Here is a 576716-nt window from a genome sequence, read left to right on the forward strand (position 1 = left end):
CATTTTATCCAATTCATTTAACTGAATTCGTTATTTTTGTACTCTGACAATGAATATCGTGTCGTTTGAATAAACTTTTGCCTATTCATGGAAAGAGTAAGTAAAATTAATAATTTCCATATCATTTCTACTGTTTCTCTTATAAACATTCTTAATTAATATATTAATTACATTAGAACTTCCACTTTTGTTTGCAACCTCTATTTGAGTAATTTATGGATACCAAGTTGGCGGAAAAAAAGTAAACATTTTGTCAGTACAAACAAATGAATCTTTGTAATTGGGAAGAAGAAGAAACTACATGTACAATTTTCCCCCTCAGATACTTAAATACATCTATTATGGAATGACGAAACTATTAATAATAACAGGCGGTATTTGAATGACCCAGTTATAAAACCTGTTAACTGTATTGTTTTTGAGAATCGAAGGTATTGCTACTACTTGACTAAATGAGAAAACATTCATTCGCTTTGTACAAAATTCTCTAAAATACGAAAATAAGTTAATTTCACGGTAGTTATGGAAGCATAACTTCCTAACTACATAATAGTGGAATGTGTATTAGCGTAACCTCAATATATCAAGTTTATTGCTTTACTTTGACAGCATTGGAGAGATTAACAGTGGTTTATTCATTTTCGTATTAACATTTACAATGTAGACGATTTTTTAAAATGTCTCCATTTGAATTGAGTTAAGACTTCTCTACATTAAGGAACCAGTGTACCCTTATTGAGGTTACTGAGCTTATATTAAGAGACAACCTTTCCTGTTAGATTTATAAGGTCTTCTTTCCGAGTCAACTGTTCAATAAAATTTGTAGAAAAAATTAAGGGAAACTACTCCTAGCTTTTAGTTTTTCTTTAATCTTTAATTTATGTAAAACTGTTTGAACTACATAAATACTACACGATAAGAATACTTAATTGAAACCTTTCTTTAGAAAGCTTCAACACTGACGAAGTAATAAGGTTAAGACACTGAAATAAATTCCGATAGCGACCCACACAAACAGAGAACTTTTAGAATCCGCATCGTGGTAATTTAAAACATGTCAAAAAGACCATTGTGCTGTTGAAGAATCTGCCAAGTGCAATTTTATGCTAATATACCTAATAAAGTTTAAATCAGATTTTACAGCTTTAAACAGAAAAGAAAATTTATAACTTTCTTACGAAATCGAAGAAAACATATATTTACTTTTAGCGTGATACATGAAGTAATATATTCTTATTTTTTAGTTGAGTATCAATACAGCAAACATATTTTGCAACTGGATTACTCCTTTAAATGCCTTAAGTACTAACAAATGCATTCTTAGTGAATTACATGTTTACTTACGTATATACGTATTACATTGAACACTTAAAGAGAGAAGTTCATATGTTAATTGAGGCACAAACCAATTAATGTTTGCATTAATTTTTTGCATTCAATTTATGTATCTTATTTTCTGTCCTTCGATACCTTTAAGATTCTGTTTTTGCTTTCTCACTTTTGATTTGCATTCATTTTTATATTTTATTCAGTAAAAAATTGTCATTGTATGTTTGTAATTTTTCTTTATTGTCTGCTAATACACACATAAATGGAACCTACTTCGATTAATATAGGCGATTATTGTCTAACGTTCCTTTCTCATATCTTCTCGTTGTTTACCTTTTAAAAGTGCAATATGTGCGATACGTTTTGTATTGATAATAAAATATTAAGTCAATGGTAAGTAAGTGAGTACTATAAAAGGCAAATTCTGACAAAGCATAAATTACCAAATAAATAATAGCGTTACAGTTTTGGCAAAATATCTTTGCCTTCATCGGAGGTAAAAATAGTCAAAGTTGTAACGCTATTATTTATGATATAATATATTTAGTCAGAAATTGTCTTTTATTGCATACAAGAAGGTTCCAAAGCTAGAATGAGTGATATTCAAATGAGTACTGTATTGTGTAAATCATCTTGACATATATATATATCACCATTAATTATGTGTAATATCGTAGTTCCTGTGTCAAACCAAAGTTACTGTATCACCATGGAGTATAAAACAAACAAATATAAGTGAAGTGAAATGCCTCGTTTAGGAGATACATGTATGAAAAATCTTGTGTTTTCGTTAAAATTATTAAACTCTATTTAAGTGAATACTTTTAGTAAATAGGCAAATTCAAAATTTAGCAGTAATTTACGAAACAAAAAATGTGAACACTTCTTGAAATCACTTGTAGCCCATTTTCAAATTTGAGAGGAAGTGAATTCTTTGTATATACTTTTCTTTACTGTTTAACGCTCTATGTTAACAATGTCACTTTTATCAAGTTTCCGTCTTAAGCGTTATCTTTACTGATGTACATTTATTACTGACTATTCCTGATAGAGACCTACACGGGACGAATTTTTTTATCCCGAGCCCAATCCAGCCCAAGTCCGGCCCGGGGCCGATAAATTTGAAAAGTTTTTGCCCCGACCCAGGCCCGATAAATTAAAAAAAATAGCTCGAGCCCCAATCTTTCTCAAAATTTAGTATTGAACTTGACCTAACCCTCAGAAACATTTTTTAAACTCTGGTTCACAACGTGACGCTTGCCTCCCGAATGGTACAATTGCCTCCTAGAACTCTGCCTGTCATCGAGAGAACAGAAACTCCATTTCCTGTAACAAAAATCTAACTTAATTGATTTTTAGCATAAAGTGAAGATGGCAATATAGTTTTGCGATAGGCAAAACTTTCCCACCCCTTCTTGTCATATTTTGGGTTCAGTGAAGGTCAAGGTCAGAGCTCAATTTACCGCGCAATGCCTGTAGTAAAAGTGGAGCCGCTAAGCAACACACACTGTAAATAGCTATTGCATTCTTTGTAACATTTTTCACGGACACACTTCTTCAACGTTTGGCTTTATTCCAATTATCGTTTAATGAAAGTCAATAATTATTAAAGAATTGCAATTAATCGCTGTTAGTAAAAAGAGAAATCAGTTTCGGCCGGCCCAAACCCGGCCTGGCCCAAAGAAATAACAGAGTCGGCCCACCCAAGCCCGGCCCGTGCAGGTCTCTAATTCCTGATACTTGAAATAAAAAAGTATTGAAGTTTAAATTAGAAATTTTGATATTAATTCGATGTTTTCTTTCTTATCTTATACTGAGGTATACCAGTTTCCTGGAATAGATACCCTAAGTAAACTATTTAACATAAATTATAACTGCAAATATAGCCAAAATATATGTAGTAAACCTATTCAAAATCCGTTGTTGTATTATTTAATATGCTTGAAATTTATCCATAACGTTATGAACACATTAATTTTTATGAATATATGTCAGTCTAGCCCTCGTTTTAGTACTTAGTCTACTTATGATCTGCGGTTCTCATATGAAATTTACTATTTACAGAACAAGAAACAATGTTAGTAATTAGTATTAAGATGTAGATTTATTAGTTATATTTATATATATTCTCTCTATATATAATATACATATACAAACCATACATATATTTTGTATATGTATGAGCATAAGCTATTAGATCAGTTAATGAATAAATTAGACAAATTGCATACTTTTGTCGTAACTGACAAGTTTCAATTACATATTTTTCGTTATTGCTAAAAATTTTGTAATTTTAGATAAATATAGTCGTAGTATGAAGTTACTGTGTGATTTACTGTGCTACCGTAGAATGACAGAACCTAACTTATCGTACTATAACTACGACTGATCTATTATTAGAAAACATTTCCATTTAGGTTGTGGATTAACATTCTCGATAAAGGTTTGATTATTTCAACTCTACAAACTATACTGAGTTAAAAATTATATTGTCAAATGTATAATTTGATTTTTAGATACTCATTTGTTTTGTCTTTTTCAAGAAAATATTTAGGATAACTTGATTGTCATATATCTACATTACAATGGTGTTTAAATATCCCTGGTTATGCTTTAGTATTAATAACACTATCATTCTTGTTAGCTTTTGATATCGTTGCTACGTATATTACATTTTTAAACCATAAAATAAAATAGGAAAATGATGTTGAGAAATGGAACATTTTGACAATGACCGCCAAGTAAGTAAAATTTCAATTATTATTCTTATTCTTATTGATGATAATAATGATTGATATAAGATAAAAGTCACCAGCAATTGTCTTGCTTTTTCTGGTTTGACTGTGTAATAAGTATTATGTATATAGATTTATATAATGACAGTAGGCCTTCTGGAAACACGCGGCCTTAATGGCTCTATATTCTATATACGGACATTTTTTAAACAATCACACGTATCCCCTATTAATACGTTTAGTATATTGACAAATTTATATTTTCTCACACACATTCAAACGCAAATAATGAAACACACTGTTTTTATACATCTTTGGTTTCTTACACGCGTAAATATATTGTTGTATTATACACAGCCACATGTAACAGCAAACGAAGAACAAATTCTTTTACAACTTTTTTCATTTTTTGTTTTATCAAAGACAAAAAGGAAGTTAACATAGATAGGACAGCAAAGAAGCATTTTTGAAGCCATTTTCAAACGTACTAAAAAGCAAAAAGTCATTAATTTTCCTTTCATTTTTTTATTAAATTGAGTATGTTATTAAGTTGTGTTGTAAATACTTAGACTACTGTATATCATTATTGCATTTATATTCAGCATTACTTTGTTTTTGGATATTATACATATGCATAGAATTGGCTAATTATAGAGTATATATTGATACATAGTTAGTTGTATAGTTACAAGAGCAAGATTATGTTTATAAGCACATATGAACATGTGAGCACTTCCTTCAATGCAAAATTTATTGTTGTTATGAAGAGAAAACAATCATTGCTTGAAGGCAAAATGTCAGTATTTTGTTACGTTTCAGTATTATTTTTGCAATTTCTGATATTTTTATAATTATAATTGTACATCTTGTATCGAGTTAAACAACACTTTTAATTCATGTTTTGCTTAGTGTTAATAAAAGTATGTATCATTCAGACACAAAAGCTTTTTCGTGCACATGAAAGAAATACTTTTCATCTCCCAACCTCGCTACATTAATATAAATATTCTAAAAGTTATTTGCAACGTTGAAAACGTACAATGTTTAAAATGCTTTTCACTTATTAAACACAATATTCATTTCAAATTTTAATTTCATTTTTATACTATTACTGCTTGTAATGGAAATAAAGAATTTATTATCCACAGAAAATCGCCGAGTATTAATAAGGATATTATCAGTATTAACATATCTAAAGTTTTTTTAAAGGTAATTTGAATTTTTATTTACAAAAGAAATCGTTATGATAAATACTTTACTGATTTGTTAATACAAAAATAATGCCAAAGTTCACGTCAAAAATATTATATATTTCTTAGCTACTAGAACTTCGGTATTTGATTTTTAAAATATTGCATCTCTTTCATATTGCAAATGAAAATATCTTCAAAATTTATTTGAAAATATTTAAGTCTGTCTTGAATTACGATTCATAACATACCATAGCAGTACAATTTGTTACATACCATAATATAAATATTGTGATTATATTTTCCTGACTGATTTTAATCGTCATTCACTTTTTATCTATTACTATCCATAATAATGAACAATTGACATAAAAGTAACTTAATATAAAGTGATTGATTATATTACTTTATAGTCTTTTCTACTTTTATTTATGTATATATATAATATTGACATGATCTTTTATTGAGCATATTAAATAGTATTATATATATATATATATATATATATATATATATATATATATATATATACATATATAGATATAGATATTGCTCTGAAAGCTTTCTTCAGTTTCTTGACTGTTTAAGGAGTCAAAATTAGAGACGATGGAATAAGTTATCTAAACGTTTTATCTGCTTGTAGTTATACCAAGAGTAACTCGTAATAACAGAAAATAATTTCTGTAATTGGGGTCCGAAGCAGGCAGAAAATATGTTTTTTAAAGAAATTACTATATATATGGCATTATCAATTACCATCAGATACACCAACTTTTGTACTTACGATGAAAATCTGGCAGAATAGAAAGTATGTTAGAAATACTTCCGGTCTTATAATAAATGTTCTATATGTACTCAATAGTTCGTTGCTTGAACATTCATGGTAACCGCTGTTTCACTGTAGTTCATTTTAGAAAATTATTTGTTCATATACGTAACCATGTTGAATTTGATAATTAATATTAAATTTTAAAAGTAGTTTTGTTTGATATATCACAAACGGTACAATGTAATTTACTATTTACTTTTTCTAAAATATTCAGAAGGTAGAGATAGAAAACTGCAAATCAGAATGATTAGTTTTTGTGTAGAGAAGGTACCCTGTGTCCCTGTGGCTTTTAAAGTAACATTTTTGTTATCAACTTGATTATAGCTTGGGATGTGTCTACTAGATTGAAGGATGTATATGGGAAATAGTTCGTATTTCATTGTTTCACAGTAAAATTGCCATGATTGTTTCTAAAATAGCTAATGTTTATCTAATCTGGAGTTACATACCCAGATGTTATTTAGATAATATTCAGAATAAATGTCAATTTCTGGAGACTTCCTTTCATCTATCGATTGTCCTCGACACCTTTCCATTGCCGCCAGAATTTCGAATCATTGTCACAGAATTACACTATTAAAATTATCAACTAGAGGAGTGTTCATTTCAAACTAAAAAGACTCGTAAGTACCCTGTTTCTATTATATTATTACATAGTTAATATCTATATTTTTAGAAAACAGAGTAAGTTGTAAAAATGTACTATTGTTAAAAATAAAGTTTTCTAGAAGCGTTTCTAGAAAGCCATATTAATAATCTATTGTTTGAGGCACACTTTTACTTTTTCTCTTAAAACTGACATACTGGGAATATATTTATATATCACAAGTTTGAGCTACAAATATAATTTTTCTAAGGCAACATCGAACTTCCTTCTGCTTCACTTAAAAACTCTTACATAGGAATATGCAATATACTATCAAAATTGGAATTATTTGTAAACATGTGTAGAATACCATTGGATGATTTAAAATTTGTGAAGAAATGTAGCTTTCTCTAAATCTTATGTTATTTTTGTTAATTAATAGTAATTTCGGAAGTAGAAATAATACAACTGACTGGATAACTGGAAAGTATTTTTTTAGTTATTAAGTGTTAACTTGTGAATTACTTCTGAAGCGACTAGGCAATAACCTAAACAACTTGGTTTTTCCCCTGATGAACACTGCATCATTGTTTGCATCACTTTATCATCATTCACATTATTACATAATAATTGAGAAGAGGCTTAGATATGATATAATTGCAATCACTGTTCCTGTCTAGTAGATAAACTAGTGACCGAAATTACCAGACAATAAGTCAAGTGTAGAATTCAAACACTCTTACTGAACTATATGAAACAAATTTATTTTTGAAGAGAATTAATATTATTAATAACAAAAAATGTTAAATGAAACTGAATATAATTTTAATGAAATAATGGGATAGATAATAATTACTATGAAGAAAATATTTGAATTGAGTTATCTTGATTCGAATATGCTACTATTTCTAGTTACTACTGTAGCATTCTGCAAAAAATATTTCTTTTAACCTATTTTAGATATTATATTAACCTGCAGCAGTGTAGTACCCAGAAATTATGTGTATTGTAAGCAAAAAGGAACAGAAATTATAAAATTATATTTTATTGCATCCAAATTTAAGAGATAAGTTGTTCTGGATTAAAATTTGAACGAGTACAGAAATTAATCTTAAACATATTGCTAGGTTATAGGAATCAACTGAAAGTTTTGGCAACGTATTGGCTGAAATTTGGATATGAGTAATATAAATCTTTTACTTCTTATGTAAATCAGAGAGTTTAAATAATGCCTTGCACGGGAAACCATAGTTACTAGTAACTTTTGGGCATTCACGTTATTTATAACGAAGATATGTCTTTGTTTTATGATAGTGACATATCACACCATTATGCTGACATTCCTGACTTAAGGTATACATTTTAAATAGGTAAATGAAAGTTCATGATTATTTCATTTCACTGTGCTGTTTTATAAAATATTTTCAAGAATTTGATTTCGAGTGCTTGAAACTGAAAGAAGTTCCTCTTGCTCCTACGATTTTGTAAGTAACCAGGGTAATTAAATAAATTATTAATTAATAAATTAGATACAAAATAAAATATTGGATATTGGAAATAATTACAGAACGTACTTAGCTTTAAATTTTTTGCAGATCCTTACTTGTATTTATTTGCAACAACCTGATTTTTTGTTATGATTTTAATCTTTATGTAGGATTCAACCGATACTAAATAGGTCTTAGTAATAACGGAAACTGGTATCGAATAGAAAATTATGGGCGCTAGCCATTTAACCATTAGAGAGTGTTTTCCTCATAATACACGCTTTGAGATATTGATGAGTAAGCACATATAGTGGTTCGTACTTTTTAGGATTACCTTTAAACTAATATGATGTTTATCAGTTTGAATGGTTGGTCTTAGAAATTCTATCCAGACTTGCTTCATCAATGATGTAGTTTAGTAAGTGTAAAACATAGTTTTTAAAAGTGTTTCTGATTCGTATGGCAAATATACTAAACTTACATTATTTTCAATTGTATTTTTGCTCTTACTTTTAGCAGAATGAAGTTTAACGTATATTTTGAATACTTTAAACGAATGAATATTTAGTAGTTCTCACAAATTTAATGATATAATACACCTTTTAAATAATACCAAAAACAGCTGAACATGATATTTTAGAATAGCCAGAGTATCGTTTAGAAAGTAATTTGTTAGACCATTTTGCTGTTAACTTCGAGATAAAACTTATATATATGATTTACCAATCTTTATATCAATTTACCAATCTTTATATCTTACAAACGAAAAAAACATATTTGTAACTTTACACATGTATGCCTTAAAGATAAATTAATGATCAACATTTTAACACCCTGCTTATGTGTTGGAATGTGAAAGTATTTCTGCTTAAATTGTAATGTAAATTTCATCTTTTATTGCACAATAGTATAATGCAGGCAAAGATTGTGAGAAAATCTGCATCATATTGTCTGTATCTTGAAACGATTGTGAAGTAAATTGACAGTTTTCTTTAAGATTCGAAATAGGTCAGATATATTTCAGATTCGACAACTTTTTAGACATAGTGTATACAAACAAATCAGTAGCTATTAAACTGAGCAATTTTCTAGAAAAACGTATCTGTCTTTAGTACTTTTATATTTTGATATGTTAAAATTTTATTAAATGCATTGTAATACAAATTATACGTTGAAATTTAATTACAAGACGCAATGTTCATGCTTTAAATTTATTTGATACTAGAATGGAATTCGAATGCTGAATTTATGTCGTTGTTTTGTATTTATTGGATTTCTTCATAATAGTCTTTTGATATTTGTGATTGATTGATAAAAGAGACCAAATTCATATTTGATAATTATTTTAGAAGTTAGAGTAATTTCAAAGGACAGTTTTCAGTTTTGAATGTGCAAATCTGTGGTGAGAATAATAAACATTATCTGTTATAACGTGATAAAATGGTTATCACATTTTAGTCTGAAATGCGTATTAGCACACGGAGTATGTTGACTAATAGATAACACAAAAATATTTATTCGAAACGTAGTAATTTCTATAAAAGCAATCTTTAAAACTTTCAGAAATAGATGGAACTAATATATCACTGTTAAAGTTTTAGAATTTACTGAAACTTCATAGTTAATCCTAGATTAATTTTCAGTATAGTAACTTTTTCTGGGTTAAAAAGTAGTAAATTGTTTTATGATTTTTCAATATCGAATGCTACAAATGGATATTGGAATAAGTTAAGATTATTTTATAACTTTTTGAAAACTCTTTTCAGTCTATTCAGCAATTTAATAAATTTTTTTATAAAATATATGTTACGATAGTAATATCATTAATTGCATACTAATAATATTTATTATTATATATTTCTTTGGAAACAAAAATGAATCCGTGAGAGAGCAATATTTCCAAAACACAAGACAGTAAAATACGTAATTAATATTATTCGTTTGTCCACGTTCTTTACACAACACATTTTGAGTGATTTCTTAAAGAAATAGTAAGACAATATAAGATAAAAGTCAAAACGTACCACAGTTAACACATACTTTTTAAACTGTATAACTATATAGTAACATTCATGAAGAAATTGAACATTTTATACAAATATATACTTATTTCGTTTATTTTCAAAGTACACAGAACACGGAAGACCATCTCCATACACATTTTTTTATCGAAACATTGTCTTCTTTATAAAAGTATTCCACTGAAGTTATTTCCCACAAAAGCAAAATCAAACAAGCATGACAAGAAATATACAGTACATTTTGACATACACAGTCGTTGCTTTAGTGTTTTTACTCAATTCAAAAAATATTGACACGTATATGTCTTAAAATATTTTTCTATATTATATCCATGGAAAAACCATACATTCTTACACCTTTACCGTTCATTAAAGCTCTCGCCGAAGTTATAATAATTATTCGTATGTGTAAACATCTATGTATTTATAGATAGATATTTGTATTTTCTCAAATAATGTATTTTATAGTGTTTTCGTTTATTTTTGCACATGCTATACATAAATAATTTTTAAGCATATAGATATATCTAAAGATACATTGTACATTCATGTGTTCATAATATTCATTCATATTGTGTGATTTTTGTATGTGTATTTGTGAGTATTTCTATACTTTTTGCCGATATAAGTGAAAAAATTGTGTTATATTTTCACAAATAGCTATTTAGAATTTTCGATTAGCTGCTTTAGATTTGAATTATTTAATTTGCTTGAAATTACTGGTACCCTAACAAGTTCGATTTTTGTATATGTGAAGTAAGATTTCTTAATCTTCATTTAAAAAGTAATTGTTAAATTATCTATCTTTTAACTTTTACAACATAACAAGCTTTTACAACATAAACTTTTACAACATCAAAAATATCAAGGGTCAGAAAAAACGGTGGTTATAGTTTTTTAAAATCAAATTTGATTGCAGAAGTTTATAACTATTGATTTTAAACTAAAGAATGGGATTGTCTTATTAATTTACATTTTTGATATCCTGAAATTTTTGAGAAATTAGACTGAAAGTAGCGACAATTAGTAGTTATAAGAACTAAAAGTACTAGTCATAAAATCTAATACAAAATATTCCAGACTTCCATACAAAGTTTACAGTATATATGATCATCATTATATATATATATATATATATATATATATATATATATATATATATATATATATATATATATATATATATATATTAACTGCTTGCTCCTGAGAGTGTGTGGTAAAGCTACTTTTCTCTGCGCATCCCTAAAATCCAAGCATAAAATTTCTGATAAGTGTTGCAATGGTTACGCTAGTGAGGTATCAAGTTTGATTGTTGATCAACACTTGAAGTTCATTAATACGAAATCTATGGTTTTCTTAATTGTAATCTGTGATAAAACTAATCGACCATATAAGCTTATGTTCCTTATTCCGAATCATTGTGTATGTAGTCTATAATAGCGATTGATTCATAAACAACACTAATAATCTATGAATTCTAATAATTATTTTCATCTTCAACTTTAAGGTCTTTACATATGACCTTAGTTGTACTTAGCATTTTAGTTTGTTTTTCGTACATAATATATATAAGTAAAGTTATCAACAGCAATTTTTGTATACCGGATTGTATTAATAAGTATTCAAACGATATTGCAAGCAGTTTACTATGACTTACTCACTGTGGTCATCAGATAAGACTTACATTTAAATAGCATTTCTCATCAACCTTTTCATTTGATTTTGGTACATTTTATTAAACTTTTATAACAAAAATTCATTAAAATCCTACTTTAAGATATTTTCTTTATAGAATAATGCTTTGTGCGATTCCAAATCGACATTTCGATAGGAGATATGTGAAAACAATATAAATATGTCCTGCAAGTGTAAAGTAAAAGTTACATTTCAATGTTGTTGAAAATATATTTAGAGCATAAGGAACATATGCTTACAAAACTCGTCTCACGTGTATGTTATTGTTAAGTAGCTTTCCCCCAGATAGTTTTATATAAAGACTATCTGTTACTGTGCTTCGGAGAAAAAAAGTACCAATTCAAATACTAATTCTTTAAGTACAATAAATTCTAAATATTCTGTTATAGTATATGTCTATTGTTAACATGAATAGTAGATTTATAAAGAAAAATGTTTGTTGCTAATTTCTGACAAGGAAAGGGTTTAATGACATCTTCTTGCTAAAATCTGTAGATATTGGAGATAAGTGTATAGTTTTGGACATGAGCCATACAAAATATAATCTATTTAAAAGACGTATTTTATTCAAGTGACTTCTAATAGTTTAATGAAATATGTTATTCGAAGCAATGATAAGATGATTCAAGCAGGATTGATTCCAAAGGTTATTTTCATATGGGTTTCCTTAGAATACAGACACTTCACAAATTATTTAGCTATCACTCACTTGCGTAAACTAATTTCTTCATTATTTCACAGGAATTAAGTTAAATTATCGTTACAACTTATTTCTTTTAGCAAGAAAGGAATGAACATAGCTAGTACGTTTTACAACACTAACTGTAGTATTTGTCATTGTACAAGCTGTGCTTTTAACAGACTTAAATCTGACTTAAACTATTCGCTGAGCAAAACAATACGTTAATATTGTAAAAAAAATATTAGTAACGTGTAACAGTTTCGCCAGCTATCCAATTTGGCTTCATTAGACACTATGTTCTGTCTGATAGTGTCAGATGAAGCCAAAGTAGATAGTTGGTGAAATAATTACACGTTAATATTTTTTACAATTAAACACATTGTTTTGCTCAGCGAATAGTTTAAGTCAGATTTACGAACTGTAACATTTGTTTTATACATTTTGCTTAAACACTACTATTGATTTTACTATCAAAGATTGTTTCTTAAAGAATATATAGCTTTAATGTTAAAGTAAGTCACTCTAAGTGTTCTAGAAAAAACTTTCAAAAATTAATCTTTCACAGCCACTTTTGATGTTTCGTAACTAAGAATGTCACGAATATTAAGTTTCAAACGTAAAATTTTGCAAATTCTTGAGGTCTTCCCTGCATGACTTGGTTTTATCTTTATGTCCGTGTTCCTTTTATCCATTATTTGGTTTCTACGAACTATTTTTTTTTTAAAATCTCATAGATTTAACAGATTTAAACAAGACTCGCTTTTATATTTAGAAAATATTATATTTTAGAGAATTCATCTGAAATCCCGTGTACGAAAATCTACCTTTCATAGTGATTTACATGTACAGGAATCAGCCAATGGGAAGACATAAAAAAAAGAACGGATTTTAAATCTTAAAGCAGGTCTGATAATTTCACAATAGAGTAACTCTGAAAAACATACTGATGGACAAGCGGAAAATCAAAGAAAGTTTATGATAATAAACTTTCATAAGTTACCACTAAGTATAATGTTAATGAGAATCTAATTAATGAGAAATAACAAAACATTAGAATGTAGCTTTCGAAACCACAATGCGAATATTTGTTTCTTTGACCATTAACTGTTGTCTTTTTCAAATGCAAATAGTTATTTTCTGTTCTAGAAATCTTTCAGTTGAACGCCCCACGCTTATGCCCTTTAGGCTAAGGGTGACGGATGATAAACATAAGTGTATGATGATGGCAGAGCTGGTGCAGTGAGATTGTGGAAGGAAACAGGAGTACACCGAGAAATCCCACGGATTCAATATTGTCCACTATCACAAAGTTACTTGGTTTTCTGTTGTAGAAATTTATTATGATGCGCTATTGAAATGTATTATGATGCGCGACGACATTTATCATTATGTGAATGTAGCTCGCATTGCCATTGATAAGCTAGTACATATAATTTTCATGTTGAAGTTTTGATGTCAAATTTACAAAATGCTATAATTAGAATCGAATATGATTAAAGAAAAGAGAATGAATAAAAGAAGAATTAAATATATATATTTTTAAGTATATGATGTCCTGTTTCTAATTGTAAGACCAATGTACATGGCATAAAGTGCTAGACACTTAAATTCTTTTTTATTCACCTCTTTAATTTAAATTTAATGTTAATTTAAATTGAGCTTTAAAGGATTGTTCAACTAGTAAAAGATGATACGAGGTTCCTTCTTTATGTGAACCTGGTAATATACTTATTATAGAAAACATTTGTCTATATTCTAAATCAGGACATACTATCGAACTTTTAGTAATTAAGAAAATTGGTCTTACTTTTATATTTCAGTCCACCATATATTTATGCATAATAGTTCTTCAATCTTGGTAATTATAGAAAGTTTAAAATGATACAGATATATTCACGTAACCACATAAAATTAATTAAAATGAATATAAAATTACGTAAATGAACACCAGTCGTATTTTAATCTGTAAGAATTTGACTTGAATTGTTTTATTACCATTTTTGTTATTTCTTTCAGTTTTTAATTAGTTTTCACTGAGTACTTATTATTGAATATACTTGGAACTTAATTAAACTTACGATGTCATTGCATCTATTTATTTTTTTCAAGGAAATTGATACTGAAAACAAGCTTGTTATTTAATGATTATCGACGAATTTCGAAAGTTTTATATATGTTGTGAAAGTACATGTATGTTCAATCTTTCTATTAATATAAGACTTAACTCATTGTTTGATAATATAATATCAACAGGATAATATTGATATCTCTGACGTCATTTTGAGTTTAGCCATCCAACAGATGTATAAATCAGACAGATAAAGTGGGTACCAGTAAATTCATTGCTTACTTAATCAATCGTGAGAAATACTTATTGTTTCCATATGTTAACAACAATAACCAAAGTATATTGTTTTATAATTGTCTTCGGCCAACATATCAGACATCAGTCCTCTTCCATCAGGTCGCCTTGTCGTAGTTTGTATCGACAACATAAGGACATGCAAAATATCCGCAGTCCAAAACGGAAGTGGGGACTCATGGATATGTAGATTAGAGATTTCCAGAAGGAGTTTAGAATTCCCAGCCAAAAGATACTGAAGTGAAGAAAGGGAAATTGGAATCTGGAGCCGGTGAAATATTCGTAGAGGCGAATACCTATGTAAGGAGTCCACGATAACCAAAAGGCCATAACAAGGACGAAGGACATTACGTGACTAGGGTTCGACAAGTTCTCAGCGAGTGCTGTGGCATACTCCTTGTCATGAATTGGAACACCAAGTCTTATTTTTCTCATCACAGAGAATATATAGAAATAAGTGTACACTATAGTGATTAGCGAAGGACCTAGGACCAGTATAGACAATGTTACAGAGTATGCCATCATGTTACCCCAGTCTAACATACAGATGTACGCCTCTCGGTCAAACTGTGGTTTGTTGAAGCCTAGAAGAGGCGGGCAACAGAGCATCACGGCTGAGATCCACGTGAACACCATCCAACACTGGCAACGAGTCTTGGTCTGTAAGGTTTCATATCTAAGAGGTTTCCTGATTGCCAAATATCGGTCCACACTGATCCACATGAAAGTGTACACACTAACACTCCATAGGGTGACTTCCATGTAGCCTGCCAGACGACACACTATCTCACCGTACACCCACTTTTGCACAATGGCCGGGTACACCGACAGAGGCACCACAAATATTCCGCAGAGTAAGTCTGCAACTGCTAGCGACATCAGGTAGTAGTTTATCACCTCTTTGGGACCTGAAAATCAGAACAAAAGAAATGTTAGAAATAAATTTAAAATTTTATAAATTCACTTGTTACAAACATGGATAAAATAATGTAATATTTAATCATTCTGGTAATATAAATTGTTTCAATAAGAATACATATATCATCAATATCTATATGATTCAAAGTGAAACTTGTACAGTGGGTCATCAAACAAATATACAATTATAAAGTAATAAGTTCTATGTTTATGAAAGGACTTTTTGTATTTTCTAGTGTCATAAACAATGCAGATGCTTCGAAGAAAACAAGTTTGTTTCTAGAGACTCCTGCCTGGGAACAAAATAATAAAACAAATTCAATCTCCTATGATATATCTCAAATTAAAACACATGTGCTTCTAACTCTATGACAAAATAAACATATTTAAAAAAACGTAAATGAAATATTATTCTTTATAGCAGCCACTTTCAATTGGACGCTTTGTGACATCACAGCAAAGCTGGCGTTTATAGAAACCAGTGTGATAGGCAAACACGGCGTAGTCGATGGTTTTACATATGTACTACCCCTGGATTCAGTAATTAATCGAACACTACTAACATTGGATTTATTGCGTTCCATTTACCTCATTGCCTCCCCTTTTTGCTCAACCTGTCCTTTTTCTTGTAGGTCTGAATATAAAAGCCCGCTTCTAAGTCGTACGTTGGAGAGTTGAAAATTACTACCTTACAGCAAAATTATTTGTATATAAAATAGTCTGTCTGACATACATTTCACTAATTTCCAGAGACGGCGCGTGAGGAAAGCCATAATGAAAAAAAGTATGAGTTTTATTGCTTCCAACTAAAGGAATAAATATTACCTAATGTATTAATTGTTGTATGGAATAATATTTTACATTAAGAAAGTTTTCTTCTTTTAGTTTCAAGAGCAAAAAACTAATTTTATCGGCTTCACTTACGTTTACAAGCCTCTGCCAGTTTCTCACAATACAGTACAAATGTGTTTGATAAACTTCAATTCTTCATACCTTCTGATGACGTACTCTCCGAAGTTGCCTTTTAATTTAAATCCACACATTTTCTACGACTTTAAGGTCTGGAGATTGGGGCGATGTTTCAAATATTTTAGAACAATTAAAGAGTAATAAACAACAAATTTTATAAGCCTTGTGTTCTACCGGGTGATTACTCTGTTAAAATTTAAATGTGTAACCAACTCAAAATTTTTCTACGCTCGACTACACATTATTTTGGAATATGTTTAGATACGCTTTAGTTCCACAATTGACTACTTAGTACGAGTAGATTGTCTTGTGTGTCTGTTTGTGTGTGTGTGTGTTTTTTTGAGAAAATCGAACCAAAAATAACTTTTGTGACAAGAAAAATCATGTTTGTTACTAGTAACAAAAGATAATTCTGCATAAGGCCCTATGTGATTAACTTTCAAAGTGTCTTAAATTCCTCCACTAAATTTTTTTAAAAAGTGAGACAAACGAAGTAAAAAAATCCTTAACATGTTTTAAACGGAATGTTCTAACTGATTTATAATACTTAAATGTACGTTTACATACATGACACGAAATGACGACGTAAAATCTATTAGTTACTGAGTTCAATTGGCTGATAAACTTAACTTTGAAGATAGATAAAATTGCTGTCATAACGAAGGCAAATAAGGGTAACTAATTAATGTAAATAGAAAAAGAAAAGGGGGGAAAATCTCGTTACACTGTCGGCAAACTGTGCTTCTCAAAGTGCAGAATAATACTTTTTTTTTATTATTTAAAGGAAGCATTCTCGCTTGCTTTCTTTGTCTGTGGAACTGGATCGACTATTCAACCATAAGAATAATTATTCATGCCCCGCCTCATCGTATCCGCCTTGGAATCCCAAAATTTAATCTCATCTTCTCCTTCTCCAAATCCAATTTCTAATTTCGTTTAATCTCCTTTACTTTTCTTCCCTTTAATGAAGGCGAAAACCAAAACTCCATATTTCAGAGAAGATTAAATTTCAATTAAGTATCTCCCTCCTTATTTGGATGCTATATAACACTTTCCAAATAGACAAAAGAACAACGTAATTGTGCATTTTCCTTTGTTTCTTTCTTTGGAACGACGTTGGTGTTAATTTTTAACGTCTTGCTTCTCAGAAATATTTTCAATTCTCCGTATTAGAAAGAGATATCGTACACTTCTACTGTTTTTCTTCTGTTTATTTTTCTTTAATATTGCGCCATTCCATGGACTGCCTGTTGATTGCTTTATATAAAGAAAATCATTTCGACATATAATTTCTTCATTAAACCAACCCTTTTATACCTTCTAAGATATGACATTAAATTCGAATCATTTTTTTTTTATTTCGTTACACACTAATTTCTGTCCACTAAGACCATTTAATAATGTTTAATAGTTTATATATATATATATATATATATATATATATATATATATATATATATATATAGCGTAACAGCTAACGCTCTCGCCTTTGGTGCAAGCAGTACCGGGTTCAATTCCCGGTGTGAACACTCGGTCGAGAGATTATAAAAGGCTTTTCAGTCCAGTCATCCTGAGTGAGATTTTCCTGGGTTTTTCTTATTCACACACCAGGCAAATGCCCGGATGGTATTTAGAATAATCTTCCTTACCCTATTCCCCGGATAGTGTGATCCCCGAGGACGTCATCCCTCATACATAACAGGATAATATAATCATAGATGGCGAAAGATCAGTTCCTAATCCTAATGATTACACCAATTAATACAATCCACTATCAAGAAACCTATGAATTCCTAGAGAAAAATCCAATTGCAGCCTTCGAGTCCGGTACTGTATATGAAATGGAGAGTAGAGAACAGAATGGAAGAGAAAATGGTTAGAGATGTGGCAACAACGGAGAACTTGCTGAGTCACCTTGATTGATTCTCAGAGAGGAATTACGCCTTGGAAAGCTGAGGCGATGAAAGAGCTATTTTTCAAAGGGGGTTGCAAGGGGCAGAGAGGGAAGAAATAGGCGCAGAGCTTTAGACTACTTGCTCGTTTGTGAACGACGAACAAGAACGCGCACAAAATAGATACAAACGGGATAATGCCTATTGAATATGATTTCAGTTCTCGTTTTTTTTTAAAATCATTTCTTTTAAATTTTTTATATCTTCAGTATTCCACTTTATGGAAAAGTAGTGAGAGAAAATGTAAGAAGGATCTACAGAGTATGAATGTCTACAAACGGCAATATTTGGGAGACAATTTTTCATTAAAAATGGTACAAACGAACTCGAGAATAGTAAATTTGGAGGAGAAAGAGTGGTAACTTAAGGGAAAAAATGGTAAATTTGGGAGGGTGCACCCAACCCCTTGGGGGATATGATAACTCCGACTAAAGGAAAGCAGAAAATAAACTAGAGAGGATACCCTAGCTGCACATTTGATAGGTTCTACGTAGGTAGTTCGCCGAAACGGGGGCCGCGGTGGCTCAGTGGTAGAGCGTTCACCTCTGGTGCTTGGGGTACCGGGTTCGATCCCAGCCCCCGCCAAGTGAACTTTGTGGTGGACAAACACCGTGTGCGTGGGTTTTCTCGGGGTTCTCCCGTTTCCTCCCACTTTCTTCATTCCACCATTTCATTCATTACTCATCATCACCGTCTCCTTTAGCCTAACCGGCATAACCGTGGGACGTAAGACTAACAGTATAAGTTGTCTAGCCTACCTTCCACCAATGTTGGGAGTCCTGTCTCTGTCGCTATAGTATTTCCCTGTGAATATATATGTGTGCTTTATAGTATATGATATAGTTTTTTTTTTAAATACACTATTTATTTTGTTTATATTCTGAACTAACAAATTTAACGAGCTTGTAGCCTTGAACCATTCAATAATTTTCCATATCGTTATTATTTTAATAAGTTATTAGTGTTTTTGTGCGATCAAATGGTAGAAAGCGTGGTTGTTTCTATTCCCGTTTGGAGTATTAAACTTCAAAGGCCATATGCAGATCGTTTTGACGTGTGATTAACGTCATACTAAAGGCTTGACTACTGCAGGAAACATATGTTAGTCGAATTCTTTAGTATAACACTAATCACGCGTCAGAACGACTCTGCATAAGGCCCCAAATGTTTATACAGTGTGGTGAAGCAACTAGGCCGCCACCTGGATTAAAGGGTAGCGAATTCCAGACTAGAAATACAAAACTAATGAAGGTTAAGTTCTGGCCACACATTTCCGATACACAACTAAAGGTCATCTGTCTGGTTATAACTTTTATGTGGGTTAAACACCAGGAATTCATTATCACATTATAAGGTCGATGCATAAGTTCGTGCGGTTTTCTTTTGGGTTGGCAACAATGCGGCGTGAAGCGATTGTTTATCGTTATTCCGTTGTTTTACCATAGTTTGGAGTTTGTGTGTTGTGAAACACAGGTTTTCTTGATTGTGAACGTATTATTATTGTATATATTTCAGACAAACTAATATGGAATGTCAAGTTGAGAAAAGTGACCATTTCTGTCACATTTTACTCTTCGAGTTTAACTGAGGATCCAATGCAGCAGAAGCTGCGAGAACAATTTGTGAAATGTACGGGAATGAAGCAATTTTGCTGCAAGAACAGAACAGGAAAGCTTCTCTTCACCAATGGCTAACAGATTTCTTCCAGTCCAAACCAAAACAGTTCTACAAGCGAGGCATTGGACTGCTACCTGAACGTTGGCAGGAGCCCATAGACCAGCGTTTCCCAACCGGTGTGCCGCGGCACACTGGTGTGCCGTGAATGGGCCGCTGGTGTGCCGCGAGGAATCGAAACAAAATTATCAATTTTATAGCAATCAAATTGCAAAACGTAGGGAAAAATGCATATTTGTATTTCACATTACTATGAACCTCCACTATGAATCTACAATTTTAAGTTTGATACCAGGTTACTGTTCTGTACATTTCTAATGTTGACAAAAGTATTTGTTATAATTGTTATGACCATTATTGCTTCTTTTTTGTTGCAGACTATTTCGTAACTTGAAAATTTGAAATATCATTCAATCCTTTCGACAGATTACCTACATTTGTGTTTTAAAAGTAGAAGAGATTTGTTTGTTCGTTCGTTATTCAGTTATGTTCCTTCTTAGTAAAAGGTTGAATACTGTTTTTAAAAAGAAAGCGTATTTTAAAAAACCCGAGTCCAATTTCATTGCAATTGTTTTCTATTTCTAATTTGAATAAAAAATAAGCATAATGATTTACCAAGGGAGAAATACAGTGAAAGAGCTTTCTTCTCTGTGAGGAGATCAATAATCACAGAAAAAAATACCACTGTTTTTTATATTTACAAATAATAACGCCTATAAGTGTGCCGCGAGAATCCAAGTAACATCCGTAGTGTGCCGCAAGTTGAAAAAGGTTGGGAAACGCTGCCATAGACAGTGGAGGTGAGGGATTGTGAGTTAATGTGAGTGACAGTAAAATGGAATGTATTTTTACACTAGTAGAATACGTTAATGTTATGTCTATGTTGTATTTGTATTTTATTTATTTATTTACTTATTTAACCATCACCAGATACCAAGCCCGTATTTATATATTGTGCGCCCCTGTGCTCTAAATAATTTCCCGCCCCCCGCACAACCTTATGTCTCAAACAAGGAAACAAGCCGTGACTTTGCAAACATACTGGGCCTTATGCAGAGTCGTTTTGACGTCTGATTAACGCCATACTACGGGTTTGAGTAACAGATGGTTATCAAAATTGTATTCAGGGTCTCTGATTAGGAAGTAGTATTTGACGAAGTTAATCACATGTGACTAACTAATCTAGAGCAGAGGCTAATCTTTTACCCACGGTTTAGCGTGCGGCACAACATTTCGTAATTCATGTATTTTCATTTTTACAGTCTACGCATGCGCTCATGTACTTTTCCGTAGTTGCCACATTTATTTTACTCACCGATGCATTGGGGTTCTAAAAGTTAATCATACCGAAATCATCATTTTAGTTGTACTAAAAGTAGACTCTGAATACCAAAAAGTGCACCTTCCTTAGTAAAGAGTTAGTATGCTTACTAACTAGTCTGTGACTAACCTTTGATTAACGAATTCTCTCTGAATACCGCCCACTAGCTCTTGTTGAGTACAAGTTACAAAGTTACAACGTTATTTTAAATGACCCAATTCTTTCAATGATGATTATAATGTAGTGTTCTGCCCGAAAGTAACATTGGTGGACGTCACTGTGAAACACCAATAATTATTGATGATAACTGACAAGAAAAAGAATAGTTTCCATTATTCACTATCAATACTATTTAATAGTATCTATATTACTAATACAATAAGCTGTCTGTCTGTAGCGCTTTTCAACTCGAGAACCACAATAGATAGAAATATGAAATTCTAATATTTAAACCTCACAGAGAAATGATTCAAATGACCTGTTCCAGGTCCCTAGTATCACACCCAAGCTCAGGTATGGGGAAATGAAATCTTTAAGTTTTACGTCCCACGATTATGCCGGTTAGGCTAAAGGAGACGGTGATGATGAGAGATGAGTGAAATGGTGGAATGAAGAAAGTGGGAGGAAACGGGAGAACCCCGAGAAAACCCACGAGCACGGTGTTTGTCCACCACAAAGTCCACACGGCGCGAGTTGGGATCGAACCAGGGACCCCAAGCACCGGAAGTGAACGCTCTACCACTGAGCCACCGCGCCCCCCTCTCAGGTATGGGGGTGCAAAGTTTCCATAAGAATAACATGGGGGCATTATAAAAAATACTCGAAAACGATCAATATTAGAGATGAATTCACAGGTTTTGGGGTCGCTGAGATGAATACTGATAGTTTTAATCCAATTGAACTTCAAGGTCATACTCCACACCCCATGGAGGAAGCGAGAGTTTAAAAGTAATCGAAAACTACAGATATTAGTGTTGAATTTATAGTTTTCGAGATCTCTGAGTTTAACGGTATCAGTTTCCATGATGTTCAAGTTTATCCTCACCCCTTGGAGTGAGGGTGGGAGAGGGAGAGGATGACTTTTTAAAAATAATCAGATGAGCTAGCTGATTAATAACTAATGTAATTAGAGCGAATTAAACACATTCATATATTTTCTCGCGCTTGCGCGGGAATCTGCGAGTTGCTAGTTTTAAATATTACTTTATTATGTATCTTTAAAAAAATCCAAAATTGCCTCCCCCTAAATTCTGCCGCTCCGTGCTCGAGTACAGAATAACACTTACCTAAATACGGGCCTGCCAGATACAGCTCAGAGGCCATTTTATACTGGATATTTAACAACAATTTGAATTAACAGAACCGCAGAATAAAAGTAAAATATAAATACCGCACTAACTTATGCATCGACTCAATATTATCAGTTATTATTATTATTATTATTATTATTATTATTATTATTATTATTATTATTATTATTATTATTATTATTATTATTATTATTATTATTATTCGGTTTAGAAATAAAGAAATAACTCGTTAGGCGTTATACAACACGCCGTCCATTTTAAAGTATGCAGTTTAATCGGCCATAATCAGTGGCGTATTTACGATTTTGTTTCGGGAAGGGCTTTGCTAACTTTCGGGGGGGGGCTTTGCCTGGAAATGTGAAAATTCTGCAAGATATTTCATTTACTTTACTATACTAGGTAAGATTTCGTGGGGGGCTTAAGCCCGGAAGCCACCCCCCTAAATACGCCACTGGCCATAATATTTATAGGTATTTGTTCCTGATATTATTATTATATTTAATAGATGTTTGTGACATATTTCTTTCTTTCAGAATTTACACATGCTTGTGAAACGGTTACTTACATACACGGATGACAAAATTTTATTAGGAGACGAAATAGGGTAAGTGAAAAATGCATTGGCGTCTCTGGCATGTAAAATTTGGGGTGGACATCAAAGAAAGTGATTTAAATGGTACAACCTAGCCTAAGTTGTTTCTTATCTTCCATTACATTTACCTTTCTGCTTACCTTAACCCTCTCCCCACCTAAGGTATATCAAGGTATATAACGCACCCCCTAAGGTATATCAAGAACTCGGTTATAATCGTTTCACAGCCTGAATAGTATATTTCAAATAAATATAAGTATTGTTATTTATATGTTATTCTGTCCTTAGTATATCAATTAAATTAGAATAAAATATTGAATATTTTGTATTTCAAAATATTGAGGGGGCGCATCTCTCCGCCAGAGACGCCCTCGTATTCACGAAAACCTTCATTATGAATAACTACTTTCTATCGAATCGGCCGAGCACCGGTTGTCACCGTGAATTACTCATGGAGTCACGTAGTTCTTACCTCGCTGCAAGGGCGTCACAAGTGATAGCACACTCCTGCCTTCTATATACCTATATACTAACTACTAGCGAAACATCAGAATCATACACACGCAGTAAAAAGTTGTTGAGAGACTACCCGCTCGGGAGAGTAATACTCCCAGAAGTATGTCTTTTTCGCGCGCTACTCTAGCCAGCTGTTTTACGCGCTATTGTAGCTAGCTGTTTTAAGTTAATCACAAAATTTATATCATGGGGGTCAAGGTGGAACAAAACGAGCCCTGCGGGGCTTCTAACCCGTTCCTACTACTACTACTTATCAACACAAAAGTAAGAAAATAACTTTTTTGAGTATTATTTTCATCTTATTTTTATCAAAAAAGTGATATGAAAATTAAAAAAAAAACTTTTCTCGGACCGGGTTTGAACCCATGCCAAAAGCTATTTCCTTTACTAGCACGTAGCGCTGGCACGCTTTTTCTAAAAAATAAACTGACCCACGAACGTGTCTCAGTAACTTACTTGAACTACTTACTAATTTTACTTGCTTTACTCGGTTAACTGGCTTTTCCAATCTCCTAGAACGACAAGGACACGAACACAGAAACATCGAGGACAGTGAAAATTACAAAGGCGTTTCGACCGGGAATCGAACCCGAGACCCCGTACACCAAAGGGGCACGTGCTAGCCACTAGACCAGCGGGGAGAGCACGCTCTGCCACGAGGACCGACAGCAGCACGCGTTTGATTTCTGTTATATGAATGCTACGTGGCAAGAAACGGACAACACCAACCAACCAACCAAAACCGTGTATTTCTTTCCTACTTCCGAGAGCATTATTGCCCCGAGCTAGTCCTGTTGAGAGTACCACATCGTATCAATGTTCACAGAAGCGAAATGTTTGTAATAACATGCACAAAGTCGTAAGCGGCAGCGATACATGGTGAAAAGAAAAGTAATAATATCCCGTTCACGCCACGAGAAGGAGTTTGATTTCTATAGCGCGATACTTTCTCAGTTACTATTGAAACTGGAAGGAGTTCTAGATTTCTACCAATTCTGGTTTTAGTAGAGAGATTAGAGTGGAGGTGCAATAAATATGTTATCGGGATGTGTAATTGATTAGAGAAGCCCGATTCTCGCTATATCTTTCCTTTCCTTTCTATGACGATTAACGTTAAAACTAGAAGTGGTTGATATCTGTCATTTTCCACAAAAACTTACTTTTCGCTATCTTTTATCGTTCTTGCTCTATGTATATCATTACTGAAACCGGAAGTTGTAGTGGATTTCTATCACTTCCGGTTTTAGTAAAGACTTAAGGTTGGACATGAAACGTATTCTTGGAACGCTTAATCGATTCTACGAAAACGCTTCTTGCGATTTGTTACCATGTTTACGCTGCAGTAATCAACGTGAAACTGGAAATTGTTGCAATTCTACCACTTGCTGTAGTTTTATCACCTCCATCAATGAACTTCATAACGAGGAACTACATAATTTATACGGTTTACCAAACATTGTTAGGATCATCAAGTCTGGGAGGCTTAGCTGGGCAGGCCATGTAGCTAGGATGGAAGAAAGTAGAAATTCTTTCAAAGTCTTGACTGGAAGACCAATCGGAAAACGACCATTAGGAAGACCTAGGCGCAGATGAAAGGACAATATTGGGATGGATCTCGCAGAAATAGGAATACAAAATAGAAACTGGATCCAGTTGGCTAAGGATAGAAGTCAGTGGAGAGCTTTTGTGAACGCGGCATTCAACCTCCGGGTTCCACAATAGGGTGGAGCGTTTTGCACTTTTGTTGGAAATTCGATAACGGCTAGTGCGGAAAAGGTGCCATTAGTTGCACCGACCTTATTGATTTTTAATTTTTTTTTTTGGACAATCCCTTACCTTGCCCCAACGGACTTAAAATTTTTAAGTGTTTGGTTAGGCAACACGCTCAACACCATTGACAGAAAAGCTACTTATGGTCGTTTTTAGAGTTACCTGATGGCTATAATACAATTATTTTATTAAAAGAAACTTGTAGCAATGCCAGTAAATAATTTTAAAATGTTTATGAGTCAAAGTACAGTCATATTAGCTCAGTTGTTGGAATTAATGTCCAGATTTTGTTTGGAATGCCACGTTAACAATGATTATAGGCATAGCCCTTGATATAACACGATTTGTTTTTTAGCAACTCTTCGCTTGTTTTGTACACCGACAGCAAACGCCATCTAGCGGCAGGCTACACAACTTCGTAGTTGCTTACTTTGGCCACGCTCTTCGAGCGTCATCGCAACGTCCGTCTCCGTTCAGAAGTTTCGCGCACCTCCCGCTCGCCTTCTTGGCTCTAGAACCTATGCTGACGTTTCTAGAATATTCTCGCTCGAAGTTCGGCGGTGGTATAAATATTGCGTACTTCGGCCAACCAATCCAACAGGCCAGTTTATTGCAGCTTAAGCTTTAACGGTTTTAGTTCGCTACTATTTCTGTTAAGACAGAGAGTTTGTGCATTGTACCTAAAGTTACAGTGTTCTTAGTGCGATACGATTCAGAGACATTTTTTATACTTTGGTTTCCAAGTTCGGAAGCAATGGAAAGCAAGATGAAGAAAAAGCCTCATAGCAGACCAACGCGGGAAATTGTGAAACGAAGCTTATTAGGCACTGCAAGTGAAATGAGTAAAGTGCAGTTATCTACGTACGCTGACGTTATACGACATTATGATTGGTTTCGAAGTGGTTTAAGTGGTGACGAAAGTGTAACTAAATTACCAGTGACTGACATTTATAAGCTGGTTGGACAAAGAGTTGTACATATTTGTGTAAAGCAAGCATTCCTGTGATTTCTGAAAAGAGAGTTTTTGACATGCTGAAAACATTTTATAAGTTTCGCAAAAAGGAAAAACATTTCAGTCGACAAGGACAAGAAGCAACACTTCGTGCAGGTTTTGTTGCACACGCGGAAAAGTCTCTTTTTGATATTGCGTCTTGCAAATGTAAAACCACCGAAGATTGCAACTGTGAGAGGACATGCAAGATTCCAAAAAGAGAATTCAAGTTTCTTTTGAACCAGAGAACATCACGGAAAATGAGCATTGGTAACATTGACGTCCGAACAAACAAATCTCTGTCAAACATGTTTTCCCGTAAAGTGAGCTGATTTAAATTTCAGATAACCAAGAAAGACGCTGGAAGTGTTGAAGTAAGTCCATCAACTAGTGGGATTACGCATAGGCATAGGTCAAAGATACTGGCGTCGTCAGGGGAATCCAGCGAAGCTGTTGAATCGGGAAGCACGTCGGGATCTGATTTTGAGGCGCGACCAAGAAGGAAACATAGCCTAAAGCAAATCTGTCTTCAAAATACAGCGGAGGCAGCGTTTAGAGCTGGTGCTTCAGACAGACAGGTTGCTTTGATCGCTTCTGCCGTATTTCAGGACGCGAGACTCATAACGCCAGATAACAAAAATCTTGTTGTTGACAGATCTAAGGTACGAAGAGGAAAAGATAAACTGGGTGAGAAGATCCAGAAAGAAAAGGCTCACCTAGGTCGGGCGATAACAAGTATCTACTTCGACGGAAAAAATGATACAACTTTTGTGCAAGAAAAAATCAACGGCAAACTACGAAGACGAGAGGTTACAGAAAAGCATATCATACTTCTACCGGAGTCCGGTTCAGAATACTTGGGTCATGCCAACCTAAGTCAAGCACTGGCAAGGATATTGCCTACTCTATATTGGAGCTTTTAGAGAACCAGTACGACGTGTCAAGTCTTGAGGCAGTCGACAGCGATGGTGAAGCCACGAACACAGCATAGGATAACGGCGTGATAAGTCAGATACAAAGATCCCTAGGAAATGAACTGCAGCATCTCATTTGCCTTCTTCAAACCAACGAGTTGCCATTTCGACACCTGGTTACCGAATAGGATGGTGGGACGACCGGACCCAATGCTTTTTCCGACCCCATCGGAAAGAAATTAAAGGATTGTGAACGTTCACTGATCGTCTCCTTTACACCCATTCCCGTTGAATGGGTGTCTGAAATAAAAAAAAAAAAAAAAAAAAAAAAAACAGATGGTTTAGGCAGTGACCAGAATTATCTCTTTGAAATTTGTAAGGATGTTGCTACAGGAATGTGTACTATCGATCTAGAAAACAGAAAACCAGGACCATTATCACATTCACGATGGCTTACATTGGCCTGTAAGATGCTGCGCCACTACATCAGTACTGATAAACGTAGTTCAAGTTTGTGTCCACTTTGCCAGTACATTGTTAAAGTATACGCTCCCGTCTGGTTTTCAATACGGCGAAATCCTTCGTGTGAAATGGGCACCATGCATCTGTTTAGCATAGTTAAGCTATCACGTTTTCTGCCAGAAAATCTACAACACATAGTTCATTCTGTTCTACAAACAAACAGATACTACGCTCATCATGAAAACCTGCTGACAGCGATGACAGCAGATGAAAATCCGCATATTCGAACGTTAGGCTGGTGAAGGATAAAAAAGTGCCGCAGCCAGAAGACTCCGAGATCAAGCCAACCACGTGACTTCATTGTTCCGAAATTAAACTTTACAGCTGAAAATTACTACAACATGATTAATTGGCCTAAATGTCTAACAGCCGCCAATCACACGAAACATAACTGATCAGCAGCTTGAAGAAAACATCTGAATTTCAGCTACTCTAATAACATTCCCTTTCCATAGTCAAGCTGTGGAACGCACAGTGAAGGTGGTGTCCGAGGCAGTGTCGAAAAAGTGCGGCCAGAATGTAAAACATATCTATATTAGAGCCAAACTGAAGTCTAGAACAAGAATGCCCCGCTTCGAGACCAAGAAGAACTACGTGACCTAAGGTCAAATGTCAACGTATGTCTACTGGGTGGGTGCGTGGGCGGAACTCGACGTGCAACCATCTCCGCGTGGTGAGTTCTGGGTTATTTTGCGTACAGAGCAAAATAAGCGAATAGTTGCACAAAGAAAATCGTGTTATATTAAGGACTATGCCTATAATCATCGTTATCGTGGTATTCCAAACAAAATCTGAACATTAATTCCAACAATTGAGCTAATATGGCTGTACTTTGACTCATAAACATTTTAAAATTATTTACTGGCATTGCCACAAGTTTCTTTTAATAAAATAATTGTATTATAGCCATCAGGTAACTCTAAAAACGACCACAAGTAGCTTTTCTGTCATTGGTGTTGAGTGTGTTGCCTAACCAAACACTTAAAAACTTTAAGTCCGTTGGGGTAGGGTAAGGGGTTGTCCAAAGAAATAAAAAAAAATCAATAAGGTCGGTGCCACTAATGGCACCTTTTCCGCACTAGCCGTCATCGAATTTCCAAGAAAAGTGCAGAACGCTCCACCCTATTCCACAAACCATAGAGTTAGTTAGTTACTGCAGTGCGTAAGTAAGCGTTTTGATATATACAATCCATATGGGCTTTTGCTCCCCATTGCGGATGGCAATGATTGAGTTAATATTTGAACTGTGGGATTTCTAATTTTTCATTCATTGACGGATTGTATTCTTTATAGCAGCCAAGGCTAATTTATGAGCCAGGACAAAAAAGTGCCATACCCAACGGGCAGATAAATTAAAAAAAAATAAGATAGACATGGAAATTTAAGAACATACTATATTCATAGATAGGAATGGCAAAAGAAGTTTTTAGGAGGAAGAAAATACTATTTTGTGGAACCTTATATAAAGAGTTGAGAAAAAGACTTCGTGTGGAGTATTGTACTGTATTGGTGAGAAACATGGGCATTACGGAAAAATGGTGAAAAACGACTGGAAGCTTTCGAAATGTAGGTATGAAGAAGAGTGGAGAGAATTAGTTGTGCCGAGCGGAAAGAGAACGAGAGGATGTTAAAATTGGTTGGGGAGGAAAGAACAATTTTACATATTAAGAAGAAGAGGAAGAGAAGAAGCTGATTGGAACATTGGCTAAGAAAGACCTATATCATGTGAAGGGTGCTAGAGGGTATGGTAGCAAGAAAGAGAGGGAGGAGATGAAGGAGGCTACAATTGATGAACGACATCAAAACAGAAAAATCGTATGTAAAGACAAAGAGGTTAATGGAAGATTGTGGAGACTCAGTTGTAGTGAGAGACCTGCCAATAATGTCAGAATATCTATGTTGATGAGATTAATATTGTATTCTGTAAATCTTTGTTCTAATTAACATATCCTGAGTCTAGTGTCATGTGTCTAGGGCGAGTAAAGCCTGTGATAAGCACATTTGCAGTAACTCTATGAAATCTGCGTTTCTTTTAAAAAAATCGGCCCGATATTCGCGAGCAGGGTGAAACATATTCGCGAGTTCCTATTTGGCCATCGTTGGTTTAGAGAATCCGAAGCTACGGATGCGAGCTACCGAAGGCGGTGGAAACCAGGGGTGGATACAGGGGGCGATTGGGGCGTTCTCCCCACCCCAGAAGAGGAAACTTTCTTATTTTATATATAAATAAAACCCATCCCAGACTTTGAAACTCTAAGTAGCATATTACAACCCACTGCCCCCCCAGAAGTTCGTCCTGGATCCGCCCCTGGTGGTAAGTACGGAATTGGATGCCGTAAGGCACTGGAGGACTTCCCCTGGTTACTAAAAGAGATTAGTATATTTAAATTCTTAAAGGCAATGGTAACAAATATGAAAAAAAAAAAAAAAAACTAAACAAGGAAATAAATATATTGCGGGAAATGTTTTGAGTGATCGATTAAGTAGAGTGTTAACTCTTTAATTGCAATTGCAAGCATTGAAAAATTCTCGTAAAGCTGTTTTGGTTTGTTTTTATTGTCGGAACATATCTTCTTGACATGATTTCGTAATTTTTAAAAGTATTTTTGCATGTTAGATACAAAATACAGGATGTTTATTTCCAAGCAACATTGCCTTAAAATACCTAATCATGTGTTGCTAATGAGCAACCTTTCCGTAATATGGTCGATTATAATTAGGAATATTGGTATTTCTTAGAAGGAGTAATTAGTAGAAGTAGCAGCACTTGAAATATATTCCTACATACAAGATACAGACAAACAAATAAACAAACAAAAAACCTTTTTGGAACTCGAGAAATAAAACTTGTGTAGTACTGAATCTGTCTCCTGCCGAAAACTCGAAATGCCAGGCTATGGAATGGGTTAAACGAGAATAAGTATGTGTTTCCTCAGAATATACAGTACTGTACTTGTATGTATTTGGTTGCTTGAGAATACAATAGAGAATAAACTACCCAATTATCCTTAAACAAAGGAAAGGTAGTATTTTATGAAGGTCTTTACTATACATGAAAATAAACATTAATGAATACACTGTACAGTAATTCACGTGAAAAGACAGACCTCAGAGAAATACTTTATGAAGGTATAAAGCTGTCTATAATGAAAATTAACTAGCCGACTTTACAAAAATATGTTTTTTTTTTTTTTTTTTGTTTTTTTTTTTCGCCCTGCCAGGGTTGGCCTAGATATCCGGACTACCTGGTGATCGAGTGCCGAGTTTTAGGGACTTTACTGAATCTAAACAAGTGATCCACAAATCGAGTAAATTACATGAATATTGTATGAAAGCAATAGTGTCAATTAAATGGTAGCTGACGTTATTATTAAATTTTTAGTACATTTTACGCAATAGAAAGCGATGTTGTTTGTAAAGGAACATCGTCAAATAAAGAGTTAATTAAACTTACAAATAAAGAAACTTTGTCCTACATTTCAAAAGAAAAATTGACTTATCGCTACACAGAATAAAGATGAAGCCCCCTCCCCAACCTCTAAAGCAGGGGTTCTCAACCTGGGGGGTCGCGAAGATAAGCGGAAGAGATAAATATAATTAGAATCTAATAACGGAAAATATATTAAAATATGATTTTGAATTTTGTTCTGACAGGTATATTTTTTATTTTTATACACACTATTAAGAACAACAACAAAAAAATAGGTTTACTAAACATTTTCAACAGGCGCAGAGTTGTTTAAAAATTAATTTAAACGAAATCTCTAAGTTTTACGTCCCACGATTATGCCGGTGCGGCTAAAGGAGACGCTAATGATGAGAGATGAGTGGAATGAAGAAAGTGGGAGGAAACGGGAGAACCCCGAGAAAACCCACGATCACGGTGTTTGTCCACCACAAAGTCCACACGGCGTGAGCTGGGATCGAACCAGGGACTCCAAGCACCGGAGGTGAACGCTCTACCACTGAGCCAACGTGCCCCGTTCAAATGAAAGACGTACGATATGAAACTAATCAAAACAGCATATTGAAATACCAGAAAAATATAAATGCAACAAAACCTGCATATTGAAATACAATTAAAATCAAAAGCTAATGAGATACCTGAGCATGGTGTGATTTCACTAGTGCAGCAATGTCCGGTTCAATCTTCGTGACGCACATTAGCAAGTCATTTAAAATACTCAACAACTTTTTAAGCAACTGTCCAAGTTTTTTTTAAAAATCAAAATTAGAAATCATTTAATTTTTTTTATCATATGATCCAAAACTGAGGGAGTTATGGAGTTTTAAAATTTTCAAACGGCCCCCATTTTGAACAGTATGACGGATCGGATTCGATATTTGTAATATGAATGAACTGACCAAATTTAGTTTCAATCCATTTGCTTTTAGGGAAGTTATGTATTCACTATATACAAGAAATGGATTCCACTATTATAGAAATAGATGGATATCGTGAGATTTCCGCAACAGGTGTACTAAAAATCCCACACAAGGTTATTACAAACCAGAAATTATAAGGGGGTCGCTGGCAAGAGGATGGCCTAAAATGGAGGTCGTGATAGTGTAATCGTGTTTTTTTGCCGTTGTTAAAATTCTTTAAATCTAAGCATTTATTTGCATTTATTTCAGCTTTACTACGGCAAATCACAATTACATTTGCACTTATATTTTATCGAAAAAACCGAAGCTGGGCACATACGGTTGATAAAACATAAGTACCGTAAAATAGAAATATGTGTACATGATTACTTTTAGCACAAATATTAACGAAAAAAAAAAAGAAATCACCCTACGATACAAATTAAGAAAACCTAATTAAACTATAATGTTGCTGAATATGAATTATACAAATTAAAAGAACATAAAAAGATTACTAGCGGTCAAGTAACTTTGTTTGATATTCTTTGATTGTTTTAACCTTTTATTTCATTTTTATTTGCTTTTTTTAAAAATAAAAAAGTGAATAGGTGGCTCGAATAATTAATGTTTTATTTACTCACGATAAATTTTCGACCGGTCAGCTGATACCACTTGGGCCCTGGCATTGAATTTACTGGACAACAGATTTACAAAAGGTTTTTGTGCTGGAGTTGGAATAAGCTTGGGGGTGCGTTAATTAAGCCCAAAAGGTCCGCTTTATTTTTTTTTTTTTGGTGGTGCTTAATAATTATTTACATTGGCGTAATTTTTTTAAAAATGATTTTGACGATTTGGTACCCATTTGTTTAACAAAACTAAGAATTTCATTTTATTAGTAATAAGATATTTTACTATAGCTTGCCTTTATTTAGTTATGAAATTATTTTTTACACTTAACCCAAAAGGAGTGAGGGGAGCCGACTTTTGGTAATGTAAGCGCGCAACTTAAATAGCACACCCAGTTTTGTTTTTAAGGGTGGCAAGCTTAAGAGTCTTCATCCCGGCGAAATTAAAATACCGCTAATTTTACAGTAATTATGTGATATCTTCAAATAGCTAAAAGATAATCGAAACGTGAAACAAGAGCGCCCTAGACAATATTATTATACATGATAAACCGTTATCACTACTCACTTATCTGCTTTCGATATCGAGCCATTTTGAAAATCGGCATTTATTTTCGCGTTTCTAAACAGCTGAAAACGGAAAGCCACTAGGTGACTTGTGATAACGGTACCTCACGCAAAATAATATTGTCTATAGGGCGCTCTTGTTCCATATTTCAATTATCTTTTATCTATTTGAAGATATCACATAATTACTGTAAAATTAGCGGTATTTTAATTTCGCCAGGATGAAGACTCTTAAGAGGTTGTACGTTTTACTTGACGCTGGCACGACTGGAGTTTCCCTTGCCGAAACATGGTTTACATGTTGTTAGCTTTTTTTTAAGGAGCAGTGTCATTGACTAATTAGCGCTTATTTGTTACGGTGCGTAGGTGGTAATGTAAATGTCTTGAAAGTTAGGGAGCTAAAAAAGTTTTTAAGCATGTTATGATTATGTGAACAAAAGTTTTGCTTTTTGACCATATATGGCTATAAAAATTGAAGTGAAGCCTACCAACATAAATGCATGAAATACTAAATTGATGAAGGAAGCTTTGAGATTGTTTTTTTATATATATACACGAGGATTGGTTAATAAAGTTTGAAATTAAATTTGTTTTTTTTTTAAATATTTTTTTTTAAATTAAAAAAAATGAGCTTTGGGTCGGTGATAATAGGAATGAGGTTGAGAACCACTGCTCTAAAGAATCGAGTGGTTCGACTGATACAACGTTCCAAATTGTTTCTCCGTCTCCCGCCGTTTAGTATCATTCTAGCTGGCATTTTCTTGGTGTCAAACGGAGACGTTAAATTGCAGATAAACAAACCACTATGCACCGAAGCTACTGCGTAAATCGTGTTAAAAATCGACTGTAATTTCAACAGTATGTATCAATATGACTCTCGGGTGCAGAAATTATCATCCCAACAGTTTTCTTTTTATTAGCGAATATTAATACTGATACCGGTCCAGGAATTCATATTATTAAACCATTCAGACAGCAACAAGTATTGAAATAAAAATGCTTTTGCTTGTGAATCGCAAGCGAATGAAAAACCACATTCTACCATCTGAATGCAGTTATTTGAGTCTATTCGTTCACAGAACACGGAAATCAATGACCGATTCACAAAAAGAGAGCAAATTAAATTAAAGGTGAAAATCGGCTTTCACGTAGCTTCCCGTTCTTCTTATTTCACTGTCTTGGTCTGTTAGCGTAGGTATATTACGTTCATGGTTTCTGCTTTGAATGCCTAGTATTAGTAGACGACGATGAGTATACTTCTAAAGAGGGAAATATTTGCTAAAAGAAATTTCTCTTTGGTTTCTACTTTCTATCATATCAAAATGCTAGTGCTGCCACCTACGGGCTTGAGTGCTGTTATAAACACACTCAAATGATTGATAGGATTACATTTCTTTCAAGACACAAGAACACACACACACAAAAAATGATTCCCAATTTTTAATTTTTAAGGTTTCAAATTTCCTCCTTTTTCCACGTTTCGCATTTTTGATAAGGATATATAGTGTTTTCCCCGGACATGAGAAATTTCTCGTCTCATTTTGACTTTTCGGCACGAAGACAAAACTAAAAATAAATTTTCAAATTCGAGACGAGACAAGACAAGAACACACTCGACACGAGAATGACAAATAGACGAGAAATTTCTCGTCCCACTTTGAGTTTTCGTGTCATTTTGATTTTGATTGAGACAAGAAGTACATTTTGAAGCTCGAGACAAGTCGAAGCCAGAAACACTGCAAATTTCGATGCGAGAATCAAGGCGAGATGAGAAATTTGTTGTCCCATTTTAATTTTGATTGAGACGAGAAGTAAAGCTATTAATTCGAGACAAGTCAAGATAAAAAAGACACTACGTTTTTCGATACGAGAATCAAGACGAGACGATAAATTTTCATCTTACTTTGATTTTTCGTTTCATTTTGATTTTGATTGAGACAAGAAGTAAATTTTGAAACTTCAAAGGAGTCGAGAAAGGAAACACTACGAATTTCGATACGAGAATCAAGACGAAGTTAGAAATTTGTCGTCTAATTTTGATTTGTCATCTCATTTTAATTTTGATTGAGACGAGAAGAAAATTGTCAAATTGGAAACGAGTCAAGATAAGAAACACTACTATTTTCGATAAGAGAATCAAGACAAGATGTGAAATTTCTCATCTTACTTTGATTTCTGGTTTCATTTTGATTTTGATTGAGACCAGAAGTAAATATTGAAACTTGAAAGGAGTAGAGAAAGGAAACACTACGAGTTTCGATACGAGAATCAAGACAAAATGAGAAAATTTTCGTCTCACTTTGATTTTTCGCCTCATTTTGATTTTGATTGAGACAAGAAGTAAACTTTGAAACTTGAGAGGGGTCGAGACAGGAAACACTACGAATTTCGATACGAGAATCAAGACGAAATTAGAAATTTGTCGTCTAATTTTGATTTGTCATCTCATTTTAATTTTGATTGAGACGAGAAGAAAATTGTCAAATTGGAAACAAGTCAAGATAAGAAACACTACTATTTTCGATAAGAAAATCAAGACGAGATGAGAAATTTCTCATCTTACTTTGATTTCTCGTTTCATTTTGATTTTGATTGAGACCAGAAGTAAATATTGAAACTTGAAAGGAGTAGGGGAAGGAAACACTACGAGTTTCGATACGAGAATCAAGACAAAATGAGAAATTTTTCGTCTCATTTTGATTTTGATGGAGACAAGAAGTAAACTTTGAAACTTGAGAGGGGTCGAGACAGGAAACTACGAATTTCGATACGAGAATCAAGACGAAATTAGAAATTTGTCGTCTAATTTTGATTTTTCATTTCATTTTAATTTTGATTGAGACGAGAAGTAAATTCTCAAATTGGAAACGAGTCAAGATAAGTAACACTACTATTATCGATAAGACAATCAAGATGAGATGAGAAATTTCTCATCTTATTTTGATTTCTCGTCCCATTTTGATTTTGATTGAGACAAGAAGTTAATTTTGAAACTTGAGAGGGGTCCAGACAAGAAACACTACGAGTTTCGATACGAGAATCAATACGAGAGGAGAAATTGATAATCTCAATTTGATTTTTCGTCTCATTTTGATTTTGATTGAGACGAGAAGTAAATTTACAAACTTAAGACGAGACGAGACAAGAAACTACAATTTTCGATGCGGGATTCAAGACGAGGTGAGATATTTCTCGAATCTCATGTTGATCACTAGTTTACTCAAGTGTTCGATCTTTGTTATTTTAGTGTTACATATATCATAGTGCACAAAATACAAATTGATAAAATTATTATACGAACTTAATGAAGAGCATGTATCAACATTTCAAGATACTACAAGTCACTACAGAATATACCCCAAAAATAAACATGGTTTCAATTTGTTATATTACATCAATCTATTGACGCAGAAGGATTTTGCTGAGTTCTAGATGAAAATTAAAAAAAAAAAAATGGCGTAAATTTTGTGCTCAAATTTACAAAATGAGATCAGACGAGCAAACCTATCTGAGAATCGAGACGAGATCAGGAATAACTCTTCGAAAATAAAGACCAGACGAGACGAGTATAATTTATTTTTAATCTCGTCTTGTAGGCAACATTAGATTTATTAAATATATTGATTACAGTAATAATTTTGGTTAATAGATACTGTATCTAACATCCCTGATCGGATTCGTACCCCTATTTGGATTTGCATCCTGTGCTAAGTAGCATCACCGGAATTTGAACTCGGATTTTGAACCTAGAAACCACACGCTTTAGTCTCTTAGTGGCAAAGAAACATATTTATCTGTCCCCAACAGAGATTTCCATCTCCAACTACAGGAGTCTATACATGAACATACAGGGTGTTTCAAAACAACACCGACAACGTTTGTGAGGTGATTCCTGACACCAAGACAAGACAAAACGTATAGACCAACCTAGCTGCACAAATCCTTCCATTCGGAGTTATAGACTGCCGAAAGCATGAAAAAAATGAACTTTCAAGGTCCATAGCTCCAAGTATATCGGACCTACCGTAGTCGGGTCAAGACTTCATTTAGGAACTAATATGTGCCGTATCCAAATATTCGTGTTTCAGAATCCTGCAGTACTTCCGCAACAGTTTTTATAGGGGTAGTTGGTGAGTACTTAAAATTATATGCCCATAGTCAAACTCTCTCTATAAAAATTGTTGGGTGAGTACCTTAGGATTCTGAAACATGATTTTTGGATAGTTCACGTCTTAGTTCCTAAGTGAAGTCTTGACCCGACTACGGTAGTTCTCATAGTTCGGCAGCCAGGGACATTCTTTCATGCTTTTGGCAGCCTATAATTCCGAAGGGAAGCATTTGTGTACCCAGGTTGGTCTATACTTTTTTGTCTTATCTTGGTGTCAGGAATCACCTCCCAAACGTTGTCGGTGTTGTTTTGAAATACTTTGTATATGATTAATCATATTTTTTACTGGAGCAAAAGATACCGGTACTCGTAATGCAGGAATTTTCATAATGCAGGTTACTGTAATGCAGGAATTTTCACACCTTTAATACGCGTACGAGGAAACTCACAGCAATTTCGTCGTATTTTTCTTTAGATTGTACGCACTTCCTTCTTCCCAGACATGTTTATGAGATTATACTGATGTGGTAATGCGATGAGAGCTTGGTCCAATTGTTTTTCTTCTATTGAAGAAGAACGTGGACATTCAGTTGGCTTTGTGCAGCAATGGAGGAACAGGAGACAATGACCCGATTTTTCTGGCCTGAAGGTGTGTTAGAGACTGAAATTCGCTGGAGAGATTCACCGCAATACGGAGACAGTGATCTGCCCCGTAGAAGTGTGTACGAGTGGATAGAGAAGTTACAAAGTAGCCGAACAATCGCGAGATAAGAAGAAGAAGAAGAACGTATATCAACCTCCACCACTTACTTAACTGCTACAGCAATAGCCACAGAAGAAAAAAAAACATAGGTCTCTCATTATGGGCCAGAATCCAGAAAGTGTGGAGTGGACATACCGAGAATCACTAATGAAAAGTAAAATTCAAGAATCAAACTTCCGGGGGAAAAGTGATGCTAAACATGTTTTGGGACTGAAAAGGGAGTACGCTGGAGGACTATCTGGAAAAAGGGCACAGAGTTAATAGGGCAAGATAAAGTTATTTGCTTCCCAACAACCTTAAGCCAGCATATTTTATAGTATGATAACCCCCTCTATTCTGATGCATACTGCCAACAGAAAGGCGATGTTCTATGTGCAATAGACGAAGGAAAAATGGACCAATTTAGATCAAAATTTTATATATATAAGAGTGAAAGAAAAACTCATAGCACAGAAAAAAATCTACTTTGGACTCACCTTAAAATCCGTGCATATCTGTGAATTACATTGAGAACATATTTGGGAATTATACCCTGTAAGGAATTCTTTTACACTTCAATTGTCCATTGGATGAATCATTTGTGGATTGCTTATGCATGATTTCATTTATGCCGATATGGAACGCAGCTCCACGTTTTCAAGAATTCGAAATAGTGCGTTTTGAAATGTAGCTTTTCTACAATTTTGAACAGCCCTAGCTCTGAAACTATGAACTTTTTCTCCGGGTCCATATGAACTTTTTGTCTTATTTTGGTGTGAGAAATTATTTCTTACAGTTTGTCGGTATAGTTCTTTAACACCATGTATATACTACATGTGAATTGGTAGTTTGTATGGTACCTTTAAGGAAATGGTAACACTGTTAGCTGCAATGCAAGAGGTATTTACAATATCTGAATATGAAACTTTTAAACTCTGAAATCAACGTCAGATATAGATCATGAAGATGAAATATGTCTAAAATGACCAAAAATGGACCAAAATGACCAATGAATTCACCATGTCTTTGTTCGTCAGTAATATCTAATTTAAATGTGGTTTTCTGTACATGTTGTCTGGAAAATTAATATTCCTTACGTTAAAGTAAACTGAATTAAACTTGCTTAACTCGATCTGAAGTTATCCGCAAGAGAACATATAAAAAATGTGTACCTATCTTTGCAGATGATCGTGCAACTTTCAAGGAACGGAACGGAGCGTAAAAGGTAAAAATTTAGAAAAGGCTTCATAATTTCTTAATTCAACTACCCTTGCCGCTATGTTGTATGAGAAAAAGAACATGCAGCATTATGTTCGTTTTCTTGTGTTTCTTTCTTTTCTTTGTGTACTAGTTTTAGAATCAGCTTGCAGAAACTAACTCGTTCCTCAACGTTCAGAGGAGGCTACGTGTGGGTTCTGCAGAATGGATCTAAAAGCTGCATCGATCAGGGAGAGCACAAATGCATATGACAAGCTGGAAGATGCATATCGGAAAAAAGAATATAAGAAAGAAAAAGAGGTGGAGTAAGAATACAGAGTAAACATACAAACACACAAAGAGAAAACAGAATGAAAGAAGAGCAACTGTTGAACCTTGTGTCAGAAACAAGACTAAAACAATCTACGACATGAATAAATTGTGTCAACAACTATTACCGTGATTGATTCACAACAAAGATATTTATTTTTACTACTCCGTTTCTATCCTTACCATTTATTCGCTATATTGATCAAATACATACTCAGTAATTAGACTCAGTTTATGACTTGAGTTGCTAATGAACTTATATTCTTATATTGTAGCACGTACATGAGTCAGCAAGAACTACTGTAGATTATATTAAAGAACGTTCAAGAAAAAGGGGGTTCTCAATTCAACCCGTTTATATACTGCGGGTATATTCACGCTTAACTTCAATATAGCTCTAACGATTTTGATGATTCTTTTTTGTTTAAAAAAGTATACCATCTTCGAGGCCCCATATAAATCTATTTAAAATCTGCTGGTAATCTTACGGGCTAGCCAATGAAACACCTCCGTGAATACGGTACTGAATTAATTATGAGCAACTAACATGATTATAGGCAACCAAACGTTCTTTAGTGTGATTGCGGTTGCATAACAGTACAGGGGTTGTACTGCAAAGTGTTGGAACACTTTCATAGTGCGTTATCCTGTCTCTGTTGTTTGTAACATTTTAAATAAGTGGGTTACCTATGTGACAACGATTAATATTTTTCGGAAAAGAAAGATGTATGCAATTATTTAATATTTTATATTGAAAATGTGAGATGCGAACGGGTAACGTTCCCGCACAGCAATCGGAGACGTATATCGATTTCTCTTAGTTCCATAATACATATTCTGAGTTATACCCTTGATATATATAGGTCCTAGCCAACATTTTTTTCTAAATTCCATCCGATCAATCATTGTTACATATCTCCAGAGTGAAGCCAGGACCAATGGCCTACTTCTGTATTCCAGCTCTTGGTGATTAGGCAATGTGATACGGAACAACCTACAGTCCTATGACGGACGATATTTTATCATGATCTGTTTACATCAGATTCAAGGCCCGGCCGTTAACCGGAGCCCATGTTAATAGAAGTGACGCATAAGGAGGTATAACACAAAAGTCCAGTATAAGTTTTCACAGCTATGTCTGGTATTCTGGTAATAAATAAAAGAATAAAATTAGACTCACATTTATAACAAGACTATATTATCTGTTAGCACACCGAATGACAAACCTTTTCTCTAAGTAAGAATCCTAAATTTGCAGAAAAAAAACCTTCTGATAGTCGTTTAACACAGAACTAAATTGAATTCGGTTTTGGAACAAGACGAGTGAAATAGTAGTTTCCATGAATCATAGACGTCTCTTATGTAGTTTGTAAATGGCTTGTCATGAAAGATGTTACGTCATTGGATAAAACGAAAAGGAGGGGACAAACGATATTGTCTGCCTCTTTTAACAATACGACATTCATTTCTTCCTCCCATAATTTAGGATTTCTACTTAATACCAAAAAGCAGTCTTCTTGTTCCTTTTACAAGAAAGAAAAGGACTCAATTTCTTTTCATCTCCTGTCCTCTTATAGTTACTCAACACCCCTTCTACTAAAATAGGTTTTTTGTCGTTTCCTTTTTATAGTCCTTTCCCAATTCCATAGCAGTGTTGCCAATCGGTGAGTTTTCTTATCTGAAGGGAAAAAGTTTTACTAGAAACTTTTGTGACAAGTTTTACGTATTAGGGATATAAATTGGTACACACACAACCGTTACGACATCTAGAACTTGTATAATAGGGGAATATTGTATACGGTATGTGATACCACCATATAACACGTTGAGCTATCTTATTGGGATTTGACTTCTGGCAACCAAGTAGGTGAGAGTGGGGCAAGATTATATATATATATATATATATATATATATATATATATATATATATATTGCAAACTAATTACGAACCTTTGACTATCAGTTTTCTTAGTACATAATCAGAAAAGTTAAAAAATTCTCGAAAAAGTAATTTCTTTCCAGCTTATCATTTAGAAGAGCAAGATGGTGTTTGGAATAACAATAACAAACTATCAGGTGGTCATGGAAGTATTCAGCCTTTAGAGATCAAAGGGAGAATACATTCATTCTGATTTGAAAATAATATTTTCAAACCACATATGCAGCATTTCGTTCGATGACTTGTAATTTTTTTCCGACAACGTCGTAATTCGGAGGCAATGGAACTTTTGTGGTATCTGGTCAAAAAAAAAAAAAAAAAAAAAAAAAAGTGACACGTTGTTTTCACAGACTCCTTTTAAAAATAATATCATTTAGGGAGTTCTGCAGACACAGATACAAATTTTACTCTGACGGAACCAAGTCTATACTAAACGGTGGATACATTACAACCTCCCAGCCAAGTTCTCTTAATTTCTGACGGGTCATTAAAGACGTATGAGATCTGGCTTGTGAACGTGGTATACAACACCCTTTCTGTTGACTAGTTCCGGCCGTTCCTTTTGATCTGCTAAGTACATTCGCACTAAATGTTGACAGTACAGGTTCAAGTCTATCGTTCTGCCCGGCGGCAGCAGTTTGTGATGCACCATGCCCTTCCAGTTTCACCAAAAACACGGTATAACCTTCCTGGGCGTCAGTGTGGGCTTTGGAGCTTCTTCTTGCTTCGACAAAATTATATTTTGTGCAATTGGTGTCGTGGGTTATTCATTTTTCATCACTCATGATCAACAGCTTTAGAAATAGCTCGAGTTCACTACGTTTCAGTAGAGATTTGCAGATAGAAATTCAATCGAATAATACTTTTGAGTCAGTTTAGCACCCAAACGTCGACGTTTTGTTTTGCAATCAAATTTCTCGAAATAGTTTAATGCTGTTTTTGGTTATGCATGTTTAGACCATTGGCGATGACATGATGGCTTACATGCTGGTCATGCTTTACTTTTGCCAGAATTTCATCCACTTTTTCTATGATTAGTCGTCCTGGACCTTGGACATCAACATTTAGAGAACGAAAGTGACTGAATCATGTTTCGGCTGTGGCTTTTGATAAAGTATCTTGCCATTTCTTCATAGGTCTGGCAAGATTTGTGCGCCTTATCGAACTAAACTTGTAAAATGTAGGGCAGTATTGCGGAAAGTTCACTTATTTCACAGCACAATACGTTTGATTCTAAGAATTGCAATATTGTTTTGCGCATTTACTAGCCTTAACTAACAGGTGTCAAATGACATTAACTTTGATCCGCTGCGACTCATATACCATGAGATTTGAGACACTTACTACAATTCCTGCGCAAAAGTCTCAAAATTTTCTTGACTATCTGGTATGACTTAAAGGTAATAAAATTGTCACATATTTCATGAAAGCTGTAAAATTTGTCTCACGCATTCAGCAAATACAGAAAAATTGTAAAAAAACACAAAAATGTTAAAAGCTATTATTATTGCAAAATCAGGAAATACGTGAGAAATTAGTTGGAGAAATTGGCGTTGAGCACAGTTTCCACATCTTATGCAATTTATTAATCTCTCTGTAGGTTTAAATTTGAATAAGTATGTAATTAATTAATTATAAGTAATATAAATCAACCCATATTATCCCTTTATAGGTTACTCCATAATTCTTGTTCGGGTGGCCACGCATAGAAATTCAAATCCCCTCGAAAAAAGTTGTTAACAAATAATAAATATTAATTCTTACATTAAAATACAATCAATTCTGCTTTCTAAATATGACTTCATGTCACATTAATAGCTCAATTTATCCATTTATTAATACAAAGCAAAAATAATGTCGAAACAAACAAACAAACAAATAAACAAACAAAAAATGCGCTTTTGCGTGCTCATCCAGAATTGCGACCGTCTACTTTGACGTCATTCGTAGGTTGAAAGGCGCGGGGTTTCGCTAGTAATACAAACGTTGTGGATAGAGTGACATTTTGTTTTAGAAAGTAGAAAAGAGTAACCCGTCTTGCCCCTAATATTTGAAGTTAATAGAATGGAAAGGAGGAAATTCGTTATTATTCAGTCCAAACTCTTCTGACGTTGACAACTCTATCGAAGAATTTGAAGCTTAAAATACGTATATAAAACGATATGTATACCTGTTGCACAGTATGATTGCGAAACATGGTTACTTACTTTGAGAAAAAAAAAAAAAAAAACGCAGAGCGAAAGTATCTCATAATAAAATCCTGAAGCGACTACTCGGTCCTAAGAGGGACGGGAATGAGGAATACAAACTTCATAACGTAAAACTGACTAATTTTTACCCTTTACCACTGGCTCAAATCCTGGGAGGGATGAGGGGGACATGTTCCCTTCAATCTTGCAACTGGGGGACTGTGCCCCCAATAATCAGATTTGAGGGGGAGAAACGTGATGATTTGTGTAAGACTGCCACTTCATCTATATCGCCTGATATACCTAGGTATAATATACAAGTTTACCTCAGAAATCAGATTCATCTACCGTAGCACGAGTTTCATCTCCCCCCTCCTAGAATAAGCCCCAAATCTGCCCACCTCCCAGTGTTGAATACAACTCTTCTCCCCTGATCCTCCACAACATTGTTTTTCAACTTCTTAAATATTTTGAACATCGCTAAAAAAAAAAAAAAAAGGTATTACCCGTTCCCCCAATGTTGAAGACAGATTTGCGCCCCTGCTCTTTACGTAACATTCTCATCAAATCTAGGAGGCTCAGATGGGCAGGTCATGCGGCCAGAATGGAAGAAATTAGGAGTAGCCATTATCCATACAATGCACTGTCATAATAAAGAGCTAGATAACAATATGCTTCAATATCAGTTTCAAAATAGACGAGTGGCATGATTTTCTTTTAGCATGAATTTTTTTAGATTTACAAACAAATTCGTTTTTCTCGACTCTCTCTCTCTCTCTCAAAAAAGTCTACGAATAATCTTTTACATTCACTAGTACCATTTTGTTCAGGTTAATGAGAATTATCGATTGGTATAATAATATTAAAAATTGAACTTGTCGTTGAACGTTAATAATATTTTTAAGAAAATATCAAATTTGTGCCTTTTATTTTCACGTTGCTTAGGACGTACTTTGGAAAAATGACACGTGTTTCTGTAATCAACAGGTCAAGACAATTATGACACTATATTTCACTGCAAACACAATAATTTCGATATTTCGTCACCTTAGTTTCATATTCAGGTGATGATGTCGAGGCAAATGGGACGAAATTCTAGCAATAAATTTATTGCCACATAGCAATGACGGCCAATTTCTATTCCTCTATGACAGTGATGAGCAATTTCTATTTCTCTATGATAGTGATGGCCAATTTCTATTTCTCTATAACAGTGATGGTCAACTTCTATTCCTCTATGACAGTGATGGTCAACTTCTATTCCTCTGTGACAGTGATGGCCTGTTTATAATACAACACAGGCCAAGGGGCCTCTAATGCGGGGCCTCTAAGGGTAGCCCGCGGATCAAATGTAGCCCACGAATAAAAATGAATAATGTATGATTTGTTCCCTTTTTTTAAGGTTACGCGTAAGAGGAAGCATGTAGCTAGTCATAATAATACACTTGAATCAGTTGTTGTTTTTAATTGTGAATTTTTTTTTAAACTTTTGGTTACCAAGCCTATTTTGCAAGATTAAACCACTGATACCGGGTTAATTTTGAGAAAAATAATAAATTTCATATGGTTTCTTGCAAATGTTCACACCTTAGGCTGTAATTTGCTTAAACACGTGAGAAGCAAAAGACAGGATAGAGAGAATATAAGAAAAAATTAGAAAATATATAACTTAACGCATACTCAGCAAACCCTGGATTGAGTTGGGGCAATGAGGAAGAGCGGAAAATGAAAAATGGCCCCCAAGTTTGATTCTTATTTTGTTCTAGCCTATGGTGCAATAGAAATTTACCATCACTGTCATATAGGAATAGAAATTGACCCCCATTGCTATAGAGGGAAAGAAATTAACCATCACTGTCATAGAGAAATAGAAATTGGCCATCACTGTTATAAAGGAAGAGAAATTGACCATCACTGTCATAGAGAAATAGAAATTGACCATCACTGTTATAAAGGAAGAGAAATTGACCATCACTGTCATAGAGAAATAGAAATTGACCACCATTGCCACAGAGGGAAATTAATTGACCATCACTGTCACAGAGATATAGAAATTGACCATCACTGTTATAAAGGAAGAGAAATTGACCATCACTGTTATAAAGGAAGAGAAATTGACCATCGCTGTCATAGAGAAATAGAAATTGACCACCATTGCCACAGAGGGAAATTAATTGACCATCACTGTCACAGAGAAATAGAAATTGACCATCACTGTTATAAAGGAAGAGAAATTGACCATCACTGTCATAGAGAAATAGAAACTGACCACCATTGCCATAGAGGGAAATAAATTGACCATCACTGTCACAGAGAAATAGAAATTGGTCATCACTGTTATAGAGAAATAGAAATCGGTCATCATAGAGAAAAGGAAATTCGCCATCACTCTCATAAAGAAAAAATCACTACCACTGTCATAGAGGAATAGAAATTGATTAGCACTACCATAGAGAGTACAAATTGGCTATCACTGGCATATAGAAATACAAATTCACTATCACTGTCATAGAGAAATAGAAATTGAACACACTGGCATAGAGGAATATAAATTCACCATGTCATAGAGAAATAGAAAGTAGCCATCACTGCCATAGAAGAATAGAAGTTTCCATCACTGACATAGAGGAATACAAATTGGCCGTCGCTGTCAGAGGAATAGAAATTGACCATCACTATCATAGAGGTATAGAAATTGGCAATCACTGTCATAGAGGGATAGAAATTGGCAATCACTGTCATAGAGGGATAGAAATTGGCAATCACTGTCATAGAGGGATAGAAATTGGCAATCACTATCATAGAGGGATAGAAATAAGTTGAACCGCATGATGCCGTCTCTGTCGACAATAAAGTCAAATTGCCCAGATTTACAGATCCCGATCTATTTCATCATGGATTCTATTTAAATATACAGTACATCTTCATGAAAGCAGTTATTCTGTACTCAAGCCGTTTAAAGATGTTGCGTTGTGCATCAAGATCCGGGAAATGAGTGATACAAAAAAAAAAAAAAAAAAAAAAGATGAAATGATAAACATTAAAGGCATTATTATTGATTTTCGCTTCACATTATATCAAACATTGAATGCTTTTATATATGAAATTTTAAACATAATCGAGGTGAAAATACTTGTAAGAGGCCTTTAATATTCCTATTTTTTTTATTAGAATATTTTTATACAGTCTTTTAAAACTTTTCTTTATAGTTTAACGACCCACGTTTATGCACTGAGGCTACGCCAGACGATGATGATGAGCTGAAAGTAGGAGGAAACGAGAAAATCTCGAGAAAACCCACGCACAAGTTGTTTGTTCGTTGTAGAAAGTTCATTTGGCGTAGGTTGACTAAGCCACCGCAGCCCACTTTTATCCAGTCGTGTTCTGCTATTCTATTAATAGATTCTCCGGAAAATAGAGGGGGGTAAATATGAAATATTAGAATTTCTAGATTTACTTTTCCATAATGAAAACGTGCTATATACATATATACAGGGTGATTACTAGGGCAACCCAAAAGCATAAAAAGCATAACAGCACTTTACACATGTGGTTTGTACCTTGAATATGGTTGTGGTTGTCTAAGGGTCCAGAAGAAACTAATTTTAAAAGCATAATAAAGCATACTTTTAGAAAATAAAGCATAATTTAAAATATATAGCACAATTCTTGGAAAATTCTATTAGAACAATTCTTGGAAAATTCTGTTTAACTGCAAGTTTAACATACTGTATTTAATATTTTTCAAAACCAATATTTACAATGCAAAATCATTGAGAACATTTGCAACAATGAAAAGCTTATTTTTATTTCTGTAAACTTTTCGGTTTTGGTGTGGAGAAAAGAAAGAAAAAAAAAAGGAAAAGAAGAAAACTTTCCGCCAACAATAAATAGTACTCAAGAACTCCACACTATATTGTTATGTGTACCTTTTGAGATTGAGCACTTTCTGTATTTTTGGTGGCATCTTTTACTTTCCCTCTCTAAGGCGCACTCAAGTGATAGAAAAAAACTGACTCGAGTGAAGCATATCTCTTTAAGTGCATTAAGTAGAAAATTCGTTAAATATGAGAGAAAGTAGTTGCATAAAATATTAATAAATAGATCAAGATATTTAGAATATTTAGTGTGTAGTAAATACTCGTATTATACATTATACACGATTAATGTAAAACAATGATTGAGATTAACAATAAAGCATAATTTGGAAAAAATAAAGCATAATTAAACAAAAAATAAAGCATAATGTTAGTTGCTCTAGTGATTACAAAGTCCTGTTACTCCATATCGCGTGTCCACATATTCGTAGATGGTTGCATTGTATTAATGTGCGATCACGGCAGAGGACAACTTTGAAATACTGTGACTATTCTGTACTATTTATTGCAGAGTGTCTGTGTGTACAGTATCGTTTTCATAACAGAGTATGATTCTCCTCCATGAACGATAATAAAATTCTCGTCAAAATTGCTTCCTGGCGTGATGGCAGTAAATGCACGTCGAACAGCACCCTTAAGTTCGTTTTTTTTTTTTTTTTCATGTTACTATCACTTAATTCGTTTACAAACGAAGGTTTAAATGCCTTTAAGTACATATCTTTCTTCATATGTTTTTTTAATGTCGAGTATGCAACACCCAATTCCTATGACCGCTTACGATTGGACTTTTTTTAAGGGGGGGGGGGACGAACGTTCGACAGGTGCTGCAGCCTCCACACACGTGTTCAGTCGTGTTGGTGGTCGTCCGGAGCGGAGTTTATCTTTTATGTAACCAGTTACAAAGAGCTTTTTCTCCCACCGTAAAATTGTTGGTTTTGGAGGGGAAGGTTTCTGAAACCTTACGGTGAAATCATGCTCAGGGGCGTCATTTCAGACTTCGCTTGGGGGGGGGGGGGCAAGAGCACCATCGACATAAAACTTTCACATTTTTACTAATATGTTAGTAGACAATCGATTAAAGTATATGCATTCCTGAAACTCTTGGGGGGGGGCAATTGCCCCTCCTGCCCTCCCTAAATGACGCCCCTGATCATGCTGAATGTCTTTCATTGCTTTTCCTGTATGGGATCGTTCGTGAGCCAATGTGCTCATTACGATCCGTTCCTCCTTGGTGTAAATTAACTCATCATCAATGATTTAGATGTATATCAGCAACTTCAACAATAAGAAACAACAATTCATTAATACCTGTGTAATACATAGGAGATATCAGGACTTCAAGAAGAGATTTTTTTTACTCCTTCTGTAGAAAAGAGAATTTTTAAAAAGTTTTCGTGCAGGAATATTTCACTTCCACGTGTTGGCAACATTGACCTATGCTCTTGAAGAAAACTGAAGTGAATAGACGAGTGATTTTAATGCCTTGCTTCTTGAAATGGAGATGCATTGAATGTCGCTAATTTTCACACAGCTCTTAAGACAAATTCTCTCTCTTTTCATTTCTCTCTCTCTTTTTTTTTTTAAAGTCTTCGATCCGCCTCCACGCCTCTTTATTTTCTTTCTCCTCTCCTCTCACTCTCCAGCTCCCGCGTTTACGTGTGGTTTATAGCCCTTTGTCTTTCGACTACTAATCAGTATCCCTAATGAAAGAGCTTCGTTGTTTGTGAAATACGGGCTACGGAATCAGATGAGGTGGTTTCTACTATTACAGGGATTTGGTTTGTTAAAAGCTTTCTAACGAACGAGGAATTAAAAATCGGGACAGACTGGGAATAAGTTGGCTATTATTATTATTATTATTATTATTATTATTATTATTATTATTATTATTATTATTATTATTATTATTATTATTATTATTATTATTATTATTATTATTATATTCTTAATTAATCATTGTTTCGTTTAGACGAACGGAACAGTGTACTTGAAAAAAAATCTTCAGAGACCCCATCACAGCGAAATTAAAACATCGCTAATTTTACAGTAATTATGTAATATCTTCAAATAGTTAAATGTAATCGAAAAATGGAACAAGAGCTCAATAGACAATATTATTTTACATGAGATACTGTTATCACGACTCACTTATCTGCTTTCGATTTCCAGCCATTCAGAAAATCGGCATTTATTTTCGCGTTTATAAATGGCTGCAAACGGAAAACTACTAGGTGACTCGTAATAATGGTACCTCATGCAAAGTAATATTTTTTAGAGGTGCTCTTGTTCCACATTTCGATTATCTTTTATCTATTTGAAGATATCACATAATTACTATAAAATTAGTGTTATCTTAATTTCGCAGTGATTAGGCCTTTTAATATTACAAGCAGTATGTGTGTAAAGAAGTATTTGTTTCACCGATAGGAAAAGACAAAAAAAAACACAGTGGATACCATCTGCTGGTTAACAATGAATTTTAGTGCATATACAGCGTGTCCAGAAAGTCCCTCCTACACTCAATATTAAATTATATCATCAAATTGTATAAAGGTTACCGAATAGCTACTGTTTATTTTAAACTGGCAGTCATACTTCGCTTTGCTTCTCTTCATAATACGATTCGCACTAGCCCCATTGTTGTTCCCGGGTGGCAGAAGAAACGCGCGAACAGTGGAGCCCAGTTCAGTCAGTCCTAATGGTGATACAACCCACATAGCACACTACGTCCCTGGGATGTCCCATTTTGATCCCAATCATCCCACTCGGTTCCCGGGATTATCGGGGCAATGAGAAGACATCCCATGGACGTCCTGAAGGATTCCCATGTAGGATGTCCACGGGACGTCCCAGATGGGACAGGAGGTCCGAGGGAAAACCAATAGACATCCCTTGTGGTCCGGTTGAATATCCCGTATCCCGCGATATTAGCGGACATCTGGATCTCCCGCGGAAGTCCTGTGGATGTCCCGGGAGCACATTCGGGTAATCCCGGGATGTCCCGTCGTCCGTTGCGGGCTCAGTCTCGGACATTCCATGGACGTACTTGTGCTATGTGGGAAGCATTTTCACTTACGCTTAACAATCTTTGGTCCATCGCCAAATGCCTGAACAAAATTTTCTCCAAATCATTAAATCTGAACGGATTCCGGTTTCATTACCGTGGCTACCAGTTATGATTACACCTGACAATGCACTCATAGAGTATTATGAACGAGAGCGTTCGGCAAACCCCATACACCGATAACGAGCAACTAAAAGACAAAATTTGTGCTGCATTTCAGAATCACCCATGATATGCTAGCACTCATGAACAATTGGATATGTAGGCAGATAAGAATACGCTACGAACATGAAGGAACTCACAGGCATGTTTTATTCCATAAGAAGTAAGTAGTACAGTCACAGAGTGAGAATAAAAATACTTCCTGGTCACACTGTACAGTGAATATAAATAGATAATTATTTTTTCAGCAAAAAAAGAAGAAAAAAAGAAAAGAAAAAGAAAACTGTCAACTATAATTGGCAATGAACCAACATAAAGTTTAGCGTCACAAAAATTCGTTTTTTCTATTTTCTCGAGGACTACATATGAGAACTAACGCTAAAGCAACTTATTTTGTTGAGCGTTCGTAAATTTGGACAATGTAGCTAAACAGCAGTGGCGGATCTAGCTCGGGGTCAGGGGGGTCTAGGCCCCTAGTTTTCTGAGTGATAAAAATAATTTAAGCTATTATTTATATATTTTTGAAAGTTTATAGTAAACATGATATACCTATCATACTCTGGGTTCTGACTGTCCCCCCAGTTTTTACCTTCTAGGTCCGCCTCTGCTAAACAGCAGTTGAAACTTATGAGTTAGTGATAATTTTAGGCTGTAACTTATTGACATACCGTGTATTGTTAACTGCTAGTGTCATAGAAAAAAGCTTAATGATGTATACTACAATTTCAATTTCATATCAATAATTGGTACGCTATTCGTACAGCATCAATTTCTAGGTTTACTAAGAAATTAGTTTCCTTTTTTTAATGTTCTCGAAAATTATTCACAATTTGATATGATTTGATTTTGAGTCTAGCACCTCTTTCAGCAGCGACTCTATATGAGACGTGGATCTATAGGTTAACGCAGAATACGAACCACTTGAACTTAAGCCGGGAATTGAAGCGGGGTCTCCCACGCCAATTTGCGCGTACGCTAACTACTTAGCCACAAGGGTGCTCAAATTTACTCATAAGAATTTACACCTGCCCATATAATTTTGTTCAGCTGAATTAAATTTACGATTAGTATATGTCTCATTTTGGGATATTTTTCCCAGCGTAAAACGCGAATACAGTAATATTGTGCGGTAGGATTTTGGCAACATTACTGAATGTTCATAGCCCACGTTCTTCGCAAATACTAATATGCGATGCACTGCACTGTAGCTAAAGGCTCATTCGTACATAGAATGTCATGTCCAGGCGATTCCCCTGACATGCTCCGTCTATGCCACGGCTGAGACCATTCACACATATCCTGTTAAGCCGTGCCGTATCGCTGCTGCTTTCTACACTATTTCCCAAGATGGATTGCAAGGAGAAAGACATTCTTCGTGTGCTTCGTGTGTTCCGAAAAAAAGCCGAAGGATCGCTGCCGACGAGCCACGACCAGGCTAGTATCTCTTTAAGGAGTCCTGTCGGGACACGGCACGTCATAATATGAATTAAAATAAGGCAACCGAATTAATTTTTAATGTGGACTTCGTCGACCACAGCATGGGAGCGGCACACTGTGTGTGAATTAGCCTTAAGGATTTAATTTTTAAGTTAAGGGGAAAAAGTTCTTCTCCTTATCTTTGACCCATTTTGACTGCCAGTAATAGTGATAATTCTTAATCTATGAAAGCAGGAACGTCCGCAGAATAAAGAAAACGCAGGAAGAAAAGACAGACATAAGAGCATTTGCAAGTATGCACACACACTAATGCACAAAATACTTCAAGTAAAATATGCATTTACGCACATCGCATAACTTTATAAACTACAGTAAATATGCTATTCTTGGCTGCTATAGTACTTAATATAAATACTATAGTTTGTAGGTAAGCAAAAGTAATGGACCGCATTCAGAGTCGTTCTTAAGTGTGATTATTGTCATACTAAAGGCTCGACTAACGCATAAATGATACGCATAACTTAAGTGTCAGTCAAACCCTTAGTATTACACCAAAGGTAAGGACAATTCTGAATATGGCCCAATATGTTTTGGCATGTATTTCAAAGAACTATTCGTAAAACATCTTCAAAAGTCCAGAGGTGAATCACTGCCTTCTCTGACCCTTCCTGTGGAGGGCCATTTTAGGTGTCAAGAACTAATAGAAGTGGTATTCTTTAAACATCGTACGAATTATATTACCTTATGTTTCGGAGAAAAATCGAAACGTTTGTAGTTTTGAACACTTTTTTTTTTAGTATACAGGTTACGTATATTCGGGACTACCCTGGATAAACCGGGACGTCTAAGAGCCCTTGCCACATATGAAAACCATTTTTAAAAATCCGGTACGTACAAATAAAAAATACTTTATTGTTTTGTATATGTGGGACCTTGAAGGAAGAGTTGAGAAAAAGACTCGTAAAATGCTTCGTGTGGAGTGTTGTACTGTATGGGGCGGAAACGTGGACATTACGTAAAGGTGATGAAAATAGACTGGAAGCCTTTGAAATGTGGGTGTGGAGAAGAATGGAAAGAATTAGTTGGGTCGAGCGCAAAACGAATGAGAGACTGTTAGAAATGGTGGGTGAGAAAAGAACACTTTTAGATATTATTAGGAAGAGGAAGAGAAACTGGTTGGGACATAGCCTAAGAAGAGATTGTATCATGAGGGACGTCCTAGACGGTATGGTGTCGGGAAAGAGAGGGAGGGGGCGAAGGAGACTACAATTAATGGATTATATAAAAACAGAAAGATCATACGCGAAGACGAAGAAGTTAGCGGAGGACCGTGGAGCATGGAAGCTTCTCAGCTGCGGCAAGTGACCTGGCAATAAAGGCAGAATACCTATGATGATGATGTTTTGTATATGCATTTTAACATATAAACTTCGATATAGAAATTGTAGAATACATAAATAAATAGATAAGTGAAATGAAATCTTTGGTTTTACGTTTTAGGCTAAGGGAGACGATGATTAAGGCAAGTGAATGAAGATGGAAGAATTGGTGGAATGAGAAAGTGGGAGGAGACGGGAGTGCCCCGTGAAAACCCACTGACACGGCGTAGCCTGCCACAAATTTACTTAGCCTAGGATTGAACCAGGAACCCGACCCATCGAAGGTAAGCACTCTACCACTGAACCGCTGTGTCTTCCTAGATAGATGAGTATAATACGGAATTCATATAAACTAAGTATAACTTAAACTAATATATATATATTAGAAAACAATCATTTTACACACGTGGAAACATATATGGGGTATGAAAATGAAGAATACATTGCATGTAATCCTGCCGGAAGAGTAATACTGACCCAGAATCGACCTCAGTACAGTAACTTAGAAAGAAAAAAAGAAGGAATGTAAGAGACAGAAAGAGTGGAAGAGAGAGAGAGAGGAAAAACAGAGAGGGGGAATCAGAGAGGGGAAGGTAAAAAAAAATCGAACTGAATCATGCACGTAAAACGGAACTAGTTCATAAACTTCGCCAACTACTTGACAGTGATCACCATAAGAGAAGAAAAAAATGGAAAGGGATGAGAAGGGAAAATAGGAAAAAAGACAAAAAATAACAAGATGAGGAAAAACACAGAAGAAAAAGAAAGTCCGTGAACTTTTGGAAAAGTCACGCAGTACTATGTTGTGCCAGTTTGCTATTAAGCTGGCACTCTTCCATTTTACAAATCGCTGCTCTATTTCACATCTCCCTCTGTTCTCGGCCTGATACCAAGGACGCGCGATTGTTCTCCAGCGACCCATCTCTCTTCCCCACAATCTCTTGTCTAAATTTGTCCTCAATCAAGAAAATCAAAGAAAAGAAACGATAATAAAAGGACACAAATTACTCTGAAGATCAAATTTGTTAATAAAGGAAAGAAAAAAAATTACTTAAAGAACATTCTAATCGCGTAACATGAATGATATTGGTTCACGGCATGGGCGTCTGCGAAATCTTTTTTTTGATTCTTCTTTTCAGGGGCTGCTAAATTAACACAAAAATCTTAATATTAAACGTTTATCTTTTATTTTTCACTTAGCGTGTAATTATGCAGTACATTGATTGGCTATAGTACTCGCGCCGAGTCGTGAAGCTTGGACTCTAAACTAATCATAGAAATATTTTGCTTGAGCTCTGATGCATCGGAAAACTTCGGTGCAATTCGTGGAGCCGCTTCCCGAGCGCACACTTGGGGAAAGTCAAACAGCTGAAATTCACCAACAATGTTGCCAAACTTTGAAGACATAGTAAATGAATATTTAAAAAAGCATTTAAATATTACTAATAATAACACCCCAGAACACTAACCAATGTAACAATTGTTCTAAAATTGTAACAATAACATGAATAGTAACAACAAAAATGCAACGCAACAAAGAAGAATTAACAAAACGGAACTTGACGCCAATCCGACAACACTGTAGTCTCGGGAGATGTTTTCCGTGTAACGCGAGAGACGACACTGACAAAATGTGATGGGTGGGGTTGACGACCGGAACACACCCTCGCGTTCTATTGGGTGGTGAAATCGGTAGATCTAGGTCAAGCATCACGACTCGGCGCGAGTACTATAGTATGAATTTACTAAGTGGGTATGTCACATCGTTCACTTCATCGCATCTTACGTGATGATCTCAAATTTCACCCGTACAAAACACTGATTGTCCAGCAGCTGAGTGAAACGGATTTTGTGCAGCACAGAGAATTTTGCGACATAATGGACGCTGTTCTTACAGTAGTTGTAGATGTCCCAAGTATACATGAGTGATGAAACCTATTTTCATCTGGATGGTTATGTTAATGTACAGAACTGCTCTAAGCTCCAACGTTCCATAGCGACTGAAACTGCATTGTCTAAGTTGTCTGCCAACAGTTGCTCCAAATCAATACTCCTACTCGTCGCCGAATACTAGCGGTTAAAAAAAACAAACATGCATTTCCTTTGCTTACCCTGTATATATATATATATATATATATATATATATATATATATATATATATATATATATATATATATATATATATAGGTAGATAGATAGATATACGTGATACAGTAATCATATTGTAGAATTACCTTGTTTTCTATTTGCTACAAAGTTTAAAGTTAAACGTAATGTACGTGAATAAATATCATTAGAAAGACGTATCAACATGAGAACTAGTTCACGTTAATTGCGAACACTTCACAAAATTAAAGCATCTCTGTTGAAATCTTTACCTTTGATTACAATGCTATTTGAGATGGAACTTTGTTCAGTACCCAATTATATATATATATATATATATATATATATATATATATATATATATATATATATATATATATTGTATATATAGCTGAACTAAGGCAAATCATATTAGGCTATATCCTCTGTTTACAGCAAAAGGAAGGATGTTCCCGTAATATTGTTCTCGTGTGTTGTGTGTGTTGATATTAAACGTTTAGGCCCTTGAGAGGGATGATTAGATTAAGGAACAGTGAGATCATATAATGTAATTTTGCCTTTAAGCATTTTCTGTTTGCGTGATTAATGAAACTAATTGCAAGGTTTCCTTTGAACGACAAACACACACACACACGTTTCACTTTGTGCTTTGTGTACCTAGAAAAGATGAGGGGGTTGAGGGATTCTGCTGCTAATTGTTCAGACGTCAACAGAGTAATGTTGCTCACAGTGGTATATATGTATACCTTTATTGGTAGGCTATGACAGGTCAGTTGGTAGTAAACATCTTTTGTGTGATTGGCTGATCTCATCACGGCGAGTGACGTTTAAGTAAACACAGAGAGGAGGAACTGGGGCTGAATATTTTACAGCTATTTTTCCTTAACGATTTTTTTTTTTTTTTTTTTTTTTTTTTTGCCAACGGTACCGTAATTGGTTTTCATTGCAGATCATCTATTCCTGACAAATCAATTTTTAATATTATCTACATACAATGCTTTTTCTTTGCCGTACTCAACAGGAATATTTATTTATTCATTTGTTGTCATTTAACAGAGAATAGAATCTCCAATTACAGAAAGTACATAATATAGATAGTTTATATATTATAATATTTATATCATTATACATGATAGTGAATATAAACATAATAACAATGACTATTGTAAAAGTAAGCACCCCGGACAAAATATTACGAAGTAGGCTATGGGCATTTTTGGAGCCTTGCCGAAAGTGGCTTAGAATAGCAATATGCTTGTAGGCACCGCGAATGTGAGTTATATGTGTTATTTATGACAATTTACGGCTAGTAAGACGTGTGTACTGATGAGGTATCATTTCATTAAATGTTGAACCATTGGCCTAAGAAAGGACATGATCGAGTGGCAGAAAGGAGCCATTGATCTCGGGCGTCAATATGGGTATATCCTTCGGGAGGTAGAGCAGTTCGCTGGCGTGTCCGAATCCATGGACAGTACTATCTATGGAAAATGGAGGGCGTCTGGCACAAACCAAACCTCTCAGCCATTGAGATAATATAGTCTAGAGGTGCCCTTCCCTGTGTCGTGGTATTGGTTCGAGCGTGGTCTTGATTGTAGCGTTGGATTCGAGATACCCCCTCACAAGATGGCGTATTCCGCAAGTTTCAGTCAGGTGATATATGTAAACAAACAAAACGCACATCTCAGAACTCCATTTGTATACAAAGTACAACCATCAGGTAACGTTTAGAAAAAGATGGTTACTCAAAATGGTGTTACTGTATCCAATTTGATTATCACATGTAGCTTCACTGTGCGTGCGTGAATGGATACAAAATTAGAATAAAAATAAACTATGTTTGTTATAAAATATGGAGATTCACTTTATCAGACGGTTCTACCAAATTTTGACACTTTTTAAAAACATTTTCAGGGTAGGTTAGAGCTTCATATTACTTTTAACAGAGCATGCATTAAACGAGGAGCTCCATTACTACTTGCAGATTGATTTCAAGAGGGCTCTGTTTAAATATAATGTGGACATATGGCGTAAAACTACAGTGCATAAAACTCGAATCAACTTGTGCTAGGTGGCCACTAAAAAGCACGAATGCTATGCAACTGAGTCAGGGACGGAGCGCAGCAGGAGAGCCTGAGCGGTAGGGAGGAGGTGCGTCAGTAGGTATCAGGCGCGACAGCGACGGAGGGTATATGCATACACGAGAATAGTGGAAGAGCACACTTATAACAATACTTTCACTATCACTTAAAATTCACTTCAATATGCTGTGCACTGACAGTAAATACTTCCATTCACTCTTCTATTCCCCCGCGAGAAAAATCCACATCGTATTTTACCTATAAATTTTCATGGTACACATACACCTCTGCCACATATTGTATTACTTGTCATGTTTTTCAGCGTTCTGCTCTTGTGGTATTCAACTAAGCTTAATTCCTCCAATGGTGCAGATGTAAGCGAAGTGGAAGTTAAGAAAATCTGTGGAAGGCAAACTTGGAACAAGTGATTAAAGTTACCGTAGATTTTGAACAATACCAAATGCTACAACCCTTTACGTTATCCGTTCTACACTTTACGATACTAAATTGGAATATTAAAGATAAATCATAGCGCCTTTAATTTTTAATTTAAAAATTTCACCAAAACAAAAATAATTATATATTATATACGGAACATAAAGAGTTCATTCAAGTAGACGGTTCTACCAAATAGAAAATTTATAGGTAAAATGCGAGGTGAAATATTTTTCGCGAAGGAATGAAAGTGTGAATATAAGTAATTACTGTCAGTGCACAGCGTATTGAAATTATTTTGAGTGGTAGTGTAAGTATTGCATGTGTAAGTGTGCTCTTCCGCTGCCCTCATTTATGCGTGTACCGTCCGTTGCTGACGCACCTGCTCATTACGGATGCACCCCTTATTTGACTGGGGAATCGAACCAGGGACCCAATACACCAGAGATGAGCGTTCTACAGCTGAGCCACCGTGCCCCCTTCAAATAATTTAATTGAAACAATACAGTTCAAGATGCAATTAAACAGTCAAAATATATTACTGTAGAAATACTCAAATGTACTAAATGTGGTTACCATTTTTCTATTTTGAAATAATAAAATTGAAGCAATTCAGCTTTTAAGTTACATTTAAATCCTCACAATAGTGTTTTTTAAAGCTGCTTGTTTCCCGTACTCTAGCTACATCTATTGGCGTCAGGTTGCCAGCGCAGCTAGTGACAACTATTAGAGTGACTCTTAACTAATAAAAACTACCATGCTGAGTTAATTTGTGCCTCTTGTCTTTCTACAACCAGCAATACAAATCTCTTAACTCTTTGGGGCATAGTGATGCATTTTTTGCATCACCGATTTATTAAACGATGTTGCATAGTGATGCACTTCTTGCATCACTTTAGTGAACGCTCAGCTGATACTTGCACAGTGGTGCAGATTTTGAATCACTTATTCGATGTAGTTACGATGTTTGTTACTAGGTTATTTGGAGTCAATTGTCATATTCTCGCGTTTTGTGGTTCTGTTATGGTCCTGTTTCCACGCAGTGAATGCGGTGATAATTAAATTGGTAATGTCATTGGTAATCATGCTAATTTATGTATTTCGTCTATGAGTTCTTGTATTTTAGATTCTTGAGATGTAAAGCGTTTTTCATAGTCCTTTGCACCTTTCAAAAACAAACCGCATAAATTGATGTTGTATCACTGCGCGCACGACTATTTGCTGATTGGTGAAGAGGAAATTGTTTCGTCTGTTTCCCGCAATATTTCTGCTGCAGCACGTGCATGAATTTCTGCTACTGCGGTGTGCATTACTCGTCTCACTCTAACACCATTGCCGTGATATAAAGCAAAATACCCAATACTATACAGTATAATCCCCATCCTTTAAGAACAACTGAACATTGTTATTTTCCTTCAAACTGTAATTATAGATGAAATTACAATGAGTTATGTCAAATTATCAACTGAACGATAAAGAGATGGTGCTGGTATGTTACAGCAAGCATATTTATTATTATGGGAGATTATTTCTTTTTCATCTATTACCTAAATCGTTACCCATATCCATCAAAAACAGATGGTACTTTTCCCCCTTAAGTTCAATTTATTGATGTGCTTTCTTAGCATGCGAATGTACAAATACTAACTTCAGTACTACAAAGTAAATAAATAAATATTCTATGAGAACATGAAAATTAACTATTATAAGTCTTAATTTTCTTCAAGTGAATTGAACAACGTTGATATCGTTTGGTAAAGTATTTGCTTTTCTTCTGCACTTATTGGTTTGTCTTGTTTATGTTTAATAGAATAACTCGGAGGCAGCATGTAACCTGCTGGCTTTCTTGGGCGACATCTTTTAATTGTGGCGCGCACTTCGTGTGTTTTGTCATTTGTTGTAACAGTTTTCCCTTACAAATTCGATTTTGGTTCAAGATTTCGATCCCATATAGATACATACTTTGAGTCGGATCCTAAATGTTCTTACTGTGCCTTAACAATACATTAATTACCATAATACATTGCATTTGTTGTGTACTATTTGCTCATGGAAGAATAAACTGTTATTAGTCTCATTTTCAATGTTGCTAACTCATAGTTATTTTTCAGTTTTTCGCAAAGAATGGTTGTCAAACAGTTTTGTCATTTCATGAAAATGGGCTAAGAAAATGAAAAAGAGAAATCAAGTGAACTTGCTGTTCTTATTGAAGATAATAAGTTCCTTATAGTATTTCAGATCTTTGTTTGACCTTTCATTAGAGATGAGGAAATAGTGAATTAAAAAAAAAAAGAAAGAAAGAGAGTAAGGGGTATAGAGAGAAATTAAAGAGGATAAAACCTGTTTTAGTGATTCATTACGAAGTAATATGAGGCTAATTTTTCAGTTATAACTTGTATATCGCTTTTTTTAAAATGCGATCAGAATAAATGACCATTTAAAAGATGCAAAAACCGAATATTCGGTGCCAGAAATGAAATAATGTACAAAGGAATCTTCAACATTTAAGAATTTTTATAATATTAGATAGGAATATTCATAACTTTTGAGTCTTATTTTTTTCTGGCTGCAGTGAAAGTAAGAGGAGGTACTATGTGCATGTTAAATAATATGTCTTTATTCCTATGTAGAAACTAAAAAGTTTCTTGGATGTCGATAGAGTCTTCATACTCTCATGACTGATATTAATTTATGGCGTAACTTTTCTGTTAGATATCAAATGAAAGGATAAGTCACGAGGATTCAAAATATATTTTATAGGTATTTTATTGCATATAACAAAGGAAATAAAATAATAAATTCTCTATTCAATAAATAAGTAAACTCAGTAGTTTTCAAGTTCTTGCAGAATGAACAATTGCTTGTTCCAAACACTCGCTCGCCTGTAATGGAAACGTACAAGGAGCTCAATTTTGAAATGAAATTAAAATCTTTTGAGTTTTACGTCCCACGATTATACAGGCTAGGCTAAAGAAGACTGTGATGATGAAAACATGAATGAAGTGGTAGAATGAAGAAAGTGGGAAAAAACTGAAGGACATAGAGGAAACCCACGCACACGGTGTTTGTCCACCACACGGTTCACTTGGCGAGAGTTGGGATCGAACCAGGAACCCATGTGCCAGAGGTGAACGCTCTACCACTGAGCCACCGCGGCCCCCCAAGACCTCAATTTTGAATAGAAGTCGTGAGAACAACTGCACATGTTTCTAAATCTGATAATTAACTCCTGTTGCTATATGATCCGCGTACTCGTCGTCGGGCGGGAGACCCGCGTTCGATTTCCGGAGGAAATTCATGTAGTTCGAATCACTCGTTTGGCTGTAGGTCCAAATCTCATAGAACCTTATTGTTGAAGGGGACGATAAACTTTAATCCATCCATCCAATCATAGGTCTGCTAGTAGGAACACTAAGTCATCATGTAATAGTGGCTCTGAATTCTAACATTTTAGGCAGATTCTCAGCTAGAGGAAATGTTAGGAGTGGGGATAGTAAGTTTTAGTTGTAATTTACACTGGTAGAGGAAATTCAGTGTTCTGCCCTTCTTCCTCGTGGTACGTATATGCGTTTACATAGTAGTTCAAAGATTCAGGAGAGCAGGGCATACGCCACTGCAAACAAGAGAAAATGGTTCCTGATTCTCCTATCACAAGCCCATGCCATTTTGTTTTTAATCTCATTGTTTTCCCCCTTCAGTTTGTTTAATCATTTCTTAGCACAAAATTGCATATAACATTTTTTGTTTAATTAGTTGGCAACATTTGTGCACTGCAGTCTGCATTGTTTACAAGGGGTGCAAAGCTTCGTGAAAATCAGATTAGTGCAGGTGATGTAGAGGTCACCCGAGTTAAATTCGTGATTTTTTAATGTTATTTGTTGTGATGCAAAAGTTGCATCACTGTGCAACAAGCCGATAAAAACGATATTAGTTATTTGAACGTGTGTTTCTCATACGTCGCAAGTTACGTGTAATATATTCATTGATGGTATTAAGAAAATGATAGAATACAATAACACCAATGATGTAATCCTGAGGGAGCTCCGAGGGTGCAGCCCTATCTCAGAAAATTTCGTTTCTAACAAAAGTCTTAAGTTTTCAGAGAAAGTATTTTTACATGTATTTCATACATAGATACAGCGGTAAAATGAGGCATGAGAGGGATGAGATAATAATTATAAACTACGATAAAATATATTATCGCTGTAATTTATAGGGTCTAATATGTTCAAAAATACATGTGGTTTATATTTACTAAAGAATTATTTTTCGCGTGCAACATGGGGGTGTCAAGAAAATATTTCTCCGTGCCGCAAAGGGTTAAGCAAGGTTATATGACATTCAAAGATAGCGTGACGTACACACTGACATGTTTCCCTTTTATAATTAGAATGTGCATTTCCACATGAATAGTATCATGCCATATGCCATATGAGACGTGGACCTACTGATTAACGTGGAATCCGAACCACATGAGCTCCCGCCGGGAATCGAACCCGGGTCTTCCACGCCGTGAATAGTATCATTTTTTAAAGAATATCAATTTAGATCTGCAACATTCTCTCCTTTAAGCGTATCAGATGAAAATTTTAGGGTCTCTTTTTTTAAACTTGATGCATACTTATAGTTTCCGAAAGTGGTCTATGGTTATGAGATGGATAAATAGACAAGAGTGATTTATTTCTCGTTAACTTAGTAACCTGAAAAGTTGTAAAGTAACTAAATGAGACTACTGGTATTAAAGTGACATAAAAATGGCAATAAACACAACTTTTACACCATTAGAAAATAATCCAAAATGTTATAACTACGTAAAATTGAAGAAATAATTAATCTTTAATCCATTGGAGAAGTTTGTTTATTTCAAAATCCAAAAGTCTTTCAATATTTATACTTGGAACACAAAATTTATAAGCTTCTACAATGGATTATTTTAGTATTTTACACGGGAAATTCCACATGAGAAAATCTATGTAGTATTTGCTTTGCGAACTTAACATAAAAATCATTATAAATACAAAACACAACCAACCTATCAAGTGGGCGTAAGTTAGGGTTCGCGTTCTAGTCTATCTCGCAATCGGTTCGAATCCAGGTTCCATCCACTTTGACTGAGAATTTTCAGTTTCTTTTCCTTGGTTCTACCAGTCAAATTCCAGGATGGTACCTTTAAATATAAACCCCGACCAACTTACTTCCATATCCTTTCACATTGTCAATATCAATGATTCTATTGCAAATAAACCGGGTTGTATCTGAAAAATTCAGTTTAATGTCCCACAATTATGCCCAATAGGCTAAGGGACACGATGATTAACGCAAGTGAATGATGATGGAAGAATTGGTGGAATGGTAAAGTGGGAGGGAACAGGAGTGCCCCGAGAACCCCCACGGACACGATGGTGTTCACTACAAACGTATTTGGCGGGGGACCGAACCAGGGACCACACGCACCAGGGGTTAGCGCTCTACCACTGAGCCACCATGCCGCCTCGAGTTGTATCTGGAATTTCGCTATGGTTTCTACATTAGGACTAAATGATAGACTGCCCGTCTCTGGTGCGAGTGTCCTTGGTTCGATCTCAGTATCTGGGAGTTTGTGTTGAAAATCGAATCTATCGATATTCTTGGAGTTCTCGAGCTCCCTCGTGGCTAAGCGGTTAGCGTACGCGCCCGGGTTCGAATCCCGGCGGGAGCTCATGTGGTTCGGATTCCACGTTAATCAGTAGGTTCACGTCTCATATAGCCTCGCTGCTGAAAGGGACGCTAAACTAAAATCAACTCAACTCTTGGAGTTCTCCACTTTCTCCCATATACTCATTCTACATATTAGAAAAAATACATTGGGGCTGCCCACCTCTGGCGGGAGGTGTCCTTGGTTCGATCTCAGAATCTGGGAGTTTTTGTTGAACGTTGAATCTATCGATATTCTTGTAGTTCTCCACTTCCTCCCACATACTCATTCTACTTATTATTTCCAATACTTTAATTAGTCATACGTCTCCTTTGGCCTACTGGCAAAAATGTGGAATGCTAAACTTTTTTACTACCTACTTTCCTACTAGCTATATTTATTCCCTTACCACAATAGTACCTTTGCCACTGGTTTATATATGTGAAAGCAATGAAAATATTTTGATCACAAATCTACAGAACTCGAAAACAGAATGCTCAAACACTAGAATAATTGAATTGGCATATTGTGCACAAAGAGGTGGCCAAGCAGTTATTCAAACATGGATGCGCTACAAACAATGTTGTTACAGCTTTAAGAAGAGACACACAAACAGCTCATCTTAATGCAAAGTGTAAACTAAACAGTATTCATCGTACGAAAATATAATGAACCGACTGGGTTTAATTCAACTAAAAGACAAGTGTTGGAGTGTGCATTCAGACGAGAATGGTTCCATTTTAGTTCACTGAACAAATATAATACGCTCGTTCACAAGTTCCAATTTTTGTTTTTGTAAAAGCATGAAGTGAAGAGCATTTCGTTTGTCGCCTCATTCGGTCACAGTTAATGAATACATGTTCCAACGTGTCTATTCATAACCTACTCTCCTCCTCCCCAACAAACAAAATCCTATTAGCATTTGCTTTTGTTGAAAGACTGTTATTCGAGTTTTTTTTTTTTTTTTTTTTTTTTTGTGAATAAAAGTACATTCACTAAACTTCTGGGATTCACTGAGAAAGACATCTAAAGGAAATGCATCGTTCATTGTAGATAAAAATAGAAATACTTTGATTTCAATAGATATTCAGAAGAATTTCAATTGTTACTAATTCAATATCTTCGTAACTCAGTATCTTAATGAATTTTGTAAACAACCCAATGTCATAGTTCCGCTGCTTCTGGTATAATTTGCAGTTATTATTATTAACTACAATTAATTTATTTTGAATGATAGTGGAGGAAGACAATTCAATTTATAAGGTTTAAAAGTTCTAGGAACTTACGAGAGATGATCGAAAAAATATTCCAAAAGCTATTATGGCTTATGTGTAGGGCAACCGAAAAGCATAAAAAGCATAAAGAGCATAACAACAATTTACACATATGGTTGGTACCTTGAACATGGTTGTGGTTATCTAAGAGTCCGGAAGAAACTAATTTTAAAGCATAATAAAGCATAATTTTGGAAAATAAAGCATAATTTAAAATATATGGCACAATTTGTGGAAAATCCTATTATTCACACGAGTACGAATATTGGTTAACTTTTTGGGGACTACAATCTCGATCAGAAAGAAGGAAATTTATTGATAACTACTTTATTTAAATGGCATTGGATAATTAATATAGTAGCGATTACTGCTCGGAAAATATAGTAATAAGAGTGCCGAATTATAGTGTAAGAAGTCAATCAACATTGGTAGCACTAAATTCAAAACGCAAAAAAAACGCGAAATATTGACAAGAGAGGCAATGTGTTATAACAGTTTGAAATGACCATATGTTGGGAGAAATAACGGACCAATTCTTACAAAAATTAAACTTTTTTTTTTCAACTTTATGACAAGCGATCCAACTGCCAATCTTGATTTTATGGTTATTATGTACAAGTATCTTCAGAATATCTTTAGTTATAATCTTTTATTCAAAGAACTAATCTTATGTTGAAATGTATGACAATAAGTGACCTGCATCTTCTGCATTCCAGATGTGCAATTTAAAACAAAGTTGATTCATTCTTTTAAGTGATAGTTAAATGAAGCTTTAATTTGCGTAGTTCTTTAAATGGTATTTTATGCCGTTGACTGTTTTTATTTAAATCTTGTTTTATAAACCAGTTTGAACCTTGTAATTTGAATATATTAACATTTTGACAATGGTCTTAACCAAGGGCGCCGATTTCTCTGTAAATTTGGAGGGGCCCATTCAGATACAGAAGGTATATATATATATATATATATATATATATATATATATATATATATATATATATATATATATATATATATATATATATATATATATATATATATATATATATATATATATATGATTTTAAGACAAATTGCATTCAAATTATGCCAAATATTGTATATTCATAAATACAATAGCGGGGCCAGGGGCCCGGCCCCGGCCTCCCAGGATCGGCGCCCTTGGTCTTAACCTACCGTAATATTCATTCTATTCTACAAATTTTCTGGTCTTTTAAAATGATTATATAATGGTTTCAATGTAGTGTTGTATTTTTGCCTATGAGATGTTCACAGCACTGAAAATAAAGTTATTATTATTTATCTAAGTACATAGTGTGGTGAGTCATCATTCATATAATTCCAAATATCTAAACTTGATGATTATCGTTATTTTTCTTTAAAAAAATACATGATGAATTATAATAATTATTTCTGCAAGCACATAATCAGGAAGATATTTATTATAAAATTCCCATGTAAATGATCTGGTGATTCATTATTACTATTTTTCTAAACACATACAGTATCTGGAGAATTACTATTTATTATATCTCCAAATACATCTGTATATTAAAATGTTACGTTTATATGTATGTCCCCAATCCTTTCGACAATGGGATCTCGAAAACCACAAGTGCTACAAATGTGCCGTTTTCGCTGTCGATTCCAAATTATGTGTAGCTTGTCCAGTTCTAATTGAATATTTAAAAAACGTGACTGTTATTTCTTCATTACATTTTTAGAGGTACACTGGAAATGTTGAAAAGTAAACCATCATAATCTACGAGTTATCTATTTCAACACAACATTATTGTATAAAGGGGTTGTATATCTCTCGGGCGTTTGCTTCATGACCAAATTATAAAATAAAATTAAAAAAAAAAAAAAAAAAATAAGGGTTACCATTTCTCCAGTCTAAGATTAATCTTCATTGTTTGGAGTGTTTTGCCCAATAAGTAGCACATATCACTGACATTATAATTATTTGTGTATGTAATGTATTTGATTATTACATTTTATTTTATTCATTTTTATTTTAGTTCAAGCACAACACAACAGGCTCTAGGCCCAATTATTGTGTTGCCTTTGACAACGAAATACATATTAATACAAAACAATTAGATATACAAATAATTAAAAGAAATACACATTACAAAATAGACAATTAAAAAAAACACACACATTCATATTGTCTTTAGCATATGAGTTCCTTATATGCCGTTTTCAAAACATGCCTGTCTAATTGTTCTTTTGTACACACTTTCCGACATGCTAAATATATAAATATTGAAGTCTTTTTCGACTTCATTGTGGAGAGTGCTTATTCTCCATATAGGAGATTTCCGAAGGATATTTGTTCTTGCCTTTCTTTGATAAAACGTAGATGTGTTTCCTATCCTCGTTCTGGTTGATGGGACTTGAAAACAAAGCAACGAACGCAGCTCAATAGAGTCAATCTTATCATGTATTAATTTATATAAAAATATTAGATCATTATATCTTCTTCTTTCGTATAAAGTGGGTAGTTGATAATTTTCCAGTAACTCTCTGTAAGATTCATATTTCGGGTAAAGCCCAGTTTTCCTGTACGTTAGAAGTCTTAGGAATTTTTTCTGTATTCCCTCAATCATATCACAGTAGTTTTGCATATTTGGTGTCCACACAACAGTAGCATATTCTAACTTTGACCGAACGTAAGTGAAGTACAATTTCATTAAAGTTAAATCATTACGAAACTCTTTACCTAGCCTCATGATAAAACCAAGGTTTCTATAAGCCTTGCTCGTTACTGTTTCCATATGATGCTTAAAGCTTAAATTTTGATCAAAGAAAATCCCAAGATCTTTTTCCACATACTACATGCAAGAAGAAAGAAAACATTGATCATACATGAATTAGAAACCCCAACCGGAAGTAGGCTCAAATCTTGCAAACAGTGCGAGATATTGAAAAAATAATCTAAAAACATCTCCCATTTATGATACCCCTTGCCGATTTTTATCAAGACGTCTTTCACTTGTGTCTCATACACATTTGTTGTGAGGAATGACAAGGAGATAGTGAATCTTTTGTATTATCTCTTTATGTACACAATGTATCATTATTATTACTTGCTCAAGCACGTAATCTGATAAATCATTACTACTTCTTCTACAAGCTCATGGTACAAAGAATAACTCATGTCATACGAGACTGTCGTATCCATAGAAACAGAAGAAAGAAAAAGAAAAGAAATGTAGAAATAATGTTGGCAACACTGTCACACTGGAAGAAAGTAGGACGGAGATGAATCTGACACTGATTGTCATTTGATCCTATCGATTTTTCCAAATCTCTTTTAGGCTGCCAATGTAATTTTTCTTGGGTCGGCGATTTATCAGCGGAAAAATAACTCTTGTGTGCTCCAGAAAACATACAGCAGGGTGTCAGTTTGGTTTTAAGGATAGTTTCACTCTTTCCTGGTTGTAGCTGGAACAACGATCTACAAATTTGTTCTATACAGAATTTGTACTCAATATAAGCAAACATATTAGAAATAATTGTATTTTTCTTCTCCTAATCTCAATTAAAAATGTTAATAAGGAAAAACAAAGTCTACAATGTTATTATTTATTGATTGATGAAAGTGACACCACAGCCAAAATCTTGATTTGGTTACATAATGAAAAATATACATAAATAAACCATTCCTGAAAAATATATTACACAAAATTTAGAAACGTGCAAGATGCAACTTCAAGTATTAATTTATAAAACACAAAACCTACATAAATTTTAACAATACAATATACTGTGCTTGCATAGGATTGTCCATAAAGAATGAAGGAAAGAATATAATAGCACAAAATATCACACAAGGTGCTTTTAGTACAGCTTCCGAGAACGAACTGGACAAGAAAGCCTATAAGTGGCCCCGAGCTCGGGCGAAATATACGCATAAACTTTCAGGGACATAGCACAGAGAGAGATCAGATTTCAAATCAATGTTTGTACACCGGGGACGAACTTTGCTTAGATTTTTTGTTTGGATTTCAAGCACTATCACCCATGAGAGGGGAAACAATCTTGTCGTCTCGTCCCTCCAGGTCACAAGAGACTCACGAAGAATATTATATAATGGCATTTACACGATATTTATTATTGAAATAGATTGTGTTATGACTCGTGTATCTTTAAGCGTTGATAAATGTTCTTCATTACGTTCGTAAATTACTTCATCAGCGTGTAATTGTTATACTATGAATCATTTAACATTAAAAGAGTGTTTGAGAACTATAAGGCTTGAGAAATAGTGTTGTCCAGGAAACTCGTAAAATTTATCGTGTTGTCTCGAATTTGAAAATTTAATTCTCGTCTTGAAAATAAGACGAGACGAGACATTTCTCTTCTTGTGAGCAACATTCGGTAGAAGACCTGTTGAAATGTTCAAAGGACGTCGGGTAGACAGCTTGAACGCAAAATAAAGTGAAAGTTTAAGTTTAACGTCCTACACTTACGCCCGTTAGGCTTAAAAATGAAATGAAATAAAATGAAATCTTTGAGTTTTACGTCCCACGGTTATGCCGGTTAGGCTAAAGGAGACGGTGCTGATGAGTAGTGAATAAAATGGTGGAATGAAGAAAGTGGGAGGAAACGAGAGAACCCCGAGAAAACCCACGCACACGGTGTTTGTCCACCACAAAGTTCACATGGCAGGGGCTGGGATCGAACCCGGGACCCCAAGCACCAATGGTGAACGCTCTACCACTGAGCCACCGCGGCCCCTAGGCTTAAAAAAGTACGAATGAAAGTGAATGATTCTGTAATTAAATTTTTAGTGCTCTTCCATTGGGAATTGAGTCCGGAACCATGTGCATTAAGAATGAGGAAGTATTTTGATATTAAGGTACACTTAGTATAGCCTATATATTAACGTAAGAGCTAGCCTATATATTAACAATTATCAGAAGCATTACTAAGTTTGTTATAAAATTTTCTTAAGTCCCCTAGAGTGACAAACGATTATGAATATCATTATCCGTATGACGCATGTTGAACTGAATGAGCCATCCATGCTGCTTTATTGACTAGCGCATGTACACTCATGTACAAAATATTTTTTCTCATATCTATAACTGTCTTCTTGTAAGAATATAATTTGATAATGATTTTGCAGGGCACTTTTAATACTGATACTATGTGTATAATCGGGAAATGTATATTTGTGGTAAATTTCATAGAAAAAGAATTATAAATACGAAAATTAGAATGAGTAAAACAAAATGTTGCTAAATGGACAAGAAAGTTTTATTTTCGTTTTATTGTTCTTATTAACTGCTCTGCCATATACATGTCTTTGCCGATTATACACATACTAACATTATAAGGAATACCGAGCGAATTCTTTATCAAGTTATATTCCTACAACATATTTATAGATATGCGACAATAATTTTGGACATGAGTGTACATACAGAGGCCTGTTTACCTTTGTTAGGAGTTGTTGTAGGAGTTACGTTGTAGGAATATAACTTGATAAAGAATTCGCTCGGTATTCCTTGTAATGTTAGTATGTGATAATCGGCAAAGACATGTATATGGCAGAGCAGTTAATAAGAACAATAAAACGAAAATAAAACTTTCTTGTCCATTTAGCAACATTTTGTTTTACTCATTCTAATTTTCGTATTTATAATTCTTTTTCTATGAAATTTACCACAAATATACATTTCCCGATTATACACATAGTATCAGTATTAAAAGTGCCCTGCAAAATCATTATCAAATTATATTCTTACAAGAAGACAGTTATAGATATGAGAAAAAATATTTTGTACATGAGTGTACATGCGCTAGTCAATAAAGCAGCATGGATGGCTCATTCAGTTCAACATGCGTCATACGGATAATGATATTCATAATCGTTTGTCACTCTAGGGGACTTAAGAAAATTTTATGACAGACTTAGCAATGCTTCTGATAATTGTTAATATATAGGTCAGCTCTTACGTTAATATGTAGGCTAATCTAAGTGTAGCTTAATATCAAAATACTTCCTCATTCTTAATCTATTTATATTGGGTTGGCCCATAAGTCCTTGTGCTTTTTTAACTGAAAATTTTGCAACAAATAAAATGTTTTGCAGTGCGTTTTATGTTATTCGGTACAGAATTATTTTGTTCTACAAAATAGTGTGTTTAGTTTTTTTATGCTGATATACGTTTTGTTCTTTTTAGGTCATTAAAATGGAGAGTCAAGCCGATAAAAATACAAGATTTTCAACATTTTATGCTTTTTGCGTTTAATGAGATGCCAAAGCCACAGAAGCTGGTCGAAAGATTTGTGAAGTGTATGGCGAAGAACCGATGCCTCTTAGGACGGCTCAAAATTGGCTCAAGCGATTCAGACACCATTTTTGCCCTCAAAGACTTGGATTGCACCGAACGCTCCGTTCAGTTCGATGAGGAACGACTGAATCAGCTCATTTACGACAATCAACGTCAAACGCAAAAAGGAATTGACAGAGGTAATGGAATGCTCCCATAATAACACAGAGCGTCACCTTCACTCGATGGGAAAGTTGAAAAGTTAAACAAACAAACAAACAAACAGAACTTATGGGTCAACCCAATACATTGCTTTTCCCATCCAACCATATATATATAACCTAAGCTTCTTCATTGTTCTCAATATTGAAATTTTGAAATCTTCTAGGTTTTCCTTCTTCCAAATAAAATTAATTCGTAAGTATTATTTCTAACTGTAGTCATATCTATAAAAGAAATGCAATCATCAAAAACTACGAAAAAGTAATGTCACATTGTTTTTACCCTTAGCCAAAGAGAAAAGAATGCAAGTATTTCTACCAATCCTATTTGCAATGCAAAAAAAAAAAAAAAAAAAAAGCCAGTCTGTGAGTGAGGTTAATATGCAAATCTTAAAACATTTAAGAGTTTCGGGTTGCATAAACATTCAAGACATTTTAAGGTATTTTTAATCCTTTTTATAAACACATGACGTTTCAGTCAGTCACACATGCTTTAGTGTTGCCTCGAGATGAGATGAGAAATAAGGTTTACCGTTTCGTCTCGATTCGAGAAGAATTCTTTCTTCTATTAATTCTCAAAATGTATTTCTCATGTCATCTTGAAAATTTTCTCTTGTCGTTTAGTAAATTTATGTTCAAAATTTGTGACCAGTTTCCTTCTGCGTCACGAGAGGATCGCAAAGGTTGGTATAGCAATATTTAAACCATATTCTGTAATGATTTTACGTATCTTTGAACTTTGATAATAGGCCTTCATTGTGTTCGTACGATCACTTTACTAATTTATAGTTTTTACATATGAACCATACTACACTAAAACAATGTTTGAGATCTAAAGACTTGGGTGAACTAATATTGCTAACGAAACTAGTGAAATGTTTCGTGTCATATCGATTCTCGTCTTAAAAACGAGGCGAGAATTGCAATGTCCTTCGTCTCGACTCGAAGTAAAACAAGAAATTTCCCGTCTCCCCTTGTAGTAGTCGGTTTCAATGTTGATTCCTATACAGCAAACACTGTAAAGAGATAGCGAGAAACAGTTTTTGATATGGATTCAGCATCACGAGAATAGGCACTATCTTGTACCTTACCCCTTTCTTGCAGACAGAAGGAAGTCATAGGTTTAATACTTTCAGTTTCTATGTTGATTCCTATACAGCAAACATTGTAAAGAAACAGCGAGAAACAGTTTTCTGATATGGATAGAGTGTCACGAGATCAGGCGCTTTCTCAGACCTCACCCCTCTATTGCAAACGGGAGCCCTAGATCTAATATTTCCGGTTTCAATGTCGATTCATATACAGCAAACACTGTGAAGAGATAGCGAGAAACTGTATTTGATATGGATTCAGCGTCATGAGAATAGGCGCTATCTCAGATCTTACCCTTCTATTACAAATGGGAGTCATAGGTTTCAATGTTGATTCCTATACAACAACAACTGTAAAGAGATAGTGAGAAACTATTTATGATATGGGTTCAGTGTCACGAGAACATATGTTGTCTCAGATCTTAACCCTCTATTGCAAATGGGAGCCATAGGTCTAATACTTCCAATTTCAATGCTGATTTCTATACAGCAAGCGCTGTAAAGAGATAGCGAGAAACTGTTTGTAATATGGATTCAGCGTCATAAGGAACAGACGTTATCTCAGACCTTACCGCTCTATTACAAAGGGGAGCCATAAATCTAATACTTCCACTTTCAATGTTGTTTCCTACACAGCTAAAACCGTAAAGAGATAGCGATAAACTATTTTTGATATGGATTTAGCGTCATAAGAATAGGCGCTATCTCGGACCTTACTTCTCTATTGCAAATGGAGCCATAGGTCTAATTCTTCCGTATTCAATATTGAATTCCCATAACTCAGTTTCGTAATCTGAAACAATAGGCGTATTGACTTGTTTTCTTTGAACTTCGATACAAGAAAAAAAAAGGTCATTAGCTGAAATATGAAGAAATTATTAAATGAGAATTTTGTGCAGTGTTTTGAATTGCGAGATATATTAAGAAAGAACTCTGTTACAACCTGATTGAAAATGACCATATATATTCAGAGACTGAATACAACCAGAACACGACGCAAACTGTGCGCAAAGCAAAATGGCAGGAGCTATTATCTCAAATTGCACGTTTCAGTATGGAATAGTTTCACCATGCATGTGTTCTACGGGGAAGATTGATTATGTATAATGGAAGGTGTGCTATTTATATATACGTAGATAGACGAGCATACATAGAAGGATCTTCAATCATAGTTGACAAGCGAGAATTGCACATGTTAATCTTTTCAACGAGTCATTTGCAGCAATTCATTTCAACTCGTATATCAGGGCCTGACACTGACATAATGCATAGATATATGTATTGCTATATATGCTGTATTACTGGACTATTTATTTCTTTTCTAGATTCTCTGCTACCTACACCGGCAATGGACTTGCAAATTCTGTTTTGAAATAAATGTTTGCATAGAAGTAAACGAAGTTAAAATAAGATAACACAAAGAAACAGAAGAATTATTTGAAATTACGAGAACTAAATATTCAGCCGGATCGTTTTAAAACTATTTTTTTTTTTTTTACTTTCATTTTTCCGAATAGGCCAAAACGTCTCACGTCGGGTCTCATATGAAGAGAAGTGGGTATGATCAACATTTTACAGTTATTTCAGTTTCCTAGATAAGAACATCGAATCTTGCTAATTCAGATGGTGTCCGTACAGTATGACATAGTTAATCCGAACGTCAAAAATCCGAACGCGGTTCTTAGTTTTTTAAACATTTTGTCTTTGCGCTAGCGATAAACAAACAATAGGATTGTCCGTCGGCGTTGTGTAAAGTCAGGTTTTTTTTTTTTTTTTTTTTTTTTTTAAACAAAAACTCATTCATATGTAATTGTTTGTCTCACAATCACATTTTTATTTTTATTTTTCCTTAGGTCTATATAGGTTAAGTTTTAAGTGTGTTACAAGAACAGTGTGATTTAGTGTACGAGCATGTTCTTCAGAAACATTAATGAGTTAAGTTGATATTGAGTTTAACGTCTCAGCGGCGTTCAGCAGCTCGGCTATATGAGACGTGGACCTACTGATTAACGTGGAATCCGAACCACATGAGCTCCCTCCGGGAATCGAAGCCGGGTTTCCCACGCCAAAGGCGCGTACGCTAACCGCTTAGCCACGAAGGAGCTCTCAGAAACATTAAATGTAAGCAGCCTTACGTACGGTATTGTAATTACTGTATGTACTGTATTACCATTGTATCAATAACAGAGCATACCGTACAGTATATTTAAGCCTAAATGACATTTTTTGGGACATTTTCGAAAATCTGAACAATTTGAAAATCCGAACTACCTGTGCCAATTGGTTCAGATTTTCGACTTCCTATTGTACTTCGATTTCAGAAATGAAATTAAATGAAATCTTTGAGTTTAACGTCCCACGATTATGCCCTTTTAGGCTAAGGGAGATGATGATTAAAATAAGTAAATGATGATGGGAGAATTTGGTGGAATGAGGAAGGAGGAGGAAATGGGAGTATCCCGAGAAAACTCACGATTACAATGTTGTCCATCACAAACTTACCTGGTCGGTGATCGAACCAGGTATTCCACGTAAAGAAGTAAGCGCTCTGCTACTGAGACACCGTATCCTCCAAGTTCAATTTCAGTTCATGTGAGTTTCTGTGGTGGACAACATCTTGTTGGTGTCTTTTCTCGAAGTTCTCCTCTCATTCCACCGAAATTCTTTTAGAATCTTTCATTTTCATTGGTCATCCATCTCTTTTAGCTTGCAGGTCATGACCACGGAACGTAGAACTGAAAAGTTTAATTTTTCCTTGATTAAAATAGGTCGTAAGTTTAAAAAAAGTTTGTGGAAAGCTTTGTATTACGCGGGTTATGGAAGATGTGATCTACTATTAATGTAGGATCCCGACCAAGAACGAGCATTGAATCCGACGTAGTTGACAGTAATCATACCATCATGTAAGATCAATTGGTGTTTGTAGGTTTCCTTAAGAAAATTTCCCTCAACTGATATAAAACTTTCCCTTTTTTTTATGAAATCTTCCCTAGTTTGTTGAGTGTCCAATTCGTATAACAGAAGTTATGTGATTAGTTTAATGTTGCTATATTAAAGGGTGTGCCAACCATATTTGTTTTCTTCGTTTGCCTTTTGTTTCCATTTTTTGCTTTTTCTGTCACTTTTTTTAAACAAAAAGATACAAAGGCATCCAGCTAACAAAGGGTGCAAATTAAGCTACTTTGAACACATACACAAACTATTGCTATTGTATTAATTTATTTCTGAAGAACAAAGAAAAATGTAAGCGCGACCATAGTCAGCGCGAGAATTTCTCTGGATTTTCATCTATAAAAAAATCCCTTTTACCTTTTTTTGCTAAATTTACCTATGAAATTTCCCTAGATTAGGGAAATTTACCTCTACAAACACTGACTAGGGATGTACTTGAACCTGAATTCACAAAGTGCCGGTGATGTATATATTTCCTAAAAGATTGGATCAAGGTAAGATCAAAACCAGTTACCAAAATTGAGGTGGTTTCGTGCATTCCGCTTGGGGGCAGCACTTTACTCATTGTTATTAAAATCTTTAAGCGCGTCCATAAAGTCCATTGCAACCCAGAAAAATCGGAAACGGTGAGACAGATATGAGAACAGAAAAGCATTCTTTCATCATTTCAAAAGTACAATGTATCAAAGTAAAACAAATTGTTCCAGAGTCCCCCGCAGGGACCCAGACGGGGTCCAAGGTCAACTTGGACATCGTATGAAAGTTGGTGTTAAATGAAAGAAGATAAATCAAGTCTTGATACTCTATGGTAAACCTGTGCAAAATAGTGGTGGGTCAAAATATCAACACAATCATCATTTCAAAGTCTAGGCCACTCCTATTAATTTGAAACTGTGAGACAGGTGTAAAAAAAAGCAACTAGAATACATCAAAGTAAAAAAGAATTGTCCCAGGGTCACCCACAGTATCACAGACGGGATCCAACTCAAAAGTTTCAAATGCCAAAGGGGCAAATAAGCACACCATGTGAAAGCTCAACTTGAACATTTTTCCCATTTCAACATTTTGAGTTGGACTCCGTCTGGAACAATGCGAGGGACCCTGAAATATTTTTTACTTTGAATCATTATACTTTTGAAATAATGACACACCCATACTTTTGTTTTTATACCTATCCCACCGTTTCAGATTCATACGAGTGGCCAAAGACTTTGTAATGAAGATTGTGTTGATATTTTGACCCACCACCATTTTGCACACGCTTATCGTAGAGTCGAGACTTGATTTTTTTTTTTTCATTTAACACCAACTTTCATACGATATGCAAGTTGACCTCCCCTTTTCATTTAAAAATTTTGAGTTGGACCCCGTCTGGAACCCTGCGAGGGACACTGGAACAATTTATTTGACTTTGATACGTTGTACTTTTGAAATGATGAAAGGCATGTTTTCCTGTTCTCATATCTGTCTCACCGTTTCAGATTTTTCGGGGTTGCAACGGACTTTTTGACACGCTTAAGGATTTTAATAACAATGAGTAAAGTGTTGCCCCCAAGCGGAGTGCATGAGACCTCCTCAATTTTGGTAACCAGTTTTGATATTACCTTGACCAAAGCTTTCAGGAAAAATATACATCACCGGCACTTTGAGGGTTCAGGTTCAAGTACCTCCCTAGTCAGTGTTTGTAGAGGTAAATTTCACTAATCTAGGGAAATTTCATAGGTAAATTTCCCTAATCTAGGGAATTTAGGCTATTCTTCATCACACTATTTAGCTTCCAAGAAAACTAGATTACCCTCCGGTCCGAGCTAACGCCCGAGCTGCCTGACAAACGTCAATCAATGATGGAAACATCGGGAATCAAACCACAGGGTTCTGGTGTCTACCATACGAGAACATTTTCAGCTAACAATGTTTACTTTAAAAAAAATCTAATTAATAGATTTTCGACGTTTCATAATTTCAAAATAAAGAAATATCGTAGCTAGTTGTGCTGTTCATATGTCTTTACAGTAAATGCAACATGTAGCTTGTAAACCGTCATTTCAGGAGTAAATTGAAATAATATTTTCGCATAAAAGATGTAGACGGTAAACAGCTAGAACATAGAGCAGCCTAAGTGATTGAATTTGTTATTCTTGTTTCTTGATTGGTGGATATGGTCGCTATAAGTTGAACTAATAGAAAGTCCATAAGGTATAAAATTTGGGAGTGTTGGTTATTTACACAGAGTGCCAGTCTACATAGAATAAGCTAAAGCAATGTTCAACGATGTAGTACGTCGGTTATGTGATGTAATAAAAAGTTAACTTAAAGATAGCAACCGAGACCTAGAGCAGAATGGCACTCACCAGGTTCTGGTTTATGCTGATGTCAATTTGATAGGGTATGATAGGAGGGCAATAGGCAGAAATGCAGAGGTTTTATTAAACGCCTGCAGGGACACGAGGTTTAGAAGTGAATGGAGAGAAAACTAAATTCATGGAACTTCACCGTGAGCGTGATACTGCAAAGTATGGACAGGTTAAAATATCAAGTAATACTTTAAAAATCTACGATCAACATATTCACGAAGAAATTAAATGTCAACTAAAAGCAGAATTCCATGTTATTGTTTGGTCTAAGTCCTTTTATCTTCGCGAATTTTGTCCAAGGGTTTTTGAAGTTTAAAATATATAAACACACAGCTTTCAAACCAATTGTACTGTACCGTTGCGAAACGTGGTCGCTTACTTTAAGGGAAGAACGCAGGCCAAAAATATTTTTTTAAAATAAAAATATAAGGCAATATTTGGACGGAAATGGGAAATGGCAGAAATGTCATAAGGAGAGGGTCATAATTTACAGAATCCACCAATTCAAACATGTGTTACAAACCTTCAAGTAAGCAAAAGTTAATATTATATGTTCAAAATGTTGGCGGCCAAACACCTAACAGAATGACAAGCGGTCGCTGCAGTTACAGCGGTCAATGTATGCATGGAGACTGATGCAGATGCACATGCTTCTGTAATCGTTCCATGCGCCACCAAACTTGTCAACGATGCTTTGATCGTTAGGCGGGTCGGTGGTTCAGTACCAAAATCCCCTTTCCACTCACGCTGCTCTTTGGTGGCATTCCCAAACCTGACAAAATACTTCAAAACGTACTCACGCTCGATCGTCAAGCGTGCTCCTGCCCTTTTCTTATTTCGCTAACCGCGCTGACAGTACCGACATCTGTTGAGCAGAAAACCGTACTACAACGTAATTTTAACTGAAAACAATTGGCAATGCCGACATCTGTTAGACGAAAATCCATACTACAACATACTTAAATTTCAGAATAATTGTCAATGCCAGTATCCTGATACAAGATGACAAAGAGTGTATATATTTTTTCTGGCGGACTCTGTATATATCCTTCACCTAATTGTTAGAGTCATAAAGTATAGGTGACTCAGAAGGGTACGTGAGGCAGCCACAATAGAAAAAAAGTAGCATTTTTTTCAGAATTTTAACTGGAAATAAAGTCGGAAAAAGACCATTAGGAATAACAAGGCCCAGACTGGAGCGCAATATTATTCTATTATACATCTCCCAGAAGTATAATATAAAATAGAAATTGGATCCAGTTGGCTAAGGACAGAATTCAACGAAAAACTTGTGAATACGGCATTGAACCTCCGGGTTCCATAGGTCTGTGTGAATTAGTTATTGTTTCTTATGAAGACTAGCGATCAGGAAGTATTTTTGTTACTTGATGTTAACCTAAGAATCTTAAAATGTGTCGCTTACATTGATAACTAATGTTGGAATTGCTTTGAAGACGACCGTACTAAAATTTAGGAAGCCAGATATTACTTAAAATACCTAAACAGCGTGACAAACATCTTGGCATTTGAAGGCGGAGCTCCAAATTCCTTTTAAATGGTGCTAGCAAATGAGAGGCCAGCGGTATTGCCACGTTTATTTTGTACACATCCACGTGTATCCTCTAAATTCCTTTTAAATGCTGCTAGCAAATGAGAGGCCAGCGGTATTGCCACGTTTATTTTGTACACATCCACGTGTATCCACTGTCATCTGATCGCGCTGTAGTTTGTCTGCTTAGTCATAGCCACAACGCTTTACCACTTGGCAACGTCGCGCCAGAGCTTGCGTTTTATTCGTTTAGCTGAAATGTCAAGATGTTTGTCGCAGGCTTTAGTAATCAACGAAACTTAAATGAAAGCTAATACTGTCAAACCAATAAGAATTAAATTTCGAATTTAGAGTTATTAAAAATTTCTCACAAATGTGCTATATCCTATATTCTTCATCTGTCCTCCCTAATGTCAGGAGTCGTATATTTGTTTTCTCAAACCTAATTTAAACCTGGTTAACAATTCTGGTTGTACTAAAGAGAACAATGACTGTAATATATTTATTAATCATTTCAGAACATTCCAAACAAGGGTGATTCACTCCTGGAGACAAGTTCTATTCACAATGCGATTTTAAATGATTTTATCGTCCATGCTGGTCCAGCACCCAACACAAGCGTCCCTTTTTCACGTGATTCTGGGTTCAATCAATTCCCAGTGGGATAGCATTTAACACATTATATTACATTACATTACTGGGACTTGAATTCGATCTCAAACGGTAGGTGTACTCGTCTTACATAACTTCAGAGCCAAAAAGGAAATGAATTCTTTCAATTTTACGTCCCACGATTATGCTGTGTAAGCTAAATTAGACGGTAATGATGAGACATGAATAAAATGGTGGAATGAAGGAAGTGAGAGGAACGGGAGAACCCCGAGAAAACCCAAACACATAGTATTTGTCCAACACAAAGTCCACTGAGCGTGAGCCGGGATCGAACTAGGGACCCCATGCACCAGAGGTGAACGCTCTACCACCGCGGCTCCTGGAGCTGAAAAGGGACTCCAAATTTTCAACAAATGAAGGAATTTGGTATCATTATTTTTAAGTTACAAAGAATTATTATTATTATAATTCTTACACAGATTTTAAATTCCAATCCTAGGGGGAAAAAAATAAGATATTCATTTAAAAATTTAAGGGAAATAGGACATCTAAATGTTATTTACCTTCAGTTGTTCGACTTACTGACCCTAACCGGGCTGATCTCCCGGCCAACTGCCAATACCATGCCCTGATGTTTATTTTGCGCCGCGGTTTCAGCAACAAAGTTAAAAAAAAAAAAAAAAAAATATTCTCTGCAGCCATAACAGAGGGGAAGACACTAAAGAAGTTTTACAGTAAGAAAGAAAAATAAGATAGAAAAGAAGTAGATAAAAATAGTCTACCATATATGCCTCAGACTACGTAGTGCTATCTGAAGCAAGCAGTTTGTGAAGAAGACATATTTCGTCAGTTATTGCAAAAATTGTTGATCCGGAATGGTCTCTTTTGGGAGAAGTTTTCTTCGGGGAGAAGGTAGGGAAACTATTATATATATATATATATATATATATATATATATATATGTGTGTGTGTGTGTGTGTGTGTGTAACATGAGAAAGTTTTATCGAACCAAAGAAGAGTAAGTGGAAGAGAGAAGAAAAGGGAGAAGAAGAAGAAGAAGATAGTATGAGAATATTACTACATTCTGTGACACAAAAAGACAAGTTGGAGAAGAGAGAACATCACTGGGGGAAATTTTCATCTAGAAAGTTGTAATAGAAATTCTTTCGGCGCAGCTTCTCGAGGGAAGAGTTTAACTAAAAATCACGGAGTCACAGAGCTGAAAGTGGGCCATTAAAAGAACCCCCCCCCAAAAAAAAAACTTTTGTTCCCTTTCCATTTTACCTTTCTAGATATGTAATATGCAAACAAAACTGAGAAAACTTAACTTTTTTTTTAAAAAAAGTTATTTTTTTAAAAATATTTTTATGATCTTTCTTTTCAACTGTTTTCTTCCTGAACATTACTTTCGAAATCAACATTCACACTCTCTTGACCTTTTTTTAAGGTTTCCTTTTCCTCTTTTTTATTCTTCCTTTCTCTTTAACTTCATTTTCTTTATCTTTAGACTTTAAATTTCTTTTAATTCTGTTTTTTTACTAATGTTGCTATTTTTTTAAAAGAAACTTGTATTCCTTTCGGACCTTATTTTTCTCTGCTTTCCTTCTTCGCTTATTCTGTCTTGGTTTTCTTCTTATTTTCTTTCCATGTCTTACTTTTAGTTCTTTATGTTTTCCGCTTCCTACATTTATTTTCTTTTTACGTTTGTTTGTTGTATATTTCTTTCTTTTTCTGATTTTTAATATATCTCTTACGAGTGGTAAGTTGATAACTGTTAGTAAGATGTGTATCATAGCTAGACCAAGATAGAATCTGAAAGATAACAGCGTTTTTTTTTTTTTTTTTTTTTTTGCATATACAGTACTAGAAGAACACTCGTTCTTCGTATGAGGAAAATACGTTTCATTTTGGACATAAAGGGATTAATTTGGATTTAAATGGCGTCGGAAATGTTACTGTTTATCTCAGAAAACCCGAAAATTGTGGATTCGACACTAATATAAGTCATTTTTCATCATCATATATATATATATATATATATATATATATATATATATATATATATATATATATATATATATATACTCCTCCCCCTCCCCTACGTTCTACCCTCAAAGTGGAATGATGGAAACCATCCCAGGCCCGAACCCCATCTCTGTTGAAAATTTGATCTAGATCTGTCGGGAGGTTCAAGCGGTGCGAAGTCACAAACATAGTGACTTTCATTTATATAAATATGTAAGATATTAATATATGAACAATTTGTTCCGATAAACTGTAAATTATTTTTTGGCAACAAAATATATGATTTTAGCGCCATAAAAGTTCGTTTTTGTTGATTTTCTTCAAAAACTAAGCATCAGAATTTATCCATAATCCTGTAATTTTATTTCACTTGGTGTGATCCATAAACTGATATAATGACCTGTTTGAACAAATTTTATAATTAAACAAAAGAATAAAATTAAAGAAATAATTACAATGTTGGGCTATATGCATAGGGTAGACCATTGGAAATATCTGGAAACCGGTTGAACATAAATGACCCAAACAAATACTAAAATAAAAAAATAACAAACATGGAGGAAATCGAATGATGTTATCACGGTGCACCCCAGGGCCGCCCTTCACGGGAGACCAGGACCCAACTATAAAATTTTAAATGGAAACAGGGGACGAGTGATACCTCGTTCGATAGATCTTTAAGAACTAAAGAACGCTGCGGCAAAACATTGTTCATGAGGCTCACGGTTTTCAAATGACCACTAAGACATGGTGCCTGTATTAGATACAATGTGAAGTGCCCATAGAATGAAAACGGTTAAAGATAAATGAACAGAACAAAAATTCAAATATGAAATCACAGAGGGTATTTATCATTCCACGGCTCGAGGATGTTGCCACAGAGAAAAAACATGATTATAGTGAAAGTGCCATAATGCAAAGGAGGATATCTAATTTCTAGAAAATTATAGCTCCAACCTTCCTCTGTAAGTGGGCGAAGCGGGAAGGACATAGCAAATGACCTTAGTTTTTTGCAAATGGAATCTACGCAACAAAATTATCTGAAATGCATTTTTATAAGAGATATATGTAATGGCAACAGGTAGGTAAATTTTATTTTGATTGCAGGCAATGACTTGATGCAAAAATGAATCAACTGAAATGCAAAATAAAATTGTCGAATAATGCTATTTTAAAACTGCAATGCAATTTTAAAACTATGTGTATAAGCCTGCCATACGTTCCGTAATATACGGGACAGTCCAGATTTTGTGCCTGAGTGTCCTGCGTTCCCGTAAATTTAGTCGGGACAGGCAAATGTCTCGTATATTAATCCCGTCCCATTTCTGCTATCAATATCGGCTTATTCGAAAGTGAAAAATAAAAAAATTCTGATCTGGCTGGGAATCCTGTAATTAGTGAATGAACAATGAAGAAGCTGTAACATGAAGCAGCTTCGAGCAAGTTATCATAGGGACATCTCCAATTTGATAGCGAACAAGCCAATAGCAGCGTAGAGTTGTATTTATCGTTAGCAGTCAAGGGGACCTGCAATCTTTGATAAAGTGCACGAGCTAAGCTGTCATTGATAATAAAATGGTCGAACAATGCAATTTTAAAACTATGTGTACAAAACTGTGTGTTTCTTTAGTTCAACAGTCGTCTCCACGATATTAGTTTGATTCTATTCCTTTTGTGTCCTCTTGTTTGTGATAGAATGTAATCTTCACTGAAATGTTGTCCACAGTTACATTCCGAATTAACTTTCAGCGGTAATCTCAGTTGTGATCCTCAGTAACGAAACGGTACATACTGATGCAGATGCCTCCCAAACAACTTGCACGCATTGTGTTAAATTATAAGAGGCATTCAAAATGTTTGCAAATTCCAAAAATGTATTATAAAAACCTTTGCTTTGCATTTCAGTTGCTTGTTTCTGTCCATCCAAACACACTTTGCAATACAAATGGGTGTTAAACTTGAAAGGGAATTTCACCTTATTTTTATTCATTACAGTAGCAGTCACTTGTACGCATAAATGTTTTAGACAAACTATACCTATTGCAAGTAAAGGTGGGATTCTCATTTGAGATTTTACCATTCATTCACTTACGGAGGGAGATCGGAAATATAATTTTTTTAAGAATTAGATTTCCTTTTATTGCATTATGTCACATTTTAAGCATCTTTTTCTCTGTTACAACCTTCACGAGCCGTGAAATGATAAATACCCTCTGTGCTTTCATATTGGAATTTTTGATCTGTTCATTTATCTTTAACCATTTTCATTTCATGGGCACTTCACGTTTTATCTGATACAGGTATCATGTCCTGGTGGTCATTTGAAAACGGTGATCCATATGAACAATCTTTTGCCACAGTGCTCTTTAGGTTTCAAAGATATATCAAACGAGGTATCACTCGTCCCATGTTTCCATTTAAAATTATGAATTTGGGCCCTATACCCCGACAAAGGGTGGCGCAGGGGGGGGGGGCTATAAGACAATACCATTCAATGCTCACCACATCAATACTCATTTTCTATTTGAGTTTTTTTTTTGTTCGTTTTCGAATATATATATATATATATATATATATATATATATATATATATATATACAGGGTTCATTATGAAAGTAATGAGCATTGCTTTAGAAAAACTGTTTTATTGTTCCGAATGTTACAAATCTTTAAAATTCCTCAAAATACGCTCCTTCTGCATAGATACACTTCTGGAGACGTGTTTTCCACATCTTTAAAGTCCTCGGGTGGAATGGCTTTTAAAAACCTTGTAACATGGGCTTGAATGTTCTGCACAGAGTCCCAATGTTTTCCTTTGAGGTGTATCTTCAAACGGGGAAACAAAAAAGTCACTAGGAGCCAGGTCAGGACTATAGGGGGTTGGGGGACCACTGGGGTTCTGCTCCGGACCAGGAAGTCGACGACGGTGAAGGCGGTGTGACTTGGTGCATTGTCGTGGTGAAGTTTCATTGAGTCATTGATGTCACTTCGAACGTGGGCGACCCTGCGTTTCAGTCTCTTGAGCACTTCTAGATAAAATCCTGCCTTGACAGGTTGTCCTGGTGGCACAAACTCGAAATGGATGATTCCTCGAACGTCGAAGAAGACAATGAGCATGGTTTTGATTCGGGATTTGCTCATGCGCGCCTTTTTGGGGCAGGGGGAGAATGAGGTGTGCCACTCCGCACTCTGCCTTTTGGATTCTGGATCGTATTCGAACATCCAGGATTCGTCTCCAGTTACGACCGAGTCTAAAAAGTCGGTTATTTCTAACAGTTAACAAGGAAAAATGTCTTAAGAAATCGTGGCAAAAAATTTTGCTTTGACTCCATGTTGATGGTAAATATTTAAGTTGTCAGTGAATGATGCTTTTTTGTTGTTCAGTGTTTTTAAGGGAAGGGGAATGCTGAAAAAATTAAAAATAATTGTACTAGTGAAAGTTAAACAATCGTTTGTCTGTTATTTGGAAGTCTTTCTAAAACAGTGATAACAGGGGTGGTTAGAGGTGGGTTTGTATCCGGAGCCACGAAATTCTCCCTGAGACTATTATGTCCTATTGTACTCAATGTAAATTCCCAGTATTTTCGTATGAATGTGAATTAAAAAGCAAGAATAGGAATAGCGAAAGAAGGCTTTAAGAGGAAGAAAATACTATTTTGTGGGACCTTGAATAAAGAGTTCAGCAAAAGACTCATAAAATGCTTCGAGTGGAATATTGTACTATATGGGTCAGAAACATTTCGCACAAATGATGAAAAGCGACTAGAAGGTTTCGAAATGAGAGAATTAGCTGGACCGAGCGAAAAATGAATGAGAAAGTGTTAGAAAAGATGAGGAGAAAATAACAGTTTTAGTTATTGTTATTAAGAAGAAGAGAAACTGGTTGGAATTTTGGCTAAGAAGAAACTGTATCATAAGGGACGTTTTAGAGAATATGGTAGCAGAAAAGAGAAGAAGGGGACGAAGGAGACTACAATTAATGGACGATATCAAAACAGAGAAATCGTACGTGAAGACGAAGAGGTTAGTGGAAAACCGTGGAGCATGGAAGCTTCTCAGTTGCGGCAAGTGTCCTGTCAATAATGGCAGAATACCTATGATGATGATGATGATGATTTTTTATCACCAGCGTATTTAAATCCACCCCTCCCCCGGAGAAAATCTGAAATCATCAGTGTTCTGTTATACTTCGCAGTGATGTGTAGGCACAGCAGTGTTATTTAATATTGAAATGTAAAGCTATGCTTGCATTGTGCAGTTGTGTGATTCAGTGGTGTGTATTCTTAGTGTAGTGAACTATAAGAAGAAGGAGCAGAGAGTTGGATAATGTTCTATTATTCTATAGTTGATGCGGTTAGACTTAATGTAATAGGCTATTCTACTTCAATTGGATTGTAAGGTCACATAACCAATTAAAAGATATTTGTGGTTCCAATAATTACTAAGTTTTAGGTTAGAAGAATACCAATTTATTACAGCATCTCCTAGGCTAGAACACAAATGAAAGAAGAACCATTAACTATAAACGTTTCATACAAAATTTGAAATGAAATGAAATGAAATATTTAAGTTTTACGTCGCATGCTGGCTAAGCTAAACTTAGACGGTGATGATGAGAAATGAATGAAATGGCGGAATGAGGAAAGTGGGACGAAACGGGAAACTTCGAGAAAACCCACGCACACGGTGTTTGTCCACCACAAAGCTCACTTGGCGTGAGCTGGAATCGAGCCTAGGACCCCGCGAACGCTCAACCACTGAACCATCGCGGCCACTACAAAATTTGAGTTTCTACATCGTTTAAATCGGAATTTTGTCGCCCCCCCCTAAGATGATGCATTTTGTATGATGACCCCCGCGTCCTGCTAGTCAAACATGTTCCCTCCACTACTCACAAAATTCATAACACTATCTGTGTTGCTGATTGCAATGGGTATTGCTCAAAGTAAATTATCGTGTAGATGCATTTAGTATTTCAACCTGTTCTAAGCCTGAGAAAGTTGCATACAAAATAAGGCAAAAATAAATGTACGTATACAATCATGATGAATTTCATTGCAACTCACCTTTTTCTCCTCTAAATACTAAAATTCGATATAAGTGCTCTGAACAAATAAGCCAAGGAAAGTAATATATATTTCCCCCTTTATCTACGCTACTGGAATACAGCACAAGATGGCTTTACAAGTAAGAAAAATCCATATTAATTTTCTTTTCTTTATTTTTTCCATTATTAAATGTGAAGCATGTTTCTCTAAACCTCCAGGCGAACTTAAAAAAAAAAAAACTTTTGCGGCTTAAGAAAACCGACCTCGTGCTCTGTCTGTCTAAGTTTATTTAATTCCTTCACACAACTCAACTCAACCTCTCGGATTAGCTTACGTCAGAGCTCGTCATCTTTTCCTCTTGCCTCTTTGAAGAATTTCCGCTCTTGACATCCTGGAAACCTTTATTTTTTTGTTGAAAAGTAGTTTCACAAATTCTCGCAGACTGCTTTGCTTAATGTTGCTTAAGCACGGATGCTAAGAGCAAGTTTCTGGAAGAATTTTCAGTTCATGTAAGTGGAGAAAGTAGTTTTTTTTTTTTTTTACCACTGACGTTGTAACTATTCGTTTTTTCCCTCGTAATAAATATAATGATAATAACAATAAGTGGCGTATTTACGATTTTGTTTCGGGGGAGGGGGGCTTTGCTAACTTTAATCCTGGAAATACGAAAATTCTACAAGATATTTCATTTACTTTAATATAGTAAATGTAATTTAGGGGGCTTAAGCCCAGAAGCCCCTTAAATACACCACTCGAATAATAATAATAATAATAATAATAATAATAATAATAATAATAATAATAATAATAATAATAAATTAAAAAGCGCTAAGAACAGCGTTTGCCAAGTATAGTACTGTACAAGGTAATTGATTATTTTGTGCATAATACAATTACAGGCTTAGGTATTCAATGTTAGTACCATTTAAGAGTACAGTTATAATATTTAATTGCTTAAAGATGAGCTATATAAAGTAAAATATAACAAGGTAAATCATTAAGATAGCCACAATCTTAATGATTAGATTGTCTAATAATAAAATATAACTATTTATAAAATAGAGAGTTACAATAAAGGGAGTTACAAACCTCCGGCTCTCGAAAATCGTAACAATCAGTCGGCTTGGGACGAGCCCATCGTTAATTGCCAGGCAGCTTCTTTATTGCAGACTACAAATAACATCGAAGATAAAGCCAGACTTTTAGCGGTAATGTCCCCAGAAAACGGAGCATGGCTTCAAGCTCTACCATCACCATCTCTGGGCCTACACCTATCCAATGAGAGCTTCCGAGTATCAGTTGCAGTACGGTTGGGAGCAGATATATGTGAACCACACCACTGCCCCATTTGTAACACCTTTGTAGATAAAAAAAGGATTACACGGTTTTTCGTGCAAAAGCAGCGCAGGCAGACACCCACGTCATTCAAGTGTAAATGATATAATATTAAGAGCATTAATATCAGCAGGGGTCCCAGCAATGAGGGAACCGATTGGATGCAGCCAATCTGACGGAAAAACACCCGATGGTATGACATTAGTACCTTGGAAGAAAGGAAAGGCATTGATTTGGGACTTTACATGTTCAGACACCCATGCCCCCTCCAACCTACAATATGCCTCAGTACAAGCTGGACTCGTAGCTGCTCGAAGAGCGAAAGAAAAAAGGAATAAATATAGCAATCTACTCGATAACTATTGCTTTGTCGCAATAGCAATTGAGTCTAGCGGTTCTTGGGAAGAAGGAGGCCTCAAATTTATAAAATAAATCAGCCACCGTCTATCAATTAAATCAGAAGATAATCGAGCAAAAAGTTTCCTGATTCAACGCATAAGCATAGCCATTCAACGTGGGAACGTGTCGGCTATAAAGGGAACGTTACCCACTAGTAAAGAGCTAGAAGTCTTTCTTCTGTAATTGCGGAGAAGGGAGGTTAGGAGTAAAAACAGATATCATTGGTGCATCAATTTATGTAGCAACCGAGCAAGGAGTGTGAAGAGACAGCTCACAGTTCATAAGTTTATATGAAAAATTACGGCATGAATGCTGTACCGTACGTCAAGACAGTGACATAACATGACAGATTGGAGCCTTTGAAAGCAGAAGATTTAGTACTACCTGCCGAACATTATGGGAACAAAGTACCGAAGAATAGATATTTACTGTTTCATTTTAAATTTAAAGAATGTATACAATTGGAAATTAGAAAATAGAACAAGACCTGGCAAACATTATTGGGATATTATGAATATAAATAAAACTATTTATAAAAGAAATCATGTATGAATTGTTGCTATAACAAAATAAAACATTATAAAAGTACTAAAAACCCAACAGAACCCTAATTTCTGAGTATGGTCTTCTGCTATTAAACATAGTAAGTAAGGTACTTAATACAGAGTTCTTTGTACCGTTCTTACACAATAAATTTGTTTTCCTTACTTTGTGATTTGGACTCTGTATGATAAATTATTTACAAGGTACTGACTGTATAATTTATTCTGTAGAATGGACTCTAAAAATCTTAAAGCTTGTTGTTCTCTTCTTTGTGATAAAAGGTGTAGATTAAAAACCTCAAATAAATCTCTCAGAGTTACAATAGTATTGGTACAAATGTAAATGGAAATATACATCTTATATATAAAAGAGAACGCACAAATCCTTTGTTCCCTCATCACGCTAATACGGCTGAACCAATTTCTTTCATTTTTGGGGGGTTATTAGGATTTGGACCCTAGATGGTTTTTATCATATCACTTTAATTTTCAATTACCAGTGTCTTGAGATAATTGACCATTCAAGTGTCCATAACGTACAAATCCTTTGTTAGTTCATCATAGGTAAAAATAAACGTATTTATATGCAACCCGCATGACCGTGTCACTCGACGGGTTAACATAAATGACAGGCGATATAATGTTAACATTTACTGCAATCTACTATGGTTTTTATCATATCACTTGAAAGCGAAAAAGTAAAAATTATCTAAGTAACAAAGTTTATTGCGTTCCGGGGTGACCCCAGCGAAGCGGGGTGAACGCTGCTAGTATTTTATAAACCTTTATTGTAACTCTCTATTTTATCATTATTTGTTCTGCTAATGTTTGACCAAATCGCACTTGCGAGTTCAAGTTTAGGTCTGATAAGAGTTTTATATGGTCTTATATACGTGGGGTGGTTCTTGAAATTCGACCAGTTTCTGTGAAATTTACCTGTTGCGATGTTTCCAAGTTTGACAACGTCATTCATATAGAGGTTGCATGTAAATTGACAATCAAAAATTACTCCAAGGCCCCTGTCAAATTCTACCTTTTTTAAATTTTACTATTTAGCCCTATACTATATTTTGTTACCTAGTACTGAATTTTCTTTGTGTACGTTACATGTTAGCATTTACTGCTATTTATGCCCATAACGTTATCACACGCCCATTTATAAATGCTATCTAATGCCTTTTGAATAATAATAATAATAATAATAATAATAATAATAATAATAATAATAATAATAATAATAATAATAATAATAATAATATAATAATAATAATAATAATAATAATAATAATAATAATAATAATAATAATAAAGATAAGGTTACGATAAAATCTTGTAAAATCAATCATCTGCTACACATGGATGACCTAAAGCTCTACATCAACTCTTCAAACCAACAAACAACACAGACTACTAGAAATAGTAACATCTTTTAGCTCTGACATCTTCATGAATTTAGGAATTAACATATGTATATCTCACTACAACTGCAAAAAGGGAAAATAACAAACACCGAAGGATTCTCAATTGATGAACATCACAAAATTGAAGAATTAAAAGAAGGTAAATCCTAAAAATATCTAGGAATAATGCAGCTTCGGGGCATCGAACACAACACAATGAAACACATATTACAGTAAGATTTCTAGTCAAGAATTAAGGCGATAGGCTACTCACAAGTAAGGGACCATATGGTTGTCGCGCAAATCAGATGCAGACATACGCCATCTGATTGAGCATGAAAAGATATGGAGAACACAGAAATTTAAGGTGCTAAGGGCCATAGGGAGCGGAGCGAGGAAAGACGAAACATTGAATGTCGGCAAAATTGAAGAAAGTCAGGAATGACGGGAAAAGTTAATTTCTTGCAAACAGGGAAAGAAAGTCAGCTAAAAGAAAGAAATTAAAAATAACAAGGGCATCAAGGACGAAGAAAGATCATAATCAGGATTGCCATCCGGACCACAGTGTTGCCAGCGCTGCATAACATTGATATGGAAGGTATAGCACAGTATAGCAATTCATGCACAAGGAAAAATATTAGTAACACATAAGACAATTGAAAAGACTCTCTACACGTGCGTAAGAAGGTTTAACGATAGTCGTGAGTGAATAATGTACATGAGGGAGGACAAATATAGACATGAAAGTGAAGGGGGTACACATGATAACACAGAAACGAAAGTGTTTGGGAGCATCGTTCCATGAATTCCTCAATGGGAAAGCATATGCAAGCAGATCAGCGAATATGACCAAACGGGATTTCCAAATCTTCTTGGAAGAAGGTTTGTGGCCCGATCTTCAGGGTAAGTATCGTGTTTTGCTTTTGGTTCACTCCCGGACACTCTTTACAACATGACTGTACTTGACGGTGTTCAGTTCTACAAAAAGCTGATTCCTCCGAAATGTACAGGCCTTATACAACCTGCTGATGTGTTCTTCTTTCGTCCATTCAAAAACATGGTGAAGTTTATCACAGATATGTTAGTGTTCTCCAGTATTAATGTGTGGCAACGTAAGAACTTTATCCGCCTTCAGCCATTTGTTCATTACCAGTTTTCCTCTACGCGATTCCAAAAGATGATACGCTTTGCGTTTTTCAAATGTGGATACTCCGATGAACATCCTGGGCGGTTTGAAACACTTTCCGCATATTGCTTTGAAAAAGGACTCACAGAGGAATGCTGCAGAGACGCGTGTGACCAGCTTGCCTTTATCCGCTGTGCTCACTGCGAGAAATGTTTGTGTGTTGACAACGCATTCATTCGTGATCTTCACGTCAACTGCAATTAAACTACAAATGGTGCGTACTGTTCTATATTTTCCTCCATTTGTATTCACGAGGGCGTAATATTCACTCACGACTACGTTAAACCTTTTTACACACGTGTACAGAGTCTTTTCAATTGTCTTTTGTGTTATTAATATTTTTCCTTGTGCATGAATTGCTATACTGTGCTATATCTTACATAGCAATGTTACGCAGCGCTGGCAACTCTGCGGTCCGGATGGCAACCCTGATTATGATCTTTCTTCGTTCTTGATGCCCTTGTTATGTTTAGTTTCTTTCTTTTGGCTGACTTTCTTTCCCTGTTTGCACGAAATTAACTTTTCCCATCATTCCTAACTTTCTCCAATTTGCCGACATTCAATGTTTCGTCTTTCCTCGCTCCGCTCCCTATGGCCCTTAGCACCTTAAATTTCTGTGTTCTCCATATCTTTTCATGCTCAATCAGATGGCGTATGTCTGCATCTGATTTGCGCGACAACCATATGGTCCCTTACTTGTCAGAACTCAGCCTACTAATGGTAACAAAATTAAAGCCATCAACACTTCGCAGTACCCCTTATGAGAGATTCACTTGGGTAATCAAGTGGACTGGGACTGATTTAGTTGATTTAACACCAATGATTCGTCCTCTAATGACAGAATTCAGAACGAAACACCCAAAAGCTCCAATTAAACGAGTGATACTTTCCCACAGAAGAAGGTGGCATTGGCATCGCAGATATATCAAAACTCACGAAGAACAAGACTGAAGACCTTCGCCAGTATTTCAACAGCAAAGAAACCAATCATCTTTCTCATGTACGTAATATACGATGCAGATACAAAAGTCACACCACTCCATCTAGTCATGACAGAGTTCACAACAAACTATGAATCAGATTAACAAAAGCATAGCAAATAGAAATCAAAAGAACTCCACGGAACCTTTAAGAATCATTTAGAGGAGAGTAACACAGAATAACGACAATCAAGAAAACCGTACTCTTTTCTGAAACAGTAGGATTTATAATGGCCATACAGGACAGAATGATACCAACCCGAAACTACTGTAAATACATACTGAAGCAAGAAATATCGGATGAAAAATGCAAAAAATGCTTAGACACATCAAAAACAATTGAAAACATCACAGGCTCATGCCGTATAATGGCTCCCATAGACTATCTAAAAAGATACAACAATGTTGCAAAAAGCATTCGCCAGTTTTCGACACATAGCATGAAACTCATCACCGTTGCTAAGCCATAATACAAATAGGCTACCAGCCAAGTTCTTCAGCCAGCTTCATGCTTACAGCGCGACTCAATGGACCCTGGATTTGAAATTTTGAGTGATGATGAAATTACTTAATAACGTACCATTCGAATCTCAACAGATAAGTGAAGAAGGTAAGCCCGTGGCTTTAATTGAACTCGAGAAGGGGCCTACTGACTGCGAATTGAGACATTCGTTTATTTTAGTCGTATAGCTTGAATGCGATCACGTCAAGCGAGCGTCCGCTTCTTTCCGTCCAGCATTTGCAAGAGTTGTAGCACACAAACAAATGACTACAGCAAAACAATTTAACTTTGTTGTAAATATTCTACTAACACCTGTAAAGGTATAGAAGTACGTATTACTGTATGGTATACTTTCGAATTGTTTGTAGTAAAAGTGCCCTTACTTTCAATACATGTTAGATCTAACTTCCTACTTATTTATACACCACAGAATTTATGATAAATCGTAAGGAAAGTTTGAGTTAAGACATTGAAACTAAAGGTACTTATAGACGAGGAAAGTAGTGGTACCCAGAACTGGCGGCAAGTACTGGCTACTCCCTCACTTTCCCGCAAGTATGCCTATATATTGGGTAAGTACTTGCCGCAGCGGCCAGCTAGTGTATCTTATAGGTTTAAGTTTTGATCGCAAGAAATTAATATCAGTTACCGCAACATTGTGTTGTAAAAGGTTTTTTCGTAACTTTTTCAGCGCATTTTCACGTTTGAACTTGTCAGTGTACTCCTCATGTCGCACGTTCCGTAACAGTTCGTAGTTTTGAAATATGGAAAAAAGATAATAATGTCATCAGCACTGCCCCATTTGATACTTTCTTCTTCTCAGGAACATCAACAGACATGTTTAATTACAAGATTTCGCTACAAATAATCAATTTTAACTAGACAACCGTCTACTGCTCGCAAGTGCAATGTTTTGACAAGATAGTTCTGGCCGCCAGTAGTTGCGAGACCGATCACGTGACACGCTACTTGCCGATCGCGCGCCAGTAAAATCAAACATGTTCGAGTTTTCTGTACGCCAGTACCTACTTGCCGGTCCAGTAAAAAGTACCTCTATAGACGAAGAAAATAGGTGGTAAGTTGTTGACAGCCAGTAACTTGTCGCTAGTTCTAGTATTCTACTTGCCCCGTCTACAAGCACCTTAATAATAATAATAATAATAATAATTCATTTTAAAGTTAAAAGTCCTACGATTAGGTTTCGAGGCAAGGGAGACGGTCTTGGTGATAATGAATGAAATGGTGAAATAAGGAAAGTAGGAGAAAACCCCTAGAACCCCTAGAAAGATATGCACACTATGTTTGTTTATCACAAAGCCCACTTGGCGCGACCTGAGATCGAACCAGAGACCACAGGCACCAGAGATAAGAGAACCACCGCGGACCTTTCAAAGTAGTTACAGAGAAGTTTATTATTTTGTATATATATATATATATATATATATATATATATATATATATATATATATATATAAGCTCCCCGGACAAAAAAATAGTCACCCCCCTTGGTACTTACATTAATACAGTGTAGCGCTGCCCCTGGCCTGGATAACCGCCTGGATGCGGTCAGGAAGGGAGTCCACAAGGGTCTGCAAGGCCGATACATCCAATTGAACCCACTCACGGACGATAAGATCACGCAATTCCACCAAACGTTGGGGATGCTGATTTCGACTGGTCCCACAGATTCTCAATTGGGTTGAGGTCCAGCGATTTTGCCATTTGAGGTGTGGTAGGGTACCTGAGTTTTCCTCAAACCAGTCACATATGGTTCCAGCTCTGTGAACCCTGTTGTCGTCTTGAAAAATGGGGGTGTCTGTAGCAAAGTCATCGCGAAGAAAGTGACTGAAGGGCACCTGCTCGTACAGGATGTTCAAATAAACGTGCTGGTTTATGTTCGTGGACACCGCGATGAGTGGGCCCACCCCATAGTACGAAAAACACCCCCAGAATATGACAGACCCACCCCCGGCCTGCACGTGACCTTCCACACACTGCGAGTGAAATGCTTCATGTGGCCGTCGGTGGATACGACGCCGGGCGTCATTCAAATGCAGGCAAAATCGTGATTCGTCAGACCACATGACACGGCGCCAGTCTGGTACTGTCCATGTTTGATGATTATTGGTCCACTGCAGACGAGCAACTTTATGTGCATGTGTGAGCAGTAGCCTTTTGCGAGGTACCCGACTCCATATGTTCATTGCATGCAGTTCCCGTTGCAATGTTCTCCCGCTGATAGGTTGGACTGGACCTGCATTCACGGACTGCTGTAATTCCTGGCGGGTTTGGAAGCGATTTCGATTCACAAGCCTGGAAAGCCGTCTTCGGGCCCGATCTGTGAGGATCTTTTCCCGACCACAGTTCTAGCGTCGTGTTTCATGGCCACGTGTGTTACACCACTGCTTGTAAACACGTTGAACAGTCCGCCGCGAAACACCAACAAATCCGGCAACTTCTATGACTACAGTGTGGTCATGGGCACGGCCAAACACAATTGCCACTTTTTGCCACTCCGTCAAGTCCGCTCTCTTCCCCATCTTGCCGCACACACAGACCGCTTCGAACGGTTCTGTGTCACTACACGGTAATGCTCTCGAGGCAGTGTATGCACGTTTGGCCAGGTGATTCGACCAATACGCCATCTGTACCTGTTTACCGAAGCATCCTTGCTCTCGAGCGTGGGTGACTAATTTTTTGTCCGGGGTGCTTATATATATATATATATATATATATATATATATATATATATATATATATATATATATATATATATATATATATATATATATATATATATAAAGATAACCAAGAAAGTTCTGTCGCTTTTTGTGGAGGTCTGTGTTCAATTGGTCCACACACCGTAAGTTGAATGCAAATGGAGATAAGGCGAAGGTCAAGTGTTGGTGTGGTTATATCCAACATACCACTTGGTTGTGGCAGTTCAGTTAAACGTTAACTTGCGTAAGGACAGAGTGAACATGGGACCTTCACACAACCTCATAAGGGCGCGTATGCTGTACAACTTCAAACTGGGGTCAAACGCCGCTCCAGCGCGGTGGAAGGTATGCCAGGCCTTTGGCGAGGATGACGTGACTACGAGGACAGTACAGTGGTGGTTTAACAAGTTCAAGGACCGTGACGAAACACTCGAAGACGCACCACGTGCCGCAAGACCAACACATGTACGAAATGAAGATCTTCAGGCAGCGACTGAGGCGAAGAGTGGCCAGATATGTGAGGAACTGGGACTATGATTGAAAAGTGAGTAGATAAACCATTCGGCAGTATCTCCTTCAAATTGGGAAACATTACAAGTTGGGTCAATGGGTTCCACGTGATTTGACCCCGGGCCAGAATAAAACGCGAGCAGACACCTGTGTTTCCTTGCTGTCTCGTCTGAGAAAGGAGCCATTTCTGGACAGAGTGTTGACATGGGTTAAGAAGTGGGTCCTGTACGAAAGTCCACGGTTTTCATGGGATTCTAACTTGGCATTAGGTATTTTTATAGATGTGCCATGAGACGTTAAACTACACATTAGTAGTCAATTTAAAAATAGTTGATAAACTCTGCACTAAAGTTAAAGAATAATAAAAAAAAGCTAAGTCATAAACAAATTATGATGGTTTGTGATTCACAACTACAGATTGGCATTCAAAAATCCTGCCAACAGTAATCCAATTCCTTCAGATTTCATACTTGGAGTTCGGACCGTATTTTAAATTTACCACATTGGCAGGACATTGTTTCCTGGAGACGCCGTTTATCTTTTGATGGTGCTGTAGTTGCAGTTCTTGGAACTCGCTTGTATCTACTATTAACATGCATATCTGCGCATTGCTTCTTATTTTGTCATTTATTTACTGAATTTTCTTTCATTTAAAAGATTGTATTAGGTTGCCATTTTCTTTTAAACATATGTATGGCTCGGGGAAATATTATGGTTAAGTTTTACTCCAGGTGAAATTGCGGTATTGGGTGAAATGGATTATGATCGAACTACATAACAGTATGTAGGTAGTGTAATTTCGGAAATGTACCTGCAGATAATAGGATGAGCTTGTTTGGTGTGCGCCATTACTTTGAATTGTATGGAATGTTAAACCTTGTTTCCCAGTTTATTGAAAATTAGAGAAAAGCCACGGTGATTCGAACGAAACGGTCGGTGTCAAATATAGAAGTACGAGAGGAGAAAATAAAACAGGTAACTAGTTTTCGATACCTGGGTAGTGTTATTAGTGATGATATGAAATGCGAACGTAAAATAAATGTAAGGATAGGAATGGCTGAAGAAATCTTTAGGTGGAAGAAAAATATGTTTTGTGGGACCTTGAATAAACAATTGGGAAAAAGACTCATAAAATGCTTCGCTTGGAATATTGTATTGTATGGGACAGAAACTTTGACATTATTTAAAATTAGTAAAATCGACTGGAAGCTTTCGAAATGTGTATGTAGAGAAGAACGGAGATAATTAGTTGGATCGAGCAGAAAACTAATGATAGGGTGTTGGAAATGATGGGAGGAGAAAGTTTCAGACATTATTAAGAAGAGAAAGAGTAACTGGTTGGGACTTTGATTAAGTAGGAACTGTATTATGGGAGACGTGCAAGAGAGTATGGTGGCAGGAAAAAGAAGGAGAGGGCGAAGGAGGCTACAATTGATGAAGGATATCAAAACAGAAAATTCGTAAGTGAAGACGAAGAGATGCACAGTGAAACATGAAAGCCTCTCAGTTACGGCAAGTGGCCTGCCAATAATGGCAGAATTCCTATGATAATGATGATTAATTTCTTTGTTGGCAACCAAGTTTTCATTGTATGGGTATAGGCAGGGGTGAAAGTGGATCTGAAAAGTTAGAGGGACGCGTGACGTCACTCTGTACTCCATGCCTATCTTTGCCCGTTGTAATTTTTAGGAAGTGGAGGACACCATAGATATTTTTGGAAGTGGGATAACGGCATCCACTCACGTTCCCCCTCACTTTTACTTCTGCTTATAGGGATGTTTTTGTTTTAGTAATGTAATGATTGAGTCAGGTTTCTAAAGCTTTTACAGGCTTGTTTTATTAACGCAACACAGTTTTCGCCTCTGATTTGTGTTGAATTGCAAATTAAGGAACGTCTTCCAGAAAAAAAAAGAAAGTATATTTCTATTTACATATGACTGAAACATGTGTCTATTGGATAGTTTAAAAATCCTATTGAGTCGTTTTTAACAATACAAACAAAAAAAAATATCTGGAATATTTCAGACTGTTATGTAAAATAATCAGATATTTAGATTATTTACTATTATATTTTTAAATAATAAATATGCACTGAACTTTGACACAAACATAACGCTGTCCTTCTTTAACTTAAAATGTAGATTTTCCCTTGTAAGGTCCATCTTCTGAATAATTTTACATCAATAAAAAAATAAATTTTACAAGATAGATGAATATTTCTGAGCCTGCATGTGCTATTTTAAGCCTTACACTTCTAGTATATAATTAATCACGCTATTCTGATATTCTTTTTATTCAGAAAGGAATATAAAATATAACTATGTCAAAAAATAGTAGTTCATTTGTTTGTTTTTTCTTTTCTTTTTTTAGTTTCCTTTTTTGCATTGAAAAACGAATGGTTGGTGGTAACGTAACAATTATCAATCAATGCCACGGGCCGCTGCACTTACAACGTATGTGTGTGGCGCAGACTGTTTCCTAGCCTGGATCAACTAATAAGATTGATGTTTCAAAAAGTTTCCCCAATTTCTCCCATCAATCATGGAATGCACCGTTTCGCTATCCGACAACAAACTGGCGATTTTTTTTGGGGGGGGGATAGAGTAGCAGCAGAGTGCCGCGCGTCCTGGCTCGTTCCAGCACACCTGCTCTGAGAGAAAAAAATCCTTTAAATTAATGTTTGTAGAAAGATTAAGACAGACGTTTGGCTGGCTAGATGTAGTAGCGGTGTGCTCAGAAATAGAATGGTTCTCAATCTTTTCTTGTCTGGTATCCTTCTTTGTAGCCTCTTTAAATTTCACATCTTGACATATATTTTTGTGTCAAGAGATGTTTAAACTCTCAAGCTCTTGCTTTCGGGCTTAAACTGCCTCAAACTCAATAACTGAATGCGAGCCAGTTTCAGCATAAGCCTTTATGAGTGAATACTGAAGCAGAACCCGAGTCCAAGCAGACGTAACTCCCATTGAGGTTAATAAGCACAACCATGAGCTAGCGCGAGTCTCACTGAGATTAGCGAGCGCGAGTCTCAATGAAATTAGTGAGCGTGAGCGTCATTGAGATTAGTAAGCGTGAGCCTCATTGAAATTAGTGAGAGTGATCCTTATTGAGATTAATGAGCGTGAGCCTCATTGACATTAGCGTGCGCGAGTTTCATTAGGTTTAGTGAGCGTGAGTCCTTATTAAGATTAATGTGCGTAAGCCTCGTTGAGATGACCGAGCGCGAGTTTCACTGAGATCAGCGAGCGTGAGTCTCATTGAGATTAGCGAGTGCGACTCTCATTGAGTTTAGTGAGCGTGAGAATCATTAAGATTAGTGAGCGTGAGCTTCATTGAGATTAGGAGCAAGAGCCTCATTGAGATTAGTGAGCGTGACCCTCATTGACATTAGTGAGCGTGAGCCCTTATTGAGATTAATGTGCGTGACCCTCATTGACATTAGTGAGCGTGAGCCCTTATTGAGATTAATGAGTGTGAGCCTCATTGACATTAGCGTGCGCGAGTTTCATTGAGTTTAGTGAGCGTGAGTCCTTATTGAGATTAATGTGCGTAAGCCTCATTGAGATGACCGAGCGCGAGTTTCACTGAGATCAGCGAGCGTGAGCCTTATTGTGGTTAGTGAGCGTGAGCTTAATTGAGACTAGTGAGCGTGAGCTTAATTGAGATTAATGAGCTTGAGCCTCATTGAGATAAGTGAACGTGAGCGTCATTGGGCTTAGTGAACGTGAGCCACACTGAGATTAGCCCTCTTTTGATGAAGTGAGGTGCAAATACCCCAGAGCAATTCATTTCGTTGTTACTTTATTAAAACTGCTTATTCAAGTGTGACACTGACTGACATTTATTGTCTATTTGTATTTAGCATGTTAACAAGGAAAGAAACTTAACTCAATAATATTTCTTGCAGTGATTTAAAGTTAATTACACACCACTCGGTAAATAACGTTACTCTAAAATTATTTCTCCACAATCCGCAGAGATGGAGATAATATTAAATTTTGAATTTTACCGTAGTGGAATTTCTTTTATCTACGGTTCAGATCTATACAGTGTGTCATACATCCAAATTCTACATATAATTCTTTACTATTTTCTTTTTCCTGTTTTCCATTTAGGAAGCATATTTTGTCTTACGTGTTATACAAACATTATCTCTTCAAATTATTTTGTTGCAATTCTTTATTATTAACTGTGTCTTCCATCTAACTTCTATTACCATAAAGAACTGCGAAAACTGTTAAGTAAGAATTCGTTTATTTTACTGAAATAGATATGTTGATTATCTAGAGACAATATAAAGTGTATGTTATCTGGAGAATTTGAAGTTGATACTGAGAGTGATTCAGAGTTCGTGTTGGGGTTTATGTAAATTTTTAGTAACATTTTGTTTAAGTTCGTTATATTAGAACATCATATCTGGTAACACTGAAAAGAAAGAAGAAGGGTAGAAGTTTCGATGGCGGGTGCAAGGCCATGGTTGCGGACTTGTGCTGGCACTGAAATGATTTTATGTATATTCGAAGCAATAGTGTAACATTATTTTTAATAATTACAGTCCTCATTTTATTTAATGACTTGTGTCATTTACAACCTAAAACCAAACCGAAACAGTTTAAGGATAATGTCGGAGATATTTCTGAGGAAGTCCTGTCGTTTCTGTATAGGACAAGGAGCTTGCAATATTTCGAAAATATATCAACAATAGTGCCACATCTGCTAGATGGTTCCAGCACATCTGCTCTGAGAAAAAGAAAAGAATCCTTTAAAATGTATTTGCCAAAATCAAAGGTTCTAGTAGCCCAACTTGTTTTGTTCTGATGGTATTACTAGTTTACAGCTCCCATAAGAAAAGTCAGCCATTGCTTTAAGAATAGACACAGAGGAGAGAAGGTCTCGCAGAATCAACCGGAGAACTATAATTAATCCAAGGAGCTTATTATTATGACTTCTGGCAAGATCAAGTTTAAAATGTTGCATCTTCCAAATAAATCACTGACCGGAGTCCCTCACAAACACTCTGCATCGGACTCCACTTGCTGATTGGTGGTTAAGCAAACACCCTCCACGACGGAGATCAACTTACTGATTGGAAGGCCCCACAAATATTCTTCTGCACCAGTGCCAACTCAGTGATTGTGAAGTCCCGTAAATATCCATTTGAACTAGGATAACTCACTGATTGTGGACTATGCAAATACCCTCCTGCCCCATGCCAAGTCACTGATAGGAGCTAAGCACATACCCTCCTGCTCCCGGCCAGTTCACTGATAGGAGCTTAGTACATACCCTCTTGCATCGGGGACCACAAGACAAATGTTACTGGACTGTTTATCGCGTATGACATATACTGTCATTATGACTGATTTTTCGAAAGAAGAAAGATTTGAAGGACGTGAAAGAAAACTTCTTGTCCGTTGCCATAGAAACCGTCGTTTCTAGGGCAACAGATCCTGTCACGGTTAGCCAAAATTGAAAGAATACGTTAAAAAAAATAACGAAGATAAAAGAGCTAATGTAGAGTTGGAGAGGAGTCGCTAAAATTAATTTTCTTTAACGAGGACGATTACGAAAGATCACTTACTGATTGAAATCCAGATTATTTTCCAATAGAGTAACTTCCAATAAACCTTTTGTTATTGTTAATTATTCCATATCGGACTCCCGAAGAAAACTTATCGAAACAACTTATTGACCGTGCCAATAGCGACTACTCTCAATCATGACTCCGTTTTCTTTCATTTAGAAATAGGAAAAAAAGAGAAGAAAGTAGAAGGGTAAAAGAAGGAGGTAGGTAAAGAAGAAAGAAAAGAAATAGGGTATTTTAGTGAGAAACAGATTACTGGATAATTCCGGAAATATAGTAAAAGGTCGGGAAAGTCGTTGAAAGATGAATCATTCTAAATGTTATTAACAACTAATCAATTTTGGAATGCTTCGGAATAGACACATGTTCCCTCATACCACCCAGACCTAGCTCCAGGCACCACGATCATGGGGTTGCCCAGACCTAGACCTGGAAATGAGAAAAGTGAAATTTAATTCTTTGTAAAGTTATTCCGACCGGTGACTGATAACTATCCAGCATCTGAACTCTGTCCTCTAGGATCGACCACACATATGAATTAGCCGAGGGAAAAAAAAAATCACACTTATCAACTCAATATAAATTTATGTATCGCATCAATAAAAGTCTCAACTTCCTGGAAGAAAGATGTCGTATTTAGGCTTATCCTGCTATTTTTGCTTCACTCCTCGAGCCGATTTAAACCATTAGTGACGGTCCTTCATGACCTAGGTTATTTACCTTAACACATATATTAAAACATGACACATATATTACAGATGTTAATATGACAAACGATATCACTAAAATTACTTATATTAAATCTATCATGCATTCACACGCTCACTCACTCAGGACAGTGTATATATGTTTAAAGGAAACCAACTAACTACAAAGGTATAAATAGTTTATTACATTCATAGTGAAAAAAAAGGACAAAACAAATAATTATGAAGAAAATATTAAAAGCACAAGTTCTTGGTTATATATTAATAGAGTACATAGTGTTATATTTTAGTAATTTTTTATATATTCAATCATATTGACAAACGAAAAAGAAAGGAAAACAAAAAGAAAATAATTACACGTATCATATCTTAGGCATGCTAAAGCAAAATGATGATTTGCGACATACGCAAATACGACACTTATTTCACTTAAAAAAAAAAAATTGGACAAAGAGGAAAGAAAAAAAAAACTTTTTGGTGTATTAGAACTTATATGAGTCTCTACCTCACGTCGAGATATTAAAATATTAATAATTTCGAGCGTCCAAATCACAACTCACGCACTAGTCGTAGTGTCCAAAACGTTTCGCTCCATTTAACTTAGTTTGTGGTCATTTATATATATCTCTATATGTATATATATATATCTATTGGTTTACAAAACCATTCGTCGTCTATATTTGGTTTGTAACTGGTAACAGTTTATATCTGCAATCGCACACTGCTACTTCTATACCCATCTAGGGATTTCGAGAAAATAACTTTCACTAGAGGAAGTTTCTCCTCTTAGACGGTCTATTTCCAAATTTATTAATCGAATAATTTCAAGTTATTTATCCAACACTGGGACACTTCACGAGACCTTTCATTAGGATCACTTTCGTATATGTTTATACATGGTTCGGATTAAAAAAAAATGATCTTCCACAGGTGTACGGAGTATGATGGTTCAAATTGAGGATAAAAAAAAACTGGTCAAGTCATAGGATACACATGTAGGTGAGAAGGATTCAAGGTGCACTTTCCACAATGGTTTTAGGTTAATTGTTCAGGGATAATATTTGTTATGATGTGGGTTACGTTTAGACCTGCCGATATTTTTTCAATGCATGCCATTATATAATTACAGAGGTTATCACTTACATTGATTCAGAAGAAAAGGAAAATTACTTAAGTGCACGGCGGTATTCTTAACAAAATCTACATTCTTAAATTCGTCGGAAAACTTCTGGTAAACTATAGCAACCAATACACGTCTAGGGGGACAGACACGAGCGCTCTTACATATATTCATAATACATTTAATATCATACTTTTACTTTAACATCATATTCACATACTAATTACACATATATTTCGAAGTATTTATTTCTCTCTCTATATATATATATTTATAATAAATGCGCACACATTTAAATTAATCATCCCCAACAATAAAATTTTACAAGGTTGCAACATTGTCCAAGAAAACAAATGACTTCCAACATTACATTTGGAAACAAATTAAATTTTATCTGATACCGCGCGTCTATAAATTTTTAACTTTTATATAATCAATTCGTGTTTAAATCATGTAGGAAAAAAAAAAACTTTGTGAGGCAGGCACGTAACAGAGCATTTCTAGATATAACTAGGTAAATCAAAATACAATTTCTGGGCCCAGGTTAACTACAAAGTAATCGAAAACCAAAACAGAAAGGAAAGTGACCAACGGATTACAAAAAAAAAACTTTTGAGGAACGACGGTGAAAGAACGTAATCGAAGTATCGTCAAATACTAAGTCTTTGTTCATTTCAGCGATAGGTCAAAATGTGATGGAGGACCCAATCATTATCTACTCCATTCATGAATCGTGTCTTGCAACGTCTCAGCTGGTAATTTCAGATCAGAGTTGTACGTTAAATAAATCGTAAGTAACAAGTTCAAAATCTTGGGGGGGGGGAAGGTTGAAAAAATTAAAAAAACTTGAAGAAATGAAGACAGAGAGAGAGATAGAGAAGAAGGAAGACGAAGAATAGGGGCGCCAAAGACTTAAGTGAGAAATAACTAACGCTACAAAGTTAGAAGTCGAATTTCGCTCTCAACAAAATCCATAGCCAAAATATTCTTAATATGCCAAAAAGGGTGGTCTACTCAAATACGTAGACTCAAGGGGCGCCCTGCTGCCAAGGATGCAAGTTCTGTGTCCATCAGATCCCAATCCCACAAGAGTTGGCTTGTAAGATTGAAATCCGATCCCCGTATCCGGCCCAGACCAGCAGGAAAAAAGGAGGGGGGGAAAGGGACCAGGTAACTGCGTCCCCAATTTTGAAATCTCTAAGTAAAAAAAAATATTCGACCCCTTAGAAAAACTAAGAAGGTTCGAGGACAGTAATGAAACTAGAATAGAAGTATTATCTAAGATATCCCTAACTAATGATTTGCCGAAAAAAAAAAGTTAAATAAACTGAATTTTGGATCGGTGATTTCAATAACCCAAACATCACCGATAGCTACCCTGCGCAGACACGCCACAGTCTGGGATGTCGTTAATTTCCCTCGTCTAATTAAACTAAGAAAAGAAATGAAAATACTTAAAGGGACTAGGGGTCGACATCCGGGTACGCGAATCGACTATATTTGGTTCTGTACCCTATCAGAGCTGTCGCCTCCATGAACATTGTAAGCTAGCCTGAGTAGGTAACGTGAAGAAAAAAAAAATCTCACGGAGTGGTACATTCTATTTTTAAAACCGACCAGAAGATATGATTCACTACAGCCCTGTTGTCTAACTACTATTGTCTTTTCATAATTTATTATTCAATATGTCTAGTCAGCGATTATATGATGCTACCCATTCTATCAGATGGTATTACTATGGTTGATTACTATTATGACACATAAACTACAAAGTATTACCGTAGTCCGACTATATATCGCCCTCCGGTCCGCGTGATATTATGGTGCAGGGGTCAGAACCTGAGATGTTTGTAGTTACACGTATCTATTCAATATCTATATATCAACACGCGGCGAAGTATTCACTGGGCTACTATATATTTAACTATATGGGTGTCCTATATTCTATATTCATTTACTACAATATTCATATACTTATTAATATTCATATTCACATTAATATTCATTTGCCACGACGCTATATTCTACAAACACCCTGTTTCCTCTATCTACGCCCAGCCTATTTACACATTTCATCATAATACTTTAAAATCTATAATCACTACAAACATTTTCCCATTCCGCTCACCGCACGACAACCTCACTCGAACCCAAGACTCTTTTACCACACACACAATACTATGTAATACTTGGTAGCTTTATTAAGAACGAAAGAAAAAAAAATCCTATGTATGTTCACTGAAAATAGAATTATCTGCGATAATGTCTAATGTTTATAAAATTCTGCATCAACAATGAAATTCTACAGCCACGAAGAAAAATGGACATTTAATATATTTTCAAAGCGAAGAACTAGCATCATATCGCCCGACTTCTGTTAAAAATTTACGTATTGTTTATTTATTTAAATATTTAGATTTCTAGACTATGCAGAATGTTGAAACTTTCAGAATATATTAATTTTAGGTCACTTGACCTAACTGTACATTCATATGGGCTGTGAATTATACCTTCTAGGTTTTATTTCGGAAAGAAAGGTCAATTTCATGAAAACTAAATCACTAAGCACCTCGACGGAAGAATGGCGGTTAGTACTGACTTCTGACACTAGGGCTAGCGACGATATAATGAACCCTTGAACAACTGAATGTGACCTTGTACACGGAATTATTATACTATATTACGTTCACTTAATGACGGAGTAATAAAAATTTATCGCATAGTAAATACTACACTGTCCAACACACTCTTTCATCACTTAATTATCACTATCACTGATACTACATTACAAATATACACATACTACTCGAACTACAAGACACATCATGCCACATTCATACTACACACTACATTAATACATGTTATACTAATAAATATACACAGAAATCATTCGGATTTTACCATGTTAAATCGGCTCTATGAAAGGTAACGAAAGGAAAGAAATGAACAGGGCCAACTGGCCCTTATATTTACTAAATCATATTCTTTACTCGACCTATTTAATCGATGCCCTGAGGGGACATATCGGAGTATTAGCTAGCAATAGGACCCCTGCCCTGAAGGGGCAGGAACCCGGAACAAACTGAATGTTCAACTCATCCCGCTGGAAGCCGTACTCCCAATTTGGGAGTCAGATAGGAGCCCTTACTGAAATTTACACGTGCATTGTGATTACTGGACTGACTACCACAAAATTAAATACCGCCATGTTACTAATAAATAAATACAAAAAGAAATCACATCCACTACATACACGAACACAAACGGTAGTGAGGCAGGCCTTACGTAACTAGAAAAGGAATAATTTTAAGGATAAGAATATTTTAAGGGAGAAAACACCACTCCTCCGAAACTGTTTATAGATTCCTAAGAAAACTCGCAAACTGATGCACTTTACAAAGCCTGTCCATAACTAACAATATCTGCACAACATGGCGTCATCTATTTTTTATTTCTTCAGTCCGGTTTTTACTAGGAAAAACTAACAAATTATGGCTCCGTAGCTTCCTGCTTGGTAGTTATTCGACTATTATATTAGTTTTACCTTTTACTGCAGTTTTTCTCACTCCGTTGCGACCTTTTAAGCTCGACGATCGAAATCTGGCTGTTGTCAGCAAGATTTTCCGGCTTGGAATGGAATAATTGCGCCCTAATATCATAGCGTGGGTTTATCAGCCAATCAAAACTAAGCATTTTGGCGGTGGGGCTTTGAAACGAATAAAATTTGGTAAAATCTGGATTAAACTAGTTTTTTAGAAGGACCTAGGTATCTAAAAGAGAGGTGAAGGGTGGTCCTGAAAATTCTGTCGAATTTTAGATTGGTTATTTGATCTGGAAAGTTTCGTCCAATAGTGGATCTATATTTTCGGATAGCACTGACACCGTAAGAATTGTAATAATCCATTTACATATACATATGCAAGACTTATAACTAATTTAAAATATAAATAAAGATATTGATTCCCAAAACTATCATTCCCAATGAATTTTTTACAGTTTTTCCATGTTAATTTGAAATAGAATAACAAATAAAATTACGAATTATATGAACAGCCAGAAATTTTTTTGTTAAACATCAAGTACAGTCGGTGCAAAAAATTTCGGGCACCCTCCTATTAAAAACATAATTTCATTAGACTGTAATGGCACATTACAGTTCCCCGGCGTCGTTAAAAAAAAATTTTGTTTGAATAACAAAATTTTGTTGAATAGAATTAACATGTATTAATACTAATAAACTAACTACTCACTCATACACTCATACACTCATACACTCAAATGAGACAGTGTAACATTCACTTTGGGTATTGAGATAGAAGTTCACGTTTTTTGTCCTCGGTACAGTTGAAAAGCTTAAGATTCTGGAAATTGTGAGTTCACCTTTTAGGTAGCAGGAAAACACGAGGTAACCAGTTCGCAATGTTCCCATCGAAAGTGGGAAAATGTTCAATATCCCGGAGGGACACTTTAGAGCTCACGCTAACATGAGTAGGGGAATAGTTACTGGGAATTAACATATTATCCTGCACAATCGGAGTCGTCACCGGATTTACCACCGACGACGTAGTAGCGGTGTTATAACTACCCATGTAAGGGAAAGGGATTTTGTTGGTCGTATTGAACATGTTGGGCTCCATCACCGGACCAATCGCACCCAGAACAACGACTCAGAATGGCACCCATCTCCTTTTCCCGGCAACACGCTATGTGATTGTATACCTCCATGTAAGGAGGGAGCACTCACGCTAGTGACCGTAGTCGTCACAACACTCGACTGATTCGGCACACTATTAGAATTGAACCACGACTTTGGTTCTGACCGATACATGGGGTAGTGAGTCGCAATATCCCGTGCATCAACTGACGTTAAATTTTCTTTTCCTGCGCTACATGTAGTTGTTATCGCAGGTAATATTTCTGAGAAATCGCTACCGGGGAAAGTATAGGTTACTTCTGATTTTTCACGACTAGATTTTGTCATTTCTTTTCGAATATTTACTATGTCGTTTTGAATTTTCAAAACTTTCTGGTCAGTTACTTCCAGTTCGGTTTTCAATGATAAGTCTGACAAGGTTGACTTTGAACTATCAATTTCGGCCTGCTGTGTTTCCAGTTTATTGTCGATTTTATGTAATTTTGTATCCATTTCTTCAATTTCAGAATTTACATGATCTAATTTACTTTCAGTCTCCTGCTGAAGTTGCTTTATGGACTGTTGAGCCTCGCATCTGACCAAATCGATGTCAGTAGACGTTTGCTCTCTCAATTTGTTTATTGAGGAAGCAAAGTCCAAACATATGTTGTCTATTTTGTGAGTTAATACTTCGAATCGAGATTCGGTTTCTCGGTTCGAGGCATCTATTTTTTCATTCATTTCCCGGCTATTCTTATTCATTTCGCGTCTCATCTCTCGGCTATTCTCATTCATTTCGCGTCTCATTTCCTGTAGCATTTGTTGCAATGAAAGGAGGAGAGCGTCATTATTAGATGACCCAGTCTTCCTTTGCTTTTCTTTGGGTTTATCACCAATTGGATCCCCATCTCTTTCATCATCATCGAGGTCAGATATCTCCACTGGAGATATTTGGCCTCGGTTTTTCGGAGTACTATACCCTCGCTCACCGTCTGAATCGGGATGTTCCTTTTCTCTCTCAGAGGATAAACTCATGGGTTCACGCGACTGGTGGAGCTTCCCCTCACATTCTTTGCAGTATTTAACTATCTCACCAGCCCGGACCTTTTCTGCATTTTCAGCAGTATCCTCTAAATTAATACAACTGAAATGAATCCATTTCAGCCCACATTCGTGACACCTCACTAGCCTACGAGAGACGCGAGCTCTTTTCTCACTACTTTCTAATGTACATTGTGTACATGAGACTTCCGCGTTCTCGTGTGATACGACTTCTCTATTGGTTGCCATAGCTTACACCCAAAAAGACACAATATAAACACATGCAATTATATACTTATCAACTAACAAGACTTATTAATCAGGTACTATTCATAAATTAAGGGACTCCTATCTAATTCCCTCCTTGGGTCAACTTCCAGCATTTTCAATTTTTAGAATTTACTTTGACAAATTCCTTCATTTCCCCCTTTCTACAGAGAGAGACAAAGATAGCAGAACAGCCATTGACTATAATTATTTAATCCCACTGTAACTTTTTAATTATGCACTTTTTGTGGCCAAGTCAATATGTGCTCGATCCTAAACAGTGTTTAATAAATAATTTCAGATCCGTTACCAGGGAAAACAATTGTTTCCATGGTAACTGTCCGATGTCAACGGTCGCCAATATTGAAAGAAAACTTCTTGTCCGTTGCCATAGAAACCGTCGTTTCTAGGGCAACAGATCCTGTCACGGTTAGCCAAAATTGAAAGAATACGTAAAAAAAAAATAACGAAGATAAAAGAGCTAATGTAGAGTTGGAGAGGAGTCGCTAAAATTAATTTTCTTTAACGAGGACGATTACGAAAGATCACTTACTGATTGAAATCCAGATTATTTTCCAATAGAGTAACTTCCAATAAACCTTTTGTTATTGTTAATTATTCCATATCGGACTCCCGAAGAAAACTTATCGAAACAACTTATTGACCGTGCCAATAGCGACTACTCTCAATCATGACTCCGTTTTCTTTCATTTAGAAATAGGAAAAAAAGAGAAGAAAGTAGAAGGGTAAAAGAAGGAGGTAGGTAAAGAAGAAAGAAAAGAAATAGGGTATTTTAGTGAGAAACAGATTACTGGATAATTCCGGAAATATAGTAAAAGGTCGGGAAAGTCGTTGAAAGATGAATCATTCTAAATGTTATTAACAACTAATCAATTTTGGAATGCTTCGGAATAGACACATGTTCCCTCATACCACCCAGACCTAGCTCCAGGCACCACGATCATGGGGTTGCCCAGACCTAGACCTGGAAATGAGAAAAGTGAAATTTAATTCTTTGTAAAGTTATTCCGACCGGTGACTGATAACTATCCAGCATCTGAACTCTGTCCTCTAGGATCGACCACACATATGAATTAGCCGAGGGAAAAAAAAAATCACACTTATCAACTCAATATAAATTTATGTATCGCATCAATAAAAGTCTCAACTTCCTGGAAGAAAGATGTCGTATTTAGGCTTATCCTGCTATTTTTGCTTCACTCCTCGAGCCGATTTAAACCATTAGTGACGGTCCTTCATGACCTAGGTTATTTACCTTAACACATATATTAAAACATGACACATATATTACAGATGTTAATATGACAAACGATATCACTAAAATTACTTATATTAAATCTATCATGCATTCACACGCTCACTCACTCAGGACAGTGTATATATGTTTAAAGGAAACCAACTAACTACAAAGGTATAAATAGTTTATTACATTCATAGTGAAAAAAAAGGACAAAACAAATAATTATGAAGAAAATATTAAAAGCACAAGTTCTTGGTTATATATTAATAGAGTACATAGTGTTATATTTTAGTAATTTTTTATATATTCAATCATATTGACAAACGAAAAAGAAAGGAAAACAAAAAGAAAATAATTACACGTATCATATCTTAGGCATGCTAAAGCCAAATGATGATTTGCGACATACGCAAATACGACACTTATTTCACTTTAAAAAAAAAATTGGACAAAGAGGAAAGAAAAAAAAACTTTTTGGTGTATTAGAACTTATATGAGTCTCTACCTCACGTCGAGATATTAAAATATTAATAATTTCGAGCGTCCAAATCACAACTCACGCACTAGTCGTAGTGTCCAAAACGTTTCGCTCCATTTAACTTAGTTTGTGGTCATTTATATATATCTCTATATGTATATATATATATCTATTGGTTTACAAAACCATTCGTCGTCTATATTTGGTTTGTAACTGGTAACAGTTTATATCTGCAATCGCACACTGCTACTTCTATACCCATCTAGGGATTTCGAGAAAATAACTTTCACTAGAGGAAGTTTCTCCTCTTAGACGGTCTATTTCCAAATTTATTAATCGAATAATTTCAAGTTATTTATCCAACACTGGGACACTTCACGAGACCTTTCATTAGGATCACTTTCGTATATGTTTATACATGGTTCGGATTAAAAAAAAAATGATCTTCCACAGGTGTACGGAGTATGATGGTTCAAATTGAGGATAAAAAAAAAACTGGTCAAGTCATAGGATACACATGTAGGTGAGAAGGATTCAAGGTGCACTTTCCACAATGGTTTTAGGTTAATTGTTCAGGGATAATATTTGTTATGATGTGGGTTACGTTTAGACCTGCCGATATTTTTTCAATGCATGCCATTATATAATTACAGAGGTTATCACTTACATTGATTCAGAAGAAAAGGAAAATTACTTAAGTGCACGGCGGTATTCTTAACAAAATCTACATTCTTAAATTCGTCGGAAAACTTCTGGTAAACTATAGCAACCAATACACGTCTAGGGGGACAGACACGAGCGCTCTTACATATATTCATAATACATTTAATATCATACTTTTACTTTAACATCATATTCACATACTAATTACACATATATTTCGAAGTATTTATTTCTCTCTCTATATATATATATTTATAATAAATGCGCACACATTTAAATTAATCATCCCCAACAATAAAATTTTACAAGGTTGCAACATTGTCCAAGAAAACAAATGACTTCCAACATTACATTTGGAAACAAATTAAATTTTATCTGATACCGCGCGTCTATAAATTTTTAACTTTTATATAATCAATTCGTGTTTAAATCATGAAGGAAAAAAAAAAACTTTGTGAGGCAGGCACGTAACACAGAGCATTTCTAGATATAACTAGGTAAATCAAAATACAATTTCTGGGCCCAGGTTAACTACAAAGTAATCGAAAACCAAAACAGAAAGGAAAGTGACCAACGGATTACAAAAAAAAAAAAACTTTTGAGGAACGACGGTGAAAGAACGTAATCGAAGTATCGTCAAATACTAAGTCTTTGTTCATTTCAGCGATAGGTCAAAATGTGATGGAGGACCCAATCATTATCTACTCCATTCATGAATCGTGTCTTGCAACGTCTCAGCTGGTAATTTCAGATCAGAGTTGTACGTTAAATAAATCGTAAGTAACAAGTTCAAAATCTTGGGGGGGGGGGAAGGTTGAAAAAATTAAAAAAACTTGAAGAAATGAAGACAGAGAGAGAGATAGAGAAGAAGGAAGACGAAGAATAGGGGCGCCAAAGACTTAAGTGAGAAATAACTAACGCTACAAAGTTAGAAGTCGAATTTCGCTCTCAACAAAATCCATAGCCAAAATATTCTTAATATGCCAAAAAGGGTGGTCTACTCAAATACGTAGACTCAAGGGGCGCCCTGCTGCCAAGGATGCAAGTTCTGTGTCCATCAGATCCCAATCCCACAAGAGTTGGCTTGTAAGATTGAAATCCGATCCCCGTATCCGGTCCAGACCAGCAGGAAAAAAGGAGGGGGGGAAAGGGACCAGGTAACTGCGTCCCCAATTTTGAAATCTCTAAGTAAAAAAAAATATTCGACCCCTTAGAAAAACTAAGAAGGTTCGAGGACAGTAATGAAACTAGAATAGAAGTATTATCTAAGATATCCCTAACTAATGATTTGCCGAAAAAAAAAAAGTTAAATAAACTGAATTTTGGATCGGTGATTTCAATAACCCAAACATCACCGATAGCTACCCTGCGCAGACACGCCACAGTCTGGGATGTCGTTAATTTCCCTCGTCTAATTAAACTAAGAAAAGAAATGAAAATACTTAAAGGGACTAGGGGTCGACATCCGGGTACGCGAATCGACTATATTTGGTTCTGTACCCTATCAGAGCTGTCGCCTCCATGAACATTGTAAGCTAGCCTGAGTAGGTAACGTGAAGAAGAAAAAAATCTCACGGAGTGGTACATTCTATTTTTAAAACCGACCAGAAGATATGATTCACTACAGCCCTGTTGTCTAACTACTATTGTCTTTTCATAATTTATTATTCAATATGTCTAGTCAGCGATTATATGATGCTACCCATTCTATCAGATGGTATTACTATGGTTGATTACTATTATGACACATAAACTACAAAGTATTACCGTAGTCCGACTATATATCGCCCTCCGGTCCGCGTGATATTATGGTGCAGGGGTCAGAACCTGAGATGTTTGTAGTTACACGTATCTATTCAATATCTATATATCAACACGCGGCGAAGTATTCACTGGGCTACTATATATTTAACTATATGGGTGTCCTATATTCTATATTCATTTACTACAATATTCATATACTTATTAATATTCATATTCACATTAATATTCATTTGCCACGACGCTATATTCTACAAACACCCTGTTTCCTCTATCTACGCCCAGCCTATTTACACATTTCATCATAATACTTTAAAATCTATAATCACTACAAACATTTTCCCATTCCGCTCACCGCACGACAACCTCACTCGAACCCAAGACTCTTTTACCACACACACAATACTATGTAATACTTGGTAGCTTTATTAAGAACGAAAGAAAAAAAAATCCTATGTATGTTCACTGAAAATAGAATTATCTGCGATAATGTCTAATGTTTATAAAATTCTGCATCAACAATGAAATTCTACAGCCACGAAGAAAAATGGACATTTAATATATTTTCAAAGCGAAGAACTAGCATCATATCGCCCGACTTCTGTTAAAAATTTACGTATTGTTTATTTATTTAAATATTTAGATTTCTAGACTATGCAGAATGTTGAAACTTTCAGAATATATTAATTTTAGGTCACTTGACCTAACTGTACATTCATATGGGCTGTGAATTATACCTTCTAGGTTTTATTTCGGAAAGAAAGGTCAATTTCATGAAAACTAAATCACTAAGCACCTCGACGGAAGAATGGCGGTTAGTACTGACTTCTGACACTAGGGCTAGCGACGATATAATGAACCCTTGAACAACTGAATGTGACCTTGTACACGGAATTATTATACTATATTACGTTCACTTAATGACGGAGTAATAAAAATTTATCGCATAGTAAATACTACACTGTCCAACACACTCTTTCATCACTTAATTATCACTATCACTGATACTACATTACAAATATACACATACTACTCGAACTACAAGACACATCATGCCACATTCATACTACACACTACATTAATACATGTTATACTAATAAATATACACAGAAATCATTCGGATTTTACCATGTTAAATCGGCTCTATGAAAGGTAACGAAAGGAAAGAAATGAACAGGGCCAACTGGCCCTTATATTTACTAAATCATATTCTTTACTCGACCTATTTAATCGATGCCCTGAGGGGACATATCGGAGTATTAGCTAGCAATAGGACCCCTGCCCTGAAGGGGCAGGAACCCGGAACAAACTGAATGTTCAACTCATCCCGCTGGAAGCCGTACTCCCAATTTGGGAGTCAGATAGGAGCCCTTACTGAAATTTACACGTGCATTGTGATTACTGGACTGACTACCACAAAATTAAATACCGCCATGTTACTAATAAATAAATACAAAAAGAAATCACATCCACTACATACACGAACACAAACGGTAGTGAGGCAGGCCTTACGTAACTAGAAAAGGAATAATTTTAAGGATAAGAATATTTTAAGGGAGAAAACACCACTCCTCCGAAACTGTTTATAGATTCCTAAGAAAACTCGCAAACTGATGCACTTTACAAAGCCTGTCCATAACTAACAATATCTGCACAACATGGCGTCATCTATTTTTTATTTCTTCAGTCCGGTTTTTACTAGGAAAAACTAACAAATTATGGCTCCGTAGCTTCCTGCTTGGTAGTTATTCGACTATTATATTAGTTTTACCTTTTACTGCAGTTTTTCTCACTCCGTTGCGACCTTTTAAGCTCGACGATCGAAATCTGGCTGTTGTCAGCAAGATTTTCCGGCTTGGAATGGAATAATTGCGCCCTAATATCATAGCGTGGGTTTATCAGCCAATCAAAACTAAGCATTTTGGCGGTGGGGCTTTGAAACGAATAAAATTTGGTAAAATCTGGATTAAACTAGTTTTTTAGAAGGACCTAGGTATCTAAAAGAGAGGTGAAGGGTGGTCCTGAAAATTCTGTCGAATTTTAGATTGGTTATTTGATCTGGAAAGTTTCGTCCAATAGTGGATCTATATTTTCGGATAGCACTGACACCGTAAGAATTGTAATAATCCATTTACATATACATATGCAAGACTTATAACTAATTTAAAATATAAATAAAGATATTGATTCCCAAAGCTATCATTCCCAATGAATTTTTTACAGTTTTTCCATGTTAATTTGAAATAGAATAACAAATAAAATTACGAATTATATGAACAGCCAGAAATTTTTTTGTTAAACATCAAGTACAGTCGGTGCAAAAAATTTCGGGCACCCTCCTATTAAAAACATAATTTCATTAGACTGTAATGGCACATTACAGACGAAAGCGATGAAGATGACCAGCACCTTTAGCAAACTGGTCTGTGTATGATAAACTACGAAACACACACACACATACAAAGAAAAACACACAATAGATTCTAACGGTACTTCAACAAGTAATGAAGTTCCAGTTTTGATGAGCACTGGAAGGTACTCGGATACTGTCACTGTAAGAAATTTTCTCGTTAGAATAAGGAAAAAGAGAAACCGAAAGAGAAAGAGAGAGAGAGACGAGAGAGAGAGAGGAACGGAATGTTGATGATGAAGAAGAAGAGGATCGTTCCTAGGCATCACGGTTCAGAAGAATTACGAGTACTTTCCATCGCTTGGAGCCTCTCAAGGATTTAACAATCGAGGGATCTTTTTAGACGTCGCAATAAATCTGCTTCTTCCGTACCAGTAGTTTCTACGCTGTACCTCCTCTTCCTCATCTCTCTCTCTCTATCACTCACATACACACACACAGATATATACTTTAGGTCTCCAAAAGCCATGATCTGACCTCTTTTTTTTTTTTCGCCAGAGGTACCCGTTCCTTGGATGCTGTCAGCAACCACCACACTCAAGCGCAAACACAAACAAATGCGTCAAACATTAAAGACAGAGACATTGAGAGAGAGGGAGAGAGAGAGAGAGAGAAAGAGAAAGGGGGAAAGCAATGAAAGTAGGGTACTTGACTAACCAAACTTTATGTTGGACTTACTCTTTGCTTTTTGTGTGTGTTCACCCATTAAAGACACACAATACCTCTAGTATGCGGGCTTCTTTCATATGACATACTTTTTCTCCCTTTCTTGCTTGGACCATACTAGAATCAAAGTACTTATAATGCCACGTATTCAACAAAAGTCTTATATTTTATAATATGGACAAAGTTTTGTCTCTAATGGTCGATATGGATTAGCGCAAGGGCATTTACGTCACATTTCAGATCGCGTTGTAATGTAAAGTATTATACAGCCATACAAAAAAAAAAAAAAAAAAAAAAAAAAATAATTTTAAAAATTCTGTCCAGCGGACCCCAGGCTATGAATTCGATGTATTTTATTACCCAGAATCAAAATTTCGAAAACCCCAGGACAATTGACTATCATTTTTTTATCGGCGAAAAACTTGAACGATTTTGGATAGGGAGGACACAAGTAACACAACCATACAAAGAAACAAAAGTTCTGTGGAACAGTCCCCAGAGTATGGATTCGATGTACTTTTTAACTCCGAATCCAAGTTTCGAAACCCCAGAACGATTGACCGTATCAATTTTTTTTAAATGGATGAAACAAATGTGTATCCTCCCTATCCAAAATCGCTTGTTTATTACCCATAAAAATGACACGGTCATTCATCCTGGGGTTTCGAAATTTGGATTCTGTGTAACAAAATACATCGAATTCATACTCTGGGGTCTGCTGCACCGAACTTTTTGTTTGTTTGTATAACTGTGTAACGTGTATTCTCCCTACTCAAAATCGCTCAAGATTTTCGCCCATAAAAATGACACGGTGAATCATCCTGGGGTTTCGAAATTTGGATTCTGTGTAACAAAATACATCGAATCCATACCCTGGGGTCTGCTGCACCGAACTTTCTTTTTGTATAGCTGTGTAACGTGTATCCTCCCTACTCAAAATCGCTCAAGATTTTCGCCCATAAAAATGACACGGTCAATCATCCTGGGGTTTTCGGAATTTGGATTCTGTGTAACAAAATACATCGAATCCATACCCTGGGGTCTGTTGCACCGAACTTTCTTTTTGTATAGCTGTGTAACGTGTATCCTCCCTACTCAAAATCGCTCAAGATTTTCGCTCATAAAAATGACACGGTCAATCATCCTGGGGTTTTCGGAATTTGGATTCTGTGTAACAAAATACATCGAATCCATATCCCTAGGATCCGCTGCACAGAACTTTCTAATTTTTTTATGTGGCTCTGATTGCTTTTGAACGGCAAAAGAAAAATTCCCATAGGTTAGACCAGGCCCGTATCCAGGGGGCGAATGCAGCGGCCCCGTAAAATTTTCACGGCAGGCTTGCAAATGAACTTTAATATGGCGATGAACTAGAATATGGTTTGGTCGGGACCCCCGTACTTCAGCCGCTCCGCCGCTACATTTTTGGGCTTTCTACCGCCCTGAGTTAGACAAATACCAATTGATATATCTCATCGATATGAACAAAAGGATACTGGTGAGTCTAAATTCTCATGCGTAATTTTCGAGAAAATACAGATTTTTTAAAAATTAATGGCGTACTCAGTGGCGTATTTACGATTTTGTTTCGGGAGGGGCTTTGCTAACTTTCGGGGGGGGCTTTGCCTGGAAATGTGAAAATTCTGCAAGATATTTCATTTACTTTACTATACTAAGTAAGATTTCGTGGGGGGCTTAAGCCCGAAAGCCACCCCCCTAAATACGCCACTGGGCGTACTATAACTACGCCATCTATTAAGGCAAAACTAATACTGAAGTATACTATAATGTATGGTAGACATGGAATGCTAGTTGTTTCTTTTCTCTTACCTTTCATTATCAAACGTTCTTTGTACACTGTGCCATAGGTGCCAACTTTGTGGGGCAGGACATTTTTGACCCCCCAATATTTAAAGGTGGGGTCCTCGCCCCCCCAATATAATCCAGTCGAGGAAGAATTAACAAAGAGGAGCAATAATTTCTGTAGTAAACTTCGTCGTGCCTTCATTTCAATATTAGGAACAGCCTTCTTATTCGATAAAAAAATGCCGTTTTCAAAATGGTGTTTTTAATAGAGCACTGAAGCTTCTACTAACACTCTGGCAGCACTGATATGAAAAGTAAAGATCAATGTGGTGCGCAAAGTTGCAATGAAGTTCCCAAATTTTGAACTTTAATTTGTTTTAATGCCTTTAAGCGAATTTGACTTAGGTCGTGAATTTTGCAGCGGAGCGGATGCAATGGAGCAGTGGACCGAGATATGAGGGTGGGAAGGGGGCTAGCATCAAGCAGTTGATAGAAAACAGCTGAATATGATGATATATTTATTCATTGTTTGCCCCCCCCCAATATTTTCTTCAAGTCGGCGCTTATGCACTGTGCTACAGATAAGTAGGTACTTCTAAATAATAGCTCTTTTCTCTATGATTTGGGACCTCATGCGCGTAGCAGGGCGGAAGTCTTCAAGGCTTCTATTCAAACCGGAAGTGACAGAAATCAACCACTTTTGGTTTTAACGTTGATCGTTATAGAGTAAAAAACGGTAATAGATAACGAGAAGCGAACATTATATTCCATCTCTTCCTTTAATCTCTCTACTAAAGGCCGGAAGTGGTAGAAATCTACTACCACTTCCGGTTTCAATATTAATTGAGGAAATATCAATACATACAAACCAAACTCTTTCACGTGATGTATATGTGACACTGTTTCTTGTTAATATTTGTATCTGGAACCTAATATATATAAAATTTCATTTGTGTATAACAAAACTTCATTTTCATAGATAAAGAGAGATTAAAAATGAAATGAAATATTTAGATTTACGTCCCACGGTTATGCCGGTTAGGCTAAAGGACACGGTGATGATGAGAAAATGAATGAAATGGTGGAATGAAGAAAGTGGGAGGAAACGGGAGAACTCCGAGAAACCCCACGAGCACGGTGTTTGTCCACCACAAAGTCCATACGGGATCGAACCAAGGACCCCAAGCACCGTAGGTGAACGCTCTAACACTGAGCACCCGCGCCCCCGAAGGGACATTTAAGTACAGCTGAAGAGGAAAAAGTAAATTTACTATATTAACATCATACTTAATTTGAAAGAAAAGAGAAAAATATTTCTCCGTATAAATTAATGAATTGTTGAAAAAAGATGGCGAAGGTACTTTATACACTCTTAAGGTAAAAGCAAATCAGCCTATTTGTGACAAATAACTTACATTGCCACGCATTAATTTTGTATCATAATGGGTCATAATGAGTGGTACTTTGGTAAATGATTGTTTTCCCAGTGGAACGGACTAGGATCATTATCATGATCCCTGACAATGGAACAGTGTAGATCGATCCAACAAGATATATGTGTGTACATTGTACAGGGTTAGCATAAATGATTAATTTGTTCTGAAAAGGCCATATTTTCAAAAGTATTACACATACACACATGAAATATATATGAAAAGAACCATAAATTCGCCAAGTTTGTACTATGTGGTAGAGTGGCAGTATGAGGTTAGTACCTGTCGGAAATGGACGTAAAGCAAGAAAAAAAAGTTTTCGTGAGCTTGAATATGCCTGATGTTTGTCTGTTATAGCTGTACAACGCGCTTTCAAAAGAGAGTATGGAAAAGAATTGCCATTAAAAAGAAAAGTATTTTGCAGTGGTATCGGCAATTCAAGGACGTTGCTTGCTTGTGTTAAGTTAAAAGCATCTGGCCTCCCAGATCTCCTGATTTAACGCCCTGCAACTTCTTCCTGTGGGGGTACATTAAGGATCTTGTTTACGTACTTTAACCACCGCAATCCTTGTCGAGCTCAAAGAACGCATCAGTACTTCAGTGCAGACAATTGACAGGACTATTCTACCAACTGTACGGAACGAGCTTGTGTATCGTCTGGACGTGTGTCGTGTCACCAAAGGGGGCATATATTGAACATTTGTAGAGGATGGATAAACTTAGTGAGTTTGTGGTTCCTTTCATATATCTTTTATCTGTGTATGTGTTATACTTCTGAAAATATAGCCTTTCTAAAATAAATGAATCATTTACGCTAGCCCTGTACAATAAATGCCTATATTGAGAAATTGTTCGACCCAACATGAAAATTTCCTGTAGGTCAGAGACAAGTCGTATGTAATCTCTTTGCAAGGACTAACGACAAAGCAGTTGTTTCATGGTCCAACGAATGTCATTTAATGGTAATTTACTCCGTTGGGTAAAACCAACATGTGACGACGGAATTTGTTAACACTATCTGGCCATTTTCACTGCTGAGAGAAAATAGTTCAAATTAACTTAATTCTATTAAGAAAAAAAAAAGAGAATTGTCCAATGGCCTACTTACCATGAGTAGTGAGAAAGGTAGCAATGATGAGAACATTGGAAACGATGATGGCTACCCCGATGATGAGAATAATTCCAGCTTGAGTTAAGGTCTCCAGTGTGAAGGATGATGTACCGTAGTAGACACTGTAATCCCCGTATCCAGGGTACATTCTCGCCCGAGCGAGCAACAGCTAATGGAGAAACAGATGAAAGGACGAAAAAAATAGTAGCTTTGAAAACAAAAATGGAGAGAGACAGACAGAGAGAGAGAAAACAACGAAGAATCACTAAGCGAGCGTCGGTCGCTACACCGGGCGTACAACAGTCACAGTTCTGTCACTTGCGTTCACTTTGGGCTTCCACACGACGATGTACGGCAGCACAGCAAGGCTCAGGCACAGAATGTTACTCACTAGTGTATTAATAAGAAAGTTATCTATACACGCCCGCTGGTAGAAGTCTTGATGGTAAGGTTCTTCGGTTGGCAACCGCAACGTCGTGTTAGGCGTCGTCTTAGATTCGTCCTTCCTATTGACTCTAGTGTTAGTATTATTATTGTTATTATTGGTTATTATAGTAGCAGTAGTAATAAGAGTATTAATAGTAACAGTAATAGTAGTATTGTTCTCGATTGTCGAAGTAATCCCTGCGGTCGAAAAAGCTTCGGCCAGGGTCTTAATTATGACTAAAGGGGGTCCGGAGTTAGGGGGGTCTGCCCTTGGGGCGGGGGTTGGTGTGGGAACAGGGCAATCCCCCCAAGGCCCCACCATTGTTTGTCAAGTCCACTATCACCTGCACTTCCTGCTCTCTTTCCTCATCTACCTGAAAAGAGAAAGAGTGAAAAAATCATTAATACACATGTTTAAGAAAAGAACAAAGATATTTGGAAAGTACAAATATAGTTCTAAATATATTTTAGAATTCACGTCTCTAAATCATCTTTCGTAGCATTTATCTTTCCTCTACCCTATCTTAACCTTTCATGTTCTTGTTACTTTCTACTATTTACACAGTTGTGAATTATTTTGCATGCTTAAATAGGGGCTGTGGTGGCTCAGTGGTAGAGCCTTAACCTCTGTGGCGTGGGGTCTCTGGTTGGATTTAAGCTGGGACCAACTTGGCTTTGTGGCAGACAAGCACTATGTATGTGAATTTTCTTCGGGTTTCTCCCGTTTCTTCCCTCTTTCTTCATTCTTATCATCACCGTGTTTTTTAGTCTATCTGGCATCCGCGGGACGTAAAACTGAAAGAGTGCATGCTTTAATGGTGCATGCAAGGTTCGTACTACTAATAAAATTGTGCTATTTTACATTACAAGCTGTTAGGGTAATATACATTCAGTTTATTACATTCAAGACGGGCTATACAGGGTCCCTGGTTACAAAAAATAACACGAACGAAAAAAGACACACTTCTGTAGTGTTTTAGTGCTAAACTTACTTATGCATTAAGGGCCTTATACAGAGTCCACTGTAACCAATAACCGTGAAAATAAGTGCCTCCTACCATGAAAAATATACGGTTTACCGTTTTTCTAAAATAATGGTAGGAGACCGTTTTCCTTTCAGATACTTGTGTCGGGCATGCGCATTGGAAAGAAAAAGCACATGTTCGAAGTGAGAATTGATGGCGCGTAGGTTCGGATGTGTTGTGCTTTGTTTTGTTTTGTTTCTTTCTTTTGTTTGTTTGTTTGTGTGTTTAGTGTGTGATTTTTTGGTGTGATATATACAGTAGGCCTACTACTGTTGAAGGTATCATGGAAATTCAACATTAAGCAAGGTAATGTATGGGAAAGCACCATGTTAATATTTGAACTTTGATCGGTGATAAACAAAACTTGAGTTGGCTATCGTGGCAAGCAGATCGCTCCAAAGTGCAACGATTAGAAACCAAGAAGCTGCTGGATGTATAAAGTCTTATGATAATGCAGCCAACTACGAGTGGTGGTGAAGCTAGAATTAGAATCACAATGTTGAAATACTTAAAAAAAAAAAAAAGAAAAAAAGAAACTTTTAGGAAAAGTGCTGCGTAGTTTACCGTACTTAGTACAGCATTACATAAATTGTGTTGCATCAACTGGAATTTTTTGTTACAGAAATAAAAGTATACTGTCACTCATGTGTGTCCGAAGGAGGGACAAGGGGTCGCTCCCTAGCTAATGAAAACGTATTGAATTTCTTAATACGAATAAAAAATATCAAATGTAATAGGGTATATAGTAACCAGGGAGTTGAGTCCCCTAGAAAATTTTCATCGGCGCTCATGCTGTCATTATTTTTTCTGGATAGATGAATTGTTAGATTTGAAAAATATTTCTGTAAATGTTTTTATCTTTAATTTTGTTCTGAGTACCTATAATCTGTTCGGGTGTCTTGTTAATACATTTGAGCGTTTAATAAATATGCAAAAGTTCGATACTCTGGAAGTTTGGTGACTTTTTTTCTTTTAAGCATTGATGCCACTGTTACACAATTATGCAAACACGTATTTATTAATTTGGGATAGCGGATCCTGGATACTATAGACAGTGTTGTGAGAAGTCATATGGTTTTACACTTGTTTAGTCGTACTTCTGTTCATTCTAAGCTATGTTGTCGGGTGCCTGCTTGGTTATCTGAAATCGTAATAATGCGACTAATCGAATGAATCGCTGATTAGAGTATTTGAGGTCTATTAGTCTACTGGTACTCATAGCGAACATACATGCAATAAAGCTAGTCTTAACACTGCAACAGAATATCGATTTATGAATATCTTAAAAGGACATGGATGTTTGCTCCAACTAGATCTTCAAAGCGTGCGAAAACTCAGCTATAAAATTCAAGAAGTAGTTTTTTTTGTATGTAAAATCGAATCCTCTTCTGGTGTTTTGTTCAATACATGAGAAAATTGGTAATTTTGAAAAGAAAAAGCAATGTATGTTCAAGATGATATCAGAACAAGGGTTCGGTATTACAAACTAAGAATTAATTTCAACTTTTATTCTTATGGATATTATGCACGTCGTAGGTGCAATGCTTGTTTCGTTCCGTTTTGTGTTTTCGTGGACCAGTGTGCACTCTAGTTGCATCCATCCAGGAAAAATTATTGCTAGCCAGTGTGTGTACTGATACAGTTTCCAGCAATTCGATGAAAATTGGGTCAATATATATTGCCCAGCAAGAATTATTACTGGATCTAACAAGAGGGCATGCTGGACCGGCAAGGACCTCTAGATAGGGAATGGGTGTGATAATTACCGTAAATCTTGTACGGTAATAACACACCTGTGCTTTTTTCTTAAAAAAAAAAAAAAAAAAAAAAACGACCCCTAAATATTACGGTAAATTACCGTAAAATATACGGTACCAAATTTGTTCCTTAACACGGTCAATATTATTTTGCTTCTAAATATACGGTGTGCCGTTTTTATATTTAAAAAAAAAAAAAAAAAACGGTGGTCCGTAAAATTTAGGGTAATCGGATGGCAGCGAGAGTTGACGGTAATCGGTCAGTAAATTTAAGGCGAAATTTTTTAGTGTCGTTCTGACACATGATTAGTGCCATAGTAAAGAGTTCGACTAACATATGTTTCCTGCAGTAGTCAGACCTTTAGTATGACGCTAATCATACGTCAAAACGACTCTGTATAAGGTGGTAAATATTTTAATTCATATTAGACTTTACTACATATCACAACAAAGCACAATAAAAGTATCCTGTACTATACGACCAGACATATCACAACGCTGAGCGGTTGCTTGAGCGAACTCGGTCAATGCATTCGCCTGGATTAATAAGCATAAGAGTAAGTACTATGGGTGTTATGTAGAGTCGTTTTGACGCGTGATTAGTGCCATACTAAAGGGTTCGACTACCATATGTTTCCTGCCGTAGTCAGGTTTTTAGTATGACGCTAATGATACTTCAAAACGACTCTGCATACGGCGGTATGCGTCTTAAGTGTGTCACAAACGGCTATGTTAATTGTGTCAAGCAGGTAGGAAATTGTTTTGAACTCACTGCGCCCCTGACGTTGAACTTCAGTGACGTTTTTCAACTTGAAATGCCAATTTTGAAATGAACCTCGTTCCTCATATATGAAAAAGTGTACCGGCCATTTTATTTCACTATCATACGTCATATGTTACACTCATGAGAGTACTGACATCTGTTGAGGAAACATCATATTACATGCTGTAATGATAGTTTAATTAAACTTCGGAGACAACACGCAGATGCCATCTTTAAAATAGTATACCCTATATACGCTTTTGTGGACTCTGTTTAATAAATAAAAGTTTACAACGAAAATATTGTGTCGTTTATATCAGTCATGAAATATACCTTAAGAGGCCTCATCCCGGCGAAATTAAAATACCGCTAATTTTACAGTAATTAGGTGATATCTTCAAATAGATAAAAGATAATCGAAATGCGGAACAAGAGCGCCCTAGACAATATAATTTTACATGAGAAACCGTTATCATGACTCACTTATCTGCTTTCGATTTCGAGCCATTTTGAAAATCGGCATTTATTTTCGCGTTTCTGAACACTTGAAAACGGAAAGTCACTAGGTGACTTTTGAAAACGGTACCTCACGCAAAATAATATTGTCTAGAGCGCTCTTGTTCCACATTTCAATTATATTTTATCTATTTGAAGATATCACATAATTACTGCAAATTAGCGGTATTTTAATTTCGCCGGGATGAGGCCTCTTAACCAAGGTAATTTGGCAATAAGCACTTTATAGTTTTTACAGTGAACACAGAAAAATGTGATTTTTAAAATAGGACTAAATAATTTCATTATTTCTTACTAGCAGCGTTCACCCCGCTTCGCTGCGGTCACCCCGGAACGCAATAAACGTTGTTACTTAGATAATTTTTACTTTTTCGCTTTCAAGTGATATGATAAAAACCATAGAAGATTGCATTAAATGTTAACATTATATCGCCTGTCATTTATGTTAACCCGCCCCGCTTCGCTGCGGTCACCCCGGAACGCAATAAACTTTGTTACTTAGATAATTTTTACTTTTTCGCTTTCAAGTGATTGCAGTAAATGTTAACATTATAGCGCCTGTCATTTATGTTAACCCGCCGAGTGACACGGTCATGCGGGTTGCATATAAATACGTTTATTTTTACCTATGATGATCTAACAAAGGATTTGTACGTTATGGACACTTGAATGGTCAATTATCTCAAGACACTGGTAATTAAAAATTAAAGTGATATGATAAAAACCATCTAGGGTCCAAATCCTAATAACCCCCCAAAAATAAAAGAAATTGGTTCAGCCGTATTAGCGTGATGAGGGAACAAAGGATTTGTACGTTCTCTTTTATATATATAGATTATTCTTCCGGAAGTTATCCATAGGTAATTGATGGCGTGACAGTTTGGATATGTAAATATTTTGTTGCTTAAACTAGTTAGGTTTATTTAGACATTAAATATCTAGGTTAGAATTGGATTGGTAATGGCAACACTGTGGGTGTACGAGTATGACTAACATTCCGACTCGATGTTTGCAGTGAGTGAAGCAAGCAAAGAAAAGACAAAGGGAAAAATATTGTGATAATTACTTTAACCCACAAATTTTAAGTAACATATAGGAATGGAGATTGCATTGTGGTTACTGTATTTATACAGTATTTTTATTGCCTGTACGATGCACGGTCAAAACAAAGCTACCGTACAGAAAAATGGGTGAGTTTGAAGTTGTAAATTTGAAACAAAAAAAAAAAAAAAATTATTAAATCTAGTGAAAAATTAAGATGAATTGTCATTAGACAGTTTTCTCTATCTTCAAAATTTTTGAAATTTGAGTTTTTTTGAACTTCTACGACTCCATGGCATCGTCAAAAATAACTTAACCCTCTATAGCCTGCGTAATCAATTGTAACATCAAGACACGCCCGCGTAGTCTCACTCCGCAATATTTATTTATCTTATTTTAATGTGTATTTTGTTTTGAAACGATATTAAATTGCTTAATATTTTCTTTGCAATGTTTCTGATAATTCACCACGTATATTTTACAGCACAAACTCCTTTAACAGTTCTAAGAAAACTGAAATTTCTCTATCCGCGGAGTCTTACTCCGCGGGGCGTGCTACGGCGTCTTTTAAATAATAATAATAATAATAAAACAAGTCTTCGGTTCCAATTCCTCTCCTTTGGTGAAGTAGATCACTATTATACTCACGTTCACAATGGAAGCTATTAATGTTTAACTGCTACTTTTATTCGCTTGGTTGTCTCAGTTTGACTTTAATACAAAAAAAAAAAAAAAAAAATCATAGGATAGAAGTTTGGAATTATTTGACGTTGCGGGACCATTGCGGAAAACCAGTTGAATACCGCGAAGAAATTTAAGTGTTTTCAACTGGACTTATGTGAGTGCAGAGAAACGTTGCATAAATGGATGATGGATATCCGACGTGAATTATCTGCGTTTGAACGCAGGACGATAGTTGATGCTAGACGAATGGGACATTCGATTACAGAGATGGTTCGGACATTGAACTTTTCTCGCTCCTGGATTGTGAATACCTCACTAGAAGCATTGCCACGCATTAGTAAAAACGCAGTGGTCGTCCATGTGTGCTGAATGACTGTGACCGCTGGACAGATTTGCCCGGGCAAACAGACAAGCACCAATGGGTGAACTGACAGTACGAATCAATGTGGAACGTTCCAAGAACGTGTCTCCGAGGTCAGTAGAGCGTAATTTAGTCTCCATACCGTATCGCAGACTCAAAAACAATACCAGTGCCGCTACTAACCTCTGACCACTTACGAGGGCTCGGGAACATGTGGGTTGGGCCTTAGCTAACTGGCAACGTGTTGCGTGGTAAGATGAGTTGCGCTGAAGTTAGTACGCGGGGATGGTAGGGTTCAGGTGTGGCATATAGCCCCTGAGGCCATGGTTCCAAGTTCTCAACCAAGATGATGATGGTCCCGTAATGATTTAAAGTGTGTTTACATGGCATGGTTTGTGTTCTCTGTTTCGCTTGAACCAGACATTGGCCGGTAATGGTTATATTCAGCTGTTTGGTAACTATCTTTAGCTATTTATCGACTTCATGTATCCTGCCAATAATACAACTTTCAATGATGATTATGTGCCATGTATCGGGCTGCAGAGGTGCGCGACTGATTTAAGGGACATTCTTGGTACTTTCAGCGCATGATTTGGGCTCTAAAATTTCCGCACATGAACCCTATCGAGCACATGTGAGATATCATCGAACGGATCATCTGTACCCAGGATACTTCACCTGGAACAACCACCGAGTGTTGCAAGTCAATTGAGGATTGCAAGACTGCATAGCTCTCCAGGAACTACCAGCAATATGTCACGTCTCTGCCACGTCAAGTTCCTGCACTTCGCTATGTTCGAAGGATTTCCGTACATAGGTATTCCATGATTTAGACACTGAAGTGTATTTATAATATATTTTCAATGTATTGCACATTGTAATGCAATGCTACATTTATTATTATTATTATTATTATTATTATTATTATTAATAATACTTAATACTACTACTACTACTACTACTACTACTACTACTACTACTACTACTACTACTACTACTACTACTACTACTACTACTACTACTACTAATAATAATAATAATAATAATAATAATAATAATAATATGCAGTGTACGGTAACAGTACAATCTCCAGTACAATTTTTGCTATGTTAAAAATTTCCAGTCGTTGTAATAGTTTAATATGCTCCATACACTAAGTAGCCTTGGTTGTCACTTGACAAGTAACAGTCATTTGATCGTACTACTAATGACGTACCGCAAGAAACGTGAACAGAAACACGTAGTTGTTTTGATTCGCCTATATTGCAGTAGCAACCCGCTAACTTAAGAGTTTAAAAATAATATTACTTAATATTTCCATAATTTTAAGTTGATATTAATAGAAAAATACATAGTTTTTTTAAAAGTAATGAAGAATATTTTATTAAAAGAAATACATTCATATAAGCTATTAGAATTCATGTATATAATCTTTACTTTGTTAAATTGTACAGGGTGGCGCCGAGTTGACTGACACATTTCAAACTTGAATATTGCGCAGGCGTAATAACTTATATTGGTTGGCGTGGTGGGAACCGAAAGAGTAAAGAGCGCCACGTTATATGATCAGTCGCAATGGAGTATTGGAACACAGAACTTAGCGTTATGTTACCTCAGTTCGTAGTTATTACGAAACTAAGTCTGTGCCAGAAGTGCGAAATTTTAATGTTGGTCGATATGGTAAAGTTCCGTTTCGTACCATATTGATTTGGATGAAGAAGTTTGAAAAGACTGGTAGTGTGTTAGATGTGAAACATGAAGCTCCTGAGAACTTGCAGAAACCAACATTAAACTTTCGTCTTAAAATAAAAAAATAAAAAAAAAGACTTTGCACTTCTAACACAGCCTTAGTTTCATAATAACTACGAACTGAGGAAAAACGATGTTCTGAGTTCCAATGATCCAGTGCGACAGACCATATAACGTGGCGACCTTTACCCTTTCGATTCCCACCCCACCAACCAAAATAAGTTATTACTCCTGCGCGATATTCAAGTTTTAAATGTGTCAGTCGGCTCGGCACCACCCTGTATAATCAATGATTTATGTAATCAATAACTCTACGACATTCTTAATTATAGTGTGTGATACTCAATTTAGTTTAATTTGGCTCCATTTCCTTCTTTTCTTGGAACAATATTCAATCTAACAGGACTCAAGGGCTCGATAACCACTTGAGAAACGCTGGTATAGGCTATAACGGAAAAAGATCTACATAAATGATACAAATGAAGTATTCGTGTTCAGCATAATGATATTAGCAGATGATGCTATAATTAAGTCGTCATATTGACATTATATTGGGAAGAAAACTAACATTTACATTCATATGGTGGGAGATAATTGATTGCAAAGTAGAACGGCTTCAATATTATAGATTTTAAACTCTGTGGCTGCTAAGGAAAATAATTACAGTTGTGATTGTTTTATTAGCTAGTAACATAGCATTAATGAATTCATGAATATCAAATTTGGAGAATACGTCAAAGAGGGTTTCGTGTCATTATATTGTGCTTATGATTTTAGAATGTCAAGAGAATCTTGTTCGGTCGGGAAACGAAAAGTAGCATGAATGAACTTGTTTAAATTTAAGTCTAATGCTCGTAGATTAGATTAGTAGTCTATGGGTCTCTGGATTAATTTGGAACTTAAGCAAACATAAGTATCTGATATTGTAACATTTACCTTTTACAAAAGATCTTTGAATGTTCCTGCATATTGCTTTCTTCACATTTTGAAAGTGTGGTTGTTCAAATGTAATAAGACTTTACTCAAAATATTTAGTTTAAATTTTTGCAGAGTTTCCGTACGTATTTGAAAAAAAAAATCATTAAATTTCCATAAGAATTTACTAAAATGTTTCAATTAAGTTTCCACTACAATGTACTGGAAATATTCGGTTAAATTCCAACAAGAATGTATCAATAGTCTCAATAAATTTCCATAAGAATTTACTAAAACATTTTGTTTAACTTTTATAAGAATTTACTAAAAATTTCGTTTAAAATTCCATAGCAACTTACCAAAAATATTTTGCCAAATTTCCACGAATTCACTAAAACGTTTTAATAAACTTCCTGAAGAATTCACCGAAATATCGTTTTAAATTTTTATGAGAATTTTCTTAAAACATTTTATTAAATTTCCATAAGAATTTTCTAAAATAATCGTTTAAATTTTCAAAAAATTACTGAAAATATTTCGTTAAATTTTTATAAGAGTTTGCTAAAAGAAACTTAAGTCTCCATAAGAGTTTACTAAAAATATATATATGTTTTTTATTTGTTAAATAATTTACTAAAATATTCCGGTTCCATGTGAATACTCGTTGATAACATCGAATACTAAATCATCGACAGAACGTTTCATCAACTGTACATTTAATCGACAGTACATAAAATCAACGGTGCATTTCATTTACGGTTCATAACATCGACACCCAAATCCAATCGGATAACCAATTCCTCTACAACCAATTCATTGAGTTTTCGAAGCTTGAAGTTGAACCAGTTGTGACAGACAGGGTAATTTATAAAGGAGTTTTCGAAGCTTGAAGTTGAACCAGTTGTGATAGACAGGGTAAATTTATAAAGGAGTTTTCGAAGCTTGAAGTTGAAACAGTTGTGACAGACAGGGTAAATTTATAATTTATAAAAGAGTTTTCGAAGCTTAAAGTTGAACCAGTTGTGATAGACAGGGTAATTTATAAAGGAGTTTTCGAAGCTTGAAGTTGAAACAGTTGTGACAGACAGGGTAAATTTATAAAGGAGTTTTCGAAGCTTGAAGTTGAACCAGTTGTGACAGACAAGGTAAATTTGTAAAGGAGTTTTCGAAGCTTGAAGTTGAACCAGTTGTGACAGACAGGGAAAATTTATAAAGGAGTTTTCGAAGCTTGAAGTTGAACCAGTTGTGACAGACAAGGTAAATTTATAAAGGAGTTTCCGAAGCTTGAAGTTGAACCAGTTGTGACAGACAGGGTAAATTTATAAAGGAGTTTTCGAAGCTTGAAGTTGAACCAGTTGTGACAGACAGGGTAAATTTATAAAGGAGTTTTCGAAGCTTGAAGTTGAACCAGTTGTGACAGACAGGGTAAATTTATAAAGGAGTTTTCGAAGCTTGAAGTTGAACTAGTTGTGACAGACAGGGTAAATTTATAAAGGAGTTTTCGAAGCTTGAAGTTGAACTAGTTGTGACAGACAGGGTAAATTTATAAAGGAGTTTTCGAAGCTTGAAGTTGAACCAGTTGTGACAGACAGGGTAAATTTATAAAGGAGTTTTCGAAGCTTGAAGTTGAACCAGTTGTGACAGACAGGGTAAATTTATAAAGGAGTTTTCGAAGCTTGAAGTTGAACCAGATGTGACAGACAGGGTAAATTTATAAAGGAGTTTTCGAAGCTTGAAGTTGAAACAATTGTATGTATCTCCCAAATAAAATGTCATTTTCACAATTTCCTAGAAAACCGTCCGGTTCATTTTAGGGCCCGAAAAAGCGGGATATGTCCAGGTAAACTAGGTAAATCTCAGGCAATCCTATCCAAATCAGTAAACCTTTTTGTTCTATAAATATCTACAGAAAGCCGAAATATACAAATATAAGACTTCATTTCCTTATATGATTGTTTGAAAGTCTAAAAATCGACAGGAAGTTGAAGTTATTACAAAAATATCTTTTCACAAAGCTGAAATTTAAGAAAAAAATCTTTTAACAATGTGTAAGATTAGATACAAAAATTGACACTTCGTTACAAAAAAAAAATCCGTTAATACTATCTCTTTGAAACTATTCGAGTATATTCTATAATATTCTCTCTATGGTTTCATAACAACGCTGATATAGACTGAGTTTTCACTTGTTGCTAGAGAGGCCTCTGGCGTTGCTATGGCAACAAGAGGTTAGCTCATCTTGTCTAGTATTGAACGCCTTGCAACATGACCAGTGGTTTATATCATGTGCGAGGTATCATTTTAGTTCATCTTCTGATAATTTATTTTATTAAAGGGATTAAAAAAAAGAGAGAGAGAGATTAAAAATCATTTCTCAATTTTGAAGCTACTAACACTGGAGATCATATATATAAGGTCTTTCCAATGCAATGTAGGTTTAATAGGTAAGAAAAAAGCCTCACTGATAAGTAAGAAAGATACGTACAGTATGTGGGTACAGTACATGTGTACATAATTTGCATTTTTCAGAAGCAATTGGCCTATTTAAGTACAATTTTCTATAACAAAGAGAAGGTCATGTCCTCTTTAACTTAGTGGGATTCTACAGTATTATAAAATATTCAAAGATGAGACAGATATCAACAGACAGACCTCATTAAGCAGAACATAAGGAATATGGATAATTATAAATCATCATATGTAGTTTTTGAGTAAATCTTATAAAAAAACTAGTTTTTTTTGTAAACCTAAAAATTGAAGCTCTTTGATAACCATGGAAGCTATAAAGATGAAACGTTTGGTAAAGTACATCCAGGGCAACGTTTGGGAAACACATATTTTTAATAATTTTTATGGTAATTAATGTAATCATGCCTGTTGTTCTGTATAGTTGCGAAACATGGCTGCTTATTCTGAGGGGGAAAAACTAGACTAAACGCATAAGAGAACAAGATCCTGAGACGAATATTCGGATCCAGGAATCACGAAAATAAGAAATGGCAGAAACTTCATAATGAAAAACTGCATAATTTAAAGCGTTTACCAAATATTGTTAGGATCATCAAATCTAGAACGCTGAGATGGGCAGGTCATGGAAGCAGAATGGGAAAAAAGTAGGAACGCTTTCAAAGTTTTAACTGGAAGTTCAGTCGGAAAACGACCAGTAGGAAGACCTAGACGCAGATGGGAGGACAATATTAAGATGTATTTCGTAGAAATAGGAATACAAAGTAGAAACTGGATTCAGTTGGCTAAGGATAGAAGTCAGTGGAGAGCTTTTGTGAACGCAATATTGAATCCCCGATCTCCATAAGCCATAGAGTTAGTTATTTAGGTGTTACGGGGTAAAAGTGAATGTATTACTTTAAGATAATCTGGAATAATTGTGAAAAACGAATGAGGGTAAAGATAATGTTTAAAATGATTAATGTAAGTAGTAATTGTATTGTGTGAATAAATACTAGTTTTAATGCAAAATCATGTTTAATCATCTTTAAGTGTTTAAGTTAAACTTTTGTATTATTTTCTCCACTAATCAATATGGAGTCACACAAATATTAATGCTGAAATCGTAATGTGATTACAGCCTTTGTGATAATAATAAACACGGAAACATATTCATGTTCAGTATCATCATTTTGAAATACAGAAGACTCCCGTTTAATCGAGTTTAATGGGGTCGATGGTGCTTCGGTTAAATGAAAATTCAGTTAAACCCAGAGTTGCCAACTTAAGAGAACAAAATTATCGATTTTCGTCTTTAAAATTATCGTATATTAGAAAAAATATCATATATTCGTTATGCGCGTGATAATTGTAGAAACACCTAATACTACTAGTACTAATAGCCACAATATACAATGAACTTATCTAGTGACGTTCAGTTTTGAACTTCAAATCGGCGTCACTCTCCTCACCATTTCTTTTCATCCTTATTAACAATACTGTGAACAACAACATTTTCACCCCTATCGTAAACGTAATTGAATTTAAAGAATCCATGCACGGTTCCCATTCACCATTTTTCAAAACGTTATTCATTTATTTTTAGCGGAAATGACTGTTAAAAACCTCAGTGTGTGTGTGTGTGTTTTTAATATACTTATTTAATGCATCTAGAATATATAGGCCAGTGAATAAAGGATGATTAAGGGATGAATAAGGAAAAAATAGTGGAAAGCGGGAACAAATTATTTTCTTTATATAAGTGTCCGTAACAACATACTAATTTTGCACCACTCTACCAGCCCGGATTTGGCCGACATCTTGAAAAAATGGCGCCAAAAATTAGTTTTTCGTAAATATCTTGCATAGAAACATTTTAGAGCAAAATATGTTATTACAAAAATAATAATAATAATAATCTACATTAAATTCTCTACAAGAAATGTTCTCTTCATTTTCTCTCTAGGATGCACCATATAGATGTTATAGGCATGGAAAATTACGCATTTTTCTTTCAGCATCGCTTTGTATTTCATCAAATATTACAAAGTATTTCATCACCTACGCCGATAACCCTTAGGTCAGAAGTACTAAGATTTAATTTTCAAAAAGCCTGCCTGTTTTGTAGACAAAGTACATCAGATGAATTTTTAAAGAGACAGAGTAAAAAACTTGTGAGTGACCGTGAGAGTGTACAGCCAGCGACAGTAGAAAATGGAGGTTGGATACATAAGAAATGATAGCTTTTTCCAGTATCAGAATAGTTTCACTCGATGTCTGATAGTTGGACAACCAACATGACAACAAATACGTGCCCGAAAACATAACATGCCAGGATATTCCTCCACTCGGAGGAAAAAGTATTACTATCTGAGAGCATGATTTAGAGAAACAACCACGAGATAAATCTGCAGAAATTCCATTCACATTAAGTTCAAAGAGATAGGAATTAATGCAAAGAAAACGAAAAGAATAATACGCTTCATGCAGAAACCGAAAAAGTACGGATAGCTAAACAAAATGAGAAAAGAAGGAAAGAGCAAAAGATATGGGAATAAATTAAATTTTAACACTTAAGGATAAACAGTTTCCGTCTTTCCCGCTGCCCCCATCTTGGGTTTTCTTCTTTCATAGGATAAATCTCTTTCAGTATCAAACGCGAACATCATTTAGTGTTGAATTCCTTGAAAAAAAAAATTAACTCAGTTTAGGCCGAGACTCGAACCCCAGACCCTTAGAATGACAGTCTCACGCGGCACCCATTTACCTACACAGGCTCTATTTACTACGTTTATAAATCTGCTATTACCCGCGCTGTTATCAAACGTGTTAAATGAGCTATTGTCGGTGAGCCACCCAAGTTCCATTTGAAGTTTAAATTTTATTTACCTCACTTAGCCATCTATGTGTAGCAGTCCCCTTGCTTTCATAAAAAGTATTTGTTCTGTAGATTAAAATCAAGAATGAATTAATCTGTACTCTTGTGAGCTTACTGGTGCACCAACATATCTATCTATCTATCTATCTATCTATATATATATACATACATACATACATACATACATATATATATATATATATATATATATATATATATATATATATATATATATATATATATATATATATATATATATATATATATACAGGGTGGGCCATTTTAATCAATCCACGGAAATATCTGAAAAATGATAAAACATAGAAGAAATGTTTGAAGTACAGGTTATATATTGCTAAGGGGGAAAACCAATTCCGTCAAAAGTACCCCTCTCCGCCGCCCGTAAATGGGGGTAACGGAGGGTAACTCTGAAATGTCAAATGGGAACATGAGTCGAGTAATACCTCGTTCGAAAGGTCTTGGAAAACTAAGTAACGCTGTACTAAAAGATGTTTCATATGGAGCACCAGTTTCAAAATGGCCGCCATGATATAGTTCGGAAACTCCAGTGCCCGCAGGATGAAAACCATGGAAGGTAAATGAAAAATTGAAATGAAATCTTTGAGTTTTACGTCCCACGGTTATGCCGGTTAGGCTAAAGGAGACGGTGATTATGAGAAATGAATGAAATGGTGGAATGAAGAAAGTGGGAGGAAACGGGAGAACCCCGAGAAAATCCACGCACACGGTGTTTGTCCACCACTAAGTTCACTTCACACTAAGCTGAGATCGAACTAAGGACGCCATGCATTAGAGGTGAACGCTCTACCACTGAGCCACCGCGGCCCGACCAAGGATAGATGCAGTTACGAAGAAGAGACCTTATCAAATTATAAAACAGCTTTCCCAGGGGAGAGAAAAGTTTTAAAATTTCCTTCTTGCGCTTCAACCTATGATTGAAGTAAGGAAGATTATTATTATTATTATTATTATTATTATTATTATTATTATTATTATTATTATTATTATTATTATTATTATTATTTTATCGAGAATGTACTTCTGGGTTTCCTCCTAAAAAAATACACACACTATTTCCAACTATAGTTATCCTACTTTTTACAAATTTGTCTAATTCAATATTGGTTTAAATAGTAGTTTTCAAGCTACATATATGAGTTCTTTGACTAACTGAATAGTGCACGCCCCTTCTGGCTCACTCGCCACTATTTAACATTAAATTTCAGATGCCTCGATATATTTGCGTAAGTTTATTATTTTCAAAATAAACATTATGTAAAAGGTCTATTCAAATTGATATCAAGTTTTTCTGACATTTGTATATTACGCATACCTTTCTTCATTTGCATTACTCACATTACCCCAGAGAACGAACAAAGTTTAGAGTTCTCGTTTGCACTTCTCTTACAATAATAAGCAAATATACGAGGAACAAATTTACCATTATTGACGATGCGGAGGGGAGGAGATTTTCTGGACTAGGAAGGAATGTGTGCGGGTACAGAGCAGAGATCTGCACGGGTCGGAATTTTCAGCCTGGGCCCGGCCCGTGAATTTACAATGTGAGGCCCGACCCGAGTCCGAAATATGTCTTAGCATTTAGGCCCAAGCCCGGACTGAGCTCCGTGATAATCAAATGAGCCCGAAATAAGCCCGAATCACAGAAACTTAATTATTAATGCAAGATTGTATTTTTATTTACAGCAATTCGAGGTTTGATTTTGCAGTTGTGTTTTAAAAGTCCTTCAGAAAGAACGGTGCAATTTGTGTTTTACACTATATTTACAAAGTTAGGCCCGAAAAAGTCCAAGAAATATGGTTGTATATTTAAAAATTCACAGCCCGAACCCAGGGGCGTCATTTAGGGGGGCAGGGAGGGGCATTTTTCCCCCTGAGTTTGAGATTTATATAGATTTTATCAATAGAATAGTAGTAAGTCAGTGAAAAACGCGAAATTTTACATATATCAAGGGGTCTTGCTCCCCAAGCCAAATCTGAAATGACGCTACTGCCCGAACCCCTCCCGGGCCCGAAGTGATACATGCTTTGTAGGCCCGAGCACGTGCAGTCCTCTAGTGCAGAGGCATTTCAAGTGGTGGGCGACTGCCCAAGGCCTTGCATCTTTAGGGACCTCGCAAAGACCAACGAGCCTAAATCGATTTTTCTCTCACTTTTGTCGATGCAACAATAGAAACAAGTATGAATTCGGACTTACTTACAGAAAAACAATACATAAGGCTTCAAACTAACTTTTCATCTATTCGTATATATTAGATCGCTAGCATACGCGACAGGCGGCGAGTTTATTTTAAGATTGCAATAATGAATGTGTATAAGTCTTTATCGTTGGGATAAATTGTTTTCGATAAATTTTATTATAATTAGCAATTTTTAAAAAAGGGGCAGAAAAAGGGGGCAGGAAGGACTCGTAAACCTTACTCGCCTTGCTGTGCAGATGGTATGGTCAAAATCAATACTGGATAATGAAAGTGTAAGTGTAAAGGCTAATATGGAACAGAGGAACAAAAAAGAACTTCTTCAGAAGGGAATTGGGAGGGGAGGGGAGGAGAGTACAATGCTGTGACACTTGAAATGCGTCTTGATCTGTATACTTCAAGAAACTTTTCTTATTAGATTACGCAATTTCTAGTTTCTTACTCCGATTACTCAAAGTATTCAAATGTTCTCGGAGGGAGTGACCGCCCCTCCCTTTAATCCGTCCGTGGTGTCATTCAGTTTTGCCTTTTGCTACTAATTCAAAATGCTTTCCGAAACAAGTTGTCTTCTTGTGACTGCAGGGGGTGGAAGAAACAAACAAACCGTGAAAGGAAGAAAGAAGTGGTTTTGGGCTCTTCCAGTCCAGACCATTCTAACCACTGAGAAGTGAGAATCACATTAAAAGCAGCTAGAACAGATGGTCAGCCCTCTCCCCTCTGCAGCATACTTTTTATTCTCTGTTGCCAAACTTACTGAAGAATATATTGCAATTAATCTAACGCATGTAACGTAAATTGGAAACCGTGGTTGGATTTATATGGGTCTAGTGTATTTGTATTAAAAATTTCAAGTCATTACCTGCAATACTTTGTTAGAAATTACCATATTAAAATTTACATGTTTTCAAATGGGAAGTTAGAAACATAAGCGAAGAGGTAGAAGATCCCCTTAATAGGTGAATAGAAGGGACCCGAATCCATGACGTCAAGACCCCATTCCTTGAGCTTCGTGGCCTGGGCCAGACTTTTGACATTACTACTGCACTCAGGGGCATTGGTTAGGGATGGGCACGAGCGAGTTCGAGCGAGTTTTTTTTTGAAACTTGATTCGACTCGAAACAGACATCTTTTAGCTCGACTCGAGAACTCGACTCGACTCAGGGGACCCGGACCTTTCCAACGCTACCACTCGCGTCCAGCAACTCCATGTCTAACATGGTCGTCCTGACGTAGGAGAATCGACTCCATGCTTTTTTCATAATTATTCTCCAAATAGATTTGTATACAAGGTAGTTTGGCAAGTTTAGCAGCAGGTCTAAAATAAGCCTCTTGAGAGTGACTCTTATTTGTTAAAGAATACATAACGATCGCTTTTGGCTGTCTAAGCGGCTTGGTAAAAAAAAAAAAAAAATAGCGTAGCATAACAACAAAAAGGTGTTTCTCTTATATGTTAAAAATAAAAGCACATAAAGTAAAGTCAAATCTTGGTAAGGTGAGTGTCGGGGGACGCCGAATTCTACTTTGCCCCGGGCAACGAAATTTCTAGCTACGGCTCTGACCTCCAACACATCGGCCTTTCAGAGTCTCATCCCTTACCTACAACAACGTAGTTTGATTAACCTGTTATACAAAACGTTTGGAAAGAACCTGTGAGTCTGACTTATTGATAGCTATGCAATATATTGACAGAGTGCTAGTCTTCAGTTTAGCGACGAAGTTGCCCTTAGGCGAATATCATGTTGCTCTCTACTTTTGTCTGTGCCTTGTAAATCGTAACATTGTGTTTAAAGGCAAACAGAAACAATTTCAGCTGTTTAGTTGTTTGTAGAACAACTTGATAAGGCGTTTGTGTCTTTTACACAAATACTTTTTGCCATATTGCTGTTTAAAGCCTTTTTGCATTATACACTATAAAACAACATATCCAGATTCAGAGAAATACACAGAAAGTTTAAAGAAGGGTGAAAAATATCTTTATTATTCAGATGCTTTATTATTATTATTATTATTATTATCATTATTATTATTATTATTATTATTATTATTATTATTATTATTATTATTATTATTATTATTTTCTTGAGTACAGAGATACAAAGAACAAGAGCTCCGTCACCAATAACATGGAAGCGAAAATGACTTCGAATTGGATAGAATAGATCATTGTATTTAATTTCGGGGAGAGGCTATAGGGCAGACACGGATCCAGGGAGCGATCGGGGCAATCGCCCCCCTCCCACGGAAGAGGAAGCTTTCTTATTTTATATGTAAATAAAACCCATCCCAAAATTTGGAGCTCTTAAAACTAGCTAAGTAGTAGTATTACAATCCACCCCCACCCCCAGAAGTCCGTTCTGGATCCGCCCCTGCTACAGGGGTACTTTAGGGTTCACTGCTTTTCCTTGCAATCCACGCTCATTGCTGGATAAGTATTATATTTTATTATATTATTTGTCAAATTGAGCGAAATAGTTTTACCACAGCGGCAAATTCAACAATTAGGTTTAGGAAAAACAACTCATTGGTTCAAACACACACAGAAAGACAGAGTCCATTTGTTCGGGATGTTTTTTGAGGTTCGCGGCGTCTCCCAAGAAGAAATCTTGCTAAAACATATGTTGTTTTTAACAAGGAACGTAAATGGGTATCAGGTATATCAGTACTTCAAATGAAAAGCAAAAAGAAAAGAGAGACAAAGATGAGTGTAATTTCCTATACTGTCTTTTTGGCATTGAAGAATACCGTTACTGTTTTACTGATCTACTGTACGCACTTCTGCGTTTTACTAACCAAGCCACAATCATGCTATATATACCATATATCGGCTAGGTCCAATCTGATGCCAATGCGCCTTTTCTTCAAGGAACATTTTTTTTATTATTATTATTACACGCTCAGAAACAAGGATAATCACCCAAAACCTGAGAAGATCTGAAGAATGACCCAGTAACAATAAACTGACAAAGAGAAGGAAAGACAAAAGTGGAAAACTATTGTAATCCAAAGTCGAGGCATTTTTTCTTGCAATAACCGACCCTTCAAGTCGGGGGAAGTTTCTTGAAATAATAGTAATATATTTTTAACTTGCTCCTTATTTTAGCTTACGTAGTAATTTAAGACACAAAGATGTATCGCAATTTGCAATACATTTTTCAATTTGCAGTGCAAACATGTAAATGCAATGTTGCATTTCCATGTTTGCACTGCATTGCTTTCCCATTTGCACTGCAAACTGCGATGCGATACTCCATTTAAAAAATGCAAGGAGATTCCTGACCAGTTGTTCTTTCAGAAAAAAATGTTCAGGGTGGGGGAAGGGGCACTACTGGTACTATTCTATTTATTATTGTATTATAGACGTAATATTTTGGTCTCCTCCGGGGGGCACTCTCAGACCTCCGGGAGGGGGGCAGTGACCCAAAAACATATCTGGAAGAAATACTGTTCCTGACACCAAGATAAGACAAAAGGTAATAACAAACCTGGGCGCACAAATGCTTAATTTCGGAGTTATAGGCTGCCAAAAATATGAAGAAATGAACTTTAAAGGTCCATAGCTCCAAAACTAGGCGACCTACCGTAGTAGGGTCAAGACCTTATTTAGGAACTAGTACGTGAGCTATCCAAATATCCATGTTTCAGAATTCTGCCATACTTCTGCAACAATTTTTATACAGGTATTTGCTGAGTACTTCAAATTATATGCACATAGCCAAAGTTCCTCTCTAAAAATTGTCACATGTGTACTTTAGATTCTGAAACATTGTATATTTGGATAGCGCACATATTAGTTTCTAAGTGAAGTCTTAACCCGACTACGATAGGTAGGGATGCGCACGAGAGAAGATTTGAGGCTTTCTCGTCTCGAAAATGTGCTGTCTCGACTCGAAAAATGTATTCTTTTTTATTGCAAGAGCTGTGTCTCGACTCGAAATTTGTCAGGAAAATTCTGTCTCGACTCGTCTCGTGCGCATCCCTAACGATAGATCCCATAGTTTTACAGCTATGAACCCTTAAAGCCCCGGATCTAGGATATGATCAAGGGAGCGACTAAATCACAGTTTGCCGCTTTATTCAGTGCAAAGCAGGATTGAAGCTTATTTTATCCAGTGTATACCTGAGTGTCAAGAGGGCTGTAGCTCCCCTTGGATCCGCACCTGTATAATAATAATAATAATAATAATAATATATATATATATATATATATATATATATATATATATATATATATATATATATATATATAACTGTTTCTGAGTAATTAGTTTCTTCAAAACTATTTTTAAAAATATGTGAAGAGTTTTGAGACATTCGAGTCGAATCAAGATTTTAACGAGCAGTCTCGATTCGACTCGAATTTTACAAATTGTGTCTCGACTCGTGGGCATCCCTACTTCTCGGTTCGGTTCGATATTGAATAAGCTGTGAGCCAAGCCGCACAAGTCGTTGACAACCGTAGACCCAGGCCTGAACAGTTTTAAACATATTTGCCTGGCACGCTATAACTTTTAACAAATTTTGGCCCAAGCACGAACACTTGCTCCTCTGGAACTCAAACCCAGAACCTCGTGAACGATGTTCTTGTTTCCTAGATTTCACGACTACCGAAATCGGCAGTCAACTAGTTTTTAGTATTCAGACGCAAACCGCCTATCTTTCAAGCTTAATTACAGAATTTAATAATAATAATAATAATAATAATAATAATAATAATAATAATAATAATAATAATAATAATAATAATAATAATAATAATAATAATAATAATAATAATAAGTTGTAGTGGAAGTAGCAACATTGATAATAATTATCTTGTTTATGCAGAATAAGTGAAAAACGAACTTGAAACTACACACAAGATTTGGCTCGACTTGGCTCAACTCGACTCGAAACTCGATCCAAATTCGAGTCGAGTTGGAAGAAATTTTTCGAGTCGAGCTAAAAGATGTCTGTTTCGAGTCGAATCAAGTTTCAAAAAAAACTCTCTCGAACTCGCTCGTGCCCATCCCTAACCAAGTGTGATTATAAACCAGCCGTTACCCGCGCTATCAAACGTCTTAAATCAGCCATTGTCGGGAGTTACCCCACTTACACTTGAAGTTTGAATTTTATTTACGGCCTTTAGCTATCTACGGCAACAGGCCCCATGTTTTCATTAAAACCATTTGTTCTGTAGATTAAAATCAAGAATAACTTAATCTATACTCTTACTTACTGTTGTCAATATATATATATATATATATATATATATATATATATATATATATATATATATATATATATATATATATATATATATATACAGAGAGAGAGAGAGAGAGAGAGAGAATTGTAGGTATATAAAAATCGGATTAATGGGGGTTAAAAGAGTGATTTCGTAACTGCGAAATGGGTGATCGCATCACTACTGACATCTGGTAGCGGTGTTACGTAATACACCCATTAGAAATAACGCTTCGAAACGACAAATTGCATGTTGCGCCGTGGATAAGTCGGTAACGGGTCTGCTTATTGAGTAGGCAACTCGAGTTCGAGTCTTGAGTATACCAATATTTTTTCCTTCAAAATACATTTCTATATTTTTATATATGTTATTAATAATTGCTTTCCTGCATTTTTTGTAAATTATCTTAAATTAGTGAAGGTTCAGTAAAATCAAGAAGGTTAAAATACATATATATGATTGTTTTATCCGTATGTACAGTCCAGAGATGGAGCGGGTCGGGGGGCCGCGGGTCAACAGAACGTGACCCACTGCAACCCCCCACTCTGACTTAACAATGTATTACGACCCACAGACTCATTCTGCTCAGTGCATTGTAGACAGCTTCTGAACACTGGTGAATTTGTCTTCTTTCAAGGCATTCTTTTTCTTTTCATTTGTTTCTATTGACAAAAGAACTTCAGGCAATTTTAGATATTGATATTTGCAACTGTAATAATAGCAATAGGACTTATTTGAGACGCAGCCTGTGATTTCTTAGAGGAGCTAACTACTGGGAAAAATGTTTCAATCATGTGTAATATATGAATTATTATATAAAAAATTGAATGTAACTATGTGTGCATGATCATCATATCCAAATTGCAAAGTCAAATGAAATGATTTTTGGTATATACTTAGGCCTCAATCTCAACTAGGAAGTTACCATAAATTCGGTATCGATTTCATTATATTACATATTCTAAGAGGGTCCGAATTTTTGCGAAAAATTTAGTATCTCACAAGCCGTTCAAGTTAGAGAGCTGATATTCAGTATATTAATTCTTTATCTAATATAAATAAAATAAAGAGTTTGTTTGTGTGTTTGTCTGTCTGTCTGTCCGTGTGCGGCCTGGGAACCAGACGAGTGGACCGAGAGTTACCAAATTTTGGTCAGGGGTACCTAGCCCAGGCCCCAGATCAAGACGAAGTGGTTTTTTTAAATTTCGAACCAGGGGGTCTCAGGGGGCTTTTATCGGGACTGGTGTCTGATGATTCACGTGTAGAGAATTCATTTATGTCTTTTAATACTAATTTAGATAAACTAAGTGTAGACATTGCTTCAGGCAGCTTTAGTAATTTATATAAACAAATCCCTATTTGTGATGGACAAGATGATTATGTATTATTTCAATTTCTATTGTCAGTTTATAAAATAGTTAGTTTAAAAACCTTCCCTGAAGAAAGCATTCTCACGGCACCTATAGGAAAAGTCATAGCCCATTCAGCCCTGACCCACACAATTGTGCACGTAGAATGAATGACCAATCTTTCCATCTTTCGTAATTATTAAAATAAAACAATACTGTTTTTGTGGAAAACTGAATTTGTGATTTGTAACGTAGCCTGAGTGGAAGATAAAATATTTCCACAAAAACTAACGCTATGGGACAAGTACTGGTAAAGTACATAAACAATTGGTTTTAAATAACTAAAGAAATATATATATATATATATATATATATATATATATATATATATATATATATATGTGTGTGTGTGTGTGTGTGTGTGTGTGTAATAAACAAGCTGAAACAGAAGCATTAATACTATCAACTGAGTAAATCGCTCAATAGGCTATTTGAATTATGCAATGAAATAATACATAAAGTTCGTCGGATATAATATGTAAATTTCATTAAGGAAACAGGACATAAAATTTGACTTAAATAATTTTATAAACAATTTGATCACTCCAAAATAGATCCTACAACAAATATAAAAAATTAATAATTGTGTATTCATTGATTATCAGCACAAATATATTCAATATTCTATTAAAGTTATTTTATTTGATAAACTTCAATAATCTTCAATCAACTTAATAGGATAACTTTGAGATAAAAGAGTATTCAATTAGGAAAGTTAACATTTACCAATATTTTTCGCATATCAATACAACATCTTTCATAGCGAATATTACACTTTATACAATAAATATATGGTTTTGTTCCAAAACAAGCTAATAAGGAACCTTCGAAACAACTTTAAACACAATTCATTTATACTCAATACTCACAAGAATTTGACTAATACATATACTATAGCCGTATTCACAAAATTCATGAAAAGCAGAATAGCATTTGCCACTAATAAACTTCAACATATTTTTGGATCAATCACAGAATATAGAATAAATCTTGAGATATTGGAAGAAATTGCTATATAACTCTACTATCCATATGGCAATAACTTGAGCGTTGTTATCACAAAATTTCATAAAAAACTTAACTTCCCGTAATAACATACAGATTCTTGCCTTTCACGTTTCTCTTCCAGTTTCGGAATGAAATTGTTACAGAAAACATTTCGTCGATATTTGATAAATAATACTCATGAATTTGTATACATTTCCATGTTTTCACTTCTGACTATGTATAACTTGTAGAAAACTAAAATGAAGACCCAGGGTCAGATACTGAACCTTGAGAATTTGACTGTCCACTTCTCTATCGTAGTCGTAATTATGAACATACGGACGGCTACGGACAAATCACAGCCTAGCGCACGAGTTCCAATTCTATCCACTATCACATGAGTAGTGCTATTTATACTTTAAATTGACTGCCGATTTCCTCACCTTTTTAACTTCAATGAAATCGTTACACACATCCAGCAGTATATTTACAAACAAATGCAACGTATATTTTTTCCTAATTATGAATGTAAAACTACAATAGTCATCTGTCAAAACAAAAATTAATAATTTAATTATCTATACCCAAGTAATAATAATATTCTAACTACAAAATAAAAATCCCCAAAACTAAAAATTCCCAAAATAAACTACCTAAATACAAACAAGAAGTCCCAAGTCTAAACGTCAAAACGTAATCTATAGTCTTAAAAGTCCAAGTACTAAATGCATTCATAAACAAACATATAAATAACTAGAATCCTGAAATAACTATAGAAATCAAATTTTCCATAGATGTGTATAAATAAATGTACAAAAATTCACAAAAGTAAATCCCCACGTTAAGCGGGTTTTCATATCCAGGCTCCTAACTATGAAAACATTTACGATCACTCCGACCCCAATCATTTCACAGATTCAACCTGTTGTATATAAGTTATTAGGACGTAAAATTGAATGTAGTTTATACGAAAAAGATTTTTATGCATTGCAACACCTGTAACGCCCAAATATTCACCACAAACTTATAGTCGTATCGAAATAAAAAAAAATGTGGAGCAGGAAACTACTTTACATAAAAGTCTAAAGAAGCTCAGTGAAAACGTACGAACTGGTGGAGCGGTTTGGGTGAATAGTCTATCAATCATAAGTGTATGTGTTCAAACCCTGTAGGTATTATTCAATTTGTTTTTTTTTCTTAAAAGTGTGTTCATATTTTCATCAGAGGACTGAGAACATTTCTTTGAATAAATCTTTGGCAACAAATTCGATTAGAAAGGAACATTATATGAATTGCAGATCTAAAATCCAAAGCTGCAAACAAAATATTAAGTATGTTCAATATTTCATTATTATCCTTTGATTTGTAATAAAAATCTAATTATAAGCATTGATAATTTCAGAAGATTCTCCCCGGGTAATGGTCAAGATATGAATGAGAGAAAACTGATAAAACATTATTAGTCCACTTTGAGCATGATCGAAAATATAGCCACGAAGGGGGAAATTTATGTCGACAAGGTCTCAAATTCTCGAACAGGTAATGCCCTGAAATCATCACTGTTTGAAAGGTTTCCTTAACAAATACCTAGGTAGAATCAGGGGCGGATCCAGGAGGGATCGGGGCGTTCGCCTCCCCCAGAAGAGGAAACTTTATATATAAGGTTTCTATTTATATATAAGGTTATATATAAAGGATAACTTTATAACTTTATATAAATACACAGGAAGCTACATAACTTTATAGTTACTTCTTGTTAGTTAGTACGAATAATTACGACTACGATTTTGTTAACATAGTCTGAGTGGGGGGAATAAAATATTCCAACAAAAACTAACGCTATGGGACATGTACTGGCAAAGTACATACATAATTGGTATTAAAGAACTAAAGAAGTATATATATATATACCAGCTGAATATACCCGTTCTTCGCATGAGGCCAGTACTTGGAAGTCAACGCTTGTGGAAGTATTACTATTCATTTCGGCGACCGCGAAAACTTTGGATGTGACACTAATATCGATCATTTTGGATTACTTTAAAATGTCTCGGTATCCCCCCTCCCCGCTGACTCCCGGCCGCATACAATTGTAGCTGAATTTGCAAGTCATCGCTAATGAAAGTCTCACCATTGATCTCACCGACTGCGAAAATTATGAAATTGACGCTAATATCGGTCATTCTGGATTATTTTTACATGCCTGAGTATTCCCCCTCTGACTTCCGGCCCGCATACATATATAGCTGAATTTGCAAATCATCGCTAATGGAAGTGTCACCATTGATCTCAGCGGCCGCGAAAACTATGGATTTGACTCTAATATCGGTCATTTTAGATTATTTTTACATGTCTCGGCATTTCGTGTCCCCTCCCTCCCTGCTGACTCCCGGCCCGCATACAATGGTAGTTGAATTTGCAAATCATCGCTAATGAAAGTGTCAGCATTGATCTCACCGACTGCGAAAATTATGAACCTGACGCTAAAATCGGTCATTTTGGATTATTTTTACATTTCTCAGTATTCCCCGCTGACTCCCGGCTTGCATACAATTGTAGCTGAATTTGCAAATCTTCACTAATGGAAGTGTCACCATTGATCTCAATGACCGCGAAAACTATGGATAGGACACTAATATCGGTCATTTTAGATTACTTTTAAATTTTTCGGTATCCCCCCCACCCCGCTGACTCCCGGCTCGAATAAGGTGAATTTGGAAGTTAATGTGATCAGAGTTTCACCATTGATTTCAGCGACCGCGAGAACTATTAATTCGACACTAATATCGGAAATTTTCTACTACTTTTACATGTCCCGATAAACGCCCCCCTGGTTCGAATTTTGAGAAAAACGTTTAACTCTGATCTGGAGCGTGAACCAAGGTATTTGTGACTAAAATTTGGTAACTCTCGGTCTATTTGTCTGGTTCCCAAGCCGGTTCCGGTAAAAGCCCCCTGAGACCCCCTGGTTCGAAATTTAAAAAAACCACTTCGTCTTGATCTGGGGCCTGGGCTAGGTACCCCTGACCAAATTTTGGTAACTCTCGGTCCACTCGTCTGGTTCCCAGGCCGCACACGGACAGACAGACAGACAAACACACAAACAAACTCTTTATTTTATTTATATTAGATAAAGAATTAATATACTGAATATCAGCTCTCCAACTTGAACGGCTTGTGAGATACTAAATTTTTCGCAAAAATTCGGACCCTCTTAGAATATGTAATATAATGAAATCGATACCGAATTTATGGTAACTTCCTAGTTGAGATTGAGGCCTAAGTATATACCAAAAATCATTTCATTTGACTTTGCAATTTGGATATGATGATCATGCACACATAGTTACATTCAATTTTTTATATAATAATTCATATATTACACATGATTGAAACATTTTTCTCAGTAGTTAGCTCCTCTAAGAAATCACAGGCTGCGTCTCAAATAAGTCCTATTGCTATTATTACAGTTGCAAATATCAATATCTAAAATTGCCTGAAGTTCTTTTGTCAATAGAAACAAATGAAAAAAAATAATGCCTTGAAAGAAGACAAATTCACCAGTGTTCAGAAGCTGTCTACAATGCACTGAGCAGAATGAGTCTGTGGGTCGTAATACATTGTTAAGTCAGAGTGGGGGGTTGCAGTGGGTCACGTTCTGTTGACCCGCGGCCCCCCGACCCGCTCCATCTCTGGACTGTACATACGGATAAAACAATCATATATATGTATTTTAACCTTCTTGATTTTACTGAACCTTCACTAATTTAAGATAATTTACAAAAAATGCAGGAAAGTAATTATTAATAACATATATTAAAAATATAGAAATGTATTTTGAAGGAAAAAATATTGGTGTACTCAAGACTCGAACTCGAGTTGCCTACTCAATAAGCAGACCCCTTACCGACTTATCCACGGCAAACATGTAATTTGTCGTTTCGAAGCGTTATTTCTAATGGGTGTATTACGTAACACCGCTACCAGATGTCAGTAGTGATGCGATCACCCATTTCGCAGTTACGAAATCACTCTTTTAACCCCCATTAATCCGATTTTTATATACCTACAATTCTCTCTCTCTCTCTGTATATATATATATATATATATATATATATATATATATATATATATATATATATATATATATTGACAACAGTAAGTAAGAGTATAGATTAAGTTATTCTTGATTTTAATCTACAGAACAAATGGTTTTAATGAAAACATGGGGCCTGTTGCCGTAGATAGCTAAAGGCCGTAAATAAAATTCAAACTTCAAGTGTAAGTGGGGTAACTCCCGACAATGGCTGGTTTAAGACGTTTGATAGCGCTGGTAATGGCTGGTTTATAAACACATTTGCTATAGCGTGTGTAGGTAAGTGGTTAAAGCATCTGTCTGTTATGCTGAGGGTCCGGGGTTCGAGTCTCGGCCTGGGTGGAGTTACTTTTTTTCAAAGATTTAAACACTATAAATGATGTTCGCAATTGATGCTGAATGAGATTTATCCTATGAAGGGAGAAAAACCAGGACGGATACAGGGGGCAGGAGGAAAGACGGACACTGTTTATCCTTAAATGTTAAAATTTAATTTAGTCCCATGTCTTTTGCTCTTTCCTTTCCCTCTTTCCTTCTTTTCTCATTTTGTTTAGCTTTCCATACTTTTTCGGTCTCTGCATGATGCATATTATTCTTTTCGTTTCCTTTGCATTAATTCCTATCTCTTTGATCTTAAAGTGAATGGATTTTCTGCAGATTTATCTCGTGGTTGTTTCTCTAAGTGATGCTCTCAGATAGTAATACTTTTTCCTCCAAATGGGGGAATATCCTGGCATGTTATGTTTTCGGGTACGTGTTTACTGTCATGTTGGTTGTCCAACTATCAGACATCGAGTGAAACTATTCTGCTACTGGAAAGAGCTATCATTTCTTATGTATCCAACCTCCAGTTTCTACTGTCGCTGACTGTACATCGCATCGAAACTATTCAATTTAAAGACTCTTTTATGGAAGTTAATAAGGAAGAGTGCCAATCTTCATTCAGTGAAATTTTTCAAGATTATAATGATGCACTGACAACTGAAAGAAAACAATAAGAACTAAACTGAAAGAAAATTACTCAGAAGACATTATTATACCAACAAAAACATAAAGTCCATAGTTCGCTTCCGTGATACAGGGCATAAAATTCTCACGGATGCATGGTATGATCGTCAAAAGCGTATAAATATATGGACAAAGAGAAGTTGAGAATCATAACGACAGTCGGGCAAATAATTACTGAAGATAGCAGATCTTAGGTTTACGAAAGTGATGAACAGTCATCAGAAGATAATCTTTGAATGACGTTAAATCATTCATTCCTGGGACCTTAAAATGCCTTCTCGATATTACTATCTTGAAAAGCAAAACAGGGAATAGCACAAAATGGAGAAGAAAAAGTATAATAGTTTCTCACGTCATAATTGCAGCAGCTACACCAAAATATCTTTTATCCTCATCGCAAGTAGGACTTGCGGTGCATCTTAATCAACAGTATGGTAGTAAGCATCTTCTTAATGTCCTCTCTTTGTTAGGACTGTGTGCACCATATACTGAGGCAGCTTTCTTTCAAGTTTAGGTTCTTCTGCATCCTGCATTCTTTGTTTGTTTATATACATATCGTAATATCTTCTGAGTAATTTTCTTTCAGTTTAGTTCTTATTGCTTTTTCAAGTTGGCCGTGCTTCATTATAATGTTGGAAAATATCACTGAGTGAAAATTGGCACTCTTCCTTGTTAGCTTCAAGGTAGTTGAATGCATAAGCCATGGCATCTGAAACAACATTATTTTTCGGACGACAACGTTTCCTTCCAGAAGAAATCTTGCAGAACTTTTTCATGCATGAGGAATGGTATCAGCTTCAGCAGCAACTAAATCATGAACATTGTCAAATCCTGATACTAACTTCTTTGCCTCAGTCGTCATTTCTTCTGTCGGCTGCTTCCAAAATAGAATCTTTAACTTGAATCGACGCGGTGTACACTCTCACGATTACACATAAATTTTTTACTCCGTCTCTTTAAAAATTCATCTGATGTACATCGTCTACAAAACAAGCAGGCTTCTTGAAAATTAAATCTTAGTACTTCTGACCTAAGGGTTATCGACGTAGGTGATGAAGTATTTTGTGATAGCAACGCTTTACTACATTTTGTTTTTGTGAAAACTTTTCTACTCTTTTCATGAAGTGTAACACTTCTCAGTCCTCTAAGTTGACATTCGTTTCCATCTTTCACTTTAATAATGCAGTCTACTAAGATTTTCAATCCTTTTTCTTTTACTATACATGTAACACCATCACCGAGAAGTTTCTCACAGATAAAACATTTTTCAGCTGACATCTTGAACATAGATGATCTAATAGATTTGATTACTTATCCTTAGTTACATCTGAAATGAATGGAAAATATATTAATTTATATTTTATATAAGAAAAATCATTAAAACAAAATAGTATCAGAAAATATTCTTTAAGGTTCTGCTATAAAGCGATGCTGAAAGAAAAATGCGTAATTTTCCACGCCTACAACATCTAAACGATGCATCCTAGAGAAAAAATGAAGAGAATGTTTCTTGTAGAGAATTTAATGTAAATTATTTTTTGTAATAACATGTTTTGCTCTAAAATGCTTTTCATGCAAGATATTTACAAAAACCTCATTTTTAGCGCCATTTTTTCAAGATGGCGGCCAAATCCGGGATGGTAGAATGGTGCAAAATTAGTATGTTGTTACGGACACTTTGAAAATTTGTTCCAGCTTTCCACCATTTTTTCCTTATTCGACCCTTCATTGACTGGTCTATTACACATTCAAAAACTTCAAAAAACGTGTGCGTTCTAAAATTATCGTATATCCATCTATTATAGCAAGGGCATTATCGTATATAGCATTATGGCTTAAATTATGGTATATCACGATAAATTATCGTATAGTTAGCTAACCTGGTTAAACCAGAATAAAGTTTTTTTGATATACGGTATTGTATATTTTATTTATGTTCAACCTTGAAAAGTCGGTGTTGTCAACGTATGATACCTTACAAAACTGAACATTAGAGCTGAGCATAGCTAGACTAAAGCCGTATAATTAAAACAATGAAGTTTACTTCGGCAAGCAAAAAAAAAAAAAAAAAAAAAAAAAAAAAAATATATATATATATATATATATATATATATATATATATATATATATATATATTGTCTTTTGGCATTTCTTTGGCAAAGGCTCCTTTTTGTGTGTATTTTGGTTACCCAGTACATAATCTCGTTGGTGAGGACAAACATAACTATAAATGAATCAACTGCTGCTGTTCTGTAAAAGAAAATCGTGTTTAAGAAAGCTTAAGAAAGTGCTATAAATTAAATAAAAATGTTTGAAATACAAAGACAAATACGTTCCTGATTCTACGAAACTCAGAGTCTTGCACAACTTGTTGAAAGAAAATGGGTCTTCATTTTTTATTTTCTGAAACACGTATAGCTGGCTTCCTTAAAAAAAAAAAAAGAATAATAAGAAAACGTAGCCCCTTCTCATTCCGAAAGTAATGCATGGACTATATTACATTTCACTAGATACGGACGAACGAAAAAGACAGAGAAGAGAAATTGAAAAAAAAAAAAAATGAGATTATATTTTATAGGAAACGCGAAACAAATACGGAAAATGAAGCCCCTATGTGAATGAAGTTCCTATATTGAGTTTTCCCTTTTATCGAGTTTTCTTTCGTACTCCATTCAGTCTTTATAACAAGGTAACGCCTGATCTATAGACAACACAATTTAGGGCTCAGTTACACAGGATAGTATAATCAACAGACTGAATGGCTTTTCTATAGAAATAAAAATACATGTATGAAATGAAGTTGTTGTATTTCTTTATCCTCTCTCTCTCTCCCCTTTTAATGCTACAATAGTAAAATATTTTGTTGCTGTATTAATATTCTTTAGTTTGGTTCAAGAAAGTGTATTTATTCTAAGCAAAAGTTCTGAAGATACGATGTACAGAGTGTTTCAAAACAACACCGACAACGTTTGGGGGGTGGTTCCTGACATCAAGGTAAGACAAGAAAGTGTAGACCAACTTGGGTGCACAAACGCTTCCTTTCGAAGTTACAGGCTGCCGAAAACATGAAAAAATGAACTTTAAAGGTACATAGCTCCAAAACTATGGAACCTACCGTAGTCGGTTCAAGACTAGTATGTGCCCTATCCGAATATAAATGTTTAAAAATCCTGCGGTACTTCCACTACAATTTTTATAGAGGTAGTTGATGAGTACTTCAAATTATACGCCCGTAGAAAAAACTCCCTCTATAATAATTGTTGTGTTAGTACCTTAGGATTCTGAAACATGAATTTTTGGATAGGGCACATGTTAGTTCCTAAGTGAAGTCTTGACCCGATTACGGTTGGTCTCATAGTTTTTGAGCTATGGACCTTTGAAATTCATTTTTTTGGCAGCCTGTAACTCCGAAAGGAAGCATTTGTGCACCCGTTTTGGTTTATACTCTTTGTCTTATCTTGGTGTCAGGAATCACTTCCCAAACGTTGTCAGTGTTGTTTGAAACATCCTGTATATTCTTGACTGATGTTAAAAATTTAATAACGATACACTAATAATGCATGCGGGTTGAAAATACAGTTTCTCTTTAGATACGTCACCATACTTTCACATTTTTAAAAAGTTTCTAATTAACGGCTGATGCTTCCTGCTAGCCAGAAAAAAATCCCCGTACGAGTAGTCTAGGGTTTCTGAACCTGGGTCGTGAAGGTAAGCGGAAGAAATAGATTTAATTAGAATCTAATACTGGAAGATGTTTCTATGTGTTATTTTGAATTTTATTCTGATAGGCATATATTTTTATTTTTATACATACTGTTAAAAACAACAAAAATTAGGTCTACTAAACGTTTCAACACTTTTTTAATCATATGACCCAGAATTAAGGGAGTTACGAAGTTTTAAAATTTTCAAACGGCCTCCATTTTGAAACAGTATGACGGATCGCATTCGATATTTGTAATATGAATGAACTGACCAAATTTGGTTTTAATCCATTCACTTTTAGGGAAGTTACTGTATCCACTATATATACACAAGAAATTGATTCTACTATTATAGAAACAGATGGATATCATGAGATCTCCGCAATAAGTATATTAAAAATCCCACACAAGCTTATTACAAACCAGAAATGGAAGCGCTTAGAGGATAATGGTGTTATGTAACATTTTTTGAACCGTTGCATTCTGGCAGTTCAGGCAAGTATTATATGTTAATCACGCTACGTAACACTCTATTTAGTGAGTGCTCGTCTGAATGCGGATATTTAGAAACTATGAAGGCGGCATGTTAACGGACAAAGTTGTGAAAGTCCATTTTCCCGTCATATTCAATTTGTTACATAACACCTTTATCTTCTAAGCGCTTCAATTATAAGGGGTCGCTGGCAAGAAGAGTGATAAAATGGTGGGCCGTGATAGGAATTAGTTTGAGTACCACTGCCATAGCCTACAGTCTCTTGAAGTTAACCCAGAGAACGCTGTACTTATAGCCATAATGATTATGTCCTGAAGTAAACCTGCACCGAGAAACGCTACATCGTTATAAAAGTCAATTTTTGAGACACTAACATAGGAGATTTTACCGAAAACGAAGGATTATGTAACAATTTTGAATTGATACACCTATTCTAAGTCTGCACTAAATATCTGGTATTCATGGAAGTGATAAATATAAATAAAATTCCGTCTGGACCTTTCAAGCATATATATAAAAGGGAAAAGTACGTAACTCTACTAGAAATTATTTTTTTACAAAGAAAATTTGAACTCAATGTACGCGTATTTTACTTCAAGGAAACAAGTAATATACAGGGTAGGTGAAAATAGCGAGATATTAAAAAAATGTTATAAATTTTGTAATATTGATTCGTACTTATTAGGTAAAACATGTACACTAGGGTGGAGTGAAATAATGGTCAAAAAAATTTTTTTTTGGAATTAATTTTTCTAATAGGGCGGAAAAGTTGCCTTACCATTAGAGTACTGTATCACAAAAATATTAGTCTCGTTAATTGATTCCTTTGGGTGCCACACGGGACTTGAAATTTGGCTGAAATCCAATATTTTTATCCGTATTGGTAAAATTGACAAAAATATTTTTTTCTGTATTATTTTTTCTAATAGAGAAGAAAAAAATTCCTAACCATTAGAGTACTGTGCCACAGAAATATTACTCTCCTGAGTCATTTCCTTTGGGTGCTATACGGACTTGAAATTTGGCTGAAATATGTATTTTTAACAGTATTGTGAAATGAGGCAATTTTTTTTCTCTTCGGAAAAGTTGTTATATAACAATATTGTATCACAGAAACCTCACTCCTCTTGAATCAGTTCCTTTTAGTGTTATAGATATAGAGGGCTCGAAAAATTAGTTGTAAAGTACTTACATTTTTTACATTATACTTGAATGGAAAAATGGAACTAAGTGTCTTACATATATGGTATATTCGAATACAACATCTTTATAATTATTACGAATATTACACAAGTTTCATAACATCAACTTTTTTGTTTCTTATCTTAGTTTGAAAATCAGTTGGAAAATCTTTATAAACATATGTGAACAAACATAAAAAAGAACACTACCTTGTATGTAAAATTGGACTAGATTTATGTGTAGTCTGTATTACCCTACGTATATACTCGACTACAGGCATCATTGATAAATAATGTATATTAATAATATTAGAGAAGTTGTGAGCCGATTTTTCATTCTTGTCTGTTTGAATATAAGCTAAAAAAGCTTTATAATATGATATGTGAAAAAAAGATGACAAAAATATACCACTCAGTACAAACATAAGATTTAGGTTTTTGTGGGTAGTGTATGTTACAATAGACATCTTCACATAAATTTTAGATTAATTGCAATTACAAGAAAAGTCATGTAATGACATGAACATTTCTGATCTCAGTTTGAAAATAACCTAGGAAATCTTAATATACAAATAATATGTGAAAACATGACAAAATACATTACTTTCTATTGTTGAAAATGAGCTAGGAAAACTTCATATCAAAATAATATGTGGAGATACATGTCAACATACATTACAGTGTAGAAAACTCTGACTTTGTGTTGAAGGCAGGCGTACGTCTTCCGGACTCGAGTCTTGCCCTTATGTATCCATCTCGTTCACTTACACTACAAACACAAGACGATGCTTCTGTCATCAATTTCACACATCGTTCTACAGCTTGGCTAAGGCATGGAATATTCGGAATTTCAATATTTGTGGTATCACCTTGAATGACTCTATGAATATTCGCAGCAGTGAGATCCATAATAAGTGTGTGTGTAGGGGGGGGGGGGCAAGTTATAGCCAAATCTGTCCAATTTATGAGTTCTGTGTAGTCTTCAGCTTCAAAATTGAGTAATGGAATGTCGTAATTTCTGATTCCAGGCATTTGCAAGGTTTGGCCTTAAGGACTCGTCGAAACCCCAGTTCTCTGATATGTTTCTTGTCATCTGTCACCATAGAGAGGATAATGTTTTCAGGATGTGCAAAGTATCCATTTCTTTGAAGTACAGGATCAATGACAGCCTTGTACTTTTCAGGAAGGAAGCGCGATAACTGAATTATTTTGAAGAAATGTCTTAATCCATCTGTGCCAAAAAGTTTATGTTTTATGCTGAACCAAACTGGCGCATACACTTTTACAATATACTGAGAAAGCACTTTTAATTCTTCTGAAGGGTTTGGTGTAGCTACATACAATAGAATAATTCTGTTTGCTGTAGGAACCCACCTGACGTGCGAAATGTTTCCTGGATAGCTTTTTGCCAAAGAATCAGGAAAATGTCCATTTGAAACAGCCCTGCAAATCTCATACAAATATTTCTGATAAACACTGAGATCATTATAATTCTCGAAAGCTGAAAGATGGCTCTCAATTGCATCTTATTCCACAACTGGTTGGTTTTCACAATTTAATAATGATCTTCCAATCTGTCCAGAAAATACATGAGGACCTGTTGTTTTACCATCAATTGATTCTAGCAAATGTCTTAAAGTGAGCTCATTTACGTGCAGCAGACAAACCAACCATTGCAAAAGTCTCTGAACAGACTCTTCTAAACGTCGTATTATTCCACCCGTTCTGCCAGTATTTGCAGCAGTCCTTGTATTTGTAGCACGAAAATTTGAAATGTTTTCACTCTACGTATTGTAAAATGCTTTGGCAGAATGAAAACATATACTCTCCATTTCAATTGTTTTTAGTTCAAGTTTCTAAGACAATTATTTGGCAGGATATCAACCATTCCTCTAGTCTCCTTGCTCGTCAACCTAAAAGTTGGAAAATTTTTCGGAAGGAAAGGGTTAACCATGCTGGTGGCACCCAAAGATAATAGATTTCAACGGAAATAAATATTGATTTTTAAAATACTTAGTAGGGAGCAATAATCCCGCACTATTAGAATACCGATGTGCAAACTTCAATTTTTCACTCCACCCTAATGTACACGTCTTTCGTTACATAAGAAAACAAAAGAATATGTTAAATGTCAACCAGTGACGACGCCAGCTTTAATTTCTTGGGAGGGATTAGCGGAGGGGCGGAGACATTTTTGAGAACACGTTTTATATATATATATATATATATATATATATATATATATATATATATATAACGAAAATATTAACCTACATTACAAAACAACATGTTTGGGCCAGACTTGTAGGTACGAGGAAGCACACGGAGGTCGGACCTTCTCACGAGCTCCGCAAGTGAAAAAGCAACACATATTGCTTGATACATTTTACGTCAGATTTATTAGTTTAGAAATATGGTTCATCGATCGGTCATAGTTTTTGCCATTTCGAGGTTCAAATAGGGCAAAGATTGATGTGATGGGGGAGTGGGGGCCACCTTTGGTGGACTAAAACCTAAATAAGGACTTTTAATCTAATCTCAACCAGAGTTTCTTTCAGGCATGTTTTTGAGGGACAGTGCCCCCCAGCTCTGAGAATGCCCCCCGGAGGAGATAAAGTTAATATATGATAGAATAGTACCAGTAGTGGGAGATAAATAGTTTTAGAATACAAACAAATAATTAAGAATTTTAATATTGCTACTTTGCAAGTACTCTAAACCCGGTGCTGAATCTATTGATTTTATATTTCATATTTAGAGATTAGATGGTACCTTGTGTCTGGAACTGCCAACTTGTACAGATAAGTGACCATTAAACGTCTTGTTCCGCTAGGACAAGTAACTGTATGCTTTGTTAATACGTAGTTTTAGAGTGCCCCTCCTCACCGTCACATGCTTTGTAAAAGAAACATTGATCTCAACATTATTCACTAATATTTACACCAAGCGTGGCTTGACTGACAGAACTTTTTAAAATAAATTCTATGATGTATTTCATCAGGACAGTATAAATTCTGAATTAAATTATTGTACGTTTTGTTCAACTGTCCTCTCAAATCTCACTAGGTTACACTCAACATGTAAAACATATTGTTGGTGAAAGTGATCATACTAATAAACAAAATACGACGTTTTCACAACCACTCTTATCTTTTTTTAATATACTTGGATTCATACTTAGATTAGTATCAATTTTTTATTTGATTTATAAATCAAAAAGAACGAAATGAAGAATATCTACTTTTATGGCTTCAAAAAGCTTGTCCTTCGATGCTAGTGTGATTTAGTTGATATTTTCTATCTGCTGTAACAGATTCTTTTCTTTTTTAAAAATATTTATTTATTTATTTTATATGCAAAGTGTTCACTGTTAAGTAGTAGATTGTGTGTATTATTGTTGTTGTTCAGTTTCTTCTAATGTGACACACATGCTCTTAGAAGTGATGTACATAACCCTAGCAGGACACATGTGATCCTATCAGTGATCCACGTAACTCATACTGTGGCAAACATGCTCCTAACAGTCACGCATATAACCATAACAGTGATTCACATTCTCCTAACAGTGATACACATAACCGTAAGTGGCAAACATGCTCATAACAGTGATGCACATAAACCTAACAGTGATATACATGCTCCTAACATTGAAGCACACAACCCTACCATCGACACATACGCTCCTAACAGTGATCCACATAACACAAACAGTGATAAACATGCTCCTAACAATGATGTTCATAACCCCAACAGTGACAAACATGCTCCTAGCAATGATGCACATGACCCTACAAGTGATACATATGCTCCTAACAGTGATAAAAATAATCATAACAGTGACACATGCTCCTAACAGTGATGCACATAACCCTAGCAGTGACACAATGCTTTTAACAGTAATTCACATAACCCTAACAGTGAGACATATGCTCTAACCGTGATGCACATGGCACTAACAGTGAAACACATGTTCCTAACAGTGATGCATATTACACAAATAGTGGCACACATGCTCATAACAGTGATACACATAGCCCTAACAGTGACACACATGCTGCTAGCAGTGATGCATGTAATCTTGACAGTGAAACACATGCTCTAACAATGATGCATAACACCAACATCAAACACATGTTTCTAAGAATGATGCACATAACCCTACCAGTGATACACATATTCTTAACAGTAATACACATAAACGTAATAGTCAAACTCGTGCTTCTAACAGTGATGCACATAACCCTAACAGTGACATACACGCTCCTAATAGTGATGCACGAAACACTAACCGTGACACACATACTCCTAACATTGATACATATAACACTAAGAATGATACCGATACTACCCCTAATCATTACTTTAATTTTCAAATACATTAATTCATCGTTTATGATATTTGCCAATGTACTTCTCTGTCCTAGAATCTAGAGAATGTGATGAGAGCGAGACTATAACCATCCTGAGAGTTTCCAACGAAAACATTTGGCAAAGAGTTAATTCCTTCAATCCTATTTTCGAAGTAAACCCATTCTCCGATTAATTTATTTTCGAAAGTAAAGATCTCATTATATAAATTGAATCTTCTTTGGCGTAAAACCGTTTTTTCTTCTCCGCATGTACAAAGTATGTATATACACAGCACATAGTGTGTTCCCCCTCACCTCTCCTTATTACACGTCACTCACATAAACAAACAAACAAACAAACAAACACAGCAACCTGGGAGAGTAATTAGCAGATTAATCACGGGATGAGAATTGGAACCAAGGTGCTTCAACAACTGCTGGAGAATTCAAGCATTCCAACATCATTAGATCTAATTGTTTTAAGTAGACTGGAATAAAGCTTGTAATGGAGAGAACGTAGGCTAGATGAGCTACTGAAATAACAGTTTGTTCATTACAAAAGATAAATATACAATACTATACATTCTATACTATAAATTATTATAATTATTTGCTAATATTACTATAAATTATTAGCGTATAACGACAATGAAAGGTAGCGGGCTACCACACTAAACTTTCTCGCTCCAATTAGGATTTCTGGACTTCCGGCATCTAAGGCCATTTAGCCCGTCACGTATGAGGGATGACGTCCCTTGGCGATCACACAATCCGGGGAAAGAAAAGGAAGAAAGGATTGGGGGAAGGAAGGAAGCGGCCTGGGACCTATACGTTAGGTACAACCCGGTATTTGCCTGGTAGGAATGAGGAAAACCCAGGAAAACCTTATTCAGGCTTTTTCAACCCAGTGGCCCCACCGGAAAGCGAACCCGGGTCTTCCAGTGGGAGCGGTGGCTCAGTGATAGAGGGTTGACCTTCGGTGCTTGAGGTTCCTGGTTCGATCCCAGCTCGCGCTGTGTGGACTTTGTGGTGGACAAACATCGTGCTCGTGGTTTTCCCGGGGTTCTCTCGTATCCTCCCACTTTCTTCATTCCACCATTTTACTCATCTCTCATCATCACCATCTCCTTTAGCTTAACCGCATAATCGTGGGACGTAAAACTTAAAGATTTCATTTCATTTCATTTCCATGGCCTTCCAGAACGTTTGCAGAAGGTCGCCGATGCTGGCGGGGACCGTTTTTGATCTTCCATGTACGTGTTAAGTGACATAGTGATGTTCTGTAATAATGGATGAAAAGCAACAGAACTTTCTTGGTTACCTTTATAGTAGATACCTAAGGATAGAGATAAAATATGTTCTTTAAACGCTAAATCGATTACAGGAAATCGCTTCTCTCTATCTTCTATGGTTTTTACTTTAGAGTGGTGAACGCTAAAACTGTAAATGGTTTATTTCTACTTCTCTTGGTTTGAATATCACTTTAACCAAGAACTTGATTTCCTAATTATTAAGCCTCTACAACTACATCCTGGTTAAAGTTGCTGGTGATCCATCAAACGGTTCATAAGAAATGTTGTCTCCCGACACCGACAGGCCGAACGGACGGACAGAGAGAGTTCTAAAAAAATAAATTACGTCACTCCTTTAAATGCATTAAATTTTAATAACTTGTAATATCCTTAAGGTAATGTTTTTAAGGGAGTTGAGAGTATCAATTTTCATATATATTTTTTTTGTCAATTCCTTTATATGCGAAAGTATTCTTTTCGTTCTTTTGAAATGAATAAGAATTTTAATTTTTTGATTTCACTGAATCCTTCTCCAAATTTATTTAAATGTCTCTTATAGTTTCTGAGAATATAAATTTTAGAAAACTTTTCTTTCTCCTTTTGCAGCGGAAGGAAATTTTGAACCATATAACTATGTATGTGCGGAATCTTATCAGTATATCTGAAAAAGTTTGATTATAACTAGAAATTTCCCGTTTAGCGAAACTTTTTTGGGGGGATGGATTCAGTGTACATTTTAATCTTTCTATTGAAACTGGAATTTGTAAATTTAGTAACTGGAGATATCAGTATCGATCGTTACATAACGAAACCAGTAACATATTGTGTAATTAAAAAAAATGTTCCTATGAATTCATCATTCTGAGATTTCATGATTCCACGTCATCTATTACACGAACATGGAACGGACTTCATGCCAATCCTAATATATCTATATTGAATCCGGAAGTGGTACCGATTTAACGTTTCCGGATTCATTATTGTATCCACTCATAGAACAGAAACGGGCAAGAGATAACGAGAAATGTCATTTTTAATTGATTCAAAGTTTCAAAAATAGATACCATCTCTGAAACTGAAACAGTAGATTTATTTTATCCATTTCCAATTTCAGTACTTTATTCTTGTAAGGTAAAAACGTAAGAAGTAAGGAGAAACAGCTATTTTGACATTAATTCAACATCTCCAAGAGAGCTTATATCTGTGCCAGTATTCGTTAACTGAAACTAGGCGTGATAGATCTTTCACATCCGCTTTCAATATTAAATATCTATGGTTTGAAAGTCAATAGTAATTTGACAATATAAGAAAACACTTACTTGTTTATTTTGAGTAAATGATAGAATTTGCCTTGACAAATTATATCATTTTCTTTATTTCGGGGCATTAATAACGTAATAGTTTTTTCAGAAACAAGAGACAAAGTAAATTTCATATGTAATGATGCAATTCATTACTAAGAAGAAATAATAAAAAATAAAAACCAACAAGATGGAACTTCAGAAGAGAGAGAATATTATTTTAAAATGGATGGAGAGAGAGAGAAAAGAAAGCAAACACTACGTTGCTTCCAATTTCTGTTTCCCAAGTTGTTTCAGCCAGTCCTTCTGGAAGCTGGAAGCATTTTGATGTATGAACAAACTTTATTACTATTGACAAGACTGAACAATGCTTCTCATTTATCAGAATGACGTCACTCCTTTGTACAAGGAAACTTATTAGATAGCGGAAGAGGCAGAAAATTTTCTTTCGTCTTGTCTGCTGTTTTTTCTTCATAGGATTCCTTCAGTTGGCGCTTGTTCTACGGAGAATAATAATTTATTCTTGGCTTAAGGGCAAGACGGGTTTCTTTCCTTTGTTTTCTTTCCTATCTTTTTTTTTAAAGATAAACACTCCTAGCAGAAAAATTACTTTTGTAATAATCATAATGGGAACAAAACTCTGAAACTACGATTTCCAACTTTTTTTTGGATCGTTATTATTTTAAATAAAAAGAACAGAAGAAAAGCAGGAAATTTATTGATCATTTTACACTGCATATTTATATCTTATTCATTAAATTCTACCTTGATACTTATCTATAACCACATTTTTCTTTTAAAAATCTTAATCGATTTTAAACATGTAATCCAGTTTTTTTTTGTTTAGTGTTACAGTGTTCAGAAACTTTGCAGCACAACCCCTATACCGTTATGCAACCACAATTACGCTAAAGAATGTATGGTTGCCTATACGTATGTTAGTGTGCGTAATCAACCTAGCATCCGCTGAGGTATTTTATAGTCTAGATTACCAACCAATCCTAAAGACATTTATGTGAGGCCACCAAAATAGTGTACTCTCTTAAACGCAGAAAAATCATCAAAATTGGTGCAGCTCTGTCGGATTTTTGTGTAAACATACTACAAAAACATGCATCGTATCTTTCTCTAAGCCTCTCCTTACTGAGCGGCGTAGACAGTTTCTTCTGAACCGACATATGATGTACAAACATGGGGGGTTCGTTTTAAGCGTACGAGTAACAGACCGAAATTCAATCGCAAATTTCGACTACTTAGAATCAACGCATTAGCGAAAGGAAATGTTTTCCGTAATCAGCTCGCTCTGAAGTGTTTTATAGCACAATAAAGCAAATAAATGGAACTGCTCAATACACTGTAATGCTCTGTATCAGTATTGCAAGTCTTAGGGCTCATCCTTGTAGTACAGTATTGTGCACACGAAACATTATTTGAGTCTTATTCTAAACCATTCCCTATCAGGAAGTCGCGGTCGGAAAGAGAGATTGCCGCCGTCGACAGTGGTGGGCTGCCGGGGACAGCCGACACCCGTCCGCTGCGGCACGACGATCTACTTGTTCAAAGTTGCCGACCTTTTGCCGAGGCGGCAAGCGGTCAAAAATCGTAAATGAAATGCCCTTTGCCCATTCTTTGCCGACTGTTCCGACCGTCAGAGTCGGCAATACAGTCGGAAATGCCTCTTTCCGACCCCCTGCCGACCCCTTATGCCGGCCTCTTTTCGACGGCGCATTTAATGCTCATTTCCGGCTGTTTGCTGACTGCTCGGCAAGACAACTATTCGTCGCGGTCGAAAATCGCGCGGAAAGACGCCAGTGTCCGGCGCCGGCAATCCCACCGCGGCATCTGGTCGGCATGGACAAATTGTCTGACTGTAGGCGGCAGGATCCTGATGGGATTTATTCGAGAATCCACAAAATATATCTTTCTTCCTCGTAAATACTTCTTTCGCCATTTCTATCCTTGTTTGTTGCACAGATTTCTAAATATTAATAATTTTAAGGGATAGAGAGAAAGTGTTTCTGATATGGATTAAGCTTCCGAAGAACAGGTGTCCCTCTATTGGAACCTTTAGTTATAGATCTACTAGAACCAGCTTTAGTATGGAATTCGCGTTGTTTGGAAATCTATTGTGGTTTCACAAATGTGAATCGAAATTTACTTCTTCATACTACAAAATCTTTATCCTTACAAATAATAAAATAATGATTGTGTCTGCCCGTCTATCATCAACTTTTCGCATAGAAAAATTTGCTTAGGGCCACCAAACTCAGTAGTCCGCGTCACTCGAATTGGCGTATGGCGTCAACCAAAAGCTTGCATTTCGCTGTTGCCAAACCTTCAGTGAGGTATCTAATCATTCGTAAATGACCATAAACATGAACAAAATCAATATCGAAAGATTATATTCCTCACTGAAGGTTTGGAATCAGCTCTCTGCAAGCATATTGGCTGACACCATACGCCAATTCAGGTGACGCGGACTATAGATCTACCTGCCTACGAAGCACTTTTTTTTTTTTAGAATTTCGGAACGGGGTGAAATTGTGGGGATCAAAAAATGTATGCATAAAGAAAGACACCCGGAACGCCGATATTTCTGTCAAATTCATAGTTTTTCAAGTATGAATAGCAACACTTCCGACCCCGTTCAAGTCTAACGTTTACTCCCATTGTCCTATGGAATTGGAGGGACGTGAAAGATGAGGTAACGTCCAAAATGACCGATATTAGTATCCCAATTCATAATTTTTGAGATCACTTAGATGAATAGTAACACATCCGAAGCACTTCAAATCCAACTTTAGTTCCCATCATCATGTAGGAGGTTGGGATGAGTGAGTGACAACTAACGTGTCGAAAAATGACCGATATTAGTGTCGAATCCATAGTTCCCGGGATCACTAAGATGAACAGAAACATCCGTCACGCCATTCAACTCCAACTTTGGCCCTCATCGTCATAGAGATTGGGGGAGCGTGAAAAATAACATGTCCCAAAAATAACAAATATTAGTGTCGAATTCATAGTTTACAAGATCGCTAAGCTGATTGGTAACGATTCCGATTATATTTTAGCCAAAAAGAAGGAACATGGCACCCAGCATAAATGAAAGATTGAATATCGTATTACTAAAACGCGTGATGCATCAGAGAGGTAGATTTTTTTTTAATGTAACTACTGTCATATAATACTCGGCACCTGGAAATGCATAAGGTTTTTTTTTTTAAATTGGAATTATATTTTAGTGTACAATTTCGTACACAGTAATTAGAAAGTGACAACATGGTCAAGGTTGTGTGAATAGGGAAACAAACTTTCTCATCGAAGACAACAACAGCCAGGTGACCTTTACATAAGCTTCTCGGCCCGTTGCTTTTTCCAAAACAAACACCTCGTGACGTGATGGACTTTCCTAGAGTAAAATAAGAACAAAAATACTTACTGAAAACAATTTTTGGATTTTTCACCATCATACGTCACAAGATTCAATAATATAAAAAGCACGGGCAAGAGGCAGAAGGGAAGAAAATTGATCCATCCTTCGTTCCGTACAGTTTGGGTCAGAGCTTCAAGAAGCAGCCATGGAGTTTGGGATTTGTGCCTTGTAAGTATCCTTTCTTTACTACAATATTCCTTTCCACTTTGGAGAGGAGATTCAGCAAAAACTCTGCCATCTGGCATGTAACGAGTCATTTATCATTGTGGGTGTAAGTCTCCTGAGTGGCACGCAACCCACTATGCTATACTTGTAAATTTAAAGATTTTGTTTTTTTCTATACATGCAATTCAAAGATTTTATTCTGTACAAATCAGTAATAATAAATTGTATTTTTAAATGGGGCCACTCAATTTTATTTTAAAGCCCTGATATAGCTTGCTTTAGAATTTTTTTAATATTTTATGGCTCCCCGGCGGGGAATCGAACCCCGAGAGGAGATTCAGCAAAAACTCTGCCATCTGGCATGTAACGAGTCATTTATCATTGTGGGTGTAAGTCTCCTGAGTGGCACGCAACCCACTATGCTATACTTGTAAATTTAAAGATTTTGTTTTTTTCTATACATGCAATTCAAAGATTTTATTCTGTACAAATCAGTAATAATAAATTGTATTTTTAAATGGGGCCACTCAATCTTATTTTAAAGCCCTGATATAGCTTGCTTTAGAATTTTTTTAATATTTTATGGCTCCCCGGCGGGGAATCGAACCCCGAGAGGAGATTCAGCAAAAACTCTGCCATCTGGCATGTAACGAGTCATTTATCATTGTGGGTGTAAGTCTCCTGAGTGGCACGCAACCCACTATGCTATACTTGTAAATTTAAAGATTTTGTTTTTTTCTATACATGCAATTCAAAGATTTTATTCTGTACAAATCAGTAATAATAAATTGTATTTTTAAATGGGGCCACTCAATTTTATTTTAAAGCCCTGATATAGCTTGCTTTAGCATTTTTTTAATATTTTATGGCTCCCCGGCGGGGAATCGAACCCCGAGAGGAGATTCAGCAAAAACTCTGCCATCTGGCATGTAACGAGTCATATATCATTGTGGGTGTAAGTCTCCTGAGTGGCACGCAACCCACTATGCTATACTTGTAAATTTAAAGATTTTGTTTTTTTCTATACATGCAATTCAAAGATTTTATTCTGTACAAATCAGTAATAATAAATTGTATTTTTAAATGGGGCCACTCAATTTTATTTTAAAGCCCTGATATAGCTTGCTTTAGCATTTTTTTTAAATATTTTACTACTGGAAAGGAAAACAGCAATTTCAGCATAGAGTCAATAGCACTTAATTACACAGGGCAACTTTGGTCGTACACAGTAACGAAGCAAAGGGTATGCAAATGAGAAAACAAGAAAGAAAATTAAATCAGAGCTGGAGAGAATGGAAAGCAAACATGGAAGCACAAAAGAGTTCAGAATGACGAAGCCATCTGGTGACCATACACAGGAGCTCTGTGTACAGAAGAAAGTGCTATCTATGTAATTCTTCGGTGATTTTCTTGTTTTCAGCTGTCTCTCTGCAAATAATAATGAATACTAGTCAAAAAGAGCTTCATTATTTAACTTTCTAAGCTGTACTTAACACATAAGTAGTGTAAGTTCTGTGTAACTTTGTTACTTCTGTGTAAACAATGTTTCAGAGACAAGCGGAGCACTCAATTTTGAATATGGAACGGTGTCATTGGATTCCCAAACTGTAATATGAATAAGTATAGGAAGTCTTATAAGAACGGTTATGTCCGTCAGAGTAAATACGGTAAAAATATATTGAAAAGCGTTTTTCTTGGAATTGATTCAGCGTGCAAATAAAAAAAAATTCAATCTTTTAATCCTCTACTCAAAGCGGAAGTGGTAGAAATTAACAACTTCCGGTTTCTTTCGTCACGCGGAACAATTCTAATAACTTCTAGGTGAAATTAAGAAAAAAATGAGGCATTAATTTTTACATAAATTTACGAAATGAGCCGAAAAAGATTTTCTCAAGAACAAAGACGAGACGAAATGAGACTTCTCCAAAATTTACGAGAGAAAGCGAGAAAACCTTATTTCTCATCTCGTCTCGTCTCTTGGGTTTACACTATTGCTACCATGTAAAGCTTTAACCACATGTGGCATGATATTTACGTAGTTAGTCATATGGGTGACATCTTGTGGCAGATGGACCTTTCGTTACAGAATGCTTCAAGTAAGTGATGTTTCCTTACAGCAAGCGCGAACCCAGAAATTTTTGTTCGGAGGGTTCCAAGCTTGGAAGTGAGTGTCCAGTACTACAAGCCATTACGTCTATGTAGTATTGAGCGGGTATTATTATTCTTCAGTTGAATATACGATACGTAATTGTAAAATACTTCCAACTATATTTTCAGAAAAAAATATAGAGCTAAAGATATACCACATTGACTTGATCCCTAGTCTTCCGTTGCAAGCGCTGCTATCGGCTGAAGGAATTCCACTCCCTTTCTCTCGCTTAGCAACAGCTGAACCCTTATTGGCTCAACGCGTGGGTGTGTGAGGGTGTGGGCTTTAGTTCGTATTTTTGCCACGGCTCAAGACATTTTGGCAGCACAATAGATTGATTTTATAAGACAAAGAATACAGATGAAGTGTAAGATCAAATTTTCATGGTACATCAATCATTTCTCTATTAAACGAGTATTGGGAAAGTGTACTAATGTATGTTAAGTTAAGAAGTATACAAGGGGGATATCCGGACCCGATGGACCCCCATTTGTGCACCACTGGCTTGCAGTTTTATGTTGCCGTTTGTGCAACTTTTAGTTAGTGCAGTAGGATATATAACTTAAGCATTTTTTTGAAAAGAGATTACCTTGCTCACGGCATTTTGACAAGAAAGGGAAATTTAAGGGTGTTCACAGACTAAGAAACAAAGATAAGACAGATACCCTTCACTGTTAACAAGAACTGAAGAGAACATGAGTAAAACCAGACTATTAAATTCAGGCTTATTTCAAAGCAATAACAAAACAAGTAGCAGAGTCATATGTACAGCACGTGAAGGAGTTTGGTTTGTATGGCACTATATTTTCTCAGTTAATATTGAAACCGGAAGTGATAGTAGAATTCCACCAATCTTGGCTTTAGTAGGGAGATTAGAGTGAAGATAGAATATATTCTTGGGTCCCTTAATTGATTGGAGAAAACCGCTTCTAGCTATTTGCTTCCGTTTGTTACTCTATACAGATCAACGTTAAAATCGGAAGTAGTTCGCTTGTACCACTTCCGGTTTGAATAGAAGGTGGTAAGTATTCTTAGGACGGTGAATTCATTCTATAAAACTGCTTCTCGCTATGTCTTATCTATTTGTTCCACATATATCAATATTGAAACCGGAAGCTGTTGTGGATTTCTCTCATTTCTGGTTTAAGTAGAGAGTTAAGGATGGAGATAAAATGCATTCTTAGGATGCTTAATCGATTGCAGAAAACTGCTTATCGTTATCTATTAGAAGTTTTTCTCTATAATCATCAATAATAGAACCGGAAATGGTTGATTCCTACCACTTCTGGTAGATGGTTCACTCTAATAACGAACTCGGTTTCTAACACTTGATCTTTATAGCTTGTCTAAATTTGATTGTGATCCATCAAGTTGTTTTTGAGATATTGGATCTCCTGAATGGACACACGGACAGACATACCAAATATATAAACCAAACTCCGTAAAAGTATAGTTTTCATACAAATGAACGGGTTAAAAAAATATGCCGCAGGTATTCAGCATTCTTAAAGTTGGTGATATTTTTACGAGTAAGGCGTGTAAATATTATTTTTTCTCTCGCTTTTGTGTCCCACAACATTGCTAATGTCAAATTCTCAAGCTTTTCTTGACGCATGTACAAAGTCTGTTCGGAAAGTAATGTCATACATTATATTGCAAAGCGCCGGGATCGGTGATAGTTTAAGTCAACTACCGCGGTGAATGCAAGGATGTTATAAATAGAGGATCTGCCAATATGTATCTTCATCCTATTAAATCGGTGAAGCCAAAAAGCAACCGAGCATCGGCCCCCGTCTGATTGGCTACTCTCGTTTCGACCATCGTCTGATTGGCTACTTTCGTTTCAGCCACGATTGTTGGCTCAAAACGTTGCGATCCTATTGGGCGGAGTGGGCAGAGTAGAGGTGGCGAAACTGTGACGTATGGCTTCAACATTTTGTTGTAAGGGCACATCCTCTATTTTATAAGATCCTTGGGTGAATGCTTGCCCAGATGTCTCCGAGTCCGAGCTGTCCGAGGTGAAGGACGAGCTATTTCGTAAACTTCTGTTTCGTCTCTAGTACAACTTGCGATGCACCATTCACTGAACCAAAGATACATCATCAAAGTTTGTGTGAAACTCGGTAACTTTGCCACGGAAGCTTTTGCTATGGTTCAACAAACCTTCGGAGATGAGTATTTCACACAAAGTCAAGTCTACAGATGGCAAAAGGCGTTTTTGGAAGGCCGTAAAAAGGTCGACAACGAAGCCCGCACTGGACATTCTTCAACCTCCTCATACGACGAAAACGTGAGACGTGTGAAAGAACTTTTGCAAATAGACCGTTGAATGAATGTTTGTTTAATGGTCGACATGTTAAATACTCCAAAAGGTACCGCCCATTATTGTGACCAAGGATTTACACATGAGAAAAGTATGCGCGAAGCTTGTTCCAAGAATTTTGACCAGTGACCTACAGTCTCCCTAGTGAAAATTTGTCAAAACGTTTTGCAAATGTGTGAAAATGATCCTTATCTCTTTTTGGATAAGGTTATCACGGGTGATGAAACGTGGATATTCCACTATGACCCAGAAACGAAGAGGCAAAGTGCCAAGTGGCACGCCTCGGTGTTCCCTGGACCCAAGAAGGCTCGAATAAGCAAATCAAACATCAATACCATATTCATTGGGTTTTCTAACATCATGGGAATTATCCAACGTGATTTTGTACCTTTTGGGACAACTCTTTAACTCTAAATTTTACGTATAAGTTCTCAAGGGACTGAGAGCAAGGATCCGGCGCGTCAGCGATGTTTGGAAACTTCATCAGGACAATTCGTCAGCCCACACTGTCTTCGTCGTGAAAAGTAACCTGGAAAATCTACCGTGGTTACGCTACCCGAGCCACTCTACAATCCCGACTTGGCTCCCGCAGACTTTTATTTGTTTTCCCGTTGGAAATCCTTCTGAAAGAACATCGTTACAAAACAAGTGAAAACAGCTTGTGAAATTGCTTTAAACACAGGTACAAGCCTTCCAAGATGCCTTCGAAGATGGGAAAAACTGCTGGTAAAGATATATCAATGTAGAAGGGCAATATTTGGAAGAATTTTAACGTACTGGTAAATAAATGTTTTTGTTTTCATACTTGTAGACTTGGTGTCATTGCTTTCCGGACAGACTTTGTATGTTATGTTAGTTTCTTTTTTCTTTCTTTCTATTTTTTTAATGAGTGCTAATAGAAGCAAATCAGAGCCGAATCTCTTTTTTTTTTTCTTGTTCTCGCAAGCACCACGAATGATGATGATGTTATTTCCTCTGCAATCAAATTGACTGCAATCGCTAGGAATAGCTAGGAGTCACGAGAGCTTGTTTCAAAGTAATTACGTTAAATTTAAACTTTCATTTCCTGTTCCAACTTCCATGCTTCTTTGCTGGTTACTGACTAACGCGAAAATGTTGCAAAATCTATTTTTAAGATCCAATTAAGATTTATATTCTTCACTGCCTCTTCTCCCTTTTAAAATAACATTTTTTTCTTTTTTTCTTCTGTTAATAGTATATGATGTATGTATATTACAGTCTAATAAGTATCAATGTTAACAAAATTGTAATATGTTTCTATACGACTTGGTTTAGTATCAAGGCTGCTAACACTTTTCGTTCATTGCTTGGATTGAAGTTTATTGTCTTTTTCACTACGAGGCTATATGAGACGTGAGTCTACAATTTAAAGCAGAATTCGAGCCACATGAGCTCTCACCGGGAATTGAACCAAGGTCTACCGCTTCCATGGTGTATACGCTAATTATATATCGTTCAGTTAGCTGATACAAACTGAGATTTGTATGGAGTTAGTTGTTAAGTAAGTTATGTAAAGCTATTTTTTGTGCTATTTCGTACATACACTTGCATGTACACAGCACTGAACTCGGAACAATAGACATTTTTTCATTATTTTGTTCGAAATTGGTGAAATTGTTTGTCAATATACTCAGAAAATTCCGTTATCCGGGCAGCGGTATATTGTACAGCGGTGGACACTTCTAAATGGTACACCTTAGCCGTAAATCTCCATATGGCTGTACCATTTAGAAGTGTCCACCGCTGTACAAATATACGGAACGGTTATGTTTAATACGGAAATGTGTACGAAGATTACGCTATCCATATATTATATACGTAGTGCCCTTTTCCCTCTTAGATGACGTTGCACAATGTCTGACATCTAAAAGTCTTCCGTATATTACATACGTCAGCTGTATGTTATATACGCCCATCTGTATGTGAGATCCTTACCGCTTATATACAGTTTTATCGATCGTACGGAAAGTACGTTTATTCGGAACACTTATACGGAAGGTACGTATTAAACATACGTTTTCAGTTATACGTTCGCAGTAGTCTGTTACATAAGGTTGTACGTTAAGTACAAAAACTACAGGATTTACGCATGTAACCTACTTTTTTACGTATGCCGCATAATTTTTCTTAATGTATTATGCGGAACGTCTGTATTTAGTGCTGCAAACATACTAGCGACGAACTATGAAAAAATGTTGATCAATAGCTACATGTCTGCGTATTCCAGTACATAAAATAGGTTAATAATAATAATAATAATAATAATAATAATAATAATAATAATAATAATAATAATAATAATAATAATAATAATAATAATAATAATAATAAATATTTAGGGAATTCCTTCTCATTTCTTAGCTATCACCGTCTTATAGTAGATAACCAAACAGAAAGAAACAAAAGTTATGTATATATGCATCTTAGTACGAGGGTGTTTCCAAAAGTTTCTGTGCTAAAACTGAAATATCACATCACTGATAATAAGTCGTTCGTGACATATAGTGCCATCTATGGTAGAAATAACGTATCAATTTCGAACTGTCTAGCTGTGTCAGCTCGTTGGAGGCAATCATTTGAATCAATCGCTGCGCGTTGAGCTCGCATATTGGATAGCAATCTTCTAGTTCACATAGCTGCTGTTGCCATGACTGCAGTGCCAAATGTGAACTGTAGGGTGGGTACTGTATCGCAGTCACAGTCTTTCCTTGTAGCCTTGGGAACGACAGTCGTGTGGAGTGGAGCATTATCGTGCAGTATGTGAGCTCAACGCGCAACAAATGGTTCAAACGAATGCCTCCGACGAACTTAAGCATCTAGACAGTTGAAACTAGTACATTATTTCTTCCATAGATGGCACTAAATGTCACGAACAGTTTATTACCTTCAATGTTAAATCGGAAACTTTTGGAAACGCCCTCGTATCGCATTTCATCGACGTTATGCAAGTATGAACAGCCAAAGAAGTTCTTGTAGCCTCTTGATGTTCGAGTAGCTAACACACCTTCATTTTCCAAGCACAGTTCCGGTCAAAATTCTCGGTGGGAGGTACGTACCGACAATATAAATCCCGGGGACGGGGTAACTCAGTGGTAGAGTGCTCACTTCTGTTGTGTGGGGTCCTTGGTTCGATCCAAGCTCGCGCCAAGTGAACATTGTGGTGGACAAACACCCGTATGCGTGAGTTTTCTCGGGATACTCCAATTTCGTCCCCACTTTCTGTTTCCAGCAATTCTTCCATCATCACTCACTTACCTTAATCATCCGTCTCCCTTACAAGTTTGTCTAAAGGGTATAATCGTGGGACGTTCAACTGAACGATGATGATGATGATGATGAATAAATGTCTGATAATCCAAGCAATCATAATGGAAATAATAATATAAAAAACTGTAACAAAAATGAAGTAATTACGTAATGTTACTATATTTTATACTGTAAGCACCGTGGATTAAGTAGTTTGGGAAAATTTGTTGCAATGCTACGATTAAGAACTTACGCTATTTGTATTAAACTATTCAAATTAGACTGATGTAAACGACCGAAACACAAACAAAATCGCGAATATATTCAATTTCATGCACATATTACTCCATGTAAAAGAAGACGGATTTACGCATATTTCATAACCTTATTAACTGCAGTAAATATATTAAATACTGTAGTGTGTGTGAGTAAGCAAATCTAATATGCGTTTTGACATGTATTTGGAATAATCGAACCCTTTCAGAACTTACGAGGTTGGGGAGGGGAAGCCTACTTGTTTCACTGCAGGTGACCTTATTCTCATCTGTACATTTTTTGAATTGTAAGTGTATTTAAAAAATCAGCTGAAATGTTTTTATTTCAATGAATTGAATGAAGAATTATAGGTAAGAAAATTTTAGAATGCAGTACAATTCAAGAGAAGGAAAAGAAAAAAACTATTTTATTAGCGTATGCACATACGCACACTCCGTAGCTACCCTATACTAGGCTGTCTCTTGGGCCAGCTGTCTATAATGAGATTAATGCTAACTTGGACTTCTCCAGGGTGTTTAACCCGGGGAGCCTTGTTTGCGTATTTAAATATCCAACAAGGAGGCCAACTCTCTACATTTTTTTTTGAAGGAGTTTGGTTTACCATAACTCCTTTATGTATTCATATTTCCCTTGTCTGTTTGTGTGTCCGTCCGTTCGTCTGGGAGACAAAGAAATCTCAAGAACAACTTGGTGTCAATCACCATTAATTTTTATCAGGATGTAATACCATGTTCACTAAACTTACGAAGCTTCTAAGCTACCGTTTTTAAATCCTACTGTGAGCTACCAACCAAAAGAACTAGCAACGTTTTTTTTTCAAAAAAATCTTACGTTTATTTATTGAGTATAAACTTACATTTCTGGTAAATATGAAATCAGTTTAATTAAACTGTATATAACAAAAATAAACTGAAATTAAAAGATAATAATATATAACAAGTATTATTTTTTGTCACTATTCTGGAAGTCAAATCACCTAGATTTCAATAACTTTAACCCCAAATTGGCAACACTGATCAAAGTTAGCCCCAACCGGAGCGTTAACGCGATCTACCGAAAATGTCCCCGCGAGCTACTAGTAGCTCGCGATCGACGGTTTGGTGATCAGCGATGTAGAAGATCAAATTAAGTTCGTTAGTGGATACGGTATTCAAACTGGAAGTTGTATAAATCAGTCAATATTGATTTTTATGGGTAGTCCCAGAAATACTTGACCTGACGTATACAAGGTGGATGTTGTTAGTAAAACATTACTATAAAACATTATTATGGTCGAAACTACCAAACTTATGAAGCCTAAGCTTGAAGTTTGAAGACACTAAATTGTTTAGTATTTGTTTGGCAGCCATCAATAATGAACACACTGAGTGAATTTGCAAATGAGGCCCCTAGTATGAAAAGCCGCCAAATCCACTTTTTTTTTTTTTTTTTTTTTTTTTTTACCGGAATTGCAGATATATATCGCTTATTTTATGTTTGATCTAAAGGAATTTCATGGAAACAAAATTTTGTTTAAAAGCTTAATATTTAATACTAAAAAAAACTAGTTCAAATATGGGACTTTGTGCGCGAGTATATGGAGCTTCACCGCACGTTTTGCGAGATTACTCCAAGCTAAGCGATTTTGATACTAGGCGCCGCCTCAAATATGGAAAAAAAATCGGTCATCGTTATGTGACAAAATACACTTTCATTTGAAAGGTCTCAGTCCAACTAACATCAAAGCTGAGCTAAATTCTACTCTGGCGGAGTCTGATCCTTTGTTTACGCCAGTAAAGTATTCGATGGCAGATCTTAAACGAGGCAGAACGATCTGTAAAGACGAACATCACAGTGGTTGACCAAATGAGGAGACATCCACCAAATACGGTGAAGAAAATTCACAAAATGGTATTGGTTGATCGTCGACTGAATGTGCACGAGCTAGCAGACATAATAAGCAATTCAAATCGCATATTGACTGAAAATTTGGACATGAGAAAGCTGTGAGCGATATGGATGTCGCGTTTGCTCACAATTGAATAATAATAGCGTTTGCGTGCGGATGTTTCAATCGAGTGTTTGGCGACATTTCGCAGCAATAAAGTCGAGTTTTTGCGTCGATTCATAACCATGGATGAAGCATGGCTCTAATCACTTCACACCTGAGGCGAAGGAAGTCGAAACAATGCACGGAAAGGGGAAAATCGCTTCTAAAGAAGGCGAAAACAGTTTCATATGTTGGCAGTCATGGCATCAGTTTTTTTTTCTGGAGGGGGATACACGAGGGTTAAATTTTTGTTTATTATCTTCAAAAACTAATAATAATAATAATAATAATAATAATAAAAATAAATAAACGGCGAGTTATGGGAACTTACAGTAGCGTTTGAGCGATGAAATCGAGAGAAAATGGGCGCATTTGGCGAAAAACGCTCGCGAGAATAGATCGCGAGAAATGGTGTTGTGCAATCAATTAAGCGCCTCAAGAATGTATTCCATATACACTCCAATCTCTTTACTAAGACCGGAAGTTGTAGGAATCTAGTATTACTTCCGATTTCAATAAGAATCGAAAAAATATGACGTCATACAAATCAAACATCTTCACGTGTTAAACACATAACACTGCTATCTCTTTACTAAGACCGGAAGCGGTAGAAATCTAGTATTAATTCCGATTTCAATAAGAATCGAGAAAATATGACATCATATAAACCAAACATCTTCACGTGTTAAACACATAACACTGCTATTTAATTGAATTATTAATAAATAAATACATTAAATATTTTATGTAATATATAAGTGAAAGAAAAACAGATATGAATGGTCCTAGAAACCAGCTAAACGGACATTATCTCTTTCCAGATTTTCCTCTCCTGAAATAACGATGTCTGGGTTCTAAGTTAAGAAACAAAGTCTTCTTCACGCAATATTCCCATTAATTTCGTGGCTGCACTCTGCTGCTTCTTGATTATCTGTAGTTAATTTTCTCCAAATCCCTTTCTCCTTATCTCCAAGGAAACCGGACCTAATCTCATCTCCAGCTCCTTTAGTGATACACATCTTCCAAAAGCCCTCGTCGACCCTTCCAGCAAACGCTGTCTCTGATAAATGATGTTTGCTTCCATTCCATCAACTTTTAAGCCTCGCTTTCTTAAATAGTCCTTCTTTTTCTCCCTCTCACTGTTTTCCCCCCTTTCTTTTTTTTCCAAATTCTGTTTCGAACTCAAAGTTGATGCACTTTCCAGGATTAACTCTTTTTTAGATTCTTTGGCACAAACGCTGTGCCTCACACACATATTATCATCATTTCCTGGAACACATAGACTATGCTTGCTTCAAAATGCTAGAGAGTATAGTGTTATAATAAAATGTATTTTCCTCTCTTTGCGTTCGAGAGTGATGACGTCATTTCAAGTATCTCCTTGAAACGAAGACATAGCAACATTTCCATTTGTTACATTATATGGTGTAACGATATGAATGCAGATATAAGTACAAGCAGCCTGTATTAAAAATTTTAATTGTATCAAATTGTTAAAAAAAATTAGTAGTTACAGCACATACTTAACTGAAATGGTATGGACGTTGGCCCGAGGTTACCTATTATCAAGTGATATGTTCAAATACGTAAATTGCCTGTTATCAAGTGATATGTTTAAATACTTAACTTGCTTGTTATCAAGTGATGTTTAAATACTTGAATTGCCTGTTATCAAATGATATGCTTAAATACTTAAATTGCCTGTTATCAAGAGATATGTTTAAATATTTAGATTGCCTGTTATCAAGTGATATGTTTAATACTTAACTTGCCTGTTATCAAGTGATATGTTTAAATATTTAAATTGCCTGTTATCAAGTGATATGTTGAATACTTAACTTGCTTGTTATCAAGTGATATGTTTCAATATTTAAATTGCCTGTTATCAAGTGATATGTTTCAATGTTTAAATTGCCTGTTATCAAGTGATATGTTAAAATATTTAAATTGCCTGTTATCAAGTGATAAATTTAAATACTTAACATGACTGTTTCATGTGATATGTTTCAATATTTAAGCTGCCTGTTATCAAGTGATATGTTTAAATACTTAAATTACCTCTTATCAAATGATATGTTTAAATACTTAAATTCTTATACGGTAAGAACGTCCTGGTATTGGCGTTTGTTATATTTTACTTAAACTACACGTTATAAAAATTCAAAACAAAACATATAGGACCTTATTCAGAGTTGTTATTACGTGTGATTAGCGTCATACTAACAGCTTAACAAACCATTCAATCAGGAGGTAGTTAAACCGCTAGTATAACGCTAATCACAAGTAAGAATAACTCTGATTAACGCAATTAAATCTAAAGTAAATTTATTTAAAAGTGTCATATATATTAAATGTGAATTTTTAAAACTCTGCTACTTATCTGTCAGCCAGTTTACCAATATTTTGCTAGCAATATTTTGGAGTAACGTAGCAATATTTCTGTCTTTGCCTTGCAATAATCGAAGGAAAAGATAAACTTATCATACTGTTTATTTCACGTACCAGGCCTGCCAAACATACGATAATTTATCGTGATACACGATAATGTAAGCCTCAATGCTATATACGATAATGTCCTTGCAATAATATGTGGATATACGATAATTTTAGAACGCACACTTTTTTTTTGCTGCTTTTGAAGCTGGAAATAAATTGTAGAGGTGCATAAATAATTATAAAACACACACTGTGGTTTTTAACAGTCATTTCCGTTAAAACAAATAATTACAATTTGATAGTTCGCAAATGGCAACCCTGCATAGATTCTTTAAATTCAATTATTAGGGGATGGAAATATTGTTGTTGTTTAAAGTAGTGTTGACAAGGATTTTTAAAAAATGGGAAGGACAGTGACACCGATTTGGACTTCTAAACTGAAGATTACTAAATAAGTTTATTATAGATATTTTTGATATTCCTAGTAGTATTATACTTGTTTCTACAATGATCACGTACATAACATATATATAATTTTTCTTGTAATATACGATAATTTTAAAGACGAAAAGCGATACCGTAATTTAGTTCTGTGAGGTAGAAACTCTGTCACGTTCCTTAGTTCATGCTTCACTGTTCAACATTTTTTCACTTTTTATTATTATTATTATTATTATTATTATTATTATTATTATTATTATTATTATTATTATTATTATTATTATTATTATTATTATTTATTTATTTATTTATTTATTTATTTTTACAAAAACGAAAGTAGCCGTTCTTTATTATTGATTTTTGGCCACAGAACGCGAAAATCGCAATTCAAATTCTCTCCTGGCTCAGGTTTCTGAGTAATTTAGTGTTGTATATTTTGCATATAACGCTATGGGACATTATAAGTACATGATTTGAAATTATTGTTTTACACGGTACAAAGTGTCGTTCTTTACAAGTATTTGCTGCATATTCGACTTGGCAACGTTGTACGTTATCAACAGCTAGTGCGAACGTCTCATGAGTCACGTGAGGCAATGATTGCAAGTTGCAACTAGCACCAGTTAACGTCTCTAATCGTATTCGTGGCGTGCTTCAAGCAGTAGTTTGACAGACTGTTTGTGTTACTGGTGAACCAGCAGTTTGAAAGTAGTGAGTGAGGACATTATCGCTGTTGTATGTATTGTTTTCATTGCCAAGTGTCAGTGATCAAGGAAAGTGCAGCAATGCCTCCCGTTTGTAAAAATTCGGTGGACAGTATGTGCTATATATGTGCGGACGTGATTTGTGGTTCCAGGAAGCGGCCATTGTCTGCTGTAGTGCGAAGAGCATATCTACTATACTTTGGGTGTCGTGTTGGAGACCAGGATAAATTATGGGTTCCCCACGTTTGTTGTACGAGTTGTTCATCTACTCTCAATGCCTGGATGCGTGGGAAGAACGTTTCCATGCGGAGCTCATCCGCGGCTAAGCGGTTAGCATATGCGCCTTTGGCGTGGGAGACCCGAGTTTGATTCCCGGCGGGAGCTCGTGTGGATCGGATTCCACTTTAATCAATAGGTCCACATCTCATATAGCCAACTGTCTTCAACTAAACTCAACGTTTCCATGCGCTTTGCTGTGCCCGCCATTTAGCGTGAACCAACAAACCATAGTACAGACTGCTACTTTTGCATGCTACCCTGCTTGAAAAAAGGTATAAATACAAAGAAGAAGAGGAAGATCGAATACCCAGTGATACCATCTGTCATTCGTCCAGTGACCCATGGAGAAGGGTTGCCTGTTCCTGAGCCCCAGGCTACCATTCAGACGGAAAGTGATACAGAGAATGAAAGTGAAGGTAAACCTGCTCCTCGTAGCAATGACACTGATCCCCATTTGAGCCGAAAACCATCTATCCTGAACCACACTGACTCACACAAGCGGAGCTTCATCATCTGATTGAAGATTTGGAACTGCCAAAGAATAAAGCTGCTCACTAGGTTACAGAAGTGGAACCTTCTGGAGGATACAGTTAGGCTATCAACTATAGGCCTACACGATCGTCAAAAAAGATCTTGTAAAATAGTTCTGCTATACCGATGAGTTAGTATTTTGCAATGATGTTCCAGGTTTAATGCAGAAACTGAAGATTCCGTACAAAATAGAAGATTGGAGACTGTTTATAAACGCCTCCAAAGCAAGCCTTAAGGTTGTGCTCCTGTACAACAGTAAGGAGAAATCAGCATCAATCACTGTTGCTTATGCACCCATAGGTAAAGAAAGTTATCCCATGTTGGAACGTGTTCTGGATCTTATAAAATATCGTGAACACAAGCGGTTAGTTTGTGGTGATTTTAAGGTGATCGCAATTTGCTTGGTCTAGAGGGTGGCTATACAAAGTACAGTTGTTACATATGCGAGTGGAATATTGTGCTAAAAAATGTATATTACACTCAAAAGGAATGGCAGCGACGAACAGTTTTGTTGCCAGGCGAGAAAAACATTTCAAATGTACCTCTCGTGAACCCACAACGCGTTGTGCTACCACCATTGCACATCAAACTTGGACTCATGAAGGCATTTGTGAAGGCCATGAACAGGAATTAACGTGCATTGGTATACTTGTGCCAAAAGTTTCCGCGTCTAAGTACAGAAAAGATTAAGCAGGGAGTCTTTATTGGTCCGCAAATACGCAAGCTATTGCAAGACGAGGTGTTTGAATCTATTGTCAATGCTGATGAGCTCCATGCGTGGCATTGTTTCCGCAATGTTTGTACCAGATTCTTAAGCAACCACCGAGCCGAAAATTACAAAGAATTAGTAAAAGAATTGCTATCTGTCTACGAGAAACTTGGTTTGCAATATGTCACTCAAAATGCACTTCGTTCATTCCCACCTTGATGTCTTTCCAGTGAATTGTGGATCTTTCAGTGACGAGCAAGGAGAGCGATTGCACCAGGATATTTCTGCGATGGAACAATATTACAAAGGAAAGTGGTCTGATTCAATACTAGCGAATTTCTGCTGAATGTTTCCAAGAGATGCTCCAGAGTTTCCTCACAAGAAACAAGCAAAGAGACGACGTGTTTAAAACAGATACTTTAGATAACTTTTACCAATGCAGGTGTTGTCCTGTAGCGCTATATGCAAAATGTTAAGAGTGCTATTACACCGATAGTGTGCTAGGAGGACGTTATATTTTTGATATTCATATTCAGTGTCCAAACATTTATAAGAGACAGCTATTTTTATTTCCGTAATTATCTTAAATGTTAGTAGCTTTTACCTTTACAGTTTCATTATCAGAGCGTTATATGAAAAATGTAAATTGTGTAATTAGTACTAAATCTGAATTCGGAACACGTATTTATTGTGTTTTTCGTGCTCAGGGCCCAAAAAAATTATAAGGAACGGATATTTCTATTTACGTAATCATTTCAAAATTTGGTGACTTTTACCTTTACAATTTCATTATAATAGCGTTATATGCAAAAGGTAAATTATGCAATTACCACTAAATCTGAGCTAGGAACATATTATCATTGTTATTTTATTGTTCAGCGTCCAAGAAACTATAATGAATAGCTATTTTTATTTCGGTAATCATTTTAATGTTTTGTGACTTTTACCTTTACAATTTCATTATTATAGCATTATATCTAACATGTAAATTGTGTAATTACAAGTAAATCTTGGCCAGGAGCACATTTTTATTCTCAGTTTCGTGTTCAGCGCCGAAAAATCAATAAAGGATGACCATTTATATTTCTGTACAAAATAAATAAATAAATAAATAAATAAATAAATAAAATAAAAAAAATAAAATAAAAAAATAAAAAGATTCACTTTTGCACAATGGAGAAACGAACCATATAAAGAGTCTTCACACTTTCCATCACTTATAGTCAAAATTTTATTTCCGCGCTTCTTGAGGAAATAATGAGGGAGTTTTTAGGTGCTGTGTCGCAGTTTGTGGTACTGTCATTAACAATCGGCAATTGATTGGAGTAATTTAAGGGTATTGAGTGGCAGAAACGTCATTTCAGGTTTTGTCAGGGGAGGGCAAGATAGTCCACTGACGCAAAAGTTTCACGTTTTTAGTAGTAGGGGGCTCAGTGGTAGAGCTTCCTACTCTATAATACACAAAGCTCTATAGAGCATATGGTTAGAGAGCTTTACTGTATATAGTATGAATCCAAAGAATACAACTGTACGTCATCTTCTATATGCATTATGGTTAGCGTTTTTATGACTTTCTGTAAGATTTACAAATAAGTGTTGTTTAGATTGGGACTTGGGTTAGAAGAGTGGCTTAGATCGTTTCTCCACTATCGTCAGCAAGAAATCGTCTTACGCCACAGTCACGTGTGACTGCACCATGTGGCTACGTTATCGCTACGTGCATGAAAAGACATTTTCCCACTCCACTTTGCTCTTTCACTACGTTTTACTTCACACATGTGTGTATCAAATAATATTAATATAAATCGGGACTTTTAACTTTTATTTGCTCAATGTAGTTCATCGGAAATGAATTCTGGACTGCTTGTTTTGACTACTGCCCCCTTAATAATGGCAAATGTTATTACCCCCCGGATTTACATTCAAACGCCACCACTGTATGTGTCTACTGCTTTCTCCTTTTTTTTAAATCTTCGAATCTCCTGCTTTTCCAACTGACTCGTCTGGCAACACTGATTCTACGTAGTCATTGAGAATTATGTTATTTGTGCAACAAACAGGATACCAACGAACATCCAGGCAAACGCATGAGATTAGAAAAGTTTTATTTATTACAGTTCATAAAATAATAGCTGACACTTATCAATTTATAAAATTACCAATCAGCACTTGTAACCGGATGTAATATCGATATGTGAATGACAAGTGTATATACTGTTTTAAATAAATGCGATTTTTGTTAAGAAAATCAAGAAGTTATAGACCTAGAAACATGACTACTGCTAAGATAAGCACTCATGTGTGAGTTTGTCTTAGTTCTAATGCCGTGTGTGTGTTTTTATAAGTGGCGATGCTAATGTTGAAGTATGTATGTTGCATGTCACATGTAGTTGATATTTTCCCCGCATTTTCTTCTCTTCTAAGGCAAATATCATAAAACGGCGAAACACATGTGCACTTACTTTAAATGAGAAATCCATATACCGAATTTCATATCTCCAATCTTCAGATATTTCGAGATATGGACATTTTTAAGATAATAGTACAAATTACCACTTCTCTCTTTCCCTTATCCAGCGATACTCCAGAAATTCGTCCTTTGTCATATATCTTGTTTGATTTATCTGTGCGTGCGGCAAAGTTGCGAACTAATTCCCTTCTTTACAAGTGATGTCAGCTGCGCGGCAAGGTTGCTATAGGTGCTGGTTTTACTTGAGATTCCTTTCATATGGAGCTTTTCAAGAAAACCAAAGAATATCCTGGACCAAGTTCAATTTAATGGAAACAGACGTGTACATAATTTAAATCGGTGTGTGCAAGAATACGTGAAACTCTTTACAATTTATAAAACACTAAAGAATGTTAATGTCTTGCAAATTTAAATGTCCCATAAGAAAATAGAACATCCAAGAATATCACAAATTTTAATTTAATATGTCTATAGCAGTGGCGGAACTAGAAAAACATCGTGAAGCTAATAAACGTCTATGTCAAAGAAGGGCAGATAAACAATACCCTACAAACCAGAGGCGCTACAATCCCAGTCCTACGTATCTAGTTTATGTCTGAAGTACCACGTACACTACCAAACCCAATGGGTTGTGCAGACCACCAATCAGAAAATGAAACAAATATCCAATGGGCGTTCCATCTATATCGTGAGACTGAACCTTATTGGACGTCCGAGAGATGCCTATCTTTTATTTGAAACATTGTAACGATGCTTCTTTTTGCTGACTCTATGCGCCTTTGCCAATCTTAATCTCAACTATAGAAGTGATAATCTAGAATAAAATAGTAAATGTTCTTGGAAACGTACTTATCTTGATTAAATAACAGCTAATGCAAACTCAGGTATAGCAATTACTTAATTTTAAAGAAGAAGGATTTAAAAAAAAGAAGATACAAAAAACATGTTTATATAGCTTCTCTATCTTCTTCCTTCCTACACAACTGATTTCGTGCTTTATCAGGATAAAGATAGCAACGAAAACGAACAAATTTGCATTTTTCTTTAAATTCTTTTTTTTATTATACATGCATAGTTTAAAAAAAAAGAAGAACTTCCAGGACTTTTTAGGGAAGAATTTCTTTTAGTTCTGAATCCTTAAATACAGACAAATACGTAGCTCACTGTTTGAAAGAGATGGCCAACTGAGATAAAAGTCGGAAAATAAATTAAGGGAAAAGATGTCTGCCTGTCTGAAAGTTAATATCTATGGAAATTAGTTTCCTTCAAAAATAAAAAAGAAAAGAAATATTAAAAAAAAGAAAATGTATAATTATGATCTAGAAAAAGAAATAGTCTCGATATTAAAGATTTTTGCTACATTCTTCGTTTTCTTCACTATTCTCTTAATTTTTGCTTGTAAGCAACTATACTAGCCTCACCCAAAACGTTTGCCCTTTTATTTGAAAATAATTCGCCATTCATTGTATAGTAGCTTTGCTCAAGGTCCCGGGTTCGATTCCCGGTGGCGGTACTCGGTCAAAAAAGTGTTTTAAAAAATCTTTTTCAGGCCAGCCGTCCTGAATGAGAGTTCTCCTAATTTACACCAGGCAAATGCCAAGGTGGTACCTTACTTATAGGACCCAAGCCGCTTTCTTCCTCCCCTTCTCCCGAATAGTGCGCTCGTCGAGGGACGTCATCCTTCATACGTGACGGGCTTTAGATGCCGAAATCCCAGAAATCTAAATCCTAAACCCTAGCTTCGCCCTAAACCCTACATTTTGCACTATCGTTCAAAGAAATGCCATCCTTGATTGTATAGTAGCTTCGCTAAAAACGTTTCCATTTTCTTTGAAAAGGATACAGCTCTTGATTATCTATTAGCCTTGCACAAAATATTTCCACTTTCAATTAAGGCAATTCCTCCTTTGATTTTATAGTTGACCTGTTTGAAATGTTTACACTTTCTTTCAAGGTAGTGCTACCCTTCGCATACATGCTGTCTCGAAACATTTCCACTTTCTTTCGAAGCAAATCTGCAGTTGATTGTTTAATAGCTTCGCTGGATACATTTATAGTTTCTTTCAAGGTAATGGAGCCTTACGTTTTACTATAGCCTCGCCCTTACACGTTTCCAATTACTTTCAAAGGAATGACACCCTTGATTGTAAAGTAGCATCGCACGAAACGTTTCCACTTTCTTTCAAAGTAATATTGTCCTTGATTGTATACATACTTTCTCGAAAAAAAATAATCATTTTCTTTCAAAGTAATTAGGCTTCTTTTGTAATGTTATCCCCAAGTTAGTGAATCATTTAAAAAAATAATAATACAAAAGAATTCTAATAAAAAGTTCAGATGATTACGCGAAACTAAAGGCTAACGAATTTATCGCGGCAAGAAAATCCTTATTCTTTTCATATAGGCAACCAACAATACTTTGCTACTGTTCAGGTTGCATGGGAACTAGGGAATGTCATGGATCTTAACCCTTTAATTGGCAACATTGATAGCATTACAATTAAAATATTTAGTTTGTTTTTATGGTTGAACCATGTCTTCCTGATCATAATTTCGCAATTTTGTACTTTGGTTACGAAATACAGGATGTTCATTTCAAAGCAACATTGCCATAAAATAGGTCTTATGTGTTGCTACTGAGAAGCATTGCCTTTTATGGTCAAATATCATAGCAGCAGTATCGTTGCAATATTTTCCTACAGAGCAAGAAACCATAAATAAAAGTACTTTTACGGAACGTAGAAGATAAAGCTTAATACTAAGTTTGACTGCTCCCTGTTGACGAAGATTAGAAGTATCTAAAGAAGCGACCCGCAAATCACGTATGTAAATATTGTATGGAAGCTATAATGCCAATTAAATGATCCTTGAAGTTATAATTCATGCGGATAACGCAATAGAATGCGATGGTGCTTGTAAGTAACACTGCCAAATAAAGGATTAAACGATACAGTACGTTAAAAGTCATTATTACCCGTGTAGATGTTGACGGATTGGCTTCACTAATGAACTCAACTGAGAAAATCACTCTAACTATTTATTTTTAAAAATCGCTGCCATTCAACAATTATCATGTGGGGTAACGGACGAGCGCACTAACACTAGTTCCGCTGCATGATCCTAACAAACTACAAACAACATCATTGTTACAAATTTTGGACAAAATTCGCTAAATCTAAGGGATTGGAGTTGCAAAATAACGTTAAAAACATTTTTCCTCCTTGTTTTTTCTTTTCCTTTCCTTTTCTTTTCTTTTTTGAGATATTTAAATGAAGATTTCGCAACTAACTCACATGTCTAGAGGTTTCTGTGCTGCGGACAACTTGCCCCGTTTTGTAATGAAGCACTTTTTGTTCGTGGTATCTTAATGTATGTTTTATATAAGTTTTTTTGCTTGTTTTAAGCAAGCAAGCGAAGATCAGGTAGATAAGTATACAGCTTTAGCACTCCTCTACCATCCCTCTACGTTTCCTGTAACTCTTTAATAGAGAACAATTCCAACCTTTAACCTCCTTCAGTTTGTGGGGCGCCTGTTAAGAGTGAAAAATACAGCGTTATCAATACTAATCCAATTAGCTGTAGAAGAGTGAGTTAAAATGAAGTAGGTGTTGGATTTTTCATTTGGGGATTTCGATTTTTATGCGTTTTAAAAAAATAATTTAGTGTTGATTGCGTTGTAAGTATTGTTACTCCAATTTTTTGTAACGACTTTTCACTCAAAATTGAAGTATCTTCACCTCTGGTTTAGCATATTGCCGTGTCAGCGTTTTGGCAACACTAGGGAAGATGGTAATTGTTATTCCAAGAGAGTTACTGTGATTTGGTGCTAGGAGGTAGCAGTAGGAAACATGGCATTCAGTAGATGTGAGCAGTTATTTCTTGTGTTTTTGTAGTACACAAGAATATTATCCATAAAATTCAAAATAACACCTGGGAAACAGCAAATTCTGATGAAGTCGCAGAGCATGTAAGAGAGTTACCTAAAGTAAACACTTATTGGGTAATTTCGAATCAGATGGTTTGTTTGACAAGCGTGCTTTGTCTTTATCCTTTGTGCAGGGTCGAATTTACCACAGCTTCCAAGGCCCGGACCTAGAGGGTGCATATTGACCGAAAACTTAAGAAGATGAAAAATTCAAAAGTTGAATAGTAATAATAATAAACATGATTAACGTCAGAGTAAACGCCGTTCAATTAATAATTTCTTTAACGATTCTGTTGGCTTCAATTCCTGATGGTTGAAGTTGAGTGAAATGTTAACATTGTACTTGCAGTAAACAGTTGGTTACAGGCGGGCGCGAACGCTGTTGTGCTACTGTATAAATTCACAAAAAAACTATACCAAAATGTTGAAACAAAGATATACATAAAATAGATTTAAATTTTATTCTCTATTTTGTTAAAAGTTTGTACGAAGTAACAAGAGGTTTTGGGGCTTTCTGCCTTAGATCGAAGTACAGTTAACATCATGAAAGCAAGAGAGAGATTTGTTAGTCGTCTTTCGAGAAATTTCCATAATAAATTATGCTTTAACTGTGTGTCTACTGGCGGTAAACCTGGTAACATATAGAAATCGACACTCATTTCTGTGTCACCTCTGAAAAGAAGTACACTATTGGAAATAAATTATACTTTTTTGAACTTTGAAAATCACTTAACATTCATGAGTCGTAAACGAGACATATTGTTATTTATTTCTCTTAAAGTTATTTTCTTAAAATTTTATCTAACTTCAAACTCCAGTTAATTTTAGATTTATTGGACAGAATTTTCAATTCACCAGGTCATATAGTCACTGTGATTGTCAAGAAAAGCATATCGCTTGTTTATTTCAAGAATGGTATAACTCAAAATTCCTAACTATTCAGGAGAAGCGTTTCAGGTGGATCACCACCCGGAAGTCAGTGCATATTTTTAGCTCATTCCCTTAACCACTGCGCAATGAAACGTTATATATAATCTAAATATTGTACTATAAGATAGAGTTATGTTTCAGCTACAACACAAGACGCTGATTCATTTGGTTGTGTCTTCTGATATCGAAAAAGATAACAAATAAAAGAAAATATTTGATTCGTTTTACGATGAACACACAAGATGTCACTTGCTGTTAGATCTTACTAGAAATGCTCAGTTTTATGAAATGTTTATTTGAATTTGTAAAGTACTTTAAAGTAACGACCTGATTACAAAATAGTTATATTGTTTGACCGTTTTTCGTGTTAGGTTTCACATTTTATTTAAACATTAATTTACATTTAAGGAAATAGATTTTGAGAAGAAACTTGCGCAGAACGCCATAATGCGTTGTTGCCAAATTTGTACGTTTAATTCCTGGATTTTAGCGTTGCAGTTCGAGAAGCGGAACTTAGCTGTGAATTCCGGTAAGGATCGAAAATTAATTTCTCCAGTAAGTATCCAAACAGAATTCTATGATTACTTCCTTTATTATCTGGCACCAGTAAACACTCGACACTACCTGGCAACGCCGCACTATTCAAGCAGTGTTTAGTATAGCACCGAGAACACTTAGTGATCCACCGTAAAGTTAAGAAATGCAATGGGAACAAATGGGCGCAAGAACGACTCAAAAGTGCTCTCTAGCGCCCAGTTTTGGAAGCACATCTGTGAAATTTTTACCAGAGATAGACGTCAAGATTAGTTTTCATTTTCTGCCCGTAAGTCAATAAGGACGATTTTTGAGTTACGCCGTTCTTGAAGTAAACAGGCAAATATGTTGCAAAGTATTCTTGTGTGTATTTGAGAATCGGGAGTATAGAGTAGTCAACTTTTGAAAATGGAAATACCAGACACCCTGCCGGAATATGTATACTTTTAAGATTGTGATATCATCGCTAGTCAAAAATGTGAACAACTTGAAAGTGGTTACTTCACATAAAATTGAGTGATTCGGAGTCCGAATTTAACAAATTTAGTTACTTTTGAAGCATTTATGGAACTTACTTATTTTAGTTTTGGTTGAGTCGATAAATGTAATTTTTGTAGTCTACCATCAATAGTACATAGTATTTAAAACAAGAAAGCAAATAAAATTGACAATATGATTATGACATGTATAAAATATCCTGCAAAATAAATAGGACGAGTAAGACGAAAAATTACCTGACATTTAACGTCCAGTTTTAAGGCCGTACTAGACACCGGACAAGGAGGTCAAAAACCGGACGGTTGGCAACCCTACAAGTGTAGATTACACTGTAGCACGGATCCCCTTTAGCTGCGGAGCCCGATTTCAAGCAATTGTTCCAATTGGCTAAAATCCAACTTTATCTACTCCTATTAAAAGATAAGCCGAAATTTTGAAGATTAAATCGGTATTTCGAATCCTACATATGTATTTTTACGGTTATTCATTTCTGAAATTGGGGGCGCGATGGCTCAGTGGAAGAGCGTTCATCTCCGGTGCTTGGGGTCCCTGGTTCGATCCCAGCTCGCGCCGTGTGGACTTTGTGGTGGACAAACACCGTGCTCGTGGGTTTTCTCGGAGTTCTCCTGTTTCCTCCCACTTTCTTCACTCCACCATTTCACTCATCTCTCATCATCACCGTCTCCTTTAGCCTAACCGGCAAAACCGTGGGACGTGAAGATTTCATTTCATTTCTAAAATTAATGTGGTCCATCTTTAATGTGGTAGTGTGAGAATTTAAAATTATTATTATTATTTTAATTATAAACTAAAAAGTAACACGAAAATCATAGTTTTACGATTTATTCTAGTAATTTCTTTCATGGCAAAAAACCATTAGAAACCTCAACTACAGTAGGCTATGTTACTAATATGATTCGTACATCAAATATTAGCCCAGAACTCGGAAGTTGGGAATCGTACGCCACAGAATGGAGGAGGGGTGACAGATCCTAGCATATATATATAATGTTCGTTTCGCATATATTTTTTGTTATAATTATTTCACTGACTTATTAATTATCCGGCAAATATCGAAATATTGATGCTGAGACAAAGTCACGTGCTGTGATGGGTACTGAAGCTAAAGAGAGAGAAAGAGAGAGAGAGAGAGAGAGAGAGAGAGAAATGCCAATATCACGTGAAAAGGATATGAAACCAAATTAGAACAGCTATAAAATATTATATGTGACCTTTATTATGAATAACGTTTGGTTCGTTCGTTCATTCAAATCATTGAATAACGGAACTCGCCTGCTTTCTTTAATTTCACTTTTAGATTTGAACATATACAGGGTGATTCGAGAAGGACTATACAACTTTGAAAGCATATAGAAATTTATTGAGATTATTTACAGGAACGAAAGAGGTATCGATTTGTAGCAATAATGTTCTCACTTTTGTTCCAAGTCACTGACGTTCGTTAAGCGGCAAACTTTCCAAAGGAACTCAATTTCTTAGCACACTCGTTCCAGCTAATTGGCGTAACTTCTTCAGCGGCAGCGTAGATGCGAATTCTCAGGTTTCTAATATTGTCTAGTAGTGGTGGAACGCTCGATTTTTAACAAAACTTCACAAGAAGAAATCCACAGGTGGCGAGTTTGGGGAGAGAGGTGGCTATTCAATATGGAGCTGCACGGCGAATCCACCGATGTGGGAAACGAATATCAAGGAAATCTCGAATTTCCTTGAGGAAATGAGGCAGTGCGCCGTCTTGCTGGTAGTAATAGGTTACAACTTGTTGTTGTTCGTCTTCATCTATCTGAGAAATTCAAAAGTTTTACAGTTTATCAAGACACACGATATCAGTGATAGTGTTCTCCTTGAAGAAAAATTTGCTAAGGGCACAAGACACATTTACCGTTGAACTATTATTTACCGTTGACGTATTCAATTGTATGACGTAGGTTTTCGCTGCCTCAGAGTCTACAGTGTTCATTATGTCACTTATATGAAATGTACACTCATTGCTGAAGATAATTTGTTGTACCATTGCAAATCTTTATGGTTTCAAGTAACGTTTACGTAGCGTTCGCCAAACTTTCGTTTGTGGAATGTCTGTCTCACGAGACGCACTCCGCGTTGACTTTTTGGGACTACGGGCAAAGATTTTCCTAACCTGTTCGACAACAGCAGTAGCAACGAGCGGGCGACCTGGTGATTTCACATGAGGAACAGAACAACCAGTTCCAACAAAGTTCTTGTGCCAACTGTAAATTGTAGGCCTGCTTCAAGGTTCCTTACCTTGTTCGGTACGAAATCTACGTAGAACAGCTGTTGCAGAGTTCGTTTCATGAAATAACAACACACACCGAGCATGCTCCGCACCAGTGAAAGTGGCCATTTTAAAAATAAACTACGATTGCGCTCACTGTGACGGAATGTGCTACCACGGCACTAGGCGAATCAAACTTGAAGTGTTTAGCTACAAATGACACATATATGAATTCTGCATGTTATTTGAGTGCATTTTATATGTTTTCAAAGTTGTTAAGTCCTTTTTAACTCATCCTGTATTTTTCAATATTATCAGTGTTTAACGGAAAATTTATTCAAAGATGAAATGTACACCAATCAATACCGTACATCTTATTGAGCTGAATATAATGATACGAAGTAGGGTGAATCTTCATGTGCAGTTTTCCAGAAAATCGAAGAAGGACGATTGTTTCGTGCAAATAAAAATTGTTAATGTTCTATAACCATAGAACCTACAAGATGAAACAGATACTGAAGTATACCGTCTTTATAGTATTCATTTAGACTTGCCATGTGCAACAGCTGGCCCCTGAGTCGGTCTCGGTCCACTGAACCTTTTCATCCTGTCCGCCCGTCCCGTTATTGAAAAATGTATTTCTTACGTAATATCTTAAACCAAGGTTCTCAACGTTTTCCGCAGGCGTATCACCAAACCATATTAATTATTGATACCACCATAAGTCGTATGTAACACCAAAAGCGGCTCGTGTACCACAGGTTGAGAAATCTTGTCTTAAACTGATTTGAATTTTTTCTCTAGATAACTGATGTCCATCTTGAAAATATCCTCCGTTTGGATCATCCAGCGCAGTGGCGTATTTAGGATTTTGTTTCCGGTGGGCTATTCAGAAGTGAATAAGGACTTAACATTTTTTCCTTTTGGGTACCGACAAATTTTAATGACATTAAGCAAATACGAAATTTATTTCCGGGGGGGGGGGGGTTGATCCCGATAGCCACTCCCCCTAAATACGCCATTGATCCAGCGTATCACGGAACATTGAGAGATTAGTTCAAGATTTCCACTAAAATGGTAAATAAATAGATATTTTTCCTTCTTTTCATTAGTAAGTAAATATTTTCGTTACCGTTATAACAGTTTTTGTGTTTTTGTGATGTTAATGTGTTATGAACGATTTCTCCGTTGAATACGGGTATTCAATTCTTGTGAAAATGTTACATATTGGCTCATACGGCCCTCGATGCTAGGAAGTTTTCTGTCATTGGCTCACCCCTTGTTCCAACTTGCACATGTCTGATTTAGGTATTAGTCAGATGAGAGTGCATAGATTGGTGAATGAAATATAGCCTAATAGTATAATTAGCAACTACAATTAAACTTTAATTGGTGTTCAGTTACAATTTTGTCCACATATAGGATGTATAATAATAGATAAATAAATAACATCGAACTAATCACAGTCAAATGATGGAGAATAAACTCTTATAGTCTTTTTCGAGGAAATCAAGAAAAGCTGAATTCTATTCCGCTAGAGCAAGGGTTCTCAAAGTGGGGTATGCGGACCCCTGGGGGTCCGCGACGCCTAACAATTGAAATGTATAATAATAAAACGGAACTCAGTATTTTTTCAGTTACTAAAACGAAAGCAATTAGAAATTATACTTACGTTTCTAAATTTAAATGTTTACTAAATTTCTGACCTGTGAGTGTGAAGAGTTGTCTAAAAAGGCATTGCAACATTTGATGCCTTTCCTTACCACTTACTTATGTGAACAGTCCTTTTCTGCTTTTTGCAGTATTAAAACCTGAATGCGAAATCGTCTTAATGTGGAATCGGACTTAAGATTAATGGCGACAAAACTTATTCCGAATTTCAGTGCAATTATCGAAAAACAGAAAGAATTTCATTCCCCATATTAGGACCTCACATTTGAGAACATTGTTTATCAAGTGAATTTCCTTTAAAAAAAAGTACATTGATTTTCAGTATATTTCATTCACAAGAAAACACTCACGTATCTTTAGAATAAATTACTTATTGTAATATTTTTCTTGCTCTGTTTCTTGTCAGAGGTAATTCTAATCAGTATAGTTTTTAATACCATGTGAAATTTCAGACAGTTTTGCAAAGGAGTCCGCGGATCACTTTCCGAATGCACAGGGGGTCCACGTTATCGAAAAGTTTGAGAACCACTGCGCTAGAGAATATACCGTTTGTTCAATAATAATAATTGATCATTTCAATTTTGTTGAAAAATATTGTTTGTTCATTTACGCATTATATGTAAGAAAAAAAATACACTGTTAAGTAATATATTATGTCTATTGTTGTGTCTTCTACGGATGAGACAATACATTTAACCATGACACATTTACCTAAAACAGACCAGCATGCATTTCTAATAGTAACATTGTACAAGGTCCAGCTAATCAGAAAAGTTGAATAAAATATACAAACCTTTGATAATGTTTGTGTGTTTTTTTTGTTACTTTTTGGTGATGTCCTACAACTACTATCAGATGGGTTTGACACTCGTACCTCGCGAACGGGATGCTAGGAATCAGTGGAAAAAGATGGCGGCACCTTTGCAGATTTGCACCAACGCAAGGTGGAGCAACGGATTGCCATTAGATTTCTATTAGATGAAGGGTTGAAACAAATCGAAATTCACCGTCGGATAGCAGTGCAATAAGGTGAAAGTTGTTTGAGTCGAAAACAAGAGTAATACGCCTGTTTTCTCGTATCAACTCATCAACTCTCGTAATGTTGTTCTCTGTGACTACACAGACAGAACGTCCTGCGCGTGACGAATCTTCAACACTTGTTACACACCGTTTGAACTTATCTGTCCACTCGTATATTTGTGTTCGACTCAAACAACTTTCACCATATTCCACTGCCATCCGACAGTGAATTTCGATTGCTTTCAACCTTTCAGCTAACAAAAATCTAACAACACTCCGCTGCTCTACGTTGGTGCAAACCTGTAAGAGTGCCGCCATCTTGATTCACTAATTCCCAGCATTCCGTTCGCGAGACAAGCGTGCCAGGCCCATCTGATAATAATAGTTCTAGAACACCACCAAAATAAGTAACAAAGTAACACAAACTTTGTCGAAGTTTTGTATTTTTTATACAACCTTTCCGGTTATTTATTAAATGGACCTTGTACTACTTGTAATAATGATCTTTTTTGTGAGAGGACGAATTATTAATCTCCCGGAAAAGGTTTCGTTCTTCATTACTTGAATTTCTCTGCTATAAATCATCCTATCATTCCTACTGCATCTACTACTACTTACCTAGCATTACTGGCAGAGAAAGAGAGAGAGAGAGAGAGAGAGAGAGAGAGAGGGAGACGCATCTTGTTAAGTGTTTGTGTTTGTGTGTGTGTGTCACTATAAAAGTAAAATAATAGATGTTCGGGGCTTGAATAAGACAGAGTACCACCTCCGTTTTACTGCGGATATGGAATTCTTGGAGACGAAGTCTTGAATGAAGGAAAATAGTTGGTTCCTAATTAAATGTTTTTCCCAGAGTCGCAAAAGGGTTTTCGGGAGAGGGGAGTTGAAGGAAAGGAGGGGGTTAGAAACTTGAAGAATGTTCTAAAGGTGACGTATAGAGCAAGAACGGAGGACAATATACATTAAGAACAAAAGGAAAGAAAAAGAAGAAAGGGAAGAGAGATAGAAACGATCTTTCTAAAACGACAGGAGTTGATGGATTAAAACTGGAAGAGAGAAAGAGGGAAAAGAAGAAGAAGAAGAGGAGAAGAACGAGAGTGAAAAAATGAAAGAAAAGAGAGAAGATATAATGAGAAAAGAGGTATAGGTGAGATTGAGCGAAAAAGAAAAAGAGAGACATTATTAAATGTTTCAAACTACAATCCCATCACCATGACTCTGCATCTGCACATCTCTACAAATTGTTTTAGATATACCATCCCGCTCTACACAAAAATCTTTCTAACGGCTGTATTGCATTGTATCTATGTAAGCTTGTCAAAATTGCTATTTGTAGGAGTGTCATACAATGTAGTTGAATTACAAGTAACACATTTGGCACTGTTAGAAACATATGAGAGACTGTCAGGAATGTGTGAGTATTCAATTGAAAATAATTGGCTTTTATTTAATTGAATTACCATTCAAATATCTACAATAGTACTGGATTTACCTATAAGCTGAACAAGCTATACCGTAGAGCTCGACTTTCTTGAGGGCATCCAGAAATTTAAAGAGAAAACTGGATGAACATTTCGAAATTACGAGGGAGATTTAGAAAGTAATGCCACCAAGCCTAGTACTTGGTCAGTATTACTGCAAACATTATGGACTGTTTAACATTAATCCACTGATGTTTAATCTATAGAATGTCACTTGTTTCACCTTCCTATCTCTTCTCCTTCCAGAGTAATGGAACAATCCATGACATCCAGTAGTGACGTCCGGTTGAAACAGTGGGTTCTCAATGAATTTCTTACTGCGGAAGGATGTGTGCCCAGGAACATTCATCGCCTGCGACGAGTCATGGATACACCATTACGACCTGGAAACGAAGCATCAGTCGATGGAGTATCTCCACACGTCCTCTTTTCCGCCGAAAAATTCAAAGTTGTTCCATCCGCTGTCAAAATGTTGTTGGTATTCTGACTCATCCTGCCTATAGTCCGGATCTTGCTCCCTGGAACTTTTGGATCTTCCCCAAACTTAAGTACCTTAAGGACCAACACTACAGTTGTGATGCGGATGTGGAAACAGCAGTTCAGCAATGGTGTCGCCAGCAGCCACCGCAATTCTTCAACGACAACATGAAAAACCTTGTTTCGCATTGGCGCAAGTGAGTTGCCCGTAATGGGGACTATGTTGAGAAAAATTATGCCATTATTTGTAGCTTACATTGCAAGTTTTCCACTAATACCTGTATCGGTGCTATCTGTCAAACACAAATAAAGGTATCACCTTGGAGGCATTACTTTCCGAATCACCCTCGTATGATAAAAACAAAATAAAGCCTGCATACAACTACAATGTTTTGCATTGTGTAGGCTCCTATAGTTAAGTAATGCCCCATTTTCCTGCTAGCCTTCTCCTTAAAATCAGGGGTAAAAGTGAGGGGGGAAGCGGGAGGACGTCGTCACCTCACTTCGAATAAATATATATGGCGTTCCCCCACTTCCTAAAACTTACAATGGGCAAAGGCAGGCATGGGGGACGGGGTGACGTCATGTCCCGCTACTTATTCAGATCCACTTTTATTCGTGCTTAAAATATCACTATTTTGCTCATTTCTGTATATAAGGTGTATACGTTTTGCATGGCCACGTTCCATGACAACACATAGCATATATTTAACACAGAAAACAATGACAATTATTTGCCATTGAAAAGGGATATTTGCACACATAAAAGAGTCCATTACCTTCAATAGTTTAGGTCCTTATCAAATCTACATCCGACTCGGACCATCCAATCTTCTAGACTAATTTCCTGACCAATTATAGTTGAGTGTTATTTGTTGTCCTCCTGCATCTATGATACTGTAATACTAGAATATGGAAAGTGTTGCTGGGATTCATGATTCTAATATTGGAAAAATATAACAGGTGAAAAATTTACCAATTTCACACCAGTATAATTTTTCGAGATTTTATTGGGAAAGGAGCTGATACGGAACGTGTAAGTCAGTGATCGCCAAACCGTCGCTCGCGAGCTACTAGTAGCTCGCGGGGACATTTTCGGTAGATCGCGTTAACGGTCCGGTTGGTTAACCTTGATTCCTCCAATGAGCTGATGCTAATGACAGGGGGCGCTGGGAGTGTTTCTCCCGCGCCATTGCCATTGTCCGACTCATCTCACAGTTGATTGTACACGCGTAGCATTGTGCACGTTATGTTTTTCTTGTGTATATTAGACATTTGCTGAACGTTATGTTTTTCGTGTGTATATTAGTCATTTGCTGAACGTTATGTTTTTCGTGTGTATATTAGTCATTTGGTAAACGTTATGTTTTTCGTGTGTATATTAGACATTTGCTAAACGTTATGTTTTTCGTGTGTATATTAGACATTTGTTAAACGTTATGTTTTTCATGTGTATATTAGATATTTGCTAAACGTTATATTTTTCGTGTGTATATTAGACATTTGCTAAACGTTATGTTTTTCGTGTGTATATTAGACATTTGCTAAACGTTGTTTTTCGTGTATATATTAGACATTTGCTAAACGTTATGTTTTTCGTGTGTATATTAGACATTTGCTAACTTGACTAGTTTGATTTCATATTTACTAGAAATTTAAGTTTATAGGCAATAAACAAGTGCAAGATTTCTTTTTTTAAAAAGAAAGTTGGTAGTTCTTTTTGGCTGGTAATTCACACTAGGATTTGAAAACGGTACGGTAACTCAGAATCTTCATAAGTTTGGCGACCACTGGTGTAAGTATTGGCTTACCTCTTAAATTTATCGAATTTTGAATACCACCACTTGAGTATTTAATAACAGATGGCAGATGTAACCTTAAAGTCTGTTAAGTTTCAGAATTAAGGCTCCTCAAGTGTGTGCCTTAAATGAACCGCGTTTTTTTTTTTTTTTTTTTTTTTTTTTTGAGTCTTGTGTCTCAGGTTTAGGAATATTCACACTTCAAGTCTCGAATACGACAAACACACGCAGTAGCATAAATAGTTATACCAGAAAATAAACATTGATCTGAAAAATATAAATTTAAGTTATCAATATTATTTATATAAATGTTGGAAATCATTCAAAGATCTATAAGACATTATATAGGTTTAGCAACAAAATCTCAGTTGTTAAGAGGCCCCATCACGGCGAAATTAAAATACCGCTTATTTTACAGTAATTATATGATATCTTCAAATAGATAAAAGATAAAAGAAAAGTGGAACAAGAGCTCGCTAGACAATATTATTTTATATGTGATAGAGTTATCACGATTCACTTATCTGCTTTCGATTTCCAGCCATTTAGAAAGATCGGCATTTATTTTCGCGTTTCTAAATGGCTGCAAACGGAAAGCTACTAGGTGACTCATGATAACGGTACCTCATACAAAATAATACTGTTTAGCGCGCTCTTGTTCCACATTTCGATTATCTTTTATCTATTTGAAGATATCGCATAATTACTGTAAAATTAGCGGTATTTTAATTTCGCAGTACAAGATAGAAATCTTATTAAAAAATAAACCCTTTGTTTCCCACGTGTTTTGTTCCTGCTTCGCGTCTTCGTTTTTGATACAGCCATGTCTTTTCATTCACTTCCATAAAAGTGAACTGTTTATGGAAGAAAATAGTTGTTGGTCATGTTTAATATTTAAAAAAAATTCTTTTAACACTGTTAACAAAGCATGATTACTGGTAAATGGTTTTACGAGGAGAGGTCAAAAAGCAAAGGGACTTGGGAGAAGGCACACTTTTTCTAATGATAGGAAACTGAAACATACATTATTTTTCTACATAATCACCCTGCACTTTTCCCAACGTCTCACAAGTTCTTTGATTCCGTCGGAAACAAAGTTTTTCGGTTGCATTGTAACCAATTTTGCACCGCATCAATGACTAGCTGATGGTTAACGCGTACATTTCTTAATTCTGGTGATGATGGGTGTTTCCAAACCATGCTCGCAGCCTTACTTTTCATTCGTGATGATGTAATCAAATTTCATATACAGTAACATTTTGTTGTAAAAATTCATCCCCCTCGCGACAATAACGGGTCAAATGTTTACTAGAGATGTCCAACATTTGTGAATTATGCTTCGCGATAAACAGCTGTCACCATACTGTGCTTGCATTCGACGAACCATTTCACAGGTTTAACACCTTTCCGCAAACAAAAGGCGAATCACTGTCCTCATTTCTTCCTTGGTGCAGATTGACAATACAGCTGCCATGTTTAACGGTTTGCTTCACTCGAACGTCTAACGCCAGTGTTGCCACAGTCCTAGCTTTGGAGTGGGCTGAAAAATAGTACCAAATTGAAACAAAAAGGGCTGAATTCATTTTTGTCAAAAAGTAAAATATTTTTGCCCACGTATGATCATTCCTGATCTAACTTTAGGCCTATATATAAAGTTTGTTACAACGCGTCGATATAGATCTCTAAAACGCAAAAATGTTCGGGTATTTTTATATTCGTCAATATGGCGTCACTAGTAAACAACTTAGCCCGGTATGCCGGCAACTATGTCAATGTATTTTTTCGTGCTATACCATGCCGTTGGGGGGGGGGGACGGTGCTATACCATGACGTTGGGGGCGATGTAGAATCTTTTCAACGACACATAAATTATAGACTTACTTCAGCACCTACTGATCTTCTTCACAATATGCAACACTTAATTCAACGTGTGTGTACTTAAAAAAAAAAAAAAAAAAATCAAGCTAAAATTTACACCACACTGCTTCTTTCTCGTCTCCTTCCTGCGCGGCACGGATGCACCCATATAGCGTCATTTGTTTCCCTGTATAGTTCGAATTACAAATTTTACACACGAAGTTTGTACCGCTATGCGGTGCAATGTCCCAGAATGAATGTTCACCACATTTCTTAAGAGTCCAATACAATGTGAATAACGTGAACTTTTGAAAATGTGACAATATTTGTTAAATGGTGCTGAATTGGATATAATTGTACCAACTTTTTCACAAAAGGGGCTGAAAATGCCAGCGTGGTACCAACGGGCCGGTGAATGATAAGAAGGGCTGAATCTGGTACAATTGTACCAAGTGTGGCAACACTGTCTAACGCGAGAACTGGCACATTGTATAGAAGTATTGCAGACGACACTAATTCAGCGCTGGATACTAGCAGTGTTACCAAAGCCTAGTACGAGAAATTGCAGATTCCTTTACTTGTCGACTTCTCGTATTTAAAATCATAAAATAAGTGAAAACTGGCGATTTAAACTGAATTACAACGTTCGGAGCATAATTCCAGAGAAATTTTATTAAAATTATACCTAAAGTAAGCAGTATATGTGCGAGATTTGAATGCAGCCAAAAACGTTTCCTTTTTAACTTTTAATGCATGGTTCAGATTTGTTTGTGTTAATGAGTGAACTCAGCACTACGAATCTTTGAAGATAGTTCTCCTCCTCTTTTCTGAACTTTAACCAACATATGTAAAATTAAATACATTACAAGTCTAGGATTAAATATTACATATCTTGTCAAAATTAATGCATGCTGCCAATGGGCGTAGTATATGGCATCAAGCTCATATGTTGCTTGTAGCTATTTACTATCTACGGCTTTAGTGTTATTAGTAAATTTGCATGATACGGTTTTACAATTAATTAAGTTAATGTACACGCTACTGCACTGAAGTTTGAAATAATCTTTGCTGACGATGTTCCTGAAAATGTGTCAAGTATATGTAACACATATTCTGGATGAAGTAATAGTAAAAGAATTAAGCTAAAAAGAATCATTTAGTATTTAACGTACTGGCTTACTATTGTTGAAAGTAAACGAGTAGAAAGAATTGTTAAAAAATTATAATACTTTCACTAATCTCCTTCTTATTTTCTCCTAAAAGGTTTCATATAAACATGAAAATATCTCATTTGGCATAGATAAAATTCAAGGGAGGGGGCTACCAGAAGTATTTGTTGAAAATCTACCATTCTTTTATGATTTGCGTATAAATACGGCGTCCGGATGTGTGGCACAAAATCTACATTGCAAAAAACACAAACCAACCAACGTTAGGTGGTCACTAAAAATCACGAATGCTATCTAACCGAGTGAGGGCAGGGTGAAGCTGGTAGGCCCCTCACGAAATTGCGTCCGAACGGAGAAGGCGCGTCAGCGAAGCTGGGTACGCGCGTGAGAGTAGCGGAAAAATTGAGTGTTGCAATCATACACAGAGAAAAATCCGTTCTCCGGACAGCGGTATATTGTACAAATATACGGTATCCTCTTGCTCACTATAGAAATAAGTACGGAGCATAAGTTATCCGTATGCTACATAGGCACTGCCCTTAGATGTTACATCATGCCATTGCAGGATGTCTGACATCTAACAGTTTTCCGTATATCACATGCATATACTTATGTTTCCTTCGTCAGCTATATGTTATATACGTCCACTTGTATGTGAGATCCTGACCGCCTATATTGTTTCATACGGAAAGTACGTATAGATGGAACACTTATACAGAAAGTATTATAAAACATGCGTTTTCAGTTATACGTCTAGTGTACGTTAAGTCCAAAAACTACAGGAATTACGCATGTAACCTATCTTTTTAAGTATGCCACATACATTTTTTTTTCTCAGTGTACTAGTTTTAATAGCACTTATCATGGTTTCATACTAGTTACTCTCCTCTTGTAAATATAAAGTACAAGTTCTGTACCTATGCAGAAATGGCGTCTAATAGAGTCATCTTCCATATACATTCACTAAATTTATCCATCGTAAAGCACTTGTAATGATTTTACACTAGTAACTCTACACCTGTAAACTTAAAATACAGATGTATTACTTTGTATTTTATTCTGTTGGCTGCAGAAAGTTGTTTCTTATAAATATGTATTTTCATGCAAAGTATTGAATTTACCTGTAAATCTTCCAAAATGTGATTGGTCAAAACTACACCAGCACTTTTAACAATTTACCAGGAAAATGAATTTTATTATTTTATAAGTGTATTTTCAACGAACTTACTGAAGTTCATTACTGAATTTTCTATGTCTCTTTCTCTCTGTCTCTCTCTCTCTCTTTCTCTCTGTGTGTGTGTGTGTGTCTATCAGTTATCTGTTTTGTCTATCTGTTATTTGCGAGTTTTTCAATCTTGAGCCCTTCATTCTACAGAGCATCAAAAATTATCTGAGAAAGTGATAGTATTTTTCGCGTCACTCTTACTGTTCCTGAGATATTGGCCAAAATTGGCCGATTTCCGGAGATTTAAGTTGCCATATTCTAGAACCATAAGTCATAGAGAGATGATATTGGGTTTGATTATACCTAAAAGGATGGTGAAAAGGATGGTACCAAATAGTAACCGGTGGCCAATGGTTTGGCCATTGGCCAGTTGGCCAGTGGCTGCCATACCAAAATGTTTACCATCCTCTTCGATATTGACCAACACCAACATCATATCTTTATGACTTATCGTTCCCAACATATTGGCCAAAAAATAGTACCGATTTCGGGAGATTTAAGGAGCCAAGTCTCGGGGACCATGTAAGGAGCCATATAAAGTCATAGAGAGATGATATTTTGCGAGAAACAGACGAAGGTACGAATAAGAAGATTTGGTTTTACATGTAGGAACAATCATAGTTTTCCTTCCATCTCCAGCTCTCTTTTCTTTTTAAGTTTGTTATGGTAATGCTCTTGGAGAATTCTCAGCTGGTTATGTATGTATAATACGATAACTTGAAAATATGAGTATTTATGTGGACTTTAACGTTGGGTGCCATCAATGTCAGCTTCATGTCTTGAAAAGGAAGATAAGTCCTTTGTTGCTAATTACATAAATGGAACATAATCAGTCAGCAAAGCTTAAACATAGTAACGTTAAAATGCTTTAATCCAATGGCCAATAAACAACCCACAAATAATTATATAACAAGACCTATTATAATAGGTCTATGCAAATGTAACTCAAGCAAACAATGCACAAGAAAATCAAAGTTACGCGCACTATATACGGCCGGAATCTAATGTGGATTGAATTTAATCTTGATCTTGATGTTGGGTTTAATCTTGATTTAAATGTTAATTGTATCATGCAAACTACCTGATTTCATCAACAAGAAGAGTTAAATGAAATTTGGCATCATGGTTTTCAGTCGACAAGAATCAACTTAACCCTTTCACTGTGGAAGGCGACGGAAAAAAAATTCCCTAACCTGCGAATGTCGATTATAGTCGACGTGTTAAAATTTGTCTGTATCTTGGTTTAGTCGATTGTAGTCGCCAAAGGTTTTCTGTGTGATTTCTATTGTTTATCGAAAACAATAGAACACAAACAAAAATGAACGGTACAACTTTGGCGACTACTCTCGACAAAGCCAAGATACGGACAAACAAAGTTTAACACGTCGACTATAGTCGACATTCGCATGTTAAAGAAATTTGGTTCTGTCGACAAAAGTCGACTTCCTCTGTGAAAGGGTTAATATTGTATTACCTTATATATATTTCAATATAAATTGTTCGTATTTTCTTTGTTGTCCGACAAGTTGAACGTTTCTGGATAAACTGTTACAATGAACTATTTAATTACGTTTAAGAAGTAACTGTTTATGTTGTTACTTTTGTATTTTGCATATTTAAGTTCACAATACAATTTTCGGCATAACACCATGAGTAAAATGTCATTTCTGGATAAATTTACTTATATTAATTTTAATCAATAGTACAAAGTTCTAATACAAACGACCGTTTAATTGTTACGTTCTGGATCTTTTCCTGTTATTTACTAGACGTTGTGATTGTCGGTCCCATATACGCATGTTTCATAACGCGTATCTCTTTTTTTTTTTCCTCTTACCTTTAGGGGGAAAACATTGACGACTTCGTGGCTGGGCCAAAAGCACAGGTCTTCGCGTGCCGAAACAAACGTTTAGGATTTCTCTCGACAAGAATTCTGCGCCTACACCTTTCTACCTTCACTAATTAGTGCGTGAATTTATTCGACATCTGATGTATGTATGTATTCTTGTGATGACAAGAGAATCCTGAAGTCCACGTATGGTGTAATGCATGTCATATCTAATGTAATCCAATCTAGTGTTGTAGTGGTTAATTCGATCGGCTCAGCTGCAGGGCAGTAGGCACTGTAACAGTTAAAATGGACAATTTGGAGCAATGCCGCCAACAGTGAAATGTCTGAACAATTGCTACACTTTAATAATTTATTTCTTTTCGTGATAAGTAGGGACACAGAAAACACGATGTTTAATGCTTGAACTTTTATGATGTTCTCATAAAACGTTATTTTATCCTCCTCCAACCTTTCAGCCGCATTCTACTTCAAGGTATCGCACCTATGCTATATTAAACCTTCAATTATTTCAGTTGGCTTCGCATCAATTCCGTATTTCAAAGCGTATCATCCAGAAAGTCACGAGGAAAATGAATTCAAAGCTTGAGTATAAATACATATAATAAATATCCTAACTTCGAGGTATTTTTTCGTAACCTCGCATTGAATTCAGCATTCTCAAATCAGTATAGGAAGCGTAATTATGTAAAAAAAAATCCAAAAGTGATCACTTTTTACTAGTGGCATGAGCGTTAGTTCTTTGATAACATTTGGATTCATCTGAAGACTAACTTACAAGTAACTGATATGATATCTGAAGAAGTCGTTTCCTCATTGATTTTATAGATTGTGAAGATATGACATGAATGTTTGACTACTTGATCGGCACAAGTCAGCCTGAATTCATATTAAATGCTACGCTTTGTAGGCTAAATTCACTACATGGTAATATCGACTGGAATCATACCAAAGACTTCTTACTCCAGAGGAGATACTGCTTTGTAATTAGGAAGGGCTCTTTATCGTAAATGGAAGTGACTCATCTGCCATTTCAGGTTTTACTATTGAATTTCATAGTTTGCAAATCTACCGAAGTTTCACACTTTGAAACTCAACTCACTCGTTTTTTCTAGACTTCCAAACTATGCTCTGCATAAATGTCGGAAGTCTTACACAACTTCCATGATCATCCATTCGCCTGTCGACAGGTGTCAGAGAAAAAAAAAACATAAGAGATATCGATAAGCAGTTTTTTTGCAATCGATTCAGTGTTCTAAAAATTAGTTCCATATCCTCCGTTAACCACCTATTAGAACCAGAAGTGATTTAAAATATCCACTTGTAATTTCAATGTTTATCGCCAAAGGGCAAAAAACGTAATAGGTATCGACTAGCGGTTTTCTGCAATCGAATCAGCACTGCAAGAAAATATATCGTCACAAGCTGACAGACTCAGATCCTCGAAATTTAAAGCGGTTGAACTTTATTAGTTCTTCCGGTTTCAATACTGATTTCCATAGGGCAAAAGTAGTAAGAAATATCGATAATTTTTTGTAATCGATTTACCACCGTCTCAGGAATATATTTCATCTTCTCCGTTAACCTTTTACTAAAATTGGAAGTGGTAGAAATCAACCGTTTCCAGTTTCAACCTTGATCGACATAGAACAAAAATGGTAGTAGATAGCGACAAACAGTTTTTTAGCAATTGATTCAACCTCAATAGAACATATCATCATCACTCGGTACACTCTACCGAACTGGAACTGGTTGAAATTTACCAGTACTCCAGGTTTCAATACTTATTTACATAGAGCTAAAATGGTAAGATATATCGAGAAGCGTTTTTTTTGGGACACATATTTAATATCGTATGAATGAGTTTTGTTTCTACTCTTATGTATCTGTTCAAAGTGGAAGTGGTGAACAACTACAATTTCTCGGTTAAAACACTGATCGGGAAATAGATAAAACGGAAATAGATAGCGATACTCAGTTTTCAACGAACGTTAAAAAAATCATTACTGAACTCTCTCTCTCTCTCTTTCTCTCTCTCTCTTTCTCTCTCTCTCTTTCTCTCTCTCTCTCTCTCTCTCTCTCTCTGTGTGTGTGTGTGTGTGTGTGTCCGTCTGTTATTTGCGATTTTTTCAATTTTGAGCCCTCCATTCGATATAGCATCAAAAACTATCTCAAAAGGTGATGGAACTTTTCGTGTCACTCTTACCGTTCGCGAGATATTTGCCAAAAAATGACCGCTTTCCGGAGATTTAAGGAGCCATATCTCGGGAACCATAAATTATAGAGAGATGATATTGATATTGATCAATACCTAAGAAGACAGTTAACATTTTGGTTCCAAATAGTAACCAATGCCAACTGGCCACTGTTCCTCAGATATTGGCCAAAAAATTCGAATTTCGGGAGATTTAAGAAGCCATATCCCGGGAACTGTAAGTCATAGAGAAATGATATTTGGCGAATTTTTGCGAGAAACAGAAGAAGGTGCGGATAAAAAGATTTATTTTTACATGTAGGAAAAATCATAGTTATCCTTCCCGCCTCATCTCTTCATTCTTTTTCAGTTCGTTCTGGTAATGCTCTTGGAGCATTCTTAACTGGTTTTAAATATGAATTTAATCCACAAGAATATATTTCACCTGTAATCTCATTTCTCTATTGAAAAAAAAAACTTCTCCAGTTATACCACTTGAAATTTGAGTATGTAATTCGCATAGTTTGGAAATGTTTCGTGGTTTTACACTGTGAAACAAAACTCACTTATTTTACTTTTTGAATAAGATTCGACCAAATAAGTTCGAATAAATTTTTAAATACATTAACTAACTGGATCACACTAGCTTTGCTCTCTTAAATAATTTAAACAAGAAATACAAATTACTGAACAAAGCTACATTGATTCAAAAATAATAAATTTATAACAGTTTCGCCAACTAACTGAACATATTGACCTGCATCAGACACAGAGGTTACAGTGTCTGATGAAATCAATATGTTCATTTGGTTGGCGAAACTGTTACACATTTATTATTTTATAAATAAACGTTGCTTTGTTCAGTGAGTGTCTGATGAAGCCAATATGTTCAGTTAGTTGGCGAAACTGTTACACATTTATTATTTTATAAATAAACGTTGCTTTGTTCAGTGAGTGTCTGATGAAGCCAATATGTTCAGTTAGTTGGCGAAACTGTTACACATTTATTATTTTATAAATAAACGTTGCTTTGTTCAGTGAGTGTCTGATGAAGCCAATATGTTCAGTTAGTTGGCGAAACTGTTACACATTTATTATTTTATAAATAAACGTTGCTTTGTTCAGTGAGTGTCTGATGAAGCCAATATGTTCAGTTAGTTGGCGAAACTGTTACACATTTATTATTTTATAAATAAACGTTGCTTTGTTCAGTGAGTGTCTGATGAAGCCAATATGTTCAGTTAGTTGGCGAAACTGTTACACATTTATTATTTTATAAATAAACGTAGATTTGTTCAGTGAGTGTCTGATGAAGCCAATATGTTCAGTTAGTTGGCGAAACTGTTACACATTTATTATTTTATAAATAAACGTTGCTTTGTTCAGTGAGTGTCTGATGAAGCCAATATGTTCAGTTAGTTGGCGAAACTGTTACACATTTATTATTTTATAAATAAACGTTGCTTTGTTCAGTGAGTGTCTGATGAAGCCAATATGTTCAGTTAGTTGGCGAAACTGTTACACATTTATTATTTTATAAATAAACGTTGCTTTGTTCAGTGAGTGTCTGATGAAGCCAATATGTTCAGTTAGTTGGCGAAACTGTTACACATTTATTATTTTATTAATAAACGTAGCTTTGTTCAGTGAGTGTCTGATGAAGCCAATATGTTCAGTTAGTTGGCGAAACTGTTACACATTTATTATTTTATAAATAAACGTTGCTTTGTTCAGTGAGTGTCTGATGAAGCCAATATGTTCAGTTAGTTGGCGAAACTGTTACACATTTATTATTTTATAAATAAACGTAGATTTGTTCAGTGAGTGTCTGATGAAGCCAATATGTTCAGTTAGTTGGCGAAACTGTTACACATTTATTATTTTATTAATAAACGTAGCTTTGTTCAGTGAGTGTCTGATGAAGCCAATATGTTCAGTTAGTTGGCGAAACTGTTACACATTTATTATTTTATAAATAAACGTTGCTTTGTTCAGTGAGTGTCTGATGAAGCCAATATGTTCAGTTAGTTGGCGAAACTGTTACACATTTATTATTTTATAAATAAACGTTGCTTTGTTCAGTGAGTGTCTGATGAAGCCAATATGTTCAGTTAGTTGGCGAAACTGTTACACATTTATTATTTTATAAATAAACGTTGCTTTGTTCAGTGAGTGTCTGATGAAGCCAATATGTTCAGTTAGTTGGCGAAACTGTTACACATTTATTACTTTTAAATAAACGTTACTTTGGTCAGCGACTTGTATTTCTAGTTTAAGCTAAATACTCTGTATATAATTTGTTCTTGAAAGTCGTGGATATACATATTCATAAAATATTTTTTTTTGAAAAGAAACAAGTGACAGTATTGTAAATATTATGATTATATTCGTTGTTGCTATAAAGTATAACGCCACATTTATTTTAACATGTACTTTTTTTTCTGGTGTCAGTTAATTCCAAAAATATAGTGACACAAATGCACCCACTGTTACACATTCTTTGTGTTTATTATGTTTGTTTTTGTGAATTTATAATACTTTTTGTTGTTATATACATATAACATGTAGTATATTGTTCCAAACTCGTATATTGTAACAAAAGAATATGCCCGCATGTGCAAGTGATGAGTGGGTGTTGGTGTGGCGGACACATTACATTTGTGTGTATAAAATTTAGTTATCTATGTTGTTGAATAGTTCCCTCTACTACAGACACCATTGTAAAAATGCAACAAACTTTCCTGTTCAAAATCATTTTACAAGTATACAAGATTGGTACTAGTGCTCTATTTAGTCCGAGGATGAAATAGGGAGGGGGTGACCTTTTCGTCCCACCCTATTCTCTTTATGAATGTTGGTGTGTGTGTGTGTGTGTGTGTAAACCTGAACGAGAATTCAGAACTTAAAACAAAAGCGAATACAAGAGAAAAAAAGAATATAGCAAGAAAATATGTTTCTGTGCTTTATATAACTTATTATACTCCAGGGAAGGACTGTTTATGTTATCATTTCAAATGTTTATTTTCTCTCTTTTTTGCCCCCGCCCCCCACGTCTCTTTCCAGTACCTGTTTTAGAAGAGAAATTCTCTTCTTCACCCCCCTTATTTATCCCCCTCCATATATTTATATTCTTCCCCTCCTGTGCCAAAGCTGCGTCATCAGAACATCCTTGGGTTGCTATGACAACGAGTTTTCCCGCGGTCGTCGATCCCACTTGATTTTTTCTCTCCGCACATCCCCTCCTCCTTTTTCCCCTACACTTACTTTACTTAAGCTATGGAAGCACCTGGCCACTTGCTGAAGCAGCGAGGGGTAAAAGAACTTCCTGGACAACTTAGAGACGAAATGTGCATTACAAAATACACGCGCGCTTTCTAACGTTCCGAATTCAAGTGGCTATAAAAGTTCAATGTAATTATAGTATTTAATCAATAAATGGCAATTCAGACACGGAGATTTTTTTTAAAAAAAGCCTTAGTAATGTTCGATGCAAACAATCTGTGCTAGACTCACTCGATACTGGATGGTGACTTTTGATATTTGGACAATGGTTTCAATTCTGGAGGCTGGCGAAACGCATTGTAAACCGATATTTGTAAACCTATTTAAATTTCTCGCACACCAGGGTCGCCTCTACCATATTTGCAACACGTGCATTTGCAGGCGAAGGCAGGTTTCGAGGGGCGTCAAAATCTGTCATAACTATATTACTTAAAGTAAAATATTTCTTGTTCGAAACAAACTTCATAATGATGGTAGATAAATTTACTAAGCTGCCTTCTATACAGCTATAATGATGCAAGATCTAGCATAATTTGCATGACTTTAGCATTTAGCATCTTGCTTTTACCATCCCGCTCAAATCTAGCATAATTTCAGCAAGTTTATCAAAAAGCCGCAAAACCTAGAGATCAGAAAGAAGTTGGTCGTGGGAACAAAAAGAATGGCAGAAATGTATCCTTTCCCATTGATTCATATAGTCGGTAAACCATACAGGCAGTCTTATTGTTCGAAGCAAGTTTGAAACGGCAGGGGGTCATCCCTTTACCGATACCTTTAGAGAAGGGGCGTGGGAGTAAAAACAATTTAGTATTTCTGAAAATGAGTTAGGAAACGAGCTTTATTTGAGACGGTAGCTTCTTGACGTTAAGATGAAACATATAACACACAAATGCAGGTGACTCAAAGGCCTTTCGCCACATTTTAATCCAGTCCACTCCAGAAATGAAGTTTTGCTTTTTTAGATCTACCCTGGGTTTTCTAATTCTTTGACTGCGAGGTCACTTTCTTTCAAAATATGTAATCAAACACTTTGAATTCATTTATACGACATATTTCTTTATTCTTCTTAGTAGCCCAGCTTTTCCTGCTCTTAAAATGAAATATTATTCACAATAATTCCAAATTTGGGGCTGGCAACAACTGCACTAGTTTAGTTGAGTTAAAGATTTGGTGCGTGAAATATTGAGTTCTATCCTCGCATTCTTGAGTTCTGCGTATTTTAAGTTACGTTATCGTATCTCAACTTTGCTTTTCTTCTTTAAAAACTCCTGAATTAGTAATTATGAGGATCTAGGATAATTTGACCGAATTTAGCATAATTTCGATCAGGTTTTAGAATAATTCCGAGCTGTGAGTTTGGCAACGCTGCTTCTAAATGAATACTACATTCATAAATAATATTTAGGTCGCATTAATTTAAAGTCACATGAACAATGCTGAAGCAAATGGTCAAGCAAATCCCAGCATGAATTGCTTGATTATTGTCAAATACGAGAACTCAATTCTCGAACAGTAACAAACACCTGTTCCATTTAGAGAGTTATCACAGTTTTGATATGAAAATTAGTCTTGTCTTTGTAGTAAACAAGTTTTTTATCATTGAAGGTGGAAACAATTATTTGTTTTAAATTTTTAAACAGACGCAGAGGAAAAATCAAGAAATGAAGATAAAAGAAAAAATCAAATTGCACTTGCATGTGATATACGGAAAACTGTTAGATGTCAGACATCCTGCAAGCATGCTGTAACACTTAAGAGCAGTGCGTATGTAGCATATGGATAACGTATGCTCCATACTGGTTTCTGTAGTAAGCAAGAGTATTCCGTATATTTGTACAATATAACTGTTCGGAGGACGGATTTTTCTCAGTGAACTTTGGAACAAACAGAATATCAAAATCGTAGGCATACATATATAATTAACTACATGCCGTTGTTTTCTGACCACTTAAATTAGTTATCTGAAATGTTTTCTTTACCTTTCCCCCTCCAAGATCACAAGGAAAGAAGACGAAGAAAAGTAGGACATAAAATGGCTTTACATTGTCATTTACCTTTAAATTCACTTAAATATGGATGTAAAAACTCATTTCAAATAAGTTAGGAAATCTCTCAAAGAAAGAATAGCTAATATTTCTCTTTTTCTCGGAGGTTAGCACGCAACCCATTATTTTAAAAGCAGATTTCGTGTATAGTGCAACTAGCTATTTCCTGTTCTCTTTATAGTACTATAAATATGTTTCATGTGAGTTTGAATATTTCCTGATAATTTTACTACCTTCCCGAATAGATAAAACTCTTTCCGACTCCAATGCAGAACTATTTTTTTTTTATGTGAGTTACAGTTTTCCAAGTTGGTATAGTCTATTTTGCTAATCTTGAATAATCACTAGTGCCATCTAGTAATGGAATGTGCAACTACTGAATTGTTGTAAAGAATAACCTTATGGGTTGACGCCATTTTGATTTTCTTCCATTGGTTTTCATGGGAAAGAATATCTGCTTTTATGGTAAGATAATGATTCTACCTATTTTTTTCTTAATGGTAACTATTAGAGCCCGTGGTGTTAATTCAGACCCTGCAGATAGAGGCGGGAAGAGCAATAGATAATGAGGGATTCAAATAGAGAAATCTGGATCAAGTGGGGAAGTCGGGACTTGTGTAATCACTCTGAAAGTCCTTTGGGGTACTTATGGTACAATTTGTACCATACGGGTGTTTCATGGTACATTGCGTTATAACTCTCCTATTTGAGCTTTTTCGTCCGTTTTTTTTTTCAAGTCCAGAGGCATTGTAGAAGACCTTACGTATGGTTTCACACCTTCCTGTGTCGAGACATAGGAGGTGATGACGTCATAATTTTTAAATATATATTTTCTTTTATATGTTTACTTTTTCGCTTATGTTCATTATCTTTTGGCGGGCTTATTTTTGCACGTAGAAGATTGAAATTTTGCACAAACATTCAGTCCACCAAGTAGTATTTAACAGATTTTTTCATATTTCTGTGTTAAAACAGGGGGGTACAGAGGGGCTAAAAGTTGAAAAAAGGGATATTTTTACCAAAAAACCCTTTCATGGGATTTTCTCGCCTTAGATAGATGATGGAGACATGTCAATGGTAACGCCTGAAAGGCAGTTCTATTCTGAACAGGATGATGTGCAAACCATGACCCTAGGGTAATTAGGGATGTCTCAGGGAATGTTTACAAAATATCCCTCTGTATACGGGAATTTGGGACATTGTCGGTATATATTTTTTTTGGCGGGCTTACTTTTGCACCTGGAAAATTGGAATTGTGCATAAACATTCAGCCCACCTAGTAGTATTTATCAGATTTTTTCAGATCTCTACGTTAAAACAGGGGGGTCCAGGGGGGCTAAAAGTTGAAAAAAGGGATATTTAGACCCAAAAATCCCTTTCACGGGATTTTCCCGCCTTAGATAGATGATGGAGACATGTCAATGGTACCACCTGAAAGGCAGTTCTATTCTGAAGAGAATGATTGGCGGATGATAGTCCTAGGGTAAATAGAGATGCCTCAGGAAATTTTTTACCTGAGATCATGGTGTTTTGTGGTAATTTGGGGCATTGTGGGGATTCTTGATAAAATTTCTCCCGCCCTTAGTATTCAAGATAGAAACTTGAAATTTGGCACACACATTCAGTATACCAAGTACTATTTATCATATTTTTCTGAGATCTCTACATTTACATAGGGCCGTTCCAGAGGGGCCCAAAGTGTGAAAAAAATTCCCTCTGAAGTTTCCCTTTGACATCACTTTTCCCTTTCCTGGTACATGGTATGAGCATGCAAGAGGTACCATTTGAAAGCCAGCTCCATTCTGAAGAGAATGAGGTATGAACCATGATCCTAGGATAAATAGTGACGATGCAGTAGCTGCTTGACTGAAAGTCTAAAAAATACCCAAAAAACCCCGGATCCCGAAAGGGTTAGGGCATAGTCGTGTATCTCTCATCGTAGAATTAAACAATACGTTACTTTTTAATTGAATTGGCTTATCAATAAGATATTTTAATTAGGAAGTTTGCCCATGTCTCGTTACGACTCTTCAGGTGTCAAATCGGTAAAAATTTAATTTTTCTCCACAAGCTAAGGAAATAACCTGTACCTAATATACCTATTTTGCTATTCTTATGACGGTACTACTATATTAATATAGTAATTCATATATACAAATTCCTGATGCTTTCTCCCTTTACCTAGTAGCTATATTTATTATGACTATGGACTTACATAGGACTTCTACCCATTGAGGCGCCTATGACCCTGCAAAGAATATTGGGAATAATCTTATAAACTTCCACCTTATGAAGGTTACCCTGAAAAGATTTACCGTTTAAGTCATTTTAAGTCTTTCGAATATACTGTATGTTATTCTTTCTTTCTTAATTTTTTCTTTAACTCCGAATCAAATCTTGATGCGGCATTTAAAATATTATTTATAGTTCTTTAAAAATATTTTATAAAGTAACAATTATTAAGAAAAATCATAAGCCCTAAAGAATAACAGAAATGGGAATGCTACAGTGTGTTTTTCTAAAAATACTTTAGTATCGAAGAACTGTCACACATACTCCTAACAGTGACAAGCATAGTCCTAAAAGTGAGACACACAAACTCCTAACAGTGACAAGCATAGTCCTAAAAGTGAGACACACAAACTCCTAACAGTGACAAGCATAGTCCTAAAAGTGAGACACACAAACTCCTAACAGTGACATGCATATCGCTAACAGTGGCACATACATTCCTAATAGTGACAAGCATAGTCCAAATTGTAACACAGAAACTCCTAACAGTGACAAGCATAGTCCTAAAAGTGAGACACACAAACTCCTAATAGTGACATGCATATCCCTAACAGTGGCACATACATTCCTAATAGTGACAAGCATAGTCCAAATAGTAACACACAAACTCCTAACAGTGACAAGCATAGTCCTAAAAGTGAGACACACAAACTTCTAACAGTGACATGCATATCCCTAACAGTGGCACATACATTCCTAATGGTGACAAGCATAGTCCAAATAGTAACACACAAACTCCTAACAGTGACAGGCATAACCCTAAAAGTGACACACACAAACTCCTAAAATGACAGGCATATTCCTAAAAGTGAGATACACAAACCTCTAACAGTGACAGGCATAATCGTAAAAGTAATACACTCAAACCGCTAACAGTGACAGGCATAGTCCTAAAAGTGATACACAAACTTATAACAGAGACAGACATGCTACTAAAAGTGACGCACATTCTTCTAACAGTGATGCACGTATTACTTTTAATTCATGCAGTTATAAATTTGCTCTTTATAAAACTAGGAAACAAAGAATTTAGAGAAACATTAGACATTTTAAACGCTCATATTGTTGTCTCACTTAACTCTATATACTTACTGGCAAATCGGTTTTCTTCTGGAAGAAAGAAAAAAAAACTTGGTTGCCACTTTTGACTATGAGAGTTTTACTTTTTTTAAAAAAATCTTTTCTTACACAATATTTCCCATGGGAAAGTTTTTGGAAACATTTTCGAGAAAATGTGTTCTTATCTCCAGCTGCAAATGGTTGGTTTCTCAAGATATCACTTAGGAACATCCATAGGTCTTCCCTACTCAAAAACTCGCATACATGTACTTTATATAAATGGACTGAGCGAATATAGATGATAGAAAGAAAAGGAAGGAGGAAAATGTCGGAAAGAAGGGAAAGGACATTCAATTTGACCTTTAGTGCAAAAAAGTAAATAGTCTTGCACACGGGCATCGAACTTCCGACCCTCGCTTGCAGCAGAGAGATAAGCTTTGCACGCTGAAAAGATATTCTTTAATGGAGAGAACTTTTAAAGAGATGTTGCCCGTAGTATTTTCTCTATGGAAAATGAATGCATGTGGGTTGAGGCGGTATACTCTTTCTTTTTGAGAAGTTATAAAGAAATAATATGATTTGAAAGATTTTTTTTTTTTGAAGCAACACAAATTAGAAATTAATAAGTTTTTGACGGAACAACGTAGGCAGTTAGTACTTTAATGGTTATCATATTCTGCTTGTTCAGAATCGATCATGAAAAGCATGTTGGTATTATTTAATGATAAAATAAATGCATTATTATCTGTAAATGTCGTTCAGTGCTGTTTTAATACAAAATGATAGTCCTCATCCATACGGATTACGGATACACATTCTTCTCTATTACAGTTCTTCTATTACAGTTAAGTTTACGAGAAATTTTAAATTTACACGAAATACAATTTCTACTTTGCTTACCAAGTGATTGCATACAGTGATAAGTACTTGTAGATTTACCACGAGCTCCGATTATAACAGCAACTATGTAAGGTAAGTTTTGTGTAAGCTGGCAAATTAGTACATATTCCACAATGAGTTAATTTTTTTTTTATTTTCGATTAGTTCGATTCTCGTTTTTGTACTGAAAAATCGATACGTTTTGACCCTTTTTGCGTAAATGTGCAAGACAAATACTAGAAACAGTGAGAACAAGAGAAAGAGTAAGATAGATAGAAGATAGAAGGCAATGAAGAGAGAGAAAGAGAGAAGAGAGAAGAGAAAAAAGAGAAGAGAAAAAAGAAGTGAGAAGATGTAAAACAGATAGAAGAAAGAAAAGAGAAAGAACAGATAAAATATACAAGAGAGAAAACAGAGAGAAGATAGGAGATAGGGAGAAGAGATCAGATAGAGAGAAGAGAGAAAATAAAGAAAAAAGGGAACAGAGGGAATATTGGAGATAAGGGAAAGAGATAAGATAGAGAGAAGATGAATAATAAAGAAAAGAAAGAAAACAAAGAGAGAATATTGGAGATAGGGAAAAGAGATAAGATAGAGAGAAGAGGGAAAATAAAGACAAGAAAGAAAACAGAGAGAGAAGATAGGAGATGGGAAGAAGAGATAAGATAGAGGGAAGAGAGAAAATAAATAAAAGAAAGAGACCAAAGAGAAGATAGGAGATAGCCAGAAGAGATAAGAGAGAGAAACGAGAGAAAATTAAGATAAGAGAAAAACAGAGAGAAGATAGGAGATAGGGAGAAGATATGAAAGAAAAATAAAGAAGAGAGAGAAAACAGAGACAAGATAGGAGATAAGGAGAATAGGTACGATAGAGAGAAGAGAGAAAATAAAGAAAAGAGAGAAAACAGAGAGAAGATAGGAGATCAGGAGAAGAGATAAAATAAAGAGAAGAGAATATAAAGAAAAGAGAGAGAACAGGAATTGATACTTGAAAGCAGTCTTTAGACAACTCAGTACGAATCAACATCGTAATGCAGAGAATGTGGCTCGCATCGCTTTCAGTAAAGCACTTGTATTGTCATAATACTTCTCTGCCTCTCCCTTTCTCTTTCAGAGAAGATGTATAGAATGTCTCAATTCTTGGAAACACAAGTTAGAAACGTTCGTTTCCCGCAAATCGTATTAAGCCCTGATTCAGGAAAGCTTTCCTCTATTGTATACATCAATTGTCGTGCTGGTCGTCTCCAGTTACTTAATACATTCACTTGATTTCTTTTTACCATGAAACGTATAGTACATTCAACGATCTAAGCCTTTCTGTTCTCATACAAGCCCTCAATCTCGCCTCTTTAGATATTGGAGTACAAGGAACAATTCGCCAGTTTCATAACTAAAATCGTTGAATTATATATATCCATAGAAGCGACCACAAGGAAATTATGGTATGACACGTAAAGCATACGTTTATAAATATCAAATTTGCTTTATCGTTCTCAGCATTGTCTTATTTTTAGATGGTTGACAAAAATGTTCCTATAGGATTACGGATCACCGGTAAAGCGTTCTCCTTTGGTGCATGGGGCCCTTGTTCGATCCGAGCTCGCGCCAAGTAGACTTTGTGGTGGAGAAACACCGTGTGCGTGGGTTTCCTCGGGGTTCTATCGTTTTCTCTCACTTTATTCATTCCACCATTGCATTCATTTCTCATCATCAGCGTGTCCTTTAGCCTAACTGGCATAATCGTGGGACGCAAAACTGAGAGATTTACAGGATTACAGATAGGGATTTATAAATACAATATACGTATGCAACATATATTATTTTGATCTATATTTCAACGGAAAATATTTTTCCCTGGTTCGATAGGCACGTAAGTATAGTGTTGACCAAAAGTGAGACAAATGTGGCGTTCAGAGTACAAAAGAATCTAATCCAATTGCCAAAGTTGTGCAAATTAGAGACATACATTTTGTACAGTGCACTTAAGCAGTTTACATGGAAAAGTTAACACTGCTTTTTACATTACTATAGGTCTACGAGTTATTTACAACACCTTGACATGAATCTTTTAAACTCTAAAGGGAGCTTCAAATAGAGATCTTAAAAAAGATTAAATATGTCCAAAATGACCCAAAAGTAGACCTGATTCCCTTGTGCATAAATACAGGGTGGGCCGAAAGTCACAAAAGGGTTATAACTGTGAATATTTTTTTTAAATTTATCATTAGCTTCCATTGATATTTCGCAGACTTAAAGATCAAGTATGGGAGATTGTTTACATTTGTGTGGAATATATTCTTAAGTGGATGTCAGCCATTATGGGCCTCACAGGTACGGGCCCTGTATAGCACATGAATCATGAAAGTGAAAACCCACATGCCATGCATGAGGGTGAACTGTATCTTGTGAAGTGCACTGTATGGTGTGGCATGATGCCAGAAACGATCATTGGGCCATACTTCTCTGAAGATGATGAAACCGATGCAGTAACGGAGACTGATAATCGATATCGAAACATGATTGAGACTTTTGTGCGTCCTGCAGTGGAGAACATGTCTATGATGTGGTTCCAACAAGATGGAGCCACAATGGTTACTTCTGAGAACCATTTTTGTCCTTCGCATCATCTTGAGATACACTGACATAATCTGGCCTTCCCATTCAACTGATCTCACTCCGCTTAATTATTTTCTTTCAGGCTATCTGAAGAATAGAGTATATGTGAACCCAAACCACAAACAGTACAGTGGCTTAAGGAGAATATTCATGCAGAAATACGGACATTCGGACCAGAATGCTGATCCCTGTCATAAATCATGTGCTACACAGGGTCTGTATCTGTGAGGATCATAATAGAGGATATCTGCCTAAGATTATGTTCAGCACAAGATTATGTACACAATTTCCCCTCGCTTGTCTTTAAGTCTGTGAAATATCAATGGAAACTTATGAAAAATTTAAAAAACGAAACGTTCCTCACAGTTATAACCCTTTCGTGACTTTTGGCCCATCCTGTATATCAACCAATAGATTATATCCAGCTAAACAAAATGGCATACTTGAGTGCAAATTCTCATGCGAAAATTGAGATAAAACGAACGTTTATGGCTGTAAAAAGTTTAAAATACTTTGCGAATCGAATTTCTTTTAACAGCGGCATACATAGTCCTAACAGTGGTATATACAGTCCTAACAATTACGAACATACTGGTTGTAAAATATTATAATTAGATTGGTTTCCATGATTGAGAGAATTTGACCCAATTATACGTTTGTTTTAACGTACCATATCGTGTTAAACCCTAAAAATGAAAAAGAAAGAAAGAAAGAACTGTAGGAGAATTACGAAAGAACGTAGTCAGAAACGTAGTCTGAGAAAAAAAATAAAGAAACGAACTTCCAGATTCTCCTGAAGAGAGAAGATGGCATGATGAGAGAGAAAAGATGGAGAGAGCGTGAAGTGAACTGGAGATGGGCGTGGTATAATGTGACGGCGTTTCAGGTGACTTAGCAGTAGATCGATACCCAGTCTGAATGTCAGGTGTTCTCCCAGGAAAACTGGGAAACGAGAATCACATGTGAAAGATCATATATTAGATATACGTACATGTTTGCTTACTTGGTGCGGCAGTGGCGGGTATCTAATAACAAACGACGGAATATGTCAGTCTGGTTTTCAATCAAACCCGAGAGCAATATCTTTAGAGGTTCTTTTCCACGTTTTTATAACCGACAAGGTAATAACGGTGTGGATATAAATCTAGTTATACCTAGCTAAATACAATGTGCGACCTTAAAGTCTTGAGACAACTGAATAAAATACAGATAAATTCAGATATTAACATAATTTATTTTTGTTCTTCAAAATACATTCCTTCTTGATTAGTGTGCACGTTTTCACGTTTTTCCAGTTTCTTCATGGCCAGTAGAAAATTAGTTTTTAGGATGACGCGAAGCTTCTTTATCATGGAGCTCTGAATTTCTTCTACTAATTCAAAATGGGTTCTTTTAAGGCAAATTTTAATTTCGGACACAGAAAGTAGTCAGCAGGAGCACAATCCTGTGAGTAGAGTGGGTATGGAGAATAGACACGTCCTTCTTCGCTAGAAACCTCTTTACGAGAGCAGCGTCATGAGATGGCGCGTTATCGTGAAGGAGGAATCACTCATTCGCTTCAAACTTGGCCGTTCTCAATCGTCTAATTGTCTTAAGTAGGTCGATCCAGAACACTCAAATAGAAATCGCCCATTCATTGTCTTACTCATCCATGACCGTGATGACAAGGCGCAAAAAAACTTCACTTGCAACCCACATGTGTGTTTAGAGGCTAATGAACGAAAACAATTGAAACCTAGTCACGTGTTACACGAAGTTTTGAACTATGTAGTTCCAATGCCAATCGCTAGATGGCATGCATAGTAACTTTTAAAACAAGACGTATTAATAGGCCTACTTTTGGGTCGCGGTGACAAAGAAGCTTCGCAACATCATAAAAAGTGCTTTCCTATGAGTCATGAAGAATTGGAGAAACGTGCAAACAAGTGCGTTGATAAAGAAGGAATGTATTTTGAAGAATAAAAATAAATTATGCCCACATCAGAATTTATCTGTGTTTTATTACAGTTATTTCAGGACTTTCGAGTCGCGTCTTGTAGGTTGAACATTTGCCTTCTAGTCCCCGTAATACAATGTTTTTGACTCAAAGGACGTATGCTTAAAATCTTGCATCGTTTGACGCAAACCTCGATTCGCCTAACCAATTATCAGGAAAGTTATGACAGATGAATCATAGCATTTTCGTCTACCGTTTTAGTCGAAATAAGAATCTTTGCTTTGTCTAATTCTGATTTCGCCTAAAATCACAGAAAACACAGTAGGGAGAAATTACAATATTAAAACATAGTATTTTGTTCTGTTACTTGTGCTAGTAATTAACAGATAATATTATTATTACGAGAAAAGCTGTTATGGGAAATAAAAGCAGATTTCATATTAAAAAAAAAAAAAAAAAAAAAAAGAGCAAACCAAATTTGATAGATTTTCATTTTCGTTTAGTTTACATAAAGAAAAGGTTAAACTTTCCACAAAATCAAAAATATTTTATCGGAAAAAATACAAAAGGAAAAATCAATGATATACGCTAATTTCAATTTCTCAATTCTGCATATTGTAATTTCCCTCCACGTTTATTTCCGAATTTATTTTTTTTTAATTGTTCGTCATTTCAGAGTAACGAGGATTAAGCAAAACAAGGATCTTTATTTTGTCTAAAATAACGGACACAAATCTTATCATGTATCCAGGGCCGGATCCAGGATTCTCTGACGGGGGTGCACCAATACCAACTACTAGTTCATTGGAATTAAATTTGAGTTTTTAAAAAGCATTTAGGCATCTGAGATGTGAATGAGGAATCCCTTTATAAATGTTAAATGTCTGCTCTCGATGAATTCTTTTCCTTCAATCTTCAGAAAATTGACTTAAACTATTGATTTTTCAAAACTCACTGCTAGCTTCTCACTTTAGGTAGTGTATATTTACAACGAAGGGGGTGGGGTGCACGTGCACCTTTGCACCCCTTCTAAATCCGGCCCTGCATGTATCTATTATAATTATATGAGGAAATTGGTTAGGCGAATCGACGATTGGGCGAAATGACACGACACACATGGATAGCCGTGACACTTATAATTTTGGAACAAACTTTTAGTGAAAGTTATGGTGGAAGCTCAATGATATTTAGTATTGAATTCCCATAGTTTGAAAGTCTTCCGTGCCTCCGCAATATGAAACGAAACTCATATGTCTAGTGGTGGTTTTGTTTCCAGCTAATATATCTGTGTTGAGCTCAAAACCGAATGAAGGATTCACACAAATAATCTCAATACAGTTCAACGTTACTAAAGCTTTTGTAGCGTGGATTTAAGCGGTTGCAATCCCTCTGCAATTCTATCTCTTCCTCTTACACACGCATATATAGAAACTATAATCCTATCGGACTGTTAACCACAAACACATATACTCACTCACTCTCTCTCTCTCCAAACTGGCAGGACAGAGAGAGAGATAGAGAGAGAGGGGAGAGAGAGAGAGATAGGGAAAGAGAGAGGGAGAGAGAGAGAAATAGAGAGGGGGGAACCATTCCAACTGCGTTAGCATCTCACTACTACAACCATAAACTTTTCCTTTTGCTGAACATGGTGGCCATTCTCGTACCATTATGTGACATTTCGGCCTTACTGTACCAAACCACCCAAGCTACGTGGACGACTGCCCTCAAGATATATATATATATATATATATATATATATATATATATATATATATATATATATATATATATATATATATATATATATATATATCGGAACAAGACCAGATGTTGCACTGTGACTAGTTACAGTACTTAGGTAAATGTGTTCAATGTATCCACCTAATGAGATTTCTTTTTTCTTTCGAATCTTGTGATTAAATGTGAGATTAAATAGTACGGTAGTAATTTTATATAGCAATTTAAAATCCCCTGGTGTCATAGTTTGGAAGAGACTACAGGTGGCACTTTTTTTTTTAGTTCGTTGGTATGGAGATGCAAGGGTGCCGATCCTGGGGAGCCGGGGGGCCGCCCCCCCCAAAGCTCATGTGGGCTCCCATGTATTTTTATTAATATGTCTTTTTATATGTGTTTTTATTGTTACATGTATTGTTGTACGTATTTTTTTTAATGAATGCTCCCCCCCCCCAATTTACAGAGAAATCGGCGCCGTTGAATGCCTAAATTGGGGGGGGGGAGCCTATTCCATTAAACTAAAATACGCTGAAAACCAATACATGTAACAATGAAAACACAATAGTAAAAAGTCACAACAATGCACAAAATACATGGAACCTATTCGTAGGACTCTTAAATTTATATACGAGGGTGGATCAGAAACTAAGATTACAAGACCGATATTTCTAGAGTTTCGTCTGCTATAAAGGAATGAGAAGTGTGGAGTAATTTTAATACATGAAGTTGGCAACTCTGCAAAGTTTCAGCCACCCGCTACCTACGGCGCTCGTTGTATGTACACTAATGTCCAAAATTATTGTCGCATGTCTATAAACATGTTGTTGTAGAAATATAATTTGATAACGAATTCTCCCGGTATTTCTTTTAATGTTAGTATGTGTATAACAGGCAAAGACATGTATGTAGCAAATTTCATGTCAAAAGAGCAGCAAATAAGAACAACAAAACGAAAATAAAACTTTTTTTTGTCTATTTAGCAACATTTTGTTTTACTCATTCTAATTTTCGTATTTATAAATCTTTTCCTATGAAATTTACCACAAATATACATTTCCCGATCATACACATAGTAACAGTATTAAAAGTACCCTGCAAAATCATTATCAAATTATAGTCTTACAAAAAGATATTTATAGATATACGACAATCATTTTGGACATGAGTGTACCGACAAATGCTAACTCTTTTGGAAAACCGGACTCGCGAAGAAGTTCGCTCAGTTATACGATTTCTGTGGGCGAAACATGTAACCGCGGCTGAATAGCAAGTGAATGAAAAAGGCACAAAACCTAAACGGCGCAAGTCCTAAACGCCAGAAATCCTAAAAATCATATCGTGGCACAAGTCCTAAACGGCACAAGTCCTAAATGACAGAAGTCCTAAACTGGAGAAGTCCTAAACTGGAGAAGTCCTAAAATTTAGGGCTAGTGCCTATATTTTTAGGACTTCTGCCGTTTAGGACTTCTGGATGTCATCCCACGGTGAGACTGTAATGTTTCGTCAGCATGTCGCAGAATGGTGTCGAGAGTTTGCAGCTGATAGGGCAAAACGTCACCGTCGAGGAGTGCAGTGGCTGACCCAGCCTGGCATTAATAGATTTGAACACAGCTCTCGTAGAGGAACTGGTTCAGGACAACAGGAGGCAGCGTTGCCAACCTCGAAGAACAAAATTATCGATTTTCGTCCTTAAAATTATCGTATATTACAAAAAATTATCGTATATTCATTATAGGCGTGATAATTGTATAAACAAGTATATCACTACTAATAATAGCAATAATAAATAATAAACTTATATAGTAATCTTCAGTTTCGAACTCCACATCGGTGTCACTATACGTATCATACTTAATTACGCAAAGTAATTACGCGATACGTAATTTCACTTGCCACAGAACGATTCTAACTTCTTTGTTTTTCACATCCAAAGAAAGGCACTAACATTCACGTGAGCGAATAATAGAACCATCTATCATGAACAAACAATATTGCCACCTCCATTGGCGTCTCTGGCATGTAAAATTTGGGGGGACATCAAAGGAAATGATCTAACTGCTAGTATCTCAGCGGAATTTTAGATTATGTCACTTCAAAATATTGGGGGGACGCGTCCCCCCGTCCCCCCCGCTAGAGACGCCCATGGCCACCTCCACGTAAATGTGATAGATGCAGGAATGCAGGGTTACCAATTCTCAAATCGTTATTGATTTATTTTGGCGAGAATGACTGTTAAAATGTGTATTTTATAATTCTTTAATGCACACCTACAATTTATTTGCACATTCAAAAACTGCTAAAAAGTTTACGTTCTAAAATTATCGTATATTCACCTATTATCGCAAGGGCATTATCGTATATCGTACTAAGGCTTAAATTATCGTATATCACGATAAATTATCGTATGGTTGGCAACCCTGACAGGAGGACAATAGACTTTAACCTGTTCCCTCACTCGTAAGAGCACCTAAGAGGCTGTCGCTTCGCTTCACACGAGGAAGTGAAACACTTCGTGACAACATGTCTGAACACGCAAGAACAGGATTTTTACCAGGAGGGAATCTTCAAACTCTTCCCACGATGAGATATGTGCACTGACAAAAAAATGTATGTGGCGTACGTAAAATCATGTGTTACATTTGTAAATCCTGTAGTTTTTGGACTTAACGTACAGCAAACGTATGACTGAAAACGCATATTTTATAATACTTTCTGTAAAAGTGTTCCATCTGTACGTACTTTCCGTATGAAACACTATATGCGGACGAAGGTAACCTACATATATGTATGTAATAGACTATAAGGAAGACTGTTAGATATCAGACATCCTGCAATGGCATGATGTAACATCTAAGGACAGTGCCTATGTAGCATACGTATAACGTATGCTTCGTACTGATTTCTGTAGTAAGCAAGAGGATTCCGTATATTTGTACAATATACCGTTGTCCGGGGAACAGATTTTTCTCAGTGTGCCTTACCCGATATGGATAGGTATATCGTTCCATATTCGTTGAAGTATATTCAGAGAAATAATTTATATAATTTATTTATTCTTTATAACGAACATATTTAATAATAACATTACATAAATAGAAATATATTACTATTTATTTTGTAATGTGGCAGGGAGATTTTCGTGTAAAGAACCAATGTTTATACATTTTATGTGATATTTGAAATGTGGAGCGGAGGTGTGTGTAAATGAAAACAGATGAAATGATAGGTTTATATTTTTATACACAAGAACACGAGTCTAAACAAACGAACGCTAAACAAAATTGCTCACCCCTGGAGATATGTTAAATAAAATGATTACAAAAAAGTGATATATAGAAAACTTGAAAGAAAAAACACATGTAGTTTTATACAAAATAAATCACATATGCACATACTTCTCTGTCAGTCGAAATATGAAAAACGATTAACATGCATTATATATCAGGATTAGTGAGTTAAATAGGACATACAAGAATGCTTAGGTCCCTTCCAGATTATACGGCGTTTGCCGCATGCCGCAACCGGCACGGCGCCGTGATTATTTGATTACCATTAGTATACATGAGGCTTTCCAGATTATTTGGAAACGGCATTTCGCATTAAGCATCACTGCGCCGCAACGTATACGGCGTGTTGGTTACCATTGTCGCTTATGTTTCTCTGCAGACTAGACGGCGTGCATCTGACAAAATTCTATAGTTTAATCTTGTATTATTAATACTTTGGAGAATGCGATTTAGATCCTGTTTTTAAAAGTTAAATTTGATATTGTTTGTATTACTTGGGATATATTTTTTGAAAACCAATTTACAATTGGATACAAATTTGGAAACATGAACATTAAACATTTTCGAAAGGTAGAATTTCCAGCTATACCTCAGAGTTACGGCAAATCTTTCAGTCGGTGAAATGGCATATCTTAAGTGCCCAATTTGCCTAAAAATTTGTTCTTTTATTTTGTCTAACAACTCATCAAAAGTTGCTATCGACATCCGAAAATAATTTTTAAAAAATTGTTTCATCACTTCTTAAGTCATTAAATAATAGCACAAATGCATCAGCTACAGGTCTTCGAATATTCAAGAAATGAACCCATTTTCTTCCTCTGTGCCTTCGTCTTTTCGACTTTAAGTAGAACCAGTACAAATATAATAGCCTGTTTCTATCGTAAAAACTAAAAATCAGTTTACCCGGCAAAAAAACTGTTGTGATGTTCACGACAAAGGCCGTATGTTTTACGATAAGACTTTTGTACACATGGAGCGGCGCCATTCACGGCACAGCGTGTTGTGTGAAAGGGGCCTAATAGTCACCAAATCTATTTAATTAACCAGTCAAATATTTGTAAAGTTCCTGTAAAGTAAAAGTAATAATTTTAAATTACTGTATCGGAAATATGATTTTAAATTAAACAATGAATAATCTCTGCTAAATACAGTAACGATAGGTCTCGAAGTTTCGATTTCGTCCGGTAGATGTCAACCGCTCCAGAATGTTTGGTGTCATCTAGGGGCGTGATGTGTGTAACTTCTAGCATTCTACATTCACGTACCTTTGTCTCCATAGTACCAAATAGGATATACGGTAGATAGTCACCGTTACTCCATGAAGATGTTCACCAATTGACTCTATTAACAAATTCAGGAAAACAATAGATCTAGTTATTGCAAAAACCGGAATCCAAAAATTTGCTTTCGTTCAAGTTATTGTGTGGAAAAAATAAAACGAAATATTTTAGTTTAACCAGTGGCGGGTCTAGCCCGGGGCCGAAAAGTATAAGCCTCCAATTTTTTGAGTGACAGGAAATTAAACTATTATTTATATATTTTGGGAAGTTTATAGTAAACTCATGATATACCTATCATTGTCTCGGTTCTGGCTGTTCGACCCTAATTTTTACTTTCTAGATTCGCCATTGAGTTTAACCACCCACAAATATGCCCTTTACGCTAAGGGAGACGATGATTAAGGCAAGTGAATGATAAGGGAAGAATTGGCGGATTGAGAATGTGGGAGGACACGGAAGTATCCTGAGAAAATCCATGAACATGGTGTCAACGACGACCTAGGTCTTCCTAATGGTCGTTTTCCAATTGGTCTTCCAGTCAAGCCTTTAAAAGCATTTCTACTTTCTTCCATTCTAGCTACATGACCCGCCCACCTAAGCCTCCTAGACTTGACGACCCTAACAATGTTGAGTAAACCGTATAAATTACGTAGTTCCTCGTTATGAAGTTTCCGCCATTCCCCATTTCCGTTCGTCTTCGGTCCGAATATTCATCTCAGAATATTGTTCTCAAATACTTTCCGTCTATGTTCTTCCCTCAGAGTAGGGGCCGCGGTGGCTCAGTGGTAGAGCGTTCACCTCTGGTGCTTGGGGTCCCGGGTTCGATCCCAGCCCCCGCCAAGTGAACTTTGTGGTGGACAAACACCGTGTGCGTGGGTTTCCTCGGGGTTCTCCCGTTTCCTCCCACTTTCTTCATTCCACCATTTTCATTCATTACTCATTATCACCGTCTCCTTTAGCCTAACCGGCATAACCGTGGGACGTAAAACTCAAAGATTTCATTTCATTTTTTCCCTCAGAGTAAGCGACCACTTTTCGCAACCATACAGAACAACATGCATGATTATCGTTTTATATATTTTAAGCTTCAAATTCCATGACAGAATTCGCGACGACAAGAGATTTTGAACCGAATAATAACACAAATTCCCTGCTTTTAGTCGACATTTAATTTCTTCGTGAATATGAATTTCGTCTGTTAATATTGATCCTAAATATTTGAAGGTATCCACTTTATCAAAAGTATTATTTAATATTTTAACGCATCCATAATTTGCTGTATTACGGTCCCGACTCATTTCCATGTATTTAGTTTTTTTCTGCATTTACTTCTAAACCCATGTCCTTGCAAGCGTTTAATAATGCAAATAATCCCTGCATTAATCTCTGCATTTCTTTCTATTGTTCTCCTATCATCCCCTGTTAATTTTACATCAGCATATGCCATAACCTGGTGAATACCGTTCAACTTTAGGCCCTGCTTCTAGAAAAATATAGTTCTAAATTCTTCCAACATTAAAGAACCACGTGAAAAGGATCTTTAAAAAAAATGCCGAATTTTATGGAGTAGAAGTAAAGAAAATATGATTATCCGTGATGGCAGGGACACAACGTTGTAAATGTTGTTATTAGTGTGATATAAATGTCTAAAGTAGAATATGTGTGTTCTTTCTTTTTTTCACACTTTCAAGTACATTTTTTAGAGCACTTTAAAACTTATTTTAGGGCATGTTTTAAAGATTGTCCACAAATGCATTCTAATTCCGCATTATCTCCAAATTTATAATGCAATAAAATTTTCCCTAGTTATTATTAACTTTCGTTACATTAATATCAATTATTGTTATCGTTTTATCATGTCGTTTTGTAGAGACAGTATTATGTACATCTAATCAGTCACGTTAACGTACATTCACATTTCTTCTGACTATAATGCAGAAAACTAGGGTTTTATTGAATATTTTTAGGGGCTATGATGATTCAGTCCTAAAGCATTCCCCTTTGTGTCAATATTTCCTAGTTCAATCTCAGGCGATATCAGTTTTTGGTAGGCAACATCTTATCAATGGCGTTTCCTCAAGTTCTTGTTTTATACTCTCTTTTCATTTCACTAATTCTGCGTTTACCATTCACTTATTGTAGGCCCGTTCGAGGTCCGGTAGTTGCTTGGCATCCCTGTACAGCTCCAAGGTTATGAGACATGGATCCAGAGATGCCGATTTCCTTCAAAAGTTTGGGCGCAATTCCTCAATATTATCATTCTTCCTCCCGAAAATTTATAATTCTGCACTATAATCTACAATTCTCTCTCGTCAATTTACTATTATTTCCCTAAATTTACCATTCTCCCTTGTAAAGTTTTATTCTTGCCCAAGTTTACCATTCTACCTCCTAAATTTACGTTTTTGCCCAAACTTTACCTTTCTGCTCTCAAACTTACAATTCTCCCTTGTAAATTTCCTTTTCTTTCCCAAAATGTATTATTCTTCGCCCAAATTTACCATTCTTCCTAGTAAATTTACTATTCTTCTCCCAAAATTTACCATTATCCCCCCAAATTTACTATTTTCCTCGTAAATTTACTATTCTTCTCTCAAAATTTACCATTCTCCCTATTAAATTGACTATTCTTCTCCCAAAATTTACCATTCTCCCTATTAAACTGACTATTCTTCTCCCAAAATTTACCATTCTCCCTATTAAATTGACTATTCTTCTCCCAAAATTTTCCATTCTCCCAATTAAATTGACTATTCTTCTCCCAAAATTTATCAATCTTCCCCAAAATTTACCGTTCTCCCTCATAAATTTACTATTCTGCCTCCAAAATTTACCATTCTTTATGAAAATTTACCACTCTCCCTCTTAAACTTAGTATTCTTTTCCCAAAATGTACCATTCTCCCTATTAAATTTACTATCCTTGAACCAAATTTACCATTCTCCCTTGTAAAACTACAATTCTTCCCTAAAATTAATATTCTCACCAAAATTTGCCCTTCTCCCCTCAAATTTATCGTTTTACCTCCAAAATTAACATTTTGCCTCCCCCCAATCTTACAATTCTTGTTCCCAGAGATTTACAATTCAGCCACCCCAAATTAACCAACCTTGACTTTGTAATTTACAATGAAAACTTATCTTCCCCAAATAATCTCATGGCCATAATCTACAATCTAAATTCAGCCTATAGACACTCCTGCTTGGATTTAGAATTTAAAGTAGTATCCGAAGCATCGCAATGAATTCAAATTTGTTTTCAGCACATGTGGTCTATTATTATAAAATACTAGCTGATATGTCCATTCTTCGCAAATCCTCCCTCTGTCCCCACCGAATCGAGAATCAAATAAATAATCAGCTTTGTATGTAATTACATCTGCAGCAAATACATCTGTGTTCAAGATTTGGAGACTGTACGTGACCTCTTTCCTTGAGAAAAGCTGATGACACTCACACACTATTCTATTATTATAAAATACTAGCTGATATGTCCATTCTTCGCAAATCCTCCCTCTGTCCCCACCGAGTCGAGAATCAAATAAATAATCAGCTTTGTATGTAATTAGATCTGCAGCAAATACATCTGTGTTCAAGATTTGGAGACTGTACGTGACCTCTTTCCTTGAGAAAAGCTGATGACACTCACACACTATTCTATTATTATAAAATACTAGCTGATATGTCCATTCTTCGCAAATCCTCCCTCTGTCCCCACCGAGTCGAGAATCAAATAAATAATCAGCTTTGTATGTAATTAGATCTGCAGCAAATACATCTGTAATCAAGATTTGGAGACTGTACGTGACCTCTTTCCTTGAGAAAAGCTGATGACACTCACACACTATTCTATTATTATAAAATACTAGCTGATATGTCCATTCTTCGCAAATCCTCCCTCTGTCCCCACCGAGTCGAGAATCAAATAAATAATCAGCTTTGTATGTAATTAGATCTGCAGCAAATACATCTTTGTTCAAGATTTGGAGACTGTACGTGACCTCTTTCCTTGAGAAAAGCTGATGACACTCACACACTATTCTATTATTATAAAATACTAGCTGATATGTCCATTCTTTGCAAATCCTCCCTCTGTGCCCACCGAGTCGAGAATCAAATAAGTAATCAGCTTTGTATGTAATTACATCTGCAGCAAATACATCTGTGTTCAAGATTTGGAGACTGTACGTGACCTCTTTCCTTGAGAAAAGCTGATGACACTCACACACTATTCTATTATTATAAAATACTAGCTGATATGTCCGTTCTTCGCACGGAGAGAATAAGGTTTATGCAAAAATTTCAAAGTAAAGAAGTGAATTAAATAAATATCGAAGAGCAACACCTTTATCCTCTTCTGCTATGTAACCCCTCATAGCAAATGTGTATTGGTGGTTGCCTATATATATATATGCGTTCTTATAAACTACTGCTAATGCCACTCGAACCAAAAATTTAAAAAGAAAAGGCTTTGTATTCGATTAGACCGTGAAGACCTACACTGAGAAAAATCCTTTCTCCGGACAGCGGCATATTGTACAAATATACGGTATCCCCTTGCTTACTACAGAAATCAGCATGGAGCATACGTTATCCATATGCTACATACGTATTGCCTTTAGATCAGCGTTTCCCAACCGGCGTGCCGCGGCACCCGCTAGTGTGCCGCGAGGAAATCGAAACAAAATTATTAATTCTATAGCAATCAAATTGCCAGAGATAGGGAAAAATGTATATTTGTATTCAACATTAACATGAACCTCTACTATGAATCTACAATTTTGAGTTTCACATTTGTTACTTTTCCGTACATTAGTGTTGAAAATAGTATTTATCATTGTTATGACCATTATTGCTTCTTTATTGTTGCAGACTATTTCGTAACTTGAAATTTTAAAATACATTTAGTCCTTTCGACAAAGCAAACATGCATACAAATTACCTTCATTTGTGTTTTAAAAGTAAAATAGATTTGTTTGTTCGTTCGTTATTTAGTGATCTTCCTTCTTAGTGAAAGGTTGGGTACAGTTTTCACGGAAATGTATTTTTAAAAGCGTTGGTCTCATATCTCATTGCAATTGCTTTCTATTTTTAAATTAGAATGGAAAAAATAAGCATAATGATTTTCCACGGAGGGAAATCAGTGATCGAGCTTTCTTCTCTGTGAGGAGATCAGTAATCAAAGAAAAAAATTACCACGATATTTTATATTTATCAATAATAATAATAATAATATCTATATGAGTGTGCCGCGAGAATTCAAATTACACCTGTAGTGTGCCGCAAGTTGAAAAAGGTTGGGAAACGCTGCTTTAGATGTTACATCATGCCGTTGCAGGATGTCTGACATCTAACAGTTTTCCGTATATCACATGCATATACTTGTGTTACATTCCTCAGCTACCGTATATGTTATATGCGTCCATTTGTATGTGAGATCTTGACCGCCTATATTGATTCATACGGAAAGTACGTATAGATGGAACACTTATACGGAAAGTATTATAAAAACATGCGTTTTCAGTTATACGTACGCTGTACGTTAAGTCCAAAAACTACAGGAATTTCGTACGTAACCTACCTTTTTAGATACGCCACCTATAATTCTTTTGGTTTGTTTTTACGAACAAAATTTGGTGGTTTCAAATGACTCCCGTCTAAGGGAAAAAAGATAATGAAAAACACACATTATTTTTATCGTCATATTATTTGTTAGCATAGATTAATCAAAAAATTCTGTTGTGCTTATTATCTATCGCAAGGAATAGTTAAACTGAATACTAACTAGTTGTCAACAAAGTTACCCATCCAATAGTGAAAACTGCTCAATATTCGAATTCTTTAATCAGTCTGTTGATTTTTAAAAAGCTACTGAAAACACTGTCTTACATTAAAGGCTAGTGATACACAACATTAATAATTATGAGTTTTAATAGAGGTACATTATTATAAATGTTGGCCACATACTACTTGGTATATGCTGCATAATATAGTGTATACAGGGTGTTTGAAAACAACACCGACAACGTTTGGTGGGCGAATCCTAATACCAAAATAAGACAAAAATATAGACCAATTAGAATGCACAAATCCATTATTTCGGAGTTATAGACTCCCGAAAACATGAGAAATTGAAATTTAAAGGTCCATAGCTCCAATACTATAGGACCTACCATAGTCGGATGAAAGATTTCACTTAGGAACTAGTTTATGCCCTATCTAAATATCCATGTTTAAGAATCCTGCGGTACCTCCGCAACAATTTTTATAGATATACGGTGTATTTGGTGAGTACTTCACTTATATGCCAGTAGCCAAACTTTCTCTATAAAAATTGTTGTGTGAGTACGGCAGGATTCTGAAACACGCATTTTTGGATAGCGCACATATCAGTTTCTAAGTGAAGTCTTGACCCGACTACGGTAGGTCCCGTAGTATTGGAGCTATGGACCTTAAAATTCATTTTTTCATGTTTTCAGCAGTCTATAACTCCAAAGTGACGGATTTCTGTACCCAGATTGGTATATACCTTTTGTTTTATCTTGATGTGAGGAATAGCCTCCGAAACGTTGCCGGTGTTGTTCTGAAACACCCTATATACACATTTGTACTGGTGCCTGTGTGTGCTTCTCAGTACCCACCTCATGTCGTTTTCCTAGGTACAGCACTGGTGTCAAGTATGCATGTGGCTGTGTCTGTGTTTGTGTTTAAATGTTATCACTCACACCAAACATGTTCTCAACTACATTTTTAATGTGCACTACTGTTCCTGAAAGGCAGGAAACTATGCGATAAGTGATAAAAAAAGAAGTGCATCCAACGACTTGACTTGTCAAAGGGCTATTTTGTCTCACGACGACGTCTTATCAGCTTCCAGTGGAGTCACAGCCTTCAAAATGGCTTCCTCTCTAACATATATAGCGTTAATGATAAAAAGAGATAGTATCAAAAGTTTTAACAAAAAGAAAAAGAAAATTGCGAGTGAAAAACAAAGCGTTATACTACTGCACTTTGCACAGGATTTTCCGCTTGTGTTTAACGGCCTTACTCAGCAATTACATTTTTGCTAGGTGGAATAAGGTTTCTCAAAGAGCATAGAATATTCATTTAAAAAGATCAAAAAAGAGGAGATAATGCACAATTACTCTGTTTTTCTAAACTTTCTTTGTTTATTTTAATACATTTGCTTACACCATATAGAGTGCTCCCAGCCGTCTCATTATATTAAGTGCCTTAATGACGAAAATGCAAGAGAACAAATAAACCTGTTCACAGCTTATATCTTTTCCAGCAATCAGTGAAGACGGTTAAATGTAGCAAATGCAAAACTGCTCAGGAGAGACTTTTCTGAAAACTGTAACGAGCTCACAGGCAAAACTGAGTTTAGAGAATCTCTAACGCAGCAATCGCTCTCAGTATCCCACTCTCTAAAACAATACAACATTTGATAATGATTGGATTGTACCGTAAAAATTTTCGTTTGTACCGTTATCAAATTCAAGAAAATTGAAAAATAAAGTGGTCCTGCTAACGAGGGAAGGGTGTGATGTCACTCAGAGATAATTGCACCAAATTTGGTTTAGGAGTAGGTAATGGGAATAGAAAAGAACGTGTGCAAGTATTCGTTTCGCAGGCGTTCGGAGTCAGAAATAAGGAGCCTTACAGTTCTGAAAAAGTATGGCCTGTCAATCAGATATTGATGGAACGGAGACTTTCCTCACTGTTGCGGCCAATGGAGAAGAAGTTAAATAAAGTAGAATGAAAATATAAAAGATGAGCTGAACAGAAAATGCGCCAATCTTCGCCCTCAGTCCCACCAGGAGAATGCTGGGATACTAAATGTATCAACTGCTCTGTCCTTGCCGTTACCAATTGGGAGTGCATCACTAGTTAGCTTAATGAAATTATATTTAAAAATATAGAAAATATATACAGAAATTAATCATGGGCGTCAGCAGAAGTTTTCCAGCGAAGAGGTCGAAATGAACTTGCTGTATTTCTTCACACTATTAGATGCTGTCATCACGTAAGTATAAAGTGTTTGAACCAACTAATATTAACTGATTTCATTTGTACGGGTGTTTGATATCTACGACATGGTGCGCACCGAAATTAAAGTATTGTGTGCTTGTGAGAGGAATTTAAATATATATTTCAGGATTAGCAATGTTTAAAATGGTAATGACAGTGGACGGTCATAGCAAAAATAACCCTCTGAACACATACAAGATTGTCCATTAACACGAGTATGTTAAAACGCAAAAGATAATGGAAATATTTTTTTTTCTACTCACAACTAAAGAGCAGCAAAATATATTGGACAGAAACAACCTCGTAACAACTGCGTTCAAGACTCCAAATATAACTCACGCATGATTCACAAATACTGTATTTTAATAGTGTGAACACAAAATGAACATGAGCGTTTCACTTCTCTTGCCTAGCACCAAGCCCGTATCCAGGAGGTCTAGGGGGGCTGGGCCCCCCTAAATTTTCGCCGGCCCCCCTAAAATTTTCACGGTAGGCTTGCAAATGAACTATAATATGGTGATGAACTATAATATGGTTGGATCGGCCCCCCCCTAACTTCGGCCGGCTCCCCCCTACATTTTTGGGCTGGCTACCGGCCTGCCCAGCACACATGAGACAGAACGTCTTCACTGTCTACACACATGCCATGTTCGTAAAGTCAGCTTGCAAATTGGTCTCAACAAGATTAGAAAATACCGTAGTTAATCTTAATATACTGTGCAGTGAGTTATATACGGTTTTTTAGACATAATGAAACAATTGTTAACAGAAGCATTAAAAAACATAACAGGCACAAATAGCATTAGACATTGTATTCAAAAAATAATTATGCTAAAAAAATCAACAACTCACGCTCAATTTAAAACAGATGAGACTGCTTTTTTTTTTTTTTTTTTTAATATTTCAATTTCTCTTTATAGAGATAAGCTGGGTAATGGCAAGAATAATTGATGATTTAGTAGTTTGTATTGTGGTCCTGTCATGATCACGTGAACTTAGCAGAACCACTTTATTTTTCGAATTTGAGACCGGTACAAACGAAAATTTTTACGGTACAAACCGGTACAAACATGTAGGATGCAAATACAGTAGAGCGTCGATTATCCGAAGTAATTGGGGGACATGGGTGTTCAGAAAACTGGTTTGTTCGGATAATCGAACTATACTGTACTGTACTGTACTGTACTTCTACAGCCAGTGCCAAACCGACAGAAGTGTGCTGATTGTTGAAACACAGCGATTGGCGGCTTGGCCGGTCAGCAGCGCCTTATGAAGGCCCCATTAGAAGTAATGTTCCGCCAGCGGTGGCTCAGTGCGGCAACTACTGTGGGAAACTTGGTTTGGGAGTGAGGGGGATGATGGACGGTAGGGTGGGAGAGTAACAGGTGCGAGCGAGTACACAGTTCGGTTAAGCGGTCGTTCGGTTGACCGACGTTCGGATAATCGACGCTCTACTGTATTTATAATTTTCAAAAGTGGTCATGCTAAGTTCACACTCGTACAGAATTCTGCTTCTGTAGTGGAAGTGCACTTGATGTTGAAAAATAAATTTGTGTTGTTTGAAATTAGGAAATAAAAGAATAAATGGCTCCATTAAGTAACGGTTTTCATCAACGCAACTCAGATTTAGCGTTTTGATTTGCGATACACGGCATAACATTTTTAATTATTAATGCATCTTTAGCGTTACTTGGCGATTGCGAAGAAGTTGAAATAAGTTCTAATCGCTGGTTTAAAGTATCTGGAAAGAAACGAAAGTTACACGCCAGTTTCTATCAAAATGTTAATTAATTTGTCAACTCCTGAACCCGGTTGGACAGGTAGGAAAAAAGGAGAGACCACCATCTCCCTAAATCAATCAAAACAATTACGTACCCATTTAACAATAAACGGATCTTCAGAAGAAGGTTTTCAAACCTTCATTTGCGTCAGATGTCTCATTTGCCGAAAAAAAAACATTTTTCGGACATTCCAAGATATTGAAGGATTTAGAATTTAGATTTCTGGGCTTTCGGCATCTAAACCCTTCACGATTTGAGGGATGAAGTCCCTCGGCGAGCACACTATAAGGGGAAGGGGAAGGAAGGAAGCAGCCTGGGACCTATAAGTTAGGTACCACCCCGGCGTTTGCCTGGTGTGAATGAGGAAAACCTCATTCAGGGTGGCTGGCCTGAAAAAGCGTGTTACACTTTGCCGACCGAGTAACCCCACCGAGAATCGAATTCGGAACCGCTTGCACCGAAGGCGAGAGCGTTAGCGATTTCGCTACACGGGGCCACCCCAGGATGTCAAAGTTTCTCATTTCAGGAAAAGAAGGATTGTGATAAAGTCGTTGACATTTTATTGCATACACATGAAAATGCAATAATAAAATATTGAGCTGTTGGCAGCTCCGTTGTTTTTTTTTTTAATTATAATCTGTGCCTTAAGCCTTCAAGATAACATGGGAAAAATCTCGTCCAACTTGGGGTTGGCTCAGTGTACCTAAGCAACATCTTTACTTTTATTTTCTTTTTCTTACAGAGTGTTCCCAGCCATCTCATTATTATAAGAATCTTCATGACGAAAGCAGCAGTAAAAGGGAAAGAAAATAAATAAACCTGTTTACAACGCATATATTTAAAACACGCTTGACTCTAGCCATAGGAAATAAGTACACGGTTCTGATTGGTGGGAGTTATATGTTTCCCGCTACATAACATACATATAGCACAAAGCAAACACGACATGCTGCGGTCCTTATAGCCGTGCGTGCTACCTAGCGGATAAATAGTAAAAATCGCTTTTGGCGTGGGTTCAAACCCGACCCAAGAAAGTTTTTTTTTTTAAATTTCAGATAACTTTTTATTAAAATAAGATGAAAGTAATGCTCATTTTTCCTTGTACGTAATATATAATGGCCAAATTATGCTTTGTACATCATCTACCTAGAGATTTCTGATAGCTCTTATAAACAATCACGTTATAAACCAACAGGAGAGGAAGAAGTGGGGCCCTCGCGAAGTGAAGGGTTGTAGAGGTAGTTGGAAGATACAGAGAGGGAAGTGCCGGAAGCATCAGGGGGAGGAAAGACTTTGCACACACAACTTTATTGATGAAAAAAGTGATTTACTTACTTTATGAAACATAGTTGAGCAAAGAGGGTTAGAAATCCTGCAGGGTTCGTTTTGTTCCATCTTGACCCCCATGATAATACGTCATACTCGCATGGTAGAACTTCGATGCAAGTCTAATCTCATGTGCTTTCTTGTGACCAACCTTAAACAGTTAGCTAGGGTAGCGCATGAAAAAAATATGCGTTTGCACCAGGGGTGGACTGGCTATGTAAAAAGAGCGCGGTCACATACTCTGGGAGGGCGCCGTCCATCCGAGGCTTTCGCTTGTGTGGAATACCCCCTCCTAATAAAAGAAAGAGCTGGGGTATTCCCCTGGTAGTACACAAAAAACAATAAAAGATTAAGTAGCTATTGCAGTTAATCACGATAGAATTATACAAATTCAATATTTCCATAAACAAAGAGACTTGAGTACTAAATATATTAGGCCTATATAAATATGCACACTTTAACTGAGACTACAAAAATCACACCAGTTGTTTAAATTCTTCGGCTACATTTGTTAACAACCTAATTATAACTGAAGATTTGAGTTACGTTTGGGGCTTATGCTATTTTTTTTTATACTTTTGTCCTTTTAAAGCTATGTTCATCATAACATTAACTTATTTTTCATCTATTTTTAAAATCGTTGATAAAAAGTATACATGAAACATTTACTATAAATTAACAAAAGTAAATTTAGAATTATATACCTACCTAGCAAAAAAAGAAATTCAAAAACAAAACTGGAAAATGAAAGTAAAGTCACTGCTTTATGCTTGAAGGAGCTTTATCTAATTCGCACACTAACAATGATTCCAGATGTTCATCTGTAAAGTCTTGAACGGAGTCTTGTTTTTATGTATCTGAGCTTTGAAAATGCTCGCTCACAGGACACTTGTGTTGCCGGCAGGGGCGGATCCAGCGGGGTGCGATCGAGGCGATCGCCCCCCCCCAGAAGAGGAAACTTTCTTATTTTATATATATATATATATATAAATAAAACCCATCCCAAATTTGGAGCCCTTAAAAGTAGAAGTATGACAACCCACCGTCCCCCCCCCAGAAGTCGGTCCTGGATCCGCCCCTGGTTGCCGGTAATGTAAGGAGATACTTATAAACTTTGAATAATTCTGTGTAGAGTCTTGAGTACATATTGTACTGCAGAATCACATCGAAGACGCACTTAAAGCAAGAATTGCACTTCACTCCATCACATTTTATAGACCTTAAATCCACAATATCGTCAGTCGGCCCCAAATATTCCTCCTCATCCTCCATGAAATCTTCAGAAAACTAGTCCTCTTCAATCAAATCTTCAATCGTACGAACCTCAACAGCTTCTTGATTCTTTTCTTGGTTCTCATAAGGGGATTTTGAAAACTCTTCCCACATTGATGAAAACGAAAGAAGCTCATCTTTAAGTTTTCCCTCTTCACAATCAGGAATTAATTCAGTGATTCTTTTCAGTGACAACGAAGCCAGACTTAAACTCTTGAACTTCTTAGGATCAAAACACTCTTAATCTAAGTATAAGCTTTGATTTTCAGCAAATCGTTCCTGCATGCTGTTAGAAATTTGTTCTAGAACACAGTTGAAAACGGTTACTTATATAAAATCAAAGCTTATACTTAGATTTAGAGTGTTGTCTGTATTTACTGTCTTCAATTACTTCATCAGAAGCTGATTCCCCTGCCATTTTCTTTCTTTTTTTACGTCTTACCTCAGGCAATTCTGTTTCTATAGTAACTTGTTCTAGACTAGGAACATCTGTAATGAATCCTTCAATACTATTGATATTTCTGTTGCAAAGTTTTCTGCTGCTTTGTAGACTTTGCCAAACTGGTCCCTAGCTTCTTTCAACTTATTTTGAGTTGAGGATATCATATTTGGACATAGTCTAAGTTTTTTTGTTTGCAAGTAGTCTGATAAAATGTGGTATGCTGAAAAATCAATAAAAACATCATAGCCACAATGATAGTCTCAAAGGAGCACAACTTTTGAATGAGAGACATTGCATCATGTCTTACTTTGGAATTGAATTCTTGCGAGTTGCCAATCACACTTAAAGCTGCTACGAGTTCCACATATACTGGTTTTGATTTTCTTGGTCTGACATCCTTTGAGTCGGGTGCCCAGTAATGAAAGTGTCGAAATATTTTTACAGCAGCGTTGCTTTTACTTCTCCATCGAGTTATCCCAATAGCCTCAAGACGGACGCTTGGGTTTTGTTCCAAGTACACCTCAAGTCTTTTCTGAGATTCTTTAAAAATATCTGAATTTCCTGGAGAAGCCCAAAGAAAGATATGCAAACACACAAACTCTGAACGATGTCAGTTATCACCAAGTTCAACACATGTGAATGGCGCCATATGTCAATGTGTTTCGGATTGATCTCTTTCAGCTTTGCTGTCACACCTTTATATAGTCCGCTTATATTTGACGCTCCATCAAAAGCGTCTGCCACACATTTTTCGATAGGTATTTTTACTTCAGCCAAAGACTGTTCGAGGGTTTGAAAGAGGTTCTCTCCTGTTGTTGAAATCACATGTTTGAGGGCAATAACTCTTTCCTGAACAAATCCATTGTACACATACCGAAGCACTATGGAGCACTGGTCATATGTGGAGACATCTAGGGTCGTGTCCATCATGACAGAAAAAAACTCCAACTTCTTTGGCAATTGCTGTTTTGATTGCAAGTGTATATTCTATATACACTATGTATTTGGGCATCATATAATTTTGTATATGTATACTTTTTCAATGTGCATACATACGTAAAATAATACTGTATATCTACTATATTATAAATGCCATTGTATGTTTGTATGTTCCACATCTCCTCCTAGACGGTTCAACCGATTTTGAGCAAACTTGGCATAAATATTCTTTGGTACCAAGTAATTAACACTGTCTGGGTTAGCAACCCGCAACTCTTCTCCTTGCAGAGGGGGAGGGGGTGAAACTTGAACCTAATGCTACTTAAATGGGGGTTATAACAGTAGGAATGGTATAACGTAAGAACGAGAAAAATAATTTTAACGAAATTTTGGAAACATATAGCTTATAGTGTGACATAAAACAGCCTTGGTATATAACGCCACTAGCGCCCCTAACGGCAGGAGTGGAAGGAAGAGACATGTAAAAATGATCCAAAATGACCGAGATTAGAGTCAAATGTCAAATCAATATATTTCGAAGTCGCTGAGATCATTAATGGTACCACCAAAGCCTAAAACAGAAGGGGTATGGCCATAGGCCGAGTAAAGGCGGGATCTGGGGGCGGAGCAGTGGGGGTGGGAGGGTTGATATATAAAAATCATCCAAAATGACCGATATTAGAGTCAAATCTATAAATTTCAGGGTCCCTAAGATCATTATAATGACATTCCCAAGGCCAAAGACAGAAAGAGCGAGGCCGCAGGCCGAGCAAATACTAGGATTTGGGGCGGAGCGTGGGGTTGGTAAGGGTGATATGTAAAAATCGTCCAAAATGATCGATATTAGAGTCAAATCTATATATTTAGGGGTAAATCTAATATCATTAATAGCATTCCCACGCCGAAAACAGAAAGAGTGAGGCCGCAAGCCGAGCAAATACCAGGGTCTGGGGTGGGGCCCTAACTGGCCAAAGGCTAGCGAATTTTTAAAATAATTATGTAGCTTTGTTTTTTCTTTTTTTAAATGTGTTCAGAGAGGAAATTGTGCGCCTTCCCGAGGCTAAGACGGGTCTTAGTCCCTCCCGAGGAAGGCGCAAAAGCACTGATGTGAGGAGGGCGTAGCGGCCATCGGGCCGGTACTTGATTATGGCCAGTCCACCCTTGGTTTGCACATGGTCGGCTTTAGGTTTGCACTTATCTTTCCCAGCAAATGAAAACAGTTAAACGGAAATGCAGAATTTCTCGACAGAGACTCCTCTGAACAAGCTTAAGGTAAAACAGAATTATTAGCAACAGGAGTGGGTACAGCTGCTATAGGTTAAGGTCGCGATTTAACTTAGACATAAACACTTTTCATTATACTAGTATATCTTGGGTCTATGTTTTTAAATACAATAGTTCAATGTGAATAAGAAATACATAAATACATCTCTACTGTGGAAGTTTCACGGGATGTATTAATAATCAAAAACTCCTTGTTCACTGTATTATACGCTATCTATAGACTCATATACTTGTGATAACTCCAATCGCAATCGACTGCAGTGCAGTCACGTACTTGTGAGAACTGCTATAGCAGTCGACAGGAATGCAGTCATGTACTTGTTATAACAGTCGACACCAGTGTAATCACATACACTGAGAAAAATCCGTTTTCTCCGAACAGCAGCATATTGTACAAATATAGGGAATCCTCTTGCTTACAGCATAAATCAGTACAGAGCATACGTTATTCATATGCTACATATTCACTGCCTTAGATGTTACACCATGCCATTGCAGGATGTCTGATGTCTAACAGTCTTCCGTATACTATGTACATATACGTATGTTGCATTTGTCAGCTAGATGTATGTTACATATGTTCATTTATATGTGAGATCCTGATCGCCTATATCGTTTCATACAGAAAGTACGTATAGATGAAACACTGAAAGTATTATAAAACACGTGTTTTCAGTTATACGTTTGCTGTACGTTAAGTCTAAAATCTGCACGATTTACTAATGTAACATACCTTTATACGCACGCCACATACGATTTTTTTCTCAGTGTACGTGTGAGAACTGCTATAACAGTCGACAGCAATGCAGTCAAAGTTGCGACAACTAGTACCTATATAGCAGTCGATAGCAGTGAGTCACGTACTTGGCACATCATTATATTATAAAGGTAACCAAGAAAGTTCTGTCGCTTTTTCACCTACTCCTTCGAACATCGATATGCCATCTAAGACGTACTTGGAAGATCAAAAACAGTCCCCATCAACATCGATGACCTGCCAATGTTCTGGAATGGTATGGATTCCATTACGGTAGAACTTGGTGGACCACGAAGCGAAGAAGGTATCAAGAGCATTTTGCCCCTCTATTAGGGATTTGAAATGGCATCCTTTAAGGTGATTGTCCAAGGAATGGAACAGGTGATAATCGGACGGTGCAATGTCCGGAAAGTATGGCGGATGCAATGGTGTTTCTCATCCAAGGCGTAGAATGGTGTTCCGAGTCATCCTGGCCACGTGGGGCTTACGTTAGAGTTGTCCTATAACAGGACTTCTTAGAGATTCACAAGTGCTGACTCCAGAGTTTTGAGTTTTTCTTGAATACGGCTAAACTGCTGACAGTATACAGTTACATTGATGATCTGACCAGCTGGTAGCAGTTCCCGATGCACAGTGCCGCGATCAGTCCACCAAACAGATGAGGTCTTTCTTCTGGTGCAGTGCTGGTTTTGGAACCGGTTCATGGGATGCTAACCAATGATGACGGCTCCGTGGAACTTCGTACAGGGCCCACTTCTCATCACATGTCAACACTCTATCCAAAATGGCTGCTTCCTCAGACAAGACAGCAATGAAACACAGGTATCTGCTTGCTTTGCCTTTTACCCCGGAGCCAAATCATGTGGAACCCATCGACCCAACTTGTAGTGCTTCCCAAGTTGATGGAGGTGTTGCCGAATGGTTTCTCCATTCATACTGAATTGTAGTACCACTTCCTCACATGTCTGGCCACTGTTCACCTCAATTGCTGCCTGAAGATCTTCATTTTGTACGTGTTGGTCTTCCGGTACGTAGTGCGTCTTCGAGTGTTTCGTCACCGTCCTTAAACTTGGTAAAAAGTTGCTGCACTGTCCGCGTAGTCATGACACCATCAACATAGGCCTGCCACAACTTCCGCCTCACTGCAGTGGCGTTTGACTCCAATTTGAGCTCGTACAGTATACACTCCTTTATGACGTTCTGTGAAGGTCTCATGTTCAATTTGTCCTTACGCAAGTTTACGGCGTAACTGAATTGCCACAACCAGATAGTATGTTGGATATACCCATACTCACAACTGACCTTCACATTATCTCCATTCGCATTCAACTCAGGGTGTGAGGGCCAATGGAACACATACTTCCACAAAAACCAACAGAAGTTTCTTGGTTGCCTTTATATATGCTATCTATGGACTCATATACTGATAATTCTTATCACAGTCGACAGTAATGCCATCACGTACTTGTGAGAACTGCTATAGCAGTCGACAGGAATGCAGTCAAAGTTGCAAGAACTACTACAGCAGTGGATAGCAGTAAGTCATGTACTTGGCACATCAGTACACAAGGGAATCAAGTCCATTTTTTTGGGGTCATTTCGGACATATTTCTTCTTTAAGGTCTTTCTCTGAAGTTTTTTTCATAGTTTGAAAGAGTCACGTTCATATATTGTAAATAACTCTTAGAATGTAAAACATGTTAACTTTCCCATGTATTTAAGTTTATTGTACAAATTTTATGTCTCTTTTTCTCATAACTTTGGCAATTAGATATGACTTCCTTGTAGTCTGAATGTCTCACTTGCGAGAACTGCTATAATGGTCAACAGCAGTAGAGTCACGTACCTATGAGAGCTGCTATAGCAATTAGAAGTAATGAAAGAAATTAAATAATAGTCAAGGAAGTATTTACCATAAATTGTGTGCCCATATTTTTCGCTTAGAGTTAAGTTTTCAGTAATCTTAGTACTTACTGCACTTTTTGGTGCTCAAAATTATCTTTCTGCAAAACCCTTGGAAGAGGCATACCTGGAAGAAGGAGATAATATGTAAATAAATAATTATAATAAGTATATGATTACTCAGATGGTAAAAACAAATGGAAAACTATATAACTTTCTTTTGATATGTTCCCATTAATTTGCCTTTATATCTACATTTCATTAAGGAGGGAAAAGATGTATAAACTTATGATCTGTTCACACACACATGTACACATACATACACATACTGTATACATAAGAATTGACAAATCTTATTACATAACGAAACACCTTATTGAATTTACTTAAGAGCAGAACAATATTTTCCTAATAATCTGTGTAAAAATAACTGTTTACAATTATCTAACTGTTTTCCATTCTAAAGAAATAAACTAATAAATAGAAAAGACCTGTGATCTTATGGTGAACACTCCCGAAAAGGAAGAACCTATTTTCATTTGTCGATATTAAAATATAAGAATTTGTCTAACTAGAAATGTAAAACACCATATATAGGTTATTAGAATCAATTACTCGCTGCGCTGGGTTAAATTAAGAAAAAAATTGTAGTATGTTCCGTTAATCAGCTACTTTTCACTATTACTAAAGCGCTCTTCGATATCGGTCATTTTCGATGATTTTTGCATATCCCCCCCTCCCCTCCCTATGTTGCAGGGCATGACATCGGAAGTGTCATTCTTCATCTGAGCGACCCCGAAAACTATGAATTCGCCACTGATATTGGTCATTTCAATTATTTTTATATACCTCTCCCTTCCTTAAGTTGTGGGGCTGAATTTGAATTTAAGTGGCATTAGAAGTGTCATCTCTTCCCTCCCCCACTTTTACGTTACATCGTCAAAGTGATATGACAAAAACCATCTCAGGTTTAAATGTCATCTAGGTTGTAAATTTAATAGAGATCGGTCCGGTGGTTCAAGAGTTATTAAGTTTTATATATATATATATATATATATATATATATATATATATATATATATATATATATATATATATATATATATATCCCACTTCTATCCTCCTTCCCTAAGTTTTACCGTCAAAGTGAAATGATAAAAAACATCTCAGGCCCTAACCTTGCCAAACGGATACTCTTTCTTTAAAGCATTCTCCTTAGTTGAGCAGAAGTTACAGTTTAGAAAGATTGTTATATTAAACAATTGTGCAAACACTTAACTATACCGTAACCATCTCGCCTAAGCATTTGCACATCTGTTACTTGAGTTAAGGGCTTTGTCAACATTTCAAAGTGCAGAAAATAACACAGTACTGTGTGCGAAACATCCTTCAATCAGGATTGCTCGGCGTTGTTGTTTAGTGCAGCGAAGTTGAAGATATCCAATGAAAAAAATGTTAGTAAAAGACACATTTGAAGGAGTTAAAAATGTATTGGAGAAACATCAGATGATTTCCAAAGCAGCACAATAAATAAAGGTAAGTAATACATGTACAGGATATACTGTACGCAGTAAATGAAGTGCGTAATTTCAGCTAATAGGTTATATTTTTACTCTATGACGTTAGATTAGATTATGTAATATCTTGTATTTGTTCATTTGACAACAAACAAGTGTTACTTTCACACAGAATGCTTAACACTTTATACCTTGTGCTATTTTCCCAGTGTTTCTTCAACACCATTTAACTCAGAACTGTTTTATTTAACCGCAGCTCATTTGCTCGTTTGCCAATTAGCTTGTATTGAATGAACACAAGAAACATTAACACAGTGTATATTTTAACACCGCCCAACACCAGCTCTCTGTTAAACCAATAATATAACCCCGGTGTTAATCTGTAACACCGGACCACCTAAGTTGAAATGACACACACGTGTGTTAGTCATTATAGGACCAGTGCCCTGTGTTAAAATTGAGTTGAATAAACACAGGCATTTTGTACACTACTAATGAACTAACTAACAAACTATATGACCTATGGAACCCGGAGGTTCAATGCCGCGTTCACAAAAGCTCTCCACTGACTTCTATCCTTAGCCAACTGGATCCAGTTTCTACTTTGCATTCCTATCTCTGCGAGATCAATCTTAATATTGTTCTCCCATCTGCGCCTAGGTCTTCCTAATGGTTGTTTTCCGATTGGTCTTCCAGTCAGCGTTTTTACTTTCTTCCATCCTAGCTACATGACCTGCCCACCTAAGCCTCCTAGACTTGATGATCCTAACAATGTTTCGTTAATCGTATAAATTATGTAGTTCCTCGTAATGAAGTTTCCACCATTCCCCATTCCCGTTCCTCTTGGGTCTGAATATTCGTCTCAGGATATTGTTCTCAAATACTTTCATTCTATCTTCTTCTTTCAGAGTAAGCGACCATGTTTCGCAACCATATAGAACAACAGGCATGATTATCGTTTTATATATTTTAAGCTTCAGGCTCCTCGACAGAATTCGCGTTGACAAGAGGTTTTGAACTCAATAATAACAAAAATTCCCTGCTTTTAGTCGACATTTAATTTCTTCGTGAATATGATTTTCGTCTGTTAATATTGAACCTAGATATTTGAATCTATCCACTTTATCAAAAGCATTACTTAATATTTTAATGCATCCATAATTTGCTGTATTCCGATCCCGACGCACTTCCATGTATTTAGTTTTCTCTACATTTACTTCTAAACCCATGTCCCTGCAAGCGTTTAATAAGATCTCTGCATTTCTTTCTATTGTTCACCTATCATCCCCTATTAAATTTACATAATCAGTATATGCCATAACCTGGTGAATACCATTCAACTCTAGGCCCTGGTTACTATCTTTGATTTTCCTTATAGCGTATTCCAGGACAAAGTTGAATAATAATGGCGACAACGCATCTCCTTGTTTCAGGCCATTTACACTACTAATGAGCGATATTATTACTATAATAATTATATTTATTGTATTAGCGATTGAATGATAAATAAATAAATAAAAGTTAATTTGGGGAATACATGAGACATTTAAGGTGGCCAATGCACCCCCGGGCTCCCCTAACGACATCACTGCCAGGACATATATATTTTCTCCATTGTCAGGAAAAAAGGGTCTGGATCTTATACGTTTGCAGATGCACACCATTATTAGATTTTTCTTCTTAAAATAGGATCCCCAACCCGCACTGCTACTACAACTCCTTCTGTTGATTTAAATTCTTCTGAAGCTTCCTCCTCGGAGAAGTTAAAGTTGAACTTGTGCAAAGAAAGGGAAGAAAGAAAGAAAGAAAGAAATCGTGTCTAAGGTTTTGAGTTCAATTGGTGTCCCCACTCCTTACAAACCTGTTGCCCCGACTACACCCCCCACCCGTAGTCTATTGTTGACTTATTTGTGTGAGGTACTTTCCAAAATAAGTTTTTTTTCTTTCTTTTTCTTGTTCGTTGTTCGTTCCAACCTTTTCGGGATTTTGGTTTATGAGAAGAAATCAAATTTTCCCGAGCTGACATATTCATTCTGGGTCAATGGAAAGAAAGAAAAAAAAAACATAAGGATGAGTGAATAGTTCATCTCACGATTCAATAAGAGAATTCACAAATTCCTTCCTTAATCTCTCCTCCAGTTTTCAACATGATTTCCATCCTTTGCAAATATATTAGTAATTCAAAGTGAATTACGGAACCTTATGGTAAGACGTAATGCAGAAATGATTAGGCCTAGCGAAATAATAAAATTACGCGACAAAAGACTTTATTTTCTTCCTTTGTCCCTACTACAGGTGCACCAGTTTTATTAGTTATGGGATAGCCAGCTGTGCAAGCTTCCATGTCCCTGCAATCTCCTACAGCTACCTGAAAATTTCAGCTCTTTCTTTTAGATAAATACAAGGTTTGGCAATAAAATTCAAGGTTTGATGTAAATGTTAATAACACTGTAATTGTTAATAACAGAAAATTGTTTAGTAACTAACATTAATGCTAACTATGATAGTTTTCGTATGCAGAACATATGAATATTTGGTAAAGAGGGCATCTGTGTTCTTCTAAACTCAGTCATCGAGGACACCCTGATTCTGATTACCATCTTATGCCTACATGGAACAAAGAGCAACCATTGGGTTTAACTGTAATCAAAGAAATCAGAACAGTTTACCGAGAAAGTATTCTATCTCGTGATCACGTGTTTGAATGAAGCTCCCGATTTCATGGTGAACGTAAAGATGTTTCTGATGACACAAAAATTGGATATCCGCCAAACCAATAGTTTAGAAGATGATGTGGAGGTGTTGGTGATCTGCTACAATCAGACTATCGCATGACCGAGCATCTGATGAAAGATGCACTGCACATCAATGGCGAAACGATCTAGTAAATCCCGAAAGAAGATCTGGGGGAAAAGAAAGATTTCTGCAAAAGCGAAGGACTAATATTACAATCTTAATAAAAGAAAGAAGAAAATAGGATGTCAATAATTGACGAGTTTTACATTCCCATGATTGTGTCTTTTAGGCTAAGGAAGACAGATGACTAAAGAAAGTGAACTATCATAAATTACTGGTGGAATGAGAATGTGGGAAGAAAACGAGAGCATCCCTACAGAACTCAACGATACAATGTTATCAACCACAAACTTGGGTGGCAGGGGATCGAAACAGGGACATTTGGGATCAGAGGTTGGCGCTCTACTACTTAAAAAAAAAAAAAAGACAATTGCTCAACGTTAAATTTCTCTCAATGGTTTTTGAATTAATCTTATTCAGTACTCTACTTAATCCAACATGAAACGGACACGAACACAACGACATATAGGACAGATGACAATTCCTATGTTCTTCAGTGGTATTCAAACCCAGGATGGATTGTGTCTAGCGAATCGAAGCCTAACCTTAAAGGACACTTAATTATTACCACCGGGTGAGTCGCTGTGCTCATCAGAAAAATAAGAAATTCAATATTATTCGTAAATATTAAGTTAAATAATTATTTTAAGTTGAAAACTGTCAATACTCTGAACGTTCACAGAGTTTCTCCAACAATAAACTCCCAGGATTTTACTTATCGTCAGGCCAGTGCCAAGAAATTTTTGTTGGGATGGGTTCAATACGACTACTACTGGCAGGTGCGGATCTAGAGGGGCGATCGCCCGATCGCCCCCCCAGAAGACGAAATTTTCTTATTTTATATACAGAGTTTTCATAAAGTCTGGACGGAATTAATTTGCTTATAATTTTCATAAAAATGCTCATAATGAAATCAAATAAAGTGCAAACGGTAGCGGAAGGATTAAATTTTTAGTTGGCAACACTGTTAGATAAGCGGCAACTCTGAACACGTTGAGAGAGGGAGAGGGAGGGCAAGGGTCAGTTTCTTACCAAATTCCATCCATTGTTGTTTTCATTGTTGTTTCAATGTTGACTGTTAAAAGTAAGTTGTAAGCTGTATTGGTGTGTGTGTCTTTTAAAGAAATAAATAAATGAAAAACTCCTCTGAGAAGACTATTTTTTTTACCGTATCAAAGATGGCGTCGGTGAAAGAGAAAGCGCAATGTGTTCTGTGGTACGCAGAGCTAAAATCACCTATTCTGGTGTGTCGAAAGTTCACCAAAGAGTTCAAAAAGCCGGCACCGACTGAGAGTGCAATCCGAAAGTGGCATGCTAAGTTCTTGGAGACAGGAAGCGTTTTGCACCGTCCTCGAAGAGGGAGGCCACCAACACGGCGGTACGCTGTGAGTGGATTCCAGCGCCGCCTACGCGAATGTGTGGACGTAAATGGCGCCCAGTTGGAGGTGTGGCGGTGAATGAACTGAGCTGGTGCAGATTACAGGTAAAAAGTTAATCCTTCCGCTACCGTTTGCACTTTATTTGATTTCAATATGAGCATTTTTATGTAAATTATAAGCGAATTAAATCCGTCCATACTTTATGAAAACGCTGTATATAAATAAAACCCATCCCAAAGTTTGGAGCCCTTAAAAGTAGCAGTATGACAACCCACCGCTCCCCCAGAAGTCGGTCTTGGATCCGCCCCTGATTACTGGGATATGCCACCACGTCTATAGCCTATGGTATTGAACGAGTATTATTCTGCACCCGAAGGGACTATAAGTAATTATAAAATACTTCCATCTATATTTTCAAAAAAAAAAAAAAAGTAACGGATCTAGATTATTTTTATAAGAGAAAGAGTACAGAGAAAGTGTAGGATCAAATTTTCATGCTACATTAATTGTTTCCCTGTGAAACCTGTGTAGTTGTGTTGAGAAAGTGTACGAATGTATGCTGAGTTATGAAGTTCTTGGGGGGGGGGGGTACGAATGCGAACCCGGTGGATCCCCGTGTGGGTGGGCGCCCCTGCTCATCGTAACTTTTAGCAAAATAACATAAAGCTATGGAATAGCAAAACAAAATATAGGAGTTGGCTACGCTGATTTATTGCTGAAAAGAGTCTCTATGCAGGAATTTTCGTTCCAACACGTACAGCCAGGTGAAAATTGTCGAATAAGTATATTCGTTTGTGTGTGTGTGTGTGTGTGTGTTTTTGTGTGTGTGCATGTATGAGAAGAATTGTGGAAAGGGTATAAGGGATGTGAAGGGGCAGACACACATGACCCTATCACCCTTTCGAGTTCAGTCTCTCAGCGTGAAAAGCGCCTGGAACGCATTCAAATCTTGTGGAGCACCTATCACATTTGACCTTGATCCATATATAATATTTTTACCTCCAGGAAAAAAAAAACTGAATACCTATCACTGCGTGATGGGGGCGGAGCATGTGATCACAATAGAAAAGGAATGCTATTTCATTCTGCATTGAGCTATTTTTGAAGCAAAAGAATGGATTTTTTTTTTGGCGTGAGAAATTCAACAAATGAAGTCTTTATATAGGCCTAGCGGTTGGTGCAATGAATGTCCTAAAGATATAAATAACATTGTCAGAAATCTATAGGGAAACTACGGTCTCGATGGATATTATTCATATCCACAAGTATTCAACTTGAAAAACGCATATGATTTAAGACACAATTTTTAAATGATATTATGGAAGCTATTTTGTAGAGCGTGATTGATTTTACTGCGGACATTTTGCTGTCATCATGAAGCTTGGTATAAAAGTATTGATTAATTGTGGATTTAAACAAGTAGCAGTGTTAATGTACACTACATCAAGGAATTTGGTTTACCACAGAGCAATCAACATGCAAATTGATTTCTTTTTGTGTGTTTCTCCTCACTCTCCAACTCCCCACTCCAAAACTTACGTAAACCTTTTCTTCAGTTTAACGTCCCACGATTATGCCTGTTAGGTTAAGGGAGACGGATGACTTAGGCAAGTGAATGGTAATGGAGGAATGGGAATGTGCGAAGAAACGGGATTATTCCGAGAAAAATCACGTAAACGATGTTACCCATCACAAAGTACTTATCCGAAGATCAAACTAGAGACCCGACACACCAAAGGTAAGAGCTCTGTCACTGAGCCCCCGTGTTCCCTTCAAAATCTTCAGTAATAAGGTGAATGAATATTTGAAAATAGAAAATATTTTGTCTCTAGATTTGTTGAATAGAAAATCATTTATCACATTTATTTTAGCGTTGTGTGTTCTATGGACACCAACATAGTATGTTGAACCCTTAAGATTATACTAACCTGCTAATCACAACAGTACTGCGGGGTAGTCTACTAAGCAAGGATAATATTCAGATAATTATTCCCATACGAATATATGGAGAACCGATTTTTGATTGTTTATATCTTACAATCAACTAGATAGGCAAATATATTATGTCCATAAACGAAATCGATTCCTAAGTTTCTGATCTTTTACGTTCTGTACTAATTTAGTGGTTATATATCAAGTAATTCTTTAATAACTGTCCTTTAGACAGACAGTGAAAATATATAAAGGAGTTTGTGTTAAACCAAAGTGCTCCTTGAAGCAAAATCAAAATCATTCACTCACTCAAAGAGAAGTTAAAATATCAATTTGGTGAAGATAGCTAAACTTACCAACAAACATTAGCTATTTTTTAATGTCTTATTTTTTTATTTATAGAAATATCGCTAATAACAAAAGAATATTTGAAACGTACTAATGTTTTTTTTCTTGACCAAAAACAATACATATACAGTGTTTAAAAAATATACACTTTCCTTTAAGTACGTTTCCAATATCTCGGAATTTAGTGCTACTTGAACAATAATATACATATAGGGTTAGTACTCTAAAAGTAGTATTCGGTTTAACAAAGTTGTCAGATTCTACTATAAAATTATAACGAATGTAATGTTGCCAACAGATGCCTTCAGAAAATAGATAAATACCTCTCAAGATCTGGCAGAAAATGGATTAACTCTTCTAAAACTATACTTAACAGAGTTTAACAATTAAAAAAAATACAAAATATTATAAGTTTTACTGTGTACCTAAAAGCATACTATAGTATTCTTTCTGGTATGCTCAACTAAAATACTTCTATTGCTTTATTTATATTTACAGTATATTTTGCGGGGCATGGTAGATAGAGCGCTTATTTCTGGCTTGATCCCCGATCAAGTAAATTCGTGGCGGACAACATCGTGCTCGTGGGTTTTCTCGGGGTACTCCCGTTTCCTCCCACTTTCTAATTCCACCAATTCTTCAACCATCATTCACTTGCCTTAATCATTGTCTCCTTTAGCCTAACAGGCACAATCGTTGGACATTAACTCAAGATTTCATTTTTTTGGCTTGCATCATTAAGGAGTTCTCACACATCCCTTGAATTTCTTCTTCAATCCCGATTTCTGCTATTATATTCGTTCCATTAGGTGGCACTGATCATTTACAATAACATTAAAATTACACCGTCCACGCTGAACATACATTCAAAATTCTCGATCGTTAATTAATTAAATATTTAATTAGCACACTACTGATGTTTCACATTTTCCAAATTAAAGACATTCCGCCTTATGCAGAGTCGTTTTCACGTTAGATTAGAGTCATACTAAAAGTCTGACTACTGCAGGAAACATATGTTAGTCGAACTATTTAGTATGGCACTAATCACGCGTCAGAACGACTCTGCATAAGGCAAATTGTGTCTAAACAAAACCAAGTGTATTGATCTTGTTTTGTAAAACTAACAATGTTGTTCATATAAGGATACAAGTGTGCATGATCCTGCTTAAATTGGGTCGCATTCAGCGAGGAAAACTGCTTTGCAGTATACATAAAAATAACGAATACACAACTAATTCACACATTGTCTGCTGATGCATCGTTTCAACAACATCTAGTGGTGTTTGTACGAACTCTTATCACTAGCTGTCTGTCTATTACCAGGAACAGTTGTGTGTGTGCTATTCAATTGTGTTGTAGGGGCCGCGGTGGCTCAGTGGTAGAGCGTTCACCTCTAGTGCTTGGAGTCCCGGGTTCGATCCCAGCCCCCGCCAAGTGAACTTTGTGGTGGACAAACACCGTGTGCGTGGGTTTCCTCGGGGTTCTCCCGTTTCCTCCCACTTTCTTCATTCTACCATTTCATTCATTACTCATCATCACCGTCTCGTTTAGCCTAACCGGCATAACGTGGGACGTAAAACTCAAAGATTTCATTTAATTTTCATTTCAATTGTATTGTATATAGGCAAAGTTGGGTGCGAAGGTGTGCCATGCAATCGTCTGAAGAACTTTGGAAGTATTACAAAATTCGGAAGGAAAACTGTGATCCAAAATTAAGTGCCAAATGACACGCTCAAGTGGTTATTTTGAGAGAAGAGACCTAATCTATGCGAAAAATCGTTCAATGACTGCAGATATAAGTCAGGGCAATGCGTCACATTCTTAAACGACAACCACAAACTGGTGTAAATATTGTAGGGCAACAAACTGATCGTCCAGAAATAATAACTTCTCGTAAGGTAACGTTCATTAGAACTAGAGGCAAATGAAAAAAGACGTTCAACCGCTCGGGAAGTAGCAACAGAACTACGGAAGAGCCATTTCCAATCAATATCAGATGAGATGGTGGTCCGAAATTTGCAGATCTATGGTTTTGGGAGTGCGATTGCAGCGAAAAGAAACCACTCCTTCGAGAAGGAAATATTGTAAAAAAAAAGGTACTTTTGGGCAAAAACATCAAAGATTGGACCGACGAATAATAGAAGACTGTAATCTAAATTTCACGAATCTAAATGTCAATTTTGCGGTTCCCAATGCAAGATGTTTGAGCATTGTCCTCTCAAAAAGCGCTTTCATCTGAATATGTAGTACCTATAGTAAAACACGGAAAAGATAGATTCACTGTGTTTTACAGACAATCAAATTTGGTGATTTAGTTCAAATCAACAGAACAATTGATAAAACCGTGTATCACAACATTTAAGTGAGGCACACAATTACATTAGGAGCTCGGATTTTGAGCCATAACTTTGTACTACAACAGGATACCAGTCCCAAACATTTTCATAAGTTATGCAATAATTATTAGTGGTGGGCACAAAAACCGGTTTTTGAAAATTTTCGAAAATTTTCCCGGTGAAAACCGAACCGGTTTTGGAGAAAACCGAAACCAGTTTCGGTGAAAAACCGAACCGGTTTTGGAAAAAACCCTAAACCGGTTTCGTTGAAAAACCGAACCGGTTTTGGAGAAAACAGAATGTCGGTTTTTCGGGTTTCGATTTTTATAGAAACCGGTTTTCGGTTTTTATAAAATCCGGTTTTGCCCATCCCTGCAAAACAAAGTAGAGGATCACATTATCACAAAAATGGAATACCCGCCATAGTCTCAGGATTTGTCATCCATCAAACTCTTGTGGGGTGAACTTCACATGTCGGTCGGTGAACAGTGTTCACTGAACACATACCAACAAATACTGAAGATAAATGAAAGGCTCTTCGAAACTGTTGGGAGCCGCAAAAGTGTATCAAACAAATACTTGAGATTTGTAAAGCTCGTATCAAGGCTAAGCAAACTTGCCCCTCTGATGAACGCAAACTTTCTTAATAAATTTGTCCCAATGGGAATAGGACAGTGTGTTTTCGTTTTATTGTGTGTGAACAATGATCTTTATTTTGCAAAACAGGTCCAACAAACAGGGGTTTGTAGGAATACAGTGTATTTTGTTTGGAAAATTCTGAAAAATCAGTATTATGCAAAGAATTTGGACAGTGACTATATATTTACTTGAATTGAGTTTAGTGTTTTTTTTCAGCAGCTTAACCATATGAGATATGAATCTACAATTTAATGAGTCACCACATGAGCTCCCGTCTAGCTTCGAACCCGGGTCTCCACGCCAAAGGCACCTATGCTAACCATATAGCCACAAAGATGCTCTAGCCAAGGATATTCAAATGCTAGTAGTTTGTAGTAATTTTCAATTAAAAAAATGTTATGCAATTCTAAATGTGAAAATAACGTAGGTAAGAATGTGCTAAATGTTCCCTCGTTGAAAGAAATTGAAGGGAATTTTAATACTTCTTGAATTCTTGTCTGGTGGAAAATTCCATGTAGTCGTTGGCAATCTTGGTACAACATACTGAAGTGATTACTACATTCAAAATCCACGTATGAGTTTTTGCCCTACACTTAACTTCTTGCTTACTTGCTGCTTGCATAACGAGGTGATTTTGGGCAAAGATCAAAGAGGACTGCGTCCCAAAGACAAAAATTATGTTGAGAAAACAGCTTTACACACGCTTAAACTCGTACTCCTATGTGTTTTTAACTTAAGATTTTTTAAAAATCTTCCGAGTTATCGTAGAATCTCAACATATTTTACTGGCACGAAGAAAGACAGACACTATGCGGTAAAAACTGGAACTTGGACAAGAAAACTGCTGTGAATTTCTTAATTTAAACAGTCGATAGAAAACAGACAACTGTTGTTTTTAACCTTTCGTCGCTTCTAGTTCGTTGTATGCCTTCATTCCTACTTTTTATTCTCTTCTTTCTTTAGCTTGGTGTTTTCTTACCTGATGCAACACAGGGGGGAAAAAGCGTAAAACGAAATTGTTATAAAGAAGGCGATCGTCGATCAATTTCTTTATATGTAAGTGTGTAGGATGCTCTTGTAGTAAGAAACCAACCAACTGCTAAAGCTACAATGAGAAAGAATGTATAATATAAAAATGAAACATATCAATCTCATTGCGCTGATGTGCAGTGGCGGGTCTAGCCCGAGGCTAGAGGACCTACTCCCTCCCCAGGATTTTGAGTGACAAAAATAATTTAATCTATTATATACGTATATTAGCTATTATAAAATAGCTAAATTAGATCAAATTATACATATTTAAGCTATTACATACATACATACATATATATATATATATATATATATATATATATATATATATATATATATATATATATATATATATATATATTTAAAGTTCATGATATACCTATCATAGGTGGGTGCTAGCTGTCCCCCAGTTTTTAGCTTCTAGATCTGCCATTGATAATATGGATGAATGTAAATCAATGCGAAGTTTTTGAGAAATTTGAGAAAAACTGATTTTTTCTTGTACATCCCCCCAAAAATTGCTGTACAACAACCAAGCCACCTTGTAAGATGAAACTGACACTAAAATATACTCTCATCAAACTTTTTAATACCACAACCAGTGGCGTATTTACGATTTTGTTTCGGGAGGGGCTTTGAAAACTTTCCGGGGGAAGCTTTGCGTGAAAATTCTGTAAGATATTCCATATACTTTACTATAGTAAGTAAGATTTTGGGGAAGGCTTAAGCTCGGAAGCCTCCCCCCCTAAATACGCCACTGACTACAACAGTAGCAATATGCCAGTGCACCAGGGGCGCACATACGCAAGGGGCCTACCAGGTCTGAATCCCCTCAAAATTTTGTAACGTGATATATATATTTGTACAGCTTCTTTGTAAAACTGCTTGTTTAATAGAGAAATAATTGATGCAGCATAAAGATTTGATTTTACATTTCATCTGTACTCTTTGTTTTCTTAACAGGTTCGATTCCCGGCGAGAACACTCGGTCGAAAATGTGTAAAAGCTTTTCCCAAGCCAGCCATCCTGAGTGAGGTTTTTTTTCTGGTTTTTCCTCATTCATCCAGGTAAATGCCAAAATGGTACCTATCATGCAGGTCCTAGACCGCTTCCTTCCTTCTTCAATGCTTTCTTCCTTAACTTTCCTCAAATAGTGTGATCGTCGAGGGACGTCACTCCTCATACCTAACGGGTTAACATGGCCAGAGACAAGGGCGACGATCCTGGGGGAAAGAGGGGGCCCAGGCCCTCCCAAAGCTCATATGAGCCCCCTATTGTATTTGTGAATATACAATATTTGGCATAATTTGAGTGCAATTTGTCTTAAAATCTTTATATATATATATATATATATATATATATATATATATATATATATACCTTCTGCATCTGAATGATCCCCCAAATTTACAGAGAAATCGGCGCCCTTGGCCAGAGATGTCGAAAACCAAGAAGTCTAAATTCTAATCCTAATCCCAAACTTTGTTTTCTTAAAATACAATCTAATTCTATACTTTTTCTGTACGTATAGGTAGCAGTACTTTACAATTACATATTGTCTTCTTGGATGCAAAATAACACCAGTTCAACACTATATAGACATAGTTTCTTGCAGTATTCGACTCCCCGAAAATTTTGCCCCCCCCAATGTAAATTTATCGGTGTATGCCTGAAGTGCACAGCAGGGCCGTGCCGTGGGGTGGGGGGCAAGCGGGACGACGGCCCCGGGCGCCGAAGTAAGCGGGCGAAAAATTCGGGAGAAAAACGGAAAAAAAGATAGGAAAAATTGCTTGAAATATATGTATGGGGGCGCCGTCGTTTACTCCCGCCCCGGGCGCTGATTTCCCACGGCACGGCCCTGGTACATAGTATGGTTAATGAGATATAGCCTAAAATTATCCCAAGCTTTTAAACTGTATTATTGTGCAAAGCGCACCCAGAAATTTTTGTTGGGGGCGTCCTATACTATAAGCCACCACGTCTTTGTAGTATTGAAGGGTATTATTCTGTATCCGATAAGTAATTGTAAAATACTTGGACCTGTATTTAAAAAAAAAGATAGAACTAGATTGTTCTTTTTAAGAGAAAAGTACAGATGAAGTGTAAAATCAAATGCTCATGCTACATCAATAATTTCCGTGTTAAACAAGTATAGTTTTTATTAAGAAAGTGTACAATTGTATGTTGAGTTACGAAATTTCTTTAGGGGGGTTCGGACCCGGTGAACCCCCTAGTGGGTACGCCCTTGTGCAAAGATGATATCGAATTATACAAAATGACATTTTTGAGAGTAAATTCTTATGCACTCTTTTCCAAAACAAAGAAACAACGATTTTTGTGGCGCTAAAAGATATGGCGTTCTTTGTAAAAACAACTGACTATTTATTTATGCAATATATATATATATATATATATATATATATATATATATATATATATATATATATATATATATATATATATATATATATATATATATATATATATATATACAGGGTGTTTCAAAACAACACATTGACAACGTTTCGGAGGTGATTTCTGACACCGAGATAAGACGAAAAGTATAGACCAACTTGGGTGCAGAAATGCTTCCTTTAGGAGTTATAGGTAGCCAAAAACATGAAAAAATGAACTTTAAAGATCCATAGCTCCAAAACTATTGGACCTACCGTAGTCGTTTCAAGACTTCACTTAGGAATTAATAAGTCCTCTATCCAAAAATACTTATTTCAGAATTCTAAGGTACTCACACAACAATTTTTAAAGAGGCAGTTTGACTACGGGCGTATAATTTGAAGTAGTCACAACTACTTCTATAATAATGATTGCGAAAGTGTGTGTACGTACCTAAAAAGCCATTATTAACCAACAAATTGTAAGTATTGTTTGTTTTTCATAATGGTTATACACCTGCTCCTAACGATGACACACATACTTCTAACGGTGACATAGATACTCGCAACGGTGATACACATATTCCTAACAGTGACTCAAATATTCCTGACGTTGACTCAAATATTCATAACGTTGACATACACAAACTACGGTGACACATATATTCTTAACGGTGACACATGCTACTTGTAAACATTAGTGAAAGAGAGTTTTTCCAAGGTCAATAAATCTGTGTCTTTTAAGGATGCAGTAATACTAAGCACGGCTAGAAAAATTTTCTGCTAATTTAGGCGCCACAACAATACACATCAAATTTAATACATAGAGCTTAAATCGTTTTGCCTGGCCTTAAATCAGGCGTGCACGCGTAAGTATTTAATATCATGCCGAAGGTAAGTAAATGATTTCTATTGTGGAGTGTGGGCTAGTAGCTTCTTTTCTTGGGCTAGTAAAATTTTGTTGTTTATTTGCATCCCTGCCTTAAATTATAGTCACTGGTATAAAAAATAAAAGCTTACCTTAGTTTACCTACAAATCTTTCAAAGATAAAAGCAGTTGAAGGTTAATATAAGCGGGGTTTAGAAACCAGCAGTACACGTTTTATTTCCATATACTATATATGTCTTGTAGATTAAGCATTGAAAAAAATACTAAAGCCGGAAATGATGCAAATTTACTACTACTTCCTGTTTCAACATTAAATTTGTATAATTTGAAAGCCTATCGTAGTCTCACAAATGACTAGTGCAATCGAAACTCATTAGTACAATCGAAATTATCTTTTTCAGCACTTTGCACACATTAAGCTAACCGTTTCGAAATTTTCAATGTATGGAGTAAAAGTGCGCGTGTCGAAAATTACAGGTTGAACAAATGAGAGGTAAGGACGTAGTTGGGAAAATTAAGAAACCAAGTTTTGCAGGGTACGAATCGTCACAGAACCAAGAATTATCATATCTACAAAATCATCGGTTTCATCTTGTTTGTCAGTCACTATTGAATATGTTGCCAATTAACTTTAGATGATTAATTAACTATCATATAATTAACTATCAATTGTGTTGAAAAATCTTTTGATTGTCGATAATGAACTGACGGTAATGACGGAGGTGCCTTATTGAGGAGATAAGGAACAGACAAGAATAATAGTAATAACGGCTTTAATAAGGGAGTTATTGACAGACGGTAATGGCAGAGAATAATATACTATTGTAATGACACAAGAGATTTAGTAACGGTATAAGAAACAAATAAAGATGTCAGAAAAGAGAACTTTAGTGAATATATAAGGAACTGACAGTAATGACAGATAGCATCTATTAGGAGATAAGGAACTGACAGTAATGACAGATAACTTCTATTAGGAGATAAGAAACTGACAGTAGTGACAGATAACTGCAATTAGGAGATGAAGAACTGACAGTAACGACAGATAACTGCAATTAGTTGACAAGGAACTGACAGAAATGGAAGTAAAAATTTAATTAAGGATTAATGAACTAACAATAATGTCAAAAGGGCTTTAATTAGGGAATAAGGAACTGACAGTAGAGACAGAAAAGCTTTAATGTGGGGATAAGGAACTAACAGTAATGACAGAAAAGTTTTAATTGCTGCATAAGAATATGACAGTAATGGTATAAAAGCTTCTATTAGGGGGTAAGGAACTGACAGTGGTGGCATAAAAGCCTTAATGAGGAATAATTAACTGACAGTAATACCAGGATAGCTTCAATTAGAGGATAAAAATGACAGAAAAGCTTTAGTAAGAGGAACAGGAACTGACGGCAATGGTGAACTGACAGTATTGTGAACTGACAGTAATAACAGAAAAGCTTTAATTCGGGAATAAGAATCTGACAATGATGACAAAAAAGGTTTAATAACTGGATACGAAACTGAGAGTAATGGCAGAGAAGCTCTAATTAGGAGATAATGAACTGACAGTAAATTTACCGTTTACTCTTTGTTCTCTCTTGTTTGTTCTACTGAGAATGAGATCAGCATCGAACTGTGACATTACAAAGCATCCAGTTGAAAGTGAGTCCATTAGGGTATATATGTAGGCTATGGTTTATTGAATCCAAACCTTATGTTTATGAAACATTCATATTCATAGCATTCAAAATAAAAGGAAAATATTATCATGAACTGCAAGAAATTGTTCTAGGAAATGTATTCATTTTTGTGTGTCAAGTTCGATTAAAATCTAATCACATTGCAATCTACGTACCAAACATCGCCTTGAAAGTATATTTTTAGCACTGCGGAACTGCACGGCGTGTTGCCTGCCATCCAGGGGTTTGCAAAAAAATAATCGCTTTCTACTCCTGCCTGTAAGCGAATTGTATATAAACTTAATGTAAAGCTCTCGAGATGTCACGAACGGAAATTGCATTTCTTTCTTGAGTAAGTTGGGCGGAGATGATTTTTTGCAATATTTTTTTACAACCAGAAAATAACTCTCCTGTTTGCAAAATATTATCAAATTTTACAACTTCCTTATCTTAAATCGAAGATAGACCAGCTTAGAACAGCAGACAAACAGAAAAAAATATAATTTTCTTATTTGGTTTTTCTCTATTTTGTAGTACATAAAGCACCACCAATCCGAACGGATTACACAATTACTTTTCCATGAAGGAGGGACAGTGCAATTGAATGGAATAGTTATTCAACGAAGTGTGACGATTATATCCAAACAATTTGATTGATTTAGTTTCAAATCAAACGCCCATGTTGATCGTGGTATTTCATAGTTTTCAAATGAAATGCAATCTTTAAGTTTTACATCCCACGGTTATGTCGGCTAGGCTAAAGGAAACGGTGATGATGAGAAACGAATGAAAAATGGTGGAATGAAGAAAGTGGGAGGAAACGGGAGAACCCAGATAAAATCCACGCACACGGTGTTTGTCCACCACAAAGCTCACTTGACGCGAGTTGGGATCAACCAACGATACATGCACCAGAAATGAACGCTCTGTCACTGAGCCACCGCGGCCGAAATAGTTTATAGAAGTTTGACAATATTCTAACCGTATAACGGATTGTCCATACATGACATACTTACCAATCTATAGATCTCATAAGGCTGAAAAAATCTTATGGGGAAGCATAAATTTTCATGCGTAGTTTTCGAAGAAGTCCATAAAAGACTAATTTTTTGTTAACTTAAAAATTGGTGTAGTACGATAGGTGCTTTTATCCATGATTTCATTACGACAGTACCAAAGCAAAATTGTGTTGTATCGAGAATGAGATAGCTCAGATATATATATATATATATATATATATATATATATATATATATATATATATATATATATATATATATATATATATATATATATATATATATATATATATATGAGAGTTATAATTGACTCTTGATGATTAATTAACTAACGTATTATTAACTTTTTAGTTTTTGGTTTAATGAACTGACAGTAATAACGGGAAAGTTTTTGTTAGGAAATAAAGATATAAGGAAAGTTCTTTAGTGAGAAAGATGTTGACAGACAATATTATATCAATGAAGTTTTAGATCAGCGTTTCCTAACCTTTCTCAACTTGCGGCACACTACGGGTGTAACTTGAATTCTCGCGGCACACTCATAGATATTATTATTATTATTATTATTATTATTATTATTATTATTATTATTATTATTATTATTATTATTATTATTATTATTATTATTATTATTTGCAAATATAAAATACCATGGTATTCTTTTTGTGTGATTACTGATCATCTTCTCACAGAGATGAAAGCTAGATCACTGGTTTTCCCCTATGCTAATTCATTATGCTTATTTTTTATTCTAATTTTAAAATAGAAAACAATTGCAATGAAATATAGGACTCAAGAATTTTAAAAATACGCTTCCTTTTTCGGAAACTATCCAACTTTTCATTAAGAACGAAAGTCACTAAATAACGAACGAACAAACAAATGTCTTATACTTTTAACTTTGCTGTTTTAACCAAAACCGGTGCATATTATTGCAATCACACAGCTCGCGATGCGTCGAAATCAAAACACAGCTGTTGAGCAAAGTGTTGTTCTGTCATTCACGTGGGAATGAGTGTTCTACGAACGTTCACTTGTCGTATACCGTACAAGTGCTTCCATTTGTCGGTGCTAGTATGACTCTCAATTGAAACGTAACATAGCAGCTAACCGTGAAAATGTGTACTAGCCGAAATACTGTCTGCTACACAGTAATAGATGTAGAATAATATATTACAATTACAGTAATTTTTTCCATGGTAGAAATTCATAGTAATGTGAAATATAAAAATATACATGTTTTTCCTGTCTTGCAATTGGGTTGCTATAGAATTAATAATTTTGTTTCGATTTCCTCGCGGCACACCAGCGGTCCATTCGCGGCACACCAGTGTGCCGCGGCACACCGGTTGGGAAACGCTGTTTTAGATGATAATGAACTTGGTTATGATGACAGAAGAACTTTAACAAGCGCATAATGAAGAGACAGAGATGATATAAGAAATTTAGTAAGAAAATAATGAACTGAAATAAAGACAGAAAAGTTTCAGTGAGCAGGTAATGGGTAGACAATAATAAGATTAGAGCTCTAGTGAGATAAAAGTTATTGACATTAATGATAGAAAAGCTTTAGTTTGAAGTATAATATTACTAACAGTAATGACGGAAAATCTTTAGTATAGAGATCAGGGAAAGATAAGAGTGAGTTAAAAGCTTTATTGGTGAAGTAATGAACAAACAGTAATGACAAAAAAGCTTTAGAGGATTGCGTACTGGCTGTAGTAACCAGGACCGTGCCGGAGGGGGGGGGAAGGAGAAAAATTCGGGAAAAAAAGGAAAAACTATAGGAAAAATTGCTTGGAATATATGTATGGGGGCGCTGTCGTATACTCTCGCCCCGGGCGCTGATTTTCCACTGCATGGCCCTGGTAGTAACAAAACTTTATAGTCCGGGAGCAAGTGGTATAAAATCGCACATCCGTGCGATTTTCATGGTACAATTGTGAGACATATTTTTTTCTATTTTGTTATACATTAGCTATGAGAAATTTAGATGTTGCCAAGTGAAAAATTTCCACAGGCCAATATGGCGTCCATTTAAAAATGGCGGCTGAGCTATACATAAAAGAACTTTAGAATGGATCTGACAATAATAACCGAAAGCTTTAATGAGGAGATAACTTTAACTAAATGAAGGTTTAGTTTGTGACAGTAATGACAGAAGAGTTTTAGTGAGGAGATCAAGAATGACAGGTTTTTAGTCAGGGAGCAGTTGGCTGGTTCCAGTGAATAACCGGCTAAGTCGACTTTTTTCTTTTGAAAATTGAGATTTTACATGTATAAGCCTTTTTTGGTGACTTCTACATTGTGTAGAAGCGGCTAAGACGAATTCATAAAATTGAGGAAGTTACAGCATTTGGTTATGTCAAAATTAGCCAGGTAACTATTGTAAAATTTATCTTTAAAATGGTCTCCTGTAAAATTTATTTTTCTCGACTTAGCCGTTTATTCACTGGAACCAGCCAATTGGCGAACAGGTAATGACAGAAAGGCTTTAGAAGATAATGCACTGGAAGTAATAACACAAGAATGCTTGTAAAGGTATAATGAACGATCAGAAAAGACAGAAAAGAAATTCACAATAGGAATAAAGAACAGAGTAATAACCGAAAAGCTTTAATGAGGAGATAACATTAATTAAATGATCGTTTAGTTTGGGACAGTAATGATGCAAACGCTTTAGTGAGGAGATAAGGAACAGTCAAGAATGAGAGGTGATTTAATCAGGGATTAAATTGACAGACAGGTAATGACAGAAAAGCTTAAGAGGATAATGTACTGGCAGTAATAACATAAGAACGCTAGTAAGGATATAATGAACAAACTGAAATGATAGAAAAACTTTAGTAAAGTGATAAGTAACTGAAGTAATGATAAATAACTTTAATGGAGAGATAATGAATAAACAATAGTAAGAGAAGAGTTACAACGAAGAAATAATGACAAACACTAATCAAATAAAGGTTTGGTTTGGGGATAATGATGTGACAGTAATAATGGAAAAATTCTAATGAAAAGATAAGGGATGGACAAGAATGGTAGGTATTTCAATCAGTAGGTATTGACAGAGATAATGGCATAAAAGCTTTAAATTATAATGTACCGGCAGAAACGACAGAGAAGCTTTAGTAAGGGGATAATGAACAGTACTAACCGAACAGATGAGATGAACATATAATAGAACTAAAAGTACATTAATTGTACAAATTTGTGTGTAATGGACTTGCACAAGAGCTTCGTTAAAAAATAGTGAATATAGAAAGAGTTGTATTATAATGCCATATAAAGCTTCTAAATTTTTAAACACTAACGTTCATCTGTTTATATTCCAAATATGGTGAATGTGGTAACCAGGGTTTGAAGGGTTTGCTGCGAAAAGGTGGTAGCTCCACTTTCATGAATTTTCGAGAAACTAGACAAAACGTTCTTAAAATTTGAAATTTTGAGATACTTAAAAAACGCTTAGAACACAGCAACTAACCCATGGAGCTACATCTCTTTGGGACCAAACGAAAGCTATTTTTTTTAAAAACAAGATCGCACTTACAACTTAGAAGTACCCCCATGATGGAGGTACCTCCTTTTTGCAGCAAACCCTTCGTATTCAAACTTTATTACAGCCTTGTCTGCTGCAAGAAATAAATAAATAAATAAAAAGTCAGAAACTATATACAAAGTACGCGTTTTCATGTTATATTAGTTTGGAAAAAGATTTGTGACTCTGATTAACACATGTCGCCATTTATATCAGATAATCGGAGCCTTTCTGTCGAACGTATCAAGGCGTTAAGCCGTCTTCGTGTTCCATGAGACATAGCGTGTTAAGATGCAATCTCTGAAGAAATAATACAAACATTGGTTGTTACTGCATATTCCAACAAGTTACGAAATCTTACTTGCAGTTATTTTCGATGTTTTTTCTTTCACGTAGAGAACTTGTTATAAATTCTTTACTGAATATAACTGTTATCAAAGTGCAATTTTGGTGCAAGGTGTTCATCATTTGGTGCAGATAATGAACAGGAAGCTCGAGGACCGTGTGTGGAAGGAAGACCCTACACTTTTAGACTAGAAGTGATGTAATTATTGGCACGCAAAGGCTTCTATCCCCTCCAGTATTTTATAGATATTAATTTTGTAGAGACTGGGTAAACCGGATCTCAACAAAGGTAGAACGAGAAAAATGTTCGGCCCCCACCGGGAATCGATACTGGGTCGCAAAGCTGGTCCTGTAGATATTTTACCAACTACGGTAAGGCACCTCTTTTTCTCTTTCTGTCTTTCTCAAGAAAATTAACTTGAAGGATACACGGTGGCTCAGTGGTAGAGCGCTCACCTTTGATGTGTGGGGTCCGTGGTCAGATCTCAGCCCGGGCCAAATGAACTTTGAGGTAGACAAACACCGCGTTCGTAGGTTTTCTCCGGGTTCTCCGAGAATAAAACTGTAGGTAGGAGTTACACTTAGTGGAACAAAATTGGAGGAGGAGGAGGGTATAGTAAAACTTCCGTTAATAATGCTTCTGGAAGTAAATATATTTTTTGCGTAGGAGGTTACGCGGAACAAGTTTATCCATCTATCCAAGAGAGGACTTACGGGTCCAAAACCCTCCCAAAACACTTCCTAACTCAACATACATTTGTACATTTTTAAAAAATAAAACTATACTAGTTTAACAGAGAAATGATTGATGTAGCATGAAAATTTGATCTTACACTTCACCTGTACTCTTTCACATATAAAACAACCTAGTTCTATCATTTTCTCCCTGAAAATATAGTTGGAAGTATTTCTCAATTATTTATTGTCTTTTAGGGTACAGAATAATACCCGTTTAGTACTACATAGACGTGTAGTGTTGGACTCTTCTTAACAAAATATTTCTATGTGCGCACCTGTATCTATAACTATACATATAGCATTTATTGAGCCCTTAAAATTCGAGCGAGGAAAGGTTAAATGAAAAAAAAAAAAGAAATGAAATCTTTGAGTTTTAAGTCCCACGATTATGCCGGCTAGGCGAAAGGAGACGACGATGATGAGAAATGAATGAAATGCTGGAATGAAGAAAGTGGGAGGAAACGGGAGAACCCCGAGGAAACCCACGCACACGGTGTTTGTCCACCACAAAGTTCACTTGTCGCGAGCTGAGATCGAACCAGAAACCCCATGCGCCAGAGGTGAATGCTCTTTGACTGAGCTACCTTCCGAGAAAAGGTTAAGATGCTACCCAACTATCCTATTTAAAATACGTGTATATTGACACGATCTAACACTAAAAAAGTAACAAATTTTGTAAATAATGTATTTTTATTTTTGTAAAACTAACATTATACCTAAAGTGATCGTTCATGGCTTTAATTTTGTAAATAAATCTTATATTGGGTTTTAATACAATATCTGAAGCTCACAATAAAATACAGCGTGAGCACAGAAACAGCACCTGATTTTAAGGTGCCATATAATTAACATTTAATTGAATATTTACATGAAATTTTGTACAGAGCTCAGTAAACTCAAATTATTTTCCCATCTATCTTTTCAGAATTCTAGTTCTGACTAGGGCAGCTAGAGGGCAGTAACATCGAAAATGGCGTTCACCCCACAGCAACGAAGCTGGTGCGTTTTACAATTTGCAAAAACAAGCAGTTTTGTGAGAGTGCAGCGTGATTTCAAACGACAATTTAATTCTGATCCACCCACACACAAATCCATTGTGAAGTGACATAGAACGTTTATTGAGACGGGGTGCATTTGTGATCAAAGAAAAGGACATTCAGGGCGACGTCTAGTCTCCGAGGAAACTGTGGAGCGCGTAAGAGAAGCCTCCGTACACAGTCCACAGAAGTGTACACGTAAAGCTAGCAGAGAGTTGCAAATGAAACAAACAACAGTAAGCAAGATCTTACTCAAGAGTTTGCGGTGTTACCCGTACCGACTGCAATTGGTTCAGAAGTTATACCCACAAGACAAGGTAAAGCGTCGTGAGTTCTGTGAGACTATGCAAAATTTCATGGAGGACGACGAAAACTTTCTGACGAAGATCATTTTCAGCGATGAGGCGACATTTCACTTAAGTGGAACGGTGAATAGGCACAATGTAAGGATATGGGGAACCCAGAATCAGCATCAGTGATGCTGTCAACTCCATCACACCGGATATGCTTCACAACGTGTGGTTGGAGCTAGATTACCGCCTCGATATTTCCCGCGTTACAGGTGACGTGCACATCGAGTGTTTGTGATTTCAATTATTGCTACAAAAACTTTTTGAGTGTATGTATCACTGTTCAAAATTTCAGCAAAATATTCCTTCGCATATTAAATTTACACTAATTTGAACCCTGGGAGTGTTTCTGTGCTCACCCTGTATTTTAATACAATATCTGAGGCTCACAGTAAAGCAGATGTAAGCAAAATTCTAGATAAAAAACCAAAATGAGGTTGTATCTGTTACTTTGTTTATGACTTTTTTTTTCTCTGTCAATCTGAGTTTAGGTAACCAGTAAGACACCACATACCATATACTAAGATGTATAACTTTCAGGCACCTTTTACGTTGTACTATGTTGGCTTGCATAACTTACTATTGTTTAACTTCAATTCAATACCAGTTCGAAAACCAATAAAGATAACCAGACCCGGACTGAACATATTATGTTGTAAAGGCACTTTTTTAAAGTATACAATGAAGCAAAGGAAAACAAAAGATACTTGAAAAAATTAAAAATTTCCATTTTCCTCCAAGAAAGCCAGCCTTTCATAAAAAAAGTACGAAGCGAATTAGTTCAAGTGGTATATCTTTGGCTTCGCACTCGGGAGGTTGTGGGTTCGATTCCCGCTGCCGACCATCCTGTCTGAAGTTTTCCAGGGTTTTCCTCAGTCCTACCAGGCAAATGCCGGGATAGATATCTACTAAACATGTCGTGGCCGATTCGTTCCCAAATCCTTTCCATTCTTTTTGTTCTTATTACTGTAGATATTCAGTATAAAATGGCCACTGAATTTTATCAGGCGATTGCTAAATAAATAAATAAAATTGCCCCAAAAAGCTTCCGGCTTTTCATAATTTCTACTTATCTGAAATATTATACCCGACAGAGAAGGAGGCACAAATTGTAAAACAATTGGTACCGGTACCGTTTGTTTCACTGATCTGTCACTGTTTTTTTTTCGTTATTTTACATTCTTTTTTATATTATATTTTTTAAAAAAAGTATTTATATGTATATTTGTTTGTATCTACAAAGCCCTGTAGGCAGTACAGAAAACAGGGAGAACCAAAAAGCGGGTACATTGTAGTAATATCAAACGAGGTGACAGCAACTTGGGTGACATGGAAAGGGGTGAGAAGCTTCTGACAAAAGTCTGTCCTAAATATCACATCGTGCCGGCTGAGCATGAGAGATAATTCTCACTCTGCTTTTTGCTGTCAACAAGGGAAGCGGACAGTGATTCAAATTGCGTTACATAAAAGCTTACAAAGCAACGCAGAGATAGAAAATTATTTTATAAAGGACACCAGATTCACATATAGAATTATATACACACAAGTGTGTGTGTATATGTGTCATAAATAATACCAAAAAGTTTTATATTCTTGGTTTTTTATTGTATCTTAACTCTAAGCGTATAACGAAAAGAAAAGGGTTATAAAATGACCCATAGATAAGATATGGGTATCATAGTCCTGGTCAAAATAATATGGTGAATTCAAATCCCTCTGAGTAGTTGCGAGAAAATTGGATATTATTATTTTATTTCATAAACCTCAAAATTAACGCTATACGACAGCTATAACTTATTAATAATTAGGAGGTAAGAGTAACATATAAACACACAACTGGTCCTTCCGCCGAGGTCGGATGTGGTATATAAACAAAATCTTTTGACAGATGTAGTATATAAACACAAACTTTGGATGGAAAGGACGAATGTAGTATATAAACACAAACTTTGGACAGAGAACGGATGCGATATATAAATACAAACTTTGGACGGAGAGGACGGATGTGGTATATAAACACAAACTTTGGAACAAGGGGGCTATGGTATGTAAACACAAACTTTGAACGAAGGTAATGGATATAGTATTTAAATACGAACTTTGAACAGAGGATAGATGTGTATATAAACACAACCTTTGGATGGGAAGACGAGTGTGGTATATAAACACAAACTTTGGACGGAGAGAATAGATGTGTGTTTATAAACACAACCTTTGGACGGGGAGGGCGGTTGTGGTTTATAAACACAAACTTTGAACGGAGACAAAGGATGTGGTATATAAATACAAACTTTGGACGGAGAGAACGGATATGATCTATGAGCGCATCATTTGTTTCATTTGCATAAAATTTCAATATTAAAAATAATCAGTTTAAATACTTTTCTTTGATTTTCGTGCATCTCTGAAGGAAAGCTGATTTAAAATAGCCAGGTGGAACGTATTACAACGAAACTAAAGCTAAAGAATATGCTAATCAAACATATTATGAAACTTTCAAGATTACACCACATAATACACCCGGTGAGGACAGTTGGTCGAAAAAGTGTAAAAGCTTTTTTCAGGCCATGCGGTTTTCCTCATTCACACCCGGCAAATGCCAGGATGGTACTAACATATAAGTCTCAGGCCGTTTCTTTCCTTTCTCAATGCTTTCTCTTTTCCATTTCTTTGGATAGTGATGGCAAAGGGAGTCATCCCCTATACGTGACGAGCTAACAAGGCCATAGATGCCGAAAACTCAAAAATCTAATTCCTAGTTCCAATAATATATAGCAAAAAGTTATGATTAGATCTTAAACTACAATATGTCTTTATCTATAATGGTGTGGAAAGATTAAACACATTTATCAATCGAAAGATGGCATTGCACTCAACAAAACGACTGTGCTATGATTACGCAAGTACGCTAAGGCAGACGTCGGTGATGGTGGTAATGAATGAAAAATTGTGGAGTGAAATAAGTGAGGGAGAAATCGGAGAACCCCGTGTAAAATCCACTCACACCGTATTTGTTATGCAGCCACAAAGATCGTGCAAGGCAGCGAATAACTAGGATATGTAAACAGTATTTGTACAAAATCTACAAAGGAACAGATCGTATATTCTTAGATCAGGAGAACGGAATGACCATAGAGATTTTGACATTCAACAAGATGGATATCCTCCTCATTATTGAAGAGCACTCCATGAGTATATCGATAAAACATTTCCTGAGAAATGGATTGTTCGAAGAGGACTAATTGATTGGCCAGCACATTCACCTGATTTTACTCCAATGGATTCTTTTTTTTTCTTTTGGGAAGTACCAGAGACAAAATTTATATTCGAAAACCACGAAATGTTGGCAAATCAAAAACGTACATCAGAGCTTCATTTCAAGATATAAATACACAAAGAAACTTATGCAAAAATCTTCGTCGAAGCGTGAACGGTAGACTCCAAAGCGATGCAAATTGTCATGGACAGTAGTTTGAACACATGTGTTGATAAAAACTTCAGTGCTTTTGTATTGTATTATTGTAAATGTAATAATTGTTTATCAAAATTAAATTGTATTAGTAAAAGTAAATGTAAGTACGTAATTAAGTAATCTAAGATCTTACCATTTACTGTCCACGTACTTTTGGTTCACCCTGTACATTACACACACTTATTATTATTTTACAACGTTCGACAGACTAGTATGGCAAATATTTCAATTTGATTTTGGTCACGGAACAATATTTATGTTTTGTAGTAAGTTCTCCGGAACATAGTAACATTGCAAATTAAAATTGAATAAGAGTTATTGTAATTATTTTAACAGCAATATCACGACGCATCTAGCAAATCTCGTGGAACATCAGTAGAGAACTATTGAATTAGTATCTCAGATTTTCAGACAGAAAAGAGAGAGAGAGAGAGAGAGAGAGAGAGGGAGGGAGAGAGAGAGAGAGAGAGAGAGAGAGAGAGAAAGGAAAGGGAAGCAGCGAGGGGACACGAAACCCGGAGAAAGTTATTGGGAATTCTTTTATGGCTTCTGTTCCTGGAACCAAACAAGCAAGCAAGGGAGGTAGGGAGAGAGAGCGAGAAAACAGAAAGAGTAGGGGAAGCAAAGTAATAATTTCGTTTATTCCTGTTTTCTGGGTCGATTTCTTCATCTGCTTCTCTCTTTGCCCACTCATTCTTATCAATCCCACTTACGGCAAACAAAGGAAAGAAAGATAAAAAAAAGACAAACTGATGTGTCTTCCGAAGTTGGTAGCGCGAAATACTTCGTGGGCGAGAATCAAACCTATTTATTTCGAAGAAAATGAAGAAAAAAGATTAATTCCAAGAGTATGTCGGTTCATAGATACTACGAGTAATAATAATACGATATTAGTTGTTGGTTTCCTTTGTCCCTTAAGGGAAAAATATAAACAACGAAATGAAATGAATTCTCATCGGTAGAATTAATCAAAAACTAATGAAAAAATAAAAATAGCTTTCGGTTTTGATTTAATAGGCAGTGAGTGAAACATCAAAGGACGTTTTATAAGATTCGCCTATCGAAACAGTACAAGTAGTGTGGGCGTTACTGTGTCACTGTAGTGTGCCAATGCTAGATAATGTGTGTCATTGTTAAGAGTATATGAATCATTGTATGAAGTATATGTGTCACTGTCAGGAATATATTGTATTTTGTTATTAATACAAAAACCTAATAAGAATTTTGTTATTAACCCTTCAACTGACACTGTTTTCTGGAAATGTGTACTCTCAGGTGGCAAACGTAGTGCTACGTCGTAGTCACAAGAACCGTAGAACTATGAAAGAATGGTGTACGTTTCACACAAACAACAATAAACAAAAGAACGTTACAAAGACATCTTCGCCTCACCAAGACGTTTACTACTGGTTTCAAATGCAGTTTCTGTTTCTTTCATTACAGCAGCAGCAATACTCTTCTTACAAGTAACAATATGTCATCTGATATTCTAACATCCAATGTCGTTTGCACATTATGAGCATTCAGAGCCATCTATTGATTTGATTTGTTTCCGATTTTAATGTAAGAAGGGAAGTTTTCAGGAGAGAACTTCGTCATTGCCACTGAACATTAGTGACTTTCTAGTCAAGACGTAGCGATTGGTAGTTCGAAATTAATACCTCCTATTTTTTTTTTTTTTTTTTTTTTTGGCGTTGACTTTGTATGTTCATGTCAGAGTCGTTGATGTACAGCTAATGCTTGAACCTTCCTCTTCTATTTTCAGCTAGTCCCGTTGTTCTTGAGTACTTGGCGCCAGCATAGAAGTGTTCCAAAATGGAGCCTGATATGGACATACGTATAAAACAACGATGTGTGATTGAATTCCTCACTGCTGAGGGAATTGCGCCAATTGAAATCCATCGATGCCTAGTAAAGGTTTATGGAGACGATACAATAGACGTGAGCAATGTGAGGCGATGGGTACGGCATTTTCAAGGTGGTGAAACGGGTGTTCATGTCAAGCCACGGCTCGGTCGAACCTGCACAGCTGTCATCCCTCGCAATGAAGAGCGTCTTGATCAACTCATCCGTTCTGATCGCCGGATAACGACCAACAAAGCTGAATGTGGCGAACATTTTCAAGACTCGGAAGCTGTTGTCAAAGTTGTAAGGAAGCGGTTAGCCTCAGCTGTTCCGATTTTTACAAGCGCGGCGTGCAGGCTCTGATTCATCGTTGGCAAAAATGCATAACGAATGGTGGAAACTATGTGGAAAAATGACAGTCTGTAGCTGAAATATTGCTCTGTTTAGCTGTGCTGTTTTATTTATGTATCTCCATTAGTTTCCATGAAAAAATAGCAGGCATTACCTGCGGAACGACCCTCGTAGTACTACGTCATAGCCGTTCCCACTGCACATATGCCATGACGTAGTACTACATCATAACCAGTTAAAGGGTTAATATGAAAATTTGTATTTTTACATACAGAGATATGGTTTTTAAAACTGTACAAGTTCATAATTATTTCTTCACTCCTTGTGGGTGGGACTACGAATTTTTCGGTAGCCTCTCGTAAATTATGTTTTCATATATGAACTATCGGAAGCCAAAGCGAACTCTTTATATATATATATATATATATATATATATATATATATATATATATATATATATATATATATATATATATATATATAAACTGCTGTCAGTGAAGTTGTGGCATAAGGTTCGGTGCGAAACATGTGAAACGCAACTGATTTCATGCTTAAAATGTACTTAGTAAACTCTGGACTTAGATAATTCAAACAATAATATCATCATTGAGTGTAATTATTATTATTTGTTTTTCTGTTGTATATGATAAGAAATAACAAAAGCAAACTCTTTGTATATAGTCTAACATCATATTTTTTTTGGCAGCAGCAGTTCGTGTTAATTGAGTTGAGTTGATTTTGAGTTCAAGGTCCCTTTCAGCAAAGAGGTTATATGAGATTAGACCTATTGATTAACGTTGAATCCGAACCACATGAGCTCCTGTCGGGAATCTAATCTGGGTCTCCCACGCCAAAAGTGCGTAGTTCGTGTTAAGTTGCCACTGTTTCCATAAGGGCGAATTTCCCTCAGCAACATAATATAGTTAGTTTGGTCTTTCTTCATACAGCTCATATAAGCCTACAATTTATGAATGATGTCTTGAAATGACATGCACAAAGATGCCAGTATTTTTTTTTTCAAGGGGGCGAAAGATCGATACCAAGAGAAGTAAAAGACCCATTTGAAGGAGTGTAAAGGACCGATACACAAGCACAGTCGCGAATACATACCCACTTTTAAGCATGATCGCTCATAATACACCATTTAAACAACAATTATTTACGCAGTATTCTTATTACTTACAATAAATAAACTACATTATTATATACTACAAATTAATATGTTTTAACATGTATTTCTAGGAACTGAACAGCCTTTTCGAAAATTCAAGAAAAGGGCAACTTCTCCTGCTTGCCCTCCGCTGAAGACGGCCATTGTCATATATGTAATCCTTTGCGATTAATGAAAAGAAGAACTACTTCAAATGTTTCTGTTATAAGTTTATTTTAAACTATTAACTTGGATTCAATAAATATAGTGTAATAATTACTTGAAAACAGCGCAGAAAATTTCAGACCATCCTTTTTGATAATAGCCGTAGCAGATTAGGGTTTGGTAATTCTGGGTAATAGTCCATTTACGAGAATCATTCAATAAGTAAAGAGACAAAGTCTATATTTTTAACACTAATCAATTTTTTTTTGTTTCAAGGGTGTTAGCTGGCAACCTTGGGATATGCTCTGATCTGCTGTTTCGTAATTTTATGTCAACATAACTTCAAAAATATCAATCATCATGGCAAGTCCTCTAGAAGATTGCACCTTAGAAGAACAGCGCTCAGTCATTAGGTTTCTGGTCGCAGAAGGTGTAAAACGAAGTGAATTTTTTTTTCGATGTTGAGACAATACGGTAACAGTTGTATGAACCGTGCGAATGTGTACAAGTGGGTTGATCGGTTTAAAAGTGGCCGAACAAGTGTAGGTGATGAACCCCGATGTGGACGTCCAGTGGAAGTTTCTGGTTCTTCGTTGGAATCGAGGATTGACGGACTTATTCGTGATAACAGAAGAATTACTGTTGAAATTATAGTTAAGGAAGTTCAAGTAAGTGTTGGAACTGTTCACAATGTCATTAGGAACATTTTAAAGTACAGAAAAACGTGTGCCAGATGGGTTCCCAGACAGCTTACTGACGCTCATAAAGAATCAAGGCTTTCCATTTGTCAAGCCTTAACGCAACGAAATTTGATTGAAGGAGAAGTTTTTTTTGAAAGAATAGTGACTTGCGACGAGGCCTGGATCCATCACTACGACCCCGAGACCAAAAGGCAGAGTATGGAGTGGAAACACACTAGCTCTCCAGTTCGCAAAAAATTCAAGGTTCAACCTTCCGCTGGTAAAGTGTTGCTGACCATCTTTTGGGACTCACAGGGTCCAATCTATTGCGATTTTCTTGAAGATCAGCGAACTATCAATAGCCTATACTATTCTGAGATGCTAGAACACAAAATTAAACCAGCTATCAGGAGCAAACGCCGTGGACTATTGTCAAAAGGAATCATTCTTCAGCACGATAACGCCCGCCCTCATACAGCCCAGCTGACCCGAGATAAGCTTCAAGAATTGGGTTGGGAGGTCTTACCTCGTCCTGCCTACAGCCCAGACCTCGCCCCATCTGATTTTTACCTGTTTGGACCAGTCAAAGACGCCCTACGTGCAAAAAGATTTGTTAACAATGAGGAAGTTAAGGCAGCGGTGCAAAGGTGGCTTCGGGGTAAATCGAAAGATTTCTTCGCCAAGGGAATTAGGAAGCTGTAAGAAAGATGGGCCAAATGCATAACTGTAAAGGGTGATTATATTGAAAAATAGCCTTAGTTTTGAAAGATTGAAATAAATATTTATTGAGCTATAGCAATTTGTCTCTTTACTTGTTGAATGCCCCTCGTAAATTTGTCCTTGTAACATTCAATGGCATTCCTTGATAATTCTAGGGTAATATTCCTCTATGATCTACGGAACCCGGAGGTTCAATGCCTCGTTCACAAAAGCTCTCCACTGACTTCTATCCTTAGCCAACTGGATCCAGTTTCTACTTTGTATTCCTATTTCTGCGAGATTCATCTTAATATTGTCCTCCCATCTGCGCCTAGGTCTTCCGAATGGTCGTTTTCTGATTGGTCTACCACTTAAAACTTTGAAAGCGCTTCCATGTTTTCTTATATTCTGGTTACATGGCCTGTCCACCGCTCTTTTATAAATATACTTTGATAATTCAGTTTTTGTGGCCTTCAAAAATTTAATAATACATCTTTTGTGTATTTTGTACATTGGTGTTGATGAGAGAGTGGTTGCATAGAACAACAACAACAACAACAACAAAATATAATTGTAAAACAATGGCAGTAATCAAATCCAATAACTTGGAGATCGATATCCTTCGATGCAGACCGCATACATCATCACCGTCCATATGGAGATCGTTTGCGCACACAATGATTCTTTCATTCTCTCTCTCCCCTACTGTTGTCGTGTAAATTCTCATTTATGTTTTCCAGTAGTTGCAACTGAAAATTGGAAAAATAAAACTATGTTTTTTTTTTCTATTCTGCATTAACTGATTTGATTATCTTCCTATTTATATAAACAAGTTTTCCAAGAGCAATCTGCCTTACTGAACCGTTTACAAGAGAGAAGAGAAACTGGATTCAGCCTCACATCTTCACTTGGTAAACAAGATGTAACTTGAAGTGCTAGCGCACGATGATTCTGTGGTAGGGCGCTTACCTCTCGTGCGTGGGGTCCCTGGTTCGATTACCGCGAAGGAAGTTTATGGTGGACAACATCATATCTGATTTTTCTCGGGGTAGTCTGTTTCCTCCAACTTTCTCATTCCACAATTTCTTTCGTCATCATTCACTTGCTTTAATCATCGTCTCTCTTAGCGCATAAGCGCATATGCGTAAGACGTTAAACCGAAAGATTTTAATTTTTTGAAGCACTAACGGCGCAGTTTAATTTAGAATCTGGAAATACTTAGATGTAGTGTTCTTAAAAGTTGGAGATTTTTAATATTGTACCATTTTGACCAATTTCAATTTTAACTAAATAATGTAAGGCTTAAGACTCAATAAAAAAATAAACAAAAATCTATCAGAATATTTTTTAAATGAAAATTACTCTGAGAGATGTTCTTATGTTGAAGTGGATTCGTCTTTCTTCTCCATTCTAGTCGAAGAACTACAAATAAATTCTTGATCACCTACAGCTAGATAGATTATGATAATATTCAAAATGGTCCGGTAAACAGTAAATGCTAATTTTGAAACTCAAGCCGATTTCTCTCTCTCTCTCTCTCTCTCTATATATATATATATATATATATATATATATATATATATATATATATATAGATATATATATATATATATAGGGTTATTTAGGGAGATCTCGATACTTTTTAAGGTCTAGCAAAGCGAGTGATCATACACGCACACAAGAAGAAACATTCAATTCGTGGAAGGTTAGTGTTCTCAGTGACAAGTTGCATATGCATAGAAGTTAATTTTGTCTGTTGCAACGGAAGCAGAAGTCTTTAAACTAGGTACACTCATGTCCAAAATGATTGTCGCATATCTATAACTGTCTTCTTGTAAGAATATAATTTGATAAGGATTTTGCAGGGTACTTTGAATACCGATGCTAAGTGTATAATCGGGAAATGTATATTTATGGTAAATTTCATAGGAAAAGAATTATAAATACGAAAATTAGAATGGGTAAAACAAAATATTGCTAAATTGATAAGAAAGTTTTATTTTTGTTTTATTGTTCTTATTTACTGCTCTTTTGACATGAAATTTACCACATACACGTCGTTGCAGATTATACACATACTAACGTTATAAGAAATACCGGGCGAAATCGTTGTCAAATTATATTCCTACAACAACATATTTATAGACATGCGACAATAATTTTGGACATGAGTGTACATAGAGCTATATGTAAGAAAAAATAACCATGTTATAAGTTTCAGTAAGCCAAAAATAAGGTACAACGGTAATATATGTTGAGGAAAGGAGGCAAAGCGTTGGTATTATGATAGAGTATACTGTCTGTATGTATGTGTGTCAGGATGACACACATTGCTTGTTCCAGTGACAACTCGTGCCATGTTTCTGTTGATCAATGCTTTTAGGGAATAAATCAACAGTGATTGTAGTTAGATTTTGACATGCAGTTCCTTTGTTAGAAGGAAAGTCATCAGACAAACAGACTACCGTCTGGTTCATCTTAGTGTATACATCATAGGTTTAGGTTGCATAACAAACACGCTTTCTCAGCTTCTGGGTCACTTAGTCCGGTATAAGCCTAATGGTAAAGTACGTTTTGTTTTAGATTATACGTGTCAAAGATCCTGATGTATTAAAGAAAACCTCTAATGCTGGCATAGAAATATTGTCCCCCACTACACAGTACTTAAAATTGTCAATTCTTAATATATGTTTCTTCCGCAGTTTGAAAAACAATTTCAACTTATCTTATGGGAACTTCGTTCGTAGGAACCTTGGCAAAATATTGTGAAAGAAGGCTATGAGAAAGTTAGTTTGAATTGGAAGAAATCAGCCTCTGTTGAATTCTTCGCATATGGATTTCGAAAATGATTGTGTTAAGTTATAATTTTCGATTATTGATTACTATATGTACCAAATATTGAAATCAATATGTTGGAAAACAGATGTAAAACAAAGTTCGTTTTAACGAGCTTACATTTTTTCAGTGTTCCTCTTGAATGTCAACCTACATTGTAATGAAACGCAGCAAAAGTTTGCAAATAAGCCATACGTAGATAGTAGCAACCTTAGATCTAGTATTTCATTGCGTTTTGTTTCTCGTACTTCAAAGACGTAAAGGATTTGATTGTTTATATGGTGTGGACATCTCCCATAGCAAGTGTCGATTTCTCCCGCAAGATTTCTTAGCTAGGGCTAGATTCTCAGGCATTATCACTTTTGCATAATAAAATTACCATAACGTTCAGAGTAGTATCGACTTGTTTCTTAACGTGTCGAAATGTCCCTAAATGACCCTATATATTTTTTATACGTCCAAATAGCCTCTAGTTAATATGTAGCCGAACTTACTCAATAGGATTGCAACATTGAAAACGGAAGTGGCAGTTTTCTTATTTCCGGCTTTGATACAAATATAAGTGCCGAAATCAAAACTATTTTTGTAACACTGAGCTCAAATTTAAAGAAAGAAAAAAACTCACTATGTTCTCTTGTTGATAGACGAACGGACATACCTAGGATTAGGAGATGTCATCTTTTAACCGGACATGTCCTCTCTTACGGGTTCTATAAACGGTCCGTGTAGTGTATTAAGAAAATGTCCAAATGTCCTGCTTTTTGAGTATAGACAACTGCATCAACTTCAAGATTCGTGATATACATAGAAATTTGTAAATAATCGTTAATATTAATACTGTTATAATGTTCAATTTCCAGGGGGAATACAGCATATCTAGCCATAAGCGTCTGTAGGACTTTTTGGAAGAGACAAAGAATGTGTAGTTCTTTTTTTTTCTTCTTTTGTGACCCCGCGTAGCATAGTCGCTAACACTCTCGTCTTTGGTACAAGTATTCCCCGGTTCGATTTCCGGTTGAAGTCACTCGATCGAAAAAAAATGTAACAGCTTTTTTTAGGCCAGCCACTCTGCGTGAGGTTTCTTCCTGGGTTTTCCTTATTCACACCAGGCAAATGCCGGGATGGTACCTAACATACAAGTCCCAGGCAGGACTCCTTCCTTTCTCCTTCCTTTCTTCCTTCCCTTCCTCGGATAGTGGGATCGCCGAGGACGTCATTCCTCAAAACGTGACGGGCTAACATGGCCTTAGATGCCGAAAGCCCTGAAATCTAATTCCTTAATCCTAATCTATTTTATTTTATAATAATAATTTATGGTCTTTTGACATGGATAAGAGAAGTAAAAGAATGTAAAAAAGAAGTCGCTCAAAGGTTTATTTTGTATTATACTATCCCGGTATTCATGACAGTTTTCCGTAAAAATACTTACTAAATATTTTTTTGTATTTTTCTGACTAACCCGTATATTTATATAACAGAGATATTTTTACAACATAAGTTGGACCTGCAAAAAAAAAAAAAAAAAAAAAAAAAAAAAAAAAAGACGAAAGTATTGGAGAATTAAATTTAGAAAATATTCCCTGATTTCAAACTATTGATTCACTTGAGAATCAGGAAGGACCATGTCTCCCCTTGCGGAAATTCATGTATCCAGCTGTAGAGCGGAAGGAAATATTTCCTAAATTTCGGTATTGTAAAAATTTAGCTGCATAAATTATGTTGTTCAGCTACACCATCAAAAAATTTGTGGAGGAATATAACAATTTTTAAAGTGAAATCTCTCCTCATTCTAAGAGTGAAATCTAAAAATGTCCACTTTTTCAGAATTTGTCATATAGTAATCCTGGACATACTGTAGGCTCCGTATAACATTTTCTAATACTTATGCATACCATCATTGTGAAATCTATACAACATGTCAAATGTCGTGAATTTACTGTATTTTGAAGAAGTTAGAACATTATTGCAATAAAAATTCCTGGAAATAACTGAAGCGAACAAAAGAGCAAAAAAGAAAAGAAAAGAAAAAAGAAAAAAAAAATCAATGAAATGGTTGGAATGAAAACTTAATGGAAACCTGCTAAGAACGCTGAGTACATTTTAAAAAGTTAATGCTGAAACGAAGATCGCGAGACACAAACGGTTGCCTTCTTTTTTTCGGCTTTTTCCTTTGTTTAAATAGTCTCTGCGTACATTTGTCGTATCTGAATTTAGGAGCCCTCTAATTGAGAGTTTGCTACTAATTCTCGTGTCAGCCATTTGCAAAACGAAATAATTTTACTTTTTCATTTAAAACTTGTCGCGTTGACAGAAATTGAACATATGATCCCTTTAATAAAGAAACTTAATTCTACATATCATCATTGAAGATCAATTATTTATTTGCTTAAAAAAGAAATGTGTTCTTCTTGAACCGCCCCCCCCCACACACATACACTTGAAAGTTTTAACGATTTCCCCCTGTAAAGAAACGAAACTTCATTAATTATGGAGTCTTCCATTTGTATCAAACAGAGACTAACCTTGAAACAACTTTTTAAAGTGCTATGCTTCATCAGTATTGAATACCAACAGTATTTTTTTTTTTTTTGGTCGTGTATTGATTTACATGAGGAATATTTTTCTGTTGTCTTTGTAATACTCTGGAATTTTAAAGACCTTGATTTTACTGATTTGTTCTTCAAATCTATTTAACCATTCTATTTCCGGAGGAATTTGAACGAACTTGTAGACTCTCACGTTGGGGTGTATTGGTGACTCTCTAATTATCACAGAGTCAAGACTAATACATTGTTGGAAAGCTTATGGGACACAGATTCTAGCGGAGTACTATTTGTGAAATTCGCACTCTATTCGTAGTAGCAGAAGAAGAAGAAACAAAAAGTTCTTAAAACATGAAAAAATAGAATTTGGGAGTCTCCTGACAACCCTTGCAGTCACCCTACGCTGACAAAATGATACTTATGTGTAGGCAACACACTTGTGACAATAACATAAAACTGGTAGAGATTGCTGCAGCACAAAGCGAGGTAAAAATTCAGGACGAAATACCTATAAAAAAAATAGGAATGGCCACAAAGTTCCGGTTCCGGTGGAACCAGTTCCGCGAGAAACCGGTTCTTGGAGATCCGGTTTTCAGAAGCGATTCCAGACCTGGATCCGAAAAACCTGGCTCCGGAACTGGATCTTAGGAACCGGTTCCAGGCCTGGATTCGAAATCCCCCCCTCCCAAAGAATCGTAAAGGTGGCATAAGTTGACCTTCAAAACACTGCAAAGAGAACCTCACACTTATGCCCTTCCCGCCCAGACCCGCTTGTGCTCCTCAGAAAAAAAATTTTTGGTCTCCCAGTGGGTGTTTAACCAAATTAGTTTGCCAGTTTGCCTGTTTAGCCAATGAGTTTGTCAGTTACCCAGTTTGTTTAGCCAAATGAGATAAGCGGCCACCGCCTGCCTGTCGCTTCCACCACTTCATTTAGCACACTGTTCATTGTTGCCAGCAGCTCGGGTTTAGCGGTTGCACCTTGAGAAGGTGAGGTATTTGTTGGATGCACAAATACTAAAGTTTAGTGCAGTGCGAAAACAAAAAATGGTTAGTTTTTTTCTGTAGCTGTAATTTTGCCTTGCATTGCAATGTATTTAAAATTTGTAGGAAATTGATATTGTCCGTAGATACATTATTGTGATAATTTTTCATCGGAAATACTTAAATACACACAAGAAAAGTAAAAGTTACTTGAGTAGTGAAAGCTGGAATGAGTCCGAGCTATTTGTGTTCAGTAGTTATTTTGTAATAGACCATTTGTTTCAGAACTCGTTTACGAAATATAAAATCAGTTTTAGCTTACACACAAAAAATTCCTGTTCGATTACGAGAAAACTCGGTTTCGGAACCGGATTTTAGGAACTGGTTCCAGACCTGGATCCGAAAACCCCCTTCTGGAACCGGATCTTGGGAACTGCTTCCAGACCCGGATCCGAAAACCCGGTTCCGGAACCGGATCCGTTCAGAGCCGAAAACCGGTTCCACCACGAACCGGTTCTGGCCATCCCTAATAAAAACGTCCTGTGTATCATTTTCGAAATGCTGTTGCAGACCTTCTCGTTGGCGGCCCGTGAACCCATTATCACAGAGTCATGATTGATACAATGTTGGAAAGCTTGTGGAACACAGATTCCAATGAGATAATATTTGTGGAACTCCCGCCCCATTTGTAGAAGAAAAAGAAGCCCGAAAAATATATGAAAACGTAAAAAAAAAAAGAAAAACTGAGACTCAGAAAATTGGCCAACTTTGCCCCGTCTTCTCCCTTCATATAAGCAACAAGTACACATGCAGAGTATTACCATATGTTGTAGACTACTTCACTGCTGTACATACCAATTTTTAGGAGCGCATCTCCAAGGAGGGGAATAGCCCCTCAAAAAAACCTGATGCAAAAAATCTTTACCCTCCCCTTTCGCCGTGGTAGCTCCAAATACATAAAATGCATATCAGCGGAAAGATTCATCATCCAGGAACACACCGATGCCAAAATTGTCTTCTTAGCTTAATTAGAAGCTGAGCTATTGATGTTTAAAGCCTCGACGCAGCAGTTGCGTCAATAGGCGTTTAATGGTTAAATGTACCCCTACCGAATTCGTCTAAATAGAGTAGCGATGACAAGGAAGCAATTTTTCCAGTACCTAAATTAGCGGAAATGGTAGTGATTGGTACGGCAACTAGGACATCATTTCCAAGCGTAGTCAGAGTGATTTTTTAACGGATGGGAGAGTGAAACTCATCTCCCACACAGAGAAAAATCCGTTCTCCGGACAGCGGTATATTGTACAAATATACGGTATCCTCTTGCTTACTGTAGAAATCAGTACGGAGTATACGTTATCCGTATGCTACATATGCATTGCCTTTAGATGTTACATCATGCCGTTGTAGGATGTCTGACATCTAACAGTTTTCCGTATATCACATGCATATACGGTGTACTTATGTTACATTCCTCAGCTATATGCTATATACGTCCATTTGTATGTGAGATCATGACCACCTACATTGTTTCATACAGAAAGTACGTATAGATGGAACAGTTATACAGAAAGTATTATAAAACATGCGTTTTCAGTTATACGTACGTTAAGTCCAAAAACTACAGGAATTACGCATGTAACCTATCTTTTTAAGTACGCCACCTACAATTTTTTTCTCAGTGCATATACAGAAATGCCAGCAGGATTTTTTCTGTGGAGAGGGGGGGGGAGTAGGCCGCAAAAGGCCATCACACGAGCGAAGTCGAGAATACATGCATCTTGAGGGACATAATAACTTATGTTAATAACAATTATTATTGACGCATGTTGAATAACTTTATTAACAACAGTAAATATAATAAATATTGTAGTGTGTGAGTAAGCAAATCTAACATGTTTCGCCATGTATTCTCAAGAACTAAAACTCTTTCGAAATTAAAGAGGAAGCAATTGCCCAGTCTTTCATCCCGTTGGTAGCGCTCATATCCATATAAATCGATGGGTTAAAAATAAAGTTGTCTCAAACCATTTATGGCAGAAGCTGAACACCAGATCAGGCACGTAGCCAGGATTTCGTGAAGGGGGGGGGGTCCGTGACATGAAATATTGTGGTCATTATACCTGGAACTCGATAATTCTAAACTATTTTACTAGAACATATATTGGTTCGTTTAGCCAGGATTTCGGGGGGGGGGGGTTACATGAAATTCTGAAGGCCCAGGAGCTCTATCAATCTAAACTACTTTACTATCAACATATATTGGTTTGTTAGGACAATAAAATGATGATATGTTGGTAAGTATTTTAATAACAAACTATGAAGAAATCTCGAGTAATAAAAGAATAAAAAAAAGTATTGAAAAAGATTTTACAATATTTACGTTCCTTTCTTTGTTCATTCAAATATAACAATTTTCCTTTCATTATGACCTCAACTATTATAAAAAATACATATTCACTATTATGAAAAGTACATACTCAGTAATGTCTTGTAAAATATTTTACAATATATGCGTTCCTTTCTCTGTTGAATCAAATGTTAACAGAACTTTCTTTCCAAATAAATGTTTGTTTTTATTATTCCGTCAACTACTGTCTGTTCCAAATGCAGTTAAAGGAGCAGCAGAAGTTGTTTCTGAAATAACATGTTTGATACTGCAAGGATGCGATGACGAAAAATTATGATAAAAATGTCCACGCTGTTAGACATCAGCACTATGTTTTCGGAAGCTTGAAATCTCCCTGACTAGTAGCAGAAATTCTGAGAATTCCGTAACTTTTCTAGAAATGTCAAATTCCAAGACTTTTCCACGATATCTCGCTCACCTCGCCACCATGTATTGCAAGTAATTTCTGGTCTCTAAGGGGGGGGGTCCGGAACCCTCCCTTGGCTATCTGCCTGCATCAAATGGTTAAAACATAAAACAAATACTTCTTCGATACAGCTACAGTAGGTCTGATTGAAGCTCCGGTTCTGCCAATTATTTAGTGTATTTAGTTGAAGAAAGCATTATGCAGAACTTTGAGAAGATGGAAAGGATTTAGTTAAAACTAGTGAGCACTACATATAGATCTTTGACAAGGGGGGAAATATTTAGTTAAAACTAATAAGCAAAACTATATACATACTTTCTATAAGGTGGAAAAGTTTTACTTAAAACTAGTACGAGGCATTAAGCAAGCCTTCGACAAGCCAGAAAATGATTGCAGATCTTAGAGAAGGTGAAAAGTGTTTAGTTACAATAAGCACTAAATAGGGCCTTTATCAGAGATAGCTGAACAATTTCTCTGTCCAGATACTCACTGGTGTGTCGTAGGGTGGTTGTGTGATCATGTCTGCTGTCAGAACCCTGTTCCTGAGATTGTACACAGCACAGATAGATCATTGATATCTACTTTACAACTCAGGCAAAAGACAATTTTGCAGGATGTTTCCTTCCAACTCTCGCAGCTTCATTCTACGGTCATACTCCAAGTCATAAAATTCACCATTAAGTATTTTCTGGCATTGCAGATGGAAAAATGTTATCCGCAAAGGATTTCACACATTTAACTACACACGTTAAAGTGATCCGAAAATCTTCAAACCACTAGCTACATTCCTTTTACTGACACTATGCTCCAGTGATGCCAATTTAGCCTATTTTTGGCTAAATCTAGCCTGTTTAAAGAAGCATTTAGCCATACAAATGTACGAAATGCTAATAGCCTTAAATATAGCTTATTTTATGAAACTCTTTTGCCATTTTCGCTCTTTAATTAGTCATTAAATTAATTCTAAAAATACTTTTTTCTTTGAAAATAAAGTGTAATTTTTTTTTTAAATTGCCTTTTGTCATCATATATTATCTATCGTATTAATTGATTTCGCTAGACAGACGTGTTTTATTACGCAACAAACACTTGTTTTTCATTCTTCTTCTCTCTCTCCACCCACAGATTTAAAACTACTTAACAATACTTATCAACTCAGAAAGCATTTTAATGTCGCTTCTGTAACGGCCCCGTTTGCTACTTTTTAATTATTTTAATTTTCGCATTTTATTGCAAGAACGAAAAGTTTTCTAATACAAATTTAGATAAGCTGTTCGGTTCTTCAAGGCACAGAGATAGTTTTTGTTTATTAAAGGAAAAAAATAGGATATCTGATTAATTTGAAAGCTCTCGATGCAATCATGATGATTCGTGTGCGTATACGGAGAAATAAGAAATGTTTGTAAAGACTATGACTTGCCGAAAGAAGCACTACTGCAAATTGGGACAATTTGGATTGGTCTACACAAATACAACCAATCCACAATCCAACGATGGTGCATTCAGTTCCAGAGCCTCGGCTAGCTACGACGTCATCGATAATGACTTATTTCAATGCAACTGATAATATGGCTGTTGACTTTCACAAATCAGATGAGTTGTTGATGGATTTTTATTGTAATTTAAAGTGATGTATGTTGCTTTTTAGTCTTCAGCGAATAAAATTCAACATTTCAAATTTTATTATAACTTACTTATAATCCTACACAAAAAATGAGTTTAAAATCTACAATGTGGGTTATAGGTTATGAGTTCAAAATCTAGCCATTTTTTTTTTTTTTTTGCGTAAAAATGCTCATTTCTGAAGGCCGTCTAGCCTACTTTCTTTAGAGGTTGTTGGCAACACTACTATGCTCAGTCTGCTACCTACTCTGGATAGTGTGCTGGAATCTTTAAAATAAGACTAGTGTGTTCTCCAGAGACGAAGTGTACGATGTATTCAGAGTATTTCATATTCTTGTTCACCAGTGTTTATTTACTTTTCTAGTTACACTAACCTTAAGTTCCGTCCACAATTGAACTTGTTTCATTAATTCAATAATTTAAGTTTCCTCTCGATAGCTTTTTTTTTTTTTTTTTTTTTTTTTTTTGTCTATTTGACTTCAGCTATCTTCAATGTACGTATATCAATTCTTGTGACTTTTCACAAAAAAAAAGAAAGATATTCATAGTTGGCCACTCTAAACACATAACTAGAACCATGAGGAAGAAATATATGAGAAAGAAAAAAAAGGAAAAGAAGAAAGAAATGAAAAAAAGGAATGTAAAAAAATAAAAATGCTGACGACTTTCTCTCCAGTATTTATTTCTCGTCGACTGATACATTAAATCTCTCCTGTAATGAAACAGTTTTTTTTTTAAATTTTTTTTTTAAATTTCAGGCCTGTTGCTGGGTAAAAATAGAATTAAAACCGATTTCTATTCATAAAGCGCTGTCTTCAATTAAAAACTCTTTCTTTTATTTCTCGTGGTTAAAAAGGGAGGTAATAGAGAGAGAAAGAGAAAAAAAAATCATTAATAAAGAGACCGATCTTAAAATAAAATGTTGGAAACATCTCAAGAAAAGCAGCCAATGAGTGGTTATAGACTGTAAATTTATAAGATAGAAACTTGAGAGAAATGCTTGTTATAATACAAATGATAAGCTTTCTATCTTTGTCAAAGATCTGCATAATGCTTTCTTTAACTAAATACTTTTTATCTTGTCAAAGGTCTACATAATGCTCATTAGTTTTAACTAAGTACTTTTCATCTTGGGAAAAGTCTGTATAATGGTTACCAGTTTTATTTAAATACTTTCCAGTTGATCGAGGATTCGTACAAGGTCTACTATGTAGTTTTAACTGAATACCGTCTATGTTGTCAAAGGTCTACATAATGCTTTCTTTAACAAAATAGTTTTTATGTTGTTAAAGGTGTGGACAATGCTTTTTTAAGTTGAAAAGATTTTGAATTTAACGTCCTTTTCAGCAGCCCGGCTATATGAGAACAGTTCTACTGTTTAACGGGGAATCTGAACCACATGAATTCCCGCCGGGAATCGAACCCGGGTCTCCTACGCCAAAGGCGCGTATGCTAACCGCTTAGCCACGAAGGAGCTCAGTGCGCAATGCTTATTAATTAACCTTCGGATACCCAAAGGGGTACAAATGTACCCTCTGCAAATATTTTACTGTATATTTTATTTCATAAACACCCGAGAGTGACTAGCGTCCTTTATATTGTGGACCGGACTCTAAGGAAACTTATTTCCTCAACAACAATTATATTGTAGGGTGATCTGCTTACGTAGGTGGCTTAAACTACACTGGGGTACATTTGTGTCTCCCTTAGTTAGCTATCGTTGTTTCAAGTATTTTCTTGTTTGATTTTTGTTCAACGAAATATAGAAAAAAGAACAGGTAATAGTAATAGTGCAATATATCGTTGCAATATTGCATTCATATTCGAATATTGCAACTTTTCCTGCCACAAGATTATTACGAAATTAATATACTTCTATAGCGTATAAACAAATGTTTCGTTAACCTAACCAACACAAACTTAGCCTACACTAACAAAACCAACATAACCTAACAAAGCACAACCCAGCATAAAATAATATATCAATATTATCGATGTCACAAAAATAAATGTTTCTAATTGCAAAAATTTGTGTTGGGGTACACTTGTACCCTTGTTGGGAATCCGGAGTTAAAAAATATCATTGTATCCGAGGGTTAAACTAAATACTATACTTTCCATTATGTCAAAGGTCTATAATGCTAACTAGTTATAACTAAACATTTTCATCTTGTCAAAGATGTGAATAATGCTTATGGAAATGATCTCTGTTATATTATACTTAATATTGTCTTGGTACTTGCCAATTCTAAGTATGTTGGATCCGAGCTGTTTCAATTCTTTATATGGAGTGTAGCTGATGCAATGTTGCAGGCTACCCTTTTGGATCAAGGGTCAAGAATTTTAAATGAAAGCCCTGACATGTTACGGAAGCATTATAATTAAAAATTTGGGTCCTAAAAGTGGAAGGATGGAAATAATTGTGAAATATGGAACCCACAATATATATGCGTAATAGGATGTTGGATCGTTACGGCAAAAATAGACAGTATGCGCCCGTCGTATAAGACATCTACATGGAACGGATGGATAACTCTTTCCGGAAAACTTTCCTAGAAGAGAGGACCACTAATTCTAACCGAATTGCGCTGTCATAATGGCTTTTTTGTTTCTGTGGCAATGGATCCACAGCTTTCGTAAGTTATAGAGATAGTATTCATGTGATATACTAAGTATTTCTTGAATTTGATAAGATATATAGTGATTAAGTTTTAATAGTTTGTTTTATTTCTTAAGCATCAACTAAGATAGGAACAACATGTTACGTTCTCATTTCAGGCAATTCAGAATAATTCTCTTGGCAATTCGGATAGTATAATACAAATCAGCAATGGAGATAATGTTAAACCTTGGGAAACTCTAAAATTGCAAAACGGTAAATGATGTGATTAAGACAACGAAATTAATGAAGATATAGTATATTATGGCTTGAAGTAATTAATGTATAAGACTAATATAGGCTGCTAATAGGAAAACAATGTATATTAATTTATTACGCCATACACTAACGAATGCTTTCTCCGGGTCAAACAGTTTGGATGGGAGTTCATTAGCGATTTGGGTACTTAAGACTAGTAAATTATCCAAGATGCTATGTCTTTTATGAAATGATAAGGAATCTTAATTATTGAGGTCAATATACCGATGAGAAGTATAATTCTTTCGAAAATTTTCCCCAGTGTGTATATATTAGGTCAATAATGTGGTAGGACTATGGTTATATTTTGTCCTTTTTTAGTTTCTGAAATATGTGAACTTATATAACTTTCCCATCTATAGGATATTATGAAGTTCGAAGGACGAAATTATAGATATCAGTTAGGGTTTGCAGCAGGAGGAAAGGAGTTTCCTTTATGTATCGATATGTTATGCTATCAAACACTCGTGAAGTATGTATTGTATATTTCACTTGACTGCAATCGAATGTGTTAAAGGGTTGTCACGAGTCAAGAGCATTGCAATCAATTGTTTGTAAGTACCTGTTATGGAGATCACTGTACTTAAAGATTCATCGCTATAGTTTAGTCCCTTCCGAATAATTTGGCTCTGTAGAGCATATCTATATTAAAACATTGGTAACAAAAATAGTTTCTTTTGCAATCAAAGATTTTCATAGACATTTTTCGTTCCTCTTGTTTAACAGAATGTGTTACAGCTACCAATACTAGAGTTCGGTCTTTCATTTAGGTATGGTTTTGTCTTGATATTCGTTTATAGTGATGTAGGTTTTTATACACATGGTCGTTTTTGGGATATTCCTAAGGAAAACAATTTATGAAGACGTTAAAAGTAGAAAATGTCTGAGAGGAGAATATACCCTCACGAGTATACCCAGTGCGGCAATTATGAAACAAGACTAATTTTGTTTTGCCGCAAAGTTAGCTTTGACAAGTAAGTTCTTCATAGTGATGAATCTTACGTGTTACCTTGGGAACACGTGCAGACATTTTCAGCTCGGCCTTTACCAATGTGGCGTTTGACATTACTAAGTAGAGGCTCATGTTATGACACCTCGTCACCATTTCAACATGAGCATAAAGTTTTGTGTGCGCTTGTGGAAAACTACAACGGTAACATTTGAGATGGTGGGACAAAGTATATGGAGAAATTGTCTTTCTTGTTGCACTGTTTTCATATGGAATAAGAAGCTCTGCTAGTACAAAATGTATGGAAGATGAGCCCCTAGTTTCAAGCAGGTCTATCAGAAAAGAAAACTGACATTATGCCTCAAACACACAATGTCATAATTGTGGGTTTTTGGTTCCAAAAAGAGTGTTCTCCGTTACCATCGACACACTCATCCCTTTCTTGTGATTACTTTCCTTTCCCCAAATTTAAACTATTGTGAATGGGTTTCTACTTTGACAATGTTTCCATTATCCAGAACGCAGTGATGGGAATCTTGAACAGTATTACATCCCAGGACTTCGAGAAGTCATCCCACGACTTACTGAATACTGCCAATCTGTTCGTTGATGAAGGAGATTTCTACTCTGAATACGTACCGAGTATAATAAGTTAATCCCACGTATTAGTAAAACCTTTAACAATCCTAGGAGGAGGCGAGGGTATGACATATAAAAATGATCGAAAACAACCGATATTAGTATTGAATCGATAGTTGTTTGGGGGTCACTTAGATAAATAGCGACAGTCCTGATGCCATTTAGATTCAAATTCAGCCCCCATTAACACACGAGGGATGGGAGGTGAAATAATGACCTGTAAAAATATCGAAAATTACCGATATTAATGTCAAATTCATTAGCTTTCAGCGTCGCTAAATTAATTGGTGGCAGTTCTGATACCACTTAAGTCCAAGTTCAGTGCCAGTGGAGGGAAGATCCCCTTAGTATCTAGGGGAGTAATGGGATTGGCAGACATAAAAATGATAAAAAGAACGACCGATATTACCACGAGGGTATATTTAAAGGTGGAGAAACGCCTACGTTACACTACAGTGAGTCTATATTCAAAACTCAAGAAATTATGCTCGTGTATAATCATTCTTCCATAGGTACGCACACTTGTGACAATCGCCTAGAAGCAATTATTATTACATATGTAAATTATGTACAATCAACTCGATATTAAAATTTGAGTTAGCCAGAACACCATTTCTTTTTTTTTTCCTAAATGAACATCTTTACTTCGCGATTCAACCAGCTTCGATCGCAGGTAACGGAAGGCCAACTTTTCTGGACAATAGATCCCGTTTCTTTCTGTCCTCGTGGCCCACACACAGGCTGAGCAATTAACAGGAATTCTCCGAGAAACTGCTAAAACATCCTTTTTACATTGGAATCATTCAGGAACCCTTTAGCTTTGTAAGCATATCATAAACTCAACCTGAAACGTTACAACGAACTTTTTTTTTAAAGAGAACAACGAAAACCGCCAAAACAACAAACCAAGTTGCTAATTTTAATTTTTTTTTTTGAAAGAAAAGAAAGATCTTTTTGTTTATAGATAGGTACGCGCCCTAACACCGAAAGAAGCTACGGCAGTTGCAATACATTCGTCGAACATTACACACGGCCGCTCTACACACACACACACTCTAACAAATATCGACGAACTTTTTTTTTTTTTTCCAAGTGATTCTTAATTAATAACTATGTGCTAGTGCATCGCCGTCGTGGTGTTTTGTGAGGAGCGGACCAGTTAACATTTCCTATTGATTAATATCGTTCAAACACTGTAGACTACATTGATACATATTATTCGAATTATTTTACTTTAAGAAAAAGGTGTTATCAAAAGCAGAAGTGGTTTGTTGATAGTGGCGGTGATCAAACTTATTGATAGTGGCGGTGATCGAACTTGTTGATAGTGGCGGTGATCGAACTTATTGATAGTGGCGGTGATCGAACTTGTTGATAGTGGCGGTGATCAAACTTGTTTATAGTGGCAGTGATCGAACTAGTTGATAGTGTCAGCCAACTCCATAGTAGAACAGAATCAAACATTTACATCCCATGGAAGCCCCAGCATATGCTCTGTGAAGAGGCAAATGAGCGACCAGCCGAGTATCCAGTCCAGGAGATGCACACGTCGGGATCCAAAGTAAGGACTTCAACCATAGAACTGTGACGGAAGCATGGCCCACATGGAAAGGAGCAGGAGAAGCTAAGTGCAAGCGAACATTTTAACAAGTTTAACGCAAAGAAGAAAGTACGTGCCTGGTAAGAAGCACTCATAAAAAGAAATGGCGATCAATTGCAGTGAGAAGGTAGGAAATATAGTTATTTTATTTCTTCCCCATTATGACTCAAGGCCGGACTATTTTGGCAGATGTCATCCGTCGATTTCTTTACTTCGTTCCCCAATCGGGTCGAGACTGTTGGTGTTGTTTGATTCTCCGTTCCCATACGGAATGAACAATTAACGTGCCTTAATTTTCATCCAATAACCACAAATCCAGTTGCATGTCAGTGATCCATTTTATTTTATCGATTTATTTTATTTTATTGAAGAAATATTACATCTTATTGCATAACCTTTTGAGTTCTTAACTCCTCATCATAAACTAAGACTTTCTGTTACATAATTAATGAAGAAAAGGTCAGAATAAGAAGCATATTTGTAGCCTATCGAGTGCTAATATTTAGAATAATATTCATGTCTGTGGAAATGCAAATTTGAGAGTTGCACTTTGAATAAAACATAAATTCAATGTTATTAGTTATTTGATGATACGCACTTTGTTAACGGAAACGAATTGTAGTTGCACATCTATAAAGGTTTTTGTAAAAACAAGAGTTTCGGCCTGTCGGTAGATTAAATAATATACACAAAAGTTAGGATAATTCCTCGATTAAGTATCTAATTAAGCGACACGTTACGCAGACGGACTCTGATTACTGAAGACAGAAAGTCAACTGATTCAAAGTAATGTCCAATTGATATCCCAAGTAATTTGTATCAATATTATATGTGTATTTTATGGCTTGTTTATATAGTAATTAACATTGATTTTTCTTTGGTAATTTGTTTAGATAAGAATGAATAATGATTTGAATGTTTATATGTATGAATATTTAGCTATATGATATATGTATATATACGAATATTAAGATCCACAAGTGCACTTCTATCCTATTGTATCTTTTCTATAATTTCACGTTTCCATTCCCATTCGCTAGCAAGTCATGACTTAAAGTAAATCAAAATTATCCAATCATAACTTCTCCACAGTCCTTTCATTTTTTTTATTCTATTTTTTTCTTAATTCTTCTTTAATAATAATATCTGGAGGTGATAAATAAACTTGAATTCAAGCAATAACAATCTGTTTGCCACTGTTTAATTATAAGCAGAGAAATTAAAAATCTCATCTACTGTTAGAAATTATTCAAAAACATATATGATAGCAATTCAGATTAATTGTATTTTTTTGAGCCTTAATTGGAAATTAATAAAAAAGGAACTGTTAATCAGAAGTATGAAATGATTCAGGAAATCATATAATTGTATGCTGAGATAAGAAACTAAATTCTCTATTTAACGTTCTCAGGTAGAATCCTTCTGATTCCATAAAAATAATTCAGGTATTGTCATTAACATTTTCAAAAATCAAGCAATGGTATTGATTCCTGTTGAAAAGATTTTTCTTCTGTTATTTAACTTTTTTTTTTATTGTTGACTATCTATATTGTTATTCCATTCACTAGAAACTACCTTTATTTTTAATTAATTAAAATTTTATTGCTGTTACCAAATTTCTGTGTAACTTTTGTTATTTAAGCAGATTTAAATTCCTCATCCTTGGTAGACATGGTAAAAAAAAAAAAAAGTATTTTATTTTTTGCCTTGACATTACCAGTAATTTGGGAGATGCCTGAACTGACCACCACAGTCATAATTAAATTGAGTTATTTTGAATTATTTCGATTTGATTTATTTCCATTATATCTTTTATTTCAATAAATCTAAAATTTATTGCAGCATTCAGCAATTGAATTTTTATTCAAAAATTCACTTGCTTCTCCAAGTGGTAGTCAGTACAGTCTGTCCCATAAAAACTGCATTAGCGAGAACATTTTCTTTCAGCTTTGCAGCGTGTGACCGTTCTGTGGAGGTTGCGTAAAACAGATGTTTATTTTGTTTTATTTAAATTCTAATTAGCTGCGCAACTACTTTTTCCTAGCGCCCTGGTAATACCGTTTTGGGGGAAAAGTAGGACTTCGAGTTCTGTATATCATTAGAAGTATGACCTTTAAATTTCTCTACGTTTTGTTAATCGCTAATTGAACATTAGACTTGGAGACCTGAGGTTCAAGCCCCGCGGCGTTAACTTCAGCTTTCCATGATTTAGTTTACTATCGCACCGGTGCACTTTTCGGAAGCAAACCATCAAGAGCCCAGCCTTGGTAGGCAGATATAAATTTACATATTAATTTATTCAGATCTGGCGAACCCGAGCATAATGCATGTCATTATGATAATTATCACATGTTCATATTCAGGAATCGAGGTCAAATTTACATATCTAATAAATTTGACCAAAACCAGCCTTTACAAAACTTGGCGCAACCGGACTTGGACCAAAGTACCCGTTACACACTACCTGTCAGCTTGCTCTCATATATTCCTCCAGTTACTTCCAACTTGAAGTAGATGACCAACTTAAAAATACAGTATTTTGAGGGACTGTTAGGCTGGTTAGTATTAAGGAGTGGCAGGCGCGCACCCAGAATTTTTTGTTGGGAAGGGTCCATTTTTTTGGGGGGGTCCAATGCTACAAACCACTTAGTCTATATAGTATTGAACGGGTAGGTGATACTTCTGTACTCGAAAAGGTGATAAATAATTGTAAAATACTTCTACCTATAGTTGGAGAAAAAAATGATAAAACTAGATTGTTTTTATAAGAGTACAGATGAAGTGTAAGATCAAATTTTCATGCTACAGTAATCATTTCCCTGTTAAGCACACAGAGAAAAATCCGTTCTCCGGACAGCGGTATATTGTACAAATATACAGTATCCTCTTGCTTACTATAGAAATCAGTACGGACCATACGTTATCCGTATGCTACATAGGCACTGCCCTTAGATGTTACATCATGCCGTTGCAGGATGTCTGATATCTAACAGTTTTCCGTGTATCACATGCATATACTTATGTTACCTTCGTCAGCTATATGTTATATACGTCCATTTGTATGTGAGATTCTGACCGCCTACATTGTTTCATACGGAAAGTACGTATAGATGGAACACTTATACAGAAAGTATTATAAAACATGTGTTTTCAGTTATACGTCTGCTGTACTTTAAGTCCAAAAAACTACAGGAATTACGCATGTAACCTCTCTTTTTAAGTACGCCACCTACATTTTTTCTCAGTGCAAGTATAGTTTTATTGAGACAGTGTACAAATATATGTTGTGCTAGGAAGTTTTGAGGGGTGGGTCCGGACCTGGTGCATGCCCCTGAGAAGTTAACCTACGGTTTAAGGTGGTGTCTAAACCACTGAAATGGATTTAATTTCAAGGCATTCCGAAAGGAAATCGAACACAAGATCTCGAGTATCAAAAATCAATGTTTAGTGTACATGTTGAGATCTCTTCTTTTAAACTGTATACATAAATAATTCACTTTACCTAACCTAAATCGGAGTCTATTTCATCTTGTGGTTCCGGAAGAAAAGTCTCTCATTTCAAAAGCCTTTTTTTCCTTTAATACAATAAGATATTCTTTAAGCTTACCACGAAAACATTACTTTATTACTGTAATAAGTTTTGGTGGAATATGGAAAACCCCAAAAATTTAAGGAAACAAATTCACTGAAGAAACAAATAAATTATTACATGGTTTATATTATAATTTCCAAATAAGATGTGTTTAAATTGATTGTCATCTATAGGCCAGAAAATTTATTTAATTAAATTAATTTTATAATTTTTGATTTTTTTCAAAATGCCCCTTACCGGCATAATATCGTCATGAATCTATAAGTTGATCTACATGAAAGTATCGTAGCGTAATAATACCATATATCAACAGGGATATTTTTATGTGAAGTACGGTACTCTGCATATTATCATAATAGTATATAGAGAGTGAATTACGATAGAATTATTTTTTCTCTCCGTGAAAAAGCTTAATGAAAATTTTAAAAAACAAAATGAAATATTTAACAATACAGTACAACCCCTCAAATCCGAACCCCGAAAATTCGAAAACCCGGCAAATCCGAACACGTTCTCAGGAAAAAAAAATAACTACAGCTGGAAAATGAAAAAACAAAAAATAGATTTAATCACACAAATTTAGTTTTTTTGAGGTTTTAACATATTTATACTTAATGCTTATTCAAAACGTTATAAAATACAGTTAAGTTTAGATAAAATAGGAAATAGTTTACGTTTACTTACGTATTTCAAAAAATCCAAAACAATGAAATCATTTTAGGTTAACTGGATTACGATTCACACGAAAAATTACAACACAAGATTAAACAAACACTGATTTTTCACTTGAAGTCAGTTATCTTTAACTGTCAAAGATTAGAAAATCTTCCCGCGGAGGCAATTCGAAGCCAGCGTCGCATGAACATCACGTCGTTTGGAGTGGCTGACGGGTGTTCTTCCAATCATTTTGGACATGAGTGTACACCCGCCAGTCAAGGTCACTGCCCTTTCGACCACTGGGCCACCCTGTCTAACCTCAGTCGTTGTTTTACCGCCAAATCAGTGACGAAATAAGTACGTAATATTATTTCCCGGGTAATCCGAACTCCCCGAAATCCGAACAGGCTTTAGCACCAATTAGTTCGGATTTGAGGGGTTGTACTGTAGTTAATTTAATTCAATTTAAAAACCGAGACAGTAATTTTCAGACTGTAACTCTAAAGACGGTGGTGCAACCCAAATGAGTCTGTGGAATTTTTTGACATTAATTTCTTCAAAAGGAATAAAGGGAATTGTCAGGAGCATATATCAGATGTTCCATATATTTATATCATCGACGCCAATAAACTTCTGTATGAGCGGGAAAGAAACTAATGATTCTTTAATAAACGTGAAATTATTTTTAATTCCCAAATATTGTTGCTTTAAAATACATGCTAATATGGGAGTCACTTATACAGTGACTTGGGAATCTAAAAAATAAAATAAAAAAATATACATCATAATACATATCAACAACTCTGCTATTTTAAAAAAATACCAAACGAGAAACAACTATTTTCCAAAACATTCCATACGAAATCATTGGGGAATGAAGGTTGTTTTATTTAGTTTCGTTACGTTTCATCGAGGATTACGACGCAAATGCGTGACACAAATGCTAATTTCTGACAATAAAATGTACTTACTTTCGTGAACATTTTTAATTCTCTTTCCTAATTACTTATTCATAAATTGTCTGATTTACATAGAAGTTTTGATTTCACTCATATATTGAAGAAGGTGAATGACATACAGTAGCTTCACTTTGCATATTTTTAAAAAATTTTTTAGAGCGTGGGAGATTCCAGAGCAAAATGGGAATTTCTATCTCTGGAGATGGAATTTTATAACGGTTCAGCTGGAATAGAGGGACATTTCTGGGCATCAGGTCGGGGATGCAGGGCGAGAATACATAGAACATCTATGCTTCCTCCTCGGTGACGATGCGATTGAGGAACTTGTCACCTTCCTGGTAGTAATGGAACAGCAAGGTCAAAACGAACGCTAGGTGCGCCTTCTTGTGCTCCTCTGTGGTGATGACGACGCTAGAAGAGGGGTAAGGAGGCAGGAGCCTCCCAGTGGCAATTTTCGCCCCGCTGACTGCCCCCAAGACATGTTATATTGTAACTTAGGTTGTGTATTACATACCTATTATTTTCAACATACAAAAATTCTATTTTCCATTGTTTACAATGAGAATTCGCGTGCCAAATGATTTTCCAATGTTAAGTCTCTCGGCATCTCATTTTTTGGTGATTATTCCTCAATGGTATGTCGGATCGAGACATATGCGACACTTTACGACACTCATCGCGTGCCTCGAAACACTATGTCAACTTTGGTTGAAAACGGTGCAGGCATCTCGGAGGAATATCCGGACAAACAAACCCCTAAGTTCGGTAAAGAGGAACTTCGCTTCAATAAATTACAACTTTGTGCTCTTGAAGCTTTCATCGGTACAGGTGCGTTAATGGATTTGATACATTGAACTACTGCACAGTTTTTCGAAAGAGAAACTTCATACATCCGAGATATACAGGGTTTTCATAAAGTATGGACGGATTTAATTCGCTTATAATTTACATAAAAATGCTCATATTGAAATCAAATAAAGTGCAAACGGTAGCGGAAGGATTAAATGTTTACCTGTAATCTGCACCAGCTCAGTTCATTCACCGCCACACCTCCAACTGGGCGCCATTTACGTCCACACATTTGCGTAGGAATCGACTTCTGTGGGCTGTTGATGATGCTTTCCCTTACCCTGCTCACTGTTGCAGGCGATGTTGGCGGGCTCCCACTTCGAGGACGGTCCAGGACGCTTCCTGTCTCCAAGAACTTAGCATGCCACTTTCGGATTGCACTCTCAGTCGGTGCCGGCTTTTTGAACTCTTTGGTGAACTTTCGACACACCAGAATTGGTGGATTTAGCTCTGCGTACCAGAGAACACATTGCGCTTTCTCTTTCACCGACGCCATAAAAAAATAGTTTTCTCAGAGGAGTTTTTCATTTATTTATTTCTTTAAAAGACACACACACCAATACAGCTTACAAATTACTTTTAACAGTCAACATTGAAACAACAATGAAAACAACAATGGATGGAATTTGGTAAGAAACTGACCCTTGCCCTCCCTCCCCCTCTCTCAACGTGTTCAGAGTTGCCGCTTATCTAACAGTGTTTCCAACTAAAAATTTAATCCTTCCGCTACCGTTTGCACTTTATTTGATTTCATTATGAGCATTTTTATGAAAATTATAAGCAAATTAAATCCGTCCAGACTTTATGAAAACCCTGTATAATGAAAAGTGTTTATAGCTATGTTATATCGAGGCTCTTAATGCACACTAGATGTAGCTATTCTTGCGCTTATTTTAAATGTCATATTCAGATTATAGCACCAACTCATACGTTTATAACAATAATAATATTCTGTTAACTCTCAGTGTCAAGTGAAGCCTGGACTTTGCAGCAAATATAGAATAACTTTGCCTCACGTGTGATGCATCGGAAGAATTCGGCAGTATTCGTGGAGCTGCCTTTCGAACACACACTTGAGAAAACGTGAAACAACAGAAGTTCGCCAAGAATGTTGCTAAACTGAAAAGACATGGCGAACGAGCGATAAAAATGGAAGTTAAAAGAACTATAACACGAACATTAATAACTATTCAAATGAAACGGTAACAATACTAGCAAAAATATAAAACAACAAGAATAACATAAAAAATAACTGTACCCTCAGAAGATGTTCTTCGTGAAGCCCGAGAAACAAGACTCGCAAAAATTTCATGGGTAAGGTTTGACAACCGGGACCCAACCCTCGGATTCTGAAGTTGGTAGATCTAGCTCAAGCTTCACGACTCCGTGCGATCACTATATAGTCACGGGTAAGGTTTCGCTTAAGGCCCCTCGTTGTCGGATGAACATACAGCTGCTTTATACATTATTTTTCTCGTTACTTTTGGTTATGTCAATTTACTTTACTTACAATTACTCCTTCTTCATTGTCCTACTACGGTTGTAATTTAATTTCAGAAATATTTCCTACTTCCTTTATTGTTGCTTAGCTAGGTATGTATCCATATTGTATTACTGCCCAAAATTAGTACATTTGAACGGTTCAGTGGTTCAAGCTCTCGGGGGAACGGTAGCTAAGTGGTAGAGCGCTTTTCGACAGTGTAGCAGGCCCGTATCCAGGGGGGTCTAGAGGGGGCCGCCTTCCTAAATATTTACTGGCCCCCCTAAAATTTTCACGGTAGGCTTGCAAATGAACTACAATATGGCGATGAACTATAATATGGTTGGGTCGGCCCCCTTTAACTTCTATTACCCTCCCCCTACATTTTTTAGGCTGGCTACCGGCCTGCAGCGTAACACAATTTTCTACAGTACAATATAACCGCGTATAATAAAATAAAAAGCTGATTAACTAACCTAAGCTATTTTAGAGATGGCTCCAGGAAATACACATGAAGAAGATGTGATGAATTTGGTTTATGTTCTACGTAAATATAATCAACGTAAGTTAGTCTCCTTACTTAGAGTTTTTATACAATCATATTGTTCTGAAACAGAAACAAGTAAATTTCTCTATTGCGGAAAACAATTGCCCTTCTTTGATTAAAAAAATATATATATACTCCTATATTACCAAACAATTCTATATACAGGGTGTCCGAGAAATCCCTAACCGTTTCTGAGAAAGAGCATTTGAATTCAAATGAAGTGTTTATACTATTAACGAAGACAGCTTAAGTCAACCAAAACACAACAATTCGGGGATATGACCGCTATTCATATCCAAGCAGAGTTGCCATCTCTTCGCGGTGCACCTGGGCATATGCTGCAACATTGCTGAAGTAATTGTACACACTTGCGTAAATGCATTTCGGTATAGGTTGTTAACAATGTTATTCTGTATAAACATCTCAATTTATCAGAAGAGTCACTTAATGTTTATTGAGCTGAGCGAAGCGAAGCTCTTATACTCGGGTTAGCCGTTTGGTTGTCCGCGAACTCCTCCTAGACCGTTTGGCCGATCTCAACCAAACTTAGCACGCTGATAGAGTATGTCGTGCTGAGTGACAACATAGGTCGAAATCAAAAATCCGATGTACCATCGAGGAATAATGACCGAAAAACGCTTCCTCCTAGACCGTTTGGCCGATCTCAACCAAACTTAGCACGCTGATAGAGTATGTCGTGCTGAGTGACAACATAGGTCGAAATCAAAAATCCGATGTACCATCGAGGAATAATCACCGAAAAACGCTTGCATAGACTTAACATGGGGAAAAAGTTTTCACGCGATTTTTTTGTCAACAATTAAAAATGGCATTTATTATTGCATAATGGCCAGGAACGATTACGTAGTTTAAGCTCGCTCAGCTCATTTCATTGCAATCGGGTACATCCATTGCATTCCTAGTTTTATAATCCTCGATAGAATACTTATATTTTTTTTTACCACATGTTGATTCTTTCTAAACTAAAAATCTTCTGCAGTTACAAAGTCAGCACGTTTACTTCATTTGCCTAGTTTAATATATACTAGTACAGTCAATAAATTCGTAGACTGGTACACAGAATATAGGCAACCAGTAGAAACCATGGTTTCTGTGCTCGATTTGAATGTCCACGCACACACAATTACACAGACCCACACTGACCGTCAAAATAGTTCAAGCATCATTTTCTCTTTTGATCTGTCTTGTCTCGAGTTTTTGCGTTTTGGAGATGACATACATTTCCATGTGGGTACTTGTCTCGTTAGTAGTGGATCGTAGAGGAGACGCCATATTTCATCTCCTGTTATTATCCGGTTCAGGAACGTTCCATCAGCGTCAGCACTTCCGATCGTTGGTCTTGTGTCAGAATGCGTGGGACACGATGCTGGGTGGCACGCGACATGTTCAAGTTATCCGCCAGAATGTTGAGACACAAGATATCATGGCTGATCCGTATTGCTGCTGCGATGTCATTTACTGACTGGGAACGGTTAGCGCGCAGAACCATTGCAACCTCTTCGATTTTGCATTCTGTTCGAACTGTTGTTGACCGTCATACTGGTTCATAATCCTCTAAACTGTTTCTGTCCTCCGTAAATCGCTGGTGCCTCTTAAAACTACACTTCGGCCCAGGGTGTTGTCACTCTACACTTGCCTGATCATCTGCAACGTTTTTGTACCTGATTTGCCTAGTTTTTGGTAGAACTTGATGTTTGCACGTTGCTCACACTGCGACATTCTTCAAGTCCGCCCCGGAGCAATCAACTTATTTCACAACAGAAACAGTATGTCTATTTACACTCTATGTACAGACCCGCCTCTTGCTGGGTTGAGAGATAAACTTCCACTGCTTCCTCCAGGATATCACTTATCAGCTGTATTATACCACTAGCGCCACACTGCGTCCAGCCCACGAACTTATTGACTGTAGTAGTATATATAGTAGTAGTAGTAGTATACACAGAATTTAATACTCATACAACAATTAATTAAAAGACTGATTCCCAGATTTGTTAAAGAAGCAAGTTAACTATCATATATCACACTCTCCATTAAATTTACTTTCTTTACGTTGACGTATTACTTTCTAAAGAGTTAACGCTAAATTTATAAGCCTGTAACAATGAATTTCGGAATAAAGAAACACGGCTTACTAGCGTAATTTGTTTTTCTCTTGTAGACTCTTTCTATTAACTTTCGTTTCAAGCTTACAACCGGCATCGAAAAGTTGTAAGGGGAGACACAGTTATGCTGGACATTGTGTATATAAAAGCTAACGGAAAATGCTTTAAAAATTGTTAACCATTTTTACTCTCATGCTGACAATTATTTGTTTATTGCAATGTTCTGCAATTTACTTACACAGAATACTGTCTTCCAGCCCACATAAAGGCACCCTGTAATGAACGTGATTGACAGATCCAACCAATGTTAATTGGACGTGTTTATTGAAGACAAATAGGTAATAAACAATAATGATACTACTTTTAGCGTATGCCACTTTCATTATCTGTTTTATAATGCGTGTGTATGCAAAGTTAGCAAAGGAGTATACGACTTTAGGCGTTAAGATTATTCATAGTGAAATTAAAAAAATTGATGTAATGAACATTTCCTAGATGTTGTGTGTTACAGACAAGTGGCTGATAAAGAAGTATACAGCTTATGGCATTACGGACTATGCAACTTCCCTTAGTACATAATTATGCATGCAACCAACATTACACTGTTGATATGTGGGTTGCAGACAATTAGATAATAAAGGAGTATAACTACTATCTTATTTCTTAATTATACGGTATATAAAACTACATGAGTTGACATAAATTAAAGGGGACTTCAGGTTGACGTAGAAAGTTGACATTTGGCATGATTGTAGCTTTCCGAGACTAACCGACAGGAAAATTTCCAAAAGTGAATATTTTTAATTTTTAAGGGGTCTAAAAGAGGGATGAACAATTTCCCCATGTTATTTAAATGGGTGTTTTTTAAAACCTATAATTTCATGTTTTAGGTACTTGGAATTGGAACAAAAACATGACATTCGGTATACTTGTACGTTTTCGTTTGTTTTAACTAAGTAAATAAGTAAAAATAAAAATTTCCAACTGTAGAGTGGTTTTATGGGGAACTGAAAAATCTAAATTTCCAACTGTAGAGTGGTTTTATGGGGAACTGAAAAATCTTTGCTATGTTATTTATATGGGACATCTTCTACACCCCATAATGTTTAGGCACTTCCGGCAGGATTAGAATGATGAAATTTCGCATGATTGTATCCTTCCGGGCCTAACCTACAAGAAAATTGCCAAAAGTGAATATTTTTAGTTTTTAAGGGGTCTAAAGGGGAATGAAGAAATTACCATGTTATTTAAATGGGCGTTTTCTTAGGATGCAAAATCTTATATTTTAGATAGTTGAAATAGGTAAAAAAAAAAAAAAAACTTGAAATTTGGTAGAATTGTGGATCTATGAGATGCGAGGCTGAGTAAACGTGAGGGTCAGGGGGCGAAGCCCTCAGCTGTGCCAAATTCAGGAAATGTAATAAAAGAGCAAATACACAAAATTCACTCTTCATGGAAAGGATTATACCAAAGAGATGCGAGGCCGTAGGCCGAGCAAACACGGGGGTCTGGGGGTGGAGCCCTCATCTAGTCAAAGGCTAGTTTCACTATAAAATCAGTTTATATTATAAAATTTACATGATACATGCAACCAACATTACTTGGGTGTTATGTGGGTTGCAGAGTGATAGTTAATATAGGGGAATATTGCATTAAATTTTCAAACAGGCTGTATAACACGTGAGTTTCGTTTCACAGTTGTGAATATATGCTAGACTTTCAGACAATTTGAAATCAATATTGAAATAAATCTATAACTCCCGGTTGTAATAGAGATCTAGTGAGGAATGAAATTTCTAGCACTTCCAGTCTTTAAATATATATATACACCGGTGTATATATATAAGGTGGGATCTTTTATTAAATTTCCAAAAATAAGACACTTAAAAAAAAAACAAACCTTTAATACTCGCATAAGTAAACACTGCATTTATAATATGCGTAACGAACCGTCTATTCCAGCCATGTGCAACAGCCGGCCCCGGAACCAGTCTCGGTTCACTGAACTTTTTTTTTTTTTATCCGACCTGCCTGACCCGCTTATTGAAAATATACTTCTTGCATTACGGAAAATATTTCCTGGATAACTGATGTCCACTTCGGAAGACATCATCTGCGTTGGAACATCCAGTGTACCACGGAACAATTGAGAGGCTAGTTCAGAACACGAAGAATCAAATTTCCCACTACAGTGGTAAATGGAAAGATTTTTCTGCTTTTCTTTAGTAAATAAATATTTTGATTGTCCTTATAAGAGTGTTTGTGTTTCCGTGATGTTAGTATATTGTGAAGGAGTTTCTCGATTAAATACGGCTATTCGATTGTTATGAAAATGTTACAAATTATCTCATACGGCCCTCGAGGTGAGAAAGTCCTCTGTGATTGGCCCAATCCCTGTTCCAACTTGTACATACCTGCACATACTTATTTATTTATTTATTTATTTATTTATTTATTTATTTATTTTCTAGTGGTCCAAATTAACTTTTAAAAACATATTTCTTACGACTTTATTATTCCTTTCTAAATAACAATTAGAATTTGTTTCGTTTTCTTTCTACAAAAATTTGATTAACTGCAGATATTAATTTTGATGGCTTTTAACCATATTCTTCTAAATCCCAACACATCCCCGCTTGTTCTAATTTCAGTGTCCCTCCTACATTTGATTTTGCCATTTAAAATATCAGTTACAAAGACAGTTTAAATACATTGTGCGTAGTCGATCAAACCAATCTGATCGTTTGGCCAAACTTGCTGTGGTTATTGGCCTGGATGAACGTAATACTCATATGAGATATTATGGTACCAGTGTTATGGGAGTTTGGTTCCGGAGTTATGGGCCAACAATATTTATGTATCTATCTGCAATAATATTTCTTCTGTGCACTAAACATTCGTCAAAATAAACCACTGTTACCAACTTTTGTTAACAGCGAATGAGTTTCCTCGGTCGAGTACAGATACTTTTTTTCTTAGCATAAATTTGTCTGAAACCCAAGTCCATAACTTGATTTGCATATATCTCAGGTACCAAATTCCCATAATATATGTATTATAATAACTAGTATGAGTATTAAGCTCGAAAAGATCTGTAACTACGTCAAGTTTGGTCAAAAGATTGGATGAGTTTCATTGATTTATGCACAATGTATAAAACTTCTTTGCAATTAATATTTTATAAGGAAAAAATCAAATGAACTAGGAAAACTGAAAATTAGAGGAGGGAGATATATTGGGATTTAGAAAAAATATGGATACTACGTATTTAACGAACTTAATGCATATAGTGTGTCTTCATTACGCAGATAGCCCTTATTCACAGCATTTAATATTCCTTCAGTTCTTGTAGTGTCAAAGACATACATCGAATATGCTGAGTACTATATCAATGTCCCGGTGTATATCACGTGAAGAAGTTTGGTTTGTTCACTGTGTATACAATGTGAAAATTGAAGTTTGAATATTCTTAACAGCTCAACAATAGAATTTTTCCTGCTGCCATCAACAATTCTCCCGATTTCTTCCTGTGCATTAGTCCTCACGCAGAAAACTAAGACGTACATATTTGAAAGAATACTGGAGTCGACAGAACAAAATCAGAGTTGCCAACCACACAATAATTGATCGTGATATACTGTAATTTAAGCCTTAATTATGTGTACGATAATGTGCTTGTGATAATAGGTGTATATACGATAATTTCAAAACACACAGTTTTTTTTGCTGTTTTTGAATGTGCAAATAAATTGTAATTGTTTATTAAATAATTATAAAGCACACACACTAAGGTTTTTAACATTCTTTCCCGCAAAAATTAAATCAATAACGATTTCAGAATTGCAAATGGCAACCCTGTATCCATTCTTTATATTCAATTTCGTTTACGAGGGGTTGGAAATATTGTTGTTCTTCACAGCGGTGTTAATAAGGATAAAACAAATTGCGAGGACTGTGACGCGGATTTGGACTTCTAAACTGAAAATTACTAGATAAGTTTATTATATATTATTCTATTATTAGTAATATTATATTTGTTTTTACAATTGTCACTTGCACAACGAATATATGGTAATTGTAATATATGATAATTTTATAGACGAAAATCGTTAATTTTCTTCTCTGAGGTTGGCAATTTAAATGTACGCTTCCCCTTCTCTTTGCATTTGCCCGCACTCTCCATTCCGTACTCAAATATTTTAGTGTTGTCATGACAACCTTTATTATTATTACTATTATTATTTTAAAATTTGCTAATGGTGTGATATTTTGTCAGCTAATATTGAAACCAAAGTTATAGTACATTTCTAACACTTTCGATTATAGTCGAGAGATTAGAGAACAAATGGAATATCATCTTGGGACGCTTAATTGATTGCAGAAAAAGGCTCTTTTACTATCTATTCACGTTTTTACTATATAACGATTAACGTTACTTCCAGTTTGAATAGGCAGAAAGGGTGGTCATGGTATTAATGCTTAGAACGCAAAATTGATTACTAAGAAACTGCTTCTCGCTATTTTTTAACGTTTTTGCTTTAAGTAGATCAATATGGACTACTGTAGTAAATTTCAATCACGTTTGTGCTTAAAAGAGAGTTAAGGGTGAAGGTGAAAAGTATTGTTACGATGTACGATACCGCTTTACGCTGTCTGGTACTGTTTTGGTTCTATAGCCCAGTAAGCAAGCACGTCTACAACAACTCTAAATTTGCCCTTAATTTTCCTTGATAGACTTAACCTTAGAAATGCTCTTTCTTTAAATTTTTGCCAAGTCTAAATTTTAAGTAATGCTTGAGAGTTGTGTCATTTTAAAGGAATTAGGGGCCACGGTGGCTCAGTCGTAGAGCGTTCACCTCTGGCGCATGGAGTCCTTGGTTTGATTCCAGATCGCTCCAAGTGAGCTCTGTGGTGGACAAATATCGTGTGCGTGGGTTTTCTCGGTGTTCTCTCGTTTCCTACCACTTTCTTCATTTCAGCAGTTAATTCATTTCTCATCATCACCGTCTTCTTTAGCCTAGCCGGTATAATCGTGGGACGTAAAACTTAAAGATTTCATTTTTCATTTCAATTTAAAGGAATTTTTAAAGCTAGCCTTATATTATGTATTATTGTTAACTCTGAAACAAGCTTGCAATCGCGGAATTAGCAAGTTTGCTATATAGCCTTACAGCCATTTAAATGCAAACTTGTGTAAACCTACAGACTTGGTCTTGAAGGTTTGAATAAGGTTATCAAAAGTCTACAATGCTATTAGGGAGTGATCAACGTTAAAACCGGAAATGGTTGATTTTTTTCCACTTCTAATTAGTGGATCAATCATCTCTATCAACGAACTCTTTCTAACTTTTAATTTTCTACGTCAAAAAAATTGATGATTCATCAAGTAGTTCGGAACGATTGAATTTCCTGGCGTCGGCGTGGTAACCCGCCGGTAATATTCCAACCTTTCCCTGGCTTCGACGTGTTTCCACGCTTAGCTGTAGTTGGGTTCTGGCAACATTGCAGAACAGCAGACGTCTTTCGTGCCTAATGATACACTTCTTAAATGTTGTTCCCTACGGGTAAGCGTTTATTTTATTTCTTTGTATGTGTGTAGACAGACTGATTCGTAATAAAATAAGTACCTGTATATACAACTATAAAACCCCAAAAAGGCTGCCTGGACACGGACGTGTTACTGTATGCGCATTGCCAGGGAAAGTGGTAAGACTACTTGAATTCTACAACCAGCAAACTATTTATGCAATGTTGGTTGCATAAATCAAATTAATTTTAAATTATTTGTGTGAAAAATTACTACTGTAGAAGCAAATCGAATGTCTAGGGGAAGATAGCCTGGTATCGGACAGCGGGTGGTATCGGACAAAAGCAGTTTTCCTTATTTCCCGCTTAAGGCGGTACCTGCCAAGCATACAGTGAGTTGATCAGAATGAACTAGCCACGCTCATGCCATAACGGATTTGTCTGATGAACGTTGTATCTCGTGCTTCAAGGTTTTTGTATTTTTGCGAGTGATCAGGTGCACGAAGATAGATTTGTGTGGCTGGAACTTATTACAAAGTAAGGTTATTGATATATTATTGCTATCACAACATTTATTAGGATGTATATATTATAATTCAGGCGTATAGTTGCATTCGTGTTGTTACAAGCCGGCAGATAGCCATTCATACGATGCAAGTCGTTCGGCTGGTATCGGACAAAGCGGAGTCGGGTGGTATCGGACATTACACTGGTAAACAAACTTGATGTTTTTTAATGGTTTCTCGCTTTCTCGGAAACGATGGAGAAAATACATGGCAATTGGGATGAAGAAAATATGAAGTTGGTCATGAACAAAGTTATTTCCAAAGAAGTACGTGTGGCCAATGCTAGATATGGCGTTCCTAAGAGTACATTAGGAGATCGAGTCAAAAACTGTTGGAAGGGAAAGAGGCAACAGCTAAACCTTACTGCTCGGATAACAAAGACAAGTTTAATATAACGTTTGATAGTGACCAAGAGGAAATATTATACAATCATGTAAAGACTTTGAATAGTAAACTAATGCCACCAAGCAAACCAGAATTTTTAAAACTAACTTACAAACTTGCTGAAAAACTGAACATCATAATCTGCGGGGAGTGTTTTGATGAGATTGGATATAGTGCAAAACATGTAAAGACTGGGTCCATGAATAATGTTCCAATGTTGAAGACAGACTGTTTTATTATTGTGATTTGTGTCAGAATGAAAATAACGATTCTTGTTGAGACTAAGAAGTTTAAGATCATTTTTTACTTTTATTTTAGGGTGTATTTCAAAGTCTAATGAAACTGTATTTTTTGTGTAAGAACTCCTGTAAGTAAACAGCTAGCAATTGTAATTTGTTCCGTTATTAAATTATCTCAAAACACCAACTATGTATAGTTTAATGTTTGTACGATACCACCCTCCATTTTTTAAGGATGTTAATTTGTTTTACCTTTGATTTTCTCAAAAATATATATCATTAGTTTTTACCTATAAAATCACCTTTAACGTGTCATTTATAAGATATCAAGGTACCATTCTGTGCATTAACTAATCGGATATAGCCATTTTTCAATCTGACAGATTAAAGAAAGCTAAGGTGTCCAATACCAGACGACCTTCCCCTATACTATATACTGCATATCGTTTTTTTTTCGTAAAATCATCGCAAACTTTTTCCCTATACTTTCTGGGTCTGATGCACATCAGTAGGTATTCGTATCCTATACAATATCTCGATCCTCTATCACCGATCTCCAATCAATGAAACGTATTTCCAGGTACATAACTCGCCCAATGACAGACGAGAAACACATATTCTCTATATAGGATTCGGATGCATATTTCTGTTTGTGCATATATGGATGGATGTGGTACGCTTGCCTTGTATGAGTAAACACCAAAGAGGTGTGGGGTGGTAGCACAGAGCATAATGGAATTTCAGTTCAACCATGTAGGGTGAGGCAAGCTTGTGTGGTGGGCGAGTAACACGAGCCAGTAAAGTTATTTCAGTGGAAATTCATTGATTGAGCCCCCTTTTGCCCTCCCTTCGAAACAAACACATATTGCACGTTTTTTTGTCCGTTTGTTCCCCCATCTCGCAACAACCACTGCCTAAAAAACATGTTCAGCAACACACACACACACTCACACACACTGCTTCCTATTTCTGGGAACTGTAACTCTAGAACTTGGAATGCATTTAGAGGGCCATTGTATTGTCTACAGGGACGCATTATGTGGAAAACAGAGGGCAGGTAATGTAGAGAGGTATTTGTACTGACCCACAGTTCTATTGAAGACAGAAGAAAAGCTGCAAAATACATTGTTTTATAGGACCTATACATGTAAATACGATGATAGTACAATGTTCTCTTAGAAATAGAATTTACGATTATTGTGAGAAGTGTTTAAATCATTTCCTGGAGACAGAAATAGGAGAGCACTTTTATTTCTACGAAAGATTATAACTCTGTCTACAACCACACCACCATGCCTCTTCTTCTTGATCATATATACCGTCTCCGCACACGTTATATTGTACAACATATACTATGCAACCATCCTATCATAGCCGAATTATTGGATCAAACCCCGGCAGTACCACGCAGAGCTTACCCACCCCTGGACCATCTACTCGCAATATATGAACGAGAGACAAATACAGCTGACTACAACCCTGCTCGTCGCATATATCGCAGCCATCCGTCAATCTATTCTCACTAAACTGCACTCACTTTAATGTTTTAATCGTCTCCTGTGCTACCGACCACTATACTTTTTAAAATCCAGCTGGACACATAGGCCGCTTACAATACTTCACCAGATTTCATTTATATTCTTTTGACCATCTACCTTCACTTGTATCCATACTATATTTCTTACTCTGGCCAAGAGAAGGCGTCACCTTCTAAGGCCCGCCCATCTTTGGATGGGAATGAAATGCGTTTGATGAAACCCTGAGTTCACTGGGTGGACGTTTTCACTATCGAAGTAGATGTATTAATTACATAAAGAAATAATGGTTATGTATATCATGTGTGATTGATTGAATTACAGTAACAAATTATTAATAGGTCTATAAATTTTTTAGCTTTCTCCAGCAGTGACGTGCCGTGCAAAATCAGCACTCGGGGTCAATGTTCGTAGTTTGAGGGAAATTAGTAGGTAAAGTTCGCAAAAGAAAAAAAAAAAGGAATTTTTCGATAAAACCTGAAAATCCACGGAAATTTTCGCGCTGACTGATTGGCCAATATAAATGCTTAATTTTTCTTTGTTCTTCAGAAATAAACAAATCCCATAGCAGTAGTTTGCGTATGTGTACAAAGTAGCATGATTTGCGCTCATGGTTGTCTCGGTGTTTTTGGGTGTATTTTTTGTAAAAAGAAAAAAATGTAAAGGAAAATTTTAGAAGCAAAACGCAAAATGAATAAAATAAATGTTTGACACTTCCTTTAACATAGCTAAATTAATCTTATCACATAATTTCTGTCATAGGAATTGGACACTCAACAAACTAGGGAAAATTTGATAAGGAAAGGGAAATTTTTTGTCTGTTGAGGGAAATTTTCTTAAGGAAACCTATGAACCCTGGCCCGGGGAGAGAGTGTACGACGGCGACCCTGTACATACGAGTGAGGTCAACAGATCAGCCGCGAAATGCCACCATGGTTGGCGCGAGGCGTAAGAAAATTTTCAAAAAATAAACTCTGCGTTTTCTTGATTTTGAGCACTTTTTATTACTTTTTCCCTTCCATTTTTATATACAATGCTCTTTTATCAAGTATCTATAGTACGGAAGGTATAGCGTCGTTGGCTTCCCGCGAAAACTTGTAGTGACGTTTAAGGGGAGTGGCCAGCTTGGTTACTCGTGGCTTGCTGAGCGCAGTAGACGGTTGGTGGTGATTGGCTATCCTCTTACCACACCCCCAGTGACGAGCAGGTCCAAGCGCGGGAAGCCAACGACGTTCTACCTTCTGGACTATAGGAACATAAAAAGTATAAATCTGACTCTGGTTAAATTAAATATTAGATTGACAAATACTGCTGTTGATCTAAAATATTCCAAGTAATTTTTCCTATCTTTTTTCTTTCCTTTATTTTTTCTACCAAATTTTTTACCTCCTTACTTTGGCACCAGGGGACCTTCGCCCCGCTCGCCCCCCACGGCACGGCACGGCACCGCAGTAAAGTGTTTTCCTTGTTCCTTTTCACGGTACACCATGATAAATCGCAACACGTGTACACTTTTACAATAAATATTTCCTTATACGGTATTAGATACTGCGCATTTCTTCAGATAAGGACCATATCGATTTTATGTTAATTTCGACATAATCGAATATAAACATGAACATTTATATAACTGTACATGAACCTACCCTTACACATACATATATGTCATGCAGTGGCGTATTTAGGGGGGCTTCCGGGCTTAATCCCCCCTGAAATCTTACTATAGTAAAGTATATGAAATATCTTGCAGAATTTTCACATTTTCAGGCAAAGCCTCCCCCCGAAAGTTAGCAAAGCCCCCCCGAAACAAAATCGTAAATACGCCACTGAATGGCTGTACTTACAAGGAGATCTCTTAATATAGTTGATACAACTATCCTTTATATCAACTAAGGTACAATAAAGTGCACAGTATCAAAATTTCAGTACCGAAAACATTGCGTAATTGTCTGTGGAAAAATCTAAATATACAGACGTGTGCAAGTTATTAGCGAAACTAACTCTTCAAAACAAGATACAGTATTAGTTCCACCTAAAATATGACTATATAGTCTCTGTAAATTAAGTTTCGTTTATACTTCAAGAGGCCTGCATTGTATGATTTGTTTCTAATTTTCAGAGGCAAACTATTTTATTGTGAACTTTATATTATTATAATTATGTAATAAGTGGACCTTTTATATTCATTTAAGTTTTATTTGCACGTGGAGTTATGTTAACTTGTGCTTGCTTCTTTTACACTAAAGTAATTGTACACTCATGTCCAAAATTATTGTCGCATGTGTATAAATATGTTGTTGTAGGAATATAATTTGATAACGAATTCGCCCGGTATTTCTTATAATGTTAGTATGTGTATAATCGGCAAAGACATGTATGTGGCAAATTTCATGTCAAAAGAGCAGTAAGTAAGAACAATAAAACGAAAATAAAACCTTCTTGTCCATTTAACGATGTTTTATTTTACTCATTATAATTTTCGTATTTATAATTCTTTTCTTATGAAATTTACCACAAATACATATTTCCACATTATACACATAGTATCAGTATTAAAAGTACCCTACAAAATCATTATCAAATTATATTCTTACAAGAAGGCAGTTACAGATATGCGACAATCATTTTGGACATGAGTGTACATAACATTGACTACTGGTAAAAAGTCTCCCAAGTTGAAAATCACCTAAAGAAGAATTACGAAAGGACTGCTATTGAAATAGGCATACAAAGGTATATAGGCTTTCACGCTTACGCAAAACAAAAATTTGTGAAAATGAATAAGACAAAATTGTGTGAAATTGGGCAAGGCAAAAAAGTTGTGAAAATGGGCAAGATAAAAATTTGGGAAAATAGGGAAGACAAATATTTGTGAAAATATGAAAGACAAAGATTTGTGAAAATGGTAAAGATAAAAATTTCTGAAAATGGGAAAGGTAAAAATTTGTGAAAATAGGCAAGACAAAAATTTGTGAAAATGGGCAAGATACAAATTCGTGAAAATGGCAAGACAAAATATGTGAAAATGGGCAAGATACAAATTCTTGAAAATGGTCGAGACAAAAATTTGTGAAGACTTTCTTCGAAACTGACCAAAGTTCAAGAGTTATATAACGAAATACTTTGGATAGTTTAATAATTACCTGTACCTTGGGCAGAAAGTGCTCATACATGTGCACTATACTTAATAGAATGTTAATTTAATATTAACAAAAGAAGAATGTTTTTAATATCTGTAAGAGATTATTATGGGATAGTGTTATGTAATTAGTTGCTATGTAGTTGTTTATGGATACCTAATCATCTTGTATGTGTGCATGACAATTTGAATAAAAATACATAAAAGTGTATCAACTAATAAACCATTGGATACCGTTCGTCGACTTTATAATTTTAATAGAAAAGGTGAGAATAATAATATGTATAATTATTAAAGATATTTTTACATGCAAATTATTACTACCACTCGAGATTCATATATCATCGATCGAACCAGGTTGACAACTCACCTTTTGGTAAGTTCGTCATAAAAATTTTGGTTTACCTCACCCGGGACCTTTTCATAAATTCATATCCCGAAGCATAGTAAGAGGGTGAATTTTACTTTTGTCAGAAGGTTAATGAATACAAATTTCACAAGACTTAGGAGTGGTAGGATAATTATAAGAAAAATGAACGGTGAAGCAATGGAGAATGAATCCAATAATAGTGACAACGGTGAACATAGTGTAGCACCAGGAATGACATCAGAAGACCGAATCTTGCTAGCCTTACAGCGACAATTGATTCAGATGTCTACCGAATTAAAGCAGACGATAGAGCAAAAGTACGAAGAATCCAACAAGCAATGTGAAGAATTGAAGCAGACGATAGAACAGAAGATAGAGCAGAACTCCGAAGAATCCAACAAGCAATACGAGGAATTAAGCAGACGAATGGAACAGAAGTCAGATGAAACGCAACAATTAATTATCCAGACGATGAACGATATCACCTCGCAGTTCGAGGAAAAGTTAAAAGGAATATCTGAGGAATGCCAAGATAATCACAATCACCTGAGCCAAGAAATCAGTGATGTAAAAAAGGATTTAGAAGTAATAGAATCTTCTGTTCAACAGCAAAAGATTCAGGTCATCAATAATTCTAACAACATACGTGCAAATACGCAATTGATAGCTACTCTACAGGAAGAAATTAGGACGCTACAGGTTAAGGACAACACATACCACAATAATATGGGTAGTGAGCGCTTGGAGTTTCCCCACTCACCAGAGATGACTTCGCCTTCACCTGTGTCTGATGAGGATATTATTTTGGAAGAAATTCATCCGAAGAGGACAGATGGGCGGAAAAGGGATAGTGCAACGACACATCACGTCATGGATAGGAATTGTCACCCAATAAGTACACGGAATGATAAAAGAAAGGTAAAGTTAAGTGTTAAGATGAGTGAAATACGGGCTATGAGTAAATTCAGTGGTAAATGTAATGAAAACGCTACTTCTTTCCTGGAAAAATTTCAGGACGAATGTAATATAATGAGTATAGATAGATCACAATATATGAAATTAATCCCTCATGTATTACTCCCACCATGTTCTTTATGGTTTAAAGCAGTACGCGATCACATCAATACATATGAGGAATTCAAAGCGGCATTGATCGCGAATTATGAAAATGACTTTTTGCTTGCAAATCGAGATGCCACCATTAGAAATCAACATTTCAATCCTCGTTTGCACAAATCTGTTGTAGAGTTTGTTGTAAATACATACAACGAATTAAAGGTCGTTAATCCCTTGCAATCCGAATCTAGAATAATAGCATCGATTCGAAATTTGCTCCCATTTAAGTTACAACAGATCTTGTTCTCTACACAGTGTATGAGTTTCAACCATTTATTAATGCTTGTCCAATGCTATGAAACCCAATACCATGCTATGAATCAACAAGCAGGAGTAGGTAAAAGTAAAAATAATTCAGATCATTTTGTACCTGTTCGGAATCTAAATATCCGAAGTGTGAATGATACGGAACACAACCTAAGCCGAGTAAATTCTAGCAATCAAAACGAGCAAAATAGGCAAAGTTACGTAGGGAATACGCCTAACCTAATTAATCGTAGCAATCCTTATGTTAGATCATATAATCAAAACAGGTTTAAAAATAGACGGAATGTATGGCGAAATTCCAGGGATACAACCAACTACGTGGATAGACGTAATTGGAGAACAAGAGATGGCACTTCGCATCAAAATCCAGGTATCGAAGTAATTCCTGTACAGAACAGTAATACGGGACATAATCATGATTGTGCTGTACAATGTACTTTACTGGAACCATACACGAGTATGAATTTAAGCTGATTACCGTTAATGAAATTAGGTTAAACCCATATCAGTTATAGATTCTTGTGAACTTTTATTTTCAATTTTATGAGTTAATGTTGATAATGAAAACGACTCTTATGAATACTTGAAGTACTTAGATATAGTTTTAGATAGACTGGAAAGTTAATTTTCAAATGATTTTAATTCTCTCTTGTTAATGTGAAGAATTATAATTCGATTTGTAATTAATTAAAAGCAAAGGTTATTTATATTAGATTGACTTGTGTTGAAAACTTAACTGCCAAAGATTATGTTAAGTGTAAGATTCATTCTATTAAGTTAATTATTCAACGACTATCTTGAATGAGATTCTTCTATATTTTGATGCCTTATTGATCCAATGTTTATTTTAAAATATCACCTAATATAATTATTATATAATGCGCCCTGGATAATGGTAACTCATGTTTGTTTCTTACGATTTTGACTTCGCACCCTTCAAAGATTAAATAAATGGGCGACGACATTTTAATAATAAAATATAATAATAATGTAATGAATGATAATGAAATAAATATAATTAATGTAATGAAAAATAAGTATTAATGAAGTGAAAGATTTGTTATAAATGTATCTATATCTATAATATGTAATGAAGATACATACGAGGGGCGATCAAAATGTGATGGACATATGTAATGTAAAACCATTATTGTGAACGGACCAGTGGTTCTTGAAGATAAAAGCCAAGCTCGCTTATGACTTTTATATTCAGTCCAATTGTCGGGCGACATTTTATATAACGAAATACTTTGGATAGTTTAATAATTACCTGTACCTTGGGCAGAAAGTGCTCATACATGTGCACTATACTTAATAGAATGTTAATTTAATATTAACAAAAGAAGAATGTTTTTAATATCTGTAAGAGATTATTATGGGATAGTGTTATGTAATTAGTTGCTATGTAGTTGTTTATGGATACCTAATCATCTTGTATGTGTGCATGACAATTTGAATAAAAATACATAAAAGTGTATCAACTAATAAACCATTGGATACCGTTCGTCGACTTTATAATTTTAATAGAAAAGGTGAGAATAATAATATGTATAATTATTAAAGATATTTTTACATGCAAATTATTACTACCACTCGAGATTCATATATCATCGATCGAACCAGGTTGACAACTCACCTTTTGGTAAGTTCGTCATAGTTACTGAAGTTAACTGAGATTAAGATATGAATAAGAATTTTCAAGAAAGCGTGAAGTGTTAATCACGCGAGAGAATCAAAGAAAACAAAGAGCGCCAAGACTTGGAAGAAGAGAAAATATGTCCCAAAGTGAGCTACAACAGAAATTCTTGATCGGTATTTGTCAAGGAAAGCAGTTGACAACAAGGAATTGATTTCACGCAGTAAAAATGCTTCGTGGATGAGCATATCGCAAACATTTCGTCGAAGAGTGTAAGAAGGAATATATTTCAATATGGTTAAAAAGCAGAGTAGTCTGGTAACGAACTAAAATTTATCCTAGCTATAACGAAGAAACTGTTTTATTGGACTAACTTATAAATATTTTTTCCAGCTAAATCACTGTTTGTGCAGAGTGATCAAAGGCAAACTTCAGCAGAAGTTTTGGAAAAAGAATGTATCGTGCCATACGTAAAAGATACTCTGCTAAAGAAAAATCTAGAGGGCTATTTTGACGTATAGAATAGACCAATTCTAAATAAACAGTGAAAAATATAATTAGGTTGCCAGAGACTGTGTAGTGCCTAAAATGAATGAATAGTTTAGATCTGGTAATGGAATACTTACCCGAAACGGAACTGTTGTCATTGATACAAAAAAAAAAAAAAAAAAAAACTGTAGGTGAGGAACTTGATTTGGAGGGTAGGTGGGGGAGCACTTCTGTCTTCTACAACAAGGCAACATCCTATAGACATGAACAATAACAACCATGAAATGGCCCAGGCATGAGTTCAATCGAGCGATTGTGGCATGTGGTGACATGAAAATCAAAGCTAAATGACCTACGGGAAATCCTAATTGATAAGAGAAATCCTTCCTTAGCGTTTCGAAGAAGGGCGTAAAGTTCTCAAAACTATCTAAACCTTGGTCGAAAGTACGCAAAATGATTTGAACAATGTATAGGTCATAACAATGATATGTAGCAATAATATACTATCGATGTATATGCATTTAGATTTAACAAAACAAAAGTTTGTTTATAAAGAAAATATTTATATTTCTCATTTTTCTAATAATTTGTGCAAGTTTGTACACTGTTGTATTATCCAAATACCACTTTGTAACTTAAAACAAAAACTCTAACTAAAGCGTCATCTGTGTAGCAGTTTCAGCAGTATAATTGACTCCATTAAACAAATTATCTAATAATTCTTAAGTGTTTAATTTGTGCAGATTATTTAAAATGTAAGTTATACGTATTTATAATTCTAGAATCAGTACATTTTTTAAAATCTATTTCGGGACTAAATTTCATAAAAGTAAAAAGAACTATTTTTTCCTATCTAAAGAAAATTACAGGACAAATAACAGTGTACATATCAGTGATCAGTGGAGTATTTAAGGCGGATTTGCGTGCTTAAGCCCCCCGAAATTCGATAAACTATTTTAAAGTAAAAGGAATATCTTGCAGAATGTTCACATTCCCAGGAGTAAACTTAATAACGCCCCCCCCGAAACAAAATCGTAAATACGCCACTGTCAGTGATCCTTATATCACTCGTGCCTTTGTTTACAGGAGAAATGGGAAATGGGAGAAGCACTTTCAACCTCGATGTGACATTGAATAGGAAAAGTATTGCAGAGTAGTATATTCGTTGAGGAGAATACCATAAGAATTGAAGAAGTCAGATGCAAACCCGCACAAGTCCAACGGACACTGTTTTCAGAAAATCAGTTTTGTTTTGATCCAGAACTGATTTTGTTTTTGCAACTGCTTTCATTTCCTTCATCATATTCTAAGAACTTACTAACAAGGAAAATTTATATTGTTTTGTATCGGAACTAATACATGCCATTATAAGGAACACTATTCCGGTCTTAACTAATTTTCGGTCAGATGTGAACTTTTGCGGTTTTGCGTCTGACTTCTTCAGTCCTCTATAGCACTGAGACATTTAAGATTAGAGAAACCCAAAACAGAGAAAGAGAGAGAGAAAGAGATAAGGGGTGGGCTGGGGCTAGAAGAGGAGAAAGCGAATAGTAGAAATGACATTTGTATCATATTAATGCAGAATTAGTATCCGAGATACAATATAAAAATACACGGAAAGATTAGAGTCAGTTGAAAACCAAGATTTTTTTTGTTCCGTTTTGCCTTTCCATACATGTGAATTTTATTTGCTTTAATTCAATGTAACATCTAATTTCTCTTTGGTTATTGGGCCGCGGTGGCTCAGTGGTAGAGCGTTCACCTCTGGTGCGGGGAGTCCCGGGTTCGATCCCAGTTCCCGCCAAGTGAACTTTGTGGTGGACAAACACCGTGTGCGTGGGTTTTCTCGGGGTTTTCCCGTTTCCTCCTACTTTCTTCATTCCACCATTTCATTCATTACTCATCATCACCGTCTCCTTTAGACTAACCGGCATAAGCGTGGGACGTAAAACTCAAAGATTTCATTTCATTTTCATTTTCTCTTTGGTTATTTATTTATTTATTTTTTTAGTTTAATGTCCCACGATTATGCTCCGAGGCTAAGGGAGACAGTGATAATAAATGAAATGATAGAATGAAAAAAGTGGGACGTTAAACTCCGGAAATGAGAAAATCCCGAGAAAATATACACACACACTGTTTTTGCACCACAAAACCCACATGGGGAGAGCTGAAATTGAACCAAGGACCCCATGCATCAACAATAAATGCTCTATTACTTTGAGACCACGGCCCATTTGGCCCTTGTGATCAGGGTTCACATCGCTCTCATTGAGATATCAGATACGTCTGCATATGAGCTGTCTCAAATTTTATAAAAGTCGAACTGAAAAATGGCCTTGTGAATTTCAAACCACGTATATTGAACTGTTCAATCCCTACTGTTCTCAACCTAAGCACTACAGTGTAAGGTATTATAGTTACGATTTATGTTATGTGTTTATGTTTGTATTGTGTTATGATTATGTTATGTATTTGGAACGTATTCTACACAAATTTCAAAGTTTCCTTTCCTGTCTTTGTAGATTGTGATTAGAACAAAAATAACGACTGAACTGGAGAAGGCTCAAGTGGCTCTAGACACTCTCAGACCTCTAGGAACCAGTATCCCAAAAAAACGTGTCTGGAAGAAACGCTGGTGGGAGATACTTCGCAAATAAGGAGAGATTTGCGAAATGCACTCACTGACTTCTTTGAGAATTGAGTTTAGCCTAACGTCCCGTTCAGCAGCGAGGCTATATGAGACGTGGACATCTCGATATTGTGCAGTTGCAAGAACGTTGGCAAAAGGCTGATAGAGATTACTACGAAACGTAAAGATACACACCTACCGTCGACTGTATTGCTCTTTGTTTATCACAGCTGTAGAACGGTAAGAACCTTTTTCGTTACGTTGTATATGATTACATAGTTGATAATCCATGTGAGAACATGCTTATCAGAAAGATTCAGTTTTTAAATAATTATCACGTGTGCATCACATGAAGAAGTTTGCTTATAATGACATGATGTTTCTCAATTAATACTGAAACCAGCAATGTTAATACTGAAACTGGATTTCTAGCACTTCCGGTTTCAGTAAAAGGATTAGAGAGGAGATGGAATACATTCTTTGAACTTTAATTAATTCCAGAAAATTGTTTTTCGGTATCTATTACTATTCGTGTACTCTATAATCAACGTTAGGGCGGAAGTAGTTGATTTCTCCACTTCCGGTTTAAATAAAGGGTTATGAGAAAAAATGACACATATTATTAGAATGATAAATCGTTTCCGCAAAACCGTCGCTTGCTATCTTGAATTGTTTTTGTTCTTGGTATATTGAAACCGGAAGTTGTAGTGAATTTCTATAATGTCCGGTTTTGGTAGAGAGCTAAGGATGGGGATGCAATATGTTCTTGGGACTATTAATGATTGTACAGAACCACGTCTCGTTATCTATTACCGTTTTTATCTATATTGATCAATGTTAAAAACTGGAAAAGGTTGATTTCCCTCTATGTTGATCAATGTTAAAAACTGGAAATGGTTAATTTCCCCCTATATTGGTTAATATTAAAAAAAAACTGGAAATGGTTGATTTTCCTCTGTATTGATCAATGTTAAAAACTCGAAATGGTTGATTTCTCTCTATATTGGTCAATGTTAAAAACTGGAAATGGTTGATTTCCCTCTATATTTTAATTAATGTTAAAAATAAGAAATGTTTGATTTCATCTATATTGATCAGGGTTAAAAAAACTGGAAATGATTCATTTCCTTCTATATTAATCAATGTTAAAAAAACTGGAAATGGTTGATTTCCTTCTATATTAATGTTAAAAACTGGAAATGGTTGATTTTCCTCTATATTAATCAATGTTAAAAACTGGAAATGGTTGATTTCCCTCTATAATGATCAATATTAAAAACTGGAATGGTTGATTTCAATCACTTCCGGCGGACGCACTTTTTCATAAACAAAATGATTCCTAGCCTTTGACCTTTTACATCGTAGCCACAATTTATGGGGATTAGTTTTCGAGATTTTTGTCTTCCGGGAGAACATACGGACAAACAGGTTACATACATAAAGGAGTTTTGATAAACCAAATTCTTTAAAAAAAAATCACCGAAGGAATTTTTTTTTCCGGATTAGAGAAACTTCCTAGTTTGAATCTCAGTAAGACAAAGGGAGATTTATTTACTTTTCAAATTTCGTTGTATGGACGTACTATTTCCTAAATGCCTTGAAACACCGCATCGCTATTAAATCTTATACAATAACATGTTTTTCTCTTTAAGTACGCGGCGTCGGTATTCATGGTCTCCTTTATGTATGCAACAATCAATACTTGTATCACATTGTTGTTACAAGCTTCCATGCATTAATGGGCTTTAAAAGCCTTGATGCATTGTGCCTTGTACTATGTACAACGAGCTTATCAATTTTCTGCATGATTGTCCTCGGCGTTTAATGGCAGATGGATATTTACGCTGGGGGCAATGGAATATCTATTGAGAGATGAAAGGTTCACCTATGTTCTAGTGAAACTAAAACATTAAGTAAATATGTACAGTAATGAACCTGAATGTTAGACTGGAGAGGTTAATGCATCAATGATCAAATCCTTCCAAGATAAAGAATCCTTAAGTCAATATATATATATATATATATATATATATATATATATATATATATATATATATATATATATATATATATATATATATATATATATATATATATATATATATATATATATATATTTGGTACTGATTAAGAATAATCCGTCATAAAAATTGTAAATTTAAGATTAAAATGAATGAGTGCATATGAAAGAGGGTTGTGTAGGATATTAAATTCCACTGACAGACAAATTTTTCACACTGTATGAAACTAGTATTTCAGGTTTACAAGTGTAATGTAACAATTGTGAATCCATTACGAGAGCTATACTAGCGTTAACATAAATGAGGGCGTATTAAAGACGAATGTGTAGCACACAAATTTTTAACGGCGAAGTATTTCGGCACGATGCACAAAAGGTATATTTTAAGCTTACAAGTATAGAGTTCTAAGTGTGAAATCAGTACAGGCCTTCTAACCCGTATCATTTTAAGCGGTATCAAGTGTTTTCTGCACTATTCTCGTTTCTGTGCATACCCTCCATCGCTGAGGCGCCTGCTCTCTGCGGACGCACTACCGCACTACCACGTGAGCCCTCTGCTGGGCTCCTGCTCTCACTCGGTTACATAGCATTCTTACTATTACCGGAAACCTAGCACAAGTTGGTGTGTGTGGTTTTTGGTAGTCTTTACGACACACATTCGAACGCTTATTTATACCTGTTAGGGGAAGTCTTTGTAAAGTGAATTTGCACCCATGAATGAAACTCCTACACTAAGAAATCGTCTAGACACTGCGAATGAATTTCCTGATGGAATAATTGCTTATAATAGGATAGAAGGTACTCATTTCTGGTGCACATCAGTTTGCTCAGATATTATCAATATGTGTGCAATTATTTGGGAATACGCCAGGGTAACAACAGTCCAGAACTCTTTAGAGAGAAGCAAGAAAAGTGAAAGAAAAAGGCATTTTTTAAAAATTTTACTTACTCCTCTTAATCTGAACCCATAATTTAATAGGCAACATGCATGCAATTGCATTCGAAGCAGAACTGAATTCTCATTGCAGCATGAAGTATATGGCGTTACCTCAACAGTAGTCTCAATTTTTTTTAATTTTTGGGTTTAACGTCCCAGGTTTATTCATTGAGGTTAAAGGATACAGTGATAATGATAATGCATGACATGGTGGAATGAAGAAAGTGGGTGAAAAACGGGAGAATCCTAAGACACATACCCACACGGTTTGTGTCCACCATAAAGCCAACTTAGGCAAGCTGGGATAGAACCAGAGACCACACAGCAGACGTGAAAGCTCTACCACTTAGCCTCAGTAGTTCTTTTTTTGTATGAAAGTTATCATTTAACATCTGTTTTTTAAAAAATATGGGGAAGAGGAAGAATGAGTAAAGTAAGTGTTCATTTTTGACTGACTTCAGTTCCAAGCAGTGGAGATTGAGTGAAAGCCTTACCCTCTTCCACACCAGTGACGTAGATGGGTACGTCATAGTACTTGCTCCAGCTGTTACCAGTGATAAGTGTTCCCTCCAAAGATCCAGTTTCGCTGTTGCTTGATATTGCGAGGCGAGTGTGTCTCTCACCACCTGGTATTACTGGACATCTTAATATGACAGTTTGTCAAGATAGGGCAGCACTTTATTTGCAGTCGCATATGTAGCATAGAGACTTATATGTTGCTTCACTGCTGTAAGAGTCAGAAAGGAGACGTGTGATTTGTTTGTACTTTAGGAATAAAAATGTTGGATTTGGACCGTGATTACAAATGACGAGGAAGTTGATGATGGTGATGACAACTTAGAACTACTTGAAGACAAGAATGAGGGAAGAATGTGGCCCTCATTCCAATCAAAATTACATTGTTTGGTAGAAAGGCGGATAACTGTCCCTGGAAATGTAAATAATCATATTTATTATACAAACATCAAGAGCGGGTACATTTAATTAAAAATATTTGTTACCTGAAGGGGTTAATAACCACATTGTCTCAACGTCGAATAATTTTTACGGAAGTTACTGTCAAACATATTTTCAGATCGTTAAGAGGGAGGGAGTAAGGAAAGGATAATAATATATTCACTTTCATTTTCGATTCATTTGAAATCCAAGTAGCGCAGTGATTGTTTGGAATTAGGATTTAGATTTCTGGGCTTTCGGCATCTAAGGCCATTTAGATTTGAGGGATGACGTCCCTCGGCGAGCACACAATCCGGGGAAAGGGAAAGAAGAAAGGATTGGGGAAGGAAGGAAGCGGTCTAGGACCTAGAAGTTAGGTACCACCCCGGCATTTGCCTGGTGTGAATGAGGAAAACCTTAATCAGGGTGGCTGGCCTGAAAAATCGTGTTACAACTTTTTGATCGAGTCATCCCACCGGGAATCGAACCCGGGACCGCTCGCACCGAAGGCGAGAGCGTTAGCGACTACGCTACGCGGGGTCACTAGCAGTGATTTTTTTGTGAAGCGCCAAAAGATATGTGGCATATTGAATGAAAATCTAATAGACAATATTTCCTCGAAAGTTATCTTGGAACACATTTTAAAAAAATACTTCGCAGTTGCGGGTTTGATTCACTCACATTAGAAAGGTTTTACCATATACCTTTTGAGTGGTTTTATTTCCAAGCACTAGCGATTCCAAGCCTCAAAGGAAATATACATAATATTGATTCCAAATTGAGCAATTTCTACGAAAGTTCTCATAGAACATTTTAAAAGAAATGAGAAGATGCTTAACAACCCTTTTACCTTTCACTGATTTTTAATCCAACTAGAGTAAAATGACTGATAAGCTTTAAAAAAGTGCTAGTTTATACTACAAAATTGATGGTATATATATATATATATATATATATATATATATATATATATATATATATATATATATATATATATATATATATATGCGAATTTGAAATATGAAGTAGACCTTATAGCAGGGTGCAAAGTTTCAAAGTCAGACGCACTCGTCAATACAAAAATTATGGTCGCCAGTATCTCTCACGTACAAATTATGAGATGTCCTCCTTCCCCCCAAACGGCCTTTGATTTGACAAAGAAAGCTTTCACATTCCGTATTTTCTCTTACTCAATGACAATTATTTTCGTGCGAAACAAAAACTGCGCAGCCCTGTGAGTTCAGGCAGAAACCATTCCTACTGAGCATTGATCGTCAGCTCTAAATTTCTAGTCGCCAATGGCGACCTGGCGACCGGAAATTTTGTGCCCTGTCCTATATCTATTTTTTGTGAATTGTAACTCCAATCAATACTTATTTGAGAAGGTTGGAGGGAAGCTTCATTAAATTCTGGTAAATTTTTCCAGAATATTCGTGATTGAGACCGAATCGAATGGTAGAAGTTTCTCACATTTACTTCAGTAGTGAGAAACAAGAGTATTGCATTTCAGGAATTTTTGTTGTGGACAGTGGTCTTTGAGAATTAACAAGTTCCTTAATATTAAAAGTTTTGGTACTGTTTTTGTGGTTTGCAATATGCCAATGATGCCTCTCCACCAATGATGGAAAACTCGCTTCAGAAATTTAAAGATGACACTTTTGCCGTTCAAAATTTGAGTTGATACACACTGTTCTCTCAGGCTGAATTCGTTTTGGTAGAATCATCTGTTGTACATTTGATGTTTCAAGAGTACGCATACTTTTTTCTTTGGGCTTTCCCAAATAATTATTTCAAACGATTAGGAATTGTTATTTGTTAGGTCTAGTCATAAATAACTTTCGATGGGGTCTAGGTCAAAACTTCCACAACCAAAACTCCCACACACAAGAAGTGTCAAACATTCACAAAATGGGTCATAACTCCAACACAAACGCACAAATCTCCCAAACACACGAACGGTTCATAATCCCCACACTCAAAAAATGTAAAAAAAAAAAAAAAAAAAAAAAACGCACCCAGTCAGTCATAACCCCCACTCAAATGGACAAAAATCCCACACATAGCAACGGTCACAATCCCCACATAAATGGACAAAACTACCACACAAATGAACAAAACTTCCGCACGCAGAAGTTGTCACAACCCCCAAACAAATGGGCAAAACCTCCACACAAGCGGACAAATCCCCCACTATGTGAAATGATCGTGATTGCACATCTTGTAAGTTTCACACGCTGAGAATAATAAAAAAAAAATGTCCAAAAAACGCTTATGATCCAAAGTGGAGAAGGTGATAAGTAGACAAAACCGTCACATGTCACAACGGTAATAGCCTTCACACAAATGGACTAAAACTCCACACGTTGAAACGGCCATAACTCCTACACAAATGGACAAAACTCCCGTACGTCGAAATGGTCATAACTCCCACACAAATGGACAAAACCCCCTATGGCGGTTAGGGAGAAGATATTGTCCGTATCTACCCATAATGAATCACCGGGACAAACGAGGTTTTGCTTTCAGTAAACAGATAAGGATCCAGTTAGTCTTCTGATAACTGTTTTGTGTGCTACACGTTATAGACCCTATTAAACTGTTGTCCCTAACTCATGAAATGAAGAGGGAAAAGTGCATATTCGTCATATAATTGTTTGGGAATTTAAACAAGACAAAAATGCTAAGGCGACAGCTGAAAAAATATGCAGTGTAAACGAGGAAGGACTAATAACCAATCAGCCAGTTAGAAATTGGCTTCCCAAATTCCGTTCTAAAGATAAGGCCTTAAAAGAACTAACCACGGACGGACGTCCTTCCAACCTCGGCGACACGCTTTTAAAGGCAATGTTGGAGCAAAATACACGTCAACCAGTAAGAGATATAACATAAAGGTTGAGCACATCACCATCAACTGTTTGCCACCACCTGGAGAAACTAGGGAAAGATAGCAAGTTAAGAGTATGGGTATCTCAAATCTCAGTGAACACAATAAAGAATATCACATATTATCGCTATATGTCTGCCCTCAAGGGCAAAAGTAGCGCTTTTTTTTTTTAGATAGGATTACAACAGGCGATGAAAAATGGGTTACCTATGACAATATCGTCCGCAAAAGACAGTGCCTTATTAGGATCGACCACCCCTATAGATCCGAGAGGCAAACAGCCACGAGAAAAAGATATTTTATTGTATGTATGGTGGGATTGTCAAATACAATTCATCATGAGTTGTTGAAGTCAATGGTTGAGTTGATTTTGAGTTTAATGTCCCTTTCAGCAGCGAGGCTATATGAGACGGGACTTACTGATTAACGTCGAATCCAAACATCAGCTCTTGCCGGGAATCGAACCCGGATCTCCCACGCCAAAGTTACCGCTTAGCCACGAATGAGCTCTTGTTGGAGTCAAATTTAACGATTACTGTGGATATATACGTTCAGCAGCAGCAAAGAGTAAAAAAAAAAAAAAAAAAAAAAAAACTCCATGAGAAGCGTCCTGGACTCGTCAATCGCAAAAACGTCATTATTTTACATGTTAAAAATTCCAAAAAAAATTCCTGAGCTTTAATGGTTTGTTTTACCTCTTCCACTTTACTACCCGAACCTTGCTCCTACAGACTACTATATTTTCTCTTCCTTCCAAAACTGTTTGAATTGAACAACCTTCAATTCTGAAGGGCAAGTCAGGCTGTCGAAAATATCTTCCAGTCCAAACCAACCACATTTTGCAAGGAAAGAATTAATAAGCTGCCACGAAGATGGGACAAGGTCATACATAATAGTCATGAACATAATAAATTATTCGGTACCGGTATTTCGTGAAAGGAGCACGGTGGCTCAATGGTAGAACCCTTACTTCTGAGTGCGTGAGGCCCCTGGTTCAATCCCCGGCCAAGTAAGTTTCTGGTGAACAACATCATGTACGTGAGTTTTCTGGAGGTATTCCCGTTTCCTCCCATTTACTTATTTTACCAATGTTTCCATCATGACTTTAATCATCGCATATCTTAGCTTGAAAGGCGTAATCGTACGACATTAAATTGAATATGTGATTTCATAATATCCAAATGATAAAAGCACAGAAGTGATTTATGAGTTCCTAACAGACTTAAGGATTATAAACTTTGTTTAGTTAGCAACTCAACTTATACTCTTTCACTTTAAAATGTGGTGTTTTAAAGACGAATACTGTTAATAAAAATAGAATTTTAAAAGTGTACTTACTTTTACACAATACTTCAATTAAAATTACAAAATAGTGTTATCTTTGGATTTTTATTTTTGCAGTTTTCCATTCTAGATACACTTGAGACAACAAATAAAGATGCACAAAAAGACGACAAATACGAATTACCATCTATATTGTGTAATGTGAACTATAGCATAAACTCTCAGATGCAGTTATAATGTAAGTTGGAATATAATAAATATGGAGCGCGACTTGGACAGTGGTTTTAAGGACAAAGGGAAGTAGCCTTTTTAAGTATCGAGTTGTAGTTCCGTATCATAAAATTAGAGCTTACAAGTTAGTGTCATATTACATATTCCACAACTGTAAAATATATTATAAGATTTACTGTATTCAGTGGCGTATTTAGGGGGGCTTCCGGTCTTAAGCCCCCCCGAAAGTTAGGAAAGCCCCCCGCCCCGAAACAAAATCGTAAATACGCCACTGGCTGTATTCAAGCGATTTTAAATAACTTGCTACCCAGGGGCGTTACTTATGAGGTGCAAGGACGCCAATTACAACATCCTCGCACTCTTTAATAAGGGATCAAAATGACTCTGCCGTATATAACATTTCAGTTTCCAAAATGACAAATATAAATATAAGAACATTTGTTTTTACCGAAGACTTGTAGACTGAAGAACACAGGGAACTTAAGCTGTAATACTATTAAATATAAAAAAAGAAAAACGGCTTAATCTTGGAATTTCGGGTGTTAATTTTAGGCGTGAAGCCTTTAGTTCACTACATATTTTTCTTTTTTTAAAGAGAGTTTCGTTTTACGCGATGAAACTAATGTAAAATTAATACCGAATTTAAATTAAATACGAATTTAAATTAAAACCGGAAGTAGTAGATACATAACTTGCGATTGCAATAGAACTATGACAGTGACGGATCTAGCCCAGGGCCAGGGGACATAGGGCACCTCCAGTTTTTTAAGTGACAAAAATAATTTATGCTGTTCTTCATATATTGTTGAACATTTATAGTAGGCTCATGATACACCTATCATAGTCTGTGTTCTTGCTGTCCCCCCCCCCAGTTTTTTATCTTCTAGATCCACCTCTGAACGACAAAGTTAGAAATTGAAGTTGTTCTTAGCATCATCAATCCATATCAAAAGTACTTTGTGGTGGACCGTGTGCGTGGGTTTTCTCGGGGTTCTCCCGTTTCCTCCCACTTTCTTCATTCCACCATTTCATTCATTTCTCATCTTCACCGTCTCCTTTAGCCTAACCGGCATAACCGTGGGACGTAAAACTCAAAGATTTCATTTTCATTTTCCATATCAAAAGTAATTTCTTTCTGTTTCCTACAATTATTACACTTCCAAACTATGCTATGCATAAGTGTCGGAAGTGAAGACTACAATATATATTTCTTCTGCTGCTATTTGATGGATCAAGATAAAATTTTGCATTTAAGTCGAACATAAAATAGGACAAATTAATAACTTTTATTATTCACCTAGTTTCCAGTTTTGCCACGTAATATATCAAAAGAATCGCGAGAAGGAACTTTTAAAGGGAATTTTCTTAAATATCCCTCAATTAGTTTTCCATTGTACGCAGAAATGTTCCGTTCATTACATAAACTGAAAGCCTGCACCCTTACAAATCAATCGTGATATAACTTGTTTTAGTGTTGCACCGATGGTCAGAACATTGACACAAAGTCATTCTTGTACTTCCATGAAAATCGATTATTATGAACCATGTGAAAACTATAGAAAACATGTTTCCTCTGTTGCTATTTGATGGATCAAGATGAAATTTTCAGTTTAAGTTAAACAGAAAATAGTACATATTAATACATTTTATTATTCCCCTAGTTTCCAGCGTTGCCACGTAATAACTAAAAGAATTGCGAGAAGGGAATTTTTTAAAGGAAAATTTTCTTAAATATTCCTCAATTAGTTTTCCTTTTTATGCAGAAATTTCGTTTATTACGTAAACTGAAAGTCTACACTCTTACAAATCGATCGAGGTATACCTTCTTCCAGTGTTGCACTAACGTGTCTGATCTATGGTCATTTAAAGAAATCCCATCGATGTCACTCTACACTCTTACAAATCGATCGAGGTATAACTTGTTCCAGTGTTGTTCCAGTGTCTGATCTATGGTCATTTAAAGAGATCCCGTCGATATCTGTAAATATACGCGGGTGCTAAAATGGTGTTAAGGGCCCCACGACCCAGATGTTGCACTTGTATGTTGACCGACAACTATTTTTTGATTCTCAGGACCCTAAGGAACATTACTAATATAGTGACAAAAGTTCCCCAGTGGGGGGAGTTATCGCACTTTTGACCCGTGCTCTATGAAGTTCTCTTATTCGGGTCAAAACACTGGTAAGGCGTTCTTGTTTCTACTTTTTAATGAATTTAATGATTTCTCAATCATAAATGACTTAATTTCCTGATGCATTATAGTGCTATCTTTTGCGGCCTTAACTCTAGGTGTAGATCTTCCAATTTTTGATGTGAAGATTTTATTTGGCGTTTTCCGTAGAAGATTCTATTTGTCACGGTTTCATCCACATTAAAAACTTGTTCAGGTTTATATTCGCCTTCAGGCATAAACTTCAAAATTAGATCTAAGGATCATGCTGCTACTGCTGCGGGTCTATAGATGCGGTTTCTGTTGTGCATGATATGCCTCTGGTACTTTGTCCCTCATTCTAGATTTTATCTTATCTTTAGGCAGAATAGGAATTGGTTTTCTGCCTAATCTTCGCAGGTGTTAGGGAAATTTGATAGTAATTATTTTCACAAAAATTGCAGTTGCTTTTAAGGTTCCAATTTTAATTACATTTTAAACTAGGAGTCAAAGAATTTCAAGAAACTCTGATTGAGTTTACTTTTCCCTTTTTGAAAAAAAAAGTAAATAAACTGTGATATGTAATTGGCGGGAAGTATAGCCTCTCCTTTAATCAGTGTATCTGGTTTGATGCGCGTTACAAGAAAGTGCGAATATATGAATATATCTCATTATTGAATCGGGAATGAGTGAACAGAATTTTAAACTCAGGTAGTTAAAGCGAAACGAGCTTATCGGCTTTCTCTTCATGTTTTAGAAATAAGATTTATACAGGGTGTTTCAAAACAACTCTGACAACGTTTGGGAGGTGATCTAACACCAAGATAAGACAAAAAGTATAGACCAACTTAGGTGCACAAATGCTTCCTTTCGGAGTTGCCACAAATGCTGCCGAAAACATGAAAAAATAAACTTTAAACGTGCATAGCTCCAAAACTATGGAATCTACCATAGTCGGATCAAGACTTCACTTAGGAACTAATATGTGCGCTATCCAAAAATACATGTTTCAGAATCCTAAGGTACTTAGGCAACAACTTTTATACACGGAGTTTTGGCTACGGGTACAATTTGAAGTACTCACCAACTACCTCTATAAAAATTGTTGCAGAAGTACCGCAGAATTCTGAAACATAGATATTTGGATAGGGCACCTACTAGTTTCTAAGTGAAGTCTTGACCCGACTATGGTAGATTCCATAGTATTGGAGCTATGGATCTTTAAAACTCATTTTGTTTAATGTTTTCGGCAGCCTATAACTCGGAAAGGAAGTATTTGTGCACCCAGGTTGTTCTACACTTTTTTTGCCTCATCTTAATGTCAGGAATTGCCTCCCAAACGTTGTCGGTGTTGTTCTGAAACATCCTGTATGTTCTTAATATAATAAACACTATTTATTCGAGGTAATCTCTGAAAGTGCTCAACCAATTTTGACAATTACTTTGCTATTGCAGAGTATGTTTTCTTCCTCGGTGGAAAGACTTCATGTTATAAAACTATACAGGACCTTACTGTGTTTATGTACTAATAATTATTATTTAGGCTGCGGGCTGAGATCGTTAAATTAATCATACGGTAAAGAAATAATTATGAGTGATTGATAAAGTAATATGGAATATAATGTTAGATCCTATTGTCCTAATTTATATAATTATGATATTATTATTCTAAACATTTGAACATCTGTTCGTGAAAGTGTTACAGGATCGCCTTAATACCAAAAGTCATTTTTAAAAAATACAGATTTTCTTGTTTTTCTTTTGTATTCGTTTTCCACGTCAGAAAACACATCCAGGTTTTCGTTGGGACAGGTATATTTAGGGTGTCCCAGGAAGAAGGGCAGTATTTTGGGAAATGGTAATGTGGGTGATTCTAAGCAAAAAAGTTCATATGAACATAGGTCCTAATCTCAACGGTTTGAGACCTACAGGTTGTGACCCATTTTCGACTTTATATTGCGTATCGCTTACCCTGTATTTACCGTGCAAGGGTGAGATATAGCGAATTTGAAAGGTGATGAAATGGCTTTTCGAACGGTATGCAACATGTGGCAGTAGTATCTTTGGAAGGAAAGCTATTGATGAAAATTTCGGAAAGTTAAGGTTATTTAAAAAAAATTGGATAGCAACATTAATTCCAAAATATCAATCAACAACTTCTCTTCCAAAGACATCACTGCTATATATTGCATACCATTGGAAAGGCCATATCATAATATTTCAAATCCGCCATGTCTAATCTCTGTACAATAACTACAGGGTGTGAAATATCCAATATAAAGTCAAAATGGTTTACAACCTGTAGCTCTCAAACAGTTGAGATTAGGACCCATGTTCATATGAACGTTTTTACTTAGAATCACCCATACTGCCATTTTCTGAAGTATCGCCCCTTCCTCCTTGGACACCCGATATATATTCAATAATTTTAAAGTGCAGTTTCATTCCCATCAGTAGATGGGAAGGCCACAGAAGATAACGCTATCAATTTATGTGTAGTAAAAGCAGTGGCGCAAATCTCGAGGGGAATGAAGGGGACATGTCACCTCCAATCATGGAACTGGGGGAGTTGTCCCCCAAAAATCCGATTTGAAATGTGGTTTTTGGGGAGAAAGGAGATGATTTGTGTCCGATGCCACAAAGGAAAGTGAAATAAAATTGATGTCTCCCCAGAACAAGTCTCAAATCTGGCCGCCAACCAATATTGAAGACAAATTTGCTGCCTTGATCCTCCACAGCATTATTTTTCAACTTCATAAAAATTTTGAACATCGCTTTAAAAAAACAAAAAACAAAAAAGATTATGGGAACGGTCTTACCCGTCCCTTTCAATGTTGAAGACAGATTTGCGCCGCTGAGTAAAAGTTATTAGGAATGGGTATCAAGAATTATTTATTTATTGATTTATCTTCAATTATATTACTTGTTAATTAGTTGCACTCTCGAAAATAAAATAAAAAATACGGGTCCCATTCTAAAGTAAAATTCTTGAACCTCCGAAGTTATAAAGTATTAATATTGTGAATTATTGATTTTATTAAAAATATTTTTTTTTCTATTTACAGTTGATATGAAAAAGAAATATGCAAACACTAGCATGCGGCTAGCTGGGAACTTTGTGCCACAGACATCCGCTTTTGCTCGACCTAAGGCGCATCTCATATTCCAGCATTTGTTTCAGTTCTCCGCATCGCAATATTGGATTATTCTTCGCGTAAAATTTAAATCCTTTTCTTCCTAGAGTTCACATTTCAAACAAAGTAAGTTGACAAAATCCCATGTCGGTCCAAGTGTTAAATGTGTTCAAAAATTCATTTCAGATGGTTCATCGGTTTCCTTATGCGATCGGTGCGACTGACAACCTCGAAGTCATTTTTATGTATTGAGAAAAAAAAGTATAAATATTGACCCTTTCTCTTGTTAAAAGCGAAATTTTCGAAAACGCTGGAATGCTGTGGAATTTCTACAATGTCTGGAAATGCTGCGGCATACTTGTATGGCCACTTGTATTAAATTTAAATTTTATATACCAAGGTTCACATGTATCTAATCTTAAAGGAGTTTGGAATATGGTCATCTTCTTATAACAATTTCAATACTCATCCATTTTCCTTCCCTTCTAATTAAGAGGAAAAAAAAAACTCTGAAACATGTTTTAATTGATACTAAAAGACTAATACTAATTTTCATGTTTCTAATGTTAAGCGATTTGGAGATATGTCACAACAATTGTAGTCTTCACCTTTTTCTATTTTCACACTTTTGATTGCTTCTAGGAGAAACGTCAAAAATAAAATAAAATAAAATAAACGCTGAAATATGTCTTTAATTATATTAGATGAAAAAGTCTAATTACCAAATTTTGTATCTCTAACCTTAAAGGGTTTCGAGGAATTGCCATCCAATAATAACAATTATAGCCCCATTTTTTCTTCCCTTCTAGGGCAAATTTATGAAAAAGAAAAAAGCAGAGTAGCTTAATATGGATTTTTATGTTTGCAATTTTATTGAAATTCGTATCCTAAGTAGGGGTAGAAGTGGGTCTGGAAAGGTAGGGGGACGGTAAGTAGCGACATGACGTCACGCCGTCCCCCCTGCCCATTGTAATTTTTTAGGAACTGGAGGGACGCCATATATATTTTTTGGAGGTGGGAGGACGACATTTCTCCGCGTTCCCCCGCACTTTTACTCCTGATCCTAAGGGTCAAAAAGGTTTAAATATCTTCCATAGACCTATTTTTCCCTTGATAAATGGGCATTTCATCTAGTAGAAAATAAACTAAATCAAAAAATAGAAAAAAACATGTCGTTTCCTAGAGAAACCTACAACCAAAATGAGTAGTTGTAAAATGTTAAGCACACTAGCCAACTGGGAAATAGTACAATTATTTAGAGACCTGCACAAGATATAAACACACAGCCGATCGTTCCGTTGTGGTAAATAAATACTCTTGGACGTAGAGGTTTGTAGTAGAGTCCTTTCAGATTTTTCCCAGGGGGGTAGGCGGGCAAGATGCTCCACCGACATGAGTTTCGTTTTTCTTTTGTTACTATATTAGTATACAATCGATTAAAAGTATCAACTTCTGAAACTCAGGAAGGGGTCATTGCCCCATGTCCTCCCCAAATGACGTCTTGTGAGGTTAGGATCGTTTATAAGCCTCATTTTGTTTAATTTGTCCAATAAGTTATTGAATACCTAATTGTAGGCTTATGGCTGATATGGCGTCCATTTTTCGTCTCTGAAGAAGAAACTGATTGCCGTCCCTAAATCGTTAGAGCCGGGCGTGTCGTATAAACACATTCGATCATTTCGTTGAAGACGAGTATGGTATATAAACACGTAGTTTATAACCCTCATTTGTGTTTAATTTGTCAAATGAGTTATTCAATAACTAATTACAGACTTGGATGGCTAATAAGATGTCCATTTATTTGTCTCTAAAGAAAAAACTGATAGCCGTTCTTAAACCGTTTAGACAGTGGTGCCCCCTCCCCTTATGTCCATGACGCACCCCCCAACTGTCTGACTTACCCCCTCTCTTTATGTCTGCGGTGAAATAATTTCCCATTATGAAAAATAAATCAATACGTTCGAACCACTATCCTCAGTAATTATCCACAGTTTCAACCATTAACCAAAATGGTCAGTATCGTGGTATAAAGGACAGAAGAAAAATTTTATGCATTGTGTTATCCGTAGGTGTTCTTCCATGAAAATAAAGTCTTCTTTTCGATTAATTTGTGCACACCCCTCAAACATATTTATATAGATTTTTACCCCCCCCCCAATATTTCAATGACGCAGTTTGCGTCATAGCCCCCCTTGTGGGCACCCCTGGTTTAGAGACAGGCGTGGCGTAACGATCGTTCCTTTGATGACAAGTGTGGTATATAAACACAAACTGTACAAATGTAGTTTGTAAGTCTCATTTGCATTCAACTTATGTAATAAATCACTGAATATATTTGAATATAATAAAAATTCAGTTTGAAAAATGGTTTACTTTCTCATTGTTTAAACGTCTGTGAAGAGAGACTGATTTAAAATAACTGTTCGCAAACGGTTAAGAGTTGTTCTATGCAAGATTAAAAGAAAAGTGCAAAACAGTACAGTAAACGTAACTAAAATACTCAGCATTGAGTGACACATTAAATACGGAAATTGTATCATTTTCTTAAGGGTACGGGAATAAGGTGAGCTGTTTAAATCTTTATTCATCAATTTACTTAAGATGTGAAGGAAAGATATCTACTTCCAGCCATTAGATGGTTACGCCCTCTCTGGACCACGAAGTTTATAATAGTTCTATTGATTATAAGATATTATTAGATGACTTAAGTGAGCAAATTATGAACATGAGTATTGACAAGTATTGTGCAAATGTCATAAATTACTTCTCGAGTTAAATTAAATACCTATCTATTTATCTATTTTTCTACTTATTACAACTGATGCAGGAGAGAATATTCTGTGCACTTGTAAAAATTAAATTGAGAAATTTACCAATGTACTATTTCACTTGGTTAATTTACGGGGAAAAACAAATTAAGATCCTTGAAACTTTGATATAATATTTGCTAATTAATAATATTCTAAATTACGTATTATATAATTTAGAATATAATTAATTAGCAAATATTGGCACATAGAAATTAGTTTATGTCATCTATTGTTATCATTATAATAACTTCAATCTGACAAGTGTAACAGTTGTATGTACTTGACTTTATTGACAATTCAGTATCCAAAATTAACATTATTAAAACAGTCAACAAATGATGATTTTAGGCTCAATATAATGGGTTTCTACTGCTAGCGGATACAGAAGAATCGTTTGGGGGAGGTGAATCTCCTCCTGGACGTCTTATTAAGAATTGACATCAAGTTATAATAAAGTATTGCAATATCCAAATTTGATGAGATTTTAGGTAAAGAGAGCTGAATATTTTATGGCACTTTTCTTTCCTTCCTTTTAATCACGGTTGAAAATGTGCAATTTATGTTTCGACTCCAAATTCCATTCCCATCCCTTTTCTGTGACGCACGAACAAAATATACACTAAGTTTTTAGTTCAAAGAATTTGAATCGTACCTCCATTCCTGCTCAATTAATTAATAGGCGGTGACAATTCTTAAAGTAATAAATAGAGAATAATACGATTTAGAAACTAACAAATAGATAGTGACAGTGTTCATAAACTAATAAATACATTGTGACAGAATTCTTAAAGTAATAAATTGAGAGTAATACGATTTAGAAACTAACAAATAGATAGTGATGGTATTCATAAACTAATAAATAGATTGTGACAGAATTCTTAAAGTAATAAATTGAGAGTAATACGATTTAGAAACTAACAAATAGATAGTGATAGTATTCATAAACTAACAAATAGATTGTGACAGAATTCTTAAAGTAATACGATTTAGAAACTAACCAATAGATAGTGATAGTATTCATAAACTAATAAATAGATTTGACAGAATTCTTAAAGTAATAAATAGAGAGTAATACGGTTTAGAAACTAACAAATAGATAGTGATAGTGTTCATAAACTAATAAATAGATTGTGACAGAATTCTTAAAGTAATAAAAAGATGCGAGTAGCAAGATGATCAGCCAGTTTTCCACAGCTGGTTACATTCTCTCTTCGGTGATACATATTGTGCAGATTACTAAATTTTAGTGGACCACAGGAATTTAAATTAACTCTTTTAGAAACCAGATTCATAACCATAAATAATAGATTATATCGACGTAATATGCAAATGAATGAAAAACCAGAAAAGTTGGCTTAAAATGTTTGTCTGTAGTCGGGTAAACGATGCGATACGTACTAACTAGCGTGAAGGGAATCATGCGTTTATGTACGAATCTTTATAGGTTTGAAATTGAAATGAAAAATTAAATGAAAACCTGAGAGTTTTAAGTCCCACGATTATGCCGGGTAGGCTAAAGGAGACGGTGATTATGAGAAATGAATGAAATGGTGGAATGAAGAAAGTGGGACGAAACGGGAGAACCCCGAGAAAACCCGCGCACACGATGTTTGTCCACCACGAAGTTCACTTGGCGCGTGTTGGGATCGATCCAGGGATCCCATGCACCAGAGGTGAACGCTCTACCACTGAGGCACCGCTGCCCCAGGTTTGAAATTGAGCTATAGAGAGTAATACTCTTATAGAATTGTCAATTGTAATACCATTTAGAGTATGTACAAATATTAAGAAGCTTTAGATAGAGAAAATATTTAGAAATTAAACTTTGTTGCATTTTTGTAGAAGAAGGATGTGGAAAGTAATTATGATGTAATTTGTCATTTATATTGGAACCTTGTGTCGCGATTAAATTGTGTAGTGAATTACCACACATTTTATAATTTCCTCCAAAATCCCCACATGTTTTCTTACTCATAAGCAGACTATGTAGAGGAAAATATGTGAAGTCAGTTTGCTTTGGTCAAATAACAAGCCCAACAATAATTACATCAATTTTATAAATAAGCGTTGTTCCCATCGGTTAGTTTTCTTATTCTAAGTATTACTTCCTTACAGACAGTGAGTAAAAATAAAATTTAGTGAAAAATCAGTTATGATAAAACAAATCGATGACCATAAAAATTAAATTAGTGATGAAACAAATTCGTTAATGTTTCACGGTAGTTAAAAAAAAGTCTTGAATGTAACTGCGTCATGAATTTGTAGAAAACACTAATTTTCTTCACTTATTAGAAGGGAGTAAAACACAGTTATAGCTTACATTAAAGAGTTGCCATGCAAAGAGTCTTATTAAATATTCCTAAAGTTGTAATAGGATTGAAATACCCAGAAAATGTGTGACAAATGTATAATCAGAGGTCGTGGATGGAAGTTATAATCCCTGATTATTAAAACTGCAGTTTCCGTCTTAAACTGGTATCAGTGAAAGACGCAACTTATGTAGAGATTCATTTATGTAGAGTACAGCCTTACTTGACGATATAGGCTTAACAAGTAAGTGATATATCAGGTTGGTCAAAAGGTATTAAGCCTTCGGAGGTCAAAATTGACAACACATTTATTGTTATTTGGAACTAACCTTGTGGAACGACATATACACTATTTTGTTCGATGACCTTCTGATATTTTTCCGGCAACCCAATAATTTTGTTGTTATAGAACTTTGGTAGAGAGATATAAGGCCACTCCTGGTAACAACATCTTTAAAACAAGAAGCAATTTGTTTCTATATTAGTAAGCAAACTGCTTGGAGTGTGAAATGTAATATAAGTATTTGAAAGTATTGTGTTGACCAGGGAAAATTTTCTAACAAGTACCAGCCACTAATAAAATATATGAAAGATGTTTATTTAGTAATTTAGTATGAGAGCACCAGGCGTGGAAGAGTTGTGATAGTGTTTGAGACAGTATAATTATCTTTAAAAATATATATTTAAGAAGAGCTACATTTGTTATGGAATAGCTACGTTATTTATTATATGTGTGGGAGAGTTGAAGTTTATATATCATATGTCACTGTTAGGAATGTATATCAGTGTTAGGGGTGTGTACCACTGGTTGTAGTGTGTATTATTATTAGGAATGTATTAGTAATGTGTAACTGTTAAGAGTATATGTGTGTCACTATTCGGAGTGTGTATTACTGTTTTGTAGTATATATCACTATTGGGAATGTGTATCAGTGTTATAAATAGGAGTATGTGTCACTGGTAGGAGTGTGTACCACTATTAGGAATATATGTGTGTCATGGTAGGAATGTGTATCACTGTTAGAAGTATATGTGTGTCACTATTAGGAGTGTGTATCATTGTTAGTAGTATATGAGTGTCATTATTAGGAGTGTGTATCACTGTTAACAATATATATGTGTCATTATTAGAAGTGTGTATCATTGTTATAAGTATACATGTGTCACTATTAGAAGTATCACTCTTAGGAATATATGTGTGTCACTATTAGGAGTGTGTATCACTGTTAGGAGTATATGTGTGTCACTATTAGGAGTGTGTATCACTATTAGCAGTATATGTGTGTTATTATTAGGAATGTGTATCACTGTTATATGTATACATGTGTCACTATTAGAAGTGTGTATCACTTTTAGGAGTATATGTGTGTCACTATTAGGAGTGTGTATCACTGTCAGGAGTACTTATGTGTCACCTAACTGGATACATACAGCCCTTCCCGCTGGTGTAGTGACTATCGTGTGTGCCTTTGGTACACGTGGTCTTGAATCCGATTCCCAGTTGCAAATATATTATGCAATTCCATAAGAGTATCGTGTTTCATTACAATTTTTCTTCAATAAAAAAAAGACATTTGAAGAACATGGGGTAAAACGTCGGAATCCTCATTTCAGAAACGAGTGTGCTGAGTACAGGAAAACAATGATAACACTGATATGAACTGAATCTGTGGAGCTGAACTGTGAAAGTGAGGGTTATCATTGTATTTCTGTACTCAGCTCACTCGTTTAGGGTTATATTGTTATCCTATATACACTTTATTTTACAAATGCAAAGTCAAACAAATGGACCTCCAATAAGATATTTTCTTATAAATGGTTCACTTCTTACAACCTATGATTTTAATTTCATATACTATCAAAACTCATGTTTCGAAAAAGTAGCATAGCCCTATTGCAAATATAATAATAATAATAATAATAATAATAATAATAATAATAATAATAATAATAATAATAATAATAATAATAATAATAATAATAATAATAATAATAATAATGGGTGTTCTTTTATATCCTGATACAAGGCTTTCGGATTGAAGAAGCCGTGAGCTCGCTTAGAAAAACTTCCTGGCTGAAGCCCTGCAATAGTAACTAATATGACCTATGATCGAAAAGAAAGTTAAAGCCTGAAAACCTTAAAAGATTCTAGGAGATCTGTAGCCCCTTTCAAAATATACCGTCCTCAGGAGCAATAGACATTTGTAACTCTCACTAAATATCATTTCTCTATCAATTCATCTAATTAGAACAACAACAAGTACGATCCTTAGTTAAAAACATTGTGGAATTATTTAAGCAATGAGAAGATATCTGCTTTCAGGCGAGTATATATTTCATATTTTGATATATGAAACGTAAATAAAACAACGAAAAGAAGACTAATGTCCATAATTTCTTCCGGTACCAACGTTTTGCTTTGAGAAATAAACTAAATTACTTATATTGCATATATTCAGGTATTTTTTGGATAATAACTAAAATAAGACAAACTGTTTAGTTTTGAGGATGAAACCAAATTTCGCCTGTTGTCGTTAATAAAGTATATTTTAGGATGAGAACTAAAATAACGGAAACTGTTTTGTTTCGAGGATCAAATCAAATTCCATCTATTGTCTATAATAAGGTATGTTTTTAAATGAGAACTTAAATAACGGGAACAGTTTTGTTTTCAGGAACAGAACAGATTTCATATATTGTCTATAATCAGGTATGTTTTAGGATGATAACTAAAATAACAGGAACTGTTTCGTTTTGAGGATCAAAAGAATGCACGTATTGTATGTATGTATGTTCTCATCCAGGTATGCTTTTGGATGAGAACTAAACCAAAACAGTTGTGTTCTGAGGATCAAAAGTGGTTTCATCTATCATCTATAATCAGACAATACAGACGTTTCGGACAAGAACTAAAATAACCGAAACTTTTTAACTATTATTTAAGAGAAAGTAATGTATGAGTGGATAAACTTAGTATGGGTTATAAGGTTGAATTTGGCAAAGGCCATGAATACTTTTCATTATATACATATACACAGGGTGTTAATGAACTAAACCTACAAGCTGTAAGAGGTGATTCCTCACATCAAAATAAGAGAAAAAGTTCATATGGGCCTGTAGAAAAATGTGCACAGTTTCAGAGCTAGGGCTGTCCGAAATCGCAAAAAGGCCAAATTTCAACAGGCCCTATTTCGAATTTGAGAAACTGTGGATGGTAGTCCTTATCAGCGAAAAGGAAGTCATGCATACGCAGTCCAAAATTGCACTTTCATTAATGTTCAATAGGTGTACAGAATATTCCCTGCAGGGTGAAATTCCCAGACATGCCATCAACCAAATTTTGAGATATGCTCTGACTTTAACATTGGTTCAAAGTAGGCAAATGATAGGTCTTGATAGCAGTGAATACGGAATTCTTTGGAGCGATGTCGGAAGTGGTAAGGATCGTCAGCAGAACGATCTCTTGTATTCGGGAAAACGTAGGCTGCGATGTTTTCTTTCACGCTTATAAGTGAAGAAAACGTGAAATATACCGTGACTAAATACATCACATCACACGCTATTCTGAATACAAAAAAGCATGGAGCTGCCGGTTCCTAACACTTCCGACTTCCCTCCAAAGCTTTGGGTGTCCATTCTTGTCTTGCCTACTTTGGACCCTCCTTGAAATCAATGTATATCTGAAAACTCTATTGAGAGTATATCTGAGAATTATGCCTTATAGGGAATACCCTATACACCTACTGAAAATTGATGAAATATGCATTTTTGGATAGTGTATGCGTGGCTTCCTTTACGCTGATAAGGACCACAACCCACAGTTTGTAGAATTCGAAATAGGGCCTGTTGAAATGTTGCTTTTTCGCGATTTTGGATAGCCCTAGCTCTGAAACTATGCACTTTTCGCCATAGGTACATATTAACTTTTTCTCTTATTTTGATGAGTGGAATCACCTCTTACAGTTTATCGATATAGTTCATTAACACCCTGTATATACACACATATATATAGAGTCTATGAAGTTTGTTTGCTTTTTATAAAAAAATAACACATCGTTAAAGTAATTATACTAATAGAAACTTGAAGTATGATATAATTGTAATTTATTATATTAATAAGAATCTAAATCTAAGGAAATCGATTATGTATATAGTAAATTATCATATATATCTTTCCTTAATACAGTTAACATATGTTTCATTTATTAAGATATGTGTCACTTACATTGAAATATTGCGCCATTAAAAAAAAAAGGAAACAAACGTTATGGGCTCGAAAAACTAGTGAAAACTGTTTATGTCTCATATTAAGTGAAAGCACTTTATCAACTTGTGGTTTGTCTGAATTCTTAACATTACTAAAGTATGCTTTAAATAGACTAATAATTTAATTGAGAGAGGAGTAAAATAAAATAAATTACACAACATTATTGGCATTTAATGCACCTTTTTGGTCCAAAAAATAAAATAAATTTCGCAGCACTATTGCCATTTAACGGATTGTTTTGCTCCAAAAACTAAAATAAATTTCGCAATATTATTGGCGTTTAACGGATTTTTTGGTCCAAAGAATAAAATAAATTCTACGACATTATTGCCCATTAATGGATTTTAGGTCAAAAAAATAAAATAAATTCTACGACATATTGGCGTTAAACGGATTTTTTGGTCCAAAAAATAAAATAAATTCCATAACATTACTGGCGTTTAACGGATATATTTGCTCCATAAATAACATAAATTCCAGAACGTTAGCGGCGATTAACATATTTTTTGTCTCAAAAAATAAAATAAATTCAACATTACTGATGTTTAACGGATTTTTTGGTCCAAAAATAAAATAAATTCTTCAACGTTATTGGCCTTTAATAGTTTTTTGGTCTAAAAGTAAAATAAATTTCACACTATTGGCGTATAACGGGTTTTTTGGTCCAAAAATAAAATAAATTCCACATTATTAGCGTTCAACGATTTTTTTGGTCCAAAGAATAAAATAAATTTCACATTATTGACGTTTAATGTTTTTTTCTGGGTCCAAAAATATAATAAATTCTACAACATTATTGGCATTTAACGGATTTTTTGATCCAAAGGGCAAAATATATTTCACAAAATTATTGACCTTCAACAGATTTTTTTGTTCCAAAAATTTCCCAATATTATTGACGTTTAGGGGATCTTTTATTATAAATATGAGACACACTACTCGACAGATCGCATTAAAATGAACAAAATGATAAAATCTTTGACGTCTCACCGTTATGCCGGCTAGGCTAATGGAGATGGTGATGATGAGAAATGAAAGAAGTTGGTGGAATGAATAAAGTCCACTTGGCGCGAGCTGGGATCCAACCAAGGATCCCATACGAACAAAATGATAATGGTGGATGTTATAGCTGAGGCGTAGTTTTCGAGAAAACTAAAATAAACTTATGTGTAAATATAAAACTGGATGCTGTTCAAGAACCATGATACATGTGAAGGTTGACAGCTATCCTGAAGCGTGTTATCAGTAAGCTCTTCATTATAAACTAGCAAGATATATATGTTTAATGAGATAGAGCCCGAAATTTTAATTCGTTCCTAATCTTGAAGTTGTGCTGGAAAATGTTTATTTATTTGTTATTTATGTGCTGTGTAGGTGAAAAATAGACTGTTAACTAACATATTGTGTTATTTATTTATTTATGACTTCTTTTTTCGTTGCGAAGTTTAAGCTCTGCAGGCTTCTCCAAGCACTTAACCACGTGCATACATTGTATCTTGAAAAAAAAAAAACACCAATACGTAACTAACTAACTAACTAACTCTATGGTCTATAAAACCCAAAGGCTGCTTATTATAGACTGGCAAATTAACAGTTATAGGTATTCTTTATTCTACAAAAATTAAAATTTCATGTAAATTGTATTGCATAGTAATAAAGTTATAAATTGACAGTTATTTTCTGTTGACGGAAAGTATGTGCATTCTGTCTCCTCTTATCCTAATTGGTAAACATAAAAGTGATGCTATACATGAATTATGCCACTTATTGAGATGAAACCGATACTCAAATAAGAATCACGCCATTTATTGAAGTGAAACTAATACCGAAGTAACAACCACGATATTTATTGAGGTGAAACCGATACTGAAGTAAGAACCATGTCTTTTATTGAGGTAAATCTGATACTGAAGTAAGAACGACGATATTTATTAAGGTGAAACTGATACTGAAGTACGAACCACAATATTTATTGAGGTGAAACTGATACTGAAGTACGAACCATGCCTTTTATTGAGGTAAAACTGATTTAAAAAAAGTAAGAACCACGATATTTATTGAGGTGAAACTGATACTCAAGTAAGGACCATGCCTTTTATAGGGGTAAAACTGATACTGAAGTAAGAACCACGACATTATTGAGGTAAAACTGATACTGAAGTAAAAACCACGACATTATTGAGGTAAAACTGATATTGAAATATATCTTAATTATACCCTTTATTACGATACTAGCAAGATGACAGTACGTATAGCATAGTATTAATGAGATTTAGCTTAAAATTAACATTAACATTTTAAATTATTGTTTAACTAAAATATTGTCTAAATATATTAGTCGATATATCATATCGAGTTAAATAAAATAACAGGCTTGAATGTAAATTCTCATGTGTAATCTTTGAGAAAATCAAAGAAAGAACTTTACTGGTGCTAAAATGTTTGTTGCCAATATTTTTTGAGAGTTTTTGTTGTGTTGGAAAACACTATTATTTAATTATGTACTGTGTATATATAGAAAAAATACACAATTAACTAGAAGATGTGATCTATTGCTGTTTGTCTTTCCTAACGGAGAAACTTATACTCTTTACACATACTGCTTGTGGAGCAATGCACTTAAACAATAAGTAAACGGACTGTGTAGATTAATGTCACTACTCCAAGCGAAATCATTGTCGCTACTAATATCAAAGAAATTAAAAGAACTAAAGTATCTGTAAGGGCATAAATCTATGGTATTGTATGGATGTAAAAGTTGATTCGCTAATCAACAGAAATGAACGTAGGCAGAGAGCTTTTGATAGAAAAGTTCTAAAGCAAATATTTTGAGCCGCAGAAAGTACATAAAGAAGCAAATGAATGGAGAATGTTATCTAATATGAAATTGTATAATAATAATAATAATAATAATAATAATAATAATAATAATAATAAACAATTCTCATCATCAAATATCAAGCGGAAAACAATATAATTTTTAACAAAATATCCAAGAATAGCGGTATACTTTACTTGATACGAATTCTGAACGTAATGTATAGAAGTTCTGCAATTGTGAAATCTTATGAAAAGATCTCTGGATATATCGCGAACGAAGAGAGAGAGGTTAATATAAAACATACTCTTTGGAAAGGATGGCGGGAGCTCATGTGATATGGATTTCACGTTAAGTTGTAATTCCCTGTCTCATATAGCCTCGCTGCTACAAGGGACGTTAAACTGTAAACCATCCATCCACCAAATCATCCCATATAGTTTGAATATCGCAGTTGTAAATACAATAACAAAATCGTTTCTTTTTCTTTCGTATCGCGATGTATACTCATGTCCAAAATTATTGTCGCATGTCTATAAATATATTGTTCTAGGAATGTAATTTGATAATGAATTCGCTCGGTATTTCTTATAATGTTAGTATATGTATAATCGGCATTGACATGTATGTGGCAAATTTCATATCAAAAGAGCAGTAAATGAGAACAATAAAACGAAAATAAAACTTTATTGTCAATTTAGCAACATTTTGTTTCACTCATTCTAATTTTCGTATTTATAATTTTTTTACTATGAAATTTACCAGAATTATACATCTCCCGATTATACACATAGTATAAGTATTAAAAGTACCCTGCAAAATCATTATCAGATTATATTCTTACAAGAAGACAATTATAGATATGCGACAATGATTTTGGACACGATTGTACATTCAAGTTGTTTAAAAATAAGTCATAGAGCTACAATGTGTAAATTAATTACGAAATGAAACAACGTTATTAAAAGAACTGTCGATACAAGCATGCACAAACAAATATATATATAGCGATTCAACCATCATCTGATATATTTCCAATTATTCCGAGCATATTAAAGCATATCTTATGTTTCATGCAGCGATTCCTATACATTCATTTTATTAAAAACATGTAAATGAAAGCACCATAGGAAAAATAAAAAAAAAATTTCAGTGTAAATACAATTAGTCTTGTTTAAAAGCAGGGCCATAACTTAAATATTGAACTGCAGATACACTTATTAAATTTAAATTTTCTCAAACTAGAGTAAAACGTTTAGAACACCAATCTATTATTATTATTATTATTATTATTATTATTATTATTATTATTATTATTATTATTATTATTATTATTATTATTATTATACCAGCGATTCTGATTAAGCTCCTTAAGAGGTCCCATCACGGCGAAAGTAAAATATGTGCAGAAATGAAAATATGCACTAATTTTACAGTAATTGTGTGATATCTTCAAATAGATAAAAAGATAATCGAAAAGTGGAACAGGAGCTTACTGGACAATATTATTTTATATGAGAAACCGTTATCACGACTCACTTATCTGCTTTCGATTTCCAGTCATTAAAAAATGGACATTCATTTTCCCTTTTCAAAATGAATATAAACGGAAAACTACTAGATGATTCGTAATAACGGTATCTCTTGTAAAATAAATATTGCCTAGCGCACTCTTGTTCCACATTTCGATTATCATTAATCTACTTGAAGATATCACATAATTACCGTAAAATTAGCAGTGTTTTAATTTCGCATTGATTAGGCCTCTTAAAGATTCTTTTCTCCTGAACTTACACAAACATAACGCCATATGTATTATAAATTTTATCTTTTGTTTTAATTATTAATATTATAATGTCTCGGCACTTGTTACAAACCGATAAGAGACTTGCAAAATGTAATAAAAACTAGAAAGATGCTTAAATTCGTATTATTATGGTTATGCTAACTATAGAATATCTTTTATTATATGAATAACGGTATGTAATGTCTTTCTTTCTATGTGAATAACGTGTGACAGTATTAAAAAGAGTCTTCCGAAAACACGTATACACATAATATATACATTTATATATGGACACATATGGTAATATGCTAGATAACCAACCTGTAGGAATCGCTGCTAATTCCACTTCTTCGTAGTTGCAACTTTGATCGAGCAACACTTTTTTTTCTTTTTTCTTTGCAGCGGCGGCGACTTTCACAGCTGAACTAACATCTATCTGGTATTATTTTTTTTTGCCACAATCTTTTATTTTCCGTCCTTCCTTGCAGATCTTTCTTCAAGATTATTGTTCACTTTAGCTTGTAACAGTCGCAAGTTAATTTTTCAGTATGTATGCAACCAGCAAAACACACAAATGGAGAATCAGAACAACTAGGCACAGCACCTGACAGAACTAATACTAGTGAAGATAGTGACAAGCGAGGCACATTACGTAATGATTGTGACAGCTGACAACGAACAGGCATTATCAAAACACAGAGTTATCTGTTTTTTTCTTTCTTTTACGCTGCGTTATGTCCTCAAGGCCATTTGAGGCGAACTTTACAATAACCTCCCACTTTTTGCTTTCCGTGTTCTTTTCATAACAAAATTAAATTAGCGTGTTTTTGACGTATTATTATTGTTTTATTTTCCGTAGTAACACAGTTCTTGCAATCCGTTATTTTGAACGATGAACGATCAGTTTTTAAAAAATGAAAAGAAAAAGAGTCGAAAGGCCTACGGCGAACATAGAAGCAGAAAGCTGTTTGTAAACTCAACCTGATGGAACCTGTCGGTTTCGTGTGGAACACCAAAGTGGGATAGTAATGTTACACTATATAGAAAAAACTTTTTTTTTTTGAACACTAGAAAAAAATCTGTGTTGTTCGCCGTTCTAGACGTATGTATATATATGTGTTTGTATATATTCGATCACTAGTCCACAGCTAACAGCAGCGCCAGTTTTTTCTTGCTGTGTAAAGAGAAAAAGACAGATAAAGATAGAGAGAGAGAAGAGAAAAAAAAACTGAATGTAGCCTGATACCCCCGGTGCTTTGGACGCTCGGTTCCAGCTGCCTTGCTTGCCCACCGTCGATCGTACTGGTTTTCGCCACTGTGCGACGGTGCTCATGCGTAGCTGCTCGGGGGCGCGAGTCAACCCCTCTCTCCCCATCCCGCTCGCGCCAGGAGCGGTGACGTCACAACCAGAGCTTAGTGGCTGGGCTTCCCGGGACGCAAGATCCCGAGCCCCTGACAACCAGCGGGAAGCGCGAAGGGGGCCAGGGCAGGGAGGGGAAAATACAAAAGCAAAACTGGGAAGTACAGTATTCATGAGGAGTACCTGCTTTTTTTTTCCTTCTTGGTATTCCTTACCCACTAACTTCTTCACTTCGTTTGTGCTATGCAAGACAAAATTTTAAAGAAGTATTTTGAAGGACAGAGGGGGCTTTGGCAGCTACAGAACCTAAGGAACTAATAGCGAAGCTATAAACAGGAAATTTGAAGACGTGTCTCGATTTTCAAGGGATACTCTATATGCAGACTTGCACGAACTATCCGGTAGAAGCATTAAGAAATTGCAAACTCGAATCTTTTCGTACATAAAATGCTGTTCAATAAAACAACGTTTCTCTGCATATAATGTTCTTATCCGCTTTGCTTGCCTCGCCGAAGTTATGGAAACAGCAGTTGAGTTCGAGCCTTGCTCAGGCTCATTGATAATCATATCAGGGCAAATATAGTACGAATTTTTAATCCTCGAACAAAACACTAGAGAAATAAAATATTTTTGAGGGAGGGGGAAGAGATAGAGAATATCAAAATGAAGTAAGTGGTAATGCAGTTTTCAAAATTTAGAGTGGAACTATACATTAAGCCGATAAGTGTTAGAGTATTAATTATATATTTTTTAAATGGTATGAAATAGAATGAATGTATTAGTGCGTAATGATAATAAAATAAGAAAAACTTATTTCTATTAGAAACTTTGAGCTCTTTCACTGGCTCCAGGACATTATAGAAAGTCAGAGAGCTTTGAGTCATTAAAATATTAATTGACATTCACAAGCGACTGACTGCCTCTATAATGAAGCCGTAATTACACTTTTTGTATATAAGTAGTATTTCTAATCCTAATTTTCAAACTATCTGTCCACTTCACGTCTTAAATTTCCAATTTGCCTAATTGTTCTTAAATAACGGGGGGAAGAAAACTGGCTACCTAATCCCTGCATGACTAACTTACTCACTTAGGTATATTAGGGTAAGTGAACTGGAACCTGCTTTCGAGCACAACAATCATACATACATATATACATACAGGGTGATCCATAATTGTGTATATGGTGTTTCAGAGACTGCGGTAAAGAAACTAACAACATAACTTGAACACAATATTGAAGATAAACAAATTACTTTTATGCCTTTCCTTACAAAAAAAAATAATAAATAAATAATCTCGTTCTCTACGGCGTGATCCACCAATGCACCATCTAAATCGATACATGCCTGGAGACGAAGTGCAACGTTATCACAAGCGGCTCGATAGACCCGTACTGGTATCCTGTGCACCTCTTCTGGGTTGGCTTCCTGTTGTTCGGCCAAATTGCATATGTGATGTAGATACACTTTGTCCTTTAAAACATCTCATAAGAAAAAGTCACATGGTATCAAATCGGGAGATCGAGCTTCGTCTCACCTCCGTCCGCGTAATTGTTTCTTGGAGAATACAAACGCACACAACACACATAAGGGCGCCCATTAGGGGGCAAGGGGGCGCTCGATCCCCTCTAGAGGAAATTGTACTTCGGAAGATCGAAAACGCAATAGAATTTTCAGAATAGTTACTGCAAAATTTGAAACTATATTTGAAATATCGCTTATACTTGCCACACCCCTCTGGAAACCACAACATGGGCGCCCTTGAACGCACACGCTGTTGGCATACACTAACGGTTCTAAGCACGTTTGACCGTTATCCCCACTCTCAAGCTACACAGTGTTGTCATATCGAAACTTTTTATCCAGAATTACAAATACTACAGTCAATCAAACATCATAATACATAATTATGAGCCACCCTGTACATAAGTTAGCAAGTACAAGCGCAGGAGACTAGGGTTTGTTTGTTTGCCGGTGGGAAATCATACGGTTCGAACGCCACATAAAGCTGTGAGTTCACATATTTTATAGGTTATGCGTTGACAGAGATGTTAAATTCCAACCCATCCAACCAGCCCTCATTCGTGACCTAGTGGTTAGTGTCTGATCCTTATAGTTCCAGACCTAGTACGTGAAGTGGGTTGGGTGTGTCAAAATGGATTACAGTTGGTCTGATTCCTGTAAAAATGAAGATGTCTTCCTGTATAGTGTCCTATTGAGATAAAACATAAGTAAAAATCAAAGAATCAGACAGTCAGTTATCCGGTTTTTGAAAACAAGAAATATGACAAGTATGAATTCAACTTCGTATAATTCAGGTGTATAGTGACAGTACAATTGGTGACGGTAAAGTACGCATCTATATATTTTTTCTCTGGTTACGACTATGTGTGTGTCAAAGCATTACACTGAAAGATAATTGCAAGATATATCAGTGTTTAAACGCGTGAGAATCACAGAAATGAAAATGTACATGTTTCCCGTTTGAGTGACGGTCAAAGTTTTATTTAGTGAGCTTATGAAATTGTCGTGTACAATATAAGAGACACGAAACGGAGCCGAAACTATGTTTTGTAAAATATTTTGTACAGTCTACGTTCAAAACTATTGCGTTATTTTTCACTATGAAAAGACGAATGAACGAGAAATTACATTTGAAATAGTGAAAGCATTGTAACTTGAATAAGAAGTGTTTCACCGGGAATAAAACTCGTGAATATTAGGGTTCGATTAGTGGGCATTAATCCAGTAGTAAAAAATTCTGGAGTATGCTGTGAAAGGGTTCTGTCCGATAGCTGGGTGTGTTCGGGTCATCAGGCATGTCCATTCGTGTTCGAAAGCGCGTTCTTTTCTATGATGAATGTATTAGTTACTGGAGTTCATGGGATAGGAACGTCTTCACATAAACAAAGGAACTTTTTTTTTTTAAATCAAGAAATTGAGAACAATCCTCCGCGCGTCAAGCTTTGGACAGAAATCTCTGAACAACACATACTTTTGGTCCGTACTTCTTGGAGGCTTTCGTGATACAAGTTACTTATCTGTTGATGTCGATTGACTGACTTCTTCCACAGCTGCAGAATCTGAGCATCACAGCAACATGGTTGTTTATCAACACAATAAAGCTCCCGCCCACTTCTTACTTCCTATTCGTGAACACCTGATTTCGTTTTTTCCCTCGCCGATGGATAGGACTTGTATCTCCAAATTTACCAGCCTCTTTTCCTTGACCGACACGAAGTCCGGACCATGCTATGTGGGGTATCATAAAATCACACGTCAGGAAGAAGCTAGATGTCTGCACGGGCCGGAATTTTTACCCCGGGCCCGGCCCGGTCAGTGAATTTACAATGTGAGGCCCGACCCGATTCTGAAATATGTTCCAGCATTTAGGCCCGAACCTGGCCCGAGCTCATGTGATAATCAAATGAGCCCGAAACAAGCCCGAATTACAGACACTTAATAATTAACGCAAAATTATATTTTTATTTACAGTAATCAGAGGTTTCATTTTGCAGTTGTGCTGTAAATGTTCTCCAGAAAGAACGGTGATAAAATATATCGTTGCGCAGTATACTTACAAAGTTAGGCTCGAAAAGCCCAAGAAATATGGTTGTATATTTAAAAATTCACAGCCCGAGCCCGGTCCGGGCCCGAAATGATATATGCTTAGTAGTAGAAAATGGATCGATCTGGATCAGTTTTAGCCAACTCACAAGCCACTGGGAAAATGACCACCGTGCACCGTGAGCCCACGGTCTTTTACGACCTTCATTTTAGGGGTGAATTCGTTCCCTTTTATGACCACATTTTAGGGGGTGTATTCGTTCTCTTTTACGAGCACATTTTAGGGGGTGAACTCATTCCCTTTTATGAGCTTATTTTAACATAGCAGAAATTACGAACACATAGAAGAACAGATAACACATAACACTACGTAACACACAGCAGAACAGATAATAGATAAGAATATGAAACATAGAAGGGGTGTATTCGTTCTCTTTTATGAGCATATTTTCCAACCCCTATTTTAACATAGGAGATAACACATACGATTACGAACACATAGCAAAGCAGATAACACATAACACTACGTAACACACAGCAGAGCAGATAACACATAAGACTCGTACCCTTTTATGAACACTTTTTCAAGGGTGTATTCATTCTCTTTTATGAGCATATTGTTCAACCCTTATTTTAACATAGGAGATAACACATACGATTACGAACACATAGAAGAGCTGATAACACATAGCACTATTTTAACATAGCAGAACATAAGACTACGTAACATAGCAAGGGTGTGCTCGTTCCCTTTTATGAGCACTTTTTCAACCCTTATTTTAACATAGGAGATAACACATACGATTACGAACACATAGAAGAGCTGATAACACATAAAACTACGCAACACACAACAGAACAGATAATACATAAGAATACGTAACATAACAAGGGTGTATTCGTTCTCTTTTACGACCTCCATTTTAAGGGGAACTCGTTTTCAACCCCTATTTTAACATGGCAGATAACACATAAGATTACGAACACATAACATAGCAGGGGTGAACTCGTTTCCAACCCTATTTTAACATAACAGAAATGACATAAGAATACATAACTCATTCCAACCCTTATTTTAACATAACGAGCAAGGATTACAATCGAACACCCACGGTCTACAGATAATCATTTTAGATGGTGTATTCATTCATTCTCTTTTGTTTAGGTGTCCTACTTTTTGTACCAGCGTGAAATGTCTTTTTAACCAGCTCAGTAGTATTCAAATAAACAACTAGTTCAGAATTTCTGTACTTTTGTGTCATTCAAACAAATGAAAAAACCAAGCAGGAAAAGAAAATAATTTGTACTGACCAGAAAAGGCGAAGAAGGATCATTTTATACCTTTATGTGCTATTTAAAGAAACGAAGGAATAAATTTGAGTGATCTATTCAATTTTATACCAATCAGAAGAAAAGCAAAGAAGGGCCATTTTAATTAGTTGAGTATTTTTGTGCTACACAAATCAACAAATGAATAAATTTGAGTGACCTATTCAATTTGGTATCAACAAGAAATACCATTTTAAATAACTCAGCATTTTATATCTTTTTGTGCTATTTAAATAAACGAAGAAAGCGAAAGAGATCCAATATAGCTAATCAAATAAACGAAGGAATAAATTTTTGTAACCTATTCAGTTTTGAAAAACAAGCAGGAAAAGGAAAGAATTAACATTTTGTACTAATCAAATAACCATATTAACTAACTCAAAGAAACGAAAGAATAAATTTTGAGTGGCTTAAGCAAAGAAGGTCAATTTGTACCTTTTGTGCTATTAAAACTGAGTGACCTATTCAATTTTGTTTGCAATTAAAAAAAAACGGAGAAGGTCTATTTTATGTACATTTTGTACTACTCAAATACCATATTCTGCTACTCAAACAAACGACGGAATAAGCTCAGAATTTCTATACCTTTTTGTGTTATTCAAATAAACGAAGGAATAAATTTGTGTGACTTATACCAACCATGAAAGTCCATTATAACAAGCTCGGTATTGTTATACCATTTTGTATTACTCTATTTCATTTTTGTAACAATCAGAAGAAAATAGCTCAGAATTTTATACCTTTGTGGTGTTACATTTTGTATATTTTTGTGTCATCCAGAGAACAATTTAAATTGACTCTCCCGTCACTAAGAAAGGCTCATAAAATATTGGAACGTGAGATTTGACAAACCAGAGTTGCGTAATAATTGTGTAGAACAGACTACATAGCAATTAGCGTAATATCATGCATGGCCATTTTTGATCACAGCAGAAGAAGAGATTATATCAAAGTAAGAGAAATTTTCAAAGTTCCATGTTGCAGCAGATATTTAAACAAGGTCACGAATGCTTTACCTAACAGGTGTATTGCCTATTGCTCAACGATTCAATTATTTTTTTGTTTTAATTTTCTTTCCTCGTCTAAGTCCAAAAAGACAAATATATATTTTTGCATTTATGTATTTTATTATAATGGAATATAAGTTTATGGAGTATATTTGGAAATAATAGAACATACATCACGATGTTGTATTGTTTTGAAACATATTATTAAACACGGAGAATGCATAGAATGCTTTTATTCTAGGTATATAAATAGATGTATCACACTTGATTTGTTTTTGCTGAAGAGCAGAAAAAATGACTAGCAAGGAGATTGTTTATGTTTCACCTAGAGAAAAAGAAATTCAGCGTGAAAACGAGAAACCTATACTGTTAATCGAGCCGTCTGACCCCGATTTGCCAGATGAATTACGTGATAAAGTGAGAATCATATATCCAACGCAAGAAATAGAAGAAGTGTATTATTTTAGACGCTATAATAGATATAATGATGAAATACTCCCGGAAAGTGATGATGACAGTGTTTCAAATATTACCTGTTTTGAACTGGAAGCTAATGAGTGCGACTGTACTAGTGAAACTATTAGTGATACATGTGTTATACAATTATTTAATGAGTATACACCAAATTCAGTATTATTATGTGAAGCATGTTCTAAACATAATGAGAATCACAACTGTTTGCTGCAATATGATTACGAATTATTGCAAAAGGTGTGGACGATCTTGATTAAACGTGAAATGAGAGAAAAAAAGATCTATAAACTTTATATAAAGAAGCATTTTAAAGGTTGTAATATTAAGAACACTTATACTTTGGAGAAAAAAATTAATCTGGTATATGAATACATTACAGAGTGTGATTATTATATCAACAAAATAGTAGAAATGTTTTTAGAGAAAGATAAACAATTATTTAATTCTGTAAATGAACACTGAGACATTGTAGCATAAGCATTTGATTGTGTAAGAATAGAAGAACTCGAACTGTTAACTGGATCAATTTGTAGTATTGTAGATAACTAACATTGCACTCTGGCAACTGATATGTCAGGGAGAGTCAATTTAAATTGTTCTCTGGATGACACAAAAATATACAAAATGTAACACCACAAAGGTATAAAATTCTGAGCTGTTTTCTTCTGATTGTTACAAAAATAAAATAGAGTAATACAAAATGGTATAACAATACCGAGCTTGTTATAATGGACTTTCATGGTTGGTATAAGTCACACAAATTTATTCCTTCGTTTATTTGAATAACACAAAAAGGTATAGAAATTCTGAGCTTATTCCGTCGTTTGTTTGAGTAGCAGAATATGGTATTTGAGTAGTACAAAATGTACATAAAATAGACCTTCTCCGTTTTTTTTAATTGCAAACAAAATTGAATAGGTCACTCAGTTTTAATAGCACAAAAGGTACAAATTGACCTTCTTTGCTTAAGCCACTCAAAATTTATTCTTTCGTTTCTTTGAGTTAGTTAATATGGTTATTTGATTAGTACAAAATGTTAATTCTTTCCTTTTCCTGCTTGTTTTTCAAAACTGAATAGGTTACAAAAATTTATTCCTTCGTTTATTTGATTAGCTATATTGGATCTCTTTCGCTTTCTTCGTTTATTTAAATAGCACAAAAAGATATAAAATGCTGAGTTATTTAAAATGGTATTTCTTGTTGATACCAAATTGAATAGGTCACTCAAATTTATTCATTTGTTGATTTGTGTAGCACAAAAATACTCAACTAATTAAAATGGCCCTTCTTTGCTTTTCTTCTGATTGGTATAAAATTGAATAGATCACTCAAATTTATTCCTTCGTTTCTTTAAATAGCACATAAAGGTATAAAATGATCCTTCTTCGCCTTTTCTGGTCAGTACAAATTATTTTCTTTTCCTGCTTGGTTTTTTCATTTGTTTGAATGACACAAAAGTACAGAAATTCTGAACTAGTTGTTTATTTGAATACTACTGAGCTGGTTAAAAAGACATTTCACGCTGGTACAAAAAGTAGGACACCTAAACAAAACGTATATAAATTCTGAGCTAGTTAAATTGGTCTTTTTTTTCACTTTTTTCTTTCGTTTATTTGATTAGTACAAAATGGTTCTTCTTTGTTTGGTATAAAAAGTAGAACACTCAAATTTGTTCTTTCGTTCATTGAGCTAGTATAAAGGTACCTTCTTCGATTTTTCTGGTTAGTACAAAAAACAGGTCACTCAAATTTATCCCATCGTTTGTTTAAATAGTACAAAAAGGTACAGAAATTCTCAGCAGTTAGTTAAAATGGGCCTTCTTCGGTTTTTTCTAGTTAGTACAATTTTGTTCTTTCGTTAAAATACTCAGCTACAAAATTAAATAGCTCACTCATATTTATGCCTTCGTTTATTAGACTATTTTAAAATGATATAAAATAATTCTTTTTTTTTTTTTGCTTATTCCTTTGGTTGTTGAAATAATACAAAATGGTATAAAATACTCAACTTCGGTTTTTCAAATGCATTACTTCGTTTAATTGATTTTAGAGTTGACACAAATTATAAGTCCTTTGTTTATTTGAATACTCCAAAATGGTGCAAAACTAAATACTCCATTGTTTAAAATAGTCCTTCTTCGCCTTTTGCTGAGCCATTTCTCATTGGTACAAAATTGAATAGGTCACTTAAATTTATTCTTTCGTATATTTAAATATTCAGCTAGTTCATTTTTTCTCGTTGGTATAAAAAGTAGAACATCGAAATTATGAAGTTGTTAAAATGATCCTTCTTCAGGTTTTTCTGATTGATACAAAAATAGAACATTTCAGTATTTCAAAAGTTACATAATGGTCAATTTTCGTTTGTTTAAACAGTACATAATGAGCTAGTTAATGTAGCTCTTCTTCTCTTTTCTAGTTGGTACAAAAGAAAATAATCCACCTAATCTTCACTTCTTTTTTTAATGGTATTCCTTCGTTTATTGGAGTAGTACAAAATGGTATAAAAGTCTGAGTGAGTTAAAATGATCCTTCTTCGTTTTTTTTATTTGATTAGTACAAAATGGCATTTCTCGTTGGTACAAAATTGAATAGGTCACTCAAATGTATCCTTTCGTTTGTTTAAATAGTTAAAATGGCATATCTTTGCTTTTCTTCTGATTGGTACAAAAAATAAAATAGACCACTGAAATTTGTTCCTTCTATTATTTGAATAGCACAAAAAAAGGTATAAAATGACCCTTTTTTGATTTTCTTGTGATTGATACAAAAGTTAAAATTGTGTTCCTTTGATTTCTTTCTCATTAATACAAAAGTAAATAAGCCACTCAAATTTATTCCTTCTTCACTTTTTTTCTGCTTTGTACAAAATTGAATAGATCACACAACGTTATCTCAATATGTTGTTTCATTTACGAGATTGACCTTTGACCTCGATGACCATTATTTTTGAAACTTGTAGTAGTAGATGATCTATTACTAGATTTGGAAACAGCATCTCAATATGTGGATCCGTTTTCGAGATATTAGGTTTTAAGTATTTTGACCTTTGACCTCGATGATCATTATTTTGGAACTTGTAGTACCTGATGACCAATTGCTAAATGTGGAAAGAGCATCTCAATATGTGGCTCCGTTTCTGAGTTATTAGGTTTTAAGTATTTTGACCTTTGACCTCGATGACCACTATTTTTGGAACTTGTAGTAGTTGATGGCGTATTACTAGATTCGGAAACAGCACTTCAATATGTGTCTCAGTTGTCGAGTTATTGGGTTTTAAGTATGTTGACCTTTGACCTCGATGATCAGTATTTTGGAACTTGTAGTAGTTGGTGGCCGATTACTAAATGTGGAAACAGCACCTCAATATGTGGCTCAGTTTTCATGTTATTAGGTTTTAAGTATTTTGACCTTTGACCTCAATGACCACTAATTTTGGGACATGTAGTAGTTGGTGACCGATTACTAAATGTGGAAACAGCACCTGAGTATGTGGCTCCATTTTCGAGTAATTAGGTTTTAAGTACTGTGACCTTTGACCTCGATGGCCACTATTTTGGAACTTGTAGTAGTTGATGACCAGTTACTAGATTTGGAAACAGCACCTCAATATGTTGTTTCGTTTTCGAGTTTGACCTTTTGTTCACGATGGCCAGTAGTTTGAGGACATGCTTATGTCATTTCTGCTATGTTAAAATGTTCAAAATAGGGGTTGAAAAAGTGCTCATAAAAGGGAACGAGTTCACCCTTAAAATGAAGGTCGTAAAAGAGAACGAATCTTATGTATTATCTGCTCTCCTATGTAATTTCATTAGGGGTGGAAAAATGGTCATCAAAGAGAATGAATGAATACACCATCTAAAATGATTATCTGTAGACCGTGGGTGTTCGATTGTAATCCTTGCTCGTTATGTTAAAATAAGGGTTGGAATGAGTTATGTATTCTTATGTCATTTCTGTTATGTTAAAATAGGGGTTGAAAATATGCTCATAAAAGAGAACGAGTTCACCCCTGCTATGTTATGTGTTCGTAATCTTATGTGTTATCTGCCATGTTAAAATAGGGGTTGAAAAATATGCTCATAAAAGGGAACGAGTTCCCCTTAAAATGGAGGTCGTAAAAGAGAACGAATACACCCTTGTTATGTTACGTATTCTTATGTATTATCTGTTCTGTTGTGTGTTGCGTAGTTTTATGTGTTATCTTCTCTTCTATGTGTTCGTAATCTTATGTGTTATCTCCTATGTTAAAATAAGGGTTGAAAAAGTGCTCATAAAAGGGAACGAGTACACCCTTGCTATGTTACGTAGTCTTATGTTCTGCTATGTTAAAATAGTGCTATGTGTTATCAGCTCTTCTATGTGTTCGTAATCGTATGTGTTATCTCCTATGTTAAAATAAGGGTTGAAAAATATGCTCATAAAAGAGAATGAATACACCCTTGAAAAAGTGTTCATAAAAGGGTACGAGTCTTATGTGTTATCTGCTTTGCTATGTGTTCGTAATCGTATGTGTTATCTCCTATGTTAAAATAGGGGTTGGAAAATATGCTCATAAAAGAGAACGAATACACCCCTTCTATGTTTCATATTCTTATCTATTATCTGTTCTGCTGTGTGTTACGTAGTGTTATGTGTTATCTGTTCTTCTATGTGATCGTAATTAACATATGGGTTGGAAAAGTGCTCATAAAAGGGAATGAGTTCACCCCCTAAAATGTGCTCGTAAAAGAGAACGAATACACCCCCTAAAATGTGGTCATAAAAGGGAACGAATTCACCCCTAAAATGGAGGTCGTAAAAGACCGTGGGCTCACGGTGCACGGTGGTCATTTTCCCAGTGGCTTGTGAGTTGGCTAAAACTGATCCAGATCGATCCATTTTCTACTACTATGCTTTGTAGGCCTTAGCCCGTGTAGAGCTCTAGAAGAAGCGGCACGTGGGCAACAATATTCTGCGGGCTCGTGCTTGAAGCCTTCCAGCTTGTGACGCCGCAGCATTTAAACCGAATGAGTAGGATAATATGGAAGCGTATCAAACTGTGTAGGGATGTGCACATACGGACGTTTTGGGCGAATAACTGCAAATATTATCAAGCATTATTAATGTAGAGATAAAATAAGTTGCAGGTGTAAATTGACTTTCTGGCCATTCTGTACAGCTTTGAAACAAACATAGTAGAAGTTACAAGTCTTGCCGGTACATGGCAGCAAGCATTCTCTAGCACTTGACATCTACCGGACGAAATTGAAACTTCTAGTGCGTGATTTACAGTCTACCAGATTTTATTTATGTCATAATCATAGGTATTCTGCCATTATTGGCAGGTTACTTGCCACAACTGAGAAGCTTCCATGTTAAACAGTCTTCCGCTAACCTCTTCGTCTTCACGTACGATTTCTCTGTCTAGTTAACCTTCATTAACCCTACGTGCACCAAGGGGTGTTAAAAAATGTCCACCCTTTCCAAAAATGACAATTTTTATGGATATTTCGTTAGTATCACACCATAACTCAGGTTTTGTGTAAAAACTAATGTAAACTGTACTTTCTGATTTTCAGTGTTTTCAATTTCTGAAAATTAAACTATTTTTTAAAAAAAGTTTTTGTGGTGGACACAAAGTACCCACCCTTGGTGCAGCGTGTCACCATAATGTACAAGAAGTTATATCAAGCTAAGTTTAAAATTCTGATACTAAACCCTGTTCGGCGTAAGCTCTACGGCTTTTGATTGGAATTTTCATTTTGATGGGTGTAAATAAGACAACAATTTGAGCCCAAAAAGTATGGGATATTGATAAGAATGTTAGCAGACTCTGAACAGCGTTGTGTCCTCAATATGCAAGTTTATGTCGGCAAAGTAGAAGGATCGATCTCCCAATCAAGGGGCCCAAAAGAAATAGTGAAACGACTTGTTGCTCCTATTGTAAATACAGGACGCAATGTGACAACTGGCAGGTATTATACATCTGTAGACCTTGCCAAAGAATTGTACAGAGACTATAATCTTACTCTAGTTGGAACGATGCAGTGCAATAGGAAGCACATTCCAGAAGAACTGAAGTTCACTAAAGGCAGAGAATTACACTCCAACATATTTGCATTTACGGATCCTGCTTCTGGTAATCCACCAGTCACAATTGTATCGTACATTGTTCGGGAAAAATCAAAGAAAGTACTAGTCATGCTCTCGACACAGCATGCGGATAGAAAATGCGATGAAAGCCATAAAAAAAGAAGTCCGATATTATACTGTTTTATAATTTGACCAAAGACGGAGCGACTCCATTGACCAAATGGCCAGGAAGTATACCATCAAAAGGAACACCCAAAGATGGCCATTATCTGTGTTTCTTTCGGTGTTGGATATCATTTGTATCAATTCATATACTATTTACGTGTTGACTAATCCAGAGTGGCATAAAAAGGATCTAACAAACGATATAGTTTCCTCCAACAATTCGGCACAGAACTTATCAAAGAAACTGTGCAGGAAAGAGCTAAGGATCCAATTGGTCCCCAGAATCACGTTGTTGCAGCAATCGAATATGTTTTGGGACACACAGTCACGAAAAGTGTTACGGAACTGAAAGAACCAAAGACACAAAGAGGAAGATTAGTTCTTTGTTGCAAAGAAGCCAATTCGAAAAGCATTCAATTGAAGAAACTTGCAAAAATAACAATTGTATGCTCAAAATATGAAGCCTTTGTTTGTGAAAAACATAGTGAAAAAAAAACAACATATGCCTCGCTTGTAAATGCAATATTATTGATTCAAAGTAACCTACAATGATTTATGGCAGGTAATATAATAAAATTACGTTTACTCTGTAGCTTTCAACAATGAAAATAACTTATGTTTGTACTACCACATCTTTATTCTTGTAATGAGGAAAATATGATAATAGCATTTCTTTGCTTTTAAAATATATTATGAGAATAACAAATAAAAATGTTAACATACATAATAATAGTTCTGTTCGTGGCCTTTAGTTGTCTTAGTTTACGTTTAGTACAAAATACAGTAGCAAATTACATTTTCTGGGACAGATAATTACAATTTAAATGGTGGACATTTTTTAACCCTCCCTTGGTGCACGATGTTACGCGCAACCCCTTGGTGCACGTAGGGTTAATTGTAGTCTCCTTCACCTCTTCCTCTCTTTCCTGCAACCATCCCGTCCAGCACGTCCCTCCGATACAATTCCTTCTTAGCCAATGTTCCAACTAAACGGCGTGACAAACATCTTGGCATTTGAAGGCGGCGCTCCAAATTCTCTTTAAATGCTGCTAGCAAATGAGAGGTCAGCGGGATTGCCACGTTTATTTTGTACACATCCACATCTTCCCCTGTCACCTGATCGCATTGTAGTTTGTCTGCTTAGCCATAGCCACTCCCCTTTACCACTTGGCAACGTCGCGCCAGAGCTTGCGTTTTATTCGTTCAGCTGAAATGCCAAGATGTTTGTCACAGGCTTTAGTTTCTCTTCCTCTTCTTAACAATATCTGGTGTTTTCTCGGGTTCCTCTATTTCCTCTCACTTTCTCATGCCAACATTTCATTCATTTCTCATCATCACCACCTGCTTTAGCCTAATCATGGGACGTAAAACTTAAAAATTCCTTTTTCTCCATTTTTCTTCACACCCATATTTCGAAAGCTTAAAGTCGTTTTAATTCATTTTTGCGTAATGTCCATGTTTCTGACCTATACAGTACAATATTCCACGACGAAGTATTTTTATGAGTCTTTATATATTTAAAACACATTATTAACTAACAGATTCAATCAGTGACGTGGCGTGGAAAATCAGCGCCCGGAGCGACAGTGAAGCAATGACGGCGCCCCTGTGTATATATGAGTGAGGTCGACAAATCAGCCTCGAAGCGCCATCATGCTTGGCGCAAAGCGTAAGAAAATTTTCAAAACTAAACGCAGCTTTTTCTTGATTTTGACTACTTTTTATTATTTTTTCCTTCCATTTTATACATATGTGCACCAGTATAAATCTTGATCCTGGTCAAATTAAACATTAGATTGAAAAATACTACTGTTGATCTAAATTATTCCAAATAATTTTTCCTCTCTCTTTTTTTCCTCCCGAATTTTGCGCCCTCTCTCTTCGACGCCCGGGACCGTCACCTCGATCCCCCATCCAAAGCACGACACTGGATTCAATCTATTGTTGTCTATCTTCTAACAATCATATATACTCTAACTGTAACGTCGACAGTTCTTGTATTTGCTGTCATACAACCCGATAAATACATTGAACATTTAATTTCAAAATTGCTTTGACAACAGGATAACATTATACGTATGATTCGATATGGTATGTTCGATCACCTCTTTGTTAGAAGGTTGAAGGAGCATTGTGATCTAATGAAGCACAACCTATTAATGTGAACACAAGGGAACAGGTGAACGGAAATTAATACATACGGTTATATACATATATATATATATGGAACCAGTAGAATATCTTTGCGTTATCTTTCACAGTGCAATGAACCGACATACCAATCTAAATTGAATCCAGATCACAAATTAGAATTCGTGGATAACCAATTATTTGATAATAACACTCATTAACTTCAGCACACTGTTCTATATTACACTGACAGGTTGAATCTTGTGAAGAACAGTACGTGTATAAATAACCAGTCGCTCAATAATAAGGTAATTGAATGTAACAGAGCATATCCTCACTGTGTATACAGTACATATATTTTACTAGATAGAGAGTGATCAACATTACAGCTAACGCGATACATTCACTCATATACAATCCTTGGTTAGACTATGGAGAATGCCTTTTCCTTATGTATTTTCTTATCTCTCTTGGTTCATCAATAAATTAAGGGAAAGACGATGGCTCTCTGTGCTGGTCAGGGGCGGCTCAACCATATGCGCATAACGTGCATTTACAAGGGGGCCGCACAATCTGTTATAACTATATATTATTTAAAATAAATATTTCTTGTTGGAAACAGACTTCATGATGATGGTAGTTAAATTTACTAAACTGACCTTACATTCGTAGAGGCCGCTGTGGCTCAGTGGTAGAGAACTCACTTCTGGTGCATGGGGTCCCTGGTTCATTCCCAGCTTGCGTTAAAAGGGCTTTGTGGTTTGCAAACATTGTCTGCGTGGGTTTCCTCGGGGTTCTCCCGTTTGCTCCTACTTTCTTTATTCCACTATTTCATTCATTTCGCATCATCACCGTCTCGTTTAGCCTACCCGGCATAATCGTAGGACGTAAAAATAAAGATTTCCTTTCATTCATAAATCATGTTTAGGCTTCATTAATTTAAGGTCACATGGATAGTGCTAAAGCAAATGGTCAAACAATTCCCAAAATTGCTTGATTGTTGTAAAATAAAAGAATTCAATTCTCGAACAGTTGCGAACACCTGTCCCATTTTGTTAGTTATCACAGTTTTGATATGACAACTTATCTTGTCTTTGTCACAAACAAGTTCCTTATCATTGAAGGCAGATACAAGTTAAAAAAAAAGTGGTAGAAGCAAAATCAAGAAATGAAGATAAAAGAGCTAGTTACACTGGAATTGCAAACTGATATATTGAGATTGAAGCTCGATATTGAATTCTATGAAAAGGATTACTATCTTAAACTTGCAGATGCGTTTGCTTGATCTTTCACTAACATAATAGGTTATTATTTTAAGACGAAAACAGACACAACGAGATTGTATTTGTAACGTTTAGGCCTTTCTGAGTGCTACTGCTCTTTCCTTCCCCTTCTTTATTCATGATGCGGTAGATACTTAAATTCTTGGCTTTTAAGATTTGTCCTTTCTGGAGAAAGGTGAGGCAGGTAATGATGCCACTGCACGGGGCGGCAAATTGCGTAGGACTGGCCCTGCCGTTGGTCTAGTGGCTAGCTCTTGCGCCTTTGGTGTAAGTGATTCGTTATTTTCTATATCAGTTGGCAAAGTCAAGACTTATTCTTTTCATAACGCCAATTAAAAATTTTAAGTTAATATTGTAAATAAAAGTAATTAGTCTCACATTTCATAACTGTTGCTTCACCAGTTGTACTGTATGTTTAATAACTGCAAACTCTGTACTTAGTCAAATGAAAACAAAGTATCAGATTTCTAATCTATTTTGTTGATTGTGAACAGTAGACTATTAAAAATAAAATTACTTATTTACTTAGCCTTTAGTTATGGCAGCATAGTATTTATTTACTTTTTTTACGTTTAAAACAGAAAGAAAATCATATAAAATGATGTTCCAAGAACCCTCTACGTGTAAACCATCAACCTATAACTATTGAACCATGGTAGCCAGGTTCTATTATTTTTAAGAATAATAATGAAATAAATCATGTGTTTGTCTGTCATTAGCTTTTCGGATACAAATGAGAACAGTCAGTCAAATTTTGTACAGAGATCAGAGTTGGAAAAAAATATCATTTTATGGGATTTTTTAAAACATTAATTTCTCGAAAAAAAATAAAGGAATTTTCGTCACAATTGGTAACATGAACCGGAAGAAGACCAATGACCCCTCAATAATGTTGAAATTAGTGAATCTTGCATAATCTTAAAGTGCTGACGGGGCCCGAGCTCCCGAAAGTTTGATTGGTCCTCAGAGAATCTGAATCTATCTGTACACTATGATATATATATATGACAAAGATACACACATACCTGGAACCTCAAAGTTGTACAGAAATCGGCACCACTGGGATCAGAGAAACAACGTGTTTAATGTTTTTATCCTCTAACATTGACCTAGGACACGCACACACATAGAAAGAGAGAGAGAGAGAGAGAGAGAGAGAGAGAGAGATGACAGTTGCACTTACAAAAATCTTTGCCGTCGGAATGTTATTTGGGCTGGTTTCATGGTGTTTCTATGATACAAGGAGGGAAATCTTGCAAACATTGTATATTGGTAGTTTCATAAGTAGTAAGTTGTAGTGAATTTTAATTATTTATGGTTTTAATAGGAAGTTAAAGATAGAGAAGAAATGTATGCTCGGAACGCTTAATCAATTGCAGAAACCCGTTTCTCGCTATCTATTACCGTTCTTACCCAATAGTGATAAATTTTGAAAATCGGAAATATTTTACTTCTCCCGCTTCTGTTGGATGGAATACCTCCATCAAAGATCCACATTACTAACTTTTAGCTATCTACATAAAGGCCAAAATCGATTGTGGTTCTTGAAATTTTCTGTTTTTCGGACGGACGGAGTCATTTTTTGCTTCCTCGACAGAAAAACGGACATAGGGACGGATAGGGTAAATAAATAAATAAGTTTTGGTAAAACAAACTGGTTAAAAATCAAATAAGAGCAAAAAGATTAGCAAGGGGTACAAAAATAGAATGGATTTAAAACTGTTCATTTTCAATATAGCACATTTTTATTTACATTTCTTTCTGGATACCTCTTTACATCCTTCAAGCACCTTGTCTACCTTATTGCCAAAGTGCTATAGACTTCTGGGTGCACTGAGTTACTATTTTTTGGCCAGCATCTTCAACGGTTATGGTAAAATGTTTCAATAATACAAGTTTTCCTTGTTGACCTTTCAAGTCCTTCTGGGGGAACCTCCCTAGGTTTAAAAACCACATATCTAGACTTGAACTACTCATGGGCAGTGCGTCGATGAGAAAAGATTAGCATATATTAGCCTTGGTTACTCACGTGTTTCCACAAGCTTCAGGCCCGACGTTGAAATATCCCGCCAAAGCTGTTCATGACATATACTGCCATCTATCGGAGAAATATAGACCTATTAGTTTCAGCTGTATAGATACGTCAGTTCATCGAAGGCAATAAGTTGAATCAGTCGCTGTGCGTGTAGCTTGCATATTCCATGTCAGTGTTCCAGTCGATCCAAGGCTATAGTGCTAAATCTTATGTGTATGGTGGGTACTGAACTTCCTCGAAGCCATAATCTTTCACTGTAGCCTTGACAACAGACGTGTGAACTAGAACATTGTCATGGAGGATACGAGAGCTACGTACAGCAACTGATATTCAAATGACTGTCTTCAACGAACCGACACAGCCACACAGTTGAAAATGATATTTCTTCCACAGATGGCACTATATGTCGCGGACGGCTTGTTGCCAGTGGTCCGATTTTCAGTGTCAGGCTGAAAACTTTTCGAAACACCCTCGTAGATGTGAAATGTTTGAGGGCATATTGTTTTCCGCAATGGAAACAAGGGGGGAGTAATTGTCCGCTATATTTTCAAAGGGGTATTCAGTTTTTGGAAAATGTTAATTTGTTTCCTCACATTATTAATACCATGTGCATGGGTTTTCTCTGGATTCTCCCGTTTCCTCCCACTTTCCTTATTCCACCATTTCATTAAATTCTCATCATCACCGTCTTCTTTAGCCTAGCCGACATAAGAGTGGGACGTAAAACTTAAAGATTTCATTTCATTTTCACACTATTGGTACTTAATAGACTATACGTATTTGTAGGGATCCGGACAAAATCTCGCGGCCGAAACATCGTCACCCAAAAGCTTTCGGGCCGAAACCTAGCCTGGACAAAATCCCATCCTACCCAAATCCTCACGTGGCCCAAACCGAGATTTTGGTCGGCGTGGATCTGGCCACACGAGGTTTTGGGAGGCGAGATTTTAGTCCGTGAGGTTTTCGACGCTGGTTTTGTACCCAAACCATGTTTGTATTTAATTCTATAGTACTATATTTATTTTTCTGTAGTAATAAAATATGTGCGCAAATAACTGTTATTTTTGTTATGTATCGTGTGCACGCTAGCACATAACTAGCTAGTAAAGTGTGTGTGTCAGTAGCGTAGCCAGGATTGTTGTTTGGGGGGGCTTAGTGTTATATATATATATATATATATATATATATATATATATATATATATATATATATATATGCGTTTGCTGCGCCAGAATGTTTAGTTTTTAATAATAATAATAATAATAATAATAATAATAATAATAATAATAATAATAATAATAATAATAATAATAATAATAATAATAATAATAATAATAAATCTTTTTCTGAAGTGTTGACTTCCCTAGATATTTCTTCGTTGCTTCTCAATTGCTGTTTTTGCACACCACTACTATCATTTTTTCGTTCTAGCTGTTTTTCTAAAAGGTTTTGCGAGTCTTCCTCTGAATTAATATCTTGTTTAGATTTTTCTATGTTGTTTTTTGGTTTCTTCGCACATTTTCCTCACCGAAATTAACACAATTGCTTTTTTTCCGCTTTAACCACTTTTGTAAAACGTTTTGTAACATTTTGCAATTGCAAAGGAAGTTCTTATTTCGACACCCTGAACTCGAATAACTTAAGCAAATCTTTTGAATTGCTCGAATTGATCAAACATCAGAGATTTCTGTGAGATAGTCACATGCTACAAATGTTTACTATTGTTTTCCACCCTCTCCTGTTAACATTTTTTTCCTCAAATATTTTTCATTTGAATGAAACCAAAACATCAAAGGAAAATCTTTATTTTTACCCTTCCTTTCTTTCATTCAGCTTATCTAGAAACTGTTTAGTGACATGTTTTGTTCTGAAATAGAGTACGTGGAAGGCTATTGCTGTTTCTTGGGAGAAAAATTACAAACATCAAAACACCAAAGTAAATTATCGGAACCCTTTGCGGGGGGGAGGCTCGGCCCCCCTGGGCCCAACACTTCCCTACACCACTGGTGTGTGTGTATTCGATACTGCATTTCTGTGTTAGTTTTTTTTTTTGCCCTCCTTGGTGTATAAAATTCTGCAGGCGTCCCTTCTTGTAAAGTTTCTCGATTTGAAAAGAATGGAATATATATTCATCCTACTTAGATTAACATTAAAGATCTAAAGGAAATATAGGCCTATATCTGTCGTAAAATAATTTTTTACGCAAAATAAGCAAGAAATAGTTTCTGCAATTTCATCTTCAAATTGACCTTCTTGCCGATCTAATGGCTAGATGGTGTATATTTGGTGAAAGAAGTCTTGGGTTCGATTCCTGGTGGTTCAGATCACACTAAACTTTAGATCGTGTCCTATATTTTCCCGCTGTTAAGAAGTTATTCAAATATGAATCGACGAATTAAGAATTAGGAATTAGATTTCTGGGCTTTCTGCATCTATGGTCATGTTAGACCGTCACGCACGAAGGAGTGACATCCCTCCACAATCACACTATCCGAGGAAAGGGGAGGAAGAAAGGATTGAGGAGGAAAGGAAACGGCCTGGGACCTCTATGTTAGGTACCATACCGGCATTTGCTTGGTGTGAATGAGGAAAACCCAGGAAAACCTCGCTCAGGATGAATGGCCTGAAAAAGCACTTACACTTTTTCGACCGAGTGACCCCATCAGGAATCGAACCGGGGTGTACTCGCACCAAAGGCGAGAGCGTTAGCAACTACGCTACATATCAATATACTAATTAATTAATCAATCAATCAATCAATCAATCAATCAATCAATCAATCAATCAATCAATCAATCAATCAATCAATCAATCAATCAATCAATCAATCAATCAATCAATTTAGTAGTTACTTTGCGAATATTCTTTGTGTTAGATAGGTAAATACTGTACATGTATCACATCAAATAAAAAGTAATATGATGAATTTTCCTTTGTTAGAAATTACTTTTATCTTTTTTTTCTTTGTTAAGGTAAGGTTATAATAGAACATCGACAAGTGTCCTGAACATAAAGTACTGCCCCACACATATTATTATTTGAAAAAGAACAGAGGACTACTAATTTATCATCAAATAGCATTTCAAACCCTTTAACACTCAGTTCCCCGCCTTTACATATTAACTGATAACTGTGCTGTTGAAGAAATTCTTGTACAACTTGAGAACCAAAGTCCAATGAGATTCCTTTACTGCTATCAGTCCAAGCTTCAAAATTTCGGGTAGCATTAGCCCATAGTAAGTCACAGAGAAGACCACAAACTGGAACGTCTGTAGGTCTCTGCATGAACCGAATTTGGTCCAAATTTGTGAGATCGGGGCTCAAACCACCATGGCAGCAAAAGATTGATTCATTAATCAGAGCAGCTACTGGTAAACAATTGAAGAACTCAAGAAACGACTGCCAAAGATCTAAACTATAAGTTTCTATGCATATCTTCTGGAATCCATTGATGATGGACATTCTTTGTTGTTCGTGGTTGCCTCGAAGAAGGAAAACGTTTCGGATACACAACTTTGTACGAAAGAAGGAAAACTAATGTTTCCAGTGGGCGAGGATTTTCATTAATGTAATTTTCTAGGAACAAATATTTCATTTCTGGGGGATATTTTCCAAATTTCATGATATCGAAAAGACTTTGCAAGTGCCCACAGGTATCATCACAAATAACAAGGATGTCTCTAGCTCCAACAGCATTGGGTCAGTAAGGATCAATTCTCGTGCTGCGGTTACCAGTTGCTGTAATTCTTCTTCAGATATCAGGCTTGTAACTGTAGAACAACTATTAAGTTGATGGACTTTCTTGAGAATAAGAGAGAGGTCAGTTTGTGCATAAGAATTCATTATGTGAGATTTCGCTTTGTGTCTAATAGAATTCTATTATGTAGACTTCCCAGCAAGAAATGAACTAAATAGAATTGATAAATTATTTGCATAGTCGGATTTCGTTTAATAACGAAAATACGGTTATCTTTGTAAGTGAACTATATAACTAGAACTATGGTAACAAATAAAGTATGTTAAATATAAATTATTGTGTATTATTTTTTCTTGTTTCAAAAACGTCTTTATTACTTTAACGTACAGATTATTTTCAAATAAAGGAAATATTTGTAGTTCGCAACATATAAGATGTGTCAAATTTTAGCATTAAGGACGTGTGTGCAATGCCTGGCCATTATTGGTGGTATTTTAGGTGATCACCTGTAGTACGTCAAGTGGGGTAGAACGAAAACATGTATTGAAGCGGCCTAATACTGGTGATGTAAAATGGAAAACCAGTCTGAGCTTCAAAGACATCAAATTGTGAAAGTGGAAGTCTATCAAAGCTATCCTCTGTGTTGGATGTGTTCGACGAACGATATCTAACATGACGACGGTCAGCAGAACTCATTCCAAAACAACATAGGATAAAAGAAAAATCTCGAAAGGAGAGTTCACAGAACATAGAATATGATTGTCAGAGGATTGTCATCAAGGTCCGCAGAGTGAATGCGGCAAAAGTGACCGAGAAACTCTTATCAACACCGGATTGCGACATTCAGTGTCCGACAAGAGTTTAATAACTTGAAAATCTGTGGTTGTGTTGCAATTTCAAGGTCTATAGAACATTCAAAGTGAACCACCAGTGTTCAGTAAAACTCTTCGCTGTTTACTTGAAGTTATACGTCTCTTTTCAACACCGAATACATATGAGACTTGAACCTACAGTTTTAGTTAGAATACAAAGCACCGTAATGTATTGAAATTATAAGAATTTCCAGCTGGGAATCAAACCAAGGAACTCGCATCGAAGCATGTACACAACCACTACTTCAGCAGAGAAGGCATAATCGGAAACGTATATCATTGTATGATGAGTAACCTTTTTTTTTTTCTTATTTACCACAACAGGCAGTGTTCGTCATACTCACGAAGAAGCTGTACAGTGATACGCTGGACACAACTGTGATGCTGGATCACAATTTCCTGCTATACATGTTGTAAAACTTTTGGTAGGTAGAGCTAGGTAATAAAAACAAGGTCCGGAATCGACTCCCACTGCCGTTTTATTTAGAAAAATTCACTGTATAACAGTATTTACAGAAAATACTACAAAAGTGCTTTTCTTGACCTGGGTTCTATGATTACGCTCACAGGACGCATCATTACCAGTGATAACGCTGAAAAAGCTATGTAGCGTATGTAAAAATGTAGGTTACATTCGTAAATCCTGTAGTTTTTGAACTTAACATACAACGGTATGTAACACCCGGCAGCAAAAGTGTAATTAAAAACGTATGCTTTATACGTACTTTTCGTATAAGTGTTCTATGTACAACGTCTGACAATAAAGTTTGGTGAATGATCCAATAAATAGAAAGTAGATACAATATGAATGAAACTTACCTTATTGTTCTTCGAAGTAGTCCCCTCCCGCAGCTTTGCAACGCTGAGCACGGCTGTACATGTCCTGGAAACTTTTTGAGAAGTCTTCCTTCGGGATGGTGCTTAGGAGGTTCATCATGTTTTGTTGAATGTCTGGAATATCGTCAAATCTCCTTCCTTTCAACGAGAGTTTGAGGCGTGGGAACAGGAAGAATTTAGGAGGATTCAGATCTAGCGAGTATGGCGGATGGTCGATTTGTACCACCCCCTTTTGGGCCAGGAGTTGTCTGACGATATTGGCTGTGTGAGGGCGAGCATTCTTGTGAACCAGAAACCATGAACCTTGTTTTGAGTACTGGGGTCGGACCCTTTGTACACACAGAGAAAAATTCGTTCTCAGGACAGTGGTATATTGTACAAATATACGGTATCCTCTTGCTTACTATAGAAATCAGTACGGAGCATACGTTATCCGTATGCTACATAGGCACTGTCCTTAGATGTTACATCATGCCGTTGCAGGATGTCTGACATCTAACAGTTTTCCGTATATCACATACATATACTTATGTTACCTTCGTCGGCTATATGTTATATACGTCCATTTGTATGTGAGATCCTGACCGCCTACATTGTTTCATACAAAAAGTACGTATAGATAGAACGCTTATGTAGAAAGTATTATAAAACATGCGTTTTCAGTTATACGTCTGCTGTACGTTAAGTCCAAAAATTACAGGAATTAAGCATGTAACCTATCTTTTTAAGTACGCCACCTACAATTATTTTTCTCAGTGCACATTTCATGAAACGTCTAAAAATTTCAACGTATGTAGCAGCATTCAACGTTGTTCCCTCGTAAAAATTCCTTGTGGATTATGGCTATGCAGTCAGAAAAGGTGATTAGCATCCATTTGATGCGTGATTTTTCTGCTTTGACCTTTTCCCGACGAGGTGATGCAGGAGAACGCCATTCCATGCTTTGGTGTTTTGTTTTCGGATCGTACCTCACACACCAGGATTCATCCTCTGGAACAATACAGTTGAAAAAATTTGGATTTTCATCCACCATAGCGATAAAATTATGTGAGGCAAGAACACGTGCGTGCATCTGGTCATCAGTCAAGTAACGTGGCACAAGTCGATAACACATTTTGTTTTACCCTAAGTCGTTGGTGAGGATAAGTCTCGCAGATTTATGGCTAATGTTCAATTCCTTAGCAATCATTCGCACAATTAATGGTGATCATTCGTGATGAATGTCCTCACCTTTTGAATGCTTTCGACTGTGCGAGAACTTGACGGCCTTCCGGTACGGGAGTTATCAGAAACACTATCTTGCCCTTCTCGAAAACGGCCGAACCACTCGTAAATACAATTCAAGGACACTGCTTGATCTTCATTAACCTGTACCCAGCATATCATGGATTTCCTTCAGTGTCTTGTAAAGTTTAAAACAAAACTTCAAATTGATCCTTTTTTCGTTCATTTTACTGTTATCAGTTTGGAAGCAGACACACAATCACTCACTTGGTATAATGCGTCTCACACAGACTACACAACTGAACAACGGTGGGTCCACAATGGCGCTACTTGTGTGTAGTGTTTTGTTGTGCCAATGTTGCCAGGTCAAGCACAGCGACTTCATTCACCAAACTTTATTGTCAGAGGTTGTATATGTCCTTTCGGTACGATATATATAGTCAGGATCTCACATACAGATGGACGTATATAACATATACCTGACGGAAGTAACATCATACACGTATGTAATATACGGAAGATTATTAGATGTGAAAGATCCTGCAGCAGCATGATGAACTTACCCAATTAGGACAAGGGAAGTACATATGTAACATATGGATAACATATGTTCCGTACAAATTCCATATATTTGTACACATACCGTTGTATGGGTAACGGAGTTTTCTCATCGTATGTGTACATTTTACATAACCACGTCTCTCCTGTTGTCCATATGTTCTTTCCAACCTTTGGCATAACTCTCCAATGAGCTAATGTGCTAATTCACACTGCTGGAGCTCTTGAACCGTAGTTTCAAGGACACAATGAACGTTATCACTTCTCCTGGCCGGCCAATCCCTAGTTCTCAACCTTATTGAACGTTTGTGATTAGCTCTGTAGCTTGTGGCTCCGGTACAAATATTCTTCTTCACCCTTGATGACGAACGTGTGCTCCACTGCATGAGCAATGGTACGTGAGAGTCTGCAGGTCGTAATGCATGCCGTGCTGAAATTTGTAGTCTGCTGTAAAAGTCAGTACAAGCATCAGGCCAAACTATATGTCAGCCATGGACAGAAAATCGCACTGTAAGTTTTTTGTTCTTTAACGTAACTGGGTTAAACCCAAAATTAAATCAAGTGAAATACTTCGAAGATTCGATCGGTTTGCTACTTTTTGAGAAGTTGTACAGTTACATTTAAAACGAAAAAAATAAAAACAACCTTTAAATATTTTACATTAGAAGTTGGACGCGCATGTTCTTTGTTGACTTTTACGACAAATAGTGATGGATTTTCCCCAATCCTACTTTGAATCTTTGGTGGTTGATTAATAATCTTGTATTTTAGGATTATTGATCTTTAAATTCCAACGACTACACCAATCAAATTTTCAGGTAACTGTTGATTTATTGGAGTGATGAATGATGACAAGGAGAGCATTGTCGCCTACAAAAGTAAAAATCGAGACGTCTTACGGTATTAATAGATGTTGCGTAGTCGTGTGTTAAAAAGGTACAATTTTACGAACTGTCGTCCATTTTATAAAATTATTTTACATTACTTTTCTTGCTTTAAATAATATTCTAAGATATTTCAGATTCTTATTTTCTTGGCGTATGCCCTAATAGTTGAGTACAGATTGATAGTATTGTAGAGGATATCAGGCTTAGCACCTATTTTGAATTCTCCCTGTATGTTGTTATTTTGTTTTTCAAATAAGAAATTGTAATTATTAAATAATAAAGAAGAGACTTCCCTATGTTGTCACCTCATCCCAATACAAATTCATGCTTACCATTCTCTTCCTAGTTTCCGTAACTTCATCAGAACAAACTCAGCCACGCCGTTTCAGCAATTAACAAACTTCCCTATTGACCAAGATAATTGTGATGAGCTAGTCACCCATGTGCGGATCACCAGGAAGAAGCGAAAGCAAGGAAGTAGAAGAAAACCAGGGGACACGGGACCCTCCAGGTGAGAAGTGTGACAGAAGCCGCCAGAAACACACTTTGGACCCCTATTCAGAAGAGTCGTCCTAGCAGCAATTGAGAGACGGTCGGCACGCCTGGGCCCTCACCATCCATTGCATGACAGAGGTGTCATTCCGAAGAGGCCAGGACATCTGGGAGCTTTTGCCCTGAGGTCGAGAGGTTCTTCACTCTCGAATGTGAGGTCCGGGATCGATACCAGACGGAAATACTCAACGGATTGGAGAATAAGGCTTCACCCGATATTTGAAGAGGCTCATCACATCGAAATGGCTGAGGTACAGTAAAACCCTTTCCTTTCCTAACCTTTGCGTCTCTGTGATCTCTTTATTAGAAAACATGCGTTTCATTTCATTCATCCCCAATTAATTACTTCAGTTCAGTACTGCTCAGATCCCCACGTACTTTCTCTCTTGCCATGCGAAGTGCTATCCCCACATTCTTTCAGTAAAGAACTAATAATTGAGCAAACAACTGTGGTTGTAACCCTACAGTACAGTACAGCAAGAGTATGCCTTGAAAACGGTTACTCACGAATCTCTTGAAAACATGCACTAATCTGTGCTGGTTTAGTGCTAACATGCAATAATCACTACAAGAAACAACTTTACCTATTCCTGTTAAGGACAGAGGAAATCTCGTGGGCCACGTGGCTACGTTCTTAAACAGGCACGATGCGAAGCTGAGAATACTGAATAAACGAATTTTTTCTTGTAAAATACAGCTGCTGTTCAAGCTTAACTACAAGGAATAGTAATAAATCTTACCATTTTCTGGTGTGCAATATATATTTCTTTTATTGTACAGCGAAAGATGGTTAACATTTAAAATATAGTCCCTCGTGTTGGACTGTCTGCAGGAGCTTTCCTCGATTTCACGTCAGTACCACGTTTTGTCCTTCGTGGCTACGTAGTCAGTCACTGCAGTTTGTACTTCCTGCGGTTGGGGAAGGATTGTGGTTTCAGGAAGTGCACTATGGACCAAAACAAGTAGTAATTTGAAGACCCCAAGGTCAGGAATATATTCACGGTGTAGCATCGGTTCGATACCATCAAGTTCCTGAATTTTTGTTACGTTTTCCGGTCCGATTGTAGTTTTGTATTATCCTCCTGGACCAGTGGGCGTAATGGATTGAGTAATGCGGGCTACGTTTTGTAATAGTGCAACACACACCTGTTCAAACTGTTCGGACTAAAGTCGCCATTGATGGTATGACCATTAGCAACGAGCTCAAAGTGAATTACTTCCATGTTTTACAGTAGTTTTACCACGTATAGAGTAGGAATTTATGTTCAAAACAACCCTGTTTGACGACCTGTTTCTGAATTTGACCTTGTTCAACCACTGTTTCTACACGTTCGGATTTAAAAAAAACATCCACTTTTCGTCGCATGTGACAACCCGTTTCATGAAACGCACATCACGTGCATTTTGCACAACTTGTCGAAATGCATCTATTCTTCACTGGGATTCAGCTGAAGTCAAATCACATGTGACACAATACGCTAGCTTCTGATGGTTTTCTCGAGCTCGAGAAGGTGAAGCACTACAATAGAATGGGCCATACCAAGTTGACTTGACAATTATCGTCTGCTGGTGGATGAATTTTCCTCAGACGTAACGTATGAGCTCATAATCTTGTGTTCTTGAGCAGCCGAACCTTGGCTGATCTTTGACATCTTTACAATCTGGCACGAAATTTCTGGAACCAACGAGCTGCTGTCCTATAGTTCACTGCACCTTTCCCTTTCGTCTGACAAATGTTTTGTGTTGCTCCAGCAACGTTGTGCCTGAGTTCGAATTCAGCAACAGTTCATGTATCAGACTTTGTAGGGCACTCATTGTCACTGCCAATAAAAATTAACTGAAAATACTTACGGATTGGTGGCCTCCGCGTTAAATAATTAATTTGCCACACCACCTCTTTACCCAGTCAGACCTTGTATTTACAGTCGATCACGACGTATATATAGATGCGCCTGGTGTTCGAGTTGTTATAATATTACAAGAGTTATGACTCATTCTTGTAGAATTTATTATTTTCTTCAGTGTTCACTTTTCAGATTCTTTTTAGTACTTCACACTCAAAAGGAAATGTTTGAAGATGCGGAGAAAGTTATGTAGAGTTTAGAGAGTATGTACTGTGCAACACTGTTGTAATTACGGCGTTCGGCATGCAATTTGTGTGCACTTCTATCATAGTTGTATGTTGCGCTTACTTATATCTTAATGTGTTTTCCGGAATATGAACGAGTATGACAGAAAATAAATTTTGTGAGTCAAACAAATTAGTCTATTCGTTTCGAAGATTTAAAGCATTTAAAGTTTTTATACATGTACTCAGAGCTACCAATACTAATTCGACTTATTGCTGCTTTTGGTTTCACAGTACTAACCCTAATTTTATAAGCATAAAATACAGACTTTTTATTTTATTTAAAGGCACAGCATTGGAGGAAATTAGTATCTTGCACATTATTCTTTTATGCATACTTACCTACCAACTTTAAAATTAAAATTAAAAATTTCTTGGAGTATAGCTTCTAAAACTAAACCGTAAAAACAGTGGAGATAATGTAGAATTTTGCGGAACTCCTTGGAATTGAAAAATCAGATAGGATAGAGGACTATTATATGGCCGAAGAAATGTGGCGAATATAGGTCACTGTGGAAGAAAAGAATATTTCGTATTGATCAACTAATGCTTTTCAAGTTTACTATTCCTTTTTCTCGTAATAATTGCCCTCGTAATATTAGGAAGAAAAAAATTCAGCTCCAATTATTTTATATTAAATTGATTGTGAAGAAATAGAGATTACTAGACCTGGTGCCTTTTAAATACCGTTAAGCCATGTTTGATATTAATATTTTGATTTCATCTCCATTTTGAAGATAAAAGCATTTTCTTCTTTTTATTCTATTTGCTCTTTCTTTTAATATTTCACGCCATCTGTGAGTCGTCTGCTCTGAACGATCTCATTTCATTGTTTGTGCAGCTGACGAATATTACGTATTATATGCTGAGTTTCACTTTTTTTCGCTTGACTATTTTACGTTCTGTTCTATTTCTGAAGGAAAAAATGGGTTTGCAGTTGGATCGTACGATGACCTCTGAATGAGAAAAGAGAACTAAAAGTCCTGACTAAACAATAGTTCTATGTTACTATTATCATTTATTCTTCAAAAGGATAGAAAATAAAATAAAATGAAAATAAAATATTAGACAAAAGGTGACTATATACTAAGATGAATCTATTATGCGAAGAGTTCATTTGTTATTTGTTAAAACTGCATTCATTTTTGTATATTTACAGTACGTAATTACATTGTTACATTATATCTCCGTCATTTATAGATTCTAAGTATTGATGTTACAAATTTAGTAAAAGGTACGGGTATGATGATAATTTTTCCACAGAAATTTGAATAACTTAGGCAGGTAGGTTAGTTTCTGAAAATAAATGTGATGTACCTATTAAATACTAAATTCCCATATTTTCTAGGTCTAGGTCAAAACCCCCACAGCCAAAACTTCCACACTCAAGAAATGTCAAAACTTTCACACAATCGGTCATAACTCCCACACAAATGCAGAAATCTCCCACATGAACGAACGGTCAAAACTCTCACAGCCAAAAGCCCCACACTCAACAAATGTCAAAACGCCCACACAAACGGTCAAATCTCCCAAATGCACGAACGGTCAAAGCTCCCACAGCCAAAACCCCCACACTCAAGAAATGTCAAAACTTTCACTGAATCGGTCATAACTCTCACACAAATGGACAGAACTCCCACACATAGCAACGGTCACAATCCCCACATAAATGGACAAAACTTCCACACGCAGAAATTGTCACAACAGCCATATAAATGGACAAAACTCCCACACAATCGGACAAATTTCCCACACTTTGAAATCATACTGGTTGCACGTCTTGTAAGTGTCACACTCTGAAAATTATAAAAAGAAGTACAAAAAAACGCTTATGATCCAAAGTGGACAAGGTGATAGCTGGACAAATGCCCCACACTTAAACGGTCATCTGTTCCCGTTTTGACCGTTTGTGCATTTGAGAGATTTGGCCGTTTGTGTGGGAGTTATGACCGATTGTGTGGGCGTTTTGACATTTCTTGAGTGTGGGAGTTTTGGCTGTGGGAGTTTTGACCGTTTGTGCATTTGGGAGATTTGACCGTTTGTGTAGGAGTTATGATCGTTTGTGTGGGCGTTTTGACCTTTCTTGAGTGTGGGAGTTTTGGCTGCGGGAGTTTTGACCTGTTCCCTATTTTCTGATGTCATGCTAATCAGTAATGAGTAATGCCTCATTTGAAACGAAATGAAATACTTCAGTTTAGCGTCTCACGATTATATCCTTTAGACTAAGGGAGGCGGATGATTAAGGTAAAGTGAATAATAAGAAAAATAATTGGTGGAATGAGAATGTATGAGAGGAAGCGGAAGTACTCCAAGAAAACCCGCGGACACGATGTTGTCAACAACAAACTTACTCGGCCGGAAATAGAACCAGGATCTCTGCGCACTAGAAGTAAGCGCTCTATCATTGAGTGAGCTATCCTTGTACAGCTTTTGACGATTTTTAGTACACTATTATGGAACCAGGCATATCTTAGGGCCTTTATCATATTATTTTTCCGGGATGACTTTTCTTTTTCTACGGAGAATAGAGAGGTTTAAAAATTTATGCTAAAAGTATAGTATCGCACGAGTATGTGAAGTTAGAAACATGAAATTCGGTATGTAAACTCCACATTACATACAAGGAGAAAAGTGTCCAAGCGTTTTTGAAAATTTCTATTTAAAGGGGGAAGGTTTATCTATAAATATAAGAAATGATGACAACGATATTTAGCAGTCAAGTCCTTCTAGAAAGCTCCACCACATTAGATGAGTGTTGTTACTAAGTGGACCTTAAAATAACGTATAGTTTTTATCACATCGGCATGGGAGTTGAAACGGTAAGGGATGTGGTGGAAAAGGGTTATCATGTAAAAATATTTTTTAAAAAAGTTGGATATTAGTTTGTTATTAATAGTTTTCAGGGTCTCTGAGATGAATATTAATCTTCTCGATGACGTTCATATCCAAATTCATTCTCAATAAACAGGGATCGATCTAGAAGGTAAAAACTGCGAGGGGGGGGGGCAGCCAAAATCTAGACTATAAACTTTCAAAATATATAAATAATACCGTATTTACTCGCGTAATTTTCGCACTTTTTTAGATGAAAAAAGTTGTTTTGAAACAAGGGTGCGTAAATTATGCGAGGAAAAAGATAGCCACATCAGTGAAGATCATCTAATTTTTTCCTCAGTCAAAATAACACGAAAATACTGGTACATATTTTCTTTGTAGCAAGATTTGACAACAAACAACTAATCCTAAATTTGTAGAAAAATAACATTAAAAAATTGATTAAGAAGTAGTGTGGTTTCTTACCTTAGAAATCACTGTCAAATCCTCGCATGTGCAAATTACGCGAGGAAAATAAAATATACAGAAAATGCCCTTCAAAATTGGGATGCGAAAATTATGCGAGGGCGAAAATTACGCGCGTATTTACGGTAGTTTAAATTATTTTTGTCAATCAAAAACCTAGGAAGCTAGGCTCCCCCGGGCCCGGGCTGGATCCGCCACTGTCCGTTGACATGGGGTGGATGGGATATTCGAAAAAGATCGATGTTAGTATTCAATCTATAGTTTTCAGGGTTGTTGAAATGGATAATAACATTTCTAATTCAATTTAAAGTCAAGTTTAGCCCAATCGGCATAGGGGGTGAGGAATGGAGATAAGAAAAGAAACCATTACAGATTTCTATCATTACACTTTCACTGAAGGGGAAAGGGGTTCAAATACTTTCCCATAATCCTATTTTCTCCGTGCGAAGAGGGGGGATTTCAGCTAGTGTAAAATACATAACAAGAATATGCAAGGAATATTACTGCATAATGCTTAATATATGCACATACATACACTGATCAATTCAAATTGAAAAGAAAAAATTAACACATCCTACGACATTAACCCATTTAAATCTCCCGGGTCCACTACGACTCACTCAACGTATTTTGTTATTGGTAAAGCTTATATATTTGTCCCTCTAGGTCGTTTTCGACCCAGTATCATAAATAACCAATGGAAGATCAGCAAAACGAAAAGACACTAAATTCACCAAGAATAGGCCGAAAATGATCTATTTTCCAAAATAAATCAAAATGCAAAACAAAAAAGATAAGGGCATATAAAGTATAACTTGGATCTGTATAATGCATATAAAATACAATTGGAATTCAAATAGCTAAACTCAAACTGGGACCCAAATATCTAAACTTTAACAGGGATAAAATATCTAAAAATCTCTCTAAGACATAAATACCACGGCAATCGAATGTTATTGCTGGAGGCTCAATACAGAAGCAAACAAAATCCATCTCCCTTACCAGTAATGTTAATATAAAATTCGTATACCACACAAAACATATCAAGATACATAATGTTGAAAAAAGTCAGTGCTAAAGAGATAACGTCATCTACAAAGGGGAAAAGAATATTCTTAGGATAGAATATTTAATGCGTATAATTTTGACCTTTGAGTCTTTCTGTCACATTTTCCGAAATTGCATTTAACTATTAATACTAAATTTTGTTTCAGAATGTTAACGATCTCAGATCCCATTACTGTCAGGAAGAATGTCTAGTCGACGACATATAGAAGATTTATATATATATATATATATATATATATATATATATATATGAATTGAAGATTCCAATCATGTTAGTAATTCTGAACTAATTAAGCACCAATTGGTACGAAGTGAACGTGAGCCTGAAAGCTCTGCACGAAACTTTGCCTGCATTGCTTCAGTTGGGAGCAAGAGTTGGGGGGGGGGGGTAAGTGGAAAGGGGAGGCCGAACGCATCAGCTGCGATTTGCTACGCTGTGAGAAGGTTTTCGTGATGCGCCTGTATTCTCTGTTGTCAATGTCTCCCATATGACGGCGTCACATGCCCATTACAGATGATGACAAGTAATTTTGTTTATATACGTATTCGTAGGCTGCATCACATGTTATTTAATGAGAGTTTTCCGTGATGACTGGTCTTTCAGTTGGCATTAATTATATTGGAACTAGTAACTTCATTATACCAAAACGCTTTTAATTCAAGTTGTACTGTTCTTGCATTCTCCAAAGAAAAATGTAAATTATATATAACGAAACGTGTAATCTTGATTAGGGATCTGAAAGTTTCTGGGACGACTTCAGGTTTTAATGTAATAAGCGTTATTATCTTAACATTTCCCCGTACTTTGTGATTTACTGTGTTTTGATATTGAGCTCAAAACGGGCCAAAAGAATTTTTTTCTACCGGGAAAATTACGGAACTACAGCGTTGCCAAATTTAAATTTGATAGCCAGTCAGGAATGTGAAACAGCAATCATCTTTGGATTGAAATGTCCGAATATTCATGTCTGGTGTGAAACCACCCTCTTAACACATCCTGATCTAAATATTAGTTAACTTCTTTCTTTCTTTCTTTCTTTCTTTCTTTCTTTCTTTCTTTCTTTCTTTCTTTCTTTCTTTCTCTCTCTCTCTCTCTCTCTCTCTCTCTCTCTCTCACACACACACACACACACCACCCGAAAACAAATCACTGACGTCATGATATTTACATACGGAAAAATATAAGTAACTTGGCCTAATTTGGTTATATTACAAATTTTATAAAGGTTGGAGGAAGCTATAAACAGAGTAGAATCACAAACATCTTTATACAGAAAACATGAAATGATCGTATATTTTGTATAGTAATATACGTATCTTGGTACGTACGTACCAAGTGTGCGTATCTCGGTCCCTAATGCGTATCTCGGTGCGCAATGTGCGTATCTCGTACTTTCATACTGAGGTTAATCAAAATTGAATCCTTATTACGAGAGTTATTGTGGAACAGACAGACACACAAATATCGGTCCAATCAATAACTGTAGAAGTTATCTAACGCTCGCTTCAATAAACTTCCAGCATTACATTGTCTTACAACGTACAAATGGCGGTGACGGGACAGATAGTTTTTAGTTAGGTAATATGTATACATAATTAGCATGTCGGTCTTTACATTCGTTACTTTTGACATTCCACATCGGAGTTCGTTACTGATTCTTTGAAATATCTTATTGTCGTATGATGCTGGGTTAACACATATATTCTGTGCTGTACATGGACTCGAAAGCAGGACTCTATCAAAGACACTCACACTAATTATTTGGCAACATAACTACTTTTACTACTACTACTACTACCACTACTACTACTACTACTACTAATAATAATAATAAATATACATTCATTATGAATAAGTAAATTACCACGTGTTTATTCAAGTTTTAAACGAACACTTATTCACAAGGAAATAGGAGAAATTTCCCTTTCGTCTCATTAATATTGTACGAGTAGTTAAGCTTTAATAGAAACTCTGAGAAATGAAATTAAAACAAAATCACAATTGAAGATTTTACTTCATAAATTATCTATGAGATTCCCATAAACCTATAAATGTACCTTAATTGTACCAGGGGCGGATCCAGGACGGACTTCTGGGGTGGAGATGGGTTGTAATACTGCTACTTAGAGCTACTTTTAAGAGCTCCAAACTCTGAGATGGGTTTTATTTATATGTAAAATAAGAGAGTTGACTCTTCGTGTGGGAGGAGGGGGCGATCGCCTTGATCGCCCCCCTGGATCCTCCTCTGAATTGTACGTGCTATTTATGAAAAAGAAAAGAATCTATGAAAATAAAGTTAATTAAATTACATATCTCGAAAGTTCTGTGCATTCAAAATGATTGAGTCAACGAAAAATTGTACTCCTAACTTTCTCCCACCAAAATGGTCCTCCTAATCTATCACCGCTGTTTTAATAACTACTCGCTAAACTCTGCGGATTATATTTTCCAGCCTTGCTTTTTAAATACCATAATCCTAAGTACATGACAGACAATGGAGTTCTAAACTTAACATGACACACCATGACTATACATATGCAATTAAATAACACACACTTAAAAAAGAACAAGAAACGAAATGAAATTCGGAAATAAAAACACACATATGTATACACATAAAGAAAGAAAGAAAGACTATGTAGGGAGAGAAACGAGAGAGACAAAAGATAATACGAAACTGGGTCAAACATCAACGTGTGAAGGGAAAAAAATGTCTTTCCATATGAGATTCAGACGCTCAAAAGTCAACCGGAGAAAATGTCTTTCCGTGAAATTGAAATGTAAAATATGAGTGAGATTTAAGAACGAAGAAAGGAATCTGGAAAGAAAGTGATAAAAAGGAAGAGTTGTATAAATGGAGAAAATGTTAAAAAAAAACGAAACGAAAAACAAATGAAAGCAATGATCTCCCTTAAAAAATATTAATGACCGTTTAGAGTATATGTGATAAAAACATGAGAATTTGCAACTTTCCTTTGATTGACTCTGTATCCGCTTGTTTTGTGTTGGTCCTAGTTCAGGTAGAAACAGAAGAAACAGCATAGTTTTTCTTGCATTTGAAGTACGTAAAAAAATATCAAGAATAGATGCGTTTTTTTACATAGCTTTTCTCGCATGTGAAGTACGTAAAATACATATCAAGAGTAGATGCGTTTTCTAGATAGTTTTTCTCGCATATGAAGTACGTAAAATACATATCAAGAGTAGATGCGTTTTCTACATAGTTTTTCTCACAAGTGAAGTATGTAAAATACATATCAAGAGTAGATGCGTTTTCTACATAGTTTTCCTCGCATGTGAAGTACGTAAAATATATATCAAGAGTAGATGCGTTTTCTACATAGTTTTCCTCGCATGTGAAGTACGTAAAATACATATCAAGAGTAGATGCGTTTTCTACATGCTTTCCCAACTCAACATCTTCTCTTTGTTACTCTTTGTATATAAACTATGAAAACACGTTTCAATAATATTTAAATATTACATTAGTTATAATACAATATATTACAATAGTAATAATATTTAACTCTGAAATTCTTCATATTGGGCAGTGGCGTAGCGAAAGGGATTCTTCGGATCCAAACCAACGCAAACACGATGTTAAACGATAAACACTTTAACTAATGTTCCTGAAAAGAACATAAATGTAAAAATCAAACCTTTATTGTCCTTGAAATGAAAGTATGCATGAAAATCAAATTTAATGTTCCTGGAAATGAAAATATGAGTAAAAATCAGATTTAATATTCTTGGAAAATGAAAATATGCATGAAAATCAAATTTACGCGTATTATTGTTCGAACATAAAAATATGTACAAAGATCAATTATTTTTATTATTGTTAATTTAAATACTTAAGCGAAATATTGTCAAACGTTATTTCACTCAGTTGGGGTCTGACTATTCGTATATGAGTTGTAATGGCTATTTGAGTCAGCTTAATTAATACTGGAAACTCATACAAAATTATCAGCTTCAAAACAGCAATATTAAATGAAATAACCAGTGTCAAAAGCGAAATTCTAAAAGAAACATATTCAAGAAATAACTTCTCACATATGAAGAAAAGATTGCGGAATCCTCAAGAAATGTTTCCACATTTTTTGTCCTATGGGATACAATAGAGTACGAACTATAGAAACGATATATATGACACTTGATTGCATTTAATTTTGAGTTTAGCGTCCCTTTCAGCAGCAAGGGTATATGGAACGCGAACCTACAGCTTAACGTGGGATTCGAAACACATGAACTCTTGTCTGGAATCGAATCAGAGTCTTCCATGCCAAAGACACCTATGGTATCCACTTAGCCACAGGAAACACATCTCTCACAGTAATAGAAGTATAACTTACTATAATGAGTATTGTATTTAATATTTATATCTTCTCAGAATGCTTGAAAAGTTCAGAATTATTAGACTTTCAAATTTACAATCCAAAACTATCAGACGGTCAATAGAACGGTTATGTCTGTTCGTCTGTCCAACGATAGATACCTGGACGAAAACGGTAAGAATTGTTAAGAAGCTCAATTTAGTGTTTGAATAATACATTCCATTTTATCCATTAACCCTCGATTTAAACCGAAAGTGGTAGAAATTAATCACTTCCATTTTTGAAGTTGATCGCCATAGAAGTAAGGAAGTAACAGGTAGTAACAAGAATTATTTTCTTTGGGAAACAATTCAGTGTCTGAAGGAACGATAACATCTTAGCCGCATCTCTCTACTAAAATCGAAAATAATAGAGATTTATTACTAACTCCGATTTCAATATTAGTCTCCACAAAGCAAAAAAAATTAAGAGATAGTGACAATCGTTTTTTAATCTATTCAGCATTGCAACAATACGTTCCATTTACACAGTTAACTCTCTATTCAGATTGTTAGTTGTAGAGATTAACCATATATGGTTTCAACATAAAAAAGCACGGGATAGCAAGGAGCGATGTTTTGGAATCAAATAAGATTTCTAGGAATAGGTTTCATGTCCTCCGTAAACCCTCTTTTCAAAACCAAACGTGGTAAAAAGAACACATTTCCGCTTTCAACTGATAGGTTGTCAAGCTATAAACTTCAATACAACTCTAATCTTGCGTGTTGAAAACGGAAGTAGCAAGCAAAGATAGAAGCTATTCTTTAGACGTTGAATCTATACCGAACATTTCTTGCTAGCTTACAATTTTTGCTCTGATATAGTCGATTGATAGACTGAGGGATGTGCGAACTTAAGACTTCTATACTTATACATAGCACAGCATGGAAGTTTAGAATGTTATTGTCAAGATCGATCATTTTATAAAGCACTGTTATTGTGTCCTTTTAAAAATACAGATATGGTACAGCAAAACGTTGTTAATCCAGATCCCGATAAAACAGATCTAGCTTAATTTGTACAGGAAAAATAAAAAAGGGGGGAGACAGAATTCAAAGTTTAAATGTTTCAAGGATTCAACAATAGCATTCATCACGTACCTACATGAGGTTCTTGTACTACATTAACCCATTGTTGTGGATACTACATTCCGAACTATCCCAATAGAAAATAAACATGCACATCAAACACACTTCCGCAACAAGGGTTTCGAGTGTTACAGAATCAATCAGGTACAGCATCATAATACAGGGTATAAAGCAGCACTTGATTTTATGTTGTCAATTGTTTTGTATTTTACTGTATAATATAAATTTAGGTATTTTTAGGCCCTTTAAATGCATCATAATAAACATGTCTCCTGCTATAAATAGAATTTTAATGCATTTCTACTGCGCTTTTACTTCCTTAAATAGAGTCTTAATGCATTTATTTAAGTTAATATAGACTTTCGTTAATTGATTAACTTATCCCCCAATTAGTCCGGATTAACGAGGGTTTGCTGTATTAGCGTTCTTACATATTTTAATGATCTTCACGATTCGGTTGTTTTACCCGTATATCAATAACTCAAAGCTTGAATTTGGCAGGTCGTTACTAATGACATCATGAAATTTGCGTCATTCTCCTGGCATTTATGAAAAGATCTGGAAACAGTTGTTACTTCACTATATACTACATATTAGGTCTGAACTTTTAGTATCACTTATTGCTTGTATACACGAAACAATCTTGGAAAGTAATTTAGAGATTGTTTAAACCCTTTATTCATACTGCACTGCTCAACATCAAAGGTATGTTGGTTGCATAGAGACAAGGGGCTATACGAAGTTCATCCACAATCTTTCCTTACATCACTATACTCTGATTCACGTAACCTGGCAGGAAAACGAAGTCCCCCTTCCCAACACGCTCAAGTACAGGTGAATGTTGGTGTTCTGTTTTCCACCATCAGCCTCGCACACGGAAGTATAAAGTGTATCTAAATATGTCTAAAACAATAACATTTGCCTGTATTGGTGAGGTAAGAAACACGTATTATTATATATTTTATTGAACAGTTGTATTGTTTATTTTCCTTCTTCTTGGCAGTCGGGCTTGAGACATAATGTTGGAATAGCAAGGGATGGCAGGGTTGATAATTGAATGGGTGTTTACTTATTAATACAATGGTCTCATAATACAATGATCTCATAAAATCGAAAACCGAAAATTAGATCTTTATAAGTTTCATGTCCCACAATTATGCCAGCTAGGGTAAAGGAGACGTTGATGATGAGAAATGAATGAAATGGTGAAATGAAGAAAGTAGGAGGAGACGGAAGAACCTGAGTAAACCCACGCACATGGTGTAAAATCGAAAAACCAAGTACAATATGTATGGGTAAATTATCAGAGCGTTAAGATGATAACAATAGAATCTGAAATGCTAAAAAAATCTCGTTTCTTCTCTTATTAACAGGTGTTCTTACATTAAAAAGAGCAAGAAGAAAAATATATACACTAATAACAGTGTTTCAATAATAATTTTGTTCACTGAGCCTCTCTTGCAGAAGAGAGGAAAATAACATTTTATTGTCTTAGAAATATTATCCGTCTCCATTAATAGGAATAATCATTTGCAATAATTAAGTTGTAAAAGAGAGATGGTTATAGCATGCAGAATATAAAATGAAATGAAATCTTTGATTCTTACGTCACACAATTATGCCGGCTAGGCAAAAGGAGACGGTGATCATGAGAAATGAAAGAAATGGTGGAATGAAGAAAGTGGGAGGAAACGGGAGATCTCCGAGAAAACCTACGCTCGCGATGTTTGTCCACCACAAAGTTAACTTGATGCGAGCTGGAATCGAACTAGAGACCCCGTGCACCACAGGTAAAAACTCTACAACTGAGCTACAGCGGCCCCAAGCATGCAGGATAGTCTAATGTTATAACAAGAGTTGATTATTGTATAAGAAAAAAAGGGTAAAGATAAATACGAGTTCGTTCAATTATACAATAATAACGAACGCTTTGGCTTAGGGCTCAAAGGCTTATCGTAGCAGAAACAAATATTTCCATAGCTTTTAACCTGCTAAAAATCAATGTACCATGTTTGTTATCTACCATCCTTCAAATATCCCCTTTACATTGTCCGGAAGCCGAAAACCCACCTAATAGTCTCTTTCTCCTAGACTTTTGAATAGTACTTGATGACTTAGTGCTTATTTCCCATACAAGCAACGTGTCATGCTTATATTATACATATTAACTTTACTATTTCTAGACGGTGACCTGTAGTTGTTGTGAAATAAAACCTTGTATAACATTTTATTTCACCTGAATGTATGCCTCTTTTGCTCCAAATATTTTTATCAATATTTTATTTTCGAAACCTGGCAGTTCCCGTTTTTGCATTCGTGTTAGAGATCAACTTCCACATTCATACAAAATTGGGTAGATTGAGATCTTACTGATTTTAATGTTTTCGATATTTGATAAAACAATAAAATGTTTTACAGTAGGGTAAACTTTAGTATATAAATGATATGTAATACTTTTGTATAGGACAAAAATTAAAAGCAGTAATTGATTGTTACTCTTGGTTGATAGCTAAAACGAACGTCATTGCTCTCTCAACATCTGATGCGAGCGAATTGACGTATGAATTTAGAGTTTACATGATTCTGTTTATTAGAAAAGCTTCCATCCCTGTGAAGGCTAACGACTTGCTTTCCCCTTCTGCAGTGGTAAGTGGTGGAAGGTAGGGGAGTTTCCTATCAGGTTGCCTGGAACAGACTTTAGACATAGAAACTGTATAGTATATCTCAATAGTAAGCAACAAAATCAATGTTACAGTCTTTTAATAGGGCACTTCCTTTTAAAGAATAGTTATATAATTTTCAGTATTGTAGAGCTCATAGGTAGCAAATATTTAGACAGGGAATATGTAGAAACATGAAAACTAAATAGGCAGGTTTGTTATTGACAGTTATTGGAGATTTCCATACCAGTTTCAGCACAATATTCCTTGGTTCTATGAGATAGGGTTACTGCTTAAAGTCAGATCCGAACCATTACTCGAGGTTTATCAGAGGCTTTCTGCTCCACTGAGAATCGAACTTGGGACCAGACGCACAGACAGTGTACTCTTAGCTACTTAGTTACAAACAAGCAACATGCTTCACTACACGTTTGACTACTGTCCTCCCCTATGGCTATCTTCAGAGCCTCATCATCCAATATCTCTGGTTGCCCACTGCGGTGTTCAGGCCTCCCGACCTCAACTTCTGGAGCCAATGTCTAGCGCCTCATTCGTTTACGGTATTTCTTCCACATGCCTGTCGACTTGATGCAGGTGGTGACGAACCCACCTTAAAGACATGCAACAACTTGAACAAATTGCTTCGATACCTCCATTTCTGTGATTTCTATGGGTGCACAATATATCTATATTGGTGCAGGACAACAATCACCCCCATTGCGTATCTATATTGTCGTACGGCAACAATCACCCCCGATTGCTTTTCCGGTGCTTTCTTTTCTCTAAGCGCTTCATCAAATGGTACTCAAAATCGGCAAGAACGTCTTTGTTACCTTATATTAGGTTTGGAATTTTGAGTTCTCTATGAAGATCCAGAGCATCCGTTTCTTCAACAGAGAGATACAGATATCAAATTTAGACAGCTCATTCCTAAGATTTTAAATCACTCAAATGGCAAATCTCATGGGGTTGGATTGAGGTACTTGTGTTCATTCTAGACGCTCCATTCATCCTACCTACCCTCTAGACATGTCATCCAACCAATGCTGTAAGCTTACGAAGAGAACTATATCCATCGGTGTACTTTCCTAGCCTCTGTTTCTAAGTCCTATATTTGTAAAGTAACATTTCGTTCACGAATTTTATTATAGCTTAAAAAAAAAGACAGTTTCAACATTCTTGTGTTTAATAAAACTTTGCTTTAGTTTCATTTTATTTTATGGTCCATCTCTCTAGATTTGTAATAGGGAAAAAACGAGAAATATTTAGTTTAAGTCTTACGATTACACTCTTTAGTCAAAAGGATAGGACAACCAATGAACGTGAATGATTATGAGAAATTTTCTGGAATGGGAATACTAAAAAAAAGGGAAAACGCGTAGACACGATGCTGCACACCACGAATCCACATGACTTGGAATTGATTCAGGGACTGGTCACACCAAAGGTAAGTCTCTACCTATTTTATTTCTTCTTAAATGAACGATTTACCGAAGTTATCTTAGAACCGAACGTCTATCGCGGATTTGCCTCATTATTCTGTAGTTTTACATTGATCTAATTCGACACGAACACAGAAGACCTCATTTGTGACTATATAGTCAGCATATGTTCTTTCTGTGCGGGAGACCTGAGTGAGATTTCTGGTGAGAGCTCATCGTATGGGGTTTCGGATTTCAAATTAAGGGGTAGAATTACGTCTCATATAATCTTGATGCTAAACAGATATTAAAATCCGAGTCAATCATTAACGAACGCGGAATCTTGGAGAGCAGTTAAAAACTACCATGTCCTTCAATAGGTCTAGCAATCATCAGACGAGAGACTACATAAGAGCGACTACATCCTTCAGTAGTTACCAAACATGTTTCCTCTAAAATTTGTGTTATATATATATATATATATATATATATATATATATATATATATATTGGATTAATTTAAGATTAGCGTCCCGTTTCAACTTTATATGAGAGATCTGCGATTTAAAGTGAGATCCTAAATCCTATCTTACTCTGGTTTCTATCAAACTCATTCGACACTATTATTATTATTATTATTATTATTATTATTATTATTATTATTATTATTATTATTATTATTATTAGTAGTAGTAGTAGTAGTAGTAGTAGTAGTATTAGTAGTATTACTTATATCTATCTCTGTTTCTCTCCGATGTTATTGTGATCAACATCTGGTTCTTCTCTACTGTGTTCTTGTGATTGAGGAGCTTCCTTACTAGTCTGATTATAGTACTGTTTCTTTTTTCTTCTGTATAGGGAATAGTGTGTGTAAGTTTAGTTTATTCATTAAGAGTTCCAAATTTGGTATAAGCCCTGTGATAGATATTAAGAACAGGAGTATCACTGTAGTTTCTTGTATTCACATGTGCAAAATATTTTATTTGAATTCCAAGGCCAGTATACTATTCTTTCTTTTCCGTGTATTTTTTCTTCACGTTGTGATCCGATAGTATTGCATATCTTATTCTTACACATGCAATTTCTTAATCAACAAAACAGCAGATTGTTTCCCTGTCCGCATTCCTGTCATTACCTCACCTATGGTTAATCTATGTAGTCTGCAGTTTTCAACACCACGGAAGAAATTGTCGATGAATCAGGAAATAACCTAGAAAGAACGTTAAACAAAACGGATTGGTAAAGTTTTGAAAAGCGTAGTCGAAGTTTGATTTGAGGCCAGGCAACATGTAACAGCGCGAGCTACGATTTTGAGTTTTCTAAAAGTTATTCCTTGCTATGGATGCACAATATCTACTAAGACAATACTCGGTCTAATAATCGAGTAGTTTTTTTTTTTTTTGTCTGTGATCATGGATCTCTTCCAATATTGTCTAAGGATTTTGGTTTCTGTGAAGTGGTGGGGTTTATACAATAGTTTGTTGTGTTTATATTTGACCGTTTTTCAAAGTGTAATTACTCTACAAAAATGCCATGCCAATACTACTGATTGTCTTCTTTCGGATCTCGAACATTATGAACTATCACTCGTCATTGCAATTTCTACTGCAACAAACACATTTGAATGCAGGCATAGGATTTCCATTCCGTTTCTTCCAGCAGCCGTAGTAGGGGCGATGTTATAGACGTTTTAACATTCCAAATGCGCTGGATTCCATTGGGCTGGCGTCAGGGCTTTTCTACAGGAGGGTAATGAAAGGGAATAATACGGGTTCACAATTCCTGAGTCATATTGATATAAATGAGGGGACACCTTGTTCATGTAGATCCGCTCCTGGTTCTTGTTAGCTACTTACAAATGAGAAATGTCTTTCGATATACTGCGGTGACAATGGATTGCTGGAAGTAGGCAGCATTCACCTTCCAGTTTTAGTCCATATTTTGTAGTTCAACTCCGTTACATCCAGTGATAATAACGATTCAATATGAGCGAATTTCTATGCACTGTAGGCAAACCACGACATGTCCCCTGATCCAGTATCGCGATACGTAATTCTCAAATGTTACCATTACGCATATGAGTTAAATGTAAGTGTCATTCAGTGTGATAACTATCTTTTGAACAATTACCAAGTACTATTCGTACAGTTTGAGGCAGTTGTCTTATATGCAGCAATGTGGTTTCTGGATAGGTTGTTAACTAATGAAAGTTGTGGATGACAATGGACTGCTCCACATTTAATCTCTCGCTTATGTTACGTTGAGATGATGGACTATCCTGGTGTGTAAATCTACAAAATTCTACGAAGTACCTTAGGGGACAATTTCATTGGTAATCTCAAACGGATTCCTTTGCTCATTTTGCATGGGTTCCAATTGTATTTGCCTACTCATGCTTCTGTGGGGACAGCGTTTCACTATTCTGCTGTACGAAAACAAGAAACGTAGTAAGGAGCCATGACACATACTTTCTAAAAGAAGGTTTCATTTTTGACGGTGTTTCATTAGATCCTTGATAACGACATCGGTTCATGTTTCTGGCACAACAATATAGGCGATATCAGCGTTGCCAAATCGGTCAGATGTAAAACGAACACTATTATGTATTTGTAATATATAATTTCGCTGATATCGGTTCGCATTGTATTGTTATGCTATGCTGTACAATTCTTGCTGTTAATGAGTTTTTCTGTGTATTCAGTTTGTCCTTTCTTCTTACATTCTCCCATTATTATTATTATTATTATTATTATTATTACATAATGAAGAAATATTCAGAAAGTATACATCAACGTTGAGGATTGGAACATATTGTGTTTTGTCTTTGAGAGAGAAAACTCAAACCACCAGTCTTCTCAAAATGATGACGTTCCTTTCTCAGTCTTCTTCTGCCTATTGTGTATACATATCGTCCGTATTCTCCTCTCCCACCCTATCCTGCCATTCGCCATCTTGAGCGATGGTTCAGTAGCCATGGATATTTTCCCAAATGATTTAGGCGGTTAACCTCTCCAGGGAAGCGTGCACTAAGCTACCGGAGCTGCAAGAAAAGAAGAAAACGCTGCAATTTTCCGCGCTGATGCATCTGTAGCGGTTCACTGCACTGAAGTTACAATTATCTCTTGCAGGGTTCATCGGGGGATAGAGAGGAGTGTGAAGGGGATGTAGACCAGAGCATCTTTCTCTTTTTTAATACTTTTATCCCTTCAATGATGTCTTCGGATCTGTCATATATTTCAGAAAGGAGGGGGGAAAAGGAGAATCAATCCACAGTGTACTGGGCTAAATTCCAACTTTCGATACCAACAAATGCATTATCAGCGATAATGTGTCAGCGGGATTATAATTTAATTTCTCTCAAATGGTTTCAGGGGAATGAACTGACCAATATTTTTTTTTTTTCGATACGCGTACCGTCGTAACAGATAAATGTGAAATATACGAGGGATTTGTTGAGTTGAGTTGATTTTGAGTTTAACGTCCCTTTCAGCAGCGAGACTATATGAGAGGGACCTACTGATTTAACGTGGAATCTGAAGCAAATGAGGTCCCGCTGGGAATTGAACCTGGATCTCCCACAGCAGAGGCGCGTACGCTAATCGCTTAGGCACGAAAGAGCTCCACGAGGAATTTAGAATTAAGTGTGCAGACAAAGACAAACTCCACATAAATACAATCAAAGTAATGTATATATTTTATTCTTCTAGGAATATGAAGTTGATATCGCTTAACCGTAAAAACACCAAGGTGAGTCCAACGGGCCCTTATACATTAAACGAGCTTTTTTTTAGTGTAAACTAAAATTAACCTAACCGAAACTAACCTAACTTAACCAAAACATTGAAAAGCACTAATATTCTACAACAAAATCCTTTAAAATAAGTCAATATCATGTATTGATAAGTATGGGTCCAACGGACCCACCTTGGGCACTTCTGTATGTAAAATACCTTGGGTTTCTAGGGTAAAATATTCAAAACGTATGTAAATATTCGCGAATACATTGTACTCATAAAGTCATTTGCCGGTTTCATAATAAATATAGAAACTACAACTCTAGTGATAAAATTGTTTTTGTAATACAGTAATGAAAGTGATTTTATCTTGTTTTGGTTCCCACCGTCATGCTCTTTACAGTAAGGAAGAGGAGAGGGTTAATTAATAAAAATGAGTGATTATAAAAAAAAATGGTAGATCGAGAATGTAGAAGAAAACGGGAAAGCCCCATGAAAACTCACGGATACAAATGTTGTCCACCACTAACTCATGTGGCCAGAGATCGAATCGCAGACCCTTCGCATCATAGATGATCACTCTACCATTGAGCCATCTTTCTACGAGTATGGGTAACGAGTCTCAAAAGTTTAGAAACATAATTCATCTGATGTTATCATGCGCATCACTAAGTGCGTGGTTTTCTGTTTCCACCAATTTAGTGTACTTTACTAACATCAGGGGCGGATACAGGGGGTGCGATTGGGGCGATTGCCCCCTAGAAGAGGAAACTTTCTTATTTTATGTATAAATAAAACCTATCCCAGAGTTTGGAGCTCTTAAACGTAGCTCTAAGTAGCAGTATTACAACCCACTGTCCCTCAGAAGTCCGTCCTGGATCCGCCCCTACCTCACATTAAAGGGGGCAATGATTCCTTCATCTTTTGCTTAAGGTTCCCGGTATCCCACACTTTGGTAAGGGACCATTTACATGCCTCTAGGAGCAGAAAGGCGTTTTTTTCGTGGCAATATAGTTAAACTATTACGTTTTCGCGCGGTAGTTCAGGGTGGGAGTCCATTTTTGTGCTCAACCTGCTGATAGTAGACTGCTACTGCCTAAGGCTAGTCTGTTGCTTTTACAGATACGTACAGTACGAGGGGAAGTCAGAAAATAACTCTCTCCTGTGGCTATAGGCAGACGTGTTTATGCAAGACGAATGATATATTTCAAAAATAAAGAACAAAATTCTTTTTTCACGTAAGAACTGAGGACGTTGTTGCATTTGTCACATTTTCCACCCTGAAATATATATATATATATATATATATATATATATATATATATATATATATATATATATATATATATATATATGTCCTGCATAGGAACTTTTATGAGGAAATTCTGGGTAATATCACTTCTTGCATACTCTGTTCCACTCATCAGATTATAAGGAATTTATTGACGTCTAATTGATAAAGTTTTATGAGGCCCTTTAGGCTCGAAATGCAAAGTTGGAGGCTGGCAGTGTGTGTTCAGTATCCATCATCCTGAATTTTACATACTACTTCTTATCTTGTGTCACTTTCAATACTATAACAGGTCAATTGGTGTACACATTATCAGTTGTTTACATTCTGCTCAGGAGTTAAAGAAATACATGCGTACGAACACGTCTTAACTTCCCTATAGTCTAGTACAGTGGTTCTCAAACTTTTTTGACTGACGACAAACCTTACTGTACGTTCAGGACATCGCGACAACTCGTTTGATATTATTATTATTATTATTATTATTATTATTAACAACAATAATAATAATATCTATTATAATAGTAAAATATATTAGTTTTTATAATCTATATATATAAAAAGAGAACGTACAAAATCCTTTGTCCGCTCATCACGCTAATACGGCTGAACCAATTTCTTTCATTTTTGGGGGGTTATTAGGATTTGGACCCTAGATGGTTTTTATCATATCACTTTAATTTTTAATTACCAGTGTCTTGAGATAATTGACCATTCAGGTGTCCACAAATCCTTTGTTATTAGTTCATCATAGGTAAAAATAAACGTATTTATATGCAACCCGCATGACCGTGTCACTCGGCGGGTTAACATAAATGACAGGCGATATACAGCGGAAAATAGCTTGAATCTTCTGTTTAAAATTTTTTAATTGATTTGCTTATTTTTACAGACACTTTTACAATATGCCAGCACCGGGATGACCGCAGCGAAGCGGGGCGGGTTAACATAAATGACAGGCGATATAATGTTAAGATTTACTGCAATCTTCTATGGTTTTTATCATATCACTTGAAAGCGAAAAAGTAAAAATTATCTAAGTAACAAAGTTTATTGCGTTCCGGGGTGACCGCAGCGAAGCGGGGTGAACGCTGCTAGTGACTCTATATACTGAGTATTACTACTATCGCTGGAGGTGTTGACTGGTACAGTCTGCCTCGATTGTAAATAATTATTATTAAATTCTTAATGATATTTACATTCTAAAATTTCGCGTCACACCTCAGGGGACTGCGTGACACACCGGTTGAGAATCACTGGACTAGTCAATTGGTCCACAAATTACCAGTTGTTTAAAGTTCTGCGCAAGAATTAAAAAGAAATACGTGCGTACGAACACGTCTTCACCTAACGTCGCTATAGTCTAGTTTAGTAACAAATAAAATTAGAAAATAGTTTAGCGAAACCAGTCTTTTTTTCTGTACTTTTAGGATCAGTACATTATTTTGGTTGTTGTTTTTCTTCAACAAATTAGGAGAGACTATCTTTTTTTTTCTCTCGTTAACTTAGTATGGCAGACGAACTATAGCATCATTTGATGCAAATTAATTACGATTTATCTTCTTCGTTTTTCTTTTAGCAAACTTTATCGTTAAGCATCTCATTAGTTCATCGCATATTTTGTTCTTCATAATAAGCTCTTCAGCAGGAGCAAAATGAAAAGAAAAAAAGAAAAACAGAACAAAATGTGAGCTAAGACCGAAAGGATGCGTCGTTCAGAGATTTTTTTTTGCAAGAAAAATAGATTCTAAGAATTGATTTTCATTCTTTTTATTATTCTTTCGCCTTTTTAGTCGACGATCCTTCTTTTTCGTTTTCGTGATTGGACCTTGATGTAACTGTCATGTGCATGTAATAAAAACGCCTTCAGCAAAGCGAACTGTTTTTGTAATAAACAGTAGAAACTGAATGCCGGAGGGGCATGTAGTTTTCAATCTAAAGTAAATATGATTTAGGGAAGGAAAACTGATAAAACTGAGGCCTCTCTCTCTCTCTCTCTCTCACTCTCCCCTCTCTCCACACACACACACACACACACATATATATATATATATATATATATATATATATATATATATATATATATATATATATATATATATATATATATATATATATATATTGATGAGTCATATTGATGGGACATATTAAATTTTGAATACTGGGAGCAATAACAGTCATACATGTTTTCCATATAGCTTAACAGGTAGTTTTAAGACGGGAGTTCCGGATGCATGTTTCTTTCAGTGTTGCAGGTAATCATCGTGACATGGACCACCGTTGACATTTCGTACGTTGTGGAGGCGTTCTTTGGTAGTGGAAGCTTAATCATCACAGCACAACTCTTTTCAAACATTTTAAGAAACTGGTAGTATCATCCCGAAAGGCCATATACTGCGTGCTGTTGACAACTTTCGTGCGATCGCAAAGACATTGTGCCCTGAGAGACTTCGATCAATGCGTAGTGCAATAAACATTGAACGTGTGCTCAATGAAATGGACCAAAGTCCAAAGAAATCAACTCTGAAATGTTGTCGCCAAGGGCATATTTGACTTACTAGTGTGTGACGAATCCTTGAAAATGACTTACTACTGGTATCCATACAAGTGGTGCATAAATTGTTCACCCAAGATAAGATTCAACGAACCACATTCTATGGTTGGCTAATCACCTAAAGGTGAAGACTTTGTGGAACACCTTATCACATCCGACAAACCTCATTACCACCTGAGGTTATGTCAATAAACAAAACTATCTAGACTAGACAAAATCCACATCAGTTACATGAAACGCCATTGCACAGTACCAAGAGTACTGTATGGTATATAGTGAGTCTTGCTTGTGTGATACGAGGCCGGGTGACACAGAGATGGTACTCCAATTAGCAAAATTTTGTGGTTCTTGCCTGGGGGCGCTTTTCAGTTGTTCGTATAACAAGTGTCAACTTGTTCTCTCAAGTAGTTTGTGTGCAGGCATTGTTGCAGTTAGACGTCTTGCGTGTTAGTTGTGAAAATGGATAAACTTGAATATCGTGCGGTAATCAAATTTTTCGTTTTGGATGGATTAACAGAAATTCATCCGAAGTTGACAAACGTTTACGGGTACTCTGCTCCTTCCATGTCAATCGTTAAAAAGTGGGCAGCTCAATTTAAACATGGTTGCACATCCCTCGAAGATGACCCTCGTGAAGGAGGGCCGAAAACTGCAACCACACCGGAAACAATCGAAAAAGTGCACGATATCATGTTGCACGACAGGCGAGTGAAAGTGAATGAGATAGCTGAGAGTGTGGAGATATCAGAGGAACGGGTGCGAAACATCTTGCACAAAGAACTAGAGATGCGAAAGCTCTCTATGTCAAAGAAAGCGAAGACGATCGTATCGGCCGGAAAGGTCATGGCCAGTGTGTTTTGGGATGCGAAAGGGATCCTGTTAATTCATTACCTTGCAAAACAGAGAACAATTACAGGCGAATATTACTCCAACCTTCTTGACCAGCTGGATGCAAAATTTGCGAGAAGAAGCCTGGCTTGAAGAAGAAGAAGGAATTCATCTTTCACCAGGACAACGCACCTGTGCACAAGGGTGCGTTGGCGATGGGAAAACTGCGGGATTTGGGGCACGATTTGCTCGGCCGTTCCCATATTTCCCTGATTTGGCACCATCGGACTTCTATCTGTTCCCAAACTTGAATAAATTTCTTTCTGGCAAGCGCTTCGCATCGAATGAAGAAGTTGAGAGGGTCGTGGATGACTATATTCACAACCTTCCAGATTCTCACTTCCGGGAAAGAATACTGATTTTGGAGAAACGCTGCACCAAGTGTATTGAAGTTAAGGGAGATTATGTCTAAAAATAAAATCATTTTTGAATTGAAATTCGTAGTCTTTATTGTCAGTCCCAGAACTTTTCACCCCGCCCTCGCAAGTCATTTTTTTTGAAAACGAACATAATACCACCGTCACATTGAGAAAAATCCGTTCTCCGGACAGCGGTATATTGTACAAATATACGGAATCCTCTTCCTTACTACAGAAATCAGTATGGAGTTACATTCCTCAGCTATATGTTATATACGTCCATTTGTATGTGAGATCCTGACCGCCTATATCGTTGCATACGGAAAATACGTATAGATGGAACACTTATATGGAATGTATTATAAAACATGTGTTTTCAGTTATACGTCTGCTGTATGTTAAGTCCAAGAACTACAGGAATTATGCACGTAACCTACCATTTTAAGTACGCCACCTACATTTTTTCTCAGTGCACAGTCACCGCTGAACGGTATAACAAAATGCAACATTTTTCATTCTTGAAATGAGACGAATTAGTCTAAGGCATATGTGGATGCAGCACGATGATGCCACCAGCCATACTGCAGTAGTGTCAATGACAACACTTCAACGACACTTCCCAGGATGCCTCATTTACAGATTCGGTGATATCCATTAACCACCCAGATTCCCCGGATTTAACTTCACCGGATTATTTCCTGTCGAGATATATAAAGAAGAATGTGTATACCACAAAGCCCAATCCCATCAATAAACTGAAGGATAGCATCCAATTGGAGATAACTGCAACTCCTGCCAAAATCCATGTGCCATACTGTGCTGAACATGATTGTTAGGGACAAAGAATGTTGTCGACAAGCTGGTGCTCATCTAAGGGATGTAATCGTCAAACATTGAACACAGTGCAAAACTCCCCTCTTTTGGTAATGTGTTTCACACAGTTGGTAATAAATGTCCAACATGCTCCATAAATGCATTTTAAATGTGTCCTATCAATATGCCCCATCCAGTGATGGATCCAGGGGGCGATCGCCCCCCAGAAGAGAAAACTTTCTTATTTTAGTATATATAAATAAAACCCATCCCTGAGTTTGGAGCTCTTAAAAGTAGCTCTAAGTAGCAGTATTACAACTCACCGCGCCCCCCAGAAGTCCGTCCTGGATCCCCTGGCCTCATCTTGTGTATATTTGAGGAAGAAAAGTTATGCACTCGTTTCGCACACACTGAAAATGAAGCATAGAGATTTGCAAAGAATTAGTATGACAACGGGCTTCGTTCTCACCAAACTTCCTCAAGATATTTGTCTTCAGCGTTAAAACACGTTATTTCAAGAAGGACACAGTAGCGCAGTAGTAAAGCGATTACATTTGTTGCGGCTGTTCCTTAGGTTAATTCAGACCATGTGACCTTCTGATGGACAACTTATAACCGTGGAATTTCACGAGGTTCTCGATTCTCCTCCCACATTATCATTCCATCAAGTATTCCCTAATTAGTCCCATTTATTAATCACCTGTCTTAAACGTGGGGCGTAAATTTAAACTTTCATTTCATGTCCTTCAAGTACAATTCGAACAAAAAGCAATGGTAACAGCGTTGCCCGCCTCTCCTGGCTCATGGCGCACCACAATTTTTTTTTCCAATGTGCTCTCTGTAAATCAATTAGTGAATATCTTTAAGTTTAATCAATATTTTTCTCTTCTTTAATGTTAATATATCTTCTTTCCCCGCAACCCATGATGAGTGAGAATTAGATGAAGTATATCTGGGAATTGCCCAGAATTACATAAAACGGCCGAAGTAATAAATTTACAACCCCCTCCAAATCATACACTATCTCCCGTGAATAGTTATAATCGCGTCTATTGGAGAAGATATGAGGTAGTTCCAATTCATAATTTTTACTTTCAGATGAAATTGTAAAATAATTTGACAGAAAATAAAATTAAATGAAATATTTCTATTTATCAACTCTGCATGTCATGGTACCCCCCTTTGGACACCTTTGAATAGTAATTTGCTAGAATGGTTAATTCGAGCTTGGCCTTGGAGTTTAATAAAGTTAATGGCCTTGTTGGTTACAAGCATCATACTCTTAGCGCCATGTCAAGAATAACAACAATATTTTGATTAGTTGATAGGAGGACATAGATGAAAACACGATATATATATATATATATATATATATATATATATATATATATATATATATATATATATATATATATATATATATATATATATATATATATTCATTCAATAATTTCATAAGATCATTTAACGCCTTTGTTGCCTACTATTCACTTGAACAATTTCAGATACTACAAATATGATAACGAAAAATCGACTTCTCTATTGACCTTAGATATACAGGGTGTCTGGAATGGGACTGGCGGTTTTTAAAAGTGTATAGTTTTAATACGGTCAGAGATACATAAGAAACAAAACATGGATTTTTAAAGGAGATCTCAAAAAGTTTATTTGATCTTACTTACAAGTCATTCTAACTCAGTGTAACTCCACGTGAGCTCCGTTTGTAACTCTTACAATATCTGAACTCAATCTCTCTCCACGTATTCTGTAACATCTGAGGTGTTACTGAAGCAATCACATTCCTAATACGGTTCTTCAGTTTATCAAGGTTACGCACCTTTTCACAGAATACACAAGATCTTTCACATACCCTCACACGAAGAAGTCCAGGGGGTAACATAAGGAGAGTGTGGAGGCCACTTAATTAGCCCATCACGGCCTATCCAACGGCCAGGAAATTCAGTATCAAGGTACTCTCTCACTTGTGGGCTCCAGTGTGGCGGGGCACCATCCAATTGGAATATCACTTCAGGTTGCAAATGTTGTAACTGAGGAACAGCAAAGTGTTGAAGCATGTCTAAGAACACATTTCCTGTTATGGTTTGCTCTTTGAAAAAGAAGGGGCCTATAACTGGTTATGTGTTAAAGCACACCAAACATTCAATTTGGGACTGTTTCTAGAATGTTCTATGTACGCATGCGGATTCTCGGATCCCCATATCCTAACATTGTGCCTGTTAACACAGCCAGACAAGTGAAAAGTTGCCTCATCAGTGAAAACAACGTTCAATAGGAAATTATGTTCATAATCAATCTTGTCTAGAATTTCAGTAGCAAATGCTGCTCTCTGTGCCTTATCGTTGGGCTTAATTTCTTTCAACAATTGCACCTTATACGTAATCGTTTGTGTACCACATTGTGCACTGTTGACTTTGGAATTTCCAATTGCCTGCTCGTTGCGCGAATAGACTTCCTCGGGCGTGAGAAACATATTTTCTTCTAACACATGCGATTTACCACCGTTGTGTCGTTTCACTACACTCCCCGTTGATAAAAAGTGATCCTTCCACGCTTGAATACTGTTGCGTGATGGAGGATCCTTGTGGTAAACACGTCGAAAGTTTCGTTGAACTTGAACAAAACTTTTTGTCTCTACAAACCACCACACGCATTGGGCCTTTTCAACTGCCAACGTCATGTCTGTTTACCGGCGATACTAGCGCCGTCACCGTAGTTGTTCAAGTATGAAAATTTGCTGAACAAAACTTTTTGAGTTTTCTTTCAATATGAATAATTTTCTCTTCTGTATCTCTGACCATATTAAAACTATACAGTTTTAAAAACCGTGAGTCCCATTCCGGGCACCCTGATTATTGTACTTTCTACAGATCCGCGATTTCATAATATAAAATGGCATTTTATTCCCAAATAGATTATTTTGGTATTAAAATTTAGCATACTTGATTGCCTATAAACATGCATGATTGTCTACAATGCTATTCAGCAGTTTAAACAAGAAAATTAATTGAGATATTTCACGCCAAGTTGTTACCGACGAATACTTAAATATTCTCAATAGTACGAAACTAGTACCATATAAAGTCACACTGTACATTATGAGATAGATATACCTTAGATACGTATTTTGTATTCTTTCCATATTTCTTTCATATTGTCTATAGTGCGGAGATCATATTATTGAAACATATTTCAATTTGTTAACCATTAAGTAAATCTGTACAGGCTTGTATATTATTAAATCCTTTGGTATTTCTGATTAGAAAACCCAGAGATTTGTAGGACTTATTAATTGATTACATTATATGCAAATTAAAACATTTTATTATCTACAAGTACTCTTAAATCATTTACTTTATGAACCTTTTGCATTGTTACATTCTTTATCAAATAATCAAAATAATACAGACGCATTGCGTTATTATTTTCATTAATTAACTTTCTTTAGTTTTCAGGTTGATTGTCCGTAGTGTCGTTAGAGGCATTCGTCATCACAAATTTTGTAAAAAACTTTTTTATCTTTCTTTTCCTTTTAAAATTGATTCATTAATTTTATTATAAGAATGAAAACCTATTTAACAAATACATGTATATGGTTTGATGTCTGGTTGCCACAGTAATAACCCTATTAAATGTATTTTATTAACACGCATTTACTGCTTATTTTTATAAAGTACATCTAATTGTAAATAATACTCTTTTATTTTCCAAGAAACGGCAAGCTTTGACGCTTCTTACAACAACTATAGCAAGCGCAAAACAGTTCAAATATTTGTATAAGTACAGAGTTTATATATACACTTATTATAGTATGAATCATATACTTTGTATAATTATATGACAAACATTGTACAACACTCTTACAGAATTTGGTATACGGAAAAAGCTAATTAGATTAATTAAGATATGTTTAAATGAATCCCAAAGTAAAGTCCGGGTAGGAAGATTTTTGTGCACGAGCTTTCACGTCGAGAATTTTCCTGAAACAAAGAGATGCGTTGTCCCCATTGTTATTTAACTTTGTCCTGGAATATGCTATAAGGAAAATCAAAGATAGCAACCAGGACCTAGAGTTAAATGGTATTCACCAGGTTAAGGTATATGCTGATAATACAAATCTAATAGAGGATGATAGGAGAACAATAGAGAGAAATGCAGAGGTCTTATTAAACGCTTGCAGGGACATCTTAGAAGTAAATGGAGAGGAAACTAAATAAACGGAGGTTCGTCGGGATCGTAATATGGCAAATGATGGAGGCGTTAAAATATCGAATAATACTTTTGATAAAAGTGGATACTTTCAAATATCTAGGATTAATATTAACAGACGAAAACCATATTCACGAAGAAATTAAATGTTGACTAAAAGCAGGAAATTCGTGTTATTATTCACTTCAAAATCTCGTGTATTTAGTTGCGAATTATGTCGAGGAATGCGAAGCTTAAAATATATAACACGATAATCATGCCTGTGGTTCTGTGTGTTTGTGAAACATGATCGCTTACTCTGAGGGAAGAACATAGACTGAAAGTATATGAGAACAAGATCTTGTGACGAATATTCGGATCCAAGAGGAACGGGAATGGGGAATGGCGGAAACTTCATAACGAGGAACTACATAATTTATATGGTTTACCCAACATTGTTAGGGTCATCAAGTCTAGGAGGCTTAGGTGGGCAGGTCATGTAGCTAGAATGGAAGAAAGTAGGAACGCTTTCAAAGTCTTAACTGGAAGACCAATGGGAAAACGACCATTAGAAAGACCTAGGTGCAGATGGCAGGACAATATTAAATTGGATCTCGCAGAAAAACGAATATAAAATACAAAACTGGATCCATCTGGATAAGGTAGAAGTCAGTGAGAGCTTTTGTGAACGCGGCCTCCGGGTTTCATAGACCATAGAGTTAGTTAGTTATATGAATCAGATTTCAAGTCTTATTAGCTACTGTAGTACTGTAAAAATTGGCATTAAGTAATGAATATACTTCTTACAGCAAATACAAAAAATATTTGTATAAGGATATTAATAATGTTTTACTCCTTATTAGCTACTCTAGTACTTTTAAAGCTGATGTAAAGTAATGGATATTCTCCTAGCGTCAAAGGTAATGTTATTGGAACAGTGCTGGAGATATGAAAGATCTAAGGTTGAATTCTATGGACTTCAATTTTTCTTTTACTGAACTGTAGATTTTGGTGTATGTTGTCCAAATTAGTCAAAGTGTAACATGATGATTTCGCATTCAAATGACATGTTGAAGTCAGGGTAGAAGTTCTCCCGAACGAAAGGGAATTACAGCAGACTAAGACAATAGTCTATTTCTAGAATTCATGACACTAGATAAACAAATTATTAAAATTAAATGTAATTTATCTTGCGACGAAATTCATGGATTCACCTTGGGGTTATCACATGATACATTATCTACTGTATACATAATTCTGATTTTAAAATGTAAACTTTAAATGTATTATTTATTTATTTACCATTAACGATGTTACATAGGTGCACCACACTTCAAGTCTCTTCTAAAAATGTAAACTACATACTGTAAATAGACATATGTTTAAATTGTTTCAAATATATTGCAAAAGTTAAATATTTCCATGATGACAGTAATGAAATGCTATTATTGTCAATTATTCTTAACTTAAAACTTGCTATGAGCTGTGATTAAATTGGTATGTTTTGTATCTTCTTGCTCATGTATTTAATGTGGTAACCGGCGTCATTTACATGAAAAGTTCAGCTCTTGAAAATTGTCTTTTAATAATGTAATTAAAACATTTCTTTGATATATTATTTCTAACTTTTATTATTGGCACGAACAAGGTGTCATATTTATAGCAAGGCTTTGAATAAAATAAATTTAAATTGATTAGTATAAATGTAAATTATAGTTTATCGAGGAAACCAATTTTAGTAGATTAAGTATAAACGTGTAAGTGTTTACTGTAAAATTGAATGTTATTCACAATGGGAACAATTTGTATAAAATTTTAAAACTCCTACACACTCCTACACACAAACACGCCATCTTGAACCTGCAAGTTTACATTTACGTATCCATGTTCGTTCTTCTTTTAAATGTACATTTCAACACATCATTTCAAATTGATTTCAGTGTACATATTATTATGTTATTTTCGTTATTTTCTTCTTCATGTGGCTTCGTAGAAAGAGTTGTTTCGGCAACATGGAGTATTGAATTAATTTAGCTACATTCAAAATTGTGTACCTGTTAGGGTTGTCAGTTTGTTTCTGGCGATACGCGGAATTTTGAGTGTAAAAAAGTGTTTGCCATGTTTAGTCGGATAAAGTGTTGAGCGAGCGGAAACAAGTGAATCGCGTTACTACGCTGTGTTTATTATATGTATGAAGTTTATACTGAAACCCTTGTCGATGTTAAGATTTGTGCCAGAAGTGGCTGATACGGTTAAAGGGAATAAGATCCAAAAGTGGCTGAAGTTATAGTAACAGAGAGTGTGTTAAATATAGTAGATTGAGGAAATGGTAGAACGATACGCTACAACAAATACACTTGTAGAAAAGTGTAACCTTGGTGGTTGCAATAGGGTACAGAAGTACCTGAAGTTTAAAGGATATTAAGGATAGATAGAAAGATAATTGAAGCTTTACACTCAGTAGTATTTACTTGTAAAGTGTACCAGTTAATTTAGCAATACTCGGCATTAAGGAATTCTTGGTAAAGAAATTTATAAGCTGACAAATGTCATTTGAAGATTTTCAACCCAACAGTACCGTACAGATTAAGAATATGGTGAGAACATCTTCGTTTTACGTTTTAATTTCTTCTTTGGCAGATAAATTTAATTTTGATACGAAACGATAGTGGGTACGAGCTAGTGATATGGAAAGCAATGTAAGAATGAAATCATATATAATTAACAAGTAAATTTTGAAACAAAAAAAAATACGCTAATGTAATACATGAAACGCTGGGACTATAAACCTTTCACCGCTTACTCTGAATAATAGACAACTCAGAGTTACTCTGAATAACAATAAGTGGTGGTCACTGCAACTGTGCAGAATATTAACGAGTGATATTTTATCATTAACGGTAATTGCGAAATTTAAATATTGTACCTTCATGAAATTTTACAGCTTTCGAAATGCTTGGTAACTGCGTTTTTCTCTGTTTAAGAAGTGACTATCTTCTTCCGATGTTCTAGCTTCAGAAGGAAAGAAAGAAAATATATAATGAAAAAAAAAAGAGAAATATTCTGACCAATGCAGCTGACGGTCTTCTTCTTCTTGGTCTGGCTCGGCGTTGTCTCTTGCTCGATTGCAAGAGATAGACTGACTGAAGCAACCAACACGAAGATGAAAAAAAAGGCAAATGTGAGTTAGAGTCCAAATTTTAACTGTTCGCGACATCTAGGAACAAATGTATACGTACACTATTAAACGTAAGAATTTGTTGTTCCTTATTAGGCGCAGAGTCAATGACAACCTAAAGAATACAAAAATTAGTGTTATTCCCTGCAATCACGTAACTAAGGGGTTACGCAAATGGAGTTTTTGTCCCTGGCGCAATACTTGGGAAATATTTAATTTCACTATAAGGAAAGAAAAGGAGTTTTAGCAAACTCCTCATAAAAAATTACCTAAGAAACTAAACAGGACAACAACGGCTCACCAACCTTAGGATCATATCTATAGAGCATAAGTTATCTTCAAAACTATCTTTTGAGGACATTGTAAAAACATTTGCAGCCAAAAGAGCCCGCAAAGTTAAGTTACAGTTCCAGCTTTTTGTATTTTCATTTAACTTACATTGATTTAAGAGATTAGCAAAATACCCTTATACTCGAGATAACGCCTTGACTGTTTGTCATAATTAAGTATTCTTTTCTAAAAGCAACAGACTGTTGATTCGTTCTACACATATGCACATCCCGATATAATTGCAAAACCATTATCATTTCCAGTTATTATGATAAGACTATAAAATTATGTCAAACATGCTATTCTCAGATTATTTGATAATCAAATACTAATTAGTTTCCTGTTCTATATTGTACTAACAATAAAATTACGTACTACAATTTTAAAATCAAGGTTTACCACCTGAAGAAAAAAAATGGAATAAGAGAATTACTGTGTGATGCCAATAATAGGTGTAGTCGGGGAGCATTTTGATTTAGTTGGTCAAGAGGAGGCGTTAAGACGAGTTCTTGCCCCGGGTGACAACTAACTTAGTTGCATAGCTGAATCTCTAGAACATATTCAAATTATCTAACAGACTGAAAAGACCTATTGTACCATCTTCTGAAAAAAAGTATAAAGAAAATAAATCATACATGTAAGATGATGAAAATAAAGAAGAATAAAGTAGATCCAAAGAGTAGGCCTATAATTGGATCCTGACGAGATTTACATGGGATAACCGGAAAAGTATATGCTTTCAAACAAGAAAGGAATCATGAATATTAGTGAACTTATACTGAAGTTACTTGCAAATGTACACATAACACATCCTTTTCTAAAATTGGTTATCATTATTTCACAATCATTTAAATATAGGGAATAAGCTTCTTTGGAATAGCTCATTAATTAGTGAAAACTGCATTGAGATATAACTTAATCATCAGTTCTCGATATAATCGGGAACAATTTTTCATAAATACATACATACAGACAGTCGAAACTGATTTTTTTTTAAAGTCGGTTAAAATTTTAATTATTCGAAGAAAATTGGTGAAGTTCAAATGGTCGTCAATTTACTTTGTGAATGTCATCCCCGTCTAAAGGAAGTCAGAGTTCCAGATTTCCCATACTAATACTGTTAAATATATCCGGTATAATAGAACGATAGCGATTTATGTTCCAGAAGTCTCATCTTTCGCAAATCGTTCCATACACCTCAAACTTGTCAACAATGCGTTTGATTGTTAGGCGGGTTGGTGGTTCAGTACCAAAATCACTTCTCCACTGACGCTGCACTTCGATGTAGAGGTCTGCACAAGCCCGGGCCCACAAAGTATATATCACTTGGGGCCAGGGACGGGCTCCGGCCGGAAATTTTTAAATATACAACCATATTTCTCGGGCCTTTTCGGGCTTAACTTCGTAAACATACTGTACAACGATGTTTATCGGACTGTTATTCCTAGAAAACTTTTAAAGCACAACTGCAAAATTAAACCTCTAATTGCTGTAAATAAAAATCCAATTAACTTTCCGTAATTCGTGCTTATTTGATTATTACACGAGCTCGGGTCCGGCTCGAGCTAAAAGACTAAAACATATTTCGGACTCGGGTCGGGCCTTACATTGTAAATCCACGAGTCGGACCGGGCTCGAGCTAAAAATTCCGGCCCGTGCAGACCTCTACTTCGACGCCATTCTCATACCTGATAAAATACTTCAAAATGTACTTCACACTGCTCGAACGTTAAGCGTGCTCCTGCCATTTTCTTCTCTCACTAACCGTTCTGACAGTACCGACATCTGTTGAGCGAAAAACCGTACTACAACATAATTTTAACTGAAAGCAATTGACAATGGCGACATCTGTTGGGCAAAAGTCCATACTACAATACTCAGATTTCACAACAATTGTCGATGCCAGTATCATTCTACAGGATCACAAAGAGTGTACTCATTTTTCTAGCGGACTCTGTAGACGTTATTCGGATCTGGAATGGTTTTTATCATTTCACTTTGACGGTGTAACTTAGGGGCGGTAGAGGGGGGAGATATTACCGGTAAAAAATGATCGAAAATGACCGATATTTAGTGTCGAATCCATAGTTTTCACGGTCAATGAGATGAACAGTGGCACTTCCGATGTTGTTTAAATCCGACTTCAGCCCATGCAACTTGGGGGAGGGAGAAGGGGTAAAATACATAAAAAAAATGATCGAAAATGACAGATATCAGAGAGCGCTTCAATAATAATATAAAGTGACTAATTAACGGAATATATAACTAATATTCCTACCTATTAGTAAGTATATTACTATATTTTCTTATTTTAACACAGCGAACCAGGTAATTGACGCTAGTAATAAAAATATCAAACCTGAATGAACCAATTCTTAGATAGAGCCCTTTGACTTTTAAACCAAATTATGTACACTCATGTCCAAAATGATTGTTGCATATCTATAACTGTCTTCTGGTAAGAATATAAATTGATAATGATTTTGCAGGATACTTTTAATACTGATACTATGTGTATAATCGGGAAATGTACCGGTATATTTGTGGTAAATTTCATAGGAAAAGAATTAGAAATACGAAAATTAGAATGAGTAAAACAAAATGTTCCTAAATGGACAAGAAAGTTTTATTTTCGTTTTATTGTTCTTATTTACTACTCTTTTGACATGAAATTTGCCACCTACATGTCTTTGCCGATTATACTCATACTAACATTATAAGAAATACCGGGAGGATTCGTTATCAAATTATATTCCTATAGCAACATATTTATAGACATGCGACAATAATTTTGGACATGAGTGTACATGAAGCCGACAACTTAATCGCACTGGAATACCGCTCTACGTGATATCATTGAAGTCAAGCAGTGTCGAGTCTGGTCAGAGGAAAAACTGGATGACTGTTCGTTACTCATCAGATGATGGTGGCACTGCGGCATCCAGAGAGAGCAAGTTGAAAGTTAGAAGTAGCAAACTCCTGTATATAAAGCCGGTATTAACAGCGTACTGACCACACATCACTCCAAAAACAGGAGAACAACAACTAGGCTGGTAAGACTTGGCCCCTCTGTTGAACCAGAATTGTAAATTTTGGTTCCTTCTAATCTTATACGAGTTGAGTTTCCATTGAAGATCAAACCTGAAACCAAGCGTACCATAAGACAGGCAATGAAATGATATTACTACTTACATCCCTTCCGTCTACACAGTTTTTATTTAGTCTTCCGCCAATCCTCACAGTCTCAAAACACTAGCTCACTTCATTCTGATTCTCCCTTTTGTTTCTTCCCTCTCCTCTCACAGTTTTAAGTAACCTATTTTCTAGTGTTCTGGTTCCCAAACTGCCTTCTCAAGGGCAAAACAGAGACGAGATAGAATTTGCATACTCCTGCATATGAAAGCAGCAATTCCAGGGAAAATTTCATCACACAAGAAACTTAGGGGAAAAGAACAGCAAGAGAGAGAGAGAGAGAGAGAGAGAGAGAGAGAGAGAGAGAGAGAGAGAGAGGGCCGTGCGCTTGGTTATTGGGCGAATCATGTTTAAAATGCCGTAATATTTTATCTCCTTCAAGGACTTGAAAGAGCGAAGGGAAAAAGCGCCCCTTTATTCAACTTGGCTCGGATTCAAGTCAATAATCCTAGTAGGCCGCAAGTTATATGCATACTCACAGGCTTCCCCTTTCTCTATACGCTGTCTGTTCATGTGTTAAGAGTCGAGTGATTTGCTGTCTGCACTTTCTCTATCATTCCTTTTTACACCACCTGACTCTTGTAATAAATTTATTCTTCGAGATTATTACAACTTTTACAATGGTCCCTTGTTCCTGGTTTGATTTTTTTAAAAAATATAACAACAATAAAGAATTTAAATTCAATTTAAGGCGAGGGATTGCTAACGAGAGGCATAAATTAGTTTTCTTTTGTTAAGTAGTTCGAGTTGGAGTTATTGACACTCTAATAACATTCTTATAGGGTGATTCACGAGTCGGTCGCATTATCGACAATGCCTGCTCGGGCTGAAAGCAAGTTTTAAACCATTTCTCAAAAGTAGATAGGCGTAGCTGGCAAGTTAGTAAATCAGAAATGGGATGGTCAGTTTCTTTCATCGTAGTTCAAGTAAACATAGGAAATGTGCAAATTAGGAAAGTAAAGTTGAAGAGTAAATTGATTAATTAGGAATTCTCCTGCAGGAAGTATCAATAGCATAAGCCATTTAAAAATGAGATGCAGCCATTCGCAGATATATTTATATTTTAACTTATCCTAACAGCATGAGGTATTTCAATATATAGGATGAAGTTTGAGGAAACGCATGTTTTTAAACCGCTAGTACTCGGCGACGAGTAGGGGGTATTGATTTTGACCAACTATTGGCAGACAGCGCAGACAGTACAGTTTAACTCACTATGGAGCGTTGGAGCGTAGAGCATTGTGTGTTTGCGGTCGAGCAGTTCTTTGGAAGCAATGATTCTGTGGTCACGGTTCAACGTCTTTTCCGTCAAAAGTTTAATGTCAAACGTCGATATACAGTCTAAGATATACTATACTCCGATGAATTGCAGCTTTCAGAAGTACTGGATGTGTGATGGAAAAGAAAATTTGAGTTCACCATGTAATCAGCCATGTAAGATGCGATGAAGCGAATGATGTGACATACGCCCCCCCCCCCCCCCAGCGATGCAGCCTGTGTACTAGCGGATCGTTTCAGAGTAGCGAGAACTGCCCTTTCGACTTAGTCTACGTTTTCCGGAGTTTGAACTGAAAGGGGAAGACCAGATTTTTTCTATTTTCATCACATATACAGTACTTTTGAAATTGTATTGTCTGAGCTGTCTGCCAACGGTCGCTCAAAACATGCGTTTCCCTTGTTCCACCCTGTACAATAAAAGATCCGGACCATCGCACTAAATTTTCTCCCTTCAATTCCCTAAATTAAATCATGTTGCGCTGTAGTTATTAATGAAACATTTTCTTGTGAGATACGAACAAAAATATAAAGCATTTTCGGAAAATTTCAACCTAAAGAAAAATCACCTCCAAAACTACCCCTTGTAGATTTTTCCATAAGAAAATGGTTTATGCCATGTTAGCTTTATTAACCCCTTGCGTACAAGTAACATCCATGTGGATGTCATGTAAGTATATCCCTTATTAAGGGTAGTATTAATCCCGGAGATGCTGAAATTTGTTAGTGGATGCAAGGCAAGACTTAGTTCTACTTTGCTCCCTAGGTGACAGCACCTTACTGACAGAAAAGACTAAAAAAGTGTTGTTTCAGTAGATGGTAGGCCTAAGGGAGCATTCAATGACAACACATATGTGCTTGCATCGACGATAAACAATTAGCAATTACGAGATCGGAAAAAGGAAAACCTTTTCTTTGATCTCCGGTCAGTGTTGGCAACCTCAAGCAGCATAAATCCCTTCAGAACATCATAATTTCCCTTTTGCAGTCCAAATATTCCACAATGCAAATAATTGTTTTTATCAATAATGTGAATACTCTCCTCACGCGCACACTATAACTTTGCCCTATATAGGGCTAATGGTCTAGACAGTCTTTGAACAGTAAGTGAATAAGATATTACAGGACGCACGTAGGAAAATGACACCTGAAACGCTAGGGATTAATGAAGCAACAAATAAAATAACAAAATGACAGAAGTCGTATTTCACAAAACAGTCAAAAAACTCACCCCCAGGACTAAACTATTCTTTATGGATATTCTTATGGAAGTTATTTATGCAACATTATACAGATACAGTATCAATGAACTATTTATTTATGAAGTATGAAAGAAAAATCGCTTGAGTCGTTTTTTTTTTTTAAAGAAAATTGCCCGAAATAAAACTCATCCTCAAGAACAAACTATCCCTCGTACATTTTTCGGTACAAATGAATGATGCTGTACTAGCAGGTTATGAAGGAAATATCTCACACTCAAAACAGCCAGATTAATAAACTTCTACTACTCAATTTTTTTTCGGGGCAAACGAATTATGCCATACTGTCAGGTTATTAATGACATATGTATTTATGAAATATGAACAAAATTACCTGAATTGTTTTTCAGAAAAACATCCGACCCCCAAGGATGAACTACCACTTGTAATTTTTTTTAGATCAAATGAGTTAAGCCATGTTATCAAGTTATTGATGACATATTTATTTATAAAGTATGAAAAAAATCACTTGAAAGATTTTGAGAAAATCGTCCAAAAATAATTACCCCAAGAATAAACTCAATCCCTCGTACATTTTAAAGGGTAAATGAGTTATATGATATTGTCAGGTTATTAATGACATGTTTATTAAGAAATGTGAACAAAATCGTCCGAGTCGTTATTAAGAAAATGGTCCTAAAAACTCACCTCAAGGGTAAACCACTACTCCTCCATTTTTCCCAGACAAATACCATTTCCCAGAATTATACCATGTTTTGAGATTATCATTGGAAAATTGATTTATGAAACACTATAAACAAAATCGTTAGAGCGTTCTTTGAGAAACTCTTAAATATTGCTTTTCATTCTTTCGTAAGGAACTTTAATTATAGGGGTAAAAAAATTCTAGAGAAGTACATAAAAACCTTAAGTTTGCTTTCGATACGTTCAACGGTATGCCTCTAGGCTAGTGTATATCAGGACGGACAGACAAACAGAGTGGACAAGTGTAGAAAAATCACTTTCTCGGTGTGTATGGACCATAAAACGTGTGAATCCATTGAAATCTTGAATTCGACCTTTCGACGATCACCATATTTCCTTCTTTCCTTTTGTAGCTCGCAAATGAAAATGAAAGACGAGTTCACGAGACAAAGAAGGAGAAACAGTAGGTATCCCTTTGTATAGAATATTTCGGCTGAGATGGACTATAATATAGTATATAGTACTTGTAAAAATTGATCAAAATCTACTCGAAGAAGACTTAGAATTGACCAGGAAGAAAATGAAGCCCATTTTTAGGACCAGCCTAAAAGAAAACCAAGGTGTCACTTAGTTATAAACTTGCACCCAAAGTCTAAAAATGTTATCACTTAAGAAAAAGTTTACCATTCACACGAAGTCCATACCGTAAAGGAATTTGAATAAGTTCCAAAATGCTCCAATTGCAAAGAATTAGGACGTCTTAGTAAGTTTTGTGAAGATGACACACAGTCATGTCTGAACATTTTAAACAAATATGAAAGGTGAGTTGTCCAGACAAAAATATACCAACGGTATGTATACCATGCTTCATCAGGAAGTTGAGACAACCCTTATTATATCTCATTCTCCTTCTATGCAGTATTACATATGGGTTGCCATCTGGAGAGCAGCTCCAGAAATATTAGCACATGTGCTTTTCAGATTCGGAGTGGGAAAACATTCTACTCAAGGAATCGATAATTATGGAGGAAGGTAGTTTAACTAATTACTATAATCATAAAAGTAAACAAGGTATTAATTGGCATTTAAAATATTATTAGATCTAAAACTAAAAAACGAAACAGCGTAATAAATAATGTAGTATAACACACACACAAATAAATTATCTGTACATAATCAAATTCGTCTTCGAGTTCGAGCATACATAATGAGCAAGATAGTAGTGCATTGATGTCTTCCTGTTATTGTATTCTCTATCTATATTTATATTTGCTAATATTTACACGAATTCAACGTAATGCATTTATATTTAGTCTATAAGAATGAATACTAGTACGGTACTTGGATATTATAACCAGCTATAAATAATTATGTTGGATGTTTCGGTGAGTATACAGCTGCCTATTTCTTTATATCATTAATAGTCTTATTTTATCTTTATAAATGAATATTTCATTTTATCTTCTATTTCATTCTTGTAGCATTATTTACATTTCGACATTAATCTTTCTTCTTCTTCTTCTTCTTCTTATTATTATTATTCGTATTTTAAATTATCTTTATATTTTATTATAATTATCTTTATTATGTTTAACGGTGAAACCATACCTCAACCGTAGCATCAACAAATGGGGATATCCAATCTCAACCTTGATTTTAAATTAACATGTACAAGTGTTCATTTCTATAAACTTCAATATAATATGTACAAATTCCATAATAGCTGATAAGTAAATCTGGACATGAATGTGCATCCAAAACTTTCAATAACTTTCTACTATCTATTTGTGAGCAATAACCAGGAGCTGCAACCATGTTGATGTTCTATGGACAAACATTAAACAGCATACATAGAGATAATTCATCATATTCATTTATAATTTTGACATGGATGAAATCAAAATCGAAACATAATCTTAAAATCGGAAGGATGGGCAAACATTTGAGAACCCAGATTGGATTTATTAGATTAGCCCTCCATATTAATAACTCTCATATTTAGAACTTACACTTCAATACATTGTGTCAAGGTATATAAAATAACAGGTAACACCAGTTCGCGTTTAGCGTTCTGATTGGCTCCCTGTCGGTGACGTCATTTGGAGGTATCGATAAAGGTTTTTTCGCCCCTGCTTGTTACACTTTGCGCTGTACTCGTAAAATTGGATTCAAAAAAATACAATTATGAACTTCCTAGTCTTTCCAAATGCAAAGAATGAGTTCTTTTCTACTCATAGGTGACAAAATGTAATTTAACAAATAATTAAATAAATACCGTGAATAATGATTAATTATCTATACAAATAAAATGAATATTTAGTCGCTAACTTTTCCTAAACCTTTGGGCCGAAGATTTTTATCATACTCCCTTGATTAAAGAGTGAATCGTAAGGGTAGAAGGGTTCAAAATATATATCTAAAATATAGTATCTGACAAGCCCGTCAAATTGGACATATCAAACTCAATACATAAACTATTCATTTAATTTAAGCGAAAACATGTCCCATTGTTTATGAAAATTATCATTTTAAAGGGAAGAAGGAGCATTTTCTACTCATATAAATAAAAATCATTGTAACAATGTTTAACGACTAGCTCCGCCTTGACCAATGTTAATGATTTTTGGTGCGTTAATGCACCCAGGCCTAACTTACGATCTTTCATATTTTCGGCTCGGCTATGCGAGAAGGTAGGAAAGAGACGACAAATAATCGAAAACAGCTGAAATTGGTGTCCAATCCATAATTTTTTCGGGTCAGAGAGGAATTGTGAACACTCTCCCGGATACCGTTTAAAATCCAAATTCATTCTCTTTAGGTAGGATGTGGCATAGACCCGTATCCAGTGGGGTCTAGGGGGGACGAGCCCCACTAAATTTTTACTGGCCACTCCTAAAATTTTCACGGTAGGCTTACAAGTAAACTATAATATGGTGGTGAACTATTATGTGGTTGGATGGCCCCCCCAAACTTCGATCGAAGCCCCCTAAATTTTTGGGCTGGCTACGGGCCTGATGTGGCATTATGGGTTTTTGTCATTGAGATTTCATTGAAAAGTGAATTCTAAGGTGGGATGGAGTTCAAATATTTTCCCTAAACCTACCCTCTCCTTGAGAGCATTTCACGTAGTAAAATATATAAACAAAAAAATCAAAGTATTCAGAGTACAGGGTGAAAGCAAATAAATCAGGACAATGAAGGACAAAACCTATAGTATTTCCACCATAATATCTATAGAAAGAGGATGAATACATACTAGATAGCTGTTACAGGTATAAAGTACATTACTTCTAGTATATAATAATAGGTTAGGTAGGTTAATTATCTAACCTAACCTATTGTATTTAGTGCTTATTAACCGAACTGTCAAATATCATCACTGCAAAATATTTCCTTTACATTATTAACATTTGTTTATTACTATTAATACAATACACTTTACATTACAGGTTACAAGTTGCACAGATATCTATCTAGGTATACAGACATATACATAAATAAAAGAACCAACTTCACAGGGGAAAATCTGCAGTTATTTGTCCTACATTTTACCCTTCGATTTCTCGGAATATAGTTTTTGTGACTTGGCCCACTCTCTTGGTCAGTCCTTCAGCCATAATTGTAAGAGTGCACTTTAAGCAGAACAAGTGATTTTGTCACAGGATGTGGCATTGGAGAAGGAATAAGATCAATGTGATGACATAATTTTGGAAGTGGGGGACCAAAATCAAGTAAAAACGTCATGTTTACTGGAGAAATGAGTTTATGTTACGCAAGGGTAATTACTAACTACTAACATAATATAACCTAACCCTGCCTAAACTATCAAAAACAGAAGATATACCAAGAAAGTACGAATTTTAAGCAAATTATTCTGGCCTTCCAAATCTAATAATCCTAACCTAAATTAACCTAAACCATCAAAAATAGAGAAAATGTAGCAAAAAAGTACGAATTGTAAGCAAAAAGTTCTGGCTCTCCAATTCCAAAAATATGCTAATTTGATTTTTCGCAAAGGCACGGTTCGGTTAGACAAGATTAGGTTAGGTTACATTAGGTAAGGTAAAGTTAGATTAGATTCGGTTCGTAATAGGTTCCTATTAATGTTCTGCTCAAAGTGCACTTTTGCAAGGATAATAATTCAGATACTTAAGAAAACTTAAGAATATCATTTAAACTAAAGGATATACATTTATATTCAAGTTGATACCGCCTTCTACCTTGTTTTACGTACATAAACTCCTTAAGTTTCAGGCCCTTAGAAACAAATGTCAATAAAAGTAAAATAAATTATTGTTGTTACACACCTGTTCTCTAACTTGACTAGTGTCTAGTTTAGTTTTTCCCCATGCCAACTTGGTATCAATAATGAGGGAACAGCGTCAGATCTTAAACACTTCTTTTGCGGCAAACCTAGAAGCTCATTTTTCAAATCCCTTTGATAATCCTATGGTGAAAAACGAGCAGAATGTATTCGTGCGTTATCCACCTTAAAAATGTCAATTCGCTTACACTCTGAAACCCATGTTTACTGAAGTTGCATTCGCTGTGGTGATATTCCGTATCCATTCGCTTCAACAACATTTCATTCGCTTTAGTTCTTCTATTCTTACAATGAGCTACTGCACAAGTAAGATGACTTTTGCCCATCTTGAAACAGTAGTGTAATTGTTTATGCAGTATTTCATTTTGTTATTGTGAAAAATTCCGCGATACCTCCACGTGACGTCACCGACTGCAAAGTATCCTGGGAAAAATGAGAGCAGAAAAACTGACCAAGAGTCCCCTGACATTGTGTGTTATAAGTCGAATTATGTATTTTTTCTTCCTAAGAATTTTGCTTTCAGGCGTAGAAAATAAGGTCAATGTTGTCAATAAATCGAATATTTCGTTGCGTGCAGATCTAGAATATGTCGGCAAGCAGCAATTTTGTAAAATACGTCCTGAATATGTAATTCAACTTCAAAACATATAATAATAACAATAAATAACTATTAACAACCAATGAGGATCTAAGATATGTAATGACATCACCGAAGGTGGGGCATTACAATTTGCCGGTAGTGGTGAAAATTTAATCGCAAGATAAAATTTTAAAACATTACCTAAACACATTCACACACTACATCATTCTCTAGAACTTCTTAACAATATAGGGTCCTAACTACGGACCTCTATTTTTTGAACCGTATCAGAACTTTACCAGCGTATTGTTTCACTGATATGATAACATAAACAGTAAAATTACTTGTACACACTTTTCCTTAATGATGTTTCGGATGCTCTCAGAATCTGTCACCCTTGGGCCGTCAGACCTTGGGTCATCTTCGGCATTTTTACAACCTATACGAAATTTCAGGAACCAATGAGTTGATGTGCTATGGTTCATTGCATCTCACCCTATCGCATGACAAATATTTTGGGTTTACTGCTGCAGCGTTATGCCTGAGTTCGATCTCAAACTGACAGTTCACATATCATTCCTTGTTAAGTACTCATCGCTAGTATCACTAAAAACTGCTGGAAGATTCTGACGGAATTGTCCCTGTTAAATGGTCTACTTCCTACATTGTCTTTTGGGCCAGTTAGAACTTGCACTTATGTTCTTCGCGACGTTTTCACGCGCCTGCTGTTTGAACTGCAAAGGGAACTAGTGCAAGACATATGGCTCAGCTTTGTAATTAGATACATCGTGAAGATTATTTTACGGTATAATGCGTAAAAAAAAACAGAATATCTCTCTCAATATATAACTATGGATGAAATATTCAGATTTGCTAGCCAATTTACGAATGAAAATATTTATAAGAATGTAGAAAGATTGTTTAATAATACACACTTAAGCAGAAAATACACGCTTCATATGTTATACTTAATGATCTTCCCTAAGATCATCTACATTTTTTGGATTTTGTTAATATATATATATTGTAATAATTTTGGTAGAGTCAATAATGGTCCGAGATTTATCCCTTCACCAATTTTATTATAAAATTTGATAAATACAAAACGTCTTTGATTACAAAGAGAATAATGCTGTTTCCTCGTTAATGTCCAAGTAGAGGAGTATAGGTGTTTTGCACGGTGCCCCTTCTCTCAAAGCAGTCTCCAAGGCACCTGCCGGTTCGGTGAGTTTGGAAGGATAGCTCCCTCAGCTCAAGGCAGCTTCGTAAGTCTTTGTTGTTGAGAGGATCCCTAGTCCAGTGCGACCTCGGGAAGGATGGGTGTCCCCTAGTCCAGTGCGACCTCAGGGCGGTGTAGGTGATTTGATCAGTTGGACGACTGATGCTGGGTTCCTCGGTGTTCCTCCTTTTATTTGTCCTCCTCGGGTCCTTTCGTGAGGTCCGTCTGCTTTCGGCGTTCCTCGGTGTCCTTCCGCGTTGGCTTGCTGTCTGCTATGTTGTTTATAAATAATAGCACGCGTTGAGTTGACACGTGCGTCTGTTATGATGTGGGGATCCTTGCACCCCCCACACTGGAAAAAAATAATCTGGAAGATTATTTAAAAAAAGTACATAATTGTAATTAGTAATAGGTAACTGCACCAACGCTGACACATTTGAGATACTGTTTAGACACAAGAAAACAGTATAATACACCAATATCACTATGAAAAATTTGTTGTAAAATATACACATAATGGTAATAACACTGTAGTTCCTTCCCAACTAAGCAGGATCAAAAACAGTTTATCATTTCCCTCAAAGTGGGTAGAAGTGTCATCACTGTGATGAATAAATATATCAGTTTATTAAGGATTGCTCACATCCGGTATGAATAGTCTGTATCAGTGAAGTCTCTTGCGTAGTATTAGTAGGCGCCAGTGAATTATGTGTTCCTAATGGTGAAGGTATGTTTAGCCAATTGGTTAAGTTTTGTTTTGTAACGGGAGTTACGAAGATTGAGGCACATTTTAATTATTATTAGAACGAATGAAAAGAGAAGAATCAGTTTTGGAATTTAATAGCTTCTTTTCTTAAAAAAAAGAAAAAATAGAGAATTTGAATTTTTGGTCACTCTATATAATGTTGTGAAGAGCCTGATTTTATGAACATCCTGTATAAGGAGAAGAAGTGACGTAATAAGCATTCATGTACGTTTGTATTGGAGAAGAGATGTTGAAGACAAGAAAGTATTGTATTTCGACCTTGCAAGGATTAATGACTTTTGAAACTAAAAAAAAGAAAGAGAAAAAAATGTTGATCTTGCATTTTGCGAGAACGGAAACACAAATTGTAATGAAGTTAAGTAACAAAATGAGATATAGTTTATAGTTGAAATAAAGAAGTGCGATTTTATGTCAGTGTATCACTTTTTTTCGTTTCTTCTGGTGTTAGTTCCTCTTCTGTTCCTGGTAAGTACTAGAAATTTTGTTAAATTCTTTTTCTTGGATTTGTGCCTTTTTCTTCTTAATCTTGTGTTCCCTCAGTTTGGTCTTTGTAAAATGGTTTTAAACGGTCCACCGTAATTTCTTGAATTCTGTCTTTGAATTTAGACGGTAATTCTACTCTATACAAATTTGAATTAATCTTCTCCAGGATGCGTGCCGGGCCGTCATAGTGAACTGTGAAATGTTCGGGTAAGCCTATTTTCCTTGTGGGATAATATACTAAAACAAGGTCCCCTGGATTATAAGTTGTCTGTCTATAGCGCTTATCGTAAAACTGCTTTTGTTTATTATACGCCTGTTCCAGGTTGTTTCGTACTTTCTTCCTGATGGCCGCTAGTTTATTTCTGTCAATTTGTATGTGCTGTCTTGATTCGAGCGTACATTCTGGCGGGGTCCTGGGTTCATAACCAAACAACAAGAAACTTGCTGAATATTTGGTCCCTCCTTGTACGTACGTATTGATACCAAAAATAACGTGCGGTAACCATCTTTCCCAATCCGTATGGTGTTCTTGCACGAAAAACTTTAGACAATTCTGTATGATTTTATTAGTTTGCTCTACTAATCCTATGGAAGCATGATTATATGCGGGTGAGTACTTATAGACGAAATCGTACTTCTGCGCCAAATTCTGTAAACGAGTTGCTCCATGTACTGGGTGTCGGTCCCAATATAATGTTGTAAAAGCTCCAAATTTGAGGATAATATCCTATTCCAGAAATTTCTCTATGTTTTCCGCGTTTATGGCGTCTACTGTCTTTGCAATGACATATCGTGTGGCTAGTTCCGTAGCTACTAGTATGCACTTATTTCTTCCTTCTCTGCTTGGTAGGGGCCCTAACTCGTCATATATCCATGTTGTTGCTATCTCTCCTACCGGGTGATGTAAGAGTTCGGCTTGTTTCTTTTGTGCTAGTTTCTTCAGATGTTGGCAATCAGTACACGTGCGTATCTTATGAGCTAGATAGTTTTTCAGATATGGCATATAAAATTTCTTGATAGCGGTCTTGTATGATTTTGAAAATCCAAAATGCGGATTGCTCGCCTGGCGGTGGAAGGTTGTGAACCACAAATTAGATGCCCCATGGCCCCGCTTCCGGCATATTGCGCACACCAATATTTGATCTTCAGTATCCTGCTGATTGTTCTTCCCGTTGTTATTGTTATTTCTCCTCCTGTTTCCCTGTTTCCTACTCCTCGGATGGCTTTTGTAATTCGTCTGGGCTATCACCAGCGACAATTCTGCCATTTTATTGGCCAAGGTAGAGAGGTCACTTTGTGGAGGATTTTGCTCTTGGTGGGGAACGGTCTTAGGTTCCTGGCTTGAGGTTTGAGTTTCTTGAGGGTTGGGTTGAGGAATTGCCATGGGAAGATTATTGTGTTGTTGGTATCCAGGTATATAGCTGTTCATTGGTTGTGTAACAGGTTGCATCTGCACAGGATAGGTATGATGGTATCACTGTTGTACAGGATATATTGATTTTGGTTCGGTTGATAGGCCATAGGATGTATTATGCAGGTTAGGTATATTATTCTGGGCGTATAACATATGCAATTTTTGTGATAGCTCTGCGTGTCCTCTTTTCCTTAAAAGGTCATTAGCTGCTTCCAGTGTGTTTAATTTATTCTGTAGCGCTTCTACCGTTGCAAACCTTTCTAATGCTATCTTATTTAAAAAAATCCCTCTGCAAACCCAAAGATAAATGGTGGATCTTTTGTTCTTCAGTCGCTTCCGGTAATAACTGCCTTATTGCTCGGAGTTTACGTAAAAAGTACGAATCTATTGGCTCGTCCATTCCTTGTTGTACCTCGAATAATTCCTGCTCTGCTTTATACGATGGGACCTTTGGTCTACATAAAGCTATTAACTTAGATTTTAGATTGTCATATGTCATTGTGTCAAATTGATTTTGATTTTTAAGCTGTAATACGAGATCTAGTGCCGTGTCTTGTAAATATATTGGTAGAATCTCCTTCTTCTTAGCCGGTGACCATGCTTGCATTGCTGCCATATGGTCGAATATCATAAAAAACCTGTCCGGATCCTCGTGCATGTGTCCCGCATACTTCGTTAAGTGTGGCATATTAAAGGATAAATTGGATGCACCCTCTGTCATATTTGTGTTATTCTCTCCTGATCTATATGTCTGTTTACCCTATCTAGTTTCCGGCATAAATCGCACTTAAGGAAAGGAAGAGAGAAAAATTGATAATTAAATTTAGAACTTTGATAGTAAAACTTAGATAAAATAGATTCTGATACTGACCTTGTGCCTGTTAAAAAAAGTTAATAAAAAGAGCGTCCCGTACACAACTCCGGTGCCTATCACCATGTAATAATTTTGGTAGAGTCAATAATGGTCCGAGATTTATCCCTTCACCAATTTTATTATAAAATTTGATAAATACAAAACGTCTTTGATTACAAAGAGAATAATGCTGTTTCCTCGTTAATGTCCAAGTAGAGGAGTATAGGTGTTTTGCACGGTGCCCCTTCTCTCAAAGCAGTCTCCAAGGCACCTGCCGGTTCGGTGAGTTTGGAAGGATAGCCCCCTCAGCTCAAGGCAGCTTCGTAAGGCTTTGTTGTTGAGAGGATCCCTAGTCCAGTGCGACCTCGGGAAGGATGGGTGTCCCCTAGTCCAGTGCGACCTCAGGGCGGTGTAGGTGATTTGATCAGTTGGACGACTGATGCTGGGTTCCTCGGTGTTCCTCCTTTTATTTGTCCTCCTCGGGTCCTTTCGTGAGGTCCGTCTGCTTTCGGCGTTCCTCGGTGTCCTTCCGCGTTGGCTTGCTGTCTGCTATGTTGTTTATAAATAATAGCACGCGTTGAGTTGACACGTGCGTCTGTTATGATGTGGGGATCCTTGCAATATATATATATATATATGTAGGGGACGTGGGGACTTAGAAGTTACTTGTATTCTCACAGGAATGCAACAAGGATACACCACATATTGTTTTTCTTTTATGTGAGTGGAATAGCTGTAACAAAGCCAACCAATAAGTCCATAAAAATTGGCCTCAAAGACAAGATTTCATTCCTAGCGCCAAGAACACATTTTGTAAACTGATTGTAAACCCTCAAGGTGTATTTTTGCCATCATTACATATCAAGCATGGGTTGATGAAGATTTTTGTTAAAGCACTAGATAGAGAAGGTATTGCTTTCATTTACCTTAGGAAGAAATTTCGAAACTTAAATGAGACAAAAGTTAAAGGAGTATTTGTTGGTCTACAGATTAAAACAGTCATGCAGAATGAACTCTTTGAAACTAAACTCTCTGAAAATGAGAAATTAGTTGGCTGTCATTTAAGTCGGTATGTTCAGGTTTTCTTGGAAATGTAAAGGCTGAAAATTATGAAGCTATTGCTAGTGACATGGTACGCAGCAGTTTCCATCTCATGGGATGCAACATGCAAATAAAATTACACGTTTTGTACTTACATCTTGACTTTTTCTCTTCAAAACCTCGGCACAGTAAATGATGAACACGGAAAATGGCTTCATTAGGACATTTGAAAAGCGTTACAGTCGAAAATGGACTGAAAGTATGATTGCTTACTATTGCTGGTCTATTTGTCAGAGAGACTCCAGAAGATTCCTACAAGCGTAAAAGAAGAAAGAAAGTATTTTAAAGGGTAAGGAACAAAATTTAATATTGGTATAATATGCCTTCCTGGCCTACATTAGATAGTAAATATATGTAAATATGTATACTTATGTTCAAAATGGTTGTATCATATCTATAACTGTCTTCTTGTAAGAATATAATTTGATAATTGATTTTGCAGGGTACTTTTAATACTGATACTATGTGTATAATCGGGAAATGTATATGTGTGGTAAATGTTGCTAACTGGACAAGAAAGTTTTATTGTTCTTATTAACTGCTCTTTTGACATGAAATTTACCACATACATGTCTCTGCCGATTATACCCATACAAACATAAGAAATACCGGCCGAATTCGTTATCAAATTACGGTATATTCCTACAACGTATTTATAGACATGCGACAATAATTTTGGATATGAGTGTACATTTTGTATAATGTGTTGTGATCTACACAACAAAAACGTGACGAGATGGAACATTTTCGTTACCATTAATGAACTCAGCACCTGCCATTTAGTTAAAAAACACATAAATTCATTTGAAGGACAGAAAAAGGCTTAGATTTGTTGCACAGTGTTATTTGTTTAGTTTCTACAAAAGTCCGCACTTTTACAAAACAGTTTTAACAAACCACGATTCCAATGATGAGGAAAGGAAAAAAAAAAAAAAAGAAAAAAAATAGTTTGACTTTTCCCACCGAGCAAGTAAGTTGAAAAGAAAGAAACGTTTTGTCGCCTAAAAATCTGAAATGAAATAGGCAATCTAAAGCAAGAAAGTTTCTACCTTGCATTCCTCTTACCTTCACTTAATGAGACAAGCGAAAGGGGTTGCCCATGCAAAAGGGTACAGTAGATATAGAACTCTTGTGCAGCGGAGCGTGAACCAGATAAAAACCCTTTTAATAATGAGTATTGAATTTAGATTCTGTTATGTTCAACCTCAGTGTTGTAGAAGAAGAAATGAGAAGAGAACAAAGAAAGAAAAAGAAGAATAAAAAATAGGAGGGAAATAGTTTCTAGCTACGTACGAGTGTTACAATAGCAGAGACCTTGCTTCTTTTATTTTCTTCGATTTACTTTTCGTTGAGTTTCATCGTAAAATTGTTTGTCTCTTTAATTTTTTTTATTTCCTTCCAGTCGTTGTTCCCGTTATCAATAACTAAAGCATTTCTCGAACGCTTTGACATTTCAAATTTTAGTTGAAGGTTAGAAAGTTTTTGCAATATGCTTGTGACCTCTGACCTTGGAAAATATATGGTTAGACGTGTTCAATATGGCTTTACACAATTAGCCATCCGAGTCTCATGTAATGCAATATAAAATGAATTCTCAGTAATTATTTTGTAAAATTACAAGTTGAGTACTCATCTGTCAACTGTGAAATCCCTGGTTCGATCCCAGCCCATGGCATGTGGGCTTTGTAGTGAACAATCACCGTGTGCATAGTTTTTCTCAGAATTCTTCCGTTTCCTCCTAATTTCTTAATTCCGCCATTTTAAAATCCATATCATTATTTTTTCTTAGTCTCAGTACATAATCGTGGGCGTTAATATATACGAGGAAGGATCAAAAAGTAAGGTTACAAGGCCAATATTTCTGGAGTTCGATCTGTTATAGAGGAATGAGGAGTGTGCATTTTACTACATGGAGTTGGCAACTGTACATAATTTTAGCCACTCATCATCTTCGGCTCTAGTTGTAGGTAAACACAGATGGCGACTCGTTTCGAAAAGTGGTCTGGCGAAGAAGTCCGCTCATTTATTCGATTTCTGTGGGCGAAACATGTAACCACCGGCAGTTGTTGGTAGAGCTTTACGGAGAAACTGCAATGTCTCGTCAGCATGTTGCACAAAGTTTGCGGCTGGTAGAGCAAATGTCACGGACGAGGAGTGTAGTGGCCGACTGAACATGCCATCAAAAGATTTGAACACAGCTTGCGTTGAGGAACTTATTCACAACAAGAGGAGGATCACTTTCTCCTGCTCCCTAACTTGAAGGAGCACCTAGTAGGCCGTTGTTTCGCTTCAGACGAGATTAAACACTTCATGACAACGTGGCTGAACACCTAAGGAGTGAATTTCTAGCAAGAGGGAATCTTGAAACGCATTTGAAAGGAAGGATTAACATTCTTAGATTGGAAATTTGTTTACGTTTGGTTTGTGAATTGGTTAACGAAGGAAGGATTAACATTCTTAGATTGGAAATTCGTTTAGGTTTGGTTTGTGGATTGGTTAACGATGGGAGGATTCACATTTTCAGATTGGAAATTCGTTTAGGTTCGGTTTGTGGATTGGTTAACGAAGGGAGAATTAACGTGCTTAGATTCTGAATTCGTTTAGATTTGGTTTGTGGATCTCTTAGGTTGGAAATTCGTTTAGGTTTAGTTTGTGGATTGGTTGACGATGATTTGTAATTTGACTTTTGAGTTGTTTTCTATGTTTCGCGTACTTAAGTAACGCTAATATTATGAAAGACAGGATATACTAATAACGTGCGTTCTGAATCATAATCAGGGCTTGTATTCAGTATAGTTGGCAGGTGTGCAGACCGACATTCAAAGTCAACTTTCACTATGTCATTCCTCAGCCCGTAATTTCGCTTTCGAGAGAACAAGATTACAGGACCAAGCTAGCGACTCTGACCTCTAAAGTATTAAGAAACAATACCTATTATTATTCTAGTTATCAACGTTCATTGGGCATACGGACGTTAAAGCTTGGTACTGGAAATATAGTGGAATTTAATTTGATTCCTTTGCAACATTAAATTATAACGTCGATATTTAAAAAAAAATTGATGTTAAAGAGAGAGGTAAGCGCATGCCTCCGGATCAGATGAAACTTAAAAAGAACTGAGATAATCTATTCTCAAATTTGATGCAAAAGACCCGGGTTCTACTTCCGGTGGGAACAGGCCGGTAGCCAGCCCAAATATGTGGGGGGCGATCTAACCATATTATCATTTATCACTATATTGCAGCTATTTGCAAGACTATTGTGAAAAATTTAGGGGGGCAATAAAAATTAAGAGGCCCGGCGCCGCTAGGCCCTCCGTGGATACGGGCCTGGCTGGAAGTTCAGTGGTTTTCCACGTTAAACTGTAAGTCTGCCCCATAGAGCTTCGAGGTCAGAAAGTGATGTTAAACAATAACAATAATTTGGCTCTGCGCTCTATGCTCACGCGGAGTTAGAGCGCCATCTATCAGTTAGTTTGTTTACAGTGCTCCATTTGTCAGATTATCGCAAATGTGTGTAGGCGATTTTACAACGGATAAAACTTTACTCCATATGGCGCTCCTCTGAGCAGCATGCATTGTGGCTGCTTAGTGCTGGAGGGGAAGATTGGTTTGAGTAGGGCTTGGGAACAAGCTACTATCACGAATATCCTGTAATGTGGTGAGTTCTTCCTTATGGACTGTACTAAAGGCAGGACAACAACTTAGCGGCGGAGGTGGGGCTTCGGCTATTCTCCGAAATGGGCGACTAACTCGTGCTATTGGATCTGGAAGAGTACGTGTGAACTCATCACGTCCTTTGTGAGGTAGGTAGTATTTAACTGCCGCTCCTATCGGCGGATGTGAGGCTTCGGCTATCTTCCGAAATGGGAAACTAGGCCGTGCCCTTGGGTTAGTGTTGTAAAAAAACGTTTTTTTTTTAAATAAAATCATCGTTCTTTTTCATGTTTTTTTCAAAAGTCTGTTTTTTTTCTGGCAACTATTATTTATTGATTTATGTTGCAGATTATTGAAATAATCAACAGAACTTGAGTCGAAGCCCTCGTAACTTACAAATCGTTTGTTTCTTTGAACCTATACGAGAAAAATTGTGTGATTATTCCTTTCGGCCCCAGGTCATTTTTGGCGTTTTCCTACATTTCCAGTTAGTGACGTATTGCTCAAAAACTATTCATTCGATTGATATGGTTAAGGCCTTGTTTTTAAGAAAATGGATGTGGCTATTTTTTGATGTAAGTTGTATTACAGTGTTGCCAACGGGTGGGAAATTATTGAGGGAAATGTAAGGGGAATATTTACAAAAAAATCTCTAACCGAATTTCAAAATTTTTTGTATCTAGCACCACTGCTGCTATATGGGTTCAAGTCACCTAAACAAATCTTTGGTTTGTTGACAAGGTACAGTGAAATCCTGAAGTCGCTGACTTCCATTCAAAGAGGGAAAGAAAAAATTCGGTCATAGACATGAAATTTTGACACTTCTTACGCCTCAGAAGCAAAAATCAAATATGGCGGGGTACAGCTTCTGTAATTATCTTATTGAAACTTTTTATGATGCGTTCTATAGGGCAAAGAGGAAGCTTTCAGGTAGTGGTACGTTTGTTTCAATGTAGCCAGTAAGAGGGTAATAATGGAGGGGAAAAGGGAAATTTTCCGAATTTTTCACCTAATAGCGGGAATTAATTGTTTTGGCTGGAAACGCTGCCATCTGACGGACGAAAACCATCTGAAAATAAACCGTAGTGCTCCAAGAATATATCCTACAAGTATCATGGCGATATATAACAAAGTAAGCATGAAATTTAAAAAAAAATCTCATTCTACCTCAGAAATTCACCATTTTCTTACCATTTCCAGAACATGGTTTATTATAAACCTCAACTGTACTTCCCCTAATTATTCTAGTAAAACTTTTTATCGTGCGCTGTGTAGGCTAAGGATGAGGCTGTTACACACTGGTACATTTGTTCGAATGTAGCCAACAAGAAGGAAATAATAGAAATAAAAAAGGGAATTTTTCCAAAAATTTGCCCCCAAAAAACCTGGAATTAAAATTTTTTGTAGCTAGCAACACTACTATCAGACACACACAAACTATCTTAAAATAACCTTTGGTATCCCTCTAATATATCCTACAAGTATTGTGACGATATCTAATAAAGTAAGCATGTCAATTAAAAATATCTCATTCTACCTTTTAAAAAATCACAGTTATCTTTCCAATTAGAGAACAAGGTCCACTGTAAACCTCAACTGTACTTCACCTAATTATTCTATTAAAACATTCTATAGTGCATTGTGTAGAGCAAAGACGAGACTTCCAGATACTGGTACGTTTGTTCCGATATAGCCAACAAGAGGGAAATATTAGAGACAAAACATATAATTTTTCCAAAATTTCCCCCTAAAATCTGGAATTAAAATATTCTGTAGCTGACAACACTGCTATCAAACAGACGCAGACTATTTTAAATCAAACATTGGTACACCACTAATATATTCTACAAGTATTATGGTGATATTTAAGGAACAAAGCTTCTAATTACCAAAAATATATTACGGTAAACAGAAAAGTAAGGGAAAACTAGAAAAATCAAGGGCTAAAACCTAAATACGAATTTTACGTGCGCCCCCTAATTACCCCATTGTAACGATCTGTACTTTCGTTTGTTAAGTAAGGACAAATGTTCGATTGGCGTAAGTTGACTTGCACTCGGACGTATAGGTACGGATTTATAAACAAAAATTTCTAATTTTTTGCCCAAATATAGGAGAATTTTAATTTCCTTAAATGGCAACACTGCGCGCAGGAACGTCCAATTGATGTCAACAGTTAGGTATCCATCCGAGGTATCTTCCTGGCAAGTCTTAAGGATGTCTTTCTACAACGAAGGAAGCTACAGGGAAAAAAAGTAAAGGAAATTCGAAATTAAAAAATTCTCGGATTTTTGACTGGGGTGAAATTTGAGAAGGAAATTCGACACCAGAAGAAAAAGAAATTAATATGATAAACTATAGTCCAACCACATTTTGCAAGAATAATATCCCGATATCTTAATTAGGTCCACACTGGAGCGGATTAAACTAGTGACACACCTGTGTGTGCCACTTTGGCCACCTGGGCCACCGAGTATACATTTGATTACATTTTTTTGACTACTAACTCGTGTTGTTGTTGTAGTTATAGTCTCGACTAATAATAATATCGTTGCAAACAATAACTTTATACGGAAAATTTTCTCTCCTTTTTACATCTTAGTTCCAACTGTTGGTGAGAAATGTAGGGTGTTTCAGAATAAATTTTGGGGTTTTAAGTCTTCGTAGTACTTATCAACATGCACGGCAGTGCATGGCAGCCAAGTTCCGCGAAGCAAATGAAAAAACTGGCCTGCACTGCCGTAAGCATATTATACACGAACAAGAGTTTTGGGTAAAATCGCCGATTTCGAGGCTTTATAAAAACGATTCTATGAAAGGTAGAAACATGAAATTTAGAATGTAAGGAGATATCCCACAGATGTACTCATATGCCAAATCTCACATTCCTATCTTCAACCATATTCGAGTACTGGACCCCCAAAATATGCAGTTTTCAGGCTCACTGACTCACTGACTCACTCATCAAATTGATTAGGTACTTCCCAATTAGATAGAAACGTAAAACTTTGCATAAAGGTACCCTATAACAACTTGAGTATGGAAAAAGTCCGAAATCTGAGGAATGTCCTATGGGAAATTTTTTATGGGCAAAATACTGTCCTTAGCCAGGAAAAAAATCGTTTCACTCACTCACTCATCAAATTGATTAGGTACTTCCCAATGAGATAGAAACATGAAACTTTGCATAAAGGTACCCTATAACGACCTAAGTATGGAAAAAGTCCAAAATCTGAGGAATGTCCTATGGGAAATCTTTTATGGGCCAGAAACTGTCCTTAGCCAGGAAAAAAATCGTTTCACTCACTCACTCATCAAATTGATTAGGTACTTCCCAATGAGATAGAAACATGAAACTTTGCATAAAGGTACCCTACAATAATTTGAGTATGGAAAAAGTCCGAAATGTGAGGAATGTGCTATGGGAAATTTTTTATGGGCAAAAAACTGTCCTTAGCCAGGGAAAAAATCGTTTCACTCACTCACTCATCAAATTGATTATGTACTTCCCAATGAGACAGAAACCTGAAACTTTGCATAAAGGTATCATATAACGACCTGAGTATGAAAAAAGTCCAAAATCTGAGGAATGTGCTATGGATTTTTTTTCATAGGCAAAAATTTGTCCTTAGCCAGGAAAAATATCGTTTCACTCACTCACTCATCAAATTGATTAGGTACTTCCCAATGAGATAGAAACCTGAAACTTTGCATAAAGGTACCCTATAACGACTTGAGTATGGAAAAAGTCCGAAATCTAAGGAATGTGCTATGGAAAAATTTTTATAGGCAAAAATCTGTCCTTAGCCAGGAAAAAAATCGTTTCACTCACTCACTCATCAAATTGATTAGGTACTTCCCAATGAGATAGAAACTTCAAACTTTGCATAAAGGTACCCTATAACAACCTGAGTATGGAAAAAGTCCGAAATCTGAGGAATGTGCTATGGGAATTTTTTTATGGGCAAAAAACTGTCCTTAGCCAGGAAAAAAATCGTTTTACTCACTCATCAAATTGATTAGGTACTTTTTAATAAGACAGAGACATGAAACTCTGCACAAAAGTACCTTATAATGACTTGAGTATGAAAAAAGTCCGAAATTTGGGGAATGTTTACGGGAAAGTTTTTATAGGTAAAAAACTGTCCTTAGCCAGGAAAGAAAATCGTTTCACTCACTCACTCACTCATCAAAATGATTAGGTACTTTCCAATGGGATAGAGACGTGAAACTTTGTATAAAGGTAGCCTATAACTACTTGAGTATGGAACAAATCCGAAATCTGTGGAATGTCCTATGGGAAATTTTTTATGGGCAAAAAAATGTCCTTAGCCAGAAAAAAAAATCGTTTCACTGACTCACTCATCAAATTGATTAGGTACTTCTAATGAGACAGAGACGTGAAACTACACAATGGTACATTATAATAACCTGAGTATGGAAAACGTCTGAAATTTAAGGAATGTATAATGGAAAAGTTTTTATAGGCCAAACACTTTCCTTAGCCAAGCAAGAAATCGTTTCACTCACTCACTTATCAAGTTAATTAGGCACTTCCCAATGGGATAGAGACGTGAAACTCTACATAAAGGTACATTATAATGACTTGAATATAGAAAAAGTCCGAAATGTGAGGAATGTGCTATGGGAGTTATTTATGTGCGAAAAACTGTCCTTAGTCAAACACAAATCGGTTCATTCTTTCTCTCATCAAATTGATTAGATACTTCCCAATGAGATAGAAACGTGAAACTTTGCATAGAGTTACCCTATAATGACTTGAGCATAGAAAAATTCCGAAATGTGTGGCATGTGTTATAAGAAATTTTTTATTGGCGAAAAACTGTTCTTAGCCAAGTAAAAATCGTTTCATTCTCTCAATCATCAAATTGATTAGGTAATTCCCAATAAGGTATAGACGTGAAACTTTGCATAGAAGCACCCTATAATGACTAGAGTACAGAAAAAGTCCGAAATGTGATTAATGTGCTATGGGGTCTTTTTATGGGCGAGAAACTGTCCTTAGCCAAACATAAATATGTTCTTCTTCTCACTCATCAAACTGATTAGGTACTTTCCAATAAGATAGAAGGATGAATCTCTGCATAAAGGTACCTTATAATGATTTGAGTATGGAAAATATCCGAAATTTAAGGAAGTGCTATGGAAAAATTTTATGGAGGAAAACTGTCCTTAGTCAAGCAGAAATCGGTTCACTCACTCGCTCATCACATTGATTTTGTATTTCCAATGAGATAAGTCGTGAAACTCTGCATAAAGGTACCTTATAATGACCTGAGTATGGAAAAAGTCCGAAATGTGAGGAATGTGCTATGGGAATTTTTTTATAGACGAAAAATTGTCCGTAGCCATTAGGTACTTCCCAATGAGATGAAGATGTGAATGTCTACACGAAGATAGTTTATAATGGCTTGAATATGAAAAATATCCGAAATTTAAGGAATGTGCTATGGAATTTTCTATGGGTGAGAAATTGTCCTTACTCAAACAGAGATCGGTTCATTTACTCACTCACCATTGATTAGGTGCTTCCAAATGAGATAGAGAATTGAAACTCTGCATAATGGTACTTACCTTATGTAATGACCTGTGTAAATAAAGGTTCCAAATGTAAGGAATGTACTATAGGAATTTTTATGGGCGAAAAATTGTCCATAGCCATTAGGTACTTCTTAATGTTATAAAGATGCGAAACTCTCCATAAAGGTACCCTATAACGGCTTGAAAATGAAATTTTTAGGAATTTGCTATGGAAAATTTTTGATTAAAAAAAAAACTGGCCTTACAATCAGAAATCAGGAACGATTCCGTTATTGAACACATCATGTGCATAGTGATAATGTTGTCAATCGTCTGAGTGGTCGAGTTGGTGCCGCCCTCGCTGGTGTATTGGCTATACTTAACATACGTTATCCATATGTTACATACGCACTGCCCTCTTTCCCGCTTAGATGTTACACAATGTCGTTGCAGGATGTCTGATATCTAACAGTCTTCCGTACATTACGTACATCAGCTATAAGTTACATACGGCCATCTGTATGTGAGATCCTGACCGCCTACATACAGTCTTTTCGTTCATGTGGAAAGTACGTTTATACGGAACACTTATACGGAAAGTACGTTCAAATATACTTTTTCAGTTATACGTTTAGTGTGTCCAACAACTACAGGATTTAGACATGTAACAAACGTTTTTATGTACGCCACATACAGTTTTTCTCAGTGTGCGAGTAAAATAAGTGAAAGCTCGTAATAAGTAGTTAAGCAAGTTAATAAGGCACGTTCTGTGAATCAGTTAACTTTTAGAATCGTGGGCTAAGACACGTACATACTGCCGTAAATTTCGTGGTTGGAAACCCAGACAAGGAAAATCAATATTTTGTCTTTTTTCGGTGAATATTTTTCCCTTATTGCAGTCATTGGTATTAAGTAGATGTTGAAATTAATTTGATAAGTAAGATAATGTAGAGGTGAGAATGTTTAAAATTAATGAAGTTTTCGAAGAAATGAGAAATCCAATTGTTCGAATTTATGTAAGACTAGCAACAAAATGTAACCGATTTCGTAAATATATTGGTACCAGAGTTATATTATAGTTACCACAGTCGTTATGTAAAAATGTTCTTGATACTTCGTGTCTCTATCTGTGAACAGTGTGAGAACCTCTTACGTATCAGCCTTTTCATCAACAGTGAATTTCGTGCCTTTTGCTCTTCATATTTTCTGAATTTGCCCTTCGGGGGTTCGCCCCACACCCTCGCCTTTGCTCGTCCTACTTCCTCACACCTCTTAAGCTTACAATTCCCGAATTTCAAATTTCTTTTCCTATTTCAACTATCTAAAAGATAAGATTTTGTATTCCAGGAAAACGCCTATTTAAATAACATGGCGATTTCTTCATCTTCCTTTAGACTCCTTAAAAATTAAAAATATTCAATTTTAGCAATTTTCCTGTTGGTTAGTCCCGGGAGGATACAATCGTGCCAAATTTCATCATTCTAACCCTGCCGGAAGTGCCTAAACATTTTGGGGTTTAAAAGACGTCCAATATAAATAACATGGAAAAGGTTTTTCTGTTCCCCATAAAACCACTCTAGATTTGGATATTTTCATTTTTACTGACTTACTTAGGTAATACTAACGAAAACGTTTAAGCATACCGAATTTCACGGTTGTATTCCAATTTCAAGTAAACTTACCTAAAATATGAGATTATTTGTCCAAAAAAGGCCTATTTAAATAGCGTGGGGAATTTCTTCATCTCCCCTTTAGACTCCCTAAAAATTAAAAATATTCACTTTTGGCAATTTTTCTGTCGGTTAGTTCCGAAAAACTACAATCACGTCAAATTTAATCATTGTAGCCCTACAGGAAGTGCCGTATAATTTTGGGGTGTAAAAGGTGTCCCATATAAATAATTACCATGGGAAAGATTTTTCAGTTCTCCAGAAAACCACTCTAAAGTTGGAATTGTTTATTTTTACTGATATACTTAGGTAATACTAATGAAAACGTACAAGCATACCGATTTTTTTTGACATGAGATTATATGTAAAAAAAATAAATAAAAAAAAGTCATGTAATGAACTCCGTAATTTCGCAATGTGAAAAGATAGAGAACAACTAGGTATATTGAAACACTAGCTATGTCTAGTGATGTAGCAGCGAGGATTCAGCATCAAGGGTTTTGGGCCCTGTTGATACTTTTCGTATTTAGGCAGTGAAAAATGAGATGTTAGCGATCGTGATTTTGTAGTTCGGGTAAATGAATTGGAATCTCGTTTGGACATAACGCTCTGACAGATATTTGATAGAATAAATCCTCCCCGCTGTTCTAGTGGCTAGTATGTGCGCCTTTCTTGTACAGGTCTTGGGTTCGATTCCCGGTGGGAGAGCCCTTGGGAACTAATGTTGTATGTGACACATTATGACTCCTTTAAAAATGTACAATTTTAAATTTAAATCCAGCAATATGCCACAATTGAGAATTCCAATATACGATAATGACATGGTGAACTACAAAAAGAAGTGAAATATGAACAAAAACACCAGAGGTGCAAAAAGTGCAGCCAAGTTCGTCAGCCTCAAAAAGTGTTGAGATGAGGATGGATGAGCCATGTTCCTTGGCCACTGCATCTGAAAGGGACACTGGAACTTGGCGCGAGCTGTCAAGGAAAATGATGTTAAGGAACCTTAGGGATAGTGATGGTGGGCGTGGTGGGTTTGGGACCACCATCAACCTTAGAAATATCAACTTTGCTAATGAGCTAAGGCACATATACAGAATACTGCAGTAAGATTGGTGGTTCGAAACCCAGAGAAGGAAAACTTATATTCCTCCACGAAGTGTCAAAGTAAATGATGTTAACGAGCCTTAGGGGTGGTGTTTGTGAGCGTGGTGGATTTGGGGGTCACCACTAGCCTTAGGACTGAAATGTCCCGGCCGTGAAACTAGGAACAGACATCTTAATGTATTCGAATATGTTAGACACCTCGCGCCAAGTTCCAGTGTCCCTTTCAGATGCAGTGGCCAAGGAACTTGGCTCATCCATCCTCATCTCAACACTTTTTGAGGCTGACGAACTTGGCTGCACTTTTTGCACCTCTGGTGTTTTTGTTCATATTACATTTTACGTACAATTGTAAGCAATGCATCAAGTAAAAGAGCACCTCAAACAGTCTTTGCTACAAGTGTTCAATGTGAGATTCATTCGTCACACGGCACACAGCTAGTCGATAGGCGAGAAAGGCCCATAAACTTTCCGCCATATGGCACAAAACAATTTAGGGGAGTTTCAACTGTACCATCTCCTGAGGATTTGCTGACGGTCAGATGCAAACATTATGAGTGTTCACATTAGCTCTTAGGTGAAAAGTCGATTTATCACTGAAGACGACACGATCCAGAAAATCTTCATTATTATGCAGGAATATTTCACTTGCAAAATTGGCACGTAAACCGTAGTCTGTAGGCTTTAGACCTGAAGCAACTGCAAACAATAAAGACGTAGTTGTAAGCGTCTCCTTAATATTCTTCACACAGACGGTTACACTGTACAGATTCTGTCTTTATTAAAACAGAAAAAGCTTTCTGCTCTCTAGTCTCCATCTTTGCTACTTGCTCTTTCTAACGGCAGACAGAAGAAACAATGCATGTACATGCGTGCGTACAAAACTGTTTGAGTTGCTCTTTCATTTGATATCATATTTATAATTGTAAGTTAATTGTAATAGATACTACAAAGTTTCAAAACTCTAATATTAATTTTGAAACACCCTGCATTACTTCAAATTGAGCCGTCCTAGTCAATTTGTCGCCTCGTGCAATGGCATAATTTGCCGCCTCCCCCTTTCTCCAGAAAGAACAAATCTTAGAAGTCATGATTTTAAGTATGCTACTCCAGCATGAACAACAAAGGTGAGGGTAAGTGTAGTCGCACTCAGAAAGGCTTAAATACTTACTAAAAATGCAATTCCGTTGTGTGTGTTTTTTTCTTTAAATGTTAATCTATTATGATAGTGAAAGATAAAGCAAACACACCTGCAGAGGAAAGATGGTAATCCTTTTTATAGAATTCACTATCGAGCTTCAATCTCAATGTATCAGTTTGCAATTCCAGTGCAACTAGCTCTTTTATCTTTATTTCTTGATTTTTCTTCTACATCTTCTAACATTCTTTAAAAAAACTTGTTTCTATCTTCAATGATAAGGAACTTGCTTCTGACAAAAACAAGACTACTTTCATATCAAAACTGTGATAACTTACTAAATGGAACAGATATTCACTAATATTCGAGAATTGAATTCTTGCATTTGACAACAATCAAGCACTTTGTGCTCCGATTTATTCGACCATTTGATTTATTCGTCCATGTGGCCTTAAACTAATGCAACCTAAACATAATTTATGAATGTTGCATTCAAATAGAAGGTCAGCTTAGTAAATGTAACTACCATCATCATGAAGTCTGTTTCCAACAAGAAATATTTAATTTAAATAATATACTTATGACAGATTTTGCCGGACCATCCAAGCTTGCCATTCCACGCAAATGCACGTATTGCATATATACAGTGGCGTATTTAGAGGGCCTTCCGGGCTTAAGCCCCCCTCCCAAAATCTTACTTACTATAGTAAAGTATATGAAATATCTTGCAGAATTTTCACATTTTCAGGCAAATGCCCCCGAAAGTTTGCAAAGCTTCTCCCGAAACAAAATCGTAAATACGCCACTGCATATATGGTGGAGCCGGCTCTGCATATCATATATATCTAGTCGACAAATTATTTATATATGACATTTAGAAAAATACTATTAGGCAAATTAGTATTAGTTTTTACCTTTAGACAAGTTATTGGAATTTTATACTGTTCGTGACATTATTTTCGTGCTTATTAAAGGCCTGCATTCACGAAAAAACAAAATTCCATTTCTACTTTTATTTCTTAGTTGATATTGATGAAAACTGCTGAAACCCGAATTGTTAATAGGTATGGTATTCATGTAAATTGTAAAATATTTATAGGGTATCAGTATCTAGCGTTTAATTTATGTTGCATTTTACGTTGATTACATCTACATAAAAATATTTCATACTTAAATAGACGTAAGATGCATTACAAATGACTATTTGAAAAAAAAACGAAATAAAAAAAACGAGAGGCAATGTTTTTTTTCTAAAAAAACGTACATTTCTGAAAAAATACGAACCGTTTTTTTTTTCTATTTACAACACTACCTTGGGTACGGGAGATAAAGATACGTCGTACCTCAACACGTATGAAAAAGCAGGTAGTTGGTGTGCCCAAAGTATGGGCGGATCCAACGTCCTACCGGAAGGATGATGTAGGTACTGCCCTCAAAGAGCGTGTAGTACATGTTTTTTGGTCCGGGATGGGATACTTAGTATCCTAACGTACACTCGTACGTCAGGAGCGCTGAAAAAGTGGGTCTTGTCCGGGTCCCCACGACCCTACCAGGGGAGCTGCCGTTCCAAAATGGCAATTGTGTTTAAAGGGAGACTGTCTACATCAGCCATTGGGTCTGGTAATGTACGGTGTACCTCTACCGTAACTAGAGGAAGTTCCATATTGCTTGAAGAGACCTACCGAGGAAGGGTGTGAGTGTCCCTTTTAATGTTGACTTACACGTACCATTGGGTTTCGGACATGTAGCATGGCTAGAACGTTTAGGTAGTACCTAAACACGTTAAAGATGGGTAGTCCCTATTGTTCGTCGGGCCTACCAGGGGAGACATGGCTCCCAAATGACAATGTCTGCCTTGAGCAGACGGTCTACATCAGTTATTGGTTTTGGTAATGTGCGGCGTACCTCTACCATCATTAGAGGAAGTGCAGTATTGCTTGGACGATCGTGCCGGGAGGGGGATGTCAGATTCTTGCCTGCCGGGGGACTGAACGGAGGTGTGAGATACGTGAGCATCTCGACGTGTGCGTGGTACCTCTACAAGAGAAGGCTGTGGCCAGTTGAACGATAGAGATAGGCAGGGCAGAGTTTGAATAAGCCCTCTCGTACATCGCCTGGGGCTCCCGAATTTGGGTTGAACTCTTCCGGGCTGTGGTCATACCATGGGATTTGGTAGCTCATGGGAGCCAGTCCCAGGAATCTAGGTAACACTGAGCATGGGCGGGAGGCGAGCTTGCCTTGAAACGCTCGGGTGCCATGCCTGCAAAGCACTTTAGGACTGGCTCGCTAGCAGTCTGCCTCCACCAGTAGGTTAACTGGTAGACACTCAGGAGTTCGGTCTATCCGCGCAGTGGGCGTATCCCACTCCCTCAGAGAATGTGAGTTACATCACTTAGGCAAGTCATCATTAGGGGACAAATCCTAGCTGTGCATCTCGTGCACGAGGACTTAGGTCCAAACAAAAGCAACTATAGGCATAGTGCATTGTAAGCGGTACCCGTCCATTAAAGAGACCGGACGGTCGCGGACATTCTCTCCATCCATGCAATTAACCTTGGAAATACAGTAGTGACCACTAGCATCAACATGGATACAACTATCGAACAAAGAATCTGTCTGAAATTTGCATTGCAAATGGAACTACGTGTGCCAAAGCCCTGAAAATGTTACATAAGGCCAAGTCCGTACTGGCTTGAAAATTGTAACGTGTCAAATTGCATTAAAGAGGGTGTACTACGAAAAAAATAATTAGAAAAGCATAATTTTCGTCAAAAACAAATGTTTTGAATCCAACTAACTTTAATTATCCTCTACTTTTACTATTTTTTAAAATGATCAAATTCCAAAAATTTTTACTCAACATTTCAAAAAATTATACATTACATACAATACAGACTGTTAGCAAACAATGTATGGATTCAGGAAAACTTATGGATATTTACATACTTACTGAGTAGATGTCAAAAACTCAGGCATGATAATTTCTACATTATCACATAACAAACACGCAATACACATCTGATAGAAAACTGCTAGAAATTTATACTGAACTAATATTATTATACGCTGTATTACATATTAGATTATAACTAATCTAAATGATACATTTCTACATTTGCAATTACCTGGTAGAATACAAAATGATAAGCAAATGGCAGCAGGCTACTAAATATATTCCTTCTTAACAGAGCAAAGCAATCTCTTTACTTGTAGAACACAAACAGTCTATCACTTCTTCTGGTTCGATTTTACTGGTGAGCTCTCGATCGATCGAAACTCATTAGTAACAGTTTCCAAATGGACCTAACTCAATAAACTTTTATAACGGTTCTTTATTATTTTTAGTTTCCAAAACGCCCATTTGCAACAAACCTATATAACAGGAATGGTTAAAATGAATTTGTATACTCTGAACAAGGTGTCAAATTGAGCATCAAACAAGCATTTACTTTAAGAGGACAAGAAGAGCACAATAAACACATTTATTACAGAATTTCTTTTTGTCATATGTTTGATCTCTTCGCACTTTCTCTTGTTCTGAATCTGGTACCTCAGAATGCACCTCAAATAGATTATCAATCACATTATAGCTATCATCCTCTTGATGTGCTTGATTGCCTTTATACGCGTTAATTACATCGTCTAAGAAACTTGTATTTAAGCATTCCTACTTGTTACAAAATCTGAAAAGATGCTCCCTTACTGTAGCGACATCCGTCTGGCAAAGTTCAGTGGCTTTATACAGTACTCCACCTGGTAGTCCCTTGAAAAAATCTTCAAAATTGGCTGGATCTAAACAGGACAAGCAAGCATAAAGTTCTTTGTGTGTTGCGAAACGCGTCACAATATTCGTACTGCCAGTATCCACGATTCTGTTGAACACATTTATTCTGAGGCAACTGGGTGCAGTTCCAAGTTGTGTCCCTTGCTTTTTCACCAGGTAGAATTTTCGCCGTTGAAATTCGTTTCTCTGTAAACTCACTGTTTACTTTCACGCTGGAATTAAACCTCTCACTGCTTGTTCATAGGCACAATAAATTTGGCTGAAGCACTAAGAACCACTGTGAAGTCTCTACCAGTCTCTTTCATTTTCTGTGTGATAGAGTTAATCATGTTCCAGACTTCGATGTAATGCAAATTCTGATTTTGCAATGAACTTGACGCGTTTGACATAATCGAAAACATCCGCAGACAAACGCTGTAACAACATTCTCATAACTGACGAAATACTGCAAACTAGTCTCAGCATTAAATCTAGTAACCGCGTTGAATCTTGGTGAGTGGCTGCTGGTATCAAGAACTATGATAAGTTCTACGAAGATACATTTTTCTGCAGATTGTTTTCGAGCATTAACACCTACTTCATCAATTCATTCAGTGAAGTTTACAAAGAGTTTTGTTAGAGCTGCTTCTTTATTGAGGAACCTTGTATCATCGATTGCAGTAAGGTGTATTAATTTCGCGCTCCAAAGTAGCTTTGCATTCATCGGCTGTTTTATACAAATCACTGAAAGAAGAAGAATATAAAGCGTGCCAAATAAAGTAACTGCTGCTTCAACTGAAGAAGTAACATCACAGCAAAATAGATTTGGTACATGAGAACTGCACCATATCTGAAAATGATTCATCTTTCTTCAAGAAAGCTACAACAACTTGTGGAGGGCTGGATGCCTCGAGTGGTGCTTGGAAACAAGTTGCTATCTCGAATGTCCAGCGTTCCCGGGAAGATTCTGTTATACACTGACTTGTCAACTTAACAACAACCTACTGCGGGAGGTGAGGCTTCGGATATCCTCCGAAAAGGGAGACTAACTCATGCCATTGGATATGGGAGAGTACGTGTGACTTCGTCACGTCCCCAGCGAGGTAAGTAGTTTCTAATTGACGCCCCTACCAGCGGAGGTGAGGCTTCGGCTATCCTCCACAATGGGCAATGAGGCTGTGACCTTAGGTACGGGAGATGAGGCTACGTCGTACCTCAACACGTATGAAATAGTGGGTAGTTGGTGTGCCCAGGGTGTAGGCAGATCCAACACCCTACCGGGATGATGATGTAGGCACTGCCCTCAAAGAGCGTGTAGTGCTCTTGGGTCCGGGATGGATACCTAGTATTCTAACGTACACTCGTACCTCAGGAGCGCTGAGGAAGTGAGGGACTCTTCGTCCCAGATTTCGTTGTCATTACTGGGTGCAGGGTCTCTACGACCTTGCAATGGCAACCGCCGCTCCCGAATGGAAATTATCTTTAAGAGTAGACAGTCTACATCAGCCATTGGGTCTGGTAATGTACGGTGTAACTCTACCGTAATTAGAGGAAGTTCTGTATTGCTGGAACGACCCTACAGAGAGAGTGTGTGATGATCCCTCTCAATGGTGAGGAAAGCGAGCTTGCCTTGAAACGCTCAGGCCCCATACCTGCAGAGTATAGTAGGACTGGCTTGCTAGCAGTCTGGCTCTACCAGTAGGTAACTGGTAGGTGGGGGGGCTTTGGCTCTTCCGCGCAGTGGGCGTATCCCACTCCTCAGAGAATGGGGGGTTACATGGCAAGGCGTCAAGGTTAGGGGACAAATCTTGACGGTGCACAACGCACACGAGGACTAAGATCCAGATTGAGAAAAGCGAGTCGGGTGTATTAGAGCGGAACCGATCCTCTAATAGGCTACACCACGTCTTGCCAACGTGCGATAAAGCGTGGAGGTAGACCACTAGCTTTATGTACTGCAGTCGATTCCTGAAAATAGCGTTTCAAAAATGTTTTGATGATTGGATTATTCGTTGGCATAAGCATATTATTTCGAAAGGGGCCTACTTTGAAGGCGATACAATAAATTTTAATGAATAATGCATATTTTGTGATTTATTGACTAATTTCCAGTACTTTCTTGACAGAATGTGTGTCGGTGGACATATTGTTCCTCCTGTCCCCTGGAGAAATCTGTAATAAAGCTACTGATGTACAAATTCTTAATAGGTGATATAATCCAAAGGAAAAGTATGAAACCTGTTGAAAATAACTAAGGTAGAAAAGCAATGTTATGCTTCTCCGGTTAATATCTTCATAGAGATTGCTATAAAGTTAATGGAAATGCCCGTAGTTTACAACACTGAATATACAGTAACTACCGGTTACACGGAGGATGCATGTGAAAAACCTGATCATTGTTAATGGTGTGTTAGGTGATTGTCTGTAGGACGTCAGGTGGGGTAGAAGAAAGGCATATGTTGAACTGATCTGACGCTGGTGATGCAAAAGGACCTCTCTATAAGTTTGAAAAGGACCAAATCTTAGTTACACAGTTAGTTGGCCTAAATCTGTCTAACTTGGTGAGTATTTTAAGTGTGTCCAAGAGCATTACCTCCTACAGAACTTCTGGACAAAAGTGGGTGAAGAATAACAGTGCACAAAGAGAAGCATCAGTGAAATGGATCTTCCAGCATTCAAGACAACTGTCACCAAGTGCTGTAAAAGTGCTGCGGAACTAAAATCGGTATCTCGAAGAGCTCATCGTGACAATTATAGTACGAATTGAAAGGTAAAACCTGGTAAAGTTGCCATTTTCAAACCACTGGTCACAGGTAACAGCGCTTTGGCGCTAATAAAATTCTACCGGAAACGTGTAAGTTGACTACAATAATTGGAAACGGCCCGATGAGTCCGCACCAGGCGCGCACCAAGAAATTTTTGTTGGAAGGGAACCAAGCTTCGAGGAGGAAAGTACAATACTACAAGCCATTTTTTCTATGTAGTATTGAATGGGTATTATTCTGCTCTCGAAAAGACAATAAGAAAGAGTACAGACGAAGTGTAAGATCAAATTTTCATGCTACATCAATCATTGCTTTGTGAAACAAATATAGTTGTATTGAGAAAGTGTACAAATATATGCACCCCTACGCGAGGGTAGGTCCCTGGTCCTCACCTTATTTCCAACAACAGGTCGTGCTTATGTGCGGCAGAGGATCAACGAAAGTATAACCTACGAACCGTTTTCTCCCTATACTGTCTCCTTCCTGAAACATGGCCGCGGCTCTGTGATGCTATCAGCCAAACTTTCCTGAAATTCCTGTGTTTATTACTGTAAAATTACATATATAGTATGTATTTATAAATTAGTCTCCTCGACTGTATCCGGAACATAAATATCAGTATGAGGCTCGATTTGTGGTGAGGGTTCTTGTCGTGGATAGAAATATGAGTAATTGTAATAAGTTACTTGAGATCCCAATTTAAATGATAGACCCCGTCTGATATAACTTCGGAGATGCAAAGATACATTATACTTAAACCAAATCCAAAAATCAATACGTATAGGATTTTCAGGGGATTTTAGGTGCCCCCAAACACTTGCTTGTTTTGCTACAAGATACGAAGGGGTTTAAGTCAATCTGTTGTAGAATCTTCTTTTTACAGGTTTAAAATTGAATCGCCGGCAGGAGTAGTGAATCTAGTAATAACTGCAGTAGGAACCAGAATAAAACCTTGCTACTTGTATGCCGCACTCATTTCGCGCGCCAGTTCAGAGAGAGTTATTCAAAATAACGGACACCAGTATGATCAAGTATACTAAATAGCCTTTTGTGATGAAATTCTCAGTGAAGGAGAACATAAAATCAGTTGAAATTTAGAGAAGATTTCAGTAGTTATAGATGACAATACTGTGATGAGCTACTCAACCGAAATAAGACAGTTAAATGGTGCAAGCGCTACAAAATGGCCATACTTCTGTCACTAACAATCTTAGACCACAGTAGTCATTCTTGGTAACAGTCAGCGCGTTGAGCACCTCACTATTCGCAATCGTCACATAGCGTGTCATGAAATTGTAAAGTTATGTACTATTTCGTTACGATCAGTAAATCCCGTAAATCATAACCATTTGCTGTTCGGCGAAGTGGGTTCATGCTGGGTTCAGAAACAGCTCTTTACTTTCGGCTGATACAGAAGAGTTAAGATTAGGATTAGAAATTAGATTTCTGGGCTTTCGGCATCTATGGTCATGTTAGCCCGTCAAGTATGAGGGATGAGGGCGATAACACTATCTGAGGAAAAGGAAGGAAGGAAACAACCAGGAACCTGCTTGTTACGTATCATTCCGGCATTTGCCTGGTATGAACGAGGAAAAACCACGAAAACTTCACTCAGGTTGGCTGGCCTGAGAAAGATTTTACCCTTTTTCGACCAAGTGCCCCCACTGGGAATCGAAACCGGGACTACACAGAAGAGTTGAGTTGAATTGATTTTGAGTTTAACGTCCCTTTCAGCATCGAAGCTATATGAGACGGGACCTACTGATTAACGTGGAATCCGAACCACATGAGCTCCCGCCGGGAATCGAACCCATGTCTCCCACGCCAAAGGCGCGTACACTAACCGCTTAGCCACCGAGGAGCTCAACCACACAAAGAATTGAAGCCAGCATTTATTTAAAGTACCGCTATGACAAAGAAGGTTTACAATTTTCTGGATCGCACCATCAAATCTGGTGAAACATTTTCACAGTGATAATGGAGTGAAGTAGTTTGTCGTAGAAGTGTTTAGACATAATGACAAATCTTTCTATGCTGATACGTTCCAATATTAGCTAAATTTTAGGCTAAACGTATACCTGTAGCAGAGGATTATGGAAAAATAAATGGAGGTTTTCAATTTCTTCAAATTTGTTCTTTCATTTTCCATCTTTTAAACAAAAGTCCTGGATTGACTTGAACACCACTCATATATTGGCTACACCCATTTTCTCTCGCGTTTGACTGCTAATACATCCCTGAATTAACATCGAACATGGAAAGTGCGTGCACAGTAAGAACCCATTAATTACGAAATCGACATGAAATCATAAAAGAAATGATAATATACCCTTAACGTGCTACGATGCATAAATATGGAAGATGCTTACCTTGTGACCTAATGCCATGTTCACACCCATGTTCTGACCTACGTCATCGCGCGTGTTAACAACTCTAAGCCTATAAGTAACTAGCTTTAATCTCAGATTACATCAGTGCATACACGGAACATTAGCTTAATTTGGATAATTTCATTGAGTTTGTTGTCAGTATGGGGGACATGTGGGTGTGGACTCTTGTTACACTACATTAGTACGTACGAAGCTAGAAAGCTTATTACATGCACATACTGCATAAGCAAATATAGGTCACAGCAGCATTTCGTTAAGGTAATTCAAAAAAATGAAAAAAGTAAATATATATATAACAGGCTTGACGTGCGTGCGTTTGCAGTGAAGAAAAATACAATTAAAAAACCCAGGAATAAAAAGTAGAAACAAAGAATTTTTATTGTATTTTTGTAATAATACTTTTTTTTTTGAACAATTGTTCAATGGCATGACATAGTACTTTTTTTTTCTAGGAAAAGCAATGAGAAAATAATAAGTCATGCTTTTTAAGTATTTTTTGTCGTGCAACATGAAAGTTGTAGATTGTAGATCATAGGCTGGGTATAGAGACAATATAATTTTAAACCAGAACAAGTAATGGTGTAACGTGTACACCACGTTAAGAAGTTTGATTTCTTTCGCGTGATATTTTGTCAATTAGTATTGTGGTGTAAATCACAATCATAAACCAAAGTATCAAGCCAAGGAACAAAGAAAGGTAAACTTACGTTACTCCAGAGATGAAAGACACTTTTTACGTAACAGTATTGAAATCAGAAGTAATTGAAATTACTATCACTTGTGATTTTACGAGAAGGATCAGAGTGGAAAACTTTCGATTTAATGTACCACGATTATGTCCTATAGCCTAAGGGAGACAAATGGTTAACGCAAGTGAATGATGTTGGAAAAAATAGTGGAGTGGGAATGTGAGAGGAAACCTCGAGAAAATCTACAAATGTACTGTGGCCAAACGTAGCGTAGTCGCTAACGTTCTTGTCTTTTGGTGCAAGCGGTCGCGGGTTCAATTCCCAGTGTGGACATTCTGAGTGAGATTTTCCTGGGTTTTCCTCATTCCCGTCAGTCAAATACCGGGATGGTATCTAACATACAGGTCTCAAGCTGCTACCTTCCTTCGCCAATCCTTTCTTTCTTCCTTTTCCTCTGATAGTGAGCTCGCCGAGAGACGTTATCCTTCACACGTGACATGGATGTAGATACCAAAAGCCCAGAAATCGAAAATTTAATTCCTAATCTACAATTTTACTTGGGCAGGGATTGAACCAGGGATCCCGTACCAGAGGTAAACGCTCTACCACTGAGCCACCATGCGCTCCGAGTTGAGAGTTAAAACGGAATATTTCTTTTAGGACGTTTAATTGATTGAAAAAAAACAAAAACGTTACGACTTCAAGTGATTAATTTCTGCCACTTTCGATTTGAATAGAGAATTAAGAGAAAAGATGATACTTACTACTGGAACGTTAAACTGTTTCCCGCTGTCTCTTATCTTTTTGCTCTATACAGATTCAATATTGAAACCGGAAGTTGTAGTGAATTTATATCACTTCCGGTTTTACTAGAAAGTTAAAGATGGAGATGAAATATATTCTTTGAACTTTTAATCGGTTACAGGAAACTCTTCTACTTTTCTGATACTATTTTTGTTCTGTAGTGATTAACACTAAAACCATAAATGATTGATTGCTACCATTTCTAGTGGATGGATCGTCTTCATCATCAAACTCCATTTCTAACATTTGACCTTCTAAACCCTGGCTAAAATTTTTTGAGAGTGATCCAAGTAGTAGTTCTTGAAACATTTTTTTTGTCCCCCGAATCGACACATGAATAAACAGAGTAAATATACATATAAAGAAGTTTTGATAAACAAAGCTCCTTATATATGAGTTGCATGTCATTACAACCGTATCGGTGTGCACAAAGGTAAATAAAGCAGAATTTTTATATAAGTGTGCACAAGGGTAATCGAAGAAGAAATTTTCATACGCGTGTGTACAAAGAAAATGAAAGTAACATTTTTCATATGGGTGTGCATAAAGGTAATTAAAGCAGAACTTTTATATGAGTATGAACAAGGGAAATCAAAGAAGAACTTTTCATATGCGCGTGCACAAAGATAATGAAAATAAAACTTTTCATATGGGTGTGCACAAAGGTAATTAAAGCAGAATTTTTATATGAGTATGAACAAGGGAAATCAAAGAAAAATTTTTATATGCGCGTGCACAAAGGAAATGAAAGTAAAACTTTTCATTTAAGTGTGTACAAAGATAATTTAAACCAGTACTCTTTAGATGAGTGTGCACAAAATAATTAAAGCCCACCAATGCTCTCACTATAATATTCTTGTGCTGGTTTTATTAGGTTTTAACTGAATTGAAAACTATATTTAAAAAAATATGTTCCAGTGAAGTGAAGAAGTGCAAATTAAAAAAGTGACTTTTGAATGCATGGCAATTGAAAAGAAAATTCAAACCATTTTAATAGATGTGCACAGGCATACTCCCTGCCTACACCTATGTTTCTGGCCAAAGCTCTTGTTTCTATATACAGGGTGTTTCGAAACAACACCAACAAAGTTTGGGAGGTGATTCCTGACACAAAGATAAGATAAAAAAGACAAAATTTTTATGGAGGGAGTTTGCCTACAGTTATATAGCTAATTTGAAGTGCTCACCAACTACCTCTATAAAAATTGTTGCAAAAGTACCTCAGGATTCTGAAACACGGATATTTGGATAGGACACATAGCAGTTCCTAAGGGAAGTCTTGACCCGACTACGGTAGGTCCCATAATATTGGAGCTATGAACCTTTACACTTCTTTTTTCCATGTTTTCGGCAGCCTATAACTCCGAAATGACGGATTTCTGCACCCAGATTGGTCTATACCTTTTGTCTTATCTTGATGTCAGGAATCACGTCCTTAACGTTGTAGGTGTTGTTTTGAAACACCCTGTATATTTATATGGCCTGAACGTCTATACGACAGTCACCTTCACTTTTTCTTATAATATGATAATTCAGATTGCCCCCTCTCAGGAGTGGAATTTTCGAAAAAGCTGAAATACGTTTATCCATGTTTTTAGTGTAAAGTTTTCATGCAAGTTTTATCTTGCTGCAAAGATTCGTGAGATTCAGTGTTGGCAAGAAATTTGGATTCCTTTTATCTCCAAAAAATCTTCCTTATCCTTCGTTTTCGTGACGGGAGGAGTATTCTGTCCAAATTTTAAGGTTTGGGCATAAAACCTCGCGCCGACAACCTCGTGGACCAAAACCTCGCCTGTCCAAAACTTCGCCGCAAAAAATCTCGAGGTTCAAAATCTCACCAGGTCAAAATCTCGCCTGTCCAAAACCTCTCCACCCAAAACCTCGCGGGACAAAATCTCGCCGGGACAAAACCTCGCCTGTCCAAAACCTTGCGGGCCAAAATCTCGCCGGGACAAAACCTCGCGTCACAAAATCTCGTCATATCCAAAATCTCGCTTGGCCAAGACCTAGGAAATTATGAATCAGTCACTTCTACTCTTTTAAATGTAGATTGAAGATTTGAGAATTCAATGCTGAATCTAAAATCGCAAGTGGGGTCAGTCAAAAAGCACATGTGTCTGGAAAGAAGGAGGTTAACAAAGGTGGTGCCAGGTAAACAAGCTCAGAAACCACAGACCTAAAGTCGTCTATTCAATTATGACTTCTTTGCCTTAGATGAGGATCGAATATCATCCCAAAAAATATTGCTTACTTTACCAAGTAGTATTTTGTTCTCTCCTACGGCTCTTGTAGACTTGCCACATCGTTAATTTCATGTGCTCCATGGAGCCTTTCAGAAATGGACCCTTAAATTGAAAAACAAAATTCAATGGTAAACGACAGTGACGTAATTTAATTGTTCCTTATTGCTTAAAGTATCATAAAACACAGGCAGACTATAATTATTAAGGAACAAACATGAACAATAATAACATAAAGCTTTAATCGTAAATCACAGAGATAAATCAGTGTTTGTACTTGAGGAAGCAAGCGGGCGACTATGAATTTGTATATTGACTTATGATTACATTTCACACTCAACAGAGGGGGTTAGTGGCGCTTGGAAATGGGTTGATGTGTGTGAGAGAGCAGCGTGCATGCATCTGCATGTTAATTAGGATCCAACAGGTATATTGAGCACACAGAAGAGGCTGTTTTCAACGCTTCTCACGTCGCCATTCATTGCATAACATTAGCACTTCACGAACTGCAAGCACAACATACCAGGGGGAAAATGGGAGTCGTTACACACTAAATCAGTTTTCTGGATTAACGATTTTTTTGTTGTTCTTTTTAAATTATCATTTTTGAAGGAAGGGGAAGCCAACATTAATCAATATCAGCAAGAGGTAGATAGAGATACTTTTTTTTTCACCTAAACGTCCCTCACCCTCAATAGCATTGACAACCTCACGGTCAGTATTCTTGTTTATACCCTCAATTGCCCTCAGTTTCAAGTGAATTATTGTCACTCACACTCTAAAATAATATTGTTACTCTAACTTAAATTTAACATTTTAGTTCTTATCTTCGAGCAGAGTTTCTCAACCTGGGGGTCACGAGAGCGTTTCATAGAGGTTGCGAAGATAACCGAAAGAGAGAAATATTATTAGAATCTATTACTGAAAAATATTTGTAAATATTATTTTGGATTTTGTTCTGATACTCATATTTTTATTTTTATACATACTGTTAAGAAAAATAAAAAATAGGTCTACTAAACATTTTCAACAGGTGCAGAGTTGTTTAAAAAATAATTTAAATGAAAGAGGTATGATATGAAACTAATGAGAACTGCATATTGAAATACCAGAAAAATGCAAATACAACCAGAGTTGGCGTAGGTCAATGAAAACTTGACCCACGACCCACTGACCCACCACCCACCGTGACCCACTCTGACCCACCGTTACCCACCACCCACCATGTACCACTCTCATCCACTGTGACCTACTCTGACTCACCAAAATCCATCGTCATCAAATCTGAACACGATCCACAGTCTCTTCTCTACTGACACTTGTAATAAAACAAGACTGAAATTGTCACTAATCGGAGTTTGAATTTCTAGTCAATCGCTCAAGCACCACTCTGTTACAATAACGGTGGATCTGACCTTTACGGTATAAAATGGTAAAGTATTTTATCAGTAAGAAAATTGAAACAGTTCGAGGTGGGGGGAAATTAGTGTGTGCCTAAAATATACTTGTACTAAGAGAGTATTCTTGCAAGTGTTAATTTCTGAACGAATTCCAAAAGAAACTTCTATTCGCAGGAAAATACCCCTGTACAATATGGAAAAGGTTATGGTTTCTCAGTTCACAGTATTCGTTTTCACAAAAGACTTGAAAAATCAGTTTTTCATAGTGTATAAAGGTGCTCAGGTACCCTATGTGAGAGCATATCCATGAAGTATGTTCATAATTGTAATTTGTGTAATCACTAAAACACCACGTTAAATTTAAGTTAACAAATATGCATAATTGCAATTATTATGAATATTTATTCAAAGTAGTTTACCTAAAGCAAAGAAGAGACTTACTAAAAATTAGGTACAAAGTTAAATTACACAAATAAGCCATTACTAATACAAGTACACATTTTCCATAATTCGTAATTTTCCACCTTAAAACAAATCTGAAATTGGGTTTATTTCCTGTTGGCCTCCAGAACTTTTTCGTTGTAAATCATCCGCAGCGGAATGATGTCCATCCTTCAGCCAAGAAATAACTAGCTCGTCTGTTTCGAGTTTGTCTAGCGGTGGGCCATTAACATTGATGAACAACAAGTTAGACAATGTTTGAGCACTTAGTCGATTTCTAATATCAGTCATCTGTAAATTCATAAGGGAAAATTCCCATTCGCACTCTGTCGTGGAAATTGATAATACTTGTACCCGATTTCTGCAACTCCTCATCGACAATCTGCTTGTTAGACTTAAGTCTGATAACGATTTTTCTTGGTAAGTTTTAAAATACTCAGCAAGAAGTATCTCTCTCTATCACCATACAACATCTTTTCCATATCGACCATGTCAGTTGGCAATGTCGACCCATGTAGAACAGAAACTTCATCTACCACACTTTCGATAGGGAATCTTGTGAATAAATTATCAATTAAAGCCTGATAAACTGATGATTTCTTATATGTTTATAAATTTAATTTTTGTAATTACACATGAAGGTTTGATGCCATTACCAAGTGTCCTGCCCCGTCTACAAAGCGAAAGGGAACGAGGTTCCTGGAAAGTGTTCAGAGGTGTCTGGGAATTCCCTCCTTCTTCCCCTTCAATTACCACACTGCTGTTTGCCATGTGCCAAATTACGATGAATTTCAAATAAATTATCATAGTATAATTATTTCCTTGTTGAATTATCGATACTTTTCAGTGGAAAAAAGGATGAAATTTGAAAGTTCCAAATCAAGGTAAGTAGATCTACGTAAAGGGGAAAAAAGTGTAAAACTTTTCATTTAATTATGCGTACAATCCAAACTTAAAATTTCCGTGTAATTAAGCTTACGGTACAAATTTTATGCCTATTTTAGTCAGCAATTATTATAGTAGAAAGCAATGGATATGAAGCCAAGCACTGTCTTTTTTGTTTTTTGTTTTTTTTTTCTTAAATAACATCGATCGTTTTCGATCCTTTTTACAAACCTTCTTACTACCAATTTTCCATATATAGAAAGTCCCCCCCTCCCACATAAAGGAGAATTTTAAAAAATGCTAGGACACACTCTGTTTATTTTCAATAAAGAGTTAATACACTGAATTTCAGCTCCGTAAGTTTAAAGGTTTGCGAGATATTCATTTTTTCCTCAAAAATTCGGATCCTCACTACCTCCTTAGGATATTATGTATTATAATGAAAGCAATATAACATCCCAGTTTGGATTAAGGCCTAACTATATACCAAAAGAAATTTCATTTGACTTTGCAATTTGACCGTGATGATCAGGCACACATAGTTACATTCAATTTTTTATATAATAATTTATATATTACAGTGATCCAAAAATGTATTTTTTCCAGTAGTTAGCTTTTCTAAAATCTCACAGGTCTCGAAAGCTAAGTAGTAGTATAAGTCCTATTGCTATTATTACAATTAAAAATATCAATAGCCAAAAGTGCCTGAAGTTCATTTTTCGCTTAGTTAGATATACTCACTTCAAGTAAGTAGACAGAAACAAATGGAAAAGGAAGGGAAATGAAGGTCTTGAGAGTAAAACGAAGACAAATTTACCAGTCTTCAGAAGATACTGTCTACAATGCAGTGAGCAGAGTGAGTCGGTAGATCATACTGAGTCGGTGGGTCACAGTGGGTCCCGGTGGGTGGTGGGTCACAGTGGGTCATGGTGGGTGGTGGGTCACAGTGGGTCATGGTGGGTCGCAGTGGGTCACGGTGGGTAGTGGGTCACATGCTGTTGATCCACGACCCACTGACCCACTCAGAAAACCTGACCCAATTGACCCACTGATCCACTTCATCTCTGAATGCAACAAAATCTGCATATTGAAATACAATTAAAATTGAAAGCTAATGAGATTCCTGAGCATGGTGGGATTTCACTAGTGCGGGAATGTCTGATTCAATCTTCGTGACGCACATTATCAAGTCATTTAAAATACTCAATAACTTTTTTTAACAACTGTCCAAGTTTTCTAAAAAAACAAAATTAGAAATTACTTTATTTTTCACCATACAACCCAACTTTAAGGGAGTTATGAAGTTTCAAAATTTTCAAACAGCCTCATTTTGAAACAGTATGACGAATCGGATTCGATATTTGTAATGTGAATGAATTGACCAAATTTGGTTTTAATCTATTCGCTATTCACTATATACAACAAATGGATTCCACCATTATAGAAATAGATGAATATCGTAAGATCTCCGCAATAAGTATGTTAAAAATCCCACACAAGCTTATTAGAAACCAGAAATTATAAGGCGGTCGCTTGCAAGAGAATGTGATAAAATGAGGTCGTGATAGGAATTAAGTTGAGAACCACTGTCTTTGAGTGAGATTGTCATCATCTTCACCCTAATATACAAGGGCCGTCCAGAATGAAAGGAACGTTCTGGTAAGAAAACGCAGAAGTCAAATAGTGTGTGCAAAAGATTCATAGTCTATTTTCAAACTTATTCGTCAATCACATTCAAGCACTAATCAATCATAGCCTGGTATCAATTTTTCTATACCATTATTGTTCTCTATCGCTGGTAATGTATTCAACTCGTCTTTGAGTTTACCAGCAGTAAGAAAATGCTTTTCGGATAGAAGAAATATTCGACTTTATCACCCAGATACTCACCTATGATCCCCTCAGTTTGAGCCAAGCACCAGGACGAGGCAAACATGGTCTTATTGAGTTTGAGCTTAGAGCATTGTGTGACAAAATTTAGAATCCTGCCAACTGTGAGAGAGAGTACGAAGTGTAATAAATATTTTCGACTTCTAGTCGTACTTGTTTCGAAAGTTGAAAAAGAATCTCTCTGGAAAGCATTTCCCTGAGGCCTACTGGTGAACTGAAAAAGACTTTTAATACATTGGTAGCAAAAGACGCATATGACAGTCCAGGTGAGCTGCTAACAGGCTATGACAAGAAGTTTAATATGCATGGTAAACAAGTTTAAACCAGAGTGACTAATATCGTTTTTGTACCATAAATCATCTGAATTTATCAGTTATCGTTTGTGTTTTACAGTAAAACATTTCTTTTCTTCTGAGCGGCTTTCATCGCAATGTATCTATGTTGTTACCCTGATCCGCGAACAGCGCTGTATCTTAGTTGTTTTTCTGGGGGGTGGGGGCAAGCATTAATACGCGTATTTGGGCTCCCTAGAAAAAGTTGTCTTTTAATTCTTGGGCCCCTCTTTCTACCTTCCTCTTACTCTTTTGAGCAATGGAACCTGTTGGCCCCCTCTCACGGCACGGTCTGCCGGGCCGTTAGTTATGCCTCTGGGTCCGTTCCATTCCTGGCTAATTAATTAAGAAGACAATATTGACAAATCTCAAAGCCATACGAATAAATATTATTTCTAGGGTCCCTAATAGTAGACACTTTTTTTACTGAAAAGGGCCCACGGCTCATTTTTGTTGTATTTACCTATTGTGTGCTGTTTTGTTTATGTAATGTAGTGAACCTGTTTGATGCTTCATTTATAATTTCATGTTCGTATCGTATATAAAGTAACAAAATTTTGCCTTAAAATGGGTCCCCTTCGAACGGCTGGGAGCTTCTTTGGGGAGGCAGTTGCCCCCACAAGTTACGGTCTTATCCGCGAATAGTACCACCACCCTTCATTCTGAAGTAAAATTGTCGTTCTTATCTTTACTTTTAAATCATATTCTCATTCACACTCTTAATTCATTTTTTCCTTCACATTTCATAACATTGATATCCTGTCCCTATCTGACCTTACTCTAAACTAACATTCTCAAATAATATTGCCATCCATAATCTCATCTTGTAATAACGTTATCGCCCTCATTGTCAAACAATATTGTTCTCATTCTCAATAACTTTGACGTCATCACCCTACATTACACTCACTGTAAAATAATATTGCTGCCCCTCAACTTCAAATATTACCACCCTCAGTATCAAATAAAATTGCCACCTTCACTCTAAATAGTATTAACTCTCAACTTTACCTTCATTTGTCAAATATTGTTATTTTCCTCACTCTCTATAACACAGAGGCCCTCACCCTCGCTTGCACTCTAAACTAACACTGTCGGTATCACTATGAAATAAATATTCTCACTTATCCTCACTCACTTGTACTTTCAAATAATACTCTTACTGACAATTTCTAATCATATTGTCACTTTTCCTTTTGAATAGTATTTTCATCCTCATTGTCAAACATCATTATCAATCTTAATGTTACAAGACTCCAACCAAAGACTGTAATCTTTATTGGAAGTGAGAACCTGTCACTCATCCATTGTAAGCTGGACATCTATTGCTGTGAGAGTTCGTCACCTTCACCAGCTGTTATCATCGTTCTTTCACTTGTTGTTGGTACGATAAACACCAAATTTCAACATCCGCTAAATAATTACTAACTGTTTGTTGTAATAAGGAAGCTCTTGTATTTGTCAACAATTTACAATAAACTTTGGTAGTGACTGCCCTTTACCTTTGCACACTCGGCATTTCCTAACAGTCTTGCACGATCACCTTAAAGTTTTTTTTTTTTTTTTTCCCTGATGACATTAGTCACTTTTCATGTTTTGTGTCTTGCTGGCTCTCATAGTCATGTCAACATCTAGGCAATTGTCCGCTGCGTTCATTCACCTAATGGTCATCGTCTCAACTAGGAAGTGTTGACCTAGGAAAAGTAAGTTTCTTGATTTACACGAGCTTTTCTCAGTTCCTGGATTTTTGGGCGTGTGGTTTCAACTAACGTCAGCCTTTGCGACATGAGGAAGCACGGACATTGCTTGCATCATTTTGGAGTAAAATGACCACCTTCAGGTGATATTGTGGGTGTTACCTTCTTCGATGTATTCATGGCATCAGAGAGACAGCCGGAACAAAAGCGTTCGAGAAGGGACAATCTTGGATCTTTCTGAGTTTGTCTTTGGGCTAGAACACTTCACCGTTAGCCATACATCGATAACTACCAATACTTGCCTTTGATGTTGGGAACGCTTTGATTTCTCGACTATGTTTGGATTTGAGAAGAGGGCATCTATATTTACAACTAATAAGGCGGAATGCGATGGAAATTCATCGCTTGTGGTGAGAATGTTCATAGTTAGAGCTGCATTCCTAGCTCTACCTATACCCAGTGGCGTATTTAAGAGAAGGCTCCGGGCTTAAGCCCCCCGAAATTTCATTTACTATATTAAAGTAAAAGAAATATCTTGCAGAATTTTCACATTTCCAGTTAGCAAAGTCCTCCCGAAAGAAAATCGTAAATACGCCACTAGCTGTTGCTGCCAAACCTGCTTGCTGCCAAAAGTTATTCAGAATTATGAGTTTTATCTCATGGTCATTAGTTAAAGTTATCTTGCACCTTTAAGGACCTCTTGTTGTCAGCTCTACCTCAGTCTAGGTACTTCCCCACGCCTCGTTCTTCCTTTATGCTATACACTATCACTCACCGCCAAATAAAATTATAGCCCTCATCCTTAATATCACACTGAAGTTAACATCGGGGGCGCGGTGGCTCAGTGGTAGAGCGTTCACCTCCGGTGCTTGGGGTCCCTGGTTCTATCCCAGCTCGCGCCGTGTGGACTTTGTGGTGGACAAACACCGTGGTCGTGGGTTTTCTCGGGGATCTCCCCTTTCCTCCCACTTTCTTCATTCCACCATTTTACTTATCTCTCATCATCACCGTCTCCTTTAGCCTAACCGGCATAATTGTGGGACGTAAAACTTAAATATTTCATTTCATTTTTGAAGTTAACATCCTCATTTATGTCATACTCAAACAATATGTCGCCTTCATCCTATTTAAGATTGAGGTTCCAAAATATTTTATAAGGATCCCCACATCACGACAAAAGCACATGTCAACACAACACGTGCTATTGATTGTAAACAGCGTAGCAGACAAGAAGCCGACACGAAATATACCGAGGAACGCTGAAAGAAGACGGACCTCACGGAAGGACCCGAAGAGGACAGATAAATGCTCGACCACCGAAGGACCCGGTATCAGTCGACCAACTGATCAACTAACCAATACCTGCCCTGAGGTCGCATTGGACTAGGGGTACACGTATCCTTACCCAAGGTCGCATTGGACTAGGGATCCTCAATACAACCAACCCTCGCGAAGCTGCCTTGGGCTGAGGGGGCTATCTTTCAAGACTTACCGGAACCAGCAGGTGTCTTGGAGACTGCCTTGAGAGAAGGAGCACCATGCAAAACATCTATTTCCTCTCATCTGGTCAATAACAAGATAGACACTATTTTATTCTTTATAATCAAAGTCATTTGTGTTTAACAAATTTTATAATAATTTGGTGAAGGGCAAAAGACTATTTAGCCTCTGCCTATAAAGTCATTACAATATTGTCTCTAAATAATATCGTCTTCATCATTGACAAGAATTATCGTCTTCCTAATCCTCTACAATATTAACATTCTTACCCTCACTTAAACTCACACTAGAGTTATTTCGTTGTTCTTGCTGTGAAATAATATAGTAATTCTCACACTCACTCGCCTTCACTTTCAAATAATACTGTCACTGATATCCTCAAGTTATCATCGTCCATCATCGTCCATCTCAAATAATATTTTCGGTCTTCATTTTTAAAAGATATTACAGTAGAGTTTCTAAAACTCGGCACCTGCATAACCCGGCAGTCCGGATAACTCGGCCATACCCTAGCAGGACCAAAAAAAAAAAAAAAAAAAAAAAAAAAAAAAAAAACCTACAGTGCGGAAAACAACAGGACATTTCATGCACATTTCGTTAAAAGAAAGTAGCCAGTTTTTGTAAAGCCGATTAGTTAATTTTCAACTTTATGCATCATGAAGTATTTTTCTGAGGTCTGCCGTATCAGGTAAATTACCGTACAGCGTGTATTCATTAGTTTTCATTTTCATGGATAGTAAAGGCTTTATGCCTTCATAAAATATGTATTTTTCCTTTGTTTAAGGGTAATTGAACAGTTTATTCTTTGTTGTATTCGCAAACAACCAATACATACAAGTACAGTACTGTATATTCTGAGGAAACACACATACTTATTCTTTGTTAATCCTGTTCCCGATAACCCGGCATTTTCATAATCTCAGCCACCGGAACTAGTATGAGCTCTAACTAAATATCCATGTTTTACCATACTCCATTACCGACGAAACTAACCATATAAAGGCAATTGAGTATAGGGATACTCCTTTTAGTACTAATGGTGCCTTCGTTTCGCTGGTGCCGGTGAATTCTGAAACATGGATATTTAGACAGAATACATACTAGTTGCTGCTTAATGCTTTAAACTGCTTGGGACAGGCCCTATATTGTCTAAGCAGAGGCATTTTGAAATGTGATTTTTCCAATATTTGACGGTTCATAACTCTGAAAGGAGACGTTTTTCGACCTATGTTTATTAGAACTTTTCTTTTTATTTATTTCATTTCATATAAGGAATCACCTCCCAAAGTTTTTCGATGTTGTTATGTGCGTGGAGTGTGATTATGAAAGTGATTATGTTCTAGCCTAGGACACCTGAAATGCTTTTAAACAACTTTGTTACATACAATATATAGGCAAACATGACATGTAAAAATAATCGAAAACGACCGATACTACCGAAGTGTCGACTCCTTAGGTCGTTGATTAGAGTCCAAATTAACAGGAGTTATTTTTTTCTATGTAATAGAAGATTGGAATAAATAAGAACCCGTTCTGCGTTGGGCAAATGAGCTCGTAATTTTGTAAATTTGTGGTGCCCCAAAATTGAAATATACAGGGTGTTTCAAAACAACACCGACAACGTTTGGGAGGTGATTCCTGACACCAAGATAAGACGAGAAGTATAGACCAATCTGGGTGCACAAATGCTTCCTTTCTAAGTTATAGGCTGCCGAAAACATGAAAAAATGAACTTTAAAGGTCGACAGCTCCAAAACTATGGGACCTACCGTAGACGGGTCAAGACTTCACTTAGGAACTAGTACCTCCCCTATCCAAATATCTAAGATTCAGAATCCTAAGGTACTCACGCAACAATTTTTTAAAGAGGCAGTTTGGCTACGGACATATAATTTGAAGTACTTAGAAAGACATGAAAGAAACACAGGAGTCTGTTCGCGTTGGCTTCTAGCCCGGAGTCAAATCTTGTATGACTCATCGACCCAAACTATTCCCAAGTTGATGGAGGTACTACTTAAGGGTTTCTCCATCTACACTGAATTGTAGTCCTAGTTCCTCACATGTGTGGCCACTGTTCGTGTCAATTGCTGCCTGAAGATCTTCATTTTGAACATGTGTTTATCTTCCGGCACGTGGAGCGTCTTCGAGTGTTTCGTCCCTTCCTTAAAGTTCTTAAACCACCACTGCACTGTCCATGTAGTCATGATACCCTCACCAAAGGCCTGGCATATCTTTCGCCCCGCTGCAGCGGTATTTGACCCCAGTTTGAACTCATTCAGCATACACGCCCTTATGACGTTCTGTAAAATTGCCATGTTCACTCTGTCCTTACGCAAGCTCACGGTGTAAGTGAACTGACACAACAAGGTAGTATGTTGGATATGCCTACAACAACAACTGACCTTCACCTTATCTCTATTCGCATTGTATTCACGGTGTGAGGGCTAATGGAACACTGACCTTAACAAAAAGCGACAGAACTTTCTTGGTTACCTTTATACATGAGTAAATCCTGCAGTTTTTGGACTTAACATACAACCCTATGCTGCATCGAGCAGCAAACGTGTAACTGAAAATATATGTTTTATATATACTTTCCGTATAAGTGTTCCGAATAAACACTTTCCGCACGAAATACAGAACTGTATATAAGCTTGAGAATCTCACATACAGATGGAAGTATATAACATATAGCTGACTTATATAACATACGTATATATATGTAATGTATGAAAGATTATTAGATGTCAGATTTCCTGTAGCGACATGGTGTAACATCTAACCGGGAAAAGAACGGTATGTATGTATCATATGGATAAAGTTTGCTCCGTACAGATTTCCGTAGTAAACATAAGAAATCCGTATATTAGTATAATACGGCTGCCTAAAAGAAAAAGGAAGTATCTACATTTTGCTTGTTTAAAAAAAACACCAAAAAACGTAATTTTTGATAATTAACGTTAAAGACTTTGTATTCTTTTCTTCCTCACACAACCTCAGATGCGGAAATAAGGACGAGGGTGGCCCTCGTGCTGACAAGCTAAATGGGACTGCCCATTCTAATAAAAGTTAATTAAATTGAACTCGTGTTTTACATAATTTTTTTTGTAAAAAAAAACAGTATTATATATTGGTTTCCAGGAAAAGTGTTCCTATTCCAAATTAAAATTTTCTGTATCAAAAAAAAAAAAAAAAAAAAGAACCGTAATGGATTGTTATTGGTCTTTGGACTAACAAAACACTCCTCTTCTACTTCAACATCTGTCCTTCAAATATTTAATTAGTCATGAGACTCCACCTCCCCCCCCCCCGAAAAAATCTTTTTCCAACTTCTGTGAACACAAGATCTATTCTTCTTTTATTTTATGTTAAAATTTCAATGAAATATACCAGATGTATTCAAAATAATAATAAGAAAACATAAGATTTCCGTAGGTATAAACTATTACTGGAGTACATACTAAAACAAGATGAGTAATACATCAATTATAAAATGAAATGAAATTTGAAGTTTTATGTCTCACTATTATGACTTTTAGGCTGAAGAGACTGTGATTAAGGAAAGTGAATGCGTATGAAATAGTTGGTGTTAGTGGTTAGTTCAGTGTAGTGTGCTTGTATCTAGTGTATTATCTTGAAAAGGAGAGTTAAAGTTAACATTCGAAATTATTGGAGGATCACTTAGTTAGTAGCAACAGGATCGGAAGTCCAAATTTAACAGAACAAACTATATTATTAAACAGAAACGGTACGAAGGACCGAGAAGAAACTAATTATTAAGTCATTGACTTACAAACTATATAATACAGGTGAAACCAAATAGGTCCCATAAGTAATAAAAACTTTGTCGATTAATCTAAAATAGGTGAGAAACCAAATAAGTTTTATGAGTAAAAGCAAGTAAAAAAAGTAAAAAAAAAAATAAATAAATATTAATCATCAATGTCTTAACATGCGAGGGAAACCAAATATTTTCAAATTAACAAACCAACACACAGGTGGAAAAAATGGTTTCATTGTAAACAAACAAACAAACAAATATATTTCTTTTAATAATGTTTTATTAGTAGTTGACATGTGACTTTGTGAATGTTGTAACGTTATTTTATGTATGTATGTTATGTATTATGTGTGTGTGTGATTTGTAAATCATGTAATAATAAATTTATTTATTTCAGTTATGGTCAATAAAAAAAGGAAGAAAATAGACCTGAGATTGTTAGCCAGAACTCAGGTCCAAAAAAAGCCCACTCCCTACCTAAATAGGGAAGCAAGAGAGAGAGATCTCGAAAATAGGAGAGATATTATTCATAATGGGCAGTTGCGTTTGCCGATAAGACCAAAATTTTTGGCAAAGGCAGGGGCAGTGGAGGATCATAGTAATAGTAGTTGGTGGAATAAGAATACTGAGAAAAAACATGAGAATGTCCAGAGAATCAACAGGTACAATGTTGTACAACATAAACTCGCGATTATAGTGTGCCTCCAGACGAACACATTCGCACACTATCACTTAGATTATAATGTGCATCCCTGCTCCTACTCTGTACCTTTATTATGTCAGCGATCAGCAATGAACTGATAGTTTTCTTGTCTTATCGTCCTCTTTTATAGCCATCTTCTTGGAGGGAGATCCCACGAAAGGAGAGTCGGCTGTCTTCGTAATTTTTCCAAATCCCCTTCTCTTCTTCTTGGAGGTGTAATCTCCTACCATCGTCTGTTATTGTTTGCTTATGATAATAAAAGCACGTGCTCGTAATGAGAACATGTGGTTTGCAATGCGTGAGTATATGGATCCTAACAGTATAAATGTAAAGTCAGTAATGGGTTAGACATTACTGTGTAACCAGGCGTTTTTTTAACCCTCATACACACGCGCTAAATTTTAGTACTTAAACACACGTGCGGGGTATTCTACTGTTGAAATGGTTTGGGGTAGATATTACCCCAGCGAAAAGGTCAGCTGGATTAGGGAAAGAAATAGTTTTTATTTTTATTTTATCATGTACTACATATGAATCCCTCGTTCCTGAAACCTTGTCCTTGTCCTTGAAACTTTGATTCCGATATGATGAAGAAAATGCTTCATGCCCCAAATGACTAATCGGCCTTTCTCTTAGTTCCTGGTAATTCAGTATTCGCTACGGATACCTTGTAATACACCGCACGATTTGGGTTTCTCTTGAAATTGCTATATTTACTCTTCAAGATGATATTTATGTAAATTATAAAATGAAATTCGACTTTTTTTCTTGTGCTAGTTGGGTTTCTTAAATGACCGATTCATACCTTGGCGTTTAAACGGCGTGACAAACATCTTGGCATTTGAAGGCGGCGCTCCAAGTTCCCTTTAAATACTGCTAGCAAATGAGAGACCTGCAGTTTTGCCACGTTTATTTTGTACACATTCACTTCAGTCTATTCTTGCCACCAGATCGCGCTGTAGTTCGTCTGCTTAGCCAAGCCATAGCCACACTCCTTTACCACTTGGCAACGTCGCGTCAGAGCTTGCGTTTTATTCGTTTAGCTGAAATGCCAAGATGTTTGTCACAGGCTTTAGAAAACAATCTACGTTATACAATGTCTTAGTATGTGGTGGAAATATGGGATATCTTAATTATAAGAGCACATACCTTAATCTGTGCGGAACGTTAATCTTAACATTAAACAGTCAAGATGTCATTATCTGCGCTTATTGTCTGACACTAATACACGTCACTCCACGCTTCCTCTTGCCTGTATAATGTAGTGCTTGTGTAATTGCACAAATATGCTATCCAGTTTGCAGCGATCCATGAAAAAAAAAGTTGCATGTAAATAATTCAAGCTTTTAATGTAACAGACCGATTAACGGTTGCTTACATTTTATTTGAGTTGGCTCCCGGATTGTAATGTTTTACCCGTACTGTAATGTGTACCGGTTGTTTGTACGACGTTAAAGTTGGTTCGTGTATTGTAAAGGGGTTACGCGTTTAGACAGCTCATCTCGTTTCCACTCATAATAAGATGTTATAAGCATATGTGATCGACTCGCTAAATTTGATATGTTTGATAGGTATAGTTGAAAATTTTGTTGGTGAACTTTACTTTGAGCGCACCACTTGATATTAAGGTTTCTCTAATATTTTCCTTGTGAGATATTTCTTTTGTTTTTACTGTTAGATTAAGTAAGATTTTTCACTCTAAGATGTCATTTTGAACGTGTGCCTTATTAGATCATGCGGTTAGTTGCTTAGGTTAGGTAAGATTTAAATTGAACGTGTCTCAACAATATACAGCTATCTTAATTGTTAGGTTAGGAAATCAGATTGTGTGTTTACTATTAAATAATGTCATATTATTTTGTCTTGTGATATATTCCGGGAAATGTATATTTCGATTGCTTGCTTAGGTTAGGTAAAATTGAACTTGTGCATTTACGGTTGAATAGTGTTATATTATTTTGTCTTGTGATATATTCCGGGAAGTGTATACTTTGATTGCTTGTTTAGGTTAGGTAAATTGAACCTGTGTGTTGATGTTAAATATTGTCATGTTATCTTGTCTCGCGATATATTTTTAAACAATTTACGATTGCGTAGGTTCGGCTTCATGTAGGTTACGAAATTATATCCTGAACGTGATTTCGTATATATTTCTTGGATCTTAAATGTGGAAGGGTTTTGGTAAATTAGAATAGTAAATGTACCGTGTTCATTGCTGTTGTCTCATGATATGCGGGTGCATACTTGATCTGTGCAGATTTCGGCTAACCTACAGTTGTAGTTTTTTTTTTATATTTAAAAATCTTGTTCGAATATGCTTCCGTTCAAGACTCTGTCTTGGGCGCATATTTAGTTTAAAGGTGCCATTAACGCGTTATGGAATTTCTTACATATTTGCCTCATCGGAAGTGCATATATCTAACTGATGCCCAACTTTACTGGGAAACATATATGTACTCACATTTATTCAATTTGTCGTTCTTGAACACAATCTAGAGTCTTATCATGTATCCATTGCTCTTGAGAATTAATGACATTATATTGAGAAGTTAAAAGTGATAATAATGTTGATAATGACGTTCTAATCTCTCATAAGATGTGTAAACCCTGTTGTAGAAAAGTAGAAGTAGAACATTTTTTTTATTTGTAAATATCGCATTTCATTAATAGTAGATTTTTTTTAGTGTTACGTATGGTTGATAGGTGCTACTTACTTGTCCTAGAGTACAATGAGAATGTAGTAGCAGTCATGTAGGGCTTATGTTGTTGCCTCATTTAAATGAATTACAGGGTTATGAATAGTGAACGTCTATTTAATAATAATTTTAGTAACGATAATGTCATCTTGTTAAATGAATAATTAGAGCATATGGACTGTTATTCTTAAGTGATCACGAACTGAGTATATATATTGTAAAGATATTGAAATGTGAAAATTGATACAATTTTGAAATTAAGTCAATGTAGTAACATAATATCGTAATTGTTTGAACATACGGCGATGTAGGCAAATATCTAACAGACTTTATTCTGTTGCTCTGGATAATTACAATGTAACTGTTGACTGATTGGCACAAATAAACAATCACGACCGAATCTCAATTTTATAATTTCGAATACTGCTCATAGAGTTAAGCATATGTAAGTTTGATATTTTTTTTTCTTCCTTCATTCAGTTTAAGTTAATGACGTTGAGTCATCTTTCATTTCGATTGGCCACTTAACAAGAATCTGAAATCTTTTGATAAAATTCGTTGCGCATGCTTGAACTGATTTTCTTTTTAAGCTAACATAACCTAAACATTAAGTTAAAACATAACCAAAGAAAGTGGTGTGTTTTAAATTGGCGACCTCAGCTTTAGGATTTTTGTTTATTTGATAATTTGTGTTAGTTATAAGAGCTAGGCTGAAGGGTCTGTTTTAAATTGGCGACCCTTAGCCAAGGATATTAATTAACTTTGCTATAATATGTGAAGCTGAAGTGTTATAAATTGGTGACTTCAGCTTCAGGATATTTGTGTACTTGATAGAGTATTCTGTTTTGTGTGCTAACCGAGATGAAAGCTAAATAATGAGTGGATATAACGATGATGAGTTGCTAAACGCGTGACCCAATTAATCTGATGTAAGATGAGTGAAACAGATATCATGCATGAGACTGAAGAATATAGTTGTTGTAATGGTGCTAATAGTGTTGAGAACGCGATTGCAATTTGTTGTGAGAGTTGTGACAAATGGTACCATATGAATTGTTTAAATATACCGGAAAAGGAACAAGAAGTGTTAAAACATTCGGAGGAAAATTGGTATTGTGCAACTTGTGTAGGTAAACAATCTGTAGAATCAGATGGGGAGGAAGTGAGACGTACACAAAACCTAAAGAAAGTTACTCCGGAAATTGAAATTGGTGGAGGTCCGCTTCTAGATAAGTTAGTGGACATAATTAAAGAACTAAAGTCCGAGGTTTCAGCAGTAAGAGTAGAACTGTCGAATCAGATGACCGTTAACAAGAATGATTTAAAGGCAGAAATGAAAACTGAATTAAATAAAATGAGCAATGAGATAGTAGCTTTAAAAGAATCTTTTTCAACTGTAAAGGGGGAACTGAAAAATGAAATGTCATCGATAACGTCGTCAGTATTAACTTCTGAGAACGAAGTTGTAAATAAACTCGCTACTGATGAATTAGAAATAAGAGCTATGGGGTCAAGTGCAAATGATAATGTTGAAGGCACAGATATACAATTAGTAAACAATAATTTTTGTGATGTCTTAGAAATGAATCATAATCTGCGAAATGACAGGGCTAAGTTAGAAGCGCCTGAACTCAGGTCTCAGTTACATGTCAATGATGAAGTAGTTACTGAGACTGAGTGTTATAATGATGTATCTGTAGATGTAGGTTTAGATTTAATATGTAGTAGTAGGTATAGTATATGTGTCAATAAATATTTGTTATGTGAACCCCAAATAATGCGCTATGAAGTAAATAATAGTTCTTTTAACTATGTCGGTTATAGAACGGATCCTTGTGATAGAGTAGCGAATCTGAGTAGATCGTATATTGTAAACCTTTACGTACTAAGTGGTGATGACGTTGACAATGCCTTCTGTAGTGATGACACAAGAATGAATCGATTCCGAAAACGTGGTAAAGAGATAGGGAAGCTTAACCTAATACTAATCATAGATGTTAAAGTAAATAGATCTAAGATATTTCTATGGTTGACAGGAAATTGCTCTAGCCAGGGTAGGAGACATATGATAATTGGAAAATATTGTAGCAAGTGGCTAGAAGCACTCCGTAGGATAAGACAGGCAAAGGCCTCACCACCTGTATTAGCTCCTCCTACACTTGAATTTGTAACCCTGACTTTTTGTTTCTTTTTTCCTTTTGTTGTGTTTCTAGTAGTTTAATTTGTGTTCATGATGTTTTGTGAATAATGTAGGAGGTAAAAGATTATATAGATATTTAATAACAAAATGGGAATTTAGAATCTTGATCTAGAAACTTCTCTTTTAGTGGCTTTATTGAACCTAAGAACTTAAATTGTGTAAAAGAACGGCAAGTTGAGTCAAATTCGGTTAGTTAGTGGGAATGATAATTTAATTTCAGCTTAAAAAAAAAAAACTTGGTTAAACTCGCGGAAAAGGACATTTTCTTTTTGAAAAGGGATTGTTAGGACTAACTTTGAATATTCAGGATTTGTTTACGTATCAGTATAGTATGCAGTATGAGAAATGTACAATCTAACAGTATAACCTACCTATCAATTAATTCCTTTTGGGTCCAGTGATTCCTCTGTCTTCTTCAGACGTACTAATAGGGACTACGATCACATCTTCGTTATATTGCCGTCTTCTGTTGTTGCAGCGAAGCTGGTTAGTAATAATAATAATAATAACAATAAAGTTTCCCATTTTGTTAGCTATTTTGGTCTTAATGCGGGAAAACGGATTGAGCAGTTGTCATTAAAGGAAAGCGATGGTTGCTCAATTGGAACTTCTCTCCTTAAAACAATATTTTGAATGTAAAATGAATTCGTTTCGAGATGAAGTGAGTTTGTACTGCCTTCTTTAAAAAAAAAAAAAAAAAAATTATTGACGTATTTTATTCTCAAGGAAGAAGAAGGAAGTACAGGAAATCGAAATATAGATAAAATGTATCCTGAACACAGGAGCTGAACAGAATATACCTAAATTATAATATTTGGCAAAATTTCTAAATTTCTTTTCGTTTGACTAGGTTCAACCTGTGCTCAGTGTATATTTAAAATACGGTTTCGGGAAAAGATAGTCTTCCTCTAGTATACCGGTATTTGTAGTTAGGAATGAAGGCTGAATTATTTATAGGTTCATTTCTTTTTACGATTTGTGATGTGCTTTAGTTCTACTTTAGATGAACATTTTATACATTTAGAACAACTTTTTGAAATTTTTATCCTTTGGAAACTTTGTACTTTCCGATACCGAAAACCAAGACGAAACTTAGGTCCCTTTTAGGCATTCTTTCTTGGCGAAGGAAATTCATTCCTCAGTTTGCGGCCTTAACAGCGCCATTTTTCGATTTGTTAAAGAAAGACAAGAAATATTGTCTAACTGAGGAATTGCTGAATAGATTCCAACAATTGAGAGAATTGTTGAGTGAGCCTCCAGCGCTCAGTCAACCTAATTTCGACCAACCGTTTCACTTATTTTCAGATGCGTCTCTAGAAAATTTGGCCGGCTATCTGGCTCAGTATGATGATACTGGAGAACTTCTTGTTATCGGATACGCAAGTAGAAAATTAAAGTTATATGAAGTTTCCTATTCGATTTTCCAATTGGAGTTGCTGGCAGTATTGTTTCTGTGTGAACATTTTTCGTATTATATTTTAGGTAGAAAAGTTACAGTCCATTGTGACAATAGCGCAGTGACATACGCTTTTACGTTACAGAACTTGGATCCCCGAACCACAAAAATTTTGTTGAAGTTATAGAGGTTCGATCTTCGGTTCGAGCACATTAAAGGGGTGGACAATAAAATAGCTGACATTTTAAGTCGCAATACTCCGGAACTCCCTGCCGAACCTGAAGAATACCATGTTAATTCTGTTAATTTTGTTAATTTTGTTTGTTATGATGAGAGTACGTGGTTCACTGTAAATGAGTTAATGCAAATGCAAGTGGGTGATAAGTACTGTAACGAATTAAGAGCGAAAATGTCAGACAGTGCCGATTCTCGAATTCGTCTAGTAAACGATTTGGTCTATATTCAAAATTCAAAAACGAAACGTTGGCTGCTAGTAATCCCAGAGTTATTGGTTGAGAAAACGATTAGGAAGGTTCATGAAATGGGGCATTTTGGTGTTAGTAAATGTTTGAAATTAGTTCAAGAATTGTTTTTCTGGAAAGGACAAAAACGCACGTTCCAAAATTTCATCAATAATTGTGAGTTGTGTGCCCGAACGAAGTTCTCGAATAGAATTATTGCTCGTGAGGATCTACATATTGAGGCAGATAAGCCACATACCAAATTGTGCATTGATCTCGTGGAGAAATTGCCATGTAGGTATGGGTTTTATTATATACTCTCAATTGTTGATGTTTATTCATTTCTTTTTCGGCTGCTGATAGATTTCGAGAAAATTTTCCATGGCCTTCTGAATTGAAAACAGTAGAAAATTCTAAACGGCATATTCAGGTAGAACCCCGTTTGTTATCAAAACGAAAACGAAAGTCGCAAAATAATGCGATTGAAATTAAGGAAATGGATTTGGTTATGGTTAAAACCCATTTTCAATCGGATGCGTTCAAGAAGATCACCCATAAGTATATGCCTGTATTCACAGGGCCTTTTGTTGCGACTCGAGTGCATCATAACTCTGTTTCTTTAAAAGATTTGGAGGGGAGAGAAATGCCAACTCAAAATCTATCAAATGTAAAATTGTTCAATTGCTCTCCAGAAAAGAAAGAAGAGTTGTTAAAAGACTTTAAATAATCAAAAAAAAAATGTTAATGTTTTAAGTAGTTAAAAAAATTTTTTTTCTTAAAGCCGCCTGGAAAAATGTAACGATCCATGAAAAAAAAAGTTGCATGTAAATAATTCAAGCTTTTAATGTAACAGACCGATTAACGGTTGCTTACATTTTATTTGAGTTGGCTCCCGGATTGTAATGTTTTACCCGTACTGTAATGTGTACCGGTTGTTTGTACGACGTTAAAGTTGGTTCGTGTATTGTAATACTGCACCCGAGTGCCTCCAAAGATTTGTTTCGTTGCCAATGAAATAAATGGCACAAAAGGGTTATTAGTTTTATATGCGATACGCACAACACACGTAAAAACATCAATAGTTTATCACAAAAATTTCGAATTATTTTCTTTCTACAATGTTTTCGCGTTACTGTAATAATTCCACTCAGGTTATAGCTTAATGTAGTGAAAATTTAATTTATACTTTTACTCTACTTCAATTTACCTTAATTTACTTTACCTCATAATAATATCAATATAGAACTACGATCGTAAGACAATTTTACTTATCATGTTATTTCTCGCTATTGCTTTCCTTCATTCTTTTGTTAAGAGCATAGCGATCATTTCGGTTACGGCCACAAGAGGGCATATGAATCGCTATACGTAAAGCTAACATCGCCAAGATGGCGATTTTTCTACATAGCGGGAACGATGGTTGTTATAGTGATGTTAAACAACTGCAAGAACTAACTAGGTGAGTTTTAAAACCTTCATTACAGGAGTACTTCTAATACTCGGGAGATGTTATTTAAGAGGTAAAATGATTGCTTATTTATCTAGGGTTTTGTATAATAACAGAAGGAATATAAATTTGTTTTTGTTCGTAGTCGACTATGCAATATTAAAACCATTATTATTAAGGTCTGGTGATGCGAGGATAATGACGGAGTGAAACGTCGTTTTACAGTGGGAAAAGAACGACGGCTTAAGTCGACTCCTAAAATTTAGAAATTTAGTAACCAAAAGTGTAGAATTTTGGAAGTTAACCTAGTATAAATTAACGATTGGAATAACCTGATTTATTTTGGAAGAAAAGGAAACACTGAGGAGTCTGACTAAAGTAAAAATTCATTGAAACAAGTTTTGGCCGAAAAGCCATCGAGTGTTACTTCCGCCATTACGAGTAATATGAAGTAATGGGGCAGGAAGTATAGTTGTCGAGGTTTATTTCACCAGATACTAGGACCAGGTCCCATATTTAATAGGACGTGGGACTGATACCTGAGGAGATTGATTTCGACGTGTGAATAAATAGGTTTGGTAACCTATTCTGTTCTGTGGAGTCAAGGATCCAGGTGACAAGGACCGAAAGGACCACTTTGTAGGAACCTCAACCAATTGGGTAACATTCATCCATTTTATTTTTTTTATTTTCTTCTTGTTCCGATCATAAACAGAACCACTAATTTACTAAATGGAGTGCTGCGAAATAAAAATGTATAGTTAAAACGAAAGGCGTTACGCGTTTAGACAGCTCATCTCGTTTCCACTCATAATAAGATGTTATAAGCATATGTGATCGACTCGCTAAATTTGATATGTTTGATAGGTATAATTGAAAATTTTGTTGGTGAACTTTACTTTGAGCGCACCACTTGATATTAAGGTTTCTCTAATATTTTCCTTGTGAGATATTTCTTTTGTTTTTACTGTTAGATTAAGTAAGATTTTTCACTCTAAGATGTCATTTTGAACGTGTGCCTTATTAGATCATGCGGTTAGTTGCTTAGGTTAGGTAAGATTTAAATTGAACGTGTCCCAACAATATATAGCTATCTTAATTGTTAGGTTAGGAAATCAGATTGTGTGTTTACTATTAAATAATGTCATATTATTTTGTCTTGTGATATATTCCGGGAAATGTATATTTCGATTGCTTGCTTAGGTTAGGTAAAATTGAACTTGTGCATTTACGGTTGAATAGTGTTATATTATTTTGTCTTGTGATATATTCCGGGAAGTGTATACTTTGATTGCTTGTTTAGGTTAGGTAAATTGAACCTGTGTTGATGTTAAATATTGTCATGTTATCTTGTCTCGCGATATATTTTTAAACAATTTACGATTGCGTAGGTTAGGCTTCATGTAGGTTACGAAATTATATCCTGAACGTGATTTCGTATATATTTCTTGGATCTTAAATGTGGAAGGGTTTTGGTAAATTAGAATAGTAAATGTACCGCGTTCATTGCTATTGTCTCATGATATGCGGGTGCATACTTGATCTGTGCAGATTTCGGCTACCCTACAGTTGTAGTTTTTTTTTATATTTAAAAATCTTGTTCGAATATGCTTCCGTTCAAGACTCTGTCTTGGGCGCATATTTAGTTTAAAGGTGCCATTAACGCGTTATGGAATTTCTTACATATTTGCCTCATCGGAAGTGCATATATCTAACTGATGCCCAACTTTACTGGGAAACATATATGTACTCACATTTATTCAATTTGTCGTTCTTGAACACAATCTAGAGTCTTATCATGTATCCATTGCTCTTGAGAATTAATGACATTATATTGAGAAGTTAAAAGTGATAATAATGTTGATAATGACGTTCTAATCTCTCATAAGATGTGTAAACCCTGTTGTAGAAAAGTAGAAGTAGAACATTTTTTTTATTTGTAAATATCGCATTTCATTAATAGTAGATTTTTTTAGTGTTACGTATGGTTGATAGTGCTACTTACTTGTCCTAGAGTACAATGAGAATGTAGTAGCAGTCATGTAGGGCTTATGTTGTTGCCTCATTTAAATGAATTACAGGGTTATGAATAGTGAACGTCTATTTAATAATAATTTTAGTAACGATAATGTCATCTTGTTAAATGAATAATTAGAGCATATGGACTGTTATTCTTAAGTGATCACGAACTGAGTATATATATTGTAAAGATATTGAAATGTGAAAATTGATACAATTTTGAAATTAAGTCAATGTAGTAACATAATATCGTAATTGTTTGAACATACGGCGATGTAGGCAAATATCTAACAGACTTTATTCTGTTGCTCTGGATAATTACAATGTAACTGTTGACTGATTGGCACAAATAAACAATCACGACCGAATCTCAATTTTATAATTTCGAATACTGCTCATAGAGTTAAGCATATGTAAGTTTGATATTTTTTTTTTCTTCCTTCATTCAGTTTAAGTCAATGACGTTGAGTCATCTTTCATTTCGATTGGCCACTTAACAAGAATCTGAAATCTTTTGATAAAATTCGTTGCGCATGCTTGAACTGATTTTCTTTTTAAGCTAACATAACCTAAACATTAAGTTAAAACATAACCAAAGAAAGTGGTGTGTTTTATTAATAAAGTACGATTTTAATCTAAATTGTAAAGCGAGGCAAAGTCTCTTGTGGAATAAGTTGTAAAAATTACGTATACAGTAAGTAATACAAGAAGGAACAATACATGATTGGAACACAAATTATACTAAAATACTGAATTATCGCTGAACTTAACTTTTTCCTAATTGAAATTTGGATTTTTTTAAAAATGCTGTGTGTTCATTTCGTTGTGTTAGGAGAACAAATGTTCTATCAGAACGAAAATAGAAAAGTGAGAATGAAATGTTTCAGCTTAACATCGCACAATTATGTCTTTCAGGCTAACGGAGACGATGGTTATGCTAGTGAAAGATGGTGGAATGAGAATGCGGGAGAAAACGGGAGTATAGCCGATAAAACCCACAGACACGATGTGGTCCACCACAAACTTACCGGCCCCAGGTAATTTGCCACCCTGTGCAATGCCGCTCTACCACCTTCCTCCAGAAAGACCAAATCTTAAAGGCCACGATTTATGTATGCTACCCCATCATGAACAACAAAGAGGAGGGAAGAAGCACTCGCACTCAGAAAGGTCTAAAATACTACAAATAGAACATCGTTGAGTCTGTTTATTCTGTAATCTAATATGTTAGTGAAAGATAAAGCAAACACACCTGCAGAGGAAAGAGAGTAATCCTTTTTATACAGTTGAATATCGAGCTTCAATCTCAATATATTAGTTTGCAATTACAGTGCAACTAGCTCTTTTATCTTTAGTTCTTGATTTTTCTTCTACATTTGTTAATTTGTTTTTTTTTTAAAAAAAAACTTGTTTTCACCTTCAATGATAAGGAACTTGCTTGTAACAAAGACAAGACTAGTTTTCATAACAAAACTGTGATAACTAACTATATAGAACAGGTATTCGCTACTGTTCGACAATCGAGTTCTTGTATTTGACAACAAATCAAGCATTTCCTGCTGTTATTTGTTTAGCACTGTTCATGCGACCAGAGGTGCAAATCTGTCCTCAACATTGGGGGCCGCAAGTGCGACCGTTTCGTTTTTTTTTTTTTTTTTTTTTTTTGTTAAGCGATGTTCAAAATGTCTGTGAAGTTGAAAAACAATCCTGTGGTGGATCAAGGAGCAGAGTCGTCTTTTGGAGGCGGACAGATTGAACTGCACCCCCTCTGCTGTGTGGAGCTGAAAAACAGCAGACAAGGGTTGTTCCTTATTAATCCTCATATGATTTCCAGAAGTATCGAAAGTCTGCAGCCCATCAAACCACTGAAATTCCATAGAACAGGAAATTGGAATAGACACATCCAAAAATATTATAAAGATGACCTCTCGTAGTCTTCATGAAGAAAATAGCTATCACCACGAGATGGCACCAGCCCATAATCTGGTCGCCAGCAAGAGATCTTGCAAAGTATTATATAACTCATCTGATTATTCTATATTAGATTCCAAGTCCGTTGGAACAAAAGCTTCCACCTACGAATCACATGAAACTATATAACCAATAACAACAGAAAACAAATAATGTTGAATTTTTTAGAGGCCCACATATTGTATAGCATTACGTACCCGTGCATCCAATATACATTTGAAAAGAACAATCATCACTGACAGGTAAGTATTTTAATTCTTCTGTGCTTTAGGTTAAGCTGATAGGTTAGATTAGGTTAGAATTTTCCAGGTAAGTATACTAGTTAGTTAGGTTAGACTGAATAACGTTATGAGGTAGCTCGCTTCTATGAATGACAGCCATGTAAGACAATTTAGGTTTCAAACGAATCTCTAGTAATTGTATATATATTATTCCTATTCAATAAATTACGCCATTTCATTAATATTCTTTAATTAATTATTTGCTTCTTACTCTTATATAAATATCTGTAATGACTTAAAACCACAACTTATTATCTGTCGAATAATATAATCATGTATTATTCTGATTATTAACACATTTCTATCAAACATATTCATTGATACATATCCTCATTTGTAACTTACGGGTCATAAATGCAGCTACTCGCAACGATTGAAGATGAAACCCAGAAAATAGCTTTCCTATCAAACTTCATTAAAGCAACTAAAATTTTGAGGGTATGTTAACGTGAAGCTATACAATAGACATCAGGAACATCGGGTTGGAAGGAAACATTATGAGGACCCTATGGGTCCAAAAACTTCTAGAATTTCATTCCGATTAATTTCATATGCATAGTTCGAGGATCTTAATCTCTTGTCTTTTTTTTTTTTCGTACAATTTTTCTTCTTTTCTTCTTAGATAACATCGTAGATATATGGTACAGACTAAAATCCAAGTTGTCTACTGCCTGTATAAAATTTGTATGATACATACATTGTAACAATATAGAATAACTTATTAAATGAATAAACGACTGAACATCACAAGTAAGAATTTTCAGAACAGCAAAATTATAAAAACAGTAAATGAAATAACTATAAACACAATTTTGTAATCGATCACGAAGTGGAGCATTACAAGATTTAAGGCTTATTCTTGGGGGAGGGGGAAGCATCTAGTTTATCTCACTTTCCTTTATGTCAATCGGACACAAATCATCATTATTTTCAAAAACACACTTCAAATCGGATTATTGCGGGGACAGTCCTCCAGTTCCAAGATTGGAGGGGACATGTCCCTCTCATCCCCCGAGATTTGCGCCAGTGCATGAGACCTTAAACTATGAATGTAATATTCAAATAGAAGATCAGCTTAGAAAAATTTAACTACCATCATCATGAAATCTGTTTCCAACAAGAAATATTTATTTTAAATAATATGTTTATGACAGATTTTGCCGCCCCATGCATTTGCACGTATTGAACATATTTTAGAGTCTGACCTCATGTTAGAGGTCTACAAAGGCCGGAATTTTTACCTCGAACCCGGCCTGGCCCGTGAATTTATAATGTGAGGCCCGACCCGAGTCCGAAATTTGTTTTAGTGTTTAGGCCCAAGCCCGGCCCGAGTCCATGTAATAATCAAATAAGCCCGAATTTCAGAAAGTTAATAATTATTGCAAAATTGTACTTTTATTTACAGCAATTAGAGGTTTAATTTTGCAGTTCTGCTTTAAATGTTCTTCAGGAAGAAGGATCCAACAAATATCGTTGTATACTGGTATATTATATTTACAAAGTTAGACCCGAAAAGGCGCGAGAAATATGGTTGTATATTTAAAAATTTATTGCCCAAGCCAGGCGCGAGCCCGAAGTGATATATGCTTTGTAGATCCGAGTCCGGCCCGCGACCCAGGCCGGCCCTAACTCCGCGGACTCGGCTTGAACCCGTGCAGAACTCTAACTCAAGTATTAGAAGTAAAGGCTCCGTGCCCTCGTGAACGAAAAGATAAAAATAAGGAACTTTTCTGGCTACACTGTTATACAAAAAAAGTACGGCAAAATTTTAGGAATGGATTTCTTATGGGTAAACAAACAAAAATGTTCATATGACCATATGTCGGAAAATGCATCGTTACAGAGTTACGACCTTTGAGTCGCCTGACGGTGTGAAATAGTCACATTCTGGTCACTCTTTAATGTTCTCAATTTAAACCTCAATAACTCAACCCCTAATCCAGCTAGGAAGATAATTTTGGTTCTAGGTATTTCTGAAGGACGACGCTTTCCAAAGATATATATTTTATGTACATGGCGGTACCACGGCGACGGGAGAGGGTAATTACGTGTTTTTCTTTACATTAATAGTTTGGGGATGGCATTCTTTCCCCCTTGGGGGCAGGGTTGTTTTGTTTAAAACAAAATGTTTAAAACAAATGATTAAAACTTGTTTTAAACAATTGATTTTGTTTAAAAATTATGTGTACGTTTAAAACATTTTGTTTTAAACACGTGTATTTTCAAGACTTGTTTTAAACATATGTTAATTTTTATTTTATTTTATTTTTGTGAAAAAATCGGCCAGAGAAGGAGAATTATCAAAAAGTGCTTCCATTTAGAAGACTAGTTTCTTCCCATGTAAATGTTTTGATTTCTCGTGGCTAAAGGAATTCAATATGGTGATCTACAATTTATTTTATCTCTTTTTTTCCCTTTATTTTTAATGTATATTGTAGTCCTTAAAATGCTTCTCAGTTAACCTGCGAAAAAGTGTCGTAGTCTAAGGTTGGACTACTTGTAGAACTGATATTAAAAAAAATAATTATCATGGAAACAATTTTTTGTTTTGTATTCAGAAAGCAAACAAAAGGGTATTTGCTAAATTGCGGTTCTGAAATAAAAATGTCACAGGCATTCGTTGATATAGTACATGTTGGTTCTCAGTTTCCGTACAACTTGGAATCATTTAACATGAGTTTTACGGGAAGAAAAAAGTACATAATTTCGAGAAAATTTGTTAAAGCAACTCAAACTCCATCAGACAAGAAAATGGCCATACGAGCTCGTTGCAAAATGTTTAAGAAAGAAATGATTGGTCTAGTTCAAACAATGAATAATCATTATGAAAAATGCAATACTGTGAAAAAACTAGAAATTCAAATGGTAATAGTGTTAATCCGAAAATTGCTTCTGATGACTCTAACGTCAGTGAATTGGTTGAGATGCAACTGGAAACTTCAGGTAAGAATTAATTTTGCACCATCAATTTTTTCCCCTTATATTATGAAAATTTTATTTCGTCCCTCTTCTCTACCTCAGTCCTAAATTTTCTTAAAAAATTTACACCTTGGCATAGCTTGTATGCAGGGACCACGTGAGAATGCGCAAGGTATGGCAGTCTCCGGCGTAACTAGCCATTAAAGCGTGATACTTATTGTAACATCAGTGCCGAATGTCAGTGTCTGGGACAATTTGATCTCAATTTGTTCGTCTGTATGTATGTATGCACCACGCTACAGGACTCAAATTTCGTTTTTTAACATTAAATTTTGAGAGTAGAGGGGCGAGACGTCGGAATTTGCTGTATAGATTTTGACTGCGATCCGACGTAAAATTTCGAAATTAGTGGTCCGGATCCCACTTTAAACAATAAAGCCCTGTCTCATATAGCCTTGCTACTGATGCAAAACTGTAATCATTCAAACGAAACAAACTAATTTTATGTGTTTCGAACAAACTTGGATTGCAGGATAAATTTGGCTTCAACTCAGTTTTTGTTTAGAGCACATAGGATCCAAGCTCATTTTCAGAAAGGTTCAGTTTTGCTCAGCAAACGTAGTATCGTAGTAGCCAAGAGTCCGATATAAATGAAACAAAAACCACGTGAAAGGGTGTGGACTAGAGTTTCATAGGACAACCGCTAGACAAAGGCGTTGATGGAATAGGGGAGAAGGGCTAATTCACCCCTCCTTTGTCATAAATTTAAGATAATAATATTATATAGTGTACGCAGCAGTGTGGGAATGAGTGGGAGACCCGGGTTCGATTCCCGGCGGGAGCTCATGTGGTTCGGATTCCACGTTAATCAGTAGGTCCACGTCTCATATAGCCTCGCTGCTGAACGGGACGTAAAACTCAAAATCAATCAATCAAGTGTGGGAATGATTAACAAGTCAAACTGGGAATGTCATAGTCAATGATGCATAATTACGTTACGTAAATGCATGGTGTGTCAAAAAGAATACACTGACTGAAAACGTAATATCTTCGCAGCCACGAATCCGAAACGAAAGAAAGAAAAACTACGTGACATCTAGAGTTTTATATGATTGCCGTTAAAGGCGCATCTGCTTAGAAGTCATCCGCCCCCTACCTTGAATTTCAGATTTTGACGGCAGTAATGCAGATTTAGAAACCTATTGCTGAGCAAAGTCCAACAGAAAAAATCCGAAGTCCTTACACTTAATGAATACGAATTTTGATCAGTTATAATCCATTATCTTTGGCCGTGAGAAGCTATAAGCCTATATTGCTCTCTTATACATTTGATTTGGCTCAAGGATTCCAAATATGGCTCTACTTTCAGTTTCGGGCCTGCTTAAAATTCTGGAAATTTTGCCTAAGCAACTTTCCAGTTTTAATCATCTGTATGTTCTCTGTATTTATTCGGTGTAAGGACCTCAAGCTTGTTCTTTTGTAGTTTGCTTATCAAAAGAATTTTAAAACTGCCTTACTGCCCCCAAAATATGAAATTCAGGGTGGGAATGGGAGCGGTTGTCCTCTAGTTCCACTGTCTAGCGGCTGTCCTATGAAAATATCCCACGCCTTTTCACATGGTTTTAATAACATTTGTTTGAGCTCTTGACTGCGAAGATATTACGTTTTGAAATAGAATTAATTTGCTGAGCTAAACTGAACTTTATTGAAAATGGATTTAGACGCATTGTTCTCTAAACGCCCCAAATATTACCTTTCTTCAATAAATTATTGACTCAAAAAGCAACCAATTACATACGCTTGCAGAAAATATTCTAGATTCAGCATAACATGAAGTGTGCTTCAAACATTACTTTTCGAAAATGTATCGTTTTAAAATAATTTTTAATAGCATCGTGTTCTGAAATACTAATCAAATTTTGCAACAAAAATATAATCCACCTCCACGAAACGAGAGATTAGCTTCTAAACGCATAACTAGAAAACATTCAGAAGCTGTAACTCTGAAATGACTTGCTTTTGGGGCTAAAATAACCGCACAACCGTACTTCTGGTAAAATTCTAACCTTAAAACATGTAACATGACTCCCTTTGCATTTGAAATTTCGAATACCTAGCAAAGATGTCCGTCATGATGCTTGATAGCACCATTTGATGCGTCAGACCAGTTTCAAGTTTCACCATTCTCCCTTAACCCATTCTCAACACACAAGAATGGTGAGGACTTTTGTTTTGCCATGTATATTAATAGATTGTGTGAAATCTCCATAGTAGGTAGATGTTAAAATATACCTAAAAAGCTTATTAGAACCAGGAAAGTACTTACGAGAGTCATTGGGAAGAGGATGTAATAAAAGAGGATTGTGATATGAAATAAGTTGGTAATTACTAATCTATACTGAAATACTCTGTACCCAACTCAGTGTACTCTTAAACGAGAATCAAATAAATGAAAAGATCGCTTGCAGAAGCAAAAAGGTCTTAATAAATACGTTATTACGCGATTTTGAAATATGTTTAAAATCATGTTTTAAACTGTTCAAAATGTTTGAAACGTGTTTTGTTTTTCGTGTGTGTTTTAAAACATTTTGAACACCTTTCTCATGTTTTAAATAAATATTTTGTTCTTTTTTCTTAAAAAAAACTGTATTTTTTCCAACCCTGCTTGGGAGTACATGCATATCGACGGAAAGCTTCATTCTTTAGGAACACATTGCTACCAAAATTAACCTCCTAGTTTAATTAGGGGCTGAATTATTGAGGATTAAATTGAATCGCATTAAGGAATGACCAGAATGTGACTATTTCACACCGTCAGGTGGCTCAATGGCCGTAACTCTGTAACGATGCATTTCCCGATATATGGTCATAGGAACTTGTTTGCTTGTCTACCCATAAGGAATCCAACCCTGAAATTCGGCTGTACCTTTTTGTTACACCCTAAGATATATATAAATTCAATAATAATTACATTTGAAAAGTAGCAACTTATTATTCTAATTTCTGTTAGTTTCAGAAGAGATCAAAAGATTGAAATTTAATATATAATCTGCAAACGAAGCCATTTTGGAAACATAGTTAAAAAAAAAAAAAAAGAGACCAAATCCAACTTTTCAAGTAGGGCTATCATCTATTGTGTAGTATCTAATTTAACTTTTTGTTATATTAAAACGTAATAATATCCTTTGTACTTTTCATTACAGCAATATCTCATTGTCATCCAAATATACAATAACGAAACGAAATGAAAATTGAAGTTTACCCGTTTTTTTTTTTTTCCTATCTCGATTTCCTCGAAGACGAGATTAATTACGTGTGCTCCTTTTAATAGCCGTGGATATATTAAAAGCTATATTTCAGCTGAACAGAGGAAAATGTCGTCTCTTGTGTTTCTGGGTTCTCCTTTTTTATCTATCATATCTCCTGGACCCCCTCAAAGTATAATTTTCCTCTCTAAAAAAAGACTAAGAAGAAAAAGATAACAGGAAAAAACAGCTCTAGTGAAAAAAGGGAAAGTCTCTCACTTCTACGTTTACAATAGCAATTGCAGACAGCAGTGTCATCTGGCGAGGGAATTTGTCCTCATATTTTTCGTAAGGGAACTGGTTTGGTTGGTAGTAGTAGCCTATGGCAGTTTGCCAAAAGAAAAGACAGAAAGAAAGAAGGTAAAAATTTCAAGATTAAATCCTACTTAGACAAAACGTTACCACCAGTCTGATTTCTCTATTTCTATTGGTCGATTTACTTATTAAAGTTATTTTCCGCATTATGTTTACAGATTTTTGCACTATCTCACTACATTTTGGGAGAATGTTTATCATTATTATACAAAAGACATAGAAGGTGCAACTTTAGTTTTTGTTTTCCTCTTAGTGGCGTAACCATAGGATACTGTAAACGTCTGCAATGCAGATGGGTTAGCTCGCAAGGTTAAATAACATTCTTTTCCCCATGAAATGAATTTCTTTTGTTTTGCTTCGAATAGAAGGGGGAGGTCACGACATCTGTTTTTTATTTGTTGATCGAAATCTCTTGTTTCCTATTTTTTTTTTCAAAAAAAGTTTTGGTTGTCCACCTATCTTTAGAAATAGCGTATAGACACAATCGTTCCTTGGGTATTTCCAGTGGCGTATTTAAGGGGCGCTTCCGGGCTTAAGTCCCCCGAAATTTTATTTACTATATTAAAGCAGGGGTAAAAGTGGGTCTGAAAAGGTGGAGGTACGTTTGACTTTACGCCGTCCCCCATGCCTATCTTTGCCCATTGTAATTTCTATAAAAAGTTAGGGGACGTCATAGATATTTTCTGGAAGTGGGGGCACGGCGTCCACCTGCGTTCCCCCTCACTTTTACCCCTGAATTAAAGTAAATGAAATATCTCGTAGAAATTTAACATTTTCAGGAATAATATAAGCGAAGCCCCCCCCCGAAACAAAATCGTAAACAAGCCACTGGGTATTTCGGTATTTCGCCTTGAAATAGAGATCTTATGAAGAATAGGTAAATAATAATAATAAGATTTAGTATATTGTCAGTTATGTTTAATAAATACACGTCAGATTTTGCTAAGAGGGCCGCGGTGGCTCAGTGGTAGAGCGTTCACCTTTGGTGCTTGGGGTCCCGGGTTCGATCTCAGACCCCTCCAAGTGAAACTTGTGGTGGGCAAACACCGTGTGTGGAGGTTTCCTCGGGGTTCTCCCGTTTCCTCCCACTTTCTTCATTCCACCATTTCATTCATTACTTATCATCACCGTCTCCTTTAGCCTAACCGCTATAACCGTGGGACGTAAAACTCAAAGATTTCATTTCCTTTTTTTTTTTTTTTTTTTTCAAATTTTGCTACACTTTTGATATGTTGTTTAGATTGCTTTTCTGTACCATAAAATCAATACAGAGTTTCTGTTACAATTTGTTCCGGGTCAAATCATATTTTAAGAGATTTGTGCTATTGGACAAAACTGTGTAAGTGCATCTGACTTTTACACCTGAAGAAATGTACAACTTTTCATATTTATGTCGCGTGGGCCACTTTTCACCCTGAGAAAAACTGTGATGAGACGTGGAATAGAGTCATCAAGGTCATGAATGGTATCAAGTGGAAAATTACACTGTTACGTTACGCGAGCATTGTATTACTCATTTCCATGAGACAAGATGATGGCAAAAATCTGCACCACATTGCTACCTCCAAAATTGAACGTTGTTCAATTATGTTCAAGTCCGGGTAATTAGGAGGGCCTGGAAAGGTGATCAATTTCATTCCTATCTTCAAATCATGCCGTAACAGCTCCACCTGTGTGAATGAGTACCACCTCACATTGTTACCCGGGAATAATATCTTAACCATAGACTGCACATGGTCCCTAAAATAACGACATAATCAAGGGGAGCGACGTGATCGGTAAGTGGCAGCACAGGACACACTCAAAACCAGGATATTGCCCCCCATGTGGATGCGGCCCAGGTCAGAGAGACCACGCAATTTTCACGGTTGGGAGTGGATACTTTGGGACGTACTCTTGTTTGGGCGTCCACCACACAATACACGTGTGTGTTTCGAAAATAGGTAATCGATGACACCATTGGTAAAGTGTTATTATTCCTTATCAGCAGAGTCACCATGCCACAAGAGCCCTATGTCAGTTATGTAAATTGCAGCGAACTGCGATTATCAAAACAATCTGTGCTAGATGCTACTTCAGTGCCTCTGTTATTTGCAGCACAGTTCCACAACGATTCTGAGTCACATTCCACTTTAATGCTCGGCCTGTCACTGAGTTTTCTCCTTACCACTGTTCCTCGTCACTCATATGGTTCAGCCGTGACTTTTGTAGACCTTCATCACATGGGGTATTGCCCTTCACGACACACTCAACACACTTGCCACTTTGGTCAAGGTCGAGCTACACAGCCGATCGCTAACAACTTCCCTCTCTGTGTAAATCAGAGAGGTCACCAATATCTCCGTCTGCTCAGTTAACTGCGCACTGTTTTCTATTGCTCCTAATGTAGTGAGGAGTACTGTGTGTGACACAACAGCACCAACAATTTTCCGCTGCGGTCAAGACGAATTCAGACCACTGGCGCAAATCCCGGGGGGACGAGGGGGACATGTCCCCCCAATCTTGGACCTGGGGGGACTGTCCCCCCAATAATCTGACTTAAAAAGTGCTTTTTGGGATAAGTGTGATGATTTGTGTCCGACTGCCACAAAAGAATGTGAGATGAAATTCAAGTCGTGTTGAAGCTTCTTCAGGAATGTAAGAAATGAATTTTTAATATTTTCTACTAAACGGCAAAGAAAGTGCAGATATGAAGGTTGGGAGGCTGAAACTTTAGACTTTAACATCTTTCCGGAAATTAGTACCTTAATTCTTGCGTGGTAGATGATATTCATTAAATATTCCATTATACCCTACTTCATTTGTCTTTCCTTTTTGGACGTAGGTAGACTACCTTACAGTCGTGAGATAGCCAATGAAATAAAGGGTATTCAATTTGGTGTTTAATATTATGAAAATAAACTACATAAATGGTTAAAATATGATATTGAATAGGACTCTTGTAATCTTAATGAAATGCTGAGTTACTTTGGAATTCTTACTTTGTAATTTTATTGTATAAATTATTTTAACTAGTCTTGTAATAAATTTGCTAGCTTAAAGGGATTATTTCATTTTTTGAGTTTTAATACAATATGAGTTTTAGTAAAAAGTTTAAACAAGTTCTCCGGGAATTGGGATTTCGACAATGCCCATACTCACCCTTTCCCGATGGAAAGCATTGCATTATACAAGACCGGTTTGGAAATGTGTACTTCATTCATTGTGATAAGAGGAAAGCGTTAGGAACACGACGACCAGAATTTGGTCGCTGGGTGGAGACTGATTCGAGGGAAATATCTGATACCTGGAACCGAACACAGTACTTAGACCCACCTACGCCGGTTTCGAACCCTAGTTCCACAGTGCAGGACGCACCACGGACAGGTTGTGAAGGTACCCCGTTGGCGGCGGCATCCAGCCCCCTGTGCTCAGCGTCGAACCCAGAACTAGACGCAGGCAGACGACTTGAGAAACCAAATCCTTTACCTAGAACAATGTTCAGGGACTTGAAGAAACTCCTCTTGGAGAAAATAGTAGATCTTATCGAAATTCCTTAAATTTACAGGACGAATTAGAAAAAGCCCTAAAACAGAAAACAGTGGAATTGGACTCAGCCCCAATCTCTACCATCGAAGTAGAATCTGATATAAATGGCGAAATGATGAAGAGTCAGTATCGTTAGAACCAGGGTTTATGCCAGAATCAGACATCAAAGATTGGGCAGCCCAACCTACTAAGGAAGATGATTTAACGACTGGGCTTGTTACCCCTATTGCAATTTATCTTCCCGAAAATTCGAAGTATCTGAAGCAGACACACCGCCTGCGGCAGAGCAGTCGGAGTTGCAACTTCAGTCCTTCGAAGTAGAATTAGCAAGTAAATCCAAAGAAATTGTAAGCCCCGGACAGACATAAGAATAGATGAAGCTAAAATTGCATCTCTTAAGGAATCGATGAGAACGGATCTCTCCCCTTTAGTGCTCAAGCTGGTAAAACCATTAATGCGGAATATGGTGAATAAAAAGGTTCAAACTATCATGATTAGGAGAAGTGAGGTCGGTTGTGAAAAGCTTGGTATTATTTTCGGTATTTGGTAATAAATTTGCTAGCTTAAAGGGATTATTTCATTTTTTGAATGGATTATTGCTCTAGAGTTAATGACCACCTACAGCTATTTGGGGGATTAGTCGATAGACATACTATGCTACTCGATCCCGTTAGTGTATTGTAGCTAACGTCCCCGTTTTCTTCATAAGTATCCTGTGAACTTGGCGCTGATGACAGAAGGTTTTCTCGAGGCTGTTTAGATAGCTGACTACTCACTATCTTATCCAAGGGACATGATACTGGGAGTTGCTTAAGTAAGTACTAAATTAGAATGTGAGACGCCGTCGTGAACGAAAGGTGTGTCGGAATCGAACCTTCTCTATGAGTCTCACTCTTCTTCAATCTTACTCTTCCGACACCTACTCTGTGTGCATTCACAACAATGTAAAACTTGCTTAAGGAAGATTCGCCTAGAGGAACCATCTGGGACCAACCTCGATAATGGCATCATGGGAATCTAATAGCCATATTTGGTAAAGTAAGTATGTTTCTTTTTCAGGATTCTTCTAGGAACCACATAACTAGTGTTCTGCATACTTACGTAGTAACTAAATTAGACTCTTGCCAACTCCCTCAGATTTTAGTGTAAAATGCAGTGTGTACATACACACACGAATATATATCGTATATATAATATGGGAACGGTGTTACCCGTCCCCCCCAATGTTGAAGACAGATTTGCGCCGATGATTCAGACAACTGACGTATTTCAAACTTGCATTAAATTGATGAAGATTTATAAATATTTTAATGACGTGCATATGACTCTGTTTAGAAACAATCAACACATGCTTGTATTTACAAACTACTACAGTGACAGACGGGAAAACACTAGCGACACCACTAGTCATGTGATGAACGTGGAACACTAGTGCTACTACGCACTGGAGTAGTTGTAAGATCAAGAGGCCCTCCACATCTGATATCAGTTTTTGACTTATCAAATTTCACTCTCTCAGCTTGCATAGAGCTTTGAGGGGTACCGAACCCAAACCTAAGCTTGCCTGGAGCTCTAAGGCCTCCTAATCCATCCCACTCTGCTTGCTTGGAGCATTGTGGGATACCTAACCGCAGCCACCTAGCTTGCTTCGAGCTTTGTGGCTTTCCAACCTCTCTCTGCTTGCATGGAGCAATGACAATCTTAAATACACTCTATTCAGTGTGCGTGGCATTCTGTGGGGATCCTTCTCTAAGCTTTCTGGGCCTAAGGACACATATTTATTCTAGTTATTAGAGAATACTATACTTTTTATAGTGATATTGTACCATATTGTTTTATAACAGAAAATTTTGTAATAAAATTGATAATGGGAGAAAATGGTTCCCGTGTGTCATTTTTCTCTACCTACAGTTTGTGAGGTGCAAGGAGCAATATAAATAAACTATGCCCACAAGGCAAAAGCACCAACACAACAATAAATAAGGAAAATGGTGGAGTGACGAGGGATATTCAACTTTATGTAAATATTAAATAAAAATACTAATGAAAAGCGCTTAGGTATGTAAATCCCTTCTTGGAGTGTTAAAGGTGATCTCCTTCTGGAGCCGCCACTGCCACACTTGATATTTTTAGAGCATGAGTATGTTAAAACAAAAATCTCAGGGTTTTGATACAACTATATCTCAGGGATTTCTGACGACAGCTATGGTCTCAGCAGCTACTTGTAAAAGGGTCTCAAACATTTAATAAGGTTAAAAAAAAAGAAAAGAAATGATTTCCAACCAACAGGTAGCAGCCTGTTATGTACCCTTTACACTCATAGCTGTGTCTCTTGGTTCATTGGGCGTGAAGCTTTCCTGGGCCCCATTCAGGAAAGTGGTCAGAAGTACTAGAGAAAAGGGAAACTGTTCCCTTAACTCTCAATCCTGGAATAAAAACATTTGGATTCGGTAGAATACTCACCAATCAGGAAAATAGACACTCTCTCTTTACTGGATGAAGATAGATATTTATTCTCCAGCTTGAATAGCCAGATGACTGAAGAATACACACACCGATATCCTTTCTACATAGATACTCACTTACTTGAAAATACTTTCACTGGTGCACCAATCACACTAATATTTATATATATCTCATTAACTTGGACACAGATTATTATATACACACTGGAGATCTGGTTGACCTCTTAAAATGGTACGCTGTTAGGCATGCAGAAAAAGCTCCTCATTATTATTATGAGTTTATAGTCTCTCACAGTCTCTGTACAGAGAGGAGGAGTAGAGAGAAAATAAAATAAAATAAAATAATACAGATTTAAACTCAATTAGAAATTTTGACACTGTTCCATGCTGTTAAGCCGATGACATAATGTTCACTTCTTTGATGGTCTCTACCTACTAGAAGGGACGAATGTTTCTGTGATGGTAATCACACGCTGGATGCACTTTGTTCTGCCGTTACCATTTTACTAGGAATCTGAAATGTCCTTGGATGGTGCTGCAGTAATCGAATGGAGGACGTCAAAATACTTCACATCTGACATAGAAACTCGTTGGTATACACGTTAATGCCACTTCATTTGGTATTCCCCTTGTTAAAAGTTCAGGAGGGGCCCTGTCGTTTACTGAGACAGGACTCTAGATCTCGGCTGAGATCTGTCGATATAGATTACAGTATTCCATGACAGGAATGCTACGTTACTGCCACTGCACTATATGAAAGTTAAGTTCACAACTATACTGTTAAACTGCAAATGTTTGCACAGGCATGGCCAACATAGCCACAGTTCAGGTCTGATAGCAAAATTGTTAAATTAAATACTTGAACAACGAAGGTTTGATAATTGAAGAAAAAATTCACTGTTTCTCTTCCACTGCAATATACATCTCACACACTGGCTTGTGAGGATCACTATCACATAATAAGTGTACACTCGAATTCACGATACATGGGTGACCATGTATTTTAAAAAAAAACATCAGAGCTCCTGGGGACCGGAAGTCTCACCGCTCTGGGTTCTAACATCCAAACACTTTCGAACTTTAGAATCAACTGCCCATCACAATGTTAACCAAAAGCTAGTAACCTCCGCGAATTCCAGGAAATTTAGGGACTCGCTCTTCCCAGAATAACCACAAAGAGTTTTCATAGCTGGAGGCTAAACTGTGTGTGGTCTCTCCAGTCAAACCACTTTGAAACGCCAACCTGCTCGTGCAACGAGCAAAGAACTCGTGATAGGTGCTGCCCTCATCGTAGCGGGCGGCAGTTTTGAAAGTTCCTGTTCAAAACAATAGTCTATGACAGGACTACGATACACACAACTTATTTCACTTATAATAATTACACAAAGAATAGTAACACCTGATTATACTTGCATAAAGGTAGTAATATACACACAGAATGCAATTATATCAATATTTGCAGATGACATCCCTCATAGTATGCGTAGGAAGTCTTTTTTCCATTGGCCTCCCTATATACGTCTGCTAGAATCCGGCAGCCATCATGCCAAGAAAGAGAGAGATGAGAACATCTGTTGTTTTGAGTAAATTTTGACAATAACACAAGATCTAAATCTCTTGTACGCTGGGAAACACGATGACAAAATAAGTCATGAATTTTAAACGGTCTTTCCAAGAACTTGTGAGCGTAATACTTTAATATTAATAATTTACACATAAAAATAGTCAAAATAAAGTACAAGTTTTCAAATACGCAGTGCATCATGGGAGAAAGAGAGATAGCTTCGTTCGATGACGCTAACGGACGCTGCTTCCAGGGACGCATCGAGCCTGGGACGTGTGAGATTCTTTTCAAATGTGTAAAAATGACACCTATAGAAATTGGAAATCTATCGTGGTGACGCTAAAAATTTTATGACTTTTTCAACAAAGCCTGGAGTGTGTCTGTAAGCAATGTTTCCACCTAGACTTTCTATACAGAGGAAGTTACCTGTATACTTCCTATAAACAATGTTTCATTCTTCCTTGTTCATCTAGGGTTTTCTCCTCCCACTAGTAGTCAAAGATCTCACACAAACTCTCAGCTCAGAATGCTGTCGCCAAGAAAAAAAATCCCTGTTCAAGCTCTCTCAGTAACACGAAGTTCAAACTTCTATATATTGAAGTAACTAAAATATAATATGATTTCTTCTTTATTCTTTATATGCAGAATATGTATGCAGGATATGTAAATCCAATAACGCATGTAATATATACATTCAATTCCCCCATTTATGAGATGCACGCAAAATTTAATGATGTTCACAAACTATGAAGGAATAAAAGTACATACATCAATAAGATATATATCAAAAGCATATTAATAATATCGTATTACGCTCGGTGTTTACCCAATAATATTCATAAAGGTTACATGATATGCTAAATGCATGCTAATTAATCAGCAATTAATTTATTGACAACAGGAATTAACATATTGATAGGGAAATGTGCACTCATCTGCATTTTGATATGCAGATGAAGGTGAGGGCACTCGGCCTTCCACAAGTTTACAATATCTATATATGGGGCCGCGGTGGCTCATTGGTAGAGCGTTCACCTCTGGTGCTTGGGGTCCTGGGTTCGATCCCAGTCCTTGCCAAGTGAACTTTGTGGTGGACAAACACCGTGTGCTTGGGTTTTCTCGGGGTTCTCCCACTCCCACTTTCTTAATTCCACCATTTTATTCATTACTCATCATCACCGTCTCCTTTAGCCTAACCGGCATAACCATGGGAATTAAAACTCAAAGATTTCATTTCATTTAAATATCTATATATTCATATCATTATCTATCTATCTGTCAATCTAACTATTAAATGGATAGATAGAAGTTTTGTATGCCTTTTCTTCAGTTTGTCTCAATTTTATTAAATTTTGTTCATATTAAATCACTGTTGTATTAAAGTGTATTTGTAAATGATTTTTTTAAAAAATATGACGTCACTGTATCGTCAACATACCAGCAATGTCCACCAAATAGTTGCGAATTGTGGAAAGATTTGATTATATGTAACCTAGCAAAAATTGTTTTTCTACTCTATATGGCTGTTGACTTATTGCCATTTTAACTCATCCATTATTGTTTCCTGTGTAGATTAGAATGGCAAGACAGTGACGTCATTCTGAAAATTTTCCGAGGATGTCAAGATGGCATCCCTCCGAATTTGAGAGAGGACATTCTATTTTATAATAGGAAAGCCAAAAAAAAAAAATGTATACCACATGTTACGGTATAGTGAATTTTACTTTTAGTTTCTTCTACACTATAAGACCTGATTATGATCAGTGAGTAACTTCTACTCATTTGTATTCAAAGTTTGATCAAAAAGTATGGTGAATGTAGTTGCATAGTGCCATGTTGTATCCATTTCTACTAGTAATCCCGGTAGCCTAAACCTTTGGTACAGTCAGTGTCGAGTTTGAACAAGTTGTGACATGTTAGTTGGCTTCCAGAGGCAAGACTGAGGACGTGTTAAGAGTGTCTGTCGCGCGCCAACATTAAGTTGTGTTCTAAGGTTACAAAACGTGCCAAAGAAGCTCACGAAATGACAAAATCAGTGCATAGTGATGAAGTTTTGGCATTGAAGACAGTTTACAAATTCTATGAGCGATTCAAGAGCGGCAAGAAGTCGGTTAAAAAAACGAGCAGCGATCGAGACGTCCTTCGACATCAAAAACAGATGAAAACATGCAAAAATTGGCACAAATGGTTTGTTCAAACAGGCGAATGGCTATTCGAGAGCTTCCCAAAGAGCTAAACATCTCGTATGGGTCTGTGAAAAGCATTTTAACCGCGATTAAATGGACAAAGGTTTTCCTTTTTCACCACGAAAACGCACCGTGCCACACTTTGCTTTTGATCCATGAGTTTTTGGCAAATATATATATATATATATATATATATATATATATATATATATATCTGTCTGTCCACATTCACTATGTTCTCCAGATATAGCACTATGAGGCTCCCAAAAACTAAAACCATGCTCAAAGGAAAACGTTTTGACACCATTCCTGATATTAAGAGGGTCACGACTGAGCAGTTGAATGTCCTTCCAAAAGAAGCCTTCCAGAAATGCTTCCAGTCATGGATTGAACGTTGGAATAAGTGCATTGGTAGCTAAGGACAGTACTTTACAGAAGATTAAATCAAATTTCATGTAAACTTATTACTTTGCTTTTTAATCAACATTTCCCCCGTATTTTTTGAATCGCACATCGTAATAGTATACAAACGTAGATGAATTCTAATGTGTCCGGAAACTAATTTGAGTTCTTATTCTCCACTATGTTTGTGTGTCTTGTTGTGTAAATTGCAATATCTGGTTGTAATATAACTTCTTATATACGAAAGAAATATACTTAACATATTACAGATACTTTTCTTTGCATATGAACATCTTATGTAACTGAAATAATCATGGGTGGCAAATTATTCTTTTCTTTAAATTGTGAAGGAAAAAACAAGCATTCAGGTTTCTACTGTTCTTGTTTTCTTTGAGAACTAGCAATTTTCTAATCCTTGTCTACTTTTCTAACTTGCTTCACAATTGTAGAAGTACGTGTTTAAACTTTATGGGCGAAACGAAAAGAATAAAACGGATTTATTTCAAATAGATTTCGTTCCACACGAGAAAACACATATTAAGTTTATACAAACTTTACTTATCTATTCCTTTCGCAAAAAAGAAAAGAGTGAAAACAAGCAAAAGTTTTAAGGGATGACTTTCGAAAGTTTGAATTCTTGTAGTGGTGGTGTAAAAAAGGGTAAAAAAGTTTTTTTCATATTTATTTTGGTGATCGCTTTTAGATAAACAACAAGAAAGAAGAAGAGCAAAAAAGGTAGAAAATAAAAATTAAAAGAAATCAAATAAAGAAATCATTTGAAAAGCAAATAGTGAAGGAGACAGATAGACAAATAAAAAATAAACATCGAGAGAGAGAGAGAGAATGGAGGATAGACGGAAGGAGAAAGAGAGAGATGGGGAGAAAACAAAATTTAATAAGAAAGGAAGAGAAATAAAGAAGAAAAAGAAATTAAGAGAAAATCAGATAGAAAGAAATGAAGGCAGGAATAGTGTAAAGCAGCAAGAATAGATAATGAGAAAGAAAGATAAAGGAAAAGAACGAGATAGCAAAAGAGAAAAGAGATAAATAAAGAGCGAGAAGAGAGAGAAAGATTGCCGGAGAAACATAAAGAGATAAAAGAGAAAATAGATATATACGTATAGAGAAATTACAATTGAGAGGTGGAAATAAGCGAGCGAGAATCGAAGAGAAAGAAAGAGAAATAAAGGAAGGAATATAAAGAATGAAAAAGAGAGAAGGAAGGGAAAAGAGGCGAGAGAGTGAAAGAAAGAAAAAATATGAAATAAGAAAAGAAAGAGAAAGAAGGAGAGATAAAAAGAGACAGATAAAGAAAGGAAAAAAGAAAAATTGAAAGAGAAGGAGCGAAAGACGAAACGAGAGATAGAAAAAGAGAGAAAGAAAGAGAAAGGGAGAAAAAAGAAAAAAGAAGGACCAAAGCTAGTAAGATACAGAAGAAGAAAGAGAAAGAGGAGGATAATGTAAAAGCAAATAAGAAAGAATAATAAAGAAAGAAATAGGAATGAAAGGTAGAGAGAGAACAAGAGAGAGAAACAAAGATAGGAAGAAAAGAGGAACGAAAATAAGTAAGGAAGAAAGAGATATAAAGAGGAAGAAAGAACGAGAGAAAGAAATGGAAAATAAAGAGATATACAGAGGAAGAAAAGACGATAGAAAAGAATGGAAAAAGAAAGACATATACATAGGAAAAAAGAACGATAGATAGAAATGGGAAAAGAAAAAAAACAGAAGACGTCTCAGACCGTAAACAAATATAAATCACATAGCTCAGTCGAAAATAGAAACTACTGATCCCTGTCAAGAAGAAAGAAATGAAAAAGGGAGAGAAAAGAAAGGAAACTAATGAAAATTAAAACAGAGAAGAGAATAATAATCACAAGAGCTAATAAGCTAGAAAAGTTCCTCTTAAAGACATTTATAATAAAGAAATAGTCCAACGCGTCTTCTATAGAAATGGTTCAATTATTAAGTTTTGGAGAGCAAACACGAAAGCGAGAGAAGAATAACTAACGAAAGTAAATGAAATTATTAACTAAAATCTTGGCACGTGAAACTTCTTTTTAAAAAATCTAGAAAATATTACTTTCTTGATTTCATATTTTCCACTTGTATTTTTCTTACTTTCTTGACGTTTTTTGTATCGAAGTAGTAAAGTGTAATGTAAGGTTTTAGTATCTTAGCTAATTAGTAGCGAAACTTTTCCACTGAAAGGAGAACACAAATAAAAAGGAAATGGTTCTTTAATATAGGGTAAGTTGGAGCAAAATGACAGAATAGGGTAAAATAAGTATGATGAAGAAAAAAGACAGAAAGAAGTTAATAAAAAGAAAAAAAATGTCTGCCTCCTGTTTTAATGTTTAGTGGGAGTAAAAGTTAAAACAAGGAAAGTTAATTCGACGAAGACAAAGGAGCAAGTTGCAAAAAAAAGAATTGAAAATGGAAGGGCTGGAGCACAGTTTTAGAACTCACGAAGTGACTTGGAGTCAACGTCTTCTCTTATATTCTCCCCCATTTGCTTTCATCGTTTTCATAGTGTTCATCTTTCTCTGTTCTTATTTCCTTGGTTTTCTTTTCCGCATTTCAACTGAGGAGGAAAAACTGAAATGTTGTTATCAAGATCTAAAAGAGCGGAACTAAGCTGGTAATTAGACCTCAATTCCTTGTGACACTTTCAACTCTCTTTTCGTCTCTTTAAGTATGTCGGTTACTAATATTTATGCTTTTTAACTATGTATCACAACATTTAATCCATAAAAGAAATACACATTAAATTCAATCTCATAATTTTATAGCTTAAAGGGTACCAGGAATGGATATGGCAAATATAGATTAGGACTATGTGTAATTTCATACATATGCATACCATCTGTAGGTATGTAAATGATTAGGGTTGCAATGTTCGGTGACGGCCAGAACATCCACCAGATTGCAGGTATATGACAGTGTTAGCACGGCTAGCACGGTACATAAGGGACGTATGCAGCGTGAGATGTTTATTAAACACTGTGCACGATCATACAGAATGTCGGTGGGACATGGTAACCAGCATTGACACATTTTGAATGATGCCTCATTGTGTGTCTGCATGTGTCTGGCTGGTGAAATCGTGCAATATCCAGGTTTCTGGGACATACAGACATATGTGATAGTGGACGGATATTGGGCTGATGTGAACGGGAGGTAAACCGTGCGCCAAGGTTGAGGTCGACCAAGTCTGATCATAGCAAGAGAGGCTCGCTACATTGTGCACTTAGCACACTATAACTCTTTCATATCTGCGCCTGTCATCGGGCACAAGTAATTGATTCACTACAAAACTTCGTGTTATCCAGTATCATTGATGACGGAAATGAATCACTGTTTCATGCGTAGGCCGTCGATAACACCATAACATCTACTGCTGACCATGGAACATCGGTAATCGCAGGCTGCTGACGAGTGATATCGCATGATTTTCAGCGATGAATCAGTTTTTTTTGGTACAACGTTGGATGCCTATTATCAGCAAGTATGATGGCGCTGAGAGATTAAATTATCTGCCAATATTTTGGAGAAACATTGGTGTTACTGCTGTTGTTATGGTGAAGGTACAGCGCAAAACATTTCAATTTTGCATTGAGAGACTGGCGGCTCAATGTTTGTAGCTCACTAGATATTATGATGTTCCTGGTGATTCTAGCAAATATTCCCTCTTCTCATGAAAATAGTGCAACGTCAAATGTGTGAACAACTAAACTGCACCATGTCATTACCTACATAAAATTTTAGTGTTTAATCTCAACCAGGTTACAAGAGAGAAGATCGTGAAAACTTTTTAAAAAATGACATTTCCTAGTTATCAAAATCTATGGAGAACTTATGTAAACAAGGAAATTTGAAAATTTGCACAAGTATAGCATTTGCAATAGAAGTAAAGGAAGCAAATCTAGAAATTAGAAATTTCTCCCTCCAAGGAGAAAAATTAGGGTATAAAGGCAAAAGTTCACATATAGTTATATAGACGCTAGACTTGATCCAAAACTTATAAAGTCGTACCTGTAGACACAGAAACTTTATTCTTGGGACAAATGTAGAATTTGACATACAAGTAAAGGAAAAAGTCGAAAAGCTGTACACTTCCCCCTCCAAGGCGTAAACATTTGGATGTGAGTGGAAAAATTAAATATAGATAGACTACTTAACTCAAAGTCTACAAGATACTCCCTGTAGAAGATAGAAACTTGAAATTTTCTTCCTCCAAGGACGACAAGTTACGGGTAACTGCAAAATTACATTTTCTACCGTCACTTGACTCAAAACCTACAGAGTACTTTTTGTCGATTTGAATTTTGGCACAAAGCTAGGGTTTGGAATACAAATAAAGGAAAAAAAATCCTTAAACTCGAAATTTCTTCCTCCAAGGAGGAAAATTGGGAGGCAAGCGAAAAATTACACATAGTTACTCACTTGACTCAAAAATTGTAATCCTGTTTATACACCCTGTGGACATAAAAACTTAAAATGTGACACAAATGTAGATAGTGTAGTACAAGTAAAGGAAAAAACACTAAATTGAAAACTTTCCCCTGCAAGCAGAACAAAATAGGGGCTAAGGTAAAATTAGCTACGACACTTGATTCAGAACCTACAACGTACTTAATGTAGACATAGAAACTTTAAATTTGACATAAAAATAAGGTAAAGAATGTGAAAACTGAAAACTTTCCACTGAAAGGAGAAAGACTAGGAGGTACCGACAAAATTACATTCTGTTATGTCACTTGACTCAAAACTTATATTGTATTTCCTTTAAGAGACATTATCATTGCAAAATTAAATTACCGTTAATTTTACAGTAATTATGTGATATCTTCAGATAAAAAAAACAACCGAAAATTGGAACAAGAACTCCCTAGACAATATTATTTTACATGAGATACCGTTATTACGACTCACTTATCTGTTTTCAATTTTCAGCCATTTAGAAAATCGGCATTTATTTTTGCGTTTCTAAACGGCTGCAAACAGAAAGCTACTACGTGACTCGTGATAATGGCACCTCCCGCAAGATAATATTCTCTAGAGCGATCTTGTTCCGCATTTTGATTATCTTTTATCTATTTGAAGATATCACACAATTACTGCAAAATTAGCGGTGTTTTAAATTCGCAATTTTAAAGCATCTTAAATTTGGCACAAAAAGGTATTTACTTGTAATACAGGTAAAGGAAATAAACTTCTACTAGAAAGTTTACTAGACTAAACCTTTATAAAATTTTCTACTTCACTAGAAATTTCCCACTAGAAGAAGGAAAAGTACGGGATGAGAGAAAACTAAATTTATAGTCAAGACTTGAGTCAAAACCTATAGGATACTTCATGTATACACAGAAACTTGACATTTGGTACATAGTGTAGGATTTGTAGTAAAATAAAGGGGACAAAATCCGAAAACTCGAAATTCGCCCTTCATTGAGAAAACTTATGAAAACAAAGGCGAAAACTAGATCTTGGCACTTCACTTACGAATATGGTTGAAAACCTCTAGGGTACTTTCTCTAAACACTGAAACTTCTAATTTGGCACAAATGTGGGACTTGAGATACAAACAAAGGAGAAAAATTAAAAAAAAAAAAAATGAAATATCCCTGTCTAATTAGCAAAATTAGGGAGAAAGGAGAAAATTATTTACGCATATCGTTACGTCACGACTCATAACCCATAGGATACATTCTGTAGACTTGGAAAACTGACAATTGATCGAATTGTACGATTTGTAGTGCAAAGAAAGGAAAAACAAATCTGGGAACTATAAATTTCCGTCTGTAAGGAGGAAAATTAGGTAACATACTCAAAATTACATACTTTTTACGTCATTTATGGGAACTCAAAACTTATATTTAATAGTATACTTTCTGTAGAGATTTAAAATTGCAAATTGGCACAGAATACAATATTTGTGATGCAAATTAAGGAATGGGAAATTTCCTGACGGTGCAAGGTCAAAATTACATTATATTTATGTTACTTGATTAAAAAAAAGTTTATAGTATTTCGTGAATACATAGAAACTTGAAATTTGGCAGAAGTGTAGAAATTGTAGTACAAATAAGGAGGAGAAAATCTGAAAACTCGGAAATTTCCCCCTCCTTAGAGGAAACTTATGGGGTCAAAGGCAAGAATTAGATCTTGTCTTCAGTTTTAAAAAAACGATTGGAGACCTCTAGGGTACTTCCTAGAAACATTGAAATTTCCGATCTGGCACAAACGTAGGATTTGTCATACACGTAAAGTGAAAACAAGAAAGAAATCCAGAAAAATCTATGAGCACGGGATTGTGTTAGCGTCCCGAATCTTAAGATATATGAGTAATAAAATCAGAAACTAAGAATAAAAAATCATTAATTTTGTACATCAAAAATCAGAATGTTAATGCGGTGGGTGAAAATGGACTAAGATTTTTGTAATAGACCCTATCTTTAAAATTTTGTATATGTGCATTATATTTTTTAAATCATAAGAACGGGATTTGTAAAATCGTTGGAAGCAGAAGCAGTGTTTGCAAATAGTTTAAAAGCATCTGTGACGATATAACATAGTATTTGTCAATAGATGAAAGTAATTAACATTTAGGATAAAATCATGAAAAAATAAAAGCAAACGTTAGAGTAAATTAGATTTCAAAATACTTCTTATTTTTCCATCATTAGAGAACAACAATATTTTGTCATTTTACTTTCCTAAAATTTTGTAAAACTTAATATATCCATATAATGACCTTTTAGCAAATTAAAAAGTAAAAATTGTTGAAACAAACAAAGACAAAATTCATATAAAATATCCAGGTTTTCAACCGAAAACTCGTTCTGCAGCAAATCTCCAAGTTGCAACGGAGGACTCTGAAAGAAGTTTCCGCGATCGTAAAAATTTCAAATTCAGAAAGAAAGAACATTGACTATTCAAAGCTAAACTTCATCTGTAATAGACAAAGTACGACGTTAGAAAAATTTAAGCTATTTGCATCTGACATGATTTTGGGAGTTCTCTAAAACTGACAGGCAAATTTGAATGCTTAGATATTCAGCTTAATTCTGTACTGTTTTGTACTTGAGTACCTGCCTTACTAAAAATAATACAAAATTTACCATTTTTTCTTTTGTTTCTTTTTCATAAGTGAAAGGAGATAATGAAATGAAACTTACCACAACTATAGATAATGTTATACTACAACAGAAAATATGAACCTAAAGAATGTTCAGTGTTGCTATCCAAAGAAATTACAGTGTTGCCAGAAAAACGGCGTCCCTGAAATCTAAGTTAAGGTAGCTACTAGAGGAACAAACTTAACTTAGGATTATTCATGAGGAACTGAACGTGAATAAGGTGTCTGCGTGATGAGTTCCTCGCTTGTTGACTCCTTAAGAAGCGAACTCGCAACGACCCACCGGCTAGGCTTTCAACTTTTGCCGCATCCATCTTACTCGCCTGATGTTGCTATAAGTGACTTCTTCCTCTTTCCCAAGATTCCACTTCTGGTCGGCGATTTGAGGACAGAGAGGATGTCATTTTCGAAGTGGAACAGTGCTTTTGTAGCAAATCGGAGTACTTCTACAAAGAGACCTTGAAAAAGGTCAAGAAAAGTTGGTGAAAATGTGTGAATCTGCAGAGAGACTGTGTGGAGAAGAACTAACTTTGACCAATCACAGTGAGTATTGTATGTTTTCTTCTTCCATGGTGGTAATGAAAACTTTTGAATACCCCCTCGTACTATTAAAAGCAACAGCCAAAACATGGTTAAGTCGCTTTAGTTCTGGAAATTCGATATTGAAGATGATCTTCCTAGTGGGGGACCAATCACAGGAAACATGTTTGGTATGCTGGCAATAGTCGACCAGGACCGGCATGTAAGGAGTATAACACTACCAATGACCCAAACTTCCACCATCGAACAGTTTAAAATGTTTGGAGATAGATAGCTACAAAAAGAAACTTGACGTTTGAGTGCCACATGATCTGACTTAAAACATTTACTCTATCAAAATGCTACCTGCGAATCTCTACTGAAGAGTACAAACTTGAGCCATTTCTGAGGCGATTGCTATCAGTCGATGAAAAATTGATAATCTACCACATCATGCTTAAAAGATGGTGATAGAAGCGAAAATAATGCCCAAATTTTTAGACCAATCCCAAACCAGGAAGATTATGCTACGTATTTGGTAGGATTGGAAGAGCATCGTGCATCACGAGTTACTGCCACCAGGAAGAATGATAGACTTGGATCTGTTATGTCCACTATTAATGCGAGTGTACCTAGCAATTCAATGGAACTGGTCAGCAGAAAGGATGATGTATACCTCACAGACAACTTCAGAGACCGTCCTTTAACGACCTGTCACAAATTGATAATACCAGACAGTGAAATTTTAATGTATCCACCTTTCAGTCCTGGCCTGGCTCCGTCAGTCTATTATTTCTTGTTGCCTCTGGAGAACTCTTTGGATAATGTTAAGTTAGTTTCAAATGAGTCTGTGAAAGCAACATGTCACAATTTTTGGCCCACATAAGTTACAGAGACCACATAAGCTACACACCGACGGGATTATGGTGTTCATGGTCAAATGGCAGATGGCCATTGAATATGGTAGTGCATAGTGGTTTTATAATGTTATTTTCAAGTTACGATAAATGTATTCACAAGTTTCATCTCTAAAAGCTCAATACGTTTTAGACAACCTAATATTAAGAACTACATCATGAGAAAGATGGTAACAATACAGTTATATACTTTTAATCAAGTATACTATTCATTGTGACAGTGTAAGATACATGACGCACTGTAAATATACACTAGGGCAGAGATGCAAATATGCAACAAAATTTTACTAGCCCAAGAAAAAAGCTACTAGCTCACATATACACAACAGAAATCACTTATAGCCTTCAGTACTTTAATAGTGATATTAAAAACTCGCCCGCACCGATGAACCACTCGCCTCAGGCGAATAGATGAGTGGTTATTTGCATCCTTGAACTAGGATATTTTTTTTTGTAATATGAACAGTTCGATAATATGGGCAGATCTAAAGTTTTTACAGTATGATTCATACCAGAATACATCTATAACTGAACTTGTTACTTGGTAATATTGCATGAAGCAATTAAAAGCAGGATACAAAAATGTTTGACGATTGTGCTACCACATTGTGTTATATTGAAGGACAAATATAAGTCATTGTCGTTATTTACATAGGATATTGTGTTGTTTGTAAATTTCAATGTCTTGAATATAATGTCTTGAATAAACACAATAAGCGTATGAATATAAAAATTAGCTCATTTATATAGTAATCTGTAGACATTGCATTATCATTACACAGCAAAGAAATTACGAATTCGTACCATATGTCGTTACTCTTTACCCTCTTATTACCCCAGTCATGCTGTTGCTTCTTACAAATCAGATTCCTCTTCAGTGTTCATTTTTCCATCTTACGTTGGGCAGTAGTAACTGAGTTCCCACTGTCTATTTTATAGTTCTAAGTTACCCTAGGACCGGAAGGTAAGCTCATTTGTCTTCTAACATATCCCATATATTGTGATGTTCAATGCAACTCACTTTCGTTTCTAGGGATGCGCACGAGACTAGATTTGTGGCATTCTTGTCTCGAAAATGAGCTGTAAAAGTGATGTCTCGACTCTGAAAATGTATATTTTTCTATTGGAGGAGCCGTGTCTCAACTCGAATTTTGTCAGGAAAATCCTGTCTCGATTCGAATTTTTTCAGAAAAATCCTGTCTCGACTCGTCTCGTGCGCATCCCTATTCATTTCATTTCCCCCTCATTTCATGATTAAAGCATTAATGCTATAATATCCTTCGTTAATTACATACTATTAATAAATTTATTGTCACTCCTTTAACTGTCAAATGGTTATAGCTCCAATGCTCTGACTGGCTTTAATGCATTTTCAAATCCCTGAATTTATATTTCACCTACTGTCATTACCTCACCTTATGATTATAGCAGAATGCTATATCTTCCTTGTATATTAATATAACCATAGTCATTTTTGTTGTTTAACGTAAATAATAAGTAAACTACTCATTGACCAATGGTCTATATCCATTGTCCCAAGTCCCTTTTTATACCACTTTCCATATAAAAGGCATAAATCTTTGGTGACGCTAGCCTTTAGGCTAGCACTAAAGATAAAAAGTCGCCAAATATTGAATTTTATTACCACAGCGGACGGTCTTTGACTAGAGATCTAATTGAGTTTTATTACTATTATCACATGCGTGGCAAGAATCGGCAATTATGACAAATGTGGTCAACAGGATCCGTAAAACAAAAATTTGACATTTTTAACCTAAATGCAATAGCAAATCAATGAAGTGGAAAGGACTATTGCAACTCAAAATTTTGAAATATCATCTATTATCTTGACAGCAATGCCAGGAACTATACTAATAAGCCGTTAACCTGTAGCAATACCTGGGTCTTCTGACCTTCGGCAATGTATTCAAAAACAATGAAAAAGAAAAGCTTTTATACTAAGAAATGACACTAGTGAAGTCATCAGAATGTTAGTTGAATTCGATTTTTGGACTAACCGGTAGGAGAGGAAATCTAAGAGACATTACAGATTCTATTTTTCCCATTCCAAAGATAGGAAACTAGCAAACATACAGATTACCAATTGTCGACAGCAATGCTGCACACAACTGATTGGTAATGCGGAAATTAAATAACCGATACTCAAGAAGAAAAGAGAAGACGACAATGTTTCATCATTAGGAAATATCTTAAGGAAGGTAGGAAAGAAAGAAGTTGCTGGGAACACACAAGAGTGAAGGTGTTTTCACTGTTTCTTTGATTTTTATCCTGAAACATGTTGGGAAAACTGGATAGAATGCTGAATGTGTAAAATATGGTTTCGTGAGCTCTGCGTTGAAACAAAATCATGTGCTAAGTTGTATGTGTCAAGTGTAAGGACTTCATAGTATTTCCGAAAATGAAGTGTGATGCTGATGACGGATTTTGTATAAATATTTTGCTACTGCTTTTCATATGATAATACAGTAATTTCTATCATTAATAAAATTAGATATATATTTGACATACTTTAATGCATATATACGGTAGATGACGCAAAAATTATATTTCACTGTAATCGGGTCGTATACATTTAGATTTATCACATCTGGTTTCCCTTTCTAAAATCCTAATTTTGAAGTAGATAAGAATGCTACAATGGACATTGTGTATTTTCTTTTTCGCGTATCTGTAGTTTTGTTTCACGGCTCAAAAGATTTGTCCTAAGCGTTTACACTATATCATCCATTATTACTTTGCTCTTAGTCTACCATGCATAAGTTAATTACTATAGTGAGGCATCTCCCTGTTTTATCCATAATATCTGTTTATATTACACATAGTATACATTTTGTTAAATGTGGATAATTGCATTTTACATTTTTACAGTAATTTTTGTAAAAAGATAAAATTAAATAAATAAATAAAGTATGGCTAGATTGTGACGTATTTTCTTGGTTGCTTTCCAGTATACACATCTTTTGGAGTTGTTGAAATCAGTCGTAAATGAAATAAGATATTCTTATCTTTAAACAAATATTGTTCACGAATTTCTATATATATAATAACTAAATAAATAAATTATAATAAATTCCAGAATCACATTTTTTAAAATTAAGTATGCAGCACTGGGTTTTCTTTAAAACAGAAGTATTGTTCCTATTTTCTGGTGGTTTAAATCAGTCAGATCCAAAGGAGTATTTACCCAGTAGCTGTGATACTAAATTTGAAGATTCCGTGCAGAACTAAAAGCAAAACCTTATAGGAATCGATTTTCAAAACTTGAGGAGACCCTTAAAGTTTGAGGGGTCTCCAGGGCCGTTTCCGCCGTCACTGTATTTATCCTCATCCTTGATGTTTTTTTTTTTTTACGACAACTTTCCTAAACGCTATTACATTTTCTTAAATTCAGATGAGCGTTTTCCCTTGAGGCTTGTTTAGTGGGGTCTTTTTGCTTGGGGTTAAAATTGGACATCCGTGAACTTGACTCCCTCACATGACGCACTAAGGATAAAATTAATCTCAATCGTTAGTGCGTCATGTGAAGGGGGAAAGGAGAAGTTCACGGATGTTAAAATCAGTCAAGGGTAACTAAGTGTACAGTAACCTGTAAGACTGCGAAAGTAATTCAAGTTTACACTAGAGAAAATATTCTACTTTCTTTTTAAATGAACTTCATGATCTTAGAAGAATAACTCGTTTAATTGCATTATAAGGGGCATCACTAGTATATTTTCATTTTACGGATTTATTCTTTCAACAGAAGACAAAGAAAGAGTTTCACACGATACTGTCAAAGATTATTGTGAAAGTGGCGAGAAGTATCTTAGGTTGCATCCTGGAAATGTTTTTTATCTCTCTCTTTGGAGGGGAGCAGAAGAAGTCTCGTCACTGGTAAATCTCCTTTATTAAACATATTAATTGCCTCTTGTTTTAAAAAGTAATTTTAACTAGTTCATTTTGGATGTCATTACAAGTAATTTAAAGGTTTTGGGCATCATCTCGTTTATATTAAATATTTAACTTACAATTTTTGTGGATGGAAATGTTGGATACAACAAAGCTTGCAAGTATGTCATTTTACTGCCATCTGTTGAAAATAGAGGTAAACTTAGAAGTTACATATGATGCGCTAGTGTCATCTCTTGACTTGAATCATAATTATTTACTCAAATTCACCAGAAGGATGGTATACTGTATATGTTTTTTTCATTGTGCATTGTGTTTTCCATTTAATTTGAGAATTTATCGATGTGAAGAAAGGGTTTAAAACACAAGTTTTTTTTTTTTTTTAAGTAATCTCCAACATACATTATAAACTCCATTCTACCAGAAATTTAGCTACAAATGTATTTAAAAATCGTTTCTTAATGCCTTATGAATGTTTTATCATACTCGGAGCAAGATAGAAAACAGACATTTAGAGGAAAATGTGATATCCTATTGGCATCTCGTGAGTATTCTACCGAAGCATATGTTATCGCTACTCTCTCTATACTAACGCTTCAGAAGAACACATGTAATTTTACTTTTTCTCTTGCTCCAATTATGTCGATTTTATAATTTCATCTCCCTCACACAACACTCCTCTAGACAGTGCAGATTGAGAGTCTGGGAGTGGTCGTAAAATGACAATAATTAAATATAATCTTTTGGGGGGCAAAATCGTTTCCGAATGACTTAAGAAATATTAAACTATTAATGACTTTCCAATAATATTTCATTTATATATTTTTATGTGGAGGAAAGATTTGTTTCGCAACTTATTCAGAGAGCAGAGGCAAGTGACTAACATAGGCGGTTAGGGTATCAAAGGTCCAGGGATGGACGTTATTTGAAGGAGAGTAGATTGATGAAGATAGCATTTCTCTCTTGTTCCACCATAGCCATACCTAAAGCCACCCATAGAGCAATGTTGGTCCCCTAGAATACAACTGCACCACAGGGAAGCTTCAGGCCCGTATCCACGGGGGACAAGGGGGGCCGGGCTCCCCCTAAACTTTGGCTGGCCTCCATAAAATTTTACGGTAGGCTTGCAAATGAACTATAATATGGTGATGAAGTATAATATGATTGGGTCGAGCCCCGCTAACTTCTACCGGCCCCCCTAAATTTTGGGCTGGCTACGGGCCTGGTAAGCTTCTTTCAACTCTCTCAAATAAGTGACAATTTCCCTTGGAAAATGATCGAGTAATTCTAATGTATTAACTCCTACAAAGTACAACCTTCGTGGCTAAGTGGTTAGCATACGCGTCTTCGGTGTAGTAGACTCAGGTTCGATTCTCGGTAGCAGCACATGTGGTTCTGATTTCACGTTAATCAGTAGGTCCCGTCTCATATAATCTCGTTGCTGAAAGGGACGTTAAAATCAACTCAACTCCTATTAAGCAGAAATTTACCTTACACACTACTTTTATGTGACTTTTTTATACCGGTACTTTATTATTTAATGTAATTTTACTGCTTTACAGGGCAACTTTCTATAAGCATATAAAAAATCGTCTTTGAATTTAACATCAGACAAAGCTAGTTCACGAATTCTTGACCTAAACATAATTATTTACCAACAAGTAGAACTAGGCACATAACCTACACAGGAATTTATGTCGGGAGGTGTCCAATGCTTTTTTCTGGGTGAGGTGGAAGATCCAAATTCAATATAAGGCTAAATTGAATTAAAATTTGTAAAAATCACTCCTAAAATTATACTTAATTTTCAGAGAAGTTGGAAAACTTGAATATGTAGTTTTTTAAGCCGTTCAGTAGTCCAGTGGTAGCATGTCGGACTACTTCGGGCGAGACCTGGTTTCGATCACCGTCATTTCTTTTTCTTATTTTTTCCTTTCTTCAAACTTACATTTCGTTAACATATATTGATTGTCAATAAGGTTGAGTCTATTATACACGGCATTTCCGGTTTGAAGAACACACTTTTATCGCGAGACACAATATCGTACAAGTGATGCCCAGTGTTTCTTCCACACCTGTATTTCTTTGGGGGAGACACTGCCGGAGCTTTGAGAGTGCCTCTCCGAGCACATCGAAATAATAGTCTACCTCTTACAATACAAAACGTGGAACTTCTGAACAGGAGACCTGCGTTCATTTTGCAACAGAGATATTTTGCAATCATTTCCGGTTTGAAGCAGACACTGTTGTTGCGAGACCAAATGTATTGTTGTCTTGTATAGACACTATATTGTGAAAACGGTGCTCAATGTTTCTTTCAGACTCTTTTTGGGGGACACTGCCTCCTTAGAGCGCCCCTGGAGGAGATCAAAATAATACGTTTATAATACAATAACAAATAGAATATTATCAGCAGTGCCCCCGGCCTAATAATTCCCCCGCCCCAATGAACATTGCTTCCGAAAGACACACTGGTGATGCTCCATTTGCAAAGCTACATATGTTTGATTTTAAATACTTCAGTATCGTCTCGAAACTTCACACCAACATACTGCCTCGTTTCGGAACTATCTCAAAAGTTGCCGTATAAAAATATCTTTTCCCTCTACGTATGTAATAATGAAAATATTTCGTTCCCGCAATACAAACAGAAAGTACTTTGCTAATACGGAGAAATGGAGATAAGAAAAAAATACAAAACGGTTTAGTCGGGAATAGAACCCAGACCTACTACTTAAAAAGCCCACACGTTACCTCTGAACTATACTTTTTTTTAAAGACTTTATTGACAATTTAATTACAGTTACATTAGGCAGTTACAAAAGTAATCCAGAAACAAAGTGCCGCAAAAAAGTATATATAGAAATAGAAATTGGAATAAATTAAAAGAAAAAAATTAAAATTAAAAAAAAATAAAAAAAATAAAAAAAATAAAGAAGGAACAATTGACAATTATGAACAGTAAGCGTAAGTGTTATGAAGGTAAGACTACCAAATTATTGCAAAGAGTTTATAGTCATCACATTAAGCTGTTATTCAGGCGAGACAAAACATGTTGATTAAAAGATAGATAACAATTCAATGTAAGAAAAATACATACTAGGTTATGAAACTAAGACAACCAAATAATTGGCAAAATGTTTTCGTTTATATTGCACAGGAAGTTTTTGCAAATGGTGTCGCAGATAAGACAAATACACATCGACATGACACGGTCGATGTGTGGTAAGCACATATAGAAGAGTATATGCAGCGAGCCAAATTACACTGTTATTTTTTGCATTAGGGAAATAACGAAAATCAGGATAAATAAGAATATTGTTAGCCGTAATGTAGTGGGGAGACGAGCGACAAATCTTACTTATAAGTAGGCTAAAATGGTGCCAGATATTTTGAATCTCTGTACAAAATTGTAAGCGATGCTCAAGAGTATCTTTGTTATTGCAGTGAAAACACATATTGTGATCTACCATTCCTAAGTTAAAGAGGCGGTCTAGCGTTTCGTATTTGTTGTTGACAATGAAATACCAGAGCGATTTTTGCTGAGTAGTTAAGAAAGGAGCGTTGATATTTCGCCAAATATAAGGCCAGCGAAGTTGTGGCTCTTGCAATTGAATATGAGGCGTGACGAAGTGTTGTGTCTGCACATAACGGCGATAAATTGCTCTAACAGGCATGAGGTCTAAGTTGCTTCGGGCAATCAGCCCATAGGCTATATCGAGAACTGGTTCTCGCAGGTGTGGGAATTTATGGCCCCAAGGAAAAATATTAATAGGTGTTTGAAGGTCGACACAAGCTAAACAAGCAGAGATAACGTTACTAGATACACTGTTCTTATCATTCGTGAACACGTCGATAGTTCGTTTCAATAGTAGTGCCTGACCTTGGAGCAATATGTTTTGAAATCCTATGCCACCTTGTGCCGGAGGTAACACGAGTTGCTCACGTGAAACGCGAAGCACTTTATTATGCCACAGAAAGAACAAAGCTTGACTCGTGAGGAATTTGTATGTTTGTAGGGGGAGAGGAAAAATAGAGCAAACAAACCACAGAAGGCTGAACGTTTTTTGTTTGAGAAAGAAATTTCTACTGATCATGTCCATATTGCGGGGTTTATGTCGTATTAGAAGACCACGTATTTTGTGTGCTATGATATCATAATTGAAAGTAATGGTTTGTTTGATGGTATTGAACCATTCAATACCCAGGATTTTGACGGAATTGACTGCCGTGTAGTACGCACTATATTGATCCTGATATTGTGGATGAATACAGAGGAGCTTCGTTTTTTGTTTATTTAATCTTGCTCCTGAAATGCTTTGATACGCGTCTATAAGATTCTGAATATTTGCGAGGGTGGAAATACTGTTCACATAGAAGTGTACATCATCTAAGTAACTCGCGACTGAAATAGAGGCGTAATAAATTTTGATGCCATTGAGTTTGGTCTGCGCCGCGTATATTAGAGGTGCGATTGAGAGACTAAATAGAATACTGGACATGGTGTCACCTTGAAGAATTCCAGTACACAAAGGGATAGCGGAGCTTAAACCACCATTAAGTTTCAATTTCGTAATTCTGTTGTGATACACTCCCTGAAGCATGGACAGAAAAGTGCCATTAAATCCAAATTTGTGTAGGACTTTAAAGAGATAGTCGTGTGATACCCTATCAAAAGCTTGTGAAAAATCAGTGGATAGAATGGCCACAGGATTGGGGCGGCAGTCTCATGATAGGCTATAAAATCTCTTATGTTAGCTAAAGCTTCATAAAGTAACGCATGGTGTCCATGACCGTATTGACAGGAACTAAGCAACTCTCCTATATAATGGTTCATACGAAGCGCTAGACATCGTGTTAAGATTTTTAAATCGGCACATAAAAGACTGATCGGGCGGTAATGATCAATAGACGTAGAGTTAGACTTTTTAGGTATTAAAACAGTAATACCCGTAGAGAGAGATTCTCCTAAAGTAAAATTTTCTCGATATTCATTGAAGAGATCCGTGAGAAAGGGGGCAAGAATATCAATGAAACTAAGATAAAATTCTAAAGGAAGAGAGTCAATTCCAGTAGATTTGCCACGTTTTCCTAATCTAATGGAGGTCTCAACTTCATCGACGGTAAAAGGACTGTTTAGATACTCTTGAGCATTAACATCTAGGATTGAAGGGATATAGTCCAAAAGAGATTCATCTTCATTATTTACAGTAGGTTTTGCATAAAATTGTTTATAATACTGAACAAATTGGGGAAGTACCTGCACGACTCGTACGTTAGTTCACGTTGGTTCTATTATGCTTAACAAAGCTCATAACAAGGCAGAACAAGCCAATTCAACAACATGGCATCTTTGCATTCAAGATGGCGACTTCTCCAATGATTTGTTTCTTCACTGAAACTGCACTTCATCCTTAAGAGTGTAGCGAAACACGACTGTCCTACCGTGAGAACAACTTACAATTTTCATGGTTACAGACTTTTGAACCGCCATCTTGAATAGAAGATGACGACTTTTCTAACATGTCCGATTTTTCCCCTTACTTAGGCTGTAATCTACACACTTGAACGCAATTTCGTGATTCCACCATATGTACAAGTTGTCTAGGATTAGACGCCCCCTTATAACATTCCTAGCACTTTCTTACACCGAAAATGACTATTCTTTTCAAGGATAAGGACGGATTCGCAAACTACGCATCAGAATAAACATCTCCTCGGAATTTCAACGTCCTAGACACAGCCATTACAAATTTCACATTTTTTCGATTTGCGCCGCCAAACCAAAACGAATTTTAATGCTCTTTTTTCTAGCATAAACAATGTTCCTATCTTCACTGTCTGACAAAATATGACGTTTCTATGATGTGCGGAACTACTCTAAAAAGCAGCATTTCGAAACGACGAAAAATTTCGACACTTCATTTGCATGGAAAATGTCGCCTTTTTCATGATATGTGAATTTTTTGATTACTCACATCACATGACGAACAAGTATGCAAAATTTGGTGTTTCTATGTTTTGCGGAAGTATGCAAACAATTAAGTGTGTTTGCGACTTCAGAGGTATATAATTCCGTGTTCGAAGTGGCATTACTCTGCCATCTACTGAGAAGAACATAAGTTATGGATATAGCTCCAGTAGGTTAGTGCCATCTTTCAAGTGCATTTGTAACTATTTCCATGCATGGCTAATAGGCTAGAGAAATGACTTATCTATAATGTTTCTCAACAAATTTGACAAGTTAGATATATTTCCTATTATTAATTGTATTTTTACATATAAGAGTACAATTGACTCAATGAAACTCCACAGTAGCATATAAAAGCTAATAAAATACCAGTATTATGTGCACACTTTTATGTTTTAGATGTTTCGTTCATTTCATTGTTAAATTCATTTAATCAATGCAAAGAAAAATATATACAGTAGGACGTTGATAATCCGAGCGTCAGAAATCCGAACGCGGTCACTAGAAGCTTTTTTACATTTTGTCTTAGCGCTAGCGATAAACAAGCAATAGGGTTGTCCGTCGGCGTTGTATGAAGTCAGTGTTTTTACAAAAGCTCATTCATATGTAATTATTTGTCATACATATTTTTATTTTTAATTTTATTTTCCCTTAGGCCTAAACAAGTAAAGTTTTAAGTGTGAGTAACAACAACAGTGTAATTTAGTGTGCGAGCAGGTTCTTCAGAAACATTAAATGTAAGTAGCCTTACGTACGGTATTGTAATTGCTTTATAACCACTGTATCGACAAAAGAGCATACCATACAGTATATTTAAGCCTAAATAGTATTTTCTTGGTTATTTTCGATAATCTGAACAATTCGAAAATCCGAACTACCTGTGGTCCCAATTCGCTCGGATTTTCGACTTCCTACTGTAACTAATAAACTTTCTCCATCTTTATGTACACGTATAACGTCCTCGATCTACTAGGGGATCGCTTTAACGTATTGATCGTTTGAAAATACGATTTATCGAAATGTTCTCTGATTCGGACTTCCTCTGAAAGGTAATATGTAAGCCCAACAAGCATAACGATACCTTAGATTCCGTGAAATAAGGACTAAGGCCAGTTTGAATTTCGAAAAGGATTTTTTTTTTCTGAGCGATAATGATTCCGTAGCGAATGGTAATGAATGGTAGTGGAAATGATATTCGAAAGGCACATACCACAAATTACATATTTCTGTACAACATTACATCAGATTTTCCTAAAACTATGCTAAAGCAAAACCACAATTTTAAAACATTAATACGCTGATATGTCTCGTTTGATATCGTGTTTACGTATTTCTACAAAATATCTGAATTTTATTGGTATGAAACTTCGTGGAATTTAAGCTGCAGGATTTATTTTAAAAACAAACATACATAATTGTAACCCAATGAGATCGTTGTAAGAAGACGCATTTTTTATCCTTTAAAAATACGATAAAACTTTCTTCATACAATAGAAGCAGAGCTGGATTGAGGTTTGGTGGGGTCCTAAGCTATTGAATGTAATGGGGCCCTTTATGTGACCAGATGAACGTAGGCATCTATATACAGAAATGTAAAAAAAAAAAAAAAAAAAAAAAAAAAAAATAGTGACTTTTATGAAGCAGGCTAGCATATGGGACCCCATTACTTACATCATAAGAACCTACACAACAGGAAGCATTGTTGCTATATTTAGATTTTATTTTTATTTATTATTTTTTCCTATATTTTGGAAATGTACATCCAGCTTTTTCTTTAATTTTTGGGTCCCCCAAAAAAGTGAGGCCCTAAGCTACAGTTTGTTTAGCTCATATGTAAATCCGGCACTGAAGAAGACTAATAGAAGAATAAGCGAAAACATATTCGTGATTAACAAAAGTATACAGTATTCCGTGTATTTGTATGTTATGAGTCTATAAACATGACCATTGAAAATTAGTACTATAATATGATTACGCTGTGAAACAAAGTTAAATTTGTTTGTCTTTCAAATGAAATTATGTAATTTTAACTGTCACAGACGCTGAATTCATTAATGAAGCCAGAAATGTTCCATCACGTCTCCTCTTTCTTAGACAGACCACAAATACATGGAATGTACGAGGGTGATTCGAAAAATAATGCCTCCAAGGTGATACTTTTATTGTGTTTGACAGCACCGATTCAGGTATCAGTGTAAAGTTTGCAATGTCAGCTACAAATGAGGGCATCATATTTTTCAACATTACGAGCAACACACTTTCGCCAACGTAAAGGAAGGTTTATCATGTGGTCGGCGAATAATTGTTTTAGCTGCTGGTGACGTCATTGCCCAAAACGCTACTTTTACCTCCACGTCACCAGTGTAGCATTGGCCTCGAAGGCGATCCTTAAATTTGGGTAAGAGCCAAAAGTCGCACGGCGCAAGATTCGGACGAGGCACAATGTCGACAAACACTTTGCCACCAGATGGGGCAACTTTGAATTTTTTTTTTTCGGAGGAGAGGACTCAGTGGTAGAGCGTTCACCTCCGGTGTTTGGGGTCCCTGGTTCGATCCCAGCTGGCGCCGTGTGGACTTTGTGGTGGACAAACACCGTGCTCGTGGGTTTTCTCGGGGTTCTCCCGTTTCCTCCCACTTTCGTTATTCCACCACTTCACTCATTTCTCATCATCACTGTCCCCTTTAGCCTAATAGGGCGTTTACACTTGGTCGATTTAGTCGCACGACTAAATCGACTCGCTGCATTTGCCACTAAATCGAAGCAACTAGGCCGAATCAGATCGATGGATGTGTTCAATTATTTCAACCACAGAAAATAGAACGTCTTTCAATTCAGTTGCCAGTCGATTAGTCGTTTTCGATCAACAAGCGATTAAGTTGAATTCCCGTTTACACGGTCGATTAAGTTGAAAGTGACGTCAATTCAACTGAATCGAACGCAAATCGACTAAGTGTAAACGCCCCATAACCGGCATAACCGTGGGACGTAAAACTTAAAAGATTTCATTTCATTTTCATAGATATCCATCACTTACTGTAAAACGAAGACTTGTGTTTCTAGCTTTATGAAGAATTTCATATCATTTTCGTCTTATAGTAAATAATCATCCGATATGAAGTTTTAAAATATGTTGTAATTTGCTAATGAAAAGGGGCACGAAATATCGACATATTAGAGACAATAGATCCCTCCTAGACAGTAGAATCAGTAAAATGCGGGTTTTTCACTGATTAATGAAGGGTACTACTGGTATTATTGATGCCATCTCTAGTAAACGTAGACTTGTCGGTAAACAAAATGTACGCAGCAACTCTCTGTTATGGAATAACCAGTGACAAAATTGCTGTCTTTGTGCTTCATCGTCCGGTTGTAGATGTTGGACTTGTTGACACTGGGATGGATATAACCCAACCACACGTAATGTTCACCATATCACTTTGTAGAATATGAAAACGTGATGCAATCCTTTTTGTGCTGGTAGTCGGGCTTCGTTTTACACTCGTGATAATATTCTATTATTCTTGAACTGATTGCATCATACAGCGTTTGGTGACGTCGTCACACTGGGTAATGAACCTCTTTCATTTAGAACACGAAACACATTTGTTAGGATTTTGCACTCCTGTGTTCTGTGCTGGGGGTATTATTGTCTTTTGTACTCCTGAGAAGCTGGTTTTGTTGCACTCCCATTACAATAGCCATACACGAAAACCATGTCCACATATTAGTGATGGCCACATTTTCCGGAAAAACGGAAAACGGAAAATAGTATTTCCGGAAACCGGAAAATTGAAAAGGGAAGACGTAAAATTTTCCGGAAAAACGGAAGACGGAAAATATTCCGGAAAATGGAAGACGGAAAATTTTCCGGAAAATGGAAGACGGAAAATTTTCCGGAAAAGCGAAAGACGGAAAATTTTCCGGGAAAACGGAAGACGGAAAATTTTCCGGAAAAACGGAAAACGGAAAATTTTCCGGAAAAGAGGAAGAAGGAAAATTTTCCGGAAAAAAGGAAAATGTGATTTCCGGAAACCGGAACGCTCTTTTTCCGGAAATGACCATCTCTACCACATATTCTTTGTGTAAATGTGTGCGGCATTTTCTTTATCTTTTCTTCACACAACTCAATAATCACGATAACCTCTCAAACACACTACAGGTCGCCGTTCAAGAAGAATAAACACTCTTGTCTACCGCCACTTACTGTATGAGTCAATGTTATCCGAACCTGTTGTAATCTACTACTGTACGAACGACGTACCAGTGTTATCACATATTGCTACTCTTTGCCCGTTTTTCGCCCAGTGCTAGTGTTACCAATCACTCACCGTGGGAAGGGAGGGAGATTTTTAAAGTAATAAAAAAAACTAAAATGATAGAAAAAAAACTTTGCTACTTTTCTCTCCTCAGCGTTAACATCTGAAAATACACTTCGTTGTCATTTGAATTAGATAAAATTTAATCGCGCTGCAAACAGCAAGATGTGAAATACATTTTGGCAGTTCCCACTAAACATAAACATTTGTCGTCTTTATTATTAGGGTTAGTAATCGATTACAAATTTTAATTACGTCGGGTTACATTACACTACGTTTCCATATTTCTGTATTTTTTGAAAGCTTGCATTCTGTTTTGGATTTTATTATGGCTATTCACTTTCGTATTTGCTTGTCCATCCTTGATATCAATTGGTTTCCAGGATTAATAGTGGACGATTTTTATTTATTACCCCGTCATCAATGTTACTAATTTTATCTCATGCACTATAAAAGCTAATAGCTTGAAACTTTTCATCATTGTTTGGCATACAACAATTATTGTGCGCCACTTTTTGTCTGCCTTCCAATCCCCATAAATCAATCAAGAATGCAAATGTTTCGAAACAATTTTGAAAATTTCATTGATAATTTTCCTATTATGTCCATTAGAATACCATACCATACACTACTCAAAATGTCACTCCCTTAGCTCTCCAATAAGCTATAGCACGTTCCCGAATAACAATTACATACCAAGTAAAACAATCTGTAAGGAGTTTGCAAAATTGTTAACAATTTGTGACACGCAAAACGTTGTTTCGGACATATTTTCATGACAGATTTCTTGCTTAGAATAACCCATCTATTAGCAAAAAATGTATTTCCAGTTTTTACTCAATCACTTTGTATACGTGTGATAGAAATTGAAGTAATATATGAATTTGATTGTGTAAAGCGAACACTTTGTGTATATATTGACTGCTTGAAATAATGATTGCAATGTGAGAAACTACTGTTCCGTATTTACATAGAAAAAGTCGTAATAGTTTGGGGAAATGAGAGGGAAATTCCTTTCTCTAATCAGCGTATTCATCTCTGTAAAGGGAAAGCTCAGTTGCCGGGGTGTTTATATGAGCACGTAGTCCAAGGAATATGCAAATGCTTTTTGTTAAGCATAATTTATCTCCAGCTGTATGAACATCGTACAATATATACTGGGCTTTAGTACATTACAAATTTGTCAGTGTTCCTTAAAGAGACATGGTAAGTGTTACATGAAAAGTAATTACATACTTGATTTTCTCATGCAAAAATTACACAAGAAAAACATATTCTCATGTAAAGGACAAATTTCTTGTTGTACTGTGATATCGTTTAAGGAAAAAGTGCAAACATGGACCTTTGTCAATCAGTAGATGTTATCGAGCTAAACAAAGTGCTGTGGATGAGTGCAAAGCCTTTGGTGCAAATTTTTGAGAAACTTTATAAAAACGCAATATTTGTTGGTCTGTAATTAATGATGTACGATAACCTCTATTATGATTAAACTGCTTAAGAAGTACTGTACATCCTCACCAACCTTGTCATTATAATTCCATCAAAACGACAGTACGGAGTATGGCTAATAAGATGTAGACCAAAGTTATAATTAACTCTTACACTTCAATTATTATTGTTTCACTAGAATATTGTACAAGAATTGGAGATATATCAATCGATAGGTGATGTCGAGGTTTTAAAAAACTATATATATAGTAAATTTATATATACTATAAATATATAGTAAATTTATAGTGTATATACATATATATAGTAAATTCTCACGCGTGATTCTTAAGAAATCAAGAAAAGCGAATTTCTATGGCTTCAGAACTATGTCATTTTTAGCCAATAATAATAATTGATAATTGATAATTTGGCGGAATAATTTATTTGTTTGTGTGCTGTAGAGTATCACTCTGATACTCTGATAATAAAATATACACTGTTGAGTATCAGACTACATGCATTGTTGTCTTTCTCTTCTGAACAGTAACACGTATACTCCTAATACTGACATGTAATCTTAATCACTGGGGCACGCAACATTTGTATGCAATACAACAAATAAGTTGACCAATTCTTGAATGTTCACGAAATTAAATTCCACTTAATCATACAATATGATGCTTATCTATAACTTTCCATTTTTTGACATCTGTTACCTTCGATCAATGATGTTTATCTATAAACCTTCTCCTTTTGACATCCGTTTGACTTATTTTGCCTTCGATTGATAATGTTTATCTATAAACCTTAATTTTCTGGCATGCATTTTATGCCTGATGCTTTCGATCAATGCTGTTTATCTACAAACCTTCTCCTTTTGGCATCTGGTTGACTTATTTTGCCTTCGATTGATAATGTTTATCTATAAACCTTACTTTTCTGGCATGCATTTTATGCCTGATGCTTTCGATCAATGCTGTTTATCTACAAACCTTCTCCTTTTGGCATCTGGTTGACTTATTTTGCCTTCGATTGATAATGTTTATCTATAAACCTTACTTTTCTGGCATGCATTTTATGCCTGATGCTTTCGATCAATGCTGTTTATCTACAAACCTTCTCCTTTTGGCATCTGGTTGACTTATTTTGCCTTCGATTGATAATGTTTATCTATAAACCTTATTTTTCTGGCATGCGTTTTATGTATGTTGCCTTCGATTAAGGATGTTTATTTACTAACTTTCTCCTTTTGGCATCTGTTTTATGTATTTTGCTGTCATCGGTGATGTTCATGTATAAATCATTTTATTTTGGCATCATTTAACCTTTTTGGCATGTTGTATGTATTTTACCTTCGATCGATGACATTTATTAATAAATCTTCCCTTTTCGGTATCTGTTTTATGTATTTACCATCGATTGATGATGTTTATCTCTAAACCTTCCCTTTCTGGCATCAGATTCATGTATTTTTCATTCGATCGTTGAGAATTCAATATATGTATTTATTTTCATATTCTATTTAAGTTACAAAGCATACAGACATATCATTACATGATTCTCTTCATTAGCTATTTCGAAGATAATTTTCACTTCTTGCCTAATGAAAAAGGTTTCTCCAACACAAAAGCAGCAACACTAAGAATTAAACAGAGCGCTAACATGATAAAGACATCTATGAAATGATACAGCAATAATGTCACATTTTGTGACTCTGTTTTAATCCAAAGGGTTCTATTACACCTTGTTGCCACTTGGGAGTCAACCTCGACTCAAACAATCGAATCAATATATCCGACATCGGTCGCTAGAAAATGAATGACTTTTCCAACAGGAACACTACATTAAACCTTACAATTACTTCATCTACAATATGAAGCAATTTTTCACCTACTGCAGTGGTGAATTCTATGTTGAAGAGGTATTGTAATGTTATGGCGTCACTTGTAACTGCGCAATCCCTTTCAATACTGGTGAGATAAATCGCATCAATTAGGGACATGTCTGTAATTGCGTTCTCGTAGATGCATTTTGAAACTGGATCTTGACTGTCAGAGAAAAATGGTCTAAGGGCACTGTAGCAAATGAGTTTTAGTCCAGATTCTAAAAGTTCCTTCATTGTGTTAGTGTCTCGTTGGTAAGAAGGAGAGGTGAAAAAACTAACCAATGAGCTTTGGTATGCAGTGGATATAATTAGGGAATAGAATACCCACTCCTGAGGAACCAGTGCTGAGGTTGATGTGCTATCGAGATTCCAAGGAGAGTGGACAGAGAACTCAAGACCCACTTATGAGCAAATTGTTTCCTTCTGCTTCAAGAATATCTTCGTGAATTTGATGAAGTATTACCAAGTGAAAGAACTGAAGAGTCGTAATAATGATCCAACAAGTTAAACTAAACGGCAAAACAATCCCACTGAGATTGTTACAGTGCTTTGGGAACAATCTACACAAATTGACCAGGAATAAATGTCAATACATAATCAGTCACAGGAAACCTTACCGATGTAATGACAAGTCCTATAAATCAAATCACCTAAGACACCACAAAATGTACCATTATTATTCCTAAAACCCCATTTTATGTCATCGTCGGGTGTTTTAGTTACAACAGTGAAATTCGTTATAGTTGACAAAGATGATACTATTTTACCCTCGAAGTCTCGTAGATCGTTTGAATTTTTACCGGTTAATTCTATGTAAGGCAGGAAGTCAAATGTACTCAATCACAATGGGCAATTGTTTAAGTTGATTAGCGTGGATCTCAATTGTATGTTCTGTTTGAATTTTGTGCTTTTTGTACACTCTTCCAGCAAAGCAATGCCAGTCACATATCGACAATTTACAGTTGAACACAGGGAATGAGTATAACCGAAATTTTCTGTTGAACATTACACTAAATAAATGTAGCCTCGACTTAAATAGTAAAGCAAAATTAAACACGTTACGTATGTCTTCTTCTGGAACAATCACACCAGTGAGCAGTGTTAAAACTATTGTTTCAGAAGACCAAAAAGAGATTTTAGTTAAGTCATGGAAAACCTCACGAAACGCTTTTATTCCACTGCTGATAATAATAACTCGATTTGTGTTAAAAAAAAAAAAAACAATCATAACTAAGAAATTGGTTGCAATAGAAAAAACGCTTCCATGCATATAATGCACGATTTCATTCCAGCTCCTTTTAGATGATTTTGATAACACTAGAGTAGTATGTTATTGTTGAAATGATTTGAAATAAGATCATGAAGACATGTTTCTGACATGGAATACTGAGTTTCTGGAGCAATTAATTTTCCATCACTTATAATATATGCTATCAGAGGATCTATCTCAATAGGAATTTATATAATACCAAAAAGCTTCATCTGAACTATTTTGGATCCATACTTCTGAAAGGAAAGAAGAGATAGATATTTGTTATATAAATATTAAAGCTCTACTCACTATTTATTTATAAAATATAACATGAACTTTGTGGTGAAGGGACAATGTCATTCGGAAACCGTAAATTTGCTGGTCCCTTATCTAAAGAATTTGTCATAAATGTTGATGCTTTAAACATCTTACTTAATATAGATAAAAGCTAAGTTCGTATTTATTTAATTCTAAAATAGTAATAAAAATGAAGAAAATGTGAGAACACCTTATAAACTACTGCGGGAAAGCTAAAGTACACTGACTTTTCTATAAGAGCATGTTGTCAGGCTTTTGTGACTACAATGATGCGAAACTGATTAGTTAATTCTACCACTTGACAGTTACAAAAAATTACAAAGGTTCAAAGGCTGATCTTTGTGAAGCTCCCGATGCATCAGTAAAATTAATGGAGATATGACCTGTGTAAGCTACAGCATGTTTACCATTACGTAAGTATGATACGAAAAGTACTAATGCTTGTTTAGAGAGATTTATAATAGCTAGTTTTTCAAGTAGGATGTCATAGTTAACTAAATCGAACGCCTTCTGAAAATTTGTATAGATTAAATCCACCTGCTCTCGTTTGTTAAGTTCCGAAGCTATAAAGCATTTATAATCGCCAAATTAGCTGTGGTAAATCTATTCTTCAGAAATCTGTGTTGGTATACTGCTAGAAATTAAGTAAGTAGGCGATTGTATATTATTATTCGTAATTTTTTGCGAATGCATTGGTCTAAGTGTTCTATTAAGAAGTTACGTTAATCATTGAAGGTGTGTATAGAAGGCATCAGAAGAACCATGAGGAATATTGCGAATACAATGTATATCCACCACAAGATCAGAGAAACAAGTTTGCCTTTGCGAAATATCATTGCCCCAGAGTTGTAAATGTATACTATTAAAGCACATAGGTAATGCTCAGAAACACGTACTACAATATTATTTATCAACAGTGGTACAGATATATCTTTTTTGTTTTCATTGTGTATGTTAATAATATTTTCTGTATGTTTGATTCATCATTTAGGGTTGATCAATTATAGTCGTATCTTAATATAGCATGTACAAGTTATCAGTGATTTGTCATTAATCTTTTAATTAACTTATTGTTCATATATGGGTGCTAACGTGCATATGATATATATAGGCTATTTGTAAGTGACGTTTAATATGAATGACTATTTGTTTGTATGTCTACTGTCATTCTTCGTATGAACATAGCATATAATTTCTCACTTTAATATATTTCAACCACGTTTGAAAAAAGAAGTTCTATTTAAAGATATTGAGTGCTGAACGTTTAAGATAGTGTCTCAAGAGCAAATGTATCAGTCGGTTGAGAAACCTGACTTATCCAATAATAATCTAATGTAATTGTACGATTTAAATAGCATCTACTTCGACTTCAAAATGTATCGACTTCAAGAGAAAACATGCTTGTACGGTGTATAGAAAGTTTATGATATTAATAGATATATCAGAATAAGAGAATGATAGGAAAGAGCTAACACGAAACACTTTATGCAATGTGCTGAAAATTAAGTTCGGTACAAGTCGGAACTCAAATAGGCTTGAAAGAAGAAGAATAAATTCAGATTTAATTTTCAAACTACTCCAACCTAAAAGTGTAGGTGGAACAGCCCGAACAGTATAGGTTACATCGCTGGTTGTCAACCTAATTCCAATCACTACCCCCCCCACTTTGTCACATCGTCTTGCCAGCGAGCCTCTTATAATTTCTGGTTTGTAATAAACCTGTGTGGGATTTTTAATATACCTATTGCGGATATCTTACGATATCCATCTATTTCTATAATAGTAAAATCCCTTTCTTGTATATAGTGGATACAGTTAGAGTAATGTATTCCCTACGATGAGAGTGTTGGTTCAAGATGGATATTCAACTCCTTCATTGAAGAGGCCATCAAAGTAGCTTATCTAAGTTCACAACTTCTTGACAAACTCATAGAATTATCGTGCGACAAATCCTTTCAACTGGTTTTCTGTAACGAAAACTTGGACAAGTTCTGGCTGAAGAGGAGAACAGGAAAATATCCTAGTCTGGTATCTGCTGCTTTTAAAGGACTAATCCCATTTGCTACATCGTACCTGTGCAAAAGTGGTTTTCCTTCCATTTGAAAATGACTTGATAATGTGCGTCACAAAGATGGAACAGGTCATTGTCGCACTAGTAAAATCACACCATGGTGAAGTACCTCATTAGCTGTCAATTTTAATTGTACTTCAATATGCATGTTTCGTTACATTTGTATATTTCTGGAATTTCAATATGCAGTTCTCATTAGTGTCATATCGTACCTCTTTCATTTAAATTGATTTTTAAACAATTCTGCACCTGTTAAAAATGTTTAGTAGACCTACAGTATTTTTGTTGTTCTTAAGAGTATGTATGAAAATAAAAATATGACCATCAAAACAAAATTCAAAATAATATTTCAAAATATTTTCCTGTATTAAGTTCTAATTATATTTGTATCTTCCACTTATCTTCGCGAACCCCTATGAAACCCTTTTGGGACCCCCTAGAGGTTGCGACCCCCAAGGTGAGAACCCTGGAGTAGTACTGACCCCCGTATATGCAACGGGGTCAGCAAAAAATTTTCTGACCTCATAGGTCAAAGGTCAATGACCTTGGTCCCACTCCATGACCGAGGGGCACCTAGGACCACAACTCTATATTTTGGGTGGGGGATCTTCGCCCATCCCCTAAATTTTGGCAGGAGTATATTGGACAACCCCCCTTAAATTTTGGAAATTGCCAAATCTAAAAATTTGATATGGTAGCCTAGGACCTGGGTGTTGGGGTCCATCTCGTTCAAGTGCTGGGGGTCCATCTCGTTCCCTTTCATGGGTAAGAAATTGCCAAAAATTCAAATTTCGAAGGTTTTTAACCTACTTGATAAAGACCCTTTGATGAGGTCTAATTACATTATATGGTTATATGAGCATGTGTACAGGTCCATTCTCTTTCATAAAACATGGTTACATTGGTGCACTCCTTCATGCACTCATTATAAATATATATGAAAAGAGTGATTAAATAGGATTAAAGACTTTAACGAAAAACTGAAAAATGTACCCCCTCTTTCCTCTTATCGTGATCTACTAATTTAAATTAAATTGACCTAAAGTCAAACTACATCTAAAATTTGGAAACTATGTAGATCACTTCAAAGCCTTTTATAGCTGGAGATTATTGTTAGGATGTTGATAGAAATTTAGATATAAAATAATTATTCTAAGCATATTTGAAAAACGTTTAAACATCGTTCCACAGCAATTTAGAACTAAGTGTAATTGTGGGGAACTGTGAATGAAACCAATAACCCACAGAAAATACGTTCAGAGAAAATCAAGTCTAAATGAAATAGTGAATGCTCTTGTACATCTTTGTTAATTGATTCCATACAGTATCAATATCAATGGCTAAAAGGTTAGGTGAGGTTAGAATCTTCTTGGCCCCATATGAAACTGTTCACATGCTCTCTGGTGCCTATGATAGCCTTTATACATTAAACACGCGACGTAATAGTATGTTTATGTTATCATTTTTGGAAAGAAATAAACACAATAAATAAAAATTTTAGAGATGAAGAGTTGTATTGGGTTGATTTTGAGTTTAATGTCCCTTTCAGCAGCCAGGCTATATGAGATGTGGACCTACTTCTTAACGTGGAATCCGAACCACGTAAACTCACAGGGGAAGTGTCATTAAATTTATTCATTTTTATTAAAACAGTCATGAATCTTCTTCCGAATGTGATGTCACTGTGGAAGTGTCTACTTCTGTTATGTGAAATCCTGTTCTCTTGCTACGAAATTGATGGGACTCTTCGCAGTACTACGTAAACCAGCATAAAAATTGCGGTACCCTTCTGGAATAAAAGCAGTTAGTTTTCACAAATGTGCTAATTTCGCTATTTGGATGGGCCTCCTACCGCTATACAAACGGGTTAGCTCTTTGTAAAAGTCAAGTGGCTGTATTTATTACTGTCGGTTCCTACTACTACCTATATTTAACATTTTTATCTATATACGGTACAAGTTGTATTGTTGCTTGTATTAAATTCAAATAAACGTAAAGGACGTTTTGTGGGTTATGGGTATCACGCACGGTGGCACCGATTTGTTGTAACTGGACTGCCTTTCTAAATGTAATAGTGACAAAGTGCTCAAACACTGACCATTCGAACGAGGTACTCACTTGCATTTACTCTCTTACGTTATCTGTTAGGAATGACTCAGTGTTGTCTCCAACATTTCGCTATACTCGAAATATCAAGTCCCTTAGTTACTTCTAATATCTACGTAGTAGTTTTCGCGAGATTCTCAATATCTTGTTGTCTCTAATGCTTATTTGATTTCTTCTTAGGAAATTCGTAGATTGCATCTATCTATACAACAGTAATTTCTGTATTGTATTGTATCTATCTATATAATGGTAATATCTATCTGTACATGTTGCATGATGTCGAACTTTCTATTTGATTTCCTTTAAATGAAACAAGTTGGTCAGAACGTGGCTTAACACAAACCAACCTCTAATTACGTAACAAAACCATTATGTGTAAAAGCACACAACAACGTCCCCGTAATTAGTTGCTGTGATATCTTGACATTAAAAAGCATAAATTTTTTGCTACATCTAATCATCATTTTGTACATTTTATTAAACTATTTTATGTGATTTCAGATTTCATACAATTACCTATCTCACACTATCAATGCATTTCTAATCACACTATTAATGCACTATCATCATAATATAGTTAGCACTATATTCCTTCTCTGGAAACTATTACCTCTTAATTCTGTATGACATTAATACAGCAATTGAATCCCGGCAATCTTTTGAGCCTTTCACGAAATAGAAAAGAAAGTTATAAGTACGTTGGATATCAATATGTATTAAGAAGGATATATGTTATAAAGTACAGAGTCCACAGAAGTAAAAACTACATGTATGCAAGAAACATAAACATGGAGAAGAAGTGCACAAATTTCCTCATGAGAACACTAAGAAAAAAAGTACCCAACTTAAGGACTTGTTTGAGAACTTGTGACAATATATTAATAACATGTATACTGTAGAGATCTGCACTGGCCGGGCTTGGGCGGGTCGACTCTGTTATTTCTTTGGACCGGGCAGGGTTTGTGGGTGCCGACACTGATTTCTCTTCAGGTCGGGCCGGGCTGGGGCCGATTAATTGCAATTCTTTAATAATTATTGACTTTCGTTAAACGATAATTGGAATAAAACCTAACGTTGAAGAAGTGTGCCCGTGAAAAATGTTACAAAGAATGCAGTAGCTATTTACAATTTGTGTTGCTTAGCGGCTCCACTTTCGCTATAGAGGATTGCATGTATTGCGCGTTAAATTGAGCTCTGACCTTGACCTTCACAGAACCCAAAATATGACAAGAAGGGATGGGAAATTTTTCCCTGTCAATGAACACTATTGTCATCTTCACATTATGCTAAAAATCAATTGTTAGATTTTTGTTACACGAAATGGAGTTTTTGTTCTCTCGATGACAGGCAAAGTTCTAGGAGGCAATGGTATCATTCGGGGGGTAAGCGTCAGGTTGTGAACCAGAGTTTAGAAAATGTTTCTGTGGGTTAGGTCAAGTTTAATACTAAATTTTGAGAAAGATTGGGGCTCGAGATAATTTTTTTGAAAATTTATCGGGCCTGGGTCGTGCCAAAAACTTTTAAAATTTATCGGGCCCGGTCCGGGCTTCGGCCAAGAATTTCAAAAAACATATCGGGCCGGGCCGGGCTCAGGCCGAAAATCTCCAAAACTTTTCGGGCCCGGGTATAACAACAAACACTCGTTTACACAAAATTCACGAATTTTAGTTACCATTTATGTTATATACTAAGTCACTGGTTCTTATAACTATAATTGAACCCCACAAGATTACACAAATATCATTTTATTCCTCTATTGGAATCTTTAAAAATAAGACAATTCCAACATTTAAACTTACATCATTATTAGATGGCTTCCAGTACACATAGTTTGTTTATTTTGGTTGCTATGACGACGATCAACCCGTCGTTTTTAGTTACACAAAAACATTTAATTATATACATTAAAGATATATATATTATTTTAAAGATGATTATATTATTTGCGTCTTCTTCTTCTTCTACTAAAATTGGCTGGCTTGTGCATATTTAGAAATCTAATATTGCCCAAAATTACAATAGGAAAAAATACAAGAAAAGAGAATTATCGTTGTATATTATGGCGCACGAATTGACGGACTTTCCTTTTATTTGATTAACAATTAAAAGAAAAAGAATTGCTTTAGGAAATACAATCCAATTAGCACCTTTTCCAATTAGCACCTTTTCATTTAGTTCATTAATAACTAAATTAGGAAGGGTGATTTCATAATTCTGAATAGTAACTATAATCTGTGTTTTACCCAACACTCTTTTCCTGTGTTTTCCGGTATAACCAACTAATATCAAATTATCCACTTTTTGCAATGAAGGATTCGAATAATCTTTCGTAAGTTCACGCCAAAATGAATAAGATAGGAGGTTACACTGTAGCACCTGTATCAATTAAAGCTTGAAGATAAACTCCATTAATTTTAATAAGTATTGCGCAGTACTAAATGTTTTCTGAAAAACAAAATCTTTTTCAGAAATATCTACCCCCTCCATTTCATCGTCAAACATCCAAAAACAGTTAGCGATAGGAATATATTGATAAATAACATTTGTTTCTAGAGTTTTAAGATTAGTTTCATAATCAAAAGAAGATTCTAGTACATCCAGCGCTGACGTGGTTTTGACCCCCTCCACGTCAGCCGGATCTAGTTTAAATTACAATGGTCCACACATTCTATTATATCACACTGTATTCCGCAATCTTGTGTTCTTTCTTGTCTACCGTATGATGTTACCATATTTTGATTTCTGTTTATGAAATTCCTACCATTATTATTTCTATTATAATTTCTGTTGTTATTTCTGAAGCTCCTGTAATTATTTCTGCCATTAGATTCGGTTCGGTTACCGGTAGCATTTTGCCCATTCATTCTAGTATTAAAACAATGGCTACTATTTCCTCGTGGATTTGAAATATCATGTTGGATATTTAAGTTAGGAATAGAAGCATAATTGACATGATTACGAGTACAATTACTTTGCCATCTGTTATTGTTTTGCATTAAGGCCTGACTTTCAAAGTTCTGAACTATCCTTACAAGATGATTGAATTTCATACACTGAGCTGACATCAAAATTTGCTGTAACTTGAAAGGCAACAATATACGAATTGAAGCTATTATTCGAGCCTCAGGATGAAACGGATTAATAGATATTAGTTCATTGTAGGTAGATACTACAAAATCAGTGATACTTTTATGAACTTTAGGATTTTACTTCGAATGGCTTTGAACCAGGTTATACAAGGAGGCAGTAATACATGCGGTAGGATTTTAAAAACCTGTGATTCATCAACCCCCATTAACCCACTCGTCTTCGAATTTTTCTTAAAATGTACTTGCATGTATATCCTCAGATATCCCACTAAATTTAGTAAGGGATCTGATTTAACTAAACCGCAGAGGTTTACCTGTGCCAGAAGACTTCAAACTCTGGAATAAAATACGTACAGCCTTTTCTATGACGAGACGTACGATTAGCTTTTCCTTCCTTATCAGAGCTGGCTTCGCTGTACCCTGAGGACTCGGTGTCTTCCTCTACCGTTCTTGCCGTAAACTGTAACTGTTCCGCACTATTAGATGGAAGACAATTCCTGTGATCGGTGTTACGTTCTTTGCAATAATTGGGAAACACTTTTCCTTAAGGGTGTTAACTTCCTCCTGTAACTCCCTAATTTGATTGGAATGTTCATTAACAACAGTTTCCATAACTTCCACATTACCCTGCACTTCTGTGAATCTATGCAATATCTGTTCTACTTTCCTATCACTCAGTTCAAATTTCGCGCTAATTTGCTGGTTCATTGATTCCAACTTACTGTCAATTTGCTGAGATAACTGTTGTTTCATTAGCTCCCATTTATTGTCAATTTGTTGCTCCAACTTGTCATTTCGCTGGTTCAATTGTTCCAATTTGCTGTCGATTCGCTGTGACATTTCCTGGTAACTCTAATTCATTAGCTCCAATTGCTGTTGAAGTTGATTGAATTTTTGCTGGTTACTCTGGTTCATTAGCTCCATTTGCTGTTGAAACTGGTTGAATTTTTGCTGGTTATTCTCAATCCGTTGGTTACTCTGGGTCATAGCTCCATTTGCAGTGGAATTTGCTTTAAAACATCAGCTACATTCTCAGGAGTATTCGTTACAGTTTCCCTGTCTTCGTTCGCAATAGCTTCATTCATTGGAACATTCATTTTAATGTTCCTATATGTTTTAGTTCCACTTCGTAATAACGTATAATTTACGTTGGGCTCAATTGTGAAATTGATTTACTGTACTTCCAATCAATATCACAGTTTGTGGCGTTTCGGCACCATTTATAATATAACAACAAACACTCGTTTACACAGAGTTCACGAGATTCCACGTTTGTTTATTTTTGTTGCTATGATGACGATCAACCCGTCGTCCTTAATTACACAAAAACATTCAATTATATACATTAAAGATATATAATATTGTTTTAAAGATTATTATATTACTTGCGTCTTCTTCTTCGACTAAAATTGTCTGGCTTGTGCATATTTAGAAATCTAATATTGCCCAAAATTACAATAGAAAAAAATTACAAGAAAAGAGAATTACCATTGTACGGGCTGGGCCCGACCAAGGTACATTCGGGCTGGATTGGGCTCGGGCCGAAACATTTGGCCCGTGCAGGTCTCTAGTATATTGTAAGGATCCGCACCTTCTAGTGTATGCTACTTCTACAATCAATTGAAGAGTTTGATACGATAAGGGCGTAAGTCTGAGACGTGCATTGGAGAAAAACGATGTTTAAAATTTAACTAGAATTTTTCTTACATAAAACAATGAAATATGCTGCATTTTTTTCGATATTGAATTGAAATGTTACCAGAAGGCTAAACAAGCATGCCAAAAGCCACAAAGGCGTTGGATGCAAAAAGGGCGTAAATTCGCTTACGCCCTTATTACATCAAACTCCTCAATTGTAAACACGTGTTACTATAGGGCCTATACAAAAACAGTCTCAGCAGACTATAGTAGGAAGACACCAGGAAGACACGAAGTTTGTTTGAATGCACTGAGGAAAAGATTATAAATTGCGTACTGAAAAAGATAGGTTACATACGTAATTCCTGTAGTTTCTGGACTTAACTTACAGCAGACGTATAACTGAAAACGCATGTTTTATAATACTTTCTGTATAAGTGTTCCATCTATACGTACATTCCGCATGAAACAATGTAAACGGTCAGGATCTCACATACAAATGGACGTATATAACATATAGCTGACGAAAGTAACATAAGTATATGCATGTGATATACGGAAAACTGTTATACGTCAGACATCCTGCAACGGCATGATGTAACATTCAAGGGCACTGGGTATGTAGCATACGCATAACGTATGCTCCGTACTGATTTCTATAGTAACCAAGAGGATATCGTATATTTGTACAATATACCGCTGTCCGTGAAAGGATTTTTCTCTGTGTGGGACCGAAGACGGGCGACCCCCTTCTCACTGCTGGCTCCTGCAGAACACCCATTAAAGAGGACCACAGCAGAGCAGAAACATCAGTTAATATCTAATCATTAACATAACACCTTCTCCGGGGATTGCACTGGGCTAAGAAGAATTCTTACCAAACAATATCTCTGGAGACTGTTGTCAACGAAAGCAAGGACACCGATTTCTTTGTAAATTTGGAGGGGGCCCATTCAGATACAGAAGGTATATATATGAGGATTTTAAGACAAATTGGATTCAAATTATGCAAAATATTGTATATTCATAAATACAACACGGGGGCCCACGTGAGCTTTGTGCGATCCCGACCCCCTTGGCCCCCCAGTATCAGCGCCTTGAACGAAAGAGATATCCTAACAACATTGTATTGTCTGTTAGGAAAGTAAATGTACATCTGTTTTTTAAGCCGGGGCATTCCTGTGATCCAGCCATGGAGAGTATGAGAATTAAATCAATCAAATGTTTAGCGAGAGGCACGAAGAGAAGTCCAATTTGAATAAGACGTTGCAGAGGGGCACAAACTGTGAGTACAAATAGTGCATGATGTAAAAAAAAATCACGACACCAAAAGAGAAATTCAGAAACAGCTGGTAAACGGAGAAAAAAGAGTGAAAATTGTCGAAGTAGGAACATAAAATACAAATACAAGAATCTTTGATAACACTAGTATTGGTTACAATAGTTGTTTGGTTTGCACTCGTACAATACCCAATTTCATTCCAATTTAATTCAGTTGGTTGTGACGTTATTACAACCACATTTCCTTGGTAGAAATGTATATTCATAAAATCACATAGATACACCAAAGGCACAGGCAAGAGAGTCTCTGGAGGAGTTATCTGTGCGTCGCATTCATATGGTGTGAGAAAATTCAATCCAATTCCTAGCATAACACTGAAAATCTCTGTGTGAACCATTTGTAAGTCAATTTCTGAAATAAAAGAAGAAATATATTTTTTCATATCAATTGTGTAGCACAACACAACAAAAAGTCATAGTTTTGGCTGGTTAGTTTGCAGTTTTGAAGCAATAATAGGCTAGAATCTAGATCTCATTTTAGAAGCAATAATAGGCTAGAAGTATAATTTATACCATTTGAGTTCCTACAGGAAATCGAATCAGGGTGGTGAGATCTGAGAGCCTCTATGTTCATAACATTAGAACGAGGTAAATCTAGTGTTGGCACTAAATTTTTTACATCCCGAAGAGAGATTTAACGTTGACTAAAAAAACACAGTGAATAGCAAGAAAAAAACAAACAAAATCTTGTAGATATATTAGAATGCACTTTATAGCGACTGGTTGTTGAAATAATATTATCCGACCCAAAAACATGTTACATAGCTCCTTTTTGTGATATATATCCACAAATAGATTCAATGGAATACAACTTAATACGAAATAGAATACATTATATACACATTTATCGATGTAATGGAAACATGCAAAATTGCAACTTAGTAGAACAAGATGGCATTGGACCTCCATTATATTTATCGATGTAATGGAAACAGGCAAAATTGCAACTTAGTAGAACAAGATGGCATTGGCCTCCTTTAATCGTTAGCTACACAAAAGCTACACGTTTAGCTACACGAAACAGTCGGTCCAGAGGAGGCACTCAGTGCATTCCTATGTCTCTGAAACAAAGTCGAAACGGCTCCAACTCTGTACGTGGGCGCATTATCATCTAAAAACAGAACGGCAATGTCCGTGATTAACATCTGAACGATATAATGCAAATAGTTCTCTAAAATGGTGATCAAATCTTTGGTACTGGCTTTAGCTGTAAGCACCAAAAGATAAAGACTATGACCTATAAAACCATGACGTTTCTGCCCACATAATCACTTATCCGCCTTAGTATCTCATGATTAGTGGGAGATCATACGCTCCTTTGGGCATCCACTACACATACCAAGATACGTGGTTTGAAAGAAGATGCATCGATGATTTCTCCGATCATATCACACATTTCTAGTCATCCATGATCTATGTTGTATGTTTACTATATCATAGGCATCCTAGAGAGCTTCATTGTGGCTAAGCGGTTAGCGTAACTACTAGTATGATGGATTACATTCAGTATAAGATAAATCTTACACATTAAATTCACAGCTTGACAGTTTTTAAGATGGAAAATTTTATGCATTTTTAGCACAGTATATATAATAACTCATTTTTATATCGAGAAATAACTTACGTATACAAGACACTATGGACATTTATTGTCCCGCTTCCACGTCACTATATACCAGGGAAGCAAGAAAGTTCGTGCGCTTTTGAACCACTCCCGCTTCCATTTGGCTGCTGCGGCGACATCTGATGCCGTAGCATGAAAGTTTTGACTGTTTGGGAAAGCTTATTCATTGACGCATCAGCCACGGTGAACATAACAACGCATTTGTCAGTGTAGTGTGTAAAAATCGCTCGTGATCATGTCAGTGTCAAATGAAGTTTTTAGAACTTGTTTGCTTTACGAGTTTAAATTGGGAACAAATGGTACAGAAGCAGCTAGAAAAATATGTGTTGCGCTCGGAGAGGGTGTAATAAGTAAATGTACAGCACAAAAATGGTTCCAGACCTTTTCAACTGGTGACGAGACCTTTCAAGATAAGCCTCGCTCTGGGAGGCCTAAATCAGTGGATATGGACCACCTGAAGGCCTCTATTGAAGATTATTCCAGTCAAGCATGCGAGGAACTTGCTCACCGATTCGAGGTAAGCAGGAAAATTATTCGGGTAAGTCTGCATCAGTTGGGGAAGACCTGAAAACTGGGTCAGTGGGTCTCTCACGAGCTGACCGCTATGAGCCAAGTTCTAAGACTGAATATCTGTTCATTTTTGTTGACGAGACACAAAATCTGTCCAATTTTGGACCGTATAATAACTTGTGACGAGAAGTAGGTCATGTATGACATTAAAAAGCGGTCATACCATTGGCTATCACCGAATGATCCGAAGCCTTTGACTGCAAAACCGAACATCCATCAACACAAGGTTTTGTTCTGTGTTTGGTGGACTACAAACGGTATCGTGCACTACGAATTCTTGGAACGTGGTAAGACAATTACCAAAGATGTGTACTCATCACAACTGAGAACGGTAGCCACCAAACTGACCCAGAAACAGCCAGCACTAGTAAACAAAAGAGGTGTGCTCTATGACCAGGACAACGCGCGCCCTCACACCGCAAAACAGGCGCTGGAAGTAATCTCAGAACTTGGTTGGGAGCTTGTATCTCATCCTCCCTACTCCCCAGATGTCGCCCCTTCGGATTGCCATTTATTCTTCGCCATAGACAACTTTATGCGTGGCAGGCAGTTCAAGACTGAACAAGACATCAAAAATGCAGTTGCTGAGTTTTCCGAGTCTCGGGAACAAATATTCTACAAAACTGGCATTTACAAGCTTGTTGAACGCTGGAAGAAGGTTGTAGAAGCAAATAGAGGCTATTTTGCCGAATAAACAAACCGTTAAAACCCTGCAATTGACAGTTTTCTTCCATAGTATAAAAGCGCACGAACTTTCTTGCTTCCCTGGTATTATTATTGATTTTATTGTTGTTTCAGTTAAGACACCTTGGTTTAGTTGAAATTTTAACGTTAGTTGTTATGTGTATGATACAATTCTACCCGCATTATAAATCTGTACCGAAGTATCATATGTAAAATTTATTTCTGAGAGTGACATAGGATGGAACTCTTAATATTTTATAAAATAAACCAGAATCAATAGAAGAAACAAAATTTATAATGTTAAATTAGTATAGGAACTATTAATAAGAATATTATTTAATGTAGAAAATACCAGATGGTTGAAGATGAATATTTTGCATCAAATTGTCGTTACTTTTTGTCTGACGAATTGAAAATTACGAATAGTCACTCTTGAATCTTATTAAGGGAATTTGTTACCATCTTAATGGGGACTTAATTATAATATTATTTTAGCTGCTCATGATCATGAAGGTGAACGGCCTATAAAGAAAGGTATCGTTCTTGGGATATTTTGGCTAAAATTCCAAAATCACTAAATTGATTAATATTTTGTATTAAATAATCATAATGTAGAGCATTTACATTCAAAATTAACAGTAACAAAAGTAATTTGGGTTACTTTGGAATAGATTTATTATGTGAATACTGAAATCAACGTTAAGTTTGCAGAACAAAACATATTTTTAGGCCTAACATACATTTTTAGGTAATTATTATTTTCGAATTGGCCTATTCAGCTCACTTATACTTCTAAGTATAAGTATATATGTATTTACTCTTTTGTAGAAATTCCAAGTTGATAATAGTTACCGTTTTCATGTGAGGAAAATCAGCAATAGAAATTTACGAGTACAATTTTAAAACAAATTGTAAGAATGATAGTCCGTCATATGAAAGTGTATCCAACCTGAAACGGCTATTTCAAACTAGACAAATGAAAACTTCGGATGTCCCTGGATAAAAGAAAAATACCTCTTTTCACAGATAATGCCTTCATGACTTGTAATGTGGAGAAGCTTATAATGGAAGACAGGAAAATAAGAATGTAAAGTACTGTTTGTAAAATAGGTGTAGATTATGGATCCGTTTTGGGGATAATCATAACCAGCTAAATCTTCAGAAATTGTCAGCACGGATAGTGTCATGGTTGCTTACTATTTCAGAAGATAATTCGAGGAAAAACGCGAGAGAAGTTGTTGGATTGCTATGGCATCACTGAAGACCACTTTACCGAACAACTAGTCAAAATGGATGAAAAGTGCAAATATTTAATGACTGTTAAACAAATGAAATGAACAAGGAGTGAAAATGCCCTTCCCTGGAAAGATAAAGGGTCGACAGTCTGACGCCAAATAATGCAATCTGTGTTACGGTCTGAAGGGATAATCATGCAGACTACCTACCAGAGGTCACACTGTAACTAGTCAATAATATTCTGATCTCCTTGGTTGGTTACGAGAAGAATTGAAAATCAAACGCCGAGGAGTACACAGCAAAAGGTTGCTGCTGTTACCAGAAAATACACAAGCTATTCAGCCAATATATCCACAGCGAAAGCAGTGGAGTTAACATATGAAATCTTATCCCACCGTCCATATTCACATTACGTAACATCAAGTGATTTTGTTTTGATATGTCGTTCACTCAATGGACGCCATTGGACAGCAGAAATAACGTCAATTCTGAAGTAGAAGTGTTATTTCAAGTCCAAAGTGCAGACTTCTAGTTAAATGGTTTACAAAATGGTGGCAAAATGTGTCATGAAACATGACAACTACGTAGAGGATCAACTAAAATATATTTTTGAAAGTGCACAGTTGTTTTCTTTCAGGTAATTGCACGAATATTTTGTTATCTCTCCTATTTCAATCCTAGAGACCATGTCATATAGTTGGTTTATTCAATTCTTTTTAACAACATACTTCAAAATCCGATAGAGTGTAAGCAGCATTAGTAATGCATCAAAATTTCACACAATTAAGATAAGATAGTTCCATTATGTTGAATTTAAACCCCTATTTTTATTGTGTAGTTGCTAAAATGTATAATTTAATGAAATAGTCTTTGTACACAAATTATGACACATGAGCAGACATATAAATAAATTATAAATAGTTGGATGAAAGTAAGGAACACTGTTCTCAAGTCAGAAGGTTGTGTCTCACCCTTACAAGATTTCCGTGTTTGATAAGAGAATGTGAAGCAACGGTGTGGTGTGAATGGTAGTGACTCTGCTATTCAGACAGAAGCAGCAGCGCTGTAAGATGGAGGAGGAAAGTGGGAAGCCCAGAATAATAATTATTGAAAGGTGATGGCGGTTGATATATGAGCACAGTGTGCAACAACATATTTTCAGATGTCGTGATTTTCTCGCCAAAATGACGGAACCACTTCGCAGGAAGCATTAGTACACAAGCCAGCATCCTGCCTTATGGGACTTCGATAAAGATAGACACGTTGACGGTGAAAGACGCCTTTTTGACATATGGCAAATAACATAGAGATATAGGGCGATTACATTGCAGAAATGCAATAGTTGTTCTGTGCATAAATCACAAGGCACGAATTACATTAATGTTGCTATTACCTTGTGTACACTTGATAATTTTCCTTATGAGAATAAGTCATTGAGGCATGGCATGTATGTTTTTAATAACTGATTGTAATTGTACATCTCTTATTGTATGAAATACTGAGGTTGATATAGCATCATCTTTTCGTATTACTCATTATTAATTGCTGCAATGTAACTGAAAGTGGATGTTTGTAACACTACAGTCAATAATTAGCACTTAAAGTTCATTAAAGTATTTATTGCTATAAATTTGACTTCCTTTAATCCCTCAGTGCCTATTTCTCTATGTGGTAGTGACGTTTTCTTCTTTTCGTGCTTCCGACTCACCTACGTCGCAGTTAATTTTGCAATGAAATGTTTCATATGGCGTAACTACTAATTTTTTTTAACATATGTTACTTGGAGTTTTTATTTTAATTTTAAAGAGTATGCTTTGGAAACGTCAATTAAGAGTAGATAGAAGCAAATTGTTTTGAAGAAAGATAAAAAAGAAAGAATAAAGAAACATAGCTAAAGTAAGAATTTTGTGTTATGTTAAGTTTTGATTAAGATATTAGAATTTTATAATATAGGGTGTTCATATATTCATGTCTAGGATTAACTCAAATTCAATATTTAGTTTTCACTTTCTCTTTTTAAATATCTTGTGTAACACATAGTATGCTTTGTAGTTATAAAGTTATTGAAGAAAAATTCTCAACTTATCAAGAACTCATAAGTTCAGAATTTTTTTCCGAAGCTCCCGGAGAATGTTACCTTATACACTTGGTATAATGTAACATGATCCGAGATTTTGTGATTTCCTGTATATATGCATAAATTTTGTTTAGTAGAGAATTTGGAAATATGTAGAAATGTATTGTGGTACTGTAGGGTTAAGTCCCAAAATTTTAATTGTTTCGTCAAAAGAGTAATATTTAAGTGTAGGTCCCATAAAATTATAAGTAATAATATTATTTTCAGAATTTTGTTTATTTAACTAAAACCATTGAATTATCTTAAGAAATAAAAGTATATTTTGTAATTTTCAGTTGGTTTTAGTTTATTTCCAATAGAATTTTGATGCAGAGAATCTTCCTAAGAAAACCTCAAAATTTTGTTTGGTAATTTCTTCAAAATGTTTAAGTTTAGAAATTCAGCCATAGTATCTTCTTCGCACATCCTTCTGTTTTGGTGAACATTCTCTGCTGTTGGATCATCAGAAATCACAGCTGCGTTTGAGATTTGCGGCGTCTTTGATGTTAAGTAGATAAAATCTCGTCATATCGTTATCAATAATAGCCAATTAGCGATCTTCTTTCTATTATATTTTGTCTTTTACCTGAAGCAGTGTCAAAATTTGTTATCTCCTATAAAACCTAATAAAGTGAATAGTTTAATAGTGGCAATAATTTAGAGTGATATTTTGGACTTTCATAACTTCAAAAATTGGAGTAATTCAGTGAGAAAACTATTGAGATGCTCAATGGACGAAGGATCGAGAGGCGCATGCAATTTATTCTTTCTACGTCAGAATAAGTGTGGTTTTGGTCCACCATATGCAGTAAGAAGTATATGGCTGTGTAGTCCAGGCCATAGGAAAACTTGTTCTTTTGTGATCACCGACGGAATCTATCAATCCCCGAGAGCTGGTGTGAAACTATTCTTGATGTTCCATACAACGAGTGGATAGGAGGTGAATTTTCTTCGTGAAGACTGACCAAGTAAGTGTGGTAATGTTAACGCTTCTTCAGTAAATAGGAAAAATTTAGTTTACTATCTGACCTTCAAAATTTTTAATCTATTGACAGTGAAAGTGGTGTTATCTGCACGAGTAGTTGAAGTTGCTGAAATGTGCTAAGATTTCAAAAATTTCCCCAGAAATTACATATATACAAATTCATGATTTGAATGTAGGATACACTCAATGGGGGGACAGGTTAGTAACCTCGATTGTCATAATAATTACAAATGTATGTACTACACTCTCATTAGTTTACCCAAAATTTGAACCTTGTCTTTAGGCCTTGTGTTTTATAGAAATTATTGTTTTGGATGACAAGAGTACTGCTCATTATCTTTTTTTTTTTTTTTTTTTTGCTTAAATTCTGGAAAATTCACATTCAGTAAATATGCTTTGAAACAACTTAAAGAAAACAAAATCTAAGTGGATTCCCATTGCATTAATTTTCTATATCACAGCTTAACCCGTAACCAGCACACATATTTTTTGTTACACTAAGGGAATAAATGGATCCCTGGGACCCAGCATAAACTATTTATGTTTAACGTAATACACATACATTCAAAAATGATTATAACACGTGTGCGTGCACATGTTACTTTCTTGAAAATATTGAAATTCTAGCTTTCTTAGTTTTCAATGAAATACGAAATTTACATATAAATACTCTACCATCTATCTATTAGTACTCGTAGGGATACATAATGAAATTAAGTGTGATTTTGTCACCATAATTTTATTTAGGATTTATAAAATGATAATTATTATTTTGAATTTGACAGTCCATAATATCATCTAACTGCAATAGTTTAATTGAGTTCTGAATACAGTAAAAGAATATGTAACATGTTCTGTAAGCAAATTAAAATGTAGCATTTGTAATTCTGATTTTGATATTTGCAGTGCTTTTCCTATTAGGCTAGCTAAATGACATCTCATTATATTGTGTTGTGGTGTTCTACGCAGATTGAAGGCTTATTTGTCCAATTGTATCGATTCTTTCCATAAAAATAACTGTGAGTCAATAATCAGTAGACCATTACTTTCGTCTCTACTTGTTTCAGACTCAATTTCATGTTCACTGCACTCAAAATCACTTTGAGATCCACTAATACCATAATCTTACTTGACACTTCACGAAGTACACGTTCTACTTCTTCGTACACAATAATCTTAGTACAAGCCATTCCTCTGAAATTCTGAAGCACTTATAAAAACGTTACACAAAAGGAGCATATGGGTCCCGAGGAGCCAAACAAAGCCAGTTCACAGAAACCGTAGAACAACAACCACGTACCTTATACTGTCTGAACGAGAACAGCAAAGACCACAAGTACTGCAATACAAGCGGAAAGAGAGGCAAGATAAAATTGGCTTGGCTCCCTGGGACCCATATATTCCGGTTAGGGGTTAAGCAAATTATATCGATGCATTTCTAAAGTACCGGTAAGGTGATATTTTCGTTAATAGCTCGTATCTCGACTACTATATTCTGATAAGAACCATAGTAATTCATATTATTAATAGAATAATTTGGAATGTTTAAATAGAAAACCTTTTATGAAAAGAAGACAGCTGGTTTGATAACAACACGTTCTTGAGAAAGGGTGGTAGCTATGAAGTGATATTGCTTTTATCTTAAACTGAAAATGTTAATATATGTTTTGTTTCCTTAGGTTAAGTTAGTTTAGTTAGTTAGGTTAGGGTAAGTTGGGTATTTTAGGTTAGGATTAGTTCATATGATTTTCTAGTATATTTTCGCTGTGTCTGATATGAATGCAAGTGTCAGTATGAGTGAGATGAACATGGTAAAAATGAGAGAACCGTGCTACGTGTGTGAGGTCGCTAAGGATGCGTAAAACCCTCCAGCCAGTCATCACCATGTCAAACTGACATTGACGCACAGCAGGAAAGATAAAACGGTAAATAAAGCGAAGCTAGTTTAGCACACAATAAACTAAACTAATGTAATCCGAATATTTTCATAACGTTGTGCAACCAGTCTGTTTTATATCCATTTTTTTTAAAATTTTACTTTGTTAACATAATAGATACAAAAACTATGTATAATACGGTGTCAAGTGACTTTTTTTTTTTTTAAATCCGCAAGATGCAAACAATTTACATGATAAATAAAAGTGTTCAAACCAAAGAAAATTTGTACTGTAAAACTTAGTAATATCTGATTCCAAGGAGGATACCATTTACTAAAATCTTTATTTTTTTTTAACAATTTCTTCAGCAAAGTTTATGTTAAATTTTAAGTTATTGTGTAAATAAAGTGTACAAGCCGTGAATTGAATATTTTCTTTCAAACCAGAAAATGGGAAATCCCACTTTAGTTTTAAGTCATTAAGAGTATAGTCATGTTTACAATGTGTATGGTATACTGATAAGGTCTAAAACAGTACATGAAAATGTTCTCACTTGTAAAAACAATGAAAATTACAGCTGTGAAGGATGCAAAAGCTCTTCTGAGAGTGACCGGAAATTAAAACAACCGAATTCTTAGGTGAAATTTATTCTTTAAGTTTTCTCAAAATTTTCAGTTTCATGTTTTTAAATTTTCCGTTGCGCGATTTTTTTTTTTTGAAGTTATTGTGGATTTTTTTCTGTGTTTGGTCCATTACAGACTTCAGATTTCCGTAGTCCTCTTTGCTAACTCAACTGGGAGGTCGACATCCTGTGTCGGTAGTTTGTGGTTCGCAACCTTTTACACGTAGGGTTACGGATGACGGACTGCACCTGGATGCCGAGCTGTGAGTCATGATGTAAGAGACTCTGGAATTATCTTCTTTGGGTAAATTTGAGTTACATTTTCCGGGGACAACCTGCTTGGTGTATGAATCAGTGATTGTTGGTGGCATACCTACACGGGGCCCAGTATGCTCGCGAGCACCAGTTAGTGATACATTTGCACAGCCCATAGTCCTAAGAAAAGTGAACATCATTCACTGTTAATTAATAACACGTTATATATATATATATATATATATATATATATATATATATATATATATATATATATATATAATTTTTGTAAAATGTTATTGGTATTAGTGTTTAGGAATAGCAAGAGATTGTGCATCACTGTACCTTTTATGTAAAATTGGTAATTCTGTGTGAGTTTCTTTGTGTTGATGATTATACGGTGAAAGTAGCTACGTAGGAAACAGAGTTCCAAAACACATAATGAGTTTCATTCAGGAAGTTTGCCAACGAAAACACTTACTACTATACTTTTTATTGGCAAAGGCACGGTAAGAACACTGAAATAATTCGAGTAGTAACTGAAACACTCCACTCATTGTTCTTACTTGTAATTACAATACTTTCATAATTCGAAATGATTAATAAGTATTTAAAGAAGTGATAGGTAAATCCCAATTATTAAATATTGGGGTGTTCAGAACACAACAAATTCAATCACAATTACCGAACTTATATAAAGTGTGCATAGTATGTTAGAATACATGGAAAGTTGAACAACGCTTTCTTTTTAGCTTGTAAGCAAATAATATCAAGGTGCTACCAGACTTTTACTTTTAGTGATAAAGAAGAGTATTTCTGAGAGGTTTTTGTTGTTCCATATGGTGACTCTTCACACAGTTTCTATAGATGTAGGCTAAAATTTAACATTGAGCGCTAGTCTCACGTGGATCAATCTTTTTTAGAGTTATGTAAAAAAATACTGTCATACAAAGGTTTGATTCGGGCACATTATTTATAGAAGAGAACCTTGTCAACGCGTTGCTATATTTGCCCGCAGAAAGTTAATTTTTCATCTGAGATTTGTTCAATCGATGTTCTTTGATTTATGGTAAACATGATTTTGGATGCCGCGTAATGTTATAGTAATGTTTTATTTATCTATTACTATAATGTTAGAGTAATATTTTATTTGTCCACTGCACTTTGCAGTGTACTAATTGATTGCAATTAACTCATAGACCGAACAAAAAACTTGTGTCATTAAACAATATTTTTATTTATTTTCTTAATTATACATCATTATTGAGACAATTAATGTTGTATAACAAATGGTATATAAAAACACTAGGAGAGCATCTTTATAAAAAAATAACCAATTCTAATGCTAAGTGAAATACATCAAGCTATTTTACCTCGCGATTCGAAACTGTAAAATTAAAATTATACGCGGAGAAAGATCTTCTTACATATAGGCAATTGAAGAAAGTATATAAAAGCTACTGCTTTTTAAATAACTTTTATGGTCATATTGATATAGACTTAACTCTTTAAATCATTAAATACTAATGTACACACCAATAGACTACGTTACTAAAAGGAAAAAAAAATAAAATGAAATCTTTAAGTTTACGTCCCACGGTTATGCCGGTTAGGCTAAAGGAGACGGTGATGATGAGAGATGAGGGAAATGGTGGAATGAAGAAAGTGGGAGAAAACGGGAGAACCCCGAGAAAACCCACGAGCGCGGTGTTTGTTCACCACAAAGTCCACACGGCGCGAGCTGGGATCGAACCAGGGATCCCAAGCACCGGAGGTGAACGCTCTACCACTCAGCCACCGCGCCCCGTTGCTAAAATGAGAAACCCAAATACAAATTTCAAAGTTGAATGTATTATATAGTGTGTTGAAAGTGTTAAAGTAGAGAAACATTGATTTCATACTTATGGACAAAGAAAACGTAGGTATAGTCATGAAAACGCATACAGATAACGTAGAAACCAATGGTCTCCACATCATAATGCTATAAAACCTTGTGTAGAAAGTTAACCTCTACAGCCCTGATAAATTCAGATTAGATGGGTTTGCTTAAATTCATACCCAGTGGAAAATAAAGTGAAAAATATAAATTACAACAAATGACGTACTTACTCTTTATAACGCTAAGTGGATGCTAACTAACTAACTAACTCCATGGCCTATGGAACCCGGAGGTTCAATGCAGTGTTCAGAAAAGCTCTCCACTGATTTCCATCCTTAGCTAACTGCATCCAGTTTCTACTTTTTATTCCAATCTCTGCAAGATCCATCTTAATATTGTACTCTTCTTTGCGCATAGGTCTTCCCAATGGTCGTTTTCCGATTGGTCTTCCAGTCAAGACTTTGAAAGCGTTTTTACTATTTTCTATTCTAGCTACATGACCCGACCACCTAAGCTTCCTAGACTTGACGATCCTAACAATGTTGGGTAAACCGTATAAATTATGTAGTTCCTTGTTATGAAGTTTCCGCCATTCCCCATTCCCGTTCCTCTTGGGTCCGAATATTCGTCTCAGGATCTTGTTCTCAAATACTTTCAGTTTATGTTCTTGCCTCAGAGTAAGCGACCATCTTTCACAACCATACAGAACAACAGGCATGATTATCGTTTTGTATATTTTAGGCTTCAGATTCCTCGATAGAATTCGCGACGATAAGAGATTTTGAACCGAGTAGTAACACGAATTCCTTGCTTTTAGTCAACATGTATTTTCTTCGTGAATATGATTTTCCTCTGTTAATACTGATCCTAGATATTTGAAACTATCCACTTTATTAAAAGTATTATTTTAATATTTTAACGCATCCATAATTTGCCGTACCACTTTCTCGACGCACTTCCATGTATTTAGTTTTATCTGCAATTACTTCTAAGCCCATGTCCCTGCAAGCGTTTAATAAGATCTCTGCATTTTTTCTATTGTCCTCCTATCATCCCCTGTTAAATTTACATCATCAACATATGCCATAACCTGGTGAATACCGTTCAACTCTAGGTGCTATCTCTGATTTTCCTTATATCGTATTCCAGAACAAAGTTAAATAATAATGGCGACTACGCATCTCCTTGTTTCATGCGATTCTCGACATGTAAAGGTCGGGGACAAAAATTTTCCTACCCGGACTTTACTTTGGGATTCATTTAAACACATCTTAATTAATCTAATTAGCTTTCTCGGTATTCCAAGTTCTGTAAGAACGTTGTATAATGTTTCTCTCCTAACCGAGTCGTACGCCTTTCTAAAATCAATAAATAGTCGATGTACCGGGGTATTGTATTCCCACTTTTTCGAGTATTTGGGGAATGGTAAATATTTGGTCGGTGGTTGATCGATTTCGTCTAAATCCGCACTGATAATCTCCAATAATTTCATCTGCGTATGGGGTCAATCTTGCTAATAGAATATTTGAAAGGATTTTATAAGATGTTGACAAAAGTGAAATGCCTCGATAGTTATTACAGTCAGTTTTGTCGCCTTTCTTGTGAATTGGAGCGATGATTGATTCTTTCCACTCTTGTGGCAATTCCTCCTTATTCCAGATAAGGAGAATGAGTTTATGTATCTTGTTCCACAATTTTTCGCCTCCAGCTAAAATTAACTCAGCCGGAACTTCATCTAGACCCGGAGATTTGTGTTTCTTTAACTTCTTTATACCGGTTTCTATTTCTATTCGGTTGGGTTCTGGAATATACGGTTCTGCGGTGTTTATCTCCTTTTCAGCACACACACTAGTTTTTGGCTGAGTGTTCAGCAAATCGTCAAAGAAATCTTTCCATCTATTTAAGGTGCTATCCGTATCAGTGAAAACTGAACTGTCAGATTTCTTCAGTATATAAGCACGAGGTTGATAGCCATTCTGAAATTCGCCGATCCCCTTATACATGTCCCGGATGTTTTTATTATACTATTATCTTCAAGTTCCTTAATTTTAGCTTTCAAAAAAGCGACCGCTATTTGTTTTAGAATAAATAAAAACTTTCCTCTACTCATTGAGCAAATGCTCCGTGACAAGTAGGAAGTGCTCAGTGAACTTACTGTCTTGTCTGCTTTCTACAACGGAGGGGAGAAGACTTTTTAATTTCAAACATTCAAAAAATATTTACAAATAAAACTGTTTTTGAGATACAAATTCCAAAATATTTAGCAATGTATATATGGTTTATAGTACACTGTCCTCGTTTATTCCGATCTTACTTTCCAGAATAGGAAATCTCTTTTTGGACTGATCAAATCAGCGTTCTATTATTACTCACTCTTTTCCAATGCATTTGTTGAACGTTATCTGCTTTGGAGTCGCAGGATTGTGATATGAGATCATTAACCAAGGTGCAATCGCATATAAAGAATCATCTAATAATAGTGAGTAAACGGTATTATTAGTCATTACTCTACAAATATCCGAGTTCGTCCATATGAGAGAGTCGTGCACAGAGCCATGTCAAGTAGCATCTATGCTAGTAAATCTTTCTCTTGTATCACAGGTCCCCTGCACATTAATACTTGCAACCCATTTTCGATTTATATATATTCATCCCGGAGGACTTTGGACTTCTTTATTACAATATGTATATATTCTACTGCATCCGGGAATGTATACCGTTGGAATCTTACATTCTTAGCTTCCTGAAAAGCAGTAGTTGTTGTAGGAAAGTGTTTTCTAAGTTTGCTTTCTGCTTAATTGCTTGTGCAACTTCCTAGAAGACATTTAACACGATTGGCTGAGTAACACCAGTACATCTTCTGCAGCACCGACCTGAAAACCAGAATTGCTTAAGTACCTTTAAAAACGTTTCATCTTTACATAATTCGTTAGAGCACCACCTCGTTTTTTAGTTGATTCGAGAAGGAAGTGTTGTGCAAGATATTTATCATTTTCCTTCTTAAATCTGTACAATTCTTTATAGAACATCAGGGTCTCTTAGCAATTTACACTCTTTTCATCTCCTTTTAGGAATCATCAAAAACTCGGCATTTCACTTTTAAACTCTTTTGTTGAGTAAGCTGTTCAAGGTACTGAGGAACCTCAAAAAACTTAAGAACTTGCTCCAGAAAATGAGCAGTTACTTGGTTTCATTTATACCAATTCTAGAGCAGTAGCTCACCAGCCAAGGACAATGAGCATTTGCTCACGAGTAGCTTAAGTAGAATTATTTTTTATACGAATTTGTGAGTTTTAAACACTTGCTACCTTTTATTTATACATCCCAATATGTCTAAACTTGCTTTATTGTTTAGTTAGTAGTTTTCAGTACAATAATAAAACAAATCTCCAACACAAACACCAACATACTAAATGTTACGCCCAACAGTAAGACAATAAATACGCTTGCCAAATGGCCCAACGTTAATACAACATTTTTTGGTTTTTGATGTTTTGAAAGAGATGAATTAATTAGCTCTTCTTGCCACTTCATACTCAACCCTGACTCAAACAGTCGAATCAACACATCAGACATAGAAGTCTGGAAAAGAGATGACTTTTGCAGCAGAAACACTATGTAATAATTGACAACTTTTTCATTTACAATGTGAAGCAATTTTTCACCATCTTTAGTTGTAAAGTTTTTCTTAATCAGGTATTCTGAAACTATGGAATTACCAAGTACTGCGTAATCTCTCTCAGTACTTGTATGATAGATCGCATCAGTAAGGGACATTTTTTCGATTACATTTTGGTAGATGTATTTTGAAACTGGATCATGGCTCTCAAAGAAAATTGATCTGTAAGGAGGATAGCAAATAAGTTTTAATCCAGATGCAATCATATCTTTCATTGTATTTATGTCTCGTTGGTAAGAAGGGGATGTGAGGAAGCTAATCAAAGAACTTTGGTAAGCAGTGGAGATAATTAGAGAATAGAACACCCACATTATGAACACACTCCTAAGAAACCAGTGTTGAGGATGATAAGGTACCGACTCTAAAAGCAGAATGGATAGCATATTCAAAGCCCAATTCCGACTAAATGCTTCTTCCTGCTTTAAAAATATCTTTTTCACTTGCTGGAGTAACGCAATGCTAAAGAACTGAAAAACGGTTATAATAATCCAGCAACTTATGGTAAACGGCAAAATAATGCTAAGAAAACTGGGTAATCGCAATGCTTTGGGTACAACCCACCCAAATTGAGCAGGAATAAATGTCAGAACAGGATCAGTAACTGGATATCTCTCAGGTGTGATGATAAGTCCTGCTACTCCAACATCAGCTCTGCCGTGAGCCAAATCACCTATGATACCGCAAAAGGTACCATTAGTATAGGCAAAGCCCCATTTCATGTTATCTTGGGGTGGATTAGCTACAACTGTAAAGTTCAGTTTTCTTGATAGAGATGATACTATTTTACCTTCAAAGCCTCCTAGTTCATTTGTCCTTTCAGTGTTTATTTCTATGTAAGGAAGGTTGGAAAATGTACTCAATCGCAAAGGACATGCATTAAAGTTGATTAATTGGAAATCGATTTGCATATCCTCTTTAAAGTTTAAATTTTCCGTACATTCTCCAAGTAAAACAACATCATTTGCATATCCACAACTAGATCCTGAATACAACGAATGTGAGTAAAGAACTAATTTTCTGTTAGACAGTACAGAAACCAAATTTGTCCTTGGTTTGAATTTTAGAACCAAATTTAATATTTCCCGTATGTCGTCTTCAATTACTATACTAGTTATTACAGTTAAAATTATTGGTCCAGAAGACGAAAATGAGCTATTAGTTACACTATACAAAATTTCATAAAATGATTTGACATCATCAGTAACGATAATAAATACGCATTTTGTATTTTCATAAGGTCCTTTCATAAGTGAAGCATTCGTTACAATAGACACACTATTTCCACCCATGTACCATATATATTCGTTCCAGTTTATTTCAGATGAGTGTGATGAAATCAGCATAATATTTTCTTGCTGAAAATATATTTCGATGAGATCACATAGACATGTGTGTGCCGGAAGCTTGGGTGTGTCTGAAGGAATTAGTTGTCCATCGCTCATGTATGCAATCCAAACATTTAATCCAATTGTCATAAGAAAATTCGCTATATTCATGTCAATCATTGCCGATTGCACATCTGAAATGGAAGAACATACATACATTTGAAAAGATAAGATTTATTCTTTTCTAATTTCAACATTTACGTTATTAAATAAGAAATTTCTGCAATATCATTTCTCACAGAAAGAAAAGAAGTAGAGTCAAGAATAGTATGCGGAAATATTACAAAGTTTCAAAAATGAACAACACTCCTGTTGGAATTTATAATCACCTTAAAACATGGTTTCTCAACGTGGGGTTCGCGAATATAAGCGGAAGAGATCAATATAATTAGAATCTAATACCGGATAATACTTTTAAATATTATTTTGAATTTTGTTCTGATAGGCACTGTTTTACTTTTATACATACTCTTAAGAACAACAAAAAATAGGTCTACTAAATAGTTTCAACAGGTGCATAGTTCTTCAAAAATCAATTTAAATGAAAGAGGTACGATATGAAACTAATATGAACTGCATATTGAAATACCAGAAAAATACAAGTGCAACAAAAACAGCATATTGAAATACAATTAAAATTGAAAACACTAATCCGCAAATATCTGTGTACTGTTGGTTGATAAATTAAAAATGGACAAATTATTCTATCGACAATTATTGTTATTCTTTGCAAAATTATACACATATATGTGTGAGTGAATTGTCTTTTTTCCAGCAAGCTGGCCAGAATGAAGGTAGATTTTTTGGTGGAATTTTATTTGTTTCCTGTTGCTTTCTAGTTTTAGGTTATCCTGAACACATACACAACAATGTGCCAATTTGACAACATGAAGTAACTCAAACTAAGTACATTTAAAAATTAAAATATTCAATAACTTCAATGACTGTACAAGTTTCTTTAACCAAAATTAGGAATAACTTTATTTTTTTTATCATATGACCCAAAATTAAGTTCTAAAATTTTCAAACGACCTCCATTTTGAAACAGTATGACGGATCGGATTCGATATTTGTAATATGAATAAGCTGACCTAATTTGGTTTTAATCCATTCGCTTTTAAGGAAGTTACTGTATCCATTATATATAAGAAATGGATTCTACTATTATAGAAATAGATGGATATCGTGAGGTCTCCACAATAGGTATTTTAATAATCCCATACAGGCTTGTCCATATCCAGAAATTATAAGGTGTTTCTGGGAAGAGGATATGATAAAATGGGGGTTGTGATAGGAATTGGTTTGAGAACTACTGCCTTAAAGGAAAGTATTTTTACTTGTGACAAGGCAACTAGATGGCAATGTATGCAGTACAGTTGAGTTGAGTTGATTTTGAGTTTAACGTCCCGTTCAGAGGCGAGGCTATTTGAGACGTGGACCTATTGATTAACGTAGAATCCGAAACACATGAGCTCCTGCCGGGAATCGAACCCGGGTGTCCCGCGGCAAAGACGCGTACGCTAACCATCTATGCAGTAGAAGTTCCCTTATTCACCCAGAACGAAAGAATCATGCAGGTAATGTTCAAGATTTAAGGGAATGGAGCTCGTGTTCTGTAGTGCTGTCTTGATATTCATAGAATTGTTTTGTTCGAGTTGGTTACTACTGGGCAGGCAGGGAATTATCATGGTATATTGACAATTTTATCAGACTTACAAGTTAGGTTTCCCAGGTGATACACGCCGATTTTAATCAAATTTCACAGGTTTGTAGAACAGCAAAAAATAAACGACACGTATTTTTTAATGGCGGCCCATATGCATATCTAGGCGGTATAATAAGGCTGTTAAATTGGAACAACAAAGCGTACTAAAGGTAATAGCGCGAAAACGAGAAGAGATAGCCAAACGTTGTAAAGGAGCAAGTTGTCATGACACGATAAGCATTTCAATAACACATAGCGCTTCCACGGGGATAACACAAAACATCCACAAATGGACCAATCAGGGATGAAAAGCAGTCACAGAGCTCTATCTATTACGCGGAATCCAAATAACGTAGGTAAGAATGAAGAATGATAAAAAAAATAAGTGATACGTGTTGTTTCGTTTTTGCAAGATGAGACAAAAAACGTAAATAGATGCATTATTATCTCAATGTCGAAAGATTGGAGAACTGGGAATATGAAGATGTGAACGCCTGTATGAGAGGCAACCTGTCAATCAGTGTTGAAGAACTGGTTGCAGGTGACAGGTAGAATCCTGCTCGAGAGAAAATACCAAACCTAGTCTTGTTGTTCAATGGTTTATATGCTATATCTGTTAGTAGTTAGTGATTGCGAACAGTTCAATGTTCATTATCAGTAATTTAAAAGCCACCCATCAGTAAACGAAATCACGCCTTTTCTGTAAGAATAAGCCGTATAGGATAGTAATACAAACATATATATTGTTTTGCAACAAGCCCCGTTGTAGGGATAAATAGGCCCTTTGCGGGATACTAAACAACATGTTGAATAGAATTGAACAGGTTGACAAAAATAGACAATTCATAGTCACATGCATATGAGCAAGCATTTAAATCAAAACACATTAATATGTTACACAAGCACTATTTTCGGTAATATGCTGTGTGTTGAACCATAGTCGGCTGATATTTAAGAGAATGCAGCGTATTGTCGAACAATATATGGAACGAATATAAACAATTGTAGTAAATATTCGTCATACAAATGATTCTTATTGAAATCGGACATGAGCCTAATAGAACTTCCTTGACATAAGCAGTATAAAAACGATATTAAACGGTTCGTGGCTACATGTATTTGTTTCAAAACATACAAATGTAAACAGTATAAAGTATGTCACGTCAAATGAAAATAAAAAGTTCTACTAACTAACTAACAAAACAGATCGATATACATTTACGAAAACAGTACATAAATACCGGTTTTGGCCATTCAAATGCGTTTGAATTTGATACATGTCAATATTGGAAACCGTTTCTCTGTTATATTAATACATAGAAATAAACGTAGCATTCCGAACACAAACTTTAGAAAACAGTTCTGATGTCACTGACAAAGAACTGGCCATAACTAAAGCCGAAGAACATACTCAGTGATGCAATTCATAATTCAATAAGTGTGTGGCAGTATGTTGCGTGCAACACGTCTGTTACGTAGTATCATTATGTACATCTTGCACAGCAAAATGTTGCATGCCAGTGAGGATATTAAAACGTAAATAGCTATGTTGAAACAATCACAAGGACAATACGAAACAAAATGCTCTCTCTATATAAGGGAAACGCACATTCACTTTGTCTGTTATAAATGACATCTCCTTATTTGTTGTCTAACCTATTCATTGTACGTATTGCAGAAGTAGAACTTCACAACAAAATCCTCCAAACAAATATTTTAGATACCAAGAACACCTGACAACGGATGGTTGTCTACAGGTATCGCACAACAATGAACGCAATTGCTGAAAACCGAAAACTACTGGGTTGGTGAAATGTATCGGTCTTTCCGAAACAGCTGCAGCGGAACTATGCATAGGTTAACAGAGGTGTATATCTTGGAGAAAATAACTGATTATGTACTAATAATTGAAGTTTTATGATATTGTCTCTCGTATGAAGACTGATACATTTTTTATATATACTTCGGGACATGTATATATTATATCAGTAAAAGATAAATTTATATCTTTGATTTATTATATAAGCAAAGGAACTGGTACAAGTTTCAAGGTCGTACCAAACTTCTGTCGAAACGTGTAGGTCAAAATTTCAATATGAATATCAGTATACCTTGTGACATATATTTCGAAGAACTAAACCCCATTCGAAAATCCAGGGGAGAGGGTAATTGCTATCCCTTGCGCTCCTTTCCGGGCACCCATGTTTCAGTGACACCTCTATCTTCGTACCTTTAAAAGTCACATCTCTAAATGAGTTATTCCTTCACAAGTCATCTCCTCCGGGAATAAAGCTTTTTAAGACACGAAAATACCAAGCACATATATTATCTATATAAAACATTATTTTTCTCTTATAATTAAAATAAAAATATGTCAATCTGGTATAAGATTTAACTTACGTGTAACAAACTTTCACAGCAAAAGTGCCAATTGATTATTTGGATCTTCATGTTTTACCATTAGGGGTCAATATATAGAATATACACTTATGACATTCATCGAAACACATTTCCTGTTTATATAAATGAGCTGTACTAATTAGAACATATTATTAGAACACCATTTATCATTGCCAGAATATACGTATAGCGTAACTGGCTCTGTCCTTAGATATCAACTTCTTCTGAACATGCTACTTCAATTGTTTCATAGAAAAAGGAATTTTTCCAACTGGAATGCGATTTCGTCACATAACTTAATGTGTCGAATCAGTTACACAATTTTCAGATCCGAAATGTGTTATAGCAATTCAACACGAACAAAGCATTTCTCTTGTTTTTAAAAACTATTCGTCGTTCGAAGTTCAAAAGCCATTACCACCCACTTTCATATTTTCTCGGCTACAATGTAGGTCTATTATCGACATTAGGTACTTTTGTTGGTGTCTGTAACGTCATATTCGCCTAGTTCCATCACTTCGAATACAAACCAAGAGTTTTTCAAAAAAATTAAAAATATAAAAATAAAAAATTAATAATAATAATAAACTGTCAATTTGGATTCAGTTAGACAAAACCTGGCAGAATGGACTTGCTGGCAGGGCTCTCATTAACGAGGAAACGAACGTAAGATAGTAGCCAATTGATCCAATATTTCCTTACGCAAACAACACAATATAAACAAGTCAAACAAATCAAATATACTTATATACTTATATATATACTTATATACAAATATACTTATATACTTCAAATATACTTATCGGAATCAAGTCCAAGGAAATTACAATAAGCTTTCGAATATTAATCTGTATAAAAACTCGAATTCTTCGTTTACTCTAATTACCAAAAATCCTATTTTTGAAATATTCTTCAAATTTAAGACAATCCAATAAATCTATTAAATTCAGCAAATTTCTAGGTACTTTAAATTTAATTTAGACTTAACCAAACAATACAGCCCTCCTAATACTACTGTCAATTTAATTCAAAATTCTTTGTTAAGCTTAGAAAAGTAGCAGTTTAATTTCTGAAACAATCTTACTGAATTATTGTAATTCAATTTGACAACTGGAGCTGGAGTGAAAAATAATCATAAAAATGTAATTTTCGATTTGACGCAAGACATAAACAGAAAGTAATTTGTAATTGCAAGAGAATAATATATAATTATAAAGAAATACTGGATCTTTGTGTTAAGCGCGCATTCGAATACATTCTTCAAACCCCCATTTAATGGATCGCTACATAATGTGGGAGTGCAAGAAATATAAATCCAGAGGAGCAAAAGCGACTAACCGTGTTCTCTTTTTCATTAAATATGGATTTTAAGCAACAACCTGGCAATCATGCAATTGAACAAGGAAAAAGTGACACGACTACTTGATTAACTACTAAAAATATACACTCACCTCGTTGTAGATTACTTGTTTTACCTTTGTCCGTTAGATTTAATGGAACCATCTGACTTTCTTATCCTGAACTTCTAAATCGTGCATTCGGACATTTTATCGTTTAGAGCCAGTGAAGGTTTTATTCCTCAAATCCAGTCAAATAAGTTATTTTAGAAATCGAACAGTACAAAAATAGTAAGCCTTAGTATGGACAAATCCCATTAAAAGCTGGCAATTTAAAAGAAAAATCCAGCAACGAAACCATTTACTAAATTTCGTTTTGTTCAGCACAAAATTTCTTCTCATTAAATATCTTGCAAGAAAATAGCACTTAAATATTAATTTAGCAATCACGGCAAATGCCAATTCGAATGCTTTGATTATATTCACAATTAGCCTGAAGAATAACTTCAGATACACAATCTACTTGGACTTCCACTTGGACCCCCCGGTCCGGCACCTTTCTCAATATTAGAGATTCCACAATATTATAGCTTATTTCATTCTTAATCACTCTCGGTTGATTTCTGCCGATAATATATTTCCACCCGCACCGTTTACTAACGATATTTATCACAAATTCACACTGGTACGAAACTCCAAACTACCCTAGTGCTGTCCTTTAAACATAACACAAAACAGTCATTGTACATTCACGAAGCGAAGCAACGATGAAGAGCCAAGCCGTCAGGCTCTGCAACATAGAGAACAAGTAAACGTAACCAGATGTTACGCTGACTCGTAACCTCACCGAGAGGCAGGCCACGCCTCCTATTCGCGAAACTCACTCTTTTTCTCTCTTTCTCCATTATATATATAATTAATAACAATGCAATTAATTATAGTTTTATACAGTACTTTTCTTTACTTTAATTTTTCTCATTTTTGTCTTCTTTGAAGGGATCCATATTTCGAAAATGAAAAGCTCTCGACAAGATGGATCGTTACAACCACCACTCCTTCAGCAAAAAATAATCCTTAATACAAGGGATTTTTTACAACAACCCCATCACATGGAAATCTAAAAATTAAAAACACATTAATAACAAGTATATATTAATATACACAAATTAACAATAATCAATTTAACAATTATTGATAATAAATATTTTTATTTTAAAAGTAGTTTTTCGGAATTTATGGCCATAAGTTCCTCTTCAACCAAACATTCAAAGTTATATTACAAATCTAAATATCAAAATTACAATAATTTTATTATAAAATTAAAAAATTCTTACCAGTAGGAGTCATGATTCTTCAACTAATTTCTAGGTTGTTTGAATATCTTAATTTCCGAAAGATGACTCCTACGATACGATTCTAAACTATCATTCTCGTCAGATATCATTACAGTACTTCTATAACGAATAACTGTTTCTTTTAACAATTATTGAGCCTCTACAACATATATTTTCTATTTTCACAATTCATTTTAATAGTCAAAACCCAGAAGTGTACATTACATTACACACTTATCCTTCAAGATGTCCACCTCCATACAAAACTGAACAGCTTTATTTATTTCTTAGTTGTCCTGACAACCTCCTATTCACAATCTCATTATTTAAAACAATTTTATATCTTTATATATTAACATTATAACTACATACTATATCTTTTTTTCTCTTCTTCTAATAGTATAATCAGCCAGCCTAGTACAAATTTAAAATACCTTATGACCCACAAATATACAACGTACCGTTGTATATTATGGCGCTCGACGGACTTTTCTTTTTATTTATTTACCCAATGAAAAGAAAACGAATTGTAGTCCGTTTACTTTTATATGTTAACCATTCGAGTTTTCGAATGCATCTCGTATACTTGAAAACTACAATTCATATAATTATACATATATATTATATTTAGCTTTATAACAATATTATTATCATATTTATTATCATATTTATTTTAAACTTTATCATCTTCATTTATTTATACGTTTCAACGACGATAAGGGACAAATTCCCTTCGAAATTTGATTTGCAATTTATTTAAGTCTTTTTCAGGTCCATTAACTGCTTGTTATAAATTATTAATTATTTTTAGGCAACATGAAGAAGGTTTTGAAAAAGATTTATGCGATATTCATATAGTTGTTCATATAGTTTCAATCACGAAAAGTGATTGGATATATTTATATTATTAGCATATAATTCGAATGTAACAAGAACACAAAAGTAAGATTGTTTAAAAAATACAAATTCCTTATAGAAAACATAAATTATTAACTTCAATATATATCTTAGCATTACAAAGAAGCTTTTAAATATACTTCAATAACATGGAACACGATTAATGTGATTGACACTGTGTTCTGCTATCATAAGAAAACGCATGAATATTACGAAATACAAATATCAAAGAAAACATATAACATTAAGACATTTGTGGCCATATTAAGAATCAATTTGATATATCCTTTCGGACGTCCCTACATTTGGTTAAGTTACATGACCAATAAATTTGTTTAGGTTGCATTGAAAGTCATGAACAGGAATAGCCTTGAGCGTTATTTACATCTACAGTTTTTTGTTGCTTACTTTGAGAATTTTCATCATCTATGGGATTTCTACGAACTCTCCATCGAACGTGATTGGATCTAATGCTTACATGCTTCTTAGGTGAACGTAATCGTACTACCCTAAGATAAGTTTGAGTCACACAATCACATTTGCCGTTACTACTAAGGTTAGGTTCGGTTATCCTGCCGGTAACACTAGGTTCAGTACTCATTCGTTTCACTGGTAGCGAGATGTTGTGTCTATACCTATTCCTTCTACAATATTCATGGTAATCTGTCCTGCCATGATTTCTGTTTCTTAAGTAGTTACGCTCGATTACATTACCGGTACATATGGATTTAACGTCACCTTTTACATTGGGATCACACTTTAATCTCATATGGAGACTTCGAACTTGGTTTCGAAGGTTGGTTTCATTCAAGCTAGCATTGTATTGTACCATTGATGGATTTTCAAAATCTCGTAATGTCATGCTTAAATAATTGAAGTCAATGCATTGCATCACGTTCTCTAAAAACATCATCGAATTGTTTACTAATATCTTTTCGTTGAATGAACAATTCAACAGATTCAATTCAATCGACCAATCAACACAAGCACTAATAGGAACACACGCTTTCTTTCTGCATTTTACGAATATTAGAATCAACTTGTTTCCTGCTGCATGAATCACAGGATTATCATGTTGAATATATGGGAACACAGAGAGTCAATAACGTTCTCAAGATGAATATGATCATAATTTTTCGCACACTGATACATGCTAGAATCTTCATTGCACACAGTATCATCAAAGCAGTCAAAAACATTCGAATGAGGAAAGAAGTTAGGATAATCTGATCCAACTAATACAGCAGTATGCTTTTGTGAAAACTCCGTACATTTCACTAATGTAATCTGATTGGTTGGATCAGATACAATTTTCTGAATACAGTTTTCTTTAATGGAGTTTACTTCACCCGGCAACTGTTTACTTTGGTTGGTGTGTTCATTTACCGTAGTTCCTAAAATAAACTGTGTCCTGAACTTCTGTGCATCTCGTCACTATCTTTTCCCTATCTTGGTAATAGTGTACATGAGAACCGCTGATCTGCGTTTCTTCTGTGTTCTATTACCATTTCTACATGAAATACCATAAATTTTCTACGTCGTGCAATAGTAAGAAGTATCCATGTGCACAAGACATACGATATGCGTTAAATTCCCCCCAACACACATAGTCATAGATAAAGTAAAAGGGCACTACAAATGCAGATATAAAGTACAAGTACGTTCTTTTTTATTTTCGTGTCAGTCGATAAGTAAATAAAAGTCGCTTTCTTACCCGCTTTGTAAGTTCGTACATAGTCAATGAATAATCCCTAAAAGTATGAGCGTCCTGCTCGTTTGGGCACTGATGCAGCTTCATGTATACTATATCCCCTATCTTCATCGTAATGTCCAAATTTGGCAGCAATTTGTTGATTCACTTGATTCAATTGTTCCTGTATCTGATCCCATTTGCTGTCGTTGCGTTCTTGCAATTGCTCAAGCTTCTCGTCAAACTGTTGAGCTTGTAGATTCATTTTTGTCTAATTTTTCAAACCTTTAATCACAACGTTGAGCTTGATCCTTAATTTGTTGTGATATCTGTGTTAAAATATCCATCAAATTCTCTGGATTCTTTTGAGTTTGGATATATTGGATATTCGTCGCTTCACTATTCGTCGTACTCATTATATTTCTGGGTAATGTTTTTCCACTTTTTCAAATTGTAAAATTAATGTGTGGCTCAATGGTGCTCGTTTTAGTATTCTTGGAACGATGCACTTTTACTTTCTCATTCTCGTCACCAAATTTAGTGTTCGGCACCAAATTTTAGGACGGTTGGCTTTTTATTAAAATTAATTGAGTCACTAAAATACAAACTCATCTGCCATCATTCCATTTATTTAATAATCAATATTCAGAATGTACATTACATTACACACTATCCTTCAAGATGTCTACCTCCATACAAAACTGAATAGCTTTATTTATTTCTTGGTTACCTGACAACTTCCTATTCACAATCTCATTATTTAAAACAATTTTTATATCTTCATATATCAAAATTATAACTTCGCACTATGTCTTTTCCTTTCTCTTCTTCTAATAGTATAATTAGCCAGGCTAGTACATATTTAAAAACCTTATGACCCCCAAATATACAACATGACCTACAAATATACAACGTACCGTTGTACTTGGTGTTAAGAATCTTCTCACTATGAAAGGCCCATGCCATTTATTGCTCAATGATTTCGCCAACTTATCTTTAACTGAAGACTTTGCATAGGAACAAATCAAAACTTTGTCTCCTAAACCAAACGTCATTTCTCTTCTTCTTTGAAACATGAGTGTTTTCCTCTTATTCCAGGATTTTTCCATATTTCTCATGGCCATAATTTGACCAGAGATCTTGGGTTGATTTACCAGCTAAATCTGACTCGAAGATGTCCCATCGATTCTCTAAAGGGGTGTTGGTAGGACGTCCATAAAAAATCTCAATGTGAGTCATCTTGAAGCCTGAATGCTCACTTATATTTAGGATGTACTGCAAATCCGGAATAGGGTTGCCCAAAAATGTTTATCTGCAAATTAAGCACAAATAGAAAATTTCAAGGACTTCATATAACGTTTGGCTATGTTCTCCTCAGGTTGATATGGGATCAATTTGATATGTTTGATACCCAATCCGAACGTAAATATCTTTAATTAATCAAAGAAAAACTGAAGCATTATTCGTAGATATTGCATCTGAAAAAACTAATCTACTAAATATATCACTTAATTTATCTGCTATGGATGCTGAGGTCAAATTTCTAAGCTTCTCAAGCTCCACAAAGCGACTAGCATTGTCTACACCAAAAACGGTGTATTTGTAGCCTTTAGAGGTGGGAAGTACTCCAATTACGTCAAACATCCAGTGGGAACCTATTCGTTTGCTGTATTCTAATATTAAAAAAAATTCTTTTGATTTTCTTCTTTCGTAAGCTAACAACGATAACAACTACGTACAAATTCTGTTACTTTTCCTTTCATAATTTCCCCGGAAATTTTTTCATTAACTTCTTAAGTGTCCGGTAAAAACCAGAATGACCACCAACTAATTTATCATTATGATATTATTCTATCAGAACACGTCTAAAAGCCTTTTCAACAGTAACTTTGAGCTCAGGTTCTTCCTTTTGCAAAACATCCATGGGTTCTTATTAAGCGGAAACCTCCACATATGAGCTAATCTTAAATTGTTATTAAAGGCGGCTAAACCCATTGACCCATCTACCACTTGAAACTCGAAAGGATCGTAGACCCGTGTCAAAGTATCGGTGATTAAATTATCGCTGGAAGGAACGTTTAATTTGAAAAGGAAATTGACACAAGGTCTCTACTAAAGATCCATATTTTAGTAGCCTTTTAGAATTACTAAGAATCCAAGTAAGCGCTTTATTGTCAGTGAGAACATCAAACTCTTTAATCAAGTAATGCCTGACTCTACCAATAGTCTTTACGAGACTTATAAATTCAATTTCATATATGTTTTGTTGTTTATCAGCTTCTGATAGTTTCTTACAAAAAAGGCGATGGGTTGGACTTTTTCGTTACTGTTTTTCTGAGAAATGCAGCCTGCAATGCTTTTTCCTGATCCATCCACGTTAACAATAAAGCTTTTATTAAATAGGGAGTCTTCAAAACCACATTCTCCACCAACACACTTTTTAATTTGTCTAGGATCTTTTGATGTTCAGTGGTCCAGACAATTTACTGATTTGAGTTCGCTAAGAGGACCCATCAATTCTTGCATTTCAGGCGCAAATTTGGCGTAATAACTAAAAACGCCAAGAATTTTCATGAGATCTCATCGGTTCCTTCCTGGGCGAATATTTTTAATTGTGGAAATTCTTATCGGATCAATTTCCATTTGATCTCCTGACACTATATATCCAAGATAGTTAATTTTTGTAAAAATTACCTACACTTGCCAGGAGACCCTGTAACATTAAACATTCTGAACCTATCTAATACTTTACGTATATTTCTCTTATGTTTTTTAATCTTATCAGAAAAGATCAAAACATCGTCAAAATATGATTTAACTAGCTCTTTCACCAAATCTCCTAGCATTTTCTCCATGACTGTGTTAAAATATTACTTCTGGTTTTAATTCCAAGTGGTAATCGTGTATATTAATAGAGGCCCTTAGGTGTTACAATAGTCGTTATGTCTCTTGAGTTATCATGTAAAATGATTTGATTATACGCGCGGCGTAAATCGATTTTTGAATACAGTTTCTTTCCTGATAACCTCGTGAGACAGTCCTCTATGTTAGAAATAGGATAAGGTTCATTTACAGTAAGTTCATTTGCTTTTACGTAATTACCAACTATCCGAAAGATATTGTTCTTGTTCTTCACCAAGAAGCAACTACTTGTGTAGGTAGAGTGGTAATTTTCCCTGGTTAACCAGATCTTGAATCTGTTCATGAAAAAAATTCTTTATTTTTTGGTATTGGGAATGGATTTTGCTTGAACGGTTTTTTCTCTGTTAAATAAATACGCCCAACAAAATCTTTTATACATCCCACTCCTTCTGATATAACGTCGGAATATTCATTATTAATCCAATCAATGAATGAGTTTACATCTAGATCATGATAACTCTAAAATTCGTTCATTATTTATTTTTCTCCCTGTATGCTCGACTGGTCTTCCACCTGTTGAGATGGAAAGTGTTTGGTTTCTCCCAGTGGAGTATTCTCGACAATATACTTTTTTTTCGATTCAATAGATTATAAAAGTTTTCAGCTTGCTTTATATCCACATCAGATGCCTCAGATGAACTACACCTATTCGCCTCTGGAACTGTTGCATGATCAATAACAGTCTTATCCACATAGGAACCTGCACAATTACCGTCCTTATTATTCTCATTCAAATGTTTTTATTCTTCTTCCTTTTCATCTTCTTAATAAACTTCTTAACAGAAGTATTAGTTACAGATATCTTCGAATTTTTATCCATCATTGGTGAAGAAGTTCCCTTCTGAACATTTTCATTCGAAGATACTTGAAGATACTGAGGATCATCCATGGCTCCTTGATCATTGTTGGTAGAAATCATCGCAATATCAACGCAATCCGTTCGTCCCAAATTCTCTTCAAATTTAGCAGTTGAAAACCCTCCAACTTTGTAGTCTTCATTCACAACCTGGGATTGTCTTCTATCATCAAAGGCTTTAGGAACTGGGGTATCCACTACGTCATAGTTCTTGGACAAATCACATTCTCTTAGATTTCTTATGGCTAAAAGTTGCAAAGAATTCACACATCAATTGTTAACAATTGTTTTTCTAATCGTTGAAGTTCTAGTTCACATTGTATTCCTCTTCCACAAGAACCACAAGGAATATTGTCGGCTCTGATGAAAATTGAAGTCAATCCCGCCGTATTCTTATTAACTTCTTATTTGAATGTTCTTGAACAAATTGCCGCCACCCATCAAGATCAACCGATTTAAATCTTCTATTGAATCAATTTAACAAATACTCTTTGTTAATTCACACGTAACCTCTTACTTCCACCATGCAGAATTAAAACCTTGTTCCTATAGTCTATGACTGCTGATGTTAAAGTAAGGAAAGGCATTTCTAAGAGACACTCGCATGGATGTTGTTCCACAATTCGGAAGTTCACATTCTGGAAAAACCCTGACAAATTAATATTAAGAGTTACCTCCTCTCAAGTAGCGAAATTTAAACCAGATGGGGCATTAACAGTTCTTTCGTCCACCGTACGAATGTATTTATCAGCACCACTACGAGTTACTAAACTTCTCGATGCAAGATTAAAACTAGAACCTTCGTCCACACAAATACTAGTTAAGATGTTAATAATCTTGCCTACCACAAAAGTTGCTACTAGGCCGTCCATCTCAGATGGTATTCTTTCCTTAGAGTTCCCAGAAAAATTTTCTGATCGACCTCTTTTATTATTATTATTACTAAATCTTCGACTAATCGCGATCTCAGATTCCGTCTTCAATTGACTCGATTTTACATTAAAATCTTACGTACAATTCTGATCTTTTGACCTACCATCAGCCAAAGTTGAAGCACAATTGGATAAAACCATTTGGCTTTTTCCTATAACTCCCAATAACTTATTATATTCAATTTGTTCACGCGTATTTATTACAAAGTGTTCAGAAATGTCTAATAGCTCTAACCTATTGTTTGGAACATAAGAACCAAGCATTCGATAACGTTGATTCGGATTCATCCCATTCATGATGATCTTTACTAATTCACCTTCCTCCAAATTTAAACTAAGAATATTCATAATTATTAAATTTTTTTTACGTATTCATTCATTAGTTCAGAAAGCTTCTGCTTTCTGTAAATCGTATCACTGATCAAAGAGTCAATAACGGTAGGAGAAACAAACCTTCTTAAAAATTATATTTAAAAGAATCCCAATTACGATGTTCATGTATGGCAGAAGTTACCAATTTCAAAATAATTCCATCGCATTTTGAAATTAATACTGATAAAATCATTCTAAATGAGTAACTGCTTTCAAATAATATTTTCTCTATTTTCGTTAGCATCTCGAGACCTTGCACGATATCATTACCATTTACATTCTTTACACTCACTAACCTATTCTTTATGTATGACAATGATCTCATGTGAGTATATTTCAGCATTAACCTATGCTCTACACTCGATTCAGAATGATAATTGCCCGAACTAGATGTGGTTTGAACACCTCTTCCTAAATTTCTAAAATTGAGATTCCTAAAACCTGGATGAAATTCAGGATTCCTCTCAAAAATATTATTACTTCCTACCCTCGCAGTTGAGCTAAGAATATTTTACTCCCTTCTGTAGTAATTACCTAGCTCTCGATTTCGAGCTTAAGTACCTCCCGTTGGATTAAGATTTGGAGAACAAAAAAAAAAAAAAAAAACACTACGCAAATTTGGTTCCGTAAAAGTAACTCTTTGCTCACATTTTGAATAATTATTACTCGGATGATTAGCTATCCGACTGAAACCATAAGTGCCAGCAGAACTCTGAATTGACTGATTTGATATATTTTCAATAGGTGAGGAAAACATCTTACGTTATGCTACCGCGTGTATGTGGAGTTAAATCCATGTTTAAAGAACCAAAGGCTGAATTTAGATCAAAACATAGATGTCCAGTTGCATCAACAGTAACAAAATTCCGAATTAGGAATGTCGATACTAACGTAATTACGAACGTTTTTTATAATACAATGGTAAAATACGCAAAACAATAACAAAATATAAAACCAATAATTAATACTAGAAATACAACTAAATACTATTCTACTAACACTACGACTGAAGAGCAAATGGAAATTGAATCGAATTAAATTGAAATGTGAACGAGAATTCAAAAAAACGTCTTTACTAATAAATATTAACTATTATATACAACCAAAGCACAAACAACATTTACTCGGGGTGGCGATTTCAAAAATATTTCTTTTGTAATTAAAGTCCAATTTCTCAAAAATATGAGTATTAACTCTTTCAATAGCATCCAAAACAATAAGTAAATTATAATGTTTCAATGATTTTTTGAGTGCTAATGTTGGAGGACAGTATAGATTAAACAGTTCAAAAACCAAGACAGTAGAAAAATGTAAGTTACTATCAAAAAAATTCAAATGGTTGACTTGTTCTCTATGCTATGTAACGTCCATACCCGCCTAGTTCCATCACTTCGAATCCAAACCAAGAGTTTTACCAAAAAAATAAAAAATATCAAAATAAAAAAATAAAAATAAAAAGCTGTCAATTTGGATTCAGTTAGACAAAACCTGGCAGAATGGACTTGCTTGCAGGGCTCTCATTAACGAAGCAACCACCGTAAGATAGTAGTCAATGGATCCAATGTTTGTTTCCACAAACAAAACAACACAAACAATTCAAACAAAACAAACAGAAAGGATTGAATTTTTAATTTACAATTTTATTTAATAATAATACGGATGTCCGTATACGCTAAAGCGTTTGAATAACGCATATACACAAATAATATCAGAAATATCAGAAATAAATAACTCTGTAAAGCTTTTAAAATCAATTAATTGTAAACTGGAGAAATCTGAAAGTTCGAGATACTTTAATATTCATTCGTCAATACCAATTTATATTCCGTTATCCACAGACAAAAATCGTTCATAACAAATTCTGAAGCTTAATTCTAATCTGCATTTCAAAGTATATTTATCAGAATCAAATACAAGGAAATTACAATAAGCATTGGAATCTTAATCGAAAAAATCAAATTATTTGTTAACTCTAATTTCCAAAGTTCCTATTTATGAAATATTCTTCAAATTTAAGACAATCCAATAAATCTAATTAATTCAGCAAATTTCTAGGTACTTTAAATTTTGTTTAGACTTAAGCAAAGAATACAGTCTTCCTAATATTACTGTCAATTTAATCCAAATCCTTAGTTAAGTTTAGAAAAATCGCAATTCAACTTCTGAGACAATTATTACTGAATTATTGTAATTCCATTTGACAACTGGAGCTGGAGTTAAAAATAACCATAAAAATATAATTTTCGATTTGACGCAAGACATAAAAGAAATGCAGCTGCAAGTGAGAAATATATAGTTATAAAGAAATACTGGATCTTTGCATTAAGCACGCATTCGAATACATTCTTCAAACACCCATTTAATGGATCGCCACATAATCTGGGAGGGCAAGAAATACAAATCCAGAGAAGCACAAGCGACTAACCGTGTTCTCTTCCTCAATAAATATGGATTTTAAGCAATAACCTGGCAACCATGCAATTGGACAAGGAAAGAATTGACACGACTACTTGATTAACTACTAAAAATATACTCACCTCGTTGTAGATTATCGTTTTACCTTTGTCCTTTAGATTTAATGGAATCATCTGACTTTCTTATCCTGAACTTCTAAATCGTGCATTAGGACAATTTATCGTTTAGAGCCAGTGAAGGTTTTATTCCAAAAATCCAGTCAAATAAGTTATTTTAGAAATCGAACAGTATAAAAATAGCAACCCTAAATATGGACAAATCCCACTAACAACTGGCAATTTAAAAGAAAAATCTAGCAACGAAACCAATCACTAAATTTCGTTTTGCCCACCACAAAATTTCTTCTCATTAAATATCTTCTCTCTTTCAAGAAAATAGCATTTAAATATTAATTTAGCAATCACGGCAAATGCGAATTCGAATGTTTTGATTATATCACAATTAGCCTGAAAAATAACTTCAGAAACACAATCTACTTGGACCCCCCGGTCCGGCAGCTTTCTCAATATTAGAGATTCCACAATATTATAGCTTATTTCATTCTTAATCACTCCCCGTTTATTTCTGCTGATAATATATTTCCACCCGCACCGTTTACTAACGATATTTAACAGAAATTCACATTGGTACGCAACTCCAAACTCCCTAGTGCTGTCCCTTTAAACATAACACAAAACAGGTACTACACATTCACGAAGCGAAGCAACGATGAAGAGCCAAGCCGCCAGGCTCTGCAACATAGAGAACAAGTAAACGTAACCAGATATTACGCTGACTCGTAACCTCACCGAGAGGCAGGCGACGTCCCCTATTCGCGAAATTCACTCTTTTTCTCTCTTTCTCCAGTTGTCAATAGCATACACATTTTAAGTCAATTCACTTTTTCATGTCTACTTTTCTTTTTTTGTAGCAGAAAAACTTAAATATATATAATTAATCACAATTAATAACAATACAATTAATTATAGTTTTATACAGTACTTTAATTTTTCTTATTTTTGTCTTCTTTGAAAGAGTCCATGTTTCCAAAATGAAACGCTCTCGAGAAGATGGATCGTTACTTGTCATAGCGTTCCAACTTTAGATCCACTTGTAATAGAATTCATTAAAAGATTGTAGAACAACTTGGTTTTTACAAAACCACTTACCGAAAATGCACGTATATCGTCATTTATATAAACAAATTAATGTGTCACGATATTAAGACCTTTCATTTCCCAAAATATTAAAAATGATATATATGATATATCATATATTTAGTTATGCACAAATTACTACTGCGGAATGTTCTGTTTCATTTTTGGAATATCGCTGATTCACTTATCTAACCAACAGCCGAATGTCGATTGTTTAGCTATGGTGGCCAAGGCTACGTTTAACTCTTCGTGAGAAGGGCGTATGGACAGATAAAATGAAGGACTCGTTGCTACATTCTATATCTAACTAGCTTTTAAGAAGCAGTTTAGATATCTTAAGAAGCTTATTTATTTTCATTTATTAAAGAACATCACAGGTTCCCTAAGAGTATATATTCTCATTAAAAAAGGGATAATCCCAGAATCTTGTTGCAAACAGTGCTACTATGTCTGTAGTAAAAAGAATGTTTTATTATGGCAACATGTGGGTGGAAGTATGCGCTACAAGAGAAACTCAGTCCAATCGCCAATTCAGTCAGTTTCTGCCGTGCATTAAACAACGTTTACTGGTATAAGAGTTTTTCTCTTTTATTCGGTTTTCATCAGTATTATAAAAATAGGAAGTCTCTCCCGTTGGTACAGTAGCTAGCGCCCCCCCCGTTTTTTTGGTACTTGGAATTCTGAGTTCACTTCGAAATAAGAGAACATTTGAACGTGAAATGGATTCTTTCGATTCCATTTCAATTTGATGGTTCATGTCTCATACAGCTTCAGTTGAGCAAGTGGACAGAAAACTTGAAATAAGAATCATAAAATAAAAATTATGCTCTTGCCCACATAAAATATCAGTATGCTAGTTTCTTTAAAATAGAAGTATTTTTGTCTGACCATGTTCTTCATAGTGAGCTCACAGCTTTCTCGCTTTGTTTTCCGCAAACATTTCGAGTTGCGACCAATGGTAAATGTAGACATGGTTAACATGTGCTATGTAATCGATATATGTAATATTCTTTATTGCCAATTGGTGTTGCGAAGTGCAGATTTTTTTGTTAAGCTGGTATAGTATAATGGGTAGGAAGAGTGACGATGTGGCAAAGTTTCTGGATTATCTTCCAAAAGAATTACGCTGATGGACAGTGAAATTTAGTGAAATTCAGCTCCTACGATTTTTCTTCTTTTGTCGTGGGTGCAGTGAGAGTTGAGAATGTTGATCGGGATCTTTCCTTGTTTCACCACATAGAAAACAATATTTTTAAAATTCTTTCCCATGGTTAGAATTATAGCAGAAAATTGAATATTTACTAATTCGAAAAATTCTATTTCATTTTCTGTAGTATGTTAATGGGTTGAGATTTGAATAATCTAGTATTTATTGGGTTATTTGGTCATATTCCAATCTATTGCATTCAGAAGAAGTGGAACTGGAGGGATATTTTAACGAAACTTATCACTTTGTAACTTTGTTGCGGTACTTAATTGCCAAGCATAAGCAATGAAATATATTGAAATTGGATATTTAAATTGGCTACAAACCTTACAGCCCTTAGATGTTACGTTGTGCCGTTGCAGAATGTCTCACATCTAACAGTCTTCCATATATTACATACGTATATGTATGTTGCATATGTCAGCTAGTGTTATATATAAGATCCTTACCGCCTATATACAACAGTCATACGAAAAATACCTATATATGGAACACTTATACGGAACTAATATAAAACATACGTTTTCAGTTATACGTTTCTTGCAGGTTGTTACATGCAGTCGTACGTTAAGTCCAGAAACTACAGGGTTTACGCATGTAACCTAGGTTTTTAAGTACGCGACATACATTGTTCTCTGTGAATTTACCGAAAAACTGAGTTACGTTGTTAGACGGTCCCAAAGTATTCCATGATCTCTGAGGTCTGAATATTCCGTACATTCTATAAGAATGAGCAGGATACTTAACGTTACGATACAGTCTTGAAAATGAAGAGATTTGACGTCACAAATTAAAGAGGAATGTACAAAACACGAAAGCGCGCCAATGTCACTTCATTTCGGGGACTCGATCATGTATTCAGATGATAATGACGACGTAATCTACCTAGTTATTGAGGCTGGTGAAACTTCACAAGAATTGTGTTGAGTAAACACATTATGAAAGCTTTTAATATCCCATTGCGAGTCAGTGCAGATAAACACACAATTGAAAGAAAGCTGAAGTACATGATCTTAACTGCTGCTATTTCAACAATAACTGTAACCAAAAATGATACATTAAGTTCAAAACTTCTACTCCCATATGTGAACTTTGTTATCTGACGATCACAATTGTCGGTTGGGATCGAGTTCCACTAAAGTTGATATTTTTTCCAATTTCCGATAGAAAACGTAGGTGATTCAAGTTAATGATAAAACTAAATCAGATCGTCTGTCAAAAAGGCTTAAACACAACAAGTGGGCAACGTACAATTGATGATCTAGCGAGAGATAAACGATTGCAACTCAACTGCCTGAAACTAGGAACCTGTATTATTATATGATACTTATTGCAGATGGCGCAACCATTGATGTGTTTATCACCCCTGTAAATCATGTATAGAGAAAAATAGATGATTGTTTACGCTGAAAAGGAGTTTCATCCAAACTGACAACTGCCAATAAGTGGTCAGATACAAGTTATTTCAATTCTTCAAGGCGACGCTGAAGCCGTAGTGTCCCATTAATAAAGAGGTATATTTGGAAATGTTACATTTACTTTAGTTTGTGAGCCAATTACCTTATACACGCTGTCTCTATTTATCTTCAGCTTTATCAGATTTCAGTGAAATTAAAAATGGCTTTCGAACTGAATTAAACTGAATTATGATGAAACTTGTGTAGTAGCTAGGTAAGTCATACAAATAAAACAGGTGAATAAGATTTATGATGATAAACAATAATAGACTTCCAAACTATGTGAAACAACACTGAAATTGGTCGTTGTAGAGATATAACCTCTAATACTAATACAGACATTAAATTCATTCTTGAGACGCTGAAGCTATCTCAGAAAAGCTATTTCTATGTTTTCTCACACATTTTTGCTGTATGAAGATTAATATTTACATTAGTGGTTACAAATCTCTGCAACTTCTTGTTGTATTGGAGCAATAGAATCGGAAATGGAACAATGATTTTTCTGTTAGACTATACTTAGCTACAGCCTCGAACATTTAGTATCAGCTCTGGCTGTGCATGGGCACGAATTTTGGAACACACACACTATATATATATATATATATATATATATATATATATATATATATATATATATATATATATATATATATATATATACCTTTTATTTAACTATGTATGATACGAAACTCAATAACACTCTACCTACATCCATATAAACTCTATAGGTTGTACCTTTTTTAAATGAGAGGTTTTGTTTCTGCCAATCTTGTAAAAGTAAGTTAAATAGGTTGTCCCTAAGTATTTCTGTTAAAGGTTTGAAATATCTCAACTTTAACTGTCTCAATACATAGAACTAATTGATTGCAAAACTTCTTCAAGTCTCGACTGGTTGTAAGACTAAGACCTGCGTTATATAACGATTTGTTTCCATTTTCCAACAAGTACAGTAACTAAAGTAGAAGTTTACTACACATGTTTGACATTTTCGAGATATGGTAACTTTAGAAACATAAGGACCATTACGACCAGCATGTTGTAGAACCCCATGTTAAATATTGCTTTATAAAAAGATGGTCAGCATGGGGAGATGCTTCTACTGAGGATAACATGTTCAAGGGAAGATTCGGATTGGTTGGCAGCTTCCCTTTCGTCTTTCGGTACCTACACCCTATGATTTTGATTGTTCTCTGTAGATACCACTGGATTATATATAACTCCACTTGTTAAAGTATCCTTCGTTTTCAGGTTCGACTCATTCCATATTTTTAATATAAATGCTATGTGAGTAGATTGGGTAGCTAACTTCTGGCCCACTTTCCCCCCCACCCCCTAACTACCAAAAATTACATATCCGCCACTGTGCACTTTAACACAGAAGGATAGCACAAAGTAGATTGGGTAATTGCACAGCGCATATGCTTTTATGACATTTAAAAATCAAACAAAAATGAACTAAGTATTTTGAATATTTTATATTTAATAAATCATGAAGAAGTGTGTAATTTGCGGAGTATTAAAACAATACCAAGAGTTCTCTAGAAATGGTAATACAAGACGAGATGAGTGTAAAGCATGCCGGAATAAAATGAGCAAACAAAATGATGAAATAGAAAAAATGGGCGCGTTTGCTTATCATGTTGTAAATCCTGAACAATTATCTGAAAAAGAATTTAGAGACTTACAAAACGAATTGAATGATATCAAACTAATGTTTTTAGAATTTTACATCGACTACACGAATGGGAAAGCTCAACTTGATGAAAGAGCAAAATATCATCTTAATAAAATACACGAGCTGTGGAATAATGCATTACCCTATAAGAATTTAGACTACTATTTCAGTTTTAAGAACCATCATATCTTTATCAATCATATTAATAATAAGAAGTGGAGTGATTACATAAGTGCATTTTTGAAATGGAGGGTAAGGATGATGCCTTATTCAAATTGGGAGTAAAGCTAAATAAACATTTGTTTTATGAAATTACTCATAAAACGCTTACATCTAAAACTTACAACCTAAAATCTTACATCTAAAACTATTTCTCTTCTATCTTATAGTGTCCCCATGGTAGAGTATCTATCCCATTCTTTAAAACACATCTCTTATCATCTACACAACTTAAAGCTAGCTTATTTACTTCTATACTGTACAAATCGTGCTTATAACTTCTAATCAAGTTCATCTTCTTATAATATTCTTTTTGGCTAATCAAACAGTCCTTATATTCGTTAAATGAAAGTTCTTTATACACTACGCTCTTCTTAACACCTTTAGCCTTCTTACAACACTTTTCTTTATCGAACTTACCTTTAAAGTCTTTATCTGTTAAATCTATTTGGGGTGCTTTTATACTGTACATCTTACTTCTTAAACCCACAAACTCTTCTATGATTGTGCCTTTAATCTCATCCTTCATTTTACCAAGTATTTTCATATTGATTTGCGGTATTTTATATTTGTTATCTTTAGGGTAGTCACTGGTATCGAAGTAATCAATGTAGTTTTTCATGTCCTCGTACACATCTTCTGTTTGAATATGGTATATATAGCTATCAGTATCTGTATAACATACTTCTATTTTGTCTTGGTATTTTGGTTTCATCACATTGTAATGGAAGTCGTACATTAAATATTTCGATAGATCTAAGATACTCATTCCAACATATATTGGTTTATTGAAAGTTAATTTTTTTTATTCATTATGATCGCACATAGATTCTCAGTATAAATAATTCTATCTTTAAAATTTGGTTTAGCAATTAGTTTTTCTACTCTTGTTGGATCACATTCTATTCTTATAGGTTTACATCTCTTTCTAATATTTTCCATAGTCTTTCCAAAAACTGAATTGTTCATGAGCTTATAAAAGTCTTTTTCAAAGTTATTTGTTGCTCTAGTTCTCATCTGCGTGTTTAAATCAATATATTTCTTTAACCAATCTGATTGTTCGAACTCTATTACTCGGTGTATCTTGTTAAGTTTTAATCCAAGTGAAAGACATTGTTTTAGGTTTCGATAGTGAATTACATATTTTTCTTTGTCATAGGACACATGTTTTGAGGTGCTAATGGGTAGTCTTTGTGATAGTCATGCAATTCTTTAGGATATTCAAGATCAATTTCTAATATGTAACCAGTATCAGAATCATCAGGTATATTTGTGAAATCTATTTCTCTTATCTCATCTTCACTTAACCATCTGAATCCCTTATACGGCATATATTGACTCATTGCCCACCCATACAAGTTATTGGCATCTAGATACATTAAGTAAGAATCTTCTTTATTCTTATTGTAATCTTCCATATACTTATTGTTTGCTTTCACATATCTTTTTGAGCATTGACTAATCCCGCCTCTTATACCTTTTTCTATCATCAATACCATATCGTAATCAGTTAATAACTCTAGTTTTATAGTTGTCATCTTTAACATTGCATCCCAAGCTAAAC

General features: G+C 35.7%; 3 protein-coding genes across 3 annotated transcripts; 2 read left to right on the forward strand and 1 right to left on the reverse strand.

The window, feature by feature from the left end:
- Window positions 1–11377: 11377 nt before the first annotated feature.
- Window positions 11378–352915, reverse strand: DopEcR (G-protein coupled receptor DopEcR). The gene is made up of 3 exons (XM_081764565.1): window positions 351934–352915; window positions 122571–123373; window positions 11378–15824 (listed from the first exon to the last, which is right to left on the reverse strand). The coding sequence occupies exons 2-3, from the start codon at window positions 122719–122721 to the stop codon at window positions 15001–15003; spliced, it is 975 nt and encodes a 324-aa protein (XP_081620691.1). The 5' UTR covers window positions 122722–123373; window positions 351934–352915; the 3' UTR covers window positions 11378–15000.
- On the forward strand, window positions 23598–72444 carry LOC145690057 (uncharacterized). The gene is made up of 2 exons (XM_081764566.1): window positions 23598–23664; window positions 72117–72444. Exons 1-2 carry the CDS (start codon window positions 23603–23605, stop codon window positions 72424–72426), a joined length of 372 nt encoding a protein of 123 aa, XP_081620692.1. The 5' UTR covers window positions 23598–23602; the 3' UTR covers window positions 72427–72444.
- On the forward strand, window positions 275961–276353 carry LOC145689164 (protein GVQW3-like). The gene has a single exon (XM_081763295.1). It carries the CDS (start codon window positions 275961–275963, stop codon window positions 276351–276353), a length of 393 nt encoding a protein of 130 aa, XP_081619421.1.
- Window positions 352916–576716: the final 223801 nt, after the last annotated feature.

The sequence above is a fragment of the Thermobia domestica genome, chromosome 7 (assembly GCF_964235325.1).
Source record: "Thermobia domestica chromosome 7, izTheDome1.hap1.1, whole genome shotgun sequence".
Classification (NCBI taxonomy): domain Eukaryota; kingdom Metazoa; phylum Arthropoda; class Insecta; order Zygentoma; family Lepismatidae; genus Thermobia; species Thermobia domestica.

Bases quoted from the DNA above. Each gene is read 5' to 3' on its own strand.
- LOC145689164 (XM_081763295.1), top strand. From the start codon at position 275,961: ATGGAGCCTGATATGGACATACGTATAAAACAACGATGTGTGATTGAA.
- DopEcR (XM_081764565.1), bottom strand. From the start codon at position 122,721: ATGTACCCTGGATACGGGGATTACAGTGTCTACTACGGTACATCATCC. The intron at 15,825-122,570 runs GTAAGTAGGCCA...TCTGATTTTCAG, and splicing joins TACCTTTCTCACTACTCATG to GTCCCAAAGAGGTGATAAAC.
- LOC145690057 (XM_081764566.1), top strand. From the start codon at position 23,603: ATGCTTGTGAAACGGTTACTTACATACACGGATGACAAAATTTTATTA. The intron at 23,665-72,116 runs GTAAGTGAAAAA...TGTTCTTTTTAG, and splicing joins TTATTAGGAGACGAAATAGG to GTCATTAAAATGGAGAGTCA.